The sequence below is a fragment of the Calypte anna genome, chromosome 13 (assembly GCF_003957555.1).
Source record: "Calypte anna isolate BGI_N300 chromosome 13, bCalAnn1_v1.p, whole genome shotgun sequence".
NCBI classification, from domain to species: domain Eukaryota; kingdom Metazoa; phylum Chordata; class Aves; order Apodiformes; family Trochilidae; genus Calypte; species Calypte anna.
This window is the reverse complement of record NC_044259.1, coordinates 7,777,147-8,352,239: the sequence shown is the minus strand read 5'-3', so window position 1 is coordinate 8,352,239 and position 575,093 is coordinate 7,777,147. Positions and strand designations below refer to the sequence as shown.

Here is a 575,093-nt window from a genome sequence, read left to right as displayed (position 1 = left end):
CCCTCCATAGAAACCAGTTCACCAACCCCTCCTCTGACATCCTCATCCCAAACAGCCTCCATTTCTTTGTCTCTTACCTAGTGTTAACATTCTGCCTTTCTGCTCAGACCACATCTTTAATTGGCTTTATTGTGACATCAACTGTTAACCTTTTGGATCCACTAACTCCAAAGCAGTGTTGGAGAAGCCAGATAAGAGAGCCTAATGAACCTGTCTTCCATGGAGAACCTGCCTGTATTCCAGCTGATTAAAACAGGCTGAGTCCCAGTGCCATGTATGCAGAGAGATAACAGCACATTACCTGCTGAAATCAGGCAGGAGCACAAGATGCTGCTCTGCTGCTCTGCACTAAGAGGGCAAAGAAGGTCTGAGTTTGCTCTGAAGACAGCTGTCAGCTCCTCAGATCCACCAGCTGTGCTTTGGCCACAGCCAGAATACAATCTGCTGGCTGTGTCAAATGTCCAATGTCCCCAAGTCTGAAGAGCTCAGAGAAAAGAGTATCCAGACAGTGCTTTGTATTGGTGATAACCTTCTCCTCTGAAATCAGTTGGGAACATGTTCAGCTTTTGCCAAAAAAGATCACCAACAGCTATTGGCATCATCAGCCCTCAGTTACATGGTTTCCCAAGTGGCACAAGGGATGACAGATTCCTATTAATTCCAGTCAGCAAATGCATTATAAATACTCCTTCAGCCAGCTGCCACCTGATAGGACTGTCCTTGAGTCCTCCAACTGTGGAAGGGAGTTGTCAACTCTAAATTTACTCACCAGCATGTATTGTATAAAACATACTACCCTGTGATCCTTGGGAGACACTTACACCAAAGCCCAGCATGGATTACTCCAGAAACTTCTAGTTCCACCAGCCAGACAGCTATCTCACTATTGCTTATCTCAAGCCTTCAATGGCAGAAAAGAGAGAGGGATGGGTTTGACAGGATGCATTGGTTTAGTGGTCACGCCATTGCTGCAGCAGTCCCATCAAGTCCCATCAAAGTTATCAAAAGCTGGGCCCACAACAGCTTTCTGGTGAGGCAAAAGCTTCTGTTTCTAAGAACAGCCTTTCCCATCAGCAAAATGTACCACTGCAACTGATGGAAATAAACCCACTTCAAGGATGGGGTGTCCAAAACCAGAGAAAGCTGATACAAAGCAGACTGGGATGGTATTCCTTGTAAAATGCAGAAGGTGGGATACTCAAAGTTTCTACAAATTAATTGTTCACTTGAAGAACCATAATTTGACTGATTTAACTTCTACAAAATGGAAAGTAAACAAAAAGGAAGAAAGCAAGGATCTCCACACTTTGCTAGCTTTAGAACAGTCTTAGTGCCTGCAGACTGGGCAGAGGCACATGCAAGCAGCATCTGTCAGCAGCAGATTTTCTCACCCCAAAAAGAGTCTGCCTGAGTGGGAGGACAGTTGGTAAATGATCAGCTCAGGGCACTTACCTAAAGCCCTTTTTTTTTGCCTGTTGCTTTTTCATGCACAAAAGCTTTCTAAGCTCATCAGCTGGAGACAACATCTAAACCCTGTCACTCGATGGCCACATTTAAAACCTGTCCTCAGTTACACAAACACATGGATTTACATGGCTGGTGGGACCTGCGTGACATTTGGCTCTGCTTTGGGCATTTTCTGATTTCATGCCCTAGGTTATTCTCTAGCAAAGCTCTTCAGCACTCCTGAGGACACCCAGCTTCCCAAGCAGCAGTAAGAACTTTCTGCTCACCATCTGTATCCACAGCCTGGGTACCCCCAGCCCCCTCGGCCACAGAGTGAGAGACCTGAGCCAAACAACCCAGCAGCTGCTTCTGGGCAGAGCCGGCTCTCCCTACTAATGGGGTCTTGCCCCATATTTCCATTATTTTCACCTGCTGAGTATTTTTTAGCAGAGGAACCAAAATGGTACCTGCCTGCTTTCTGGAAAACCTTAGGGGAGAGCAAGGCTGAAAAATGCTGCATCACAAAAATCTCAGGGAATTTTGCTTTGAGAATTTGTAGCACATCTCTGCATTTGGGAAAACATTTGATCTTGTGCCTTTCTACCAGGAACAGGCATTTCTGTCACCCTAAATATGAGAATCACCCTAAATATGGCCAAGTTATACATCCTGCTAACCAGCAGTTTCTCTGTGCTTTCTACATACTTGGCAGACTGTAATATCTTTTAACATGAAAGACAGAGCAGCACTGTGAGTCCTGTTCACTTTGTGAGACAGAGGCTTTAGGAAAAAAGCAAATCTGAAATAAAAGCAAAAGCTCATTTTTGGGCTTTGTGGGGATTGTGCACAGCAGTCACATCCTCAGTGCCCAGTGCCTGACTTTGCAGGTTACACTGTGTCCTTTTTTCCTCATTTTTGCTCGTGTGTGGTAGCTATAAAAATTCAATCAGAGCAAGTCCTGTCATACAACAGGTTTTTTTTTTTCAAAATGCAGATTTACTCCAGGGATGTTGGAGCTTAGAATAAAAAAGCACACAGTGTTATTCACATCAAAATGTAGGGTAAAAATCTGTATTGCAGAACATTTTATCTTACTAGAATTATATTCCAAATAATGCTAACAATTATTTCAGGATAAAGATGGTGGGAATGAGAACAGGACAGAGACTCAACTAAGCAAATGGATCTATTAAATTTCCATCAGGTCTCCAGCACAAAGTTACACCAGCAGTGACAAGTCCATTGCCTCCTCCTGCATTACACCTAAAGTCTCAGCACTTAGGCAGCCAAGGATCAGTCTGTCAAAGGTTTCACATCTCTGGTGAAAGTTCCCAAAACAGGAGACATGGCCATTTTTCATTCTGTTGTGCCACAATTTCCATCACCTTAAGTGCAGAGCACTGCCTGAATCTGAATTACTGGATCAGGTTCATATTTTGTAAATATTATTGTTATTTTATGAACTTTGGCATCAATAAGAACACAGCTAGAGAGGCTGGAATATGACACAATGGCTTTGAGCTTGGCTGTTATCTGTCCATTTTCTAAAATGTGGGGAGGGAGAAGGAAAAGGATAGTTTAGAACTGTGGTTAAACACATTTTTTTCTCCAGAGGCCTTTAGGTTTTTTGCTTTGCTTTGTTTATTCTTCTTGGGGACTAAGTGAAGTCATATTTTTAAACACAGGACTTCCCTTTTTAAATACTGAAATTCTAAGAGTCACCCTAGACAGGGCTCAGGATGCTCTGACTACTTGGAGCCAAACGCATCATTCAGAGTGTTTTCTTGTGGCCTAAGGAAGTATTTATTATTTCAGTCATTCCACTTGGATGCACCTTTGTTCACTTTCCAGGAGTTGCTCGGCTTCATTTGTTTTTTCTTTTAAATCACAACATGTAATATAGTTCCTAGTTTGGGCCACAGTTTGTGATCTGAGGCATGAGTGACCCTTGTAATTCAGATATTTAAAATTTGACCAGCACTTCAGGATATTACTGAATCAGCACTGACTTATTCCTTATTTATCTTTTTGGAGTTTACTCCAAACTGTGTTTGCAGTTTTCTTAAAAGTGGGTACATAATTCCATCTGATGCACATGAAACCAAGGCCACGTTTTTACCAAAACATTCTTTTGACATCATGAGCAGTAAAGTCAGGGTCCTGACTGCAAGCACCCCTCTCCTCTCTGGGATGGACTCTGCCAAACAGCAGGACTTGAAGCCATACAGCAGCTAATCCTGACCTACATGTGTGGGAGCAGCAGGAGAAGCAACTTCTGCTGGACACACCAAAGGAAAAAAAAGCCTCAGAAAATACTTTGGCATGGAGATTTCCACCTTCCCAGGCTGGCTGTGCCTAAAATGTGTTTAAAAACCCACGGAGCTGCAGTGAGGATCCCAAGGGTTTCACTCCCTGTGTGCAGGCACAGTGTTTGTATCTCTTAGCTGGGAGTCCATGGCCCAAGAGAGTGTCCCAGGCACACAGGGGCTGTGCTGGGGCAGCCAGAGGGTTGGAGTGGAGAAGGCATCTGGGAAGAAGCAATGCAGAGCCTGACAGCTCAGAGACAGCCAGATGTTTTCATCATTATGGAAAAAATCTGTTGGTGCCTCTTTGCCCGGAGAAACACAGGAGGAGGAAGTATCCTCTTGAGCTCTGATCAGGGCTGCACATTAAAACTAAGATAGGCCAGGGTCAAAAAACGGCAGAAGGGATCTTTTCTGTCTCCAGCTCTAATATTCAAAATGAAGGTGTTCCAAAAGGCTGTGTTGCCTTCTCAGGGACCTTTTCACAAACCATTGCCTCAGAAAGCTGGAGAGACAGGACCTGAAAGATGGGCCCAAGTGATGTTTCTCCAGCATCCCTCCTCAGTGCTTCCTCATCCCTCCAGCTGCAGCAGGTGCTGCCCTGGAGATGCGGAAAAGGTCACCCTGGAGCTTCATTACTCTGGAAACATACAGCCCTGCAAAGAGACTGAGTACAGCAAAAACACAAATAGGGACTGGGGACCCCTATCCCAGCTTAAAAAATCAGCACTGAAGGAAATCCATTGCCCTCCTGGCCGCAGGCACCCCTGTTCACCAAAGGAGACACCTAAGAGTAAGGTGCAAGGCCAGGTGTTCCATGGGGTAACAGGTTCCAGGTTTTCCTGTCTCTTCCCATATTTCCCATAGGCTTTGGTGCTCTCCTCAGCCCAAGCATCCCAAAGGGCTGTGGGACCCTAGGACCATCCCCTTCCCACCAGGCAGTTCCTGAGGATTCATCCCTCTCTTCCGACAGATCTCTCCTTCCCTAGATCTCCCATCTGCTCCTCTCATTAATTTTAGCTTTCAGGCTCCAAAGATTCGGTGCAATTAAAAAACAAAAGTAACCCCCTAAGGACAGCGCAGAAGAAAGCCATGCAAAACCGTCAGAAAACGCCAAAAGCCAAACTCCATCACTAAGTAAAAGGGCGTTTAACATCTCGTGCATTTCACTTGTTTTGGTTTTTTTTGTTCTTTAATTTACAAATAAAGAAAAACGGGCAGTGTCTTGTCTTGGGAACAGAGAGCAAGTCCCGCAGACCTGGCAGAGAAAAAGGCAGGTACCGAGGCACTGCGGCAACTTCTCCCTCCTTCCTCCCTTTCTTTCTTTTTACAGTAATTCTGGGGCTTCAAGGGAAAACGAAGAAAGCTGCCGTTTCAACCTCTACCGCTGAAAAATGGACTGATAATTACTATAGAAATGGAGGGGGTTAAAGATGCAGCTTTGGCTTTATTTATTGTGCCCTTCTTTTGAAAATTTTTTAGTTATGGCGTGTGAAGATACTGGAAATTTGAGAAATTTTAACAAGGGGAAAAGAAAAAAGAAAAAAAAAAAGCGCAAAAATCTAGAAGAACTTTGAACTTTTACAAGATTTTCGTTTCTTTCCACCCTTTTCTTCTTGACGCACACTTGAAATAAATTGTATTGTATGTTCGGTGAATTGTATATTCATCAGAGTTATGAAAACATTTTCATATGTGAAGTATCTGTCACTTCCTCTCGCACACATATTTTAATTTTGCACGCATTTCTTCTCAACCGTTTTTCTCTCTCTGAACAAGTTGCGGGAGCACTAGGAAATTCAGTTTTATGGAAAGGGTTCAGAAACGGGATCCCTCGGAGAAACCGACCCCATTCCCCGTCACACCGCCACAAAACCGAACAACGCATTATATCCCTTTTTCGACAAAAAGAACGACCCCGAGGTCTGATCCTGTTCCCGGGGCCAAGCCGCCCGGGACCACCATGGAGACGGGCAGCTCCCGGGTCCACACCTCGGACCGCCCGGAGCCCGTTTTCCCGGCGCCTCCGTTTGCAGAATTTAAGGGTGGAAAAGAAGGAACCGGCTCAGTCAAATCCGTGCGTCTCGGGCAAAACTGAAAGAGGATTCGAGCGTCCTGGGGTAGGGGGTTTTGGGGTTTTTAGTTTAGTTTAGTTTTAGTTTGTTGGGGATTTTTTTTTTCTTTTGCTAAGTTTGGGTTTTTTGGTTGGTTAAGCTTCTTGGGTTGTTTGTTGGTTTTGGTTCTTTGTGGGTTTTTTTAGAGATAGTGGTGTGTTTTGTAAAATTTATTTATTATTCCCTGGAAGGCAGCCGGAACCCCCACGAGAAATGGCAGCGGGGACGCGGGGGGGATTTGGCAGGACAGGGGCAGCCCATCCGCATTGCAGCAAGTGCGGGAAATGAAGCGGGGCCGCGTCGGGAAGTCACCTTCCTGGTGCAGGGGAACAAGGAGGAAAAGCAGAGCCACCCACCCCACGGAGGGGGCAGCTCGGCGGGGACAGGGTCACATCACCCCCTCCGTCTCCAGGCGTGCCCTTGGGGCAGCCGATTTCATGCTTCTCCGGTTGTGGGTCACAGGCTGGGCCCTCGCCGGAGCAGAGGGGACAACGCCGGGAGACGCCGGAGCAGAGGTGGGGGTCAGAGCTCTGTAACTCGACTCGCCCAGGTTCATCCGCCCACCCGTCCCGGTGTAGCTGATCCCCTCGGGGAAGGAGCTCTCCCGGTGCGTCCGAAGTGGGTTCTTCCCGCAGCATGGCCGAACTGAGAGCCGGCACACCCGGGCAGGGCGGTGGCTGGCAACGCTGCCGGTCCCTCATCTCTAAGCGGGGAGGAGGAAATAACTTCTAAAACAAATAAAGCCCAAACACCACCTCAATGTTAAATTTGGCTCTTCCCGACGTGCGCCTCTAGGCTCCGCTCCCCTTCTTCTTGCTACGCGTCCAAGGGCAGACCAGGACTGCGAGGAGGGGGGAGGGAGCAGGGTCCCGCTGCGGCCCTCCCGGGGACCCCAGAACGCTCACGGTGACATCGCAAGACGGATGGGATTCTCTCGGCCAGCAAGAAGTATCCGAAAAGTCAGACCTTTATCTCCTATGGAAAAACATCGGGCGGACAGACAAACGGCAACCACCCTGAAATCCTTCCTAGCCAGCCGCTGTTCCCTTTCCCACTGGAACTGCTGGGAATCTTTCTGCTGGGGACAAAGCCCCGAGGGAGACGGCAGGACAGTGGGCGCTGCATGTAGAGCTTAGTCCTCCGAAACTGCCCACACTTCATAGTGCCTGGAAGGTATTTCGGTTTTAAAACAGTTTTCTTGACCACCTCTAGGCACGGATGCGTCCTGGCTCCTGGACGCATGTGTCAAACCGTTGTTGCGTTTACTAAACGTGAAAGTCTCGTCGGACATTTTGCTTTCCCTTTCCTAAAATAACCGTATTGGCTCCTACCCTGTGTGCGTTCCCCTTGGAAACGTAACGAACAAACGCTTTTGTAATTAAATGGCCGCATTAAAAAGGTTTTACTCGAGTGCAGAAAACCGTCGGGTCCTGGAGCCAGGGGTAATAAAGCGATCGCTGCAGTAACTCCCAGGTGCTGGGAATAGGACAGCGGGAACGAAGACGAAATCCTAGATGGTTCTCTTCTCACCAGCGCACCCAGCACAGTGACATGCAGAAAAAATTATAGGCAAGGTAAATTTATCTGATTGATTTATCTGACCGGCTCCCAATTTACGCTTCACTCGGGAGAGAGAAGGGAAAAAAAAAAAAAAAATTGCACTTCCAGCCCCTGAGGTACAAGAGCCAGCTTAGTTGTCAGATTCCAGGCACGGAGCCCAGGGCAAGAGGGGGAAAATTCATGATGGCATTTCCTATTCAAGTCTCCCTGCCCAGGTCACCCTGCCCGAGTCATTGCCCGGAGACGGAAAGCGGCGACCAAGCCCTCTCCCGGGATCGCCTGTCCACGGCCTGCCTTGAAAACAAGCAGGACGGGGAACACCAAACTAAATCAAAACAACACAAGACAGTTTTACTCCGGGCTTTGCACAAATTGTCCCGAAATAAAGGGAAGACGCTCCGGTGCTCTCTGGTTGCTGCATTCGCATGCTATGCCCTGGCACCAGCCCGCCCAGCTGCATCAGCGCAGCCACTTTGCACGGATGGAAAGGGCCCGATGCTCTCGGTAAGGGGACGGCTGGGATCCGACTGCGGAGGGAAAGAGCTCCAGAGGCCGAGCAACGCGGCCGGGATGGTGAAGGAGCGGCCGCCTCGCATCTGCCCCCCGCCGCCGGGTAGCGGGACTGTCTCGGCAGATCCCCCCCAGCTCACGGTGCAGCGGTCCCTACCACCGGGCAGGGGGGAGGTCTCTCCCTAAGATCGTTTTCTCGTCAAGGTCAAAACTCTCTTTCTTGAGCAAAGGCCGAGGACGGGGAGGCCAGGGTCGCGGAGCGGGGTTGCTGTCCCCACCATCAGCCCTGGCTCTGGGAGCAGAGAGGGGCCTCGTCAGAGCTTGAATGTACTGAGGAAAAAAATTAAAAACTAAAAAAAAAAAACTAAAAAGAAGTGGACCGGGGAGAGAAGAAAAGGTAGCAATAAAAGGAGGAGGATTTTAGCTGCAGCATAGCGGTGCGAATGGACAGCTCCAAAACCATTTATCCTCTGAAGAAATCCAGAGGAATCAAAGCAAACCCTTCCCGGCCCCAGCCGCCTCCGGCAATCTTGTAATGCGGCTCCTCCGCAGCCCCCAGACCCTCTGCGGGACTCTACCAGGGCGGACACCCACAGCAAACCATCTATCACGCCGGAAGCATTTATTCCATCGGGGCTGCCCGTTTAGTAGCATCTCTTTACAATCGTGAAAGAAATAACTGGGCAAAAGACCTTGGGGAGCCCTCGGGGACCCGCAGAGGATCCCGAGGTCCCAGCAGCTCCCGCCCCCCACGACGGGAACAGGAAGATTGGCACCAGTTCTCGCAAGGAAACCCTAATAGGCTATTTCTGGACTACTGGCTCTTAACAAATCTATAGCACCTGAAGTGTTAGCACTCAATTAGTGACAAGGTTTCAAACCCCGGCGTTTACTGGTGAGGTATAAACAGAATCCTCCGGAGATAGCCGGGAATTAGAGCGGGAGGGGGCCGGGGACATCTTAACCGACTGGGATTAAGAGGAAAACTTTTTTTAAGGCCCCATCTCTCTCTCTAAACAGTCTGAGGTGTCGAAAGCTCAGGGGGAAAGAGGATGTGCTGTCCGGAGCTAATTGCGGGGTTGAGTTTTTGTTTTGTTTTCAGCAAGGTGTTTAAAGTGTTTTTTGGTTTGGTTTGTTGGAATTGAGTCCGCCTTACGCCCCCCCCCCCCCCCCCCAAAAAAAAAAATCCACAAAAAACCCATATCCAACAAACCAAACAGCAAAACCAACAATAAAATACAAACAAAACCGAAAATTAATCCTATTTATCAATTCTGGAGAAAACAACGAGTGGGTGTGGAAGATAACTGCCCCCTCCGTGGGGTCCCAGCTCAGTCCCGCGGGGGCAGCGAGAGCAACCACGAACCGCGTGAAGGCGGCGGGAGGGAATAGGGCATTCCTCCCCCCTTTCCCCTGGTAGCCAGAAAGCAGCAGCGGCTTTTTTCCCCATGTCTCCCAGATGTACACCCAGGGCCCTGGGTCCCATCTGGATGGACGGGCTGGAGGTGTTTCAGGGTCCTGTCTCATTTTTTGCCTGTTATTTAAATAGGATTCTAATTTTGCCTCCACTGGTCTGCAATTAAAAGCAACCCCACAGAGGCCAAAAGCGGTGTGGGAGAGCTGGAGCTGCCGGTGATGCTTCCCTTCCACCCCTGCCCCAGCCAAAGCACCGGGGCAGGTCACCTCGAGCCGGTCACCCCGGACTGGGCAGGACAGGGACCGAGCTGGGGTCCCTGAGGGCTGCAAGCAGGGTCCTGAGCTGAGGGAACCGGTCGCCTCTGTCCTCTCTGCTCGGCTGCCCTCGTTCGAGACGGTGTGCAGTCGGGGCCTGGCTTCAATGGGCTGCTGGAGACTACGGGGGAAGGGGAAAACGGGGGTGGGGGGGAAAGGGTGCTGAGCCCCGACCCGGAAAGTCGGTGAGCTGCTGTATGTCAGTAACTTATTCATCAATCAGCCGGACACAGAGCAGACCTGGCCTCTCTTTGCGGAGTGTTTGTTTTTTCACCAATTATTGCGGCCCTGCAGCTCTTTTTGTTGATACAGTAGTTCTAAAAAGTGCTAATGTTCATTTATCAGGAGGCCGAGCCCGGGACTCCCACTAGTTGTGATTCTTCCAAAAATATAAACACGAAGAGAAGGGCTAAGGCTAAAGCCCCCATTTGTTTCTAAACTGCAGTATTAAAAGTTGATGCATTGTTGAAGATAAAGCGGAGATAACGCTGTCTGTCTCCAATGAATGTCTCCCCGACGCATTAATGACATTCCAAATGATAGCTCCGGCTTATCGTTCAATTAATCACTTCCATCCTCTGCAGCCGGGCCCACATCGATCAGGAGCCGCCGTGTGATTGGGGGTCTGGAGGAAACCCGTCAATCCTCAAGTCAGAGCCGTCTGTCGGCCGGCAGCTCTCCTCCCGATGGACGCGGGGCCGCCCCGCAGGGGATGCGCTCCGAGCCCAGGGAGAGGTGGGATCCCCACCGGATCGGGGCCGCTTTCTCCCCTGGGTTCACCAGAGAGAATGGGAGCTCCAGGCCTAACCTGGGAAGAGTTGTAGAGGGCCCAGGAAGGAGGAAGGGAGGGATGGACCCCGTATCTCCCGTCTCCGAGGCGAACCTGCGGGCACGGGTCTGGAATGGGTGAGGAGGAAATGGGTATCACTTGGTTATTTTAGTATTTATGTAACCTATTCTGATTAGCTTGTAATAAAAAGGAGGCAACGAGGTTTAGAAAGATCGTCGGCCGGTGCAGAGGGCAAAGTGTTGCGGCGGACACCCAGCCAAGTCCGACCGTAAGGACTCTTCCGAGCGGGGCTGCCAAGTCTGTCTCCACCTTCCCCGGGCACTTCTCCCCTTCTCTTAACACCGTGGAAAAACCCCTCTGAGCTTCCTAGGGAACCGGTGTCCCAGGGAAGACCGCAGAAAGTGCAGCCGTCAAAAAAGACCTGGCTGCTTGGCCGCCTCCACACACACACTCCCGCCCCTTCCCCCCAACCCCTCATTAAATAGCAACATTTCAGGCCTCGCCGCACACACTAATGACTCCAATTGTCATCCCAAAATCCAGATCTAGTTCCCCAACAGACGTCTTCCAGGACACCAGCACTAAGAGCCTGCGAGCGTCGGGACTGCTGCTGCACAGAGGCTCTCAGAGAGGGGGACGAAAGTAACAGCATCGCCCACAAAAATACCCTTAACTAAATTCCACAGAAGGGAGCCCGACCCGGAAAGTCCGTGAGCTGCTGTATCTGGGGGAGGAGTGGGACGGGAGAGAGCAGGAGGTTCACGGGGGAGCAGTCCAGAGAGGGCAGCTGTTGGCAGGTGCCCGCTTTTCCACCCGCCTCGGAGAGTTCCCCCGTCTGCGGTAAAAGTAAAAATTTGCAGAACTTGCCCTGCGACCCCGCTGCCTCCCCGAGCAGGGCCCGACCCAGGCACTTTCCAATTCACCGCATCCCCAAATGTCTTCTCCGCTCGGTTCCCCGGCCCACGCCTTATCCCCCACCGCTCTCGGCCGCCCCGGGGCTCGGACGGGATGAGCCCATTCCTGTGCCTCTTGGAGCCGGGCGGGCCGCACCGAAGAGGTATAAGAGGATGGTTTGTTTTGTTTTCCCCCCCAAGCCATAAAGCGCCTAAACATGCGACTTTGCCGATAAGGTTTATTTTAGCGACTCGATGGGAGTTAAAATAATGAGCTCACACTCCCGTTCTTTGAACGCCGGGGCTGCGGGCAGCCGTGCTGGCCCAGGCTGCAGGGACCCGACCAGCACCGGGACTCGTGCCCTGGCCGCAGCTCCTTTCTTGCCCTCGAGACCCCTGTATATTTTGCAATGCTTTCAACTCCCGGGGTTTTGGTGGTTTGGTTTTTATTATATTTTTTTTTTTCCTTTTGACACGACTGGGGTTTTTTTGTTTGAAACCTTTACAAACAGACGTGAGGAAACACAACCTTCCAAAGCAAGGCAGGGGATGTTTAGGGGCTCCCTCTTACCAAGTGGATTTTGTGGGCGTTTTCCTGCTTCAGAAAATCTGCGTAAACCTTAAGTACGGATTTCCCTTTGAGCACGCTTCACACAACAACTAAGTTCCCTTCTCTAGTTCCTGTGATCGAATATTGCAGAATAGTAAAAACGAAACCTCCGTTTCCTCTCTTAAAAAAAAAAAAAAAAAAAAAAAAAAAAAAAAAAAAAAAAGAAAGAATTCAGCACATATTTGGTTGATGGTTTTCTCCCAGCCTGTTTATTTAATCTGACTGTATGATAGATGGAATCAGATAGTGCCTTTGTACACATTAGGCCATTCTGGATAATTTTTTTTTAATGGATCAACAAACTCGGCGGGGAAAAGCTGGATAAATACAGTGCTGCCCCTTTAAATGAGTGGGGATGTTTTTGAGATGTATTACTATATTAGGTGACATGGAACTTTGCATCTCTCATACCATCACTACAATGTTGGCCAATAGAAAGCTAAAGTCACCCAAAAACTGCCTAGTCCCTCCTTCCCCTCCCTTATGGTCTGGTCCTACCTGACTCCAGTGCACAAGTCAAGGCTACTCGTGGGAATGCTATGTGCCTCCTCCGTGAGCCCACGCTCCAGCACTGCTTCAGGTTGGCTGCTCCTCACCTACTTTTCCATGACCCTGGGCTCCGGCCGCTGCCCCACTCTCCTCTACAATGTTTCCTAGCCCTGTGACAACGACACCCTTCTCGGTCAAGGATATTTTGAATCTGGAACAGCATCAGAGCGGCCTAGCCTCCATGGAGCTCTCCTCCTTGTCCTCCCCCTCCTGCATGTTGGCCACCTTCAAGCAGGAGACCTTCAGCTCCGAGCCCCCGGCCCTACCCGAGGAGCTGCCCGAACCCCACCCGGCCAAAACCGCGGCCGCCTTCCCGGGCTCCTACTACGTTAAAAACTACGTGGAAATGGACTCGGCCAAGGACGCCAAGGCGGACAAGAAAGGTAAAGCCCGCGAGTAGTGCGGGAGCTGACCGGCAGCCTCCGAGATGAGAAAAAGGGAGGGCAGTGGGAAGGCTGATCCCAGCCTGAGGCTGGGGTTCGGCCTAGGACGGCAGGGGACGAGGGGACAGAGCGGGGCTGCGGGAGGAAAGAAGGGAGCGCGCCCAGCCTTGGGGTCCGGGGGAGGAAGAGTTGGGAGGGAAAGCATCTTCTTGTGTCCGTCCGTCCGTCCCCCCCCCCCCCCCCCGCAAGGCCTCGCTGTGCGGGATCGGGGCAGACCCGCTGATCCCGACCCGGGAGAACCCCGCGGGGGCTGGGGCCTCGGCCGCACGGGCTGTCCAACGGGATGGGCAGAGCTGCAAGATGACATGCGAGGCCTTTGAGTTGTCCAGAAATTAAGCGACAAATCTAATTACTAATTCTCTCGGGTGTGCATACACCCGGGGGGTCGGGATAGGATTCAGAACAGAGGCAGCATGGGATGAACCCAGACTGTGACACAAGCGGTCGCGACTCAAATTAGTGCAAGAAGCATCTATGTTTCATACAAAAAATCCCCCAAAAAACCCCAAACAAAACAAACAAACAAAAAAAAAACCCCAAAAACAAAAACCAACGGAAAATTGCTAAAGAGTTACTCGAAGAGCAGGGCAGACCCGTTTCCGCCGCAGCAGGAGCGGGTCACCGTGGAGTCTTGCAGAGGCAAAACGACGCCGGGGGAGAGCCAGGGCTTACTCGCAGTGCACACGATTTATTGAACATGGCCTTTTTTTTATTCCCCCCCACCTCTTTTTTTTCTTTGCCCGTTTGTTTTGCTGCAGAACTTTGTTCCCTGCACAAGAACCTGGAGCAGGAGAAAAGAGATCTGGAAGATCCCGAGCGCCCCAGGCAAAGGAAAAGGAGGAAACCTCGCGTCCTCTTTTCTCAAGCCCAAGTCTACGAACTGGAGAGAAGATTCAAGCAACAAAAATACCTTTCGGCTCCCGAGAGAGACCACCTAGCGAACGTCCTAAAACTCACCTCCACCCAGGTGAAAATTTGGTTCCAGAACCGAAGGTATAAATGCAAAAGGCAGAGACAGGATCAGACCCTGGAAATGGTGGGCATCCCTCCCCCCCGCCGGATAGCGGTGCCAGTGCTGGTGCGCGATGGGAAGCCCTGTCTAGGGGAGTCTTCTCCCTACAGTTCGCCGTACAATGTCAGCATTAACCCCTATAGCTACAACGCCTATCCCGCATACACCAACTACAACAGCCCGGCCTGCAACGCCAACTACAACTGCAACTACCCCTCCATGCAGACCATGCAGCCCTCGGCGGCCGGCAACAACTTCATGAACTTCAGCGTAGGGGACTTGAATTCGGTGCAGACGCCCATCCCGCAGGGGAACGCGGGCATCTCCACGTTGCACGGGATCCGAGCTTGGTAGAGCAGCCCCAGCACCCAGCCCGCTCCCCTCTGCGGTCCTCGGCCACCGGCGAGACACCCGAGCCGGGGATGGAGGGGCTTCGACCGTGCCTGCGAGCGGGTCTCGGGACGTTTCCAGGCTGCGGGGAGGAGGGGGAGGAACGAGGGCCGTTCAGTGTAGCATCCCGGCGGAGTTCACCAGCCTGGCGGCCATTTCCAGCGGGGAGGTCTGTGGTGTATCGTGCGGGGCCAGGCGGGCACAACGCAGGGAGGCTCGGCCTTGCCCTCACCTCCTCAGCTCCTCTTACGGCCTTCTTCACCGAGGTTTTGGCCCCGGTAATTCCCTTCCTTCCTTCAAAGCAGCCGGGCATTTTGCTTGACTTGTTCCCAAAAAACAGCTAGCAGAGGCCCGCAACTTTTTTTTTTTTTTTCTTTTTTTTTTTTAATTGTTACTCTACTAATTATTATTGAGATCCACATTTAATTTTTGCACTTCCCGTACGGTCCCCCTTGTCCGGCGAGTCCAGCCCCCACGTCTTCCCTTACGAGACCGCTAACGTCGGCCTCCCGCAGCCGCCCGGTGCAGAGCCGGGAGCGGAATCGGCGGCGGCTCAATTCAGCGCACAGATGAGGCCAGACCCCCTCACACACCCCCCACCCCGGCCAAGGAATACAGACACTCCGACCTGCCAGGTCCCCGTAGGGTTATGCACTAAAACGTGAGTTAGTACCGAAATGCACTGCCCGCCCCTTGTCCCGCCGCCCGTTCGTGTTTTCCTTTGCTGTACAAGCTGATGGAGATCAGCGAGTTGACATTAAAGAGAGTGACTTAACCTTGCGCGTCCATGGCGTTCCTTGCACCGCCCGCCCGCAGCCTACATAGGGGGGGTGTTGGGGTGAGAAGCCCCCCGCCCCGGGGCTTTCACTGCCAGCAATTCCCGTTTTGACGCCTGCAAAGGGTGCTTGTATTTTAACGCCTTTTAAAATGTATTTTAAAAGCCGCCTTTTGAGCTTAAATCTCGGGCTTCCCTCGCCGGTGACTCCATCGCCCCGAGTCTCCGGGGACGAGCGGCTGTTTTTTTCTCTGAGCCGAAAAGAAATTCCAGGAAGGTACAAACACCCCAAGCCATAAACCCAGGGCACCGGGCTCTGCCGCAGCGGGACTCGCCTCTCCGCACCACGTCCCCATGTGGGAGAGAGGTAAAGGACCCTCCGCCTGCCCCCAAAGTGCCCAGGGCCTCCCCACCGCCCAGCTCTGCCTCTCCCCTGCCTCAAACCCAGCCTCTCGGCCGCTTTTACAGTAGTCGCTATCAAATGTCAATTATTGGGAGTGAGAAACAACAAACATTGTAATTCAGCGCAGTCAAAACATCCTCCGAATGTCTGAGATTGTCCGGACCGGTGACAAGACGATTAGAGGAACCTGCAACCTCTCCTGCCTTGGACGTATCGGCCCCATCAGTAAACAGTGATGGAGACAGGGTGGCTGTGGCCCTAGGACATAGGATGAAAGGTGAAAGGAAGCTGCTCGCAGCCTCTATCTCTCCTTCCCAAGGGGACCAACCTCACACACCCCCCCGAGGTAGGACTGCACAGATAAGGAGCTCCGACCTTCTTCCTATCTCTGAAAATGGAAGGGGAGTCCTGGGTGCTGCTCACAAAGCCCCTAATGCAGAATGGAGGGCAGTGTGGGACTCAGGGCTGGGCAAAGGGTGACATTCTGCCACCTCCTAGGGAGTCTGCCTTTGGGATATTTACCCCATAGAGGCAGAGGGTCTGGTGCAACAAAGGGGACCAGAGCCTGCCAGCCTGAAGCAGGGACAGAGGGCTCCTTGCCCCTAAGTGCACAGAAGCTGGGGCCCAGGAAAAGGCAAAAGCTACTTTTCCTCATTTGAAACCCTTCCAGTCCTGGTATCACTGACTGCATGATGACTTTTGCCTTCTTCCACACGGGCTTTGCACTGGAAGGACACACAGACTTCAGCAGACAGTAGAGAGGCATCAGCTTAGCCAAAAAATGCTCTGCTCTATGAGGGCCCAGGCTTCTACCTGGTCTACCTTCCTGGAAGCCCTGGGCAAAAAGCATGGGAGGGGACAGGAGAAAGCTGGATTGAAACTCTTGCCACTACCAGATGCTGTTGAGGAAGTCACAGTCTGGTGCCTCAGTTTGCCTGATCTGTAAAATGGGCACAACCCCAGTCCATGTTACCAGTATCCCTGGCAGCTGGATGAGGCCACTGCAGAGCATGGCCAGGATCAGAGCTCACAAGGAGCCCTCAGGAAACAGGACAAGTTCTGAATTAATATGAGGGAAAGCATTAAGATTTGCCAGAACTTGAACCACTACTATTGGAAGCTGGACCTGAGAAGGGCCCTGTATTAAGTGGTCTAGCAAGAGGCACTGCACTGAGACTCCCTGAAAAGCCATAGGAAAAAGTAACTCCACATATCAATGCAATTCTCTTCTCCACATACTCCAAACATCCTTTCTCTTTGTCAAATCCCTTGATTTCTTCAAGTTTATTTTCCTCCAATAATCTCTCGGAGACATAGCTATCATGGAATCCATCTGTCCAGTGGGATTTAGCCTGATGTTGCTCTGCAGAGCACCAGCTTTGGGCCCAATTTCGTGCTCATTCTCAGGAGGGATGGATGCACTACAGCCCCTGTCCACACCGCTGCTCCCCTCCTCCTCCCGCTTCCCCATTCCTGCGGGGACTGCATCACGAGCAGATGCATGGCAGGATAAGACAGGGGCCTGGAACAGCAGCTGGAGCCTTGGAGCCAGTTCAGAAAGCGATTTAGGCAGAAGACACAACCGCAGCTGGCTGAGGCCAAGCGCAGTCCCACAGCCCAGCTCTGGCAGAGGCAGCCGAGGAGCCGGGCAGGGTTAGAGACCTTTCATTAGCTGGATTAAGGAGAAGTGAAAGAGAGAGATATAGAGCAGAAATTACCTTTTCCTCCTTTCTCCACCCCCCCTCCTCCTCCTTCCTCCCCGCCTCATTTTGGCCAAGGGGATCTTACTGTATCCATATGCACAGAAACCCTCTGCTCCTAGTCCCGCTCTTGCAGGTCTGCATCACCTCGGGCTGCAGCTCCGCAGCAAGAACAGCCCTGGGCAGCCAACAGGGTCAGGAGGAGGTAAAAGGTCTGCTTGGGACTTCCAAAGACACCGAGGCTGTCGGTACACAGCACTGTGATGAGCTCTCCCGAACCCAATCCTCTCAAAGACTTAAAAAACTGAACACAAACTTGACACGTTTCTCTGCCTGAGCCTGAAGTGTTTCACAAACTACAGAGCAATTTGAAAAGCCCATGCCTAGAAAACATTATTCTAAAGGAAAGTGCAGGATACGGGCGTTTCTCCAGAAACTCAGATCCACTCAGTGATGGGAGGCATGCTAGAGGGTGCAGGAAAGAGGTTTTAATAAAATGTGCACTTGGGTTTGATAGTCGTTTCCTCAGCGTTGGTGTTTGTGGGCTTTTTGTTTGGTTTGGTTTTTATTAGACAACCTGGCACTACAATTCAAGTCTTAAGAAGAATTCAGTGCCCAAACAACACCTGAAGGTAACAGGGCAAGTGCAGCTCAGCACCACTTCTCTTCTTGAGACAAACCACATATGGTTGGTTTATAAAAGCTGTTTGGAATTCACACAATTTGTACAGGAACAAGTTGTCAGCTATAAAGGACTGATACCAAATCCCTTGCCTTTAGCAGTTTTGTAGGAACTGAAGTAATTGTTTTTCCCAAATAACATCCCTGCAGTTCCTAAAGTGCATCTGTGGTAAGTTTATTCCTTAAGTTCAAGGCATTTTCACATTGAAAGTTATTCTCTGGAATCAGAAAATAAGGAGACACGTCCTGGCAGCAATTAGCTAAACGTTTCAATGTCCCTGAGAAGCAGCAGAAAAACAACAGATCAACAACCCTCTCTCCCTAGCCCCCTGCTCCTATTCATCTCACTGACAACAGTTGAGATCAGTATCAGCAGTAAGAGATTTCTTGTTAATGGGGATTATTAAGAAGAATCAACACCTTCACGTTGTTCCCAAAGTAAGAAAGGGATAGGCTTTCAGCCTGGAGTCTGGGTTTTAATTCCTGGGTGGTTATTAGCTGCAACACGAACTTAACCCTACATTTTGCTGCAGCAAGAGGGGGAAGTAGAGATTTCATCTAACAGAAGATCAAGAACCACCAATACACTTGTGAAAGTTAATCAATCAAGGTTTAGCAATGTGACATAGAATCAGTTACTTGAAAATCACTACCTGTCTCCTGCAGTCATTTTAAACATTGCCACTCCAGAGGATCATTCAGTAAGGAAGCCCCATTTAGTGACAAGATCATCCCCAGCAGTCCATCAACCACAGGCCTTTCCTAACCTCTCCCTACTTCACTTCCACACCAAAGGGAACTCCAGCAGGATTTTTTTTCCCCTCAGCTTTAGTCTCTCAAAGCAGCTTGCTTTATTATTTTAGTACAAACTTCAAACCAGCCTCAGAGGTCTCATCCTTCCTGCTTCTACTCCATGGGTAGTGCACAGACTTGCACAGATTTTTACTTCTCCACTCAATACTTGCTTAACGTGCTGGGAAAATAACTTGTCCAAAAGAAAAACTAACTTGCAAATGGCCAAAATAATTCATTATGATGGGATAAAATGAGTTTGTTTTAGGGAGACATCCTGGAGCTAAATTACTCAATGGAGATGGACAGACTGAAGGAGAAATAAGTGTGATTGATACTACTGTACAGCAGGCAAGGTCAGGAGTTAACAGACTGAAAGAGGGAGAAGGAAAAAAAAAAACCCACAAAACTTAAAAAGCCCAAGCAAAACCAAATTAGTCAATATTTAATATTTTGTGAGCTGCTCTACTACTTAAACACAACAAACACAATTTAGAAAGGTATTTTAGAGTTTTGGTTCTAAACCAACAAATCTTGTTGTTGAACAAATTATCATCTTTCACAGTGAAAAGCATCTACTCCTCTAAACATTCCCTAGGTGTTCTGGGTCCTGGGAATAGGATTTGGTACACCCTGCTGCCACAAGAATATTCTGAGGTTTATTTTAGCACAGCAGACATTTCCTAAATAGATTGCATTGTTCTCCAGCATACGCTTTGAGTAAGTCACACTACTGGTTCCTAGAAATTGCCTCCAAATCCCATCTTCCTGGCTGGGATTTTTTAGTACTCCTTACTATCTGTGAAAAATAAAAGCTGCTTTCAGAGTAGTCACTGCAGTTGGTGAAGTAAAGCATGCAGACCTGGGGACAATGCTGGCTGGCTGTCATCAAGAGAAGCCATTAAAAAATGGGTCACCAAAAAAAACAAAAACAAAACAACAACAACAACAACAAAAAAAAACCCAAACCCACACCAAACCAAAATCACTTCCTTCAAATAAGTAAAATTCTTATATTTTTAAAGTACAAAAATATTAGAATGAAGTCCTACTGCTCAGCTTCAGCAAGTCAGTTCAAATTACATAAATGAGATGATTTCTGCTGTTTCAGGGAAGGAAAATATAAATTGTGGTTAATTTGAGGTTTCATTTACTGCTTTATTCATTGTGTAGAGTTGGCTACTGCGTCCCTTTCCGCCAAATATCCACAGACACAGGTCCAGTTCCACCCTGCAATTACACACACTTCACTTTACAGACATGGTTAATCCCACTGAAGATTCTCATACCAACACGGAGAGTGTACAAGGGCTCAGAGTGGAAGTAGAAGGACATGCTGACACCCGGCTACATTTCTGGCATCCTCCCATGCTGCAGGCTCTAGTATCCAATGCTATTTATTTCTGGTTATGAGTGTTAGGAGTTCTTATACTTGTTCCAGGTTACAGGGTATGTCTGAGTTTCTTTCCAATTACATGCTCGGAAAGCAATCCCCACAAACTCCAATGGAATCCAAAGTAAAAAAAAAAAAAAAAATCCATGTACATCTATGAGCATTGCAAGAATCCCTGTCCCATAGCCACTAAACAGAGTTGCCACTCATACAGCCATGCTCAGAATGCAGGTTCCTCACTGGCATCTTTACAGAGAGTCCTTTTCAAGCAGTGCCAAAAAAAAAATTGCTTTACTTCACTGTAGCTTTGAAGACACAAAAGCAGAACTGCTGCTGTAAAGAGAGATGTTCTGCCATCTCTCTCATTCAGCACTCACAGGCACTCAGCATGCTGTCTGGGATCTCAGGATAATTTATCCTTTTAACAAAAATGAAAAACCATTAAAAAAAAAAAAATCAATGACACCTGCTGATGACTGGTACCCTTCTAGGGCCAGGCCTGAGATGCCTACATTTTTTTGGTTAGGTATCAATTTAGAGCCCACAGGTACTTCACCTTCAGAACTTAAGCTGCCTAAATGATTTCTTACATAATGAAGCATTAGAACTAGAAAAAAAAATTGCTCTTCAGTCCTTGGTGGTAACATTATCTACAGCATTTCATTTTTATGCAAAGATTATTTCCTATACAAGATGAAAGTAAATATTTGGTGGTTTTGCCCATGAAAAAACAAACAAAACAAAACAGTACACAAGAGATCCATTCCATAATGCAGCACACTGGGACAGTTGTGGGTTAATTTCCAAATATCCTCTTTGCTTTTCTTTCTTTCCTAACCACATTTCCAGTTCTATTTGCCTCAATATTTTGGTTGTGAAAACACTGTGCTCTACACCCCTTTGATCAGCTAGTGAAAAGCCCTTTCATGTCTTGCTGTCTTCATTACCTTACATTTTAATTGCTGGCCTTGCATGAGACAGACAGGTGGTACAAGGTCACAACAGGAGATGACAGATGGCTTTTGGCAGAGCATTGGCCAAATTACACATGCTGAAACCAACCTGTGTGGCAGGAACCAGTCCTGCACAGGGGGATCAGCAGGGCATGCACAACACCTGATGGCTACAGCCACCAAAGACTTATTTTGGGTCCTTTTAGAAAATAATAAAGAACTACATTTCTTTCAGATTAGCATTTCAAAGCACCACACACACAAGTGTTGCTGTCTGAGCACCACTGTCCCTACAAGCACCTGTGACCACCAGATTTAACTCTCCTTACTTGGTCAGGGGGTGTTAGAGGTAAAACCCTGAAGTTTCATATCAAAGCTCCTGCACTGATGATGGCTCAGCCCTGGTGGGGTGAGATTTCTGAATAAAAAAAATCCTTTTCAGATGTTAGTCTTATTTTAAATCCCATAAAAATCACTGGGAAGTGGTTTTGCTTTTACGTACTCAGTGCTTCCCTTATTTTTCCATAGAAGGTGACAATTCAGTGCTTTGGACCCCTGGTGTAGAGAAACTTCAGTTTTATCCTGGCTTTGTCTACTTACACTTAGCAAATTCACACACCCATCATTACCATGATACATAAGGTTGTTTTTCCAATGTGTTTGACTTGCTAACTCCTTGGTCATGGCAAGAGTTACACAAGGTTCACTGGAAGAATAGCTATGTTGGATAGTAGGAATCATACTGCTACTTTATCTACTCACAGAAGAGGTAAGAAATCATAATAAGGAAGAGACTTTGGACTATATATAAAAAAAATACCAGACTAGGCCATCTTATTTGTCCTTTTTGGCCTTAAAAACCTTTAAATGGAGCAAGTGGGCTGCCGAAGGAAAGGCTGGATACAAATATGCTTCTAAATGTCATGCATTTCAGACCCAAAACTGAGTTTGAGGCCCTTAATAACACAGAGAAGCCATTATCTCTGTTCTGGTGACAGGATGCTCTTCTGGTGAAAGTCACAAAATCATCCAGGTTGGAAAAGGCCTCAGAGATCACCAAGTCCAACCCTTGATCTGCTGTGGTTACCATGGCACTGAGTGCTACATCCAGTCCCTTCTTAAAAACATCCAAGGACAGAGAATCCACCCCCTCCCTGGGCAGCCCATTCCAATGCCTGACTGATTTATTTTTATTGGGTCAATACCTCTGTGCTACACTTGTCTTGTGTAGAAAAGTATTTTGGGGGTAGATCCACACAAACATCGATGTATAACCAAAGCAGACTAGAGAAGGTATTTTGCCAAAGTCAGACACTTACTTGCTTCTAGTAGTAAATTGTACCCTTATTACAAGCACAAAATTAATTGGTTTAAAGATTTTTCACTAGGAAAGTTGGTCCTCCAAGATTTGTCTTGAAAGACAGTGACCCTGATTAACTGCAGAGCAGAAGGAAATGCTTTCTGAATATTTTCTCCTCATTCCTGTATCTCCCAGATGGCCATTTTTTTAATTTTCTGGGCAGGTTCCTTCCCTTCACACAGCTGTTCCCAACTGCAGCTGAAATCAAGACATTAGGACTCATTAGCTCTACTCAGAAGTCAGGCTGACAGGCTCAGAGAGCATAAATTACAGGAGTCAAGTTTAGCCTAAGGTACAGGTACCTGAGGCTGGAGAGGCCATACAAGCAATTAGTTCCCACTATCTCCATCTTGCTCTTTTTTTCCTTTTTTTTTTAGGTGGAATAACACCACACAATTTTTGCAGTTCTTGTTGTGTGCCAGTTGAAAAGCAAATGTTTTAGCCAGTTTCTTTTAAATCCAAATCTCCTTCGAGACCATTCCTGCTTAATCAACCAAGATAGCAGCATCCCATTCACCTCCTGAGGGAAAATTAAGGTATTTGGAGGACATTCAAAAGCAACTGAGAAAAACAACGTGGGCTACAGGACTTTGTTTTGTATTTTATTTTCCTTCAAAACTGAACAGATGACGTAAGTCACTAATATTTTACGGAAAAACAAATAATAATAATAAAAATCACTCTGAAAATACAGCCTTGCTGTGATTATTGTTCTGCAGAGTGTTATTTAGGTGTTTTTTATTGCTGCAGCATGCACTGCTTGTTGCTTTGCTCAGAGCTGGTGAGAAATGAGGAAGATGCTATTTGAATTGGAAATGGCATTCATCTGCTGCAGAATCTCAATCTGGTGATTTAACCTCACCTGCTGCATTACAGAGGCAGAGAGTTCAGCTGAGGAACAAGGGTTCAGCACAGCTCAACACAAGCAGGCTACAAAGACAGAAAGAAATCTCTGCTTTGGAGTGCTGGATGGAAAAATGGATGGGGAGGGGAGTGAATGCAGGAAAGCCTTTGCAGAGAGAGAGGAACTGACTTTTCAAAAGAGAAAACACTTTCCGATGACCTGAGCTAAAGATAGGATGAGCACAACCAGCAGCTTTTTAAAGCAGCAGATCTCCTCTTATCACAAGTCCCCAAGGAGGGGGACAGTCACTTTCAAACAGGGTGTTTTACAGAGCTCTTTCCCTAGGCACGGGGACTCTTGGCAAGGCACCAGCCCATGACTGCACCCCACAACCCTGGAGGGACCTTTCTCTCATCTGCTCCCCCATTAGCCCAGTGCTTCACTTGGGTACTGCAGGTGGGTGCTTCCTTTTGACCTTGAGGTGGACGGGGCTCAGCTCTGCCTCCATCACCCTTTCCATGCAGCCCAAATGCTCCCCATGATGGGGATGTATTAAAAAAAGGGGCACCATGGTGATAGATTTGTCAAGACCAAGGGTCAAGTTTATATTGATCTACAGGTGTCAGAAGTGTATTGATCCAAAGATTCAGGTCCCAGGGAGGTCACCATAAATCCTCAGGGGTATGAAAATACCACATAACTTGCTTGCAGATGTTGCAGAAGTAACCAGATAAAGTAAAGCAACTGCCCAGCAAATGCTAACAGCCACTGTTAGAGCAACAGGTGATGCCACAAAGCTATTTTGCTTTAAGCCAGGGTGGCCAAACCTATAAAAAGGTGCAAACATCAAACAAGTCAGGCTCTTGTCAGGGCAAAATAATGACATTTGTTTCAGGTGAAACTGGGGCATCTTTGGCTTGTGCGAGATGAGAGACAGCCTTTAGTACTTTGCCCTTTTTGGTCAGCACTTTCCTTACATTTCCCCGAAAGCTGTGAATTACACCCAATTTCAAGAAACATTTTTTTCAACAATTATTTTAGAATGGAATAGTTCAGTTGGAAGGCACCTCCAACAATCATTCACTCCAACTCTTGCAGTTAGAAAAATCATTACATTACGTAAAATTGCAAAAACCACTACACAGCAAATACGTAACCATCTTGTCCTAATTTCCAGCTCCTCAGCTGGTGTCACCTCTCTGAAGCATGTGACAATGCCCAGTGTGCACACCATGATCCCTGAAGCCAGGGGCCATGCAGACCTCTCTGGCAGTGCTGGAGGCTCAGGGTTCCTGTAACTCGAGCATTTAAGCCCAGCAATAATTGCAGAGCATGATGCTCAATCCCTTTATCATGTCTCCTCTCCCTGTGGCAGCAAGAGTGAGGTCTAATTTTAAAAAGCAGTGATATGGTGCTGCTGCAGTCACACACGGTACAGTTAGCTGCTGGGCATTTAAATATAAATGTGCATAAGCTGCTCTACAGTTAGGCTGTTATACATAAATATGTAATTATACATATGTAGAATCAAGTTAAACAAATGCAGAAAGGTATCCTACTTGCTGAGCCTCAGAAATAGATGATGAACAACATTTCTGGAGTAATTTTGAGATTAATAATCCCAAGTATTTCTCTAACTAACAAGTTAATAATCAAAACCTAATTTTTACTTGACTCCATTCCTTTGGAAGAACATATTAAAATAAAGTGATGAATTTTCCTTTTTGGTACATTCCAATGTAAATTAGAAATAACGGGTCTCATAGGAATTAATAAATCATATGGAGACAGGAAATTCAGTGTTTAACCAAAAATAATTCTGAGTATCAAACTGAAAATTAATATTAGACCCCATAATTTCTCTACAAAAATTACAAATTTATATTCCAATAAACAGACTTTTAATGAGAGCAAAAAGCTTATTATGAGAATAATGTACAGAGTCCAGCACATCTCTACTATCACACTCAGCTGTCGCCACCAAAACTCAAAGATTAATTTTAGGAATGTCTGCAGCATCTGTGTTGCAGAGGTTTGGTCACTTACAAGCAGAATAAAACACAACACAGATTTGTGGTTCCCAGCTGGGGCTTTCATCTCTGCGAGCCTCTGGTCTGCATCACCAGCACAAGGAGGCAGCTCACACATCAGAGCAGGTACAGGCTGGAGGATTCTGCTCAGCGCTGCCCAAAACACCCAAGAGCAGAGAGTGACATTTGTGTCACGCCTGGTTTCTCCCACATGTGACTGTGGAACAAATACTGGAGAAAGTTTCAAGACTGTCCATGCTACCTTTACCCACATTGAGCCCAAACGTGCTGGAATTTGCCTCGGGTTTGCTCTGGTGCAGCCAGCTGGGAAAGGAAACCCTGAGGTGGCGCTGGGCTCTGCAGAACTTTATTTCACAGTGCTACCTAGTGGTTTCTGGAATAAACGATCAGTTCAGAATGCATTCTCTGTACAGAACCCCAATGCAAAGTAAATACAAGGGTGTCTAAAAGTCAATCCAAACCTCTACCAGTGCCTGAGACAGGACGGAACTATGTATTTATACTGCAGAGGAAAAAGAGGAAGAAAAAAAGAGAACACTTGCCAACCAATGCCAAGAGTTTCTGTGTGGATATTCACAGGGAGATGGAGTTAGTGGAATTCATGGTCCTTCAGAGACTGTCTCCTCCCCTTTTCATCCTCTCTCACAGCATCAAGATGTTAATGCCAGAATCCATGATCAGATTTTCCCAGCCAGCATGGGCACATTCATCCAAAAGAGCAACAAAGCCTCCTGCCCTCCAGATACCCTTCTACCTTACTCCCAAACTTCCCTTTATTCCATAACAGTGGTTTCTGAGCTGTCTTCTGCACTGCTCAGTATCACCTCCTCCCTTCTGTACATGTCAGAATATATAGATCTGTACCTTAACCTATACATTTTCCAGCCTCACAGGTGCCTGGCCAAAGCAGCAGCACCATTGCTCTGTGTTTGTGCACAAAGACAGCACTGCTCAGGAGCCAGGATGGAAGGGTTAGGGGCTACCAGAGCACAAATTAATAAAATCCTGTTAAAAACTGACAGGGCAGAGCCATGGGGAAGCCTGGCAGGATTCAGTGGAAGGTGTTACACCCAAGCATGAGACAGCTGCTGGACATGACAGTTTTCCAGTATTTAGAAAGGAGGGAAAGAGTCCTTGCTTCCCAGGCAATGCCTTATGATCACCAGATGAAAGGAGTCATGTAACTACTTAGTAGTATTAATAGTCACAAGGGTAATATATACATATAAAAATACGAGTATAATACAGTCAAACAATACTTAAGTTATTTCCAATAGCAACATTTGTATAATGCCATTGACACTCAACTGCTGATAAGTTGGACACACTTAAGGAATTTTAATAAGTCTTTGAAAAGGTTTAACTGATGTGAATTAAGCCCCGAGATAATTTCCACACAGGGCTATCGTTTGTTAGTTAAAAATAATTGATCTTGAATGTAAACATCACATCTTGTGCCCTAGTGAACAAAGGGAAAAAAAAAAAGTCATTTGTCACCAGCAGCATCTGGGGCTGATGAAGACATTTCTAGAGAAGATGCAGCAACTCCAAGCTGTGCAGGGACTGTAAAGGACAAGATACCTCACAGGAATAAGATGCTGATACCTTAATCAGCAAAATGTGTGTGGCTATTGCTACAATGCCACTAAATCCAGTGCCCCAGGCACTGTGGGTGAGTGCAGAAAGGACTTGCCAGTGTCATTTGGCTTTAATCCACAAAAATAGCTTTGCTGCCACTCTCCTCTTGCAGAGGCAGAAGCAAAATCTTCATCTAGAGTTTAGTACTGACCATACAAATTTTTTATTTTGGATAAGACTATTCTATATTTACCACTCAGTGTTGCAGCCATTATGATTTCCTAACTGGCAATTTCTCTGCCAAAGCTCACCATCTTTTCTGGAATCCTCTGACAGACATGAGATGCAATGGCTTTTTGACAAGGTGGTAAGACCAGAAACTCTTGTTGAAATCTGCAAACCTAATTAAATGCTATAAAGATGTGGGTGGATGTTTAACTTGCAGTAATGAGAACGTAAATTCCAACTTGCTATTGTCAAAGTCATTTACCATTAAGTCTGTGAAAGACCAAGAACTAAGTTTGGGTCAAAGTCTGCAACCACTAAAGATGCAGGTGCAAAGACAATGATTTCAAGTAAACCTGAAGAGAATTGGTGGCTTTTTGTTTGTTTTGTTGGGTTTTGATTTTTTTGTTTTCTCCCCTCTCCTTTTTTTTTTTTTGCTGGTTGATTCTGAAGAAGCAAATAGATGACTGGAACAAAACAGTCAGTGAAAGCTGGGAGCTGCTGGCATTAAGCTATTTGCATTTTTGCTTCAGTTATTTTCAAATATCTTCTCTGACATTTAAACAAATGGGAATAACATGATCCTTAGCAGCATTTGCAATTTTATATCCAAAAGGAAACAAGCAAAAGCAGCATGCTTTTATGACCATGGCTCCGAAAGGAATTCTTCACTGTTTAATCCAAAACACAGAACTGAACCACATAAAATATTTACATATATATATATATATACATGCACTATATAACAATATATAGGAAAGAGGAAGCCTTGCTTCTCTTGGAAACATCAAGTATTTGCTATTATCAGACACAGGACAGGAGGCCAACTGGATCAATAGACTTTCTCAATATAGAAAAATCTTATCTTCTTTTCAGACTAGCTAGCCATAATGTCAGCACCTAGATGCCACTGACAGAGTTATCTCCCCTCAGCCACAGCAATAACTGTTTGGTAGTTGGGTGACACCTATGAAAAGCAAATAACCAAAACAGGAAAAAAAAAAAGTTTCCCTGTCCATTTTGAAGATAAAGGAAAACTGACCCACCCTTCCCAGGTCTTTGTGCATTTATTTGGACTACAAAATTACCCCTTGCATCCTGGGTGGGATGGGTTTCAAATTTTCATTCCTGTTGGGACAATGCAAAGCGGAGAACTTATGGGTACAAGGAGATCAGACCCCTGGAGGGGTCAGGTCCAAAAGCACCCCTGGATGCAGTACTTATCCCCCGTGCCGTTGAAAAGAAGAAAGCAAAAAGCTTTCATGTTGTTCTATATATATGTGGTTCTATCTATAGGGCCGGGTGTGCGCTGATGCCCGAGGAGACGTTCTCCCTGCCTGCCCTTTGGGTCCTTATCGTGGGAGCAGAGGGACACACGCAGCATTATCACCAGCCCAGGCTCAGAGCAGCCGAGTGGCATTTTCCTTTCATGCAGCCACCAACACCGAGCTCGGGGCAAAGCGTCCGGCAGCGCCGCAGCACAGCCCGCGACCCCTCTGGCAGCCTCTGGAAGGGGCAGATAAGTGGGGTGCCCCCCCCAAAGCTCTGATGTTGCAGCAGGAGACAAAGGTCAGGAGAGATAACATCTGAGCAGTCTCACCTTCGAGAGGTTAAAAATAAAAGTAAGCCCAAGTGGAAGGGAGAGAGACCGCAGCGGTTTAAGTTACGGCAAAATGTCACAGCACCCCCTGGAGAGAACGTCACCAGATTTTGCTTATCACAAGTCCTGCCAAATTATTTTTAATGACTTTGCATGGCTCTATGAGCCTTATGGTTCCTCCAGCATTTTAGCACTCGAGACATCACTTAGAGGCCAACACAGACACAACTACAACAGCTCTTGCTTTACAGGGGTACCCAAGGTCCTCCGTGCCACCTTCCTCAACACCATGGCAGCCAGGGAAGGGCAGCCTGAGCCCCTCTGGAGCATTGGGTATAAGTGGGAACAGAGTGGGGAGAAAGGATGTAGCCAGGCAAACAAATTGGCAATCACAAATGCTCCAAGGTTAGGATTTACACACTCAGCACAGTCATGATAGATTTAAATTCATGACAGTAACAGCAAACCCAAACCAGAAGCAACTGAAATTAAAAGATGTTTTATCAGGCATTCCATAGGGTTCACAATTAATGTGTTTGCTACTGTGAAGATCATGTATCTGCTTACACAGAATTTGATAGTTTTCACAATTCCATGGTCCCATAGGATGGGAATTTATTCCACATATTGCTCAGGCTGGTGGGACCAACATCCCCTGCCCTCTGCACTGAAGAGGGACTTCAGCTTGGGAAATCAGTGCTGAATTTGCTGTCCTTAGCCAAGGGCATTTACATGGAGACACAGGGACACAGCTAGGTAACAATTTCCAGTGACTTTGCAGAACCGTGAATAATTATAGACAGTAAAGGACTTTAATGTTAACCACATGTGCTGTGCTTCTTCTAGCTTGAGTGGAGATCCCAGTGTACACCATACAAAGGGACCCAGGCCCTAAACCAAGTTAAGTCAATAATGATTCCCAGTCCCTCAGACAATAGCTCTCTCTCATGTAGAGGAGGATCAAATGTCCAAGGCACAGTTACAGCATCTCCCCCAAGCATCTCTCTCAATACCTAAAGAAATTGGCACAGAATCTCGTTGCTTGTTGCTGTGAGAAAACCAAAACCTCAGCGCAGTCATTTGCCTTGTTGCACAGAGTACCCTAGACTCTGTTTGTGCCCTTTTGTATGAGCAAGTGATAACAGTAAAGTTTATTCAGTGCAATAGTCTCAGCCTGAACAAGTCCACAGCCAGCTGCAGGGACAGATACCTGCATTAAACCACTCCACAAACAGCTTTAGGTAAGGGTAGGATGATGCAAGAGTCCCTGGATGCATTTTATACAGCTGAAAACCCAGTAGCACAATGGGACAGATGCAGAGATAGCAAATGGAAGAATAACCAGTTCTGTGCTCCCAGTTGTAATTAGTCCAAGTCACAGGTCACAGCACAGCCTGTAACCAGAACATCAGTTTTCAGGAATGGGTCATCCCTGCCTGAGCAGCAGCTTGGGAAATGCTCATTAAGTGCATATTTGATGGACAGTCACAGTACACCAGGCAACTGGAAAGATGAAGCTGATACTGCTGCAGATACCACAGCAGCTAGTTTTAGTACTTACACATCATTAATTTAAGTTTTGTGGTTTAAAATTTGTTTTCAGGAAACAATGGCATTCTCTTTTTTCTTTCCTCCCAAGCTTTGCATACTGCACCATACAGCAGACTAAGATCAGAAGTATCTTACTATTGTATTGTATTCTACAGATGAAAGTAACAAATCCCACAACCATCAGCTCTTGGAAAGCTGACATCATCATCAACTGATCCCATTACTCCCTAACAAATATACCTTAAAATATACATGATCAAGAAATAATATAATCAACCTCTGAATTAGAAGAGAGAACCAAATACTGTAATAAAAATTAAAGTACAAATACAGGCTCTTTCCACCTCTTTAAGTTGACATCATTTCTCAACTAATGTAAAAGCTAAAATTACAAATAAGGACTGAATGAGGGATGAGAGAGCTGGGGCTGTTTAGATCGGAGATGAGGATTTCTATCAAGTACAAGGAGATCTTATCCCCCTACATAAGTCCCTCAAAGGAGGGTGCCCAGAGGAGGAAGTCGGGCTCTTTCCAGTGATGCCCAGCGACAGAACTAAAGGCAATGGACACAAACTGAAGAGGTTCCCTCTGAACATCAGGAAAGATGCTTTTGCATTAAAGGTGACGAAACACTGGAGCAGAGTGCCCGGGGAGGTTGTGGAGCCTCTTCCTTGGACGTACTCAAAAGCCACAAGGACACAGTCCTGGGCAACAGCTCAAGCAGAGTCTTGGATCTGGTGAACTCCAGAGGTCCCTGCCAGCCTCAAACTGGTCTGCAGCTCTGAGAAACAGATAACCAAGGAAACTGAACAAGAGCAGATTACACTTAGCCTATTAAAATGATCCCTGCTCTCACCAATACCTTCAGAGAAGGAACTGCATCAATCTTGCAGCCGTTAGAAAATATTCTGTGAGGTATATTTGGCATTTATACTGCAAGAGCATCACACCTGGCCCATACTGTGCCTGCCACTCTGCTCATTGGGTTTGGTTGTGGCACACAGCATCTGCTGTGCATTTGGAGAACATTTATCTCACCTTGAAGAGACAGACACACAGCAAGCACTCAGGCACCAATTACATGAAGAGCTTCATACACTTAGCAGCAATATACAATCACAAGGACACCACGTCTTGCTAAAATATTTGCTTAGGATTTCTCTTCTGGTGGAATCACACCATTACAAACAGGGAGGCCAAGCAATGGTAAGCTGAGTTCCCACCCCCCCGAGCCTCCTGTTCCAAAGAAGTGCCCCATGTATTTGCAGACAAGTATGCACATGCCCCCTGGATATTCTCAGCCCCCAAAGATTCCAGCCTGACTCGCCTGGCTTGCTCTGGACCACTTGGCATGTGATAGCAGCCATGCACATTTGGCAGAGACATTTTTAGAAACCTCCAAGTTATGCATTCACCCTTCCATTTTGGTAAAGCCAGTTATGTGAAAAGCATTTCCAAAGCAGGACTTCAAACACAGACTTTCCCCTCAGTTCTTAAGAGGGGAGAAAAAAAAATGAACACTGTTACACTCTTCATTTATTTTTCCCAGAGGGAATTATCCTGTAATATGTCTGTATTTGCTGACACTATAACCAATAATGAAATCAAATCAGTCTTTTCAGCAGTTACACCACATGTTAAAACTATTTCCAATTCTTCCCCTCAGGTGCACGTTTTACTGCAATCACTAAAAGGTGACTTTCCTTGGAAGCATACTAAGTGCTTAAGAAGTGACCTTCATGCTGCCACTCCAGGGGTGTATAGGGGAGTTGCACACAGCTGCAGCAATGGCACCATGGACACCCAGCAGGTCCCTCCTCCTGCCCACACCCTTCACACTGTGGTCACGTAGGAGCAGAGACCAGGATTACATCTGCATCCACAGCCCACTAACCACATGCTGGCACACAGAGAAACATCCCACAGAGTTCTCTGGCTCCTGACACACCAAAGGTCAACCTCCAGGCCTCTTCCCCCTTTTCCAAACATGTTCAGAAAAAGCACACTTAACTCCATAGGTTGAACTCCACAGGCAGGACCTGACGTGGGGTCACAAACCAGCAAGCTCTAAGCATCTAAGTCTGCTGAAGCACTGGACCTGCCCATCCTCATCCTCAAGTGGCTGCAGCTGCAGAGCAGAACGATCCCTCAGAAGCTTCAGCCCCTCTCAGTTCTTCACCTCCACAGAGCTGATGAGCAGGACTTCATTAACTCACAGCTGCTTGATTGCTGCCAGCTGCCTGTCTCAGCTCCTCAGCAAGGAGATTTCAGGCCCTTTTTAACCTCATAATAATTCCTTTCTCCCCGTTTTAAAGGAGTGTTTTTATTTGAAAGGATTTTCACTGCAACTGTTTTGCTACAGTGAATCCCACTGTCAGCTGGCAGTAACCACATCTGATACTTGCTGCCCCATGGCGGGAGGAACAGCCCAGGTAGGAACAGAACCTCTCCTGCCTGATTTCACTTGTGTAGGAACACAGCCCTGAACACTTCTCTAGAGCTCACTTTCTTTCTTTTTTCCTTCCTCTAAAGCTCCCCAGACACCCTCTGCAGTCCTGGTGCTCCTGGTCTCAGAAGGGCATCAACACTTGGCCTTGAAGTCCTTAAAGAACTGAGGCTGTCCTCACCATCCCCAAAGAGTCTGCTGCATTTGTCAGAGCAAACTTGAAGAGTAAAACACTTAAGAAAACACTACAACCTTACAAATAAAATGCCAGGTTTTGGCCTTCACAACACTATCTTGAGCATGCAGCAAAAACAAGACCCCAGGACACAGCATCCTGTGTGCTCCAAATCCCCTCTTCACGCTCAGAAATGGCCCCAGAAATCCATGGGCTGCCCCAAAGGCAAAACATACAAATTCCCCTGTAAACACAAAATAACTGCCGAGGCCAAACTTTCTGTGCTCCCTGAGAAATATTTCAAGTGTCAGAAAACAAAAAGTCAGGCACAACCTCTTCCCACAATACTGCACCTACCCATTTATTCAAAAGAACATAGAAAGAGACTTACCTTCAGCACAGGAACCAGGTCTGTAGGTGAGAAACAACCCAGCCACCAGGGAGGATTTTTGAGCACAGCCCCTGAGCCAGCTGTGGGCCATAAGGGCTGATTGAGGCATCCTCATCAGGGGGGACCCCAGGCACCTGGCACCAGCTCTCACCCTGCCCCAGCACCCAACCACCAAGCCAGTGTCTGCTTAAGGTGGCTGACCCCATATCTTAAAGATGATCCTTCACCAGATCACCCTTCTTACTCCAAAGAGGAAATAACATTTATCTTGCTGTCTCCACTGATTATTTCTTTTCAGGTCTGTGGCTCATCAGGAGCCTGGATGCTTTCTGGCTGCCAATGGAAGGGAAGAGTTGAAGTATCAAGCACTGCAAGTTGACCTGTTATGTCTCAGGGAAGATTTCTATTCCCCTGTCCCATAAGGTCCACTTGTCCTTGATCTTTTTTTCATTTATCTCCCTTGCCCCTGAGAACTGTAAATCAACAGGTGGTTTGTACAGAACAGGTAGGATGGACTGGATTTAAAAAAAAATAACATTCAGATGCAATGGAAAGAAAATTTCATAAGCAGGGTCCTTAAGATACTTTTTTCCCTCATAGTGCTCCAGAAGGTCAAGGTCAGAAAGCTAAAATTTCAATAATGAGACAACAGAAGAAAAACCAAGACATGCAGCAACAGACCTTTTATTTTTCCCCCCAAAGTGCTCCATTACAATCTCCACCCAAAAACAATTATCCTTTTAAAACAAATTTTACTGTAATTCTCAGCACTGAGAGAAGGCTGATGGGTTTGTTTAAGGTTGATTTGATGGGAGCATGTGACACATATAAACCCAGTGAAACTTCCTGCAGGCAGTCGTGCTGCATCCCTGCTCACAGCAGAGTGCTCTCCTTTGCTTAGTGTCCCAGTATCTCAGAGATTAGCAACAACCTATTTTTATATTGCATCCACATGAGGGAGGCAGTAACAAGGCAGGCAGTGTTTGGCCACCTGCTGATACCATGTTTCAGAAAGACAAGACTGATTTCAAGCTGGGTGAAAAAAAAATAAAAAGCTGTGCTAGAAGCAGTAAGTAGTCAATTAAAAAAGCATTTTGTTGACTGCTCTGAAGTTGCATAAAACAGTACTGCATTGATGTGAAAAAATAGGGACTGCTGCACAGTAATTTATGATCTAAATAATCTTCATGTCTTAAATATTGTTTGTATTTAAAGTCGTATTTCCCAAGACTAGAGGACACTTGGACAAGCTTAAATCACTTGTATGCTTGTACACATCTGTGCAGAGGGACACAGGGATGATTGGGCTGCAGAGAGGGCAGGAGCCTGATGGGAGAGAGAATACTTCTGAAACTCAACAGCATCCCTGAGCTGGATGAAACTTGTTCCATTGTGACCCCAACCTAAAGACTACACAACACACTCCTCAGTTAGCAGTCTGCTCCTCAGAAGGCTTCTTTTTCTTTATTATTATTAAAAAGCATACATTGACTTAGTGCAATGTGTCTTCTTTAAGCCAAGTAATTTCTCTCATTCAAAACCAGGACACGAACACTGACAATTTATTTCAATCTTTGTGTGCTTCTGTATCAGGAAAGTCTGTTGGGAAGGATATGAAGAAATGAAGTTTGAAGAAATGATACAGAAAAAAGCCACATTAATGCTGCTTGGTCTGATCAGTACAGACCTTCCAGCAAGAAAACACTACTTACTCCCAGGCAGTAGTGCCCTCTGTGGGATGGACCAACCTAGTGTGCAGCTCCCAAATCCCTTGTTACTACCCCGGGATGAGAGGCTCAAGAGATTGATCCTTCAGGCAAAGGTCTCGATTTTTAACTCACAAATGCCAGCTTTTCTTGTTTATGCACATAGCCAGGCAATCACCACTTCCACTGTCCTGTACTTTGGTTTAGATTACCCTGACCCCCTGCTACTTCTGTATTTAACCAAGCCTGTAGCAGCTGACAGCAAAAGGGTAAATTTGACTGCAAAAGATAAAATAAATTAACATAACAATGACAAGATAATAGACTGGTCACCTTTTCTAAAGACAGTATTGTGAACTAACTACAAAGGCAACCTAGCCTGAAATTTCTCATAAACTTATATACTGCATTTTACTTGATGTTGTTATATCCTAGGATATACGCAGCACTGCTGTTTAAAAATGTTTACTTCTAGTACTAAATCAAGGCAGCATTTAACTATTCTGTGAGAATTTCCCAAACAGAGTGTCAGTTTCACTGGTCAGCTCTGAAGAAGCAATGAAGCAACTTCCAGAAGGAAAGGCAACATCAGTTTTAAGAACATTGCAGTGCACTTTTTGGTATTTTAAGGTACTACAGGCAAGTGTGGCAAGTTGGCACTTATGTTTTTAAAGCACATCAACCTCCATTACTAAAGCACAAGAGATAGGGAAAGCAATTAATTGTAAAATATTTTACTGATAAAAGATCAACCACATGAGCAAGAAGAAGTTCCAGACTCACACAGCATCTCACAAATATAAAGTATTAAGTGGAATTTTGTGAAGGAGCAAAAAGGCTCTACAGATGAGCAATGTATTTCTCAAATATATTGCACAAATTAGTAATTAAAAATGGAGCTCTCATTTTTGATTTGATAAGTTCCATGAGGCCAGATGAGCAGAGCCAGACTGCCCATGTGCTATGCTCCCAGAAAAAACAATTAGTAAACAACAACTGCTTTAAATATTTAACCTGGAAATTATTCAGGGTCTTTCAATCAATTAGACTGTTTTTAAATAAATTTCAGTTTACATGAGTACAATAAATAGTCATTTAATGGAATGTGTGTGTTTCTCTCTTCCATAGTTCCTCTTCTCTCAGCACCTTACACAAGATGCCAAAGCAACTCTGAGTCCAAGCCAAGGACAGAAGTTAATTTCAAGGCAGACCGAAGAGAGGTTGAAGGTTATGACTGGCACCAGTGAGTGCCCAGATCCTCAAGTGTTCAGCTGGTTCCCCAAACCTACAGGCAAATTGGTGTCTTCTTTCCACACCTGGATCTACCTGTTTCTTCCCAACTCGTGCTCATTCAAGCTCTTCTCAGGCAGGTCACATGCTCCACAGGGACAGCATGAAGTCATGCCTGCTCTAGCACTCATTAGTTATTGCAATATCCCTTTATTATTTTATTTAAAAGCTCTGCCCTTGTTATGCCACCTCTTTCTGATACTTTGTAATACTTCAGTTCGGGTTTGGAATTTTACAAAAATGGAAAGAGTCTTTTTTTCAAAATATAGAGCACTGTGGCAAGGAACAAGGCAAGGGCAAGAAAGATGAGGAGCTTGTCTGTCAGTTCCCTGCGGTTGTACTTGGTGATGAGCTTCCTCCCCAGCTGAATAGTCCCAGACATGGACTTAAATTCTTCATTTGCCTCCAGGATGGTTCGTGAAGAATTGGCTGAAATTAAGGGGGAGAAAACCAAATAATCAGCTGATTGAGCTTCAAAAATACCTGACAAAGGATACAAGCATGCAGTGTTTGGCAGTATAGATAGCGCCTGTGAGATTCTTCTGGGTCTGACTGACTCACGGGTAAGACCAACGCAGACTCTTCTGCAGAAGCTTCCAAAACCAAATAGTCCTGATGTGCTAAAGAAAAAACGCAAAGTCCCATTCCTGAATTTTTAATTTTTAGGTAACCAGACCAAATCTTGTTCACATTTTTAATGAACAAAGCCAGTGCTACCTGAAAGCTAAGAATGGTGCTAGAAACACCAATTTAGGTGAGGCAAATCACCATCACTATTAGCATCAGTTCTAGCAGCAGCAGAACAGGTCAATATTTGAATGTATTAATTGCACAAGTGAAATTGTTCCCCCAAGCCAGGACAGTAAATCAGTTTGATTCAAATGGGGTTGCAGAAAGTGAAAAGCAGCATGCCACAGTAAGAGCTCCTTAGTTATTCAGCTCAAACAGTATAAAGTCTTTTAGTCGGTATTTTTGACAAACATTATTTTTTTTCCTAATAAAAAAGGGAAAATCAACTAGAGGAAAAGTGTGTTGATTGCTTTAATTAAAGACAGAATTTGAGAATGTTGAGAAGCCCAGGAGTCCCCTTTTATTACAAAATGCATATCCTGTATGATGGTGAATGCTGGTATATTGCACCATAGTGAAGTGATTGACTAAAGAAAGGTCAAACTCCAAGCATGTTGACTGGTTCACAAAAAAAGCATAGAAGAAATATATCTGAAGCATTTTGCAAACCATTCTGTCCCATCCTTAGGAGGCAGTCTGATCCAAGTGAAAACAGAAAACTTGTTTCCCATGGTTCATGACAAAGCAGAGCTTCACAGACATATTTGCTGCATACTAGGAAAGGACTTCCTCAGAAAAAGGGAAGTTCTAACTACTGATAAAGAATTTGCAGCTGGCTTTTGCAAATAACCTTTGATAGATTTTCCCTTAATGAACTTCAAGTGCTGTTCAGTCAGAAACAGGGTGAAAAAAGTGTCTGCCAAACTGTCTTTTTAATGGGAGAAGAAACACGCTACTTTTGTGTGAACAAATCATGCCCAGCTGCCATCCTCAGATGGGGGCAGGAGAGAAGGCAGGGAAAAATTCTGTTATTTATCCTCATCTTTAAACTGTTCTCTCTTCTGCCCAAGAGGCCCAGGCAACACAAATCCAACTTCTAAATGCTTCATAAATCACCAGTTCTGACAGGTCACTTGATTTATTGTCTTGGGGGTCTGAGCCAAAGAACTGGGTGAAATCTTGGTTTCACAGTCCCTGATGCACTGCTGACAGAGCAAGTGACCTCAGGTTCAAGTCACTTGATCTCCTCAACTCTTACTCATCCCAGCTGGAGACTGGGTGGAAACAATCTTCCAACTCTAGTGTTTCCCCTGTGCATGGACTTGTACTTAGACTTCCATTTTTTCTGCTGTTACCAGGACACACATGCCAGGACAGTAGTGCAGAGGAACACCAAGCACACTCTCAGCACCATGTGAACTCACACTGCTTTTACAATTGCTTTTATGTGAAACTAAACCAAAGACTCCACATTCCTTTACCATTTCATAACAAAGAAACAGAAACTCCAGCAAACAGCTCCACACAACATACATTATTCTCTGTTTATGTCAAACTGCTAGAGGAGTTCTGCTGAATGGTTCTTTAATTATCCACATTCTCCTACAGCAAAGGTTTCCATCTTGCTACACAGTTTGCCTCTCCCCATCCTAACAGAACTGGCAAAAGGTGCTTCAATTATCCAATCCACACCCAAACACCCCAATAACATCTCTACCTAGGGTCTGCACGGTCTCCTCACTCTGCTGGACTTGCTGTGACATCATCCTGCTAATGCCCATCAAACTCTCTGTGATGTTACTTGCACTCTCTGCCAGACTTTCCTTTGTAGACTTCCTGGAAAAGAAAGGGAAAAAGTAAAGCAGAAAGGGATAAAATTACATCTTTGAATAGTGTGGAGAGTGTGCTGCTGTCAGGGAGCTCAGAACAGAGCTTGGCACCAAACATCTTTGCTGATGTATAAAAGACAGAACTAGTTTTTACTGCATTCACATTATCTTTGCTAAACAATGAAAAAAAAAATCAAAATATCACAAAATATTAAAGTCACGAGCTAAAAAAACTGTCTGAGTATCTCAGGGGGGCCCATATTTTACTACTTACTCAACCATGACTTTACGACTTCATGAGATGGTACGGAAGCAGAGATAAAACTCTTAGCCTGGGTATCCCATTTCTTGCTTCATGATACTTAAAATGCCAACTTCCCAGCAGAGAACTCATATAAGCCTACAGCCAGTTCTGCATGTGAAAACAGCTTGTATAATGATCCAGTACTTGGTTTATAACCCTGACTGGCAATAATGTAAAAGATGGCCAGGAAAACTGTGAAGCCTAACTTACCTCCTTTTCTGCTTAGACATCCCAACACCGAGAAAACCTGAAATTATCACAATCCTTAACAGTCTAAATATCCATAAAAGGTCAATGCATTAATAGAAGAAATATTCCAGACAGAATTAAGTAACTTAAAAACATCATGTCACTTCCATTTAAAGCTAGTGAGTACAGCATACACTGTTTAAATCCTGGAACATACAGTAGGCAGTCTAATACCTTTGTCTTAAGGAGTCTCTTCCTTGCAGCAGTTGCTCTTTCTCTGAGTTGTCAATAGCAATTTTACAAGCTAGATTTGCCTTTCTCCAAGCTGCCTGATTGCTGAAATAACAAGAGTACATAACAGTAATACCTTGCAAGCAAAAACAATTTTCAGAAATCAATCACCATCTGAGCACCCCAGACACACACATGGACTTCCTCTATCTTACCCCACAGATAACAATACATTGCCCTGTCACTTTTTCTCCTAAGTGTATTGCTTATGGAGCAAGGGAAGAAGAAAACCATGCCAGCTGTCAAATGACACAGACTCCAACCAGCTGTCAAATGACAGACTCCCAAGCCATGGACATACAGGGCTCAACTGCTGGGAGGGGCAGACCATGGTCAGGGAGTCAGGACAGGAGAGAGAAAGGAGAAAGGAGTTTCCATCCCTGACCTTCCCTTGGTCCTGGGCAAACCAGCACTGCGTTTACAAAACAGGATCCAAAAGATGCTGTACAGCAGCCAGATCACCTCTGGTCACAAGAGACCAGACCCACCTGAGCATTTGCTTCTTATGGTTCTCCACCTCCCGCAGCAGGGATTGTTTCTCCGACTCTTTATCCTGCTCCTTCGCCATCTGTTCCAGCTCCTGGAGTGGAAACACCAAAATCCCATCAACAACTGCTGCCACCTGCACACCCACCCCCGCCCAGCGAGTGAATTAACAGCAGATTGATCCCAAAACCCGACACCCGGCGCAGAAACTCCCCACCTCTGGGAGCTCCATCGCCTCACCTGGATGCGGCCGCGGAGGTGGCGGAATTTCTCCTTCACGGCGGCGTTGAGCTCCGTGAGGGCGCTGAGCGGCCCGGGGCAATCCCGAATGTCCTGGAAGACAAGGGCCCTGTCAGTATGGCCCGCGGCGGGTACCGCCTGGCCCGGCCCGGCTCGGCTCGGCCCGACCGGGGCTCCCCGCGCAAAGAAGCGGTGGTGGCCTCGCATCCCTGGCAGGGATACGGACGGCGGTACCTGCACGGCCGCCTTGATCTCCAGGTCGAACTTGACGATCTCCTGGTGGCAAACCCGCACCGGGACGCTGGCGGCCGCCGCCATCTTGCGAGGGGCGGAGGAAAGCGGGCCTGGCCCGCGGGTTCCCCCTGCCGGACCCCGGGAGCCGAGAGGCCGCAGCCCCCGCCTGGGGAACGAGAGCGGGGCCCGGCTGAGGGGCGGAACCCCGGAACGGGGCAGGGCAAGGGGCTGCTCGGAGCACCGGCAGCGCGTTGGCCGAGTGCTGCCGCCATGAGGGGCTGTGGGGTGACGAAGCGTTCCCTGCAGGCGGAAGGTGGTTTAATAGGGCCGAGGTAGGGTCTCCTGATGGGTTAAAAACGCGCCTAAAGCAGCACCCACCCTGGCACCCGGGGAAAGTGGTGATAACACCAGGACAGTTTAATGGCCCCCCCACACCGCCCACGTTTTGTGGGTGGATGGGATGAGCGCGATAAAGTCCTTGACCCTCAGCACGGGAAGGATGCCCGGAGTCAGTGTGAGGAGCCGGAGGTACCTTCTGTGTCAGGGGACAAAATGCGCTTTTGCTTGCTCCACACAGCTCTTCCCCCTGGTGCCACGTTTTCCCCCAGCTGCCCTCAGACCCTGCTGAGTGACAAACCAGGTCGGGACAGAGCTCGGAGGGGTTGGAAGCCGCTTTCCCGGCCACTGCAGGAAGCCAAAGGAGCTGATGGTGCCGCCCTGCTGAGCCCACAGCCTCCCAGAACAGCTCAGGGGATGAGCACTGGGGAGGGGAATAACTTAGGGCATTGACACACCATTCGCTATCCCTCCTCCACACATAACAAGGATTTGAGATGTATTTCCTCCACAATTTTTATTTTAAATTACAAAGGGATGTTGCATACATTGATGAATTTGTATCTGAATAGAAGTGCTAGGGATCAAGGGTGACAGAGTAAACAAAGTCAATAGTTTAATTGTGCCTCTCTTCAAAAAAATAGTAACTGCACAACTATTAACCAACATTAAACATTGCAACTCTTAACAGATCATGCTTTTAACAAGGTAAATTTATTTTCTAACAGAGACAAGACTTTCATTAAGTTTTTCTGAGCTCCAGTTGGAAGTTGATTACAGAATATCAAGGACAGCATTACAATCATGACCCCAAGCAGAACAGGATGCCATGTTTTGTTAAAAATGCCTTTTTTTTCTTTTTTTTTTTTTTGCCTGTCAGCCACCTACATCGGCATGTGCCATCAGCCTGAAGAGTTCATCCAACCACAAATACTGAGCAGTAAGTTTTACTTGGATGTAATTTTCTGAGAAGATAGATGATTCAAATCAGAATATATGAATATTCATAATGACAAGAAAGATTAATAAAATTAAGTGCTACAGCCAGGTTCTGTTTCTGAATCAGGAAATCTTGATAAGCTGGAGTGTGGTTTTGACAATACAAATCCAATCTAGAAGCTTCCCTTACAGTAGCTAGTTAATTAATCCAAATTTGACTTCCAGAGATAACCAGACAATGGGAGATTCTGATTCCTAACTCAAGAAAAACTCTAAACACAGGTCTTTTTAATGGAAATAAAGAAGGGGCGAGAAAAAAAGGGGCAAGGAAAAAAGGGGCAAGGAAAAAAGGGGCAAGGAAAAAAGGGGAAAAAGGAAAAAAAAAGAAAATTAAGAAAAAAGTAAAAAGAAAAAAAAAAAGCAAAGAGAAAAAAAAGGTGTGGCTTAAAATAACTATCTCCACATTTAGCTATATGGTTCATTGGAAAGACAAATGCATAGTCAGTATTTGCTGTTGTGGAAGTTCATGAATGTCTAAGAGGCTGAGGATTATAATTCAGTGCACACACACACACCTTATCATGCTAGAAGCATTGGGGGGAAAAAACATGGCCTATTGTGAAATGTAAATTGTAGAAACAGAGAGACATTTCTGTATGCTGCAAAGATGATATAACCTAAAAGTGCCATCTCTCATTAATGACTTTTAAGAATCCCAACTTATATTGGGAGATACTCAAGAGTGGTGTTGTCTCAACATCGTAATGCCCTTAATACAGTTACAAGAAGAATCAGTCACTGCAGCAGTAACTGTTTGAAATGTACTTCACACGATCCTGGGGTAAAAAATACAAACCTCAGCTGTGTGCAAGGCTGTGTCAATAAGCCAAGACCACATATAGCAGCACACCTAACTAGATGACTCCAACTGAAGCCTCCAACTTAAATAAAATCATGATTAGATGCATTCTTGAAATTCAGGTCTCAAGGCCAAACACAAATCCCAACATTCATGGTACATAATTGGGTTATGCCTCAACAGAATCTCAGGAAGACTAGCAAGCGTGTTTGAGGAACAGAATTGCATTTGCTATTTCTGCTGAAGGCAACTTGTATACAACCCTTTGAAAGTCTCCTGATAAAGCCTTTTAGAGCCTTAAAAAAATAGCTATGTTTAAATTATTTACGGAAAAGAAAAGCACATCCAGTCTTTATACTTTGTGACTAAGCTGTTTTGTTAATGAAGGCAAGTATCAGATAAATATTTGGGGGGATCTTTTCAAAATAAAATCAAAGCTGACACCAGTATACTTCAGAAGTGGCTGGTTGCTTTTAGGGAAGTTAAAAGAAGCTTCTCCATTTTAGGTTTGTTTTGGTTTTTTTTTTAAAAAAAAAAACTAACAAACTTTTTCCTGGCCCTCTTAGTATGGAAAGAAGTCCATCTACAAATAATTAGAAACTGAACACAGGTGAGCCTGACTCTCACATCAGCATTACAGCAATGCAACTTCATTAAATCACAATGATTTCAACTGGTATGATAAAAAAGTCCAGCTCATCCACACGTAAACATAGCTTTAGTAATAAGTCTCTCTCATCCAAAAAAAGTACTCTCCAAGTATCAGTAAATGCGTTCAATAAACCATAAAAGGGAAGAGTTAGCAAAAGGGGTTTAGGGCTAAAAACACCCTTCATGAGCACCCCCACGTTTTGCAAGGCCATTCAAAAACTAGTCTTCCATATAAATACAAAAGGGCTACAACTAAGAGAAACGGAAACCAGATCTATTCAGACTTTCTCCAGGATGCTTTTATCAGTTCTGACTCAATTTCAGAAGGGGTAGGTAGGTTCGAAGAGTTCAGAGGGAATGAAAAACATTTAGTTCTAGATGTACAAGTAAGGCACAATATAAAGCCACATCATCATCTGTCATGAAGGAAGTAGGAAAGGACAAGAATCATACATGGTACAGTAGAACAAGCAGTCCATCAATTCAAAGTGTGGCACCTAAGTTCAGACTGATGAGATCTCAACAAGAGCAGTTATGACAGCATGCTTTTAATATGGAAACAAACTGCAGAGAGTCCAGTGTATCAGAAAAAAGGAAGAGCTTTTGTTTGTATTAAATAAAAAATGTATAATTGTTTTTGGATATAGGATTAGGAGTGAATATTCACAATGCCTACACTCAAAAACAAACAAAGAAATCCAGGACTTCATTAAGATCCACATACCATGTATGAACACTGAAAATCTTTAGAAAATGGTCTTCTCTAAAGATCATCCAAAAATGCATGCCACAATTGCCAAAAAACAGAACATGTACATTTGTTGGTTTTATACCCTTATAAGATTTTTGTTTGTGATAAGTATACACTAAATGTATATATTTTAACGACACTAGAGGAAGCAGATTGTTACTGGCATTAAAGTACAACCATTTCTAGACGGTTTAAATGCCACAGAGTCCCCTGGTTAAAATGTAAAGCTGCACAGCTTGCCTATGTCACCTTTATGATAAAGTTAAACCAGCAAAAGGTCTCATCTTTACTCTACATTTTACTGCCAGGTTTTATTTATATCAAGTATCGCTGCAGCATTCTGACCAGCCCAGAGTTAGCAGCAAGTGGCAGGAATCATATAAAACACAGTTTCTTTTTTTTTTTTTCCTTTTTTTTTTAAACAAAGTGCTTTTCTAAGATATACATACATATAAATAGGTACAAAATAAAGTGTCAACATTAAAAAGCTCAACTATTTAAAAGCTTTAACTTAAAATAATACATAGAAAACACTGAAATGCAAGGGTATGGAATTCAAAGATTCAGAGTCTACTTTGAAATGCTAGACCAAAATCATATTCTGGTTTTCAGACAAAAATAAAAAGCTATAAAGTTACATTTGCCTGGTATTTCTGAGCAGAAAAAAGGGGGCTTTTCAATACCTTGTCAGTTTAATTTGTCACAGAAGTTTTTACCTCATTGCAAAACTGCTCTCTTAATGTTTAGACATGCTGCCTTGCCTACACAGTTTGGATAAGGACCTCTCCTATCTGAGCAGTGCATCCACACCATTCCTCAGAAAGGAACAACAGTATTCAAATCTTGGTACAGACATGGCCTGAACTTCACAAGAGACATTCTTTGTCGGGGTTTTATGGGTCACAAACATCTCCAAATAACTGCAACGTTGGCAAAATAATTACTATGGGAATATATCAGACCCAGCGTGTGAAGCAGCAGCCAACTCTCACCTCACCCTAACAACAAGAACACCTGAAACAAAAATACCCACATTCCACTCTGATTTTGCAAGTCTTAAGTAGATTTACACAGTTTTGCCTAAATTGCCCTGGATGTTTGTTCAGTCTCTTGTAGGAAAGCCTTTCTGTACAGCTCAGTAGTGGTATTTTGGCCTCCTCCTCCCTTTTGAGTCTTCCAAAATATTTAGATACACAGGAGGCTGTGTACACACTCACAAGCATGTGGCGGGACTGCCACTTTCATCAGCCACTCTTACTGCACTTTTACTGATTCAGACTTTATTTTTATATCCAAATTTATATTATAAAAATAATCTACTTATAAACAAAAAGGAATCACAGTACAAACAAACTTAGACAAACTAGAAATGGAGAAATTCCCCAAAGGGAGTGGGGAGAAAGCCTTCATGGACTTTTGCATTTTTTTTTTTTTCAGCAGCTACATTTGAAAATATTTGGTATTTCTATTTTCAGTAAACAGTGTTTTGTCATCTTTAAATAGGGAGAGAAAGAACAGGGAGAAAAATGGGGTGGGGGGTCCATGAAACCAGAGAATGATCTTGCCTTGAGATAAAGGACTTTCTCATCAAAGGCTAAAGCTTTTAATCTGTACGTTAACACTGACTACAAAGCCAACTCTTATTAGCAGAAGAGCAAATAAGAACTGTGTGTTAATATTCCTCAATCATAGAAACTACTGAATTAACAAGAATAAGTCACATATAAGTTTGAAGAAGCTAGTTTCGAAATACCTGTACAAAAATATAAAAGTCTATAAATTTTGTTTTGTTTTGTTTGAAGCCTGTGTTGATCCTTGGAAACATCACATGCATAATAATACATCAACTGGAAAAGTGGCAACTAAGGAATTAGATATTTGTAGCTCTTTCTTCTCTTTACATATATACACATTACAATAAAAATAATTTTATTTTGGTTGTTTGGTGGAAGTATACTACAACAAGCTAAATATTTTTTTTTTTTAAATTCTCAAAGTTGAAAACTATTTTACCAATAGCTTACTAAAATCCAAATATATTAAAATCTCCTACAGTAAGTGCAGAGAAAAAAGATTTAAAGACTCCGAGACGGCCACCAACTTATCTACCATGGAAGTGAACTACAAGAACAGCAAAATAATATTGTTATGTATGAATGCTCCTTCTGTAGATAATTGGACCCAAACAGAAAAATTCACAGTTCAGTAAGATCCCTAACCCTGACCTTTAATTTTTTTTCTTTTTTTTTTTTTTTTTCATTTGTTTTTACATTCAGTACAGTATCATATAAGCTGTGCAAAACTTTACTTAGACTGGCAGTTCGCCATATCAGTTGCATTTGTCTTTGGTACAAAAATAAACAATCGCATTAATGTGCAAGTATTTGTTTTCTTCCGGCCAAAGTACCGAAATTGAGTTTTCTAGAGCCATCTTTTATACAATACATAGACTCTGTGGCATATATCTACATTTTCAACATATTCCTATATACATTCAAAAAATTTAAGAGCTGGAACAAATACATTAAAACCTAATCTTATCATCTATACATCTTGGTTTTTCCCCTCAGGGTTTTCTTCATTCAAAACTTTACCAGCTTATACTGATAGCTCTCCCCCCAAAATACAAGGCACAAAGAATATACTTTTTTCTCTTGCTTGCACAGACATTTAAATACTATATTAAGCTCAGAAAATTAAAGTCTTACAGGCACACTAGCTCTAGTGCCATGTGTGCTATGTACAAGTTAATGGTTGCAAAGAAAGGTTACTGGTTTTTAACAACAACAAAAGAAAATCCCATTATTAAAAAAAAACAAAAACCAAACACCAAAACCAGAACAAAACAAACAAACAAAAAAACCCCAAAGCCCAAAAAACCAAACCAAAACAAAAAAACCTCCCCAAATTGACAACTTTACCAAAAGAAATTGCTTCCTCTTATTTTACTTGGAGCATAAACCTGTCACAATGTCTGACATACACTAAAAATTTTTACTAGCAAAACCAGGTTTTTGCTTCTAAAGCGAAAGTGATATATTCTGGTCCTAGATTATTTTAAAAAGATTTCTCATCTCTGTATTTACGTTTAAAGCAGGTATGAAACTACCTTCTTTATGCTCCAAAAATGCTATTAAGCCTTTCGTGTTACGCTTTGATTTGTTTCACTAGGTTGTTATTTAAAAACAATGGAACCTAATTTTAAGTGTTTACATAATGCTAAACTGACATGCAGACCAGAATGCAATTTACAATGAAAATACTTGACAACACAGGTAGAATATTATGGAGGAGAACAGCTGATGCCTGGTCTTAAACTTTTGACATTGGTATTCGTAGCCCTACAAGGCCACCGGTGGGGTCTCCTTCTGCAGTTTTCTCTAAAACTTGATTCACAAATTCTGATGTCTGTCCAGCTACAGGTAGTCCTAAAAAGGAGGGTAAGAAAATGTGCTGCAAGGTTACTAATCATATTTACACATTCCTGTCAATAACACAAAGCCAATGAGCACTTCAGCTAGTAATCAACCAAAAGGCACAAGCAGCTGAAATTAGGAAGCATTTCTTTCTCTTTTCTCTATTTCAGAAATTGTTTGCAATCTAATGTATCACAGAAGCTTCTTCACATAAATGCAAACACATGAGCTTACTGCTTACCAAGAGTGTCTTTAATAAGCACGTTCAACTTCTGTTCCATGTTGACTCCTCTGTCTTCTTTAGGTACCTGCACCCGATTAACTATTTCTTGTTTAATGGAGTTGATCACATACAGTAAATTATCTGCAAAGTAAAAAACTGGTTTAGATTTACAGCACATTCCCCCTGGAGCAAGAGAAATCCAGTTTTCCACACACTGTTATCTGTACGTGTCAAAAGTGTCACATCACACCTACTGTAAAATATAGATGTAACAGTTTACATCTGTAAAAAAGTATTGCAATATTTGCTTTACATGCATATATATACATAATTTACATCTGTAAAGTAGCTCAACACTGCAAGTAACCCAATTTACATACTTTATGGAGTAGACTGTTTTTGTACTAACAAAATTGTTTGGTTTGTACCAACTCTGTTTTCTCTATAAGCTGCCAGGTATGACCCAGGCACAGACTCATCTGAACAAAAGAAAAATGAAGGTGTGAAGAGTTGTATTTACCATATTCCGTGTTGAGACCCCAGAGTTTTACTTTATTGGCTTCATACTGGGCTTTCTTTTTTAGTCTACAAGCCCTATAGCAAGAAGAGGGGAAGAATTAGAACAGGAATTCCAGAATACTAAGAGCATCTGTTTGCTTGTCACACAAACTTATCAACCAATACTCCCAGTGCTGTAAGGTACAAAACCATCCATCTACTCACTCACCTTCACTGAAAGCTTTCTGCTACCTACATTTGCTTCCATTTCCCACTTGTGCCTTTTACCACTGCATCAATCATTTGCCTTGCAGCTAAGTAAGTCAGCTTCCAGTGGAAATACACCCATTATCTAGGCAACAGGCAAACACCACACCTCCAAAGTGCAGGCTGCCCTGCTTGTCATAAACTGGCAATTAGCCCACTGCAGGAACTGATACCACAAAGAAGGATCCTTGAGGCAAAGTGAGTTAGACCTTAACTGTGCAGCTCTTATAATCCAAATATATTAATCCACGTAGCACTATCTAACATATACCTGGAAGCCAGCTTGTTTTTTTCTTTTCTTGACCTCGGTCTGGCAGTTAAGGGAAGTTCACTGACAGGCGTCAGGTCACTGATCACCTTATTCAGCTTCCTCAGCTCGTTACCAATCTGTAAAAGTTTTCTGGGGTTGGGAGTCAGGTCCTCTACATCAGTCCTCCGTGACTTCTTTGCTGCATATTTTCCTGTTTTAAATGTGCAGAAAACTGGGTTGGAAAGTGACAACACACACACAAACCTGTGAAAAAAATGTTCTTAAAAATGTATTTTTTGGGGTGCAGTTTAAGTTCCTTTGTTCATTACCAGAGAATGGACTGGAATCATGTGATCTCTTCAGCCTTTCACAATAGGAAGAGCATTTCCAGACAAACTGCTTTGTACAATTCAAATTATATCCAGATCAGATAAGAGCAAATAGTGCTGGGCCAGGCTACATTGTACACACAAGTGTACTGAAAAATGTGTGCCATAAGTTCAAACCCCATTGTTTTGCCCCAACTGTAACTTGCTAACTCATGTGTTCAGCTGGCATACCCTCTGGCATACTTAAGTTCATTACATTCCTAAAGAATGTTACTGCTGAAGTTCTATAGAAAGAGTGTCAAGGCCTGATACTGAAATGATATTTTCTGAATTTCTATTAAAAAAGCAAGGTGTTAGACACTTGCATGAAAATGCCAATAAAACTAACAAAACCTGCTCCAGAAATAATTATTAGGGAGCTGATAATTTAGCATGATTTATTTGAGGCAGTAGATGACATTTGTAACTATCTACATATGAAAATTAAAAAATCCTGTATGTGTTATATTCTGTAGCTTCTGGATATAATGCAGTGTTTGACTGTACAAACCCTTTGCACACTCCTGACGTACAGGTCACTCGCTTCTCCAAGTGTCTGGTGGGAACAAGACCCTGAGACATGTTTGGTTATTTATTTAAAAACAAGTATTGGTATAACCCTTCATAAGAAGGAGCTGTGGTAGGGACATGAGGTACTGATATTTCACCAAAAGTTAAGCAATGGTATCAAAGCTAAGGAGATTTAAAAAAATAAATATTTTCTTCCCTGAATAAATCTATAAGTAACAGCAACAACAAAAAAACTTTATTTAGCAGAAGGCAATCTGCCATACTAAAGACAGTAATTTTCAACTAGAAGGAAATGTTAATATTATAACCAGGGAAGCTGGTTTCATTTTCTCCTTCAAAGCCAAAATCAAAGGAAGCAGCCTACCAGACAGGTCCTGTGACAAGAAAACAAACATTACTCCTAAGAGTAGTTTGTTCTGGGTGAAATGTGTCATGTGTGCAGTATAGCAAATTGCTAATAAAAAAACTATGGGAATAAAATACAGTTATTAGACCATGTGTTTTAAATTTCTAGGAGGGTATTTTAAAGAAATAGTTTGTGCACACAAGAGGAACAGCTTCACTGTGCTTCATCCAGATATGTGGGAGATACAACCAGGAAGGAGCAAAAAGAGACAGCTCTGCCTTCCTGCTTCTCCTTTAGTCCACACTGCAGTTAATAGGAGCACTGCATCTTGGATCACTTCCAGTTTACTTCTAACACAAGCAAGAGTGAAACTAACAGCTGTGAGGAGCAAACATCAGCTGAGTGACCCAGCCTGGAAGTTTACAGCATTGCACTGAGAAAATTTCAAACTCTTGGGGTTTCCAGTGAAAACCCTTGGAAGCAACAATTCATCCACCTTCCTCTGGAAGAAACCACACAGAAAGTTACTCCTATATGTCCACTGTGCTTTCCTTGAATTCTGTGCAGAACTCTGCTAATTTAGTGATGGATTTAGGGTGTTTCAATTATTTCTTTTCACAGCCAAAACACAACTCAGCACTTGCAAGTATAGGAGTTTGGCTACTGAAGGCGTCAGAAGGAAACACATTGATTTCTAACCAGGGCTCCATTCTTACCATGATGGAGACCATTCTTCTGATACATGTTACTTGGTAAGGTATCTCGATTCCACTCGGATGGTCTCAGCATTCTTTCCTGCTGTGATGGTGTTAGTTGCTCACTGTACTCCCAGAAGTATCTCCGCTTCCCTCTTTTCCGAGAGGATATTGCAGTAATTTCTTTTAAATCCTCCACAGAATCATTTTCATACCCTAAAAGGATGCATTGCATTGTTTATATAAATGCTGACAAAACTGTTCCTAGCCCTTTAGCAGTGGCCTGAGTATTCAAGTCAAGACCAAAACCACAGATGAGGTCTGTTTTACATTATCTATCAGACTTGGTTTTCAGTGTCAACTGCTACTGGGTACTTGCCTTAAATCCAGGGATAGACATTGAGCAAATGCATCATTAGTTAAAAAGAGACAAATTATGCATTGAAAGCCCCTTTATGTTCACTGACCCCTTGGGCTCTATTGCTCTTCTCCCTCACAACCCCATCACTGCAAAGGACAGACAACAGCTGTCAGAGAGTGACAGTACAATTTCCTTCATGAATCTGCAGGAACAACATCCTAACTCACCCCCACATTTTAATTCATCTCTAATCAAAAAGCATGGAAAAAGCAGCAGATAATAAAGATGGATTAGCAAAAGACTAATAAAAAAAGCAAAATTGTTCAGTTGTAGAATAATCTGAGTTGGAAGGGACCCATTAGGATCACTATGCCCAACTCCTGCTCTTCCTTGAGTTTGAATACCTTTGGGAAATAAATCAAATCCCTCATCCCTAGTCGATGAAAAGAAAGGGCCTCTGTGATCAGAACAACAACCTAAAGCTGCTAAGAGAAGATCCCCTAAACTGGTGGGATAGGGACCATCTCTTCCCTTACCTCCTCTGTGGGGAATGACCCACAGTAAAGCAACACAGTACCTTAGAGGATATTCTGATTCACTTCGAGACTGTAATGCCACTATCAACCTTGCCTTAATATTTATACCATAATTATGTAAGCACAAACCACAGTTCTAAAAATCCTATTATGCTTCAGAAAATAAAGACAATCTACAATGAAGTTAAAAAAAAAACCAAACCCAAACCACAGTATCACCTTCTATACTAAAATGCTATATGATAGTTTATTCTTAAAAATAAAAATAATTTAAAAAAGCATTTTAAAATTTCACATACACTCAAGAAGCTTGAAGAACTGCCAACCACTGAGCGGACTGTAAGCTTAACAAGCCTTGTCTCCATATGCTCGAGCCCTGCTTCACCTTTTAACAGTAGCACAAAGAACACTTTCTTCTTTTTAAAACAGTCCATATTCAATTAGTCTGTTTGCACTTGAAAAACAAAAACAAACCTTCTTGCTTTGGTCCATCTCTCACCTCATAACCAAAGGGTAAATAAAAGTTAGATGTGCGGAAGGTTGAAAACAGTTCTAAAGTTCTGTTTCTAATCATGTAATCAACTCATTTGCTCTGATTCTCTGATTTACTCTGAGTTTATTGAAAGGACAGTATTTTAAAGGCAAATTAAACAATGAAAACATGTTTCATAAAACATTTTTCTTATATAGCCAAGATTATTATGACAATTTACATTAAGTGTATTTTTAAATACCATAAATATTTTATCTGTACTTTTGTATTTCCCAAATGGTGTTTCACAAAAGTATCAAAATATTCTTAAAAAACCTACTTACTTTCCATGTAAAAAACCATGTCAAGCTACCTAACTCATTATACAGATGGACATAAATTTAGCCCATCTTCACGATTACACAGAAGCCAACCATAAAAAAAAATCTCTAAGAATTGATGTGTACAAATGCACAACAAGGTTAAAATCAAGACTTCCTGTTTGCTCATTTAAACTATAATTAATTTAGGAACTTAAATGATGTTGAGTTAATGCATCCTGCCTTGCAACTCTAACACTGACCTGCTATCATTTTCAAGTTACATAAAATAACAGAATGCACAATGTCCTAATCTAGTCCACAACATTCAGGGGTTGCAGCCAGTTGAGTTTTTCTGCACTGTATTTATTTTCCTTGAATTCTCCTTTAAGCCAAGACCATATAGTAGTCTTACTTTCTTTGGCAGACTTCTAAGAATCTGAAAAGGTTCCTATATTTACCTTTTAAGCCCTTTGCAAGTGCCTCCTAAAAATCTGTGTTCACACTCCTTTCTATCATTCTAGGTTTAAATCCACCAGACAAATTAAACAAAACAGAGAACAGGACAGATATGAATTCTACATCTTACCAAATTAAAAGCAAAAATAACCTCACCAAAACAAACAAAAACAAAACAAAGCCCTTCACTTTAACATTTAATCATACTGACTTCTATCAAACCATTTGTAAGTCTTTTTCTTCCAGCTGATGATCCAGCTGCTCAGAACATGCAGTGCAACTTCTTTGAACAGTCTCCATGTCTCCACAAGCACTTTTCCCTTTCAGCTACTCCTTCTCTAGTATGATTGAAAAATGCATCAGTTTTTGCATCTCCCACTTCTAGAGTCTCTTGACTACCTGATGAGAGAAGCAGTCACCTACAAATGTTTCTATCAAATGAGATAGGTAAAATATACTAGCAAAGGCAAAATAAATTTAACTGCTAGAAAAGGCCTGGGCTGATAATAATTCCCATAATAAACTACCTCTACTGGCAACCAAAATTGAACAATCTGTATCATGATGAAAAGTCTTGCCCAAACTTGCCTGACAGCCAGTCACAGTTAATTATTTCTCCGAGTTCCTGAAGTTCAGTATATGTAAGTATTTCCTCAGACAACACTAAATGGTTAAAGGAAGCATTTCACCCACTCCAAAAACACAAAGAAGAATAACCAAAAGCAAAATGTGTATAAAATAGATCAGAAGGTCACCAGTAACTGGGTTTTGTCCTTTCAGTAAACTTACATCTTTGATCTAAATTTTAAGTACTGACTTTAGCTTCAGTACTATCAAATCTTCCTGTGCCACAACACAAAGTAAAAGAGTGACACCATTAAATACCTGGAGACATTACCCTCTAACATAATTAAAACATATGATGAAGCTTTTAAGACTCATAAGTCTGTATATATATATGTATATATATATATATATATATATATATACACACTCATACTCTAAGTGAATGTATTAATTCACCTGAAGTTCTAACAAGCTTGTGGAAGCCAAGTTCCTCAATTACTGTACTGCACAGCGTAGCAGCTGGAAGTGGAGAGTGATTGCTTCTCAGTAAAATTTGAGCAAATGGCAAACAGTTCCTTTAATTCTACCAACTGAAACCCCAGCATTTTAATACAACATCTCTTCTTCAGTATTACCAGGCTTTCTGTGCAAGGTGCCTCCGTGGGCTGCAAAGTACTGTGCAGTACAGCAATTGTTACCGAGCTGTAATAGCTACTGAAAGCCACAGAAAGCAGAGGGAGTTCAGTTCAGAAGAAGGGAGGAAGAGGTTTTAAAATGCTAATAAAAATGTGTTATGTACATGTAAATGTAGCAAAAGGCATCGTGCTTAACAAGTTTAATGCCAACTCAGGAAATCTACTGAGAAAAGAATTGGATCTGAGAGGTCATTATGACAAACACTAACGAGCTTTAGGGAAGCTGCCATTTTTAAAAATGCAAAACTTCAGCTGCTCTCCCCCCCAAGTTATATAATGCCAAATGTCTGAATACCTTAATTCTTAAGACTCTAATGCAAAACATTTATAAAATGTGAATATTATGCTGTTTTCTACAATAAAACTAATACTTAGCCACAATCCTGTCCTTTTCCCTTCAGATTTTATTTTTACACAACGTTACCGCTTTGTTACCTTCTAGATGAAGGTTAGTTCTTATTTCTGTTGTTAAGGCTCCATTTCTACATGCAGAAGAGAGGAATTCAGTATCCTTTGAAGACCCACTAAGTGTTACTGCTGAAAACCACCAAGAAATGGTTCTATTAGTTTCAGTGATAGAGATTCTTTGGATTCTGTGGAAAACGTCACCTACAGTAGGACTTGAGTAATTATGAAATTATTTCACTCAGGCTATGATTTCATAAACTCTGGATAAATTTCAAGCAGCAGCCTACTGAAGCACTAGAAATACCTCTACATCCTATCATCAAGCCACAAAAATAGAGTACAACAGCTGCAGGTAGTTGCTCTATGACCTTAGGCTACAAGCTACATTTCCTGTCAGTTTTTGTTGCATGACCACAGTTTATAGAGGTTTTCACAAAACAGGGCAGTAGTGACCTCATAGTTTTTGTTTAATTACATTTTACAAAACACTTCGAAAATCTGGGATAAAAGTTCAAAATTTAAGATCAGTGGTGCTCATCTGTAACTATAAAGCATTCAAAAGCATTCTTTCCCACTTGGCAGACAAATTCATTAACTTCCATGTTAACAAAGCCCAACATTGCTGGTACCTGGTTCTGAGAAAGTATCACTGATGTCATCATCTTTATCATCTTCATAATCTTCTTCCTCATCATCGTTTTCAGACAGCTCATGCTCACTGCCAAATCCTTCATCATGGTCCTCATCTTCAATATCATCCTCATCATCCTCATCATCCTCAGGGTCTCCTTTGGCCGACTGTTCACCCAAACTGTCTGTTACAAAAAGAGAATAGTTGTGCTCTTCTTTCTTCTGTGAAGAATCTGACACCGATGTGCTGGCAGAAAGACTGCTCTCCCCCACAACAAGCCCTGGAGTTTCCTGGGGTGGACCAAGGAGCAGTTCTTGAGTCTCTTTGAAAGGCAAAACAGGAGGTGTACTGTGATTATGTGGGGACTCTGTTCCTTTTCTTTCTTGTCTCTTTGCTACAGCTCCACAGTAACAGGTGTTTTCCTTTGCTGCATCAGTGTGGGTCTGGCTCAGCACTGGTCTGCTCTGCGGTAAAGCATTGATCTTTACTTTTGCTTTTTTAACATAGTCTTTACATTCAACATGAATGTTCACCTTTTCATTATTGTATACGTTGGTCTTCACCATGATTTGTGTACTGGAAGCAGGCTGAGTTGCAGGTTTGCTTGCCTTCTGAACACAGTCCAACAAAGGTGCCTCTGCCTGAACATTCTTGGAGGAACAGACTGGGGCTGCTGCTCTGGTTGCAATTTTTTTGCCAGGTAATAAAGAATTTAAGGGATTTTGTTTTACACTAAAGAGCAAATCAGGATAATAAAGTGAATCAGAAACAGGTTGGGAGTCCTCACTGTTAAGCTGAGCCAGCGTGGGTGTTTTGCTTATCACCTCTTCATCTTGGTATGGGCTTGAAAAATCATCAAGGCCCAGGTAGTCCACCTCTTTTGTTCCCCAGATGTCACAGCTGGTTAATTTAGTGTACTTAGTTAAGTCTTCACAGTAGGTGTCCCACTGCTCCCACTTTGAGGTGAGAGCAGCTTCTTTGTCCAGGATGTCTGTAAAAGACTCTAAGTTCTCAAGTTCTTTGCAGTCCTCCATTGAAAGTAAGTTGTCTCTGGAGCTTTGCTGATAGTCCATTTCTCTGTCCTGAGCATAACAACACAAGTTAAAAAAATTAATACATAAAAGTATCAATCTCTGTCCCCTACTTAATTTACTAAAGTGAGCTTAATTCCAGTGAAGTGCAAGAGTGATACATGAAGATCCCTCAACTTCAAACTAAAACCTTCTTTTGTGGATGCAAATCAAGCCCAGCTTCTCTGCTTCAGCAGATCTTTTTGAAGAGACTGCTAAGGATGCAGGTCAATGCTGCTGGATTCTTCTCCTAATATTTCACCTGGTCATCAGGAACTTGACCAGCACCAATATCCATGCATTTAAAATAGGAATGACACCAGAGGCAGCCTGTTCTAGTCTCCTGTTCTAGTCTCCATTAACCCAGGTCAATCTCTGCTGTGTGCTTAAGAGAATATGCTCAAATTTACCAGTGGCTGGAAAAAACTCATTCTAACCTTTCTCCTTTGATGCTGGAAAAAACCCAAAAGAATGCTAGTATAAGTAGCATGATTCAGCTTTTATTTTGCTAGCCCTGCACTCACTGCTTGTAGGAAGTAGCATTTACCTGTTCTTGCAGAAAAGACTGCAAGGAAGTCTCAAGCACCATAATGTCAGCACAGCTCTGTCTGAGACCTGCATGTCAAGTCTCAGCTGAAGGCCAGCTTTAACAAGCACCGACTGAGGAAGCATCTCAGTCATTTGCTGGACATGCTGTTAGGCTCTTCCCTAATCAATGGCTAGCAGAAGGGAATGATCTTCCAGCATTCTTGAACAAATGCTCCTTTATTACCACAGGAAGGCAGGGTATTAGTTGAGGAGAGGAAGTTATGTGCACACACAGAGAAAGGTGACCTACCAGTTCATACATGAAGTCTGGATCTGAACTGCTTGCCAAGAGATCCGTGCTCATCAGAGTCTGCTCTGAAAACACGTGGCTCCGAAAGGCATCCCCAAAAGGAGGGTCCATTCCACTCACACTGGGCTACAACAACATTGATACTGATATTTGGAGCATGCTAGAAAAAGTCATTTTTTTTTTCCTTCAACAAAATATACAGATTATTGCCATTTTATCCAAGGTTCTGAACTTGTGCTATCCTGGCACCTGGAAGGTTTTTACCCTCCACAGATAAGCATGACATTTCTCAGAACCCCAGGATGCTCTGAGAGCTGCTAACATGCAGCTCTTCAATCAAAGGACACGTTTGCATTCATCTTATAGCTGAAGAGCACTGTCCATTGATTCTTTTTTTGTTTGTTTGAAATTCTCATGCATTTGCCAAGTTGAGAGATATGTTAGCATCTGTAGATGAGGAGAGCAGATACTAGCAAGATCTGATAATCAGTAGGCACTACACACTTGGAGGGCCTTCACCCAGTTACAAATCACTTTGTACTAAAGCAGCATTGACTGCTTTGGAACCCACACATCATAAAACTTCATCCTGAGATTGTAACAAAAGCAAAATTATTACAACTAAATTAAGAGTGTTATATCTCTCAAGAACTAAGTGGAACTTTGGGGGGAAAATAACCCAAACAACAACAACCAAAACACCACAAACATTATGGGGGATGACTGTGCATGCAGGGAATGGGCAGCAAGGCTTCCTGCTACTTTTAATTCCAGACCTCTACTCCTCTTCTAGACACACTTGCCCTGAGGGCTGGGAAGGGAGAAACACTGGGCTGCTGAAAGTCATTCAGTGTGCTGATGTGTGAATCACTGCAGTAATAAAAGGCTGCTCTCCAGGCATCCACCCTCACCAGGATGACAACTTTGCTGAATGTTGCTGTGTGAACAAATACAGTACCATGAGGAGCAACATAGCTTCCACCAAAGACACAACAGGGACCCTAAAAATATACACCATTTAATATCTTCTAAATTCTCCCTGCTAACTCCAGTCAAATTTGCTCTTAAAATTGCCTTTTTTGTCTTTTTTCTTTTTTTTTAATAACAAAGAAAAACTATTTTCAGACACAAATAAAATAATAACACAGTTACCTGAGGCATTTCCAAGCCCAGATTCCCCAAATCCAATTCCAAACTTGTTTTTTTCACTTGTAGATTCCTTTCCAGCTTTACTTCAGTCTCAGTGAGTTTACACAATCCATGCAATTAAACTTTTCCTTAGGATAACTTCAGCTCACCCTGATGGAGTTCTTCTATTTGTTGACTTCTGTGTAGAATAAAGAGCAAGCCCCCCAAGGAAGTAAGTAATCCTTCACCAAAAAGGTAATGCCAAAAATAATAGCCAAAATGAAGTAAAGAAACTTCCCCTGGAAAGTGATTATTCTTCATGCTGGAATATATAGCCATGCTCTTCCCCTGCCATCATTCATCAAATGAAAAGCCACAGATGCTACAGAACAGTTCCTGCTAAAACCTTTTTGGCCAATTTACATTTTGTTGCCTCTTTGCCTCACTACTGAGACCACAAACTCTGTAGACAGATGAAGAATACAAGAGAGAAACAACCATTATGACTAACAGAGCCAAAAATGTCTCAGGCAAACGTCTCAAAATACTGATTTAAAAATAGGCAGCAATACAGCTTCAGTGGTATCTCCCCCCATTTCTAAAAAGATAAATCCAGACAGCATCAGATAAGATTATCACTCGTATAGCAACACCTAGTGGTAGAGGGATCACAACAAGAGTGCTCACCATCCAGCTGTAGAGGAAAGGAAGAGTCAGATTTCTCCAACAGAACAAATTAAAAATTGTGGCAAATTCAGAGCTGCCTAATAAAATATCTTCTCTGATCATTACAAGTAAGGCATGTGTTGAAATTGGTCTAATTTATCTATCAGTAATTTTACCACTTTAGTAGTTTCTACAGCTGTGCTGCTACTTAAGATGTTTATGTAAAGGCGTTTATGAGCCTCATATCCTGCTTGATCCCCCATTTTTTAATAACATAAGGAAAAGCAGAACTGTGGAAGAACAAGCAACTTAGCCCAAACTAGCTACGTCTACACTAAAAGTATGAAAACAGACTCGTGAAGTAGGTAACAGGAAGCAAGAAAGAACAACAATATATCAAACCAAATAATAAAATGTCATCCATGTTATCAAACCTTAGTATCTAATGTAACTACACTGTCTTCAAGGATGATGTTTTCTTTCTGTCTTGCATGCCTGTAAGAATCCTATCTTTGGACCAGAAATCTCAAAAAAAGTCTCACAAAAAGCAGCATTAGAGGAGCATAATTAAAACAACCTGAACCATCATACTTGCACGGGTTTTCAGCATTATCAGGTAAAATGGATTTGTTCATTTGAAGAGAGTTTTTCAATTAGCATTGCTTCTAGGTTAGGCTTAACTGCAATCTGCTCTGGCTATGTTCATTAACTTTTTTTTTGAGAAACAAAAATGAAGTAAAAGTGTTCTCCTACAACACAGCTAAGCTCAGAACCCTCCTCCCACCAGCACATGACAGCATCCCTGTAATTATTCCTACTTGCAGAGAGTATCTCAGCTGTATCATTATACTCAGCACATATACCATCAGACTGTGGTAAAAATAGACATTATGCAAAAAAGCCTTCACTTATAAAAACATACTACTTCTCAAATAGTGGCTGGAATATAAAGAAAACCAACTCCAAGTCCAGTCATTCACAAGTTCTCAGGAAAACCATGCTGCTGCTGCTGCTGCCAAACAAGCTCCTCCTTGTAGGATCCATGTCAAACAGGAGCCAGTTCCTCCTGGGAAAGTTTTCTTTCTATTCCAAAACTCCCAGGGAACACTTTTTACTTATCTTCAAGTGACATTTAAAGTTAAATTTGTGTTGAACATGGCTCAACACCTCCTGTCTCCCTTCCTCCAGCAAAGCCACAGCACAGAACTACGCTGTTAAAGCTCCTCAAATTATCAGTTCACTTTCCAACTTGGCCTGATGTAGGAGAAAGGGCCTGTTCTTTAAAAGAAATAAATTATATTCTCATCTGCAAATAAAGAGGTGAGAATGGTGTTATCTTTAACACCACTACACCCGAGTAGTATCTTCCTTTCCATACAGAGTGGCAGAGACTGAGGTCTTTTTCAACAGAACATCAGATTAATACTTTGACGTCAACACCAGAACACCACCACCATCTGCATCCACATGGGAGGCTGGCAAAGTTCTGCCACTGCATGATATAAAAGGGAAGGAAAGGCAACGTTTGCTGCTGCTTTACTGGTTGTTGTTATATTTTTATGTTTTTGTCAAAACAGGTACCCTAAGGCAGTCACACACAGATAGGGAAGGGGATGCAAAACTTCATCTGTCATTGATTTCAATACCACCCAAAGCTTAAAAGTGTCAGGACCAGGCAGGTTTTGGATCATTTACAGAACAGACATTAAACATTAAAAATACTTCTGCCATCTCAAAGCCTAGAGTAATCTTTTAGATACAAACTCACTGCAACATTTAAGAATGACAGTGTGTCATCCCAGGTCAACTCACTTTATCAGCTAACCTGACTGTTCCCCGAATCATATTTTATTCTTGACATATTGTAATATTAATATTTAAATGTGATTTGAAACCCTTAAGATCTGTTTGAGTATTCTACAACAGAAGATTTTTCTTTATAGCTCTATGGAGGGAGGAAACATGGGGGGGCCATGAAAAGACAAGACACTGCCTCAGGGAGCTGCACAATGCTTCATGCTCCCAACAAAGCAACCCTACTGCCAACTGCTTTCTAAATTTCCCAGCAAGATCTTCATTAAAAGTCTCCTGTGTTCACACTTAACTGCCAGTATTTTTTTTTTATGAATCAGTAAATGAAGATGTATAGTAGAAATCAACAATACATATGGATCTGAACTCACTGTGAGGGAACTTTGTGGACCACAGCTGAAGTCCCATTTTTAAACAGAATTTATCATTATTGGCTCTCTCAGCTCAAGACAGAGTTACACAGAACAGTACAGTTGTTAGGTTATTGATAATTAATATAGATTTGAACTAACTGAAAAAATCTGTGGCAGAGCTCCAGACCAGCAGTATATGAATTACTGAAGATAAATATAGGAGAATTTCTACTTTATGACAGTTTTCATTAATGCCTTACATCACCCACCCCAAATCCAGAGCTACAGAAGAGAAGAGAAACCCTGCAGTTGCTCCACAGCAACTGAACTGCAGGTGGAATACAAAGCTCCAGGCAGTGGGCAGGGTGCAGCTCCTTTTGGCAGCAGCCTGCAGTTAAATCAGATTAAGGTGATTAAGGAACCAGTCCCAGAGCTGGTTCTGTGTCTGCAGATTCTTGAGTCACATCACCACAGAGCTGTGCCCCTGCTCCTGGGAGAAGGCTTGCTCCTTCTCTCGGCCATGAAGAAGGCTGAGACATCTCAGCAACTGCTGTGTTCACCTAACATTTAAAAATTTGGGGCACTGATGGAGGCATGTGTGTGTAATACACATGGGTTAAAATCTCCACGAGCCAGCAATAAGTATCCAGAACCTGTCCTATAGAGTTAATAACTCACTAACCTAATGGCAAAACCTAATAAAAATCCTTTGCACTTAAATTTATCTTTTTTTAAACGTGTATTTAAACTAGTTTAATAGTGGTCCCAAGACACCTGGGAAGACTGGACTTCAAGCACTCCCATGGAAGGCTGATGACACTACTGATGCAGCAGCACACTTAAACTGGCAGGACCTCAACTCAAAACATCCAGCTTGATGGCAGCTGCCATCCATGTGCCACTACCCCAGCCTTCTGAAAGACCCTTCTGTAACAAAACAGGATCTCCAAAGAAGTCCCTGGAAGAGAGAAACCTAAACCACCAGCTTTCAGCTTGACAACTCTGAAAGCCTTCCTCAGTCACCTGTACCAATCATTAGTACCTTGGCTATAACTGACACTGTTATTTCTGTCTCAATTCCGAAGTGCATTTAGCACGGTTTGAAAAGCACAGTGTTGCTACAGCATTCTGTTGATTGTACAGTGCTTATTATCACAGTGGTTAAATGCCTGTTAGAAATGCATTACAGGAACAATGACACTTCTCAGGATGGTGACTGCAGCATGCAGCACACTTTGACGAAGTTACATTATTGATGCAGGTAAAAAAATAGCAAGTCATGAGAGCCTTTTAACACAAACCTACAAACCCAGGTAAAGACATTCAAAATGCCAAACACTGAACTTAAAAGGATGTATAAAAAAACTATGCCACTTCTTTTAAAAGAACCATTATGTGCTATCACTGCTTGTTGTATCTGGACCTTTTATGAAGTGCTGCAGTTAGAGATGCAAAAAGTTCTCCTACACTTGAAATGTTTTTTCCTTTCACAGTTTGTGCCAATTTGTTTCCTATTACAGAACATACTCTGCTCAGAGTCATCTCCAAGCACAGAATGCAGTTTTCTTAGTTTCGATTCTAAGTGTAATGTTCTTAGTTTCGTTTGGGTCAGTTTTGTTTTGGTTTTTTTTCTTTCTGCATGATTCTTCAATTAGTAGCCAGACTTGAAAAAATTCTTTTACTTTTCTCCCCACAAACACACTGTTGGTTTGTTTCGTTGTTGTTGTTTTTTTTTTAAAGCAGACAAACAAAAATATGCTTGTAAAAGGCTTTTGCTTGCTTCCACCCACCTTAGTGTCACCCAGCTGCTCACCTACAGAAGCCAAGTCAGCTCTACCTTCTCAGTGATCTATTTCTATTAAAACAGCAGCATAAACATCTAAGCCATTACACCCTCTGCTTTCTCTGTCCTAGAGAGCAGCTGCTCAGGCCACCCAGATCCTAAGTCTGATGGAGCACTGTCATTCGAAGGAACTCAAGATAGGAAAACTTTTATTTCCTTTAAGCCTCCTCCCTTCAAGGGAGGGAAACTGTTACTTCAGTGCCTCTGTTCCTTTTCCTCTGCTCATCTTCCCCCTGACCCCCCCAGTGCCATTTTTCTAGTCCAACTTGCCCACAGAGAGACTTCAAGATCTGGGATAAGCAGAAGTTCTGGTCTCCAGTCACAGATACCAACACCTCAGGTTGGTACTCATGAATTACCAAAATGTAGCACTGTATTCTCTGTTTGAAACAAAACCTCCAACAATGCCTTGCATCTACCAATTCTGTAACAACTGTGTCCAGAACAAATATATCCCTACTAGAAGCAACAGCTTTTCTGTGCATTCTGGAATAAATTATTCCAGTGCCAAGAGGGAGATGTGCAGCATCTTAAAATTATTAAAACTACCCTCAGACACTTGATTTAAAAAAAAATTTTATAATTAAAATGAAAAAAATGCATAGATCTTTATTAAAATACCACTGTAGGGTGAGTAAGACTTTTTTTTTTTGTCCAGAGGTTTTCTCTGAAGCAAAGAAACAAAACCAAAACTAAAGAAAAATCTAGCTTACAATCTCCAGCAACACTCTATAAACCCACATGATGTTTGTTTCTACATTTTTTTTCAGACAGTGCAAAGTCTTTCAGGGTAAGAAAAAATTTAATTATATAGCTTCCAGGAAAAAAAAACTCCTATGATTAAGGGAACAGTACAACCTAGTCTACTCTTCATGCTGTAAAATGTTTTCTTACACATTAGTTATCAATGCAGCAACTTCAAAGCCAGGAAAAAAAAAAAATCAGAAACATATATCAGTCAGTTGAAATGTTCCAGTAAGTAAAAAAGGGCATAAGAGCTCAAACACATGAAGATTTAAAAAAAATATAATAATATACTCAGGAAAAATACTACAGCAAGGTCTAGACCTCAAAATCTACAATTTTCAGAAAACTTTTGGCTTGACTCAAGCACATCACATAAATTGCCAAGTATCCTTATCAAACTTTTATTTAAAAAAAAAAAAAAGACATTTCATGAGGCTTTACAAACCACAGAGCACAGACATGCAAATGACAGGAATCTAAACCAGTGATATACACACTTATTTATACCACATTTTCAGTCTATCAGGGGGACAGAAGCTTCTGTGTATTCCTAACTAATTCCTGCTAAGGCTGAAGGAACTTCAAACCTTTGCCCTTCCAAAGCTCTTTTGCCACTCCCATTATTTAAAAAGACACAAACCCACAGCATGGATGTTCAGTGGTTTGATGTCTCTGATGCACATTTCTCTCATCAGTTCATCCTCCCATCAAGCACAGAACAATTCTTTCTTTGCTCAGGTAAAGTGCTGGCTCCAAAGCACTGGATGAGGTCTCTGAGTTACTATGCACACCTCTAAAAAGTGTTACCACTGAACATTCGTCTGCAAGAAACCTTTCCTGCTTAAAAAAAAAAAAAAGTAAAAATCACCGAATATATTTGCTATAGAAATCATCTTCTCATTAAATAGGCAACAATAAAATCAACAGCTTCTGTAACACCTCTGTGTCTGCCCCTCTATAACTCTTAGTACAAAGCCTATGTGTAATAGTAATAATAATGATAATTAACCCTTTCCATAAGGACGCTTAGAAACAACTTGGTTAAGTGACCTTAGGCCAAAGGCTAACCCAACACTTTATTACAATCTTTAAATATTTTAAAGGAATCTGAGAGATGGCATCAGCATCTGATTCTGTTTTGGGGGTTGTGTATTGCATGATTTCAAATTGTTACCCCCAAGTGGCAACAACATAAAGATTATGCTTACTTTAAAATGAGAAGTTAATATAACAGCTTGCATAGCTGAATGATGGGAACTGTTCAGCCTGTTGCTTAGAGAAGCCTGAAAAAGAGTGGGTTTTATACCGGAGCGTGACACAGTGAATTCTGATTATTAAATTAACTTTGATATCTGATCGGCTGCATCAGACGATGCCCTGAGCAACACCGGACAAACACAGGACCTGAAACCACCGCCAATCGCAGCATCCTTCAGTGAAACAACACCCCGGGACGGGGGTAAATAAAGTCCAGGCTTCGGTGCTTGGTGCCATCAGGGGCTTTCTGCGAGCTGCCCCGGTACCGGGGGGGTTCGAGGGAACCGACTGGGGACACCGCAAGCCGGAGACAGCCCCGGCGGCAGCTCCTGCGGGGAAGTCACCGCCAATTCAGAGGTGCGGGGTGTGGGGACTGCCTGGCAGCAGGAGGCAGAACACCCCTCGCCCTTCCTTCTGAAAGGGGAACCGAACCACCCGTGCGAGCCCCCCGCCCCCGGACAGCTCCGGGCCGCGGCAGCCCGACCAGGAAGGGAGAGACGGCCTGAAACACGGCGCTCCGGAGGGGATGGAGCCGCGGGCACCCTCCGCAGCCAGCGGCACCGCTTCCACCCCGCGCGGCAGCTCCCGGCGAGGGCAACCCCGCCCGGTTCGGGAGCCCCCGGCCCGCACGGTACCCCCGCCCCTGACCCACTAACACACCTCCCAACCAACATGGCCGCCCCGCCACTCAGCGCGGAGCGCACCCTAACCCAGCCGCCACCGCCCCGCCCGCTCATTGGCTGGCTCCGCAGCCATCCGCGCTCCCATTCGCCGCCGCCCACGCCGCTCACCCGCCCAGCGGTCCTTTCAAGATAGGGTGAGGCGACATGTAAACAAACCCCTTCCCTGCCTCCGGAGGGGTCCCCGGCGCCTCCGCCACCCCCGGGGCCGCCCCCACCGCGGCCGCGGCTCTCCCGCTCCCCTGCGGGACATCGGGAACCTGCGTCTGCCTCTCCCCTTCGCCCCTGCGTGGCGGAAAGGGCGCGGAGGGCTCCCCTGCCCTACGGAAGGCAGCGCCCCCGCCCTGCGGCCCCCGCTGGGGTTGGGGGGCGGCCTCCTCCGGAGCATTCCCCCCCCACACACTCCCCAGCAGCTGCCTGGGTGAAGCCCCTTTCCCAGGCCCTTCCTCCCCTGCGCTACGGAAGGCAGGGCTGCTCCCCGGTGAACCTCCCCGTCAGTTACATAAAACGCGGCGCCGGAGCAGAGAGTCCCTCCCGCCCGCCGCCCTGCCCCGCTGTACCAGACCCCCCGCCCGCCGGGCTCCTTCCCGCGGCCCCGCAGCCTTCCCAAGGGACGTCAGCTGCCCCGCTGGGAACAGCACTCCCGGGGCAGTAACCCCTCCTCCCCTCCTCCCACGGCCGCAGGTCCATCCCTGGCCATGCCAAGCACTCAAACAGGTCGAAAGCGGAGAAAACGACTGCGAGCCCGAAAAGCAGCAGAGCGCAGGGACTGCCCGTCCCTCCCGCACCGGCACCGCGTACCCGCGCAGCCCCTCCACCCGCAGGACCGGCACGACCGGCAGGACGGCGCTTTCGCTTCCCTCCGCCCGCTGCGAGACTCACTTTCCTCGGAACAGCTCGGGCCGCTCCCGAGGGATGGAGGCTGGCAGGGACGCTGACCCCGCGCTCCGTTCCCCGCACAGCCCCTCTCACCGCGCCCTCCAGCCACATCGCCGCTGTCCCCCCCGCTTCCCCCTTCACCCCACCCCCCCCTCCGCCAGCGGGGCCCGACCGCTGAGCTCCTGCAGCCAGACAGCCCCCGTGCACCGGCAGCCACACCCCCCCGGCGGAGCCAGGGGAACGGCGAGCTCCCGCCGCTCCTCTCCGCCGAGCACCCTCCTCGTCCTGCCCTCCTCGGCGCCCGCAGCCGGGCGGACACACCCCTTCCCCCCACAGCAGCCCCTGCCCGGCGCTCCCGCCCCCTCCCCGCCGGGACGCCCAGCGGGGCAGCGGCCCTGCAGCCACCGCCACCACCTCCCCCGCGGAGGGGCTCCGGGGGACGCCCCGCGCTGCACTGCCCTTCCCCCCCCTTCCCGCCGGTTTCCCCCGCACTCACCGGGCGGTCGGGGCTCAGCAGGGGGCGCGGCCCCGCAGGCTCCGGGCCGGACCCTCCATGCGGCTCCGGGGTTTGTTTTGTTTATGTCCCTTCCTGACGGGTTCCCGGAAATCGCGTGACTCTTCCCCCTCACGTGGGGAGGGCGGGGAGGAAGAGGGAGGGGGAGGGAGGGAGGGGGAAGGGAAAGGCCGCGACAGCCAATCAGAGGCAGCCGTCCCGCCGGCCAATGGGGGCGGAGGGGGGGTGGGAGGGGGGTCCTCCCTCGTCACGTGAAGGGAGAGGCGCGCGGCGGGTATTTAAGGCAGGGGCGGGGCGGGGCGGGGCTCATTCCCGCAGCTGCCGCCTGAGGGGTCTGGAGCTGAGTGCGGGTACGGAACCGGCCCTTAACCCTGCTGACAGGGGCTGAGTGACCTCCGGCAGTGGGACACAGATGGAGGAGTTATTGAAAAAAAAAACAGAGAAAAACAAAACGAAACCCAAACGAAAAAAAAACAAACAAAAACCCCCAAAACAAACAAACAAAAAAACCCAACGAAAACCACAAACAAACAAACCCCAAAACAAACAACAAACAAACCACCAAAAAACTCCAAACCCCTATTTGTCAGAGTGTTTCTGCTACTGTTCCGACAACTTCTGCCTTTCACCCTCTGCGGTAACCAAACTTCTTTCCACTGTACCTAAAATTCATCATGCCTGACAATACAAATTAAAAAAAAAACTTTTTTTTTTTTTTCTCCCAGAGACTTGGTAAGGCATGACTGCAGAAATAAGGGACCAGCCACCCACCCCTGATAACCAACTTAAAGCCCTATCAAACTTCTAAAAACTCTTCAGATCCACTTCTCATGGCTGGGTTGGGGAGGGGGAATATTTTAATTTTCTTAACAACTTAAACAGGAAGAAGCTAAAAGCATTTTAAATGACCGTGACCTCAACACTTGCTCTACAGTGAATCTTTGTGACTCCAAAGTCTTCAAGACTGGACAGTTTCTTTAATCTTTCTAACTTCTCCCAACCAGCACCACTCCTATGGATCAGTTCCCTGCAGGCCCCGGCTTCCCAGGTCCTTCAAGCACCTGCAAGTTTCCTTCAGACAGACTTTAACATTTTGCATTCCCTTCTGTTGTCACAAAGCGAGAGAAAACTGTTCCAGGCTTTGATACCTGCATTGTCTGTTAGACACCCGTGGTTGGGTCTGTCTGCTTTCATTTCCCACAGTCATTAAAAAAAAAAGAAAAAAGGGATGTGTGGCAGTGTTAATTCCTGGCACAGATGGAGCAGAGCATTCCGTGATCACAATGCAGACACTGGGTCACAGCACTCAGCAGAAGAGAAGCAGTTTTTCAATTTCTTCCTTCTGGTATCTGTTTCACAGAAAGCATTAAACACTGGGATAAAGGGAAATTTCTTTCTCTGTAAAGCACTTAAATAAAAAATGGAACTACAACTTGTTTGTCCAGACTTTGAATCACTTTGCGTTGTATTAATCAACAGTGAAATGTGCCATGTGAACTCCTTTTTACTCCTCCTGTATCTTCTGCCATGAGTGATGGCTTAGAACCCAAACACAAATCTTGCTGCAGTGGTAATACCTGTGTGCCAACACCACTGCCACTGGATGTTTTCTTTTTGATGTCCCATTTTGGGGTAAATAGGACATGCAGATCAAGATCCTTTCAAAACTGTTGCATATTCAAAATTGTCAGCAATATCTTCAAGCATTTCTCCTCCCCTCCCTATTTGATCTCAATGTGTCCTACCCTCCACACACACTTAAAAACCACAAACAACAACTTGGGCTTTTAGAAAACCATTTGGTGCCCAGTCTTTTTAGGAATTATTTTCCACAGAAATTCAGGTGTACAACTTCTTGCTTGTTACAATGCAACTCTCGGTACTGGGTTACTTCAGAGAAATTCACTATTCCTGTTGCAACAGTTGCTAAGTTTGTTTGCAATAGCGGACATGCTCCTTTCTTTTGCAATTCCCACTGTCCAGTTTTTGATCTCTGTAAGTTACAGCACTTGGCCAGGATCTCAGAATTTCCTGAGTAATGAGCAGTATCCCATGGAACAACCTAAGAGTGCAGTCCCTATGGAAATCAATCAACAGCTCCATTAATGATGAAACACAGTAAAAAATAACTCATCTGGGCAGAAGGTAAGGAGGTAAGAAAGTACACAAGATGTGCAGGCAGCAGCATTTGTATCCCTTAGCAATTCCTGACTAGACTCATTCCCAACCCTACAGACTCAGCTGATACTGAGGAATCTCAGCAATCTCCACTCTGCCACAGGTTTCACCAGGTTTGAAATTCCATGTGCAAGTATCAAGTCAGTAGAAAATAGCTGCTGTATTTTCTGTTCAATTCAAATTGCTTGTTAGTACATACGTCCTCCTAAAAGACCAGGGAGTAAATCCACATCCTATCAAAATTCCCATTTGCACTTCAGTCAAACCAATCATAGTATCTCTGCTGCTGAGTTCCCCTGTACCAGACACTGGGAAGTTCATGGAGAAGAGGCTCTCGAGCTCAGCAGTCACTTTTTCCTGCAGACGTTCCAGCAATTTTAGATTGCAAACTTTGTCCTGTTTTAGAACCACCCAAGAGGTGCTGATACAGGCAGCCAACACCCTCACCTCATCACAGGCTATGTCTTTATTTCAGTCTCTACACATCATCCCAGTTTCCTCATCCCAACTCTGCCTCTTGTCTGACTAAAACAATGAAAAGCAGATTGTAAGTTAAACATGGCACAAGAACATCTGGTATAAAGCAGAGGATTAGTTTTATTTCCATGAGAAATTTAAGACAAAATTTCCCCCAGATATAACTAATTTTAAAAAAGAAAGGCCATCAAAACGTGGCACCACTGGTTTTTCTCTCTGCGTTCAGTTTCATTGTACACATTTTTTTCAATTGCAAATAGAACAGGGGTGAACAGCACAGCAACAGACAAGGCAAGACCTGTAAGATGCAGAATGTTCCTAACGAATGAGTAAAGTAGACAGGAAAGCTGTCTATGACCCACAAAAACTTTGGAAAGTTCCATCACATCTGCTGTTAATAGTGAAAAATTTACAGTACCAAAGAGGAGTATAAAGTGTATTAGGCACAGTGTTAAACAGTAGAGTGGGGGAAAATATCAGGCTTTGAAAAAGCCATTTGAAGCACAATAGAAAATTTAAGGCATTAATATGCAGACTTGATATCCCACAAACTATGTTAAGGGCATCTTTGGATCTGTGGAGCTTTTCATCTGGAGGAAGTATCTTCTGAACCTGCAAAGCAAGAGGCAACTTAATTATTCCTTTCCATGGAGACAGTTTGCTAATTGAAGACCTGGTGGTTAGCAACAACTATTTCCATTCCACAAACACGCTGAGATGGTCAAGAACTGCAGATAATTCACCTATACAAAGCTTCAAGAATAATCTCTACTTTCTTGCTTTTTCAGCATTTAATTTCTGAAGTTTACTTCAAGTACTTTTAGCTACATTATAAGCTGGCAGAACAAACTTTTTTACCAGAAAGTTTTCAATGCTCTAACAACATCCAGCCATCTGGACAGATCTTCCTGCATTTGAATGATGAAAATTCATGGTCTGAGAACACAGACTGTAAAGTGACAAGTTTAAGGAGAAAAGGTAGCATTAGATAACATGTCTTAAGAGACTACAGTCCATATTTACCATAGCTACAGCATTTTCATTGAATCATAGAATTTTTAGGGTTGGAAGGGACCTTTAAGATCATCCAGTTCCAATCCCCCATGGGCAGGGACACCTCTCACCAGATCAGGTTGCTCTGAGCCCTGTCCAGCCTGGCCTTAAAAAGTCCCAGGGATGGATGGGCTTTCATCAGCTCTGGACAACCTTTGCCAGTGTCCTCAATGGTGAAGAACTTCTTCCTAACATCTAAGCCAAACCTACCCTCCTCCAGTTCCCCCTAGACCTATCACTCCCTGATATCCTAAAAAGCCCCTGCCCAGCTTTCTTGTAGCTCCCTTCAGATACTGGAAGGACACAACCAGGTCTCCTCAGAGCCTTCTCCTCTCCAGACTGAATGACCCCAACTCTCTCAATCTCTTTACAGAAGAGGTGCTCCAGCCCTCATGGCCCTTCTCTGGACACACTCCAGCATTTTGCATGTTCACATCCATTTTGCATGTTCTTACGTCCTGCCATCTAAGCCATTAAGTTGATTGTACAGACAAGTCATCTGACACCTCATCATCACTTGAACTGGAGGATACTGGCTGAAAAGACAGACCAAACTTCTGTAATTTGGCAAAGATCAATCCAGTCATCACCTGGGGAAGTTCCCTGCTACAATGCAGTTGCCTCTGTGTACATTTTCAGCCTGCTCTGCTGGTCAAGTGAAATGACTTAAGACCAGCCTTGTTTTTAACTACGATCTCTCCACCCTGAGAGTATTTCAGTCTCTGCACTGTCCATACTAATCCATCCAAACATCAATTGATATCTACATGGGAGGCAGGAAAAAGTATAGTACCTGCACCTTGAGTGCTGGAAAAGCACAACTTTAAAGCCAAAAATAACTGGTAAAATAAGAAACTGTAGCTATATTTTGGGGAATCCGTGCAGTGTCAGAGGTATATCCCAGCTCTTTCAGATGGAATCTAATTCATAACTCCTGCCTATTGAGGAACTCAACAGGAGGCTGTGAGTGCCAAGGCACACAATAGGAGAGGACAGGACACTGCAGCCTGATCAAAGAAGCCACCTCCTTGCTGCTTAGCTCCCTCAAAACTGCAGGAGTAATTCAAACAATACTGTGGAGAATAGCATGTCCTGTAATAGCAGATTTATAGCAAGAAAGAACGTGATATTTATCTATTATATTTGAGGATTACTACATGCTTTTGCTTTTTTAAAGCATTCTTTTTCACAAAGAAGAGAAACTTCATTTTATTCCCAAATTAAGCCAACAAAATCAGTTATATCCAACGTTAACACAAACTGGTTCATACAACAGTAGCATAAGCTATATGAGTCTCATTCTCCACTAGTGGGTTTCAAAATTACAAGCTGTCTGGCCATCCTAAAATGCATTGGTTCCCTCTCTTCTTTGGTACAAATTTACCTCCAGTTCCCTGGAGTGAAGGGGAAAGCTCCAATTCTTTTAGCAGGCTCCTAGAGACCAAGAGTTGTATCTCATCTCCAGTTTTACCCTTGCTGTAGCAATAGAGACCACTGATCAGTCAGAAGGAAGCCAAATTTTCACATGCCAGGCAAGCACTGATCTCAATAACTACGTTTCAGTTTCAGATGCCAGGCAATGGAATTATCCCATGATATTCAGGGATCTGCATGCCCCTTACCAGAATACAATGGTCTCTGTTTTAGTTAACTAATTATGTGTTAACAAATGAGCAGTGAAAATACACCTAAGAAATTCAGCTTGACTGACTTAGCTAATTATAGGCTTCCACTTGAAGCAGGGCCAAGTCTACCTTTAGCTTCTGCTTGCTGCTTTAAAGAGAAGCTCAAGACATACACATGCCAGGCTAGAGAACACCACAGTTCAGATGAAGCCTCCTTTGAAGCAGTGGTGCTTTGCTTCAGGGTAAATGTTCAGGATGGTTTAGACAGCATTTAACTGAGGTGTAACATCAACTGTCATCTGTCTGATGCTACTGTACCTCTGTTCACAGAAGTAATAACAGCAGGGAGATTGGCAGTTAAACTTAAAAGAACAAAAAAACCCCAACAAAACCACAGCTAAAAAACTAACTGCATCTAATTATTCAGTTGCCAACATAAAAAACTAAAATAATGGCTACTTCTTTCCACAGCTGTCCTTCAGTCCAATCTTCAACTCCAAATGCTACCAGTTCTAGAGAAGCCTGAAGCCATCATGGTACTTTTAGTACAAGACTTTGTGGTTTTGATGGTCATGTCAGAAACCACACCCAAAATCTGCAACTGCAGCATTCCAATAGCACTCCCCAGAGTGCAACCACCAGGCTCATGTATGATTCAAGTTGCATGCATGCTATCATTAAAAGTAAAACCTTCACCTCTAAACTCAGTGTTAGTGCCACACACTGACAGGGGATAAACAATGATTCTAATCACAGTTCTTGCTGATGTTCCAGGTGAATGAGGGCTACTGGACATTGCCTTGGGAGTCTGGGCAGGTCTTGGATGAAATGGTAGTAGGCTCAAAAAGAAGTTTAGCAGTTATTAAATAGGAGGATATCCACTCATGCTAGCTATTAAGACACTCCAGCCCACTTTGTCTTTTTATTGTAGGAAGAAGAAATGTTCTGTTCTTATAAGCCCCTGATTACTGAACACAGCACCACAGGACATGACAACGGAGAAAAATAGCTGCACAAAACTTCAGTCCAAGATTTTCACAGGATCTAGTCAACCCAACAACATCCAGAATGCTTTGTTACAGCCTACAGAAGGACAGATTTCTCCAGCACAACAGCTCACAATGCTGAACACCCTGCTTACGCCACTCTCCGTTTTCTCCTGAAGTAAAACACCACGATTTATGAATATATCTGATCATACTCACCTAGTCAATAAATTGCAGCAGAGGACAGGCATCCTTAAGGCCACTCATATTTAAGATACCAGATTGTTTCATTGCTTAACTGCGGCCCAAAGAGGGGGTTGAGTTGAGCCAGAATCGCAATCAGCCAACTGCAAGACAACCCCCCCCAAACCAAAAGAGAGAACATCAGCCAGATTACAAAACTTATGATTATGGCAAGGCCTGTCCAAGGCACAAGTACTGTCAGTGAAGAAAAGACTATCTGCAGGAAGGTTTAACATCAAATCTAAGTTTTACTCAAGCTCATAGACCAGAGGCCAACAATGAAGATCTGGTTTCTGCAACTGAAACAATAAATTCTGCTGTTCAATGTAAAACAAGGCAAAACCACCTGAGAGCATTTATCTTGTACGATTTCTTTGACAGAGCATTGTTTCGAAACATGAAATTCAATTTCTGTGGGCTCACAAGGCAGAAACAGGAGACAGACCTTTTCTCAGTGCCTTTGAAGCATCCTTTAAACAAAACCCTTTGAGAAACACTCCTATTGGCAGTATAGGACAAACTTCCCTTGCAGACGTGGTATATTTTTCATCAGAGATTGAACAAAAGTGAATTTAAACTTAGCACAGAGGTCAAGATATAGGGACCTGAAGCAAAAGAGTACAATGCTAGTGGAACACAGAGAAATAATTAAAAACCCCCCAACAACAAAACCAGTATGACAACAAGCCCCAGATCATCAGCAGCAGAAGCTTTCTCATCAGAGCAGCTCACAAACTAATACTGCAAAAGCCATAGCCAGAACAGGGAGCAAGAGGAATGTAGTTTGTGGAAAACATCCAGGAAAGCTAAACAGAAATAAATATTCCACTGTTAGAAGAGCTATTTGCTTTGTAAATATTACAAGATTCAGAAAAAGCAATGGGTGCTTCCATGGATTTAAATCTATGTTAAATACTAACTATACAAACACATTTAGTGAATACACTGGCTCATCTGTCTGCTATTTCTAGAATGCTTTGTAAGGAGGAGAAAAAGCAGAGCAGCTTTGTAATGGGAGCTGCCACAAATGTATCGGAGTGCTTAGGCAGTCATGGAAAATTCCACACAAACCTTGATGCTTTGACCAGCAAACAGAAGTGCAGGTTGGCTCTAAAATGGCTAGAACAGCCAGGGGCAAAAGATGTGGGCCAGACTTAAAGAAAACACATCAATCCTCTTAAAATTCACAAAAATTTATTTTCAATGCTGCTTCCAGTTTCGCAGAAAGCAGAGCTCCAGTTAAAATGACATGCTGAGCCCACAGCAGACTATCAGCCAGGCAAGCCTTGAAACACATAGCAGGCTCTACAAGGCAATTAAAACAACAGCAAGACACCACCAAGAAGAGCCAATAACCTTTATGCTGATGTGTTTCTACTTTGCTATCCAAAGTGATCACAAAAATGAATTTTGAATTAATGTTAATCGTGATGCTAAAATTTACTTAAGGGAAAAGCAAATCAGCTTCTAAAAATACCACGGAATTTATTTTCCAAGGGTTAATATTCAGATACAAAGGACACAGAAGGGGTGCCAGAGCACTGTACCATCTGCCTTTGGCATCCTGAACGACAAGAAGTGGGAGGAGGGCAGGAACACTTAAAAGCTTGTTCAAGCACTTTATTCTCTTTCCCACTGTACAGGAGGAAGGAACTCTGTCCACAAATATCTCTCTGCTCTATGCTTCCGGAGCTCAGACCCAGCATGGCTGTGAATTGAGTGAGCTGAAAGCACATTCAAAATATTGATGTGTCCCAGCTGTATAACCAGGCTCTAGGCAAGCACTGTGCAGTTTTCAAAAGCTATTTTTTGGGCCCATGCTGGATGCCCAAGCTCTGAACCACAGTGGCATTAGGAGTCAATAGTATCCTCCTCCTCCGTGCTCTGCTAGGGGCTAATAATTTACACTGAACACTACAATTCCCTTGAATTCAAGGTAAATCATGAAAAAGCTTCTCCCACATTTTGCTTAAGCGATGCTGCTTTATACCTATCATGACAAGGCAAAACAAAACGTGGCATTCAAAGTAAAACAAAGCAAGCCTCTGCTACCAACATGTAATGTTCTAGAGCAACGAAAATCAGGTACAGAATTGGAGCCGCCCACAGGCCCTTAAATTCTACCAGATCCCACTTAAAACAGTTAATTACCCAGCTCAGGCAAGGAAATTGAAGTCCCTTATGTTCTACCAGAAAGATTTTTTTAAAAGGTCTTTGTACCATAACTGCCATCTGTCTCTGCTGCATATTACAAATTAAGGTCCTGCTATCTCTGTTTAAATGTCAATTTGAGCAACCACATTTTAATCCATTTAGAATCAGTAGCAAATTATACCATTTTTTCAAGGAACCTGTCCTCTGTTAGTAGAATATCACGGTACTGTTTCAGGAACTGCTTACAGCAAAATAGATTTAGACTTTTAGACAGCACTGTAGAACATGGTGTAAACTGTAATTTCTGCAGCAGTCACTCCTTTTACTTTGCTTTGTATTTGATCAGGTTTCCAAGGCTTATGTATTCTCCCTCAAAAGGCTGCTGGGTACAATTTCTGCAGGCAAATTATACACTTACCCAAGCAAAGGTTTTGCATAGAACAACCAAATGAATACCACATGATAAATATGGCTATTCAAAACTATCAGTTAAAATCTAAACACAGAAGAAACAGCTTTAAGTTGAAATGTCAATGACTTTAAATTTAGTTAGCACAAACTCGGCTTGACGCAAATCGATTTGTCAATCAATTGGTGTTTAATGAAGACAGGAAATTGGTTTTTTCCTACTTTCCACTGGAAAGGTAACTCCAAGAGTATGAAAGTAGCTCTAGCAGACTTTTAAACAACTCTAAAAAGCAGCAGGTAACAGCACCAGCCACCTACTAAGGACACACAAATACAGAACACCAGACCTAGGACAAAAGAGGAGTTATTTTAGCCCTACCATGCCCCATGAAGAATCCTCAGAAACCATTCTTTCAGGTTTCCTTCAAGATCAATATGAAAAAAAGGTCACTGAAATTAAGGTCTGAATTTTTTTCAATACTTCCCCCCTAAAAGAAAAAGGATAGAGCAAGAACAAGCTTATGTATGTTTGAATTAAACATGGGACAGAAAGATTGGATCAGATCATTTTTTGAAGCCCTTTCCAGACAGGGCTGATCTGTGATTCTGTACAGAATTAATGGGAAAAAACAAAACAAAACAAAACAAAACAAAACACAAGACTGTGTGATGAGACAAGTTCTGTTTTGAAATACGATGAGAAAAATCTGCTTTTTGTTGGATTCTGGCAAGCAGACACTATGTAAGTGATTTGTGTGGCTGGGTATAATTGCTGCTGGTTTAAAACACAGTAAGATTTTGCTGCTTTTTTTTTTTCAAAGTGTAATTGGAGAAAACCAAAGATAATAATACATAATCAAGTTAGAGCTCACAAGATTATGAAAGAATCTTCTCAGTGGACAAGCAAGAACAGATTACAGATCACACTAAAGGCACTACACTTATAATAGGTATGTGTTAGTAAAAAAAAAAAAAAAAGAAGAAAAAAAAAACCCACAAAACTCATAAGTGAAATAGCACTGTACATTTGAAGAGGTCACAGCATTCTGTCAGAAGAAATTCTACCACCTGTACATTCCACATGATAATCCAGAAGACTCTGCAGATGTCACATGGCCCTGACTGCGAGGAAATTGTCCTTCAAACACTAAAGAAAACAAACCCTAAGCCCCAAAGACTCTTTAGAAGAGTAGGGCATTATTTCTGTTCAAATACAGAAGAACTTGGACAAGAACTTTGAATTTCAAAAAGAATCCCCAAAACCAAAACACCTGCTACCCTCAATTTACTGTAACCTCGTAAAAACTATTATCCAGTTGCCCCTTTTAAGCCAAGTATTTAGAACCTCTCAAGAGACTGTGCTGCTGCTACATATTTTGTGTGCAGGCAAGGAGGCCTCCATTCCAGTCCTGGATTCAAGTTGATGACACTAAAAGCTCTTCTCAAGTTTCTACACCTGCTCACCAAAACTACTTAAAAAACCTGTCACAGATAAAAAAGACAGAACCAAGTTTGCTGTACTTTAACAATTATTCAGAAGAATGATTTCTGAAGGCCTTGTGTGCCAGATATTGTGGCTAAAAAAAAATAAATTAAATAGGCCTCACCTGTATAAAACCTGAGTATCACAATAATAGACTAGATCAATCCTGCATAAGCCTGTGCCACAGGCCAACCCAACACAGAACCAAACAGGTCCCTTCTGGAACATGTTGACACTGATAATATGGCTTTTGGCTTCCAGTTCTTAAGTATGAATCTTGAGATTAGAGATGTATTTCCATAGTACTCATGTTAAGATCCTTGGGGTAGCATAAAAAATGCCTAAATACTTCAATAACATTCAAATACTACTCACATTCAAGTAGAACTCTGAACAATGATTTTATTACATGTTCACCCTAAAGATTCAATCAGACTTTTACTAATTTACTCTCCATAACAAATTCTTCCCAAACACCTTTCAAAGTCTTTTCTGCATTGCATTTTCTTTGACAAGACCAGTCTCTACACTCTTAAAAAAAGAAAAAAAAAGAAAAAAAAAAGAATTAGACTAGAATAATCATGCTTTCTCTTAAAGACTCCAGCTACAGCTGCCTTAACTCTTGGCAAAAAAACAAACCCATGGTATGAGAAGTTCTTCAACAAGCCATTTTGTTATTTCTACAATTCTTTTACAGCAAAAAGGCAACCTCACTACATACTGTGCGTTTTAAAACAGTCTTAATATATCAAAGCTTCACAAGTGTTTCACAGAATTATTTGTCATATATAAAAAACCCCTAATGTACAAGGCTTTCCACTCACTGCTCTACCAGATTTGGAGAAACATATTCAACCAAACTAAGTCAGTCAGAACTCATTAGTAGGTTTACATCAGTATCACTTTGGAAAAAAGTGTAAGGGTATAAAGAATGAGAAAGAAAAGTCACTGGTCTGTTTTAATCAGAAAAAATCTAGAACTGACAGACTGCCATTGCAGTTGACAGCAAATAAGTCAGTGAATTGGAAAGGAGTAGGATGAAGTCAATGCAGACAATCAATTCAACAGTGCTGTGTGAGGACAACAAGAGGATTGTTGGCTTGTTTTAATTGTGTAACCACCAACAGGAAAGTATTTTCTTCAGCAGGATGGAAGTCTTTAAATCTAATAATTCAAAGAACTGTCAAGAATATCCTGCATCTAAATCTGTGACATTTTAAAAGCTTCCTCCTAGGTATCTTGAAGATACACAGAATTTTTGAGCATATCAGAACTGTGCCTTGATTAAGAGACATTATTTATACTTACAACAGGTAGCAGCAAACAGCACATGTCACCAGCATTGTGTTGATAACACTGCCAAAAGGAAGAACAGAAACAGCTGATTAGGTGTCATGTTATGACTGACCACAAGATACACTGGAAACCCACCCCTCCCCCCAAACAGGAACCAAATCAACTTTTATCCTATGGAAGGTGACTCAACATGAGTGTTCTAACTTCTTCCAGCTGAGTAAGTTGCAGAGGCACAGATAAAGCTCTGAAAAAGTGCTAGCACAGCTCTGCAAACAGAGGTATACAGCTAGATTTACCAAAAAACATTCCGAAGAGGAGCAAAATCTTACCCAGTCAATGCCTTTGCTCTATTTCACAGTCACTTCTACCAGCAAAGTAGCCAAGAACTGAAGCTGGATGTTCTAATGCTAATAATAAACATTTTCTCCATTTGCAACATTCTGCTTAAAGAAAATTTCACTAATAGGCTATATTTTTAATTTTATATAGTGAATGGGGGTTTTGCAAATTGAATACACAACAAAATCTCAGACATCTGAAGTTATCTGTAGGATAAGATTTTCTTGCTGACAGAAAACTGTGACAGAAGCCATAGTTAAGCTGAAACAAAACAAGAACCAAGCAGCTGTTGGAACTGAAAATGGCAAGAACTGGAGCTATGCACACATGATTTTGAAGCAGGAGAAAGAAGAGATTTTTCTAACAGCAAGTGATCTGTGTGCAGCTCATGGAAGCAGGGTAGAGGTTTTTTTCTATTTTACCTTTTTATTTTTAATTCTATGTATTTCCCACCCAAACTGAGTAACAGAAACTCATGCTGGGTCAGTAACTTACAACTCTTCTGTAATAGGAATAGCATTCAATGTTTTTCACCTATAAATACACATGTACCTTGTCAACTTCCAAATGAATGCTATAAAGTAAACGAAGCCTGGATTAAGCTCTAGGAGCTCCTCCTTTCCTAGGAGTCCCAGAGTCATTGTTTGGGAGTTTTGAACTATTCGATGGGAATTCTTAAGTCAGTTAAAGTTTGCCTTGACTTCTGCTGTGAGAAAATCAACAATCCTGTTCAGAAACAGGTTTTCAACAGTTTTCTTTGTTTGTTTGGGGTTTTGTTTCTTTGTTTTTTTAAGAAGGTAAGAAGTTAATAGACTAGAGAATCACACACAGCACTGCTCTATCCATGTTTGCTAAACACTGACATTCAGAAATAACAACAGAACATCTGTCGGGAATTCACATACTTTAAGGACATGCCTGGAAGACATATTCCCAGGGTACTTCTGCAGACTTTTCAAGCAGAAAACACACTTTAGGTTTGAAAGGGAGGGAACAAACATCAGAGCTAAACAGAACCTGAGGAAAACTCCTGCAAGTTTAGATAAACAACTAAGAGAAAAGAAAGCTGGTACCTGTGGAGTAGGGGGGATGTCAGAGAGAGGAAGAGAGATTAAGTAGTCATTATCTCCTAGGGAAAAGACAAAGACAAAAAACTTGTCTACTTTTTAATCCAAGCAGCTTCAGGCACAGCAGGAAAAGTCTCTGCTTCGATGCCCCCCACACGTGTCCTCAGGTCCCACGGCTACAAGCACACAACAGCAACCTCCTACAGGAACAGCCTCAGCCTCACCCGGGGGACACCAGGGGACAGGGGAATAAGTTCGGAAAGGTCAAGTAAGAGGCGAAAAAGGAAGCAACCGCTCTAACACCACCTAACAGCAACAGGCCCCGGTGCCACAGGACGCTGTACATGCAGACGTTTGAGGGGAAAACCTCCCACCCGTGAGCGGTTCCGAAGGCTCCCGCTCCGGGGTCCCACGCTCAGGAACCCCCCACAGGCGTTTGGTCCCGGCCCGCCCGGTTACTGCGGCAGGAGGCGGAGGCTCCGGGCCCCGCACGGGAGATCGGAGCTGCAGGGCCCGGAGAGCGGCGGAAAGAGGAACTCGAGAGAGCCGGAGCTGCGAGGCCCGGCAAGGGCACGGAGCGCCCGGGCATGGGGCAGCCCCGGGGCCGCCTTCACCGGGACCCCTTCAGAGAGCCGCCCCGGTACCCCTGGGGGGGAGAGAGGAGGAAAGGGAAGGGGCTCCGCGCTCCCCCCGAGAGCGGCCCCGGCCTCCCAGCGCTCCCCGGTCACTCACCCGCGGTTGGGGCCCTTGGGTACGAGCCACGGCAGGACGCCGCCGACCACCCCCCAGAAAACGGTCATGACGATGATGGGCACCGTGAGGCCACCGTACGCCATGGCCGGGCCGGCGGGGGATGCGGCGGAGGCGGCTGCTCCGTCCCAGCCGGCGCGGAGCCTCACGCCCCGCCCCGCCCGCACGTCACCGCAGAGCGACTGCAGCTCGCGGGGGTGCGGGGGGGCCCGGGCACCGCCTGAGCCCCGGGACACCGGGGGGAAGCGGCTGTTGGGGCAGCCGAGGGGTTCGTAACACACCGAGAAGATAGAGAGGGCTGGGGAGCCGTGCGCTCATAGCTCGGCCCGGCCTTTGGAAGGGTCCCCGGGCAGCAGCGAGGCCGAAAGGCTGGGAGTGCATCAGCCCAAGGGGAAGGAGCGGCCCGAAGCCTCCGAGCGTGCAGGACAGCAGCAACATTCTGCAACGGCCTCGTGTTAATGCCTGTGAATGGTTTCTGAGGTTCTCGATTCTCAGCATCCCGCCCTCTGGACTGTACTGTGAGGTTCAGGCTGGAGCTGAGCTTTTCTTATCAGCAGTCAGAGGCCATTTGTAAGCCTGTATATTTACTTGCAGGGCTGCCTTCAACACGCTGCCATTATATACATATAAAGCTTTAAAAATTTCCACTGACAGAATAATTAATCCAAAATAGTGTTAGCAACTGCATTGAGACCCCCTTCCCTCCCACCCTTATCATAGCAAGACAGCTCGACCTCACCCTCCCAGACCCCAAGACATCACAGCAAACTCAGTGCTGCATTTGGCCACAACACACCTGGTGAACCTCTAAAATGTCACCCTTCCCTGCCAAATACAAATTATAGCTAATATTTAACATATTTCATAACATTCAATAATGTGCATAGAATTAACACGTTTATTTACAACCTACATCTAAGTAAGTTAAAGATCAGCAGGAGACAAGATGCACATCTTCAGTACATCATATCATAGAATTGGCTGGGTTGGAAGGGACCTCAGAGATCATCAAGTCCAACTCTTGATCCACTACCACTGCAGTTCCCAGCCCATGGCACTGAGTGCCACATCCAGTCTCTTTTTAAATATCTCCAGGGACAGAGAATCCACTACTTCCCTGAGCAGCCCATTCCAATGCCTGATCACCCTCTCCAGAAAGAAATTCTTTCTAATCTCCAACCTAAACCTCCCCTGGCACAACTTGAGACCCTGCCCTCTTGTCTTGCTGAGAGTTGCCTGGGAGCAGAGACCAACCCCCACTTGGCTCCAACCTCTTTTCAGGGAGTTGCAGAGAGTGATGAGGTCTCCCCTGAGCCTCCTCTTCTCCAGGCTGAACAGCCCCAAGATATGAAGACTTTTAAAGAAGAAGACACAACAGGTTTAGCTTTAAGAGTTCTTTAATTGTGTAAAATAGGAACCATCTATTCTTGCATCTTTTCAATTGTCTCTTCCTTGTATTTTCCCTTCTCCTTGCCAACCTGGCGGGATTTGGCTTTACGCTCCAGGATCTTCTTGCGATCTTTGTCCAGCTTTAGCCTGGTGATCACCACCTGGAGAAACAACCAAGAATTCAGTGTCAAAAGTGTTCAGCAACCAGGAAGAGCTGTGGTAACATCAGGTGGCCCAGGAAGCACCAAATCACCCAACGTTTACTTTCACTGACTGATATAGTTTGAGTGGAACAGAGGCACTGAACTGCCTTCTGCTTTCAAACCCCTGGGCTGTATCAGTTTTTTGGGGACATTCAGGGATTGGAAATAACTGGCAGTTTTTTCAATGCATAGCCACAAAATCTGGGTGAACTGAAGAGCAGACAAACTTCCATTTATCTACATAATAATTGCTTTTAAGTAAATCTAATTTGCATCATGCTACTCAAACATGATGACTACTACATTCACCTAAAGCACAGCTTACAGCTGAGCCTTCCTCCCATCACCACAATCATTACTTTCATTTCTCCACATCTTAAGTAATGCTACCTGAATTTTGGAACACAGGAAAACCAAGCTGCTGCTGACACTATCCTATCACTGCTGTACATGTGGAGCTGCCAGTACACTGGGCTAAACCATAGGTTAACAGTGGAAGTTGTTCATGTATCACAGTGACTCATATAAAGATTCTTTAAAGAACACATCTGCTACTGAACAGCTGCAAAATGGCCAGTCAGTTATCAACTGTGGCCAGCATGGCCAGTCAGTTATCAAGTATGGCCACATAAAGGTAATCTGCACAGACCATTTGCCACCAGAGCTTCAAAAGTATTTCCTAAAAAAGCAGCAGCAAACCAAAGCTCTGATTTTCAGCCCATAGGCATCTTTCAGTGCTCTTCATGCCAAAACAGATGAAGAAATTCACGTTTTGATGCTACTGAAGGGAGTACCTTAAAACCACAATTAATACAATAAAATCCTAGAAAAACCCCAGAGGCTGCAGCAAGGCAGCACACCCCTGTCCAGTTCCATCGTGCACCAAGACTCCCTTAATTGTGACCAATTCCAACCTCTTTACTCGGGAGGTGCAGAAGCTGCTGACCCACCACCCCACTGCAAGTTTCCAACAAACAAAACATTTTTCTGCTACTTATGCATTAATCATCATAACCTTAATGCAAAGCTTTATAAAGGTCTGATTCACAACTAGAGAAAGCTTTAACAGAATGACCAGCACAAACCTCAGTTTCTTTCATTGCTATTTACTCCACAAGCACTACGTGCACTGGTTCCATAGCAAGGTCACCCCAACCCTCACATGTTATTACTGCACACAGGTCATGTTGTTTTGGAACAATTCTGCTCTCCCTCTGCTGATGTGCCAACAGAAAACCTGTTACAACTGGGATTTCTTCCCCCAGCACTTGGGCATATGTGCCCACAAGGCAAGGCTGATGAGACTAATTTAATCTGCATTGAACCAGACTTTGGCTGGTTGTTCTCTGTAGTTTGAAATGTTTTCCTGTTACAATCTAAACAGGCTTTACCTGGTTTTGACCAACTCTAAACATTGTAAATCACTTTGCACCACAAAAAACAGATTCAGACAAACCTAGTTCACACTAGTCCAGTCCACAAGAATAAATCACAACTCTGCATATTTATTTGAACATTTCCAACACCTCCTTGATCAGTGCAAGTCCCATGAAACAAAGATGAAGGATTGTTCTGGACAATGTATTCTGTTTGATCTATTTTAAGAACACCAAGCTCCTCCACTAGCAAGCCCTACAAACACTGAGAAGTTCTTGATTTCAGCTGTCACTTCTCTACTATCACAACACTAAACATTTCCTTGTTTGTGACCCCTGCAATGCTGTAGTATCTCAATCCATTATTCCATACATCAATAAAAGGTTTCTGCTCAGGCAAGCAGCAGTGTCTCACTGCATTTCAGATCCCAGTCAGGCACCATACCTTGCTGGGGTGGATCCCCACGTGGACAGTGGTGCCATTGGCCTTCTCACGCTGGACACGTTCAATGTAGATAACGTATTTTTTTCTGTACACCTGGACCACCTTCCCAATCTGCTGCCCTTTGTAATGTCCCCGGACAACCTAAAGACAAACATGAGAAACAGACTGTCCCATACTTTAAATTCACCCCATAAAGAATTAGCAGGCCCTAAGGAATACCATCTAATCATCCCAACAGATAACCAGAACTGCCCAGGTGGAAATGCCAACTCTGCTGTGTGCATACACACGCTCAGACATTTATCATTAGATAATTCCAGCAATCAGGAAAATGCAAAATACAATGGGTAAGTTTTATATTTTCCCTTCAGTAAACCCTCATGAGGGTCTTTTCAAGCAGAATAATGGTTAACTTCAACTGCTTTTAACCAGTTTTTCACCTGTAAGCTTGGATTAACTTCTAAACTTATCTTACAAATATCACAGGTAGCACTCTATAATAAGGCACTTCATAGTTAAAAGCCTTCAATCCAGCATGATAATGTAACTAAAATGCAGTAAAGCTCCCAGCAGAGTTATACTCCTTGTCTGTCCCTTCCCACTGACACGACCTCAGAAAGCATTCGTCACCCAAGCCTACAGCCACATTAACTTGTATGATTCCACCAGACTCACACAAACCTCTGGCATCACTTGGATTGGCCAAGCCCTTCTCTTTTGCACGGGCTACACACAGAAACCACAACAGAAGTTGGGGGAGTGAGAGTACAACACACAACACCAGCCAGCACAGCTACCTGGACCTCGTCGTCCTTGCGGATGGGCATGGAGCGGACGTTGTATTTCTGGCGCAGCTCCTTGGAGAGAGGGGAGGACATGATCTTCCTCCTGATGTGAGAGGGGGCATTGAAGTGTCGCTTGCGGTTCTTGCTGCGGTCTGAGGTCACAAAGGGGTTGAACTTCATCTTGGCTGCACAAAGAGAAACAACACTTAGGGAGAGGCTTTGAACTCTTGCGCTCTGTCCTCTACCCACACAGATATGCTCAGGCATAAAGAAAGCAATTTAAACTATTTTCAGGCTCACTCCCAACTCATACACTCTTATGAACTTCAGACAAGGTTTAAGCCTCTCCTCCAGTTAACAATGCCCCTGTGTTTGGCAGACATGTCACACACAGACACCTCAGATCCTTATTCCTAATCTGAAGCTTCTGGTTCTCACGAGTCTGGACAACTGACAGTAGTGTTGATTCTGTGCTGCAGTACACACTGCTTTCATTATAAAGACTGCAGGACTCAGTGAGTTCATACTGCCCAGGTACTGCCTATAAAGTATAACACCAGCCTAGCACAGACAGCAGATCTGTAAACCTGTAATACCTTCAGCCTTCTCTTAAGCAACTGCACAGGACTGTCCTTCGTGGCACAGCCCATCCTGCCACAGGCAGCTCCGTTAAATGACGTTTTTGTCCAACTCCACAACTTTCAGGTACTTCAGACCCGCACCTCCGGCACACACCAGCCTGGGCTGCAGGGCAAGGCCGCAAATCCGGCACCACAGCAGCCACTAACCCGTTACCCAACCGAAGCAGACCGAGCTCTACGGCCTGGAGCCCGAGCTCCCCGCGGCTCCCCAGCAGCTCCCCAAGGCAGCCGGACACCCCGCACCCAGGCCCCGGCTCCCCCACCGCTTCTGCTCGACCCAGGGCAGCCCGCTCCGCCCTCCTCCCCCGGGCCCACCCCAGGCAGCAAGCAGCCTCCTCCCGCGCGAACGGGGCCTGGAGCCGCCGTAACTCCGGGAGGTCTGGGGCCAGCAGGGCCCGAGGCGACCGAGCCCCTTCCCGCTCCTCTCCCGCTTCCCCGAGCAGGTTCCCCCGGGCACGCCGCGGGTGCCCCGCCTCGCCGGGGCCTGCGGAGGACAGAGCTGAGCCGCCCCGCGCAGGATGGCAGCGGATGGACACGGGCCGGGCCCCGCCGCCCTTACCCCGCTGCTGCTGCTGCCGCCACCGCCGCCCGGAAAGAGTAAGGCGCCCGCTTCCGCTTCCCCAAGCAGCTGCCGGGATCTCGCGAGAGGAGAGGGAACACGTGCGCCCCCTGCCGGCCGGAGGACCCAGCTGCAGGGGGGCGGGCGCCTCCCCCCCCTCCCCGAGCATCGCCCCCTGGTACCCCCCGAGCATCACTGCCCAGCATCCCCCCGGCACCCAGACCCTATCCCCACCCCCTGCGTGCTTCCATCCCTGCATCTGTTCCCGCATCCTCTCCTTCCAGCGTGTCCCAAGTCAGAGCTGTTTAGCAGCGGCTGCATCTCTCCAAATCCTGCTTCTGCCCCCGCCCCCGAGGACAAGAAGAGCACCCCCAGCCCAGCTTCCTCCTCCCCAGCCCAGCTCAGGACGTCCCTGTCCCTCAGCCAAAGGGCAGACCAGAATCTCTGCCAACTTCAAATTCCTCTGCCCAGACCCTGTTCCCGTGCCTGGGTGTGCTGTCACCCACACCCCCACCTCTAAACAAACTTACCTGCACACCCAGCTTGCATCTTAGGTAGACTTGGTGTTATTACATTTTTTCAGGACATAGATTAATTTATTCTCAAGAAAAAATATTTATTGTTGGTGGAAAGGAACCCATAGATTGGCTGAGAAGCAGTAGAGACGTTTGGTTGGGTTTTCATAGGATGGCAAAGTGTCTGGACTGTTGAGTTGCAGCAGGCTGAGTGGGACAAACACCTTTCTCAGTGCTTTGCTCATCTTTTACACAGATTAAGGATCCTTCAGCACTGTCCTGTTACGTCTGGAAATCTGAGTTCAAATCCATCCTTGAAGTTAACTGGAAGCAGGTAGGATCTTTTCCTTCAACAGATTACATACAGCAGACACCAACATCAGTAAGCAACACCTGAACTTAAGAGGAATGGGTTTCTTGATATGGCACCAAAATTCATTGTTTTGTAACCTTTTACTATTTATTCTTTTAAAATTGCCTCAGACACATTTCTAAATAGTGAAGCAAGGATAAAAGGAAATTAAAGGAGGTGGGAGGGGGAGAAGAAAAACTGTGTTGTTTGATATACCAAGTGGCACAGTGACTAAAGCCAAACCCATCAAGTTCCAAGCACAGTCTGCTCACCTCTCATTGAAAAACCCTGAGGTCAGGACAGTTGGTGCTGATCCAAATCAGGCACTGAATGTCCAGACATGGCTCAGTGCTGATTACAAAAAGCCTCCTGTTAACTTCCTACCCAGTGACCTGGCTTACAGTGATTGCATTGTGAGATAATGCTTGGGTCACAAGCATTACAAATGAATTAATTTGTAATTACAAATTAAAAATTAATTAAAACAAAAAAATTAATTACAAACAAAAGAAAAAGAGCTCTTTCAGACTGATTTTTCAGTTGTAGTACAACAAGAAGCCAATCAAAAAGTTTTATTTTTAATTATAGACTAAAAAGGTTAATATTTAATTAACATAAGGTTGCAAATTAAGAGAATTGCCAGAACTCCTTAATAATCTCCACTGTAAAAATGCAAAGATTTGTGCTTTAAACACAGGACTATGGACATACTACAGGACTATGTCCTCCCTTCCCCTGTCCCTCCCTTCCCCTGTCCCTCTCTCCCTTTTTCCAAGGATGATGGAGAAATACCCCAGTCACATATTTCACCTGAAACTTCAAATGACTATGCTAAAGCAGATACTCATCACACTCACTTTCAGCCCAAACACTTTGTACATCACACAAATAAACTTTAAATGAGAAATATTCAGAAATTAACTACAGACATGACAGCCTACACTGCAGAAGTCACTCTTCACAGAGCAGTAGCTAAATGCAAGTGCTTGATAAACCAGATGAAACATTCACAAACACATCCTTAATTTTTTTTTCTTACCCCATTTCCATTTTATTCTTTAAAAAATAATCTTCAGCAGCCTTAGAAGAACAGTCTTAGTCTTTTAACCTTTCAGCACTGCCTAGAATATACCTATGCACAGCTTTCTGTACAGCTAAAAATTTTAACTCCACCACTGCAAAGCATCCTACATCTCAAAGAGCTCACCATATGGTGGGATGTAGCTGTGAAAGGACTTATTTAGCCTGGAATATGTACAAGTTCAAATATTTTGAACAAAACAAGGCTGTAAAAACACAAATAATTCTGTCAAAATACTGACTGGAAAGAGCAAAGGTAGGAATATAGGTGAACAATTATGATCAATGTTTTTCCTTCCACTAGGACTTGGAATTGTTTTTGTTTGCATTGATTGGTTTTTGTTTGCATCTGTTGCACTGCAACATAACTAAGCTCCTTTTGTCTCTAGAAAGTGTTTGAAAATAAAAGTGAAATCTAATGCAACATGCAGACACAGGGCAGGACTGCTCTGGCAGTAACTCCCACCCTTTCACATTAGAGAGATGAAGAGTCAATTCTTCTGTAAACAAATGATGCAGCATCATTAAATGACCCAAACCAGCCATGTCTGAAGGACAAGCTCTCCACAACTTAGAGTGGACCCAGAAGGCAGCCTTGGCTTGCCAGCACTCAAAAGGCTTAGACCTGGCTTGGAGAACTAAGGTGCAGACTGTTTCCTCAGTGGAGTTTTGCCAGAACTTGAGTACAATTTGGTTTCCACATCTAGCAAGAAAAAAAAAGTGATTTATTAGGTTATTGCAATAGACATTTTGGCAGAGGAAGTAGGCACACTGAAGTATGCACCTGTTATTTCCAAAAACAGCCAAAGAATTTAACTGGTCTGGTTTAGAGAACTGGTCTGGGCTGCTCAGAAGCATTCAGACAGAGGATGGGGAGAAGGGCAGAAATAACGTGTCAGGGGACAGAGGGAAGATGCAGCCAGCTTTGATTGTTTGTGAAATTGTTCCAGGAGAGAAATTTCAGAAAACTAACAGTGCAATCCCCTGTGCCACCAGGGCTCAAGAGAAGGATGCACTGCTAGGATACTGAAAATTACATCCTTGTAATCCACTGGGTTGATAAGCTGTGAGTAAAGGCTCACCAAATTCAAGAGGGAAAACTAGGACACTTTTGCTGTAAGCTTCAGCTGGCTACAGTGGATTAGAGAAAATCCTTCAGCCAGCAAGAGAAGCGACCACGATGGAAACTCCCAGCTCCCCCTGAGCATCCAGCAGCACCCAGTGGGTACCACTCTGTCACAGAGAGACACAAACACCACAATGAAAACAAGCACCTCAGTTTCAATTTGATTTTTGTAAATGAAAAAAAAAAAAAAAAGTATAAAATCTATCCATACATTAACAGATACAGGAAGTTACACAATCCAGTTTACACCTAAAGTAAGAGCAATCAGTCCATAACAAGAACAGGGGAAAAATCCCAATTTGTCCCAAGTTGCTACAGGGCAGAGGACAGCAAGGGGGAGGCTGGCTGGCTGGCTGCTTCTTTTTGGCATGTGGATAAAACTGGCTACCTTCCCTACTTCCAAAGCAACAAGACAAGTTCAACAGACACATATTAGGAATACTTTGAAATGCATTTGACTCTAGCATTAACACTGAATATTCAAAGATTACAGCATAATGTTTGGATCTTTTGCCTCCAGGAAAGGGCAGTGGGCAGCAGATACTGAGCAGGAGAAATCCTGCACCTGTCTCGGAATTTACAGCACTGATTTAAAGATTTTTGTTTTACAATTTTTATCTATCCTGGAACACTTAAAATTTGTCTTTTCTCAACTCATTCATGAAGCATGCAGAGAGTTACTACTCAAGGATCTTTAGGAGGCTATGGAAAATGCACTGGTGGGTTTGGGTCTAATTTTAGTGAACTCATGTCTACTGTTCCATGCAAGCCACCCCTGGCAGCAGTTTTCCCCTCACGCCTCCATTTATTGGAGATCCCAGAAGACAAGGCTTGAATCAATGGGCATGGAAGGTCAGGTGCCACTTTAAGGAATAAAACAAAACAACTACTGGCAGGGACCAGCTTGTAGGAATGCCTGTCCTGCTCCTGCTGTACCTGTGGGTGAACAGTGTCAGTCTAGGGCTCAGAAAAGATGCCTGACTGAATTTTAAAGGAAGAGGGAGGCACCTTCAATCCTGAAAAGACAGATTTCCTGTGTTTGACAGGTGTATTCAATATACACACACAAAGCAAGACAGTATTTGTGCTCATCATCCACCCAGAAGACTGCACCATTTTTCTGAACACATAGAATATACAACCCCTTTTCAAAAAACCCCCAGTAACAATAATAAAGCAGAATCCAGACTGTTGGGTGGTCCGTATTTAAAAAACATAATAAAGAATAAAAGCTAATGCTGTAAAGACAACTATTCCCTTTCAAAGCAAAGGCCACATAAAACCGTGTTGCTCAGTTTGGTTTTTACTTCATGCCACCTGTAAACACAAGACTGGATATTCAGTTTCTGGGAGGAAATTAAATTACTTTTACATCCAGGGTAAAAGAAAGGCCCTCCACTGCCTGGGTCATACATTACCCAGGAAAAGGTAGCTGGGGGAAGGCTTTCTCTTCTCGTATGCTCATTTCATTACAAAGGTCACATCTGAACAGAAGAGCTTTCAATAAAAGAACAAGCATTTCCTGATGTTACTTCTGCCCCTCTCTAAAGTTTGCTGTGGGGACACTAACACTTTCCACTCCTCACCAACAGATACATCACCTTTTTGGCACCATAGGTGGAATTTCTTCCTAATGTATATTTTTACCTTATACAAAAGTTCGATTGTCTAACCATGCAAATACAACAGAATTCCAAAGAGTGCCACAAGACAGCTCAACTTTTTGCAATCTATTAAGTTTGTGTACTGCCATAGGAACCTTTCAGAGAACAGACTGCCATCCTTACTTAGATCTGACAGTGGATTTCATATATGGCATTTAAACCTCTCTCTCTGGGTGGAGAGAACTGAAATCTATGCCCTGATTTCCATTGATTTTTCAGAGCTCCAAAATGCCTGGAGATTTCTTTGATTTGTTGAAGACATCTTCACTGAACAGCCCGATTAGAGAAGAACTTACTGATTCAATCAAATAGAAAATAAAGACAAAAACAGGTAGTGGTAGATTTCTCAATCTTTGCTCCTGCCTTGGAGACTAGGGTAGAGTTTCACTGTTACTGCATTTTCCCCAGCTGGATCTTCTTCCAGGCCTCTGATGCTGTGAAAATGCAGGAGTCAAGGATTCCAGCTACAGTAAATGTTCCTCCAATGATGGCACATATCTGAAAAGTACAGAGAGAGAGGAAATAGGTTTGTCAGGGAAACTTTTACGCAGCTTGAAGCTGGGGGGAAGGATATTACTGCCTGCTGCTTGAGTATTTTCTGGAAGCACAGTAAGAAAAGGGTAACAGTGCTGGGGATGCAATTAGATGACAATCGTTCAGGAAAAATATTCCCTACAGTGGAATAACTTAGTGCTACTCTGAACTCATCACTGCCAGAGCCAACTGTAAATCCCACCTCGTAAGTGCCTACAGCATGAGAGCTCTTCTTTTCTGGGCTAAACTCCAACTAACAGGGCCTTCTAGAAGCTCTGTGTTGCTTGTATCTTCCTGTTTCTGTTTTCTATTACAAATACCATGGCCTTATAATCTTTTCCTTGTTTCACAAGGTACAGCATTTGCAAACAGCCAAAAGACACTTTAATAGCATGTGAAGGACAGTGACTAACAAAGAAACTTAGCTACCAGTGACACCTACAGCTAAGTCTGTCTAACATTTTCCATTACAAGGGCTGCTTACAAAACTGCTGCCATCTTAACTCTCTGTGGGCCAAAGTTTTCCATGCAGGGCATCTCAGGTTGAATTATTTAACAGCAGTAAAAAGACATAATCATTTTCAAGAACTGAGTTAGGAAAAAAAATAATCTCCTGATTAGCATAAACAGCTTACTTCAGGTCTCAAGTGCTATAAAATGCAAAGGTATTCTGACATGTCAGACCAAAGGAGCACCCAAAATCAAGGGACTCCAGTTATGGACTTTGCAACACAGCTTCAATTCCCTTATCTATGAAAAGGGGACAATGCAGAGCTTTCCTCCCAGGAAAACATATTTGAAGGGTTTAACACTATGACAATAGCCATCTCAGAGTCCTTGTGAATATATGTAACTTGTACTCAGGACTGGATTAGTACAAACCACCTGCTTGTAACAAGGCAGCAGTTAAATGCCATAGGACAGGAAGAAACACTGCTCACAGGGTGCCACCCCACACAGTGCACAAGGCAGGGTGCACATGGAAAGTATGATACACAAGAATGTAACCTAATAACATTTAACAGCCAAGTTATAATTACACAGGACCTGGTATTTCCTAACTCCCACATTTTTTACTTCATAACTGTGATGCTCTTTTAATTTGGCCTTTTACACTGCGCAAGAGACACAGCATCAGTGAGAAAGGGACAAGATACAGAGCCCATGTCCTAAGAAGGGCAGGCCTAGAAAAAGTGAAAATATTTTTGTGAGCAAGAAGTCAAGAGAGAGAAAGAGGAATCCAAAATCAGTGAGCCAGTGTAGCAGGGCATCAGAGAAATGCAGCACCACTGACACAGCAGGGAACACCATGCCTTGTCTCTTCTCCCACACAACACTACACCCCACGGGCAAAGTCACAGGCATTTTAAAGAGTAAGAAAACAGCAGTAAGGTTCAGCTAGGTGGGGAGTTAGTAGCAACAGAACAAGCAGTTCATTAAGGGTGAGTGAAGGCAGTGAGCAATAAAGCAGACATTTACATGTGTATTTATAACCAGGATATATGCATTTGGTGAGCTTGGTGAGATGAGGAGCTGCAATAAAAATGGGTTTTGCAGGGCAGCTGGCATTCCAGTGGATAAAGGCTTCAAAAAACCAGAGCACCAGCCTGAGGCTAAGTTAGTATTTTTAGGGGACAAGTCCAGCTCCTGCCCCCGTGCCCCCCTCCTTGCCATCCCTCAGAGCATGACACAGGGTGACTTTTCAGGGAAAATGACCACAACGGAGTTGGGTTATTTCAGTCCACAGCAGCTCAGCTGACAGGAGATGTTCTACCGCAAACAACAGAAAAAACCCAAAGATTTTACATCAGATGGTTGGAAAATCTGATTTCAGTGCAGCAGCTCAAGGGGGTGGGAAACAGCAAACAAAATATATTCATCTGCACAGCTCTCTGCTTTGCAGGGTTATGAGTCACACACACCTGGCATTTGCTTGGAGCCTGCCTCCCAGCACGCACACAGCCCTCTTGTTCCATTGCGACAAAAAAGAAAAAAAAGGCATCACCAGAGTTATAGTCTCTAGGTCAGCACAGAAGCTGCACCACTGTGTTTCTTTATCATCACAGTTCTACTACGTCTGGGGCACTGGTTCTTAGTGGTGCTAAAGGAAGTGAGGAATCATGCACTGATTTATATTTAATGGAGTTTTACACTGGGAATGATCTGTCTGTGGCTCCATTAGCTTACTCAGGCCCAGCTCTTAAAGGAGGAAGGAAAAGAAATAAAGAAGTGTAATAGTTACAGCAGTGAGAGAACATGCAATGTGGGGTACACACGAGGGTTTTGAACAGACTCTGATGATAGGAAAGTGGCTGGGATGCAGAATGAAGTCTAAAGGAAAACACGAGTGGGTGCGCAGAGGGAAGCAAGGCTGCAAGGAAGATGATAGAAAGGCAAGTGTCAGACATGGGACTGTGGAGCTCTGGGATGTCTTCAAATCTGAAAATTACTTCTAAGGACAGAGGAGACCAGTATGACCCCCAGGTGATTCCTAGGAAGGTAAGGTGCAGCATCCCACTCAGGGATTTCTGGCTGACCTGCATAGTACCTTGTAGAACAACACCATCTTTGTTTTAAAAATGCCACAGGGGTGAGTCTGTGATACCTCCTGGTAATAGGCCCTGTAGCTAAAATAATTCTCCCTGCAACCTTTCACCCTACCCCATTTTTTCCAGCTTGTTTTTTTAAACACCTAGATGGCAGACAAGTCCTCTCATATCAGGAAAAGCTTTCTTTTATTTTCTTAAGATTTTGAATGCTTTAGAAGAACTTTGGCTTGTTTTCTGCCTGCTCTCCCTTCCCTCTCCCCTCCCAGCCCCTAGACTGACCTCATGATAAAATGTTCTTTCAATTTGGCTACTTAAAGGAACTCATAAATTTTCAACAGTGAAAACTTTCCCTCTTGCTTCATAACCTCAACCTAGAGGCCATGAATGGCTTCTCTTCATGGGGGGATGCCTTGATTCTAAGCAGTGTGGTTTAACAGAAAAAAAAAATACTGTGTTTAACACTGTGCCAAGTGTCTGTGGTTAACCCCAGGATCTGTGGCAAATTCACAGTACAGTGACTGTGGCAAAACGACCCACAAGCAGTACAAAATTTTATTAAATACTGAATTTTTTTGAGTATGGCATGTGAAGTAAAATCTGTGCTTTTTGTCCTGCACAGGAAGCACCTCCCACAAAGACTTATCCTAATTTTCTGTTCCATGTATCTCCAAAACCCAAGGAGCAGGCATGAGAAAAGAATGGGTCAATCAGGAACACAGAAATCCTAGGAACACTGCTGTGGTGCTACAATGCTGCTTTGAATGGCACAGGAGGTTTTTGAGGGGCAAACTTGTTACTAACAAAAAGCATCAGATAACCTTCCCAGCAGCAGAATGAGACTTTTTTTTAACTCTCTGAACAACCAATACCTCTCATCTGATCTCTCCACAAGGGATCATCCCTTCCCTCCAAGACTGACACCATTTGCCCCCTAAAGCTTCTTTCAACCCCACAGGATCCTTCTTCCACCCCTGGGACACATTTAAATTTACTGAAAGCCACGAAGGTGCTGTGTGTAAACTATCTGCTTGCTAGAAGAAGTCACAGGTGACCCCTCCTACCCAAAAGCCCCTCTTCTGATTTTAAATAAAGCAGCTGCTGCTCAGGAAAAGCTGCTGCTTTCCATGGCCAGCCCCATTTGGTAATGACTCCAGATGTCCCAGCACAATCTCTGTCTGGACCTGAGCCCAGTGCTGATCATCACTAACTGGTCTCCAGAGCAACTGTGATGCAAAAGGCCCCACTGGAGATACAGAAAGGGGCTAAAGCACTGGAGAGGACAATGGAACAGATCATGTCATCAGAACAGACCAAGGAAACCTAGGACAAAAAAGTGCTTTGATCCTCTGCAGTGCTGATCTCCTCCTCCAACCATTTCAATGACACCTTGAACCCTGTAAAGCTTTAAGGACAGCCAAAGCTGTCCTACTGTAAAACATTCCAGATGGTCCAGCCTGAACACCACAATACAGCATCTGTATCAGGGATCTGCCTCTAGTCAGCCTTGTCTGACAAGGGTCTGGCACACCTGTATGATGTGCTGCATAACACCTATTGCAGGTATCAGTGTCACCCATAGGGAGGATGTTCAATTGGAATGGTCCCAAGAGAGCTGCTTGAAACTACAGCCATTTATAGGACCAAACAAAGGAGACAACTGGACTTGGCAGTGCTAGGTTAACAGTTGGACTTCATCACCTTGAAGGTCTTTCCCAACCAAAAATGGTACTATGATTCTCTGACAAAAATAAATTCTAAAGCTCTTCTTCAGCAGCCCAGCAGCCAGCATGTGCCTGACTAACTTTACAGATGGGATGGGGCAAAATTCTACCTGGGGCTATCTCAAATTGAAAAGGTCATTGTGGCAGCCAGGGAGGAAAGCCTCTCCTCTGGGGCTCTGTGTAAACTCTGAAGCACAGTATCAAATTCAACTAAGATGCTACTTACATGCATACAGTGGCATATCAGCAGTAAATCTAATCTAGCAACATGACAAAGCATAATGCCAGCTATCAGTCATTTCCAAATACTGTTTCTAGTTACAAACACCTCCAACAAAATGCACAAGAAACCTATAAAAGCATCTAAAAGAAGCAGAGGCAGTATGAGATGCCAAGTCATAAAATGCTTACTTTTGACCTTTTTTAGTATTATGTTTTGAAACCAAAGAAATGTGTTAAGAAGAGAAGGTCTAAAACTGCAACACTTAGATTTTGCTTCAAGCCCCTTTTTCTCTTGGTATCTGTGCATCCTACAGACCACATGCATTTCTAAAGTTAAAGCAAAGGGAACGTGGTGTTTATTAGAAGCTGCAAAATCAAAGTCTTCAAGTGCAACACAGTTTATGTTACTTCCAATTAAAATATTCAAACAGTTTAAAAAAAAAATCAAAATCCAAGGTCTTCATTCCAGCCAATTTATCAGCTACTTCACAGGGAGATTGTTCCTCCCTGGCACAGTAGACTGCAGTTTAAAACCTTAACTCCCTGAGGACATTTTTTTTTTAAGTTCTGGAAGATCTTTAAATAGCTCCTTGCCTAACTAGCAGTTTGGACAGTACAGCTTTGTTACAGATGGTGAGATCAGTACTGCAGGATGTCACCTGGATAGATCAAAACATAACTCCTCAGGAAAACACTTCCAGAACTTAATAATGCAGCTCTTTTCCACTTCCACCCCAGAGTAAATGCCAGGAACTTGGCATATTAAGCCAAGCAGCAACACAGGATAAAACAATTGCCCTGCATTCTCTGCAAGTTAGATCTCAGTTAGAGATGGTATCTGCAGCATGCTTTGCTGCATACCACATTAGCTTACTGCCAAGTTTCTGACATGCTGCAATAGTGTCCATCCAGTCTAGACAGAGTTTGGCACTTCTGGAACAGGGCAATTTTCTTTCTTCTTGTGCCTAGCTATTAAATCAAATTGTCAGAGCACAGGGCTTTCCAGTTACCTCACCTACACCTCAGCAGTGTGGTGATGCACTGCTTTATTACTTCAATCATGTCACAATGCTCTGAAGCAGAAACTCAATTCTGCTGGACAAGAAAGGCTCAGAAGAGAAATAAAAGGCAGGCAGGAGAACAGCAAATGAGAGGTCTACAGTAACTCACCGATGTGATAAACCTGTACAAAGGCTGCCTTCTCTCTGTGTATTTCACTGTGATGGGGCTCAAATCGTAACGAAACCAAATGGCTGGGATGATGCGGCCGGTGTGACTGTAGGCTACGTACTCCTAGGGAAGAAAGTGGGAGGGAAACAGAAGAAAATGTAACTTCATTCCAGATAGAATGTCTGCAATAAACTGCTTCTGTGTAGCTGGCACTTACACCACTCTTTTGTACTACTGATCAGACTGAAAGAAGAAAACAGCTAATTCCTGTATGACTGCCCACCTCACATTCCTACCAGAAAGGAAAATAAATTCAAGTTATTTACAGGCTGATAATGATAGAGCTGGGAACAGGGAGTGATGGTGCTTACTCTCACCTTCATTCAAAGTTAAAGAAGTGAACAGAGAGGCTTTAATTGATTTTTCTAGCTTAGAGTTGCTCTATTTAAATACAAGCAGTCTCTAAGTGGTTGCGGGTGAAGTTTTTGTCCTGTCAGTATGTAACTCATATACGAGGATACTTCTCGAGAAAAATGGAATTTAGCTTGCAAGAGCATGAAAATCCCTCCTTGCCCGTGCACTCAGAACAGCAAGCAGCAGCTCCTGCCTGCAAGGCCCTGTCATACTGGGACCAACAATGTGAACGCTTTGTCCACTCAGTATGGATCACACAGAAAACATTTAAACCAAGCTTAAAAACCATGCTGAAAGCCAAAATTAAACTGGACAGAGAAAAATACTGGCAAAGGTTGAAAAAATACTCCAACTTAATTCAGAAGGAACATCTTCAGTTTGCTAGTGATAATCTCTCTTAATCCACTTCTTAAATAGCAGGTACAGTGCAATCAATCAGCCACAGGACAACACCTCAACAAGACGTGCTGCACAATGTCAATGCAGAACTAACATCAACTCAGTGTCTTAAGCCACATCTTTCTGAGCTAATATTTTGTCTGTGCTCATAGTACTAATACATATCACTTTTCTAGGATCAGGACATTTATCTTGACAGACTGACGAAAAATAAAAGAAAAGCTGACTGGGGGCTCAGCATTCCCATGAGAGCCATCAGCACTGGCATTGCAGACACTGTCTCTTTACCCAGCTGCTCTTCCTCTCCTGCCCTGTGACATGCCAGCCACCTCAGATGACCTTATCTGTTTTAATTCTTCACACAGGGGCAAAGACAACCTTAAATACTTCAGAAAAATGAAGAAAGCACAAGCAGTAGGACACCCATGAGCATGAGAATTATAATTTTACTCTGTAAGTTTAGAGGCACACAGTGAAACAGCATCCATCTTCTTCATTAATTCCATATAAATCCCAAATTTCTGTCAATTTATCTTTTTTCCATGGATGACAAGCAGACTGTGGCTGAATTCCCTAGTCATAATGTTTGAGGGGTCTTATTGCAGAAGTTGCAGCATATCTTGGGAGAGGAGCTGTCTAGGAAAGTGTGGATACAGAGGGTCTAGGTGGTAAAAGGAGAAAAGAGACAGACAACCCACACTCTCCTATGGATACCAGTTAATTTGTGCCAGGCTATTCCAAAGGCTTCTTATTTTTGTTTCCCATCAATCAGGATGGTGAGTCAAGGACTAAAGCACCAATAAGAGCATTTTTGGGTTTAATGAGAAGAAAACGCAGAGACAGCTCCGTTCCTCTGCACTTCAATTTTGATAGAACTGACCTCATTTTTTCCTTCCACTCCCCTTTTCCCCACAAGCAATCCTGTGCTAATGAGTCAGTCTTGGCTGAACACCTCAGTTTGCAGCCATGCTCGAAGAACTGCCAAAAGCTCCTGCTGTCTGTTTTCCAAATTACTTTTAGAACTTGCATCTTATCAGAACAGTTGTGACAATAAGCAGAACAAATACATTGCAATCTCAATAGAGGGAGACATTCAAATGACTGGGACACACGGTATGAGCAGGCCCAAAAGTCCCTATAGACAGGAACGTTAATCAGAGCACTAGTCCATGAGTGTGTGCTTGATTCTCTGTTATGGCAAACTAGTAGGAATTAGGTATCATAAACAGGTTCTGGACTTTCATTTATCACCTGACTGCTAAGTAAGTTGAAATAGAAAGAGGCTTTTTGCCTTTTTTTTTTTTTTTTTTAAAGTTCAATACACTGTATTACTAAAATACAAATTTATTCACATATAATGTAAAGTAATTTAAGAACTATAAAGTTCCAACAACTATAATTATCCACTATAATAAAGTTGGGACCAGTACGTATTTGCTGCTGCTGTTTGAGTGGCTTAATATCTGAAATCCATATTTGTAAAAAAGCTCTGACACATCTGTCACATTTGTCTGATACATCCATCAGAATTTAGACAGTTTTATCAATAAACCCACATCCAAGTTCTGTTCTGTTTGTTCAGTTGGACTGCAGTTTCCATCCAGATGGATCTTGACATAAATTACAAGAGCTCCTGCAGCCTGTGAAAACCTTCCACACAATTTATAGAAATCTAGATAATTTTAAACTGAGATATCTGGAAGTCAGGTGTAACAATACCTTTCTCTACAACTCAAACAACACCACCACCTGCTCTGACATGCCCTCACAATCCCAACCCTGGAAAACGTCAGCACCAGGAGCAACAAGAAACCCCAGTATGCAAGGCTTCAGTTCCTTCTTCTCCCAGCAGAGGCTACTGCTCACCTACAAACATACAAGGCTGCAGAGCAGAAGAGCAGGAGGGAGGAGGAACTGAAGATTGCATCCACTGGGCTGCAATCAGGAGCTTTTCTGGGAACTACCTGCTTCTTTACCTTATTTGCTACAGTGTATTGGTATGAGTACCGCTGCTTGCCACTGATGTCTTCGTACACCGTGGGGACTATCTTCAGTATGTAGTCATGAGATGCAAGAGCTGTGGTCAGGAAAGGAAAGTACATGTTAGCATTCAGAGAAAGGAATCACAGCCTGTACAACATCTCAAAGTAAATGTACTAAATAAATGCACAGCTAAAAAAAAAAGTAAGTCACACGGAAGGTCTCTCCTTACCTCAGCTTCTGTGACAAATTTCACATTCTATATTTATGTCCTTTGTACAGAAGTTAGTAAGGTAGTTGGATGACATCAGAATCTGCATGTCATTTTAAGGCTTCCATAGTACCACAACCCATGGAAGTGAGTTTGGGTCACTTGAAAGTTCCTAAATCCTATCAGTGCCACAAAACCCTGTCCTGGTTAAATAAAGGACTAGCTAAGGTCAGAGCTGCAGATCACTGAGCTTCTGACAGAATAAGCTGAGGCATCACAACCTGCATAGTCCTGTTTCTTGTGCATTCATCTTTCTTTATTTCTCTTCTCCTAGAGCTGTTTTTTGTTGGTTTTTTTTTACCTTGTTATTTAAATAGCTTGTGCTATTTTTTTATGTGTCTGCTGAAAGAGTTCTGAAGCAGAATTGTAAATTATTTCTCGGCAGGATCCTTCTGCCAAATGTAAATGACATTTGGCTCCTGAAGGAAAACAAAACAAAACACAAACAAACAAAAAACCCAACCAAATCACATTTGTCTAGCTTCAGAAACAGCCGTAGAAATTCTGTTCCAAGAAGTGGACAAGATCAATATCCTGCAGGAACCTCAACACTTGAAGGAAGAAAACTGCTGAACTGCAGCATGCACTGGAAAGTTCTTTTTTGTGTTGCTGGTCATAAAGAAGGGTAATGAACAACATCTGTCCTTCTGGTCACAGGGTAGAATTTAAGGTAAGAGCTAACTTGCAACACAAGAAAAAGAAAAGCTCTGGTGGTGGTGATAGCAGCAAAGGGAAGCTATAGGGATAAGACAGGAATAAAATGCAGCAATTCTGAGTTGCTCATAATAGAGCAGGAGATAATGTCCAGGTTGCAGAAGGGTTGCAAAGGACCTTTTGGGCTAAGCCTTCCTTGTGGTACTAGAGAAAATGGAAACATCAGTCAGAAATGTCTGGATCATTTTGGTTAAAGAGGCAAATTAAAGACTTCTGGATACACCAGTGTTGCATGAATGGCCTTGTTTTCCCTCCTGCACAGAATGGCTAAGCCCTGTAATCACCAAGAATACATACGATTTGAGCTGAGTTTGTCTGCTCCCTCCAAGGCATTGAATGCTCCATGAACGTTATGGACCTGAAAAGCAAAAAATCATATGAGGAAATTATGCTCTGACTTGGTTCTCTTGATCTTTGCTTCCCTGTCTTCCCTGTCCCATCCTGCAACAAGGAAGTCAGTCTGATTCAACCTTTCCCAAAACAAAGTCTTACCCCAGCAAAATACGACTTGAAAAATCTTTCAGTGACCATCACCACAGGGGTTGATTCCAAGTAAAAAAGTTGATTTTGCAATGTCTTACAATATGAAACTCCAAACCCCCTCCAAAGCTAAAGGAATTGCAGTTGGAAAAAGGCCAGTTGTGAAATTTGAGAGATATTTCATAAGAGCTTTGCACAGTTAACTGTGAAATTAATCAGGCTGGAAGGCAATTAAATGGGAGTCAAATCCAGGTTAAAACTCCAGAGTTCTCCTACAAAAGTAGCTCATGTCAGAGCAGTTGGGCTTGTACAGCTCTTACTTACTATCCCAGCTTTCATACCACGAACACTGTGCCCTTAGAGATGGGAAAGACACAAGCCAACACCACCATCCATCCACCTTCCAGCTGCAGGAAATATTGTGTATTCCAAACAAATACACAAGTATTTGTTTGCCCAGAATAACAGGATTTCCATTCTATGCCTTCCACATACTGTCATCTGGAGTCTCATGTCCACCAAAGGAATAACCAATTTGCAAACTCAGTAGACAGGGAAAACCCCACAGCCAAGAGCTTTAGGTTAGAGATTGCATCATGGATATAATGTACAGTAAGCTGCATAGAAAGGACAAATAACTCCACAACCTAGAAATTCCTGACCTTAAGCCAAACAACAGGGAAGAAGAGTCTGAAAGAAGTATTTGGCCATGGGTGTGACAGAGTTTCACCTCGCTATCAGGGCAATGCAATCTCCTTCCCTGACCCTCTCAACAACTGATGGAGTGTGGATCTCATCCTGGCTGCTTCCTTATTCTGAATGCTATGGAGTGGATGATGGTTTGGAGGAAGCAGCAACTGAACCTGTTTCTCTCCTGAGAAAGGAAATTCTAGAGAGAAAAATCATCAGCAAGTTCAACTGGCAAGGTGTTGGCAACAAGCACAGAGCAAAACCAACAGCTGAACCCTCTACAAGGGCCTGTCTGCTGGCATTTCAAGTTATTTTACACAACAACAACAACCATTTCTGAACTACACACACATACTGTATGTATTCTTTACTCATTGTAAAAAGTACATGGAGAAAAAATACCCACTGGACTGGGCTGCAGTATTAATTTCCAATTCTTAATACAGCTGAGAAGTCTCTTACAGCGTATCTGGGCCAGAGAATTTAAGGCCCACTTCAAACACTCTAACAGTATTTGAGTGGTTGCTCAGCAAACAGCTGTATGTATCCTGTGAGGTAGATGCATATTTGGACTTAGTTCTTGTTCTTGGCTTCTCATCACCCAAACTTCCATTTATATATATAAAGTTGTCTGCTCTGCACCTTTCCACACAGCAAGTTTGCAAAGCTGTGAGTTACAGGGCTTCCACACAGGAAAAGCCATCAGCCATTTCACAACTGTCTCTTTCTGTGCCACCAGGTTCTTTGGTGCATCTTGTCTTTTGGTGCATCTCTTGTCTTTGCAACATGATGGCATTTTTAACTCCCAGTCTGTTGTTTTACCATCATTTTCCTCATGGAATGCTCTGGACTCCCATTACAATACTTGCTGTCCATAGGCTGCTAATTAATCTCTGCTCTACAAAGGGCACAGGTGTATTCCTTGGGGGAACACACTTGTTTGGACCTTGTTAAGCACCTGGAAGGACTTCAACACACAGTAAGCTTTTGGCCACAGTAACCAAATTGCTTTGCAACAGAAAACTTCAGCAAGCCTGTTCAGCCAGACATTTTCAGGACTGTGCAGCATTATTAAGGCCAAATCGAGTGCTTGGAGTAGTGGCACAGGAGGCTACTGAATAGATTAACAATGCCAACACTTTGTTCTCCTGCAACATGGACCTGAAGAAGATGCTTGCCAGGGCCTTGAACACCCTAGGCTCTAACCCCTACAAATGCACACAAAACAAAGACATATAACTGGACATCTAACTTAGCCAGAGTCTAAGAGCAGGCTAAAATTACTTCCAACCTTGCCACTATCAAGGAAAGGCAAGACCTCCCACAAAGGTTAAAATTAGGATTATTCAACAACATGATCTAGCACTCAAGAGAATTCTCTGACTAAAACCAGATAATCTCCTACTTTCCACATCTCTCTCTTCACTAGGTTACCTGACAAGCAAGAAACTTATTGGTTTGAGTTTTGCTCTCATCTATCTGAGAGAAAAATATAGAAGAAGACTGCCACTATTGTGCATGAACTACTGCTAAAGAATTGATGCTCATTCAACACCAGATGAGATTTAAATCTCTACTTCAAACACACATTTTTTTTTTTCTGGAGAACATGGCATGTACCTTAGTGGACCATTCTGACCAAGCTGCTAACAATTTAAAAAGAACTCCCAGCACATGACACAAGCAAATGAGAAGCTTCTCATCCCCTTCAAGACATGAGCATATATTACATCAAAGCAGGTGGAGACAACACAAAATATAAAATAGGTCTATCTACATAGACTGAAAGCTTTTCATACTTGCTGACTCTCTACTCTGCCTGCTGAGTCCTGGTAGCACCTGTTCAGTGAACATATCCTTCTTTAATTTGTGCTGTTGAACTCATGTTTACCTACAGCAGCAGCAGCACCTACATGCTCCATTCTTGTGTAGGGAGATGATGAGTAGCTATTTTGAGCTTTGAGAGTACTCATCAGAACTTGTCCAATTCCAGAGCCAACTACATGTTTGCTAGACAGGTTTCTCACCACCAGAACTGAAGATGCTTGCTCCTTTGCCCCCAAGTGTCCAGACTTCTCATCTCATTCATGCTGATTCACACTTCAGCTCCATTACTCAAAGACTCCATGATAAAACAATGAGAGTGCTACCTTAGAGCTCTGATTTCCCACGCAAACTGCAGAGCTCCCCATTAGCACTTACCTAATGCATTTCATAATCTCAGTGTGCTTTGCAGACATTAAGCAAAGCTTATTTGTATGCTAATATTCCAGCGTTCCCACACAAGATATTTCCTAAAAGAAGCCGGGAGCAGAGTCAGAAGACTACAAAGCAACGCTTAGACTTGTTAGCATGAAAAAGAGTTTTGGAAGTGGGTGTACAAGCAGCAGACTAATGAGACGTCTGCACTGAGGAAAGAAGATTACAGAGAGACTATGGGTAAGCAATGTTTAGGGTGAGTTGCAAACTGGGTGTGCACATATATAACTCCCACCTATGCTGCTAGCTCCTTGGAAGTAGGTTAGAGAAGTGCTGTAATCTGTCTGTATTGAGAAATCAGGAATTATTACATAACTTGCAACACCTGGTGAAACTCTATCCACAGGGCAAGTGCACACGTCCAACTTCTTCCCAGCAGGGAACTGGTAGCTTTAAGTCTAACTTGTATTTCACAGAATAAATTTGACTAATAGGTGTCTGCTCTACAAGTAAAGCGAAATGAATTGAAAAGAATTTGACTGGTGCCATAGTAAAAGCAGTAGTGAGCACACATCTTCCCTTACTATATTCACTGCTCCTCTGCAAAAGCAGTCAAGATACTTTTGCTGTATTAATCCTGGAAAAAATTCTGCATAGGATTTTGCAAAGCCATGATTTCTGCTCCCTACAGGCAGACAGACACATAGTTTTCCAAAAGCACTTTCAGTTTCAGATGAAAACAGCAAAGTTACCATATGACTAAACACTGCTCCTTCCTGAAGTGGTGGCATATAAGCAGTCTGTGATCTCTTCTGGACTGCATGTACACCTCATGAATGCAAAATTTGAGCTTGCTTACCCAGCCATTCTTTCTTATGCCCCCCCAAGCACTGCACATAGCCCTTCCATAAAACCAAAAGGTTTAATATTAAAGTCACTCTCATTGCATTCCTTCCCCTAGAGCCAGGGAATTTTCAGGGAAGAGACTCACCTGTAACTTGTCCCCAAATGAGAGCTTGTGGATGACATGAGTCATGTCAGGGTTCTGAGGCTGCGCAGTGGCACTGTGTGTTGATACATGAAAGTTACCAGGGACCTGAAATAAATCAAGACAAGGAAAACAGGATTTCACATTTTACCCTTCAAGGCATTGCTAGGCTCTGTGATACAAAGCAGAAATCCAGTGAGCCTGGCAGGCTGTATCTACTTAGTAGAGGGTGATGTCTGGCATGTCAGAGAAAGGTTCTGAAATCCCTTCCTGACTTCACCATCACCACCCTACTGCATACAGAGTGGAGATTGTTTGTGGAGATCCCACAGCCCAAGAGTCTGGCACCCTCACGTTGCTACTGCTGCTGACTAGGAGGTGATAAGTGGATCACTCCCAACTTTAGGGATTCCTAACACTTAAGGCTATGTCTTTCATCTCCATTAAAACAAGATTCATGTCTGACAGGCAACAAACAGTTGCTTAATGTTTTACTCCCACATCTTGCATTTATAAATGGACCCACTGCTGCAGAACAACTCTGTGGATATATTTCATTTGTAGTAGTGGCCATGAGCAACCTTACTTTTGAGAAGATTGTGAGTAAGAATGAGTTTTATATAAAAAGAGAAATGCCACCAAATGATGTGGGGTTTCCTATACAAACTAAGCTACATCTTCAGCTTCCAGCCATGGCAACAGACCTTCCAAATACAGGATTTTCTGATTTTAATATTTTAAATGGAGGGAAACAGGAAGTTCTGAAAAACACAGATTTCACCAAAGGACTCAGTTCCAAGACAAAAAAAGAGCACTGGTGTCATTTTAATGGGATTACTCTAGCATGCACACTTTACTCAGGTCACTACCCCTACTTACTCTGTGAAACATTTCCACAGATCAAGCTCAATCACTGTCATAGAGGGTGCAAGAATTATTTCCTAGCAAGAAAAAATGGGAAATTAAGCAGTCTTGATTTGCAAACTCTTTGGCAACACTGAGGAGCAATCTGACACAGTGTAGGACAAGAGTGGGAGGACAGTTATACAACTGGTGCCCATTGTGCTCCCTGCAGAGACCTTACCAGCAGGGCCATGGGAGGCCACATGCTGGTTCCATGTGCTTTCAGGAAAGGTAATTTAAATTACTTAAGGACCAGCAGTGCACTCCTGGGAACACTTTGAGGTGTGGACACAAGCTGTGTCATACACACACGCAGTAAGCAGGGTAGCGAACTCTGCACTAAGAAGTACACACAATCATCTCACTGCTACCTTGTCCTCCCTCTTCAGGTTTGAGAGTAACACCCAAGTGCAACCCCTGGCCCAATTTCAAAGCCTGGCTGTGTCCCCCTCCAGACACCAGCTCATACAGAAATCTGTGCAACTTCTGCCAAGGGACTGAAGGCCTCAAGCTCATACACAAGAGGTTCATGTCTCCAGAGCCAGAAGTCCTGGGTCAGGTCCCTTACCTCTGACAGCAACCCCAACTACTGTACAAAACACAACTAGTGGCCTTTCATAGATAAAGCAGTGAAGGGAGCTTCTCACTGCCACATAGGGCAGCTCCCTTTTGAGTTCCTTTGGTGAGCAGGACACACCACATCTAGCCGACAAAACCCCAAGTATTTCAGCTCTGTGCTTCAGGAATTGGCAGAAAAAGGACTACCTTTCAAGATGCCCTTTCCCAGTATTATGGACTATCAGCTGCCAGTATTCTTGGTGGCTTAGAGGAAAGAAATGTCCTCTTTTAAAGTCCCTAATCCTTTCCTCTCCACAGAATCAGTAAGAGGTTCTGCCTGTTATTTTTAGATGCGATTTAACATGACCTGGGAGGAAAAGAAGGAAGTAGGATTTTGTAGCCTGTGGTACATGAGGAGGAGTGAATAAAGGGTGTGCCCTTCTTAGGACATCAGTGGGCCCCACCACTGCCTCTCCCACCCCAGCTAGTCATCTCCAGCATTACATAGCAAGATTATTCAATTCTGAACACGCCCATCCCAGCCAGGAGCCTCCTCCAGGCCTGGATTTTCATTCTTTGAGACAGGAGGAGAGCATCCCAACAAAGCATGTGCAGAGGCCTCGTGCATGTATTCCAAACATCTCATGAGCTGCTTGTGTTATGCTGGCACTCTCTAGTAAGGAACATTCCTGTCATTCTGCGGCTCTCGGAACAAAAGAGCACTTGGATAAAGACATTGCCAAAGACCTCTGCAGAGTGAGTCATATTTTGGATGTGCAGAAGTCATGACCAATAAGCACAGAAGCCATTGGGTATTTGTAGGGAGTTCATACATCCCCTAAAACATGAGGCTGGGGCACACTGCTCAGCTGCTCGCTGCTCTCAAGCAATGCTATCTCAATTACCTGTTTTGAAAATGAAGAAAAAGCCTGATTTAACACATTCTCTGTGGGTCTAACTATGCAGCAACCTCTACCCACATTGCTCTGCAGTCTTAACCTTACCATATGAATGTAAGTATGGTTAAGGTAATGGATGTACACTCTACAGGAGAGACACTGACACTAAGTGTATTTACAAACAGATCTTAGTAGCATACACTCACCCACTGTCATTCCTACTTACCTTGTTGATGCTGAAATGGCCCTCAAACCTGCAGCCATCTCCATTATGGAGAGGTATCTTCATTGAGTTGTCAATATGACCCACTTCGTGCCTTCCCATTTCATCTTGGATGTCTAGTCCAACTACTGCATGGGTGGGAGGGGAAGAGAGAAAAAAAATCGAAATTAAAAAAAACAAACAGGAAGGTTGCATAAGAAAAGCATACACTCCTTTTAATGGGAAAAAATCCACAACTATTCTTCCTGACATCTGACAAAATGTGCTAGGAAAGTTATTTGTCAAGTATCAATCGTTATGCTAGCTCTTCAGAAAGAGCTTTTTAACCAAACTTCTTTTCAAACTGCTTCTTTGACACAAATATACCTCTCATACTCTCACCCTTCACTGCAATGTCAATTACACCAATAGAAAAACCTCAGGTGGACAAGGCAGGTGATCTGTGAAAAGCCAAAAACTGTCTGGTGCATTCAGAGTTACAAATGAAACTTGGGAGGAGGTTTCTTCATCCCAGAGACAAAAAGGTTGGTATTCAAAAGAGAACCAAGATTTAGAAAGAAGCCAGCAAGGGAGGTCAGCCACTAACACAGACTGCAGAGTGAGCACAAGGTCCAAGAAAACAGATGTCCTGGACTGGAACAGAAGGCAACGGGGTATTGGCAAAGGCTGCAGCTACTTTATCTCCATTCACCCTACTGCAGAAGAAGGGCCACTGTACCAGTTTGGGCCCATTTCAAGAATTACTTAGAATACAAAGGCAAACTGGTAAGTCAAAAGGGGTACTCACATTCACAATGCAGGTTTGGTAAACTGATGTTCAGATTCACTTCTATTTTACCTCCACTGTCTTTGTCTGGGTCATCCACATAGAGCTCATTAACTCTGGAGGACAGAAAACACAGGTGGGTTTCAGACACATAGCTACTTTCCACAGGAAAAAACCCAACTTTTATGGAAAGGGAAAAAAGGAGATTTAAAAGCTTTAAAGAAGCCCCTTGCACCAGCAGAAAACAAAACTCCTGCTCTCATTTATGCTCCCTGCATCCTTTTCTAACCTGAGTTTCCAGAGGTGATACAAAGCAAGAACCTGATGCTCAGTGCTGGCAGGCTAGTGTGCTAGCCCTCCACAAAACCTAGGCTGTTACTCATTTTCAGAAAGAGGGAAGCATGAGATTTGTTTCATAAATAGTTTTAGAGAAAGGCTGCTCTCAACTACCCCACAGAAAGGCTTATTTGTGTAACTAATTGCCATTTGTTATTGCCACCCAGCTGACAGAGCAGGAGCAAGAGAAGGCAGCATGACATACTTGTATCTCCCCCCTTAATGTCTCATTTCAATCTATGAACAGTAACCAAAAGCAACGACTGCAATTGAGAAGAGGATTTGAGCCAGGAACAGATGGGAAGACACATCCTGGACAGCAGGATCTAACACACTAGGCAACTGTCTCCTAAAGAGTAATGTTTCATTGCTCCCACAGTGCTGGCACATGTTTCCCAAAGACAAAATACAGAGTAAAAGTAATACAAGGGTATAAATATTTATTGTTGGCACACAAAATTCATCTGACACATGAAATATAAACAAACAAAAAAAATTCAACACATCCACAGATGAATTAGCCAAATGAATCCACTCCAGAGAAACACACCACCCTGAACTGTACTGAGAAGATGGAGTGATTACCTACCAGCTCTTTCTCCCTCAAAGCCCAACACTGTTCAGACTCATCTAATAAGAAGATTTGACAATTTATCTTCCATCTGGACAGATTCTAAAGCTACAGGAACATATGGTCAAGCTACATAGAATAAACTACCTTTCCTCTTTATAAATTTGATTTGTGTGTGAAATCGTTTGACAAGTCTTGCTGAAGAGTCTGTACACTAACAAAGAAGACTAAAGGCATCTACAAGACAGATTCACAGTGATTTTTCTCTGGTGATATATCTCTGGACCATAAGGAACTGTTTGCCCTGTAGACTCAGAAGAAACAAACCTTCTCACTGAGAAACACACAGCTGCCAATTTTTTTGGAGGTAATTACTCACAGGTCAGTGGGGTTTACAGACACTCATTTAAAACCAGCACAGCATTTGTCTTCAGCTTCACAGCCCTACCTTTCTCTGTTTTTAATTGGCTTGACAAGTTGCTTGCAATCATTACTCAATGTATTTTTCAAGTGATTAATAAAAATGACACAGAGGGAGGGGAAAGATTGCTCATCGGTGACCTAGTTAGAAGCTTCTTGGCTGAGCCCTCTTCTCTTGTGTGGAATGCATTAAATCTTCTACATGTTTATTACTGGCAGATTGGGTAGCAATCAGGATTAAGTCATATGTCCAAATAGGGTTGAGAGGAGCAGCTCCAGCCAGGACAGGCATTAATCCCCCAGAGCAATGCACCTTTCTGTACTTCTCAAGTCCTCCCATCATGATCCCAGTTGCCAACCAGCCTGTTTCATAACAGGACCTGGCTTCTTCCCAGCTCTCACCATCTGAGATGTGGGCCATACCCAGCCAGCACCACAGGCAACTTGATGGTACTGGCAAAAAGGAGCAATTTGCACCAGGGCTGGTAGAGAACCATGTCAGCAGCACAGCTGAACATCCCAGCTCTTCAGAGGAAAGCTCTAGGAAGGTCAGTATTTGTATTTGCTTATTTCCAGTACTGAACCTGTCAGAAAACATGTGGTATGGAGTGGTCTGTTAACCAAAGATACTGACAAGGAAGAGAGAAGCTGGTGTAGGTCACAGGATAACCTGCACACAGGGGCCCTACAGAAGCTCTTACATAGGAAGGCAAGCAGTGAGGTCACTTGGCTGCAGGCTGGATCACTAAGGCAAAAAGAAGTAGGCCAGTTTGTCCACGTCACACAGCCCACTAGTTGCAGATAAAGGAAACTGGTTTCCTGTCAGGTACTCCGGTCACTGGACCAGTGGATCCCAACCTGTCCCTGGGCAAGGCTCACAGCCATTTCCTCCTCCTCCCCTTTACCTAGTAGCCCCCTGCCCTTCTCTGACTCACATTCCCCATTTCATAACCATGTCTATCACTTCTGAGACATTTGACAGCTCGTGACAGTCTATCCTTCCCTCCTCTCCCTTGGACCTACAACACAGCCTTTCACCATGGAGCACCCTGCCTGCTGAACCCTGCTTCTACCTCCCAGTTCTGGCCACTGCCTCCTCCTGGCAGCATCAGCTCTAGCAGAAGGTCCATGCTAACAAGCTCAGCAAGGTTTCTCATTAGGGCATCAAAAGTGCACCCTTTGTGCTGACCTGCTCTGTTACTTAGGTTGCCTCTATGGGGAACCAAGCACATGACAACACACTTCAGATTACACTTGCTGAGGCACACACCTCAGAAGAAATGCCATCATTTTGAAAAACCTGGAAATTTCACTCCCCAAACACTTTCTGGAAACCTCACAGGTAAAGCAAACTTGCAGGGTCAAGACTTCTTCCAGGATCTTCCTATGTACTGCCTAATACTGGATGGAGATGGCAGAGAACTGGCACTCAACATCTGCCTTTCCACCTTCCTTCCCAGGACCAGGAAGACAAACTGCCCACAGCTTTCCTATTATTTAATCTGACAATCCTGAGATGTTGGGAAAAGTACTGTTTACCACCTCAAGCCACTCTCCCTGAAGGGATAATGTCTCCAGTGGAAGAAATTAAGTTGGCTCTAATTTACAGTTGTCCCTCCTGGAACATAAAAGTGTCCCAGGAGTAACAGTGCTGAACATTGAATCGGGGATGGTCACCAGGTAGAAGGACACCATAAACAAGCTGTAAACACCATAAACACAGAGTGACAGCATATAAGGTCATATTGCAATTCCAAAGATGGCTTGTGCCTTCTCCAAAGACCCTTAGCAAACAGGATTTGCTAGTTTACTGGCAGTACTATTAAAATAAAGTGGCAGGGGTGAGTTACAGAGCTATGGAAGTACAATGAGGGCAACTCATGAGACCTCTGCCCCTTCAGGGCCTCCCACCACTGATTCAGGGAAAGGGAGAAAAGTTCCTCCACATAACAGGAGCTGTGATCCACACAGAAAGAATCTGCTTCACTTCTAGAAAGAGCCACTTTAAAATATCCCACATTCCTGAGTGGTGCTGCTGGGCTTCTCAGTTGCTTATTCCATTTGCTTACAAACTTGCAGTATTACACAAAAAAAGTTGGCAGAAGTCTTTGGCTAAGATTGCAGATCATGCAAATGGCATGCAAGAGAGAATTAAAGTGGGAAACAGCAGCAAGAAGGCTCAGTATTTCAGATTTTATCCAAAGAAAGCCAGACCTGCTCCCCATGCTTTAGAATTCAAATTTATGACACAACAGCTTTGTTTCCCCAGAAACAAAACTTCCCCAGTAACTTATTCCACCCAGCAACCCTGGCCTCCAGCGTTAGACACTTTAGCACTTCAACAGCTGAAGAGCCTGCAGCCCTTTGAACACAAGAGCAGACATGCTGCATAGACCCTTCAGAGCTTCACACACTGCCTAGGTGCTCTGTAAACAGATATTTGTCTTCTGTCCTCCTTATCCTAGTCTCTGCTTCAAGCTTTAGCCTGTTTTTTTCCCTCTTTCATAGCAAATAGGTAGGCACCCTCCTCCACAATCACCTGCCATACAGAAAATACAACTACTTACTCCAGCTAGCTGCATTTTACCTTGTCCTCCAACTCCCAGGAGGCACCCTCTGGTCTCCAGGACTCTAGGGCTAAACAGCAAATACCTATTCTTTCTTGAAGTAGCCAAAAGCTTCTCAAAAAACTTTCTCAGGTGAGCTCTTTTGGGTCCACTTGCAATTTCAGGTCTAATCAACCACCTTCCAGAAACACAACCATGCAAAGCTGAGATTCCTGCACTATGGTTTTTTCATTTGTGCTAGAACAGAGATGGCCCAACACAGCTGCATCTTCTGCTGAATTTGTGCAAAAAAATAACAAGCAGGTCAGTACATTCTCTGCTGTATAATAAATTGTGGATACGTCTCTTGCTCTACCATTTGTAGTCTTCCTTTAATGCCATCAATCTCAATCACTGCAAAGGTCTACATCCCAGAATTGGTCTTGGTTCAGCTGTGGAGCACAGGAAACACACTGTCCTAGAAAGGAAGGAATTACAGTTCTCCAGAAGGCAGGAAGAAGAAGGATTCAAGAGGTGTCAGTGTAGATTCAAGTCAAATTGCAAATGACAACATGACACGACCTTCCGCTTCCTGCTAACCCACACAGGTACATAACAGCATAACAACACAGGTAAAGAACACCTTTTATTAGGTAACCTCCAACTTACTACACAAACATTAATTAAGCTTCTTAGCACCCCTGAGAGGTAGGCAGCTAAGTTATTACATTCTTCTACAGGAAAGTGTCCGGACCAAGCTCAGTCCATGGCAAGAGCAGGATTATAGCTCCCATTCCTCTCTGACTACAAGGCTGTATTCTCTGTGCTGGTCTGGTTTCAGCTGCCTCAACTGGATGAACTGGTGGAGTTGCATCTCCAGCTTAGTGTCAGAATGTGTGAGTTGTAGCACTGTGCTCCTGGTGCACTCAGCTTATGCTCCAAGGTTACAATTTCCAGCAGAAGAACTCCTGTTGCACCAGGAGTGCACTCTGCTGCTTCCAGCAGGTGCAGCTTGGCCCAAAGGTTGTTAGGAGAAATTTTCATGGGCCAAGAGCCACAGCACACATTCCACATACCTTGGAGAGCTAAGGGAGAGAAAAACCTCTGAAGGTAGGTATGAAAACAATTCTGCTTCACTGCAGATGTCTTGGGCATGCAAATGAATCCAGTGTGAACAAGAAACATTGGTCTTGGAACCTCCTCGCATTTTGCTTCCTCCCACATTTGAGCTGACAGCATGAACAGTCAAGTTGTGATGCATGTGATGTGGCCCTGGCACAGAAGCTGGGCTGTGTGATATTCAGAGATAGGCCAATGTATTTTTCATAATGATTAAAGCAAGCAAGTGTCCCCAGTGAGTGATGCAATCATCTTAAATGAACAAATAACTTGGACATAGCTCATGATTTATGCTTTAAGATTTATGATTTCAGAAAAAGGAAAGAAAAGGAAAGAAAAACTAAAGGAGAAAAGGAAAGAGAAAGGAAAAGAAAAAAGAGGAAAGAGGAGGAAAGAGGAGGAACGAGGAGGAACAAGAAGACTAAATAATAAGAAAAAGGAGAAATTAAAAAAAAGAAGAAAAAAAAAGACTGCCAGGAACAATCTCTTGCTTTCTACAGTGTGCTGTGGCAGATGAATTATTGTTGAGCAGCTACATTCATACCAAAAGTATCACATTCATGCCCTCCTACCTATCCCCTGGTTGCCAATACAAGGCAGACTAGATTAGATAATTACATCTTTCCTTCTTAATGATGGAATACTTGAAAAACTCTCATTGATCCTACAAACATAATTCATGACCTAATTACAGTGATAAAACAGCAAGATTATAATCTTGCCAACTATTAACTTCTAGCACTGATCTGAGTTAATTAGAAAAGAGATAGGTGACTTCTACGTTCTTGATTTGCAACATAACAGGAGGATGAATGAGGAAGACTGCTAAAGGTATGCCAAACAATTTCTAATCCTCAGTCTGCTCTCAGCTTTAAACCTAGTACTGATTTTACCCAGGAAATACCAGATGCATTTAACACTTCAGTTTCATTTCTTCAACCATTTGAGTCATTTGCTCAATAGGACAACCATGTTTGATACTGTTAGTTTTACAGAGGTTCAAATGTGGAGCAAAGACCTACTTTTCTTTATCTGTCTTTTATGGGAATGAAAATCTAGGAAAAGAAATCTAGGTTCTTGGTTTGGATTAAGTCTTCAGTCATTTTTATTTGGAACAGGAAAAAAAAGTAAAGAAAAAGTATAGTCAAGAAGATCCTTGATTTCCAGAGTTAGACTCACCTCTCCTTAACTGAGATGTTGTGGCTGAACAAAGAAAGAAAGGACTTTTCCTTCACCAGTCCTTCACTGTGATTTTCCTGAAAAGGATGTAGCCCCACCTAAAAACCAACCTTTGGCTTCCTTCATGGCTGCTCAGATAATCTGTTAGGGTCACACAATAAATCTAGAAGGTGAGAAACTAGGAGTTTCCTACCCTCCTTAGTCTACACAGGAAGCTTCTCAGCAGCACAATAGGATGTGCATTTACAGTGCATTACCTGTGCCACACAAACTTCCTGCACGTCCACTGTAGTGCACTGTATCCTGACTGAAGTCAGCTTCTCTGAGCACGGATGCAATCTTAGAGCTCATTAGAAATGCCCACATGAGTTATGACACAGCTCCTGTGATGCACACTCTCTTCCCTACATAGGTAATCTCTCTGGTTTTAGTGTTATGACTGTTATCCTCAAGATGAGGATGTAATTTCTTGGCTTTCTGCCACCCAGACAAGCCTTTAGCAGCTGAGACTGTAAATGCTAAGGCAATGGGCTGGTCAAGGATAAAACAGCTTTGAAGTTGGGCAAGAGTGACCAAACTGAGATTTCTAGTAATACCAGGAATTTAAGTTGCTACAGTCATATGAATGTAGAAGCAAGTCCAATGGTGAGAAGGCAGCACAGGTTTGCATAGTGTGGAGCAGCCCTTATTTTCTCATGTTACAGTAAGAGTTCAACAAATCACACCAACCTCTCACTTAGATGCAAATACCAAAGAAACCTCCTGCTGGTGAGAGTTAAGACAGTTAATCCTGTGGGTACCACTGCTGCTGAGATTGCTCCTGACTTGCCCTGAAGCAGGCTGTCAACACACACACAATTCACAATTACTTGGCCTAATAGGGCTATGAGGTAAGCATGAGTCCACAGCTGTGAACCTGGTATGTCTCTGATGTAAGGCACCAGGCCAAGTGCTCTCAATTTCACCTTGCCATCAGAAATGTGCAGCTATCCCCATGCAGTCTGGCTTTTGTGAAGCCCATGACTGCTTTACAGGAAGTATTACACAAAAGGAGAAAGACTGATGCAGTCTCACAGCAAGAAAGCTCACCCCATGTAGGAGCACTCTTCAGGTAATCATTCAGATCCTGACTGGCAGCAGTAAACTTCCAGGTGGGAGAGGTATCTGTTGTAGGAGACTCTTAATAAAAAAGAAACCTGAAGCTTGCAAAAAAAGCTGATGAGAGTTGAACAGTTTGTACGTAAGGAATCTTCAACATCTTCAAAAATATTTGATTCACAGGCAAACAAGGTTTAAAATACCTTGATGAGATAGTACCTCCCCTGTTATTTGCTGCTACCCAGTTCTAATGGTAGCACCAAGTTTTCACATTGTTTGTTCCAGAATACACAGAGCTCCACACTTCTGCACCCTTATTCTGAATGCTGAGACCACACTGCTTCACAACACTGCCAGCAAAGCAAGCTTGAAAGGGAAGCACAAGAGGTGAGCACTGTCTTTGAACACCTTCAAGTTACCAGGTTTCCCAAAAGAGAAAGCAATGAGTAAGAAATGGAAAAAGAGAAGTTTAATTCTACTTTAGAAGTTGCTGAACTTGGAAAAACTTTGTTATGTGACTTTCTGAAATGTTTCCGTTGTTATAGGGAAAGCTTATTCACAGATGCTGTGGGTGATCTGTTCCCAGCAAGAGAGATTTTGATGACCTACAACTCATCAAAGGAGGTTTTCATATTCTGCAAGCTATTGTGTTGGATGGTACATGACAAATCAGTTTCCTGCATTCATTTTTCTCAGTCTCTTTCATGACATCCTCTCTAAAATTTTACTGCTTTATTGCTTACAAACACCTCCTCTCCATGCAGTTCCTGCTGGCAAAGGCAGTTTACCACCTCTTGGAGGTTTTAATGAGAAATTTGTCAGTTAACATGTGGGAATTTATAGCAGGTACTTCCTCTTTGTGGAAAATGTATCATCTTGTTAAGAGAAAAGCATGACGAGGCCTCAGAGAATCATTCAATTTTGCTGTTCAGAAAGAAATCTCTAGTCAGGAAACTATCACTGCATAAAGGCACATGGATCAAAATTGGATCAAAATTAGGTAAATATTACTGATTCCTCAGGAAAACCATTAACTAAAAAGAGAGAATGAGATCTAAGAGGAGAGCAAGAAAAAGTACTGTTTACTGGAAGCAATTTATCTAACTTTTCCCTATATTTTTAGACTAAGAAGACTCTGCTCCTGAAAAAAGCTGGTTGATACGGTGACCCTAACTATTTTACAAGCAAAGTATTTTACATGTGCACAGAACTGAATCCAAAGAACCAGTGAGTAAGAAGCCCAAGATATCATCTCTGAAGTAAATATGCAATGGGCATAAAAAAATCTAGCTACAGATAGATTACACTACTCTTCTAAGGTTAAACATTACTCAAGGCTAAAATTATTCCTGAAATTACATTCTTGACCCCAGTCAGAGCTGCACAAAAACAATGAAAAAGCCCCACTGTTATCAAAAGCCACACAAAGCATGGCAAATCTAAATACAACATATCAACACAATGCATTTCAGAGTTTTTTGCTCAGCAATGACATCTGTTGCTATCTGGACCATCATGTAAGTCTGACAAAAGTTCCACCCTTCCTAACTATCCAGGAACTGTGCATCACAGTCTAGCAAGCTGACTGCCACATCAGCAGGGTGATGGAGAATGTTTCCTAGAACACAAAACAAAGGTATTTGTGTTATAGTTACTGTGAAAAGTTTACTTCGAGACAGCAGGAGCATAAGAACAAGAGGAAAAAATCTGATTAACTAAAGTACTTGTTCTATGAGCAATTTTTAAAAGCAGAAATTACTTCCATTTTGCTCACAGCAAAGTGCCAAAGAGGCTACCTGGGACAACTCACCTTCAGGCAAAAACCTGTCAACCTGTCAGTTTTCAAGTATAGCTCAGCAGGCAAAAAGAAAGCTTACATGGAAGTAAAGTTGCCTGCATATCTCAGAAATACACCTCAGACACTAAAAAAAATAAATTATATTATTAACATTAAACTACTAGTAATCTGTATTTTATGCAATTCATTTTTCCAAAAAGTATCTCCAAAAACAACCAGTGAAGACTGACAGGTTGTGATTTCCCTATGAATAAAATGAGTGTTCACTGACCTAGTGAAATTACAGGGCACATTTTTCCAAGATAACAGTGAAGCTGTAAATATAATTTATGCACGTACATTCAAACAAAGGAAAAGATGATTTTTACTTACATTTCAGTGGCTATGAATCCAGTGAGCTCAGACAGGAAGAGAAACAGTATGAAGAGACAGCAGCAGACAGAGACTGCAAAAGAGCAAGGAGAGGAAAAGGTTAGATTCTTTTATTGCCCCCAAGGACATGTCACCCAGACACACTTGAGAACTAACACGTCGTAGAGACAATGACACAGATGGGGCCATCAGAACAGTGACTTCAATGGCCTGGCAATACCCAACATCCTGCTGGCTGTCTTAATTCTTGGTCCACCTTGTCCACCATGATTTCCATTTCTCTATCTCCAGCACACAGTGTTGGTTTGCCAGCTCTCCCTTCTTCTTGACAAAGCTGCTTGACAAATGCAACTTCTTTGGAGCACCAAATGTAACTTACTCAAATCTCCAGAGAGGAAAAAAGAATCAGCATCTCATTGCTCCAAAAACATACAGTCAGCTACACAGTGTTTTGTGGATTAGGATAGATTTTTGTTATTTGACAGGTTCTAAGGCTATATGGTGGAAGTCATCTCACAGCCTGCACTATCCACTAGACTGAGTTGGTACAGCAGAGAAATGCTGATACTCTGCTAGTTTAGCCAATCCTTCTTCATCTCCAATTTCTCCAATTGCTTTTTCAATACAGACTATTAAGAGAGGAAAATTCTCAGTGAAGGAGTTGCAAAGTAACTGAACAAGTGCCATGTCTATTCTAAGAATGCCAATCTAGAGTTAAAAGGAGGGAACCCAAAGTAACTGGCACATTACTGGTTACTCTTCATCAGGAAACAATTCAAAACATTGTACAGTGACATTCACACAGCAGTGAGAGACTCAGTGACCCACACAGGAAGGCCTGGAAGGAAGGACAGCTGTAAATCCTATTGAATAGGAGTGATTGTAGAAGACAAGGATATACTGACTCAAGAAGATAGGGCTGCAATGTGTATTTGTTAAATAAAATACCCAAGTTCACCATGAATCACCATACAAAAGAGTAAACCAGGAAACACCATGCTGTGCCAGGGCTGTGACACCAGGAATACCATCCAGCTCACCCCTCAATCCCAGCAGAGGTTACAATGACCAAGCACTCTTTGGAAATGACCACTTCACCATAACCACTAATTAGGATTGAGAAACAGGTCAGAAAAACCCTGTTCCTCAATTTTATTCCCCAGCCTTAGTACCTTCTCCTTGGGGAAGCTCAAGCAACAACTGGCTGGGGAGCAATTTTATCATACAACTGTGCCTGTTCAAACGCTCTTGGTAGAGAGTATGAGGGGCAAGGGAAGGAAACAGAAGGTATTCAAGCCAAATGCCAAGATGACCCTCAAGTGACCTAACACCTTGTGTCTCATTCTTCAGATTAGTCAGTTTATGGTTCTGAGGAAAGAGAAACACGTTGCCTCCTCTTCCTCACCAGAGTCCCTTCAAGAGTGGATTAATTTACTGACCCTCTGAAAAGTGCAAGGGATGATACAAGAGATGCCAAAAAATCCATTAGCTAGGATGAAGAAAGAGAAAAAAGGGAAAAACATAGTCAAAGACCAGTAGGAAAATGGGAAGCAAAAAGGGATATTAATTTCTAACACGAAATCTCAGATGGTCACACAGTTTCTTTCAAGTCTTGGCTGTCAAGACACAGAAGAACAACCCTGCTGTAACCCAGAACAGCCACTAGCACAGTGCATCATGCAGCATGAGTGAGGAGAAAGATCTACTCAAAGCACAGCAGCAAATTCTTATGAGAACATAAACACCTATGTAAGAGCACAAAAAAAGCAACGTGGGCACAAGACGAGTTGATGCAGTGTTTCCTACAGTTAATCATCGAACAGCAGAGACACAAGGTGTCTGATCTTTGGCAGCACGCAGGAAAGACCATCTGACAGAGACAATAATTTCTCCTTCAATTGCCTCCCATATTACTATGTTATCATCCTGTAAAGGCTTTCCATAGCATCAGCTATCTGTTCTCCAGCACTTTTATGCAAGTCTGGTACTAACAACTGCAAATTCTCTACGAGAGCTTTCTCTCTCTTCTAGTTTTTTTACTTTCTTCTCCACCATTCACATCATAAAATTATCTTCTCCTTTTCCAGTATACAAAGTATTTATTTGCTCCCTCAAGTCCATCTTCCAGTTCAGCTCTTGCAGTGAAGACTTGTGACCAGACTTACTTTACAGTTCAGTAAAATTCCACTAACCTGCATCTAAAAAATCCTGCAAGAATGTCTTGAAACACACACCAGGGTCCAATTTTCAAAGCTCCTCAATGCTTTTGCTCATCTTCAAAATGATGTAGTGTAGTCAGTTTTCAGCCTGTGAAAGAGATTCCTGACAGCAGATGAGAGGGTATAAAAGATCATGAGCTCCCTGAAGGAGATGAATGGGAAGCAGCCACTCACTGTCTCTTCCAGCATGGGAACGAAAGGGTAGGGGGAGATTAAAAACAAGTGGAGGTTTTCCTTTACAGAACACTGAAATAAATTCTGACTGTGCTTGACTATGGAAGTTAGGGATGCTTAAAAAAGAGAGTCTGAGATTTCAAAGAGAAATCAGATTTGCCCCAAAGAAATCAACTGAGGACTGCTAAATATAAAGGAACTCCTCTAGGTCAGGAAGTTCAGAACTGCAAACAGACCAAAGCCTGGCAATGTGTTTAACCTATCCTCATGTTCTTTTTCTCAGGCACCTGCTGCTCACCACTCCTGGCAAGAGGACTCTAGGCTACACAGACATTTGCACTGACCTAGCTAGCATGACTGCTTTCATGGTAATCTCCTCTTGAACACATCCATTTTCAGGGCAGAGAGATGTCTTTGTCATGAGACTTACATGAAACGCCTCTTGAGCCAACATACTTTCAGACACAGAATATGAGCTCCTCTCTTTAGTGTGGAGCTGCAGGCATATATGATGTTCCCAGCATAAGAATTCACACACACAGTGCTTCAGCTACTTATTTCACAGTGAAGGTCTTTACTTGCATCCATGCAAATATACAGTTCCTGCCACCCACATTTGACAACTCTATTATTTTTGGAAAAGTAGATTAAAGGCTAAGATCAGACAGAATAATTTAAAAAAAAATGCATGAAGCTTAACTTAACTGCAAGAGCACTGCTGTGTTCCCACAGAGCTCCAAGAACCATCTGAGTTAGATTTCTTAAAACTCTAAGGTGATACCACAGTCAACATATCAAAGGTTGCTGGTGTCAGACACACTAGAACACACTGCTGTTGGTTAATCACTAAATCCAAAAGGATAAGAACTTCTCCAAGCTTTTTTTCCCTACACTGCCTTCAACAACCTAGCCTCTTGTACATTGCCTTTCTGATACATATCCCATCTTTGTACATTCCAGACTCTTCCTTCCCACCCCACAAGAAATAAAAAGAAATGCGAAGTGTTTAACAAGCCATACAGACACAGAATGTGGATCTGTGTCTATATTAAGGCATGAAATTAATAGAATTTATTTTTCAAGGGAGCAAACTGCTATGAAGTGCAAGGAACGGGTCTTGTTACAGATGCCACGTGAATCATAACTTTGATATTTCCTGATGTGTATTTAAAACTCCAGCCTCCAAACAGCAGAGTATTTCTGGATAACATTACCATGTGCGCATACAACATGTGCGTGGAAACTGTGCATCCACACTGCCGAACAGCAGGACTGCTACAGCAGCTGTCTGACTGACAGATCCCCCTTTCAAGAACCCAGACTGCTCCTGTCCAGCCAGATGCCAACTGTCAGCCAGCCAGGGCATGAGCTGCTGCTGCCTACATACCCAAACATGGCCAAGTTTTCAGAACATTAGTCAGGTCTGTCAGAATGGGCATGTGCTGGCAGCACAGACACACTCCACAGGAGTGGGAGGACCAGCAACCACTGGTGGGGTTAGAGGGACAACAATGGGATGAATGGCTGAGTGGCACAGGGATTGCAGTGCTGCCTGAAAGAAGAGATTTTTTTCTTACTAAAGGAACGAGAAACTTCTGCACACTCCTCAGAGAAGTTAACAGCTGTGGACATGTTGCTCTGTACAAACCACACTGAAGCAAACTGCAGTGGACTGTCCCTGGTTCTCTCATTCCTACTGATTTTTAGTATCCAGAAGGGTTGCTACACAGATCTGAAATATCATGTATGCCATGTTCACTGCAACTGTATGGCAATTGCAAAGCCATACTTAATGGAAAATGTCAATAACCCTCCAGTTGGCCTCTGAACTTGCTTGCATTCAACATCACCTGACAGCCTCCACCAAAATACCCTCACACTCACTTTGCCCAAGATGCTGTTTCCCAGAGGAGTTGGCTGCTTTAGCCCTGGTGGTCAGCAGCAGAGTCAGTATTTTCCATCTCTTTTCTTCTGTAATGTGATCTATGCCTTTCTTCCTAACTAACCTCAAACTTTTCAAAAAGAACAAAATAGGACTTTTTACAATCCAAAAGCAATTGTAGGAATCCCACAGTAAATCCATTTTTATTACAGAAAACCTCCAGCACTAGAAATGATGCTGAACTCAAGTTTCACCAGAAATCACGTGGGAAGGGCCTAAAATAATATTCAGCTAAAATGGGATTTTATAGCTACTCTGTAAAACTTGGAGGGCTTAAAGAACACAAAAATATAGTTCACATATTTACTAGACCCTAAGAGATTTTTTAAAAGGCAGAGCCTTCCCCTACCCTCAAACCCTCAATGTTTGTAGAAGCTGACTTCCCTAAAGTATTTATCACGAAATAATGCAATCTTCCCAGACTTCAAACTGGCATGGCAATGGGCTGGTCTCATTCATGGCCTCCTACAACATGCAAGATTACTGACTTTCAAATTACAAGTCACAGGCTTGGTCAGACAAGAAAGCCTGCTAGGAAAGCTGCACACAAGATCCTCACATGCAAAGCCACCACAGTTTGTTGGCTCATATCAGCCTGTCTAAAAACATTCTGACAAAAGAAGGAGAACCAGTTAGAGAAGAAAATGAAAGCCTGAGAAGCTACAAATAAGAATAGAAATAACTCAGATAATAATTTTAAGTAAGAGTCACAGCCTTCAAGCCTTCCCACAGCAGACTTATCACTTGAGCTGTTTACTGCAGATCAGAAATGCTAACACTGGATGGCCTTTGATGGTTTTTTTTGTTTGTTTCTAAAACATATTCTTTTGCAGGTGATTCATAACAAGACAAATTCTCAAAGGGAGTCCAGTTGTAATGTGGGAACTCTTAGTTTCCAAAACAGAAGAGAAGGCAGGATCACTAACAAGTTCAAAGTGTTCTTTCAAAACACTAAATCTCATATGCCTTTAAATTAGCAAACAGCTTTATTCAAGCCCTTTGTTCATAGTTTCAGCAAACCTAAAAAGGAGTCAACATACAAGTAATCCAGACTACAGCAGAACACAAAGGACAAGGACTTTCTGAAAGTAAATATTTAGAGTAATGTGCTATCTTCACAAAAGCACAGAATAGTTGAAGCTAGCAGGGACCTCTGGAGATCACCACATCCAACTCCCCTGTTCCAAGCATGTTGCTCAGGGCCAGGTCAAATTATTTTGAGTACCTTCAAGGACAGAGATGCCACACCACCCTGGGCAGCCTGTTCCAGTCTTTGGCCATTCTCACAGCAAGGAGTGAGGGGTTTTATTAGCTCATAAAGGGCTTTCCTTTGTATCCATTGATTTACTGCTACTGACTAAGTTCCATTTGATGCCTACTGTCACCAAGGGATATGACATCACTCAAGTCAGCAGTGACATACAAGGCTACTGACCCATCTACGAGAATGGATGAATGGAGCACAGCTATGTGATCAAAGGAAGTCACTGTTCAATGGAACAGGAAAGCTGGATTTAGGTGTCTAATTACAGGTCTGGCAGGATCAACCTGATCAATGTTTACCACTCTGCACAGTGCACTCACTGCACCTAATTGTGTGAAATTGCATTACTCAGTCTGCAGCTTCCCTCAGGAGGAGGAAGGAAGGAAAAGGGGCCCAAGGCAAGAGATTCGTATCAGTCCATCTACTGATACACAGCAGTGAGAGTGGATCCTTATCGGTGGTTTCTGACCAGGTAATTTTTCTTCACAAGCATGACAAAAGCCCAACAAAATCAGATATTTGCTCAGTAGTCCCACCTATGAATCCTTTTAGTACTGTGAGAGAAATCATCCTCACCATGGCTCTCTGCACACTGCTACCCAAACTACTCCTTACTGATGCAGAATGCATAGATTCTCTCTGTAGTAAGCTAGCAGAGTGGCTATTTCAGCACAAGCTTTAAGGAGCTCCCTTTCATGAATATTTATCTTTACTTCTTATCTGTTGCTGAGATTCTGAATTCATGGAAACTATTCCATCATTCAGTACAACCTGAAAGACTGGGCAAATGAGCTGTCTCAGAAACAAAGAATACCTGTCAACATTCCCTGTAGACAGAGAAGCCAAACATCTTTTATTTTAGACCAGGAGTATACAAGGCCATAAAAAAGAAGTGTTACTTACTAATAGCCCCTGTGTAGGTTGGCTGTGTAAGGTCTTTTGGCACCTTCCTGTAGATGTCAAACCTGAAAGAGGAAAAGCAACAGCCATAAAACAGGTGGAACATTTCAATAGGTTTGATGTCCCCCAGGGATGAATGATGCTAAAGTTTTTCCATTGAGCTTTCCAACAACACTTTTTTAGTTCACAGAAGAGTATGAGAAGGAAAAACAAAACAAAAAAATAATTTTTCTTGTTCCAAGAAAACTGCCCTCTTGGCTCCAATTTCCAAAGCACTTCCCTCTGCCTTGCTGTTATGGCTCAGTGCAATCAGAACTCTGAGACATACCAAGGAAGAAACCGTGCTGGACAAGTTTATAGACCACCACAGAAGGAAAAGGATACTGTACAGACCCCTGAATAAAGAGGCCTGGTAAAAAATGTGAGACACAACCTGTATTTCCCCTTGTAGTTTGTACCCTGCAATAGCCAGAAACTGACAATACAAAAGTCTGAAATTAAGGTGCTGAGACAAGAAACCTATCCTTGGACACTGGATACACAAGAGGAATTAACCCCAGAAGTTTGCTACTCCCCCAGCAAAATCCTAGTTTAATATTAGACTGTTGATTTGATTCAGTCACATCTTTTAATATCCATATGGCTCAGCTTTGCTATTTTCAACTCTCCATGGTTAAATTTTCACTGCTCTTTTGATGTTAGCTGTATTATTTCCTACAACCTCGTGCTCCTGCATGTCCAGCCGCAATGTAGCTCTGACATAAATTTTTCCACCACTCAATAAAAATTACTTGATGTATTAAAAACACACACACACCCTAAAGAAGGAAGTGACTGCTCCTCCCACAAAACAGACTTTTTTTTGGATACACCACAAGTGGGTGAGATTTGATGCTTTTTCCAGCCCTGGAATGGAATGAGAAACACTGGCTTCCAAATTCCTATTCTGTACTACATCAAGATGAAGCTCCCCCATGTTTATTCAGTAGTTCTTACTACACTTAATATTATTCTGAGAGTTTAAAACTAGATCATCTTTCTTTTCTTCACTCTCCACCTGTTGAAAAGACAACTTGGAGGCACTCTGGGTGAGCAAAACAGCATTAGCCTTGTGTGAGATTAGAGGGCCACTGCTGCTGAGTTGAAGCTGGAGGAAGGAAGGGTAAGAGAGGGAAAAAGAGTGGATATAAAGGTAGTTCACCTACTCAGCTCAAGTCCTGAACACTCCATGTAATCACCTAACTGTTCCAACAACCCACTGTGATACACTTCACAGAGCGTGTTGCACAGGATATATGCATTGGAGTGGCGTGTTTTTATGACTCTGTTCACTGCCATCTCCTAAATAGATTAGTAATGTTCCTGAGCTAAACAGTCCATTTATGGCTCTCAGCTGCTCTGAGAACATCTGGAAAGTGCTGTTTATGTTCTTTCCACACACACCAAAGCAACAGCAGCAGTGGAGGGCAAAGCAACCCAGAGTAGCTCATGACATCATGGTCTCACAGGCAGAGGAAATAGCTGATGGCTCCTGCTCGCAGCCCATTAAATGCTTAAAGCTGGCGTCGTGCTCTCACCAGTCACAATAATAGATCAACAAGGCTAAAAAAGCTGAGAGAGACAGAAAAAGAGTGTGAGAACACATGAACACACAAGGGCTGCTGAGTGCGTGAACAGTTAGAAACAGGAAACAACAGCTCTGTGTTGGAATCAGTAAAAACACTAGGATGTGGATACTATAAAAAGAAGTTCATTCTTACAGTAAGAAATATTTAATAGTGTTGAATGATGATCCACCACAGGATTTAAAAAACTGTAAAACAATTTTAAAAAGCTTTTAAAAAAACAGTGGAAAGTTGGTGTCATGTCATGGTTCTCCCCTCTCAGACTACCATTTTAATCAATCTAAGTAACACCCAAACCCCAGAAAATAAGTTCTGCATGGTGTAAGCAAGCTAGGATTAGACAAGGATGCTACAGAAATTGATTAATAGCTCCCAGCCACACTTCAAGCACTTAAAAGGCTGTTACCCCTCTCTGTGCTATTCTGCTTCCCATCTCTTCTACCAAAACATTACATTCCCTCTTCTACTACTCTAAGACACATCTAAAAAGGACTTTAAGCAAGTCTCTGGATTTGATCTGCCTGGAGTTTTGAGAACTCTGGGGTTTCTGTCTACAGGTTCAAGCCTTCCTGCAAGCACAGTCCAGCACATTTGCCACAGTTGTCACATGAGGCCCTAAGTGTACCTGGGTGTATGACACAGTGAGAATACGCAGCTTGATAGACAAAGAGTATCAAGCAAATAGGGTCCCAGCCTTGAACTTAGCAGTTTAATGGTACAAACAAGAAGAGTATGTGAAGAGAACTGCGTGAAGCTGTTTTGTTGCATTAATACATTCTTAGATAAAAGATTAAAATTCCAGAATATCCAATGACAGCTTAAAAAGTTGTGAGACTCGAGATGAGATCCCAGCAGTAAGTAGAGGATGGAACCCCAAAGAAAGCCTTAATTAATTGGTGAAGTTGGCAAGAATTATTTTAGCAGGAGACCCTAAGCCCCAAGAAATCAGAGATCTGTAAAAGCCATAGCTCTTATCAGACTGAAGGGTTAAAAATCTGATTGACTTCTACACACTACCAGACAAATCCCTCTCTTTTTGCACTGGCTTCTTGCCTAGTCACAGAGCTCAAAGCAATTTCAGAGGATCACTTACACTGTCCTGGGAAGAGAAAATAATAAGGATTAGACACCATGGATGATTTGTAATATATGCTGAGGAGGCTGTGGAGCTGTATATATGGTAAAGGGGAACAGGTTTTACTCGCCCTCAGGTGAGATGTTCCTGCAAGCACCTGCAGTAAAAATTCCAGTAAGCCTCCAGGTTCCTGAAGTATTGGTCACTTGGAGGAGTATTTGTACCCTGGGAACAGAGAGGAACTCGTGCTCTATAAATTGCAGAAGCTGCCTTACAGATTCCTGACACTGGCACATTCAAAGCAGTGGAAGATACTACTAACGATGGAGAAGCCTGGATGTTCAGAAGGATTGTACCAGCCAGCTCACAACACAGTGAGATGTGCCATAGTACACTGTGAATATCCACTTTGATAGTCTAGTAGTTATACCTGAAATTACTATGAGAACCCAGGGTGTAGATTTACAGCATATTCACCACCTTGCAGTAACTACTCAGTGAACTCCCCTAACCTGCTGTACTGTGCAGCAGTTCACTCTGCTTTCACACTGGGATACCTGACTTTACACTTCCAAAGCATGCACAGGGACAGTTTCCACAGAACAACCAGCATGTTATTTATATAAAACTTGGCAACTTTGTTCCTTCAGTCAGAATGGTGAGATTTGTATGGCTCAGCGATGTCAGTGGACTGACTTCCTCCAAACCATAGGTATCCTCATACCTATTGCCTTTTATTTCAAGGGAATGCATGGTTGCAAACAAAGAAATGAAAAAATCTGTTTGGCAACATCAGGGTTTCACATAATGAACATGAGGGAATGCTACAATACTTTTTTCAATCCAGTGCTGAAAGGCTGTAATCAAAAACTTTCTCACCTCCCTGACAGAAACATCCAAGAACTGGTAATACAGCACTGTGAGGAAAAGCAGCCCAAGGTTTATTCCTAAATAGGTGTAACTAAAGAATTCACAAACCTTAGCATGATTAAGCCAGGTTGGAGACAGAACTCCAGCTGTCTGGTGGAGAAGTGTGCAACAGTTCTCTCAGTAACACAGAAATTATATGTCTGGTTTCATCTTACTGGAGTTGCACAAGTGGACAGCAAGGTAAAATTGCAGGTGAGTGCACTCCAGTGGAGCTGAACAACAGGATGGCAGATTTCAAATGCCTGTAAGTATTAGGAGGACTTCAAAAGCCATAGCTAGACTAATATGGGCTAATGCCATTACATTTTTTTTATTCAGACAGAAGTATATGCTCTTTGTTTTCACTTTTCAGGATCTCCTAAAGCCACTGAAAGGGCCAGAAGCAGTAGAGCTCATCTGAATGGGACAGCAACATCATGTCTGGGGCTGGCTGCACAGAGGCAATGGTAGATCAGACCCAATGGATTAAAGTTGACATCATCAGCACTGAGGTTACTCCTGACTTTCCTTTCAAATCTATCTGACTGACAACACAACACGGGTGACAAGGAGGGCAGCAGGTGTCTACCCAAACAACGTAACTCTTTCTGGAGTAGATAATTCAAATGCTTGCCCCTAGAACAGGGATGAGCTCACGCCCTCAGCAAAAGCTGCTCCAGGCAGGGCTTCCTGCCAGGGCATGTTTTATGTACACCTGAACAGTTCCAAGTCTGGATCCAAAGTATTTCAGGAAATGAAGTAATAAATACATCATTTCACTGAAGATTGCCACTTCCCCGCACAAAAAAATATTGACATCTTGGGAGTCTCAATAAAATATTACAGTAACACCTCTGTAAGCAGCTGTTAACTTTTTCATGAGCAAGAAGCAAAGAACATGAAACAATAAAAACAAACAAACAAAAAACCTAAGCAGAACTAATTAGATGGTGTTTAAATTTGAATGCCCTGCGGCACAGGGAAACTGATACTTAAAGGAGTTCACATCAGAGAGGGAAAAACATTAATTCCTCCTTCAGTTTACAGCATTTTCTGCATTCCTCAAGAGTGCCCACTCCTCCCTGGCACATAAGAGAGAAAGCAAAGGAGCAATGCAGTACCCATGTCACCTAAACAAGACCTTCAGAGTATGGTTTGCAAACCTTGTTCTACTGAGTCACTGCAGGGAGTCTGATGCTTCAGCTCTGTCTGTGGAGCACTGAAACACAACTGGTGCAAGTAGCAGTGGGATGTTTCCATGCACCCTTCTGCAAGGCCTTTTTAAAATGATTTAACTGAGGGGCAAAGGAAAAATTGTTTTGCAGCTCTTAGACTGTGTTCTGTATTCCAGTTACTCAAGAAGCCAAGAGAAAGTGCAGCACACTCACATGTGGCACTTGGCCACAGAATGGAATACAGGCACTGTATGTCAGCAGCAAACAGATTAATTTTCATCCCTTTCCACTCTGCAGATAATTCAGAAATTTAGCTTTAATGCTCACAGACAGAGGGAAAATGTTTTTTGTTCTTAAGGATGTTTTCCCCCAGAATTAAATATTTAAACATTAGTCTTCTTTTTTGAAGCACACCAGCTCTATTTTAAGTACTTCTGCAGCCCAGACTGAAAGGGGATGGTGCTTAGAGGAAACCATCATTCACTACATTTCTGACGTCAAAGATGGTTAAAAAAATAAAATAAAACCCCCCCTCATATTACAGCTGATACTCTACCTTTAGCAGTTCAGTGGTAGCATAAATACATCATGTCATCTTGTTTTAGCAGCAAGGGTCCCTGGCTGTGATTCACACAGAGGAATGTGAGTGTTGAAACAACGCTTGATTCTCCACCTCCTGTACTAATCAGCTTTTAGAAGTAGCATTTATCTTTCAGCAGGTACCACATTTGAAGTTGAGGTCACTAATTCCTGGTGACATTACTCATTCTCAAGCCTAATGCACAGTGAACAATACCTTAATTTTATTACACATCAGTAGCTTTGAGATCTCTTTGGAAAGAGATGGCCTAATGCTGCTGACCAATTTGCTTCATTAACAAATAACTCTCCTTCAAATGACTTGTAAGAAGAAATTTAACAATAGAAATGTAACTTCACTTTTAAGTTAGCCAAGCAACTAAAAACCCTGCAGCAGATTTGACTAACCTAGACAAAGAGGGAATTGTTGAGTAGAGATACAAACAGTGAATTTTGAAAATATTGTAAAGATTATGTTGCTATGCAGTAAGAAATCTGAACAACTGTGGGGCCAGTGCTTGTACCTCAACATGCTCTATTTTGGAGACCCAGTGCTGGACAAAAGTTCATTCATTATGAGTAAGGAGCAATATCTACATCATTACATATCAGATACCATAATTTCTCTCAAAGAGAAGAAAAACTGTGTGTGGGAGATGTCCCTACAGTTTCCAAGATACAGGGGAAAACTCGGATTCTAGTAATCCAACTGGTGAAGCCTTGCAGCCTGAACTGTCCTAAAGGTCTTTTAGGGTCATCAAAAACTCCATTCCTGATGGCTTCCTCCTTGGTAAGTGACACCACTGCTCTGAGAAACACAAGGGCTGATGCTGAAAAGGAGGACAGCAAAGCACCTATGACACATGTACAGAGAGGGCAAGTTGGTCCTTTGAAGTAATGAAGAATATTACACCTTTTCAAGCTGAGATGGCTTCCAAGATGGTGACTGTGTCACACTAAAACCACTGACCCTTTTTTCACACCAAGAAAGCAAGCTCTAACACCTGGCAAACTACACTGACTTTGTAGACCCTCTGCTCTAAAATAAATAAGATTAGGTTGGCCTTTTAGGAACTATTTCATGAAAGAAATGTTCACTTGTGACTGCACAAGAGAATGAACGACAATTAAAGCAGTTTTCAAAGCTTGTTTCCCCTTCTGCTCCTGCCCACGTGCTGACAGCAGGTAGCACAGCTCCTGCAAACTGAAAATACATCCAAGTGCATCATTGCTGATGGCTTTTTCCATTTGTTAAGTCCCTCTTGCAAACCAAAGAGAAGTGAATCAGAGTATGGCTGCAGACCTCAAATATCAAGAATCTGAGAAGGCTTTATGTCAGTATTTCTCCACAGACTGGCCAATCCCTGACTATAAGAGTTTGCCTGTTCCTCACAAAGTTCATTCATTACGTACTCACCAGAAAATGGAATTACAACGTGAAGAGAATTTCTACCATTACACACTGTATGTGCAACAATCAAAGAAGAAAACAACACAGAGGTATCCCATGAAGATCAGACACATTAAGAAGTTGATTCTTAAAAATAAAAAAATCAGGTTTTGTCAAAAGAACATAAAAGTATGTTAATTACACTGGAATTTTTTTATATAGGAAAAACTGCCTGACGTTGCATTTCTAGGAATGCATATTCATTCAAGAAAACTATTTTAGGCTGCTTTTGATGTGAACTATGTACACTGTGAAAGGTACACAAGGAGTAAGGCAGCTGCCAAACACAACGTTGGACTGTCAAGCCTATGCAGGTATCCATTTCATCTACAGTAAGAGTCATCGAGAGGCAGCTCTGCCTGAAAACAGGTTAGAAAACATCTAGTGTCATCTCTTCTTTGAGAGCATCTACCATTAGACCTTGTAAATAAATTCATCTTTAGGCTACATCCTTCTGAATTACACCAGACTCTTTAATTACTTCATGCAGACAGCAGCGAATCCAGCCAACTATTTCTATTTAGCTGCCACTGAAGAGACAAATCATCCTTAATTTTAGAAGGATTCATTTTCCCTAGAGACAAGGACATAACCTTGGGATTTGTCACTTCACAGAGTTTTATTCTTCCTTTTCCCATTTCCTATCTGCCTCCTCAAACCTTTCTTTTTTATTGCTGTATTACAGACATATGATTCAGAGATGGTTGGTTCACTCAGCTTTATTTGGTTCCCCATGGGGGCTATGGATCTGATGCAGAGACAAGACACCCAGCTCTTTCCACAAGATTTGCATAGCTGTACTTATTTTTAAGTTTGTCATTTAATGACAGAAGAGGTTCATTAGCAGTTCAGGAAACCAAGGTGGGTGTGAAGTGGGGAGAGGAGAACAAGCAGCCTCAACCCCACTGCAGGAAACATGTTTAAGTGCACATGAAATGAGCTGGAAAGATGACTCTGAAGAGTTTTCACACAGTCCTCAGTGTGAGCTACCACACAACTTTATTTCCTTGTATTACCACTGCTACCACCTCTGGAAAAAGCATCCTAGAGACAGCAGAAGTGTTTACAGACTCTGATTCATTCAGTACCTGCTGCTATTAAGCTCTTAGCAGAGATACCACTTACACTTGAGAATGCAAGGATTCACTTTAGATAAAATGCTTCATCATTTGTAGGGAGGACATGGGAGGCAGGAAGAATCACAGGCATGATAAATGTAAGTTGGCTGAGGTCTAACAGACCGTCAAAGATGACCGTGCACACATAGACTTAATTCTCTCTCTCCAGGAAAACTTCAGTATAGGCTGGTGTTACAAAGGAGAGATCAGAATTTAATCACCACATCATCTCAGAAACTTTTGTCTGCCCCTTAAATCATCACTGTAGCTTGGAGACAGAAGGGAGAAAAAAATTAAAAAGGAAGAAAAGAGGCTGTATTTGCTATCTTCTGTGTGAATTCATGGAACCAAAAGGAAGCTATGGAGGGACTGTTGTCAGAAGAAGATCATTCAGGCTGAAGACTAATCACTTTCTGTAGTACTCAGTGATATTTCTGAAGAAACCTTCCCACCAAAGGGATGTGTGTTTGTGCCAAGGAAAATCTGTATCTTGCTGATTGCTCAGGCAAAGAGATGCCCACCATCTAAACAGAGCCTAAGAATCAGAAGTACAGAGTGCTAAAGTGAGATCCTGCCTCCCAAAAAGCTCAAGGTACTGTGAGTTCTGTATCAACTGACAGGTTTTAAAGGTGTCATGAAGCAACTCAGAAAAAAAGGAGCTACATAGAGCATCTCCTGCAACACCCAGTGACTGGCACTGCCCATCAGCCTCTGCATATTCCAAAACACAAATGTGAAGAAAAAAAAATTGAAGGGAATAAATTGATGCCCAGGGCTTTATATCTGGATGCTTCCTTAACTGAGAAACATTAAAAAACCAAAAAGGATTACAGGATGCTATGAAAAAAATAAAAGAAACTAAGAAAGCATATAGAATACTTCAGTGCTACTAGCAGAACAAAAAATTCTAAACAAAAAGATCAAATAACTGAACGAAGATCTTTAAAAAGGGAGTTGCTTAACAGGCAGCAACAGTTCTTCTGTTTACTTGGGTCACTACTCTCAAATAATGACTTAAGGACAATTTGTCCCCACTTTGTTAAGGCTGCCTTAACAGCCTTTGAACACTGGGCACTAGGGACAGGCCAGCCACCAACTGAGCAGCAGAACTCACCAGGCATGCAGCCAAAGAAAAGAAACTTTTAACCTGTTCAGAGGCCATTTAACTCTAAACAAAACCAAGCAGGCTTATACAAATGCCCTCACTCCACGAAGCACAGACAAGTCCCTCTAACACAGAACATTCCTTCCCAGCTTTGCTCCATCCTATGAAGCCCTTCAGACACTCACAGTAAAATCTTTAAAAGCAAAGCTGCTACTTTCATACAATGCCTAAATCAAAACCCAGCAATTTAGTTTTCAGTGTAACTGTTCAAGTTGAGGGAAATGCAAAAGTAGCATAAACAGCACAGCTGAGTCAGGTTTGCACACACAGTGCTCTTCAGCTTAGCAAAAGACCATCTACCTTACAAATAAAAATAAAATCACAGGCACCTGTTCAAAACTGTTGGGGCTACTTCTGTTGTTCTCTGTTGTTGAAACTATACCTAGAACTAGTGTGACCAGGGCCAGAGGGAAAAGGTGAACCTCTTTACTTGTTAAAATTAATTTTATTCAACAGTGTAAAGCACGCTGACTCCTAGGCTATGCAGAGATGCCCTGAAAGACCAGTTACCCCATTCCATGTGCCTAACAACAGCATCTTTGAAATTATCAAACCAGTAAAGAGAATGACCCTGAACAACAGCTAGTATATGGGACAATGATGCTAAAGGAACAAGGGGGGTAAGACTCCCCTCTGCCTAGGTACCCACAGAGGGGCTGGACATCATCAGACTCTCCTGGGAGAAAGGATAAGAACGAGCAGACAGCTGGGCAGGTGACACAGAAGACTAGTCAGCAGTTTTGTGGGATGGATTATCCCCAGATGCTTGAAAGCTGATTAAAAAAAAGAGGCAGACTTGGTGTGACAAGCAGTTTGGAGCAAATCCCTGAACCAGGAAAATATGGGCTTAAGACACAACCCCTGAGTAAGAAGGCAGGAAACCTCTAAATGATGGAGAGAGGGAAGGTATCTGCAGCACCTTGTTCCTGTGAAAATAAAGTCAAAATAAAACGGAGTCTCCTCTCAGACAGGGGAAGGAGCATTAAAATCAAATTACAAGATTTAGATACAAGTTTGCTAGAATGAGTTCTCTTTGGCTGTTTTGTTTTAACTGGGGGAACATCAAGAGTCATAGAATGGCTTAGGTCAGAAGGGACCTGAAAAAATCATCTTACTCTAACGCCCTGCAAGGGCAGGGACACCTCCCACTAGTCCATGTTGCTCTAAGCCTCACCTAATGTGGCTTTAGACAATTCCAGGGATGCAGCATCCACAACTTCCCTGGGCAACCTGTGCTACTGGCTCACCACCAACACAATAAAGAATTTCTTCTGAATATCTAATCTAAACCTACTCTCTTTCCATTTAAAACCATTACCCCGTGTCTGATCACTCCTTGCCCTTACAAAAAGGGCAACATGTCTTTTTAAGCAAAACATCTTACTTTAAAAAAGCGGTGACTTCAACTCCCTATGCATTTCCAACTTCTTATAATCCTTGCTATCCATGTTCTGGACAGAAATCCAGGATTTTGTTCCACAGATCTATTAGAAAAAGTAGCTCTACACACCAATAAATAGTCCAAAGGAAGTGTATGTGCCTCAACCTAACACCTTCCTCTATATGTGTATAGGAAGCACTGATTTTTTTTTATTTCTATGGAGAAATAATAGTTCAAGATTTAATGCTGAAATCCTTTCTTTAGATAAAACTGTTTTTCTTCCCAACCAAAGGCAAGCTCGTGCTCTGACACTTCTGCAAGAATACTTATCTCCCACACAATCCACCACAGATAAAAATTAGTAACTCTTCTTCCAATAAAGCAGGTGAAATTTATCACTCTGTTTTATAGAATGGGAAATCAATGGCAAAAACACAGTAGCAGGGGAAGAAAATAGGAATTACTGACTCTGAGCACTTCATTTTGCAGCTGTTAATTCTTAGTTTAAATGAAATTTCTTTATTTCCTGTCTGGCAGCAGATGAGAACATAATGCAGCAGTAGGAAGCAACAGATCCAAGTTCTGTTCTGCTCCCAGTACTGACTCACTGTGTAATCTTCCTTCTTCAGCTTCTTCATTTTAAAGAGAGGCAACATTTGCCCACTTTCCAGCAAACATGTTGAAACCTACAACTGAAAAGCTGCAGCAGTATGAAGGATTTCTGACCAAAGTCCCAACTTCTTTGAAGGATTGTATAAGGAAAGCTCTGGGAAGATGCACTTATGAAAACAAACTGGATGTGCACTGCAAGAGCTGAGCCTTGGTTCAGTAAGGGGGTTGTGCCTGGAGTGCATGGTTACAAACAATCTTAATCAGGAATGGTTTTGTTAATGGGACACAAACTTTGAAGCACCTGAAAAGTAAATGAAGTGATCCTGTTAATGTAGGTTTCACATGGAAAGTAAACACTAAAAATACAAATACCAAAGCCTGGCTCTGAATGTGAGTCCAAGATGCAAATCACAGAATTATCAGAGTTGGAAGGAACCTCTAGAGATCATCCAGTCCAACTCTCCCACTAAAGCAGGATCAGTTGTTGCACATTGCACAGGACTGCATCCAAGTGGGTTCTGAAGACCTCCAGAGAAGGGGACTCCACAACCTCCCTGGGCAGCCTGTGCCAGTGCCTGGACACCCTCATAGTAAAAAAGTTTTTTTTTATGTTTAAATGGAACTTTCTATGTTCCAGCTTGTGCCTGTTGTCCCTTGTCCTGGGAACTACTGAGAAGAGTCCAGCTCCATCTTCCTTGCATTCACCCTTCAGATATTTGTAGACAGCCCTCAGCCTTCTCTTCTCCAGCCTAAAAAGTCCCAGCTCTCTATAAAAATTCAAAGCAGGACTAATAAGCCGATACTTGTAAATACCAAGCAGTTATTAACACACTTTGTAAGATTAACACCCACGTAACAGCAGATAATACACAAACACCATTAAGTAATCAGCTAGTCCTCATTTACACACAATAGGGGAAGTATTAACACATACTGCAGAAGTTGAACTTTATTGGACAAACTCTCAGGGCTTCAAAAATTACACTGGAAGCCGTTTAATCCTGAACTTTTCTAAGCAAGCTCTGATATGCTAATAATTGCACAAGAGATGGAGGGGTTAGCATGCTTTTAAACCAGTTTACCTGTACTGCCAGAAGGTGAAGACCACAATTTTCAAATTCTGTATGACTGACTTTTCACTCACAATATCAAACCAGTTTTCAAAGCATGATCTTCAAATAATGTTTTTTTTTGACCCGCTGAGTCTCCACATTTTTAAACCCAGGAGTCAAATGCAGGAATATGTTTCCCTTCCAGACAGCTCCTCCCTCTTAATTTTAGTTCCAAGAACATAATGAAACTAACAGAGGATGTTTCTGAAACAAGGAGGAGCACTGAGAACAAGCACACAAGGTTAGCCAGAAGGACTGTCATTAATTATATAATCCAGCCTTTGGGTAACTGGACATTTAGGGAAAGGGGCTGGGAGAATGTCAGACACATCAGTCTCTGAAACATTATGTCACCTGGTCTACTAGTTACTTAGTAGGTGGAGGATTTGTATAGGGAAAAAAAAATTCCACCAAAACACAAACCCCATTTATTTCAAGGACAAAAGACTATGAATCCACGTAACACTTGCAGAAAGAGGACACAAAAAATGAATACATTCTGTTCCTGTTTAAATTGATTTCTTTCCAAGGAGCTAGTTCTCCTGATTTCTGGCTTCCGCCAGCATCCCCAACTCCATTGTGCAGTCTTGCATAACACCTTTTTGTCAACCACATTCTAAATTTTGTGCTGTCATTCTTTTGATGCTCAAGAAGATTGTTCTCTATAGCCCAGGAATACACAGCAATTGCTATTGCTGAAACACACCAGAAGGACAAACTATTTCAGCTGGCACTGAAGAATGGAAGGCAGGAAGCACTACACCACTTTTTTTTTTTCTTTTCCCAAATTAAAACGTTAGGTTTACACATATTCCAAAAGTAATGAGGATGAGAAAATTACTTATAATCTCAAATACTCAATGAAATCTTGCCAGCAAGCATTTTGTTTCCTTTTAGGCAGTGAAGCAGGTGCCAAAATGAAGGATGGAAGGGAAATTTATTTTTAATAAAGTGAGCAAACTATACTCTGCTTCATCAAAACAGGGGGAAAATGTCATGAAGAAAAAATGTTCAAGTAAGGGGACTGGTATTTAAAGGGATCCAGCCCTTCACTGGACTGTAAGCAAGAATGACTACTTCCAAGTGGTAGTACCATATTCTGGAGACCAGATATAGAGGAAGGAGGCAGAGAGAATGGGGAACAGGATTAAACAGGCTGCTCTGCAAACTAAGTCAAGTGCTCAGATACATGAATGTCATAAGTAGACTGTAACCCTTCCTAGCATGGAGCCTTCATCCCCCTTAAGCTCAGATATTCTTGCATCTCCCCAGCAATTCCATCCATCACATCCCCCAGACACTTCCTCCAGCACTGTACCTCACCCATCTCATACTTTCTGAGCCCCCAGTTCCAGACACCTCTCCCTTTCCAAATTTGAGATCTGTCAGTTCAGAGTTTGTCTCCCTCTGGCCACGTTCATCCATCTCACTGCCCACAGCTGCTGGCTCCCAGTATTCCCAGTGCTACTGGCCTTAGGAGACAATTCTTCAGCCCTCCCAACAGGCAGCAGTTCCTGATCTCTAGAAGACACTTAACAAAATTCAAGCTTGGAATATGATTTCCAATAAATTACCTACACATAACTCAGGGCAACACCAAGACACAGCTATGGAAAAAAAAAAAAAAAAAAAAAAAAAGAGCTGTACCATGGTCTAAGTCTCAGCTGCACTAGAACAGCACACAAATCAGAGATACATACAAAACAGAATAAAGAAACATAACACCTACAGAAGAAAAAAAAAGGGGGGGAGGGATGGAGTGTGTGAAGCAAACAGCTGCATCCTCATAAGACTTCCTTCAAAAGCACACAGACCAATCCATACCCTACTGCATGTCCCAGAGATTTCTCCATATCAATAAGGAAAACTTCTACATGCCTTCTAAGCTCACCATCTCAGGCAGGACAAGGTCAAGAAAAGCAGTCCAAGGTCAAAACTGTTCAGCCACTGCTCTGCAGAGTGAACAAAGTCTGGTCCCCTTGAAAGAAATCTGTAACTGAGGCTCAGAAAGGGATTGCCACTTGCCTGAAGCCAAAAAGCATTAATAGCAGAACCCTGACTTGGGAGAGTAAAAAATGGTGTCACAGATGTATGCACAAACCACACTAAGTCTTCCTTCTCCCCCAAAGCAATTTCTATAGGACAAAAGTTATAACTACACAAGATTTAGGGGCAACAAACCATAACCTTACCCAGAGCATCCAGCAGGGATTCAAATACATTGTACTTTTTCAGTATCTAACTTCTTCAGTACTATCAATGAACCAGTGACAAGCTCAGATTCACCTATTTCCATTTCCATCTGAGGAGATGAGACTTTATGTGCTTTTACAACTCTGCCCTATCTTTTAGTTGCCTATAACTAAACTACCTACATGCAAGTACAACTCATTCTCCAACTGCTAAGTGAATGTCCTGGTTTTGACTCAGTTTCCAAGAAACATCTGCATTGACGCTACCCCACTACAAAAACATCAATAAAGACCCAAGATAGAGCTGCAACTTGTAGTTGGGGATCAGGTTTATCACAATTGCATCAGATATAACTTGTTATAATGCAGCAGCCAGATTCAGATTTCAGTTCTGTAGGGTCACACCTGATTTAAAGTGATCTAGAATCTGAGTGAGACTCAAGAGACTTCACCAGTATGAGAACACACAAAGTTGTATTTACAGTACTGGCTGTACTGGTTTTCTAGCAGGCTCTCCATCCTCGTTTATTCACAGCACACAGTGGTCTGTAGAAATGGACAAAAATTGGGGAGGAAAGTGATCTGCCTTAGGATATGCCTGTTAAATAAACACTAAGCAACATGACTCCCTGAAATCCTGCTAGTGGTAATACATGCCTTTCTATTTTAGCATTGTATTTTGAAGGATCTTCTCTTAAATGCCAATCTTTTTTGCTTCTCTGGATTAAACTAGATACATCTCAATTGAAAACATCCATAAAAACCAAACAAACATAAAAGCAACCATTCATATATACAGCATTCAAATGCACCCAGTCATCCTACCTACTTGCAGTCCCTACCTGTGTGTCTGTCTCCAATAATCACCACTAAAATAAGCCAATATTCAGTATAAGGAAGATTTTGTAGATTGTGGCAAAATTGTGGTTAATATATTTTTGGCAGAAAGTTTTCCATTTTGGGGGCAGCTGGCTCAGTACAGAAATATCTAGACAACATTTCAGGGCCTGTGCTTGGATAGGAGACAAAACCCCCAGATGAGTCTACTATTTCTTCTTTTATTGCAAGACTATGCTTTTCTTACCACCTCCACTATTTGAATTACATGACTAAAAAATACACATACACACTTCAAAATGCAAGCTGAACAACTTTCACAGCTTCTCACTCCATACTGGTGGCACTGCTTTGTTTACAGTGTGATTCAGTCATTTTTACAGCAATGAACTATGATGGCATCTATGTCACCAATGAGTGAACAAAGGAGGACAGTTAAAAGTTCATGAGAAATACAAAACTTTCCTACAAAGCCAGACCTTATACTTCTGTACTTATTTAGGAAAATTTTTCTACTTCAACTGTATTTTAAGATAAATAATGCATTAGGGGAGACTTGGGAAGAAATATTTATACACATACAAGCTCTGTTTAATCAGTTATTTGTGGCATAAACATCAACAGACTCTGTCTGTACAATCCTGTTTGCCCATCTGACTGCTGTGACTGCAGAATAATTTCTCAGGTGCCCTCAAAGGGCTATTGTTGAAACAAAGTTAGTCATGGTACTGCCTGGCACCAAAATCAACTTTGGTTATTACGTAAGGTGGCAGCAATACCACTTGGAAGGCTTGTTTACCAGTGACATTGCACAATACAAAGTGGAACATGCTTGCCAGATGTGGCTGCAGTTCAAGTTGAAAATACATGGCAGAGTAATCAGGCACTCTGAAGTGTTAAGCTACCACTTCAGTAGCTAGAGAGAAAAAGTGAAGGTCCCCCCAGAGGGCAAAAGCAGCTATCTAACCAACTCAGAATGTTACTGTCACTAGTTATAAATGTAGACACTAATTTAGAAAGCTATGGCTACAGCTCAGTCACATACAGGACTTTCAATTTTGAACAAAATCATTGTACAAGTGGGGAGGTGTGTGGCTGTGAAGTGAGCATGGCTGTGCACAGCTTAGCACAGAGCACATCCAAACCTTTCTGATGTGCTATTGCTACACACAAGTAGGCACAACCCATTTACTAAGAAGCTGTGGTAGCTTAGATGTTTATTCTTCTGTCTTTCCCACATTGTTTCAGCCAAGAACACACCTACCTGCTGCTATCAGCACCACACACATTCTACAGGAGAGGCTCTGTGAGCTCATTTGTTAAAGTTCAGCAAGTAATGATGCTAAGTGAAGCAGAGTGTGTTAATGCAGCTAACTCAACAACCTGCTGGGAGACAGCAAGGGGGTGGATGAAATATTGAGCACCATGATAGGATGAGAAACATGGAGCTGGCAGAGACCTCACAAAGAGTCCAAATTAAAACTCCTGAGCAAACATGTACATTTCCACTAATAGCTAAAACATCACATAGTCACCATTTCTGCTTAACAATTGGCAAATGTTCAAACATAGGCTGAAGAAATCCCATTCGACTTTAGGTGAGATTTGAGGGGTTAAAGAAAGATTTTAGGTTGTGACCCTCACTGACCTGTCAAAAAGAAAAGTAATAGGATTACTAATGACAGCTTTGTTCCTTCTTTTCTTAAGCCTGAAGACTAATATAAAGCTATTTTCCTTAGGCTTACAAGTAAATGAGAAATTGTTGTCCAAAGGGTTTCTTAGTTAGGAAAGGTTTTGTTCCTTAGACTCCAAATTGTCTACAATCTCCTGGTTTGCCCTCACTAATCTGGTTGGGTACTGAAGGCAGAGAAACCCTCCCTGATGGTGCTGAACCAGTCTGGATCACTGGTTCTGAAACTGTGCCAGCTCAGTTGTCTTGAGCATCAGTTTGCCCATCAGCTACCACAACTCTTAGCTCTAAATTAAAACTAAACATACTGCCTCTCCTCAAAGCAGTAAGGCTGGAAGTGTGACAGCTTCATTTAAGACTGCTCCATTTCGTTTAAGAAGACACAGGGAAACCAAAGCAGAGACCTGCATCTCTCCCAAAATAACAAACATGTTTTTTATATCTGAATCAGAACACTCACATCAGAATGTGTATCAGATGTGCCAAAGAACAGCCGACTGTGGGGGCCTGGTGTACTGTGCAGATGGAATAAGAGTCTTCACTGCAAAGAACTTCCATTCTAAATCAGCATTTAATTCTAAATCCCTTCTAAGCCAGGCACCTTTCCCATGACCTCCAAAATCCAGGTATAACATTCTGTTACTTCATTCACATGATCAAACTATAAAAAAACTTAAACAAAAACCACAACTACAAAGAAAAAAACAACAACAAAAGCAACCAACCAAAAAAGACCCCTAGTGAAACCATCACAATGATTAACCAGGGGAAATAAATTCTGAATTTCTCAGTTAAATTTAAAAACAAGGATTCAGATATTTACCACTACACCAAAAAAGTGGCCAGGGCAAAACTGAGAATTGCTCATAATTAGAAGAAAAACTTGATTTCAGAGTGGTCTATTTTAAGTTTTCTCAGCCTAGTTAGTTAACACTAGCAAACTATTTCAGAAGTTTCAGTATCTGCTACAAAACCATCAGTAATGATTTTATGCAAATAGCCAGGTGCCAAGAAAAGCCAAAAGATTCAAGAGAACATGCAGTGTTTCTCTCTACCATGTCTATGTCCAGAGCATAGGAGTCACTTCAATTTTATTTCTGTAATTCTCAATACCAGAGCAGTCTGAAGTCCAGCACTGGCATTTGCTGCCAAAGCTAAACCTCTGCTCAAAAAATTATGCAAGAAACATTTTGGCCCACAACAATCATTCAAAATGACCCAGGCTTACAGTTTAATGTAATTATAATATTAACCATCCACAGATGTTACAAGTATATATAAGTGACACTAGGTATTAAAAGACTTGAGGGGGAAATACCCTTTTTTTTTTTCTTTTTTTTTAGCTCTAGCAATATACCTCAAAATCCCCAAATAGGTTTTAAGGTCATACAAGCTCTACAAACCAGGAGGACAGACAAGGAAAAACCTCTATCTAGTAGGTTTTTAAAAAGAAGAAAAAACCCATGCCTTATGGAAATACAAACTGATTTAGTAGTTCTGTAGAAGGGCTCGTGTCTTGTGACATTCACTGAACAGACCTGAACTGAAGGCTCCAATCTGGAAGTGGGAAGCTTGGTTGGTTGGTTCCTTACCAACATCCCAGCAGGACTGCAGAGATTAGTGCAAATGAAATGCTTTGAAAACTAAACAGCATTAAGGAAGTATTAAATATTATTAAAATCCTAAAGATCCCTGGGACAGAATTATTACTGTTCCCGTGAAACTACTAAGACAGTATTATTTTATTTATAAATTAAGTGCATTTTGTATTAGCAAAGGGAACCATTGATAAGCCCAGAAAACAAGTACTATGGGAAAAAAAGCACAGTACAAAAAAGCTTAAGTAACAAAACAAGCTACTTCCACATCTGACACTAACAAATATGCCTCAGACTCTGACCAAGAAACATTTTTAAGCACTTTGGGTTCCTCAGTCTAGCCAAATATGAACCTCTAAGTCTATGTGATAGGAGAGTGATCTAATAACATGGACAGAAATCCTTTCTGTGATTTTCAGTTGGTCGAGAATAACAACCTTTTCATCATGGGCTGTTTTCATCACTTGTGATTTGTGTCTCTATCTTCTCCAGATGATACTGTGGCAACCTATTCCTCACAGAGCTATTTTGTGTGGAAACAGAGCTTGAGTCCCAAACTTCTAGCTGGTCTACTACGCCCCTTTCTCCAACTGATGTTAGTAGTCAATGTCCTGACTGCTAACATCAAAAAACAAAATAAAATAAAATTAATAATAAAAAAACCCAAAAATAAAAGTTCTTAAGGACATCTTCAGATGCATTAGCAACACAGACCTGTGAAATCTGTAGCATCCAGAAGGACACAATGCCTTTCAACTGGGAATCTCTAAATTTTGTACTCTGGAAGATATGAAGGGGCAATTTTAAAAGTTTCTTAATCTCTAATCATACATAGGGCATGACAGCCGCTTCAAAGGGTGTGCTAAAGACAGGATGCCAAACTGTACCTGCCAAAGAGAACATCCAGCTGAAAACTCTTGAGATAAAAACCTTGAGCTTTTATGTGATGAAAACCATCACCTCATAATTCAAAAACTTACAAGTGGTAACCTTGTTTAACTAAGAGTACTGGATAGTACTTTCTACAGCTGTAAAAAAGTAACTGTATTTTTTTTTAATGTATGCATCATACCTTGACTACCACAGTAAAATTTTCCAACCTCAGCAGATTGTGTTCCACTGACTACACAATGAACAAAAACCACAACAGCTAATACGTAGTCTTTAACCTTTGCAAAATTTTGGTCATGAACTCTGTTCATGCTTCTAAGACAGGAAAATAGTTCCTCTGCAACTCTGATTATGAAGTTTTGGTTTCAACAGCAGCCTTTTAAAAATTAATTTTTGCACAAACACTGAACTTCAGCAAGTTTGTATTATTTAAGAAGGTGCTCTGAAGTGTCTATTTCTAACCCTCCAATCTGAATGACACTTATATGCAATTGTGAATGTTTAAAATGCAGTTCTGAACTATTGCCTTTTTTTTTTCTTTTAACTCATTAACACAAACTCTGCAACTCATACTTTACTCAATGTCCTTGTTCTGTTCCAAAGTGAAGCACTAGTGCTGTCTTTTAAGATGATTACTCTTGGTGAGCCAGTGTTTCCACATGCATATTCTGAGATCCAAAAAATATTACATTTTCAAAGACATATGAAATAACATTTTCTTCATCTGCTATTACAAAGTGACAGCCACAACCCCTTATTGTTCATGTATTATACAAGTCTGAAAATAGATGGCAATGGGATTTCCAGCGGGCAGAATGTCCCCAAAGCTGAGAAGAAATTTTCTATCAAATTTTACACAAAAGCAGAAACGGGGCTCTGGGCCCCGGATCCCACATGATCCAGCAGATGCTGTTTCCAGCTTCAGCAAGTTTTCATTCAGAAGCAACTGCCTCCGTGTTCAACAGTACCCCAGGGATCACATACAAGATCCTGTGAGCCTGTATAAATGAGAGGCCCGATTTAGAATTACAGCAAAAACACAATGCACAGCTTTTGCTTGGAGGTAAAAACCTGAAATATCACCATTTCCCCCTATCACCTCAAAGCAGTACAAAGTATGGTTCATGTTGGTCATATGTGAGAAGCATCAACCAACAACTGTACCTCTCAATTCCCAAAAACATATGAACTTTTATTGTAATGCTAACGCTGTAGTAAAACCTACAAGAGGAAACTCATCTGTGTGTCTCCCCCGTGGCACCTATGAATTCGGAAAGTTAACAAATCTGTAGTTCAGGAATGGCTCAAAACGGAAATGAATCCACAGTAACTATTGCAGATGCACTGAGTCAAAGGGGTCTCTTTCACTTCACCTTTGGTGTCTGAAAGTGATGACTGCAGCCCACAGGATCCAGGTGCCCGCAGCTCAACACCCGCTCAAAATGCCAAACCCAAGGGTGGAGGCACCAACCTTGTCCCCCAGCCATGAGAGCTACAGCACAGCTTTACCCACAGGCAGCCTCACCACCTCCTAGAGATACTCTGGGTGCCCACGGGCCTCCTGGAAGGCACATGGACGCCGTACCCTCACCCCAGCACCCACTGCTGTCACCTCAAGGCCCCGCTGCTCCACCCCTGCTGCCCGGGGCAGCTCGAAACCACACACACACCTCCCCCGTGCTTTGCACAACAACCGCGTTATATAATAACAGCCGCTGGATGGGCAGAGCCTCCCAGTTTCCCACGTCCCTTCCCTGACCAGACCTACTCCATCCATCCATTCACCCACCCACCCATCCCCTCCCTCGGGTTTCACCCAGACCCAGGCCCGGCCTCGCTCTTGCGGGGCGGCTTCACATACGCGGGTGCCCCAGGACCGGAGGCGCCCACCGCCGCCCGCGCTGTCTGCCCGGGACGGGGGAGAGCGGCCCCACCGAGGGCCGGACCGAACCGCACCGGGTCAGGCTAGGCCAGGCCGGTATCCGCGGTGGGGTGGGCGGCTGTCCCAGCCGCACTCACCTCCTGAAATCAAAGGGCATGTTGATGGCGGGCGCCGGGCAGGCTGCGGGCCCCGCCGCCCCCGGCCCCGGCTCTCGGCTCGCTGCCACCGGCTGCAGGGCCAGGAAGTGACGGCCCCGGTTCCGCTCAGCACCAGCCCATTGGGCGGCTAGGGACAGACCGCGCTTCCGCCGCCGGGTCACGGGTAGCGGCGAGAGCTGCGGCTCCCGGGGCGGCGGGGATGGGGGTTGCGGGTACCCCCCTTGGCACAGCCCCCGGGACCGCTGAGCTCCCCGCGGCAGGGATGGGGGCTGCGGGCACCCCGTCTTGGCACAGCCCACGGGACCGCTGAGCTCCCCACGCCACCCTGGGGGTCCCCCCAGTACTCCACAGCTGTCAGGGGCATCCTCGATGTCTTCGGTGCACCGCAGCTCTGAGGGCCTCGCCAGCCCCCCACGGTGGTCCCCTCACCCCCTGCCTCCATGCCCTCCATGGCCCTGGGGACTTCCTGAGCTTTGGTATCCCAAGGACCTTCCAGCACCTGTTTGGGTCTGGCAGGACCTGCTGTCCTGCAGCTCCAGGGCTCCAGAACCGCCTGGAAATGCTGCTGCCCACCAGAGCGAGCTCAGCCCCGGGAGGCAGCCTGACCACAGATCCCTTGGCTGCCTTAGCATGGCACGTTGGAGCCTGCCAGCTCCTCCACATCCATCCTGAGCTGCTGGTGGATGGACTGTGCCAGCCAGCCCAGCAGGACTGCCCTGGCCTGCAGGCCCCAGCGTGGTGGTTCACTTGGATGCTGTGTTTCAGGTTTTGTTGGGCATCTCTTGCGTTCTCAGCATCACAATAATAGCAGCTTACATTGGTATCTGCAGTGTAGTCTTTGGAGACAAGTCAAGCCACAGTGACAGACTGGGGACACTCACACTTCTAAGTGCCCATAAAGGAAGGAGGAGCAGCCCAGCACCAGTGGAGACAGCACCTCTTCCCAGTGGAGGGGAAACTTTGGTGCTAGAATGGCTCTTTTTCTTGAAAACATTCCTCTAGTTTTATTAGAGGCCAAAGAATTAAAGTAAGAAGGATAACCATTCTTTAGGTAAAGACATTTTCCATCTTGCCATTTTACACAGAATCAGCTGGGTTGGAAAAGACCTCTGAGATCATCAAGTCCAACCCTTGATCCACTACTGCTGTGGTTACCAGCCCACAGCACTGAGTGCCACATCCAGTCCCTTCTTAAAAACCTCCAGGGATGGAGACTCCACCACCTCCCTGGGCAGCTCATTCCAATGCCTGATCACACTCTCTGTAAAGAATTTTTTCCTAATATCCAACCTAAACCTCCCCTGACAGAGCTTAAGTCCATGCACTCTTGTCTTTCTGATACCTTCCTGGGAGAAGAGACCAAACCCCCCCTGGCTCCAACCTCCTTTCAGGGAGTTGCAGAGAGTCTACCCTGAGCCTCCTCTTCTTCAGACTAAAGTAAATTTTACCTGAAGTACTAATGCCTTTGTGTGAGTACATCCCCTGCCAGATGCAATGCATGGGGCTAATCCCACACTGCTCCATACCCTACCCCAGATCCTTCCCTTGATAGTATCACCACCAGCTAATAACATCGGTCAGGGACTTTGCTGCAGGAAAAGTGTGACCACTGCTGTATTAAGAAGTATCTCACACACAGTACATGTTAGATTACAGGGCAGGGACAAAATAAAACTAATCTTGCCTTTTAAGTCTAAAAACAGGGCAAGAGAAGGAGGGAAACAACAGCAATATGAATACGCTGTGTGCAAAATGCTACTTTTCTAATTGATTCTGCAGCTTTCTTCTTCCCACTGCCATAACTTCTGCACTTAGAGATTTACAATTTTCAATTTTTCTCTCTCACCTAGAAACCAGGCCCATACCAAAGAAACAGGCAGAGAAAGACTACCAAGCCATCAGAGCTGTTAATCAATGTCAGTTTTTCAAAGCAAGAGATAATAATTTACACTGGGAATATTCAAAACTAAACTGGCAGGGTCCTGGGGATGAGATAACAAAGCACAATCCTGAAGCCTCCAGGGAACAGATAAAAATACCTAATTGTTGGGTTTGTTTTTTTTTGATCTCAGACATCTAAATTATCCAACCACATTGTGCAAGCATATTCAGCAGATTGCTAACCGATCAGCCATGAAAGCCTGCTGTACTTTGCATTGTACTCTAAAACTGAACAAGCCACTGAAATTAATGAGACAATTCTCATCTCTCATGAGGTCAAACCAATTACTTAGGCATAGCCAGCAGGTACTATCTCTAGTGGAAAAAAAACAAAGCAATGCCTATCAAGTTAGAGTTACACAACCAAGTGTTCATCTAGTGTCCTGGCAAGGCCCTGATATCATTAGCTGTTATTAACTGTATTATGCAAAGACATCAACTCTATCAGAAGCCAAAAGAGTCCTGAAGTGGCTACAAAAGCACTTCACTTGTACCATAGACAAATCTTGAGATGGCCTTGAAGAATTGTTCCTTTTGTAGGTTCAAGGCTCAAGGACACAACTCAGTAAAAGCTCACATTAGGAAGATTTTATTTGTGCAACTAAAAGGTCAAACTCTGAAGAAAGCAATAGGCTCAGAGCAGAGCCAGGACAGCTTTCCAGTTGGGTCCAGCTCACTTACATCCTTGCCAAGGGAAGAAGAAGTTAGTACCCTGAGATAAGACCCTCGTCACAATATTATTTAGTTACATGGGGCTTCTACTGAGCCTGAGATAAGAACAGGAATTTGTCCAGAGTCCAGCAGGGTGCGGCTGCTTGGATCATGTTGTGCATTAGAATGAGAACTAAAAGCATGAGTTTATTTGAGGTGGTTGTCACATCATTAGAACTGGAATGAGTAAGCTGATACAACTGATTTAAAAGTTAACTCTTTTTCATGTGAGCAATAAACTTTACATTTTCCTGACAACAGGAGCCCTAAACCTATCATTTACCTTCAGACTGCATTAGAAACATTAATTGAACCAAACTGCTACTCTGAAATCAGTAAATAAGAATTTTCAGGACTCTCTTAGAAATGAAGAAACTAAAGCAAAGGGATGAATTGACTCACCCTGAATTGAGACTACAGAATAGGATGAGTTTCAGCTCTACAATTAGTGAACAATTCCCTTCATTCCTAATTCTGTGTTCACATTTCTGCTTGGTAAAAAGAAAATTTTTCTCATTCCAATTCACTTTCTTATAGATAAACCATATCATGGATGAGTCTTTCTGGATGCCTAACTAATGCCTCACAGCAACAAAACTGGTACCTCCTTACTATTTATAAAAAAGTGACCAAAAAGTGCTTTTTTTGGACTCAACTTCCTAGATATGTACTCCATAAATGCATAGTTTCTTCAGGTTTCCTAGATATTCCTATTTTGAAGATGATGTGGTTTTCTTTACTTTTAGCTTCACGTTAATCCTTGATAATTTTTGTTACCTCTGTTGTGTAATCTGAAAATTTCCTCTTTCCCCAAAACATGTAGCCTTGATCCTTACCCACTCAGCATTAGTTTGGATAACACAACATCTTGTAACACTCGTGTTTGATTTCCTCTTTTGTTCTGTGTGCGATTCCTTTCACACAGCTGAGTTTTATGTTAGCCCCTGGCTTGTGCTACACCTCTTGCACTGGGAATGTGAGTGCTGTGACTGGGTCATGAGCAGCATTGTTTGCTAAAGGTGAAGCTGGGTACACAGAGTCATTGCTGAGGTCAATTAAGCTGCGTTCATCGATTGGGAATGTTCAGTGACTGTTAAAGAAGGTGCAGTGCTTATTTATGGCTCTTTTGCTACTGAGGTGTGTTTGCTCCCAGCTGAAGTGGAGCCTTTTGTTTGGGCTGTTGTGTGGCAGGGTATGCACCAGAAGATTTTACCCTTGTGCATTTATTCACAGGACAGGCTTACAGCACTGGTGCCAGGGTGGGTTGGGAACTGAAGTGAGCACATTGCTTTGCAGGGCGGGTTTGCTTGATTATGTGTTTATATTCTGCAGGGTGTGTCACTGGCTGCATGAAGCATTGAACACAACTGCCCTTCAGGAAAAGGAAAAAACATTTTAGAGAATGAACAGAAAATGTTATAAACCATTTAAAAATATAAATAACAGCCTGTGAGGAAATCTTTCTGAGGGAACAGGATGTGCATGAAGGTGAAGAATTCAAATACATGTGCTGTGCTAAGTATAATCAGCAATGAAAGCTCAGCCCTTCCTCTTAGGATTTTAGTAAGCTACATGTTGACAGGACTTTCCAAATACCAAGGAACAAAAAAATAAGATTTAAGTCTTGTTGCAGTTTAGTTGTCCATCTGTTATGAGACTAGACACAGAATGGACACATGTAAGAATGGACAGTAGTATAAACCAGTATAAACTACTCAACTTACTATGTAAGATTCTTCTTTATTGAGTATCTGAGCTTTTTTCTTAAGAAGACATTACAACCACCTGTCTTCTTCCTGCTCAATATGCAGAAAAAATAATCTGAATATTTGATTGATCACAGGACAGGGTATAGCTGCCATGTGTTTATTTGGGTATGGAGAAGGGGGTCTGTGCAGCCACATTGCTTCTTCCTTGTCCTGTGACAGTGGACAAACACATCACTGGACAATGCTAAGAAGAATCTCCCACTCTTAAAGTCCCTAGAAAATTCACCCTGGTTTTAATACAGTTTCTCTTTGTTTGCTTGTTTGCTTTACTTTTGGGTGCCAGGAATTTATTGTTGGAAAGTCACAGTAAGCAGAGCGTTTTTGTATCTGGCTTCCTTTTCCTCTGTGGAAATGAACTCCACAAAGAAGTTTCAGCTCCTATCACAGGCTTATCTCTTGCTTTCACAGCATCCCTCTATTGAGTAGTGTTTCGTGCAGCTCAGGAGACTGCAAACACATGAAAGGTCATGGGCAAAGGGAGATGCAAGTTAACAGTTAACTAGAGCCAAGTCATGTCATAGTGGACTTTGAACACTAAAGCAGGACAAGATGTCAAAGAGATTTGGGATTGGCAGAGGAGTTGAGGATTAGCACCTGATCAAAGGGGCAAATGCTCCATAGTGAGTTAAATGCCTAAATTCCTTGTATGCTGGAGAGGAATAGTTAGGAACCTAAGGACTTGAAGTGCCCTTAGCTTGTACCTGAGTGGCAAGATACCTATGTCAGCCAATAGGAAATACTTAAGGAACATCTGAATATCTCACTGTGAAACACTGCTACAAGAGCAAAAAGTATTTGCTTATGGGTATAAGTAGCACATTTTTCATGAACAACTGAATCAGTCATCTCAGTGAAAATATGCCTGAGAGATGGGACCTCCCCTCTACTTCAAATACTCACCAAGCACTGAAGAACACTTCCCTTGAAGCTGGTTCTGGACCTTTGAACAGGGAATGCTGTGAGAAACAACAGGGTGTTCAGGGAAAGGGAGGAAAATGTGCTCTGCCCAGCTTCTGAAAGCTGAGCCACAATGCAACCAGGACTGCAAAATTTCTTGTGTCAGAATAAAGTGCCTGGTTAGGGCTCTTAGCTTGGAAGCTGTGGTGATACTGAGATGGGGATACTGCTGAAAGGGTCCTTGACTTTCTAATGTGAAATACCTACAAGCACATAGGCCCTTCTGAGAGTTTCCTTCTGCCTCATACTTCGAGTCCTACTCAACCATAGCATGCCTGGGAAATTGGATCCTAAAGACCTTACTGGCAGAAAACCCACCTGATTTCTGGATGGACTTAGGCAAGAAGTAGCTGACAGCATTCAGCCCACCCTGAGCACAAAAAGGCACCAGACCTTTTGGCGCCTGCAGAAGCTTTCACCAGCAACTGGAGGCATTTACAGCATCTGACGTAGCTGAGGAGGGGAGGCAAGATCTTTCCTGGGTTGCTCTCTTGAGCACAGGCGCCAGCAGTCTGTAGAAGTTGCACTTTGGTGCCTGAGTGCTATTTTGGATCTCTCCCAGAGCCCTCACACTGCCATGCTCTCAGTGAGGAGTCAGTGTGAATGTGCAGCAGGGTCTAAGGATGCTGAGTGTCTGGTTTGCTGCATCAAGAATAGGTCTCTATTCTGAGGTGTCTTCTTCCTAGGCATGAGCTGTGGTAACCAGCTCAGACATCCACATGCACGGTCAGGCTGTGCTCAGGTCTCTGTCTTGCAGGAGGGAATGCTATCTTGTGACCTGCAATACATGGAAAACAGCATTTTTCAACAGAAGGAGTATGAGAGGATTCAGTAGCACTGGGTGATTACAAAGGCCCCAAGGTAGTAAGAAATTTCACCAAGCCAAAACGTTGACAAGGAAGAATTTTTCAAAGAAAGAACTGGAAGCTTTGTTGGAGCACTTGCCAAATCCTCCTGCAGCAATCTGTGGGCTGCTGCAGCAGAGGTTATCAGCCATCATTTGACCCATTGGAACCAGCCATGTGCGTGAGATGTTGCATAGCACTTCACTGACTTACTTTTGGCATCCTGATCTGTGCTGCCTTATCAGTTTTCTCAGTGGTTTCCTCTAGATATTATGTAGTGTTCAGGGAGCTGAGTAAGCCCAGTGGGATATTTCAGGCAAGAGATACACAGTCCTTTTAAATCTTTTTCATAGTAAGGTTATGCATTTTTCATTGCTGTTTCTGTGGTTTGCAAGCAGGCTGCCTCTTCTGCAAATGACACTTGGGTTTTCATCATTCTCACATGGCTGCTTGAGACTTTTATCATGGTCAGTAGACTGGGGAGGCTTTCTCAGTGCTAACAAGTCTGTTGCAGAAGTCAGGGCTTAGCTAGAGAAAATTCTTTTATAGAGAACTTTTACTAACCCTCTCATGAATTAAGCCAGAGGTCATTGTCTTGAGGCAAACCTCGTCTGGTTTCACCTGGAGCTCATGGACTCAGCATTTCTGAAGTGTCATTGTTAAGGCATGATTTTTCAGTACATGAACTCTGATCTGGAGTGGGATTAATTTTGGATGGTCATCTTCAGATGACTTGCAATCCAACCTAGCATCTGTCTGTGTTGCTGTCTTCAGCCATCTGCCATTTGACCAAATACACTCCAAATGGGTGATTATGTTGAAGTCCTGGCTCGCATATATGAGATGGAAATGGAGATGGAGAGAGTGCTGTAAATAGACAGAGCATGCAAAGAAGCATGGAAAGATATGACAAAATGAAGAGAGATACAGAGTGAGAAGTGAATGCCCAGCAAAAGGAAATTGAGAAGAAATTAGAGCAGATATGTTGGCAGCCTTGTGCAAGAATTTAGAGATGAGGATGAGAAGTTTCAGCCTACAGCAGAAGCTAAGAAGAGATAACTCTGGGGACCTGATTCATCAGAAAAAAAACTGAAGTGAAAGGTTTCTTTCAAATGACAGTGTGTATCATCAGAAATCACCAAACCAAGATGACCTGGATATAAACCAACCAACATATAGACCAACCAACATATAAACACAGAAAAGTCCCCCTGCCTTTAGAGGAAGCCAAGCCTAGCAGTCTCCATCCAGGCTTCACACTCATCAAAGAAGACCCCTTTCACCCTGTCTCCTCTGAGGCTGCTTCATGGTTTCTTGCTCAGACTCTTCACAGAAGAAGAGCAAAATGCTGCCTTGTCATCCTGTGATGATAAGTCTGCAGTGGAGTTAGTTGGGGTTTATTTTAATTGGACTTTTTCACTTTTTTCCTGGCACTTTAAAGTTCATGGATGGAAAGGATCAGTCTGACTCAGAGACTGGGCTACTTGCAAGCATTAATCTTAGCTGCCATATGTTAATGTAATTCGGCTCAGCAGCGTTCTATAATGTAGAGTAAAATATCTGTACACTGTGAGCCCTGGTGTCAGAGACCCTAAAGGGGACATGTCAGAGACATGGGCAGATTGTGATTGACTGACATGCAGTCCTCTGCAGGCATTCAATGAGATTCTATGAGTAGAGAGGCCCAGAAAACATCCCTATTCTGTTCTTCTGAAATTAATATTTTATCATTCTGCAATACTTGCTGTCAAAATAAAAAGTCCAGGAAAACTCTTTTGCCTGTTTTGACTGACATCTGTATAGAGGTTTTGGTTATCACAGTATTGAGCCCAAGGTAATAAACCTTGGAGTATTAGGTTGGATTCAGTGGTACAATATTTAGCCCCTTCCCTTTTGGTTTGCTTTCTAGTATGAGTATAACAAACACGTAAGCAAAGATGACTGTCCCATTCATCATGATTTTTCCAGCACCGAAACACAAGTCTCTCATAATTTGTGTTTCACTTTCTCATATTCTCTCTCCCAAGTGTTTCCATTCTACAGTAATTATTTCCAAATTTTATCCAGTCTTTGAGGGTGTACACTCAGAGTACTCCCTGCCATTCCTCCACTTGTTACTCACACACACTCTTCCCTGCAATCGTCATGGGAACAACCCTATGCAAAAAAAGAGAAGCTTTCAGTGGAATTTCCCTGCTGCACTTTTTCCATATCAGTGGATATTTTTTTCAGCAACAGTACTGTGAACAGCATCAGGAAGATGAAAAATTAATTACAAGGGCATTCACAAAGGCTAACAGCCTAATGAACCTGGTTTTCCTAGATTCCCTCTCAAGCCTATGTGCAGAGAAAGGTTTCTTCCAGGGGCAGTTCAGAGCAGTAACTTCATCCCATGGAAAACACAGGGTAGATTAAACACAGAGAGATCAACTTCTTAAGACCTAAATTTAAGAGCTTAAAAAGACTGAAATCCTTTCTTGTCTTCTTGAGTCACAGCAGACATGTAACCAGTCCTGCTGTTGCAAATGTGTTGGCCTCTTGTGCTGACGTGGAGAAAAATGTTTTTGATTTGGTAAGCACGGGTTAGTTGTACAGGACAGCATCCCTCAGTTCTCTTCCCAGCTCTGCAGCCAATTTTCTGATCAATTCTGAGCAGGGAGCCCTCTGGCCTTAGTTTTTTGCATAGAAAATGGTGCAAGTCAGTATGTTAATATAAGACTTTTTTTCCAGGACAGAGATTTGATGGCGAGCTGATGGGCACTCAACTACAGCTTTCAAAGGCTAAAAGTTGAGAGGTTGGCTTGTGGTAATGGGGTTTAACAATTAATGTAGAAGCCAGGCACACAATTTTCCCACACTGTTGGGAAATTTGATGTGCACATGTTACATTTCTCCATTTCCCCACAGCTGGGTGGACGTTTGTGAGCATCTGACTGACGAGGGGTACAGTGCGTACAGTTACGACCCGGAGACTCATCAGAGTAACAAGCTGGAGCTGTGGAAGATACAAATGACTCATGAGTGAAGCTTTATGTAAATGGGGAACCTCTCCAGTTATGTCCTGTTGTACCAGTGAGGCCACTTAAAGTTCGTGGCAGTGACGTGTCATTCCCCTGTCCCCTCTGTCTTTGCGGCAGGACTGGGAAATGGGGTAAGATAGGTGGGGTGCCCCAGAGAGGCCAATAGGTCAAACCTGGTTGTGAATCTGAATGTGAAACCCCTGGAACATCAAGCTGAGGCATCCTTCCCAGCAGTAATGCCTGGAGAAAGTTTCCTGTTGCTTTTTTTCTGTCACTGTCAATTGCAAAAGTGATTCAGCCTCTTGCCATTGACTGCAAATTTTGAGGGGGGAGCCACATAAGAGGGAAGTGGTGAGTTTAAGCAAAGCATTCTCTCCCTGGGAATTAATCAGTTTTAGTACGATTTATTGGTCATCTGTGACATAGCTAATAAACTTACTTAGCTTATCCAAAGCAGAAGAAAAAGTCCTGCTGCAAAGTGGCAAAATAGTGCATGCCCTTTCCTAATAACCTCATGTAGGCAGCGTATCCTAGGGAAGAGCAGTGAGGAGGAGTGGAAGCATGAAACAGCAGTGCAGTCTATCCAAAGCTACAGATAATATTATTCCAGGTGGAGGGCCAAATTCTCTGATTCACCCACAGAAAAAATCATGCTGAAGTTTACTGAAGACAATGGGATTAATCTAATATAAACTAATAGGAGAAGAATACTAACCTCCAAAATGTTGACCTCCTTATCTGTCTTATTTCTTAGAGTGCCATGACTCATATGTACGTATATTGCTAACAGATACAGCATAACCCAACTACTGCAGATGACTGCAATGAGCTAAAAGGTTTGAAAAAGTCAACAAACTAGAAAGGGTTTCTCTTGCATTAAATACGTTGTTGAAAATTAAAAGGAAGATTTAATTTACTTCAGTGGGAGTTTTGCTTGAGTAAGGACTTGGGAGCTGAAATGAGAGACGAAAAAACTCCTACCTTGCTAGCCTAGAGCTCACAGAGGAGTGACTCCCTTTATTTCCTCTATGTAATTTAGTTCAGACTGATGCAAGTAACTTCCCACAAGCTGTTTCAGAAGACATACCACCTTTTCTCAGTATTCAGCATGTTTCTTCTTATACATGATTCTGTTCTTGTTATCTGTAGATATTATCTAACTGAAACACTGTACAAAGTTTTTCTCGTCCATTACAGTAATTCTAATTTGATAGTATTCAGTACTTTTAGTTTTAGTACTTTGTCTCATTTTTTCCCTTTCTAATTGATTCAGACATCCACTGATGGCAAGCAGTCCTACATTTAGCCCCGCTCTTGCAGCTACCCAACTGATATGGGCTTTGAGTTCCAGAGAAGTCTGCAGTAGATTTCCCAGATAAGAGATGAATTTGATCAGCTCTCATTTCTCATTGAGTTTAAAGGTCAGTCTTATTATGCTAAGAGATCTTCCATGAGCTAAGTCCTTCATAAAGTTTTGTTACTTTCATCACCTGTTCTCCACTCTGTCCCACAATATAGTACATGATAATTACACTCTTTCCAATGATATATCTCCTGGTGCATTGAAGGTAGAACTTTTCTTCTCAGCAGAAAGCTGACTCATAAGGTATCCTGTCTTCCATCCTCAGTGAAAGTGAGTCACTAATGGCCTTTTTATTATATGTTCAAGTACCATAGACTCAAATTTTGTCCTACCATTCTAGTCCTTAGGTAGTGTTTGGAAGTCTTTTTGATTTGGTATTTTAGTTATGTCTCAGTAAGGCTCTGTGAGACAGAATAAATGTTGTCTGTACAAGGAGCTGTTTTGTATTTTATGCTATGAGTATTCCCATTAGCATCAGTAGTGCCGTGTGTGTGCTGTGCACTCCCCTAGCTAAAACCCCATAAAACTCCATTTCCACCTGCATCACGACGTGTTCAGCATCTGTTTCTCAGAGCTTTGTGAAAGCTGAGGAGGATGGGACATAACTAAAATAATACAAATCCCATTTGAACCATTGCATTAACAGAAATAGTCCTTTTGTTCAGGCAACACTAATTTGGTGTTCCTTCAGATGGGTGCCTGAATCTCTTTACTGACAGGAGCTGTTATTTAAAACTGTATGATGAAGATGCAAAAGGGATGCTGGTAGGGTGGCTGCTTGTTCTTCATCACACAGAAGAGGATATGCTGCAATGACAAGTTTGTAAATCCTAGTTAGTTCCGTTCTCACACCACCCAATCACCTTACAATCTTTCTGTCAACTTCCTGAGGACCTTGGGAAGCTATAATTTGTGATAAAAATGGGAGTTGAAATGTTACGTCTATATCAAAGCTGAAAATTTGTGGCTGGCTGACCTTTTCATTTTGGGCAAATGTACTCATTTCCTTTACGTATCTTACTGTTTCCCTCTGAAACCTGGCACAATAGGAAATCCTCCAGGATTGTTCTTAATCAGGGGCTCCTTTCTGCTGGCTTCTGCTCCTTTCAGTGAGCAGGGCAAAGGATGTGGCCATACTCATCATGTGGTATCATTGTCTGTGCTGTAAAGCATCACTGCCTCAGAAACTCATACGTTTCACCTCAGCTGCCAGAGATGACAGAATACCACGAGCAGTGTGCAATAAATTCTGTGTGCTGTCAGAACATGAAAACAGCCCCCTCATTTTCAGTTTGTTAAAAGAAACCAACAAACCAACCACCACTAACTGGATTTTGCAGTGATATTTCCCATCATTTGTGATTAGGCTTAGATAAATAATGAAAATTAAGAGTTAGTAAATTTAGATTTTGCTTCATTTCCATATGTGAGGTGAAGTCATTTGTTGTCATGTCCCTGATAATATTTGAATAGTCCTGTGGCAATTACAAAAAAGGCATATGAATCTTTAGGACAAAGAAATTCTCCAGAAATATATTCTGAAATGCCTCAGGTTCATGACTACCACATCATTTTTCATTTTCTTGCTTATTTCTCTTTACCATACATACAATCAAGGGACAGAAATTCTACCTTGTGCCTGTACACCACAAATCACAGATAGTGTAGCATTTGCATACATGCCTCTTGCTGAAATTTAGACAAGTACTTAGGATTAAAAGATGCACTTGCAATAGTTTAAAACAGCTGTGAAATAAAAGAGCTAAAGTTGCCAAAAAGATAATTTGTATTGGTAACCTGTACTTTGTGAAGCATAACATAAACAAAAACCTAGTGACAGGCCAGTTCTCAGGAAGAGCTGATGGTTCAACAAGTCTCATCTTTTCCTGTTGCAGCACAGTTGTGTTGACATCATTTTCCTGCACATGCAATATGCAGAAAGCTTAGGGTTTGTAATTCAGTGTTGGCACAAATAAACAATATTTTGTTTGTTGCTATTGATTTTCTGCTGGTTTGCTTTTCTCCAATAGAGCTGATGTCTGTGGGGAGCCAGGTAGTCAGTCAGTCTCTGCAGAAATCTTGCAGTACATCCAGTTTTTTGCATTCCTATCTTATGGCTTTCAAGTGCAGCTGGCAATAAAATCAATAGAGCAGTGTCCAGAGTCCTTTTGCTGGTATGTTACCCATCCTTTAGGCAGCAAGTTCCCAGAGAAGACTGAGGAGTCTTGTATGACAGTATGGTTATCTAAAAATGGAGTAACAACCCCAGGATATGGCTACATGCATTTATGATGGAGTCTAATCTCTAGGGAAATTAGGTTAGTGGCAGTGATAATGATAATAATAAATAATGCACATTCCTCTTGGATCTTGGCTGACTATCAAGACAGACTTCCTGATGATGAGATGCATCTGTCTGTCTCCAGTCTCTTGAAGGTATCTGCAAGGCACCATTTTTTGCAATTACAAAGAACTGCAGATGAGAACATGCACCATAAGAAGCAATCCAGGGGCATTTGTCCCAGACTTCTGTCTCTGATTTCCATAATCATTCTCATCTCAACTTCTCAGACATTAGCAAGCCAAATCTCAGAGCAGCTCTGTCAAGTGCTGACAGTGGTGGTAGTGGAGGCTTTTACTTCTGCCTGTCATGCCTCGTTTGCATGAAGATGCAACGAGATGGGGAGACACCCCTGTCACATCGTGCTGGTAAAGGATGGGGTCCCTGAATAGATTTCCTTTGGTTCCAGTAGGGATTGGGACACTGCAGGAGCACCTTACCAAGGGATTCTTCAGGAACACAGCAGAAAGTGCCTGCCCTAGACTGTGCACAGAAATACTGTTTGGGGAAGTGGCTTTCTGCCAGCTGGCAAAGGTGACTGAAGCAAAGCTGCAGTGTTTGTGGCTTTTCTGTTGGCCATGTTGCCTGCAATGCCAGTCCCCCAGCTGCACTCCCCTTCCTCTCAGGTGCAGTATGGGCCACACTGGTTTCTAAGAGCCAAAAGCATCTCAGTGCCTGGGCCTGTCTACAGGAACTAACACCTGGGCTGTTGCAGGAGAAATCTAGTTTAATTCCAGTGAGTCATTAAACAAGATAATTAGGATTTAGCAGGAAAAACCTTCTCCTGAACCTGTAACAATGGTGTGTGAGAGCAAGCAAAGTCCAACAAACACATCTCAGTGCACTCAGGTATCATTCAAAAATGACCTTTGCTCAAGGCATTTGTTATCGCTTCTTTTTTATATAAGCTGCTGTTAATCAGTGTTGTAAAAAAGGATGGCTTTTGATGACATTAATGAAAGAGACTGGTTCTAGTTCCACTGCCCATTAATTGCCCAATGGCACCAGGGAAATGAGCTGGTCTTGTTGCCCTTCCAGTCTCTTCTAGAAGGCAAGAAGCCACTTGAGCACATAAAGCTTGAGCAGGGCAGCACAGATGAAGCCTACATCGGGTAGATCACACTTTAAAGGAGATTTGTTACCTAATTACTATTGATAGCCCCTGAAAATCTTGATAATCTCATCCTTAGGTTGCACTGAACTGTCAAATAGAAAGAGTAGATAGGATCTTAGCAAGACACAAGGGAAGTGGCAGCTTCCTGAGCCTGGGAGATGCTGGGGGCTGTGACAGTGAGTGCTGTTTCCATGGCCTGGGGCAGAACTCTCTGTTCTACCTTCAAGAGCGTTTGGGAAAGAAATGGAGATGTGTGCTGGTACCTACTGGTGCCTGGTGGCCTTCCCAAGCAGTGGGAAATTGCCTGGCAGACAGAGCAGCCTTAGGACTCCACTGCATACACCTGTCAGCTCATCTGAAATGGCCACATTTACCAGAAGATTCTTTTTCAGTCTTTGAAAACAAAATTAAATATAACTATTCTTTTTCCAACGGACAGAGAAACTGAGGCACAGAGGATCTGAATGGCTTGTACAAGGTTATATAGCAACCCACAGGCAGTAAATCACAAGGTGTCCTGATTCCTTCTCCCCCATATGAATCCCTAGAATGTTCTGTGATAAATCTTAGCTCAGAGTCTTATTTTGAGATTTAATTAATATGCAAAGTGTTTTGATCCCTGTTGATGAAAGATTCTCTGTAATTTGCCATCATCCATTAAAGTAATATCTCTAATTGTTATGCAGCAGGAAAATGAAATAGAGATAATCCATTTGCTATTTTTAGGGAAAGAACCAAGTATTTTACCCGAGTTTTAGGTTACAGTAATTTCCAAGAGAAGAGCTGTGAGACTGCTGTTGAAACATTTAGAAAGTGAGGATTAGCAAACACCCAGTGTGTTCTGGGATACCAGCTTTGTAGGGGTGAGTTCCCCCAAGAGGATGACGAACAGCAGGATGTGGGACATCATTTACATGTTCCCTGACTCTGCTGCAATCATTTGTGTATTGGACACTCAAATTACACATTACACAGGTCACCCACTTGCCAAGCTGAGAGCCCTGCTGAACCCTGCACAGCCCTGGATGGGGACTGAGGGTGATGTTATTTCAAGAAATGGTTGGTGTTGGGTTCAAAAAGAAACAGCTCTATCTATGAGAGGACTTGGAATTTGTCACTGAGTACTTTGAGGCCTTATTTACTCATTCTGCACCACTCTCCTGCTTGCTCTGACTTATGGGCTTTTTGCATGTGTTTCTGTTCTTTCCTGTGGTAAGTTTAATGTTGTTAATAGGTGCCATAAGTCATTCCTACACATTCAAATCCTCTCTCTGGACAGGAGGTTCAGTGTGGGCAGTGGCAGATCTCCCCTGCTCTGCCTGCTAAGGCTGCTTCTGTTTTTACTAAGGAAGAGAGTTCCCTGCTCTCATTGCTACCTACTTGAACTAGGTTTCTTCACAGACACAAAAACACCAGAGAGTGTTTTTTTTCTAGTGTTCTGCTCAGGAAAAAAAAAAAAAAAAAAGACAAGACCTACAAACTCATTTTTGTAGATCGCCTGTCCAAGAGGCAATACCTGAACAGCATCTCCAATAGTAGTGAGCCTCTAAGAAATTGTCTTTTGTATATTAAAGTTTCAATGAGCAAAATACTGCTCACGTATTTGCCCTCTGAAACTTTATTTTTTCTGTCGCTGCTGACCGTAAAAAAACAAGAAAAAAAAAAAAAAGGAAATGATTCAAAATCGAATCATCTGGTTATCTTTCTTGCTGATTGTCACACTACCTTGTTGCACCCTGGCTTCAAAATCAAGGTCTTTGGGCAATGACTGTATTTTCCTGGCCTGGGTGTTTGTAGGGGTCCCTGGCAATGCCCTAACTGAGAAAGACTATCAGCTGATGATGGTTTGTGAGATGTCCATGTTGTGCAGACTCAGAGACTTGCTGGCTTATTGGAGAAGCCTTCTGAGCCACCAGGTCACAACTGAGGTGTCTGGGCTACTATGGGTCTTCTGTCAGTCATGGGCAGGACTCAATACAGGTGGCAAAGCCAGGGCTGATGGTCAGGCTCTGCTGGGGCTCTGTGCTCAGGCACCCTCCCAAATTCTCTATCCCAACCAAAAATGTTGCCTTGAGTCATGATTTCTGGTGAGCTGAATTCATTCCTGTTGCTTTCTTCTGCTTAGGATTGGTTACCACTGGGACCAATTCTAAGTCAGAATTGGGAACCAAATTCCTGATGACAGTGGGAGCCATTTCTTACATATATTCTTCCCAAGCCTGTTTTTCAGCTGGGGTCCATAAGAAAGACATGAACAATTTTCTACAAGAAAAGAAAAATGTGTTATGCTGGGCAATGCTAGATCTGCTTCTCTTATTTAAGACTCAGGCACCTCCAAGGCTGATGTGTTTCTGGGTAAGTGACCATGTGCCTCGTAAGCAATGCCAGCAGAAGTCAGGACCTTCCATCTCCATTTGGAGTTAGAGAAGCAAGGATCAGTTCCCTGTAGCTGCCTCTTCTCCTTCTCTGGAGGAGCTGTATGTATTTGCACCAGGCAAGAGCCTGGCCCAGAGGAGTAATTCAGATATTTTGTCACTGACACTTTATAAACAAGTCATCAGTTTCAGCAAAATGTGCCATCCTTCTATTTCTAAGGAAAAGATACATCACCAAGTCCTAAGGGGGAGAGGTTGTGAGTAACAGCAATGGCACAGAGCTTGCAGCCCAACCAGCGTGCCAAACAATATTCCAAGAATTTCTAAGCTACAGAAATTGCATAAGAGTGATTATTATTTTAAAGTACAGAAAACAAAGTCCAGTTTCTAAAAAAGCAAACACATATTTTTAGCCTTTCTGGTCTCTTGATCTTACACTAATGGGAACCATCTGCACTGAGACTGGCTGACGTTCCTGGTAAATAATGTTTTGCTGCAACATTCCAGATGTTTCAAACACTTCTTTGAGGAGAAGCATTTGTTTCCCTGCCTGTCACTCTCCCTTTCTGCCTTTCCTGTCCATGTTTACTTCAGGAATACACATTATTTAATTGATACAACTTTTGTTAAAAATAGCTTGTCAGGATTTTGACTAATATTTGTTATGATTCTTGCTTTCTAGTGAAGAATGAGGGCTTTCATTCCTTAGTGCTGAAAGACTAAACTGGAGATTTTTGAGAAGGAAAAAAAGAACACATAAAAAAAATCAGTTGGAGATGGATTTCTACCCCGTTTTGATTCCTCTAAGGATTGCAGCTATTGAACAGACAAATTTATGTTGTTATTGAGAGTTTTTAATGTAACTAACGTGTATGGAATATATACATGTACTCCATAGGAACAAGAGACTTCCCTACAAAACCTTTGCAACTCATTATGTAAAACAGTCTTGTGGTTTGCTTTGCTGCCTCTGCTGGGCTACATCCTGGCAGTCACTGCTTTTCCTACGCAAAGGAAGACATCTCTAGACACACACTTTTTTATCTCAGTAGAGCTAAGCTTAGCCAGAATGGTGGAAACAAAATAAGAGAATTTTAAACTTAGGCTCAGGTGCAATGCATAAGAAAAGCTGTGCTTCCAGTGTCAGACTGCCTGCTCAGGCCTTCAACACCGTGTCTGCATCAGCAGCTGCTGGTGTTTTCCTCAGCAGTAATGAACCCTTGGACATGTTCACTCCAGCAGGTAGTTCCTTTGTTTTAAAAATTGCTGAAGTGTAAAAGCTCTAGAAGGTAAAGAAGAGTCTTGTCTTTTGGTTTCTGAAGGATTTGGGGTTGTAAGGCCCTGCTGTAGGTTGGGCATTGCAATTTCAATGGCAGCAAACTCCAGTTCTCTGAGGGTTCTGCAGGTTGGGACGTTCAGCAAAGCTGAGTGAGGTTTATAGGAAGCTGTCCTTTCTTCTTTTGTTACCCATTATCAAATTTGGTTTCATAACAAAGGCTCTCTGATCTTGAGGATTTTGTGTGTGTTAATACTGGTAATATGATTTCAATATTCTGATGATTCAGTTTCAGTCCAGAGAGCTGAATCAGCCCTGAAGACCGTAACTTGCTTCTCCCAAACCACTACCTTTTCCATCCTTTCTTGTAATTTCTATAAGAGAATGATTCATGTTCCTCTTGTATTTACAGTTTGAGAATGTGCCCGATTCCTTTAACTCTCTTAGATTCGCTTCTTGTTCTTCTTTTTCAAGAAAAGGAAAAAAAGCACTGAGGAAAGTGAAGGGATTGCTGATCGATGTGACATATCCCACTGGTGGACCCGGCATGTGAACTAAATCTGAACCAGACAGGGAGGGAAAAGAGAGGAAAAAATACCTTGAATAATTTAATTGATCAAAGGTCAAACTGCAAAATCCAGCCAGTGGCTCAAATTTCACATGTTTTTTAAATTCTGAGTGTTCAAGTGAGGGATTGTGTCCAAATATTATGTTCTTATTTTTGCTTGTTTAAAAGAACTCTCTTGTTTTATTTAGATTTTCAATTCTAATTTTTTTTTCTCTGAGCCTAGATTATGTTTGGAACAGGCTCAACCAATTAACTGGGGAATGGCATTAATTCCTGTTTCACCTTATTGCATGCAAGAGCTGCCTGTTCTCAGAGGTGACCATAAGACATATAGGAACAAAAGGAGGTCTTTACAGCAGACCTTGAAAAAACATCTGGACTTTTGCCCCCACTTTCCATCTGTGACACTGTGCTTCTCAGCATAACCTTGGGGTAGCCAGATCAGTTTTTTTCAATCAGTGTCTCTGTCCTCTCTCTGTCACCACCAGTGAGGCCCCTTTCCAGACCCAGAGCCCCCCGACTGCTGCCCTGGGTCAGGGCTCGGCAGGGTCCCCATCCATGAATCTGTGACCATGATGGAACTGTTTGGCTGCCACTCTCAAAGGAAAGTCTCCCCCAACTTTCAACCCCTTCTATTTTAGGGCTCCCCTCAGCCTGCTTCTTTTAATGGATGACTTTTTGCTTTACGAGGGAGCTTTTTACATCACAGCAGCTGTGAAAAAATACTCTCTAAGCAGCGTATTCATGCAAACATCCCTTTTGCTGGGCCTCTGTCTAAACAGAGCTCAGCATTTTGTGCAGGGGCCGAGGTGAAATCACAGCTTGTGACAGGCTCCAAGAGCTGTAGGGCGTCTGGCCACACGTGTGGCCTCCCCCCAGGAGAAAAGTCCCATGTTTGGGCAAATTCATTTGAGCCAATGCTGCTGTATGACTTCACTCTTCATTCATCCCCATCAAGTAACAGTTTGTCCAAGGCTTCAGAGAAGGACGGCACAAACACTTGCTGGACTCACCTGAGGGTTTCACAGCAAGGAAATGAGGTCAGCTCAGTCCTGAGTTTTGTCAAGTCAAACGGGGCATGAGCAAGGTAGGCAAGTCCTGGATGGCCATGACAAGGCATTTCATGGACAAAGAAATGAGTCGTTAGGTCCTTCTCCTGGGTATCATACCCTGTCCCCCTTGAGGTGACACTCAGAGGACACTGTGAGTCACTCAGCCCTGCATGTTCCCATAGGCTTCTGAAGACAGCACAGTGGGCCCATGTTTGGCTTTTTCCACAGCCTAAAGGTTTTCTTATTCAAAACAGTCAAGTGTTATTCTCTCCTATGACTAATGCTGTGTTTTCACTAACCGCTATTACACACAAACATCACCTCACTCTATCACATGAGAGAATCATGTCATATTGCAAGTATTTTAACAAACTGCAGAGCAAAAAATGAATAAGCAGTTCTGCACTTACTGATACGGGGGTATTTTCGCACACTTACAAATGTAAAACGAAGATTGGCTTTGAAGCTCATATGAGGGAAGCACAAAAAAGGTACATGAATAACGAAGAGACGCAGATAGAGTGTGTGTGAGGTAATATCTGCTGGAATTTCTTTATGCTTTGCTTCCCCTACAAGTTTCTTTATTTTATACATCCTCTTATAAAGTGCCACTCTTGTGTCTCCACAGTGAGTTACTCCATAGCCCAAGAATGTGGGAATTGTGGCAGGCAATTTTTGATAACAGAAACCTCACACTATTTCGGACAGTTTACAGTTGCTTTTTTTGTTGTATCCTCCCCTCTGTCCCCTCAGCAAATAACCCCTTTCCATGCCATTAAACAATGAGACAAATTTAGATCTAAAGGATGGTAGAAATGATGCAGATGAGCAGCATGAGCACACTGGAGGGCCTGCCTCCTGGGTTCTTAATTCCTGTGCTTAGCACAGGACTTCAGGAGGAGAGAGAAGGACTTGTCCATCATCCCTGCAGCTCTGAGCCCTGACAGTCCTAATGTATTCCAAGCTGTCAACATCCACCCAAAGTAATTTCTGAGCTGGGAGCAGTTAGGATGTGCAGGGACTCTCAGCATGAGTCTTTCCCAGGCAGGGTCTTTATGCTGGGGAAGTCCCACAGTAGCTTGTTGCACTGGCTTTACAGACCCTTGTACCCCTGAGCTGGTGGGAAGAAATGTAGCTACAGCTAATGGAGAACAGGTTTACAGTCCCTTCAGGACAGGTAGCAAGATGCCAGACACCAGCTGTATCCCTCCCAGCTGGTAGTGGGCACAAGCCAGGCTCAAAATCAACACCTCTGGCCTTCTGTTGATTACTGTGTGCCATGTACATTTATGAAGCCTTCATAGCTCTGTAAAGATATCACAGATAAGAAAAGCAGAGGAAAACCTGCAGCTGGCAGTGCCTCTGCAGCTCATCTTTATGAAAGGTGATGGTTCTGGGAATTTGAAGCTCATACATAGTCAGTGCACCCACAAAACACTGACATCACATGACTGGCAATAAACTTGGCTCTCATATTTCTGGACTGGAGAACACGCCTCTCCCTGCTTCTTGCTGCAAGGTACGTCATTTGTTTTCTATTCAACTTCACCCTCCTCCCACGGAAGCCTTGCCTTGCCATGCTAGCTCTTATGAGAGGTGTTACTGAGAAAATACACACTCAAGTAGTAGGAAGGATAATTTCTCATAAGTATGTTTTATTATATATCTAATACCTTTCATCTTGAAATATGAGAACTTTAAAAATACAGTGATTTTATTGAATAAATACCCTTATGCCTAGTTCATGGCATGATTCATAGTAGATTAATAGAGGCAATTAAATGTAAGATTAAATTGCCTAAACCACTTGCCCTACTAAGCTGATCCCTGTGCTGTGAACTCTATCAGTGGCACTAATTCCCAGAGATTTTCCTTTGCAGGCAGGTATTTAATGATTTTGAATATCAAATCCATAGTATCCCAGACTGGCTGTCTAATGCCTGTAATCATGTTAAAACGCAGCACTAAGCAACTTGCCCAAGGCAGCTGGGTGAGTCACTGAGTCACTGCAAGAGAAAGCAGAAAACTCCTGACTTGCATTAGCTGCTCAAGCAGACGTGGAGCCACTTGCAGAATTACGAAGGGGGGACTGTCCATGCTGCAAACTTCTCAAATGTCTTGGATTTCAGGCTGTGAGATGCCATATGTCGGGTCCTGTGACAGGCAGACACATGTGTGCAAGGTCATATGGAGCCAAGAGCACTGTCTGGGCTCCTGGGGTCATGAAGCGACAGGGAGCGTGTGGCTCTGCATGAAAAATACAGCAGAGAAAGGGTCATGATGAGGAGCCTGGGGACCAGGGAGTGACCAGCAGGGTCCAGATGTGTGCAGGGAAGGCATCCACTGCCTGCTTCCCCCCCAGCTCTGCCCACAGCATAACATACAGTGAGCTGAGATTTCCTTAGGCAGGGCTGGGAGAAAATGGCTTTCCTTAGTCCTGGGTGTACGTCTGTATCCAGGATGTGTCCTCAGTCTAAACACCTAAGCTGTACACCGATTGTTTTCCACTCAGCAAGAAATAGTTACATTGGATGTGTCCCACAGAAATAAGGCTGTACCAGGTTTTCCAACCTGTGCCTCCAGGAGATAGCCCCCAGGCCAGACCTGGTTTTCATACTGTCAGGACTGACCCTTCTGCGACCCCATTCCCCCACTTCATCAGTGCCAACATAAAGAACCCGAGGCAGTCTGAGCTCAGCCAAACTTTGGCAAAAGGGTTGAATCTCAAGATTTAAATATATGAAAAGTAATTATTACATTGCAGTATGGGTCATCACTAATTCTGTATTGTTTGTATTCTGTTTATTGTAAACTTTCATGGTTGAATCCTTTTCTTTCTAAAGGAAATAATCCTTCCTTCCTTTCTTCCTTCCTTCCTTCCTTCCTTCTTTCCTTCTTTTTTTTTCTTTCTCTCCCTCTCCTTTCATTTCTTTTCCCTTCAGTTCCTTGTGAATCTGTTTCTCTGTAAAATCTGTCCAAATATTTACAATAGGAAATGCTGGGTTGTGAAACTGAATTCGGAGAAAATGTTACACATGCTGAAGAAATGCATCCAGCACTCTTTCCAGATGTTCCCACATGCATTTTTGTTCTGTGTCTCAAGTGCTGAAGCTTGATCCTTCATATCTTTATTCAGACAAAACTTGCAACAAGGGCAGCAAGACCCAGGCTCAGGTGGTGTTAGGTCAGGCTCCAATGGTGCTGTTATTCTGGCTTTGATGGAGTGGTTCAGGACTGATTTTGGCCATGACTGACCAGTTAAAAAGCCTGAATAACCAGTATTACCGAGTAACTGGTTTGTACAACGGGCTAGTTCCAGGCTAGGGGTTATCTGTGCTTGTCACCAAGTTGCTAACAAATTGGCATCAGTGTCAGGCAATGCAGAAGCTGTCTGCAGCCTTCCCTTACACTCCAAGATAAACATCAGATGGGATGCACTGGGAGAGATGGGTTGTACTGGGAGACCAGTGGCCCCTGGAGAAAACCATCCAGTTCTCCTGTTCCACTGAGACAAAGGCAACATGTTTAGCTGGGACATGATGAAATTGCCACGGAGTCATTTTCCAAGAAGCTCCTAATGCCATGAGTGAGGCTTGCATGTTGTAACAGACTTGTACATATTTTGTCAGACCAACATGGGAACTCTTAAAGCCCAGGGTGTAAAAGGGGGCCAAACACCAGCAGTGAGACCCATCTACTCAGATCAAAGCACCATCTCCCACTCCACACTTCGTACTCATGTTTCTATTATTAACCTCACAATGACATTGTGGCCTGAGTGCAAACTGGGATTGCTTTGGAGGAAGGGGTTAATTTTGTATTTCCTGGCTTTTGTTAAGGCAGGAAATCTAACCCTTAAGAAAGTCATTCAAGTCAGAATGAGCTTCTAAAAGCCACTTCTGTCCTGTTTTGTATTCTCCTTTCTTTCATTCTTAGGACAGGTTTATTTAAGAAAAGAAAACAAAAAATAGAGTAAAGCAAGGAAATAGTTAGTCCAGGATTAGGAGTGATTAAGTACACACTGCCACATGTGATGAATTTTTTTCTTCCTGATTTGCAGTGGGTGTAAACAGACCAGATTCAAAAGTCTCATAATTATGTAAGTCCATCAAAGAGCAATCATCATTGTTGTGGAGTTAAATTCCCTTTGTGCAAAAGCCTCATCTGGATGCCATCCCTGCACTGTCTTTGAGCACCCGAGGTATCTGGCGCACAGTATCTGGCCCATATTTAATATTTGTGTGATTCTGGTTAATATCATGACTGGAAAAGGGGGTTATCAGTGAGAGCACATTCTCACTCAGCTGTACAGGTGCTGGACATGGCAATTTCTTTAAACTTGGCAAAAATAAAAGTTACCAAACTGGCAGAAAAAAATAAAAATCTGTCTTTTAGCTTTGTTTTCTATATGGAACACTGAGATGTGTTTAGGACAACAGGAGAAAAAAAATGACAGTGGCATAATGATGCCTGGGTATGTGAGCCAGGGCAGGCTGTTCCTATGAATGAGGCTCTAGGGGTACAGCACCTTTAAAATCCTGCTTTCCATTAAAGTCTTCAGGTGAAGTCTCCCAACCCATGCTGCTGCTCCTGGAATCCACAAGGCTTTGGGCTAGTTGGAGGAGCCTTAATTTCAGTAAGTTCTCTGTGGGAAGCAGGTTCCTAACTCTGCAGGGCTTCTCTGCTATTGTTGAGCAGAGTCCTTGCCTCTCCTGTGCTTCTGCTGGTGATACCTGGCTCCTCCTCACACCCCAGAGCAGTAAAGTGAAGTGATTCCTGGGTATATACCAACAGAAAGGTCAATGTCTGAGGTCCATATCAAAAGGAGGATATTTTCTCAAGGAAAAGGTGATGAATAGAGTCCTGCTTATGGCCATCTGCTACACTGGATTCTGCTGCAGAAAGCTGGCAAGAATTGGTCATTGGTAAATTCTGTTGTTCATCTCAGAAAAATTGTGTAGGACAGTGTTTGATAGGTCACATGCAAGGACACCAGAGCTTGTCCATGGCATTGTGTTGTCACAGTGAGACACCTCCTGAGGAGCTTCTCTTGGGGCACATCAGAGGAGAACATGGTGGCCCAGTGATGCCAGCAGCACGGTGTGTGCTCCCTGCCTGCCTGCCATGAGCTCATGGTGGGGAGGGACATCTGTCACCCACCCAACTGTGGGCCCTGTGATTCACACACAGTGATCCCACTGTGGACAGCTGTGGAGTCCCAGGAACAGTGTGTGACTGTGTGGTTGAGCAGGGGCATTTCACAGCACTAAAGCAGAGGAGGGTTTCTCTCCCAGACTGTTTCAAACCTGCTGTTGAAAGAACAACAAATGAATGGAATGAAAAAAACGTGATCCTGTGTTTGTTTTTGAGGAACGTGTTGAAAAAAACAGATCTGCTTCGAGGCTGCAGTTCTGGCAAAGTCCCCACTGCTCAGCAGAGCAGAGACAACCCTGTGATAAGTGGTTAAGCTGGAGCTGGCACTTGCCTGTCAGTGCCCTTCCCCATGTCCCCTCCTCCCGGACACCTGTGTGTGCCTGGAAAACCCTGGAGTTCTCAACCAGGTAGAGAAACCCTCTGGGTTTTAAAGGTTTGAGGTGGTTCAAAACAGGGGGACATCGCTGGGGGCAGAAGGTGGAAAAACTGAGGACTGTTGTTTGGCAGCCTGGGTGGGGCAGGAGGGTGGGAGAGGAGTCCTAGGGTAAAGGGTGGATGGGGAGGTCTCCTCCAAAAGGAGCAGCTGAGGAAGAGGAAACAGGAACTGCTGAAAGGAGTGAGGCAGGAGCAGTGGAGCTGACAACACTCAGGAAAACAAGTCACTGGAAAAGGACTGGGGGGAAAGGGCTGAAGCAGGAGGAGGTGCTGGGGGGGCAGCAGTCGCTGAGAGCAGCAAGAAACCCAGGGCCAGTGGGTCCAGGAACGATCACAGGGAGGCAGGGGAAGTGAAGTGGTGCTGACTGGAAGCTCTGAGTAAGAAAAACCCAAGTGTTCTTGGTGGAAGCTGATCACCCACGGGGAAAAGAAAACTTTTGGGAAGTGCTGATGCATGACCACAGAGAGGGGGAGAAAGAGAGGTCCCGCTACTCCCCTGCCACTTACTGGGCAGCCCCCACCTCTGGGGTTATTTGCTGTATGGAAAATGAGCTTTGCATGGGGTGCAGGTCTCCTACATTTTTTTCTTTTCATGTAAAACATGTTGGGAGAGGCTCTCAAATATGTGTTTACAGTACAAATATGTATACAAATATATGCATATACATACATATGTATGTATAAATATGTCTGTACATGTATTAATGCCTCTGCATGAATACAAATGTATGGATGCATATGCTCATCTCTTTACACATCTATTTCAGGAGACTATGCATGCCTGGACCCACGGCTCCACATCCTCCAGCAGCTTCCTGCCCCCAGCAACGCGCTGATTTCTGTGGGAAAGGGGGGAGCAGCCAGCGCTGCGGGGGACAGACAAAGGCTGCCCCAGCTCCAGCCAGGCCCAGAGCCACGGGGCAGGGCTGGGGACAGCTGGCAGCGGGATGGCCCGGCCCCGCGGCACCTCTGCTGGGTGTGTTCGGGGGTGTGTTGTGCGTGCCTACACACGTGTGTGTACAGGTGTACCCGTGTGTGTGTGTGTATACACAGGTGTGTAAGTGCGTACGTATCTCTGTGTGTGCACGCATGAAGGTGTATCTCGGCATCTGCGCTTTTATAGCCATGTCTGTGGTCACCTGTATGTGTTCCTATGTATCTATGTGTTCTATGTCCGTGTGTGCACAGGTCCGTGTGTGCAGATGGCTGCCCGCCTGTGCACACCCCGGGGGTGATGCCCGTGGCACCGTGGGTGCCCCCTTCACGCCGCTCCCCGCTCCTCTCCCCGCGCGGGCGCGCTCCGGCGCCACCCGCGGCACATGACGTCATCCCGGCGGGGCTGGGCGCGCCCTCGCTGGCGCGCGGCCAGGTGACGTCTTCCCGGGTGCCCACGTGACACGGCCCCATTGAGAAAAACGCCGGCCCGGCGGCGCGGCCCTATATAAAGCGGGCGCGGGCGTGTGGGGCCGGACCGGGTCGTACGGTGCTGCGGGACATCGGCACCTCCGACACCGACCGCGCCTTCATCATCTTCCCTCTCCTTCATTTTTTCCCTTTCCTTCGCCCTCCTCCTTCCCGGGCCGTAGCCGCCATGGTGAACCTGCGGGTGTGCGCGCTGGAGTGCGAGGCGCTGCGGGGGCTGCTGCAGGAGCGCGCCGCGCAGTGCCTCGTCCTCGACTGCCGCTCCTTCTTCTCCTTCAACGCCGCTCACATCCGCGGCTCCTGCAACGTCCGCCTCAGCACCATCGTCCGCCGACGCGCCAAGGGTGCCCTGGCCCTGGAACACGTCGTCCCCAACGAGGAGCTCCGCGCCCGCCTGCGCCAGGGGCTGGTCCACACCGTGGTACTGCTGGACGAGCGCAGCGCCGACCTGGAGCTGCCCAAGCGCGACAGCACCCTGCTGCTGGCCCTCGGCACCCTTTGCAGGGAGGCCCGCGGCGCCCGCATCTGCTTCCTCAAGGGTGAGTGGCCTCGGGATGGCGCCCGGAGGGAAAGGGGGAACCCGGGCCGCGCAGCCCGCGGGACTCCTCTGGGTCCCCGGCCGCGCAGCGCTCACCCGCCGCCTTTCTCTTCCCTCTGCTCCCGCAGGAGGTTACGAAGCTTTCTCCTCCGCCTGCTCCGAACTCTGCACTAAGCCGGCCGCCCCCACCGGCCTCAGCCTCCCCCTGAGCGCCAGCAGCGCGCCTGGCAGCGCCGACTCGGGGTGCAGCTCCTGCGGGACCCCCCTCTACGACCAGGTGAGCGGGTTCGAACCGGACCGGGGCGGAGGGGGGAGGGGAGGGGGAGGGAGCAGCTCCGACGGGTGGGTGCGAGAGCTGGGGACGCTGCCGCTTTCCTGCGACGGAGGCAACTGAGAGGCTGGTTGTGAGCTGGCGAGCGGAGTTAACCGGATCTCCGTCCTTTCTGTTTCAGGGTGGCCCGGTAGAAATCCTGCCGTTCCTCTACTTGGGCAGCGCTTACCATGCCTCCAGGAAAGATATGCTGGACGCTTTGGGCATCACGGCGTTAATAAATGTCTCGGCGAACTGCCCCAACCATTTTGAAGGGCACTACCAGTATAAGAGTATCCCCGTGGAGGACAACCACAAGGCAGATATCAGCTCCTGGTTTAATGAGGCGATTGATTTCATAGGTAAATGAAGTCTCTGTACAGTCTACTTTTGTTGGGAGTTTTGTTTTTTCTGTTTTGTTTTGTTTGTTTTTTGTTTTTGTTTTTTACTTGAGTACTGAACCCTCAGAAGTGATTTTTCAGGCACCATTTTCCCCAGTAAAACCTACATTGGAGATTGGGGAATTTCTTCCCATTGGGGAGAAATACTCAGGGAACACTTCTATTAATTTTATTCTACTCAGAGGAATAATCTTAGCTTCACAAAGCTGTTTGAAATCATGAATCAAGAGGCACTGGTCTTGCAGAAAAGAGTTAGCAAATTTAAGTGGATGGGCATTAATCTTGCAAGACTGCTAAAGTGACCTGAAGGAACTATTAGTATAATTGGAGTTGGAGCCCAAATGAAAATAGCTAAAGTGCTGCTTCCCTTGGGACAAAGGCTCTCTTTGTCTCGGAAGAACCTGGTGTACCTATTAGGCTAAGGAAGGGATTGATTAAAGAAATGTAAAACAGCAGCCTGTCTTTTCTCACCTCTGGGAGCAGTGGGGCTTGTTTGCTAACTGTAAATAATTTAATTTTTTTCAGACTCTGTTAAAAACGATGGAGGAAGGGTATTTGTGCACTGCCAAGCTGGCATTTCCCGGTCAGCAACCATCTGCCTTGCTTATCTCATGAGGACCAACAGAGTCAAACTGGATGAAGCCTTTGAATTTGTGAAGCAGAGAAGAAGCATTATCTCCCCAAACTTCAGCTTCATGGGGCAGCTGCTTCAGTTTGAGTCACAAGTCCTTGCCCCCAACTGTTCAGCAGAAGCTGGTAGCCCTGCTATGTCAGTATTGGACAGAGGAGCATCGACCACCACTGTCTTTAATTTTCCAGTCTCCATCCCTGTTCATACCTCATCCAGTGCTTTAAGCTATCTTCAGAGCCCCATCACCACTTCCCCAAGCTGCTGAGAAGTGGATGAAAATACAGGCAGAACTCAGACTTACTGTCTCAAAAGTGCAATAACTATGGGGACAGTGTCATAAGTCATTTGTGTTTTGTGGGGAACCATCGATACATCACAGAAGGGTGTTGTAGATGGAGAGGAGCTCACCTGATGCCAGACAACTAGGTGTTACTCACTTTTCTGCTGACTTTTGAAGCCAATATCTGGATGTCTACACAGATGAAAACACTGTCTCTTTTCTGAGCTGTTCCTCCTTGTCTTCTGTCTGTCCTAAGCCTGCTTCATGTTTAGTAGCATGCTCACCAGTATTCCCATTCCTGGACACTTTGAACAACACTGCTGTCCCCTTTTATATGGCAGTCCTATTTATTTTTTTTTTTTACATTAGTGCATTGGTTTTTGCCTTTACAAACCTAAAGTTTCATTTCTAGAGAAACCAAATACCTCAGTATTTTTTTGGTACTGTAATCCTGTCTGTATATGTCAGCTTTTCTTGTTTTCCAAGCACTGACGTGAAAGCACCAGGCGAGTGCTTTTTTGAGTTGACAAGGGTTATGTTTGCTGATTTATTTATGATGTGAAATAATATATTTCTTCTTATGAAGACATAGTTTTGTTACATGATTAACTTTTTATACAAACAGAATAAATTATGATATTTCTATTGAGCTGGATGATACACTCTTTAAAATCTTACAGCCCAAAGTTCATGTGGGAATTCCCATGTGGAGAGCTGTAAGAGAAATCTGAATTTTCAACTCTGCTGGCCCTAGGTCTTGACTGAACTAGATAGGAAAATGGTTTAAACAACATAATTGACTAGAAACTTCTGCTGCTGCTTGATTTGAGCTTTTCTTTGTCCCTGTATAATTATATGCAGTGGCAAAGAGCCAAGGCTGGCTTCTCAGCTTTGTAAAGTGGGTTTGGCTGCAGTGGTGACCACAGAGCTGTAACAGTTTGAACCAGCTGAGACCTGGGCAAAGGGCTACAGTCAATTTAAATCAATCCTTCTAGGAAGAAGGAAGAGCCTTCCTTATTGCTTGTTTACTTTTAAGGCTTCAAAGGTTGAGTCTAAAAATTACCCTGTTGGTAACAGGTTGCCGAAGCTTGTGAGTTCATGCCAAGGTGTGGGGTGGTTTTTTTTTTGTTTGTTTGTTTTTTTGGCCCCATCTCCTTGGTACCTTTTGGCAAATCAAACTGTCTTGATGCCTGGAGTGAAGTGTTTGACTTGCTGGGCTATCTTGGAAAACAAATTGAGGCACAATGAGATCAAATAACCAACAAGTCACTTACTTATTTACCCAGACCTAAATTATCTCCTGCTTCAAATTCTTGCTGGAGTGACACTAATCTGGCACTTCAGTTGAGGTGATGAAGAGTATCATGTATCAAAAGTCAGGGAAGTTCTATCAGGCTGGCATTCCTGGCAGCTTATGGAGCTGCAGAGTGAGGGTGACAAGCAGAAAACAGTGCTGGGTTCATACTGTGTGGTGGGACAGAACTGCACATGTCCATGGGGTGTTGGGGCAGGGTGTGTAATGGAGGGGCAGTGTTGTTGTCATATTCCCTTACCAGGGAGAGCTGCTGTGGAAGAGATGCAGCTGGAAACTTGCTCTCTTAGGCAGGGTAGGAATGCTGGTAACAGTGAGGTGCTGGGGGAGCACTGGGATGTGGTATCCTTCTTCTGCTCTAGAAGGCAACTACCAGTCCTTCCATCTCTGATGCTTAAGGAGTGAGTCTGATCTTACTTTTACCCCATCAAAAATGGTTTTGCTTAGGCAGATGCATCAAGTTGTGACTGTAAAATCAAGGCACTTGAACACTTAAAATCCTAAGCTTGTCAAAGAGGTTTTCTTTTTTTTAAGCACACGTACTCTTGTCATGTAACTTAAGCAAAGCACCACAAACTCCTGCTGAAATGCTGCATGTTACCTGGAATGTTAATGGTGCTAAAATCCACTTTAATTTCTGGGAGAAGGTGCCCTTGAAGGATGGGGTGATGCACTGCTGTGTCTGAAATTCTTCCATGTGAGCTTTACCCTCACCACAGCTCTTCTGTCAGCGTTAACCATTGCCAAGCTTCAACCTGACACCAAGGCATAAAAAAAATGGAGCGCCTAAAAGGAGAGATCCCTGAGCAGAAACAAAGGTAGAAATCCTTATTTTCCCAAAGCATGCACAAACCTCACAGTGAATATTCCTCCCAACCTGCAAAACCCCTTTGGCCATGTAAAGTCCCTTGGCAGGTTGTGCTGCTCTGTGGGACTGCGCCTACTGCTGTTCCCTCTGTAAAGCATGCAAGGCTGGTACTGAATACATGAATACTTTTTACACCTGCAGTAAGCAATGGAACAAACTTTTACCTTCAAAGCAAAGCAGAGCTTGTTCAGTGGAAAAATACAACCTTGGCAGCCCTGCCCATGCAACTGATTAAAAAAAAAAAAATCCTGCCTGTTAATCGTAATTCAAACAGAAATCCGCTCCCCGTCAGCTGGGGGAGCTTGTTTATGTGTTTCTTGGAACAATAAAACTCATTACCTGGCAGCTGATCAGCTTTTATAACCTAAGCAGGCACCTGACAGAGGGGTGCAAAAGAGAGCTGCTTCAGCACAAAGCTGGTTGCAGAAAAGCCAGCCAGCTGCAGCAGGGCTTGGGTCCTCGCAAGGCACCGACAGGCACTTCCAGCTCTCTGGACATGTGATGTCTTTTTCCAAGTCCTGATCATGAGCCCTCTGCTGCTGCCCATAATCAGAGTCTCCCGGTGCCTGATTCCTACAAATTCCCTGTGGACAGTATTGCACCCAGTCCTAACGAAGGCTGGGTAAGGGGGGCAACAACAGCAGCCAAAAATAAAGGAGATTAAAGTTGTACCTGTAGATGTCACCTCAGTGTCACAGTCCTAGAAAGAAGGTGGGCTCAGCTGAGGGGTTCACTATGAGGAGGGTGGGGGGAAGGAGCAGGGTGGCTGGCAAGGTGGGGGGCAGAGGAGGGGTGATCCAGGCAAGGAGGGGCTGGGTCAGGCAGTGTCAGAGCCCTTGCATGGCAGAGGTGGAGTCTGCCTTGGCAACATGGCTGAGCTGGACTTTGACCACTCTAAATGTGCTGGGGCAGCATTTTCCCTTCATCCCCCTCATTTATTCCTCCTCCTTCTCCACTGTTTTATTTGTTTGGGATATCAAGGCGTGTGATCCACCATGGTTTTCAGCAGTAAGGTCCTGTTTTCCCCGGCTCTCATGCCAGCAGGCTGTCCCTTCACAGTAGCAGGGATGGGCTTAGGCCCTGCCTCTCCCATCTGATCCAAGACCTCTAGAGACCGCTTGGTGGGCTTTCAGTTTATATAAACCTGTAGTTCTACAGTGGCATACATCCCCATGGAAACCACTAGGAATTTCCCCTCGGTGAGGACGGCAGTAACATCACTTCCTGCTGCTGACAAACCGATTTGTCACCAAGTGATAAAAAGGCATGTTTTGTGTTTGCAGGAACTGGCTCCGGGCTTTGTTCCTCCCAAGCCAGAGGCTGCTCACCCACCCTGGAGGCAAACAATGGGCATTGTGTGCTGTGCAGAGCAGGGAGGGGGACATGTGGACAAGCCCTTTAGGCCCTCAGAATGCCAGAGCCCACACCACAGACACCAGGCAAAAGTTCCAGAGCATGTTGAGAAAGTGTAGGTCATGGCAGTGTCTAACCCAACACATCACATGGGGCTTCGGACCACAGAGGGGTCCCCACAGCCAAGGGGGGTACGCAGTCAACCCATGCATGGACCCAGCAAATGAGCTACAAGTAATGGCCCCAGCAAGATGCAATATGCAGGGGATACAATATACCCAGTTATCACATGACAAACAGATACAGAGCTCCAGATTAGACACGTCTTGGGTAATCCCCTTGTCTCAAAGCTTCTGCCTTTCTTTTGTCATCAGCACTTATAAAGGTGCTGGCTGTACTCAAGCTTAGGGACTATCCTGCATTAGTCACCTCCAATATCAGACTAGCAGGGCCATAAGGATGTGTTATGCCATTACATTGAAAAAAAAAGAACAAAACATCCAGATCACACATAGACCAATCTAGTTTACCCAGTTACCCCTGTGATTTTCCTGTCTGGCTCCAGGGCAACAAAAAGGGCACTGAGGATCATTTGAAAAGGGTCTTCAAGTGCAGCCCACAGAGCCCACTCCCTAGCTCTGCAGTCAAGTTGCAGCACAATGAGGAATGAGGAAAGGTTGTGGTGTGTGACTGTCTGGTGTGGGTAAACGTCACTATGTCTAAAACCTCATCTACACCTGTTTCTTAGATTTTCTCTTATCCAGCAATTACATCTCTGACAGACCCCTACACACATCATGGCCAATGAGACTTCACCCAGAGCTTTGTCTTCCTCAAATCTTCTCTGACCCAAGGCTGTAGAAAACAGTCGCACAAAAAAGAAAGAAAACAGCTGGGAAAAGCAGGTAAAACCCAGGCTGAAACCTGCTCATGCTGGAAGAACAAATTAATCCTGAGGTTCCATCTGTGTGTGGTCTTCCCATTAAATGCTACTTACTATGGACCAGAGCCAGCTGGGAGACATGACCAAAGTGAATCCCATTCCCACCAGGGAATGGGCATGTCAGGAGCATAAAAAGTTAAATGGGACCATGATATTCAAGTAGATAAAGCAGCTCTGGAAGTTGAGACCTGAGTGAGGGGGGAGAAGCAGGACTGGTTGATGCTCTGCTGGCTTAGTTGGCATTGCTGTGAGGATTTCAGCCTGGCTCTCCATCCCTGGGGGGACATGGCTCAGGTCTTTGTGTCCTGCTTTTGCTCAGGCTGCGGAGAGATGAACCCTGGTACCTGAAAGAAAGCAACTGAGTTCCTTTACTACTGAGATAGGTAAAGGATTCCTGGCTTTGAGACCTAGTTCTCATTTTTGAAGTGCAATTGTAGAAACCTGTGTCTGTCTGAAGGTGGTACCAAGGTTCTGTATGGATCTGGCACTATTAGTCTGGCACAGAGCAAGCTGACTTCATCTTTGTAAGACCAGTGGCCAAAATCAGGAGAAAAGGCAGGTTTGTTCTTTGTCCTTACGTGGTGTGGGGCAGCCTGTTCTCCAGGTGTGGGTTTGGCTTTGCCTCTTCCCCATGGGAGTTTCCATTTCTAGGGTTTTCCAGCTGCTGCCTGTGGCTGTGCAACCCTCTGGCAGTGCCAGGCTGTGTGTGCCCTTGGTGCTGAGCTTTTCCAGCACCTGTAGCACAACTGAAGGTCTGGGGGCTGCTTGAGATCTCTGGGAGGCTGCTGGGCTGGGGGTTTCCAGAGCAGTGCTCTCAAGATCTTGCATTTACATGTGTTTCCTGCCAGACTCAGAAATGACTTGGTCTGGGCTTTCCCTCCTCAGGGCTGCTGGTGGGCAGCAGAGTGGGTGAGATGAGACACTTGGCACAGTCTAGGGGCAGCTCCCAGATCAGAGGGGGGAGTGGTGAGGACATGTCCACCAGGTGGGTGCTTTGCAGGGATGTGCTGTGGGTGTGAAGTCTGGAGGGCTGAAGGTGTTAAGCAGGGAGAGGAAGAAGAGAAGATGGTCATGAATATACTTGGTGTATGCTTAGGTTTAGAACTGGACTCAGTAGAGTGAGGTTAATGGTTGGACTTGATGATCTCAAAGATCTTTTCCAAACAGAATGATTCTGTATGGGAGCAGGGATGAAGAACAGCTAATAACAGTGGACATTAGTAACCCCATTAGATCTTACCTAGGTCCTGTTTGGCATTCAGGCTGGGTGAGTCAGGGCTGTGGGAACAGTAATTTCATCAACTAATTCATTCCCAAATCCATATTGCGTGTGGCTATCACGAGTGCCACAGAAAATGTTTCATTTCTCATAAAAAGGTTATGTATGACACCAGCCCCTCTCATTTCAGTACCTTTTCATTCCCAAACCATGGACCATGTTTAAAAATAAACTCCCAGAGGACTCTAAAATGACGTTGCTGAGTTAGAAGGCGACCAATTGGCTTTAAATTAGCAGGTTCTCACTACACAATATATTTTTTTTAAATTGTATTCTGTTTTAGAGCCAAATGTAGGTCTCATCTATACTAAAAATCATAAACTGTGGTGTAATTTTTAGACTTCTAATTTCTGATATAATTTAACATTATTTGAGAGGTATTTTTAATCCTCAGTGATTGTGGTGAAGTTGTCTGAGAATGGCTTTTCCAGCTCTCTTAGCAGAAAGAGGCTGTTTCTTTTCAGTGCCTTCTCTAAGTCCTTGTTGAAATATCATCTAGCTTAAATTTGTTTCCAGTATCTTGTTCTTCTTTCAAATCTTGTTAAGGTTTTGCTAATGGCAGCTGGGTCATAGCTCTATGAGAGTTTGATGGCAAGTTTTTCTAATTTATGGAGGATATAAACTGCAGGTGTTTATTAACTATAATAGTTTTTCCTGATACTCTGTGATACTTGCAGATGAGCTATCAACTTCCCTTTATTGTCTTTTGCAATGTAGTCTTCCTAATTGCAGTTATATATTTCAGGGGGAGGTTGTACAATGAGTATTTTAGAAATTACATCTGTGTGAATGCTTTTAATCCTGCATGCGTGTGCAATCATTACTTGTTGAAATACTGAACAGAAAGGTGCAAGCTTTCTGGTTTTCTGTGGTTTAAAGTGCTCAGTGCTTGTTCCCATGAGCCAGGCAAGGAGGACACTGACCTTATAAACAAGTGGCTTAAACTATGTAACCATGTCTGGTGGATCTTTCTTTTTGAAATATGCAAGCACTGGTTTCAGGGTTGCATGACAGGATGTTTTCTTGGTCTTTGTTGTTAAAAAGTCAGCAGTCCTATACACGTATCATGTGTTGGCTGTGATGGCATCAGTTGTGAACTTGGCCCATGTCTGGACACACGTGGCATTTCTCTTGCATTGCTGGGATTTGGGCGCTGGGTGATCAAAGCTCCTGGTGATAGTTCAGGTGCCAGCCTGGTGGAATCCTATGGGCATGTTTGTCCCATGGCCACTTCTTTCCCTCTCTGGTATACAAAGTTCATACCTGGCAGCTCAGGGGAGGAGAACCTCTGGAAGCATCTTTAGGCCTTGCTGGCAACTGCTCAGGGCTTTTCAAGATGTACTAATGCAAACTGCAGCATCTGCTGAGACTAGTGGAGGTGGAGCAGGGTGGCCAAAGCAGGTAAAAAGCTGAAACCCTGTCAGCTGCTTTAGCTTGGCTGGAACTGCTGTTGTGTCACCAGGACACCTTGAGCTGAAGAATTCTGGCTGTTCCAGGAGCTGTGTCAGGAGCCAACTGAACAGCAGATTGCACTGTATTGAACAATAGTTCCCACCCTTTCCTACTGACTGGGAGGAACAGAAAGGAACAAAGCCATTTGCAAGGAGGAAAAAAAAAAAATCCTTACAATCTTTGTTTTTCTTGCTTCTCAGTCCCTTGGGAGACTTTCTTCCCTCCTGGAGCCAGCAGGCACCTCAGCACTGAGCAGCCCCCAACTTTCAGCACCTTCCCTTCCTCCTCTTTGTTCTTTAAATTCTTGTGCCAACGAAGATGGTAATTTATAACTGCCTTTTGTTCCTCTGTTTACAGCTTCCCTTCCAGACTCTGGGGACAGCTGACGTCAGGGTGCTACATTTGGGCTCATCATCCTTTTATCTGGTGTTAATGCCCTCCCTGAGTGGCAGGAATGTGGACCACAGGGTGAGCTGCTGGGTGGTGTGGGGTGAGGGGGCCCAGGGAGGGCAGGAGGCAGGCAGGGCTGGGTTGGGGCACAGCTTGATGCTGCCCACCCTGTTCTCTGTGCCAGGCACCTATTGGTTTGCTGGAGAGCACCATGGTCATTTATGGCCTTGTGTGGGGAGGGCCTGCCCACTGGCACCCTGTCTGTCTCTCTGGGCAGCTGGCAGAGCTGGATGAGACACCATGAGCTAGAGGCTGAGCTATTTTTAAAACTCCTAGGCTGCATCCCAAGTATAGAGTGCTCTATTTCTGGTGCAAAATGATCTTCCTGGGTGGGGGATGCGGAGATTTTTTTCATATGAAATACACGGGTTTGGGTTTGGAAGCAGTGAGATGAAGAAACAGCTGGGCACGACGGGAAGAGATGCATTAAAAAAAAAGAGAGAGAAATGGTGGCCATGGAGGTCTCATCCAGAGGAACAGCTCTGTGCCTGCAGCCGCTGTTGAATGTTCATTGCCAATGGTTTGCTCATAGATCAGGAATTAACAAGGCCTGGGTTTGGTTTACAGCTGGGGTTTATTGAGGACATTTGTTTGAAATAGGCTGCTGGGGGAGTTGGAGATTCCAGAGCATTTAATGAGGCTGAAAGGGATGAACAGGGATGCTAAATGCAGAGCTGTAAACTTGCTGGTTGCTTTCACTGCTTTTGGACCTGCCTCTCACTCCAGATGAACTAGATCTCGAGGGCAGCAAAATGCCATTTTTTCCACCAGGGCTTAAATTCCTAAAAAGAAATAATCAAAAGGAGTCTCTGTTTATTTACTACATGCCTTGTAGTAATATCAAGAAGTCCTGGATAGGGCTGCAGGCTCCATTAGAGCAAAGAGGTCACATTCAGTGAGGGGAACAGCTCTGCTCCTGCCTCTGGTTGCTGGAGCAGAAGGACCAGACCTTCACCTGTGGCCTGCAGGGCTGCTCAGTGCCTGCTGCACAAGGCAGTTTTCCTCCTGAAAGACAGTTTAACCTCCAGAGAAGAGGGGCAGATTCTCCCTTGTTTAGCCCTTCCCATCATGACATAAGTGAGTATAAGATATCGCTGCATTAAGATATCACAACCCAGTTGCTCCGGGCTGTTCCACTTATACCCTGGCTTTCCACCAAGTCACCAGTCCAGGATCTGGCTAGAGTTCTAAGTTTTCATACTTTCCTCCTCCTCCTCCCCCCCTTCAAGCTAGTAATGGATCTCTGAGATGCAGCTATAGGAAGAAGAAATGGCTTTGGGAGAGGGGGCTGGCCAAGCAGCCCCTTGTTCTGGCCAAAGGCACCGTGCCCTGTTTGCAGGTGCCTGGTGCTGTTTGCCCTGTTTCCTGGTGGCTGCTGTGATATGTTTATCCTCTTCTTGAGCTGTGTGAAATGCTATTCCCTCGTGCTGTGAAGTTCAGGTCAAGTGCTGGAGCTCATGGACTATAAAAAGTGATGGCTCAGCTGTTGTGCCAACTGCTCTGTGGGAGCTTCTCCTGCAGCTAGGGGTGCAGAGCCTGTGTGGGGAGCAGGGGGTGCGTGGGTGCTGTAGGGTCAGTTCTCCAGCTGAGCTGCAAGCTATTCCTGTGGTGTCTGTGTCCCTGTCAGCTGCCAGTGCTTGTACAAGAGTGTGTTGGTGGCATCCTTCTTGCTGAGTCGTCCCTGTGTGAGAGTGATGTGTGTGCAGTGACCCCTGACCAGTGTGCACTTTGGTGGGGAGGGCAGAGCACACCCTCCTCCTTGCTGAGGACATCAGGGAGATGGTCTTGCTGGACATGGGGCCACCCAAAGCCCTCTCTGAAAACACAGAGGGTGGGAGTAGAACAGTTTTTGGGTATGCTGGGTTTCTCCTCATGTAAAAGTGGAGAAGCTGCTTGCCATGCTGACCCTTGGAAGTGTTGGCTGTGCTGGGAACCCCCTGCATGACCCTTGGGAGAGAAAGCCTTGTAAGACCATGGTCTTTCCCCATGCCACTGGCAGAAGTGTGCATCCCCCCACCATGTTTTAGCTTGACATCAGCTGTGGGGAGCAGTTGGCCATCAAGGTCCATGTGTTTCCTCTTCTCTTCCAGCCCCCTTGGGAGAGGGGCTGTTTGTGAGGGGCTGAGCACACAGGATCCATGCTGCAGGAGGCTGGGAGCAGAGGAGCCGTGTGAGCCTTCCTGCCTGTCTCCTGCACTTTGCCCGTGACGTTGGCTCCACAGGAAGGAACAGTGAGTTCCTGAGGGGACATTCCTGCCATAGCTTCTTGGAGCCACCACGGCCCCCTCCCTGCCACGGCCTCCTCCGGCACACGAACCCGTCTCCAGCAGCTATTATTGAAACCTATTTCCATGGCACCTTTCCAGACCTGTATTTCTTTTCACACGCCAGGGTGGAAGCAAATCCTCCCCCCCATCCCCCTCCCTGCCCCGAAGCGTTCCTCCAGAGCCTTCTGGCAGGAGCTGTACTTTTCCAGTGTGTGCAGAGCATTGCTCCTGGCAAGCAGGCAGGAGGGATGATGTTTGAATTCAGCACCCCCACAAGTAAAGGCATCTGTATCCTTGTGTCCCTCACCACTCTTCTTCCTCCATATTTTCTTGATAAGGTTAAACTAGTGTCCAGAGATTGCTTTGAGAACAGAAGTTACGTGAAATGTCTGGTCACTAGTTTAACTTCCTTTTCCTCTCCCCTCTTTCCTCTCCCCTCTTTCCTCTCCCCTCTTTCCTCTCCCCTCTTTCCTCTCCCCTCTTTCCTCTCCCCTCTTTCCTCTCCCCTCTTTCCTCTCCCCTCTTTCCTCTCCCCTCTTTCCTCTCCCCTCTTTCCTCGGAAAGTTACAGAGGGGTAGGGGGAAACCTGTGCTCTCCCATGGCCAGGCTTAGTCCTGCCAGCTCAGCGCAGCCCCTGCCGTGAGGAGGCAGATCTCTGTATCTGGATATTTCTGCCCTAGATAGCCGCAGTGCTGAGCTGTCTCTGACTTCTTTTCCCACACAACAGACACCAGGTCCCTCTGAAATGTAGTGCTTGAGGCTGAAACTGAAAGTTCGGAGAGAATTAGTCACTCCTGTACCCTAGTAACGTTGGCGAAAACCAGCCCCAAACACAGGGCAGGCGAGTGTTTTGCAATCCCAGCAGCAGCCCTGTTGCATCTCCTGAGGCAGAAGGAGCTGGAGAGAGAGCCCTGAGCTGAAAAGCAGCCCAGCACTTCCCCTGCTCTGCACCCCACAACAGGTCAGAGCCTGGAGATGGGAGCAGGGTGTGCAGAGTCTGGTGGGGACAGGACAGCACCCTACTTTGTAGTGGTCCCGATCGGTGTGGGGGTTTGTATCATGTGTCTGCCTTGTTAAACTGCAAACACAGCCCTGTGAGGTTTGGGTGACATCCCCAGGCACCCACCTTGGGAGCAGCATTCCCCTGGGAATGCTGTCCAGCAGTGCTGCCAGCAACCTCATCCTAACGTCAACTTGGAGAGTCTGAAAAATTCACTGTCCTCCGGAAGGTTCCAAGCTGAGCTCCAGGTTTTTTGGTACAGCCGTCGGTCACAGCCTTCCCTGAAGTTTGCGACGTGGAGCTGCCGCTGTGCTTCTCCTCCCCCATCCTCTCCGCAGGGGTGCTGGGGTTTGAGGAGGGGCTGTGAAGCAGGGGTAGTTGCCAGGCTCTCCCTGCAGCTCTGTGGGACCGGTTTAACTCGTTCCAGATTTGCAGAGTTCACGTCAGCGCCTGAAATGAGAACCGTGTCGTGCCCAAGCACTGCAAAACATAGCAACAGCACAGCGGCGCTGGCACCCCTGCAAAGAGGAGGGGAAAAAAAATAATAAAGTCAACATGAAACAAAACCAAACTGGTTTTTCAGGCTTGCCTACACTAGGCTTCACAGTGTAGAAAAAAGGCAAAGCTTCCAGGAAATCGTTTTGGTCCCATGGATGGACTATGCTCTGTAAACTCCCACTCCTCTCAAATGGGAGTGTTCTAGGCAGAGCTTCTCTGGTCCTAGCAGTCAGGGACCTCCCTAGCCCTGCTGTCCCCTGAGACCAGCAGTGCAGGCAGTGGGCAGAAGCCTTCGTGCTGCCTGTTCTGCTGAGCTTCCCACTCATTGTATTCTGGGAGTGGCTTAGACCCTCTGGTCACAGGTTTCCTACATGATGAGGGCATCTGCTGTCCCTCCTCAAACCATCAGAAAATTCCAGGGAGTAGTAAAGGAGGTTAGTTCCTGCCAGAGAAGGTCTGCTTGGGTCTTGGATCCAGAAGGTTCCTGTGTCTTGGAACCTGTTTCATGGGAAGGGGGCAAAGTTACAGGAAGCTCCATGAAAATGTGAACCCAGATCTGAGTAACGTCTGCCACCTGTCTCCACATTGGGCACAACCAGTTTTCTGTGCCTGACCATCCTGAACTGAGGGTGCTCAGAAGAGGGGCTCCAGAGCTCCATGGAAGAGACGGACAAGTCCTTGTGCCCTGGATGAGCTATTTGCTGATCTCCCACCCTAAACACTTCTGCCTTACTGGGTAGGACGCTTTGCCTCCCACCTTATGCTAGTTCCTGCCATCCTAGAGATACCAGTGCTCATTGCCATACATGGAAACTGGGATCAGAAGTGGGAGAAAAATCCCTGGCTCTGTCCAGACTTGGCAGAGGGAAGCTGGTCATCCTCTGTCCAGTGTTATTCTGGGTGGAACCTGGGAAACATTTTGCCTGACAGAGAAAACTAGGAGATGATAGAGTGGGTGCAGATGGGCATGTCAGGAAAAGGGAGCCCTCACACTCAGGTCAGTGTCCTGCCTCTGACATGGATGGATCTGCCATCACAAATGGCTCTAATGGTGCTGGGCCAGGAGGGAGATAGAGGGAGTCCAGGTGGGCCAGCTACTGCCCTGTAACAGGAGCTGAGGTGAATGCTATCATAACTTCAAATGCTATTGGGCATTTGGAAAAAAAAAAGTGCCTTTTAAAAATCAGCTTGCACAATTGGGCCCTCATGACCCTTCTGGCCATATATTCTCAGGCTTGCTAAATGCTTCAGGATACTGTGTGCCCTTTTATTGCTCCTCAGTTGACCAGTCATTTATAGCCTCCACCTCTGACTGCTGGGTTTCATATTTTGAAGCAGTTTGAAGGAGTGGGATGCATCAGCTTTCCTTCCCTGCCTCCTCCCACATACCTTGGTCATGCTACCTCCAGCACTTCCTCTTCCCACACTGAATGAGGTCTTGTGGCTGGGTAGGTGCAGCTCACGGTGCTAATTTTATTTACTGTTTGATTTTTTTTCCTTTTTTTTTTCTTCCTGAACTTTACTGGTGTTTGCTGGGTAAAGTGAGGTCCCTCCCTGCACATGTTTTCAGCCCCAGGAGAATTTTGTCCCATCTGAGTTGTCACTTGTGTCACAAAAATGCTCTGATCTTTGTAGTCATGGAGGCTGCATGTTCCCAGGACAGTGGAAAATATCTGATATCTGTTTGAAAACTCAGTGCTTTCACAGTGGAAACCTAGAAGAGAATCCAGACTGCAGGGAGAACTAGGAAGGAGAAAAGTAGGTTTTGGCTCATTGTTCTTCACCTCCAGAGCCATGATGGGACATCAGCAGCTCTCCTGGAGCCTATTAAAGAAGAAAAAAATCCTTGGGTGCCTCTTTTAAAAAATAAATTGTGGAGTGGGGAGACAACTTCTGTTGTGCCCATGTGAGTCTGTTTCTCTAGGAGGAAGGTCCCCAGCCCAACAGTGTCAACCCAGAAGAGCCCTGCTGAGCAATTGATGGGTGTACATGACTTGTCAATATAAATTTTTTCAGTCTGTTAGACAGTGCACCAGTACAGTGACCACCACAGAGGTGTGACAGGTTTCAGTGATCTCAGGCTCTTATTCAGCCAGTAGTCACATGAACTGTAGATCCTGACGTGCTCTATCAAGGTGAGTCTCCATCAGAAGAAAAAGGTGACTGACTCATGAAATAACTTGTCAAAAATCATCCAGAAAGTCAAAGAAGGAGAGGAAGGGAGAAAGAAATGGGGCTTAGGTCTCTTGAGTACTTCTGCTGGGTCCCAGGCACTGTCTGCCAGTGTTTTTACCAGTTTCCATTCACTTTTAAATGTTCTGAAGCAGATTTTCTGCCATTTCTCTCCATTTGAAAGGTGGGGATGTTAAGTCCTATGACTTACAGGAGTGACAGAGTGACTCATGCTAAGCCAAAGCAGAAGTTGCTGTCAGACACCTTGCACATCTGGACTTCCAGCCCCATGTCAAACTATTGCTGAAACTTGGGGTTGCTCTGAAACCTGCAGCACTACCCCACTATTACAGGGCATTAAGAGGTGTAACAGCTGTAGTAAACAATGTATCTTCAAGGTGTGATAAGAAAATGCCACACCATGATTTTCAGTCTGGTGGAAAAGTATGTGACAGACTTAACAAATGCCATCTGACTTGTGGCTTTTCATCTCCTGCCTTAGACTGTTGTGTGCTGCTGTGACTGTCAAACCACTGTTCACCCCAGGGAGGTGGGTGTAAGCCAGAACACCCACAGAAGACAGTCCCACCTTCAGAGTTTCATCTAGTCCAGCTTTGCTGTTACATTAGCCAAGAGAGTTTATTTTTTTAAGCTTGCTTCTCATATGACAACATCTAAAATAGCTACAGCAAAATGCATAAATAAATAGCTGCCAGGAGCTTAAATGAGGATATCTTGCTCATCGTGTTCTCTAGAAGTATCTTCTTTCCTACATAGCAATCTTTTTCCAGGCTGAATTGAAGGAGTGGGACACTCATTTGTGATTCCTGGATATCCTGGGGCCAGAACAGTGTTTATCTGTGGGCAGCTGGGAGCTGCCAAACAGAGGTTTGCTGTGGGTGAATGGACAGGATGAACGTGCCCAGGAAGTGGCTCTCAGCTCTGGACGGGCTGCACAGAGTGCACATCAGTCCTCAGGGCAGTGCATGGATGCTTGTCTGTGTCCATTGCACATAAAAAGTATTTGTTTCCCAGTGTATATACACTAGGACAGAAATGGGCTCGTCCAGCCTTGAAATGTCTTCAGGGTGAAAAGTGGCGTAAAAATTCTCTGGGATGCTCAGCCCAATAAATCTAGAGCTGTGTTTGGGAGGTACCGGTACCACTCTACCCCTAATAACCCTGCCTGTAATTAATGGCATTCTGTTCTTCATTGCTGTGTGTTTTTTCTGCCATCTGCTGGGCTCTGAGCCCCACCTGCAGCAGGCAGGGCATGGCTTGGCTGATCTCGGGGGGACAAAGCCCTGAGGCCAGGGCTAGGGAACTGCCAGTGACTTCATTTCATGTAGAATGCAGCCCTGTGTTTGTTTAGGGTTCCTTTCCTTCCCCTTTTCCCCACTCCCCCCCCTTCTCCCCCTCTTTTTCCCCCTTCCCCCACCATGCTCTTATCAGATGACATTTAGCTGTGTGTTGATGCGTGACCTGCCACAGATGTCTAAAAATGTGGTGTGGCTTCAGCAAGGACATCTCCTTCCTTCGTGCCCACTCCTGTCCTAGGGAAGATTCTTTGCAGAAAGCAAGAGTGGGAGGTGAAGGGATGTCTGTGTGATATTTTCTCCCTCTCCTCCTGTGGGGTCTGGGGTTACTCCACCGAGCTACGCCACACCGAAATTTTTCCCGGAGTTTTTGACATCTTGCAGAACACTGCAACAACGTGGAAGGGTTCGGCGTTGCCTGGGGAGGACCATGGGCTAGCTCACGGGAAGGACATCACCTATCTTCAGCTGTTGCTGGCTGCCTTGACATCCTTTTTGTGTGTCTGGTGAATCATAAAGTACTGGCAGAGCTGTGGGTGTCCACGAGGCCACCAGCAGATGCGACAAGCCCCTTCCCGAGTGTCAAAGCTAAATCAAGAGAGAAATTCTTCCACTCGATCGAGAGTGCTGTACGGAACCTTGTCGGTGGAAATCTATCCCTGCAAACCCCTCTCTCTCTGCAGGCTTGGAAAAGTGTTTCCTCTTGCAAGAGCTGGAGGTGGTTTGTAGGTGAAAGCTCCCCTCTAGTGGGGGAGCCCAGCAGCGCAGCCCGGGCCGGACCAGAACCGCGCTCCCCCAGGGCTGTGAAAACTTAAAACCAGGGACGTTGACTGCAGACCAATGCAGAACCAGCACAAGGGGATCCGTAACTGATGATATTGTCTGCAATGAGACAACGATAATGATGCAACTGAGATATCCGATTCTTATAACCGAGTCTCAGAGCATTTTTAATTTTCCTTTCGTTTTCTGAACTGTAAGTGGCTGTTTAATTCCCACAGCATCCTTAATAAAGGATTCTATATTGTTGTTAATTGCTTTTTAGAGAGGGAGAAAATACTGAAAAATAGGGGGAGGACCTTGCCTGGTGATGTCATCTGTGGTCAGAATTCAAGTGATGCTGGAGGCAACATGGCTTGAATCATCTGTGCTAATCTGTCACCTCACTCAGCTGTTCTTCACAGAAGGAACAGGGTTTTGTCATTTTGCGAGTGGCCTTAGAGCTGTAGATGGAAAAGTGACTAAATGTGAACTCTTTTACTCTTCAATAGCATCTTTGGTGTGTGTAGGGCACTCAGAAGTGCCCAACTTGTAAGCAACAGCCTGCCCTACTGCTGCAGGATCCACACCCAGTCTGAGTACTGGGAAACGCTGGGAGTTTGTACCAGGACTTGTCCTGAGTGACCACAATGAAAATTTTATTCCTCTTCTTCCCTGGGGACAAGTTTCTCTGCAGTTTGGGGACCAAGGCTCTTCCCAGCTGCTGTACAAGCATCTCTCCAGCAGTGCAATGGGACAGGGAATCTCAAGAGCTCCTCCATAGCTGCCTGCAGTGCACCTGAGAACTGGCAACACACCTGCACTGTTGGCAGTAGCAGGGATTGGGCTGAACCCAGACCTGCCCTGGGCAATAACTCCAGTGCTCCACTTGTGTAATAGTTGTGCTCACTTATGTTTGTTCCTCATATTGAGTTATTCTTCCAGTGCTTCCATAGCAAGGGCTTATGGAGAGGGGAAAAAAATGCAAAGAGCACGTTTTGTTCCTCACTGAAGTCATTCACTGTCGTGTTGCTCAGGGAATGTGGCCTCACATAACCTCTCTCTGATATCTGTGCCTAGATCAGTGCTGAACCTTTGAGTTAAGGATGACATCCTCCTATGTGCTGCTGCAGCAGTGAAGCCAAGGCTGACCCTACCCCTGCAGAAATCATTAAGGGTGTGTGTGCTTGGGGCTGGCCTCCAAAGCAGTGTCTTCCTCCTCTCTTCTGGGAAAGCTGGGGGCTGCACCACACAGTTGTGCTGGCTGGCTGACGTGGTGCAGATGCTCTGTCCCTAGTGGTGTGAGTTTAGGGGAGCTAAAGCTTTCTTTGCTGAAGGCTTATTACAGTCCAATAACACATGCTCAGGTTTAGTGCTGTGTGGCAGCTGCTTGGTGGTCTCAAGATGAAATAAAGTCGTGAGCCTCACCTTGGGTTCCAGCAGATACAGATTCTCATGTTTGAAAACCATCATTGCTTTGGTCATTGTTAGCCAAGCTGCTTCTTGGCAACAGGAGAAGATTCATATCTTGAATAAGCACAATAGAATATAAAAGTCTTTCTTCAGGTCAGGATCAATGCATTTTGGCTCCAAATCTGCTTGGGAAATCTGTGATCTTCTTGAGATTTGAACTGTGGAAAAAACCCATGAAAATTTAGCTTACTCAGTCTTTCATCCAGAGCATAACACTGACAGAGGAACCATTCAGGATTATGCTAGGGCTGTTTTGGGCAATGTGATGTTCTTTGCCTACTTGAGACACTACTGAACATCCTAGGCCAGCTTTAAACACCAACCAGGCACCCCTCACCAAGCAGTGTTATCCCTCCCTTGTGGAGGGGAAGCAGCACAGAGGGAATGAAGTGAATTGACAACAGCTGCCACAGAAAACTGACAACCTCTGTCAGAACATCATCTTCCAATCCTCAGCTCTGTGCTGACCAGCAATGTCCCTGAGAGTCCTGTCCCAGAGGGGCCATGCAGTGATTGCTGGCAGCTAACTGGGGAGATGCACAACTCCCCTGTGTCCTCCTTTCAGATTTTCTCTCTCTGCCCTCTTCAGCCTTCTCTAAGTGTCCAGCTGAGTGACACACTGTGACCTGCCTGGGATTCCTCAAGCAGGGGTGGGATAAGATTTAGGTAGAAGGAGCCTGCTCTCATCAGTTGGGAAATTCCTGCAGAACAGCAGGGACTGTGCTCCTGGACCAACTGAAGAAAAGGAGAGGGTTGAGCATTGCTGGGGCTCAGTTTTCCAGGTGCCTCGTTCCAGGGCCCCTTTTCCTGGCACTGGGACAATTACTGGGCAGAGAGAAGCTCTGCAGGTGCTGGCTCTGCAGTCAGGTTCCTGTTGCACCTGCTCAGGTGGAAGCAATGTCCCAGTTATTAGAGGGCTGGGAAGGCTGCTCTGTGTGCTACTCACCCTCCTTGAGAATGAGAGTGTGTATAAGTGTTTTCTGGGAACAAACAGAGCAAGATGTCTCCTCCCTTTTGCTTTGAGAAAATCTGAGAAATCAGTGCCCTTTTGTTGTAGTGGTTGGTGTTGCTGAGGGCTGCAGCTTGTGTCTTGCTACCAGTCCTGACTTGTTCAGGACCTACTGTGAACACTCAGCAGTTCTTCTGCGTTGTGCTGCTGCTGTTATTGTTGTTCCAAGGATTATTATTAGAAACACAAGCCATGCTAATGACCCCAAACCTGGTGATGAGCTGCCTATAAACTGCTGTGTGTGAGGATAGCACCATCGGCTCAGATGGCGGCTTTGAAGATTGCTCAAGTACTGGAGACCATGCCATATTGCTGTCACCTAACAGAGAAGATAAAAAGTGCATTAGCAGCTAGATAATGAGTATCCACATGTCACAGTCACTCCCTTGCTCACTCTCAAGCCAGACATCCCTTCTTCAGCCGGGCTGTCCACGTATAACCATGGTGTCTGATAAGGGGCACTAGGATGGTGGGGAGGAAGAAAGGCAGCAGTGCTCCTGCAAAGGCATTGTTCTCACTTTTTTCCAGACTTGGCTCATTCCCAGGCCCAAAGCAGCAACAGACTCATCTGCACACCATGTTCCAATTATTTTGTCTTGGTTTTCAGGTCAGGATGTGTCTTAATCTACATCTAAGCATTTCAAAGCTGCTGGCACCCAGTAATGATGTTCTGCAGGCAGCTGTGGAAGAGAAAATCAACACTAGGATAGATGGTGGCCTCCTTACGGTCATTTGCCTTAATTCTATCTGTTATTCCCAGGAGTGTCTGAGCTCCTCTGATAGAAACAATCAGGAATCTCAAGCCTTGTGTTTTGTTCATTTACTTCCTCCAAAATCCACATCAGTCCTGTGCAAAGTGTACCAGTAAATGAGATAAAGGGGAGCAGTGTGTCCCAGGGGCAGTGGGACTCATCTCTCACAAACCTCCCAGCTTTGTGGCAGAGGAGCCACATCCTGTCTGAGATGTGGAAGAAATCTTCATCCTGTTATGTGGCAGTGGCCTTTTTCCTACTCTTGGCCTTTTCCTAGAAGCAGCCATGCTTCAGAGGATAGTTCTGGTGAATATTACTACAAGTGGACAAATAATCTGCACTAGTACTGTGGTTTTTTGGGTTTTTTGGGTTTTGTTTTGGGTTTTTGTTGTTTGGTTTGGATTTTGTGGGGGTTTATTTTGCCTTTTAAAAAGGAAACAATTCTAGTGTTATCAGCATTATTCAGGGACTATGGAGAAACCCTTCCTGTTGCCTGTAATCTATTAATTCAAAATCCCAAGGCACGTGAGACTATCAGAGTCACCATTCCTGGAGGTACTCAAAACACACGTAGAGGTGGTACTTAGGGACATGGTTTAATGGGGGCCTTGGCAGTGTTAGGCTTACGGTTGGGCTCAATGATCTCAAAGGTCTTTTCCAAGTGCAATAATTTTACAGTTGGGCTGGTGTGGGCACAAACAAGTGGCCTGTTTAGGCTGATGTGAGTATGGGTATGAAAACAACTCCCTTTGTAGGCTGGCATGGGGGCACGGGCAAGGACACCCGGGCTTTACCGAGTGCATGGGAGAAGTACCAAGCGCAGGGTGACACGGGGCAGGCACCTCCCTCTAGAAGCTGAGATGGGTACTTGGTGTAGACACCTCCCTTCGCGAGCTGACACCGGGGCAACCACCTCTCCCTTGCAGGCTGATAGGGGGTGGGGAAACAACCCCTCCTTCGCGAGAGGAGCCGGGGGCTGTGCCGATCCGATCCGATCCGTGCCGCCCCGCCCGCTGCCGGTGGTTGGCGGTGCGGGCTCGGGGCGGGGCAGGCGGCAGCTTCGAATCGGCGGGAGCGCAGAGCTGTTCTCCCGCACACCGTCCGCAGCACACCGCATACCACACACCGTCCCGCTCCCTCCGTCCGGCCATGGGGAACGCCGAGTCCGTCCTGCGAGGCGCAGCCGCCATCGGTAAGTGCGGGGCGAGGTGTCCCGTCTCCCCGTGTCCCTCCGGGTCGGGACAGAGCCAGTCCGGTTGCTCCCTCAGAGCCGGCAGAGTTTATATTTTTTTTTATGACAGAAAAGTCACAGAGGCCGCCCTGCGGTTTCCCGCAGGGTGGGGAGGATGTGACAGTGGCATCGGTGACAGGCGAGGTGACACGCCAAGTGCGGTGCGTGGAGGTGGTGGCAGGGAAGATGCTGGGGCTTGAACTGGGTGAGCTGCAGAGGGGACGCGCTGGCCTGAGCCCTCACCTTCAGCTCTGGTGGTTACCGGGCTCCTGAGAGCCCCGTGTGCTGGAGGGGACAGCTGGAGGTTTTTTTTCCCTCCCCCAAGCGAGAACTGTGTCAGAAAATGCACTTTCATCCTTTGCGGTCCCGCCAAATCCACCCGCTGCAATTCAAAGTCCTTCGCTCCAATATTGCCTGCCAATCCCAGCGAGCAGGCTGGGAAAACAGAGCCGGGAAAACAAATGGGTTTGCGCTGGCCCTGACGCCGGGTGTCAGGTTCTTATTGCCTTTTATGTGCCTTGTGCGTGTCCAAAAAGTCCAACAGTCGGCAGCCTGGTTGGCTGGATTTGAAGGGAGCTGATAACTGAACTCAGCCAACCGGTACGAGGTGCCAGCACTCCAGAATACAAATAATCCTGGGTGGGAATAAGAAAAGTCTTGGGAAACATCTAAACTAAGGTGAAGCATCATCATGGTTACTTTATTGCTATAGAGTAGTGAGTTTCAACAAGACTGAACTTGTTCCTTGTTAACCTCTCCCTGGCTTCAGGCCTTTGGGCACTGCACCCTGGTTTTCAAATGCAGGTGACTTGCTACGGTTTCATTTAAAAATAAAATGTTGTTATTGGTCGCACTTGATACTTAAAGCTTTGGGTACTTAGTTTTGATTTGTCTTCATATGGGGAAACACAAAATATATTGCTGTTGGAAGCCTGAGAGTATTTTCATTAAAGTAAATGTGTAAATTCAATAGTGTGATGTGCCACAGGGTAATTAAACTGTGAAGCTGCCCAGCTCCGTGCTCTTGCCTGAGCCTCTGTATCAGGTGTGTGTGTGGTTCAGAGGGGAGTAAAAAGGAAAGGTCCCTCTGGAGCTGTGCCAGAAACCTTTGGAATATGAGGTTGTGTTGCCCTTCTCCCTTCCCTCCTGAATGGCAAACACATTTGCAGAGATCCAGTGGTCCCACAATGAGCAGGTTTACACTGATGCTGAGTGCCATCTACAGAGAAGAAAAAGGGATATAGGGCAATGCAGAGTAGGACTTGGGTGTATAAATCTGCAGTAAATACTTCTCACATCAGGAAATGGGTAATTGCAAGAAATGGACATAACAGAAAAAGCAAACAAAACGACATTTGAGCCTTGCTTTCCACTGGTTATTACTCTCAGGTATGTAGAGAAATACTGAGCTCAGGAGTGCATGTACATTAAAGGAGGGTCTCTGCTATCCTGTGGGCTGTTGCTAGCCCCAGTAGGTTAAGAGCAAATTGTGTTCATAATGGATGAATGATCTGGGTGCAGGTAATGTTCTGCTACAGCAGGTCCTCATGTTTCTTGTATTTCTTTCTCCTGGGAGCAGCTAATGCTGTGTTTAATTTTTGGGGTAGTCAGTAACCATCAGATTTACATGTTTGCTGTGTAATAGAAGATTATTTCTAACCGATGCATGACTGTAGTCTCTAATGTTGGCTTTTGTTTTGAAATCCAAACATCAAGTCTTCGATTATAAAGCCAGTTCTGCAAAAGAGTACTTGAGATAACATTTTTAAAGTTAATGTACTGTCAGGAAAGTCAGCCCTTAGTAATACATTATGTTAGCAGCTACTGCTGCACTCCTGTTTGCTTAATAGAGAAGGTAAATAAATGCATTTGGTGACACTTCCAGTATTGGATAGAAGGATTTGAACTACTTGCACAGTATAATCATCAGAAATCTGAGAAGTTACTTTCAAAAGCCAGCACCTTATCTGTGTTCCAATTAAAAAAACTTCAGTCTGATTTTTATACACTTCTTAGTACTGAAGTTTCAGCTGTGCCCCCATCCCATGCCCAAGCCACCAGCCTTTTCCAATGTAGCTTCCATGGGGCTGCATGCTATCTTTGTTAGGGATAAAGGAATTATAGGGATTATCAAATATGAACACATCCCCTTCTGCTGGGATCCTGTGCTGCTGGCACCTTTCTCAGTCTACATTGAGCTCTGCAAAGAGATGCTCTGGCCAACAGCTCCTTTATGTTCTGGCTGCAACAGAACTCTGTCCCTCTGTAACCTTCATTGAAGTGACTTGAATTAAGTATTCTTGCTCTTGAGCCAAAGCTCAAATCAGTCCAAACATATAAAACACAGAAAATCTTGGGGAAATATTTAGCTACTTGACTTCCACCCACTGCTGTCAATTTCTGGTTCTGCTGGAGCAGGAAACCAAGGGAATTATTTCCTTTTACCTGTATTTGAGGTACCAAGGGTTGGCTGGAATGCAGGAATGTGGGATTATAAAATCAGTAAATCCCTAAAGGCTGGAGCTTTCACTGACGTGACAGCCTTCTCAATTAAGAAATATTGCTTTTACATCTTTTATGCAGAGTGTAAGGAATTGTCTGTCCCCAGGGGCAGTAGAGCCCCAGATCAGCAAAACCACACCGGGATGGGACATTTGTCACTAGAGGGCAGCCGGAGCTAAAAAGTCAGCACTGATATTCCCGATCTGCACCAGGAAAAAGAAAACTGTATAAATGCCAGAAAAAGGACAATGTGAAGCGGGTTACTTAAGGGATTGAGCCCAGTCCAAAGAAGAGCAAATAACCATGCAGCAGCTGGTCCTCAGGAGAGCAGCTATCTGAGGAGGGCACAGATGAGAGTAAGTTCCTACTCCTTGAATGTTCCCATTTATCCATGGCCCTGCAGCAGATGGAAGGCGAGCTCCTTTCTCTTCTGTGTCTGGTACAAGTTACAGAGGCTGATGGCTTGTGACAGTTTAGATGTGTTGTGACAGCATGAGCACTTGTTATATCTGGATGGATGTTTAATTCTGCTCAGAGTGTGGGTGCCTTCCTTGCCATTGCGATGTGCCTAGGACTGTTTCAGGTAGATGTGGCTGGGGCTGATGCCTGAGTGAGTTGCTCTGGTTGAGAGTTTGCCTGAGATCTGTACAGGATGGATGGAAATCCCAGGGCCTGTTTCAACTTCTGGAGAAGTTAGCAGTGGGCAGGTAAATGTCCAAGGTGTAATCATCTCTTCATCTAAAGAAGCTCTCCTTTCAGTGAGAGTCCAAGGAGAGCTTTAGGCTCCATTATTTCACCTTTCTTTTTTTATTCTTTTGTGTTTAAATCTTCCTTTAGAAACACTGACCAAATGCAGTCCCCTCCAGGAGCATTGTGCATCCTTCTTAACAGTGGGAAGTCTGTGTGTGGGAGAAGCTTTGAATTATCTGTACCTTGTGCAGCTCAACAAAGTCAGAAGTTCCTGAAAGTTTTCTTTGCATAATAAAAGTTCACTTACATCTGTAGTAGACAATTGTTCCCTCATTGAATTCTGTTAATTGTCTTTCAGTGTAAAACCAAACTAGGATGCTAGGGAGGGTTGTTGGGCTAGAATGCTGCACATGGTTCTTGTATTCATGTATTTATGGGAAGATGACAAAAATGATTGCAACTGTTGGCAGGCACATACATCTTTCATGTCATGTTCAGTCTTTCCCCACTTGATCAGCAGCTCTTCCATGTCTAATGAATGCAGCTTCTGTCCTTCCTTTCCCATCCTTTAATGAGAAGCCCCCCCTCTAACCCTGCATAGTTCTGTGTTCATGCTTCTGTTTCTCCAACTTGTAAGTTTTGTCCTTCCCACTGCAGCATTTCTTGTCACCACATGTGGTCTGCCAGTAACTGCCAGGTGCCTTCCTCTCTGAGCCTTTACCTTATGGCTTTTCTGGTTTTAGAGCCCCATAACCATCTTGCAGGTGCTTTTAGAGGTACCAATTGTCCATTCTGAGTTGGCTCTTTCTGGTATTTTTGTAGAGCTGAACTCTTGATTTGCAAAAATCTTCCCTGGATCCAGTATTCATCTGGATGGGGAAAAGCAAATGTTCAAGAATTCCCTGAAATGTGGCAGGAGAAATCTTGGGATATGGGCAATTAAAGGAAAAGCTGAAATCTTCTTTGTGGGTCTGACCTTACTTAGGTGCTTGGGTTTCTCCAGGAGTGTCTTTCCTGGCCTTCTGTCGGTTCTCAGTGCTCAGTTTCTTCTACAGAAGATTTTCCCGAAAGACCTTGTGCTGTAGAAGCAAGAGAATTTTGCTATTGGAAGGTTTTGTTTCCCCTCTGCTGAGAAATGGGGCAGGAGGGATGATGGAGACTGTTTGGGGACTTAGGTGGCGCCAGATCCTCACGAAAGCATCGGCCGGGGCTGCTCCGCCGAGGACCCGGGTTTAGCCCCTTGCCTGCTGCTCAGCTCTGAGACTGAGGCGCAGCAAATTTGGGCTCAGCCCGGCCCTTACCTGTGTGGGTCATGCAGATGGTGAGCAGAGGCGAAGCTGGCTTTGATTTGTAGATTTAAGAGTTGTATTTTTCTGCTATCCTGCCATTCACCCAGCTGGGACACGTGTTTTGCCCTTACTGCTGAGCTTCTTACTTCAAGTCACTGTACCCAGCTGCCAAAATATTCTGCATCATGGTGAATTCCTCCATGATCTATGTTTGCTTGCATTGCTTGTCATGCATGGGTTATCAATAGTTATATATAAAAAAAAATATATCTATATTATATATAGATATATAGTTATATATATCCAGGCAGAAAGGGACCTGGGAGTCTGCATTGACAAGAAACTGAACATGAGCCAGCAGTGTGCCCAGGTGGCCAAGAAGGCCAATGGCATCCTGGCCTGTATCAAAAACAGCGTCACCAGCAGGTCCAGGGAGGTGATTCTGCCCCTGTACTCAGCGCTGGTTAGGCCACACCTCGAGTCCTGTGTCCAGTTCTGGGCCCCTCAGTTTAAGAAGGATGTAGAGGTCCTGGAACAGGTCCAAAGGAGGGCAACCAGGCCGGTGAAGGGACTCGAGCACAGGCCCTATGAGGAGAGGCTGAGAGAGCTGGGGCTGTTCAGCCTGAAGAAGAGGAGGCTCAGGGGAGACCTCATTGCTGTCTACAACTACCTGAAAGGAGGCTGTAGCGAGGTGGGAACTGGACTCTTTTCACAGATGACCTTCAACAAGACAAGAGGACACAGTCTTAAGTTGTGCCAGGGGAGGTTTAGGTTAGATATTAGAAAGAATTTCTTCACGGAGAGGGTGATTAGGCTATGGAATGGACTGCCCGGTGAGGTGGTAGATTCTCCGTCCCTGGAGATATTTAAAAAAAGACTGGATGTGGCACTCAGTGCCATGGTCTAGCAACTGCTCCGGTGGGTCAAGGGTTGGACTAGATGATCTCTGAGGTCCCTTCCAACCCGGCTAATTCTATGGTTCTATGATTTCTAGGTTAACCTGCACACTTAGGGCTCCATAGATAGGCTCAGTTAGCTGCAGGGAGGATAGCACATTGTCTTCATGTTAAGCATGGGTTACTTGCAGATGCTTTTACTTTGCACTGTAATGTTTTCTCATTAACAAATTGCTTCTGCAGACCTGCAGTTTAGCACTCTACAAAATGCTGTAGATTGTGCCAAGTTAAACTTGCTTAGTGCCTTGGGACTGTACTGTACTTAGTAGCCTTAGGTGGATTTTTACTGACAAATAAATTACATTTATATGGCTTCTTCACAAAGGAAATGATAGACAGTATGTGTTGTGTTTTCTCTTCAATGCACAGTGTTGCTTCTAATCAGCCCAGAAGTTTGGGCATGTGGGATTCCCTGCAGTCCCATATCCTGTGGCTGCACTGAACTTTGAGGCTCAGAAAAAACTGTGTAGTAATGATGCTTTTTTTGCAGGTTTCTATGAATTGTCATTCAGATGTTAGTTGGCAGGCACTTACATATTGCTCTGGGACAAACACACACTGGTTCACTCTCTAACAGACCTTCGGTGGTCAGGAGACTGTCCTGAGGTGTGGGACACAAAGCCCAGTGGCATCTTGATGTAGCTCCCCTGTGGCTCAGCTGCCCAGTGAACAAAAAAAGTGAGTAAGAACTTTTTCCCTTTAGAGTGGGAAAAATTGAGGAACTGATGCACTTGTTTCTGCCTGGCTCTGAAATGCAGCTTACAGGGCTTGTTCATAGGGCTTTACCCTTTTGCTTGTTGTTTCTCTCTTTGCACACTGTAACATTGCTCAGCCCCTGTAACAGCATTAGGCCTCCCAGCATCACTCCCTCTGCAAACCCATCACTGTAGGCTGTATCCTGGGGTTAAATCCATGCACAAATCACAAATCCCCATCACAAATTGTTCTGACTTCTCCTGCATCTGCTTTTTGGGAAATTAAGAAATGAAAAGAACCTAAAATCCATTTGCTACACAAATGTGGACAAGTGTGTTAGGACCCAGATGAAGCAACTAATTACATCTCTGAGGGGAGATGCCTCATGGGTGTGTTCCTATAATGTCACCCTCTTGCACCCCTATTTAGGGCTCTTCACTGGGGCAAGCATCTTATCTTCTCTGCAGGCTGCTACACATACCTAAAAAGGAGCATCCATATTCCCTGACTAGAGAGGACTCCAGTTTTCAGTCTGGCATTCACATAGCAGAGTTATAAATGCCTGCTCCCTCCTTGAGCTGGAACATAAATGTTTATAACTTCTGTTACTGTCTTGACAGTTTTTACATTACGTTACTGCAGAGAAACCCTTTTAATTCTGACTTCAGCTGGGTACCAGCTTGAAGTCTGTTTAAGTTGCAGGCTTTTTCCCCATCAAGGACAGGTGCTTTGGGTTCACAATTCTGACCTCAATTTGCAGAGGTGAAATTTCTTACATGAGTATCAACTTCTCTGTGCACATCTTTCTGTTCTGGCAGGGATCTCCTGTGGATCTGAGAGCCCCTCAAGGAGTGTGTACTGGGGGCTCTGGGATGCAGGAGGCTGCAGTGGAGGGTGAGGTGAGGTAAGGGGAGAAAGGAATGAGAAACTTTTGGTCTAAAATGATGCTAAAATTCACCCAGCCCTCTATTGTCTCTATTTCTGGGTCTCTGATAAAACTAAAACTACATTCTAAATAATGTGTGATATTTCAGTAAGGAAAAGCAAGACAAAGAGGCTATTTAAAGCTACCATCTTGCAAGGGCTTGGCTCACAGGCTCTGCTTCTTTTGTGTCATTGTGTCTATGGAAAACACATATGAGAGGCTGGTGGAATACAATGTGTGCTTCTAAGTACAAATTTAGAACACATGCAAAGGTCAGATGTGGTGCATGCTTGGGTTTGGGGAGATGGAGGCTTTGGGCTGATGCAAGTTAACTAAGATTTTTGTAATGCTAGGAATAATATTATAAATGGAGAGTGGAAGAGTAGTTAAGAGGCCATTTACAGAATATAGTCCAAAGTATACAATAGAATAACCTGTATGGTCCATTCCTGGGTTGTTTTGTTGTTTTGTTTTTCTTTTTTTGGTTTGAAGCTGAGGAATTATCTTCCACTCATAGCTCTGTCTGGCTGTCTCAGTATTGGAAGAGCCTTTTAAACTGGCAGGAGGTACCCTTCAATGTCCTTGGCTGTATAATGAGTCTGGTAGTATATACATAAAATGTTTTGAGATCAATTAATATAAAAATGAAGTGTCACAACATGTGACTGGCTTGAAAGCAGCTACAAAACTACCACGGAACATCTTTGTTGTGGCAATAGGATGAATGATACAATAAAAGAACTTGCTGAAGGCTGTGCTTTAGGGATGTGGTTATCACAGGTGGTTTGGGAGGAGGAAGGCTGGAAATTCCCCAGGAGGAAAGGAGAACGCAAAGGATATGTTGGAGGATACAGCTAGCAGGGTTGTGCTGCACTGGTAGGAGGGGGAGAACCTGAATATTGGACTTGCACAATCTTGTTGCGAGGTGGGGGAACACCCTGAAAATTGAGCAGGACTTTGGAATCCTGAAGGAATCCATAAAAATAATCTGATGACATCTGCTGAGGAAAAGAGGAAGAGTATTTTTATTGTTGTTTTGGGGGGTGTTTTTTTTGAGTACAGATGTATGTGCCCCTGTGCTTTTCTACCAGTAAAGTCTGTGTGTTATTCAAGAAGTTACATGAGAAGCTCAATAGGATGAAAAGCAGCTCCTCTGTGTCCATGAAGGGAGAAAACTTGGACCAGCAAAGTATTGAAGAGAGATCCACTGTGTTTAGGGCTGTACTCCCATTAAGGAGGGATGCTAGAGAAGGGTGTGAAAGCCAGCACTGAGGTCAGGAAAGCTGGAGGTGGGAATGATGTGCACTGCACTGTCAGGTCACTGTGACTGCTTCAAACACTGCATTTTCAGGGCACAGGACTCATCTTAAAGATCCATCTAAATGTTATATTGCCTAGCAGAACAAGATCTTAAGATAATAGCACAGTTGTGGGCCTGTCCTGCTATCTTAGTATGTGAAAGGGAAATTAAGACATGAGGTGATAATTTATCTGTAGCAGTTGACAATACCTTTTGTGGATGGAGGGTTTCTATTCTGGTTGCAGCAATCCCCCAAATCTTGGAAGACTTCAGGGGTCCTGGCTAGAATCCATGCTGTCATCTCTAAGCTGTGCTGCTTTCTCAATGACTAGGGGTATAAACACATCACATAGATTTTAAAGCCTTCTCTGTGCCTCCTTTCTTTAGCATTGTGATGGATTTTTGGCCTTAAGTATTCTGCTGCAAGGATTTATCTATTTTTTCTGTGTCAAAGGTAATTTTTTAAAGAAATACTTCATGCTGAATTAATTTGTTCTGTGTCAAACCTGTTTGATTTTATGCTTGAGCTCTGTGAGTGGGGTGAATCAAACTACCAGAAATGTGTCTCTCTTCTCCTGCATGTGGCACTCCTGTCTCAATAAATTCAAACCTTCAACCTGCAAAACCCTCTGAAGACGCACAGCCCTCTGGGGTTCAGATGCATCCAGCACGGATGGCTCAGGACTTGGAGATTCCTCTGTGTGGAAATATAATTTTCTTGTTGGGGGAGATGGAGCCCACCCTTTCCTCTCTTGTCCACCCATGCCTTGCAGAAAGAAGCTGAAGGCAGTGGGATGCTGTAGGGACAGGAGATGTTTCTTTCCTTATCCAAACCAGGATAATGTGGTTTGGCTCTTAGGAAGTGAGTCTGTACTGCAAACTGGTAAAGCAGGCTGCTCAGAGCCTCTCAGCTGCCACTTTTTCAAGTTTTTCTCTCTACCTGTGTTTTTCTGGATGCTAATGGGGCTGAGACAAACAGCTCTCTTAAAAGCAACACGGTAACAAATCACCCAAGTATTTCCTGCTGTGGGCCATGACCAGGGCTGCTGCCTGGTCCCTGTCCCTTGAGAACAGCTTGGGTTGTGGCAGCCAGCTCTATCTAGTGACAGATGTCTGGTTTGGAGGGTGCTGGTGGGGGGACACTGAGCACAGCTCACCAGGGATTAAATGGACCTCTCGTTCTGGCTGAGGATTAGATAGCTGGATGCTATTGGTCTCTCCATGATTAACACTGCATTCAACTGATTTTATTTTTTATGTGCTTCAGGGCTCTTGCAGATACCAGGAATGCTGACTCCACGTTTACTGGATACACACAGAGCAAGTGTCTGTGCTATAAGCATGGCAGGGTCAGACCAAGACCTGTGCCCTGAAGCTGGTGAAGTTTGCAGGTGGCAGGAGCAGAGTGAGGGCAGAGAGAGGGGCAATGGGGAGATGCCTGGGTAATGGGGAAGGCTGAAGAGTGGGAGGAGGAGGATCTTCTGCTTCTCTCATTCCCCTCACACTGATTTGGACAAATAGTTACAAACCAAGCTGTCCTGGTCATGCTGGTGGGCCATGCCATGCCAAGGGCTCTGTGGGACTTTTCCCCTTCCTGGGGTGTATGGTTTTGCAGGTGCTGGGTGCTCCTTGCTGGTCTGCAATGAGGACAGTGTGACAGCACTGGGTGGGAGTGGGCTGATCCCTGGCACTACGTGTGGAGAACACCCTGGGGGGGAGCTGGGGGCAAATGGGATTTGCAAGAGGATGGAAGAGGGGATGCAGAATAAGAGAAACAAGGAGTTGTTTTGTTAAGCTGCTTCACTTTCTATTTCTGTAGCTAACCTTTTGCTTCTCAAAGCAATAAAAAAACCCCACCTCTTCAAAAAATATTGCAGGGTATTTCTTTGTGTGCTTTGACTAAGCTGATCCTCATAAACCAGTGGCTGTTGCATAAACACAGCCTCAGCAGGCAGAATTATCTGCTTTTTTTGCAGCTGTCAAGTCTCTTTGCTCCCCCAATAAGGAATAAATGGGGAGAAGGAGGCTGGGAGAGGAAAGCCCTGATGGAGCTTGAGGTGCCCTCCTTTGGCAGCCACCCTGCTGTGTCCCTCCCCTGTCCCTCTGAGGGAAGAGGACTGTTTGGGCTCTGACTCAGCTTGTCACTGGATGCCTGGGCTCGGTGGGCATCCATAGGACCTGACCATGGGAAATGTCAGATTGGCTCCAGGGAGTTCCAGGCTGGAACATCAGGTTGGCCAAGGATAAGAGAGAGCGAGGGAGGAACACCAAGAAACCCTCCTGGGCTGTGTCTTTGGGGAAAATACATTCCTGGGACCAGAAATATGGAGCTGCAGATGAGTGGTGCTGCCTTCCCTCTGCACTTTTAATTGCTAACCAGTGCTTTGGGTCTCCCAGCAGAGCTCAGTGTGGCAGCAGAATCTGTTTGATTGCTAATTGCGGTGCCTCTGCCCCCTTGTCACCTCCAGTCAAAGTTGACATGCTAAATCCAGTATCTATTGGAGACAGGGGGACCTCCTTTCCACCTCTGTGGGCTGGGTCTGTGGGCTTGAGTGGCTTTTTTTTTTTCTTCATAATAAAGTGAACAAAAATTCTATGTCCCATGACAATTCTGATAAGCTGGAGGCTCCAGACGTGGCACAGCACAAACTGCCCATTATAGGCTTTTGTTTATTTAAAAGAAAAGAAAACAAAAAAGCCTAACTTCACTAGCTTGATTACGGGAAAAAAAATAAATAAACATGCCAGAAGCATAATTGGTGCCAGTGGAAACCAAAAAATGACCCTTTGCTTTCCACCTCCACCCACCTTTTTCACAGTATAGTAGCTTGCTGGGAGGGAGCTTTTCTTAGGCACTGGTGAAGTGCTGCAGGGATCCTTTCTCATGGACCAGTAGAGCTGTTTCCAAAACATCACTGGTCTCCAATGATTCAGGGGATGGTGAAAGGGACCCCGGTAAAATTCCAGATGGAATTTCGCAGCCCTGACTCTCAAATTGTCATTTGAGTCCTTTTGAGGCTATCTTAAAGGCATTAATAAGGTGTCTTGGAAGTATTTATAAAAATCTCACTATCAGCATCATTCATAATGTTGGATCATCCCAGTGCTTAGATAATGGTGCAGTCTGGTCCCTTTGAGCCTGTCTCATGCTGGCCATGGGGACTGATGCCTTCTTGTCAGCTTTGTCTGGCTCTTCAGATGTGCCAAAGGACCTTGGGCTGATGTTCCCGGGGTACCTTTTGGTCCCATTTGGGACTGGTGGCAATCCCAGATCAGCTCCTGATCTGGGTACAGCATGGCTCTTTAACACTGGAAAGGGGAGAGAGGAGAGGGAGGAGAGGAAAAGGAAAGGGAAAGAAAGGGAAAGGGAAAGAAAAGGGAAGGGAAAGGAGAGGAAAAAGAAAGAGAGAGGAGAGGAGAGGAGAGGAGAGGAGAAGGGAAAGGAAGAGGAGGGGAGGGAAGAAGAAAAGGGGAGAGAAGAGGTGTCCAAGATAGGACCTTTTTCTGGGCTGGACCTTTTTTTCTCCTGCCAGCAGGTAGCTCTGCCAGCCCTCTGAATGAGAATGTGACAAAACCAGGAGCTGCTCATGATCTTGGAGTGGTGGCCAGATCTTTGTGTGTGACCCATGTTAATCCAAGTAGCCCTCAGTGCCATCATGAGTGAGGTGAAAGGGACAACTGAAAGGGCCGAGCCTTTGAGGTTGTCACTGAGGGTTTTTTATGGGAGCTGGTGCACTGAATGATCTATTTCATGGGAGGATCATTGCAGTGAAACACAATGTGCTTCTGTGCAATTAGATGGTGTCTCTTCAATCACTTCCTCTAATGAGTTTGTCCACACCCAAACAAAAATAAACATTCTGAAAGGCTGCAAAGATAAACAGACAAAGGTTACTTTTAAATGCATCCTTTCTCCCTCTCATTATGGACACCTGCCCTGTTCCCTGAGACAGGGTGAGCATCCAGGAAGGCTGAGTTAAGAATATCCATCATAAATTTTGGCAGTTACTGACTTTCTAATCCTTCATTTCACAACCTCAATATGCTTTTCAATCAATTACTTTCTGTGAAAGGAGAAAGGGGAAGCTGAGGCTTATTCTGTCTTTTTAAGGTCAATGGTTTCCTCTCATGCTTTTAAGGTCCTATACCATTCTCCATGCTGGAGTCTATGGGGTCAGACTGGCCTTGCAAACTTTATTCTGTGTGGGGCAAATCACTAAGCTGTTTCATTTTCAGGTTGGTCTCTCCCATTTTTAGGCATGTTTTGTCTTTGAGCTGCTCAGACCCCTTCCTGAGTGGGTACTGACCATGCTACTGGGTGAAAATTGCAATTTCTTTTTTGCTTCTGTCAGTTTGGCACTGCCATTGCTACACAACAGCTGCTGTTGTCTTGCCCCTCTGAAGTTTTCCCAGCTTTTCTTTGGGAATACATTTGCAGGAAGGAGAGAGGATTTTAACCACTTGTCACTCAGCCTGTTTTCTAGGCTGATAAAGCAGTGATGGGCATGGGAAGCTGGTCTTTTAAGGTTAGGAGACTGCTTATATCTCCTCCTTGTCCCCTCCCTAACTCCTCTGCTTCCTTGCCATTCATTTCCTGGGACTACTTTCACAGCCTTGTAGTGAAGAGGTTCATCAAAGATGGCATGAAAACCTAACTGTGTTGTCAATCAGTGCTCTTGCAGAGATTTGTTCTGGCTGTAGCCTGTCTCTACTGTGAACCCCAGATGGGAAAGTGCTCTGCTTTTAATTAGCATCTTAATTAATTCATCAGGCATCAACACCATTCTAACTGACTTGTCATTCCTGGATGCACTTTCCAGTAGAGATGTCTTCTCACTATCCTATAGCACCTCAGATTTTTTTAGTTATCACAAAGAGCATCTTTTTACTTGTTCACGAAAAGATATTCCTCAGAAATTCAGAGTTGGTTAGCTGAGTGATGCATCTGTTTTTCCCAATTACCAAATCACTTCAACTTTTCTTCTTACACCCAGCTGCAGATAGTGCCTGATCATTAATCTCAGAAATGTGCTATGGCAGGAAAGGTGTAGCTCTGTGGCAGATAAGCTTGAATGACATAAATAATTTAGTTCCCCTGTACCCTTCTTTTTTTCCTTAACTGCTGTAGATCGAGGTGACCCAGAGAGTCACCTGAAACTCTTCTGCAAATGATCTCCTGTCTTCACTTTTTTTTTTTTTTTCAGCTATTTGTCAGCTATAATTTATGGTCATGCTCCACTGCCTTCTGTAAGATAAGTGACATTTTAAAATAATTTTCTCTGTTACACTAAATGAAGAAAAAAATAGTTATTTTGTCTATTTACTTTTGTGTGTGATCCCAGTTCTGAATACCAGGTTTCCCCCCACCCCTTTCCCAACTGATTTTATTTCCCCTGAATTGTCTGTGTCTCATAATAGACTCACTTTTCTATCTTTGTATTCTGGATTTTTTTCTGGGAAATTTCATTTCAGTTGTTGCCATTGATTTACTCTTGGTTAGTCTGGCTTTTTCTCCTCTTGGATGGCAGTTGCCTGAGATTTTGTTCCAGAATTACTGTGACCCAAGGGACTATCAAGTAGGAATGGAGCTGAAACAGAACAGTAGGTCTGTCTTTCCCATGGCCTACCCACATGTTTGGGAACACTGTGCTTTAGTGAATGAAGAATAATTTGATCATGAGAAGGGACAGAGCAGTGAAGCTCAGGTCTGAGGTAGCCTAGGAGCAAAGTTTGCTTTTCATCAGTGACTGCAATGTGTGTGCTGCACTGGGAGCTGAGATGCTGAGTGTCCCAGTGGCACTGCCCACTTTGCTGTTGACTCTGAACTGTCTGTTGTGGTACCAGGTCCTTCTTGTAAGGGCCTGAAGGATATTTTTTCCTCTCCTTCCTAGACAGCTTTGCACTCAGAGAGCTGCAAACATGGCTTAGATCCTGGAAGTGAATCCATCAATGGAAATATAAGGAGCTGAGGGACCTCCAGGGAACCCATTTTCTGGTGATCCCTTGTAGTTTGCTCATCACTATAACCTTACCCATCTCTTTGCTACCTGACATCTTATGCCAGAAACCCCCATGGTATTTCAGCCCATGTTCTGCCCTTGGGGAGGCTCACCCACTTTCTGTTGGTAGGCAAAAAAATAATGGAGTCCATATGACCAAAGCCTTCCTCTCCAACTCTCCTGATTTAAGGAAGAGCAATGTGAAATTTTTCCCAGTACAGAGCTAGCACAGCCCCTTAGCAAGGGTCTCAGCAGAGCTGGAGCAGGCAGGCAGATGGGGTGTTTCAGAGCAGTGTTAACGTATTTCTGGCAGAGGTTTGTGTTATCTAAGGGGTGGTGGATTTACAGCCTCTGGGAATCAAACTGCTGCACATGCTTTGAGCACTGAGGGGAAAAAAAAAATGTATAAAACGTATTGGCTTTTTGCATGTGATTTCACTGGCAATCCAGGAAGTTTGCAGTTGATGGGGAATGTCTTGGCTGCTGATCCTGGAGTGGGGTGGGAGGATTCAAGCAGAGCTTTCTTATTTCATCTTTTTGTTAGGGACTCACTTGACTTTATTCTTTAATTGTGATGTTTTAACATGAGACTTTGCAGATGGAGAGCTGACGCTAATGGAGCAAGGTCATTTTGCTCAGCTGGTGTGAAGAGATCTAACCCAGGGCTTGATAGTCCTTAGGCCCTTGTGGGTTTCTGTGCCAGCTCTTCCCTAACTGGAGATCTGATCCTGCTCCAAGTGAAAGCAATGGAAATAATGTCCTCATGGGTGGGTGTTCCTGGTCATTGCTTTCTCTAATTCAAGGTACAGAGCATTCCTGTTGCTCCCTTCTCCCTGAGTAAGACATCCTTCTAGGCCTGGCTGAAGCTGACAGGACATCTGGCTGCTGGACTTGTGCTTGGCATAATGTCTGCTGTTTCCTCCATGGTGGCTGAAAGCATCCAGTGGCCTTGCTGGAATATGTGACCTTGAACAAGTTTGTCTGCATTTTTGTGTCTGTTTTCCAGCTATTGGGATACCACTGACATTGCCAGTGTTTTCTAAAGCACAATGAAAGTGCTCTGAGAGTTGTTGAGCAATAACATATGCAGATGTATTTATGGTATTTTGGTTGAGAGGGACTGTTAGGACTCAGTCTGATCTCTGGCGTGATGCAAACCTTAGTTGCACACAGCTTTTCTGATGTAGCTTCCATGTTATTCAGCTTTTCTTCTTGACTCCAAAATTTTTGGTAAGGAGAGAGGTATCTGTGGGGTGAGAAGGATGCCACAGCCATTTTCCAAGGTCCTGAGCTGTCTGAAAGATAGTTTGGATAGATAAAAAGATTGTAATTCAAAACTAGCACTGGGCATTTTTTGCATTTAAATAGTTTTAAAAATGATTCTCACCATCACCACCAAATCCACTGAGTGCAGGACTGGGTTCAACATCTGATCCAGTTCCTGATGAATCATTATTTTCACTCCTTGTTTTCCATAATTGCTTTTGCTAATTCCCAGCTGCATTTGCTTAGTGCTTACCATGCCCTTCATCTACAGGTACAAGTCATGAGGTGTCAACATCTTGTTTGTGTCCCTTGGGATGCTCAGTGGAGCTGTAAACACAGGAGATCTTTGGTGTATATTATCAAAGTTGTTGTGATATAAGTGAATTTTCAGCAATTTACACCAGCTGTGGAAATGCTCACAAATGCTATTTCATTCCTGCTGGCCGGAACAGCAGAAAGCTGGTGGGGAAAATGGCCTTTATCAAAAGAACCTGACATAAGACTCAAAGCTGAGCATTTTTCTACTTTGTTTTGCTCTGTTAAGGTTTAGCAAAAAAAGAAAAAAACCCCAAACCAATCATAGGAAAAAGACCCCTAAAAACCAAAACAACCAACTTTTGGGCCTCTATGCTTATTCCTAGTTAATCAGGGGTTAATCAGGTAGGCTCTCTACATTCACTTGGACACCCAGCAGCCTCTTCAACTGGTACCCGAGATGGGTGCTTCCTGGCAATGTGTAAAGCCATACTTCTGATGATAAGAATTGCCAGGCTAAAGAAGTTTAGCAACTTAAAAGATGAGCAGTTTCCCTGCATATGAGCAGAGAGAGTCCAGATCTAGAATTCTTACTTATTCCAGCACTGATTCCAATTGGCAGAGGGTTTGGATTTGGCTGCATTAACCTGATGGTGCTCTGTCAGAAAAATGCTGCAGGAAGCAAAAGGCACTCCAGTCAATCTTTGCTTTAATAAGGAAAGGCAAGGATCCTTTTTGAACTTAGGCTGGATTTACAAAATGTCCTTACCCCAGTGGGTGCCACTGAAGCCTTTCAAAATGGGGTCAGTCATAGCTAACCTTATTTCATTCAACTCTCTGTGGAGTGGGAGGAGAACACGGCCCAGGAAAATTTATTGAATGATAAAGGACAGGATCCTTTTAAAAAAAATAAAAAAAAAAAAGAGAAAGGAAGAAATTGCTTCTTCTCAGCTTCTCGGAAGGAATTGCAAATGATGGAGGTGAAACCGAGATGCAAACTCATCTGCAATTAACCTCCCACCGAGGGCTGCCGAGCTCCCGCAGCCACCCGGCCGTGGGACCTGCCCCCAGCTAGCACCAGGGGCATCATTTCCCCTCCATGCTGTGTATGTCTGTGTGCATGGACTTCTTCCCCCCCCTCCCTGCCCCCTTCCCTTCATTTCTTTCTTTCAGGAGAAATTTTGCCAGTGGGCAAACACTAATCCATCCTGACAGCTCTGCCCATCTTCCTGCTTTGGTCTGGCATCCAGGAAACAGCTTGATTAAGGTCCCCAGGGCTTTATTAGTGCAGCTTGTTGCCTCTAAATTAATCAACAGGTTGCAAATGTTTAACTCTTTGCTGGAACTGGCTGCAAAAAATATTCTACTTTGCTGGGGGCATTGAATCAAATTTTTCTAAACTGGCTTTTAAATACAGTGCAGGAGAACCACCCCCAAGTGGGGCTCAAGTTCAGCTCCTGTCCTAAGGAATCAAGTGATCCCATGGGCTCTGCAGGTGCTGCTGACCTGGCTTCTGGTTGTTATTAGCAACTTTGGACTTTCACTTTATTCCTCTTGGCCATTCACACACGTTATTCATGCAGAGGACAGCCAGATGAAGCCTATATTTTGCTTAATTGCCCATAAGAAGTCAGATGTCCTTTGGGCCCCTCCACAGTGGATGGGCATGTAGGAATAGGACCTCCTTGCCATTTTGAGCTTTGCTTGTGTGAAAGCTGCCTGTATGTTGTACTTCATAGTTATCCTTCAGATTTTAAATGTTTTGTTCCTTAACTGTTTGCTCTCACCATACTAAGATTAGGAAAAAAACCCCAACAATGTAGTTGCTGTGGTTTGCACTTGAGTTTTGATAATGAGCAGAAGGTACAGGGAGCACACTGAGTTTTCATGTGACTGTGTACTGACAGCAGAGTGGACATATGGACATATGTTATATGGACATAATGGGTTCAATAATGTCTTATTACTTCCAAGATCACAGGAATTCTAGCTTCTCACTTGCAGGTAAGTGGGGACCTAGCCCTTTATCTCCATTATCCATGTCTATGCATGACATCTCATCTCCCAGCTGCTGGCAGCCCAAGGGGTGCATTGAATTGGGGTGCAAGCCCCTGCCCATAGCATTGGGTGCCTCCCATGGACAGAACAGATTCACTACCACACAGCGTGTGCCCTGGGAGGCAGAACCACTCTGCATGCAGAATTACATTTGATCTGATCTGGACTTCACCCCACAACAAACCCTGGTGAAAACAGCCTCAGCCACGTAGCTCATATCGATTATTTTTAGCAGGAATCAAAGCTAAAAGTAGAATGTGCCTCTATGCCTGTTGTCTCCTGCCTCAGTGGGAGGAGAGCTGCCTGGGCCCATTGCTTTGTGTGCATCCCCCCAGGAAGAATGAATTTTCTGCAGTTTGTTCCAGTTGGAGAGGAGCACTGTGCAGTGGGGAATTTGCCAACCCTGTCTTCAGCAGCTGGCCAACATCTGTCTTCTGGATGATGTAAAAAGTCTCACAAGTTGATAACTTTTATGCCTATTTTACCAGAAGGTTTTAAATATCTTAGTCCTTGATCTGACTTTTTTTGTGTCCATGTGAGAGCCATTTTTTTGCTCTCTGTGTGACAGGGGTGATAATCAGAGACACAGAGAGGAGATGTGGGCTGCCTCAAGGGTCTGCAGATGGTGGCTATCCCTGTACCTTTGCTGTGAGCTCCTTTCTGACTCCTCCATGAGCTCCTGATGCTCCTGGTGTTATCTCACTGCTGAGAGCTCTTGCCTGCCCTGGACACAGCCCTTTGCCTGGGATCACAGATATCTGTGCACTTCCACTCTAGGGCTTTCCCTTCTGCCACCTTCTCTCTTCTCTGACCAAGCTTGGGCTCTCTTGCAAGGAGATGATTACTAATCCTTCAGCCCTGCTTCCATGCTGTTGATGGCAGTTCTGTGATAGCCAGGGGTGATAAAGGCAAAACTGTTCCCCTGGAACAAGCTGGGGAGCAGAAGATTCATGATCTAGTGCTTTATGTATTCTGGTCTCCATACCCATTCATACCCTGTGATTGCAGCAAGGCTTGTATCAGCAGCAGGAAAACAAAGTTAAACATTTTTTTGTCTGCTCCTTAGTTTGGGTCTTTACTGCTTGTAATAGCCAGTTAAGGTAACCCACCTGGGGTATGAAGGGCTGCTGATCAAAGAGGCAATGGTTCCTGCCTTAGAGCAATGCAAATGAATTTGCAAAGCTTGAGACTCCAGGTTTGCTTCCTTGGCATCTGGGGGTGAAGCAGCTTCTTGAGGGAGATTTTAAGCTAAATGACTTCTGGCTGCTATAGGAGTGAGGATCCAGGGAGTCTGGGGAGACAGAGAGAAGGTACCAGCAGAGCTGAAGAGAATTCCCTCTTGTAGAGGTCTTGTTAGCACAGTTCAGATGAACTTCTCAGTATGGCTTTTGCACTGGAGGCATAGCAGCTGATGCTCTAGTCTCCCATCAGAGCAGACTTTCCCTGTAGGGCAAAGATCAGACTTCACCTCTGTCCATAATGAACAGACTCCATTAATGAAGGCACAGAGGCTCCATCTCTTATTTCCACCTCCTTCTGCCAGCAGGAAATACCAAAACCCAAACCAAACTACGAATCTTCAAACTGTGGGGGCTTGGGGAGGGAAAAGGGGAGCAGTTCAGTGGGCTGGTGTTCCACTGCCAACTGGGGCAAGTCCCTGCACCCCAGGCCTGTCACCTCCCCATCTGCTCCTGATGCAATAGCTGCTGGCCTTTGCACAGCAGTGTGGCAGCATGGGGGCAGCTGTGATGTGTTGATCAGCCATGCCTGCTGCTGAGCCTCTGATCTGGTTGCCAGGCAAAGAGGGGGTGACCTTTTTCAGAGAGGAGAAGGTAGAGGGGAGAGTGATGGGTGGGTGGGAAGTGGTGGCAGCTCTGGATGCTGCTCCTGGGGCTGCACTGTACCAGGTCTCGGGTCAGGGATGGGGTTTTGGATGCACAGAGTGAAGCTGACAGTGCCTCTCTGCTTGATCTCGTGGGTACAGAAAGCCCCATCCCACCTGCCTGCCCACTTGGGTTGAGAGGAAGCTTTCCTTGGTGGGGCCTGCCATCTCTGTGGGATGCAATGCCAGAATTGCAGGAGGAAGGATGAGGATGGTGCTTGGTAAAATGCTTATTGTGGGCTGCTGCAGATCTGACTTTAGTTCCCTTGGTGCTGGAAATTTAAGGACTCTACAGGCTCCCTCTCCACACTGCTCAGCCTGAGGTGAGCCACTGAGCATTGGTCAGCAGCAGTGGGGTTTGGGGGCTTTGTGGCTTCTCTGCACTGTCTCATGTGTAAAACTGTGACACTGACTTCACTGCATTGGTTTTCCTGTGAGACTGGGACCTGGAGAGTGCTCTCCTCTGTGTGTGCTGATTCTGGAGTAAAACCTTGGGTGGCTGCTTTCGAAAAGAAAATCTCTTCCAGCTGTTTGAAGTCAGAATGACTGGGAAAATGATTATGAGTCTGTAAGTCTGGATTGGTACAAATGGCACCATCAGTCCACTGAGACAGATCTCTGTGTGAAATGGTGAGGTGGAACAGTACCAGACATAGCCTGAAATGACTTAACAAGCTGCTGAAGTTCTAAAATGCATGTGTCATTTTTTTCTTTAATTTAAATTTCCTCTGACATTTCATTGGCTTCATCACTCAACGTGAAGCCAAGATCCATGTGAGAGTGTGCGGTAGAATTGTTTTTAAATTTTATTTTAAATACAGATGTCTGGAATAACTTTTTTGCACACACTGTAGGAGTGTAAAGGTTTCTAAGCAACATCATTTCATGCTGTTTGCATTAGAGAATGTAAAACAGGGTTCCTTTTTAAAAAAGTCTCTGCAGTGCAGGCATAATTACAGGATCCCATTATGTAGCATTGTGTCTACAGTGAAGCCTGCCCTAATGGAATATTCTGCTTTGTGCTGAAGTCTTACCTGCTTTTTACCAAGACACTGAAGGATTTAATTAGCATCATTATAGACTACCACCTCCTTTCTCAGCCCTGTGCATGAAGGGATAATGATCTGTCCAAGCCAGTGTGTTCGCTTCCCATGGTTAACAGCACCACATGGAGGGAGTGTTTCATACCTTGTAGTTGCTATCTTGAAGTGAACATGGAAGAGGAGGGGGAAAAAATGAAAGCATTTCCTAGGAGCAATTAATATATCCTGGATTTACTTGCTCTGGTGTTTGCAATTGTGCTGGGATGGTGTTTGTTATTGAGAGATCCCCATGGATCTCCTCTGCATAGTTCCTCACCATGTGCTGCCCTGGCCACCTTACCTGAGCAGTCATGGCACAAAGTGGTGCCAGGCAGCCCCTCTGCTCAGTCCTGCTGGTTTGTGCAGCTCCTACATTCTCTTGGCTCTTTGAAAGAGTCCTCAGGGAACAGAAGGAGCCATGTGGATGCAGCAAGCCCAGGTCTCTCCTTCCCTTGATGTCCATGTGAATGGGCTGCACTTGGGCAGCATCTTCCAGGTGCCTGCATAAGCAAAGCTCTGTGTCTGCATGCACCTGGGGGTCTGCAGGTCCTGCCTCTGCCCTTGCTAGATAGCAGGTGTGAGCATTGCACTGAAACCTGAGCTGCTTGATGGGTTGGAGTGCCAGGAGGTGGTGGGCTTGGGGGAATGCTGTTCCAGTGCCAAGGGAAGCTGGAGAGGACCACACAGCTGCTATGTGACTGAAGCTACAAAGCTCTTGTCAGCTGGATGGTCAGTTTAGATTTCTAATGCTTTGATGTTAAACAACATTTCTGCTGAGCTGCCCAACAGAGTTTTATAAACATCTGGGGGCTTTTTGCATTTTACGAGATGACGAGTGTTGGCTTTTGTACCTGAGATGGGGCCAAAGAAGTTTTTATTGCTGGTTAGGTAACTTCTCTGGCACGTTGTGTTAGGAGCTCTAGACATTATTAATGAGGTGTGTGTGTGTGTGCTATGGTACAAATGTTGTTTTGTGTAACTATTGTTACTGCTGCACCCTGTGTAAGGATGTAGCTGTAGGATTTTCCTACAGGTGTACAGCTCCCAGCCCCCTTCATCTCTTGTCCATCCTGTGCTGGACTTTCTACCCTACCTGCTTCAGGTTAGCACTCCCCTAGAAAGTCTTCTCTGGAGTGTTACTAATATCTTGCAGGACAGAAATTCTACCCATAACATCTGCTCTTTGTATTTCTTGGTGTTGGTGAAAAGGGGCACTACAAGAGAGATTAGCTGGTCTTGTGGTAGCTCAGCTGCTTCCAGAGGTTTGTAATGCCAGCCTTTTGGCATGTAAAGACAAGAAAGAAGGATCTGCCAATGGATATCCTCTGTTTCCCTAGACTCACTTGGAGTCCTGAACATCATCTGCCTGCTCCCTCATCTCAGCAAATGTTGTCTGGCCTGGGCTGACACACATCAGCAACCTTAAAAGCACCAAGCTACTCCTGAGTCTCATCATCTCCTTTTCTGCTTTGTTTATTCAAGATGACTCTCTTGCATTGTCCACTCCTAGAGAGGACTGCTGCAATGATGCAGTACCTTGTTATCTTTTTATGAGAGCCATTTGACTTCTTCTCTGGCTCTTCCAGCCTCTGCCCTCAAGGAGCTGTGTGGGAGCCCTGCTCAGATAGCTGGAGATGACTCCCTCAGGCCTCCCACCCTACTGCACACAGCAGTGCTTGACATAGCATGTCTGCCATGGGAAGGCAGAGGCAGCCCTGGGCACAAAGCCCATCAAAGCTGCAGCCATCCTTCATGCTTTCCAGGGAGATCTTGGGCAGTGCTCATTCCTTTTTCCTTTGCAAGCCTTGCAAATGGTGCCAGATGGGGTTTTATAGGATCACATCCTCTGCCCTATGCTCTCTATATGTTAAACAAACCTGGGAGGGGATCTGGGCTGGATCCTTGTTTGTTCTTGAAGGAATTGATGTGGGCTTCAGAGCCCTCATCCATCCATCTTCCATATGGAGATAAAAAGTTTTGGCTGAACACTGCTAAATGTGCCGTCATCTATCACAGCGGAGGCGGGATTGTGTCAAGGAAAAATAATCCACCATCAGGCTCGAAAGAAGGAGAAGGAGGAAAAAAATGAAGAAATGAGATTTCCAGTGAAATGCATTGCTTTTGAAAATCCAGTTCACTCTTTGCCAAGTCATTGTTTGGTTTTAGACTTGTTTCACACAAAAGCAACCTTTAAAGGTTACTTTTATCCCTCTTTAATGAGCTACAGAATGAGCCTGGTCTGCTACAGGTCAGAGGCCAGGGGATGGAACTGTATGTGGATCTGATGCATCCCCTTTGGAATGGCTGTGTGAGCTGTACCACCAGCTCCCTGGCTGCCAAATTCTGTAGCCAGCAGCTTTCAGCAAGAAAAATGAAAGAGGATCATTGATGTACATCTCTCCCCTTGCTGTGGTGGAAATTATATATGCTGCAGTGTGTGTGGGAGAAAGAATATAGTTGTTGTGTGTGTTTTTCTGAAGCATTCTGGATCCACAGGGTTTGCACCCAAGCCAGGTTTGCCGAAATCCATCCTATGCTGAGTGCTGAGGTCTTCAGAGATGAGTCCCAGCGAGAGCTCTTGGAAACCTGACCCTGTTGATGAGCATTAACCACCTGCATAGCCCCATCCTGCCTGCATGAACAAGGGGAGACCCAAGCTCCCTCCCCAGGTGCCAGAGCCCTGTGCTACCTTTTCTTTCCTCTGCATTGCCTGGATGCATTCAGGTGGCAGTGAGGGTGTCAGAGCACCTCTGCAATGATGGATCAGTGGTGCCTGACTCAATAAAGGGTCTCTGCTACAGGGCAGGGTGAGGGAGAGGTGGGGAGAGTGGGCATGGGGCAGAGCTTTGCAGTCCATGGGTCAGCTGTGAGACACACAAGTGGGGCTCCCTCAGATCCATACAGCAACACGGCTGCATGAACAGAGCAGGGAAGAGAAAAGTGTGATGCCAGAGCCTCTCAGCAAAGGGTTTTTGTAGTTGCAATGTCCAAACTGCTGGCCTTAGTAATGCTCTCCCCTAAACATTTTTCCTGAATCTCTTTTTGCAGCAGCAATCATTTCCATCCTTCTTATCAGACCCACTTGTATGAGGGTTTGAGGGCTGTGGTGAGTTTGCTGCATTTGCTGCTGTTGTCAAAGGCTGCTGGGATCATTCAGCCCAGGGGGTTCTGCACCAGCAGGATGTGGTGGCTTGGAGAGGGGATGTCTACCAGGGACCACTCTAGGAAAGCCCCTGTGATCCAAAGCTGAGGACGCTGCTCTTTTCTACAGAAGTGCCAGAAGGCCACTGGAGGCAGCAGGCAAGGAGAACAATTTTCCTATGGGAAAGTAAAGACTTGTTCCATTTTTAACCCTTGTTAATTGAGTCCAGGGTGAAATGTGACCTCAGGTTACATACTTGTAATGCCTTCTCTCTGTGCTGGGCTCTGGGCCCTGAGGAGGTGGAAGGAGCAGTAGTTTGCTGGTTTTGGACTAACTCCATGAAGCAGCAAATCTTTTAGCAGCTGTAAATAAGGAAAATTGAGAGGCAGGAAACAGACATCTCCTTAGCAGACATTGGAGTTGACAGCCCTGTGTGTGGCCCTGGGGATGCCCCTCTGGGTCAGTGTCAGTGGCCCAGGCAGAAGACAGCATAGGAGAGAGGCAGGGGAGTTTGGGGTCCCTGATGGGGCCAGAAGGTGGGATCAGGGCTGTGTGGGAGCCTCCATCCTGGGAAATGTGTGAACCAGTCCTGACCAAGGTGACAGGAAGGAAGACAGCCCAGATAGGCAATTGTTTCTGGCAGGGGTCTCCTCATTCAGCCCAGGTGAAATGAACTTTCCATGCTCAGCCCTCTGCAGACGTTCAGGGATGGAGTTCTCCTGCTGAGGCAGGGAAGCAAGCAAATCCTGTGCCATAAGTGGGAGCTGGGATGGAAGCTGGTGCTGTTACAAACCATCCCTGTGAATCTGGGAGCTCCATGGACATCCCCAGTGTCTTGGGAAGGGCTGGAAGTCACCCCCAGCATGAGTACCCTGTAAGAGCAGCCCGCATGGGAGATAGGTTATCCTGGGGGACTGGGATCTCTCCCTGCTCCCTCTTGCCTCTTATTTCCAGGAGGCTTTGTAATCTAACAGTTACACAAAGACAACAGTGATAAATAATTGATTTAAGCCTTGTTATTAAAATAAGATGGCTGTAGCCTAAAGGTGACTTGTGAGGTAACTTGTGCCTACTGTTTTGCTTTATGAAACCTGAAAGTTACTGTTTTTTTTTTTTAAGCACTGATGCTTTTTTCTCCACAATTTTTTTCAACCTTACAAATATTAAATATGCCATGTCAGGCTGATTTTATTGCAGTCTCTGAGGAAAAGCTGCCTGTTAGGAACTTCTCTGCCTTAAGGATGTCAACAGATCATTTTTCCTCCATGAGGAAAACAATGCACATGGGTGTAAAATGAGAACTTAAAAAAAAACCCAAACCAAGCAAAAAAAAAACAAAACCAAAACCCACAGAAGTGGAGAGTTAGCAACAATCATCAGTTGCTCTGGACTTGCTTCTTCAAAAATTCTAGTGCTAAATTCCTTGTTGTTTGCAGAGACTTTGAGGAAAAAGGGCAGGGTGGACAAGACCCAAAGTTTTCGTGTTAAATACTTCCAGACCTCCTCAGGCCATCAGAAGAGAGCAGGCCAGCTCCTGGGAAGGTTTCAGCCTTAAGGGAATGGATCTCCCATGGGAGTCAGGTGACTGAGAGCTCTCTAAGGTGCCTTCCTTTTCCGTCTGTATGGAGCAGCTTGTCAATTTTTATGTCTCATCTCCCAAAATGCCATGAGATTCATCTCTGGGGCTCCCTGGGAACGAGGGGTGGGGAAGAAGAAATAGCAAGAGGTCAGTGGGAAGCCTGAAGGATCCTCAGCTTTCTGCATGGGTCTCCAGACATGTTGCAAAAGCATGAGGACTGGACAAATGCATGGATTTGGATGCCATCCCTGATCCCATTCTTTGATTCCATGCCTCGGTGGGCAGCTGAGTAGGCTTTTTCTTGGAGGTTTTCTCCTTGCTGGAGATCCACACCAGGAAGCTGCAGAGCCTGGATGAGACAGGCTGGCTGCAGTCCCTCCTGGTGCCTCAGAGACTTCAGAGCAGTGTAAGTTGTGTGGAGGCACATCAGCTGCCTCTCAAGCTGCCAAGGCCACTCTGACAAGCAGCATTTTTGATCACCAAAATGAGAGTGCCAGGAGGGCTGGAAGGGGACAAAGGAGTCTGTTGCAGTGGGGTGGTTAGAGCAGGATGGGGGCACTGCTGGAGATGGAGAAGACAGAAAGGGAGGGTGACATATGGTCCAAGGCACAGCTGTGACACAGGGAGGGTGTTAGGGGGGTGCAACAAGTGGCAGAATCTCCATCACCTGCAGGCAAGTGCATGGGATGGGTCACATCACTGTGTGGTGATGCTGCCAGGGGAGGTCAGGTCACAGTGTGCAGATCTTCCCCTAAAAGGGGAGCTGTCCCTTTTGTTCTTGAGGACAAAGGCTCTCTGGATCTGTTCCAGAATGTAATGCTTCGGTGTAGAACAAGAAATTCTCTGGTTACCCTACTCCCCCATCCACCTGGTAAACAGGAGGCGCCGAGCAATCCCTTCACCTTTTCCGTCTCTCGGAAATCCTGGGAAGTAAATGTTTTGTTGCTGGTCCAAAACAATTAGAAATGGGGATTTGTGCTTTCTTGCTGGATGTGCCTTTTCCCACCTCATTGATTAATCTTGGATGCAGATGTTAGGTGTTGGCTGTGTGTTGCCAGGATTTGACTGGTGTGTCTTGTAGCAACAAAAGCAGATGAAACATCTGGTCAGGGAGACAAAAAAAAAAAAAAAAAAAAAAAAGGAAAAAAAACCCAAAACCCAACTCTGTGGGGCTTCCTGCCAGCTTGGCTGGGAGGGAGGAAGGGACAAGTGGGTGGAGAGGGTGAAAATAAGGTAGTGTTAAGGGTGGAAAAATGTGATCTGGATTCTCCATAACAAACTTGTCTGCTCTCTCAGAGGCTCTCCAAGCCAGCGTGAATGGGACTTTTGCAATGACTGGAAAGTCCAAGCTTCTGAGTCCCTGGGGATGTTGAGGGGCAGTTTGTGGCAAGGCATGAGTGGGTGGGAACATCCTTCCCAAATTCCCTTGGGAGGTGTTGATGAGAGCCACTGCTGTTCTAGTTGATTGACTGCTGCTAAGTGGGGAAAAAATGAAGGCCATCAGCCAGGCAGGGAGACAGAACTTTGTGACACTGTGCCATGTTGAGGTTATTAATTCTCAATTAACTGTTATTGCTGAAAAGCTCTATTGTTCCTCAGGGAGGGACTGATGATGATCTATGTCATTCCTGTTATTCCAACTGGCTGTCCCCCAACCTCCATTGGGAACAGGTCCTGCTGGCACTGTCAAAGGTGAGGGCTGCTCCTGGGTGGCCTCGTGTGGCAGCAGCTCTGTACCAGCCTTGCCTGATGTGTCAGGCAGGCATGGAGCAGCCTAGGCATGGCCAAGCAACCTGAGCTACCAACCTGTGTGTGGGTTGATTGTTTGCTGATCTCATTTTGGGCTGAGAAGAGCATGTTCAGGGTGATGTGAGGTGATGTGGCTCTTCGGGCAGCATCTGGGCACAGGGGAATTGAAAGGGATGGTCCTAGTGCCCCATGGGGAAAAGGATGCTCTAGTAAATGAGCAAGTAGGATGCTCAGGGGCTGATGAATCCTCATGGACAGCAGCGGATGTTTCAGACAGGTCAGCAAGGATAGATACACTGGGAGACAGGGAGCTGATGGGATAGTAGCATGTTCAGGCTTAGGAAGATTGCTGCAAAAGTGATGTTGATGTTGTCTGGATTCATTCTCAGTCTCTGCCCAATGAAGTCTGTGACCACCCTTAACTTCATTGGACAGAAAGGGGTGGTTTCTGTAGGACCCTTTCCTTCTCTCCCTAGCATGGAGCATGGCTGGTGGTGCAGAGTGGTTGCAGTATTAGGCTGTCTTTGGAGCTCAACAGGTCATCTTGAAAAGTGTGAAATAAATTGCTGTTTGCAGAAAGGTTTTATGGAAAAGACACTTAACCCAGAGGAAGAAGTCTGGTTTCTAGAGCAGTCAGCTTTGAGTGGACAGCATGTTACATCTTCATGTGCAGGGATGGCAAAGTTAAACTTTTCTTTGTTCTGTAGACTTTGAAGGTAAATTTAATTCTAAGACAGGAGGAAAACAAAACAAACTGAGGAGGTAAGGTCATAAGCAAGGGGTAAGGGGGTAAGGAAATCAGCATGCGGCTACAAAAGGGCAGCTGGCTCCTGGCAGGCAGCTTCTTGTGCAGGTCCCTGGAGTGTCCTGTCTGCCCCAGTGTCTGGAAAGGGGATGAAAGAGCAGCAGAGTCGAGAGCTGAAAATTGGCTTCTTGATGCTGGGAAGGACGATTGGTTCTTCCTCAGGGTGAATCATGCTCCAGCACTAAGCAGCTAATCCTGCTGACTGTGGCTGGCTCCTGATAAGCTGTCCAGCCAGCTCTGATTAGTTCCCAGGACCTTCATTAGAAAAATAGCATAAGAAGCAATTGGAAGTCAATTATGTTCTATGTGACTATGTTGTTAATTATGATTACTTTTGTTATTTTGCCTAATCCACCAAGATTCTCCCATTAATAGATATGACTGATTTGTACCTACAGTGTTCTGGCTGCCACCAGTGGATTTCAGAACATTTCCCTGAACTGTCCTCTAGTTTGTATTTATTGTAGACCAACATTTTATTTAAAGTTAATTATCTTGAGCTGTAAATTTCCATAGTGTCCTATAAACATCAAGTAAACTTTGCACTCTGGGCTATTTTTACAATGTGTCAGGCAAAGAAAGGGATAACAGTTTGGGAATGCTGGAAGGCATATGATTGAAAATGAAAACTGGCAGATAAGTGAGTTGGAATAGTGTTCCTCTCTCTGTGCAGGAGGTAAATGTTATGTAAGATGGGGAAAAGAGGGTCAGAGAAAAATTGCTTGCCTACAGATTGATTTTTTTTTTTTTTCTTCCCCCAACTCTGTGCAGAGGTCTCTGATTCTTCTCTGAGATCTGGTATAAGACAGAGACACAGCTCAGGTGGTTTAGCATAAGGAGTTTAGGGGCCATTCAATCTTGAAAGTGAGATATGGAAGAGAATGCTTCCATCAAAGCTTTTGTGATGATTCCTTCCCCTTCATCCCCCTGTTTCTTCCCTCCCCCTGCCTTTTCCTGCATTAGCATAGGAGCAATCTAAGCACAACCCTTGCACAATTCTGTGTTTTTAGCTGGCAAATGTTTTGTGGTTGCTTCGGGTGTCCCTTGCAACTCTTGGTGCTGCTGGGATGCTTCGAACTCAGCTTTTGAAAAGTCAGTCTTCAAAATGGGCTGAGGGCTCCAGGCAATCCTTAACTTCAACATGTGTTCAGGCAAACTGTGTGCATAATTCAGCACATTTAGTTGTGTTAACAAAACTTCTTGCCAGCAAGTAGAGTGTTTGTTTGGAGATGGCATTGTGATCACTGTATATCTGTGCAAAGATTATTTTCGTTCCTAAAAAAAAACCATAAAATAACAAACCACAAAACTATGGAATTCATCATATGGAAGCATCAGGAGGAGGTCAGGGGTAGTCTAAGCAAAGCAGTCATGGGCTCCACATGTTGTGTTTGGCTTTGAGAGGAATTCCCACTGGGATTTTTGGGGCAGCTATCAGTCCCCATCTGCTTTAGCTTCTTTCTTTGATGGACAAACAGTATCTGTCTGTGCTGTAAGGCAGATCACTCAGTGGGCTTGGTGCAGGATTGCACTGGGAGGTTGCCAATCATAGGGATGGGAGAAAGAGGGCCCACTTTGTCCAAAATGGGGCACTGGATGGTCAGCAATTGGTGTTGGTTCGGTTTTTTGTTGTGGTTTTTTTTTTGGTGTTTTTTAAATTTTTTTTTTTTTTAATTTTAACCACAGTTCTCTCATTAGGTATTTTGTTAATAAAAGCATTGCTTAGTCTTGTGCAGTTGCATTAGTTCTGTACAGCTGAGGGCAGGATCACTGTGTCCTTTGCATTGAGGCTGATTCACTGTGTCTTTGGTCAGGTCAGCTTCCTGCCCTGCTCCAGTGTTCTGCTTCAAAATGGCATGCTGTTAATTTATTTCTCAGTTTAATTTAATGGGAATATTAATTCACAGTGAGTACATCATAGAGTATTATTTGGGAAAGTGTTCTCAAGTTTTCCATATGGTTATCAGATAGTGATTGTAAAAAACCAGCCCTTTACTAGATCTAAACTAACAAAGGTCAAAACAGTGATTAGTGAGAATGAAAGTTATTGCAGTCAGTTAATATTCCATGTGATTATTTATGGGTAGCTTTCTGACTGTCTCATGAGAAGTATCATAAACTTTGTGGTTAGTTACTGGGAGAAAGCTCCTGTTGGAACAGGTTAATGTTGCAGTTTCTCTGCCAGGGGGGTTGTGCCCTCCAAGTCCTTCCCATCTCTGCCTATGGGGCTGCTCAGTGTCACAGAAGTTGCAAAGTAACAATGAAAAATCCTTTTTATATTTGTCTTACTTTTTTTAAGCCCTCCTGTTGAGCTTGGGTTACTGATGGCAAGTGTTTGCGGTGGCCTTTGTGAAGTGTGCCTGGCACTGGGGGGAGCAGAGCACACAGGCACTGAGCAAACACCTGGGCAGGGATGTTGAGAACCTGATCAGCATTTCAGAAACATTCCTTTTGTTGTCCTTCCAGTTATCCACTGCTCTGGAAAGCTGTACACCAGGTGCATTGTTTAGGGGGGCTCCTCTGCATTTATTTGCCAGCACTGTGCTGTGGCAGAGGAAGGATGCTTGCTTCATTACTAGAATTCCTTTTCTCTGCCTCACACATCCACTGTGAACTTAGATGGATCACTTATTCCTGCTCTGCTTTGGTTTCCCATCTCAACAGTGGGAATAAAGCAGTTGCCAGCTTTACACACTTAAATTCAGAGATCAGCCCTGTAGGCTTGGCTTCAACCAGGAGAAGGTGTGGATGAAATGGAGCCTCTCTTCTCTTACCCTGAATCCAGCATGATCCTCAGGAGTGGCCTGTCCAAAGAAGGGACATGATTTGGCAGGGCTTTTGAGAGGTGATGTGGTGACAGCAAGGTGGGATGAGTGTTATAAATGGGTTGGGGAGAGACTCTTTGGGAGAGGGCAGTCCTGCTGGATGCCTCCCAGCCCTGTACACTGGTGACCAGAATATGAGGCAACTCAGCCTTGCCTTTTTTTTTTTTTTTTTTCCTTAAGTGGAAAACGTTTGCTGGAAAGCTTTGTGTTGGGTGCAGATGTTTTGTGTCTCTCATCCATGGAGGTCAGTTGGAGTTCTGCCAACAGGAGTGACGTGGGCATAGAAGAGGCCAAAATCCTCCCACAGGCGAGCGCTGTGGGACTTCTCTGTACACTCAAAAGACAGTAGCTTGGCTCTCACAGCATCATGGAACAAACAGGGCCCAAGGCTGAACTGATGATGTTGGTGCAAATTCAGGTCCTGTCAGGCTGGCCTGGTCTTCGTGAAAAGTTGAGAATCCATTTCCCCTGTGAATTTGTGAGCTCCTTGCCTCTCCTCCCTTTGGGCTAGCACTGGTTTTCCAACCTGCCTGTGCAATGGTCCTTGCTCAGTAGCTCTATTTATAGGGGATTTAATAAGATCTCAATTAAAGAAATGAAAACAAGCTTAAGATGTCTGTCAGTGGGAAGTCTGGAGTGAGGTGAGGTTACTGGTAGCAGTTGTCTAAAGTCTTGTAATCTCTTTTTATAGGCTGTCCCTGTTGCTATGGGACAGCTGAGCTGGAGCCCCTGTGTGGCACCAGCCCCTCTGCTGCAACCATCATGTGGGGCAGCTCCTGCCTCCCCTGCTCCTCATAGAGGGGAGAGATGCTGATGAGAAAAGTGGACCTGAGGGAGTCCCCCTCTGTCAAGAACATGCTAGAGACTGTTAATTAGCTCTCATGATTTAATATTTTCCTGTTTGCATCCAGCATGTTTGGGGCATATGGTATTTATGGTCCTTAGGGGAGGATGTGAGCTGGCATACAGAGAGATTTCTGTTCCTTCAGAGTTTTGTGATCCTCTTTCCTTTTGAAAGCTCCAGCTGTGGGGAGACCAGGAAATTAGAGATTTGTTTCTGACTGAGTGAATAAGCATCTGTCTCTCTAAAATCTTTCTCTGTAAGTTTTGCTGCACCCTAAGTATTATTTTGGCTTTTTGCCTTGCACCTCTGCAGTGTCAGCATTGGGAGAGCTTCCTGCTGCAGCAAGAGGCCACATCCCAAACACTCAGTCTCCAGGGCTGGGGTCTCTGGTGTATTTAACTGTCCTGTGGTTTCAAGAGAATGGAGGTGAACATGTAGGAAGCTTCTGGTCAGGGTCCTTCCTGTTCAGATCTCCTCTCCTGACTCTGTGGGCACCAGGGTCAGTGTGGTGAGCACAGAGGGTACAGCAGCACCATCATTGTGATCCCAGCACCCCTGTTCTCTTCTTTCAAGGTTATCTGGAAACAAATTACTCATCTTTAAAAGTTTGAGCTCTTTCTGCTTTGTATTCCCAACCTGATGTTATACCTAGGGACTCTGAGGTACAAAGTGAGGACGTTATTGTTTTTGCCAAGATGAAGTCTTAGCCCCATTTGACCTTACTGTTATCCTCACCTCTTTATGATCTTTCCTGTTCCTGCTGCTCTGCTCATCAGCTCCTGCTGTGGTCACCTCCAGTTGCCCCTTGGTTGTCAGGTAATTCTCTCCTCCACTTCTACCCCCAGAATATTGCCACAGAAAGCAAACCATCTCCTCCAGCCTTATTAAAAACATGGGGTATGGATGTGCATGGCTCCTGGGCTCTGTCTGATATTGTTTGATCAGCTGAGAGCAAGAGGAAGGAAAGTGCTGAGTTGAGAGAATTCAGTGGGCTCTGTTAAAAAAAAAGAGGTGTCCAAAAACACAAACATGATCTCATGCAACATAGACATTGTCATCTGGGAACTACAAAGGGCTGAGTCTGTGTCTGGACAAACAAAAGGACAGAAATAGCAATGCAGAAATATTAGTTCATTGTCAAAATGTTCTTCGGATTTCTGTGGAGCAGAAACCAGGACAGCTCTGCTTTGCTGCTTTATGTTAGTGAAAAAGAATGAAAAAACAGTGAAAATCTCTGTGTCAGGCTTAGATCTGGATTCTTCTGTAGCATCACAGAAAAAGCACTGCTGTGGTCTCTAAGTCACTGGAGTGGCTTCTTCATATCTACATGAGAAAACCAGCCTGCAAGTCATGCTGTGCCTGTAATGCATCTGCCACTTCTAATTTAGGAATGTCACTTGGAGGTTATCAAATAAGCAATACTTTGATCCTGCCTTGGCATTTGCACTCCCAGTGGCATCCTGGGGGCTTTCTCTGTGTGTCCTTGGCCAGCTGTCTCCCATCACCTTTTCTGTCCAGGGAAACCAGCCCAAGACCATGCACAGACAAAGAGCTATGAAGGAGAACCAGGACAAACTGGGTTCACGAAAGGCCTCTGGGGAAAGGGAGTTGGGGAGTAGGAAGAAAATCTGTTTCATGGGTTGGGCTCAGCCTGTTTTATTTCCAATTTAGGCTGTCCCAATGTAGTCCCTATACAACCTCTGATACACTTCTGTGCAGTAACCATCTTGGACCAACCCTGTATCTGGCTCCAGCAAAACCTCTGTTTTGAGGGCCAAAAGGTAGAACTGGTGCTGTGCTTGTGGGTCAGCATGAGACCCTGCTCCACTGAACCATCTTCCTTTTGTCTTGTTATTTTCTGCAGAACAGTGTTGTTGCTTTTTTTTTTTTTTTTTTTTTTTTTTTTTGGCTGGGTTTTTTTCCTCAGGATCCACTTATTATTTTTTTTTAATTTGAATGCCTGTGTCTGTGCTGATCAAAGAACATTCTGCCATTAGTACAAGCCAGTGAGTCACAAGAGCTGTAATGAGTCTATCTTAAAAATAACCCCAAAGCCCTCGTGCAGTTGCTGTTCAGGCTGGGATGTGTTCTTTCATCCCCCAGGGAAAGTCAGAGGCAGATTGAGGAGGAAACCCGAGGAAAGATGATCATGCTCATGAATAGGCTTTGATGACTTTTCATATCTGCTTTTTGTTTTCTTTGCAGCTCAACTTTATACTCTGGTGTGAGCTCTGTGAAGTCCATGTTTCCTTTCTAGCCTCCTTCACCTCTATTCCTTCTGCCTTTTTCTGCTCTTCTCTATAATTTTTTTTTTTTTGGGGTGGAGGGAAGTTTAGAAAGATCCCATCTGTGAAAAAAGTGTGCCTGCTCGAGCATTTCACTGCATTAGTGTGAAGTAATACTTCCAATGCTCAGCTCTTGCCTTGGCAAGGGGAGGGAATGGAAGAGGCAAGGCTATTTCCTTATGGTGCTCTGAGTTTTGCATCAATTTGCAACCTGGTCCATCAATAAAAATGCAACGTCCCAGCTTTGAGTACCTGGGGAAATGAAGTGCTGTCCTGCAGGATGCCCTGGCCCACCCTGGGAACTCCTGGGTCTCAGGGTTCAGTGGAGCAGAGGCAGAGCTCAGCACCCCACCTGCAGGGCTGGGCTTAGGGTGACATCCTTAACCTCTTGCAGTGTTGTTCTCCCTGTTTATAAAATGAGGGATAATGCCTCTCCCTTCCTAAAAACTGCTGAGTTGTTTAGGTCTTTTGGATGTCTGGACACGTGGCAGCCTTAAGTCCCCTAACAAAAGAGGCTCCAGCACAGTGAGTGTAGTTTTTCTTTAAGTTTCTTTTCCTAAGGCAGCACAGTAAAGCACATCCCTGTTTGTCAGCAGACTGGGAACGGGTAACGATGGTGCAGGAGGGAGGAGGTGGCCCCTGTCCAGGGGAGAGGGTGAGCAGAGGTAAAACCTGCACTGAGTCTCTGGTGTGCCACATGCCCTTTAATTTAGAGTCTGCTCCTGTCAGAGCTGATGGGGCTTAAAAGGGGACTTGAAGCACCCATCTGAGTATCTGTGCCCTGTTTTTCCTACCTGTTAAGTAGCTGCAGTACAATCTCTTTTGAGACCTAATCTGTCAATTATATCTGACTCATTTTGAGCTGCTGATCTGTTGATGCCCTTTTAAGACCCCAGGAGTGACCTCAGAAGGACAAGGACCATGTGGGGTAAAGTGGCACATACTGCTATCTGCATATCTCCAGGGACACATGCAGCTTTATCTGCTTTGTCAGTGTAATCAAGCAAGGCTGGTGTTGATGAGTGGCTATCCCAGAATAATCCAGCAATAATAAGCTTAAGCCTGAGATGAGGTTCACTTAGAGATACAGGAAAACCCAGACACATTTAATGAGACACACACATAACAGGTCACAAGTAAGGTATTTTTCTGTTGATATTTATTATATGAAAAATGGGGAATGGAAGTGTCCTTGCTCAGCCTCTTTTTGATTTTCCTGTTTGTTTCTGCTTTTTTTTTTTTACAGTTCAGGGCAGAAAGCATGACACTTCCAGCTGCCTAGTTTCAAGTTACCTTCTCTGAATATCTCTGAGTCTTCTCCTGTATTTCCCACAGCTCTTCATGGTGACTGCCCAAAGCCTCACTGCACAGCCATACAGCCATTGGGTTTCTTTCCCTCTAACAAGTGATGGGAAAAGCACTTGTCAGAAAGATGTGTTATAGGTAACTGGAGGCTACATACCCTGGGATGTAGCTGTACCTTTGAAGAAAAAGTCCTAGACCCTCAGTCCAGAGCACCCTCAGACTCTGGAAGATTTGATCTTCTTTCATAAATCTCAATTCTTTTAATTCAAAAGAAAAAGTCATCTCTCTGAGCTCGACCGGTACATTTGCTTCTCAAGTGAGTTGTGATCATCACCTGCTCTCTGTCTGCTCTTAGCTCTGGGCTTTGGCCCAGGAGAGCTGTACATCATCCTCAGCTGTGTCATATTGTACTGCTGATTTTGGGAAGAAGGAGACTGCTGAACTTATTTTGCCTCTGACCTGAGGAGATAGAAACAAAGGTCTTCAGATGGGCAGCCAAAGGGTTGTGCTGATCACTGATGCTCCATCTCACTCCCATCTTCCTTTTCTAGGCAAAACTTTAGACCCCTGAGGTGCGAGGTAGATCTTTGCTCCTTGCTCAGATGCTGTACACAGCAGTGAGCTCACCCAGTCTCCATCCCAAGTGCTGTTCCTTATCAGCTGCACACTTCAGCCCCAGGGGTTGGTTGATACAGAGCTGGTGCTGGGGATGCCCTGTCGGAAGTTAGGAATTGGTTAATGGATGCTGTTATCACTGCTCTGGTTATAGCAGTGCTGAAAACGAAGTGAAAGCTCCAGCTCTTTTTGCTATCGCTTTCCCAGGAACTCCCAACCTCCCCAGTGCTGCCTTGCCCTTCCCATTGCTTTTTCCAGGGAAGCTTCTGCATTGACCCCAGCCTCTTACCCTCTGCCTGTGAGATCCTGACTCTTTCCTTGCAGAGATGTTGCTTCCAAGTCTTATCCTTGAGATTTAGAAAAAGAAGAACATCTTGTCCTCACCAAGAACAACACTTTTTCTGACCTCAACAAAATATTTCTCCAACTTGAAAATAAATTGTTGAGGTGTGGTTCTCCTAATGGGTCTCTGCAATGGTTTGTTCAGCTGGGTCATCAGCCAGTGAAGGCTTCAGGCAGTGGTTCTTCTCAAAATTCATTCTCCTAAGGATACAGGGACTGGGCATTTTTCTTGCAAGCAATAGTTAGGCATCTGATTTCTCTTAAGATAAGCTTTTCTGAGTGGTTACAAATTATTAGCAGCTGTAGCTGATTAATCTCCAGGATTTATTGGTAAGATTGTCTAGCACACATAAAGTGCTCTTACTTGGTCATTTTTCACAGTTTACAATATTGATTTGCTAGTTACTTAGTATGTGACTTTGGGCAAGCCAGGTAACTCTTGCAACTGCATTTCTTGCACAGAATGCTAATTCTGGTAGCTCTGACCAGCTTTTGTAGGCTACTTTGGAATTGTAAGAAATTAAAAATAGAAATATGTTACTAACTATCCCTGGGCATAAATCCATAAGTAGTATATCTATTGATATGGATGGATATTGGCTACAGATAAAAGTATTGCTCTGTCTTGGTGGTGATATTATTGGAATGAGGTTTTAATCTAACTGTGAAGACAGATGAGATTTTTTTCAAAGGAATATTTTCTCTCAGGTCATTTACTGTGCCTTGGAGTTCTAGATACTTAAAGTCTGGTTGCAATACAGCTTGTATTGCTTTAACTGGGGGTTAAATGCTGAGAGGAACAAGAATACTGCTCTAAGACATATCTTCGGATTCTAAATCTACCTTGAAAACGAAGTGCTTCAGGCACCTGAATTGCTTACATTATTTTGATTTTCTTTCGCAGGGGGGACCATTTTAATGAAACTGGATTCTGCATAAAGCAGGATAATGTACTGTGAGCAGCCTCAATCAGCCACACTGCTTGTTCTGCCTACATGTGCTAAATGTACAGAGATCATGTCTTTACCAGTGGGTGGTGGTGGTTGGCATTCTGGATAAGGACTTGCCTCTGAGTCAGCTCTAATGGATTTAATTCTGCTCAAGCAATAGTGGCTTATGCCTCTAGAGTGAAAAGCCCTTTTGGGTTGTGTTGCTCTAGATAAAGTATTACATGCTGTACAAACTGATAGTATGCTTCATAGACTGATTTAAAACCCACAGCTTTCCTGTGCTAAAGAACAGCCAGGACCTTGACAGTTTGCTAGATAGGAGTAATGATTTGGAATAGTTATTTGCAGAGTGGATGTGTCTGGCTGAACAACCCAAATTCTATCCTCTGAGAGAGTAGTTGTAATTAATTACATATTGCTGAGAGATTCTGGCCTGGGTTCCTGCCTCAGTCCCACAGGGGCAACAGGCACAGAGCTGACAGGGTGGCTGGAAGCAAAGCAGAAAATTGAGGAAGAATGAAAAGCTTTGCTGGTGATTAGCTGGGCAGAGTGGAGGGAGAGGGAAGGAGGGGAGATGAGTCTTTGCTACTGATCGCTGGCCTGAGAAAAGATGCCTGCACCTACTGTAAGGCTTAGGACAGGGCTCTGTGTGCTGCCTTTCACACAAGCAGCACCCCAGAGCCCACCTTGGCTGCACAAAACAGCAGGGTTAGGCCAGAAATGCGCACACATTTCTCTTTTCCATACTTTTGTAGACTGACAGCATTTTAGCTGGGATATCTCTGTAATTCTAGTTTTTGGAATAATCAATGTGAAGCTTGACTGTCCTGGACAGTCTGTCATGGTGATTTTAGCATAGGTTTTATGGAGATGCAGGAGAGCCACACACATACAGAAAAGCAAAACCATTTCTTTCAGTTTGAAGCACTACTCTGAGAAGCTAAAGCTCTGAGACTGGAACCCAGGTCATCTAGTCCTTAATTATGATGCTGATTTTGGGGGACATACTGTCTTTTGCCTACTTGGAGGTGAACAGGCCTGCACAGACTTATTTCTGCATGATGTTCATTTATCAAATTACATGACTTGAGTAGAAACCATTGCCAGTCTGCATGATTTTCTTGACTCACTGAAATCAATATCAATACTCTCACCACCTCTCTGAGCAGAGGCTGTAAAGACCCAGCTGCAGGCCCCTGGCTCCTGGAGTAGGATATGAGGCAGATTTTTTTTTTTTTTTTTTTTTTTTTGGTGAATACCTTATTCATTGTGTGCCTGTTGCTTTTCCTTTTGAGTTTCTTTGCATTGCTGCTTATCTGCCTCATAAGTGTGTCCACATGTTGAACAATGTATGCTTTTAACCATCTCAATTTTTTTTTTTTAAAAAAAACCCACTTTTAATCAGAGTATTCTTCACTGATGCCATCAGAACATTTAAACCTGTTCTAAAAAGGTGATGTCTAAACAATATTGTGCTTAACACTTGATGTGTAGATGTCTTTTTGAACACACGTCCTCAGATAATTAATCTTCACAGTGCCACTGAGACCTGTAAAGGTCTTGCTGTGATCAGCAGCAAGTTAGGTGAACTGTTTCAGATCAGAGGGAATTGGTGCTGGAGCTGGGATTTGATCCAGTCCTCCTGAGGCACTATGAAGTCTGGTTCTTGAGGAATGTCTCTAAGTATATCTAGAAAGGTTGTTTGCATATGTTTTTTTTAAAAAGCCTATTCATAGCACAGCCATTGCAGAAACAGCATCTATTTGTTCAGCTCATTTAAGAATAATAGGCTTTTTTAATGGCCTGATGGAAAGCCTGCAGAGAATTCTCTGTGTACCTGAAACCTTCTAATTCCTATTGCAAACCTTTCCTCTGAGGTGGGTACTTACTTGTACTGGGAAATTGAATTAGAGCTTCTTGCTTCTACACAGTTCCAAAGAGCCTTGGGTAACCTCGACTGAAACTCCACTGAGGAACTGCACAGCTGCCTGCATGCAATGTGTCTGCTCTTCCCTAGACCCAAAGGCCACCAAAAGCATTTTGATGGCCTCCTGGCCAATATCCTCAGCCAAATGACCTAGGACACAGTGTGGAAGTCCAGCTTGGATGCTGTCAGTGTGAAATGCTGGGGTCTTAACAACCTCAGGTGGAAAAACGCTTGGGAGGAAACCTTCATTTCCAAGGTTGCTGTATCTCTCTTGCACTTCAAAACACCTTCATCTCCTATTCCTACTTAATTATTAGAGTTGTTCGTCTGACAGAGTATGAGGATGAATTCTCTCCTGTGATGATGGTTTAAATGTGGTTGACTCCAGAACTGCTTAAGTGGTTTACAACTTGGTTTTTCATTCCTGCATCCACACTGCTGTTACCAAACCTGTCCAGCAAGCAGAGTGTGGTCATGGAGGCTGGTGGTGCTTGCCTTGCATTTTGACTTCTGTGGGTTTTTTTGTGAATTAGTGGAAGTTGCTTGAGGAAAAAAGGTGCCTCAGTTTCCCCTCTTGTAAAATGGAAGTTCTGCTGTCCTAAATCTCATAGCACTTGCCAAATGTTTTTAGGTAAACAGATGAAAAGGAGCTGAGAGGGGGGATCTCAAGGAATATGAATTAGCTATCAGCAGACCTTCAACTGGAGTTAATGAGATGGAGAATTAATAACCCCATGTGTGGTTCAGGCTACACTATGTATGTACCTCTTTGCATAATTGATGTTCCTCTTAGTGTAGAGATCCACTCACTGGTGTCCTGGCTGGGGTTATGAATACTCAGTCACCTGGCACAGCTGTAATTAATCCCTCCATGCCCAGATGGCAGGCAGGTGCTGTGCCTTCCATAGGGGATTTGATCCTGGTCTTGCCCCTGGTGTTGGGTTTCCCTGTGGGGAGGCTGAGATGTGAAGGCAGGATTGTTGCCTGCTTGGCCCCTGGGAAGGTGTTTCAGTGTCTGAGAGCTGAAACCAGAGCCAGGACCTTCTGCTGGGCTCTGAACCTCTCCTTGGAGAGTGGGTGCCAGAGAGCTGGGAGTTTTCTCTGCTTCTGTGATGGAAAGCAGCCCTCCAGCCATAAGGAACTGAGGAAGGTATCTGGTCATGTATGGCACGATGTCTCTGAGGAATGAAGCAAAGAGAGGGCAGTACAGCAGCTCCCAAGGTAGGAATGCCAAATCACCTTAAAACTCTGCAATTTAACATATCCAGGTGTTTGGCACAGGGTGTTGAGAGTACGTGCAATCCATGTAAAAGGAGGTGCAGAACAGCCAGATAACAATTACAAAAAAAGGTACTTAAAATGTCTGGCATCTTTGCTTATGGTAGCTGTGAGGGCCTGGTGTTCTGGACAAATTTTATAATTTTATTGGCTATTTTTTGGTGGTTTTTTTTTGTTTGTTTTGTTTTTTGTGGTTTGTGGTGTTTTTTTTTGGTTTTTTTTTTTTTTTTTTTTTTTTTTTTTTTTTTTTGTTTGTTGTTGTTTTTTTTTTTTGATTCCTAGTAGAAAGATTGTGTAGTTTTCCTTGCTTTTACAGCTTTCTCCAATTGCAATTGCTTAAAGAAGCCACCAAAGTTTTGTGCTCTGGTTGCTATCTTTCTAGACCCTCCTTTGTAAGTACAAAACCTGCACTTTCACCCCCTGGTTGGGTTGGTGAGGTTGAAGCCTGCAGTTTCTGGCTTCTGCTGCAAGCCTGGGCTGCCACTGCCTCCTCTCCTCCCCTGGTGCAGCTCAGGGCTTCTGGATGCATTACAAGTCGTGGAAAGGTTTAGTTCTGAGCAGGAGCCTGTCTGGACCAGGGCCAGCTTCTAAAGCTGAATCTACTTTCTAGCAAGTGAGGTGGTATTTTGTCAGACTGGGGCCTCTGGGCCCTGCTCCTTACTCTTAAACTTCTCCAGAATGCTCTGGGCTCCTGCAAGGAAATGCTGATGCTTAGATCTTGTCTTAGTAAATACAGTTAAAAACCCAAAAACATACCAAAACCAAGCCCAACTTGTCTTTGCAGTGTACTCCATGCTTTAATAGGACCAAGAGAATTTTCCTGTAATATGTCCTAGTCAGGTCAGATATTTGCATTTGTGAGAGGCTCCGGGCCCTCTGTTTTTGCTGTGGATCACCCACAACACTCACAGAGTCTGCAGGAACTTGCTCTAAGGGCTCATCTTCCCATTTAGGATGTGATTACATGCAGTGAGGGGTGCAGCCTCCCCATCCCTGGGGATGGAGCAGGGAGATGAACACAGGAGGCTGCTCGTGTCCCATTTCTCTGTTCTGTCATCTCCATGTGTTCTGTCTTTTAGTCCATGTGTTTTGTTGAAGGCTGGTTGGAGACACTTGGAAACAAATTTGTTGTGATTGATTTCAGTAATTCTCATATTGCTCCCTCCTGATAAACACCCTGCTGCACAAGAGCGTTGTAGGTGATGGACATGATGAGAAACTTGGAGAGAAAGCAGCCTGGCCATGGTTCATTGGTTGGAGCACCTGATCTGCATGGCTTATACTGAGTTTTGTGTTAAGATATCACAGCTGTAGGAGTGACAAACATTAGTCCAGTGCCTTCTCATGTGCTGTGTAAAAGGAGATAGACTTGTGTGGTTTCTGAAATTCTCTGCCTACCAAGCCAATAAGGGGTGATTCATAAAGCAGTCAAACTTTTTCCATGCTGTTCCTAGATCAAGAGAAGCTGAGTGTGTTCCTGCTGCATTAATGAGTGTGTGCTTTCTGGAGCTCTTTTGTAGGCTTCTGTATGCAAAAGCCCATGAAAGAAATCCCTTTCCAATGTGGGATAGTGTCGTCTGTTAAGAAAGCTCAATTTCTGAGGAAAAAAATAAAAAAGCTGCTTCCCTCAGCTGTGGACTTCTATCAGCTTCTGAATCAGCAGTGAAAATGTGTCCTTCAGACTGCTAACAGGCTCTTTCACCCATCTCTACACACACACACACACACATAACTGTAATTTGTGGGAATTTCCCTCAGACTGGTGAGAGCTCTCTTCATCTTGGTTGCTTTTCAGGAGTAGCCTAGATGCATCCAACCCCTGAAAACAGAAGTCCTTGTTTTAAGAGCACCTGTCCAAGGACATGTTTTCCATGATAAATTCCTCTAGCTTTTCTTCAGAAGATGGTGGTTTCTGTGGTGAGAGCAAGGAGAAGGTACAGAGACCATTTCCAAGGGCTTGTGGTGTGCAGGTAGATGGAACCAGCCCTTGGGATTTAGACTGTCTGCTTACAAAAGCAGCTCTTCTAACCATGCCATGATATACTTGGAGACAGGCCAGCTGTCTGCATTTTGGAGAGAGGTTCAAGGCTGTGTGCCTCCCACAGCACGCCCAAAGCCTGCAAGCACCTGCTTCAACCATACGCCTCATTGTTGTGGGTATGGGCTTAGGTAACAGCACAGCTTCTGTTCTTTTCAGGAAGAAACAGAGAGATGAACATAGGAGGCCACGTGTGCCTAATTTATTCATTCTGTCATCTCCCTGGTTTCTCTTTATTCCCTTCTCGTTTTGTTGAAGGCTGTTTGGAGGCACTTGGGAACAAATCACTGAGAGCACAGAACACGCCGTGCACTGGGTGATTAGCTTGGATGCAGGATAAACAGTGTCTCCAACAAAATTTATTTCTTTTGTGTGAATTCATTGTCTGGCCACAGCCAGCAGAAGCTGAGCCCAGTGAAATAAAACATTCATAGGGGTTAGACTGTGAATTTAAAACCTTTGCTTGCCCACCCAGGCACCACACCTCTTTCCTTGCTTTCTCTCCCTTGCTTTCTCTCCCTTGCTTTCTCTCCCTTGCTTTCTCTCCCTTGCTTTCTCTCCCTTGCTTTCTCTCCCTTGCTTTCCACTTTTGTTCTTTTTTGTCCCCGGAACAGTAATTAGCTGGAGAGCAGAGGTTCTTGTGCTGGTGTAAAGGATGCTGCTTGTGATAAGCTGTCCTCCAAACTACGGAGTGCTTAACCATCTTTGGAGTTTCCCATTCCTTTTGTTATCCTTCTTTATTCAGTGAAAAAGTGAGATGTATTTCAATCTAAAGCCATTGGGAACCTCTGCCTCAGAGCCCTTCTTCTGCCACAAAGTGAGCTGGAGAAGAGGCAGGAATTTTGTTGAGCATTGGCCTAAAAAGGGGGGCTTTGTTTGTTTGTTTTCACCATTATTGATAGTTTCTGACATTTTTGAGAGAAGCCAGTGGTAACACTGGGAAGAATTAAACAGACAACCAAAAAGCATGAGAAAAGTCTCAAGGAATCAGAGGAAACTTGTTTCCATTTAAATTAGCAAAATCTGTAAGGTATGAGCAGGAAAACATGATCTTTCCTGTCATCATTCCTTTATAAGAAACAGCCTGGACTCTGAGCAGGAGCATGGGGTGTGTGTGAGGGATTTGTGCTTTTGGGGGGGCTGAGTTCTCTGGGTCCAAGGCAGTTGCACAATGGGATTAGGCCATCTCATCCTCATGGGATGCTGGTTCATTCCCTGCCCCACCAGCCAATATGCTCCTCTGTGGTCCACGAACTACTTAATCTTCTTGAACAGCAATCAGGCTTGCTGTAGGCATTTGCTCCCTAATTTTGTTTTAGAAAGAGTGAAATCTCTACTAACCTGCCAACCACAAACAAACAGAGGAGTATCCTGTTGTCTGTAAATCTACTCCTGTCAGCTCTTCTCTGGTCAGGGCTTATCTCTGAGGTTGGAGCCTGAGAAATTTAGAATGCTATGATAAACAAGCAGATAGCAGCCTCTTTCCCAGACCCACGCATACACATATGCACATATACACCAGGAGTAATGCTTAATTCTTGCTGTCCATGGGCCTGGAGGGTGTTTATATACAGCATTGCATGTTTATATATGGAGTTCATCTCCTCAAGTGAAGACAGATTAAGCAGCGGGGTGAATAGAGCAGTTATGTGAACTATGGGATTTCCAACCTAGAAACACTGCCAAGACCAAGCCAGACAAATTGGTAGCACAGCAGTGTTTCTCATTAATGCATGTGGAAAGTTGTGCCTTGCTGATAATGCACAACAGTACCCTGTTGGGAGGTTTGGGAACCCATCTGGGAGCAGCTATCAGAGCTGTGTTCCAGCCTGGGCTGAGTCTTGCTTTTGTCTGCATTTTCTCTTCTGAAAAATTTCCAGGGAAAATAAAAAAAAAAACAAAAAAAACCCAGCTATGCCATTCCCCTGCATTGGCATCCCTGAGCCTGTGGGAATATTAGTATGTGAATGGTATGGTTTACTGAATACAAACAAGATTACTATAACCTCTCCATAACCATTCATCACTGAATGTGGTTTACTGAATAAGTGGTTGTGGTTCTCATCTTCTATCCCAGGACAAATTATTTCAAACTTTCAAATAATATTACCTCCCATAATAGTATGTGGTGGTTTCCTTTGCTGTTGGAAGTGTTGATGCCAATGCACAGATTTGTGGGTTGAGTTCTTTTGTATTCTTCATCGAGTGCTCTTTCCTTCCTTCCAGGCCCTGCCCTTACAACAGTTCACCTCCTAGAGACAGCAGAAAAGAGTGACAGGCTTGTGGTGATGCTGGGCTGACTCAGTTGCTAATTCTGCTGGGAACTTCTGGGGAAATACTGGACGAAAGAAAAGACCCATTATCTCCATATCTCTGCTCCAAACATTTTTCTTTTTCTGAGGGAAGAGAAAAAAAAAGTATTTTTCTGGTCCAAACACTTGTTTATGGCAGACACTGGAGCAGAGGGTGTGTCTCCAATGTCTGGCACAAAAAGTTACAGTCACCATCAACCAACAAACATTGGGCTCATTGTTCAGGGATCAGTGTCAGGAGGGTAAAGAATAATTCCAGCAAACCCCATCGGTCCCTAGTGGGCTGGACTGGGAGGTGCCCTTGTATTTTCCCTTGCATCTTCAAACTGGCACACAGGCTTGTTCTCTCTCACTGGTTGTGATGTGCACCTCCAGGATGCTGTGGGTTTTGCCCATATTCAAAACCCAGCTGCTATTTCTGGGAAGTGCGCACATGGATCTCCATGTATTGGACTTGTGGGGAAAGCCCCTGATAAGGTACACAATCAAACTGCAGCTGATTTGGTGGATGGGATTTGTTTGCTGCTGGCCAGACACCGTGGCTGGGTCCAGCAACATTTATATTGGGACCTTCTTGCTTTTCTTTGTGTTGGAGGAGGAAGCTGGCAAAGGGCACGCATTGTTCAGAGCTGGAGAGCAGCTCTTGGCTTGGGTGGAACCTGGCTGGGGCTTCTGACTTGCTCCATCGTGATGGACTGATAGGAATAGTGAATTGGTCTGTCCTGAGGGATGATTAGAAACCAGAGAACCTCTCCTTTCCTGACACGACCTGTTTGGGCTGTGGGCTAGGCATCTGCATCAGCTGAGCCATGCCTTTCTCCTACCTGGTTGAAGGCACCTGCTTTCTGCCTGCAGAAATGGCACTATCTTATGAATTGATAATACCAAGAGTTTTTGCACATTTTGAGCCATTTTGCATCCCATTAACAGCATTCTCACTGTCCATTAGTGACTGATCTATTCACAAATTGTCATTGGGATCAATGTGGGTTTGTTTCTTGGAGAGCTAAAAAACTGTAGCTGGCATAATTTTCTCCTTCCCTGACAGCATTTCCTGAGGGGGTTTATGTGGCTTCAGGATATGAATAAAATGGGTCAGCCTGTCCCAAAATCTGTCTGAATTCCTTCGAGTAACTGTCACGTCTGCAGCTGCCCTGTTGTGCCTGAGTGCTGAAGTGACAGAGAGATCCGTGACTCATGGAAGGGAATAAGAAAGGCAATTAAAGTTAAGAGCTTGGAATCAGCATAGAGATACCACAGAGATGTCCAGGAATTAATACATATAGTTTTGACCCTGAAAAGAGAAGAACCTGCTTGGGAAGACTTTGCCCTACAGAGCAACTTGGATCTGGAGCAGTGTCTGGAGCAGGATGAAGTGCTCAGTTCCTGCAGATCTTCAGTGGTCCCATTGCCACTGCATAGCAGAAACTGCTCAGTGTTGCAGAATGGCCCAGGATGAGTCCAAGAGTGCTGACCCTCTGGTTGGTGTAAATCTGGGGGAATATTTTTATTCCAGTGACTGATTCTCAGCCATTTGGAGAGCTGTGCCTCATTGCCATCTCTCTGTCTGCTCTTTGGTGGGTTTTGTTTTCTTGTGTTGGTTTTTTTTTGTTTGTTTTGTTGTTTGTTTTTTTTTAAACACCTGTTCCTCTTATCTATCTCAAATCTTGTTTTGAGAGAGATCCACCACAAAAACCTGTGGTTCTCAGCATCAGTGACCTGTGAGTATCTGTGCCCATCTTCATGGGTTCCTTGAGAGTTTGTTAGGTGAAGGTTTGGTATAGAGCAAGCTGCTGTAACCCTGCCTGAGAGCCTGCAAAGCAGAGTAGTGTGAAGCTGGGAAGCTATAGGCAGGTTTAGGCAATGCCACCTCCCTAAGAGGGGGAGGCATGACCATGTTTTTTGTAAAAACTTCATGGTGCTCTATGCAGGCAGGAGAATCACCTTACCACTGCCTGGGATCCTCCTCTATGAAGACAGCAGCTACTTTACAAAGCAAATGCATTAGAGTATAAAAGCATACCCTGACCAAAAGCTCTATTTCTACTGAACTGTGTCTGCATATTTGATTTTCCTTGACATTAAAGTCTGGCTGGATTAGCAGCTTCCACTACCCAACCTGACCCTGGTCCTTTCAGTAACATCTGTGCAACAGGAGCATGTTTTTAGGGTTAGGCATGCACAAATATTGGGTTGCACTGACTGATGGATGTAAAGTTCTCCAATTTGACAAGAAAGTCCTCTTTGCTGTTTAGTATTTTTTCCTTTAGAAGGCAGAGTCCTTATCTTGTAAAAATACAGATATTTCTCCGTAAGGACAGAATTTCCGTAGCTAAACATCCTGGCTCATCTGCTCCAAGAAACATTCTCCCATCATTATTTGGATTTATTTGCTAGATTTTATAAGCGTTAGATAGAATGTGAAACAGTGAAAATAACACTTCATGATACTTGTTCAACTTTATAAGATATTTATTCTGTGAAAGCATCCTTCTGACTTGCCTTTATCTGTTAGGAGTTGCATAGCAACTACCTGCCCTCTTAAGGTCTTATCTTGAACAGAATATTTTCAGTAGAGAAGATGAACTTGACTTAAAAATAGATATTTTGCCCCTATTGAATAGTTTTTCACTCAAAAAATACACAGTTGGAGAATGACTCAACTTTTAATATATTTGATCTGATAATGGGCATTTCTTGGCATCTCTAAAATGTTTTGGTTTGGGACAGCTGGACTAAGACTGAGGTCTGAACTAAGTGATGTTCACCTCTCATCCAGAGGTTTGTGAACTTGCCCACAGCATAGAAGACAATGCATTTTTGCAACTTTTTGTGCCCAAAGGATATTCCCTGGCACCCCAGGGTAAAAGCTGCTCTGATGGGGATCTCATGGGAGAGGGTACCATGAAGAGTTTCCCATGAAGGGTTCTACCTGGTAGATGAAACATGTTTGTATGGGACCACTTCTTTATGAACTCTTTATCCACTGGGCTGGGAGATAAGAGAAACTTTTCCAGCTGTTCTGGAGGAGCCTGGTTCTTTGGAGTCTAATCCTTTGCTTGCTTTTGCCAAAGTTCTCCAAGTGTTTTGCTCAGGGACAAACAAAATATTGCAGCTGAGCCAGGTTAACAGTTCACATTTTTCAGTCCAGAAAGGAGAAGAAAATAAGTATTTCTGGGTCACTATGAAATTACAGTACTTAAAAATTGGTTCTTTCATTGGCCTTTTTTGCAGAAGCCAGACCAAAGCACTACTGATTTGCACAGCTCTGTTTTAAAATACATGGACTGAGGTCTCGTGGTCTTCAGCTTCTTCGTAACCTGAGGGTACTTTGCAGCCCTGCTAAACCACTTTTTGGACACTTGCCTCCAAAAAAGTGTAAGCCTACACTTGGTGATGGGTGGGGACTCTCCTGAACAGCATGGGACAGGGATGGCAGGAGGCAGCAGGCAGAGGAGAATTAAGAGGAGGATGATGAGACTCATTTGGCTAAGTGACAGCTTATGTGGGGGAGACAACTTCTCACAGAGGTCATGGCAAAGGCTAACACCTGATATGAATTATACCAGAGCAGTTTTTCTCAACTTTTAAAAACAATTTGGCTCTTCTGCCTTGCTGTGAACTCCTGAGTTAGCACCTCAGGTCCTCTGGGATGGGAAAGAAAGAGCTGCAGTGATGGGCTGGGGGTGTAAATTCTCAGTTGCTTGCTCTGAAAGAGCTGAGTTGTGGCTGTGACAGTGAAGGTGTTTTGCACATCCCTAATTAGTGTGGTCACTTGGAGCTTGCAAACACAGAGTGATTCTCTTCCCAAATCCAAAGGAGCTGTGGTGCTATGAGCTGCATGGTCCTACAGGGGAATCACAAGGTATGTGCTCATCCATCTCTGCTCTTCTGGATCCAGCAGAGGAGAAGAGAATGGGTGGTGAGAACTGCAGGGGGTAAAATGGGGTGAACACAGGAAATCTAAAGTGTTTGACTTGCACAGATCAGTCCCTAGAAAACAGCCCACCATTTGTGAAGAAGACATTCCTGCTTGAATTGTGTGAGTGGTGATGAGGAGAACAGGGATGCTGTCTGCCTGAGCATGGCTCTGGTTCATTTGGCCACCTGATTGTGCAAAACACAAGGGGTGATACTCATCAAGGCTGTTCATCACTTGGTGATGAAGCCTCTGCCTCTGCCTGAGCTCCTCTAAGGTTTTTATTCTCTCAAGACAGCTCAGCCATGACTCTTATTTTTGCCCATAAGCCTCTCTTCATTTCACTTTCTGTGAGCTGTATAAATACCCATTTAGAACAGGGCCTTCACATAGTTTGTGCAAATATGTTTATATCTAGTTATATCTGTTTTCTCTCATGGGATTTCTCTCTGCAATCCATTTGGTAAATGAGTCTTTCATCCCCTAAGGCCTCACAATTTTCTTGTGCAACCTCTGCGTTTTGCATTATGCTTTTTTTTTTTTTTTTTTTTTTTTTTTAGGCTAAACAGATAACCTTGAGACCCAGTATGATTTTCTTTCTCTATTAGTCCTTCTACAAGATCATGAGACTCTGTGAAATATGTATTCTTCAGTGGTTATGAAGAAAAATAAAAATTCCAAGTATCCCTGAGGAGGGGAAATAAAGGCAGCAGCAGGGATTTGTTAACATTTAGGCAAAATCAGCCAAGAGCCTGACACTGTCCAGATGGAAAGGGCCACTTCCTGGCTGTAAAGATAACTGACTAAAGGAAACATTAGCTGTGGCTTCATTGGCGATGAGAAGTGTAACCACTGCCAAGAATTCACCCCGAACCCAGTGGGAGCTGCCTCTTTTTCTTTCTCTTCTGCTAAGGGTTCAAGTTTACTTAGTTGGGGAACATGCCTGGCATTTCCTGAGGAGAAATGGTGGCCCCATACGTAAAGCATTCATGAGGACTCACAAGACAAGACCTGGGCTAGGGGTTTTTTTTGCTGTGGATGAGACTGGGTAACCATGGGGAAGCGGGGGATGTCCACATTTGCTGAGGTCCTTGCTGGAATCACTGATCCTGGTCCACTCAGTCCTGTTTCACTCCTTGGCTGGGAGATGCTGGCAGTGCCCAGGATACTGGAGATGATAAGAACATCTTGCATATGTCATGCAAAGCTCACTGCCAGATGTCTACAGAGGGTGCTGGAGCTTACTCATCCTGAGAAGCTTTCTGGTATCTCAGCTTGGTGATGCCCAAAGGCACAGCAATGTAGGTGTCAGGTTGTATAATCCTGTCTCCCTGCAGCAGGTATTTCAGAACTTCCCTTAGGAGGAGGATGCTTAAAGAGGTGAGGTAGGTGTGAAAAAGAGAGAAAAGTTGTTTAGGTTTGTTTGGGGGGGAGTTGCACAACAAAGATCATTGCTTGGTTAATCTACTCTGAGATTGCTTCACAGTGGGATTGGCTGAACTGGCTGTGCTGGGGTTTCAGCTCCAGCCAGGAAGCAGAGGATCTGATGAGATTTTATTTGTCTGTGGAGTTTGCTTTCCCCGAGGTATTCAGTAGCCTTTTAAGCTACAAAATTAACTGAGCAAATTGAATACAAGGTCATAGATCAAGAATTATTGGCTTCTAATTTAATGTGGAGGTGAACACTAGATGTGTTGCAGTGCGTGTTTAGCTCTCCAAATTTAGACCACCTCACTCTGACATCCCCAGCACATTAATTCACTTACTCAAAATGACTGAATTCATCACGGTTCTGATGCTTGGTCTCTGCTAGTGGGTGTGCCTCAGACTGTAGGTGTTTCACAGCTTTTCCTTTGTTACCATGGCAGAGATAAATACTTTAATGCACTTGGTTTGGGGTGGTTGAGATTTTCCTGGATGTCAAATTGAACTTATTGCGTAGGATAAATTTACCCTAATGTGTAGGATAAATTTAGGACCTGTTCTTGGGGTTTTTTTTTGTGTGTGTGTATGTGTAGTGTGTGAAGTTGGGTGCTTTGTTCCACCTGGGAACCTCCCTTTGTTAAGTAGACAAGACAGTTTTTTCTGACCGAGTACTAGAAGTTGAATCTTGAAAATATCCTCTATGTGGGATCTATTTTGGTTTGGATTTTTATAGCATTTTATGAATTATTTTTTATTCAAATTATTATCTAAAAGATCTGGATGCAAATACTTCTTGATAATCTTGGCTTTACAAGAAAAATGATGTAAATGGTGGCACAAATCATGTAGCTTCTCTTGGAAAACCAAGAGCCTGTGTGAGAGTTTGTAGGGGAATAAGGATGCATATATTTTTATTTCTTATTTCTTTTAGGATGAGATTTTTGGAGTAGTTTGCATGTTTCTGAATGTTACAAAAGGAATAGGAAGACACAAACTTCTGTTGCCACCATAAATTTGAAAATTCTCAACTATCCTTCCCAACAAAATGGGGAATGTGAATGCCCATCCAGGAGAGCTTCAAGCAGATGATCCACACAAGCTTTGATGTTTCCAGCCTCAACTGAGGCTGGAGGTGTATCAGAAAACCATGGTTATCTTCTTCTATCAAGTCCTTTTAAAGCTTCTCCTTGATCCAAATTTCCTCCCTCGTCTGAGTGAGGTCACTCAAAATCTTCTGTCACTTTCTAACAAATTGAAAGCAGTCCAGGGATTCTGCTTTTCTATTTAAGAATTTTTCTATTGTCCTGTCAAAGCTGGTTAGGATCTGGAATGCCATGAGTTCACTATTGTCTTCTGGCCCCTTGCGGAGGGCATAATTTGTCATGTTGAGATCTGGAATGGGTCCATGTTGCACTTGCTGGTGCTTGGGCACCCTTTGTAGCACGCAGGGCAGTCCCTCAGTGGAAAGAGCAGCTTTATTGTGGGCTAGGGATTTTTTTTTGCTACTTAAATATTAGATTTTCTTCATTCTATTAGTTTTGTTCATCTGTCAGGCCAGGGAGGTTGTATAACAAACTCATAAAGCTGATGTCACTTAGGAAGAACCTGAGCTCCCATCAGTTTTGAGATGGCAGGGAAAGTAGGATTTGTTTGTTGAAAAGGATCCTTCTGTCCAACAGAAATAACTGCAATGTGGGTCAGTGTGACATGACTGGCAGTCCTCCTGGGGAGGAATAAAACAAGGAATGTTACAAGTCAGCACTGTGGTGTTTTATCCAAGTGCCAGGAAAAAGGAACAGGGGAAAAGAGATGGCAGAAAATAAATCAGAACTGAGAGGGATATGTGAGCTGATATGGAGACATGGGTGAGAGGATGGGTAGCTGGTGTGTCATGTCTGAGACAGCCTGGTAGGGAGAAGGGTGACTGTTTAAAGTGACAGGCTGAGTACAACACAGTGGTGGTGCTGTGGTTGCACATCAAGAGGGACAGGGCTTGGTTTGCCTGGGTGGGAATGGAGAGGATGGGAGGAGGACGGGCTGCTCCCTGAATGACAACACCTCTCTGCTGGGCTTTACATGAGAAACAGAGATGTACATGACTCATTTTGCATGGCATTGAAAACTGGAGCTGCTTTGAGAGGAGAAAATGTCCAACTTGCTAACAGAAGGCCAGGCTGTGAGGATTTTTCAGGGCCTTTGGGGACCGCCCACAGGGCAAGAGGGTGCTGGGACGGGCTGGGGAAGCTGCTGAGGTTTGGTACCTTAGCTGCTCCCCCTCCACCACATGTAGTCCATGCCATGTGTGCTCATCTCTCCTTCTTCTGGCCCTTCAGCCCACAGAAGGCATGATACTGGGTCTGTAAGGAAGGACTTGAGAGTTTGTCAAGCATGTGTCTCTGTGGCATTGAGTGAAGCTTCAGTGAGACAGCCTGAAAGCCTTTTGCCTGCTGCTTAAACAGAGGACCCTTGGCACTTCAAGCTTGCTTTCAAACAGCTGCTCAGCAAAACCAGGAGGTGGTTCCTTGACAGGAGGTCAAATGACAGTGTTTTTGGAACCGTTAAGCTGAGCAACCTTTGTTGGGGTTTGGAATAGAGGATGTGGACAGCCCTGCTGGCTCCCTCTTGTTGCAGATCCATTTTCCAAGCGTATCCCACTCAAACCAAGGGAGTTCCCCCAACTTCCTTGTCTTCCCTGACAGAGCTGCACTTGTGGCTTTCGGGGCTGGGTCTGAGCTTGTGCCAGTTGGCACTGTTGAGCTCCAAACTGTTATGATTTTCTCCAGATGTTGTGTGTGAGCTGCCATGCCCTGAGTTTGCCAGTTGCTCAGCTCAAGGTCTTGCTCCTGGTGTTTCATGTGCAATCATTCGCAAAGTCACCTGTGGAGTATGAGTGAAGGAGGCATTGGGCTTTTGTGTGCTCCAGAAAGTTTGTTCCTGCCCACTTCAGATTTTAATCACTTCCCAAAGAGTGTGTCAAGAGCAGAACAAAAAAGAAGCTGTTGCCCCAAAGAGTTTGCAGCTGAAATGGGAAGGATTCAGTTAAAGCATAGAGGCTGGAAAGACTAATGGCAAAGTGTCAATGATTTCCAAGTCCAGATTTCAGTGCCTTGTTTCTGCATAGTCCTGGTTTCTCTGCTTACTCTCGTGTTTTCCTAATGCCTTCTCAAGTGGAAAAGGATACTTGTGAGGTATGTTTGGAGAAAAGAGCTGGGAGAAGTTGAAGAAGCAATATGCAATTCCAAGAAAGGGATTGAGAACCATGTCTTGAGATTCAAGGAGTTGGTGGATGAGAATAGGGAAAGATGCAGAAAAACATTTTGAGGAAAGGAATTTGCTGCCTCTGGCAGCTCCCTATCTTGACTCTGCTTCTTCAGCATCCAACCTCTGTGAGCTCTCAAATCTCCTCTGTTCATCTGTCACCTCCTCCTCACCATCACTCTTGAGAAAACCACTGGGCGCCTCTCAACATGAAGCTTTTCTTTTAAGAGCATTTAAGAATCTATTAAGGTTAGAAGATCTCATTGCAGCAGAGAAATAGTCCATTGGTAAATGCTTGGCTTGAAGTGAACTGTGCTCAACTGAGCTTAAGATAAGGAGGGAGATGGGTGATACACCATGTCTGCAGAAAATGAGGGTGATCTGTCAGCAGGGAGGAAGACCTGGGTAAGCATTTGTTACTCATGGACTCAAAACCAGCCTTGCCTTTATGCCTGGTTCTGATGACAGTAAGAGCCTCTAGAAGCAGTGCACGTGCATGAATCCTCTTGGATCTTGTTTAGGCTCTTCCAGGCTTCCCATGCTGATGAGGAAAATTGATGCATCAAGTACATAAAACTTTTTAGGAAGCAGAGTTAACCCTTTATCTCTTATCAGCACCATCCTTTGCAAAGCTAACCACATACTAATGGATCTATTGGTCCTTTTGGTGGACATGGAGAGATTTGCCCTTCCTCACTGTGTCCTGCAGCTTGTGGTTTGCATGGCTTGGGCTGTGCCTCCCTCTGTGGAAGCTGCTGAGTGGTCCAGGTTCCCCAGGGTCTGGTGCAGTGACTGCAGAAGAGCTCCCTCAGGGTGGGTGATGTGTTGAGCTTTCTCTCATGTTGTTTATGTGCCAATAAGCTCAGTGTAAGCAGCGGATGAAGACACACAATCTATTTATGGTTTCAAACAAGATCTTCCCATGCCTGAAAGGCAATCTGCCTGACTTAGCATTCCCAAGATGCTGCCAAGCACAGCAAAGCACAGAGGAAGTGCCTCCTGCCTGCACAAACAGAAGGACAGCAGAAAAGAAAGCCAGGCTAATGCTTTATGAAGCATTTCAGTGCTGAGGCTTTGGTTGTGTTTGGCCCAGAAGCAATGCTACAGTCCCATAAATCAGTTGTTTTCCTCTGGTTGAGTGCATGAGTTGGGATTGAACCCTACAGCGTGCTGCTTGCTTCATGTTGAAGGTGACTGGGGAAAGGGTAGAGGCACTGACACTTGTGCCCTTCTTTGCAGCATATGAAGGAAGTCTGAAAATGTGTGTGTGCTTTAAAGCTTTTTGCTCCTGTGTGTTTTCCTGAGAAGGGAAGACAAGCTGGGATAGTTGTAGTCCTGATTCTCTGCACTCTGATGAGGAAACTGTCTGAAACAAACAAGAATATATTTATTGAAAAGGGCAAAGGTACAGATTGAGTATGAAATCTCCTTTAGCCTGAATATCTGTCTTGAAGTTAAGTGAGGAAAGCATCCCTGCTCTCTCCTTTCTTCCTTCTGTGCATGAGTCTGTGTGTGTGTGTGTGTGTTCAGGGTACTTTTTCCTCCTCATTTCTGGGTCTCATTGCATCCCCATTGATTCTTTCTCCAAGAAATTTTCTGGCAACGGTGAGGAGATGACATGACAGCCACTGGGAAGGTCTCTGCCCTCTCCTTTATGCTGGTGGATGGCACAGGTGACATGGTGACAGTGGTGGGATCAGGCTTGCAACATCTTTTCCCTTTGCAGCTCGGTTTCCTGGATCTGAGCTCACAGCCACACGGAAGATTTGCAGACACACAAATCTCCAAGGGGAAAATACAGTGGGTGGATTTTTGAAAAGGGCTAGGATTAATCTGACAGTCTCTGCAGCTACAGATAGAGAGATGTCTGATAAAGCTGCTTGTTGTGAGGTGTAGGAAGAGGAAAAGGGATTTTTTCACTCCCAAATGTACCACAAAAGATGCTGTAAGAACTCTTGTGTCCTGATGGCTTTGTTGAAGGACTCTCCCCCTCCAGTGAGGAGCATGTGCTCATTAGTACACGTAAGTGAGTATGTGCTGGGCTATACAAGTACAGCCAGAAATTCAATGAAGATTATTCCTTGCATACTAGGGAGGGATTTCTTGCTCACCTCTCTCTCACTGGTGATAGAGCAGACTGGTTTCTATGGTCCTCATCATTCTTCATCTTATCTGCACTCAAACAGTGCATGCACTACTTTGGCAGCATCTCTGTTAGCTGGCTGGCTTCTTGCAAGGCTTCCTCTCCTCCCATCTAATCAGTGATTTTATGGTTTTCTTCTGCTCATCTTAACCATCTCTATCCCCTGTTGAAATTTTTCTCCTTGTGGAAACATTGCAGCTCAAGGGCTAAGTTTTTACAAGTGGTCTTTCATTTCCTTTTTCTTTCATTTCATACAGCTTGCCGGTACAAGCTGTAGAGGATGTGGGTTTTATACCCGTGATCTGTGCCAGCAGTTCAGGCATCTTGAGGGGGTGTGTGTGTGGCCTGCAGTGAGTTACAGCTGAAAAAGGAGGATAGGATATTTTAAATAGCTTGATCTGAAATTAATACCAATCTGTCTCTTTGTGGCAGCAGGCTAAAATAACATTTCCAAGCAGGTGAGGAGACCTGCCTGATGTGCAATTTGAGCTCGATCATGACTGACATGGATTTTGGGGTTGTTCCAAAAAGAAGACACACATAAGTAGATCTCCTGGCAGCATAGCAGCAGAATAGCTTAGTGCCTGGGTAAAAGATTGTAAGAGGTGAGATCTCAAGAATAACAAAGCACTGCACTCTGTAGCAAGGAGGTGCACCTGTGAAATATGTGTTAGGCTCCAAAAATCCAACATGTAACCCAGCCCAGGGCTGAAAATGCTATGAGCAGTTGACCCAATAAGTGGAGCATGCTACAAATCACCCACACAGCTTTCTGGTGCTGCCCAGTGTCCCCCAAGCAGGAGGGACATCTTGGCCATGCGGTGTGTTCAGAAGATGCAGCATCCCTGGGAAAAGGGAGAATGAGGTCCAGGAGTCATGATCAGTTTTGCAAGCCTGCCGTGGAGCCTGTGGTCTTCCCTGCTCTTATTCAAATATTATTCAAAATCTCAGATGGTGAATTGAGAGGCACCTGATTCAAGTGGTTGATTGTCTTCTTCTGAACAGCTTTGTTTCTGCACTGGCAGTTTTATAGTCAGGCAGCATAAGAATGTGAAGAGGAAATTACTGTCAAACAGCCATTTCTAAGTTGCTGTCAGTGAGTGGCAGGAGATGAGCCAAAGAGATCCTGTTCTTGTCAGCCTCATTCGAGTAATGCTCTCTCCTCATTCAAGGAGAGCCCTTGTCTTTTTTAGCTGTGTGTAGGTTGAACCAAATAGTAAGTCATGTAAAAGATTGATTTGCTTTACTGCAGATGATTTAAATGCAGCAAAGTGGCAGGAAAAGTAGTGTGCAGTCCTTGATTTTATGAATAATGAATTGGGAAGTAGAGTTGGGTTGTGATTTGTAGTCCCCGATTTTCAGCTGAAGCTCCAGGTCTCCCTCAGACACTGGAGGCTTAGTCCCTGGCTTTGTGATGCACAGGGAGAGGAGATGAACAGAGCCTGTGCACAGGCAGTGTTAGCAGTGCACACATCATGCTGGTTGATTGATCACCTCTCCTCACTCTACCTTTTGCTTCACGTTTGCACATGCCCTGATGCACGTGCACAAGAACAGGAGCTGTGGATGTGAGCAGCTTTGCAATTGGGACCACAGCCAGGTGTAAACACCCTGGCAGGAGATTTTAATGAAGTGTGAGTAAACAAGGGTTCAGCCCTTAATCTACTCTGTCACTAAGTTTTTGGTGTCATTTTCCTGGGACTGATGGGCTCACTTTCCTTCCCCTCCTAAAGTTGCTTTTACACCTCTCAATTTCTTGCTGTCAGTCCAGTACTAGAGGCAAAATAATATCCAGCCCAAAGCCTCAGGAGGGCAAAGAGCTGGGCTGCTGCCTCCTATCCCAGCAGCAGGGACAGGACCACAACCATGGATGAGATCTCAAGGTTGAAGAGTGCTGGCACAGATTCAGATGCCCTAATTTCCACCTTTGTCTGATGTTTGCTATTGGCAGATGCTGCTGAAAGCTGTGGGTCTTCCCACAAACCACACTAGGCTGGGAAATTAGGCAGAATTTAGGTCAGCTGAAGCTGGGCCAAATGTCTAACTAACCTTGTCTAACTCCTCATTTGATATGGCTCATCCCTTTGAGGATGCTGCTTCCTGCCTGAGAACATGGCATCTGCTTCCTGGTGGGGGTAAGAGAACAGACACTTCTTGGTCAGTAGATTTTCTCCAACTGGAGAAGAAACCTCTCTCTGCCTCTGTGTCCCCTAGGCCAGGACACAAACTGAGAGCTGCAAGCCAAGAGGAGCACATGAGCACAAAGAAAAGTAGATGAGGTGCTTATTCCCAAGTGACAGGCTTGGAATGTCTTCTGTCAGCAACTTCTCAATAGTAAAAAATGAGGCTTTCAACTCTTCAGCCAGGCAACACTGATGCTGCCCCAGCCCCCTGCTCCTTCAGAGAAGGTTCTTGTACCTGAGCCCATCCATGGTACTCACTTCTGTACTGCAAGCAGTTAAATTGCAAAGCTTCCGAGGAGGAATTATACATGCCTGAGGTCTGCAAACCTCATTGGAAAGCATTTGGTTTAATTTTAGCATAGTGTGCTGCAGGCAGGTCCTGAGGTTATGGTCCAGGATTTCCAGGGATTAAGTTAAGTAGGGCACAAATTACCTGGGTCATGGAAGGTCACCTGCTGCTATCCACTTGTTTCACTATTCTCTGCTCTGCACTCCCATCAGAGCTCTTGCCCCGAGGCTGTGGTGGTGTGGGATCCTCTGTATCAGCCCCACCACCCAAGGCTGAAACCCATTTCCCCAAAACAGTTTGGAAAAGTGAAAAATAATGGTGTTTTTCATTGAGCCTCACTGGAACAGTGGAGGAAGAGTCTGGGAAGGTGTTTGCTGTGATGCTGGCTCTTGGTTGAAGCTTGCTGCATCCAACCCTGTCTGCTGAGAAGGCCAAGCTGCTTTCAAGGACAATTTGCTGGCTGGCACACAAAAGAAAGTCCATGTATACTCATGCTCAGTGGATGCTGACACCACCAAAGGGTTCACAAAGCTCAGCTGCTGAACACAGCTTCTTACTGCTGCAACATTTATTGCCACTGAGCAGAAAGAAGGTGCCCCCTACCCTTCAGGTGGCTGCTCACATGGAAGTGGCTTTGTGTCCAGTGCTGGTTCTCCCAAGTCTTGGACCTCTCCCCCTCACAGAAGTTTGTTTGTGTCCCCCAGCTCTCACCCAGTCTTCAGCCCTGGTGTGCTGGTCTTCGAGGAGCTTCCCAAAAACTTAAGCAAATGAAGACATCATTAGTGCAGAGCAGCAAAGGAGGGAATGTTGGGCAGGCCAGCTGGAGATTGGCAGATGGAGTGGATGGGAGGGAAGGGGGTCCTGGAAAGTGGCTACATTTGTCTAGGCAGTATCTGTGATAATTTTTTCCCCTCTCCAATCCTCATTCATATTGGATATTACAAATGTAACTCTGGGTTGGCAGATCCCAAGCTGATCTTGCAAGGTGCTCATGAGGAGGAAGCCTGCGGTAAGGCAGCACTGAGGGGCTTCTCCCTCCTTCCTTCCGTGCTTTTGGTGAGACTGGGGGTGGATTTGGGCTGAATTTTGCTTGGAAGGAGGTTGGTTAATGGACTATCACACTCAGACCCATGACACACAGATGAGTCAAGTTCAGCTGTGGTTCTCCTTGGTTTCTGTCCATTCTTTGGAGGCTTTCTGTGCTTTTTCAACTCTGGGATGGACCCAGAGCTGCAGCCAGGCAGAGCTGCACTCCCTAAAGAGCTGGTACATGTCAAAGACATGGACAGGGAGGACTGTTTGTTTGCAAGACAAAAATAATTATGTGCCTTTCGTGTGATGTAGAACATTTTTCACTTCAGCTACCTGGCAGAGCTGACACCGGGCTGTGTTGGTTTGACAGCTGTCAGCCATAGTGGTTGATGTGCCAAATAGCAAGCTTAATCAAGGGATTTAAGATTGATTGTGAGGACTGCATTGGCAGAAGAAATCTTCTAAGTTGCCCAAAACTCAGCCTCCTGTTGTGCATGCCAGATTGGAAGGTATTGGGGCAGCAGCACCAGCAGCCTGAAGTACTTGGGTGTAAGGTTCTGCTTGGCCTCTTTTCAGCAGCTCAAGAAGCTTGTCTTAGTCTCTCATTTTTTCTCTGTTTTCTTTTGTTTCTTTCACCTTTTTTTTTTCCACTTGCACAGAACTCAATTCAGTACTCTTCATAAGAGGAGAAAAAAATTCTCATTTCTGAGATGTGATGTTTCTTCACCCATCAGTTAGCAAAACCTCTCCAGAATTGTCCAAAGTTTTGTTGTACTCTTGTCTGGGAGAGGTTTTAGCTCCAGAAGAGAACATTCCTCAATTGAATCACTTAAATAAGAAAAATTCTCTCTCTCTTTCACTCCTCCCTGAGGAAGAGTGAAATGAGACTGGAACTGAGGGCAAGCCAGGCATGATGTGATCATCAGCTTTGCATGGCATCCCCATGGAAATGCAGCCTGGGAGAGCAGACATCCCCAGAGATGCAAACTGCTGCTGCTGACTTTTTTTTGCCTCTGTTTTCTGGGGCAGGAAAGGAGAATGGGGAGCTTATGCTGAATTTGAGTTTCTGTGAGATATTGTCTGGGTTTCAGTCAGATGCAGCCCACAGGATCTCCTTTTGCTGTCCTGGTTTGAGCAAGAGGTAGATTTTAATTTTAGAAAATTGCTTTTATTCTGTCAGGCTCATGAGAAAGCTCCTTAGGCTAACTGTGTGTAAATTAATTGAGGACTGAATAAAGAACAATAAAAAATTAATTTCCTTGGTTAACATACTTGCTGAGCCCTAGAGTAAACAAACTAAGTGCTACTCAGTACAGTACTTTCAGGTCCTTTTCACAGCTCAGCCTAGCACTTATGGTGTTCTTTTTTTTTTCCAGAAAAATGTACATCTTATAGGAATAATCATGCTGTAAACCTGCCCTGACTGATTTTTGTACTCCTGAGTCACCAGCTCTGCTGTGACCTTACAAACCCTCCAAAATGATGTCTTTGAGATTGGAAGTCAGTCTCAGTCCCTTGCTTCCAGCCCCATCAGGTGTGTTTGGTAATACTCTCCTGTGTTTCCCTAGACAGCTTTGGCCATGAAAAGCCTAAATTTTATTTCTTTTTTCTCCCCACCTCTGTAACTCAGAGCTAAACCCAGAAACGCCCCAGACCTGATCTTTCCCAGAGACCATGGCAGGGAAACTCTGCAAAACTCCAGATGCAGGACGTGGATGTTGGGGATGTTACTTCAGGACCTAAACACACTGATTGCTAAAATAAACTCTTGCTTTTCATCAGATTATGTGGGTAGCACTCCAGGACACTGCTCAGCCAGGGGATTTCTGCTTACCTGGAATTCCTAGGCAGACTCAGCTGAAAGTGAGAGGTATCTTATTGACCTTAGTCTGGGCTGATTTCTATCAAGCACCAGACACTAGAATATGCCTTCAAAGCTCAAATTGTCCTTCAAACTTGAAAATTTAAATACCTTTCAAATGGCTTTCATAATTTAAACTTCTGAGTACTTAGAACTATGAAAAAAAAATGCCACAACATTAAACCTAAGCATAACCCTGCAGCTGAGGGGTGCTGGTATAACATCACTATAGCCTCCCCTAAAAGTTCCACCTCTCTTGGGCTCACTTGGGCTAACAGGGAAAACATGAAGATTTATTTTCCCACACAGCCCTGGTGACCTGGGGAAATCAAATAAAGCAAGGGGTAAATACTAGGAGGCCTGGTCTTTCTTGAGTGGTTTCTTTGTCCAGTGCTTGCCAAACACTGATGGGGTCTGGTCTGTCTTCTGCTCCTCTGAGATTGCAGCCAGCAGCCAGAGACATGGTGAGGAATGACACCCAAAGGAAGAGGCTTCAAGGCAATCCTTGCCTTCCAGAGCAGAAGCATCCTTAAATTCTCTGGGTCCTACTGAAGTTTTCCTTATCATGGGGTTTTACTTAACTCAGTATCAGGTAGATACTGAAATAGTCAGAAAAACAGATATTATCATCCCAGCAGGAGAGCTGGGGGAGGGATGCAAAATCCAGAGGTGGCAGGTGCTGGGGAATGTAAATGGTGACAACGACAGCTCTCCTGGCTGTCACTCAGCTGGGGCATCACAGGTCTTTCTGTTTTTTATTGCCACCGTCTGAAAATAGCTCCTGAATTGCATAACAGACTCCCAACACAAAGTGACACAAAGGGCTGAGCACTACGACCTGGTGTCGAGAGCCATGTGGAAGGCAGTGCAGGAACAAACCAAGTGGCTTTTTCTGACTCCATTCCTGAGTCTAATATTAGCTCACCTGAGGGTATGACAGCCCTCCTGGCAGGCAGCCACAAGGCTTTTCTATTTCTCTCTCAGCTCACACAGTTCCCTTATGGCAGTGACAGCCCAATTATCCAAGCTTTTCCCATCTTTGCTGCTCTTGTTGACTTGGCTTGTGCTGAAGTGTTCTTGGGGAAAGATCTGTGTGTTTCAGCAGATGGATGAAGGCTGGAGAGCAAATTGTTTTAATCAACCTCCCAGTTTTTTTGGGGACACCAAGTGCTTGCTGAAGTGGTAGAACAGCATCCATAATTTCACAAGGCAGCAGGCTTGTCTCTAAGAAGCTTCTGTGGCTTTTTGGATGCCGTGGATACAGGCAATTAACTCGCAACACAAACTTGTCCCTTCCCCTCGGGCATTTGTACACATTGCCTTTTCTAGAATATGTGGGGGATTCACAGATTTTGTCAGTCCTTTAAAGGACTGACTTCTAGAATCATTCTAGGCATTGTGTTTCTCTGGGTGACATGCCAGGGACAATCATCTTCCTCAGTGGTGTTGGGACCATGACTTGTGGTTCCATCTGATGAGCTAGAAGGGTGGCCCCTTGAATGTAATGTAGATGCTGTGACAAATGTTGTATTCAGTAGGGAAAATAAAGATGAAAAACTTGTTTTCTACCCCAGGTGGCTCATGTGCTGTTTCCAGCACTGGTTTCCTGCTCTTCTGATCAGGGTTCCCCTGTGGCCCTTGTTTGGTATGAGTTTTGGAGCTAGAAGGAATGAATTGTCTTGTTATCAAAGACAAATAGACATTGCTTTCCATGGATGTGATGGTGCTTTGAAACATGGTTTAGTTTGTGTATTCTTAAGTATTGCTAGTGGGTATCCTGCTGGATATTTAAGGTGCTGTAGAGTAGTAGGTGATTTTTCTCTTTTTTTACTTCATGGAGAGAATTGAATCCATTGATCATGAAGAAGTCACTGGCCAGCAATAGGAGGAGGCAGGCAGCTAGGAGGATGGGAGACTTGATGCAACATTGTCACTTTTGCTGCTGTTTCCATAAAAGATGTTATTGCACTAAAGCAGCCTGGGAACCCTCCTGTCTGCTCCCAGTGTCACCTTCTTTTGGAAGTGGCAGTGTAATAAAATATTTTTGTGATAAATTTCTGTCAAAGCCCATAGAGAGGGAAAGATGCCATTCCCTTTTCCCTTTTTTTGGCTTGACTGCAGGCAGATGCCACCCAGCCAACACAGCACACCTCCAAAGGACAGTGCTGCAGACATCAGCCAGTCCCTTGTACCCTGTGCTTTCAGATTCCTGAAGTAGCTCCTGGGACAAGCAGATGTCTTGGAGTGATCAAGGTGTTTTGGGGGCATGTACAGACACCTACTGCTCCTGGTAGTGTTAGCAGAGTCTCAGCATCATGGTGGGAATTATCACATGGGCTAATTCTTGTGGTTCCCATCAGGAATGAAATAATTTCTTGAGCCTAATTGCCTTTTCTCCCATCCCTTCTTATTGCCACCCAGCTTGTGGGAATGTTCTTCACTTTGGGAAAGTAAGACTTGAGGACTCTTACTGGTCCTATCCCAGCAGGACTACTCCTACTCCTACTCCATTCCCATAGTTGGTCACTTGAGCCATTTGCCTTGCTTCCTGTGGGTGTGTGTGTATGTCTAGAAGGTGGTGTGAATCCCATGGACAGCTGCTTGCAGTTCAGTGTCAGTGTGAACTGTTAAGCACCAATGGATTGTTATTTTTATTTTGCATGGAAGAAATTATATGCATGGGAAATTGTTAATTATCTCTGCACACATTTTTATTGGTGATGATTTGGGTCGTTCTGAATGGCAAGAGGAACTCTCTGTGGGTGTGTGGGTGGATGACAGATACTTTATAATTTGTATTCCTGCTTTTGCTTGGCCAAGACTCTCATGGATCTGTTCTGTTTGTCGCTGGCTCCTGTAACAGTTAAGCAAGGCTGGTTTGCACTGTGGTGAGTTTTGCAGAAAAAGAAAAAAAATTTCTAAACTCGATTTAGGATTCGATCACCTGATGACAGCCATGGGGACTGGCACCCTGGAAGAAGCTTGCTCTTTCATAGATCCCAAGATCTGTAACTGATTTGCCTCCAGTATCAAATACATGAGCTGCTTAATCCTGTTGTTCCTTTCCAATGCTTCACACTGGGGCACTTTTACTACATGGGCTTTTTTTTCCCCATGGCCCCAGTGCTGGGGAAAATGTTCTTGCACCTTTTCTTTTCCTATGCACCCTCCTGTGACCAGGAGCTACCTTCACACCCTCTTTCCACAAATATTTGCAGCCAGTGTGGTAGAGAAGCCCTTCCTTTGAAGACAGCCCATCTATCATAGCTGTCACTCAGTGCTGCCATGGCACACTGCAGCAAAAAGGATCTGTGGTTCCTCTCTTCTGTCCTGTGTGTTTATAGAATGAATCAATGAGAACACCCTGAAAATGTCCTTTGTGGGCTGAATATCTGACACCACAGTCACTAGGTCTTTGAGTCCTCACTGAAAGGACAACAACAAAGGATTCTAATGGGGGGGGGGGGGAAGGTTTTTCTGACTGACACCTTTCCCTTTCAATTTTATTTGTAGGCATGGCTGGTTTGTGTTTATGCACTTAAACAGTTGTCAGGGTGTGTTTCTGCATCACCCTGAGGAAAGGAAGAAGTGTGGGGGGGTGAGGTGCAGCCTTCCACCCCAGCTCCATGTTGCGTTGCTACTGTTGAAATATGACTAATGCTAAAAATAATTCTGGCGTTGCTATAGAAACTTGCACTGTTGCTATGTGTGAACCTGGAGAGAATTGTACCCTCCTCAATACCTTGTTTTTCTCTCCATGCTCACCCCCAAGCACCACAAGCACTGGCACACCAGACCTTCCCTGCCCCTTTGTACAGCTGTGCTGGGTTGACCATGGCATTTTTTGTTGTGCTGAGAAATGGGAAGGGAAGTCACTATTTTACCTACCCTCCATCTACCTTTCCACTTCTATTTTCCAGTGCTTCCACCCCCCTTTGATGTAGTTTCTGAGTCCAGAATTTTGTTTACTGGCCTCCCTCTGTGCTCCTCTCTGAGGTCTGAGGCTCTGGGAACTGTGCACAGGGAGCAGGAGGAATGGCTCCAATTCTTCCAGCACCTTTCTTGATTCTCTTCAATGCACTGCCTGGTTTTCCTTGCTTTCCCTCTGTAGTGGAGGAAGAGAACCTGTGTTAAACTTCCTTTGGGCCTAGAGAGGAAAAGAGATTTTGAATTTGTTAACTTTTCAGTGGTGCCCCAATCTCTCATTCCCATCTTCCTGTCCCTCTCAGCTTTAGGAGCTAATTTACAGGAAGCTAAAGTCTTCTAAATATTCTAGAAGAAACCAACCAAAGGATCAGTCTAAATTTTCTAAGCTGGACTGACAAATACTGGAAACTTCCATTCAATTTGAAAAAGAAGCAGGGATTAACCCAGATCCTGAAAGATCACAGCCCCCAAAGGCCACTCTGGCTCCTGTACAAGTTACCCTCCAAGGCAGGGCAAAGTTTTCCCCTCAGTCCTGCCAGGGCTTTTCTTAGCTGCATTGATCATCATGACTTGAAATTAAGGCAAAAGCAACGACCTCTTGCCTCTGCTCCAGATTTTACAGCTGGTCCCCAAAGTGGGGTGAAGGAGGGTGTGGACTACGGTCAGACTCACTGCCATGATAGTATCTCACAGCAGTGACCTGGGAATGTTGCAGAGGAAAGTGAGAGAGAGGAATTTTTCATTTCCTGGAGAAAAAACCCCTTCTTTTAAATCCTTCTTAAGCCTGTTGCTTTGAAAACCTTTCTTAGACTGGGAATTTTAAATGGTTTTTAGGATTTCTTACCTCAGACCTAAGAGTCTGCATCCTTCTAGCACTGATGCAAGTACCTGGAGATGATTCCCAGCAGCAGGAGGTTGCTGGGGTTGGCAAGGACCTTTTGAGGCTGTCAAGTCCTTCCTCTGCTCAGAGCCAGGTCAGTGAGAGCTGTGACTGTGTGATAAAAGCTGCCCCAGGGAACAGAGGAGCAAGAATGATGAGCAATGGGATCCATGCTGCCAAATGACTTTTCAGACACAAGCACATTTAATCAGACCTTCAGGTGTCTACAGACAGTAGTTGGGACTGGATATACTTTCACTCACAAGCTTCCTTACACCACTGGAGAGTTTAAAATATTCTGTTTAACTGTGTTCCACTGACAACTGGTGCACCTTTTGGTTTTATAAATATTTATCTGAGTCTTTCCATTCTCTGAAACACTGTTTTGGTCTTCATGATGTGTGAGCTGGGATGCTGAGATGGGGGCTGGCATCTGATGGGAGAGGGCATCCCCCCTCTTTGGCTGAAGTGAAGACCTTGTTCTGAAAGCACTTATGATTTGTTTACATCCATACCATGTTCCTCTATAAACAAGGCTTTTGGGGCCTCTCCACATGGCGTCATGCTAGGAAAAACATTCTGACTGTCACCCTTCCAGTGCAGGAAGGACAAAGAAGTCCTGCTCTCTGACAGACTTGGAAGGGCTGCCTTCTCTGCTCCTGTTTTTTTTCTGCAGCTATTTTTCTGCTCCTTTACCAATACCCAGACTTGCAAGGGTGCCAAAAAGGGTTGAGAATAGAAAGAGAGATGAGGCAAGCTTCTGGGAACTTCCCCTTCCACTGAGACACAGGAACATGTGTTATTCTCTGCCCCTTTGGCAAATATGGGCAACATGACTCTCCCCACCTACACACACTTGCCAGCCAGCTGGTTGTCATTCTGTCTGTCATTCAGCATCAAGCTGGTCGAACCTGCCCCACAGCCACTCCACATCATCTTTCTTCTGTCTTGGTGCCACCTTCTTGCTTATATTTTGCCAGGGAAGAGGGTCGTTTCCTCCACTGGGAAAGATCTCCCAAGCCTGATGTTGCAGGGCAAAAGGCTGCATGGTGAGGAACAGGTTGTGTCCCATCCCAGCTCTGTGTTAGATGGGCTGTACACAGCACTCTTTTGTTTAAAACTTGGCAAGTTGGCATTGCTTGCAATCAGAGGAGCTTTGCTGTTGAACCATCAAATAGTTTGGTTAAATATCAGACCGTATTCCAGCTTGTCCAAACATTGTTGGAGCTGGATGGAGTCTCATTTAGGATGTGGCTTGATGAACCGGAGTCCAAAGATCCAACATGTTTTGTGGTTTTTAACGTGGCTATTGGGCTTGCTCTTCCTTTTTTCCAAGTCAATGAAAGTAGGTCCAGCCCTTTTGCCATGCCTGGGGCAAGCAGATCTGGATAAAACAGGAACCAGCCCAGACCTACGAAGCAGCCTTGACCTCAGTCCCTCAAAGAAGTCTGAATAAAAACACAAGCAAACAAAGAACCCCACAAAAGACCCAACCACCTAGATTGGCTTTTCCTTAAGATATTTTCACAACCATCTGCAATTTCTGATGTAACGCTCCGGACAGACATAGTCCTGTGGGAATTCCAGCTTGGCTGGAAGTAGAAGCTAAATCATAAGGGATTTGTTCACATGATTTATGGCCAGTGGTATGGATGCCAAAGATTTCATCGCAGTAGGACCCAGCACTTACGTGCCTAGAATTTTAAGCATGCATAGTAATTAATACACAAACCTAAGCAAGGTAGGGACTGAACAGCCAAGGATGAATCTGAACTCCTTTCCTTGTCTGAAGCTACAATACATAGATTCTGACTTAGTCTTTTAAGTACATAACTGGGACATTGTCAGCTGGGTGGGAGTACAAGAAACTGGAGCTGTAACCTGAACTCTCCCCATTTTTCCTGCTGATTGCTGGAAGAAATCTAAAAGGTACAGATTTGGATCTCCTTCAAAGGACTTTGGACCATTGGGCAGTCTGAACATCCTGAATGTAAATGGAAAACTCCATGAGAACCAGTGCTCTAATGATACTCCAGTGTTCGGTGCCAGAGAATCATCTAAGTATAAATAAAGCTTTCCAGGAAGCTTGATTCAAGTTCTGTTGCAAAAGTGGCCTTAGACCAGCATTTCTATTGGGACAATTTTCTACTGTATTTCTGGCCAAACTTTCCCAGCTTCAGTATTTACCAGATCCCAGTTTCACCCAGCAGTAATCCCGGACTCCTGGCCTGCATTACAAAGCAGGTGATTACTTTGGGAGGGAAGACATTGCTCATGTGTCACTGTAGCACAGTTTCAAAGAGAGGAAGGAGTGTTTTGATCTGAAGGAGAGGGGAGGGCTTTCATCCAGAACTTCTTGCACTCTCTGCACTTTGTGTAGGTAACACATCCACGTGCTCCCTTGGACCCAATTTTCCATTTGGAGTTTGGATGCACTCACTCACTGCTTCTATCGTGCTTCATCAGTCGTCTTTAATTAGCTGGTAGGATCATCAAGATAAGAACATTTAGTGCATAAGGCAGCTCCAGTACATTTAATGAATAATAACAAATGCGGTTTCTCAATTTTTAATTATTTTATTTTATTTTGCAGCCTGTCTTAGGAAAGAAGGTGCTATTTGCTGCTTCAGCAATCTGCTCCCAGGAATGGGGTCCCTCATGGGCTTTGCCACTGCAGCCTTCATGGCAGGATGGGAACAATTGCAAGTTATAACCTAACTTGTAACTGTGAAAAGTTGAATAGTAACCTATAGTAACCTATTCAACAATTGCAGGCTCTAATACAATTTGTTGAAACAAGTTGAAACAGAGATGGTCAGGTTGTAACTTGTAAGAGTTGCAAGTCAAGGCTGGGTCCCTTGTGTCTCCTGGCTTTGGGTCCTTCGGTTTTTGGGGGGCTTTTAATTTCCCTGTATGAATTCTCACACAGAGAAAGGGGATGGGGGATGCTCAGCTTCTTTTGCAGAGCACTGAGATCAGTGGAAGAAAGCTGCTGTGTCTTAGGAAGCAGTTGTATTAAAGTGGTAATTCGTGGTGTTTAAACAGAATCTGGTGACAGATGGGATTAAGTGCAAAGCAGCTTGTGGTGAGGTTTTACTGACTGTGACAGACCTGGGGAAAGTGGGGTGGGTAAGTGATCCAGTGAAGGCAGAAGCACATGATGCTGTGTGACAGCTGCCTGTCCATTACACAAGAGGGAGATAAGAGTATTTTGCAAGAAACTGTGCATTTTGGGAAGAGGAAACAAAAAACCAACCAACCAACCAAAAAAACCAACACCAATGAAAAAAAAACAACAGAGGAGAACTTGACATACCCACTATCTTGTCATCTATCAAACTACTTCTGACAGCACATATTGGAGCCAGATAATGAGGCCACTAAATACAGGGGGGATATATACCAGTGTGTCACTGTCAGGCTGTGAACTAAGGGAGAAAGAGACTCTCCTCCCTCTTGGACCTGGGGACTGCAGAATTTGCAGGTTGATAACCAGTGAAGTTGTCTGCTTTTGATGTCTTCTCCCTAGTTTTCTTGTGGTACCTCCCAGAAGGAGAGGAAGAGATGTACCTCGGAGCTGAAAAAACTGGCTTCATGCTCTGTGGAGCAGTGGTGGGGCTGTGTGCTTGCAAAGATGCAGGAGAGACACAGGGAGGAAGATGCTCATGATGGTGGAGTTGCTGGCTTGTTTGCTTGGAGGGATCCCCTCTCGGCTCCATGATTTCTGCTATCAGAGGTTAAAAGGCTGCAGAAAGGCACCATTGTCTCACTAAATCTTGTGTCATTGGTAGCCTGTATTTGAACTGAGTGCCATTAATAACCAGGGAAGAACTTATAATCTTCCACTGGGCTTGAGAACAGCACAGTATAGGCTTCACCACAACAATTTGGAATTTAAGGAGCTGAGGTTTGTGATGAACAATAAAACACCAGGTCCATCACTGAAAATCAGTCTGTGTTTTCACAGGGTGTTTTCACCTCTTGATGTTTTGGCTTTTTTGGCAGCTGCATCAGGATGCAGCCTGGTGGTTGTGCTACCCCAGTTCTGAAACATGTCCATGAGCTAATCTTGGGAAACTCAGGCAAGGCAAGGCTGTGTAAGCTCACTTGCAGGGGGCTTGGAGGTTGCTCCAATGATACAGAGTAGAAGACAGCTGCCTCTGCTCTTAATGGGAAATGGAGTTTCACCTAAGCAACAGATCCCACTTAGTAGAGTGTCTCCTTGATATAGAAACATCCAAGATGGAACCTGTGGTTCCCATGCCCACTTTTGAGTGCCAAGAGAAGAGGCAGTTCTTCAGCTGAGGCCCCAGATGCATCCTGCTTTTTTCAGAAATTAGGGTTTAGCTAAAATGTTGATTTGGAGCTACTCAGCCTTAGCAAGTCTGGAGCCTGAGCACAGCAGGAAGTGAATTGGCTCTAAGCATTAAAAGCTGCAGGGATATATCCTTATATATAGCCTCTTTGGGTATATATGGATGTGTGTGTGTATATATATATATTACATGCATGTATAGTTATAGGTCTTTTTAGATCATTTGAAATACTTTCTAGTCTATGGTAATTCCTAAAAAGAAGTTTTACAGCCTGCATCCTACTGTTGAGGAACAGATGATCTTCTGCACTCAGGGTCCTTCTCTTCCCTAGCCAGCTTGCTTTCATCTTCTGTATTTCATGCATGGGGAACTCTTTCCCCTCTTATGTTCTATTCTGCTGAAGACAGCTACACAGAACCAGAGTCTTGGTTGATCTTTTTGCTCATTTCCACCCACAGAAGTCTGTCTTTTTTAACATCCTAAATACCTTGGTAACAAGATCATGGGTCTTGATTTGAAATGAAAGTTAAAAAGAAGATATTTTTTTCTCCCTTTCCTTTTTTGAGATCTGAACACCATCACAGAGGTAAAAGATGCAGCTTCACCCAAAAGACAGAAGGTTTCAGAGCCCATGTTTCCTTTGGTCTCTTTCCTAACAGGGAGTTTAATCAGGTTTCTTCTTCTCCTCAGACAAAACCCAGTAATTTAAAACACTGGAGTGGAGGAAATCTGCCTTTTGTTCTCCCTCAAACCAGTGTAAAGCCTGGCATTAACTGCACGGGATCTTAGCTCAGATATCTGGTCTGTAGCTCTGCAAATTTTACCCCAGGATGAGCTCTGGACTTCTGGGGCCATCTGAGAGCAATTCCTTCTACCCAGCTGTGTCAGGGACAGTGTCCTTGCTGCTCAATCCCAAATGTCACCTATCAGCCCAGTCCCTTCTTCCCCACAGGCAGATTTTGGCAGCCAGAGCAGTGACCAACATAACCTTAGTCCTTTTCTTTGTGCCATGCTGGAGCTCAGGACCATTTGCCAGTCTCCAAAGAAACGCTTGCTGGAGTTCTGGCAGGAGATTGGGAGAAATATGTGCAGAAATGGGGTTTCTTTTTGATGGATGAAGATCTGTCATACTATAAAGGAAGTAAAAATAACACAGAATAGTCTGCAATCTGCTCTCTGAATTTAGCTCTACATTTTTAGACCCTCAATAGAGGATCTAAAAGGTATGTCAGCTTTGAGTGGCTGTGTGATTCTGGGAAATGTGTGTGTATGTTAAATACAAATTAATTGCAGCAATTGTCCTCTGTGGTTTCATTCTCATTAACTTGCTTGTGAGAGAGAACAGGGGATTTTTCCACATATTTAGTGTATTAAAGTGATATGAAGTGGGTTTCCTGACCACAGGTTCTTGCTTGGTGGTTTCAAAACCAAACCTGTCTTGAACACCTTGAAAGTTGCAGTACAGAGTCAAATGTGGAGCAGGCTGGAGTCTAAGGATGCAGGAAAGGTCTCAGTAATAGGTTTAACATTGTGAGGTGCATACAGCAAGATACAGGTAGGGATAGAAGTTTATGGTTTACCAGGTTGTAAAAACACCAGGATCAGTGAAATACAGACCAACAATAGACCAAGTAATGTTGCAAGTGGATGTACAGGTGTTTGTAGGGCTAAAATCTGAACATTGTTGCTCAGGTAATACTCTAAGGTGCATGATGCAATTACATAACTTAGAGCAAAACCTCCTGAATCCTCTGCACAATCCATGAACTGAACAAGAAATTATTGTGTTATGGTAAAAGTGACTAAGGGTCATGGAAAAAAAGAAGTTTGAATGTGAAGCTGACCCTACCTTCCTGTACAGGGTATGAGTCAGGGATATCAGTAACATGACAAAAAAAATTTATTGTAGTGAAGATATCAGGAATGGTCTGAGATTGTCTAGCACAAGGTCTTATTGCCTTGTAAAATCCTAGGATTCACCAGCAGTGAGAGATGTGACTAAGGCAGCAAGATGATTCCTATCTCTGCCCAAGTAACACCATGCTTTTATAAATTGTCAGCAAAATCTGATTTATTGAGCACAATGTCCTTTTGGATAAGGGTGTGGGGAGATTTCTTGCTTTTACAGATTATTCTTTCTCTGTCACAACAGCTGTGAGCTTTCTTTGCCTTGCAAGTACTCACTCACTCACTAAGGGAAGACCCAGTTTTCCACCTTCCAGCCTGGCTAGCAGATATCCAAATGAAATGTCAGATCCTGGAGGCAGTAAGATTTGTAAATGAGACTTCTTCCAAACTCACCCCACAGACTGCATCTGTGATTGGTCTGGTATCCATGAAACCTCCATCCATGAATTAACCTCTGACAACAGCCAGGAAAACAGTGGAAATTCACTGACTTTGGTCCCACTTTTAATTTTTCCTTCTGTTAAAAAAAACAATAAAACAACCACAAAACAACAAAAGGTGATTCCAGTGACCAGAACAGCTCTCAGGGTTAATCCTCATAGAATGGGAAATAAGAGCAAGGTGTGGGCTGCAAATGGTTTTAGATCTGTCCTCAGGCACTGTAAGACTTGGGCAGCTGAAACTTTTGCTTTTCTTTGCTCCATTAGCACCCTCATCTCCAAAAGATGTTATGTAGATGAAGTTTTAACACTTATGGCCACAGTTGAAGGACAAGAGCCATACAAGGTGACAGCTATTGTCAGTTTGCCTTGGAGTTGTGTACCTTTTACCTGTCCATGCAGATTTGTAGCTAGCAGATAATGCAGCCAGATGCACAGTGTGTGTAGGCACCCTGGAGTCATGGGGACAATTTTCTCAATGAAAGGTTGAGTTCTCTTTTGAGGAACAATACTTCAGCTGAGGGGTAGCTCATGTTGGGACAAACTCCAACCAGCAAGCTGAAAGGCAACAGCTGATAAAGTGCATTGTCAGTTAAGGAAACAGTTATCCTGCAAAACCTGAATTAAACAAACCAAGTGGCACCCTAGAAAAGATTCTCACCTGCAGAAGGTGCTCTGGAGTCCTAGGGACAGGTAAGTCTCATATTCAGAGAACAGGGATGCACCTGAGAAAGCTGAAGTACAGGTTAGAAAGGAAAAAGGAAAGTGCAAGTGTCTTCTGAAATGTATTTCACAAATGAGAATTTCATGATTTGTAAATCCACGCTGTGCTACCATCTCCAAAGCTGCTGATGATTGCAGTATTGCAGTTGTGCTAGGGAGCTAAAATACCTCTTCAAGAACAGATGCCTGGGTTGGTGGCAGCTGCTCTCTCCCCCAAGATGGGATGAGGACACTGAATAGTTAAGTGACAAAGGTCAGTACGTTGGCACTATCTTCTGAAGCATTTGGGGAAGAAACTGGGTCCCTGCAGAGGAGCTGCTGCTTGCTGTTCCCTTTTCTTAATCTGTTAAACCCAAACACCATTTACTGTCCTGTGGGGCTGGCAACTCACCCTGCTGCCCCCCCTGCACCCACATCCCTTGCTGTAGGAAGTGGTAGGGTAGGTGGGATGCTCATGGGACAAGGAGTGATGGGAGGGACAAACCTGGATGCAAAATCCACCAGTGGTCCCAGGCATGGCCATGGCTGCTGAGAGTCAGGAGCAGAGGATGAATGTCTCTGATGACTGCCTGCAAGCAAAATGCAGCTGAAAAAAATAAATCTGTTTTTTTAAAGGCATTTACAAAAGAGAGATATTGAGGTAGAAGAACGTTTTCATGTCTCGTTTGTGAGAGATGGCAGCAACCAGGGAGTGACAGTCACTTGAAGCAGAGTAATAGAGCTTGAAGGAAACTGCACGTGGAAGATGTGGCAACTGTTAAGGAAAGGACTGTAAAAACATCAGCTTTGTTACTCAATAGCTCCTCTCCTTTCTTCTGAGTTGACACACTCCATGTGATCACCAAACTCACAAAACCTGTCAGCTGGATTTGATTTCACCTTATACCTCCTCAACAACTGAATTCCAATCACTTGCTCTCTATTCCAGAGAATAAAGATGATCCAAGATGCAGGGAAAATATGACTGGGTGATTTCAAAAGCTTATAGGATCAGAACAGCAAGAGGAGCATCCTGACCTGGTGTGTTCTTGCCTGAGCATCACAGCAGTCCAAAAAGGTGTCACTGGGACCCCGTGGGATTTGTGCTCTTCACTGGAAGAAGAACAGAGCATATCTTTGTAATTAACAAGTCCTGTTTCCAGGGTGCCCTTAATGTTGATGGGGAAGCATTGATGCTGTTCTTGGAACAGGAGATGAACAAGGCAGAGCTGTTCTGGCACGTGCCCCCTAAGAAATAAAGGAAGTCACACAAGCTAATGTATTTCAAGTGGAAAGATTAAATCAGTGGGGGAAAAGAATAATTGTTCCTAGTTCAGAAGAGCACATTTCAGATGGTGAGGAGGAAAAACCATTTACTGAGAGGAATGTGGCTGGCCATTTTTCAGCTGAAGATTCCTGAAAGTAGACATAATTGATTATGTCCACTTGGAGGTTAAACCTAAGACAATCATACTAAAAAATAATAATCATGTAAAGGCTCTTTCTACTCACAATATTTTTTTTTCCTTATCTGATCCCCACCTGCAGCTGGGAGTTGGTTTGTTTTTATTGTGCTGAGAGATCTAGTTTGCCTGAGTTCCTTCCAGTAATGATTTCAGCAAGATTTCCTTCCAGGTTGCTGTCCTCAGTTTTCAGATACAGCTGGATCTGTGTGAAAATTCAGCTTTCTACCACAGGAATTCTCAGTGACCAAAATCTAGAATTGCTGAATATTTCTATGGAGGAAACAAAGTGAACCAGATTTCTAGCAGTCAGCATTTTAGCAAGCCTTGCTGTAATGCAGCCTTTGAAGAGGGGGTGCATTGCAAACATCATTTATACCTCACAGGGAGGACAGAATCTTCCAAATGCTAAGATGAGGCTGAAAAGGGAAGGAAAAGAAAATGTTTTTCAGATTTAATTTGGGATCAACCCAAAGGATACCCATGAGAGAGGTAGGGGGAAGGAAATGTCAAAACAAATCTTTCCAGCAGTGCTGATTCCTTTGCATTTTGTAGATAATGGTTAAGAGAACATCTTTATTTTTATGGTACATGAACTTTGTGCCCACAGATATAACTCAAATGCCATGTCCTTGCCCAAAGGAGCCTTGTATTAAACTGAGTCCCTTTATTTTATAGAGACATGTCTGGTGATAAACAAATTGCACTTAGTTTTTCTTTCCACTCATGCAAGCAATTATTGTACACAACATGAAGCTGGGCCAGTTGGCTGCATTGTCAGGTTCTCAGGTTCTTCCATCTCTGCAGATGCTTCCCAGAGGGATGTTCCCCAGATTACAGCTGGGCATCTCCTGAGAAATATTAACATCAAACTTTAGTAGGGGAGTTTAATCCCCACCATCTCTGAAGCCTTCATGTAAAGAGCTCCAAGTGGCTACGTTAATTAATCCACAGAACTTCTTAAATGGACCCAGAATCTCCACGATAAGTGGACTTTTACTCTTGTTGCCACATCCTTTAGAGAGGGAAGCAGCAAGACAGGAACAGCCTGCAGTGATCTGTGGCAAAGGAGAGGGGAAGGATGTCAGGAGGGCTGGGAAAGAGGCTGGAGCAGCAGCAGCTGTCTGGGCAGGCTGTCAGGGAGAGGTTCATCCAGGTGTGGGGAGGATGTGATGGAGGGTAAGAAGCTGACCCCATGAGCAGCAGGGAGGTGCTCTTTTTTCTCTTTGGTGACTTCATTTTGCAGCAGCAGTGAGCTCTGGTGGAAATGGGCAGGTATCAAAGCTCATTCATGGCATTGCAGAAGGCAGCACCCTGTGAAACCTTTGCTCCCTTTTCCCTTTCGCTTTCCCTTTTCAACCCTTATGTAAAGGAATCTGTGCAGCCACTATTCCTGTGGAGTGGTATCAGATCACATCAGGTGTTTTCTGGTAAGTGGTCATATGACTTCTATTTCACATTCAAATTGTAGTCACAGGGAAAATTTAGCAAGATGTGTGCACCCAGGAGTGGGATCCTCCTAAAGACTCCAATATCCTGTCGTGAGGGATGTCTACACAATATGAAAAGAAATGAGACACCTGGTTTAAAAGCATTTTCAGGGTGCCAGAAACATGCAGGAGCCCCCTGATTCTCCAGAAGCTGTGATACACTCACATTCCTGCTTTTCTTGAAGACTGACTATATTTTATCCAACATTGCTTGTGACATGGTACCCTCAAAGTCTGCTTCAGACAATCTTTTTTTTCAGCCTCTGAAGCAGTTGTGGAAAACCTGCAGCTCCCAAGCAGATCTGAAAGCTGCAGAAGGTGGCTGCTCACTTGGTGTGGGAGTCACTGCTTTTGTTTGCCTTTTGTTATTCTTCTCCCCCAGCCATAAACGTTTGTGCTCATTTAGGTCTGAGAGATTTTGTTTCCTGGTCACTATTTCTCCTAGCCCTTGCTCTACCATGCATGTCATTTCTGTTGGCTTCCTGATGGATAAGTAGTATATTTTCTACAGTAAAATGCTCAGTTGCATACATATTGCTAGGTCAAATATGTTTCTGAATACTGGATCTATAGGAATGGCATCCTCACAGGGCATTTGCCTTCAGTTTCTATGGGCTTCTTATTCCTGTGTCACCTTGGTTTGTTGGGAATAGCCCCTGCAGCAGTGTTTGTAAAGAGTAGGACCCCAAGCTCTGAACTCCTCTTGGAGATTTGGGGGATAAGTGATTGTGTGGAGCTGCAGATCAATGTTTGCACGAGGAGTGCAATAAATTTCAGACTCTCATGTCATGAAATCATGCAGTTTGGTCTGGGATTGTGTCCTGATCTCAACAACTCTTTGCTAATAGTTAAGAAGGCCTTGACAGATTCTTAACAGGTTAATAAATAACTTGGGGAAGAGAAGTTTTCTTTTTCTAAATCATGGATTAATTTGCTTTATTTTTAATTATGTTCCTTGTGTGCCTTCTAGAAACAGCAACAGGCTACAAGCGACACTGAAGTCACTTGAAGTTTTTCTGTGTTAAACTGGGACAACTTTGTTTTAGTTGCTTGCCTCCTATGAAATACGTTACAGCATTAAATGTGCCATTGTAATTAAAGAGTGAAAAGGCCTGTGGAGCTCAGTCACAGAGTCTGTCCTCTGGCAAAATCAGATCCCAAATTCTAGTTGACCTCATCCCAGATATGAAATACCTCCAGACAGAAGAGATCAGCTTCTGGGATTCTACAATTGATTTTGTTTCTCCATAAGTTGAAACAGGCCTAGTAAAGTGTTCAGTCTATCATCTCCCTGGATCGTTTGGTGAATGTTTCCCTCATCTTAGATCACAGACAGACATCAACTCATGAGGTGTCATGTACCAGCTACTGAACATAGAGCTGGAAGAAGCAGAAAACACAGGCTCTGCTTCTTTAATTAGTCCATGCATCTGTTTTTTTAGCTGATCAGAAGTCCAAGAGCATAAGGAGTATTTGGCCCAGGACACTGATAACCATGCAGTGAGATCATCAGCAATCCTTTCCAAGAGTGAAGGTTAAAGAGTCCTCCTCCTAGGTCTCAAAATAGATTTCCTATAGCCCAGATAGATACAGTTTCAGTATCACAAAGCTACTTCTTGACATTCCACAGAGTTATAAACATTGGTGGAGTTTATAGTCTGATGCACATGACTTTCATTAAACCCTTGCCTATGTCTGCAAACAAGTGATGGCTCTGCTCTTGCCATCTCACAGCTGTGCAGTTGTGTCTCCTGTAAGTGCTGCTTCTTAGTTCTGATAGATCTCTCAAAGGACAAAGATGTCCAGGTATCCAGAAGACAGTTTTGAAGAATTTCTTTACGGAAAGAGTGATCCGTCATTGGAATGGGCTGCCCACTGAAGTGGTGGATTCTCCGTCCCTGGAGATATTTAAAAAAAGACTGGATGTGGCACTCAGTGCCATGGTCTAGCAACCGCAACGGTGGTTCAAGGGTTGGACTCGATGATCTCTGAAGTCCCTTCCAACCCAGCCAATTCTATGATAATTTATGGGAAAGGTAAGCTTAAAAATTTTGCTTCAGTGCAGGCGTTGTGGTTAGGGATCTTTTGCTCAAGGGCTGGTGATGCCAGGCTAGGACAGCCTGGACACTGTGCCTTTCTGGTACTGGGACCATACTCTTTAGTCCCCAGTCAAATCATGTTCAGCCACAATGAGCTGCCCTGCAGATCATACTTAAAACAACAGATTTGCATCATAAACTCTTTGCTGGAAGCACCATATTACTCCTAGTCCTGTGCCAAGCCTTACTTGACTCCACCTGCACTGTGAATTGGAGCAGAGGCTTCTTTTCTGCAAGCTGGACCAGTTTTCTTTCTCCAGTTCACAGGACTCCCAGGGCATTTTTACTGAAACACGTAGGGAGGGGGTACAGGTGTGTTCTGGCAGGGCACAAGGGTGGGAATGAGCAGCAAGATCTGCAGCCATGGGAATCTTGTGCTTCATACCCTGTGCCCAGCAGCCCAGACATGGGGGGTAAGAGCAGAGAGCTGGAAAGGGAAGCAGGAGCTGGATGATGCCCCATGCCAGTGCTACTGTTTGTCTCCTGTATGGCACACCAGCTCCATCACTGAAAAAGGGGCAAACTGGAGCAAAGTTAACCCAGGCCTGGTATGCAGGCAAAAGGGTGAGCACAGACACTGTAATTGTGAGGCATGGAGATGCAGATCTGAGCTGGCATGTTGGCTCTGCAGTGCTTGGTAGCACAAAGTATTGCTCAGGGAAAATGTAAAACCTGTCCCAGGTGAGATTTTTTAAATCTCTCCAACTTTTCCTTATCCTGGGAGGAGACAAGTGGAGCTAAGAGCCCCACCTCATAATTAAAGGCATCGGAGATGAGGAGCACATAAGACAATCTTAATTAGTAATTGTGTGGATTAAACACCATCTTAGTTTTACTTGTTGGTGCCAAGGTGAGCAAAAGACAGAAAGGCCTTGGCTGGAAGAGACGGAACAGGTTCATCTACAGCTTTGTCCTTTCCCATCCGGAGAGCCCTTTGATGTCTCAGAGCAGTGAATCTCAGCCCATTAATTCCAGGCAATTTGCAGTCTGAAGTGCACAGCAAGCACAAAACAAACAACCAGATGTCAAACTTTTGGCCCTCCCTGTAGCCATGAACAAAGGCTTGAGCACATCTTTTAGGGCCTTTAAATACATATAAATATTCTGTGTGTTGTTTTGATTTCCCCCTCCCCTCTTCTGTTCTGTGACTTTATCTAAGAGCCTTTAGAGGATCCCCATCCTAGAAATCATAAACCTGGCAGCCACCCTAGCCCTCTCTCCTTGGATAAGACCCTATCTGAAATGCTTGTGGTACATCACAGAACCCAACATATGCTCCCAAAGAGTCTGCTCTCTATTAGGGACACAAGTGTCCTGTCCTCACACACTGAGCTCCTTACTGCTTCTGCTCTTGCTGCTCAGTCCATTTTTACTGTATCCCCATGACTTTGGAGCTGCTGAAAGCCTTGCAGCTTTAAAAGGGAAGATTTGAAAAATAAAGTCATGCTAAGATAAATCACAGGGAATAATATTAACATGTGAATAATGTCAATATCACAAATTAAGTTGTAGAACTGACAGTTCTATGGGCAGGGTTTAAAAGATTCCTGAAGCCCAGAGTTCCAACTATATAAAATGATAGCTGTGATCTCTTTGTAATTTTTTGTTTAGAATTTTCAGGAGACTCTTCTAGGTTCACCCCATTAGCATTTTCTTAATTGGGATCTTTTCTCCATGCCAATGCTTTTAAAGATTAAGAATGAGATGACAGCTTTTAGGGAGCTGACTCACCTTATGGTCTCACCCTGTCTTCTACACCCAGATGCCAACAGGCAGAGGTGAGAGTCCCCAGGAAACCACCCAAAGCCTTGGGTGATGTCTCAAACACAGGCAGGCCAGTCTCCAAGGGTTCCTCTTGGACCTTGAAGGAATCTAAGTTAAATGTAAGATAAATTAGTTGTTGGTCAACGGGAAATGTAGTGTGATTGCTTCAGGGGTATCACTTCAGGTCTACCTGAGCACATTCACTGGTAACTTGTCATGTTTGGAGGAAAAAAAATAGTTTGTTAATGTATAAACCTATTTATTTTCACAACATCCCAAACTGTGCAGAGTTTGATGGAAGTAGTGACTTTTTGCTCCCACACTACATGAACTAGGTGCCTTTTCTGGCACAGCAAATGCCTACAGGCAGGGTTTTACCTGGTCTTGGAGGGGCAAAACCCACCACTGCCATGGGCAGATGAAATCTTGCCTATCATCCTGAGCTCATGCCAGCTCCTCCCATCTGTGCAATTGCATGAACTGATTAGATAAGTGACCTAGGTTACAGCCAGCCTGGAGGGAAAGGAAGGTAAGATCAAAGGAACAATGAATTAATTTCAGATGTGGGTTTGGGTTAGATGGACCATGAGTGTTCTCAGGGCTGCAGCCTGAGACCTTGGGTCTGCAGCTGTGCTCACAGCAGGCTCATGGGATTCTCAGCCAAGCAATGGATGTATCTGGAGATTCTGTAATCAAAGGGGTTCATGTTGTTCCCTCTCTTTGTGGCTTTATTGAAGTCATCCTAATTAATTAAACAGTTTATAGAATGGCAGGGAGAGCACACATGGCAAAAACTCAACGCTGCACAGATTTTTGGTGTGGACTTGATGAAAAGGCTGCTTCGTGTACCTTGGTGTCTCACTGGCATAAATTAACTGTGCTCCAAATCAACTGAAACATCAGCAAGTTGACCATTTTCAAAGCAGAAGCAATTTTACAACAGCAAAGTTGAAACCAGAGCACGTGAGAGGCTGATGAAAAACTTTTCTTCTCCATGAGGTTTCTGAGTTCTTGAACAAAAGGTTTGTTATTCTTGTGCATTGGTTTGTTCCTTGTAGTTGAACATTTTGACAGAGAATTCACCTCCTTTTCATTTATTTTTTGGCAGGGGAAAAGTCAGCATTTTCTCAGTGAGAACTCACTGAAGCAGAGACACAGAGCTAGGTACAGAAGCGTGGCTGACTCCAGCATAATTGTTGAGAAAAACAAAGTGTGTAGTGAGCAAGCAAGTGCTTCTTTGGTTTGGTGCTTTAACAAATGATCTCTATAAGCCTGAGTTATTTCTGAGATTTTATTTCACTTCAGTTACTTTAATTCCACACTGACCCTGAGCACAAACTCTTCTGAGGACCCCACTTGATTAAGGAGACAAGTGCAGAATATATTTGGCAGCTTGATGCTGCAGGCAGCATTGATTTGGGTAAGTAATGTCATTCCAGTTAAGGTTTTGGGGTTGAAGAACCAGAGCTGGTGATCAGCAGATATTGGGTGTGTGGTAGATTTTTGTGGTGATGGAGTTTGAAGGATGGTCAGCTCAAGTTTGCAAAGGATGAGAGTGTTGTTCCTTTGTATGACATTTTCTTCCTTCATCTGTGTTTCAGGGGGGTCAGGATCTGAGAGGCTGTTATCACAGCAGACTCCAGAGCTGTGGGTGCTGAGTTTGGGCCAATCACCCAGAGGAAGTCCAAGTTCCTTTTCTGATCTTCCTTACCCTCCTGCTGCAGAATCTGTAAGGCTGGGAACAGCTTTTTTCTGGAGCTGTCAGACCTCCTGGAAACCTGGCATTATTGAATAGGTCACTGTCCCCCAACTATGGGGAAGTTGGTGGGGTGGATCTCTCTGGTAAGGGCCAATTTCCACAAAGAAATGACCCTCTTGCAGGTTGACCCTGGCAGACAGCCATCAACACAGGAGGCAAATAGGTCAGGAAAGCTCAGATGTTTTTGAAAAACCATCCCTACCAGCATGATGCTGGGTAGATGCAAATTGTCCTTGAATCCTTTCCTCCTTGAGCCATGGAGGGAGGAGATGCTCCTATCTAACCTGTCCAGTACTTTGTCCTCATTCTTCCAATCAATCCCATGGCTGCAATGAGCATGACACAGTTGTAAAACTGTAATCTCGCCTTCTCTAAAGGCAAAAAGTTCTGAAAACACCTCTATAGATACTGGAAGAGCCCTTGCCTAGAGCAGCAGGGAAGGTTTTCTCTGCTGGTGTTTGGCAGGCACTGTGGCTGCAGTGGCCATGATGCTGTAAGCTGATAGTGTGCTCTTGAGTCACTTCTCAAACACAGAACTGGCAAAACAGGCATCATCAGTGCTCAGGGTACTGTCATTACCATGGCCTAGGAGGGCAAAGGTATGGTTGTTTAAAAGGCAATGTTAGTGCACTCATATTCTCCCAGAGAAACCCACAACTGCTGTCAAGAAGGGAAGGGGAAGCTAAGTTGAGCCTTTACCGTCCTTGCCTCCTTCTCCTGTAGCAATTCAGTTCAGTGGGAGTCCTTGTGGTTGAGGTGTTTTTTTGGTGCTTTTCCCTCACCTTTCAGTGACCTGCTTGCTCTTCAGCAAACTTGTTCTCCCATCTGGTAAATAATCCCTTGAACGAGGTTTTCTGGTAAGTGGGAAAATACCAGAAGTTCCACTTTGCTGCAGTCACCTTGATCTTATCTTTAAGAGTGAGCCATTGTCCCCTTGGTGAGGCATTTGGGGTTTGCACTGATCCAGAGCAGTTCTCTGTGTGTGCTGCCAGTGCCCAAACCTCTGCTGCTCCAGCAAAAGCCTCAGCAGAGTCCTCAGCACAGCTGCTATTCAGGTCGGGGCACATTCCAGGGAGCAGTGATTTACCCTTTCACTGCTCTTGCTTCAGTTGCATTCTAGTGCAGTGTTTTCCCCAGTGAGCCTCGAGAATAAATCTTTCCTATGGCTAATTAGATTTAAAGTGGAAAAACAATGGGCTCTGAGGTTTGACAAGAGGGAGGTAGAGCCATACACATGATGTGAGCCTGTCAAAAGCTTGCCCCAGCCATGCTGACCCCACTGCCAGGCTCAGGAGTGGGAGATGTTGAGGACAGCAGACAAACCCCAGCAGCAGTAGCCATGAATAAGGGCATTTGCTGCACCCAGGTGGCTCTGGGTGAGTCCATGCAGGCACCAGCCTCATGGGCCATCACACACACTCCATCAGCTCCCATGGGTGTCTGCCACTTACTCTATAGCTAAGCTTGTTGCTGGCAGATGCTTAAACACAAGAAGTTCAGCCTGAGCAGGATCTCTGCACAGGGGTGGAGGCTGTGGGGAAGGAGGGGGCTGTGCTGCAGCTCCTGTGTGCTTGGCCAGGGCTGAAGGTGCCAGAGGACATGAACGTCCATGGCATCCACCCATCAGACATCTGTGCTCTTCATGGATGTGACTCCATGGTGGTGTTTTTTTGGGGACCAGAAAAGACAGTTTTGAGATCCTAGTTTTCTTCCTAGGTGAGGAAAGTTGTGTGGAAAACCAGGAAGGATTTCTTTGTTGCCTGTGGGGTTTTGAAAAGCATCCCTCCTGAAAATGAGACCCTTGAGCTTAGACTTACAGCAGCCTGAGCAATTACACAGATGTACCTAACATCTGCAGCTCCCAAGGACTCTCTTGGTTCCTTAGCCTCCCATGTATTCTTTTCTGACAGTCACATGTGCTTGTGCAGGTGTGTGATTTGTTTACTCCTCATTTAGGTGATGCTGTGTTGTAATCAGTGTGTCCTTGGGTCAAACTGAATTCTCATTGACTCACGATAGGAAAGAAGAATGTCCTGCCCAGCATCAAATGTTTTTCTAAGAGGAGGGTCAGTGTGGTCTCTGAGCCAATTTCTCATTGCCAGAATATTAACATGCAGCTGGCTTTTCTCTTTTGAGACCTCTCTAATTCTGTCCTACATCTGAGGACACTAATGCACAAGAACTGGGCAAAACTGCAGTAGGAATTAGTGCCAGGGAGGAGCAGAGTTTGGTTGTGCCCAGTTCCTAGAGTTGTGCAAGGACAACCCATCCTCTCTGAGCTTGTCCCTGGCTGTAGTAGTGTCTGAGGAAATCTGTGCTCTCCTTTGAGCACCTGGTCCATAGAGCCTGGGCTGCCTTTAGCCTCTGCTGGCAGCTCAGCAGCCTCGTGCTGGGGTACTGTGGGATGCAGACATTCTCTGCAACAGGGGTAGCCACTTTCCACTCCTCTAACATCTCTCCTTCTCATAGAAAAGGAGGCAGAGGGATTCAGGAAGCATCATGTCACTCTGTGTGATGCTGCAGCACCTGCACAGCAGGACTGTGGCATTTTGGCCTCAGTCCTCAGTGCCCCCACACTGCAAAGAGTACAAAGAGCTCCCAAGTGACAAATCCTCTCTTTCCATTTTAAACCTATTTGTGCAAGGAGGGGAGTTTTAATTATTTCTTCTTTTGATGCCAGTCTCTATTGTTTGAGGAAACATTTGCTAGGAAACCAGGACTGGGGAAAAGGAAACTCAAAGACAGAGCAGCCAAACCCTTTGCAGGAATCTGCTCTCTTCTGAAGGTTAAAGCTTGTCATTTTTTGATTTACTGGAAATGATTGGTGTTTCCTTTGTTCTCCTTTGTGGTGACTGCTCTGATAAGCCCTGAGGGATGCTTTCCTTGGACAGATCTGGACCTGGAACAATTACAGCAAAAGAAATAAGGAAGGTCCTGTTTTTCCTTATTCCATTTCTTGTTAATCAGCAATTTGCCTTGTATCAGAGAGAGTCAGGACTCTGCCTTTCTAATTGCTGGGGACTTTAAATGGCTGCAGACCCTGAAGTACCATCCATTACAAACTGCTGTGATGAGAGCTCTGCTGAACACACTGTGTGGTCTGACCTTTTGGTTTCTGGAGAGCTGGCTTCTGAGACTGACACTGCTCAGGAATGAGAGTCATTTTAGGACCCAATGTGAAGCTTGCCTGCAGCACAGAGCCCTTTCCATATGCAGTGCAGCCCTGAATCCTCCCAGGACCAGGGGAGGTGAACCCTGCATCTCCTGGCTGAGCAGGGCTGTGTGTGGCTCAGAATTGTGTGCAGAGATCCTCTAGGTTAAAGTCCACAGATGAACCCCCACCAGTTCTAGAAATAAATGTCTTCTAGCAGGCTTGGTGCAGGTGGTAAATGGGAAGGGATTTGGCCAGCCCTCTCCTGTGGGATGCAGGAGAGATGTGAGGAGTGGTATTGCTGTGGAGGGTCAGCTCCAGTCCTGCTCCTTCCTTTTGTGGAGCCCTCTCAGAGTCTGGGAGAGCTGCCTGACAGGGTGTCATTCCCTTGCTTGTGCAACAGCAAACTTTGCTTAACTGTGCTAGGGTGGAAAAAGGCTGGAGACCCCAACCCATGTTCCCAAAGAAGAAAGGAGATTTTCCCAGTGACTTCAGCAGGCTGTGGCCAGCTCTGGCATTTCTGTGCCGTGGTTTCTCAGTGTAGAAATGTAATAAAACAGCCACCACCTCAGCAGAGTGCTCTGAGGCTCGTTTGTATTTTATGAAGCATTGAGATGTGGGGGAAAAAATGTGTCATGAAAACCACTTCTGAGAGAGCAAAGACTGAGCACTTCTGCCTGCTCTCTCTTTGAGCTACAGGGACAAACCTTGTGTGTGATATTTCTTGCTGTGGGCAGCTTTTTCTGGGAGCAGGAAGAAGGGGGGACCATTGTCTTGCTGTTTGGATAAAGCTTAGATCAGCATGAAATCAGGTGGACAGTAGCTGAGTGACTCCCTTACCCAGTCCTCCTCCAGCCTCCCTGTGGCTTCGTGGTGGCCATGGTGAGTTGCTCCATGCTGTGCTGGCTGCTGCAGCCCAAACACAACCCACTGAGTCTGAAGGAACATAGGAAGCCAGGAGCTGGCCTAGTTACCACCCTTGTGCCTTCTGCCTCTAGCAGCCTTTAAGGCCAAGCTGCAGGGGGATGGCAGTGCCCACTGAGTGGCTCCAGGTGCCCCAGAAACCTTCCCTGTATCTTTTTTCAGCTGGCTCAGAGCTGACAGCTAAATAGTGGGAGCAGCTGGAAGGAGGTACCCAGCAGCACTGTTCGTAGAAGTCCAGATGAAGGACTGAAACACCTGCTAGCACCAGGAAAAGTGTTTATTATGGGATATTAGGAATTACACCCTGGAGTGCACATGGCTGCTCACGTGCATCGTTTCCTCTTCATTGCCAGCTGAAAGGCAGGTGATGGATGGGCTTCTGTAAGCCAAGAGATAGTGAAAGCAGCAGGCCCAGTCCTTGCCAGGCAGTGGAGATGATGTCTTGCAAACTGTTGTCTTTAATACCTAGAGGCATCACAAGTGTGGTGAGACATCACCTGCTTTTCTGCATGGGGATATATGCTGCTTCCTCTGCTCTTGCAATAAATAAATGTATTGCAAGAATGCATCTTGGATCCATCCTAGCTCATGTGCACACAGCTGAGGTGTCCCAGCACCACCTCCCAGGTCAGTCCAGGAAGCCATGTCTTGAGCCCATGTCCCTACCTGGCCAATGTCACTATCCCCCTCAGGGTCACCTTGCTGCTGGTTGTGCTGCCTGGGAACTGCAATGTTGCTGCTTAGGGAGGCCTTGTTTTTCTTGGAAGTTGTGTGAGATGCTTTGGAAAGAGCTGATTTTCAGACACTGCTGAGCCCTTCTCCTTCTCACACATCAGATGGGCTGGCTGTTCTGGAGAAGCCAGGCCACTGCCCAGCCTCTTGCCCCATGCTGGGTCTGGTATCTCCCTCCCAAGGTGTGGATGTGCCAAGTGACCAGGCAGCATGGTCCTTGCTTGTGACCACGCAAAGCCTGGCTTAGACTTTTCAAAGTGAAGGGTTGAATGTCAGACCAGAAGGCTGGTTCTCTGGCATCACAAAAGAAGGGCTTTAATGTCTTATTAAGTTTCATAACATCTCCATGATCTAAAATGTCTTTGAGCCCAACCCCAGTCTGGGGGTGTAATGAATTCAGTGTTCTTTCTCTATTAGACAGACCCAATTTGTGCAGTTTTGTGAACATCCCCAAATCCATGTGGTGCTGTAGTAGCTGTCTTTCAGCTGCCTATCTCAAAGCATCTTTCAAAGGAAGAGAGATACCCTGTATCCTGCTCCAATTCACAGAGGAATAGGTATCAAGATTCAGGTCTCAGTCTTGTGTACAGGAGAAAAACTGGCCAGACACAGGTGTAGGGTCTTAACTGGTGTAAACTCACTGTCTGAGTGCCTGCTGAGATGTAGCCCTCTGAGTGACATGCAACTGAGCTGCTGGTTGTCCAGATGGTCCCCATGGGCAGCCTGAACCAGCAGGCAGGTTCCTTACTGCACACAAACGTGGATGCACTGCCAGCAGAAACTGTCCTGCTCTCACAGTCTCAGGCTTGAGATTCATTACTAGACATCCTTAAGAAGCATTATATAGGTAAATGGCCATAAACTGAGTCACTGAGTTCAGGTGAAAAACCAGTCTCCAGGCTTATCATATGACTACTCCACTCCTATTTCTGATCTCCAGGAGGGATGGACCTCCTTCTGATGACATCTCTTCTGATGTCTCTGTTAGGAGCAGGGCTGGGACCATTCCCTCACCACCTGTGTTGTTGGGTGCCCTGTGGCAGCAGCTGCAGTGACCCATGTGGGAGGAGAACAGAAAGCTGAGTGATACCCATCTATGTGTTGGATGAAAGGATGGATTTCTGCAGCTGGCTCTTCCCCATGAACTGAAAAGAAAGAGTTTTCCTAGTATATGCAACACAGAGCCAAGATTTAGTAACTGGAGATATTTATTGGAGTCTCTTTAAAAGCATGTTTCATGGCTGCAGGGCTGTTATCTTTAGTCTAAGTTTTGTCTCACAGGGATGGGTTTTGTTTGGGTTTGCTATGGGGTATGTTTGTTTGTTTGTTTTTTTAATAAAATATCCTATTTAATAGTCGAGACAGTAGACTTAGGACAGTATCTCTTGGGAATTCTCTGAAATTGGCAGCTAATAAAACCAGTAGATTTTTAAGAATTACCAGTCTTTTATAGAACACGGATGTGTGTTTAATTTGGAGATAATTTCATAAATGTAGCTCATCTTGACAATCATTTCCTTGACTGTTTTGCTAATATGAATGCATGGAAACAGCAACAGCATTCATTAGGAATCTTTCTGGTTTATTCCTTTTGCCTGTTACTTACACTGTCTCCTAATCCTCTCCAAACAGGGCAGGGAGATCTCCACCTCTCCCTGCTCCTGCAGACCAAGTGTGCAATTGCCAGTGTGCTGAGCCAGCCAGGCCTTCACACCAGTCATTCACCAGCCACACCAGTGACTTAAGATCACTGGTTAAAGCAGAATCACCCTTGGTTTTTATGGTATCTCCACCCAAACTCCAATACCTTTTCCCCATAATGGGGATGCAGAGAAAAGGCTTGGCTGCACTGCTGCTTGGGCCATCACTGCCACTGCATCAAGGACAGGGGAGGATCAAAACATTCCCTGTTGCCCATTTCTCCTTTCTGGCAAGAACAGAAAAGCTGGGTGATGCCCTTAGACTTGATTGTGTGAAGAAGCTTTGATCCTGCTGCCACCCAGGTTATGCTCAAGGGAGCTACATCTGGTTTTAAAGTCCTTATGAGGGATGAATCAGATGTTTCTTGGGAGGGTTATAATTGTTATTATGGTTGGGCTCAGCCATGTGCTGGGAATCCTTGTTCTGTTTGGTGCTGGGCTGGAGAGAACAAGACAGGCTGTGCTCCAAAGAGCTACCTGCCCTTTAGGTTGCTGTCAAGGTATAGTTTGCTTTTTCATCACATACAGGCACAGGATAAATTTCTGCAATTTCTGCTCTGAGCCCTTTTTTGACAAAAGGACTGACCTCTTGCAGTATCTTTTTGAATTAAAACAGCTACTGTGATTTTTTATTTTTTATTTTTTTTATTTTTATGGCAGAGGAAGCAACAACTCTCTAGCTACCTGCTATAGAAAAAGAAACAGGAACCATATGCAATGCAACTGTGGCTTGCTCTATCTCAAAAATGCCAAACTATAGGATAGAATTCGTCCCACCAAACGCCCACTAAGCACATTTTTTTAAAATCTGGTTTCTCAGCCTTTCAGGAAAGAGAAGCAAAATCTAACTATGTTCTTCTTGCCTGCTGGAACTGGGCCCCGTTTCATGAAATCAAATGGCTAAGAAGGAAAAAAAAATATATCCAAGGCAAAGATGCTATTCTCAACAAAGGGAACAGTATATGCAACAGCTTCTGCAGCATTCCTGCAACATGATGTCTTTCTCTGCAGACTCTCAGTTAGGGATTGATTGTCTAAGCAGAGAATTGCCCGATTCAGAAAGGCTTAAGGCACACTCCATGAACTGTTTGCTAAGAGAATGAATAGATGGGCATGTGTGTATATAAACCTATAAATCATGTCTTGTTCTGCCCCAAAGAGGACAGCTGAGATTGGATTCATTGTCATTTGATTTCATGTTCTTGGGGCTAGGGATAAAGACAGCAGTGTTTCACATGTGGGTCACCATTCGTTGTTGCAGGTCCGGAAGGACAAGCTGTGGAAAACAGGAGATAATGTTTATTGTGAGTGCTAGAGCTGTTCTGTTTTTTCCTGATCTGGCTGGACTTTTTGACAGGCTTTGCCTCTCTGTGGCACTGGTGCATTTTGGAGGAGAGTTCTCAATGGTGGGAGACCTTCCAAGGAACTGGCACGAACCTTAGAGCCAAACTGGGTGCTGCAGAAGGGCCCTGCGAGTGCAGAGAGCATGGTACCTGTGTACCATGGCCAGGAGTGCTCTGGGAGATGCTCTGAGCAGAGATGGGAGGCTGAAGCCTGAGAAGGGAGGGTTCAGCTTCTCTGGAGTCCTCCTGCTGCCCAACGCAGTTGCCTTTGTGCATCACTGGGGGTACCAGCAGAAATGATGCTCTGTATTGCCCCCTCCTCAGGTCAAGCAAAGCCCACAGGAGGGACAAACCTGAATCCCTCAGCCACAGATGTGTTTTCTGCCAGCTGAGGCTGCTGCCTGGGGGTCTTCCCCTCTAGGAAAGCTCCCATAGAAGAGGTGCTGGAAATTCTTTACCTGTGTGAACAATTGTGAACCCCAGGCCACAAGCAGTGTGGTGGCTGTGGGACACCTGGAGCCAGCTCTGCAGCCCTTTTGAGTTCTCTCCAGAAATCCCCATGGCTGGCTCAGCCATCCCAGGCAAACTCAACCTCCCCAGCAGCTCAGGGTGAAGCAGGGATGGGCAGAGAGGTTGAGGGCTCCTTTGCTGGCAGCCGGGAGGAGTGTGAGGGCAGCAGAGTGCAGAGCCAGGGTGGGAGGCAGACACTGATCCCACCCCAGCCAAGAACCCCCCAGCTGAGCCCTTGGAGGGGCACATCCCCTGGGAGGGTTCTGACTCTTCTCTCCCCTGCTGTGTGCTGGGTGTGCTGCCTGAGACACAGATGTGCAGAACAAAAGGTTTTGCTCATTTCTCTGTGTGGATACTCCATCAACCTTGCTGAACCCCTGCACGTGTTTTTCCTCCAAGAGGCCGTGCTGGTGGATGGCCATGCACAGGTTTTATGTGGTCCTGGTGGAGCAGGTCCAGCCAAGCAGAGCTGCTGTGGGCTGTGTCCAGCCTGTGCAGAGCTCTCCCACAGCCCATCAGGCAACAGCTTTGTGCCTGGAGAGCTGGCATGGCAACATGGACACCTCCTGGGCATGGAAATTCCTGCTTATAAATGAACTACAAACCATCAAGGGTCAACTCCCTTTTGCTACAATATATGTGAATAGTTTGGGAAGATTGAGAGAGAAGTGAAAGATTTGTTTTTCCTTGATAATTTTATGCACTATTCAGTATCCCTTTGCCCCCTATTCCAATTTCATGTCAAGAGAATAATGCCCAAGTAGAGACTTAAGAAGATAAACCCATGGGATAAACCCATAAATACGGAATAAACCCATATTTAGAAGGTGTTAGATGTAGTATATGTGTGGGGGGGTTGTTTTGATTTTTTTTCCTATGAGCTCCTAAGATGTAAAATATTACAGGCATTTAAAAGTGGCCTTTCAGTCATTGCCCTGTCTGGGGAAATGAGTAACAGGTGAGAGAGCTTAAAGCATGGGCAAACATCCTATGTTTGTGTTTCTCACTTGTCATCCCTTCCCCAAAGAGCTCCCGGAGGCCTCTCATCACTGTCTGCCTGCTTTGCCTGTTGCAGCAACCTCTCTTCCTTCACCAGGAAAAGTTAGCCCCAGGAAAGGGCCAGTTATCTTACCCCAGCTGCATCCCACTTCTGACAGATTTGGCTTGGCAGCATCATGCTGCTTTACAAATAGTTGAAGAGAAGCTCTCCTGCCAGGAAATGTAGATCATGATTTTTTTCTTTATCCTTTGGATGGGTTTCTTTTTCTCTCTGGTGAGGATTTCTCAGTCTCCCAAAATTCTTCATGTGGTATTTGTGTCTCATGAAATGCATCCTCCATGCCTGTAGAGATGCTGCTCCCTCTTAATACCAACAGACCAGGGACTGTAGGAATGGTGCAGCCAAAGCCAGATTCCATGGGCTCAGAAGGCAGTGTCCAAAGGGAATGGGACAGCTTTGGAAGTGTGTACCTGCTCTCCTCCCTACCTACTGACCCTTTGCTAAGTACAATCCAGTTTAAATTTACCAGAATCAGAAGGGTTGGAAAGCTCAGGGGGGGTCAGGAGTAGCAGATGTGAGGCTCTGGGTTTGTTTGTCTGGATCAACCAAGCAAACTCTGATCCCAAACTTTTCCACTCTGACAAGTGGGGCTGCATAAATGCCTTTTGGTACTTTTAGTCCAGTCTGATGTGGAAAAGTGTCCACACTCCTGATTCACACATCCTTCCACTTCCTCTGGGGTGGCTGCTCATCACCCCAATTGCTCATCACCTTGCAGCTTCTGTCTCTACAAGTGGCTTCTCCTTAAGCTGCCCCTGCCTGGGCTTCCCTGGCATCAAAGCACATCAGACTCCACTTCCAGAGCCTTTTAGCCAACACTGCTTGTTGAGACTACATTAACACGCAGTATTTGGGTGATGAGAGGGGATTTTACTCTGTAGTTCTTATTTATCTTCTGCCTACCAATTTTATCAGAAACTGCACTCATTTTCTGGGAAGTCCCAGTCTGCAGATCTCTAGGTTTCTTGTTCTTACTTCCGACTCCCTGTGTTTCTTAAAATCTCTCAAAAATACTCTTAAACTACTTCTCAAGGACAGCCTGTTGCATCTGAAACCAAGTCGTTCTGCTCTTCTTCCCTTATTAAAATAATAATTTGCATTCATGTAATGTTCTTCAGATCTCCTGTGCAAACATTAGCTAACCCTGCTGTAAAACACAGGCATGTTCCTGCTTTACAGATGAAGAAAGTAAGGCAGAAGCAGGGTAACAATTTGCAAAGGTCACACAGCAAGGCAGGGACAGAGCTGGGACTGTAATTCAGATAACCTGCTCTTTCCCTTCTGCTCCAGTTGTTGCCACACAGCACTAAGAGTCCAAATTAAGAGATTATAATGCATAATCCATGCTGGTGTGCCAAGAATTCTTTAAATCATATTACACTGTCACATAAAATGATGACTCATTTGATAACACAGCCCACAGCCAGTTCCTTTATGTTAAAATTATGTGGACAAGACTGGATTTAGATAGAAAAAGGAGAGCTTGTTATATGTGTGGTGAATGCTGAGTTATAGATGCTTTCATGGATTTTATTTTGGCTGATGCTGAAGGAGCATTTGTGAGCCTGTTTGTTGACAGTGGTGCTTGGGGCCAGAGATGCTGACATTCCACTAACAATAATAGGAATTGCCTCTGTTTGTTTCTAAATTGGAAATTCTTCCTTACATGGGCCCAACCCACCCTCCACCCCCACGAAAGGAAAGGGCATTCATCTGGGATGTGCTGGTGCCTCTGGGGGTGCAGGGTTGGACCTCTGTTCTGTCACTGCCAGGAGCCTCTCTTCTCCCCATGCCCTGCAGAAAGGGTGGAGAACAACCCAAGGTGGTGCTTTTGGGGCCTCTGGAGAGCAAGCAATGTTTATCTAAAGCAATTAATAACATGGCAGAGCAATCAGCCCAGCTACACTATTTTCAGATGGAGGTGCTTTAACTGAGTCTCCCCACCAATGCCTCCTCTCTGCTGTCTTCACTCTCCTTGCTCCTTTCTGCAGCTCCTCATCCTTCCTGCAATCCTGTTTTTTGCCTTTTGTGCCTGCATCCACTGCCTTTGGGGACTGTGCTATTATAGTGACCAAAGCTGTGGGGATGTGGCTTGTGCAAGGGGCATTGGACCACGTTTTGCTGCACTGTGGTTTCACCACTTCCTTTTCCTCTTTCTGCCTGGACTGTAATTCCCGTGGCTGTGGAATCCATTGCAGAGTTCTTTTTGCCAGGAATGCCCACACATTCTCTGGCTGAGAGTTGCTCAGGCATCTCATCAGAGATTACTTTTACATAGGCTGTGTGGCTGGCATATGTCAAAGCCTCTTGCTGCACTTTGAATAAAGAAGTGTGGTCAGGGCAGATGGTCACTGCTTCCTTTGAAGCCACGAAAAGCTTGCTGACTGTGGATTGCATTTTCTTGTCTGCGTCAGATCCCATGGATCACCTCTGGCCTGACACCAGTCCTCCCCAGCTCCCAGAATATGCAGTTTAATCTCCCCGGCTTTGGGTAAATGAGTCTCAGGGCAGCCAAATCTCCAGCAGGCAGTAAGGGCTTGGATCAGGAAACAGCTTCAATTGGGGTGTAGTCAAGGCCAGTTTAAGAAGCTCTTTGGAAGATTTTCCTACTGTTGTGCTGGAAGCTCCTGCTTCCCTTGGTTTCTTAGAGAAAAAAAAAAAAAGTAAAAACCAGTTTCTGTGCATGACCTGTGGAGACCCTGTGCATCCTGTGCTAGTACTGAGAGCTGGGGAGGAAAGTAATTGCTTTCAGCAGTTGGAAGGCGTGGGTGGCAGGATGGTTTTGCACGATGCTGGAGGACACTCTGTACATGCATCCCTCCCAAACAAATATCTCTTTAAATGTGTGTTATGGGAATTCAGGGAAAAGGCATGGTTTCTGGGTTTTTTAATCTTTTTATGTGGGAGCAAGGCTTATTAGCACTCTTCTTCCATAGGCGAGGTGTGGAGGCTGGGAAGTTGTGAGACGAGTAACATTTGCTTTTATCATTCAAATCTACTCTCTCCTGGACAGTCTCTTCAACCAGTAAGATGAGGAAAGGAAACACAAAGTGCTAGCAGGAGCTTGGCTTCTACAGGGGGAAGCACGTAACACAGCTCAGCCCAGCTATAGAAATGAGCTTTTTGCTGTGCATGTGTCAGTAGGAAGGACATATTTCTGTGATACTGCTGGGTGCATCCATGGATAGGTACTTGTTGAAGCTGTGTTGTATGTCACTGATGTGCATGTCAGAGTAACTGTGCTCTTTTAGACACTGTGTATTTGCATACTGGAGAGAGCATTGTAGGCTCATGCAGTCAACTCACGTATTTTTCCAGGATACCTTTTGTCTGCAGTCTCTGAGAATTCCCAGGGAGCTCCTGCTACGTAGGGGAAGAGATAGGGAGGTTTCAAGGTGAGCTATGATGGAAGTGGGAGTTGTTTGGTTAGTCTCAGAACTCCAGATAAATGGAGCTGAAAGAGAAATGGATGCTCCAAGCACCTTCTCAGATTAAGAGCCACAGAGAAAAGAAAAAAAATCAAACAACCTGAAGGTGCAGGGGTGTGAAACTGGAGTGGGAGCTGACAGCCCCCAGGCTGAGGAGCAGAGTTGTGCACAGCTCTGGAGGGAAATGTCTGCAGGCAACAGTCTTGGGGGAAAGACAGAGATTTAGGGAGGCCCACAGTTTTTTAGTGGAGCTCAGCTGTGAACAGGTCAGAACTGGCCAGTTTGAGAGGGGACTGTGACTGTGTCCTGTGCCTTGCTGCCCTGAAAGGCAAAGAGATTTTTTTTCAGTGGTTTATCTCCCTGTTGCTGAAAGAGATGAGTCTGTCATTATTTACTGCCATCTGCTCTGATACCTTACATCTCCTAACATCTTTCATCCCCCAAAACTCGAGTCCTCAAGGGATTTACAAAGGCAAAGCAACCAACTTGATGCCATAGTAAGGGTCACATCTTAGGCTAGTATCAATCTGGAAATATAGCTGGTCTTTGTAAGCTATTTGCATCTCCAGAATCATTACATTGATATGAGTGGGTTTATGTGGCTGCTTAACAGTCAGTATAGTCCATACCCACTCATGAGAGGTCTGGCCTGTGTACATGGTTGTAGAAGGGTTTGCATCATAGCCCTGTTTGTGGCAAACCTCAGGTGGAATCCATCTCTCTTTTTTTTTTTTTTTTTTTTTGTCCCATACCTTAAAGGCCTGGGTACACATCCACATGCAGTAAGATTTAGAGGCAATTAAAGTGAGCTGGGAAGCAGATATCTGACATCAGGGTAACATGGAATGCCTTCCAGAGACTTTCATTTGCCTGGTATTACCTTGATCTTACTCCACTGATCCCACTAAGATGAATTTGTTATTGGGGGTTATTTGTTAAGGGGAGGCAATAGGAAGTGCAGAGGGAGAAGCAGAAGCACAGTGTGTTCAGTAAGTGTCCAGTCCTGGAAGTCAGATACAACATAGAAATCATTTTGTGGCTCTGGAATCACCCTGTAAGCATCCCTTGGGTTCCTTGTGTCTTGGTTTCATCACTTATGAAACAAGGATAGCTCACCTTGTCTGCAAAATAGTTTAAGATTTAATAACAAAAGCTACTAGAAAGGAGCTTGGGTGATATTATTATTTTATAGCTAGAAGTGAGAATGCAAAAAAGTGAGAAAAAAAAAGTGAGATAGCAAAGCAAATGTCACCCTGCCCCTTGATCAAAATAAGGACAAGAGAGGGAAGGGGATTTCTTAAGACAAGCAACCATCTGTCAGGCTTACAGAGGAAATTACTGAAGTGTGTTATCAATAGTTATCAGAACTTGCTGAAGTGGAAAGAATTTTTACATGCTAATGAGCTTCCAGTTGTGGTTCCTTGGTTGGGACAGTTGGTTTCCTTTCTGCATTTCTCCAAGCTGAGCACTGACTTTGCACTGCCTTTCAGTCCCCTCTCAGTGTTGATTTCTGGTTCTCTCGTACTTTCTCAGTGTGGTTTCTTGGGAGGATAAAGTCATCCTCACTCAACTACATCTCATGCTTATTGTTTTGCACTGTGTGAAGTGGGTTATTTTAACAAATTCTACATTTTTACGATGCCAAGAAGCAGGGCCGTTGATTGCATTCCTGGAGGCTGCCTCCACATCCTAAGGATGTGCATTTCCATTTTATTGTCTTCTATTTTTACCTCGGTTTTGGAGAGGAGGAAGGGCTGGAACACCCTTGGGACAGGCAGTGGCTGTCTCTGGGCTGGTGCGGTTGGGGTGTGGAAGGAGGGACCCGGAGTGTCACCCGGGCTGTCCCGGGGGAGGTGACACACAGCCCACACATGGCACACACATCACTTGCCCTGGCAGCCACAGGCAGCCGCTGAGCCCCAGCTGTGCAGAACCCCCCTCTGTCGCCTCTGGCTTTTTAAGGTTTATTTAAGCCCTGAAGTAAGGACTGCCACTCCCTGCTGAGGGACAGCAGCCAGGATTAGCCAAACCCATCTCCTTCTCCGCTGCCTAGAGCAGGGAGGACTTTCCCCTTTGTGTAACTGGGATGTCATTGCTCCCCTTCCCTCCTCCCTGCTCCTGCCTCTGACAGCTCCTGCCTGTGGCTTACAGCTCAGGGTGCCCAGGACAGTGGGAGACATTTGCTAACCTAAGAAGACAGCAGATGAGTGCAAGCACTTTTAAAAACAGCTGCTTGTGTCTCATTCAATAATCTCATCCTTAACAAATCCATGTGATGGCAAAAACTACTGAAAATTAGGTTATTCTGTCCCCTCTCATTTCCTGAGCCATACTTGACCCAATCAACATGATCTAGGGATTAAAAGGCTTGTTGTTTTATCTTCCCTGCAATAGATCAGAGCCTGATCTCTGCCAGGCCATTGAGCTACTGGTGCTTGGCTCTCCTCCTCTCTCCACATTTTTGTGTCCCAGGACTGACTCCTGCTGAGTGCTCTTCCCAAATGTTACACACTGTGGCATCAGCCCAATGTGTTGGTAGCATCAGGGTTTGTAGCTCTCATCTTTGTTTCTCCATTCTATGAAAAGAGCCTCGGAGAAGAAAGGCTCAGCCACGTCACCCCTCAGCAGCACAAGTGTGGCCAAGAAGAAAAAGGAAGCCCTTGCTCTTCTGGGGCTACAAACATGTATTTATATCTGAGATCAAACGAGAGAGAAATAGTGAGGAAAATGTTGTCAAGGCTGCACCTCAGGCTGTCAGCTGAGGTGTCCTTTGTCACCGTGGTATCTGTGTGCCTCAAACTTAATAATGAATTTGCCAACACAACACTCCTGCTAATACCCTCAATTCCCAGATGGGGAAGCCGTGTCACTGAGATGCAAAGTTGTTTATCCGAGGTCACCCTCGAAGCAGACGTAACAGGGAGGACAAGAGCTCGACTTTATCGACTTCCCCGTGTTTCCCAGCACAGTTTGCATGCTCTGGAAAGGTTTTGCTGATGGAAAAGGCTTTCCTGAGGATGAAGTTGGAGCTGCCAGCCGTGCCCTCCTGCTCTCCAAACCATTTTTTTTTTTCTTAAGAGAGAAAGCAGATTTTTTTTTCTTCTTCTTCTTAGGGAGAGAGGCAAGAAGTAATGTCCCGGGGTCTGTAGACCCTCTCTGGAGGAGCGGGGCCCGTGCTTACCCGCAGCCCAGCCGGCAGCTCCTGCAACAGCTGTCCGCCGCTTTTTGCCGTAGTTTCTCTCCCCCGTTACGACCCCGCGCAGGGCGGAGCGTGGCCGGTGCCGGGGTGGGTTCGGCGGACCCGCAGCCCCAGACGTCCCGGAAAGGCACCGGGGAGCGGCGGGGGCGGCGCGGGGCGGGCCGGGGCGGTGCGGGGGGCGGTGCGGTCGGGCGCGGAGCGGAGCGCGGCGGGAGGCGGGAGGCGGGAGGCGGGCGCTGTCCATGGCCCTGCGGAGCGCTGGGCCGCCCCGGGCTCCGCCGCGCCGCCGAGCGGAGCGATGGGCAACACGGTGCACAAGACCCTGGCAGGTACCGGAGTGCGGAGCGGGGGGTTGCGGGGTGGGGGGCGCGTCCCGGCCCAGGAGATGCTGGGGGGAGAGGCGGGCAGTGCCACCCCTGGGTGCGAGCCCGGTATCCTGGTGGAGGAGCCTGGGATAAGCTGAATATTAAGAAAAAAAAAATTAAAGATTTTTAATTTTTTTTTTTTTAATTATTTTGATTGTCTGCTCTGCGGTGGGCAGCGAGGCTGTGATGGTTAAGCAGAGGGTACAGCATCGCCCATGTGAGAGCACCAGGGGCGGGTGAAGGGGAGCTGTTCTCCCAGTGATCCCCAGCCTTTCCATGCTTTCTTTTAAATTTTTTTTTTTTTTTAATGCAACTTTTTAATACGGAGAAGCGTTGGTTGGTCTAATTCACTGGAGAAAAACTATTAAAACTATTTGATAGCAGGTCTGAAATGTTTGGTAGACTGTCCTGGCTCTAAACTGCCGTTTTAGTAAACTCTGCTTGTGCACAAGAGATGTACAGATTCTTTTCCTTTGCAAGTCTGTAATTCTGAGGCTTTTTCCTTCTCAGAGAAACGATGCATAATAAAAGCAGTTAGTCTCTATAGAATCAACAGTATTGAATTACTGAGCCCTGGCCAGTCTGTAGCTTCAGCTAGTTTGCTTTTCTTTCCTTTTTTTTTTTTTTTTTTTTTTTCCTTACAGAGCTCCTGCATTGCATCCTTTGTACTTTGGGCTCCCATAAATAAAAAGGGTATTATTAAACTTATTTAAAGAAGCAGGAGGACCTATTGAACACACACACACATGCCTCCCTGTAATCAGCTAGGGAACTGAATATAGAAATAAAGAGAGGAATAGATTTGCATTTGGATGTGCCATATATTGTCTTTGCGAAGAGAGGGTGCTTGGGACATTCAAGGCACAAAAGAAAGCTGCTAGGCTTGTGGCTTAGCTATGAACCTGTTATTAGATTTCTAGTTGCATCTCCTCTCATTCTCTATTACATTTAAATGGTAAATTAGCTCCTTTCACAATAAGAAAGTTTTAATTTTTTTAAATACCTCATCAACAGGCAAATAAAGGCATTGTAAGGAGTGCTTGACCTTGGAGGGAATTAATTTTGTGGCTTGGCTTTTCAGCGTGCGGCAACATTTAGGGGCACATGCAAAAAAAAACTGGGAGAACCAGAGTTAATATCCTTGGGCTAGGGGAGGTTACCTCGCTAAGGCTAGAACTTCCAAAAGAAAAAATACCTGTACCTGCTGGGACGTGGGATCTATCTGTGAGCTCTGTTCTAGAAGGCTGAGAGTTGTATCAGCCATTCTGCCTATTGCTAGAACAGTCTCTCCCAAGCAGCCTTCACATGCTCAGCCTTACACACGTGAATTTAAAAAAAGGGATGACATCAGTTGTACTGCAGTTCAGTGATTAAAGAGTTTCTCGTGGCACTTTCAAAAGAAGTTGTTAAGAAAGAGGAAATGTTTGATGGAAAAAAATGAAGACCTGATTTATGTAGACCTCCCTGCTCATTGTTCTGGTGGCCTAGGAAAATATCCATCCTGTCCTGCCAGGTGGAGACTGTCTGCAAAGATTGTTTTACTGGGGATAGCCCATTGCAAGGCAGAAACATGCAGAACACTTGAACACCATTTACTAATCTGCTGGGAAATGTTGAAAATGTGTCTTTTCCCCAAATTCAGCAGTGTTCAATTTTTACAAAGTAATGGCAGTCAATAAGGCTGTTAACCTGTGGTGGTAGAAGAGATTTTGGCTCTTTGCAATTTGGAAGTTCATAAACATGTTTTGTCAAGTTGGACACAATTCAGTAAGTTTTCAGATTAATGTGCTTGGATGCATTGTTTGTCTTTCATTATCCAAATGGCATTACAGAGGGAAGCAGGTTTAGAACTGTTGTTGGATCAGTTCTTTTGAAAATTACCAAGGTTTTCCAGAAGACTGAATTGTTGGATGAAATCCTATTTGTAAATGCTATAGCTGTTTAAAATTACTCAAAGGTAATCAATCAGAATTAAGCTTCCTTTTCTTTGTCCAAAATATACCTTTTTTTTTTTCATCCTGGCAATGCACTTTCACTCTCATCTTAACTAACAGAGGAATTGCTCTCCCCCGTCCTGTGGCTGAAGTAATTTATTAAAGAAACAAACAAACAGAACACCCCCAAACTAAAATTTGCCTGCACGTTATGTTAAATTGATTGACTATGGAAGCCTACAGATATTGTTCTCCTTTTGCTGTTTTGTTCACCATAAATAGCTTAAGGTTGAAAATGTCTTTCTGTTCTGCTCAAATGTAAAGGAAATGTGGAGGAACCTTCATCATTTGGCTTCTGAAAAAAGACAAACAATCAACAATTCAGGCTTTTTTATAGAAATGGAAATACATTTCTCAAGTAGCGGAATTCAATTTTAAATCTCACTGAAAGCAGTTCAACTCATTTGTATGCCTAAATTTGCTGAAATATGTTTTCTGTACTTACTGCATGTCTAAATCCTTGCACAGCTTCACCCTGTTCTCCACATTTCCTTGTAATGATACAAAAGCATTCGCTATCGGTGCTGGAGAAATTTTGCTGGGAGCTTGGGGAACTTGTGTTTGCCAAGTATCTGCTGGTTAACACACAATGGGTGAAGGCTTTGTCAAATTAACAGTGAGGTTTCTAACCAGAGTGGTATTGAAATGAGTAACAGGCTAGGGCTAATGAAGGGCAGCAGCTTCTATATTTGAGCTGGTTGAGGAGACGTTTCAATGGAAAAGAGCTGAGATATGTCAATGTGCTTAACAACGGTACTGAGGTGGTGGTGGAAATTGCTCTTATCCAGATGACAGCTAAATGATACCTGACACATTCCTCAGGTGGTTGGCCTGACCCTGCAGGGTGAGCAGGACCTCTTTCCCTTTGGGATACCCTGTGTTTCCAGCTGCCACCACTCGGTGCTATCCCATTGCTGACCTTTCCTGCATCTCCAGTGGGAGAAGCTCCCACTACATCTCCAGTGTAGTGTGGGAATTTACACTTGGATGGTGCTGTTTGCTTGCTTCCCTCCCCTTACCCCTGCCCATTGTCAGAGATGAGTTGTGGGCAGGTGGTTAGGCAAGAGTGAATTCTTTATTATTGAGGCACACAATTTTTTCTGTCTCCTACAGGTGATAAACTAGGTGTGCAACATTGCAGCTGATGGGTGGGACATGTCCTGACCTGCAGAGTGGGCTGGGAGGCCACGTGGATGATGGTGGATGGGTTGCATACCAGCATTGGGCTTTATGGCTTTGTGGCTGCTCTTACCTCTGGTGCTCTGCAGAGTTGCTCCCTTGAGTTAACTCACTGGTGAGAGAGGCAGCCAGCAATGCATATCTGCACCTGGGTGTTGTGGATGGTGCTAATTTCTGTGTGCTAATTGCTTTCATTAGCAGGCACTGCAAATAGGGCTCAGAAAATGGTTAATAGCCAGATGGGAGCATGAAACCTCCCCTGGGGAGGAGGGAACCCAGTGGTACTTGAGGACTGGCAGGCTGGGAGAGGTTAAAATTCCCCTGAGGGGTCGAAGCCCTTCCATGGAACTGAAAGGTGCAGGAAATACTGAGGAGCAACACCTAGGAGGGTCAGGCAGGCAGCAAATGTCATTGCAACACACAACAGCTTGTGGTGGTGGGGTGAGCACGGGCAGCGGCTGTCGTGGGCAGACAGGGCAGGCAGGAGGCACTTGCTGGCTGAAGCACAAGTAAAAAACTTTCCAGTTGGGATCCAGTTGTTGATCCTGGCCCAAATAGGGTCATTGGTATTTAAGAAAGAGCCAAATTCCCTTTTAAGAATCTGGCTGGGATCTGATTGCAGTGCTTCTCCCACAGCCTTCCTCACAACTGCAAGGAATACCAAGTATGAGTGGCATTTGTGTCTGGTAAACACAAGGGAGAATGGGACTTGGTCTGGCAGAAGTTACTTCAGTTTCTTATTTTTGAGAAATTGTTTCGTAGTCTTAAGAAAAATGCTTTAATAATTAACCCTTTATCGGCAAGTCAGAAGTATCAAGTTTAGACTTTTACTGGACTGATGTTCCCATGTGCCAGTCTGTTGCAGAGCAGAGATGGTCAGAAGGTCCTGATTACAGTAAAGCAGCAGAAATTCATAGCTTGTGGATCCTTTTTAAAATTTGATGGTTATTATCATAATATATACACTTAGTTTGTAAATGAGTAGCAAAGGCCATGTAGTGGAAAAAAATCTCTCTGTCTTTTCCAGGGGCTATCATCTCAGCTTCAAGGGGCATTTTTTTTTAGATCCATTCTCCTGTCCCTCCTCCCCCTTTAGTTGCTAGTGAAACACTGAAGGAGGAGTGCTTGGTATCCCGAGCAGGGAGTTAGTTCAGTAGATTGTTTGGTTTGGTTCCAGTCTGACTTCAACAAAACTACAAAATAACAGTTCAGGTTGTTCTGGTTTGAGTGAAAAAGGTACCTGTTCAGACCAGTTTTTTGTCCGGGTTTGGTAAACTCTGTGATTACAGGTGTTAATCCTGCCTCAATAACAGCCCTATTTTTCTGCTTTCCTGCTTCTTTCAGTCCAGGAGATGACATTTCTTGAGTCTGTCGCTGATTTTGCTCCTGACTTCCTGTGTAATGTTTGAGCAAGTGGCTTTATCATAGTCTTGTTTTGTATGTAAAGGAGGCAGGAAACACTATTTGGCTCACATGGCTACACAAGAGTAAATTAATTAATGCACAGGCATGAGGCATCTCCAGGAAGAAGGTCACAGAAGTGGAAATAAAAAAATAGATTGACTTGCTGCTTCTTTTGTAGCTTTCTGCTTTTCCACCCTTCAAAAGGAATCCTGTGAAATCACTCCCTGTGATTTAGAGCTGGAACAGGTTGATCGTCTGCTGAGAACTATCTTTAACAAGCTTCACACAGTACATACCCAAAAATGTGCTGCAGCCAACTGGCATGATTAATTCAGCTCTGCCATTGGCATCTCGGCTGTTGAGACTGGAGGAACAACTGTACTCAAACCCAGGCAGGCATTGCCTATCAAGACAGTGCTAAGTGAAGCAGTGTGTCCTGCCCCATGGCCCCTGTGCTGCCAGACACACACAGCACATTGCCAAGTGTGTCATTAAAGGGAGAGCTTTTTGTTGCTCTCCACTTTCATGCCAGATAGTGCTGGGCAGGTTCCCTCTCCGCTGTTTTATTGTTTACACTCCAGAGTGGAATTGCTTTGCTCAGAGGTAGGATAGCTGGCGAACAGCACTTTCCTCCTTTTATTCCTCTAGATAATTGCCACAGATCAGAAGGACCTGTGTGTCACCTTCTGATTCTACTGTAGATGGTCAAAATCATACCCCGGAGTCTGTGTGTGCAGGCAGAACTCTTAGAGAGCCCTCACCGCAGGCAGAGGAAACTGCAGAGTCCCAGCATGTTATCATTTAACTGGCTGAGGAGGTGCTTAAGTATGCTTAAGGTGTTTAACTTTAGCCAGTCAAGTTTGAATGTGCAGGCATTACTGTTTACTTGACATGAAAAGGATGAGTCACCTTGAAGCTTATGCTGTGCTTCTCTTCCCATTCTAGTAAAAATCCTTCTTGCAAATCGTGTTCAGTGGCTTCTCAACTAGAAATGCAAGTAGGCACCTTGGTCCTTGTAAGCTCCACTGGGTTTAGCATTCAAGCTCACCGAGTTTTGGAGTTGCACTTTTGGATGGTCAGTGTCCTGCTGCACAGTTTGCCTTGAAAGGAAACATTTTCTTTCTCATCAGCATCCCACTGCTTACAGAGCCCATCTGTGCAGGTTGGTAGCTAAAATAAGAGCAGGTTTCCCTGAAGTGGAGTGTGCGTGTCACATTGATGGATGTGGTGGGTTCAGAAGAGAAGCAGAGAAGCAAATCTCCTGATCCAGGCAGCAGAGAGCTAGGGAGCACCCAGGAGCAGGGGCTCACTTTGTGGGGTGGCTTCATGAGCTGCAAGATGGGCTGAGGCCAGGTGTGTTCCCCTGAAACACGTGTCACATCCCACTCGAGTTTCCTTATGGGGAAGTTGTGAGCAGTCTCCCTCATCTTTTACTTTCTATTTCCATCTGTCTTCTCTCCTTTTTTGGTCTCCTTTCTTGTGCCCAGAGCAGTTTGGCATCCCACACCTGCTGTTGCTGCTTTCCACAGCCGCCAAACCACACTGCTGACTCATGGCTGCAACTTCCTTGCTCCTAATGAGCTCCTTGGCCACATGCTCATTTGGGGCTTCCTGGCATCAGAACACAGGGTGGCCAGTGGATTTTTCTCCAGGCTTTACCCAGAGAGCAGATGTATGCTCACTTACCAACAAGTGCAGAAAGAGATGGGAGCATCAAAGAACCTGGCTCCATGTCACATCCTGGGAGATTTTTCTGTCTGCAGCAGCTCCAGGAAGTTTTGCTATAGGATCATTTCCAGACTGTTCTGTCTTCTCATTCAGGCAGTTTCTACCCCGTTGCCTTTGGCATCACTGACCTGCTGTGTCCTTGAGGGGACTCACCCTGTGTCAATAGTCCACATGTCTCTATGATGGCCCCAGTGCCTTTAGGTTGTGAGGTCCTCCCTCCTCTCTGAAAATCTCCCCATCCCACCTCTTTGCATGCTGTAAATACAGCAGGGCTGCCCAGAGGCTGGAGCAGTCCCTTCCCCACAGTCCCTTAGATGTGTACCCATGGGTAGACATGCTTTATGGGAAGGAGATGCCCTTTACTCTGGGTAGTACCATATCTTGATGATGGGTGCATTTCTCCCTCTCCTCTGTATATTAAAAGCATGAATCATTGGCACCAAGACACCCAGTTGAAAGCTGTATCTCATCATACCTGTGCCAGCTTTTCCCTTCAGACTTGGATGCCCTGTTGTCTCAATTACTGAGTGCTGGAACATGAAAATCCTGGTGTCTGAACAGTTGAAGCGGGGCTTTGGGGAGGAGGGAGGGAGGGGAAAGTGATTTCTTGCTTGTTAATTTGTTTTTCGTTCTGTGTCCACGGAGATGTCTTCCTCTGCTTTGTGCAAGCAGAGCATGCTTTCCACTCAGGAGTTTTTTCTTTCAGACCTCTGGCAGTGGAGAAGCTCATAGATCCCCTACTGAGAGGATCAGACACCATCCCTTTCCCTGCTCCAGCAAAACCATGTCTTTTTTCCTATCTGAACAGACAGGACCAGTGTAGAGAATCCAAATCAGAAGAAAAGAAATTCCTTCTCACTTGCTGCTGGAATTATACAGGGAGATTCTTAAAAAAAATAACAAACCAAAAACATTTAACTACAATTCAAAGCAGTTCAATGCAGCAGGGAAATCACAGGGTATTTTTAAAGAGCTACTGATGCTTTGAAAGGAGAAAAATGGATGCAGTTGTGTTTTGTAGAGTTGTAGGCTTCTGGATATAGCACGTTCTGTTTTCTTATTTCACAGTGGATATTTCCATAATAATGAGGCTTTTCTACTTTAGGAATTCTCCCATTTTAACCATCCATTTGTCTGACTCCAGGTTTCTTGTGATTGTACTCCTGATAGTATGACTTATGGCTATGTAGGAGAAATAGATGGCATAAAAGCAAAGCTCTGTTTTTCAGAGCCCGTGCAGCAACACAGGGAAGTCAGTCAGGAGAGAATTTCCCTGAGTGAAAGTTTTCTACCAGGTTTCCAAATGTCAGGGAAAAAAAGTTGTTTGATTTTTGCCCTCCTCCATAACTTGAATGTTAAATCTGCCAAGCTCTGCCTTAACAAGCCAAAGATAGAAGATAGAATATCCCATTTGGCAGCAGAAATGAAATAATTTCATTCAGGTTTATCTCTCTTTCCTGAGTGATGACTAACACTGTGGCAACAGCATTTCTCAGCCTGTTATCTGTTTTGGTCTCATCAGGGCACCAGCTCTCAGTTTGACATATTCTCTATTTTATAGAGTGGGGTTTAAAACTTATCTCTGCAATATTATGCTAAGGTTGAGAGCATAACTCCTAATGAGAGGGAATTGCCAGATTTTGGAGTCTTGTACTTGACACAGTTAGATAGAGGGGTTTTTTTGTTTGTTTTGTTTTGGGTTTTTTTTGCACTTTGCACTTGAGATCTGTCTGGTCTAGTGTTCTACTGGTGGCCAAAATTGCTGCTAAGAGGAGCAGCTAAGAGGCTGCAGTGGATTACAGGATGTTTAGGAGGAGACAGAACCAGGACCTCTGGGCATGTGCTCTTCAGAAGGCAGCCAGGAAGGTTAACACTGGAGTTGTGGTGAAGTAGTGAAGTACAGTTTATAGGAATATATATATATATATATATCACTGGAGGTCTTAAAGAGCAAGTTTGTTTTTTCATCAGCTAGGAATGGCATTGGTAGAGTTGCTTCCATCAGAGATTAGAGGTGGGCTAAAGAATCCCTGTAGGCTCCTGCTGAAGAGGTGTTCCACCAAGAAATGCCTCTTTAAAGGGCTGTTCTTTGCAGTCCTTTCTCTGAGATGCCATCAAAGACTCTTGACTACTTTGTCAATGAATATTTTGGAAGCCTGATGGAAAACTTTCGCTTTTCATTTAACTGGAAAGAGAAAGGGTTTCTTAGTGTAGAAACAGAAATAATTTACTAATTGTTGTTTCACTTTTAGTGATAAAAAACATCATCTGGTGTGTTGTGTGGTGGCCATTGTGCTGGTTTATGAACCAGAGATAACTTTCAGATTATGATTCCCAGGGACAAACTACATAATGGAAAGAATATGTCAGTGCCCTGTCTTGGACATGTCAGTCAGTGATGGATTTGTCTTGTGCCCCCTGGGGATCTATGGCTGGCTGGTGGACAGAGCCCTGTACAGGCTGGGGACAAACCTGCAGGGACACAGGGACATGGCATGGGGGCTGCACAAGGGCCTTGTCTTTAGGGAAAGCTGAAAAATAAAAGTTGAGCATTGAGAGCGTGTGTGCAGGGAGGGAAAGCTCGACGACACTGGAGCTTCCCCGCTTTCAGATATTTCAGGATGCCAGGCATTTTGGGTGATGTTCTTCTGGATAGGAGGTGCCCTCCGAAAAATATGGAGCAGATCTTCACACTGGCATCCGATTTGTGAGTCTTAAATAGGAATTACTGGGTGATTTGCCAGCAGGAGAACAGCACTGCTTGTGCTGCTGATGTGATCAAAGGGAGAGGGTGAGAAGGACAGATGCTTTGCAAGTCAGAATTGCAAGGAAATCCATCTCAGAGTTGATAAAAACTGCTCTTAGCCAACAGACCCTATAGTGTGTCTTTAAATACCCCAGCCTTGAGCAAGCAGTCTGTACTGAGTCATGCCTGGGGATTGCTGTTATTAGGGAATACTATAAGGGCTAGAAAAAGGGAGAGCGGGATACAACCACACACAAACAAAAACCAAACAAAACCAACACCCAAATGCTGTTAACTATCCAAAGGCAATCTCTGGTGTCTGGGTGTTGTTTCTGAAAGTGCCTGAATGGCTCAGGGCAGTCTGGATGCTGGACTCCTGTGGACTGACTTGGCAGCCCCTACCTGATGTAGGAAAACTTCTCTCTTGCTTCACCTTGTAGGTTCAGAGGTCTGGCAAAAAAGTGCTTTTACGTAAGACCTTTTGTATACATGGGGTTGGACAGGAAGAGATTTTTCTGAAACAAGAATGCCTTCTTCCAAATTAGTCTACTGCTTCAGCTCGGAAAAGGCTCCTTAGCATGCCAAATACCAGTGTCTGCACATAGATATTGGCAATAATCTGCTGTCCATTTACACCCTACCTTTTTCCAAAATAACTTTCATGTCTAGACAAAGGATGCAGCTCACCTGCAAGGCATGGTTATTCTCTCTGTTCAGTTTGCTATTGCATAGTAATTAAGATACTATTTTATTTTTAAAGGGTTCCAAAAATGCCTCTGCAACTCCAATGTTTATGTAAGAGAGAAAAAGAAATTCATAATTTATTGAATTTGTGTGTGTTCTGCTGGGATTATTCATTGGAGGAACACACTAAGTGATTTTTTGTATCCTAGTAACCAACTGTGGTTGCTTTTCCATGAATAATCTTTACAGTTTAACTTGACCAGTGAAATCTAAAAGAGAAAACTCAAGCAAATTAGATTTATCAAGGCAAATAATTTCAAGGCACAGATAGCTTTTTTTTCAGGTAAGAGAGAACAAAATTTTTTCTCCCTCATTTAACTACCTAATGATCAGATTGACAAATGCTGTCTGGAAAGTCTGATTTTACTGAGTAGAACAATAGTGGAAGTTTGAGTCATTATGAAATAAACTTCAAAACTTGATTTGTTTAATATTAATAATTAATGGATTGGTTAATATAGTCCTTTTCTCCCTCAGACAAGAAATGGGATGGTTTTCAGCACTTCCTGAGAGCAGTGCAGATTTATTTCCCTGCTGGGTTACAGGGGTGCCAGGGAGGGGAGCCTGGGGTGAGGGTCCCCCATGGCTCAGAGGTCCTGGCTCTGCTGCCAGATCGTCAGCAAGGACATTGTGAGGCTTGGTTAGTGAAATGCTTTGTGAAGCCCTTTCTCCCTGAAATACTGTCTCCACATGGAGCATCCATAGTTTCTCACTTAATACACGTGTTCACATTTTTCTCCTTTAAAATTTATTTTGATAAAAAATTAGATCTTAAAATTAAGTTTTGAGGGACTGTGTTTCTTTTGAAATGCCTCTTGCTCTTTGAAATACTAAAAGCTGGTTTTAGAAGCAAAACAAAAATAAAAATTGGCTTTGCAGCTCCCTGAACATGTTTACTATTTCTCCCACCCTCTTCAAGCATCCAGCTGACCGTCTCTAAGCAGAGGGCAGAGGTAAATTCCTTCCAGAGAGGTCAAAACCACTTCTCATTTTGAAACAAATTACTTTCAGAGCATCTTTTTGTATGCATTCCTATTTAGTAAATGTTTATACACCAGTGCAAAGAAACTGCACTGCTGTAAATACTGAAATCTATGGGCACACCACTAGAATCAATCACCAAACTACGTCAGGCAGCCATTAGTAAATCTCTAAGATTTTCCTTTGGGATGAGATTAATGCTGCAACCTCATGAGATAGTCCCAGAAGGAGGAAGAAGCTTTCCCTGTGTGCCTCTGGATCTTGACTGTATTTTCCCCTGTCCTGATTTGCTCCCTGCCTCCTGTATCTTGAGCACAGCCCTGCATCAAGCAGTCCCTGATCCTTCCTTCCCAGTGCGCTGAAGGTGATAGAAATATTAGGTAGATCAGCACTGAGGACCTTTATGTACTCAGATTCCTGTATTTTACCCTTCTGTGCCTATATTCCTGCCCTGAGCCAGGGCATCCCTTTGGAGTGGTTGCTGTTGTGCGTCTCCATCCATCAGTCAGCACCTCAAACTCAGCACCTCGGGTCTTTGCTCTCCTGAGTCAAAACTCTCCCTGTTTTGGTGGGGGTTTTTTGTTTGTTTGTTTGTTTGTTTGTTTTTGTTTGTTTGTTTGTTTTTTGTTTTGTTTTGTTTGTTTTTGTTGTTTGTTTTTTGTTTTGTGTTTGTTTTGTTATGGTTTTTTTTTTTTTTTTTTTTTTTTGTTTGGTTGTTTGGTTGTTTTTTTTTTTTTGGTAGTCTTTTTTCCCTGGGCTGGGAGCTCTTGTTGTGACTTGTTTTTTCTCTGTGGCACTGCATGAGTAGCTGAAAGGAGTGATACTGCCTTGGCCAGGGTGTGGTTTTGGGCACCTGAAACACTTTTTCTGTGAGGAAGTGACCATTTTCCCAGAGAGGTGCTCAGACAAGGCATGGGGGGTGTTTGGGGTGTAGACTGTCTGGGATCCATGCTGGGGAGCAACCCCAGGACTATGGTGGGGGCTCTGATTGAAGCAGACATGCCAGCTGAGTTCCATCCTCCTGGGTGCATGTGCTGCAATGGGGCTTTGCCCAATTGGGGCATTTAAGTCCAACAAAGAAAAGGAAGAAACCTCCCTGTCCAAACCACTGTGGGCCTGCCTTGTTATCACAGGGTGGGGAGCTGTAGAAAAATGGAAATGAAGCAGTTAGTGCTATGAGGAGTGAGGTATCAGTGTGAGGCAGAGGGGGCATTTAAGCACAGACCTGTGTCCTGTGCAGTTCTCCTGCTGTGGTTCCTGCTCCTGGTCTTACTTGATTAAGGTGGCTTAGAAAAGCCTAAAGGGGCACAGGAGAACATGCTCCTGTCTCACTGAGCTCTGCATAGAAGCTGAGCTGGAAAACATCCCTGAATTTGCTAAGGTCAGGCAGGTGCCTGCTCTGCCCTGGGGCTGTCAATGGGCAGAAGGTTTGCTGGTCCAGTGTCCTGAGCTCTGTCTGAAAAAAGCTAAAGTGATGCTATGAGAGGACTTTCTCATTGGGAACCAGTGATTTTAAGCATTATCAGCATGCATAAAAGCGTGGGAATGGAGAGGGTAAGGAGGGCTACTCAGCCCCTTCCCCTCCTGATATCTGCCAGGAGCTGCTCTTGCAAGCAACAGGTTGTTTTGGTTGTTTTTTCTACCAAAGGGTGATGAGTTTGGTGGGTGCTCTGGTCTTCCTGTCCATCAGGAAAAGTGGGTGCACACATTGCTGTGGCACATGCAGCATGTCAGGGCAGGAAATCCTCCATGGGCCTGAGCCAGCAGAGTTGTGCCAGGGTGGACATTGGCCACTGCCATTCAGATTATTCCCAGTGTTATTTTTAAAAATCTTGTGTGCAGTTTGCTTCAGATGAAGCCAGTTCCTCAATCTGCTGTCAGAGGAGGGCTGTGCCTTTCTGTAGGGCACAAGGAGGTTCTGGGGAAGCCGAGGCTCCTCTTTCTGCCAGTATCAGGTGACTACAATGGATGAGTTTCTTAGGATAAGGTTTTCCTGCAGCTCTGAAAGTGACTGCTCAAATCTGGTATTTCAGGAAGGCCATCACTGAGCAGTGGCACCTCTAAAGCCCAGTGTCCTGAGGACTTGGGACCAGGGGAAAGCACAAAGCATGTGAGACACTTGATACCATCTGTGCCATCTATTTTGAAGTAGTGGAAGGACAGTGGATGGTTGTGCCACTGCCTGTCTTTTATTGTGGCCAGAACCTCCAGAGGCTCTAAGCTGGCAACATGTAATTGTGTATTTTGTGTCTGGTAGTAAAATTTTGTTCTACTGAAAAAAAAAAAAAAACAACCCAAAAAAACCACCAACAAAAAAAACCAAAACAAAAAAACCCGCAAAAACTCTACAAAAACAAAGCACCCAAAGAGAAACAAGTTCTTTCTCTCCACAGCTTTTCATGTGTGATTTATAGGTGTTTTTCCAAGTAAAGCCAAACTGGGCCAGAAACTGACTCTGATCGGTTTGATTTGGTTAATTGAAATGAGAGCCATCTGGGTAGAAACAGGAGGTTTCAGACAGCTGTTTATGTTGTTTCATGTTGGATTTCTAAAATTTCCAATTCCAGAGTTACTAAGGAGTGTGCTGTTTGACCATACAATGGGCTTTATAGGTGCAAATGATTTCTAAAGAAAATGACAACAGCAAAAAAACCCCAATCAAACAAAATAAAATTAGCAACAGCTTGCAGCTTGATAATAAGTTGATTTGAAGGTATTGACCAATTGTGCTCTGCTGAATGAGAGTCCAAGATCCACCTTAAAAAAGGTGGGAAAACATGATGAAACTCAGTACTTGCTACTGCCTGGACCTTCCCTGGCAGGGAAGCGCCCACGAGTGATGGTGTTGAGGTTATTCACACATTCGCCCCATCTCCTGGGAGTGGTTCGTTCCTCTGAGGGAGGAAGCAAAAATGCTTTGGCCTTTCTCTCACCAAAAATATCTGGCATTTTTCTTCAACAATGCAGAGAATTGTCTCTGTTCTCCAGATTTCTTCAGTTCACCTGCCTCAGCATCCCTTGGCTGGGGTACGACAAAGGGAGAGTAAAGGGAGAAGAATGTTGATGCTGACCTAGGTGTGCTGGGATCAAATCCCACTGGTGTTAAAAAGTTTGTCATGGAAGCTTAAAAATAAACTTCTTTTTGTGTTGAAATAATTGAAGACATTTGAGATGAAGAAGGGGTCTGAGGTCGTTGTACATCCAGTAATGGTATGACTGTTTTCTTTTGTTTGGATAGTTTAATGGCTTAAAGTGGGACTTGTTTCCTCTCATTAATTCCTGTAAATATCATGGAAAAGGATCTTGCAGTTCAGCCATGCAGCAGCCAAGTGTTGCACAACCACCTGCCTCCCAAATTGGCTTCATAGCTTACCAGAAAATTATGTTTAAAAAAAAAATTAAACCAAAGAAAAAAGGGTGCATCTTTTATTTTAAGCATGGAGCATTTTCCTCTGTTTCTGGACCAGCAAAGAACTCTCCTCTTGGTTTTTTTTGGTTTTTGTTTGTTTGGTTTTTTTTCTTTTTTTCTTTTTCATTTTTCTTTTCTTTCCTCTTTTTCTTTTGGCTTTATTTCTGAAGATGCACTGTATTTAGAAATTTATAGCCTATTTGTCTGAGCATTAACTAAAACAGCCAACAAAATATGTGATATTATTGTACAAGTTGGACTCCATGGGAGTTGAGTGAAGTCACCAGCCCTTGAAATCACTTGGAATGAGCCAGTATCAAATTCATTTAAAATCTCTCTGCTGGGAGAGTTCTGGCCTGGGGCACCAGCCCTCTCAGCACTGTCTGGCTTCAGTCCCTCAGCAGGTACCTGTAACACATTAATGTTCCCACCACCACAAACCTTTTTCTGCTTTGTGATGCCTCCAGGGAAACCAGGCTGGCATAGTGGAAGAGCTGTGCTTTGCCCCCCTGATTTTAATTATAACCAGTTATTCCCATCCCTCTGCCCTGTTTTGGATTCTTTGCATATTGTTTCAGAAAAGCTTAGTGGAATCGCAGCCTTTGTATATATAAAATATAGGATGATTGAAGACCTGGCCACTTCTTTATTTAGCTTCCTCAGCCATGTGTCCCTCCCAGAGCATTTTCCCCTCTTGCTGCCAGATCACTGTTTAAACTGTGTGTAAATATAAAATGGAACTGTGGACAGCATTTAAAATTGCTGTACCATGTTGGGAGCAGGGCTTGCTGGAAGGAACATCTTCTTAGAGGCCTTTTTTTTTTTTTTTTTTTTTCCCTTTTCTTGTGGTTTTGTAGCTCCCCTTAGGACAGATCAAAAGCCTTAAATGGGTCCCACTGTTAAGTCTAATGGCTTTCTGGTTATCCATCCCTGTTTGGACTGAAACAGCTTCACCATTTTTTTTTAAATAGAATTCTATCATGTCCTCTGAGGCTAGAGAAGTTGCAATTAGCAGGGAAAAAAAAAAAAAAAAAAAAAGAGTGTGACCTCTAGAACTGCTCTGAAGAGAGGAGATAAACACCAAAGAAGCTTCTGTAACAAATTTGAAGGAAACTAGCAGGCTTGTTCCTTTTATTATGGGGTTTTCTTAGAAAAAGCTGAAGAGGGAATGGAATGGGCAGCAGGCTCTCCTTTCTGCCTCTGTAGCATCACTCTGCTGGGTTTCTCTGAAGCCCCGTTGCTGGCCAATTCCCATGCTTACAGAAAAGCTTTCTGGTGTTGTTACTGGGCATGGAAAACGTGCTCAGCTCCTACGGCTTCTGGTCTCAGTGCCAGGCAGGCTGGAGGGATGCTCAGCTCAGTGGTGCTGTGGGGCAGAGCCAGGGGGGCTGTGACAGCACATCCCAGGTATTGGCATCTCTCCAAGGACACTTTTTGGGGGTCCTTGGGGAAGGGCACGGGGATAAATTGCATGCAGTCTGAATTCAGAGGGATAAAGACAACATAAACACAACGTAAACACTGACTTTTAGGGTGTTTTCAGAGAACAGCCAGGCTAAATCACAACTTTTACCTTTCAAATCCTATTTTTCTCCCCGTTTCACAAGCTGCCCTCCTGGTGCAGTGCGGTGACGCAGCCTCTGTCTGTAGGGGATGGGTGGGTTTCCTGCATCAGGGAGACAACAAAATTCTTTCCTTCTTTTTGTTCCTGCCTGAGCTGGAAGCGACACATTGACAGGCTGGAAAAGATGTGCCAAGCTCCAGCACTCTTTCCATAAACCCTGTATTGCAGCTATGGGATGGAATAAAATTGCAGGTCTGAGGATATTGAAAGGGAATGCATTTCATTGTCCAGTTTCTTTAAGTCATTGACATTGGAATGATCTGGTCACTGTTTATAAATCCCCAGTGTAGAGGACTTGGTGCAGCTGGTCAGAAGAAAAGAGGTTCAATGGAAATGGAGGGTCCATGTGCATTAATGGTTCCTATGTGGTCCTCTGGCAGTGAGGGGAGTGGGTGAGGGCATGGACCCTTTCAGTGTTGGGGATTACAGCATTCACATGGTCTTGTAGCTCTTCAATAAATCACTGTCATGGTTGGAAAAGGAAAATACCTCTTCAGAACAATGATTTTAAACATCAAGCATTGCTCTGAAAAACAACCCTGTGCTGTTGATGCTGTCTGTAGGGGAACAGTTGTCTTGCATGTGAAGAATTGATGAACAGAGAAGCACTGGGGCAAGGAGACAAACCCAGATTAATTTTTTAGGCTATGAAAAATCCTCTTACCTTGGATCTTTTCTGTGTATAGTATGGTTTACCAAGAACACACAGTGGGTGTCCCACAGCCACAACATTGGGGTCCCTCCATTGTGCTGAGGGACCAGCAGCACTCACGTATACTCCAAGTTTTTGGGGTCCCTTGGGTTGTTCTTAGGCTGTGTCTGCAGTCTCTGCAGCTGCTGGCCTGGAGCAGGGAGGAAGGGATCTCTGAGACAGATCCCAATGGCACAATAGCTTATAAAATTCAGAATATCTCTATGTCTTTCTTGATGCTATGTAGAGCAATGTTGTAGAGCACTGAAACCACTGAAGACAAAATCCTTTTTCTTTAATGACTGTTTCTAGGAAAATATGAAAAGAATAAATCACAAAAATACATATTTTAATCACTGGCAAGCTGAGCATGTAGATTTTGAAAATATTTAGTCTCCCAGCCTAACAGTCCTCGAAAACTATTTGTGGAGTTGATTAAACAGATGTCAGCTGTTTACTGCTCATTGCTTTTGATTACCTCCCAAAACTCTGCTATGGACCCCTGAGTTTAGGATTAGAAAATAAAAGTGAGCTGAGCAGGGCTCTGCTCTCCCCAAGTTAAACTTAACTTTCTAAAGAAGGTAACAATTTTGCAGAAGGTAATACATCAAGAGGCACAGGTTTTCTCTCCTGGTGTGAGTAATCATATGGGTTGCACCTGAAGCCTGTTAGTGAGCCTCTAGTCCAACAGTTCCAGTATGAGTAGCTGACTTTATTTTTGACAAGCTGTTTTTCTCTTTAGCCAGTAGCCAAAAGTTTCCTCTCATTCTGTATCGCGTATTTTATGACTTTGAAATCCCTGACATCACTCAAAGCTCTCTGGCTTGTGAGCAGGGCCTTCTGACTGACACGAGCCAGTGGTCTTGGGTGTCAGGGCCATGGGATGGATGACAATGAGCTGTGCCATTTCCAAGGCTCCTCATCTATCATGCAGCTGCTTTCATTCCTCACACCAAAAGATTTAAGCAGGGATTATGGCATGAACTCTGCCTTTTCTCCATCCTGCTCTTTCTCTGTCTCTCATTAACCAAGTCTATGAATTTTTTACTAGAGTTGCAGACTCATTGACCCAGATTCACTAATAATATGGGGGAGAGGAGATTTTTTCCAGTGTTTAATTGTTGGCTTCTGTGTATTCTTACTGCTATTTATATACAGGAGAACTAAAAACCTGTAATGAAGACAGGGCCAACTTTGCAGCAAAATGAATTGCTGAGCACAGTGAGAGGCACAGTAGGAGAGAGATGGGGGAGCAGGGAGGTGGAGGTGGGCATAGGTGAACTTCACTGTACTTGCAGACCCAGAAAGAAGTTTTTGGATAGCAGACCCTGCTTCCACAGCCTGATCCACAAGAGCATATTGGTCTAGGCCAGGGCAGCCAACTTTGCTCTGAAAATGTCACACCATTGAAGTCATGCATGTGCTTGCTTTGTCTCAAGTTTAAGTTCATTTACCACCAGACCGTAGCTTCTTGACTGTCACTCTTGTGCAAGGAAATAAAACCCCTCTAGAATAAAGAATATTTTTCCTTTTTTTCCAGATTAGGAAATGGTATTCTGCTTTTCGTAGTTGTAATGGTCTTTCATGGTATGGAAGGTGTTATTTCATTAAGCCAAATATAAATATATGGCTAAGGTAAGGGCAGAAACATTTTCATCCTAGGAAAAAAAACAAAAAAAGAATTTAAGACAATACCAAGGCCTGAAAACTTCTAAAAGTACAAGACACAGGGAAACTGTTCACTGTGGTGTTGTGGTAGATGGGCAGAAAGACAGGAATGCAGAGGTCACTTTTGTCCCATAGTCTACAGGTGGAAGGAGGCTGGGGAAAGCTTGTAGATGTGCTCACATTTCCAGAAAGCAAAGTGAAGCAGAAGGTCTGGAAGTGGGTTGGGAGAGTCTTCCTGCCTGATTTGAGGGAGCACTGGCTCTTCCCATTCTTTGAGGCTCTGTGATCACTGCTAGATTGTGAAAGATTTGCTATCAGCACTTTTCATCCATGGAGCAGGCCTTCTGTCTTGGTTTATTTTCTGCTTTGAGCCAGCTGGTGGATCTTGGAGAGAGACATTGGTGTTTCAGCTGCACTTGCTGTCTCTTGGCTCAGATGCTTGTGTCATGATGTGACATTCAGTTAACCAGGAGAGCTGAGTCCTGGGTTGGCTTTCTTGACAAGGCAACTGCTCTTCTAAATGATGTGGTGGTTGAACTTTGCATTCCTATGAGTTCATTCCCCACTGCAAGGAAAGGGCTTCATTTGAAAGGACCAGTGTTGTGGGAGCTCAGTTCCAGAGGGCATGGTGGGAGAGAAGGGATGGAGCCACCTGGAAAATTCTGCAGGATGGAATTGCTTGTATTTGATGGTTTGAGAAAAAGGATCAGAACAGAGGATTTTGCCTAATGATGTTGGCAAATACCTCTCTGCTCTCATGAAGGAATGCCTAGGATCAATGTGTCATCAGTGTCTGCTTAGAAAATAATTGATTTTAGCAATTTTTTTTAAAAAAATCCCCATGAAGTGTTTGGTTTCAAGCATAAGCCACTGAAGTGAGAGGGTTTTTGTACTTGAAAATCCTCTTGAAGACAGACACAACTTGATTTTTTGAGTTAAATTCAATCCTTGTTCTCTGCCAGGGATTTTTCTAGACTGTTTTGCAAAGAGAAATGTTGTATGTCCATTAGATATTTGCATTGAGAGTTACCTCAGTGCCACAACACACCTTCTTTTGATGAAAAAGCAACTCTAGTTTCTCCTCCCCTCCTTCCCAAATTAGTCTCTTCAAAAATAATGCATTTCCTCAGATTCACTTTAGGATTCACTTTAACCTCCCCTTAATACCCCAGTGTCTGTATCTCCCTTGCAAGTGATCCATAAAGTTTTTTTTAACATCCTGGAAATCTGTCTTAGGTTAGAGGACCAGGTAGGGAGAGCAAAGCAGGGCTCTGGACTAGTTATGCAAACCAGAGGAATTTAAATGGAGGATATTTATTAATTGTCAACTTGAGTTTTCCAGTGTTTGAGCCAGCAGGATGTGAGAAAATGAGGCCAATTTTTTGTCACAGTCTTATAGTGGATTTGGTAGCCTAACTGAAAATTCACATTGCTGAGAGTGGAATAGGTGACACCACTGCTTCCCCCTGAGCTTTCCATCACATTTTCTACATTTTTTTTTAAACAAATGTCTAAGCAGTGCACTAAATTTATATGTGAACAGATTTGAATCTCTTGCTCTCAGAAGATAAGATCGTGTCAGAGCAGAATCCTGTTTTGTGTTACTGTGAATATTCTCTGCAGGAACAGCCCAGCCTGCTTCTTCCAGCCTCCAGCAAGGCTCCAAAGATGCAATGGGATGAGCAGGGCCATGACTGTGCTGTCATGGATTGGTCCATGAGGGTTGTTCCTACAACCTTGCGATCGTGTAGTAAACTTGACCACGTTGTCCCCACCTGTTGGGATTTTTCCTGTTTCAAAGCAAAAGCCACCTGCCCCCTCTTTCCAGATGCCTCGTTTAATGTTCAACAGGGTTGTTGCAGCAGCTTTGACCCAACTATCTGCTGTAATAGGAAAAAGTTCTAATGTTACTGATAAAGCAACAGCCATAAAGATAAGACATGGGCGTGTTGGGTGGATTCCCTTTCTCATGTGCAGTGAGCATCAACGGGCAGATTTCAAGCTGCATGCTGTTACCTTTCAGCCTTTTCTCTGAACAATATGGGAAAACCAGATTTCAGATGCCTGCTGTATCTCCTGTGAGCTGGGGGTACCCTGGGGTTGTGGTCCCAGCAATTTCTCTTCCCTTGACATTCTTGCTTTACCCAGTATACATCCCTGTTTGACACCTGGCTGCCCCAGAATTTACTTGCTTTGTGATCCTGCACCTCTTTCAGCATGGATTTACTGGATGGAGTCCTCAAGAAAAAGCTATGGGAGCCACAGAATGGCTTTTGATGCAGCTGTAGAGTTAATAGAGACCATGGATGTACCCTGGCACACAGGGAAGGCAGTGCCCTCCTATAGTAGCAGCTCTCTGCTTTAGCATTTAGCATTAGCACGTTATTCTCTCTTTATCATTTTAGGGCTTTTCATGGCATTATTCTTTCCTGGCTTGTCAGGAAAAGCAAAGATGGGATCAATCTCACTTAAGGTCAGCTCCTCATTTCCACAGCCTCCTCTGCCCTGTGCCTCAGAGAACAGAAGCCTTGGAGAGAGCTCTTGTTTTGAATTGTGGCTGCTGCTGTCCCTGGGATTACTGTGCCACAGCTGTGAACAAATGGGTGAAAAAAATATTTATTTTTAGAACTGGAATAATGATACAAACGTGGAGTTTGTCCAGAGTCTGTCTGCTGTACCTTTTTGCAAGGCAAAACATGTATTTGTTAAAATACCTCTCAAAAGGCCAGTATAACCTAATAAATAAATGTGCTGGCCTTTTGGAAGGCTGGGGAAGTTTCAGATGTGCAGTAGCAATTTGAAGTTGAGAGCACAGGTGCCCAGAACCAGAACCTATTTCAGTGCAGCCCATGTGGATGGAAATGCTGCCTTCCAGACAGATTCTTTAGCAGGTTTCAGTGAAGTGCCCTGCACCATTCTGCATCCTCCAGTGCAGCTTTTTCTTCCATTTTCCTGGCTTACTTCGTATTTGCTTGTGCGTTTGAGGGACTTCTGCTGCAAGTCTCATGTTTGCAGTTGTTGAGAATAGGGATGAAAAATGGAAAACTTGGGAATGAGAAGTAGCAAAATGTTGGGCTCAGGACATCTCCCAAGGAGACACAGTATGTTTCTTGTCCCATTTGATGATTTAGCCAGCCTGGTGACATGCTTACGGGGCTCAGGAATCAAAGTGCTTGAGAAACTTACATTTTTAAAATCCTGTTACCTTCTGGTGAGGTGGAGGAATACTATTACTCTCACGCAGGGAAGTGAGGCATAAAGAGAAGAAATCACTTGCTCAGAGCATTATAGGAATCTCATAGTTGAAAAAAAGAGTTGGCATAGCTCTTAGCTGCCTGTCGTGGCATCAGGCACCTTTGGGAAGGGTGGTTTGCTGCCCCAAGCTTGTCTGTTATTATCCTGCTAATGGGCTTTTGGGTGGGAAAACAGAGGCAGGAGAGGGGAGGGTTTGGAGAAATAGCAGAGGGACTGAAATGTGATCCACACTACAGAATCAAGGCAATTCAAAGGCACAAACATCCTGTTGAGCTTGCCTTCAGTACATAATGAATAAAGCACACACCCAAGCTCAGCTTCAGGCGTGTTTTGGTGGGAAAGCTTTGCCTCCCCTGCCTTGGGTTATGTCAGGCTTTATTCCTGGTGGCAACTGGCAGGTGTTCATGCGAGGTGGAACAGCCTTCTAAATAAATTATCCATTCATTTCCTTCTGGAGGCTTTCCTATTGTTTAGCCACAATATGCCTTCCTGGGTTTTTTTTTTATTTATTTAAAAAAAAAAATCCACAAAACAAAAAAGCCAATCCCTGTCCTCAAGTTCCTCTCTGGCAAAGTGGACCCAGAGCTGTGTTTGAAGTGGGTGCCCATGTCACTGCTCTTCCATGTGTTGTGCTGCTGTCACAGTCACTCCCTCCTTGGTCCTCTGTGCTGTTGGAAAGCAGCATGAGAAATACCTGGGAGCCCTGCTGGAGGGCATCACATCCCACCCTGATCAGTGTTTTCTCTGGCAGATTGATGTGGGAGGAAGGCAGAGTGGAAAGCAGGGGATCCTTGTGACAACAGAGAGGAGAGCAAAAGCTCTGTTCCCTCCTTCCTCCTCCTGGCCAACACATTGAGACACTTCCTTTCAAAGAGATGTTATTTTTTACCATTTCAGAAAAAAAATGCATCTTGGTGGATTATAAAATGAAGGCTTCTCTATGGGGGGAAGTTGCTGTCGAGTAAGGTGGGTGTGATGTGGAAGAGCATCACTGAGCACACTGGGTCCTGCAGGACCCCCTTGGAGCCAGCTGGACCACATCCAGATGGAAAATGGGGAGCTGGTGTGGGAAAGTGTGGCCAGGAGAGGATTCACCCCGGTTTCTTGTGGCCAGTTGCTCACTGTGTGCTGGCTGGGTTGGTGCCACCGTGCCTCTCTCTGCTGAGGAAACCCCAAACTGGATTTCTTCTGCAGCAGCATCACTTGTCAGGAGTGTTTGCAGGCAGACACATGGAGCAGCACCCACATGAGCAGAGGGTGGGTCTGTGCTGAAAGCCATCTTCTGTATTTTAGCTCTTTGGGAGGCAAGAAATGAAATTTTTTCTGGGAATGTCCAAGGGAAACACCCCTACCTCTTGCGAGTATGACCAGGGCTGATCTTGCAGACCAAGGGAATGCTCCTCCTGGGGGGAGCCTGACCCCGAGGGGATTTAACAACTACGGGAGCTTCTTTCCTCCATGTCTTCCCTAAATCTGCTTTTATGGCCTTGGCATGGATGTGGAAAACCCCCCAGAGGTGCAAGAGCAAGGATGTGTTTATTTACATTAGCACACTACAGGATTAACCATTACCTTATGCTATGCAGCCACGTGCAGTGTGAATGAAGAGGTACAAAAGAGATTTTGTTCAGCTGCTGCCTTTGTCTGTCATAATTTAGGACTGACTTTTTTCTTGGTGCAATCAGGAGCTCTTTGCCCTTGTAGCTCTTTCACTCCTGTTGCAGATGCCTAATTTCAGAGCTTGCCTGCTAGCCTCTTCTCTTGCATTTATTTAGAGCCTCTGTTAGTTCAGACACAAACACAAGTCCCAGCCTCTTGCTGCCCTACCTGGTTGGGTTTTGCTTACAAAAAAGGAATCACAGCTGCAGCTCTCCTGCCAGCTTTCCCAGCTCATCTCCTGGTGTCTTCTGCTGTTTCTTTCCAGAAAAAGAAGCATCAGAAAGTCCTTCCCTTGTCCCAGAGCAAAGTCAGGAGTTACTCACAGAGAGGAATAAACTTGAAGGAAGGGCCAAGCAGTTAGCTTCTAAAACCTTACACATGGCAGATTTCAAAATAAATGCATGCATGTGATGCAGTTTTATATTTAACAGGATGACTGAGCACCCAGGATGCCTTCCATTTCTGCTTTAAAAATCTACAAAGCTAGGTGTAAAGAGGAGGAGAGGTGAGGTGGGTGGGAAATGGGGAGACTGAAGTGCCTGCAGCATCACGGTGATGGTGCTGGGAGCCCTGATGCTGGAGCAGGACCCCATGTGTCCAGGCATATGCAAAAGTGATTGTCCCCACCTCAGGGAACTTAGAGCTAAGGTTTAAGATTAAAATTTGGGCTTTTTCCATTTCTGTTTCATGCCTGTGTGAACTTCACTTTAGGCCTCAAACCTGCTTTTCTTGAAATTGGTCTTGAAATTGCTACTGACTTTAAATGCTGCAAAATCTCACTCATAAATTCTCCTTCTCCCATCTGTAAAATGAGGATGGCAGGATTTCTGTGCCATCTGTGGTGCTATGAAGCTGAAAACAATCATCATTTATAAAGTGCTTTGAGCACAAATGGGAAGTTCTCTGTAAAGGCAAGGCTTTGTGGGATGAAATGTTCCTTAATGTGCCAGTTGCATCTGGTATCTGAACCAGGAGCTGGGTTGAAAGTTTTAGAAGAGCAATCTGGTGGTGCAGAGGTAATGCTCCAGTTGCTAAATGTCTGGGTTTATTTGTGCTGTTAAAGCTGCTAAATGTTGTGCTTTATTTGCATTGTTGTAAATCTCCTGTTCATTGTTAGAAAACCAAGGGGCAAAAAAGCCAGTGGCAGCACATCCTTAAAAAAATCAGTATCCTACATCTGCATTCATCTCGAGCATCTCTGATCTTAACAGCCAGGATTCTCAGAGATGGTGTGACTCTGGCCACCAGCTGGTGATTTAATAGCACGTGCCCTGTAAATAGGAAACTGGGAGCCACAGTCACGAGCGTTCAGCCCTTGTGCAGCCTCGGGAGAGGATGCATCTGACGGGAACAAAAGGTTGTTCATTTTCATCCAGCTTTGCAGGTTATAGAAGGGGAGCTGCCTAACCTCCGCCCCAAGAGCCATATCTGCTTTTTTTATTGGCATAAAGCTGAGGGCCAAATCGGTGCAACAAAGAGCAGGTCGTGGCCAAGCACAACATTTGGAGATAAAAAGCGCGAATAATGCGAAGCGCACACGGTGAGCTGGTTGTGGTCACCCGGGCTTGAGGCAATGCAGGGCTGGGGTGAGGCACTACTGATGGGGCTGCTGGTTTCTTCTTTGCAGACACAAGCCACCAGACCCGCTCTGTCTCCAGCCGCCCCTACTACAGTTTGCCCAACAACAGCCATGAGAGGCGCTCGGTCCTCGCCATCACGGAGCCTCCGCGTTTCCACTCCCAAGCCAAAGGCAAGAACGTGCGCTTAGACGCTCACTCCCGCAAGGCCACGCGGAGGAACAGTTTCTGCAATGGGGTCACCTTCACCAATCGACCCATCCACCTCTACGAGAAGGTCAGGCTGAAGCTGGTGGCTGTGCACCACGGCTGGAGTGGGGCTCTACGCTTTGGCTTCACCATTCATGACCCGTCGCAGATGAGCTCTGAGGAGATACCAAAGTACGCCTGTCCGGACCTGGTGACCCGACCCGGTTACTGGGCCAAAGCTTTGCCAGAGAGGTTTGCTGTGAGAGACAATATCTTGGCCTTCTGGGTTGACCGTCACGGGAGAGTCTTCTACAGTATTAATGATGAGGAGCCAATATTGTTTCACTGTGGTATTAAAGTTTCTGGTCCTCTCTGGGCACTCATAGACGTCTATGGAATCACCCATGAAGTGCAAATACTAGGTAAGCGTGTGTTTTGATCCATGGCTTGCTCTTCTGGTTGCTTTTTCCACAGAGATCATGTAGAAAAGATGCATCATCTATCTGGTTGATCAGTCCTGTGGGACTCTTAAGAAAACTAATATAGTATTGCTTTTATCCCTCAAATCAACAGTTTTTCTTTTGCCAGCAGGATGGATTCAGAAAGAAATAAATTTCAGAAGTGTCAGTAATGGAAAGTCTGTAGCTGTGCATTATAACAGCTGTGTGGAGGGATAAATGGAGTTCTTTACATGTAATTTTATTCAGCTTTTTCTATGCTGCTATGGCATAGAAAACCATGGTGCTGCTTTACAGCAAGGTTCCAGGGACTGAGGAGATTGAGGTTACCTGTTCTTCCCCTGTTCTCTCCCAGATACCAGTTACAGCCAGTCCATTGGAAAACTACCACCCATTCCCCAGGAGTATTCTGGCACCTTTCCCCAGCCCCTCCCCCTACCTAGGCTGGCAGGTTAACAAGCTGTGTTTGCAGATGTAGCCCAGCTTCCCCTCCCCTTCCATGTGGGCAGCACTCTATGGCTGCAAAGCATCAGCCACAGCGCAGGATGCAGCCCAGCAGCTGAAGAGTGATTAGAAAATGTAGTGCAAGGTCCTGTGTGCTTCAGGATCCTTGCCACCACCTTCCACATCTGCCCTCATCCCTGGGCTGGTTGCTGCATTCAGGTGGTGCCTGGCTGATTTACAAGCATCATCCCTGGGAAGGGCTGCAGGAGGGGATGGATAACAATGGATTGGATAGCAAACTGACCTATGGAATGACTTTCTTTTTTGTAACTTATACAGCATTGAAATCTCAAATTAATTCAGTGTGAGATGGACTTTTTTGAACTAGTCTACACTACAGGGAATCCTTTTAAAATACAAGAGTGTTGTCCTTTCTTAGAGGCTCCTGGGATCTGATTTAGTAGGCAAGTTAACTTGCACCTGCTGGAGGGGATGGTGCCTCCATCCTCACACATACAGACACCAGCAATAAGCTGTGAAATGGTTAGTCCAGTGAGCAGGCAGCTTCATCATATACTCTTCTGAATGATACCAGTTATTTTACAGCTGAGAAGGCTACACATAACAGTTTTCCATGCCTGCTTGTCTCAAATGTATAATTAACCCTTACCAGTACCTTATCCTGTAATTGCAATTGTGATGCACTCCAGCCTCTGGTGCTCATTGCAGAGTTGAAGGAGCATTTGCTGTATTAGCCAGTGCATCTGCTTCACCTGAGCAGTTCTTTTCCATCATTAGATTCCAGTTAGAAAAATAAAATTCAGCTTATTTCTGCCCCCACCCCTCATCCTGCCTGTGGTGTCTAACTGTATAGAGTGAAAGACTTGGCCCAAAGGCACCTGCACTCTGGTACATATATATTTTTTTTTAATCAAAGCACCAAACCCCACAAACTGCCCCAAGGCATTAAGATGTTGCTGAGGCATAAGGGGATCCAGCCTCCTTGCTGCAGATGAGGTGGTGTCAAATTGGACATATTTGTGTCTCTGTCCTCCAAAAATTTTGCAAGTTGAGAAAGCTGTGAAATACAGCCCAAATACAGATGCACAAATTACATCCTTCAGCATCATGGAGCTTGGATGTGTTCTACTCTGTGGGAGCATTTCTTGCCAAATATCCTGTGCTTGCTAGAAGCAGCTGGTCCAGCCATAAGCCTGTACCAGTGGCCTTTCCTGCATGGGCTTCTGAGCAAAGGCAGCCTCTTGTTAATGCCTTACCTTTGGACTGAAGTGTCCAAAGCCACCCCAGGCAGTGATGGAGGTAGAAGGAAGGGCTCTCCTTAACCTCCCCACACATTTAAATCACCTCCTGGGGTGGCATGGCTGAAGTGAAAAGCTGGGAAATTAATTATGAGTCAGCGAGCCCTCTTTTTGCCGTGAAAGTGGAAATAACTCTCTCACTGTAAAATCTTCCTTTGTAACACTTGCAGCAAGTACCTTTTGTGACAAGCTCTCAATTAAAATGTCTGCAGTGGTGTGAACACCCCTGAGACATGAGGCTTGAAATCTTGTAAGATTACTTCTGCTGGACACACCTGTGCCAAGACACCTCATAGCTGTAAGGCAAGGATGAGGAGTGTGAAAGGAACATTGGTCTGTGGTTGTGCACTAGTGGTTGACCTCTGGCTAGTTTCTCCCTTGTTTTTCCATTCCAGAATGTAGATAACCTGTGGGCTGAAGTAATAACAATTGTAACTGTAAAAGTAGGCAATTGTATCTTGACTCTAATGTCCCTTATCATCGGGTTTATCTCACAGACAGCATGTTTGCAGAGACCATGACCTCTGCCCGTCTCAGCACCGCCCGTCTCAGCACTTGCCTTCCGCAGAGCAACCACGATTCAGCCAACTTCAACAACAACGAGCTGGAGAACAACCAAGTGGTGGCCAAAATTGCAAACCTAAACCTAAGCAGAGTCCCAGGGCTTGGGACAGACAACCACATCATCCCCTGCTGCCCCAACCGACGGCCACGTGCCCAGGGGGTGCCCGCCTTCCTGGACACAGACCTGAGGTTCCACCCCACCCGTGGACCTGACATCACCTTTTCTCAGGACCGGATGGTTGCTTGTACCAACTGGCAAGAGAGCAACAGGACTTTGGTGTTTTCTGACCGGCCTTTGCACATCGGTGAAAGCCTCTTTGTGGAAGTAGGACATCTTGGCTTGCCATACTATGGGGCCCTTTCGTTTGGCATCACTTCTTGTGATCCGAGTACTTTACGGACAAACGAGCTCCCAGCAGATCCAGACTTTCTCTTGGACCGCAAGGAGTACTGGGTGGTTTACAGAGCCTTCCCAGTCCTCAGCAGTGGTGACATTCTCAGTTTCATGGTCTTGCCCAACGGGGAGGTGCACCATGGAGTGAATGGAGCCAGCCGAGGAATGCTAATGTGTGTGGACACCTCACAGTCTCTCTGGGTGTTTTTTACAATCCATGGTGTAATCAACCAGCTCAAAATCCTGGGTAAGTGCAGCCTAAATGAGTTATAATAGGGAGAACCTCACTGGTGAAGTTTCCTGGGCTGGAATGGGAACTACAGTGTTGCATTCAAAGTGTTGCCTTTAGCAGGTGGTCACTGGTGAGAGGAAGCAGCTCCTCATCTTACCTTGTGTTTGCAAACAAGAGTGAGCAAGACATGGTAGCTGTGGCATAGATGTATGCAGCCTATGTAACTCCCCAAGAAAAGGATGAGACTTGAGAGATAAAATAAGCAGCAGATAGGGATTCAGGGAAGGATTTGGGGGTGCCAACTGGTTCTCAGAGGGTTTGTTTTGAAAAGGGGTTCTTTATAAACCCACAGTTCCAGCCAACAGGTATTGAACTCCTGCTTGGTAAAGGCAATGATTTTTGGGATCAGTGGGTCTGGTTTAAGCACATCAGTGTGTTGCTGAGGGACAGTAACCTCTCCCCAAGCACTATCAGATGACACTTTTGATCTATTGCTACTGACTGGTTCCAGTGCTGCTTCTTTCCTCTCGTTAAAGATTCTTTCAGAAAAGCAGGTGTTGATAACTTTTTAAATCATTTTTTTTTCACTTGAAGCCATGACCTTTCCCAGCTGCCCCTGATCTGACAGTGAGACAGTGATAGCTTGAGGCTGTTGCTGCTGGAGAGATCAGGACAGCAGGGAAGTGACTTTACACCTCAAGTGATGGCTGCTGGATAACCTGGTGCTCCCCTTGCTGAAGCACTGAACAGAAACTGTACAATGGCAAAGCAAGGTCCAGGCCCTGGAGGTGACAGCCAAAACTATGTGCCTGTATCATTACTAACAGGCAGCAATTAGCTCAGCAGCTGGACCTCACCCTGAAGCCTCCTGAGCACATGGAGTGGGAGGAGCTCAGTGGGTGGAGGGACATTTACCTGGGGTTTGGGTCCATAGTCCCCCAGCAGCTCAGCTCAGCTCTCTCCTGTGTTTGCAGGCACTGTGCAGTCCAGCCCAGTGACCGTCTCTCCCTCAGGATCCCCTGGTGGCTCACAGTATGACAGTGACTCAGACATGGCCTTCAGTGTGAACAGGTCATCCTCTGCTTCAGAGTCATCGCTCGGTAAGGAGAGCCCAGCACCCAGCTGTGCCAAGAGAGGGATCTGGGCTGACAGATGCTGCTGGGGCTGTGCAAGCAGCAGGCAAGGCTTGGGGGGAGATGTAACATCTCCTGTGAGACCAAGAGAAATAATTGGAAGAAAACACAAAGCGGCAGGAAGCTTTTCATGGCCTGAAGAAAGGCTGTGCACATTGCTTCTCACTTTGTCAGTCTGCCTAATGAAAGCAGGGCTGCCCTGGCTGCAGCAGCAGTGCTGCAATAGCAAGGGGAGTGGTGTCACATCTAAGGTCTTTTCCCCTACCCAGACTACTGCTTTGTGCACAGCCAGGACTCTGCTGCCAGAGAGATGTCTACATAACTGCTCAAATGCTGGTGTTTGGGTCCTGGGCAGATGGCCCTGAGTGCCCTGCCAGGTACTGTCCCCAGCCTGGGCTTTGTGCAGTGTCACAGCTGCCTGGCACGGCTGGTGGGATGCAGAAGCACCTTGTGTGGAGCATGTTTGTTGGGATGCAGAAGCAGCTTGTGTGGAGCATGGCTGCTTCAGGGGCTCTGCACACCCACACTCTGAAGCGAGTGTGCAAAATCACAGTCCTGGTTGAGGAAGCCCAGGTGAGCCATGCTTACCCTATCTGTACAAAAAAGGAGCTCTACCCATGCTGCAGTTTGTGTGGCCAAATGAACCAGCCAGTTACTAAGGAAGGAAGAGCCTTAAAAACTTATCTGAGCGTGTGTGTGTTGTCAGGTTTGTACCAACCTGGTGACTAAATAATTTCATTCCTTCCTCCTCTTTTGCAGTGACTGCTCCCAGCTCCCCTCTGAGCCCCCCCATCTCTCCTGTCTTCCCCCCTCCAGAGCCATCAAGCAGCAAGAACGGGGAATGCACCGTCTGCTTTGACAGCGAGGTGGACACGGTGATCTACACCTGCGGACACATGTGCCTCTGCAACACCTGTGGTCTTAAACTGAAGAAACAGCTCAATGCCTGCTGCCCAATCTGCCGTCGGGTCATCAAAGATGTTATTAAAATCTACCGTCCGTAGCGCCCGGCGGGGGCTGTGGGAAGGGGGAACCCGCTAGCAGTAACCTCGCCTTTCCGTCCCTGCTTCTGGGTTATTGTGCTGGTCAGTTGTTAATCAAGTGGCTTGTAATCTGTGTTTCCTTATTTGGCTGGTAGGGCACAATTCAGGGATAAAATTGAGCTGAGAATCATCTGGGGCCCCAAAGGCACCACTGCCATGCTGACCTAGTCGTGTGCCCATGGGTGAATTTGGGGAATCACGGTCTGGGCCTGACCCAGCTGCAAATGAGAAATTTCCCACTTTCAGATGTTCTTTCTTTCCTCCTCCAGAGGAGCTCACAGCAGTGCTTGTTGGGAAGAGGAGGTTGCCACTTGGTCGGGGCCAGGTGCCACTGGACTTCCCAACCCCAAAACTCCAGCATCTCTGGACTGCTGCCCCATGCGTGCACTGTGGTAGAACAAGATTAGGACAAGTGGGAGGGTTCAAAGTGGATAAAGTTGATCTGGAAATATCATGTTCATCTCTAGAAGGTGAACTAGCTAAGACCAAATAGTAGCACAGCCAGACTGTCACTTGCTTGGGTTTTGCTCTCCTAAAAAGGCTTCTGGGGCATGTGGAGTACCTGGTATGGACTTGAATAAAGCAGCTTTTGCTTTCTGTGGCAGAGCAAGGACTTTTGGCCAGGGAGGTTGAGAATTAGGAAGCAGCCACAGATTAGCAGTGAGGAGCGTGAGGAGTGGGGCTCAATCTTTCTCCTGCCCCCGCCCCGCCCCCGGGATTTTGGGGAGTCCGTGGTGAGAAATTAATTTCTCACTCAGTCCCAACAGGCTCACTGTTTTTTGCTGAAGACTCTGTATGAGCTGATTTTACCTGTTTTTTCCTCCTGCCTTTCCGGGTTTTTTCCTGCACAGCTCTCAGCTGCTTGGATACTGAGTCCCAACAGTAAATGAGAACTTGTTGAGATGAACAGGGCTTGGCTTTACTTGGGAGAAGGAAAAAAAGGCTCTGAGGCTATTACTAAATCTTGGGACTTAAAGGGTAAATGGGTTTCAGCTGTGATATTAGACAGCTACAAGCATTCCCATGACCTGGGTGCTGCACTTGCTTACAGACTCGCACTCAGCCCTGTCCTGGCCTTGCTCTGCAATCCAGGAGAGCACACCCTGGGGAGCAGCTCATCCTCCTCCAGCAGTGGGCTGTGGCTGCCAATGGGCACAAAAACTTTTTTTTTTTTTTAAATTTTTTTTTAATTGAAGAGCTTATTAACATTTTAATTAAGTGTCTAAATGAGAAGCTTCAGAGGGGCATCTCACCCGCTGCCCTCTGCATCTGCAGGAGAGCCTGCTGGCTTTGCAGAACCCTTTTTGGAAATCTGGCTCCTGCCACTGTCTGCTGCTGCTCAGCAGAGCCACAGGCACAGAGACTGCAGTAAGAGTTCACCTACACCTTTTGAAAAGAAAGTTTCCATCAGCTGGAGGCTTGCCCAGACCACCAGGCTGCCCTCTGCCCCGGGGACCGCAGGCGGTGCCTTTGCAGACCTCTCCCCTCTCCCCTGTTTGCAGGTCAGGGTCTGTCTGCCCACTCATCAGTGGGAACCACGATGGCAAAGAATGAGAACATGGGATGAAAGGCCAGGTGGGTTAATGCCTGCCTGGTGACCAGGCTGCAGTGGGAGCCTTTGCACGAGGGGGAATTCAAGGGAAGCTGTCCCAGTCCACAGCAAGCAATGCCAGCTTGGATCAAGTCTGGGCTAGCAAACACCAGCAGCTGCCCCTGAGGCTGCTGTCCTGATTCCAGGGATGCCCCATCCCTGTAGTTGGCTGACAATGGTTGTGTGGATGGGTGGAGCAGCCCCATTTGCTTGCCTGACACCTCAGGTCCTCAATGAGGGGAGTGACTGCATGCCTTGGGTGGCAGTTGTTTTTTTATTTTATAGATATATATATAGTCCTCTCCTCTTCTCCTCTCCTTCTTCTCCTTTACTCTTTAAATCAGCAAGAAGAAATACTGAATCCACCCCAGGCTGTGCCTGAGCCATTCAGGACACATTGCACAGATTGAATTTTTGCTGTAGTTTCCAGAAGGGCATCATTCCAGCGGGGCCAGTGAGGGACTCAGCTCAGTCAGGGTTCAGAGGGTGGCCATCCAGTGAGTGGGACATGAAAGCAGAGGACATGTCACCCTGCCTGTCCAAAAGCAACAGGAATTTTCCAAAATAGGCCTCTTTAAAAAAAAAAAAAAAAAAAAAATTCCAGGAAAAGGTAGCCTCTTACAGATTTAATTGTTAGTACTCGTATTGCTATTTTTTTTAAACAGTCTGATGATGATATATGATTTGTACAGAAGATCTGTTTGTGCCTTATAAGGGTGTCTGTGCACTTTTTATCCTTTTTAAAGCAACTTTTAAAAAGAAAAAAAAAAAAAGAGGGGGGTAAAACAACACAGATCAATGGTAGTTTTATAGAATTTTGTGTTCACTGAGAATCCTGCTTTTTTATATATATATACATATATATATATATTAGAGTGAAAAAGTGTTTATTCCCATGGATTCCTCTCCCACGTCTCCCCCTAAACTATTTGTTTCAAAATTTTAAAAAAGGAAGGAAGAAAGAAAAAGAAGAGATGGGGGAAGTGTTTTACTTCCCCCTTCCCAAGACAGCTACTCTATTCCCATTTATGATTCAATACTGTGACCTGTACATCATGTTTAAGCTGAATCAGATTTTGGATCTCTGTATTAGGCTTTTCATGGAAATCATTTGGGGGACTGGGGTGGGGAGGGCATCGCACGAGGGAGGGAACTGCACTTCTACTTGTCAGTGCTCTATAGCGTTGTGGTCAGTGCTGTGTGTTTTACTTTTGTCCATTTACCTGTTTTACATTAATATAATTTTACTTGTTTATGAAACAAATAAAACCTTGGCTTGTAAAGGGTGCTACCAGCTGTTTAAAAGCATTTGACCTGGAGGGTGAGCAAATCCTTTCTTTCCAAAGCATGGCAATATTAATACGTAGAGGTAGAGCACCTCTGCTCAGCCCAGGCAGCTCTGCTGCCAAAAAAGTCCCCCAAAGTTTGGCATTTTAAATACCTTGCATGAGATTTGCTTTGTTCCTGGGGGAGCTGCTGCACTGTGTCTGCTCAGTCTCTTCATGGAGGGGATTCCTGGCTCATTTAACCTTGCAAAACTTGAAGGTCTTGGCTGTAAAAGCAGGCTGTATTTTAGGGCTAGAGAGGAGGGAGGATGTGGCGATGTGGCATATGCCCTCTCAAATTGCCCCAAATTCCTCACCGTCTCAAACAAGGCAGCTGCCAGTCTGGCCCTACACTTGTCTTGTGCCTGTGGTGAGGCTGTGATGAGGCTCAGGGAGGGGGTGATGCAGTCATGGGCAGGAGGGCTGCTTTGCCTTTTTTTTTTTTTTCCCCTCTCCCTTTATTTTTTAAATTTTTTTTTTCCTTTTTTTTTTTTTTTTTCCTTTTCTCTTTTGTTGTTTTTGCTTTGTAGTGATGCCTGGCTCCATTTCACAAGCAGAGGCCAACAGAAGGCTTCTCTGTAAACTGTTTATATCCTGAAATGTGGCCCACTGAAGCCAGACACAAGTCAAGCATCCTCAGATGTGGTTTAAAGTGGAGTAGAAGAATTCATTCATAACTCTGCCCTGGCAAGAACATGGCCATAGTTAAGCATTTGCACAAAAAACCCTTGGGAGCCACAGATGGCAAAGGAGCCCAATAATTGCTATTTATGCCAAAATGTCTTTTTCTAACCTCTGCTGCTTCACCTTATCCAGAAAGCTGATCTGCATGAGCTGCCAATGAACTAATACTGCCCATCCCAGGCCATGGAGTGACTTTGCACCAGGAGCAGTGTGCAAGGAGCCTGCCTGAGGTGGGCTGGGCCCTGCATGGTCACACTGGTGCAATACTCCAGGTAATGTCACAGACTCCAAATTTCTCCCTGGCATTGCTGTGTGGCAATTGGCAGACTCCAGATGAGTGCCTGGGCTCCTGGCACGGGGCACATGCTGCAGGCAAACAGCCCCAGCAAGGCAGCCCCTGATGCTACAGACAACAGAGCTGGCACCAGGCTGTTCTGCTGCCTGCACATCCCTGTGTGGCCTTTGCTGCCCTGGGCAGGTTAGGTGGGTTATGGCCACCTGGAAGCCAGAAGTGTGGCCAAGGTTTGCATGTCCCGGGCTGGCAGGGGCTGAGTTGAGCAGTGAAAGATGCTCTTGCATGTCTTTTTTTTTTCACCCCCTCTTTCTCACCTACCCCTTACCAAGAACTACATGTGCACAACACCACAGTCCTCACCCCAGCGCAGCCACAGCTGCAGAGCTGTGCTAGAGGCTGTGGTGAGGCTAAAATTGAGGCTAAAATCCCATCTGTGCCTGAGCAGAGCATAGACATCACACAAATACCCACACCTGAACCCTGCTCCAGTATGGGATACCCACGAGGTGAACTGGGGCACTGCATTGATGGAGGAGCTTGGCTATCCTGGCCATCAGCCAGGAAACGTAAGTCAAAAGTCCCAAGCATTGTAACCCACCCCAGCCCCACTACAAGGGCTGTCACAGCCAGAAGCCCTGGACACAAGCCCCCAGGCAACCCAGCACCACCCCATTCATCTCCCAGCAGGCAAAATCACCCAAGGACAGAGAAATGGTTCACATGGGGATGGCTCCTTCACAGCACAGGGGAGTGCAGCTCAGTGGCTCAAGGCTTCTTGCTGGATCCATTGTTGCAGCAGCAAATGGCACATTCCATCTGAACCAACACCCTGGGAAAAGCTGCCATGGCACTGGTCAGGCAAGCAGCACACCTCCCAACACAGCCACTGTGCAGCACCCCAGACAGAGATCAGCCAGACACAGGTTCACAAGGGTGCTTGAAACCAGTCAAGCAATTTGGTTTTATTTCTTAAAAAAAAAAAAAAAAAAAAAAAGGAAAGAAAAAACACCAACCCACCAAAAGAACTCCCACTGAATTAGAAGAAAAAAAAAAAATAAAAATTCAGTCCCCTAATGGTGAAAGTATAGATACGGCATTTACACAGCTACATCTATCTTCTGCTGACCCCCCCCACCCACCCACAGTAATGTAGATTTATACACACTTACATAATATAGGGAGACACAGACAAACAGACTTGGAGAGCCTGCGAGAAGGAGTGGGGTGCAGAGGGGGCCCCCAGCCTGCCAGGGATGTGCTGAGCTGCAGGACCTCCCCAACACCCACCTCTTCTGCCTCAGGTAATGGTGATCCCCTCCCCCTCCTTGCCACAAGGAGGGAAGGTGGTCTTTGGCTAATGGGGTGATGGACCTTGTGGCCAAGCTCAGGGGACTGAGCCTCCTGGCAGCCCTCCTGCTCCTCCCAGGATAGTCAAGGATGTATTTGGATGCACTTGGGTCCTGCTGCACAGAGAGGAGGCACTGCCTGGCAGGGGGCATGGGTCCTACAGGGGAAGGCAAAGCCCTGCCCGTGGCTCTTGGCATCTTCCTGACCTGAGCCACTGTACAGCTTATGGTCCCTTGGCAGACAAAATAAAAGTGGCAGGAAGGGGTAAGGCTGCAGGTGTCAGCACCCTGCTGAGGGTGACCCCCACCTTGGTCTCTCACCCTGCCTTCCTGGAAGTTTTTTGGGGAAAAGGGAGTGATCCCATCATGCACTCAATGAGCCAAATACAGTACTTGTGTCAGCAAAATGAAGAACTACCAGTTCTGAGGTTGGGTCTGGGAGGAAAGCAGAAATAGCCCTCATTTAGTACAGAGGAAACAGAAATAGCATTGTCCCCTCTGAGGAAAGCTGAGGGCAGTGAGGTCTCTGAGACACAAAAAGGAGAGACACTTCTGAGATTAAAGGCCATTCAGCAAAGAGAGAGGAAGGACAGAGTGCCACGGGGAAAGGGCACACAGACCTTTCCTTCCCCTGCAGCAAACTGCCAGAGTGGATGGAGGACACACATCCATCCCCCTTCCCAGATATGATGGGGGCTGGATTTGGCTGCCAGGCAGCTCTGGCTTAACTCATCCTGTCCCCATTCCTTTCCAGAGTGAAAGGAATTTACTGGAGCAAAAGATGTGCAGAGAAAGGCAGCATTGTTCCCCCAGCCCACCCTGCAGCTCTCCCGGGAGCACATCAACACTTCCCAATGTGCCACGTAAGGAATTTTGTTATTGGCTTGGGTTGCAGGTGTATTGCTTATTGCCAGCTCAGGTGAGTCAGCCTGATCAGAAGATGATGTGCCACAAGAGAAAACTGGGTGGGAGGGAAAGGAATCAGCTGGAGGCCAGGGTGCATGTATTCCCATGGTTACAAATCTTTGGGGCTTCTGGGTATGAGGCTAGACTGGGACAGGCAGGGTTGCTGTATCAGACCAAACCAGGGCTGGGGCAAACTGCCCCATCACCCACCCAATACAATCCTGGCCTGAGGCATCACCATTTGCATTCTGTAGCAGACAAGAGATAATGTCAACTCCACATTACCAGGGTAGAGAATAAGGAACAGAAGGAGGTGAGCACCTGTGGGGTCAGGGGGGTACAGAACACTCCTTCTGCCAGCCTCAGACTAGAGGGAAAACTCTAATGTTTTTCAGCAGCAAAACAATATGGCTGCAGAGCTGTGGCTGCAGCATTCAACACTTGCAATCAGACTAGAAAAGTAAAGGGGCTGGGTCAACAAGAAACCCACAGAAGCATTGGTTTAATGCTCTTCCAGAGAGAGAAATTGTGGCCCTGAATCTGCAAGTAGCCAAGTACAGAAGGGAAGAAAGCAGCACAGGGGAACAACAGCTCATCCGTGCTCATCCTTCTGCTGGGATTATCAACACTGTGGGCAAGATTAGGCTCAGCAGGCAGGAGCATCAGCACAGAAAAACCTCAGGCTCTGCTTGACCTGAAGCCCCCCAAACAGCCCACCCCACAGGGGTAAAATCAAAGTACCTGGAAGACAGGCAGATGGGGTGACAAACAAGGCAGGGAGCCCCTGAGCACCAGACACACCTTGCAATTGGTTGTGATGAGGAGCTGAACTCCCACATTCTGCATTGCACTTGATAATATCAGCACCTACTGAAGGACCCACCTCCTGGCTGCTGCCTGCCAGCCCGGGGAAATTCTGTGGGTCATGGGAACGGCTGGTCCCCTATTAGTCCAACAGGCAGGACAGTCCGTGGGGGAAGGAAAGCAAAGTGTCCCCTTTCCAGGGCTTTTCAGGTCGTTTTCATCCTCTGTACCTTGCATAGTGTTCTTCAGCTACCGAAGCAAAACGCCTCTTGTTGTCTGCTTGCAAGACTGCAAGGAAGAAGCCTGCAGAGCATCCTGGGTCAGCACAGAGAGGTCCTGTGTTATATATGTGTGTTTGTGCCCGTCGGTGTATTTTTCCTTTTTTTTTTTTTTTCCCCACCAGGAGGATGTTAAAGTTAACACTTGTCATTGTGGAGCAGGGAAGGACCAAGGGAAGGTCCCGTGGCTTGTGTGGGGTGGGAGCAAGGCACAGCCCTCAAATGAAGTGCAGTGCCTGTGTCTGCATGTGCACACAGAGCTACAGGGATCCTGTTCCCAGCAATCAGTCCTCCAGTTTGCTTCATTCCTATGGAATGTATGTATTCCTAATGAATGTATGCAACATGACCTACAACATTTGGCTGTGGCCCCTGGACCTCAGCGAAGACCAAATCCTTTTGTGTGGACATTTTTCCTTCGTTGGTACCATTCCTTGCTTCACTTCTCTCCCTGGCTACAGCCTGGGGAATTTCTTTTTAATACCCCATAGAGGTGGCAAAAATGCCTACCAAGGTCCATCTCCCCAGCACAGAGAACCATGGCAGCTGTTGTATGCTATGAAGCTTGGTCAGAAAGGGCTGGAGAAAATATTGGGGAGGTGGGTGGGGAGAGCACACAGGTGGGGAGGGGAGGCCAAGCTGCTTCCTTGGTGCTGCACCAATGGGCACCAGCTGGGATGTGTGAGATCTCAATTATCACCATTTTTTTTTTTAAAGCCAGCCTCATGGAACACTATAAATTAATCTGCTAATTAAATACTCAGGTGAGAGACCAGGGAACTTCCAGCTGTGTAAGCAGAGGAGCAGCTATGGCTTCTTCCGTAGGTAATTGGAAGGGATCCAGCCCTCCCAGCATGGCCCTCCAGTCAGGACCTTGCAAAACCACCAGCCACTGCTGTTCTTCTCACGAACTTCAAACAAAGTCCCTTCTTTAAAGCTGTTGGTCTCCTCGTCGCCTTCAAAATCTGCCACTGCCACATAAAGAACTTCCCTGGAGATGTCTGGATTGGAGATGGAGGCTGAGGTCCTCTCCTTGGCTTCTCCCCTCTCCACTGGCTTGGATATCACCTTTGGGCTTATGCTGCTTTTCACTTTGGCTTCATCTTGGAGGGAGGCAGAGAGGAAGGGCTTGGCTTTTGGAGGAACCAGCATAGGCCTCCCTGGCACTGGGGATGACCTGAGTTCAGGTGCTTCCCGTGCTGGGGCTCTGAGCTCTGCTGCAGGGCCAGAGGCAGGGCACCCCGTTTTCTTTGGGGGGGGGTGGTCTGCGGGGTGGCACAACAGGGCGCTGTGGCGGGGGGTCCCTGGCACCTGGGGTGTTTGCTGGGCACAGAGGAGATTTGGGCAGTGCCTCTTTTGCCGTGTGGCTATCCAGCTTGGGCAGGGGTTTGCTCTCCAAACTTGGTCGCTCCTGAAACCTTCCAGAAGCCTCTGAAGTGACCATGGCATTGGTGAAGGAGCTTTCACCAGCAGTGGTGTCCTGCTCAGAGGGTTTCTCTGGGCATTTTGCAGGCCTAAGCTTGCTCCTCAGGCTGCAAATGTCCAATTTGTCATCAGCTGGAGGTGGGTCAGTCCGGGGGGCTGCAGCAGGTTTGGGCCTGATTTGAGGTCTTGACTTCAAGAATGGATTTTGGGTGATGGGCTCAGGCTTGTCCTCCATGGGCTCAGCTTTTGGCTTAGTTGGCTTGACAATGGGCCGGAGGTTTGGCTTCTTCACTTCTTTGGCTGACACCTTGTGCCCACATTCCAGTCCCATTTCGTTTTTCAGCTGGAAGAGTTTGCCCTTCTCTGGTTTCACCTCAGGCTTCTTGTTGTCCCTCAGGGCTGCTGACTGCTTGGGTGGGATCATGGGCAAAATCATGCCTGGGGGTTTGGGGGGAGGCCTTTGTCTTTCCAGTAACTCCCCTTCGGATTTGATGATGGACTCCTTCCTGGGCGGCAGGCTGGGTTTCTCCTCCATGTCACGGTCTGAGATCTCCTCATAGCCGCCAGCAAAAGCTGGGTCCCCCCCCTCAGGAGCCTCCTTCCCCTTCCAGTCCTTGGCCCACTTCACAGCACAGTCGGTACCGTTAGGGGGAGCCTCTGGCAGAGGCCGGCACGGTCCCGTCAATTCCTCACCGGCACCGCCGTCTGATGTGGCATCGCCGAGCCGGAGCTGGGCCATCTCGTTGGGCAGAGGAGCCAGGAAATTCGGCCTGGATGCATTACTGGTTTTCTTGTACTTATCGATGAACGTGGCAGGGGCCCAGCCTTCTTTCTCCTCAATCTGAATGTACCACCAGCCGCTCAGATTCTTCTCAATAACCTGCCCAGGGGAAAGGAAAAACCTCAGGTACCTAAGCAGGAGCCCTCTCCACACAAGAGGGGACACTGGATGCCCCTGAAATGCTGCCTGGTTGGGATGTGGCCGCGGTGCCCCTCTGTCCTGGTAACCAAAAGCCATCACAGAACTGGGTATCCTAACAGGAGAGGCAATTGCTAATGACCTCTGAAAGGGAAGGAGATCTGCATACCATGGGACTGAGGAATGACACTGCCGTGACAAGGATCTGCTGTGACACCCCCCTCCTCCGCCCGGATCCTGGGTACCGGCGGTGGCCACTGCGCGGCACTGTTGGAGCGATCAAACGGCAGCGATGCTGCACGGATCCGACACGCTCCGGCCCCTGAGGGCTGCAAAACCGGGGCTGGCACCTGGGAGAAGCTGACTGGGGCGTCCGTAAAGGAAAAATCCTCTTAGCGAGGCACAGCTTACACTTTGAAAAGCAAAAAAGCACAGCTGCAAGAGGGATTCTGCCAGCAAAAGTGGGTGTGCTAAGAAGGAAGCACTGGAAGGGCTTTTAACTTTACACCTGGCCTTAATAAAAAAACCCAACAACCATCTTTACTCCCATTTGTGATGTGGCTTTAATTTCCTCTAGCTCAGCTAACAGCTCTTGAGGGACAGGAGGCCACCAAAACCACCATGGACTCCAAAGTCTAATGAGCTCCTACAGGTTTCTCTCCCACTCTATGAGAGATCTGGGATGTTAACAGTCTGCAGGGGCAATCACATGCACCACCATCCCAGTTTCCACCAAGAATGTCAGATACTCCCTGCCTGGAAAGGGAACTCCTGCCTGACACGGGTCCTAAGGCAATGGGAGCTAGAAACACTACCAAAATATGAAGATGTGAGAAAGGAAGATGACAGTCTCACCTCTACTTTCATTCCTGCCTGGAAGCTGATGCCATCAGGGATGGTGGTTTGGAAGTCAGCAATGGTGTAATATTCCTCTTCCACTTGAGGGGGAACTGGAGGTTTAGGCAAGTTCAAACCACGTGGCTATAGCAAGGAGAAAGAAAACCCATCAGGATGTTTCAACAGAAAGGGCTACACAACATCCATGCAGACCACCCCTTTGCAGAGACACAAGCCAGCACAGCCAGGCTAGGGAGATCAGCTGTCCCCATGCAGCACCCTGACCAATACCAGACAGAAGTCCACTTCGAGGCCGAATGGAAAATTGCTCAGTTGCCAGAGTTCTTGCAGAGAGCTTGACAGCAGAGCTACCCTCTCCAGAGGGAGGCAGGCAGTCTGCAGCCTCCTACTGGTAACCCAGCCTATGGGACAGACTAACCAAAAGTTCATTTAAACACCAGATGCACTAAGGTGCCATGCATATGCCAGCCTTGACCATGAGCAGAGCCCATGGTATAGGGACAAGATCCCAGGCAAAGAATAATCAGTGACCAGAGCTCTTCCAGTGCTCCTTTTCTGATTCCCTTTAGTATTGCTGCTCTCATACATCAGCTGGCACTTACTATGGTGAGATCTCGGCGAGGAGGGGGCCTCTGCCTCATCTTTGGTGACTCTGTGGGGAAGAATTTCAGTTGCTGTTGACTTGCTGGCTTTTGATCACATGTATGTTCAGAAAAGACAAGTGACAGAGGAAACAGAAAGGCAAGGACCAAGCTTGCCCCTGGGCAAGGAAGCCAAAGGAGGAACTGGTCTGCCTGGTACCTACCCTGAGTGGCATGGGTCACCCAGGTTTTGAGGGCATCTGAAAGAGCACCACATGAAACTCTTCTTCCACTGCAGGCCTGGAAGACCTGGCCTGCAGAGGGGTTAAAATGCCCCAGCTTCTGAGAGGGGAACATCCCCAGTTTGGGACGTTTTTATCCCCATTACATTTGCTGATCCTCAGCAGGTCCCTGGGCAGCACTGTGCTTGTGCCCCATTGGCTTGGGCAATGGCACCTCCACCTCTTCTGGCCTTCCACTTGCCTCACACCCTGTTACATTGCTCAAAAGCCTGCAGGAAAAGCTTAACTCCCAGCCCAGCCACCCCTGCCCCCCTCCCAGCTGCCCACTTACTGCGTCGGATGTCAGCACCGGGCAGGGGGCGGCTGTCGAATCTCCCATCCCTTTGGCCAACCAGCCCCTCCTTCTCTCTGCCCACCATGACCTGCTGCCTGGAGAGGCCATCCAGATCCAAGGCACAGGAATGAGTGGAGGAGCCTGAGCCCAGCTTCTGTGAGAACATCTCTCCATTCCCCTTTCTCAGGTAGGAGGCAGGGGCCCAGCCTTCCTGGCCCTGGTACCTGTGGTGACAAGAATGACAGCATCACTGCCCAGAGCCCCCCACACTGCATCACAGGTGTGAGCTCTTCTCAGAGGACGGACTTGCTGTGCTCTAGTTTAGGAATGAAGCAGGGGAACCAGAGGGGAAAACCAGAGGGCTGCTGTTAGGATTCATGCACCTGGCCTTTGGAGGAAGCACAAGCTCTCTGCCTGAGCACTGGCAGCCTGGATCCCTTCCCTGCTCTGAGCCTGCACTGTTCAAGAGCGAAACCAGCCCCATGATCTGACTGGGAAACTACATCTGAGGAGTCTCCCTGCCATGCTGGAGGGTCCTATGTCAGGGTCAGAGTCTCTCCTTGCTGGCTGGGCTGCAGCTATTATGCTCAGATGGCACCAGCTACTCATCTTGTAATTGCCTTTAGAGCTCTCATGGCAGTTCTTCTCTGCTTTAAAAGTCAATGGATGTTTTTCTGGTTTTTTTCTGCTGCCAAGACCAGAGGTTCAGTGCAGTGTTAAGAAAACTGCAGCATGAGCTCTCACCCTGCTCAAGTCCAACCGATTGCTAGACCACAGACAAGAGAAAATGAGCTTCCAGGAAAAAATAAGCATCACCTCAGGATGGTCTGGAATCTCTGGCATCAGCACACCCTACACACAGCAGACCTGCCTCAGATACCACACGGCCCTGCTCTGCAAGGAGCAATGCCTAACACAGCCAGGGATCCAACCTGCTTCCAGGACACTCAGTGCTTTCCCTGCCAGCAGCACATGATGGAACACGAACACACTCACACTGGTTCCCTTTGCACTGCTGGGACATGTGGTGCTGTGACCCAGTCCATCTCCAAGCACAGGAAATCAGGGGATTTTAAAGAAGTTTTAACCACAACTATGCTTGGCTGCAGCCCTGACCATCATCTAGCCTCAGTTTGTAGGACTGGAGAGAAATGAATCCTGGTGCTCTGCCCTTCTTGATAACCTGGACTTATCTTTGGGCTGTACATCCCACCTGCATCAGCTCTCTGCTTTGCAAAGCCCCAGCTCCAGTGACAGGGAAGAGGAAGAGGTAGGTACAGTACCTGATTTTCCACCAGCCCTCCAAGTTCTTCTGGATCACCACCACCACAGCCCCTTTGACCAGGTTCATTTCATCCTGGTCTCTTGCAGTATACGGGTAAATAACAGTGTACTTCTCCTCTGTTGAAAAGAAAATGCAGGGACATGGAGATACTGTTTAACAGAAACCTGGACTCAGTTGAACAATGGTTTTATATATTGATAATTCCTGTTGTAATACAGGTGTGAGTGAATACACAAAGATACACAACCATTCATAAAAGAAATGCCAGTGAAATGTATTTCAAAACAAAACCCAGATGCATTTTGAAATGTAAGCTTTGGAGAGATAGTCTGGTCCAAGGAGAAGCTGTCTAAAACAGCTCCTCCTCTCCCTTAGGACTACAAACTATCTTTTATATGATGGCTTTCCTTTCACTTGCTCTTCACAGGTGACAGGTGACTTGCTCTTTCATGCAACCACTTCAGTTCAAATTCCTTTCTCAGGCCATTTAAAGAAATCCTCTCTAGAGGAAAAGAAATCCCATAGACATAAGGGGGTAAATTTTATACACAGCTCTCAAACCCCTCTACAACAGCAAGTGTATGTGAACTTTCCTGTTCAACAGTTGCGTTCCCCAACACATTGGTCAAAGCCATATAGTGAGCCTGAAGAATAGTCTGATGCCCTGTCCACTGGACCAAACAACAGTAAGAAGGGCCATGGATGCTCTTCCCCTCAAGGGGAAACATCCTAACAACCATGTGGACAACATGTCAGACAAACAAAAGTCTGCCTCCAGACCTTTGGATGCTCATATATCCCTGCTGTGCATGTTTCCTGGCTTTGTCTTCTTGGAGAAGCACAGCCTTCAAGGTCCTGATCTCCCACCCCCTTCATGCACATCAGTCAAAGCAGTAAAAGTCCTGTCACACCCAGCAAAAAAAAACTGGTCCTTCTCCTCCTGACCCCACCTGAGCCACGAACCCCAGGGCCATGGCTCAGAGGAGTTCCTTTTACAAGAACTAAGGAAGCAGTTGCAAAAGTCTGCATACATGTGTTGGGGGAAAGCAGAAACTCCAGCTTCTGTAAAACTTCTCAAAAAGTTAGAAGGAACAGCTGATAGAGGAAAAAGGTGGACACGAGTGGGCCTAATGGAGTATGTACAGCATGCATTCAGGACTGACACAAGCAGGGTCCATCCCATGCAAAGTAAACAAACATGCAGACAGCAAGGCTCCAAACATGGCCAGCTGAACAAGTCTGTGTGAAGTCCACCTTGACCCCATCCACTGGTGTACAAGTCCCCAAGAGTCCGACGGCGGCCAACGTGCCTGGGTAGAGACCAGTATCTCCATGGGACTGGGAAGAGCATGTTGGGGAAGGAGGAGAAGCACAGGAGAGAACATAAGGAGGTGGCACATCAGGTTCAAGAGGAGACAGAGATGACATCAGAGAGCAGCACAGAGACTGTACTCACCTGGAGCCCTCTGGGGCCCTCCCCAGTCTGAGCCTCCCCTCCCACCTCCAGCTCCCCAAGCAAGGGGCTGAACCAGCTACATCCCTGCCCTGAGCATATAGTGCTCAGTGGGAAGGATGCTTTCTCCAAGAGTGGTGCAGATTTGCTGTAAGCAAAGGTTGCTGCCTTGTTGTTCTCATAAGACAAGCTCGTGATTGTTCTCTATTCTGAATGAGTTTAGAAGACAGAAGAATTGTCCTAGGATCTAAGCTTTGCTCCTACTCAAGTATAGGTAAAACAGCTCCCTGGGGTCTAAGGAGCCACTGGGGTGGCAGCACTGGGTGTTCCCTGGAGGTGGCACCTTCAGCTCCTCTGTGAGGAAGCACAAATATCAGCAGTTACTCCCACTCCTGCTATAGCACTGGAGCAGAGTGCTGGGCAGGCATGACCATTACAGGCAGACATGAATGTACAGCACATGTGGGTTTGTCCTTTCCTGGGCTCTTGCTCTTCCCAAGTCAGGCAGGGCTAAACAGTCCTGTGAGCAGTTCAGCAGGAAGAAGCTGGGGCAGATGCCTCCAGCAGCTCCTTACCTTCATCGGGTTGCAATGCAAACTCATCCTGGACACCATCCTGGGCCTCCAGGCAGGTTGCTGGCACCCAGCCTTGCTCCTCTGATGTGCTCACAAACCACCAGCCTGAGAAGAAAACAGCAGGCAGCTAAGCCAAGGCCTCCCACCAGCCCAAAACTTCCTCCATTCCTGCAACCCTTGAGCCTGGGGGACTTCAGCTGCTCCCTGGGGGGCTGGGGTGACCCCAAGGCACCAAAGCCAAGTGCTATCTGAACAGGAGCACAGACAGTAGCATGGAGAATGGCAGCTGAAGGCTATCTAAATGTATGTTCCCTCCTCACCAAAACTGGGATAGACTGAGATCTGAATGATGGCTCCAGCCACTGCATTTGCTTTCCTTTTTTTCCTCTTCATGATTCATTTTTCCTCAGTCTGGGTCTGCAAGCTCAGACCAATTAGCACAGATGAATACACTGTCTGCAAATTGATAGCTGACTCCTGCTGTGCTCTCACCTTCTTTACATTTGTGGAAACAGCACATTTTAAAAGCTAAGAGCAAATGCAGGATTAAAACATGAGCTCTCCCAGTGGAAACCTAGCTGGCTCCATAGTGGCCACAAGCAATTCCAGGCCACCCTGGGTGTCCAATCAAAATAAAAGTGTGCTCTTCAGTTATTAAAAGCACAAGCTATTTGTGTCTTTAAGGAAAAAAAAAAAAAGACAATGAATGATCCTCAGAAGCCGACCAGCAAGTGATTTAGAAAGACAACTAGATTGTCAGAGAGGGAATCAGCTGCTACCTGAATGGAAGGGAAAACTGACATTTGATAAATAAATTATTTCCCAAATCTTTTGAATTGACTGTGCTAATAGGTTTCACTTGCTTCAGGGCTCCTTTTATTTTCCCCATTCTCAAAACACAGCTGCTGTACAACTAATCCTCTGGGGACCAGGCTTCCAGACTATTAAAACCTATTTTCACAATTTATCTTTAATCCCCCCTTAGCAACATTATTAACTTCAGGGAATAAATTCCCTTTCTCAACAAACTCCAGAAGCTGGGCCCATGACATGACTCAATCCCTTTGCGGAGGTTAAGAACAAGCTTAAGTTTTGAAGCAAGCAATTGGTGTGGCTGCCTCCCCTGCTCCATGTCTGGGTGCTGCCTCATGTTTGGAAGCAGGAACTGCAGACACACAATGGGGGCTTTCATGGAGACCACGAGTGTCCCCCATGTCCCCCACACAAGCCTGCCAACTCTGGGAATGGCTTTTGTCCTCAGGACCCATCAACCAAGTTTTTCAGCACGAAGCAGCTTGAAATGGAGCCTGTAAAAGCTCAGCTCACTGCTGATCAGACCCTTCAGAGACAGCCCCAAAGTCTTGTCCCTGCTCATACAGGCATCCTGCAGACTGAAGCTGCTTCCTCCACACCCCACCTCAACTGCCCACCCAAGAGCTTCCCTGTGAGGTGCCTGGAGGCTGTTTTTCTTAATTCCTATTAGAAAAACACTGACAATATGTGATTGCTACTCCCAGCCCTGCTCTGCAACACAGAGTGGACCCAAAGCCCTCTGCCAAGCCAGACTCTCTGTACCTGATTCATTCTTCTCAATGATATCCACCAACTGGCCCACGCACAAGCTGATCTCAGAGCTCTCCTGCTTCTGGTACTCTGCCACCACCACGTACTGTTCCAGCACCAAGGGGTCGACCGACGCGTTGTCAGCTCCTGCACAGGGGGGACAAGAACCAACCCGTGTGCTGGGGGTAAGCACCAGCTCCTGATAGTGGGGGCCACCACTCCCGAGCACCTGCTGGCCTGCGAGCAGCTCCAGGACACCACGGGGACCCCAGCGTGAGAGATGTGAGCCAGAAACCTGGGCAGAGTGAGGAGGAGAGACCAAACCAGCAGCCAGGTGAGATGCGTACAGCCAGGTGAGACCTTTCACTTGCTACCCACCTTCCTGCTTTCAGACAGAGTCATCCAAACAACCCCACCACTGCCAGGGATGCACACAGCTGGCCAGTATCTGCTGTCAGAGGCTGAGGGAGGGCTCAGGTCACTCTCCTGTGCACTGGCATCAGCTGCCCCAGTGCATGGACCAGCTCAGACCCCAATTCAACACACACACAACCTTTAGTAGATTTTGCTGGTCCTGACTGAAGAGCCTGGGCACCCAGGCAGAGGGGTGTTTGTAGGACAGAGCAGCATCTCCCTGTCTTCATTCCCCTTATGCATTTCAGTCACCTTCTCACAACTCATTGTTGCAATGAGGTGACAACTGAAATGTTGTGCTCAGTTTTGGGCTCCTCACTACAAGAAGGATATTGAGCTTCTGGAGTGTGTCCAAAGAAGGACAACAGAGCTGGTGAATGGTCTGGAGAAAGTCTTGTGAGGAATGGCTGAGGGAACTGGGGTTTAGCCTGGAGAAAAGGAGGCTGAGGGGAGACCTGATGCTATACAGCTGCCTGGAAGGAGGTTGTAGTGAGGGGGTGTCAGACTCATCTCCCAAGAAACAAGCAATAGAACAAGAGGAAATGGTCTCAACCAGTGCCAGGGGAGGTTCAGATCAGACATTAGAAAAAAAAATTCTTTACTGAAAGGGTGTCAGACAATGGATCAGGCTGCCCAGGGTGCTGGTGGAGTCACCACTGGAGGTATTCAAAAGCTGTGTAGATGTGGTGCTTAGGGACACAATTTAGTGGTGGATTTGGTGATCTTAAATGTCTTCTTCCAACAAATATGATTCTGAGATTCTTCCTCACTAGCACAGTTTGCTCTAACAACTCAGGTCCTCCCACTGGAGAAAAAAAGGGAAAAAAAGAAAAAAAAGGAAAAAAAAAAAAAGAAAAAAAAAAAGAAAAAAGAGAAGGAAAAGAAAAAATAATAAGAAGAAAAAAATTGAAAAAGAAAAAAGAAAAATAGAAAAAAGAAACAAAAAGGAATAGAAAAGAAAAAAAAAGAAAACAGAAAGAAAAATAAGAAAAAAGAAAAAAGGAAAAAAGAGGAAAAAGAGAAAAAAAGAAAGAAAAGAAAAAAAAGAAAGAAAAATTTAAAAAAGGAAAAAAAAAAAAAAGAAAAAAAAGAAAGAAAAATAAGAAATATTCCAAGGGGTAACCAAGGGGCTGGAGACACCGGGAATGAAGCTTTCCAGCAGCTGGGAAGGGGCCCGGCAGCCGGTGGAGAGCCGGGCGCTGTGGCGGTGGCTGCGCGGAGCCGGTCGGGCTGCAGGTGGCACTGCGGGCTAAGGCAGGGACAGAGGGACCAAGACTCATCCGGTGCCGGGGGACCCGCGGCCAGACCCAGGGCAAGGAGGGCTTTCATTATGGCATCTTGTCATGTAGGAGAGCGCTCCGGCTGGGGATGCACCACCAGCTTACCTAGCCCCACAGAGCCGGGGGTTTGTTCAGGCTCAGCTTCTGGTCACCCACAGCACTAGCAGCAATTGCCCCATCTGCCTCTAAAGCCTCCAAGAAGTTAAAAAAAAACAAAGCAGAAAGAAACCCTTGTCTACAACTCCTCTCTGCTCCGAGGGCTTTCCTGGCTCTGGCTTCCAACACAATACTTAGCTTTATCCTGTCAGATGAGAACACTGTCTTAATTACCATCTCTCCAGGTGCAGAAAGAATTAATTAATATTTGCCAAGTGCTTTGGAAATAGGATAGTGTTAATTATTATAGGATAGAGTGATACAGAAGAATCCCACACCTGGTTATAGGTGTTAAGGCTAATTTAGAGCACATACTCTGAGAGTACATCTAATTCGGAGGAGCTGTGCACATACTCAGAGAGCCTCAATTTTGGGGTTAGGGCTGAAATCTCATCTGGCCCAGCCCTCTAGCTGCTACAGCATGGCAGCTACACAGGACAAATACCTTCCAGTCACTAATGGGTTTGAGGAAGAAATGACAGAGTGATGGTCCCTTGGGATACAAAGGCAAAATGCAGCAAAGACTAATTCAGGCTACATATCAGGAAAAAGTTTCTAAGGGAAAGTGCACTGCAACAGCTTCGCCATCATGTGAAAAGTCTCAGCCTGACAAAAGATCTTTCTTATGGGGGAACTTATTGCACAGCACAATCCTGCAAGAGAACAAGAGAGATGAGATGGACAAGATCCAGCATGTCTTTAGCAACCCTAAGATGCTCTGCTCCCTCACAGAGAAGATCTCCTGTGCCTAAAGTCACAACCTCTCAAACTGGTTCTGAAACAGGAAGACCACAACAAAGATTTAAACTAACAATTTACCTTCAGGACAGTCTTATTTCAGGGAAGAGGAGGCAAATAGTCCATGTTATGCTGCTATAAAGAGCACACTGCAGAGCTCCAGGTGAGCTGGCTGAGTGCAGAGGATCTGTTACCACTAATGAAAGCTTCCTCCTGCCAAAGCCCAGAGGTGGGGCACTGAACAGAAATAAAAATAGCCCTCTAACTTGAATGGTGGATGCTAGGAGTATCTGTTCTACTAGGTCAATTAAGGGTTTGTGCTTAAAGTGATCAGAGGATCTACCCAGCCCCTTAAAGGAGAATAAGAGCTATAGGAAGAAAGATGTACTTTCTTTCTTGCCTCCCTCGCTGTAATTACATCCATTGCTCTATTTGTAGTTTCAGCAGGCAATTCTGGATCCTCCAATGTACCTATTAAACCTGCAACAGAAGTGGTAAACTGCACCTGGAGGAAGAAGTAGGAGGTAATTTCAGGAGTGTCTTCACCTGGCATAATCACCCTCAACCACAAAAATACACTCAACAACAAACACCCTATTTACAGGCAGAGTTGGTGTCTTCAAAATAGCAATGGCTCTCTGAGATGAGAGTCAGTACTAAAGCTCTGCAGCTGAGGAGGGGAGGAAGCACTCCCAGTCCAGAGCCCACAAGGGAGTGAGTTTTGCAGAGAGCTGGAGGCAGCAACACAGCCTGTGTATCAGCAACACCCCTCAACTTGTGAGACTGACTGTGGCCTGTGTTGCTTTGTCCCATGCGTTCAGGACAGGACTTCTTCCCCCAGATCTGATGAAATTGTGAAGATCTGTACTGCAGAAGTGAGTTTCTTCTTGCTGTCACATGAAATGGGCATTACATGTTGCACTGTACTCTTTGTAAGCCCTCTCATCTCTCCAGGGATTTTTCCAGACTTGAAAAATAATCACATGGAAATACCAGTGGAGTTTTAGAAAGGTTCCCCTATGGCTGCTGCAAGACACGACAGCTGTGTTTTCACTAGCTCTTTTTAGACTAAATACTGGGGTTTGGGATCTCTATGCCATTGCAGGCACATTACATAGCCCAGAAAAAGGGGTGGGGGGCACACAAGAAAGCATATGAAATAAGGCTGGCAGGGGGGATGTTGGAGCTCTTTGGCAGCCTCCTGGGGCAGCTCCACCCAAATATAACCTTAGGAGACAGTTTCAGGCTCCCCTGCACAGTCAGTGCTGCAATGAACCCCTGACTCTCCATCTGTGCTTTCTGTTGATCTGCAAGAAGAGAAGCGAACAGAAACTCTCAAAACAGTCTTGGAGACTGATATGAGGACAACTTTTAGATATACCTAAATCAGTGGCCAAGTCAATCTTCAGAGTCTGGGACCTCCAGAAGGTAAAAGGATTTGCAGTGATTTTGCAGCATCCCCATCCTCCAGGCTGCAGACCAAGCCCTGTCCTTCACCCCAAGACCTGAGACACAGCCCTTGCATATGGAACTGTACTGACAGCCAAACGCCAATCTCGAGCCCACCCTACCTCCTCTCCACTACTGCCCCCTGTCCACCAGCCACCACTGAAAGCCATGAGGGATGTGACAGCTTCTTGCAAAAGACTTGCCCACCCAGCCTGAGCAGGCGTCCCCCCAGCAAAAGGCAAAGCAAGAGCAAGGGCCGGGCAGCGAGCGGCTGTTAGTACCTCTCTGCAGGAAAGAGGCCGTTCTCTGGATAAACCCTGATGGAGGAATAAAACGATGGGAGACAAGGCATGAGGGCTGGGGGAGGGAAAAGAACAAGGGGGTGGCAGCAATGCTGGCAATGGCTCTGTTAACCAGTGAAGAGGGAGGCCAGCGCAGCGTGGAGAGCTGCGGGCAACTCTCCCGACCTTTGGGAGCCCCACGGGGAGGCACAGGGGGATGTGGGACTGGGATTCTGAGTGACTTCCACTGCAGTGAAACCTGGGGTGTATGGAGGGATCATGCCATGTCAAGAAGCCCCACGTCCCATGGGAGAGCACAGCCAGGGGGTCAGCCTGTCATGGGGCCAGAGCTTTGTCCCATTCCAGGAGACCACAACTGTGGGTGAAAGGAGGATGTGGTGGGATGGGTAGAGAGGGAACGAGTCCTTACCAGACCTCTTCTTTCCAATGGGCTCCCTGAAAAAGAAAAGGAAGAGTGTCAGCAAAGGCATGGTACAGGCGGGTTGGTTGTCAGCCAGATGACAAACCCACACAGGAAAGCACAGCAGCATTGCTGTCCCTGGCAGGACCACTGACCTCCTCATCCAACAAACTAACAACCCCACAGGTGACATGGGGCACCACTTGCCTTGTAAACAGCCCCTTTTACCACACCCCCATTTTAGTAAATTAATGTTTTTTAATTAATTTTTTTTTTTAGTAAATTAATGACTGGGACAATCTGGCAGCAGATTGCTGCCAGGAGCCGAGGAAGCCTCAACACCCAGAACTGCTCCCAGCACAGCCCACAGCTCCTACAGAAGTGGGTACCACTTTGAAGACAGACAAAGAAGGAAATATTGAAGTTCCCTCATGTCCCACACCTCTCTTCGTCCTGCATCCCTGCCCTTATCTGAACGTTGACAAGAAATATGGTTGCTGAAGAACCCAGGGCACAAGCACAACCTTCTTCAGGCACAAAGAAATATGTGATTTTTTATGATTAAAACCAGAGTCAAACAAAATATGGACTCTGAAAAGCCTCAAAAAAACCCATGAGTAACAAACCAGGACACCCAACTAGCCTGAAATCCAAACAAATGCTCCAGATCTGTCCCCATCCTAACCACAGCTGTCTATACTGCTACAAAAGAGCTTTCAGCACTTCCACATAATTCACTGCTGTGGCCTTGAAATGCTGCTGGGAGTGTGGAGTGATGGTAACCTGTGCCCAGCTCACTTGTGGAGGAAACTCCTTTTCCTGCTCCTCAGACACATGTGTGACAGATCATGACCATGTGGCCAAGATGAGATACTCTGGTACCAGGAGACACACATTGATCCTTGTTACTTCCAGGTAGAGTAACAAGAACAGAGCAGGTACTGGAGTTTCCAACCTTCACTTGGTGGTAAGGGGACTCTCCTGAAGCTTTGAGCTGCCTGAGCACTGCTTGGAAAAGCAGTTGGACCAAGGGGACCCCAGGAACCCCTTCATCTGCTTATCAAGTCCACTGGCAAAACAAACTCTTCTCTTCCCTCCCCTTTGTTTTCAGGCCAGGCAGAGAAACCCCTCCATGCTCTGCAAGAAAGACAGCCAGACGTGTGCTACCTTTTATTCTCTTTTGAGCTAATCTGCATTTTCAGACCATAATAACAACAGACATTTAATTCCCCTGGAGCAATAGGGTGATGCCAGGACTTGGCTGCCTTCAAAGTCTGCCCACCCACCTTGGCAATGCATTTTGCATGCAATGCCTTATCCTCCCCCCACCCAGTCCCCCCTTCCCTTTGCACCTAAAACCTCTGGTACTTATCCATGGAGCTTTCAATAAAACTAAATGAAATGCAGATAAGATGGACTAGAAACAAATGGGACATTGTTACCTAGTAACCAGAGACTATCTGAGACCAGAGAACTGTGCAAGGACCTCAATCCCACATCCCAGGTGCAAAGAAAGATCAATGGAGGAATATACTAACCAAAGACATTTCTGAACAGAGACTACATTGCAGAGCTAAATCAGAGTTCTTAAATACTACCCACCCAATTTGCCCCAGCTCAGTGGTATGGAAGCAAAGAGAGGTGAAGCAAAGCCAGATGAGCAGGCTGGAGATGAGCAGGTGGGCATGGCACTCCTATGCTGACAGGAGGGAGCTGATGGAAATAACTGTTGTTTTTCCCCTGCCATCTGCTAAACCTATTAGTGTAACTCATCCCTCTGTTTCCTTTCACTGGCTGCTCCATCTGAGAGTGAGGGGGCAAGGAAGGAGCTGCAATTTCACTTTGCTGCTGGGTTGTTCCTGGCAAAGACACAAAGAACTGTGGGTCTGAAGACCAGAAGCCCAACCCACCAACTCAGAGGGGAGCAGAGCTCAGACAAGACAGGAAACAGCAATAAACTCCCAGCAGCATCTCCTCCTCCATTCCCTGTGGGCCAGAGAAAGGCAGGCAGCAGAGCCTACATCCATGGCTTCCTGGTGGTTCCAATGAGGAGAAGAAGGAAAAGCAACTCTGCCTTCCAGTGTCAAACTCATTTAGCTCTCACCCCTACCCCAGCCAGGCTCTGCAGATGAACCAGGCAGTCACAGCACCATCACAAGGCACATCTATGACTCTCTGCCACCAACCAGCACCCCAAAGCTTTCCAGGTGGTAAAACCCACCACCAGGACCCTCCCAGCTCCTTGTTGGGAATGCTGAGGGCAAGAAAGGGTTCCTGTGGGACCAGGGTCTCACTTAAAGCACTGAGCCAACAAGACAGCCTCAGGGTACAGTGACCTCAGTTCAGTGTTCTTCATGAACCTAATAATCCTCCAGTCCAATCCTGTAAGGAAATACTTATACATGGAGAACTCTTAGCACCCATTAATAATGCCCATGTCACTTTGTTTTTTAGGGAAAAGAAGTGTCAGGTTTCTCAAGCATCTTTTCTAATGTGTCAGATTGCATCCTTCTGAATCCAGTGATGGGAAGCAGTGGGATGTGGAGCACAAGGCTGCAGTGAGGGCATGAAGCAAAGCTAACACCTTGGGAGGGTGGTTCAGAAGAAACAGAAGCTGGCTGATCTTCAGCAATATCCAGGTGAGCTGTTAAACTTCTTACTGAAGACACTGGAGACACTGCAAGTCCTCATGGGCTTACAACAGCATAATTCAGGTGAGAATTGTTAATTAAAAACCATTAGTTATAAGACCAGAGAAACCCTAAAGGCTAGGACAGTGTCTAGAGAAGAACTGTTGCAAGCTGGCTTGACTATGATCTCTTCCTAAGGCTCTGACACATGGGGGCTGCTGGAGCAGGCAGTGTGTGGTGCGCCGCAGAGAGGTGACTCTGGGGCCACCAGACGTAAGAGTCCTCCTTGCAATGTGACTCATGGAGAAAAGTGTCCCCAACACACAGCTTGGGGACCTCAGTAGCACCCATGCTGCCCCAGAGCCCTGACCACAACCAGCTGATGGGCCAAGAGGGGAAAAGTGGAGCAGCAACAGAAGGGACAAACCCAGCAGCTACAGGAGCCACAAGCAACATGCAAGGTGAGACGGATCTGAGGTCACCATTCCAAGAAAGTACCTCCCATAGAAAAAAGCTTAGCTCTTGGAAAAAAAATAAATCTGTAATACAGTAATGCCATCAAAGCAGATATTAGGCAGCAGTTCATCTTGTAAGTATCCAGCAAGCTTGGAGATGCTGGAAATCTTTGAAAAACTTATGCTGATGAGACCGACTGAGAACGGGGGTACAACAGAGCTCTTGTTTGGGAGAAATGATGTTTAGCAAATGCTCCATGGAGCGCTGAATAGAGTCCCTGTCCCCAGCACGGCAGCGCCAGTGCTGCCCCCATGTTTAACCACTGGAGAGTTGGCCAAGCTGAACCTTCTGGCTCAGGAAGCTGCCCTGTCAGCACAGAAAATAAACTACTCTGTCTGTGCAAGAGGCTTGCAAATCCACTTTTGCAAAATGGATTCAACCCCTCTGATATTTCTGTCTGCTGCCACCTAGGAGAGACAGTTCTCAGCAGAGAGTAAAGGAGACTTTGGAGCAGAGATCCAGCCTGAGCTCCTGATGAATCTGCACGTAGGCACCAGCAGAACTGCAAAACAAACAATTCATAATACAAACTGTAATTTGTCTGGATAGCAGGACATGGCTCAAAAGCCACAAGCCAGAAAATGTCCCTATCCAAACCAACATCCATCAACTCAGGAATATCTAGTTTACCAGCAAAAGATCCTGTAATGGCTCTCTAGTGGGGCAGCCCCTCCATCTTGGAGCAAAAACCAGGAGTCTTCCCTTTTTCTGTTAAATCCTCTGTCACCTGCTCTGCTGATATGTCCCTGCTAGCCACCAACCACCATGCAAAGGTGACAAGGAAAATGTTTGTTCCTGGTACTGCCCATCCGAGAGGAAAATCAAGCACATGAAAAGTTACAGGAAAGCAAAAAGATATTTGCTTCTGGAAGACACTGGCTATGAGTTTGCACATTGAATTTATGGAAACAAGGGAAAGAAAGAGCTTTGGTACCCGCTGCAATGGCAGAAAAATGTTTCTGCCCAGCATCTTCTTCTGGCACTTTGGGCCAAACAGAAAACTTTTACCTACTGATGGCTGCCAGCACTGTGGCCCTAAACAGGACCCTTCAATTAGCCCATCCTAGAGATGGGTTGGCACAGTCAGATCCCATCAAGGAACCATTCCCATTTTAGCCCAGTTCTCCTTTCTTTGATTTACTGGGGCTGGTGCCTGCCTGGAGATCCTGTCAGTCCATTACTGGGAATGCCAATACCACCCCCACCTGGGACCAGAGTTTCAATATTAATAGAATAACAATGGGCTGTCCAAGTTGCTGCAGGAATAACCTTGTTAGCAGCATACACTTCCTCATCTGGTCAGGTCTCAGCTCATCATCATTCACCTTCCAGCCCAGAAGGCACAGGCAGCTCCCACCCCTCACAGCCCTTTGCTGATTCAGCAGAGCTGAGATTCAGCTCACACAAGGGACCTGGGTTCTGCTGTCCCCTCTCCCTCTCTGGTGATGCTCCCCCTGGCCTATAGATGGGGCAAAGGGGGTTACTCCCTCATGTAAATTCACCCTTTGCAGTTAAAATCAGATTTCCACAGACTTCAGTCAACTATGGCCCTGGAAAGTGGTTTCACATTTTGGGGTGATGTGAGCTACATCGATCCTCTAACCGTGCCCCAGAAATAAATCAGGCAGAGAGTGCATCCAGCAGCATCCAAATCCATGTCCCCTTCATTGCCACCAGGCATCCCTCCCATGATGTCCATGCTGCATGTCGCAGCAACCCAAGGTATCAGCTGGAGAAGCTGAGCCAAGGGACAGGGAGCAGGAAGAGTCCTGGCCAGGATTCCATGAGAGTGGCTGCTGGCTTGGCACAGCACCGAGCACACTGACCAGTCCTTTTCCCCTCCATTGTTCCCACCTTCCAGCCACCATAAAGCTGCCTTTTCGTTTTTTTTTTTTCACTCCATTTATGGCCTGGCTCCCTTTCAAATTCCTGGAGAACAGTATTTATCTGCTGGATGAATGATGACATCCGGCCAAACCCCAGACATGCCATCAGGTCCAATCCAGCCCAGCCGTCTATCACAGCTCTCATCTCGTTATTGGTAAGCTGGAGGCCTGCCAGGGGCTCAGGAAAGGGCTCCCACCAATCCCTCCAGAGGAGAGAGTCAAGGACTTTTATTAATTAGCATTTTGAATTGTAGCTAATAAATACCCCTCTGGCATTCAGGCTGGGATGAGAAACACATCAGGGATGTCCTTGAGATGCTCTGGCATTTTATTGCTGAAGGAAAGGGGATAAGTGTCACCCACTAAGTCCTTCTGCATGCTGCAAGGTCACCTCTCCTCCCTGAAAAGGAGCAGCAAGCAGGACAGAGTGTGACCCACCCACTGGGTTGAGTGTTGCATCACTTGCTCGCCCATCCAGAACTGCAATAGCACAAACACATGGCAGCTGTGCAGTAAGTACAACTTTGCACCTTTGCACCACAGGACACTGGGGTAGGTACCTGAGGATGGACACTGCAACACAAACACGTGCTTGGAATTGGCCTTAGGCCTGTTCCCCTTGTCTGTTGGACCCAAACCAGAGAGACAATGAGGAACATGGCATTGATGGCTGCTTGACTGAACAGCCAGCAGCTACAGCTCTGAACACAGCAGAGCTGCATCATTCTGTGCCTGATGCTCAGCACCCAAAGGTCTCCACATCTGAATGTGGCCTTGTTCTGTCCAGAGCCCCCCACCTCACCTCAGTCTATGAGAAAAAATGAAGTTGAGGAAACTGGGTGCAGTCCACCATGTATGACAGAGCCCCAGGTATAGGTGGGTTCAATAAATAAGCCACAGCCTTTGCAATGCACCTCACCACTTGCTCACACAGAGCTCCAAGACTGATGCACAGGAAACCCCCCACATTCAAAACCAGCCCAGTGGCTGTTAACTCCTCTGATAAATCCCCACCCAATGTCCTTTCAAGCTCATCTTGTCCTTGTGTTTCTTGCTTGCTCCCGAGCTGCTGGCAGGCTGGCAGGTTGAGTGGGGAGCAATAGCCAGGCAGGATGGATGAGAGGGGCAGCCAACAGCAAGCAATTAGTTAATGGGCTCTGGGGCCCTCAGAGTGACCATGAGCTGCAGGAGGAATGATGACAGGCCAAGCAAATAGAGACAGAATACAGAGGAGGAAAGTGGAAATTGAAGGAAGGGGGAATTAAAAAGAGAACTGAAAAAAAAATAAATTAAAAAACCCAGAGAGAATATATAGTCCAGAGAAGCCTAATGCTAAGCTGGAGGCCTGAAAGGCTCAGTGTTGTTGCTCTGAGGAGAAAAAAATATCCCCTTATCTACTTCCACACCCTTCCAATAGAGGATGATGTCAAATCAATTTACTGCCTTTCCTCTCACAATTAATCAGGCATCCTCCATTGCTCAACCTTGGGTAGAGCCATGCATGGTGTCACATGCAGCACAAAAAGAGAGAGCAGCATAGCAGGAGATGGAGGTGGCTGCTCAGATTTATGCTGCTTGTGATTAGTAAGGAGATGTGTGGCTCCTGGCCAAAGTAGCTCATAGTCACAAGACTTATAACCACACAGGGTTGCGTAATGCACGCGATATTCCTTGCAAGTGTTCCTTGTTTTTTTATGGGAAGACTTCAGAGCATTGTTGTGGATGGGGCTTGTGGAAAAGGCTAAGGGAAAAAGCCTTTCAAACAAGGCAGAGATCTTTAGTAACCATGTGAAATGAGGCTTTTCAGGTTGACTGTATTCCTGAAATCAGAATTAGCGAGCACGAAGTGGCTCAGAAAGTGGACCAACACTTCAGGGGATCCCAGAGAGTTGTCCCCACTTCCCCACTGCAGAAGGATGTGCCAGGAGCTGGCTGAGAGGGCAGAGGTGTGTAGTTCAGTTCCCTCAAGCCTCCATCCCCTCTCCCAGAAAACCTCCAAATCCCCCTTCTGTTACTCATGGGGAAGAAAAGTTGATGGACATAAGAATCTTATAGCAACAAGTTCAAGGCAGTCTGTGTTTCATCACCCCCCCTAATGGCAGCAGCCACCCACCCAACTTACTCTTTGGGGGGTGTCAAGTCATCAGGTCGTGTCTCAAAGAACTGGAGAACCTCCTCACACTGGGAGATGTAGGGAGGCAGCTGGATCAGAGCCTGTGGATGAAACAGAAACTGGTGATAGGAAGCACAAAGACTGAGCAAGGGAGGACAAACCTTCAGAGTGCAGGGGACTGGGTCCCAGCACAGAGCTCAGCACCCATGTGGTTCATGGGACAGAACAGGGCTGGAGAGAGGAACTGCAAACACACACCAGAGTGGGGCAGGACCCAGACAGCCCCCAGGGACACCCAGCACAATACCTCAGCTGCAGCTGAAGACTGAAGGAGAATAAGTAGAGAAAGCCTGGGCCCTGCTTAGCCCCCCTCCAGAATTTTGGAGAGATGTGCCCACGCGGGGGAAGAGCCACGGAGACATCGATCCCAGCATCCAGCCTCCCAGCCATGGCAGGGCTGTTTCCCAGCCATTCAGTGGACATGGAGCTGTTATCCTCAGGAATGGTTGGGCAGCTTCCACGTGGAAGTCTCCCAGTGCCACCAGCCCTAACCAGCACATCCCAAAAAATACTCTGCTGGGCAACAGCAGCTGAGGAGGAGGCAGGGAAAGAAGCAACAGGACGCAGAAGCATGGACACCATCTCATTAGGGCAAGGGCTAGAAGGCTGCTACATGTGCTGTCGAGTGGTAGGAGCTCTGAGCTACCTCTGCATTTCTCTTTTCCGTTCAATGAAAGCTGTTCCAAAAAATGTGCATGTCTGTGGGAGCTGGGGGCTGTCTGGGAAAGCAGCATTCATCCTGGGCTAGAGCCCTTGTAGGTCCTTTCAAACATGGGCTGTAAAGAGGTCTGGGCAGGGAAGATGGGATGGGCATCCAGGATGGATGCTTGGTGGCCAGCCCTGCCCTGCTCTCTGCTCATGGAAGGGAATAGAGTCACAATGATGGTGACTAAAAAAAAGGAAAAAAAAAAAGCCACAGAACTGAAAAACGGATCATTTGAAATGAGTGAGCAGTGCTGCAGCCTGACCTGGAGCAGATGTTTAACCAATTTGCTATAAAATTCCCTACTCCCCTCCATTTGCTTTCACAGCAGTCTCATGACAGCAGTGTGAACAAACCAAACCTCTGCTCATTTCTGTATTGGAGACAAAGCTACATCTGCAAAGCCCCAGGGTTACCACACAGATCAGATGTGGCTCCAGATTGACCTAATTGAAGCCCCTCAAAAAGCCCTTCCAGCCATCCAGCACACAGTTGTTCACTGCCAGACAGTCAGACCACTAACCATAGGCCAGCTGTGATCAAGATCATGTGAGAAACAGGAGAGAGGAAGAGCTACTCACACCATGGCTTTTGGGCCAGGGAAGGACTATTCAAAGACCAAGTTTTGCATAGATGCCATTCCCATGTGGGTACCACTCCCCAGCTCCAGGCATCCCATGATCTATGCACTTTTCCCCATGCCAAAATCACTCTGATTTTGTGGCCTGGAGATGACAGTAGGAGGGGAGGATGACAGAAAACACACTGTGCTGGAAGGATGAAAGGCCAGACCCACAGCTCATGTCTCAGATCATCCTGAGGGAAACCCACCTCAGAGCAGACCCAGCTGGCAAAGGGGTGGCTGAGTCAAGAAAGCCACCCTGCAGTCTACCTGGCCATGGTCTATAGCAACCAGATGGCCACCAGATAAGAAAAAGAGTGGCACAAATAGCATGTTTGTCCCACCTAAAGAAGTGAACTGGTGAAGGTCTTCAGAACACAGCTTCAGCCTAGGGTGCTGGAATCACAGCTGGAATCACCTTAACTGCCCTGCTGCTTGCAAGCCTCATAATAAAGGTGCTTTACCAAAGAGAGACAAGCCTTAGTGCACAGAAATCCATTTTCCAGGGAGTGAGAAAGGATTGTCAGCAGCAATTTTTTTTAGTACTCCACCCCATCTTGTTGGGGTAGAGCTTCACAGCATTGCAATTCCTTCATCAACTCTCCCCCTAAAACTTTCTCAAAATCTCAAAAAAGAGAAGAGAAAGGCAGCTCCTGTGGGATGACCAACAGAGGTAGAACACAGAGTAAAGTGTAGAAATGGGAACAAATTTCAGGCCTCCCCTCACTCTCCTTGTCACTCCTGTGGCTGTTTGAAGGCTATTTCAATGACTTGTTGCTCTTACCTGTTGCACTGATTCTTTTGCTGCTTTTCTTGCACCTTACCTTAAATTGCCACATTTTCAGTACACTAGACCTGGATCAGAGCCCTTCAGCAAGAACACTGCTTTGTGAAAGCAGTGGTTCCCTCTCTTGCTCCTCTCCCACCTTATTTCCAGGGCTCCCCCAGAGAACAAAGACACCCAACTACTCTCACAGGGGAATGTCAAGAAAGCAGAAACTTTCTTACATACTTTTCTGTGGGAACTTGTTCACAACATATTCACCTAAGTCTCAATTCTCACTCAGCAGGGCCAGGCAGATGGAGATATTTTATATTTCTGTTCTGCACCAGCACCCTCCAAGCACATAAAATGTCTCCCTCCAATGATAAACTTGGCAGTAAGAGCATGCTGGGACCCATGGCTGTGGCTGCAATCTGCAGCACAAAATAGCCAGGAGAGACATCCCCCTGCTCCTGCTGGCTCCTTGCTCATTCCACATCTCTGCAGCCTTCAGTCCCACACCTACTTTCAGTTCAGCAGCTCTACAGTTAAGCAGCAGTGATTGTAAGGCCAGGCACAGTGTGTATGTTATTCCTTGGCAATACATTAACAGGAGGAGAGGAGAGTGGTTCTAAGTGGGTCATGTAACACCAGCCATTACATTCCCGTTGTTAAGTCAAATGGATTAATTATATTTTATGCCATTAATGTCATCATCTGAAAGAGACAGCTGCAGCATTTTATCACTTAGGGACTTTTTCTTCCCCAAAATTATATTTACGGCTCTGTGTGTGTCTGTCTGTAGCTGGCACATTTTAGTGATTCAGAAGACAAGGGGCTGATGATGCCTGGCTGAAGCCAAGTGGTTACTTGTACCATCAGCTTCCCCACACTGTATGTATCCCCCACATCTCCATCTCTCTGCTCTCATCTGCTGTCCTGGCCCTCAGTGGTTTTCACCCGCAGCCCCTCTGCAGAGCTGTCAAGATGCATCTACCAGTTCTCATTTATCCTTATACTTGTTATTCCAGCCACAACATCCTTTCCACAAGTCTGGCTGAGTCCCAAAATCCAGTCCCTCCCACCATGTAAAGTCCTGGGTCATAGTCACTGCTGCACTCCCAGCACCTGAGGAGTGTGATGGATATTTCACCATTTCCTCCTCATCTCCCTTGGGTTTTGCAGCCTATGATTTCAACAGCATTCAGACTGGATTTTGGAGGCACTGGTCCTACCTCCAGACTTTTTGTGGCTGCTGCAAGTACCAGTACACTTCTTCAGCATAGTGAGATGTGGCATGTTTTATTTGTATGAAAATAGCTTCTAGTGGACCTCAGTTGTTTTGTTTTCCCACACCCCCAAAAAATACCCTAACACTGTAATTTGCCTTATAATTAAGAACTTATATTCTTCAAGAGTGTGAGGCAAATTCTCTCAGTCATATTTCTGTTGGCTGGAGGTAGAAGTCACCTTACCCCTGTGTAAGTGTTTCATGTAACCAGTAACATGTTTCATGTACAGTTTCATGTAACCATCCCAGTTTGGGATCATCCCACCAAGAAACTGCTGTCTTCTACATAAAATAGCAGGTCTGTTCCCAATAAATGGGAAGGGAAAGGTTCCCTGAGGAACGGAACCTCAATCCTAGTCCTGCCCATGATCATTTCAGTTCAAACCACCTACCAGAGAGGTCATGGCTAGGCAGCCAGGTTCTTTCCAGCCAATCTGGAAAGCTGGTTGTGGTTTAGAGTTTGAGAAAGCAGAAAAGAAAGGGAAAACACAACAGCAGGGTACAAGCTGGTGTGGGGCTGGGCCACCCTGCAAGTTCTCAGCATTAAATCACTGGAGTGGAAAGGGAATGAGTGGGTGGGTTTTCCTTAGGGAAAGGGCTGGATGGCAGGGGATAGCCAACACTCCCCATTCTCCCAGTACTGGAACATGACTATATACTAACAGTTAAACAGAACAGAGCCTGATCAGGGTGACTTCATCTTTGGTTGCTGCTAGGAACCTCCCCTTACCTTGCAGTACTCATCGATAGGTATCAGCCGCTTGACCGCAACATCACGGATGTGGCTCCGTCGGAAGAGGATCTTCCCTGAAACAGGAGAAGTGGAGGAAAAAGAGCAGTCAGCACAATGCTGTCTTCTGAATCATTCTGTCAGGATCTATTCCCTTCATTTCTTGTCATAAGCACCATAGCTCCAAAAAAACCCAAAACCCAAAACCCAGCCTGTTCCTTCCCATAGATGAAGTTCCTTACCAGAATAGAGCACATTTAATGTGGCAAGAAAGGTCAAGGGGAGGGGGCAAAATGCATTCCCACCTTCTCTCACCAATCTGGCAGTGATGGAGGATCAGTCCCTACTAAAGCACTGCCTGATACCTTACAGTCTGCTGGCAAGTCCTGGGTGTGCAAGTCCACTGGCAAATGTCAGAGAACTGGACATCCCTGTGACTGCCAGTGAAGGTGAGCAGGTCCAGGGAACCCAGATCTAATGCAGACAGAAGCCAAGCCAAAGGGTTCCTCTCTGTGCAGCTCCTGTGTGGAACTGGTCCTGGAAGCCACAGTGTCAGGACTGCAGCTCTGAGTCAGACCTATAGGTTTTTCCTTCCTGTCTGGGGTTTATTTGTGTGTTCTCCATTAACGAGATCCTCTTGCCACTCTGCTTCCTCTCCTCTGGTTTGTGGTACAGGCCTTTTGCCTTTGAAGTCTAATGACTCCTAAATGCTTCAAGCTGCTTTCAGAGAGAACAGCTTCTCTGGCATTTAATGAGACAAAAGCCATTAGCAGGCAGTGAAACAGATACTGCTGAAGCTGGGTGATCAAAAGGACTGGGACTGGCAGGATTTCAGAAGGGCACTTCCCAAAGCACTGGGAACTGACACTGCTTTGCAATACAATCACCTGGAAACCTGTGTTTTGAGGGTGGTGATCATGAAGTTCCCTCAAGTACCTCCTGACATCTCCCATACCACAGGAAGGTCTCCTCTTTTTGTCCCTACTTGTATTTCCAATCCCACCATCAAGCCCATGAAGAGCAACTGATGTGTCTGTCCATGCAATCCCTTCACTTACAAGAGGTCACCACAACACAACCCCCCTCACAACCAAATGCAAACAGACAAGAACAGGGAACAGCTCTCTGGGGTCACACAGCCCTTCAGGGCTCCATCAGCTCCTGCAGCAGCCTTTGCTGGAGCTGTAGAATTGCTGGAACCAGAGCCCGGATGCTACAAAGCTACCCAAGAACAGGACCTGTTAAAATGTCCACAGACCTATGACAGTTCTAAATTCAGGGCTGGGTTACCCTCTCACTTCTCCCTGATTTGTCCAGGATCTGGAACTTCTGCAGCCTGCCAGTGCATTTTTTTTAAACAGAGAGGAACTAAGCCAACCCAACTTCAGCTTGCAAGGAGCAAGAACTTTATGGAGGAGCCAAATGTCCTGCTAGGCTCAGTTAATGCAAAATGCTTTCAGAACTGGGCTGTCCAAGGGAGCACCCAGCAATCACACTCAATACCCATTCTATAGTTGCCCTCCAGTGAAGTCCAAAGGGTCAGCCCAGCTCATACCAGAAAGATTGTTTCTCATTTATGTCCTGCTGACAGCGAGGGGCTGAGACATTCATGGTGGGAAATGCTCTGCTCTGAAATGCATTCCATCTCACAGCCTGCCAGAGCCAAGTCTGGCAGTCTTTATGATAAAGTGAAAAAAAAAATCCCTCTATTCAATCTGTCTTTTAGATTTTGAGGGTGAATAGACTGGGAACAGAGAACTGTCTGGAAAGACTGGGAGCAACTACCAGTTCAGAGCTCCTGTCCTTGCCTATAGCAATTATTTTCCATCAGACAAGTAATAATCAACAGTTTTCCCTTCTCATCAGCAATCACAGCATATTTGCTGCATAGTTTTCTATTTGAATGATTATTTTTAAAAAGACGAATGCATGAGAATAGACTTTTTGGAAACTGTAAGGATTATCTGTTTTGGTTTTATGTCTGCCACAATGAAATCACTCACGGGCAGGTACATTATAAATGTCTGAAATAATAAGCTCCGAGTGTGGGAATATTTAAATGTTTAACAAACAGATGCTAGTGAATAAGAATAAAAGGAATACAGGTTGGGGGAATAAATACAGCAAAACAACTGAAGAACTCTTTAAAAAGCCCAGGCACAGAGCATATTAACAAGCAGGAAATCAAGCTCCTCTCTTGATTTGCTCTAGATCTGATATTTTTTCAACAAGGAAATTTACTGTCTAACAAAAAGCTGCTTTTTAACTGAAATGCCTAATGAACATAATTGCAGACCCAAATATGGCTGTATAAATCCTTGACTGGAAAGGCAAGAGAGAGCAGGAAACTGCTTCCCTCCTGGAAGGGGAAGATGGGCAACTTGCTGGGTCAATGAGGTGCAACATACTCCTGGGTACATTTTCCTTAAACCATATCTGTGAAATGCATCTAGCACCACTGCCCACTGAGCTTTTCATGTGGCCAAAGACCATATCATTCAAAAGAAATGCATGACCTCATTCATCTCTTATCTGCACCCCTCATTGCTGTAGCTTCAGGGGACAGAGGGATGGTGCCCATCACCCACCCCTCATTCTAAGTGTCCCCTGCTTCACCCTGGGTTTTTTTCTGCTTCCTCCAGGAGTTTGTGCTGACTCTCAGTCTGCCACCCAGTTTACTGAGCAATAAGAGTCTCCCTCCTTGCTAGCAGAAGAAAACCACCACACAAGGAAATACAAGTTAAATACACTCTCCTTTATACACCCAAACAAAACTATGAGTAGACTGAACATTTATCAACTGGGAATGTGTCAAGGAAGTTGATTTTGGAAACAGAAGGCAGAGATAAGGCACCACTATGGAGCAGCCACCCTGGCAAATCTCCCTGTCCAAGTACCCAGGACATGCCATATGCTTTCTCTGCAGCTTGGAAACCTGTAACTTCTACAGGGAAAAGTGGTGCCTCTGAGGGGGCAATGGCTCTGAAGACACCCTGTGCAAAAGCTACACTTTAGTAAGTATTATTTTTACATTGATATAGCTGTAGAAAGCACAGCACGGGCTTCACTTGCCATATATTTGTTATCCCCCCCCTTTCCCAGCAGACGGTGTGTGCTTTGCACGCTCTTTAAGAGCAATCTGGCAGCATCATTATTCTCCACCAGCACTTTGACTGGAGGAGTCTGAGCAACACAACCCGTCCTTGAAAGTTAGAGGGAAAGTTAGAGAAAGGGAGATGAAACATGCAACTCCTTAAAAATCAAAGCAAATGAAGTGTCTGTGCACTGATCTTCAGTGTGAAAAATGGGTGGACTGTTCCTTTTCTACATCTCCCCCATCTCCACTGCCTCTGCATTTATAAAGGACTGCAAATCATCAGAGGAGAGCTTGGGAAAAGGCTTCCTTATCATGGAGATAAGGAATTAGGGTCTCCAGCAGTATGAGAGAGGGTAGGCAGCCCACAAGAGGGGTTAATCTCTCCAAACAAACAGGTAGGGAAACAGGGCTCTGCAAATTATTCCCTCCTACAGGAACTCTCCAGGCAGAGCTGAAGTTATACAGGGGAGTAAGGGGTGGAGGAAAAAAAAAAAAAAAAAAAAAGAGGCAGAGGCATTTTAAAAAGCAAAATGGTTGAGGCTCCTCTTGCGCCAGAGGCTGTTCCTGGATCTTCAGCAAGCTGGAGAGGCAGAGAACCTGAAACACATCACCCCACCGATCATGGCCACAAACCAAGCCAGATATTCCAAGAGTGTAAAACTGTCTGTGCCTCTTGCTTTACCCCAAAGGATTCCCCCCACTCTCCTCCCACCCCACTGCCTTGGAAAGAATTCACTTCTCTGCACCTTTCAAATCACATCCAGATTTTCCCTGGCACAGGTTCCAAACTCACTTAAAAAAAAAAAAAAAAAAAAAAAAAAAAAAAAAAAAAAAAAAAAAAGGCAGCCCCAAATGTACACATAATTAGTCCCAGCCCGTGAAGCAGCCAACAACGTGGGCTATTCCTAGGATGGGGAAACAGGAGTGGGAGACAGCACTTCCAGGAGCTCCACACTTCCCATCTGTTTGGCAAAGTCCTGGTGCTGTGCACGCATCCTGCCAAAAAGGAGGGGGACCAGCAACAGGCTTCTGGGGCTGTCCTGGGCGTAGCATAGGCATGGAATTCCATACATTGTGAAATGAAGATGAATTAAACAGTGATCCCCTCAAAGTAGTCCCTGACAGTCTCACAGTCTGAGGTCCTATTGGAGGGAGCACAGTTGGTCCTGTTAGTTTACCAACTTACTGAGAAAACTACAGAGCACAACAAGAGAAGGAGCAAGACATCTTTCAGGCATGGGATGAGGTGGCCAGAGGAATAGATTGAAGAGATACAGTCTCCAAAAGAAAAGAGTGGGGAGCTCCTAAGGCTTCAACAGCTGCTATCTATAAGATAGGAAAAGGATTCTAGCCTGGGCTGAGACAGTGAACCTCTTCAGGGCATCATTGGGTCAGTTTGTTGATGCAAAAGAAAATACTTTTTCTTCCCCACCCAGCACAACAGCAAACTTTAGTCTCTTGGCTTCATACTCCAAACAGCTGGTTCTCTGCTACTGCAAGGCAGCAATGGCCTTGCTGTTCTTCCCACTGAAAAAACCCCAAAAAACAACCATACAAAACAAAACAAAACAAAACAAAACAAAACAAAAAATCCCTAGAAACCACCACCACAAAATAAACCAAAACCCCTCAGCAGCTCTTCTTCATGATCCAGAGAGTGGAACTGCATCAAAAGATGCCTCAAAACCTTCTCCAAAGCCCTACTGCAAGCCACTCATGTAAGAACTCATTCCAGCTCTGATGAGGATGCAATGGGAAAAGCAAGGTTTGTAGCTGGAAAATTGAGGAGTTGTCCACTACCTCCTGCACAGGACATGTGTGGGGAGCTACCAGCAATACCCACAGGTGTTCTGGGAGAAAAGCCCCAAAACATGGGGCAGCACTGAAGCCCGTGCTGAGCAAGTCAGGCTGAGAAAGGAGGAGAGAGGAGGAATCACCCTGCTTTTTAAAATGATCCCACTAAACCTCCATTTTCCTCCTCCCTCCCTGGGAGTTCACTATTGTCTGTAGCTAAAGCTTCCTAAAAAGCAATTTTACAGCCAAAGTGAGCTCAGCCTCAGGCAACCCCTCCTTGTTGAGGCTCACGTTTCCAGTGAGGCAGACTGGCCAGGATTTGCTCCAGGCCACTCGGGCTGTAAGAAGTTTGGAAGGCTCCACTCTCCTTATAAAAGCTGTTTCCTGAAAGATCTGGCACAGCCCTGACACAGCAGGCCCAACTGAGCTCATTTGTTTTCTTAGTTCATTCTTTCCTGGGGTCTCCATACCATCATCTCCCAGCCAACACATGTAACCCTTACTGTGAGCTCCTGCAGGCTAGGAAGGAGTTGCCCAGCACCACGTCCCCACAGCTGGGGACAGATCTCCCTCTCCACAGCTGCTCCTTACCCCAGGGACCACAGCTAATGCCATGCAAGGGCTGGGTGACACCAGAGCTGCTTCCAGGGGCCATCCTCAGCACCACATGACGGTAGGCAGGCAGTGTCAGTGGCTTGAAGCCAGCAAAAGTAGCCAAGAGTCCACTCCAAATTCCCATATAGAGTGGCAGAGGCTTTGCAGGCACAGTGCAGGAGCACTGCAATGTCCTGCCAAACCAAACTGGTCCCCAACAAGCTGTGGGAGCGTGGTTTCAACACCTGGGAAGGGGCAATCCCTGGCTCTGCACACCAAGTGCAATTGCTCTCCTCTGCCTAGTGGACCAGCTTTATGACTCCACTTCAGAAGATGTGAGAGGGCTGAAGGACTTACACTTGGGAGAGCATTTTCTGGTACCACCAAAAACCAACTTCAAAAGACCTGAAGTCTCTAGATACTTCCCAGTTGCCAAATCCTCAAAGCAAACATTAACCAAAAAAAGCAACACAAAGCAAAGAGAGTTCCTGGAGGCTGGATGTTGTAACTACAGAGTAATGATGGAACTCTTCCCATTCCAGGAAACCTGACAGGCAAACCCAGCTGGCATCTTCTCAGATCATGGTGGTGACTGAGTTTGGGACACTTAGGGGTTAGCTAAGAAAACCAGAGCTGCAGGAGAGGCAGGGCCACAGGAGACACTTGTGAGAACTGCAGTAGCCATAAGATCTAATGTTACTCCACAACAGACTTCCCAGAAAGCAGTGTACTATCAGTAAACCACTGGAGCCATATTTCCACTGGTAATGACATTCAGATGCGTAAAGTGTCACTCATATTAGGACTGGGAGCAAACTACAGTACTCACAGAAGCAGAACACAATCAAAACCTTAGCAAGTGTAAGCATATTAGAGCCACGTTTTGCAGAGAAAAATACCCAGGCTGTTTGCACTGAGCTCACCTGGGTGGCAACCCCCAGGCAGAGAGAGTTTGGGTTCAGCTGTAAGTAACAAAACCTGCTGCCAACCCCACCTGGGAAGACCGGGAGCTGCTCCAGACAGGAACCACACTGCTTTGCACACCTTCTAGCACAGCCAGGAACTACTAGAAGAGCCCTCTCTTATCCCCAAATGAAGTCTTTCAGAGGCAGACACAGCTTGCAAACCATCTCATGAGGAAGTATGGCTCATCATACTGCTCTGGAGCAAGACACCAGCACCCAGCTGCTCCATGATGCACAGAAAAGATAGGAGGGAACAAGCAATGTGATTCCCCTCTCTTAACACAACTTCCCTGAAAGCAAGAGAAATTCTGAAGCTGCACCATGAGACCAGGCAGATGCAAGAGGATGGTCCTAACTCCCTAAAACCGCTTTTTCGACAAAAGAGCAAGGCTTTATTTTCCAGTATCTTCAACCCCCTTTTTCCTCCAATGGAAATCCAGTGACATGATTACTGCCTTCCAAAAATAGCAGCATTTTGGTGGGAAATATCTGCAAGTGCAGCATGGCCAAATCATATGTCCAATTTTTCCAAGTTATGACCTTTGCCAACTTGGCTTCCAATTTTCCTCCCCACTCCTTGCTGGAAGGAGTACTTGTACAACAGCAAGGTCTGGTTGTGCTTTGCTTCTGCTGATGTTACCAGACAAGGACAACCCAGAATCTGAGACCCCTCTATGAGAAACCCAGACAAGGCTCTCCTGCTCAGAAAGGGGGATGGTGGGGGGTAAATTATTTTCTTCATGCCAGTCAGAAAAAACAGTAAAGCCCACTAAATGCTTTTATGCTTCCAGAAAAGCCACAAGGCAGAGTACAGCACAAAGGACCTCACAGGCACTGCAAGGGATTACAGTACCATGACATTTCTAAATATGCTCATCAGCTACTTGGGGGTGGAAGTAAAGACAACCCCATGGTCAAAGCCATTAGCTATGGGTGCATGAAACACTCCCAGGGCCACATCAGACTGGCTGTTTTTTCAAGGCACATTAAGGTTCTTTTTTTTCCTGTAGCAGAAGCACCCTAGGGCAGCCAAAAGCAATCCCTCCCACCACAGGGTTTGCTGTGGATTGTTGCCTCTGTTCTGCAGCCACACAGACACTCAGCTGCATGCTGGGCTGGCAGGGCTCACTTCATGCCACAGAAATCCTGACTTTGAGCAACTAGTCCTGAACATCACGGGAGGAAAGCAAGACTGTCAATCAGCTTGATTTACCATGTGGAATTTAGGTGTTTTTTTCCTTCTCTCTGGATGGCTTTGAGTCGCACAGGACAGGACAAACAGCAGTTCCTGGGGAGCCTTACCCCAAACTCAGCCCTGTGCTGTGCTGGCCAGACCCCTCCAAAAACAAGCAGGGTTGCTCCTGGCAGAAGCTCTGCAAGCAGAGTTGCTTATCTGAAGTCCCTCACTAATGCTTTCTGGAGGGAAAGATAAGTGACTGTGAGGTTTAACCCTTGCTGGGCACATTACAAACAAATACAAATGTTTTAATGGACACAGTGCTGGCCAAGACCTTGCTATTGCTCAGATGGTTCAGGAGATAAGAGCTAAAGCATATGTATTCTCACACATGTGCTTAGAAAAAGCTCCTACCATGCCAAAACTAGCATGGTCTTTGATGGACCCTACTTGCCTACCTGGTAGAAAGGGAATGATCCTTTGCTTGGGGTCCTTCTGCCCTCCTTCCATTGGAAACTTGTCCAGCATTTGCATCTAGAAAAGGAAAGGCAAGAGAGGTATTACAGCCAGTGCTTAACTTGCATGACACAAAGCCACCCTCCCCAGGAGGAGCTGAAGCTCATTCTCCAAAGCAGCAATGTCCCAGACATCATTCATGGTACCATCAGCAGCCCATACTGAACACTGCCAGATGCACAAGATTGTAGCAGCATCTTCACTAATTTCAAGACATTTCCCACTACCAGTGCTGCTCATCACTACCATTCTGCTAAGCAAGGGTGATTCATGTAACCTGCATTTCTGCAACTATTAAGTTTCATTTTTTAGGACCTTGGTCACTAAAAGGAGTATTTTAAGCTTATAAGAGCAAGCATAGCACAGCACTGACACAGTTCCTGGACTACAGGAGCCAACTCATGTTTGCCTGCAAAAGGCCATGTTTGGCAAATTCTTTGTGCTACGCAGGCTTGTAGCACGAATGTTCTGTGGAATTAAAATTTTATAAAATCTTCATCATTTAATGAATAATTTCCTGGCTGATGCAACTGCATTAGTACATTTAGTCAGCAAAGAGAGGTAATACCCAGCTCCTGCTCTTGCTGGGTTCCTGCACTGGTGCTTCCACACATGCACACAATTTTCTTGCAGCTACTGTGGTGCTTAATGCTGATGCCCTGGCAGGAGCCACGTCCTCAGCATTTCCTTGACTTGGTCTTGCTGGAAAACACCATTTGGACTGTGGCCTTTGCACTTTACAGAGGAAAGAGCGTGCCCAGCCACTGGACCAACCACACATACTCCCTCCTTTGGAAGGAAGGGGAGGGAGATACAAACTGTCCCTTGTTTTCTCTGGGGCATGGAACTGAGCTCTGTTTCCCACCATCTGAAGAGCTCCCTTGTTCCCAGGATATCTGAAATGGGTCTTTGCCCTCTCCTGTTGGAGCTATCATACTCTGCCTAAATAATTAAGCACTTATGGAAGACAACCTGCCCAGGAAGTATCCTAAGCACCTACAAAGTTTAAAACAGCCGTTCTCCTGTGGCACAATTAATATTTAAAGTATTTCATGCAAAGAACCATTCCTATCCCATGAGAGGCCCCTGCAGGCAGCCCTGGCCCAGCCTGGCAGAAGGATGAGCATCACCCAGCAGCCAGACACAGCCTGCTCCCTCCTACTCCCTTCTGCTTGCTGCTCAGCCACACAACCTCAGCAGCCTCTGGGGGGCTGTGCCGGGCCAGGCTCAGGGGTCCCCACACCCCTTGGGGATGTGTCATACCTGGCTGACTGCTTTTCATGGCTTTTATTCTTTGGCATCTATTTTCCAGAGGGTTCCATTGCTTTCTACAGAGGGTCTCTGCTTCTAGCTAAGGGCTGTGGACTCTTCTGCTGCTAGACATGAGCTGGTTTAAAGCACTGTAATGGCAATGCTAAACCCTTTTTGATGATACAGCTCTCCACACCCCTGCACAAGCAAAATCTGTGGGTTTTTTTCCTTCAATCTCCAATGCATCAGGATAAAATTCTTGAGGTTTGGTGGCTGGGGGGGGGCAGAATGAAAGAAGTATTTTTCCTACACTTTAAGAAATAAAAAACCTCCCCCAACATTCCCGAAGACAACAGGAAAACCAAAAGAAGCTCTCAAATATTCTCTTCAAAATGGAAACAAGACAACTCAAAACCAGGATGACACTAAGCACAAATGGAGCCTGTTTACAGCTCCTTCTCAGGAAAAAAAAAAAGTAAATGGTTCACAACAAAGAAAATTATTTCAGACTCAGCAATAACTGGGGACTGTGGTGACGTTACCAGCAGCCACAAAGTGAGACTAAGCAGGGTTGAGGGAGGACTTTCCTCCCTGAGGCACTGCAGGCTCCCTGGGCATGCAACAGCCTCTTCTTCCCCTCAGTTCACCAAAATAAAGGCTGACACCACATCCCTGTTCCCCTGCAAAACAGCCGTGCTGTGCCGTGGCAGAGAGGTGCCTCTGGCCCTGCTCTTCCTGTTGGGATGAGCTTGGGAAAACTTGTGACTAGTGAAGGGTGAGCAAAACAAGCTTCAAACAGCACACATCTGATTGCTGTTAAGCAACGCAATACTTGAGTCACTTAGAGTTTTCCCCTCCTCTCAGTTTTGAAGGGGAGCTGAGGATCTCTCACTCCTGGGAGCACCCGAAGAGCGTGAGCTGATTTCTCCTGTATGCACGTGTCTGGACTGCACCTCTGGCCAGATCTGCTCCCAGCCATGTGATCCCACCAAACCTGGCCAGAACTTCAGCCCAGAAGATCTCAATTTCCTTTTGCTTGACCGAAAGTGCCTCTTGCAGTGGCTGCTCAGTGAGCAGGAGGCAGTTCAGACTCTCCCTGCTGCCCCCCATTCCAGCCTTGAGCCTCCAGCATCACCCCAACCACATCAGAGACTGCACTGTTTAGAGTGGGTTCCTACCACTATGCCTGCTCACACACAAGCTGCTATCTCTTCTTTAGCTGAAGGGAAGAAAAGAAGCTGCAAGGTGCCTGGAGCACCCTCTGGCATACACTGAAAGAGGAGAAGGAGGGGAAGGAGCATGGCAAAGAGGTCAGACCCATAGATCCCACCCAGCCTGGCTGCCACATCATGCAGCTCCAGAGAAGGCAGCAGCAAAAACTAGTTCATCAGTTTTATGAGGAATAAGCCTGTGGTTGAAGAACAGCTAAAAAACCCTCTCCAAAGAAAACAATCCCAGCTCCAGCTGTAGCAGTGGTAGGCAGTTTGGGTTAGCAAGATACAGGAGCACACATGTCTGCAGAAATCGAGTCCATGGGGCAGGGGCTGATGGTTCTTCTGTAGCACTACACACAGTACGGCTGAGGTGAGGAAAAGCACAGAGCAGCAATGGGAAAAAGTCAGCTCCAGGGACACGGAGGAAGCCAGCTGGCAAGGCTCGAGGTTTTGAGGCTCCCTCTACCCTTTCTAGCCCATCTTGCTCCTACTGATTGTGCAGGATAGGGACTACAGCACAGGTTGTTACAGTGCTCTTCCTCAGGAAAACCAAGGGGAGCAGGCACAGCCCTGGAAAAGGGATGGCAAAAGGCTAAAAGTGCAGCAATCCCACAAGCACTGTGATGCACAAACAGGGAGCAGAAGATGGTCTGCAGAAACAGAGGCACCCGAGTGACAAGGCTTCCTGGGAAAGCACCTTTCTGCTTGGCCTCAGCTGGAAAACTCACTCCCCAGAAGAAAAGGAATTGTAGAAAGGAGACCATCAGCACAGGGAGACTCCCACAGATCATTTCAACAGCAAGGGTTTCAATCCAAGCTCCAAACAAGACTGCTCACACCACATTTCCAGAAGGGAGGACTTGCCCAGCCATCCAAGATCCCAGGGAGAGGAGGAGACAGGGCAGGTGAGAGGCAGACAGACACTCAGCTTTGAATAGCATGGCTATCCCCACCAAGCATGGGAGAGCACAGACAGACCAAGAGCCAGCCTGGCTCTCAGCAATGCCTCAGCCAGGACAGGGAGAAAAACGAAAGGCAAAAAGAAACAATGACTTTATTGTTTCCTTCCCTCCCAAGATTATTTTAAGGGATTTATGACAGAATTTAGGAAAAAAAAAAAAAAAAAAAAAAAAGAAGAAGAAGAAGAAGAAGAAGAAGAAGAAGAAGAAAAATCGGAAAGGATGCAGTTTAAAGCATTTTGTTGTGTGCTTTTATTATGCAGGAAGCTTCCACAGTTAAGACCAGGGCACGGATGCCCCAGCGGCGATCTGACCCATGCTGGGGGTTGCTCACCAAGAGAGGGCACATTCATCCACATTTATCTCCACCACCCATTTATCTTATCAATTAGCTGTTTTTCCTCCTATCCCAGAAATGCCTGTGCAGTGAGTTTCTGGAGAGAGGAATGGCTGAAGGTCCCCACACATGACAGGAGGGCACTGTCCCCATGGCCAAGCTGCCCATTAACAGGACAGGTGATAACACCAGCAGGGCCACCTGGGGAGAGGGAGCCTTTCAACAACAGCTTTGTATCAACAACCACCACTTTGGGGAAAAAAGCTTCTTCATTAAGAGGAAACTGTCAGATAATATCCTAATTGAATCAATTAAGAGTGCTGTGGGCTGCAGGGAATCCTAGGGAGAGGGGAATGTATCTGCTCAGCAGTATTCCCGGGAAGCAGAACAGTTAGGAACGGCTTTGCACAAATAAGAGCTGATGGTGTAATGCCAGAGGGATACACCATGCAGATGGAGTAATGCCAGAGGGATGCGTCTGCTGGAGGAACAGGGCCTCAGCTCCAACAGCCTATGAGCAGGCCCTATGGCTTTCTGGCCAAAATCAAAATCTGAGAAGTCTCTGCAAAAAAGAACAAACCTTTCAAGCCAAGTACCTTCCACAATAAAATAGAAAAAAAAAATCCCTTCTAAAATAGAGGTGAAGAAAAAAAAAACAAAACAGTTTTTCATTTAACTCCGATATGGTGGAAAGAAAAAGGTCAGGGGGAAATGGTAAGCACAGAGGTCCTGCATCCCCCTAATAACAATGTACCAGAAGGCCATGAGATTAATACTGCAGGAAAACCTTGCAGCCTGGGGACTACAGGATGTGCTTTTGCCAGGCTTATCTAAAGCCCAGACACTCCACTATTGAGTGTTAAGGCTTGTGTGGCATCTACCAGGGCTGCAGAAGAGAAAGTCTTTGCCTGCTTATAGAAAGGATGGTTGTTCATGCCACTGAACAGCAAGGTACCCCAACATAGGTGGGATGGAATACACAGGTGAGGAGAGCAAACTCTTCCACTCTCTGACAACACCAGGAGCCGAGGTCAGAGCCAGGCCATGAGCTGTAATCACAGGCATGAAGCAAGGGAAATTCTCCCTTCTCTTATCAACAGCATTTGCTTTGGCTCAGTGATGGAGCCACATTCCTCTTTCTTGGTCTAGGGTAGAGCTTATCTACCCCATTCCTCCACCAGGCACATCTGTTATCCAGGGCAGAGCAGTCAGCTTTTGACACCATTCAAAGGGGAAAAAGGAAAAGGAAAAAGAAAAAAAGAGTTCAACAAAAGGCTTCAGAATATGGCCAAGTGTGTGGCAGGAGAACCACAGGAGACTCCTTGTGAGAGCAGCAGCCTCCCCCCTGAGAGAAGGCAGCAGCTTCCTACAGGGGAATGATGCATATGAGCCAAGCCTGCTCTCATCCTACACTCCCAAATTCCCTGTCAGCCCTGTCCCTCATGAGGGGGAATGCTGCAGGCAGCCACACACACACACAGGGTGCCCCACTGTCCCTGTGGTGGCCAGCTCCAGACAAGGTTCTTCTAACACACTGCTTCCCCTGACCTCCATGCACTGGGCAGGGCATCAGTCAGGTCCCTCTTACAGAGTCTTCCTCCAAATTTGATGCCCTGAGGGTCAGCATCCCACCGAGATCCAAATGCAATTGGAAAGAGGAACAGGTCCAGCAGCCACCTGCCACCACGACAGCACCCTGGGCCCATGGACACATGAGAAGGGACATGGCCATGCACTGAGAAACACTTTGCAAATGTGCTCCTGCAGATCAAAGCATCCTCATACCCCAGAGCCAGCACACTGGGGAAACATCTGTCAAGCAGATAGCCCAAGAAATAGAAAGATGTCTGGGAGAGCCTCACGGGCTACTTATGTTTAGTTTCTGTGATCCTACAAGAGGCACCTTCCCTGCATCCAAGCAGACTGTTTGTGAGTAATCCTGGTGAAAACACAACAGAAGATAGAAGGATCAACATGGAGTAACCTCATATCCCAAGTGCGGAGATACAGAATGCAGGAGGCCAGGCCTGAGGGAGGATTTGTTTAATGGCCAGGGTCAGTTGGCTGTTCAAAAGCAGTAAAGGGAGCTGAAGAGCAGCACTATTGACCAGTTTCTTAATTACCACAGTTCCACCCCAGTCCCTGCTTTTCTACTGCAAGGAATGAGTTCAAGGGCATTTCTCATTTATAAGGCAGAAGCAATCCTGACCTCATCACTAGGAAATGGCATCACAGAGGATGGATTGTGAAAACCTGATGGAAAACTTTAAGCATTGCTCAACAACAGACAAAAACTAATTAACTGAGGTCAGAGAAAAAAAAAGGCTACACAAATTGGCAGCAGCTGCCACTGCAGGAGAAATTTCCTGAGAAATCATAGGAAGCATTAGACAGAGGGAGGCATCAGTGCCTGGGAATAACTCACTGGCATGGAGGAGGCAGCAGGAGCAGGGCAGGACACATCCCTCCAGCCCCCAGAAGCCCTGAGACTGAGCCACCACCAGGGCTGTGCTTGCCCATAAACCACAAACTGGGGAAGCCAGCAGGATCTGCCAGAATGTGGGGGCTTGGAGGATGTGCCAGCTTTAGGTTCACAGGTTTGGTCTTCCAAAAGGCAACAGGGCAAAAAGGTTCCACTGCTCAGGATGGGAGGTACTTCCAGCAGAAACCTCAGCCACACTCATCTCCAGTTTAAACAATCAAGACCAGAACCAGCACTGCACAGTCCTGGGGCTGCCAAGATTCCCAGCAAAGGAGATACTCAGCCCCAAGTGTAACCTCTAAAAGCCTGTGTTAACCTTGGTGTAAGGAGCATCCCATTTCATCATCCTGCCTTGAAACATAGAGACCCAGAAATCACAAAAAATTATCATGTTTGTTTATCAGTGATGAGAGGATGGGAGTTTCTAGTCACCAGTATCATCATCAGAACCAACACCATGGGCTAATTGCAGCAGATGGACAAGAGCCATGGAAGAAGAAACATCCCTGTCTCCAGATACATCTCTCTCTGGTCAAGCCAGGCCCTAGACCTGCAGAGATTTCAGTGGCTGTTCTGTGCTCATCTACAAAGCATATTTCCAAGAGCATTAAAAAAAAAAGTTCATTCAGAGTCTATGGTTTCAAAAGCAACCAGTAGCTCCAGGTGTCCACTCTGAGACACCCAGAAAGAAACCAGAGGGCAGACAAAGCTGCACATTCCCCAGACCAGCTCTTGTAAAGCTGGGTGAGACACAACAGGATGGTGGGATCCCAGCAGCATCACCCATTTTTGGATTGCCCAAACAGCTCCATTAAAGCATTGACTTCTTTCTCTCCTTCTGTAAGCCTGTCAAGATCATAACTTAGAGACAAAGGAGAGAGTTTAGTGCTTAAAAAAACCTAAAATGTGTAGATGAGCACCAAGCAATCTCCATTACCACAGCATCCTCACGGAGATGCTGATCCTTCTGTTTGCTTCTTGGATGACTAAAATATATCAGGATTTAGGTTTCATTCATTGGTGCTGAATCCTGGAAGTCATCATTCTCTTATACAGTGCTTTACTCATCCATTTTCCACTTAATTTCTGGTAATTGCAGGCTCTAGATGGCATTAAGACAGACAGGCAGGTCCCAGGCTGCACAGATGAGCACTCAACCCAAGCACCAGGAGCAGAGCATTAATACCACCAAACAACCCATACAGCATCCATAATTCACCAGAATAGGTCAGATGGAGGAAATTACTCTTGCTGGTGGACATCCTTGGGAACAGAGCAGCAATACCCAGGGGTGATGATGGTCTGTGTTGCTTCCTCTTCCCCATTGCATCCATGAGAATGTCACAGCCAGGGCTGTGTCACACCAGGAAATACCCCTGGAAGGAGCAGGAAGAGGGAAGAATTGTGCCACATGCCCCAGTGTGGGGTGAAAGATGACAGAACTGCCACCCCAGCCATTGCTGGAGCTGTCACAGCAGCAGCAGCCTCAGGAAAGGCTGCAAAGATGTTCATGTGCACCCACATCCTCCTCTCTAGCACCCCAAGGAAGGTCTGCTCAGAGGATGGAGAAGGCATGAGAATGAGTTTCTGTTGGGGAAATGGAAACAATGGTGGAGAAATACCAACACATTTGCCCTATTTCATGAGTTGAACAGCTGAGGAGCACCAAGGGAGCAGACTGTGCTCACTCCAACCAGACCCAGCTTCACATCCAATATGATGCTTCACACCCAGAGGCAACCTTCAGCTCAGCATTTCAGGGATGGGTCACAGAGACTCCACAAACATTTGCCACCCCATTCTGAGTAGCACACTTGAGAAAACCCAGGAATCACTTGTCCCTAGCTTCTTCTCCAAATAGCTCATGTTTTGATTTCTCTTTGACCCCTCCCTTCCCCAAAAACCTTCCCCACTCCAGATGAGGAGAAGCAGACTGGTGTACATTCATGCCCTGAAATAAATGCAAAGGTTTAAGTCTCTAGCAGGCCCAGAAATGATGGGACAAAAGAGAAGGCATTTGAGTTGCAGGCAGTGCTGCAAAAGCTGCAGTCCTTCCACCTGGGAGAGCACTGCTGGCCAGAAACATCAGCCTCATGATCCTCCTCTTCCATCAGGCTTCTTGCTGTCCATTTTCCCTGCTGTTCCCTCACTGTCCTGGTTTGGGCCAGTGTTAAACCGTGACACTCACCAAACCTCATCTGCTGAATGAGTGCTGTCAGCCACCATGGGGAGGTTTTTGTCTCCACAAAGGGACAGCTTCATTCTTCATGGGTTCATGGTGGTGTCCAGCAAGAACAGCTCCATGGCAGCCAGTGCAACTACACAGGTGGAAAAAAAAGATACTGCAAACCCTCCAAAACCAGGGTCTCCACAGCAAACTCAGGAGTCCTTAGCATGCCCATGCTCCTTTCCAGCCTCTCCCACCTGGACAAGAAAATCCTCTGTCTAGAAGAGACATGAGCTGAGAACCCTGGAGCCCCAGGCAGACAGCCCCACGGACAGCATGAATCAGCCCATCTCCTGTGGGAAGCCACCAGTGTCCCCATTCCACCTCCATCTGCACCAGATATGCCTCTCTCATGGAGCACACTGTCCTTGCATTCCTCCTTTAAAGAAAGGGTGGGAACAACCAATGCCAAGTTCAGTGGTGCCCAAAATCTCAGGCTGGGCAGAAAGCCTCTGCAGCCAGTGAAAAAACCCACAGCCACTGCAGGGAAGCACTGCTGAGCTCAGAGTCCCTGCCAGAGGGCTGGAGCTGGCCAAGAAATTCCACTGACTGCAAAACCAGAGCTGCCATCCACGGTGTCTGCTGCAGGACACAGCATCCTGGCTTATGAAGGGTGTGTGAGTGGTGGGGATGGGCCATGGGGTGCTTCTAGGGCTGTGGGAAGCAAGATGCAATGAAAATCCATGGGGAATGCTATCCTGACCTGGGATAGTCACCATTTACCAGAGCCTGGAGGCAGCAAACACTGAGGCACCTCAGAGGAGCCCCAGCAGCAGACAAAGAGCAGCAACTCTGCTGCATTTAAACATAAGAATGCAGAACAACCCCTAAGAAGTATGATCTTTGACAGCCCCTAATCTTAGAGCTCTTTTCGAAGTGAGTCACACCACAGAGATAGCAAGAGAGAAAACCTGAAAAGCCTCTGGTCAAAAACCACCTCGGTTTTGGGGTTTGAAGCGGGCACCTGTTGGCAGGTGGAAAGCAATCATCCCCCAAACAGAAACCACAGAGCTCACTGGGAACTTGACAATGGGATCCTTTTATTTCCTAAAGGTGGTGGGAGGGGAGGGAGGGGGAGAGGAAACTGGAAAATGCTGATCTGCTAAGAAGAAAGATCAGCAGATAAGGATTCGTTTCAGTTTATGTTTCAATTTGAATGATAAAAACCAACCGCTGAAACTAAAAGGATTTTTTTAATGTTTTCAGTGATTCATCACAGGGAAAGCTTCTTTAAAAAAACAAATAGTGAAAAACCAAGAGAACATTTTACAAATACTGAACTGAGTGTTTCAATTTTAGCAAAGGAAGAAACTTTCTTCCCAACTTAGAATGAAGAAAGCTCAAAATTTTGAAGAGCTGCACAGCCTTCCAGCTGGCTGGGCACTCTGCACAGGTTAACACAAAGCCTTCTTCAGTGGCCATTTCATCGCCCATGTTCAGCATGTATGCCCACAGTTAAAAAATATGGGATTGTAACTTTCTGTTTACCAAGACTGGGTGAAAACTCTAGGATTTTGGGTCCCTACTGGGGATGCTGGTAATTTCCACAGCCCAGTGCACCCCAGGGCAGGAAAGGGGCAATGCCTGCTGTCAGCAGCAGGTCTACAAGCAGGAATTCTGACAGGGAGGAAGATCCTCAACTTAGTTTTCTAAAAAACATTTCTTCCATTTTTCAGCAATATTTTTTCCTTAAAAAAAAAAAAATCTCAAAAAAAACCCCAAAATGGCAGCTGCACTCTGCAAGGCTGAGCACCTCAATCCTCCCCCACTGATGGTGTTGGGACAGTTGTGGGGTGACTGGGGCAAGGTGTCCACCTACCTGAGAGGGAAATTGAACAATTTAACTGAACCTACTGAACTTTGAGCTGCAGCACAAGACAGGGAGAGGTCTCCTCTCCACCCCAATCTCCATTCCTGTCCTTCCTGGAACCATTCTGCAATGTGGGCTGGTTTGCTGCCAGGTTGGGAATAGGGAATCAGGCCCAGAGGAGTCCCAGATCAGAAATATCAGACCATGGCTCATGGTAAATAATCAGCAAGACAAGTTTGCAGAGGAAAAAAGGAGCTCAAGGAATTCTCCACGAGTTAAGAGAAAATCTACTGCCTTGGTGAAATTGATATGGTATCAGCACTGAAAAATTAAGGCTATTTCATACCGAAACCCTAAATATTCCATGAAAGGGGGTATTAAAACAATAAACCCAATGACCTAAATGACACCTCCCAAACCTAATCTCCAAGCTCTAATTACCACACTGCCAGGTAAAGACAGTAAACATCATTTGTAATTCACTGTTCAGTAAATCAGCCTTGGTCCAACTGCTTCAAGATCTGGTGCCATTAAGGCAGAAAGGCTCAGGGAGGTGGAATTAAGCCAGAGAAGACACTGTCTATCCTCATGCTGGCAGATCTCAAGGCAGACAGCTTTTTACATAGATTATTGCTCACACTGCAATCCTAGATAACACCAGAATATAGCAGTTACCATAAAACAGGGTGCAGAGCAGCATCCCACAGCCTGGGGATGTTTGGGAACCAGGAGACAAGGAGAAGGGAACCACAGTAACACCAGCAGCAGTGGAGAAGCAAAGCCTCAGCCACTGGCAGGAAACCCACAGAGCCACCATGGCACCTCAGAGGGGACAGGCAGCTGCCAAAGCCCTACAGCATCCACCCACTGGCACCATGTCATGTTTTCCCCTTTCCATTTTCTGGTTAATGTGGTCCCCCTCCCCGCTGCTGGCTGGCTGGAAGGTCTGAATCACAGAGGAAGGGCAGATCCTGCACACCCATCCTCCTCTGCTCAAGAGGTCTCCCCTGGTCCAGGCTAGAGAGCAGCCTCACTGCAGCTAGCATAGACCTGACCTTGCCTCCTGTAGGATGCTTACCACATACCTAGGAAAAGTCTGTGCTGAATCCCAGGGAACAGAATGAGGGGCCAGACGAGCACATAGGAGAAGGGAGAAAAGGCATGCAAGGAAAATTAAAAGAAAGGAGCATCAGGCTGAGAAGGGAGAGTAGGAGGTTAAATTGTTCACTTGTCCCCAGGCCCACTGGAAGCCCAGGGAGATCATTGCAGAGGTTCACACCTTGCTTTGCAAAAGGCCTCCAAGGCTGGAAGTCATCCCTCACTGAAAGGGCTTTCAGCAGGCAGTGGGAGCAGTGATTTACAGCACTGGGGTAGATCTGAGACAGCCTGATGTAATCAAGTGAAAGGCACAGAAAAGAAGTGAGAAATTAAGACTGCAGAAAAACAACATCCCTTCAGCTTTATCTGCAAGGTCAGAACAAGCACGAACTACCACCTCTGTCCCTCCCAGCACTTACTTCCTTCACCCATTCACCATAAAACTGCCCAGATGTTTCCATTTCTTAGCTGTCTATGACATGTGTGGCCTGCTATGGGCCATACTATACCATACAGATTTAACAATATAAATGGGTCCTGGCCACTTTACTAAAAAATTCAGAACTCTGAGATGCAGAACTTGTTGGCACTGATTTACTGTCCTCAGCTTCTCCCCAGACAGTATCAGTCAGCTTCAAACTCGTTGCAGACCCAGGGCTGCTGTGACACAACATAAATTGCAGGTCTTCCCACCAGAAAAATGAGCTGTATTTCATTGATTAAGAGCACTGCAGAGAGGCTGGGGCTCATGTCAGCCCAGACCCACACAAAGTTCACCCACAGCCCCCCTCAGCCACAACCAGCTCCATCCATGGTGCCCTGGGCACCTCCGAGGGATTGAGCCCTGGGCAGGAGGGGTTGCCAGGGAGTCCCTGCCTTCCTGGGGATCCTGATCATTCCTACCAGGAATGAGGCAGCTGAATTTCCAAGGATTTTTCAGTAAGTATCTGGGGAGTGGGAGGGCATTAGCTCACCCCTGAGCCAGGGAGAGGGGTGTAACCCCTCATCTCATGTTACAGGACAACTTCTAAACACCACATACCAAAAGCCTCGCTGAAGAGAACCACACCAAACTGTCAGCAAGGAAACTTCATACCTGAGAAGTCAAAAATGTTTAAACCACCCCATTTCTCTGTTTCCCCCCTCCACAGGTTCTGCTAAGCGCAGGTTCCCCTCCAGACTGCATCCACAAGGATGTGCTTTGCATGGGATGTAACTCCTCCAGGGTTGGGAGGCAAAGGCTATGAACACCATCCCCCTCCTTCCTCTGGCTTCTCTGCCAGGTTTCCAGACAGGAGGAGACTTGGGGATGTGCCAACATGGATGAACAAATGGAGCATGGGCTCAGGAGCTGGGGCCACTTTCACCATGGGGCCACCACGGCAGCATCAGGGGATGAGCCTAGGAACAAGAAGGGACCATCTGATGCAGCAGGTGTGGATAAGAGCCAGGGACCCTAAGGGCTCACAGCAAACCAACAAGAAGCAAATTGCACCAGAGGAAAGAGGGAGGACTGTGGAAACTGGTGAGGGAACATTCACAGCCAGTGGAGCTGCAGGCTTGGAGCAAAGGGAAAGGGAAATGGTGCCCATCAGCTTCCAACAAACCAAAAGTCAAGCACTGTCATGAGCATCTGCTCAAAAAAAGGATTAAGCTATAAGAATCAAAACCATTTTCCACCACACACACATGTGCTGCCCAGTGTCCCTGCACTTGCCCAAAGTGTATGCTGGCCCTGGGAACTTCCATCCATCCCTGACTCCCGGGAAGGATGAGGCTGCTACAACTTTGAGCAGCTTGAAGCTCTGCTCAGCTGCCAGGCACCAAGTGCAGCAGTGGTCAGGGTGCCAGCTAGAGCCAGTAATAATTCCACTGACCTGCCTTGGCACCAGCACACACAGGAATGGCTCCTGGCTGCCAAATGCAGGGAAACTAAAAATGGGAGACGTTTGGAGAGAGAAAAAATTAAGGAGCCAACTTTTAACTAGGTTGAAGTGCATTGGACTGTACATGTTCTTTGTGGGGAAAGAGAGAGGAGAATGATGAAGATCTTTGATGCACTGCTGGAAAAATACTGGCTGCTTCTTCTACACAGACAAACGTAGTCCTTGTTTAATGGAGAGGGTTTCTTTTGTTTGAGTTAGATTATGGCAATTCACTTCTGTGGTTCTGCATAACTGCACTTAAGCTCATGGCTCTCAGTACAGTCTGGTTCAGAGGAGCAAATAGTCACCAGTATTTTTGAAGCAGGAACCCCACCATAGGAAGCTGTGAATTTATTTATATTTTTTGTCCTTGGTCAGGCAAGGGTCTGTCTTGCATGATCCAGCTGTCTCAGTGCAAGATCCTAGTGATTTATTTTTGTGGCAGGGTGAAACCACGAGGTACATTGCACACGCAGCTACACAGAATTCTGCTGAACTCCACAAACCCTGGAGAAAAAAGAAATCCCCAAAGTGTTGAAATAAGATCCCTGTTATGAAATAGCTATTGAAAGAGCCCTGTTTACAATCCCTGGACACAAAAAGACATCCATCTCCTGCAGCACAGCTGAGCTGCCTTGGGTTTTTTTTTTCATCAAAGAGGCCGCGAAGATCAAGCATGACCCAGAAGAGAGGTGAAATCCAAGTGGTGCCTCAGCTTGTTGTTCCCACCTGAAGGAGCCTTGTGCTGTTTGGGACACATTACTTGACATGCCTGCTCCTTGCTTTCCACATCTGGAGGATTAAGATAACATTTACTTCACCTTTGTCAACTCTGCACCCTGCCAGGAGCCCCGCTTAAGGAGCAGAGGAGGAGGAGAAAGAGAAGGAGAGAGGAGAGCAAGCACAGTGCTCACAGCACTGGAAGAAACACACAAGGCTTGTTTTAATTTTTCAAGAGTTCAACTGCCTGATGAGAACAATTCTTCTCTGTGTGCCAGCCAATGCCTTCTGAGCTTATCTTAATGTAGTGTTTTATTTAGAAACAGTCGATATTGACTTTTCTTTTTTTCTTCTGTGTGTCGCTGCATATATGCAACAGGTGAAGAACCCTCTCGAGAAGGACTGTTTTGTCTTCCAGCTGGAGATGACATGCACAGGCCATTGCCTTTTGCCAATTTTCTCATAAAAGTAGGCAACATTTCAACAATTCTTTTTTTTTTTTTTTTTTTTTTTTTTTTGGTGTTACACACAAAGCTGTTGGCCTGAGGGCTGTAGGACTCTCTCCAAGATGACATTGCTCCAGGTAGGTCAAAGCTGAAAGTTTCCAGTTAAGAACCTGGAGGATTTGTTAAACATATGGAAAAACAAGAGGACTGGGAAACACACCCAATGCACATGCAGAAAGGATTGGAGGAGAGAGCTAGGGCTATTTTTAAGGTTGCTTAAAATTCTCAGCTTTTCTGTCTCTGGATCAGGCAGCAACCACACCTACTCCAGTCTGTGTCAACTCTGCATCCCATGGTTCAAAATTAAACCTTTGTGTAGAGGGGAAGCCACGCAGCATCACCCTCTCCTACAACCTACATCTGGGGCAAGACTTCTGAAAGGAAAGACTTCTGAATACAAGCAGTTTCCCTGTCCAGGGAAACTACAGGAGTCTGGTAATAGTGGGAAAGGTGTAAAAGGGTTGGCTTTGGGTGTTTTAGGAGCATGGTGAGACAACAGTGGCTCTTGGTCACATGAAGACTTGAAATAACCAACATCATGGCTGATGAACGCATAATTACAGAGCAGAGAAAAAAATGTTTCGTTTGAGGGTTTCCATAAAGGACATAAAATATAAGCCAGTATCTCTAACCAACAGTGTCACTCCTTACAGTCAATGGCTTCAAGAGGATCTTTCCAAAGTCTTTTTAACCTCCTGAGCAACTCACGTAGGGAGGGAGATGCAGTGGAACCCTGCAGTCACTTCATGGCTCTTCCCCTGATAGAAGGGCTGGAAGCATCTCTCAGGCATGTGAGACCCAGACCCTCTTTCTCAGTCCACCAGAGACAGCTACTGACATATCTTATTACCAGCTTCCGTGCCAGCTGACATTTCCAGAGTACCCACCAGCCCCAATTAGTCTCCAAAATACAACTGGCATCTTTGCAAGCATCAATCATATTGCCTTTATTTCTTAGGAACAGCATCCATCTGCTCCCAATAGCTCACATCTGGCACACTGAGTGTTACAAAAGAGCCCCAATTTTATTTGAAGGAAATTATTTCTCCAGCCAAAAGATCTATGCAGAACTGAATTTAGTATTTGTAGTTACAAATTTACTACAAATCATAGTTACCCTAGGTTTCAAATTTTAGAATTACAATTTCATTTAGGTTTTTTTTTTTAAATCCCTCTAAGGTTGCTCCTATGTAAACTGCCATGTGATGGAAAACATTAATGGAGAAAGCAATAAGGAGAAGTAGTAGGAACCTAAGCACAGAGGATCTACACAGAAAAAATGCCCCTGAGCTCTGCCCAGCTGACAGAGGTTTTTCTTCTGCAATGAGCAGTGTACAGGAGGTGGAGGCATTCTTTGGCTTAAGCATTTCCTTCCCAATTTCACTGCCTGGAGTGGTGAACAAGCCTTTCCCTGATGAGCCCAGAGCAGGACTGTAGACTTCCCAAGGAATGAGGGCCACCACCATTTGCTCAAAACATTGGACTGGGACCAGGAGGAAGCAGCTGCTGGGACATGGGAGCTGAATTGCAGAACAAGGTTTGGTCACCAGCCCCTAGAGAGCTGACAAGCTGCTGTGTGACAGCAGATGGCCCATGGGGTGGACAACAGAATGAAAAAAGAGGCAAACAGGCTGAAAGAGGAAGTCTTGCCACCCTTGGAAGAAAAAAGCAGGGTGGTGCTTGGAAAGGCTGCCATAGCAATGAGCTGTAAACTAGGATTTTTACAGAAAATGTCCAGCCTTGGGTATCAAAGATAGAGGGAAGAGGTCTGGAAGTTCACAGTATTCAGACAAAACCTGGAAAGCTCACAGTTGATAAAACAGTCTGTGATATTCCTGTGAGCAGAAAGGGAGCCCTTGACATGACCCACTGCAGCAGAGGAACACAGCTGGGCTGACATCTCTGCATCCAGAGGCAGAGACCAGCACTGGGCAAACTCCAGGCTTCACTCCAGTTTCAGCTGAGCTGAAAGTTTCGTGTTTTCAGCATCATTCCTGCCTGGCTGGGGAGGACACTTTGCCCTCTGGTTGCAGTGGGAGGAGATCAGCCAGCAAGGCTGTCAGTAGTAAGTGTATGTGTTTTACTTGGCCCCACTCCTAAAATAATTGTTTGGCCACAATGGAAGGTGACAAGTGATTCAACTGTGGCCCCACGGGGAATATCAGGAGAAAATCCCCAGCCACTCACACGCCTGTGCCTGGGCTACACTGAACTGCATCATCACACCAGCCCAGAGGGGATCCTCCACCAGCCCTCACTTCTGCCCCCAAAAGTTCTTCTCCTCTCTTCTATTTGCATCAAATGGCTTCTTTGCCCTCCTGCCTAGGCTTAGCAGGAAGGTCACAAACCTTCACCCAAATGTGGCCAGAACTGCTATTGAAAAAACAAAAAATTCTGCTCAGCTTCCAGCAGGAGAATGGAAGTGTAGCCAGAATCACTGGGAACACCGATATTAAATTAACAAATAACTCTACCCAAACATGAATGTACTATGATTGCTCAAGGCTGTAAGTATAAATAAATTTGGATGCATTTTCACTGGGTAACATAAAAAGTAGATTCTTGACACAGGGAACACCTGCAACTCAAATTTCCAGTTCTTCCCGTAAAGCATTAAAAAGATCATCAGTAGTGAATGCAGGAAAAATATTTTGCCCTCTTATTATGTTCACAGAAGCAGCTGAACCATTTTAGCCAATCAGTTATCTTGTGAGGGTTTTAAGGGTGCTTTTTTTAATAACCAGAGGCATGAATAATTTTCAGCATGGAAAATTACTGCCTAAAGTTCTAAAATTGGCACAGAATCATCCAACAGTCATATAATAAAGGCCTCCAGCAATGGCAACAGTCAGTGCTACCAAGTCTACCTAGAGCACTTTTTTCCACTGTGCTCAGAGGATGTTTCACTCCTTGCCTTTCAATCCAGATTCCACTGTATTGCACCAAGAGTTTAAAATAAGGGCACCAGGAGGAGTGTGTGATAAGGGGGAAGGAAGGGAAAAACCACAATTTCATTCATTCTTTCTACAGAGCCAAAAAGGAGTGGTTACTTTTTTTTTTTTCTTTTTTTCAGAAAAAGCTGCAGGGAACAGGGAAGGACGGAGATGTTTGCTTTGAATTTTTATATCTGTACCATGATATATAAGTACTTCTGCCTCTAAAGCTGTTCTAGGGTGTTCTGCCAAGCTGGGTTGAGTGTCTGGCTCCAGACAGCCTCCACTGACAACACTTTCCACCCAGAAGCGTGCACAGCTCCAGCCAAGATGGAAGGGGGGGAAGGGAGGAAGGATGGCCACTTCTTGCCTACACGTTCTTCCCCAGGAGGAGCAAGGTAGCTCCAGGAAAACAGCACAGCTGGAGGCATCAGTTTATCACCTATAAACTCCAAAAGACTGCCCTCTTTGCAGCAAACAATAGCATGAGACTGGCCACCACCTTGGAGCACCAGCGAAGACAAGATGCTGAGAAGGAAGCACTGAGCTCCATTTCCTTCCAGCCCTGGCTGCTGCCCAACAGCTGTTCCCTGTTTATTTACTTTAATATTTCCTTGGTTACACAAGCAGCTGCACACAGCTTAACCCCTGCCTGCACCAGCAGCTGCCTGTGCCACCCTACCTTACCTTGCCTGGCATGATGCTGTGGGACAGCAGCACTGGACAGGGTAAGGACATCCAGGGTTTTGCCAATGCAAGGCTCCCAGGGGCTGGCCAGGGCTTCCTTAAAGTGGTCACCTTCAAGGCCACATTCACAGCTCTGAAGAAGATGCCTTGCTGGGCAGGGCACAAGGTACCATCAACGTGGGCAGCTGTCTCACACAATCCCAGGCTTTGCAGCCTGACCTGAAGCCAGCTGAACCTGGGAAAGTCATCTGGATTCCCAGAGGTTTACTTTGCTGGGCAGGTCCAAAAGCACTGTAATTTTAGTAGTGTATTTGTGTCTGGATGGTGGAATTTCAGGAAAGGCATCCTCATTCCTGGGCAAGCACAGCACCCTTTCAAACTAAGGAGAGATGCTCAGCTTCACAGGAGGGGGTGGCTGGAGGCAGAGGGTGCCCAGCTCCTCTCCCAGACATGCCAGGGACAATTCTGGCAGCTGCTGCCCATCCATAGATCACTTCATGCATTTTCCTTTCTCATCTGCACAGAGCCTGTTCCAGCAGCTCAGTTTGTGTTTTGGCTCATAAAGCTCAGCCAGACCCCTTGGCTTATCTCCACCAAGGACGGGGTGGAAAACACCCTTTCCTTACTCACCAAGAACACCAGCTATGGTTTTCTACTTCCCAGCCTGTCCCATTTGCCTTTCCACCATTCTCCCTCCCTCCCAGCTCCATTTTCTTGCTGGCTCCCCCCTGTACCCAGAGGTAATTACTAAAGCTCTCAGTTGCACTCTGGGCACTGCACCAGGCATTTCCCCAGCGTCTGCTCCCCAATACACCAGCCGGACACAGGGACACAGCCCCAAGGAATCTGGGTCTTTTGGCTGTGATAGCAGCAGGTCGAGGTATGGTGTTTCATCTGCAGGAATGGAATTTGAACCCGACTTTAACAAAATCCCTCCTAAAGCAAACAAACAAAAAAAACCAACAAAACCCCCACTGCTTGCATAGATTTGTTGCAGGAATTCACACTCATGCAGACAGCAGAACTTTAACACTGGGACATGCAGAAGCCAGGAGATCCATGCTTCTCAACTGACCACAGCTTCCAACCCTCTGAAGGCAAAACCAGGCAAGGTGCTTACCTGCAGGTCAAAGAACTTGCTGTACCGTCGGTAGATGACTTCTGTGGACCCATTGGACCAAGTGACTTTGATGATGTACACCTGGAAGGAGCAGAGGAAGAAATCAGGAGTGAGCCAACAACCCACCCCACAACCCAAATGCTGCTAAAGCTGCCAGCACAGCCCCCCCCTGGCTGGGAGTCAGTTGGAGAAGTTACTGGGACCACTTAAAATCATTTCAGCAATACTGGAAAATATGTCAGGTTTAGATTTTTAAGCTCCACTGCTGCAACTTGATTATCTACTAAATACTAATCGATAGTTGTGAACCAGGTCAGGTCCTTATCCCGACATAGGGGCACACATCCAATGTGAAAGGGCTCTTCTCTGTAAAAACACAGTTAAAGTCTCTCCAGACACAGACACATTATGAGTTGATAACTGTGCCTTGGTCACACCATCTAAGTCTGCAGCACCAAATTTAATGTAAAGATCCTGAAACTGCACACAGTGAGCCCACACATCACTGCCAGCCTGGGTGCTGGGATTGGGGCTTGCAAGAACTCTATCCCACAAAGTTTGAAACTCCATCTGTTCTTCCAGAAGCTGCCCTGAAGCTTAAAGCACTTAAAGTTGCTTGGGTGCAAACTACCCTCCTGTTCCTCAAAACACTGCACAACCAATCCCAGGAATTGCAGGTTATTCACAGACTATATGATCAGGCTTCTACTGATGATGAACACAAAAATTAAAACAAAAACAACCTACCCCAGATTTTTATTCTTCTCTGAAACACAACAAGCAAATATCAGAACTGTCCAATTACTTATCTAATGTCCTTGCTCACCGAAACCAAAGATGACCCTTGATAAGATGCCAGCAAAACACTTGGGTGATGTAAATCTCAGCCTCCACTAATTGATAACAGATTGACTGAGCAGAACAAGGGTATGCTCATTTCTAATTCCAACTCTCACATCCTACTTACTTACAGTACAAATTCAAATATCAGTTCAGTGAAGCAAGAACAAAACATTCAGAAGCTCAGGTGAATTAACCTTGTAGAACTCCAGTCTATACAATGAAGTGTGAAGGCTCTTAGGATGCTGTTGTTTTGCTATTTAAAACAGAATCCCTTAAGAGTTTCACAGGGTTTCCCATAGAGACACACATTTTTCCAGATGCTGAAATGTGACCAACATCCCAGCCCAATATCAAAGCTCAAACACCAGGAGACTCAAATGGATAGCCCAATGCTGTATTACTTGAGCTTATCAAACCTATTCAAATGCTGTACTAAACATCTAATAAAAAAAATCCTGCTGCTGCTCAGAGGGCTGACACAGCACAACCTACCCAGTTGAGGAGACTCTTGAGGAACCACAAATTCTTTGCAGCAGAGTAACTTCCAAATTAAAGCGGAAGAAGAGGCAGCAAGATGAAGCAAGTTCTTACTGCTAAAATAAAGATCTTCAGTGTTTTCCACACAGCAGTTCAGTGACCGTTTTCCTTAAACCAGATGGTCAGCCCAAACACAGCTGCAAATGCTTTGCTGACTTGCCATGAGCTGGCTGGGTGTCACAGGCACCACCAACCTCTCCCAGACATCCAGATCCCTGGGCTTCACCTCAAAGGCCTTATTTAGCTAACCACAATCCACTCCTTTCATTCACATAAGTCCTTTTTTGTTCTGAAGGACCTGCACTTTCTGCATATTAACACCAGGAGGACAGAAGGCTCCTGCAAGACAGCAGCTGTGGCCGCTGTGGAGACCTGGATGGACCATGATTGGGTACAAGGGAAGCCCAGACATTGTCTTTACTTATCACCAAATGATTTGACAAGGACTCTGCATTGGGTCAAGAACAATACCCATCCAAGAACATGTTTCTAGACATCAACAGGTCAGGGACAACTTGGCTGACTGCAGTTTGCAATAAGAATGGGGAAAGACAAATGACAGGGCTTCTGAAGGATCTGACAGCACCTGTACAGTCACCAACTCCATCAGCAAACTAAGTGTTAATTTAACTCCAAGCTGCCTTTACCTTCACCCCAGGACTTGCCAGGAGGCCAGCATGAGCTCATTTTGGTTGGAAGCTCAGCTGATATCCCAGCTTTCTTACCAGTCTAGAGCACTTTATGGGGTTATATCACTGCTGGCTGCCTGCCTGAAGAAAGCCTTCCACTGGGGCAGGAGGAAGAGCCAACTTTTCTTCATTGTTTATTCCGATTCTGCCTTTATTTGGAATCAACAGCTTATTAGGCTAGGATTTTAATCAGGATGTGGATTTGCTCAAGTCAAAACTAATTCAAAACTCCTTAGGGTAATAAAGCCATGAGACTGAGGGCACACTAAGCCTGATTATACTCTTTGCAAGTGAGAGAAGCAGCGTTTCTCTCAGCTGATGATATCACTCCTCTTTTGCTGAAATGCAGATTTCCCTGGAGTCTGGCTAATGGTTTCTTGCACCTCTTGCACATTTGAACAGTAGAAAGGTCTCTGGGAGTATTTTCTCACCTACTTGTACAATGCAGAAAAGATGGGGAAGCCCACAGGAATGAGAACCCTGTCTCAGTAAAGCTGGCTTCCTCCTTGCTGGTGAATATCTCCCATCCTTCACTCTGATGGCCCCAACCCACTGGGGTATTTTGTTGGCTAAAACCATCACAGAGCTTGGGCTCTGTCAATACCTAATCCAGTCCTTGCAGTCCTAGAGACTCAGAAAGATGAGAGAAATCTCAGCTCAGTTGCTCTACTCACCTGACAACAGAGTAGATTTTGAAAGGGATGAATGGTGCAGCAGGCCAGCCAGCCATGGTTTTCAGAGGGACTGGAGATGGTCCCTTTCTCAGGTCCTTTTGCAAGATGCTTTCAATGATCAAAACAGTTTTGAAAACATTGCACTGGCCTGGCACTGCACCATGTCCTGCCAGGAGCATCAATCCAAACAAAAGCAATTCTGTCCTGGTAGGAGATTCCCCATCACCTGCTCCTTCAATCCTCAGTCCTGCAGAGGCTGCTTTTTCCCAGCCCAGCTGCGTGGGTGAGGGCATGTGGAAACATTTACTTCATGGGTCTTCTCCAGCTCAGATTTCTACACTCCTTCAAAGAAATGACAGAGAAACTACCAGCAAGCCTCTTTCCATGGAAAGGGTGAGGGGATCTCCTGGGGCTGCAGCTGACAGTGCCCTGGGGATGTGCATCCCTAGGGAGCACTGCTGGTAATGGGGGGGCTGCTGGTTGGATCCTGCTCTGCCATTTCCTTGAAGTGCTGGGAAGAGCCAAGCAGATGGCAGGGAGGTGGAAGCCAGCCAGATCCAGAAGGGGGGCTCTGCAACCCCATCACATGGGACAGGCCCATGGCCAAAACCAACAGGCAGAGCTATCTAAATATTTACAGCCCTTTTTGGGCCAGCAGCAGGGTCTGCACCACGGAGGGAACGAGCTGACTCGGTGAAACCCAGGAACCCAGCTCCTCTCCTTCACCTCCTCTGGGAAGGAGGACTTATCCTGCCCCACTCCCAACCCAAGAGCCTCCACACCTTGCCCTGCTCCAGCCCACACTGGCTCCAGTCTAGGTTGGTGCACATGTGTCACATCAAACCCTACAACTGGTGCCTGAAGATGATGGGCCAGGCAGAGCTTTGGGACCTGGCAGAAATCACAGGGCTCGACTCTCCTTCCCTACATTTCAGCCCCAGGTCAGGGAAGCATAGCTGGAATTCATGCCATGCTTCTGAAATCCATCAGATACAGCTCACGGCATTTGTCCTACTGCAGCAAGGTGAAGAGGAGGGTTACAGAGCTTTCAGGGTCACAGGAATGCACTCAAAATTGTGCTTTTGGGATTAAGGAGGCTGCATGCATGCAACCTGACCCCCCCCATCACTCCTCTCCCAGCTGCTGAAAGCTGAGTTACAGAGCAGGATTTGTTCCCTGTGGAACAACCCTGCCAGAGCTGCAACAAAGAGCAAAGCAAGGAAACAAGGCTTGCCTTCCAATCCTGGAGGGCTTCTCATGGGGAGTGCAGAGGTCCTGGGACAGTCTTGGAGATGCAGGTGGATGTTGCTTAATGCCAGAAGAGATGAGCAATTCACATTAATGCCAAAAAGTTTCTGTGCTCCTCTCCTTGGAGGGCAGAAACAGATCACAACCTTCATAGAAAATAGACCCCTGCAGATGCTGTGGGGATTTTGCTCCCAAAACACCCGGATTCCCCAAGACTCCCTGCATTTCCAGTAACTGGCCACATACCTGTTTCTTAAAAATTGCTTATCAAAAAGTTTACCATCAGAAATTCCATCACCCAGGATTCTCCTTGGTCACGTACCTAAAGAAGATCTACAGAAAAGCTGGCAAGGGACTTTTTATGAGGGGATGTAATGACAGAGGTAATATTTTTAAGCTGAAAAATGGTAGATTTAGATTAGATATTAGGAAGAAATTCTTCAGTGTCAGGGTGCTGAGGTGCTTGCCCAGGTTTTCCAGGGAAGTTGTGCCTCATTCCTGAAAGTGTTGGAGGCCAGGTGGGATGGGGCTTGGAGCAACCTGGTTTAGTGGGAGATGTCCCTACTTCTTTCAACCCTGCAGGGGGTCGAAACTGGTTGATCTTCCAAGTCCCTTCCAACCCAAACCATTCTATGATTCTCTGTTTGAAAGTGCGTGCCCTAAACAGAAAAATAAAGACAGAAATCAAATCCCTGGGGATCTTGCAGCCCACCCTGCTGGGCATCATGAGCTTGGTGTCCACAGCATTCCTGCTCTCCCCTCCCCAGCACCTCAGGAGAAGCAGCTCAGAGGGAAAATAGGCCAGTGGAAAGTGGGACTGAAAACCTTTGTAAGGGAACTGTCAAAACTGACAGGTTGCTAGATGAAATGCAAATGGCACCTGGCCAACCATAACAGAGCTGTCAGCAAGAGCTGCCCATCAGCTGGCATGGCAGCCAGGGCTCTGCAGCCCCAGGGGAGACAAATCAGAGCAGGTGAATGCCAGAGGGAGATCTAAGACAATCCTCCTGGGCAGGACAGCAGCCCTCCTGGGGCATGAGCTTCCATGCTGAGCATCACTAACAGGGCAGGGAGGATGAAGGATCCAGCTTGGGTGCTGGAGGGACTGGACTCACAGGGACTAAGGCACAAGAAAGGGGAGGATGAGCAGCCAGCACAAAATATCTCTATTGAAAGGGCAGCCAGATATTTAATTTTTTTATTATTATTTTTTTTTCCCCTCCTGAAGAAACAAAGTGGCAAGCATAAACCCTGGAAACTGCCAGACCCTAGAAATATGTTTCCAAGGAATGATAAAGAACCTTGGTGTGCACACAGCAGTATCTCCTGGTGACTTCTTCTGGTCAAAGGGACCAAGGACTCTGGAGTCTTCCACCAGTCCTCAGTCTTGCACATTCCCCAGGGGGCACATTGTGCTATCCAACAGTGTGGCTAGAGAGAGGAGATGATTCAAGCAGCTGACTTGAGGTAATGGAATTAAGAAGATACTGAAGAAAAAAAAACCAAAACCCTAAATGAAACAGTTTCCCATTCTCGAAACACGAGGCTGTGTGACCTCCTAGAAGAAACACTTCTGGACTCCTTGCATAAACACACTACGAACATGCACAAAACACAACTTGGGAAGCAGCCTGGAGTGCTTAAATCTGAGGAAGAAAAAAGGCAGACTGAAGTGATGGGAAAGCCTAGAGTTATAGTTTCAGCCACTCTCCTCCCACCAGAGGAATTTTCCCAAGTTTTCCAAGGACACTTGCAAAGTGTCCTGGTTGTGGGGGCACGAACAAAGCCCACAAGTAAGGTTTTGGGAAGAGAGAACTGCTGCTGGCCTGCAAGCTCTGCTTGGCACCCAGCACATCACTGAAAGAGGCAGCAAACCCACACTGAGCCCAGCACCACCCAGTTGCCCTAGGCTGAGCCCTGGAGCAGCACACCCAGAGGCATGGGAACAATGGCAGGGCAGAATGCAACACCATGGTCACTTGGAAAGACACCTCCATGGGACTTCAGGGACACACAGCTCTGCCCACCCACCACCAAGGGGCATGCCCAGCCACTCAGCAGAGCTTCTATGGCAAAGCCAAACATAACAGCCTCCAGCAGAGGCAGAGCTGTTTCCAATGGGTTGGAGCCTGTGTGGTCTTGAGTCCAGGGAGACTATGTACAATAAACTTCCCTGTGGAAAAGTCCACATATTTAAAGCATAATTTGCCAGTAGAAGGGAAAAAGCATCGGGCTCTCTATTCCACCCACATCCCAAAATACAGGGAAGTGATGTGAGAACCTCGGACCCTGGATTCAGCTGCACTGAGAGAGGAGCACTGAGAATTTCAAAGGGGCAGAGAAACCAAAGCAGCTGAGGGATTGAGCCAAACCAGAGTGGGGTTTAATATAGAAAAGGGAGTGGGGAATTGTAAGAAGAAAAGAAAAAAAAAAAAGAAGGGAGGTGGCTGGAAACAAAGAAAGTTCTTGGCGGTGAGCTGCTGTGCTTGGCCCTTCTCCATCAGCCTCCACTGCTGTAGGCATGTGGGGCTGGGGAGGGGAACACGGGGCTTGTGCACCATGGGCCACCAAAGCTCCGTGTGGGAAAGTGACAGCCAGCCCCCTGCTCCATCCCCAGACACTGTGCCATCCTCTTGCTCCTGCTCTGTGAGAGCCAGGAGAAGGATGAGAAGGACTGTGCTGGTTCAGATGACACTGGGAAAGGCATGGACAAGCAGCCCCAGGGGTAAATGCAGTGATATTTGGGGATGCTGTGGTCTCTCTCATCTAGGAGGGGAAAGAAGCAGAAGCAAAAAGTCAGAGCCACAGGAAGGAGCTGGGTAGGAGCAATGCAGGCAGCAGGAGGACAAGCATGTCCTCACCTCCTCAGCAAATAACCCAAACTAATTTTCTTACACATCTAGGACTACAAAGCAGCCCCTTCTTCTTGCTCCTATTCATCCCTTCCTAAAACCCCAGCAAGTGACAGCTCTTCTCCCTCAGCAGGGCTCAGAGCTGCCAGGGCCAAGTGCACACACAGGGGGTTACGCTGAGCACAGGGACCCCAAGGACAACCCACCAAGCCCCTCACAGCTGTGGCACAGACTGCTCAGCCACACAACACGCACACCCACTTTTTTTTGTTGTTGTTCTGAGTCATACTGAAGGTCAAACATATGGATTCGTTTGTTTTCTCTTTCCCCCTGCTATGTAAAATGGCCGGAAGACAGAGACACCCTCCAAAGCAAAGCTGTGAGGGACCAAGGTCATCAAACCCCTGAGCAGCAGAGGCCATGGATGCCCCTATGCCAAAGTTCTCTGTTGGAGTTGTTAGGAGCACCAGCTTTCCACACAGAGCTGCATCCTTCTCAGCGGCCACGTGCCAGGCAGGATTTGGCCCTTGCACTGAACTACAACATTCGGGGTTTTCAAAGGCCTTAAGTAACACGACTGGTTACTTCTCTAAAGTAACTAGGGAAGAAAAAAAATAGAGATTTTTGCATTTGGTTTTCATCCACAAAGCCAACAGCTCTCCCTTAAGCCCCAACCCTCTTGAAAAGGGAGGGGGATGGAAGGATTGGTTGGCTCTATAATTCAGCAGGGCCAGGTATAAGGATGGGTCTCAGTTTCTACCAGCTACAGGCCCCCCAAACATCCTGCCTGTGGCCTTCTTTGAGTGGGACAGCACTGGCCAGCTGATGGGAAATGGGATGAGATACAGGAGAACCACAAGCTACGGCAGCAAAACACTGCTGAGGATGCAGAGAAAGCCCTCAAACCTCTGGGGGCCACCAATGCTCAGAAACTCTCTGCCCTGGCAGAGCACCCAGCTTCCTGGGTTCAGCCTTACTTCATACATTCTGTTTTTTCTTTACTCTCATTATTATTTCAGTTAACATCCCCTGGCTGGATATCACACTACTCATTCTACCCTTCCATTCCTGCAGTCTAAATGCACCCAGCTCCTTTGGTTCCTCACAGGACATTCACACCATACCAAAAGCACAGTCATGCTCCCCAGACTCATCCCCAAACTCCCTTAAGCCAAGCAACCAGCATGATTCACAAGGCAGAAGTAATGCAGCTTGACAAGGTGATGCTGCACCAGGTCCCCACAGACCTCTGCTTCAGCTGGGCAAGTCAGGACCAGGGGACCATGACACACATGTCACTGGGACACACTTTCTTCAGAAGCCATCTTCTGCTCTGTATGTGCAAGGCACAAAGAATGACTGAATCCATGGATCAGCAGTTCTTGTCCTCCTCTTGCCATTCAAGCACTCTCCTCCCAGTGTTCCATAATCAATTTCAGATAAGCAATGGGTGGGTTGGACAACAAATGAAACCACAGACTGCCTCAACACTACAAGGAACAGGAGCAGAGAAGACACCTACCACCACATCTAAATCCTACATCAAAAATATAACACACTAACTTTTTGAATGTGTTTTCATCAACCTTGTTTTAAAATATCTCTAGATGCTATCATCTAGGCACCAGATTACAACACACACTGTTAATTACCTGCATAAGGCAGTTGCCACAAATGAGGTGGTTCAATATGGGTATTCACCTTGTTTAAAAATTGCAACCATGTCAACTGACCTTGCAAATAAAAAAAAATATCCATACTGCACACTTTGTTTAAATTTCCCTTTTTCATAGTGATACGTGTGGGCACAGAGGCTGGGAAAGGAAGTCTGCAAAAGCATAGTCCAGATTTCCCAATAAGCTAACACAACCAAACAGCTCTTTCTTTCCTGTCGGATATATGTACACATTTTTGTGCTCTGGAGTAGCCATTTAAAACTGTATAAACTATTGAAGTGTTCTTGGTGGATGTGATGGTAGAAGCAAAGACATGACTCAATTACATTGTCATTAATATGTAGAACAAAACACAGAAACTGCAGCTGTATTAAAAGAAAAAGTCCTGAACGTTGCCTGGAGGCAACCCCAAAACAACCAAAATCTGGATTTAGTAGGGAAAAGTTTTATATTAGGGACTTCTACTAGAGGATAACAAACACAAAACTATAAAAAGATCCTGTGAGAAGTCCTTTAAAGGAAAATTGAGTCTGGTTCAACTATGGCTTTGTTTTGGGTCTTTCCTGAATAAACATTCATATATCAGAATTTGAGACTTGGCCAGACCATAGCAATGACAGTCTGCTACTCTGTCGCCCAGAATAATTATTTTTAAACTTTGCTCTTGGACTTTGCCTTTTCAGATTTGCAGTATGGCCCTGGAGCCCTTGCTGGCAGTGTCCCCGAGAGGCATGACCTATAATAACTTCACACAGGATTGTATAGAAAATGTCACTGGAGGGTGACCCTCCAGCCACTGCCTGAGAATGGGAGCCTTTTCTTCACTTGAACAGATGTTGAGATCCTGAGCTTGATGCTGTCCAGGTAGAACGACCAGAGTAGTGTATCCTGCAATGAACATCCACAAAAGGATTATTTCTCACTGCCCATGAAAAAACAAAACAAAAACCAAAACTTAAAGGCACAAGCAGCACAATTGGGTTGGCAGCCCAGGAGAGATGCCAGGCCATCCAGTGTGATAGTTTCACAGCTGGCAGGGCAATTTCAAGGCTCTTGTCACTCAGAGCAAGAAGCTCACTTATCCTTCCCCTCTCAGCCCTTCCATGGGTGTGGGCAGAGTTGGTTTGACAAGAACAGGAGCAGACATGTCAGGCTCACACTATGCCAACCCCACAGCAGCAAACACCTTCCAGGACCAGAAGGCTGACTGCAAGGAGAGCAGCACAAAAGGGGAGAGCACACCCCACTCATTGCTATTGAGCTTGAGCCCTGCCTGCAGTGCTCACTGCAGTATTCACTAAAGGGTTTAACACCTCACTAAGTAGAAAAGCAATCAAGAGGCTGTTTTAATTTTCCCTACCCTCATATGGTTTTAAAAACACTTGGGTTTTCTGAGAACAACCCACCCAGTTCATCCTGCCCTCAGGTCAGGTACTGGGCTGTCAGCAGGGTAAGGAGAATGGACAGGAGGTGGGGACAGGGAAGCATGGCCACCAGACACACTGTGAGGAGCAGCAAGGCAGCAGCAAACCAGACTGACGCTGTCTTGTACCAGGATTTGAGTCAGCACCCTTCACCAATACATAAATGTTTGAGGGCTTGTGGATGCATTCAGGTCCACAAATAGACCCGGACAATCAGCTCAGGATGTGCTCAAGCTGGAATCTGTCTCCCCAAACCCTATCCAGCACTTCACTGGGTTCTTCCCCAGCTCAAGCCCCACAGTTTGTAGGAGTATTGCACCTCCTGCTTCAAATCAGAGCTGCAAAAAACATGAGGTTTTGTCCTGAGCAACACAACTCATGCTATATCAATTCCAAAGGTGATGGGTGAACCACACAGCCTGAATAGAGCTGGCCTTTCCCACAGCCAGCCCCTCCCCACTGCGGCACCAATAAGGATTTTCAAACACTGGTTTTATCTCACTTTTCTAGGAAAACGAAATTCATGACTTTTTGCTGTGGCCTCCCTGCAGCCAACACAACTGCACCTTTGTCCAGAAAAGAAAAGCCACTCTCCAACACAGAGGAGACAGAGCCCGACCAGCACAGGTCACACGGCGGTCAGGGCAGCACAGGGGCAAGTGGAGGAACAGCCAGCAATGAGCCAGCAAGTGGCTGCCCCAGGGGCTGGAGAGCACATTTACACTCAGCAATGAGGAGACAGACAGCAAAGGTTTAACATGTACACTTTGTGGTTGACTTGGATTTGCAGAGTGACAGCAAATACAACAGAGCCAGCCACAGTTTGCTGCCTCTCCTCTCCTCTTTGCAGGAGAGGGAAAGGAAAAGGGGAAAAGGAAAGGGGAAAGGAAAAGAAAAAGAAAAAAAGGAAAGGGGGAAGCTTTTGATTCCTTATAATTAACTGGCTTTGTAAGTCTGCCTAGTCCCTATCAATTCCCTCAAACAAGGCGAGTTCAGTCCAGTTCAGTCCAGTGCTGCCTGATGGATGCTGCTGCCTGTCCCTCCCTGGGCTCAGTCCCACTCTGAGCTGGGCTCACATTGCCAGGTTTTGACTTGCAAGACAAGTACAGGGAAAGCTTAGAGGCAGAGGACTTGGACACCCAGTTAAGGAGGGAGCAAGCAGCCGAGCTGTCATGAGCTGTGTGCAGCTACTATTTCCCACCACCCCAGCAGCTTCTGCTCCGGAGTATCCGCACAGCTGCTGCAACATGTTTCTCTTTTTAGAAAAAAACTCTGTTCCAGTTTTCCAGGCTCAAAAGGATTATTTGTGCCATGTCCAACTCTACCCACCTCTCCTCTCAGGGTGGAGGGCGAGGAAGACTCATACACAGCACAAATCCTGTCTGGAACTTGTAGTGCATGTCTCAGCTGCAGGGATGCAGATTTGGATGGGTGCAAGGAGCCCCCAGCAAAGGAATGGGAAGGCCCAGAAGGAAGAACAGAGGAGGAGCTGCAGGAAACCCTGTCCAAGCCCTGTTACAGGACCCGATGGTGGTGCAACAGATCCGCCAAGACAAACAGAAGCACACACAAACCTCCTCACGTACACGTTCCTCCAGATCAGATGCATAGCCCAGCTATGATGAGTAAGTCTGAGATGGACAAGGCAGGAAGAGGGGCACATCTGGAGCTGTGGCCAGGCCCAGCAAGGGCTGATAAATCTGAAGGCAGGGCACGAGAGGAAGAAGAAAGGGTGATAAGGGGTTGGGCAGCAGCAGCCACATCACATTCCTGGATGCAAGGGGAGTGTAACAGCCCCCTTAGTCTCTCCTCCTTCCTGGCTAGAGATGGCTTGTTTTCTGCTTTCCTCCAATTTGTTGCTCACTGCAACAAACCAGGCAGGGTAACACAGAGAAGCCCCGGATTTCCCAAATGGTTGGGGTTCCTTGCTCTGCTGACACAACACCCTCCAGCCGGAGCAAAAATCACATCCTCACAACCCAAGGGCACCACAGTGTGTCACTGGGTCATTCCAGTCTAAGGCACACTGGGTGGGGAAAATATTTTGCTCTGTCTTTTAGGGTTGCTGCCAGGATTCACCCACAAGGTCTCCGCAGATGCCTGGAAGCACAACAAAGTCTAAATAATAATTTTTAAAGAAATTAAAAAATAAAAGGAAAAAACAAACCCTTCAAAACAAACCCACATGCTCTGGAGTGTGCAGGAACCGGGCAACTCACGCAGAAGGGGTGCGAGGACACGAGGGGACACCTCACGGGGACAGCGGCAGAGTAAGGAAGCAGCCGGGTGGTCCCCTCGCTCCGGGACTCTGCAGCCAACAGGTTTCAGAGCCCCTCAGTCAAACAGTGCTCCCTCCCGAAAGCAGAGCCGCTTCCCGGTGGTGCCGGGAGATGATTTCTCCTCCTGGTGCGTGCTGCCCTGGGAGCCCCTCCGCCAAAACCCCGCCCGCAGCTACCAACGGGAAACTCTCAGCGCTGCCCCCGCACAGGGTCACCACCGGCACGGCCACGTCCCTGCTCGCCTCCTCCGGTAACGGGGGCTGGAGGGACGAGGCAGCGCGTCCCCCCGCTCGCCGGGGGAGAACAGGAGGTGATCCCCACGGGAGACGACTGGAGTGGGAGCGACAAACCCGGCAGCTCTGCCCTCCTCCTTCCCCTCCACCCCGGGGCTCTGTGGCCACTGCCCGCCGCCGGGGCAGTCGTGGGGGAGCACCCGGCAGCGCCCGGCCTTTGTTTGCCCAAGGCCGGGCGCGGCGGAGCGGGACGTCTCCAGCCGAGCCGAGCCGAGCCGAACCACTCACATAGTGCTTGTTGGGAATGCGCCGCTTCTGCACGTCCAGCACCTTCACCTCCGCGATGCTCCGCCTGGGCATGCCTCCGCCTCTGCCCCTGGAGCCCGGGGAGCGGCGACGCTGGGGGAGGATCTGGCGCTCGCAGCCGGGACCGGAGCCTGCAGCGCCGCGCCGAGCCCCGCCGAGCCGCCCGCCCGCTGTCGAGGGCGGGAGGCGGCCCCGGTCTGATCCCGGCCTATCCCGGCCGATCCCGGCCGGCGGGGCGGCTCCGACACCGCCCGCTTAAAGGGACAACCGGCCCCACCAGCCCCACGCGTGTCCGCCCCCCGGCGCCGCCGCTGGCGGGGCGTGCGCCGCTCCACTCCGAGGCTGAGACGGGGGGTGCAGCTCGGCTGCGTGTCTGGGGTGGACAGAGCCTTTCGGGGGGTGCAGCTGGCTGTTTGCCCTCGGAGGGGAGAGGGCTACGGGGACACCGGGGTTGCCTCTCTTGCCCGGCACGGTAGGCCCGTGCGTGGGCTCCATCACTGGGTTTTGATTTTTCTTCCCTCTCTTGTCCCATAATAAGGTCCCCAAAGCCATGCTGACCTGTTCACCAACAGCCACATCCCTAAAGGATCCGAGAAATTAAGAGCAGAAAGAGGCAGCTTTGTTGTGGTCAGAAGTGCCTTACCCAGAGCAACCTGCGTACCCCTGGAAGCTGGGAGTACCCCAGTTTTCCTCCCTGGCAGCCCACCTCCCTGTGCCGTGTTCTGCGCCCTGCTCTGCCCTTGGAGCAGCAGAGGAAATGAAGCAGAGACTGGGCACTCCTAAACCAGTGCCACCCACTACCTCCAGCTTCCCAGCAGCTCCTCAACACGTGGTATAACCACAGCTCTCTTACCTGTTGGGCTTTTAATTGTATTATAAAGTTACTACACTGGCAAATCATTAGTTTTCATATGAATCTAATAGAATCATAAACAACTCATCTCACTCCTTAGCAGCTCCTTAAATGTGGCTCCTTTTTATGCTGTTAACTGTGTTAAAACCACACCAAAGAGCTATAGAGGTGCAGGCAGATTGCCAGGGTTTTATTTCTCCCCTTGCCCTCCTAGTCTCTAGAGCCCTCCCTTTCTTCTCTCAGCAGGAAACCCTGATATTTGTGAGGGACACAGGAACTAGACCTCGAAGTGCTAATCAAGAATCAAAGCCTGGGAGGGCAACAACAGACAACAGAACTACAGTTTTTGATGTTCTGTGGAGTGCCCAGACTGGGCAAATTGAATTTTACTGTTTTTAAAAGCACTGAAAGATGCATGAATCCTTCAGAGGGTGGTCAGGAAAACATCCAAAGCAGCTGTGCATCATTTGGTAAGAGAAGTGTACCTTGAGGAGATATGCAACACTGGAGAAAGCGGATTAAGAGAGGAATAAAACAACAACTGATCTTTACATGGTAAAAGGCAGCTGAGGGCACTGCAACTGTGCACTGCAGAGACGGACGTAACCTGAAGAGCTGAGTATTGAAAGGTCAGGCAAGGGGATCATGGAGATAACAAGAGCAGGTAACTGGGTATGCAAACTACAAAAAGAGGCACAGAAACACACTAAACAAAATGCAGTAGATGAGATACTACAAAGTGAAGGTAATAAAGTGAGGCAACTGGGTTATGAATGCTATGGCTGCAGTCATCTCTTACTGCAGGTGATGGGTTGTTCTAGTTATCAGCATGTGCAGTTCTGCCAGGCTTCCAGGCGAGGTGACTGTAATCAGGACACTGGTCTCATGTTTGCAGAGCTGGTCTGATGTAGTCTGATAATTTGGCTTTATTGGAGTGCACGGGCTGACCCTACATCCTTCATGCACTGAAAGCACCACTGATCATCTTGCTGTCCATCTTTACATTAACACAAACCCCACCATCAACACACCTTGGATTGACTACCTGAGAACCCTCCAATCAGTTTGTGGGGGAAAAAACATTAAAAACCCACCTGGGAAGAGCAAATTGAGAACATGCAATTCAGTGTTCACTCTTCCTTCTCTCTGTCAGGGTGAGCTGAGCAATTTAAAGCAAGAGGATTCATGACTTGTAAAAAGCCAGCCATCAGCTCAGATGGCTTCCACCTGGCTCTAAGCAGGCTGCAGTGGTTTGGGCACAGCTGAACCATTTCTGCAGCCTGCCAAGGAATGAGAAAGCAGTGCCCTATCATCAGCCCTGAACTGCAGGGGAAAGAGTACTTGCAGTCATTCCAGCATGGACAGTCCACTATTACTGCTTGTGTTTTAATTTAAGAAGTACCAGTGCATGCCAGGCCTCTGCATGTCCTCAGTTCTTCCCTGTGTACAGGACAAACATATCCATTTGCTCCTCATAAGGACTGGTCAAACGTGATGCTCCTACACCGACAGAGGGCAAATCCATGCCCTTGAAGCCCAGCACAACAGTGGTTACCCAGCTTATCGTCAGAATTGGATTGCACTGATCCTTCTCCACCACTGGTCGTCGATGGTGGCTTCGATGCCACCACTGCTGGTTGTAGCCGTGTGGTGTGGATGACACCGGTTGTGGATGACACCCTGGCAGCCCCAGGGAGAAGCAGACCCATGGAGGGACTGTCCTGGCCCTCCTGTGCCGGCGGGGAACCTCTGAAGACAACGCTGGAGCGGGAGACAAAATAGTGAAGCACCGCTAAGAAGCAGAGAATGGGTGGAAGCTGTGCAGGAGCGAGTGACGAAGCCAGGAAAGAGAGTAAGCAAACATTTCAGTGCAAAGGGACATCTGCGCTTGTGCCGGCAGCGGCCGGAGCCCAAGGCTGGGGTTTGGCTGTGCGAGCCCTCTAGTGAACAAGAGACAGAAGAACAAACATCACCCTGCATCCCCTTCATGCCTGGGAACCTGGACCAGGGGAGCCCCGGGGTGTGCTTGTGAGGGCAGGTGGGGTGCGCGGGTGACCTGTCCCTGCCACAGAGTCCCATCCCACCTGGGAGATGAACAGCAAACACCATCATCGAACCAGAGCCACCAGCCTCTGGAGAGGCTTGGCTCAAGCTCTGGGTAGGTTAGCATTTGGAAAATTAAACTAGTGGCCAGTGAGAAACTAGTGGTCAGGAGAACAACAGCATTTGGTTTAGCAGGGTGCAGATAAATTTTGACAAAGTTCCTCCAGCAGTGCTAACCTTGGGCTGTCCTCTTGCAGCAAGGGGGAGAGCAGATGCAGCCCTAGAAAGAAAGTAGTTAGGCACAAGCCCCAGCTCTCTGACTGTCTCTGCCTACTCTGCTTCTTCTTCCCCCAGGGAGTTTCATGGCCCCCACCATAGCACAAATGCTGCAAAAGCCTTTGGGCAGCTCAGGGGAGCTCAGAACAGAGGAAGTAATGAGGAGTGCTGAGAATGCCAGAGCTGCAGTAGCACCAGTAATTCATGGCTGGCATCTCTGATTTTAAAAATTAAGAAAGATTTTAATTTTTGCTCTGTTTTCAGGATTGGATAAGGGCAGAATGGTAGATAACTTATTTCTGGAACGCAGAGTACTGTCCACATATATTTAAAATATAAATATCCTCGTAGCTGAAGCTGCCCCCAGGCATTGCCAAGACAGCAGATGAAGTTAAATACACCCAGGGGATCCTCTGCTACATTGAGTGAGGCCGTTTTTGACCAGTGTATCCCAGGAAACACTGCAGTCCTGGTACATTTTAATGATGGAGATGGCTAATTAAGTTTCCTCAGCTACTTTATTCCTTACTACCTCATGGACACTGGCACCCTCATGCTTTGCTTTTGTCTTTCTCTCACCATAGTGCTGCCAATTTTAAAACCCCACCAGCAACAACTTACAGTAACATCTCCCTCTCTCTTCAGCACCCTCATATCTGACCTCACTGCCTGAAATATTACCCAACCAGGTGGGCACTAGTATCAAGGTCCTTTCTGGCATGAAACCCAAGGTAGAAGTTGTCAGACTCTACAGCAGCCTTCTAAAAATGAAGGGGAAAGCACACCAGTTCCACCAACTCGTGTCAAAAGTGCCCTTGAACACCATGTGTTCTTACTTGATGTAGGACACCTGGATGAAAGAAATTACTAAACTTTCAGGTAAAAATCTCTGAAGACAAATCAAAAGCCTTGTGGATGGCTACAGAGGTGGTAAAAGTGGAGTAACCAGAGGTCTCCAAGTGCACTGACCGGGTAAGATGTGATCTGTAGCTTGGCCTCATAAAGGCATCCACAGGGTCCAAGCATTCTTCAGTCACTGCAGAGTGGAAGGAGACAACCCCAGGACCTCCTTGTCCCAAAAAAAGCATAGGAGCCGAGGCATTTATCTGAGATGCCTTAAAGCCAGGCATAAAAAAAGGAGGAAAAAGCCACGCGTGGGTGCTCTGCGCTCTTTTGCCTGCAGGCTGCAATACTCTCACTTCACCGAGCAGGGTCACCCGAACACCACAAAGCCATCGAAGGAACTGATGCTTTCCCAAGGTCCACCAAAGTTCCAGTTTCGTTGTGAAGATGTCGAAGCAGAGCACGCAGCAGAAGTGTTTCTGAAGCAACCAGCTCTATTTTAAAGAACTGGACGTTAAACCTTGCAAGGTTCACATTTCCTGACTCTAGAAGTTTACTGCAAGTCAGCAAACCCCAGACTCAAAGCAAAGCTGTCTGAGGCCACAGCTGGTGAGCAGGCAGAAATCAGACACATGCCCAGGTTTCTCAGTTTGTTACTTTATTAGAAGGATCTTTACATCATAGTGGTGGCCTCACCAAAGGCACTTTACAAAATATTAAAAAAACCCTTTTTATTCAAAGCCACATATATTAAAATGGCATCACATTGCCCCCTGAAAAAAAAAATTCTGGGTTTATTCATGGTTCCTTCTGAACAGGAAACAATAACGCATTCTCTTCTGAATGGGGGGAAAAAACAACCACCCTGTAAACACAACATTCAGAAGATATGCTCCCCTGCCCTCTTCTAAGAGAAGGACATGGTACCAGAGCCCTGAAACACCTGGATAGGGAACAGAGAACAGGGAAAGGAGCAGGAGACAAATCCGGAGGGTGGGCCCTCTGTTAGCAAAGGCAAAACTGTTGCTACCTCTGGGCTGAAAGTAAGAAAATGACAATTGATTTACCATGGGGGTATAACATCAGCCCTTTAAAAGCCCCCCAGATCATCTCCTTCCTCATGGCTGCACAATATCCAGAGAGAGCTGACACTCCCTGGGCTGGTGAAAAGGGCAGCAATGCCCTTCAGCTGGAGGAGGTGTGTTCTCAACATTCTGCTCCAGGACATCCTTCTGAAAGTCATGTGTAACACTTGGCACCGAGTACTGATTACTGTGACAACCATTTCATAGAAAATATCCAGCCTGACCCGCCTGGGACCAGGAATAAAACCGCTGGGCTTGCTATAGCAGATTTCTAATGCAATTATAAGGCTCAAACCAGAATACTGTCCTGATCCAGGAACAACTCTCTGCATTTATTAACTTTCCAGCAGCTCCCAACCTGGCCCTATTCTATCTGAAAGGCACAGCCAATGCTTTTGGAGATGGGACAGGCAGTTCTGCTAGGAAGACAGGCTCATTACTGAAAAGCTGCTGTGCAGTCTCCTTTCAAAGGGTCCCAGCCCTCAGATGTAAATCTAAGCTATGTTTATTAGCAGAGACATTAGTGGTGTGGAGCCAGAATAAACTTGGAATGGCCCAAATATAATTCTGCTAGTTTACATGAAACTCATAAATATGTAGGTGTTACAGACCCAGGGGCAGACTCCTTCAGCTAGGTACCTAAAAGTGTAGCACATCCCATACCACCTTTTCCTGAAGTGCCATTATGTCTGTAAATCAACATATGAGACTTTAAAATAGCAACATTTGTGGTTTGGGGGGGGGGGGGTGTTTGGGTTTTTTTGTTTTTTTTTTTTAAGCAGAAACTTCCTTTCCTTGCTAGGGAAGAAGGCCTGAAACAAACAGTATTTTCCACAGATCAACACAGACAAAAAATTAAGTGCTACCTTACAACTTTTGGTTGTGTAAAGGTGATGCCCAGTGAGGTCTCCATCCTCCCACCCAGGTCTGTGCTCCGAGTCCTTCTCAGCAGCTCAGCCAAGCAGTGCCTTGTGCAGCCCAGCCAGAATGCAGAGCCATGGAGCAGGAAGGACAGAGGGCTGGACCTGCCACTGCTCTGCAGCACAAATCCCAGATGAATGCCAGGAGAATCATCCAAGAAACATGGTAAGGAGATGAGACATCAGTGAGGAAAACAATGCTGAGAGTAACAAGCCACTGTGACCTGTCTTTGCATCTCCTCTTCCCTTGCATACCTTGTTTCAAGACTCCCTTATTCCTTTCAAATGATGCTTTGCAGCCCATAACCCTGACTGCAGAGCAGACTGCTGGCTGACCCATGTGGCCAATGCATATATTGAACTTAAAAAAAAATCTCAAGCACATGTGTGGATCACAAGAACTCTGACAATAACACCCTTCTGGTTCATAACATCCTTCTGGCTCTCACTTGTCCTGCAAAGGCACAAGACTGTGACTGATACCTCACTGTGTCACTGCAAGACTGAGTGCCATTACAGACCTCCCCCCTGCACATGCACATACATTTCTTTAAGAGACAAAAGCCTGCAGCCAGCTGAGCAGTTTAATTACACCACAGTCCAATCTCTCACAAGACAGTGTTACTTAGGTGCCAGAGGGAGTGTGGTGCCAGCAACCACAGCAAACAAAGCAGCAGAAGCATCTTTGGAAAGACACTCAGCTGGTCTCTTTTCTGCACAGTCTGTATGGGGAGGGAGAGGAAAGAAAAAAGACAGCCCCTTCTCTTCAAAGGATAAATCTAAATCACTGTCTCTCCTTGAAGTCAAAAATGGCCACAGTAAATAGAAATAAACCTAAGGCAAGTGTTTGGGGCCACAAGGCCAAGGTTAGCCTCGGACAATGCCAAAGCTGCTCTGCCCCAGAATAGTCCTTACAGAGGACCAGGAGGAGGAGCAGCCACAGAGGAAAGAGAGTTTGATAACCCTTGTGAGGAGGGCAGGGGCCATCACCTGTTCCTCCCGTTTGGAGCAGTTATTGCTTCAGTCTGAGCTGACCAGGCTCACCATGAAGGCAACACACCCAGCTAACAGTGCAAGTCTGATAACAGAAAGGGTCCTGCCTGGCTTCCCAGCCTGGAGCTGTGCTGAGCAGATCAGCTCCTGGAAAAGCCACCAAAACTTCCAGTCAGCATCCCCCACTGCAGGACAGAGGCCATGATTATCCCAGAGAGAGCAAGGGGATAGGAGTGTGCTGCTGTGACAAGAGGCTGCTGAGAGGGTTTTCAAGTCCAAGTTGCCCATCTACAGCCCAGGTGGACACAGCAAGTACCAGCTGGTGGCCTGCCAGCTGCTTGGTGTTACAAGCTCTCTGCAGAGCTGAATGGGACAAACTTGGCATGTTTGGTTGGGGATACTGGGGTCTGTCCATCTGCCTCCTCGTTCATCTTGAAGAACATCTCCTGCTCACGCTTCTTCTGGTTCAGCTCGTCCTCCAGGGCCTTAAGCAGAAGGGAACACACACAAGAGATGTATTAGAGATTGTACTGTGGCTATGGACACTGTGCCCTCCAACCAGCCAAGCAGGACATCCTGCTCATGTCAAGGAGGCATCTACCTTCTTTCTTGGCCTCAGCTTGTCCCTCCACTCCTTCATGTGTTGGTTGTGGTTCTCATCCAAAGATTTGAGCTTCTGGGTTTCATGCTCAATTAAAAGGTGACACTTTTCATTCTAAACACAGATCACAAAACAGAACACCCATTAAGAAGCTGGAATTTGAAATCCATGGTCAAACAAACCTTGCATTAGTCAGAGTCAGACCTCTGAGCTGCAGCACATGTAGACAGCCACAAGAACCCTTCAAGGCAAAGCAAAGGGACATCAGTTCTATTCACTGACTTCAGCCACTCCCAACATTCTCCCTGTGTGAGCAGCAGCAGCAGCACACAGTCAGCTCTCAGAGACCAAGTGCTGAGGGATGGATGGGTACCTGCAGCTGCTGGAGCTCATTCGTGTTGCTCTCACACTGTGCCTGCATGTCCTTCATCTGTGTCTCATGCTTCTGCTGCTGGTGCAGCCTCTCTGCTTTTTGCCTCTTCTCTTCCTGTTGAGCAAACTGCAAGAGACAAAAGCCAAAGCTCATGTAGGCAGCATTGCTCTGACCTCTGAAGCTGGCTAAAGAACTGGAGAGCTTGCACCGTTGGGTAGAAAAGACAGAAAAGTACCGAGGATGCTTTCCAATGCTAAACTCCACACCTGATGTCACAAAAGCAAAGATCTCTGACTCACTGCAGTGGGTAAGAAATCTGGGAACAGTTTCCTTTTCCTGTCTTCCCTTCTGCCAGCAGGCCAGTGAAGTATTTCACCCCCAAGCCAAGCCTCAACCCTGATGCCATTTGCAGGATCTGACCTGTTTTATCTTTTCCCGCTGTTCAGCTGCACTCCCACTGGAGTGAATGTGAAGGCTCTTCTTGTACATGGCCATGCGTGTCTTCCCTTCACTCCTCTGAATTTTGGGAAGCCGGGCTCTCTCCTGCTGCTGCCGAAGTTTCAGCTGCTCTACCATGCGCTGGTTGTATCGCTGCATTTGTTCCCTTTCCTGCAATGGCAGAGGGACAGCTCTCAGAGGAGAAGGGACACCTCAAGTCAACAAGAAAGTGCTGACGAAACCAAATAAAGCTGGAGAATGGATTTGGGAGTTTCAGAGAGGTGGCTGGTGACAGACAGCTCCAAAGGGATGAGAGGTGAGGGCAGCAATGGAACATACTGTGAAAGTAGAAGAGAAGGGGGCTGGATGGAAGCACAAACTGAGACACACTATTCTTCACTCACTGCTCTGAGAAGCCAGCATCCCACAGATTTCCAGAAAATTCCCCCAAATTCACAATTTTTGCACATTAAATACACACCACACAGAGTAGCAAGTAGGCTGGTTCCTTCTCACTAGTAATAACCAAGTCCCTTAACTCCTAACCAACCCTTACCCATTTACAGCCTGGAAGGGAAACATCCTTTCTGGGGCCACCCAAGCATCCTGCTGACCAGCACTGGTGCAGGAAGGTGCAAACTCCTCACCTTTTCATGCTTCCGTAGCAACTCATGCCTCTGGAGGAAATACTGATCCTTGAGCTGCTGCTTGATAAGCTGGTGTTTCTCCTGTTGCTGATGCTCTTCTAGATCCCAGATACATGCTTCCCGGTCTGAGGAAGGGAGAAAGTCAGAAGAAAATGCACCCTGATCCCCCAGCTTGGACATATAAAGGGTCCTAAGCACAAGCAATCCCTACATGCAGAAGCAGCGCAGCAGATGTGTGTGGGGGGTGATCAATCACCTCCTGTCTTCCAAGAGAAATTGGTTACAAACCATATTGGAGAATAATTTCTTGCAATTATGAAGCCTAATTGGTTCATATTTGTAAAGCACTTTGAAGACTGAAGCTCTAAGCATTATTATTGTTAAACATTTAGACAGGATCTGGCAAGGCTGTTTTTTTTAAATCCTATCCTGCCAGCTTGCAACTCTGTCACAGCATCTGTTATGTGGGAAGAGCCAGCATTGGATAAACTCATCATTACAGCATTTGCTTTCCTCCTTTCCAGCTTTTGCCACCCACCTCTCATGAGCTGCTGCTTTTTGTTCAGGCACTCGCGTTCCTTGTTGCAGATCTCTTTTTTGTGCTGGGCAGTTATATTCTTCATGGCTAGCTCCAGGTTTTCCTTCTGCTTGGCCAAAAACTCCTGTTCCTGGAAGAAAACAGCAGTACCACCATGAGCGCTCCTTCTGCTGCAACTTGTAAAGAATCTGGTGGTGTTTTAGAAACCTCCAGTCCCTCAAGAAATAAAGATGCTTCTGTCTACTACACACTTCCTAGTCTTGGAGTTGTAGCAATCTTCTCTCAGCCTTACCATGGTTTGTTTTTTCTGGGCGAAATCATCCATCTTCATCTTCATGTTCCCTTTGCGCTGTTGCCGGGGCAGCTTCTCAATCTCATTCTTGACCTTTGGGGAGAGAAATGAGATTTATCAGCAGGTAACTGTAGGCTGAAAAAACACCACCTAAGGTCACTAAAAAGCTGGACCTCAGGATACACAAAAATACAGCAAGAAAAGCAAGAGCTTCCTGCTAAAACACCAACAACTCCTTGTCTCTCAAGTTCTGCTATGTTGAAGCTTTCTTGGAAGAAGCAGCTGCAGGAAACCACATTTCTTCCACCCTATCCCCATTTTTACCTCCTTCTTCATCTGCTTCAGCTGCTCCAGGAATTTGACATGGTCTCGCTCCTGCTCCAGGCGAATGCGCTTGGCCTCCTCCCGCCGACGCAGGGAATGATCCTGCTCCATCTTCTCAATCTGCTGCTTCTGCTGCCGTTCAAGGTTTTCTAGTTCAGTGTCGTAGAACTTCTTCTTTGTCTGCACAGGAAGGGAACAGAGGTCAACATCAGCCTCCTTGCACAGCTTCACAGCTTCAAAGCCTTGAGCCACTTCAAAACTTGAGCTGTTCCTTAAACACAGAGGAGAGAATTTTCCCCACAAAGCACAGAGGGCAGAGCCAGCTCTAGCTTGAGCACAAAGCTCTTCTGAAGTTGTTCTAGTACTGATGCACTTCAAGCCTTTTTCCCCGCTTACATCTCAATCTACAACATCCCCACTGGGACCCATGGCCCTAGGCAAGTATTAGCAGGCAGGGAAGCTCAACCATGACAGCTCCTTCACTGCAGACAAGGATTTCCAGTTCTGTGGGCACTGCATTCCAACAGCGTCCTTGTGTCCACTGTCTCCCTCCCTCTGAGCTGCAGGGATGGAGCACCCAGGTGGCAGTGAGAGCAGGCTGCAAACTGCCTCAGGGAAAAGGTAAAGGAAGCAGGTTCAGGGCTTTCACGCACTGCATTGTATGGTGAATAAATCTCACAAACAAGATGTGACTTGCTGACATGAGAATTCACAGCTGGGGCATAGCAAGTCTGTAAGAATACAACAGTGCACATGAATAAGTGATGGCTCCCAGCCGGCCATGAGGGCAGGAGGTTACCAAGCACACATGCTAAATAAAGAGGTATCTAAAAGATGGCTCATGAAAGCTTTAAAGGGACTTAGTCAAAAAATCATTTTACTTCAACAGAAGTTGCCCATATACAGACTAAGTATGTAATCCCAGTATATCTTTATTCAATTTGCAGTCAAAACTTGCCAGATTTCCTGCTGTCATATGCTGGAGACATTGCTTTCTTGTTTAAAGTGGGGTTTTTTCTGTCAAATAGAACAGCACTATAAACTGTTTCTCACAGAATTTGTGAACAGACATACATGAAAAGATCACTAAAGAAGGAAAGTCCAGGACAACCCTTCACCTGCTACACCATGCCAGGCAATGGCAGTCAGTGCCTCCCAAGCTTCAGGCTGCAGGTGCTCAGCACCCACAAAAGCCCTTGTGCTTCACAACCACATCCCATGCTCCCAATCCCAAAGGGCTTCCTTGGTGGTCCTCATCTCTCTGGACACAATTCCCCAAGCCTGCAGCAGCCCAGAGAGCATTGCCCTGCACAGGGGTTTGTGGGGCATCTGCAGAGGAAAAGGGGAACCAGCCACGACCCAGGAGCTTCCCCTTCCCTGCCCTCTTACCATCATTTCTTGCTCAAAGCGCCTGAGCATCTGCTCCAGCTGCAGTTGGTGTTTGCTGTTCAGCTGGGCCTGGTTTCTGTGCTCCTCTTTCTGAAGGAGCCGCAGCTCCCGCAGTTCCTGGCGCCTGCAGAAGGTTAAAACACAGGCAGGGGGAGAGAGAAATACAGAGTCAGACAAGTTCAGAGGCAGGTGCCTGAGCAGAGATGGCAGAATCAACAACCACAGTGCTCCAGCAGGGAGTGAAAGCCCCACAGCCATCCCACAGCACCCTGCAGCTTGCTTTGAGTGGGCAGGAGGTAAATGCCACCTCTCTGATGCACTCTTGGGATCTGTGACATCCTGCACTGCAAGGAAGCAGAATGCTAATTATGGTAACCCTTGTACTCCTGAGAACAGGTCATGGAGACTTGAAAGCTATAAGATCTGCAAAGGAGTCATAAAGGTTTCAGCAGGGAGGATGGATCCATGAATATTAAGTGATGCTCAAGGAGTTTACCACTCCCTTGGCCTTTCTATTAATGAAGTCTGAGGAGATAGAAGAACAAAAGGAAAAGAAGCATCTTGAGAAGATCTCTGTGCTTATTTCCACTGAGCCAGCACACCTAGAGCCCTGGAGACACATATTCTGCCACCCCAGAGGACAAAGCCAACTGCAGCACAAACTTTCCTAGTCACCTCCTTCCTGCATTTTACCCTGGAGTTGCATTCCTGCATGCAGAGCTCAGCTTAGGTGGCCCAACAAGCCCTCTGCCAGCCAAGGAAAGGCTAAAGGAAGTGATGACCAATGTGGACAGCTATCCTGTCCAAGTGGGACCAAGACAGCAAATGAGAGGACTTTAGGCTGCTCCTGAATTTGGTTGCAGAGAAGAAATAACCACTAGTGACCCCCTGCCAGCTCAGCACCCTGCCCTCCCTCCATTCCAGTAACCCACTTGCCTGAGAAACCTCATCTCTTCATCCTTCTTCTCATCTTCACTGATGATCTTCGAGGTGGTGACACTCACCTCCACTCCATCCACCACGAACTTGCGGGTGCGTTTCAGTGTCTTCTTGTGCATCCGAGAATCCTGAGTTCAACAGGGGAGGAAAGGAGGTGGCCATGAAGCAAATCCCCAGCTTGTTGCACAGGGTGCTACAGCTGGAAGCCTCTAGAGCAATTTTGGTGCCATTGCTAATGAAGAATGTAAGCAAGGAAAGCACATTGGCAAAAGTTATCAGCAGATTTGGAGCTGCCATTCGAGCCAGGCAGCCTTGTACCACACCACAGAACTGTGGTTTCAGCCCTGCAGTAGCCTGACCTGGAGGAGAAGCAACCCATCACCTGGAGATCCTTCCTTGTGTCCAAGTGAAGCCTGATAGGACATGCTAGGACCACTGTCATTCAACCAGCTCAGAGAAATTTGTGCAAAAAGGTTTGGATAACACCAGATTAGGTCACAAAGGCTCCTGCTGCTCCAAACTGAACTAAAACAGTTGGCTAAGTCTCATGAATTTTCTAAATGAGAAATTGCCAGCATCCAGCTGCCTGTGCCAGCCCCAGGGCTTACTGACACCCTGACTCACTGTCTGAGCCCAGTGACCCAGGTGGGTTAGGGGTAGGGTTAGGCTCCTCAGGCCATCCCCAGGCTCTTCTCACTGTTGAACAAGCAGATCCCTGCCTTAGTCATGGATCTAAAACCAGAATGATTAATTTTCTCTTGGTCTTTTGTATTATCCCTCAGTAGAAGGCCAGCTTCCTCTCCTGAACACGGGTAAAAGTATTTTCCAACTTTCCAGTAATGTAAATTGTTCTCCAGGGAAGAGTGAGAAACTGTGGTCATATGGGATGCTGATTTTGAGTCCACAGACTGTGAATACTCTTCACAGGGCACGTTACAGTGTGTCCCCTCCAGGCTCCAAGGGTTTCAGCCAAGGCTGTGAATTCCCTATACCCATGCAGGTCAAACTTTAGAAATTCAAGCTAGATACTCAAAAGAAGTTCCCTCCAGAAGCAGCTGTACCTAAGAAAATTTTCTTTATATTTTTCAAATCCCTACTCACCCTCTGCCTATTTGTCACTGTTTTCTTTGCCAGCTGTAGCCTCCCAAATTCACCTGTAGATTTCTTATCCTTTATCTTCCTAAGTGAAAGAGAGACCCAGATACTTTTTGCTAAAGCTGTTTTTTGGTGGGGCTTTTTTGGACTAAACTATGAACAACTGAAAAAAAGAGTTTGGTAATAAAAGAGTCACCTAAACTTTGCAATTTATCCTCTGATAAAAAGCACTTAATACTGAACATTTACAAGCAGAAATGGTTTAATTCTTTGCTGCCCTTGCTCTTGCTGCACCTTGTGAAGCAAATCAAACAGCACCAGGAGCAAGGGAGTTGAAGCCCATGGAGCTAAGGCTTGTCAGGGAGCCTGGGTGCAGGAGGAGCAGCACATTCTGGTACCTCCCCATGCACTCAGCTCAGTGAGCAAAGCAGAGGCTTCAGCAGAGCCTTTCCCAGGGCCCTCCAGCAGCAGCACCCCTGGAGTTGAATGCATTGCTCAGAAAGATGACATTGAGCTGGTTCTGACCACTCTCCCTCAGTCTCTCTGGGACTTCCTGCAAACCCTCAAAACCTCCTTTTGCCTTACAACTGTGGAGAGTAATGGCATGTGGAGCATCTTCTTAATCTTTGGCTGTCCGCAAGGAGAGAAGATGTCATGGCAATGGCTGTGAGGAGGGATACATTACTAAGGCAAGGGCATCCCACTGCCCTTATCAGGGATCCAGATTGATTGTGGGCTCCTGCAGGGGATGCTGGCTCTTATGCTTACAGCAGGAGACAGGAGGGGAAGAAAGTTTTGGCAAGTATGGGTTTTGGGCATGTTTCTGTGCTGGGAAGCTATCATTCATGCAGCCAATTGAAGAAAGATGTTGTGCAACACATCACTCTGCCCCCTCAAGTCACACACTTTTCCTCTTCTGAAGTTCAGCAAATATCATTCCAATTATTTTCCCTCTTCTTCTAAGCCACACTCACCTGGCTCACAAGCATTCCCAACCTGCAGAAGGCTTTAGCAAAAGCCAAGAAGCCTGGGAGGTCTTTGTGCAAGCCACTGCTGACACAAACCAGGCCAGACACATGGCAGGTTGGGAAACCTGAGAAAGTCACCAGTCCAAGTAAACTTTCCTGGAATACCTAGTCCCAGGAGAAAGCTCAGCAGAGTTGTAGGCAATGGATAAAGTTTAGGAAATCACTTTTTGGGTTTCATAGTTGTGTGACTGTATATGACTGTACATGTCAGGTGTATGCCATGGTTACTTCATACTCCTCAGAGACCCAAAATAGCTACAGAACATCAGCCTTCCATCAGATTCCAGGGACCTGGAACAGCACAGGAAATGTGTGACTGCAGCTTTTCCTTTACTTGGGGACAGGCTGCATGCCCTGGCATAGCTTTATTCAGCAGTGCTGTGCTGCCCTGACCCCTGTGAGACAGGGGTCCCATAGTCAGGGAAAACAAAACATCGAAGACTTTGCCTAGAAACAGGTTTCCTCCCTCCTTGCTGGCCCTGTGTTTATCTGCAGAGTTCTAAGATGACATTCATACTGCAAGCACCACAGTTATATGTGGTGCTCTCTAGCTATCTCCTCAAACAGGCACCTGGATGATCTTTAGCATCGTGCTAAAAGCAAGATTGCCAGACCCTCTGTTTTCATTCAGCCTCTGTCATCTTCTACTTTACCTGCTCCTCATCTTCAGGCAGAGGGCAGGTAAGGGGCAACTCACTTTCTCCTCCTGTATTCAACCCCATGCAGAGTACAGCATGTTGCTTGCTAAGGAGGGAGTTTAAGGAGCTACAGCCAAGGTGTGCATGTGCACAGCCTCCCAAGGAAAGGATATGAATTTCAGGGACTTGGCTAGTAAGAGAAAAAACCCACAACACTTTTTAACAGGGGTTTGCCATCCTTCCTTCTCCACACCATCCACCCACCACTTTTACCTTCAGGGAGATGGAGCCACTCTCTCTGTTGAGGGACAGGTCAGCAGACAGAGAGATGGTGAGGTCCATGCTTTCAGAGGCTGAAGTACTCCCAGAATCCGAATCCCCTTTGGACTTGCTGCTGGGGAATGGAGCCAGGGTATCCAAGCTCCCATTGGTAAGCTTCTCCTCAGTGAAGTTCTCCAGGTGGCTGCTGTCTGGCTGCTCCCCAATACTCTTCTGCTCCTTGCTGCCTGGCCCAGGCTGCTTGTCCCCCTCCTCCACTGAGTTACTCTGCTGTGCAGACTGTGAGATGATGTCTGGCTTGCCCTGGGTGCCTGAGGTGGCAGAGCTGGCAAGTGTTTTTGTGGAGTGGTTGCTCTCCAGTTTGTCACTATCACTGCTCATGCCTTCATATGAGACTTTATTGTTCTGTCCATCTGCGATCTCCTTGCCAGTTCCCACAGGTCCATTCACTGCCTTAGGCAGGGAAGAGTCTGGAGGTTTCTCCCCATCAAAACTCAGCTGACTTGCTTCAGAGGAGTCCCGCTTGTGCTTACCAGGGAGCTGAAAAGACAACAAAGTGAAGGTGTTGGGTTTTGTGACCACAATCCCACTGACAAACTTCACAGCACAGGGCTGGGAGCACTCACAGAGGCAGACTCTGAGGAGTCGTCTTCTTCTCCTTCATCCCGACTCTCCTCAATCTCTTCCATCACCTCAGCCTTGGCCTCAGCCACCAGCTCACGCAGGGCTCTGTTGCTGGTCACCTTACTGACAAAGGGATGCTGAAAAGCCAAGAACAATGCACACACGTGTGGTGACCAAAAAATGGACCTTGTGAGCTCTCAGCTGAGACAGTGTATGAGGAGAGTGATGGCAAGGACCACTTCTTGCTTTAGAACAACTGCAAAGACCTAAGGAGCTGGATCTTGCCAACGTGACCAAGCTTAACATCCCCCCGGCCGCCACTCCAATGAATTTACAGATGTGTGCTTCATGTATAAGGGGCAACAAGAGAGAGCAAGATGAAGAGTTAAAGCACCAGATCTGCACACAGATACTCAGATCTTGACTCTCTGCAAAGCTGCTCCATGCCAACACCCCCCAGACAAGAACATCATTTGCATTTAAACCAGGGGCTCTCACTGCAGAGATGTCCCCCCCTCACAGCAGGTTGGCTGAGCTCTGGGGTGCAGGCCCCAGCCCTCAGAGTGCCACCAGGAGTGGAGCAAGAGCCAATCTGTAGGATCCCATGGGGCAAACAGCATGGGGGAAGCTTCACTTGAAATCAGGCTCAAATCACTCAGTGCACTCAGAGGTGTTTGTGCTGAGCTTCAGCAAAAGGCCAGGGAGTCTCTGGGGTTTGCAGAGCATGCTGCAGGGGGAAGCATGCAGCCAGTGAGGAAGTGGGCTGGGGGAAAAGCATCTTCCAGAGTTTTGCTATTATTTTTAAGGGGGACAGGAGGAAAGGAAAGCAGTCAAATTTAAGTCTCAGACAACCAGGTGCAACCGGGCTGTCATGAAGGGATTTTTAGGCTATGGGAGGCATTTCTATTCCAGTTGGTTTCCATAGGAACTCTGAAGTTTGCTCCAAAGGCAGAGAAACTGCTGTTGCTTTTGGGGCCATTTTACTGGCTGCAAAGTCCTATGAACTTTCTAAACAAGACAAAAATAATCAGAAACCTGTCTAAGGCCCATCACCTCTTTTTCTACCCTCCTTAAGGAGAACCAAGCTGTACAGATGTGTGTTGTTTGGACACTTTCAGACCCAGGTAGAGACACCAGCCCCAGCACAGGGCCCCAGCCCAGCCCCAGCTCCATCCCTACCTCCAGCAGCTGAGCAGCACTGGGCCGCGTCTCCGGGTTCTTGTCCAGTGCTGTCTTCAGGAAGTCTCTGAACTCCAGGGACCTTTAAACACAGTTGTTGGCAAGAAGTTCAAAAAGGGAAAGGCCTTGAACACCACAGGGTTCTACTCCATCCCTCTGCAAGCTGTGTCCCAGTTTGCAACTGGCCATGATCAAACCAGTTCACTCCCAGCACAGGACACCTGGGGCTCAGTTATTCTGATTATTTGTATGAGAATCAGCAACGTGGCCACATAAGGGACTATATTTTGCCTTACCTGTGATGGCAACAGATGACAGGACACCAGCCACTGTGCCTCAAGGTTCAGGCAGGGAGTTAAGAGAGAACATCAGTAGTTATGCTCCAGAGGCAGCCCATGGGTGGAGCTGCTTGCATACAAAAATGCTCCTGAACCCATCCCAACAGCTGCAGTGTGAAAGGATGGCTGTGAAGGACCAGGAACCCCATAGGAGGGCACCCTCAGCCTGCAAAGCACAGCTCTGAGATACAGAGCATGTCCCTGATCCAGTTCTGGCTCCAGGGGAAGTGCTCCCACCCTGTTGCTGGGTTTATCAGCAGGGTCCTGCCTGCTGCCTGAACAGTGGTAACAATCCCTGTGACTCCAGTAATTTGCTGCTGGCTACCACGCAGCAGGCATTATAATTATTAAAATAAATAAATAAGTAAACATACTGGATTTTTTTTAAATGCAGGATACTTTTTTTTTCTAGACTTCAGGAATGAAATTCTGGAGCTCTCAGCCATCTCCAGGTTTAGTGGGAAAACCTGCCTTTCCTACAAAACTGGGGTGTATTTAAAACAGTCAAGGGATCATCCTCACTTCAGCAAGGCTGTGGGTGGGCACCAGCTCCCCCTGTGCTGCCTGCACACTGTCAGCTGAGCAGCTCTGTGCTCACAGCTGGGCTTAGAATCCTACACTGGGTTCTCAAATTAAACACTGCTGCTGTGAAAGACTTTTTTTTTTCTTTCTCCCTCTCAAAAGACTGCAGAAGTTGGGAGATGCACACTTCAGGTTTTGCTGCCCAAACCCCCTCACCATTTCGAAGGGCAGCTGAGCGTGGGGGGGTCGGACTTGGCGATTTTCAGCAGGACTCTCATGGGGTTGAGCTCGTGATGAGGTGGCTCAATTTGGGCCATTTCTATCAGTGTGATTCCCAGGGACCAGATGTCTGCCTTGTAGTCATATGGAGTGTCCTTCATGGTCTCACACATCACCACCTCCGGGGCCATCCTGCAAGAGGCAGAGCAAGGAGCAGGGATGGTGAGGGATGGCACTACTGCCACACACAAGTCTTGCAGCAGAAATTAAATGCTTGCAATAATCCACAGCATTGCACAACAAGCAGTTTTCCCTCCCAGCTCTGGGTTGCAGAAGAAGTAGCATCTTTTCTAAGGGGTCTAATCCCCTCCCTCTTCTGCAGACCAGCTGAGACAGCCCAGGCAGCCCATGGAAACCCCCAGGCCATTGACATCTGGCACAGATGTTGCTTCAGACAATAAATTAATCCTCACCGATTCCATTCCTTCAGCAAGTCGGGTGATTTAGTGACTGCATTTCTGGAGAGAGGAGTTGTTCCCATGTGCTTGGAGCTGCTTCAAAGCCCACTCCACCTCCTGGGGAGGGGGAGCTGTGAGCACACACACGCGAGCTCACATGTGCCCCTCAATCCTCCAAGCCCAGGGCATGGTGACACTGAGCAATGCTCCCAGACTGCCCAGGCTGCTCATAGCTCCTTTGAGGCCAGGGACACCCTTGCACAGAAGCAAAGAATCATTTGGGTTGGAAAAGACCTCTGGGATCATCAAGTCCAACCCTTGATCCACTACCGCCGTGGTTCCCAGACCATGGCACTGAGTGCCACATCCAGTCTCTTCTTAAAAACCTCCAGGGATGGAGAATCCACCACCTCCCTGGGCAGCCCATTCCAATGCCTGATCACCCTCTCTGTAAACAATTTTTTCCTAATATCCAACCTAAACCTCCCCTGGCAGAGCTTAAGCCCATGCCCTCTTGTTTTACTGAGAGCTGCCTGGGAGCAGAGCCCGAACCCCCCCCTGGCTCCAACCTCCTTTCAGGAGTTGTAGAGAGTGATGAGGTCTCCTTTGAGCCTCCTCTTCTCCAGACTGAACACCCCCAGCTCCCTCAGCCCTTCCTCACAGGACTTGTGCTGGATCCCTTCACAGCCTCTTTGCTCTTCTCTGGACCCACTCCAGCACCTCAATCTCCTTCCTGACCTGAGTGGCCCAGAACTGGACACAGGACTCAAGCTGTGGCCTCACCAGGGCTGAGTACAGGGGCAGAATCCCTTCCCTGGACCTGCTGGCCACACTGTTCCTGATGCAGGCCAGGATGCCATTGGCCTTCTTGGCCACCTGGGCACACTGCTGGCTCATGTTCAGCTTCCTGTCAACCCAAACTCCCAGGTCCCTCTCTGCCTGGCTGCTCTCAGCCACTCTGTGCCATGTGTGGACACTGGCCCAGACTTCTTGGTAAAATCCTCCCAGCTGATGCTTGGTGAGGAACCATGGGCCAACACATGCCAAAGGACATCAGCTCCCCATTTCTGAGCAAGCCTGATGTCAGAAGGGTGAAGATCCTCATTAACAGGGGATTCCTTGGCAAGCAGGGCACTCACCAGTACGGGGTCCCAATGAAGGAGTCTCTCTTCTGCAAGGTTTTCATGTTTTTGGCAGACACTCCAAAGTCAGCTGCAAAGAGCAGTAACATTAGATGCTGTAGGGAAACCGAGAGACCATTCTGGGTTTAAAAGCAAACACACGTTTAAGGCAGTAACATGATACATCAGTGCTGTTTACTCTACACCAAGCATCAGAAATTAAATTTGCTTTCAGGTCCAAACCCCCCAGAGACCTTCCCCTCTCATGTAGTATAGGAAAGGGGCATAACATGTAACCTCAACCCTACACATCTAGAGGCAAGTCAGGATATTTTCCACAAACAAACAAATAAACCAGCTCCATGGCAGATCACTTTCAGGAGTGCTGCTTTGTAGCACGAAATTCCATTTTACAACAGAAAAAAATTGGAATTACTTCTACATTGTTTCTCTTCTCTTCCTCCACATGCACAGTAACCACTGCATGATTCATTCCCCTGATCCTGTCCTTTCTGTAGAGAGCAGCTGAAGGCAACCCAACCCTTATCAAACTGGTCAGACTTGCAGAGGGCACCAAGCCCACATCAAGATGGCCTTGATGACCTCTGGGGGAACTGTCACCCATCTGCACCCCCAGGCTCAGGGTGTTCCTGACTGCAGGTCATCCTTGGACCATCCAGCAGCCCATTCATTTCTTATGTCAGAGCAGAGCCCATGGCCACAGGCAAGTTCCCATCTTCACAGGTTAGCCCAGCTCCATCATCCCAAGACACAACTCAAGAATGCCTCAGAGCTGCCAACACCCATCCATAGGGTTCAAAAAGAGATTTGCACCATTCTGACCATACCCTACAGACAAAGTCCTCATCAAAGTCCTCATCCTCCAGCATGCAGGTGGATGCTAATTTAACTCCAGCCATAGCAAGCTGGCAAAGCAACCCCTTTGGCAAAACCTGTCCTGTCACCACCAGACCTGTTCTGGAGATAAGATGAATTCTTCCAGCTCCCAGCTCTGCCAACTGGCACCCTGCACAGGATGCTCAGCAGGCCAAAATACATAAAAATCAAGTTCAAAGAGGGAATAACTAAATTCACAAAAGGGAATTCCATCAAAGGCCTGAGCTCAGCTGCAGCTCCAGGAGTCCCAGTGCCCAGCTGGGGCCAAGCACAGCACACAGCCCAATGGTGGATTTGGCCTCCCATGAAACAACATAAAATCTCTCCCCATCTTCTGTCTGAGCTCATCAGCCAGCAGACAAGCAGCTCATGTCCCACAGGCAGGGCAGAAAGCAGAGAGCATCCATCAACAACCCCCATACCAGGGCATAGCTGCAGCCCAGCTCCCAGCACTCCCCAGCTGTGGTTCACAAGGTGTGAAATGGTCCCAAGCAGCAGCATCACCCACAGCCACTCCCCCAGGGAGAACCCACCACGCTCTTGTACCAGACTCACCAAGCTTGATGTCCCCATCCTGGGTGAGGAGCACATTGCCTGCCTTCAGGTCACGGTGGATGATCTTTTTGCTGTGGAGGTAGTGGAGAGCTTCCAACATCTGGCGGCAAATCACTTGAATTTGGGGTTCAGTCAGGCCCCGGTCCAGCTCTGCAGGGAGGGAGAGAACAGGTAAAGAGGACAGAGATGTGAGTGATGCTCCACCTGCACTGCAGAAAGTCACAGGATACCCAGCGGACCATTTAAAAATCCCTGTCCATGTGTCAAAGCAGTGGGAGATCAATGCAAATCAGATCGTTAAGGTAATTTATTCCTCAGCCTGTGCAATACCAGGCAGCTTGGAGCTGCTACTTTATAGCTCCCTCCTGGGGATGCAGGAGCAGGCTGAGCAGACTAGCCGAGGAATGAGGGGAATGAAGAAGGGGAGCAAGGCACACTATGACAAGGGTGTGAGCTCTGTGTATGTTCCCTGTGAATTTGGGAAACCATTCCAGGCAAGAGGACATAAAAAAACCCTGCATTTACTTCATGGAGTGGATGTCATCCCCCTGGGCTCTGTACAGCCCTGGTGCTGAGGGGCGGTGGCACCAGCCAGGGTGTTTTTGGGTAACACCCACATGGTCTCAGTCCCAGCGGCTCTGTGTGGAAGGGAGGAGTTACAAACAGGAAGATTCCTGAAATTTCTGTGAACTGCAGTTTATTCACATATTCATGCTTCACCAAATGACTGATCCCATAAGGAAAAGTCAGAAAGGAGATCCTGGGAGATTCATCACAACAGACACCCAGATTAAACATCTCAGCCCACTGTCTTTCCTGGGAAGCTGTGGGAACAGATCCCAAGCACCCGGTGCTTCTGGCAGATAAATATTTAAAGCCATTTTTCCCCTCCAGCCAGACTCTCCCTTCTCCCCATGCCTTGTGATATGCTGATGCTAGAAGCATTTAAATCACAAAAGGACATCAAAGTAGCTCAAGAAATGCTGTGGGGATTCCACACCTTCTGCTCCAGGTATGAAAATAAGCAAACTCATGGGAGAGACACAGGAGCTGGAGAGACCAGGGCACCCACATCTGCCATCTGTCCAAAGGCTGTCCCTGAAAGTGTGCCAGGAGGCTGAAAACACCTTGTGGCATCACCTCAACCACAGAGATGAGCCCAGCACCACACACTGCACTCACCTAGCATGGTGGCATCCACTGCCCCACCTGGGCAGAACTCGATCATGATCTAGGAAAACAAAGAGAGAGGAATTAAGGTCAGGTCAGTGTCTCATCAAGCAAATCTGACCAAGAAGGGAAGAGGATGCAAAGCACTGGGGTTTGCTTCCCCCCATGGCAAAGCTGCCTCTTTGCCCCATGTGAGGATGCAGAAGCTTCAGCACCTCCCAGGACACATCCTTTAGGTATTCCCAGCATGATCCATCACAGCAGCTCCCTGGGAGCCTCACTGTGACACCCCCAGCACTCATGCCTGGCCCCACACCCTGTACCTGGACTCCCACCCTGAGCAGCCAGCTCCAACTCTGGCTTCCTCTCTGTTTACATCTTTTCCCATTGCATTTTGGAGCAAGGGCTGCTCCAGAGAGCTGTCTTGCCAACATGATGAGATAGCTGTCATAGCTGGGAGCTGACGTGGCTGGGAGAAATCAGGCAGGATTTTCTTTTCTTTGGCAAATGAGAGGTGGGGAGCGCTGTTGGGCCTTTAATTTTTTTTTCCCCTGCACTGCTCAGTAGTTTATTGCTCTCTTGATTCTGAGCAACTTGAGGGGAAAATATGTCAAAAAGAGGCTGGCTGCATTCACCAGATGGATGTTATTTCCTCCTAGGGAAGTGCACAGAGCCCTGCCAGTCCATGCCCCACTCACCCACCTGGTTCCTCTGCTCCCCACCCCAAACAATGTGGGCAGCACCCACTGGGTGGGCCCTTCATCAGCCTCTTGGGGACATGAATTGTCTTCCCCCTCACCTCTGCACAGATTCAGCCAGAGCTGTTCCCAGAGGGCTCAGTTCCAGCCCCAGCTCCTCACTCCCCTTTGGGGCAGATGAGGCTGCTCAGATAAACAGATTATACAGGCTCAAGCAGCCAGGGGTTATGATGGATAAGAGATGCTTCACCTCCCCAACAAGCTCTTCTTCTCCTTGTGAAGGCAACACAGGGCAACATACCAGAGAGGTGAAATGCCAGAGTTTATACTGAGGACAACAACTGAGGCAGTGTTTACCAGCACGGCTCTCTAAGCCCTTCAAGTGGAGGTCACGTTATGAAACACTGCTCTGAGCACTGGACCAGGAGCTGTGGGGAGAAGGTTAAAGTGCCCTTTTTCCCCTGGCTTAATCATGCAGCTCCAGGAGAGTCACATCTCACCCTTTTGCCCTGCATTTCCTATACGAGAATAAGGAAAAAGCTCTTATGGACTTGGACAGAGGTAGAAGAAACAACTGTTTTACCTGGGGAGTGGAACCAGGAGCACAATGGACCCTAATCTAGGTCTGAGAGAATGCATTACATCCCACAAAGTTCCATTTGGGCTTGCAGTCTAACAATGAGAAAATTAGGGAAAACCATCCATCTGAATCAGCATGGCTGTGTATGTTTATGCAGGCACAGCATGCTGCAAGCCAGGCACTGGGAATATGGGAAATATGAAAAAATTAAAAATACACATTTTCAACAAGGGCAGAAATGCCAAAGATTAATTAAAGGTGTGGCCAAACAACCTGAATACCCAAAACCCTAATGGGCTCATTTCAGCCCAAAGCAACTGGTAATCCTATAGCTCACTCACCACACACATTTCCTTCAGGAGCAGGGCCAGCCTGAAAAACATCTCACCAGTGCAGCAGGTAGAGAGGCAGCCCTGGTGGCAGCAGCACACAGAGGCCTCCATGTGCAAGCTGAGGGATGCGGGAAGCTGGCAGAGAGCAGAGGCTGGGCAGGCTCTGTCCCCAGACTTGCAGAGAGAAGGTAGAACTGGGTGGTCACTGACTCCCTGGGGTGGGCAGCCTGCACTCTGGCCATGATGAGGAATGAGTTGGGAGAGCCTTAGAAAAGAACTGCTGACAAGAGCCTGTGTCTCTGTGCAGCCAGAGAACTGGTGACTGACCCAGGGGCTGCAAAAAGTTCAACTCTTTGCTTAGGACTGTTTCCATGTGCTCTGACACAGGGGCTGTCCCAGCTACAGCTGGGGCAGCAACAACTCTAGTGACAGTGACAGACTCAGCATTTGTCTCTCAATGTCACACTCAGCTAGAACCCCCCTGTGACTCACAAGCCCTTCGGTCCCAGCATAGGGCTCACTCCAGAGGCACAGCAGCACCACAAAGCAGAGGTTTCATCCCCCTCTTTTGGTCCCCCAAAAGCCTCCTGCTGTCTTGTGAACCAGAGATACGAGTTGAACGGGGGTTTCTGCCCCGATGCTGACATTCTGAGAGCCGGAGGGAGCTCTCACACTCCCCCTCCCCCTCCCTGGGGTCTGGGCCAGGGGACTCTGAGCCCGGGCTCTGCTTGCAGGGTCTGCAACGAGCAGCCTGGAATGGGGCCGAAGCAAACATCCTGTTTATAACCATTTCCTCCGCACAAGAAAGCCAGGGACTTCCTCGCCGCAGGCTGCCCATCACCTCCGCTGGGCCGGGACACAGCAGCAGCAACCCGAGCTCTGCCTCCTGCTGCCACCTCAAAACTGTTAAAACTCCCAGGGATTACGCATTATCAGAGGTTTAGTTCTCTCCGGGTAACAAATCCATAGGTAGCTGCAACTCGCAGGCACACAGAAAATTCGCTGCTAGCTCCCAGCAGTGTTCTGGCTGAGGCTCTGAGGCTCGGCTGCTTCCCCGCATCCCAGGGAATCAGCTCCCGTACCACAGCCTGGAAACCAGCCCTGAGCTGGGCTCCTTCACAACTCAACAAGGACACAAGAGCTGCATGCACACATGGGCAGCTGGTTTAGGGTCTCACTACCTCTCAAACCTCTGTACCACAATTAGAGAGCTGTTTTGGGGGGGGGGGGGGGAGTTTGTTTGTTTGTGTTTTTAAGAGCCCTTTTCTCTCATACCTTTAATGAAACAGCACGAAGATGTCTGCATGCAGAAGCCACATCATTTTTCTGTTTCAAGAATCTTTTGCACAAGCAAAATGAAATTTAAATCTGAAAGCTAAGGTCCATTCAAGTTAAAGAGCATTCTTGGTGACCTTGATTTGTCCTGTGGCTCATCCTAATCTCGCCTTCAGGCACAGCAGGACCTAGAAACATTTTACAGACCAAGTGGAAATGGGGTACACAGAAGGGGCTGGGGCCCTTTTCTGTGCCTGGGAAGAAAGGAAGCAGGGTCCAGTGAACCTGGGGTTGCCCAGGAGAATAAATATACATACATATGTATGAAACAGCTACTGGTTAAGTCAAGTGCTCTTAAAGACACAGGTCTTCAAGTTGTGCCAGACCTGGGGGCACCATGTGTTATGAAAAAGCATCATATGTCTTTGTGGCTCAAGAGAGCAGATTGGTCACTGCACGAGGAAAATCCCTCCAGCACCTTACATCAGGCAAGGGCCAGCCCAGAAAACAAACAGAGTGGATTAGAGCCCAGTGCAGTTTCTGGGTCTGACAAACCAGAAGCAGCACTACCTGCCCAGGTACCAAAGTCCTGCTCTCTCCTCCCACCCTGGGCAGGACTGGTCCTGCCTCCTGGGTGTGTTTAAGCTCCTTGGACTTTCTACAGCACTAAGGAATAAAAAAAGCTTATCTTGAAAAGTATTTCTACCAAACACTGCCCAGTCACCAAGGGTGGAACAGCTGATGTCCCTGAACTGAGGTTCACAATTGAAGCCCAATTAAGAGGGGGGGGACACACCCTCAGCCCAGCTATTACTCATCCAACTGGCACGGCAGAGGGCAGAGGCCCACGAACTTCTCCCTCTGCAGCAATGCTGGAGAAATGCCTCTTACAGTCAGAAACAGAGAGGGGTGGGTGGGAAAAAAAGCCATCATCTGGGAAAGCTGGGACAGCTCATCTTGGCAGTGGTTGCCCTGGGAATCCAGGCTTTCTGTTGAGCTCTGGGACACCACCAGATGCCCTTAGGATGGAAGAGCCCCTGGCTAGCAGCCCAGTCACTCCCAAGTCACTGGAGGTAGCAGACATCTTCAGAATTTTCCTGTGACAGTGATGCTTTTGCAGTTGCACACTGAAGAGCTCAACTGCTTTAGGGTCATCGTGGTTCTCCAGAGCACCCAGGCCATTACTACCTGGGTGCATGCTATGATAAGCAGCATAATCACCCAGACACCTCCCTTCCCTGAGCTTCAGCAGGCACGGGAGGTTGTCCACCTCCCCAGGAACCATCTGTCCCCAGCATCCATCTGTCGCCAGGATTTACCCTGCCTGACCCAGAAACTGCTTCAAAACTGAAGTACTTCAGCAATTTCCTCTCCTAATCTGCAGCAGAGGGTTTAGTTTTGTTTGTTTAAGCAGCTGCCCACCACTGGGGAAAAGAGAACCCACAGCATCCTGCTGCTGCAGCAGCCTCCATCACCCACACGTGGCCTCTGCCACATTTGACATCCTCAACACCCAGAGGGGAAAGCACCCTCCAGCACAGCCCCCAGCTCTCCTGCCTTGTGTTTGCACAAAGGAACTGGGGAGATAAGAAAAGTAAATTGTGGTAAAGTAAACTGTGCCTCATTTATAGACTGAGCTGGTGAAGGGCAATGCTTTCCAGGTTGCCTCCTCTCCAGCCATCTCTCCTGTTCCACCTCTCCTCTCTCCAGGATGCTGAGTTGGCACAAAGCTCCCAGCAGGATGCTCTCATTAGCAGTGGTTGCTCTCTATGATCAAGTAGGGCATGGAGAAGGAACAGAGTGTGCCATGGGCAACCTCAGCCACTCTCACCATCAGAGGTTTTGGTCCTTACACACTTTGCAGGGAGAACACAACAAGAGGAAGGTGGCAGATCCCCAGGCACAGACCCAGTAGGGAGGGGGAAGAGGAAGGAGCTGGAGGCAGAAGTGCCTGTGTGGGTACAGCAGTGTGGAGAGCTGGGCTTTCCCAGCATTGCCCACCCACTTATAAGAAAAGCAGAAGAAATGCATCCAGCAAACAGCTACCACTCCTATGACTCAGGGGTAACGTGGCAGGATGGGGGGCAGAAATCCTTCACATTCAGCAAAAAAGCCACAAAGGGACAGGAAAAAGAGTAAGATAAAATAAATATTAAAAAAGGAGGAACCTGAGAATTGTGGGCCTTGGGCTAACTTGGGCTCTCCTGGTGCTGCAGAGAGAGATGAGCTGCTTGACATGAAGGGTGGGTGGAGAGGATGGTGCAGAACAGTTAAGAGGGACCCACACCTACAAACCCCCAACACCTCCCTGGGTGCTGTGCTGGCATCTCCCCTGCTGTCACCCTGCCTGCTGGGCCCATCTGCTGAGTAAGCAGTGCTGCAAGCTGAACCCCACCTAGGTGATGGGCACCACTTCTGAAGCCATCTCACGTGGGAGGCACCAGAGCCAGAGACCCCTACTTGTGCTGGGGTATGGGAGGGAAAGGAGAAATGTGGTGATTTCCACAAAGCTGCCTTTTAGAAGTCACAGCAAGAGAATAGGTCCTGCCCTTCTGTGAGGGGATTGCCCAAAGGGGGAAGTTGGGATCCTCCTCCCACCACAGCAAAACTGGTGGCTGGGAGGGGAGAAGACAGACAGGGTAGCTCTCAGAGGCAGCATCATCCCAGTGAAAACCCCATGATCTGTACCACTGCCTGGATTTCAACAGACACATTGAGTAACAGCCACAGAGCCCAGACCCTCTCCTTGTTGCTGTCCCTACAGCAGGGCATGGCAGGGGACAAGCAGCAGGTTGGGTCCTTTCCTCAAAGCCCCAAAAGTCAGTGCATCCCTCCTGTCCTTGGAAAGGGAGCTGCAGCCTTCCTCCCCCTCCTCTACCCTGCCGAGCAGCACATGAGACCTTGCACCCCCCTTGGCAGTGCAAGAGGAGCCCACCTGGGAACAGTGCCCCTCTGTCTGCTCCTCTAACCCACCCAAAACATTTCCTGGGTTGGGCTGGGGACAGAGTCTCCCTTCAGCTCATGGAGCCCAGGGCAGGACTGGGGTTGCAAGAGGCTTCTCACAGAGCTCACATCAGCACAGGATGACTCCGTGACACTGCAGGAAATGGTCTAGACCTCTGCCTGTGACAGGGGATGGAGGACTCACGGCAAGGCAGGTCTCTCCTCCCACAGCATTTGGATCACTCACCATGGGTGAGGTGATCTTCTTCCCAAGCCCTGCAGGAGCAGTGGGAAGCAGAGAGCCCAGACTGCCTCTAGGGCTTTTGGTCCTGACTCAGAGGCAGAAGAGACTGAGAAAGCCCAGGAAAGCATCTTTCTGCAGTCCTCAGTCCTGATTCTGGAAGAGCAGAAAGTTTCCTGCCCCACTGCCAGTGATGGTCATTCATCAGCTGCTGAACACCAGCTTTCCCATCCAGTTTGTCTGTATAAATTCACCCAGCAGCTTACTGGTGGGCATCCCACACTGCTGCTCAGCCCTGTAATACATACACTGTGGAAAACAAGGGACAGAGGCAACATCCAGCTGTCATCTAACTGCATGTTACTGCAGCACTGAGAGGACTCAGATAAGGTCAGGATCATCTAAAGGGGAGGACAAGATCTGCACAAAACCCACAGAAAACTGGCTGCAGCAAATACAAAGTGCAGCGCAAAGAACATAGATGGCTATCTCTCCAAAAGCTGCCCAGATAAATGACAGATCTGGACCTCAAGCTCCATCCTGAGACCCCTCTGCACCAGAGGTACATGGGCAAAGCCGAGTCCCACATGCAGAGCAGAAACTGGGGACACAGACAGCAACGTCCTTGCATACCCCAGGACAACATGAACACCTTGTACCCACCCCCCCTTATCCATCAGGGTTTCCACTCACATCCATTGCCTTCAAACACCAAAGCACAGAGCTAAGAGCTCCCTGTGGCTCTGTCCTCTGTCCCACACCACGTCTGAGGATGGCTGAGCCCATCCTTACAGCTCCAGCAAAAACTCTGGACACACTTCTACCTCTCAGGACCAAGAAGGGGGCTTCAGCTTTGAAGTGACACAAACCCCAGAGGACAGAGCTGAGAGCTGGTAGAAAGAACACAGATATATTTAGGCACAGAAACCACATTTAGTTATGGTCAAGGGGCATGTCCTTTGCTGTGTCTGTTTGACATCTGAACCCAGGCTCTGGTGGGGAATGGTGAAGCTGTGCTGCAGCTGCCAGGACAGGACAGACCACCAGTGCCAGACCAGCTCCTCTTTCCCTTATTGCATAGGGGCCTGCAGGACCCCTGCTCCAGGGGTTTTGAGGAGCACTACCTTGGTTTTTAAATACCACGAGGTCACCTCTAACTCTCTCCTTTAAAACTCAAGGGCTGTGCTGAGTGGTGAAGTTTTATTTGCAAGTGTGTGGAGTCTCACCGTTATCTCAGCCAGCCTGAGACTGAAAGTCCAAGGATTAAGTTTAGGCTCTGGAGCAGAGGGAGGAGGTGGATCACATTCCTACGCCCACTTAATTTGGCACTTTCCCCACCACCCTCCTGCCCCAGCCTTTTTGCCCAACACAAGCCAAAGGGCTGGAAGAAAGCAAGGAGCAGATGATGCCAGTGTTGCTTATAAAGCAGATGGGCCGACTTGAAGCAAGGTGGAGCTGCTCCAGCTATTTGCTGAGGGCTGAAGACAAGGCAAGTCCCTACAGCAGCTTGCTCTGCACCAAGGACACACACTGCCCTTCCCAGCCTCATTTCTAGAGCCCCATGTGATTGGTGTCCCAGCATCACAAGAGGAGACAAACATCCAAATGACCACAAGCCCTTACAAAAGCCACCAGCTCCACACACCCTCTGACTGCCACTAGCAGCAGAGGCCATAAACAATATAGAAGCTACCAGAAGCCTCTTTGCTGCCACAGCAGAGCACAAATGTCAACAGCTTGTCTGACAGGGCAAGTATGCTGTAGGTGGAAGCAAAATAATTAGCTCTCTGTAAGAGAGTGCTCCAAGCTTGCCAATTTTCCTTTACAGACAAGGGCACTATTCACAGACTTTAAACATAATAAACCTTTTCTCTCTCTTTTTCTGAACAAAATAACCTACAGAGAAAAATATTTAAATTTATGAAAATATACAATAAAAAAAAAAAAAAAAAAAAAAAAGGTTTGTCCCCATAACCAATGTGGGAAAGAAGATGCAGGGCAGCAAAAGTGAGGAAACCCGAGTTCTGGAGTTTCAGAGCAGGAACACTTGATTGAGAACACAGATAACATGAGTTCTCTGGAAATGCAGAGCTCCCTGCTGATCATAGGAAGACTGGGGAATAATTCTTCACATCTAAATACTTCTGCAATTACAAAACATTTCCTTGAACTGACATCCCTCCAAATAGAGGTTAGCATAATATTCCCATTCCTACCAAAATTTTGATGGTACAAACCAAAACTCCTTTTAGTTTAACCAAACGGTCTAAAGTTGCAAAAAGCATCCTTCCCCTTGCTGGAATCACCCTTGCTGATATCTGACTACCTTGAATTCACCATCCCAGCTTGCTCATCAGCATCCCAGAGGGATAAGAAACCAAGAACACCCATGGCCAGTGAATGCAAACATCTTGGAGAGGCAGAGCAGAGAGAGTCAGCACTGTCAGGCCAGGTGGTGGTACCCAGGATGCTGAAGACTTCAGGAAGGGTTAATTGGAACACGCAAAGACTGGATCACAAGCTCTCCTTTTAGGGGCCAGACCACAGCTCCAAGCACCCAGGGCTCCCAGCACCAGGCTCAGCAGAGCAGGGATGACAGGAGGAAGGTCAGTGTTCTCTTTTGCTATAGAAACCAGAAAAACAGCCAGGCAATGGCTCTCTGCCCAGGCATGGGGCACAGCCTTTGCTCTTTAGAGGGCTGTGAGTAGGATCCCCCCTCTCTCACCAAGTTAATCAACATTTAGAGACTGCTCAGTTCACCAAGAGCATTTGTTGCTGGATGGGAAGCAAAACGCATAAATTCTTTAAAATAAATAGTTAATAGGAAAAAGTTGCTTGTTCAGTGGGAAGATTCACCAACCTCAAGCACCCTGAGTTTCTGCCAGCACCTAAAATAGATGATGCACTTCAGAAGGGCAAAGCTCACTGTGAGAGCTGGAGTTTGACCCAGGACACATTTCTTGATGTCTTTTATTAGCAGCCAACTGTTCCCAAGCAGTGTCAAAGCTTTGACTTGGCCATGAGGACAACTCTCTGAAGAGGTAGCAAAGGACTTTACAAGTTTTCCACTCCTGCTTGGTGTCTCCATGGAAGCAATTAGGTGTTCTGCTCATCCCCAGATTCACAACATAAGGCTTGTCTGGCTTGACCACACAGAACTAGAGCATTGTTATTTAACTCATCCCAAGCCATAGGGGCTGCAAAAGGCCATCTCTCCCTCCAAAATAACAATTTCCAGGCTATATCTGAAACAAAATAAAGAAGTTTAAACCTGCAATCTATCGCTTCTTACAGGGCATAGGCTTCAAGGTAGTTCATAAATATTTGTTTACATGCAAACATTCTTCCCTAGCATTTCCCTTGGTAAGGCAGCCAAGTGGGAATGGGGCTTATTGCGATTCATTTCTAAACAAAATTTCAGAGTGCTTTGAAAACTGATTTGCCTATAGGCTTCTTGTCTGCTGCTTTCTTTTCATAAAACTATGGCCTTATGTTTACAACCCAGGACTGGGATTCTGCACACAAGACTTATTCCCAAGTACCATTTACCTGCTGGGTAAACTTTAGGCAAATTCTTGTCTGTGTCTCTGCTCCCGTTTCTAATAACCAGGATAATGAGACCAGGACTCTTTTATGAGAGCTTTCCACAGAGCATACATGACAAGGGTATGTAATCACAAGGCATTATTATTACTTCAATAACCCTTTCTCATAACGTTATTCTGTACAAAGAATGGTCGATAAAGGCTTCTCCTCTAGTTTTTGCTGTCATGCTGCTGCCTGTAGGAGCACTCTTCAACTTGGCTGGGCTGTGGTAAAATGCCTGCTGCACCAGTTATTCTTGGTGGCTGATAAAAATCATTCTATTTCCATCCCTGCTTCAAGGGGAATCCACAACAGGATCCCCAGTGGCTCTCCAGGAGCCTGGATGGTACAGCTCCCATTCACCAGGCAGAGCAGAGACTTGGGTGCCATGTAACCTGCTGCCCAGCTCTAGAAAGAAGGACAGGAGATGATTCAGACCTCCATGTCTTCGGGAAAAAAAGTAAAAACTTTCCTGAGAGGGAGGCAGAGAGAATCCTCAGTGCTCTGCAGGCAGACATTGGGTGGCAGGGGTGGGGAGAAGGTGATGCCACCCTGACACCTGCTCTGCAGATGAGCTGGCAAAGACACAGTCCCTAGGTCAGGGCAGGAGTGATCACCCCTTCAGGTAAATTATGCTCTGAGCAGCAATTGGCTTGGCCTAGGAAACCCACGGAAGCATCAGAGAAACCAGTGGGCTACACTGCTTTTTCCAATTTCCATCCCTGGCCAAGATAATGTGCATCCAGCTGACCCTGAGGGCAGGGAGGTGATACAGGGACATCCCTGCCACACTCCCAGCTGCCTGGAGCACACCGGTGCCCTGTCCTGATGTCTGCACACCTCTGCTCCTCACCTAAGCACCCTGCAGAAGTTACTGGGGTTGTTTTGCAGTTCAGCCCAGATTTAGAAACCAGCCCATGAAACATTACTCTCATGTTGGTTTGCCCAACAGGCCTTACCCAACAGCAGCTTCCAGGTACCAGAGCACAGCCCTGCTCTGTGCCCTCCCAGCCTCAGGAGGCTGGGCAGCTGTTTAACCAAGTCCAGAGGATTGGGATAATTTGATTTTTCTGGGTCTCTCCTCCCCAGTCCTCAAGCACTACACACAGTTCCACATTCACAAGCTGTAAACAACTGTTCCAGCACTTTGGAGGGGTCTTTTGTACCAAGCTTCTGGAGCACAAGGCCAAGCATGAGGGGCCAGTTTAGGCTGCAACTCTTGTGCCAAATGAAATTTTAAAGGAACTGAGTAGCCCTCAGATTCCTTGGGGACAGATGACAGAAGAGAGCCCTGGTCTGGTACAGCATTTGTGCTAAGGGGTCCCCCTCAGGCTGGTCACCCTGCGAGACATCCCTGCAAGTTGCAATAATCTCCCTGTACTAAGAAAAATCTTTGGGAATCTGATCCTCTTACCAGCTTTCTTTTTTTGTTTGTTTTAAAGAAAAGGTATTTTGAACTTAAGAGAATTTAAAGCTGCACATGCTTTGCATAGCCCAGCAATCTAGTGCCTGGGATAATGAACATTTCTTTATGATACAGGATTTTCAAGAATGCCCAAATCTCCAGTCAGCATCCATATCAAAGGGGTAGCAATCCAGAAAGTTCCTGGCTAAACAGGTCAGGGCCTGCCCACAGAAAATGCAAAAAGGTTTTTAAGGGGAGTACAAAGAGTAGCTACAAAGCTACTCTCTCCCTACAAGCTATACAAGTTACATACCCACACAGCAGGCCAGTTAGAAGAAACTCTAAGCTGTTTGAATGAACCATCCCCAAAATGCTCTGGCAAGGCAGAGTTACCTGCACGGTGCAGAGATTTTTGCTTTGACCTCCAGGAAATGTCTGTTTATTCAAAAGCCTCTTCACTATAGCAACCATGGTTTATAGAAAAAGAGGGAAGGGGAAGAGAAGTCCCCAGTGCTTCACTAGAAAAGTTGTACCAGCACTGGCAGAGTCCTGGAGTTAAATACTTGGGGCCAAATGACATTTCAGAGAATTTCCAGAGAACTCTACAGACTTGATGCTGGAGCAGGAGGGAGCCCAGGTTTCCTGCTCTGCTCCATGGATCAACTCCTGGAGCATTTTGGGCTGTCTGGTAGAGACACCCACTATCTCCTGGGAGCAGAGATCTCCTGCAGGGAATTCCAGCTTCATCACTCCAAAGGAGAGTTTTCTCCCTGGTCACCTTATCACTCCTCTGTCTGTGAGAGGAGACACTCAGAAGGAGCAGAGATACAAAGAAGCAGGAGATTAAAAGTTCCTCCCCTCCTTTGAGGTCTCAGTCTTTATGTGTTGTTTTGTAAGGGGCAAAGAACCAAACCACATAATCCTCAAGAGGGACACACCACATGAAGTCTGTTGTTTTGCTTTCCCACATACTAATAATTATCAGTGCAAATTCAGCACTGCTGATGCCAAGCATTCAATACCCATAACCTTAGTCCCATCCATCAGTCATAAAATACCTTTAAAAAGTCTGCTTTTAGGGCTGCACATATATTGGGAGAGGGGGATTTGCCTTTGTGTTTCCAAGTCCCACACTGCACTTCAGAAAAACTGACTTTAAAGAGTAGCCCAGCCACAAAGACTCAAACCAGACTTTTTTTTTTTTTTTTTTTTTTTAATAGCATGAGATTCTCAGCTTTCATTTGGTGCCCCCATTTCCATTAGCTGGGATTTATGCAAAAGAACATCAAATGCCACAGGGCTTATAATAAAAATCAAATCATGAAGCTCCCACCACTGCAGTTTTGCAAACCTCTCTGGGCTGTTTTCAACCAGCACAAGACTGCTTGGCCTCTGCCACAGGGGAAGGAAAGAAGATGGGGGTGGGAAAGGAAATGTTATAACAACAACTGTTAGTGAGGGCATAGCATCTTTGCACTGTATCTATATTCCACGGAATTTCATGCTGTCATCTCACCAGTTACATTCCTGGGAACTCACTGGACTCTTCCAAACCCTTGCCCTGTGCCTTGTAGTGGGTCTCTGCTCTGTCACATGTGAGAACTTGGGTTTTCCTCCTTCAGCTCGATGCCAATTTGGTATAAAAACAAGAGGGATTTGCTGGTTTATGTTTTAATTTCAGTGCTATCGGTCTCAACACAGCTGCTATAACATAAAGTACTGCCCTTTGCACAGAAAGGTGTTGAGCCCCAGAAATACTGAGTTTCACTTGCTGGTTACTGAAGCTCAAAACCCAAACCCTGGCAGAGAGAAGCCCCAGGGAGCAAACGCAGCTTTTGGGGACAAAGCCTCTGCAGCAAGAGCCACAACCAAAGGCCAGGTTTCCTCACATATTTTCCTTGTTAGTTCAAGAGTCAGAGAACAGTCAGCAGACTGATTTAGCAAGAGCCATTCTCAGCACTGAGCCCCTCTCACCACCACTGACTGGGGCTGCTTGTGGCACAGACTGAGCCAGAAATTATTCAGAGCCAAAAAAGCTCCTGCCATGCAGAAGGCTGGGCAGTCTGGACCCCTTGCCAGCCTGTCTGTGTGCACCCACTTCTGTCCCTTTCTCACTTTGAACATTGTCTTTCCATGCCAGGCTGCCAGGACAAGGAAACCAACCCCCAGCCAAGCACCCACAGCAGCTTCACCCAACCCCAGAGCCACTTCAAGCCAAAAGCTCCACAGAGTTCAAGCACCCATCGTGCAAATGGACCATTTTGCAAGTGGCCCATGAAAATGCTGGCTGGAACAACCACACAGACAGAAATGGGGATGGAAACAAGACAATGAAATCTCGGGTTTATATTTGGATGCAAATTTACCCCAACAGTGCTGGTGACCAAGAAGCAGAAGCCTTTGACTTTAGGGAGAACCTGGTAGTGACTAGAAGCCTGGGTTCTACTATAATAGCCTGGGTTATTTACTTCCCTCTAAGTCAGTAAAATACCAGAACATTAATAAGAGCCTGAGCAATGAAATGCAAATGCCACTGAAATAATTAAATAAAGAGAATGATCCTTCCCCCAAAACAATGGAGGGGGCTGTAACATCTGCCCTCACCGGAGAGCCTCATACAGGAGGCTCTTGTTCCAGTTGCTTCAAAAGAGGCTGTTTAATTTTAGTAGGTCGGCAAGCACATGACATTACAAAGCACTTCTTAGACAAAAGCAGAGGCGAGGAGCTCTGCAATGCATTTTCCCTGCAGGAAGGAAGGCAAAGCTTCCTATTGCAGGGAGGAGGTGGAATGGGAAGGGGAGGGGGCTGACATTTTTGAGAGAGAGCAAGGCCAATGTATAAAATTCAGGCACAGCAGGGCCAGGAAGGGGAGGTAAAACAGCAGAACAGGGTAGACCATAAACTGGCCCTGTTTCTCACCCAAATTCAGTGTATGTTTGCCTTTTTAATTTTGCAGAGATTAGTTTTGCTGTAGTTGTAATCTACCCAAATCCCAAGTCTCCTCCTAGAAGAGATGTTTGGCTTTCACTTCTTTAGCAGGATACATATTTACTTTGCTCTTTAGTGTGCCCAGGGCTCAGCATTACCATCAGCAGCCATCCAAATACCAGGTCTCTGGACAACCTTCAATCCAGCTCCCTTAAAGCAAGAAGCTGCACAAATAAGGTGCTGGGTGCCACAGCCCCCTGTGAGGGGTGTCCCAGAGAAGCAGGGGACTTTCTTGATGGATTCTTAAATAAGAAGGGGTACCAACCCATGCTGGAATTGCAAAAGGTGCTCTCTGAATAAGCACATGTTGGTCAGTTAAATAATACCTCTCCTTTAGTCCTTAACTCTATGAACTAGACATGGATTGCATTATTCCAGTGACAGCCCCAGGGCACCTCAGCACCCACAGGGACCAACAGCTCTACTCACATAAGTGCAAGTTTTAAAAGCTGAGATTTTTTTTTTTTTTTTGAACTCTAGTGACATTGCCCTGGGAGTCCACAAAGGTATCTGAAGCATTAAAAAGAGGAAGGGAAAAGTAACAGAGCTGCTGAATGCACCCTTAGGCACCTCCCTCAGTGGTAACCAAGATGGATTTGAAAATCCTCATATTCATCTGCCTTCCACTGCCTCAACACAGGCACAGCTGCACACACACACTTCAAGCCTAGCAGAAGGCAAGTGTACAAGGGTTCAGCCCCTCATATACTTTCCAGCCCCCTGCACCTTTCCCGTGGCAGGGACAAAAATTATTATATATATATATATATATATATTAGAAAATATATATGTATACCTGCCAGGCTAGGGGAAAGAGATGCAGGAAGCTGCTGTTCCAGGCACAGCACAAGCAGCCATTGCACAAAGTGCTGGATTGCACTTTCTGTCCCTGTGCTTCCATAGTTGTGGGAAACAGAGCCCCAGCTATAAGTTGCCTTTGCCTTACAGATGCTGAGCCACAGGTACAGCACAAAGGAGAAAAAAAAAATAAAAATGGTTGCCCTCCAACCTGCTCTTTCAAAAAACAGACTGAGTGGGAAAGTGCTGCCCTTACCAGTGCTGCATTTTCTACCTTTACAAACTCCAATTGGAAAAAAAAGTCCAACAACTCCAGTTTTCACTTCTCAGTAAAGATCTCTTGATCTTCCCTGGGCTATTTACAAACAGCTCTAGTTAGAAGACATCTTGCCCATGAAAGGAAGCAGGGAAAATCCAGGCAGCGATCACGTAGTGAGGTAGAGCACAGTTTGAGAGTCATTTCTAACTTGCAGCAACACTTCAAGCTGCTCCAGAGGTTTTGCTTCCCCATAAATGAGCCATTTCCCCTCTGCAGAGTGAGAAACCCAGAGCTGCACAGGTCCCACACAGACACAGGCTCTTACCCAGAGCTTTCCATCCCAATAAAATGCTCCCAGCAGCTTGACAATGTGCCGGTGATCACAGGTTGCCAGTATTTCAATCTCCACCATGTAATCCTCCAGTTCATCCTCACTCTTGGTTTCAATGACTTTGGCAGCTGCTAAGGCACCAGTTTCCTTATTCTTAGCCTGCAAGACAAAACCAGTGTTAGCAGAATGTTGAGGACAGCCAGGAGCAAAATACTTGCAAAATACCCATTCTTGGTACTAGCCACAACAGAAGCATGGAAATTTTCAGATTCATTTCTTCTTCCCCAACTTGCCCATAGCTTTTCAGAGGGGACTGAGACAAAGTCCCACCATGGCTAACACTGGAGGAGCTGGGTAAGCTCCAGCTGTGACATTTCTTACTGCTTTGCAGTTTAAATATCTGTGTTTGGAAAACCTATGTGGGAGCTTACAATAGGATTACTTCCCAGTATAAACACTGCAAGCCCTGCTGGGCAGTTTTATATAGCTCAGGTGCTATCATAACTGTGTACTAAGGGAAGGGAGGAAAAGGAGAGAGAGGAAAACCATGTAACAAAGGGAGGAAAAATAAGTGAGTCCTGAGCCCCTGCTGGTTTTCAAGACCTGCTGCACTCATAGGAGTTGGCATAATCAGCTGTGTCTTTACCACAGGGGACAAACCCATTTCCATCTGGGCTTGCTGCCCAAATGCAAGACAGCAGCTCAAGCTGGTTGCAGAAGAAATTCAGGGTTGGCTTTTTTTTGCTCAGGTTGGTTTGTTTTTTACCAGGGTGCCCCGAGGCACCCAGAGGAGGGCATGCTGAATGGGCATGGGGGAAATGTGGAGCAGCACAAGGATGGAGAAAAGCTCAGCACTTCCAAATTCAAGCAAGAAATGCCCCACTGTGTTTGCTCTGCACTTAGGATATTGGGAGAGGTCCAAGGAGGGGAAGTAAATATTGTGAGAAGAGGTGGGGCTTCCCCTGGAGGTCAGCCACTGCAGGCTTCCCACCAGCAGGGTCCCAGCCAGCTCAGCCCTTCCAGGATGCTGGGGCCCCGCAGGCACCTGAAAAAACCCAGGAGCAGAGCATGCCCCAGTCTCCCATAGCATCATGAACCCCTGAGAGGTCTGAACCAACCTGCTCTCACCCTCCAGTCTCAGTGGAGCCCCTCTGGAAGCCAGGCTGCCACGTCTCATCCCTTCCTGGGATTGCTAAGACAGCCAAGGTGTTGGATGTTGAGCTACAGGATGTGCTTTTGCAAACTGTGCTGCAAGCTCTGGGTAGGGGAGCAACCACAGCCCATTTTTCTCCATTTCCTCATCCATCCTGGCAGAGGATATAGTTCAGGGAGGGAAGAGGATTTCATAAGCTGCATAAGGTGGGCTTCTACCCCAAAGAGGAGCACCACTGTCCTATATCCCCCCCAAGTTAGCTGCACAGGGAGCTTACAGTGCTTGGTCACACCAAAAGAAGCAAGACCATCTCTGGGAAGTGAGCTAAGGACATCAGGAACTCATGATACAAGAATTGAGAGCTGTTGAAACAGCAAATTCAGGAGGGTGGGGATGCCAAGGGAACAGTGTGGGCACAAACTCTGTACTGTCTGTGGCCCAGCTGTACTGTCACTGAGGGCACTAATAGCACTTCCCAGCAGGGATCAAAATGACCCACAGAGCTGTGGGGTGGTAGAATAAGCTGAAGCTGAACAGGGACCTGAGACCATGGGGTCAGCAGGAGATTTTGGAAAATTAATCTCCCCTGCAGCATGGAGAGGAGGCTGGCTGCTCCACACAGCTGCTTTGGAGAGGACCAACTCATATGGATGGGACAGCTCAGCCCCTTCCTAGTTATCCACAGCCCCCTGATCCCTTGTAGTGTTTCTATAAGACAGAGGGAGATGCACACTGCCTGGTGTGGATGTTCCTAAACTGAGCTCAGCAGTCTTGTTGGCCATGGCAAGAGCTGTGCAAATCCAAGATGCTCCTGCCTGTTTCTTCACCTTCCCTTTCTCTCCATCTGCTTCTCCCTGATACCAGGCTACAGCCACATTCCCAGCAGCCTCCCTGGGAATGGCAGCTCCTGCCACCAGGCAGACAGATGCATCACAGCCCCTCTTAGCCCCAAAAGCTGCTCACAGCAAGCCAGATTTGTACAAGCAGTCAGATTTTGGCCTAGTGCACCGGGTGATCTCTCTGTAGCTCATGTCTGGCAGCTTCTCTGCTGGTATTTTCCCGCATACAATGTATTACAGCAGATATTCTTCCAGGAAGGTTTTGGCCTAAAGAGGCCAAATGCACACATTGCCAGACCTGGAAGCCAATTTCAGGCATCCCAGACACGAGATGATATTTTACGGTTTAAAGCCCTTGCCTGATTTCTGCTTATCCTTGTGCAATAGATCAGAATCTGCCTCAAGACATCAGTACAGAGCAAAACACAGCCTGGCTTGACTCCAGAAAGACAAACCAGTAATTAGGCAGAAGGAACCAGCATCTCCAAGTCTGTAACCTGCAGGCCTGGATGATATCCTTCACAGCAAGGGGACACACAGCACCAGGCTGAGATGTGGCAGCATCTGCTGCTCACTCCCCAAGAGCAGCAGGAGGGAAGGAAGAAGTTGCCACCAGCTCTCTGCAGCTTCATCTCTTCCTTGAGCCTCACTGGGGGCCATGCCCTAACCTTGCAGCAATGGAAATTAAAACTTCTCTCATCGTGGGTGGGATTTTTTGTCTTTTAATCCTAAAGAAAGGAAGAGACAATGATCTGGAGAAAAGAAGAATACCAAGGTCTATGAAGAAAGCATGCCAGTGTGACCCACCATAAGTGAGTTAGTTTGAAATTTAATCCTGCGAAGCTTCAACTACAAATCCAAAATCTTCTGCAAACTCCAGCTTAATTATAGGGTCTCCAATGCAGCAAAAGTACACGGAGAGAATGCAGATATGAGGAAAGAATTTCTGTTCTCAGGTAGAACACTCCCAAATGCTTAGAATTCGAGGACTTTATTGTGTTTACTTTTTTTTTTTTTTTTTTTCCCCCCCACTGGATGACCCAGATGGTGAGATCCCAAGAACAGAAACTGTTTGATGCCAGTCTATGACCTACAGCTGGGAAACCAAAAGCATCCATCCAGTTCCATCTTTTAGCTCCTCCACTCCTGGGCATTTTAATGCCATCAGTGATTTGTCCCTGGAGTGCTAATTAGCACCAAAAAATGACAGAGCAGACAGCTGCCAGCTTAGTGCCCAGAATGTGCTGCTGAACTATAGCTAGATTCATTACAGTCTTGGCATTTAAAACCTGAAAGGCCCTTATGGCCACTGCCAACCTTTCTGAAGATCAAGACACTGCACAGACCACAGCTGACAGGTCTATGGAGAAATGGGGATGGAAAATACACCCTGCAAAAGAAACCCACATCTTATAAAGGTTCTCCAGGAAACTACTTCCAGAAAGCCACGACAGGAGCCAAGTAGGATACAAAGCAAAGGAGCCCTGTCTGGAGCCCTCTGGACCAGGAAGGTCACTGGAAATGCTACAGTCAAACACCCTGGGAACACTAGGGAGTAGGGGGTGAGTAGGATTACTCCTAAAAGTCAGCAGAATAGAGAAACTACTGCTGAGCTTTTGGATTGAAGGGGACAGAAGTACCCATTCAGGTGACAGAAGAGACTTTTTGGCCTTTGCCTGTGACTCACCCTTGGAGCTATTGTGAAATCCAGGTTCTGACAAACACAGGAACTATTTTAAGCCTTTAAAGAACACACTACAGGAAGGCTGGATTGTTCAGTCCTTCCTCAGGGAGGCTGCTGAAGGCAAGGGCCAGTTTCTAGGTGGGGCAGAGGAAAGCCCCACATGAACCCTCACTCACTGGTAGAAAGAAAGGAGCTCACACAGGGAACACCCTGACCACTTTGTCTCTGCTTGCTGGTCCACAGCACCTTTTCAAATCAAGGGAAAATCCTTTCTAAGCTGGTCTGCCATGCTGTGCCACCACACTTCTGCTGTGAGCATCCTATCCTTGTAAACCTTCTCTTCATGCCAGGAGAGATGATGCTTGGAATGTCACCAGGTTATAAAAGCAGGAGTAAAAGGGCCAGTGCTTTCAGTGGATGCTGGATTTGGGGGTCGATAACTCTGACTTTCCCCCACCACTCCACATTCCTGTCGTGTACCTTTGTATGCAAGCATCTGCTCACTGAGATATTTCTCAGGGACTACATAATGATTAACTGCCTTCCAAAGAACTTTGCCTGAGCTGTCTGCATCAACAAACACTCACAGGACAGACAGGCACAAGTCTGTGCTTGTACTGTTGTCAAATAATCAATGGGAGTTGAAACCAGTTCCATGCCCTGAAGCTCCCTAATTTGTCACCATCAATGAAGTCTGGTTCTGTTTTGAAAATGCTGAATTCAGCCCTGGGTACCACCCAGCAGAGCAGCAAACAGGCACAGCCCTGGCACACAGAGCACCCTGGGCAGGGCTTTGCTCCTGGGGTGCTGGGTCAGGCAGGGCTATGACTGTGCCAGCCCAGTGCCCTGAGCTGGACCCGTCCTGCTGCTCTGGCAGCTGTGGCAAGAGTTTTGCAAGGGCTAGAGGGAAGTGGAAGTGGCTTGCAAAATAAGTCAAAAAGTGTTAGCTAAAAAAAAAAAAATAATTGCAGATACATCTTTCTCTGACTTGACAGAGGCAAGGGAAAGTAACATCACCAGAAAGCTCAGGCTGCAGCCACAGACTTTTTTTCTACGTGGACATGCCAAAAAAAAAAAAAAAAAAAAAAAAGTGTGACAATAGCATGGCACACACACCTTTTCTTGCCTTAAAAGCTCAGCAACGGCCCAGCAGGATGGGGTGAGAGATAAGAAACTGAAGCAGCAGTATGTTAGTCAAGGAGTCAAAAAGCTCCAAAAACCAAAAACAAAACAAAAACAAACAAACAAAAAAAACCAATAAAAAACCCACAAACCTTCAGGCTAAACACACCTTCACCTACGGCTAAAAACCTTCACCTAACCTCATCAGCAGACAAGAGGCTTCATTCCTGGGGTACCACACTATAACCCATCTACAGAAATACAGAAACAGAGCTGAGCTCATGGTTTTGGCACAAGCAAGAGATGAGCAGAGAACCACGCGAGGTTTGAAGAAAGGAAAGATCTGCTTAAATGCAACTTCTTCAGGTTACAGAGACCTAGAGCTTAAGCCCAGAGACATCCTTCAAATCACTGGTTCCCTGGAAGAGTGCAGGGATCCAAGTGAAACACTCCTGCCTTGGTCTTCACTCAGCCAATGCCACAACATTAAAAAAATTAATTAGGATGGGGGGAGGGGAAATCCATTCAACCATTTCTGAGTTTCCTAGCAACTGTCTGCAACAAACTTGGTACAGCTGAGCAGTGGATTGAATCCCCGAGAGCCAAAGAACAGGGTTTAGGTGGGCAGTGGTAATAAGCATGTCTGCCAGTTGTTCCTGGGCTAGAAAAGCATCAGATCAGCAAGGCACTTGTAGAAAAACAAAAAACTGATCAGACCTTTGCTATCTCTCCAGCACAAGCCTGCCCAGGGAGGACACCCCAGCAGCATGCAGTTGTCAAGAAAAATGCAGGTCAGGCAGCAACTCAAGGGTGCTTGCAGATGCCAACATCATCTGGGTTTGCTGGGTGCACAGCTTCCTTCTCTGTCTCCCTTACCTACTGAAACACCACAGAAACATTTTGTTTGGTTAAATAAGGACATGAGCCACAAGGACAGGGGCATAGGTCAGTGCCAGGGAATTTCACGAGAAGTTAAAATATGAGGAAGGTTTTCACATGTTGAATTGGAAGAGCATTCTCTTTTGAAGAACAGGCATTCAGAAGGTAACAGTGTTGTTTCTATAGCCAAGTCAACAAAATCTACAGGAGCAGGATGCAGTTAATCCAACTCCAGCAGCATTAGCAGCATGGCTCAGCTTTGCTCTTCTCTAGAAGCACACTGTCCCCTCCAGACAGAGGCAAGGTTTTTTAAGATTTACCTTTACTTCATTATTTTAAAGACTTTTTTTTAAAGTGACTTTTATTTTCATAGCTGAATTCCTTTTCACTGGGGCTACATGATGTGGCAGTGAGGAGGGGTTTGTTCTGAGACCCATAGGTAGAATCAGATTTATAGACAGCTGCTCTGCAAGGATGGGGAAAAGAACTTTTCTTTTCAAGCAAACTACACTGAAGAATGTTGTTAGCTTGTTTGGTTTCAAATCCAGAGACATGCTGGGCAGGGATTTTTCTAAGGAGCAATGATTGCCACGTGCTTGAGGGTGAAAGGCTCAAAGCCTTCATCTAAGCTTTCTCTTCCATGCAGCTACCCATAGCTCACCCAGTCAGCAGCATTGCCAAGCTCTGGGCCATGACACTGAAGTAATTATCAAAATATTTAGGCCACAGAGAGCTATCCCTCTTCCTCATCACACAGACAGAGCCCAGGCTCCACAGAGTGCAGGACAAGCCTCCCTGGGACTTCAGCAGGGATGGAGCATCAGACATTGCAATGAGTTTAAAGTGAACATTAAGCTTAAAGTTCAACCAGCTTTAATATGGTCAGGCCAAAGCTCTATAAGTAAAGGAGTAGAATCTTCACATTTCTCTTCTCTTCCCAGCTGAAACATTTGAAGAAAACTCTTCACCTATTCTAAGGCTATGATTTGATGTTGCTGTTGTTTTATTTTTTTCTTTGGTGGCCATAGTTACAATCAACTTAAGCTTCCTCATGTCCCCCTCTCCCCCCCTTTTTTTTTCTTCCTTTTTTTTTTTTTTTTTTTTTTTTTTTTTTTTTTTTTGTTAAATCAACCCAGCAGATCAGCATCTCTCTCTGAGACACCCTTTCCAGGAATTACATATTCAGACCCTGACCAATAAAACCAAAAGGACATGAACCAGAGCCAACCCATGCAGAACCAGAGTGGTGCACAACAGCTGCACAACATTCAACAATTAGTCTTTTATTGCACAGATTTAGAAATGGGGCATTTAGAGTCCATAACATGTACAGCACTAATGCCACAATAATAGATCAGATAACTCAAATTCAGCTTTTTAAGCCATATCTTAAGGAGATAGGAGAACAAAGAAGGCATGCTTATGAGTTGCTGTGGCATAGGACTCAGTGTTATCTCTCTGGGAGCTACCAAAGGGAGCATTTGAAGACAAGGTCAAGGGAACAAACCCCTTTTCCACTGTACTGGAGGCTGCAGGCAGCCCTTGCTCCCACAAGGGACAACAGCCTGTCCCCACCCTGTGAAGAGAAAGCTTATCAGGGAGGCAGCATCCTCATCAGTGCACTCTGGGAAGGCAAGATAGGGTCACACAAGAGGCATGGGCACAGCAAAACAATCCCACCATGAGAAAGGCAGCAAGTCCCAGGGCTTCTTCCAGCAGAGCCCATGCTTTTGTAAGACCCAGTCCATCCTGTGCCCAGGAGAGCCCTTGCACATCTCTTCCTGCTGACACTACTACAATTACCTACTGCAGTAAATATAGTCCTGCAAAACTGAGATGTGATTCAGCAGCTCCAAGCATCCATCCCCTTACAGCCCACACTGCTGGCTTTGCTGTCAGCATTTGCTTGGCACAGAGATGGCCTTTAACACACCATAGCCTTCCTTAAGTAAGGCAGCTCATGGGGGTGCTGCTGCCACCACCATCACCACCACTTCTCCCTCCTTGCACAGGCAAACAGATGTCGACTTTGAACCAATAAAGCCACAGCCAGATACCTTATCAATCATATCTTGAGTGTTCTTGAAGAAAAATAACTGCATAACTGCACTTTTTTTTTTTAAGGTTGTTTGAAAAGGGTCTGAGTTAGGAATTTTTACAGTCCCCCAACCCTAGAGGTGCTGAAGGCTTCCTAAGGTAATACACACTGATTCCAGCTCCTAACTGCTGGCTTAATGAAGATTATCGATTTAATGAGCTTTGGATGAGGTGGGTAACAAAGCTTATTTGGCACACAGCACGTTGCTATCTATGGGCTGCTATTGCTTCCTTGTCATACCCGCTGGACTTACCAGAAACAAGGCATTAGTAGAATGAGAGCTCGAAAGAAACAGTTTCTCCCCACCCCCTTCCTACTTTTCAGCTTCATTACCCTCTGCAAGAGTTTCACTGTTTCCTCATACAATCAGGTCCTCTTTCACTGAAAAAAAAGGCCTGTATTAAAACAGGGAAACCCCAGTAGTTTCCACTGGCTGCAGGTTTCTTAAGATCTGCTGTATACATTTCAGGCTCCACTATACATTTGATTCTTTTTAATTAACGTATAGTTAAATCAAGCCAGTCACACTTTTGTATATGCTGTGTCAAACCAGTTCAAGTCTGTTCAGCTGACTGTGTGGGGAGCTCAAGATACAGCTCCCTAGCAGTGTTCTTCAGTAAAACCCAGCTGAGCCCCTCATCTTGCTACTGGTATCATCATAAAACCAACACCTACTAAAATGAGCACTTTGTTTCTTCTATCCATATCTGAATTTCTCCCAGGCCAGACTCTTCAGTGAACAAATCCCATCATTTTGCACTCCTCAGGGATGACAGGCTCTTTGGAGCAAGTACAACATAGGGTGGGCAGGGCAGGATGCAGGCACAGGCAGATTATATCAGCTCCCCGTGCTTCCGTGTGTAGAAAAGGGGCAGAATTCAGGCAGGAGCTTCATTCAAACATCCTGGAAATGTCATGGCCCTACAAACACTTTGACTCACTTTAAATGATAGGTTTTGTGTGAAAAGCAAATTGACTTTAAACTGAGTTAAAGAGAATTATTAAAATTGTTCATTGCACCCTGGCAATGAACATCTTCCTTGCACACAAGCGAATTGATTAATGTGGGACTTTTTTAGCAGCTGAGCAGAACAAGTGGACAAGCCTCTTCTTTCACAACTCCATCCTATATCCATCATCAGCCAGGGTAGAACTCCATATTCAGAAAGAAAAAGAAAGACAATGTGCAAGTTAAATTTTAGCATGGTCAGAAACTGCCTCTCTGTAATAACACTAATGGCTGTTATCTAAAATAAGGCACCCAAATAATTTGGGATTCTTAATCAAATATAATCTTGCAAAACAACACTTAAAAATCTAACATCCATTCACCAACCAGGATGCAGAGAGGCAGAGAGGAGGTCAAAGAAGATGAAGAATGAAAACTTTGCTAAGAATAAAAAAGCCATTTGATTTCTGTAACAAAATTAACCCCCACCTCCTGATCAAGTGTTAAAACGTCTCAAAATCACCCAGTTGCCTGAATTAACTAGCTACAGACAGAGTGAACTTCTGGTTATAAGCACATAGTTTTCACTGTGTCCTTTACTGCAATCCACATTCTTGGTTGGGTGGAAGTGGGAATCAAAGGAGATGGAAGTATTTGGAGATGAGGAGATGTTACTGCCTGGCAGGCCAACAGCCTTAGCCTACAGTGCAGAAAGTTACTATGATAATTCTATGTGAGAATGGAGTTTATAGCAGAGGCATTCATAAATGACAGTGGACTTAAAAACCAAACCATCCACTTATAAAGTAGCTTTATTCTGGAAGTTACCCACTTTGGATACATTATTTGTGCTTAAGATAGAAGATAACCAATTTAAATCCTAAGCTTTCATTTGTCTCAGAGGTCTATTAACTTATTTTACAAAGTCTACCTCATTCCTACAAGTGCCTGAGAAACCTAAGCAAATCATTACCCAGGAGAAGAATGCACATTGCTAAGTATAAACGGGTTGCCAATGCACAACACTAAGTTAAAAGGTAACAGAAACCCTGATTACTGCTGGTTCACTTTATTAGAAGAAAGGATCCTTCACCAAAGACTTCCACTCAGGAAATACTTCAGGCCCAATATTTTTGAGTTTCTATCAAAGAACATGAGAGAGACAATAGATAAACTGTGGTAAAACACCTCCATCCTGACCTTCAAACAATCAGCTCCCTTCCTGGCACTCTCTCAAGGTACTAATTTTGCAATTCTGAAAAAGCAATATCTTGTTAAGTGATATAATAAGACTATCAAAAAACAGCTAATTCACAGCCTTAGATCTGAATTATGTTTGTAATGGAAGTGTCCCTGGGAGCTTGGATTCCCAACCTGCTTCTCCAGCCAGCCCCAAGCAAAAGTCTCCTCTCAACTGTTGCACAGCAGACCAGATTATTTAGGGTCTCTTCGGAGTGCAAAGTACAGCCTTTAAAACCTTGGTCCTTTAACGTAAAGGTTAAACCTTCATAGCACTGAACATGTCCCCACCCTTAAGGAGCTGGGCTCCTGGTCTCACTTCAGGTTTCCTGCCGGCGGGGGCCACAGGAATACAAATAATGTCACCCCCAGAGGCTCGCAAAACTTGGAGGCAGCGCCGAGACTTGCCGACTTCCAAGAAATCTCCTTCCATTCATTGCACAGACAGGCTTGGCAAGAAACACCTCGTCGCCTTACAAAAGCATCGCTCTGAAAACAGGCGATTTCAAGAGAAAAGGGGGAAAAGAAAACCAACCAACCAAACAAAACCTCCACACAAAACAGCAACAAAAAAACCCATCCCAAAACAAAAAAAACCCACAACCCTTGTCTCAGTCTTTTCCCCTTCCCCGAGCACAGTGCCGCTCTCCCTGTCCTCTTTCACACACACACACCCCCCCCATCTCGCTGCCTTTGCCCCCCGTCCCTCCCGTTCCCCGCGGCAGAGCTAACGGGATGCGCGGAGCCGGGTCCCGCACAGGAGTTTCTAAACCCCCGGTGCCCGCGGGCGGCTCCAGGTTCGCTGGGCAAGCGGGAAAGGAGCCCGAGAAAGAGCCCCAGACCCGGGGGGAAGGCACCGCAGGTGCTTCACCTCCCTCGCCCGGGAGCTCCCCACCGCGGACCCACCTTGTAGACCTTGCCGAAGGCTCCGTCGCCCAGCTCCCCCACCACCTCCCACACTTCGCCGGGGTCCAGGTCGCGGCGGACATGCTCGTACTCCTTGGACCGCCGTTTCTCGAAGGTGGAGAGGCGCAGGATGCGGCGGAAATTAGCGAAAGCCATGCCGCAGCGGAGCGGCTCTGGCAGGGAGCTGCCGGCAGCCTCCTCCTCCTTCCCGCGCCCTGCCCCAGGGGAAGCCGCAGCCGCTGCGCGCCCGGGGAGCGGCGGGGCGGGAGCGGGGCCGCCTCCAACCGCGCACACGGAACCGGCACCGCTCCACCTGCTGGCCCTGTACCGCCGCCCAGCGCATGGCCGGCACCGCCCCGCCCCGCCCGGAACCGAGTGGAACGGCCCGGCAGAGATCGGGATCGGGACCGGACGGTACGGCTCGGTTCTGTGCCCCTGAACGAGGCGGCGAGTAGCGTATGAGAACAAGGCTGAGAGAGCTGGGGTTGTTCAGCCTGAAGGGGAGAAGGATCCGAGCAGACTTCAGAGCACCCTCCAGCCCCAGAAGGGCTACAGGAAAGCTGGGGAGTTTTCACAAGAGCATTTAATGATAGGAAAAGGGGTGATTGTTTTAACCCAAAAGAAGTTAGATTTGAACTAGATATTAGGAAGAAATTCTTTAATGTGAGAGTGGTGAGACACTGCCAGAAGTTGCCCAGGGAAGCTGTGGATGCCTCCTCCCTGGGAGTGTTCAAGGCCAGGTTGGATGGGACTTTGAGCAACCTGGACTGGTGTAAATTGTCCCTGTCCATGGCAAGAGAGTTGGAACGAGGTGATCTTTAAGGTCCCTCCCAACCCAAACCATTCTGTGATGCTATGAGATCTTCCCCCACCCCAAGGCCTCCTCCCTCAGCACAGCAGGAGGAGGAACAGCAGATGACAATGTTAAATAGAAATAACATTGAAGACCTGGAAGGAAAGGCCTGAAAATCCTTAGTAACTGCTGCCTTGTCCCTGCCTGCTCAGCTCAGCAGACAGAGGTGAGCCAGCACCATCCAGCTGTGCTGTTTCACCTCGGGAGCTGCACTTCTGAGGACGGAGCAGAGATACATCTCTGAGTGTAAAAGCATAATCCTAAACTGCCTTGGCAAAAGAGGGACATTTCCATCAGCTCACATCATGTGAAAACAGCTAAACACAAATATTTTTAAAACTCCCAGTAGCAGGAATTCGAGTGTATCAGCACTGCGGGAACCCGCCATGAATTTGTTTTAGGGAAGATGTGACCCAACTGGTGTCAACTGTGAAGATTTGCATCCTCTCCCTGGCAAAGCTTCAAATCCGAAACGACTTGAAATCAAGTATTGAATGGGGACACCTAGGGGAAAAGCCCGACGGTGCAGCCCCGCTTCACAAAAGCGCAGTTTTTAACCACTGACCCATCCAAACCTCCGTGACACCAACACTGCTCCCACCCGTGGGTGGTATTTTGCCCCGCAGGATCTCTGGGAACGTATTGGGGATTTCTGTCCTTATCAGGTGCTGTGAATGTATAGAACCCAAGATTAAACCTATGCCAAAGGGCTTGCAGTTCAGGTGGATGCTCCGTAGACCATCTGAGGGAAGGCTGATCAGCTCAGAGAGGTGATTTCTCTGCTTCTCTTTCTTTTGCAAACTTGTTACTGCTTTGGAAGTTTCTGAGCAGCTCTGATTCAGCATAACATTTTGAAGGCTGTGGGATTTTTTTACCTGGCACTTGATACCCTATTTGATTTGCAAATCAAATATTAATGAATAGCAAATTTGCATTTTCTTAGCTCTGTAGCAGAAGGGAATTAGCCATTTGAATTCTTTTCACTCATTTCTTTCAGGAAGCTCACAGGTGTAAAGCAACTCAGCAAGCAGGTTGATTACTTATCTATGAATTACTTCCTGTTACTCTTTCTCTTGTCATAGGCGAGAGAACATAAACTCCAGAAAAGCAAAAAACTCTGCAAATCTCTCTTAGGCTCTTTGGAGCCCCATTGATCCTATGGACAGAGGGTTAGGAGCATCCCCATGGGGTTAACCATGACCACCTGGAGTCAGCACTGTCCTCAGAAGCATGAATTAGCAGAGCTGAGCTCTTGTTCAGCATTACAACCCCAGGAGAAGAAATTGCAAGACTATATACAGCTCTGCATTTTAAAAGTAGGGATAAAGAGGGTCTGTCAACCAAAGGAAGACAGTGGAGTTAGATTTTATTGGTATTATCCCTGGTAGAGGTTAGGGGTAAGGAATAAAGAGCATTTTCAATGGTATTGATGGGCTGGATTGGACTCATTCTGGGTTGGAAGAGAAATGGGTGATAAACACTTTATATATAAATACACTTTTTATATATAAAAACACTTTTTATATATAAATATAAGAGTAGTTTGGATTCCTCACAGCTAATTTGAACAAGGAATTTGGCATCCAAAAGCACCATCTCTGACCTATAGCTCGCAGATATGTTGCATGGGTCACAGTCAGAAACTACAGCATCAAAGCCCTGGCTAAGTTGAAATCAAAGCCCTGCAGTGGCTACTGTGCAGGACCTCCTCAGCACAGACCAACAGACTCTGGGGTAACACTTGTCTGAGGCTGAGATTTGCATTACAGTCTAAATTAAATACTTAAATCTAAGCTGTCTTGCACATTTTAATCAGATTTAATGCTCTTGAGCATTGCAAGAATAATTTATGCCACTTGATTTCAGTATGTATTACCCTTTAATGCTGAACAGAAGGGAAGCCTTTGCCTCCGTGTCTAAGGGGAATTCTTGAAAACATGGAAAATGTGTTGAAGTCATGGGATGGAGGTTGTGTCTGGTTCTAGGCCAGAATTTTTCTTCTGTGAGGGGTCATTACTGTGGTGCTATTTCTGTTTTACTGATCTTCTACAGGCACCAGAGATGAAGCTGAAATCCGGGTGTTTTCTGCAGCATCTGTGTTTAGATGAAGTTTCTTGTTGACATTAAGAAATCCTGCAGCACTGGCAGAGTGTTTCCAGCTCCTGGATATTCACTGAAAGAACCACCTCAGCAATAAGTGCTTCTGAAAACAAGATGGGAATTAATGCTGTAAAATTACAGACCCCCTGTAATGTTTTGAAAATAGATACCCAGAATACTACATTGCTTAGGATTTAAAACAGAGGTCACAGACATTAAATATTGCACTTCAGATGTTACAACAAATGCAGTACTCTGTAATACTCATTAACTGGCAGCTTGGTTAATACTTGTGCTTGGCAATACCTCAGAAAGCTCTCAGATACAGCATATGTCACCATGTCCTCCCTCTTCTATCATGCCCTAGCTGCTGTGGAAGGTTTCATGGCCTGGCTACTCCTGCATCCACCTCTGCAATATGTCTGGCTCAGGGAACCATGCAGAGCCACTGAGAGGCATTTTCAGCTTGCATGAAAGACACTCCTTCCCCCTGCCCCCTTCCATTGCCTCCTCCCCTGTTGGTGAGAAAGAAAAATATCCAAGGGCCTATGAAACCTGTTTGATTTTACCATATTATCATTCTCTGCATCCCAGCAGAGCCCCCAGGCCAGTACTTGCTAGTATTGTACAAACAGGATAACCAGGTCCTGGCACAACACATAAATAACCAACACAGGAAGAACCCAGGCCAGCAGTGAAGGAAATCCTTACAGCTGTGCAAGTGAGATGCCAGGGGCATGGGGCAAGAGGGGATTTCTGGCTCACTGAAGAGGATTCCTTAATACTGCAGCAACTTTGTCATGTAATCCTTTCCACACACTGATTGTTTTCTGTGTTAGAAAGCAGGTGGGCTCCTTGCCAGTAGCATCCTCCACACAAGGCTGTTTGCAGCCTCGCATCCACTGGTTAGCAGCTTCCCCACCTCCTGCCTGCAGTTCTTCAGTCTATTCCCATGTTTCTGCAAGCTTCCTGCTGCTCCAGCTTAAAGGACTTCCCTTCCCATGGATTTAGCCCACTGGAAGAGATGTAGGAGTAGCACAGTCAGATCCAGCTGCAGATTTTGTGGCAGGTGCTGTTCATGTCTGCACTTGGGGAAATGTGAGGGAAATTCTGGATCTGGAGGTTTGGCTCTTCTTCTACACTGGAGAAGATTAAATAGGACTGAAAATAATTGCTTGTGGATCATAAATTAAAAGTGACACCTCCAAAGGAAAAAAAGGATTATTTTTCCAGTGTTTCTGGTGTGCTGGTCAAATCTTTTCTTCTTCCAGGGGTGAAAGGAAAGATAGAAAATTATGAGCACTTTAACATTGCCTTCTGTGCAGAAATCACATATGTCCCTTTAATTTATCAGGCCATCTTCCTAATACTGTCTCTTAATTCTAAACATTATCTGTTATCTGCTACTGTGTTTTAATTGCCTGTGCAACCTGTCAGGAAGCAGTAGATATTTAAAACAAATCCTGCTAATTATTGCTCTCAGCTTTGTGCAGACATTGCCCAGGAGCTCCCTGTTTTCCAGATCTGCAGTTTCATTGATTTCTCCGTTATGTGACCAACCTGAGCAAGGACCAGATCAGCTGCTGTTCCTGGACTGAAATACAAAGAGGAGGATTAGATGTAATGACTTCTGCACTGATATGTGCCTCCTCTCCCAGTCAGTACTGGAGTTGGTATAGGGACATCTGCACCATTTGACAACCTAATACAGGGAATCAGTTCACTTGGTCTTTACTCACATGGCATTCAGGGGACGGAGAGGGTCCCTGGGTCTGCAGGGGGCCATGATGATGCTGCTGGACAGAAAAGGAAAGCAGGGAAATGAACAGTCCCTCTGTTAATACCAATCTTGCTCTTCTGGGATAAATCTACCCCGGATCCTGTTACCAAGCAGGGACCATCTAAACACTCTTCCCAGCTCAGGCTATCTTGGAAAGGAGTTTTCAAAAAAGCCCTTGTCTACCTGTGGGGAAGAGAGCAGAACATCTCTTTCACCCATTAGTTCTTGCTAGCTTGTAGGTACATCCCACACTGATGCCCTTCTTCAGCCTCCCCAGCATCACCTACACCCCAGGCTGGGCAGAGGCCAGTGCCACTTGAAGGAAAAACAGTGAGGGCAGCAGTCTGCAGTGTGGGAGAGTTCTGCTAAAGCCAGAGTCACCCTCAGGCATCAACCCTGTGGCTGCACACATCCTACTGCTCCACTCTGGACTGGGCATCCAGCTGAGGGCCACAGCTCGGGGCTGCTGCTCGGAGAGGAAGCAGAGAAATGAACTGCAGGACCTGGCCCTGCCAGTCATTCAGAGCATGGAAGGGGTGGGAAAAGACCTTGCAAAGCACCCTTGGAGCTTGTCTGGCTGTTGGCAACTCTCCCTGGCATGGTTTGAACCCAGCCAGCAGCAGCCTCCTGCTCCTGCCTGGCTCCATGGCAGGAAGCACCAGGATTTTGGTATTTCCTGTGGGTGTGACCAGCAGGAGGTCAGCTTTATACTCTGGACACAAGCTCTGGTTGGTATTCCATGTAGTATTTCCAAGCAGGAAATCAGCTCTTATCATCTGTTTCTAAACCTTTCTGCCCTGAAACAGAACCACCTTGAAAAACACTTCATCCAGCAGCACACAGGACCTGCCCTCCAAGTGCTGGACATAGAAGGGGATAATATGATTAATATTAACAAGTCTGAAGCCATGAGGTTTCTTTTCAACATCCACAGAGAAGAACTTCAGAAGATATTAAAAACTTTCATATTTCCAGATATGAGGTAAAATTAAAGAAATTGTAGTCAAAAAATGAGGCCATGAAAATGCCCCTAAATTAAAAATTAATCTCTGGGATTAATTTTGCACTGCAGCCCACAGACGTTTCTCACTCAAGCCTGAGTTTTCCCATTTATTTCAGGAGCAAGTCTTTGGCAGCTGCTAAATTGAAAATCTTTTAACAGTAAGATTGCAACAAGAAAAAATAATGTTTTGGGGGAGGTAGCAGGTATATTCCTCTGTCCGAGAAAACTGTATTGGGAGGAGATTGGCAGGACTGGCAGAAGTGCCTTTATTGAAGCCATTTTCTTCATAGTTTGCTTGTGGCTACTCCTTTTCCCATCTCTCTGCAGTCATTCTCAGAGCTGCTGGTCAGGGAGGGACCTCAGCAGACAACACTCAGACTTGCTCCTGACTCCTAGAAACATTATGAGTGCCCTACCTTGGCTTCTGCCTGTGCCAGAAGCAGTCATGGAGCCAGATATTAGCCCCAGGATAAGCATTCTTTCTTTTACAGATCCTTCATTTTGACTTTCAGTCAGCTCCAGGTTCCAAAAAGAGGCCATAGGGATCTTACCCATCCCTGCTTCACAGCAGGGAGCAGCTCCCTGCCATCAGAAAGGGAATGAAGCCAGGAATATCACCTCCCCTCCAGCTCTGCACTGACATAGTCCTTCAGGAGATGCATGCAGCCACCCCTTGCCAATTTGCTTTTGTCACCAGCTCACTTTTTCCCTTGTCTGGTCACCTATGCCCTTTCACATCTCTCCCTGCTCTGGAGTACTCTTAGATTAATGACCACCTGCAGCTACCCTGGTAGGGAATCAGTCATTAATAGACTGTAGACATCTCTTATCTCTGTCACACCTTCTTATCATCCTCCTGACTTTAGCATCTCAGCAGTTCCAGGCTTAGCAAAACAGCCATTAGCAACTAAGGGATACCCCTTCTGTTCCTCCTCCTTTACTGGTTTATTGTTTTGATTGATAATTCTTCTCCTCTATATTCCCCCACCAGTCTTCTTTTCACTTATTTGTTACAGGCAGCTGTTGCATCTCTCCTGTAAGCCCTGCAGGCCTCGCAGCCTTGTTTCCTGTGTGGTTTAGCAGCACAAAGAGGTATCAAAGCCTCCATCCTGGGGCCTGCGGATATTTCTCTAATGCCCTCAGAGCAGTTTCCTGGAATAAGCTATTTCAGCCCCAAGTTGCACTGATCCTGTCCTTTCATCTCCAGCCTGCCTGATTAAAAGGCAGCTTTAAGCAGGAGCAGCATGGCTGGGCTGCAGCTGGGGAGGCACCCTGCTCCCCAGCCACACCGTAGCCCACCTGGTAGGAATCACTCCAACATCTGCAAGTCATAAAAAAGGCAGAGAACAGGCATGTGCCAGGGAGGCACCCTGTTAGCCTGGAACTTATTTGGGGGGAGCCAGAGGGGATTTCTCCTGAGTCAGTTGGGAAAACAGAGAAAGTTGGAGATGGGAACAAGAGCCTGGACTCAGAGTCTTTCTCTGAAATAACTCTTTTCCATCAGTTCAGGCTGCCTTGCTAAGCTGGGGATCTGTCTCCTCTTCAAAACCAGCAAACGAACTACTGAGAAAGCAAGATTTTTGCAGTCTTCAGTATTGGCAAACAACAACAAAAAGAGCAAGGGGATCGTGAGTAGTGGGACCAGGGAGCTCCTAACACCCTGAACAAGAACCCTTTACCAAGCTGGGGGCCCAGCTTACAACCCCCATAGATGAACATTACTTGTAGAAAGTGAATAAATCAAAGTGCTGCAGTAAACCAAGTGCCTCTTCTGTTTTCTCTATCGGATTCTCTTCTGTCCCCTACGGCACTCACTGGTTAAATGAGCATCCTGCTCCCCAGTGTTGCTCTTGTGCCACATCCAGACATTCTCAAAGCAAGGCTGGTCTGAAATGGGACAGACTGGGCTTACCAGCAAGAAGTCTCTCACACTGGCAGCTTCCCACTCCTAGGCTTTCTGCTTCCCTGAATCCCTTCCTTTGCTAGGGGCTGGGGCAGCTCCCTGCATCCCTGCTGGATCCATCCCTGGATCCTCCTCCTGAGGAACAGTCTAAAGAGAGGAAACGCTGTTTGCTTTAACAAAACCACCTAATTAAGCCCATGTGGAGAGAAAGCAAGAGAGGCAGTTTAGTTTCTCCTGCTCAACACTGTTTACCCTTTGGGCACAGCAATCCAGTGAATTTATTTTCCTTTCTCTCACCTTACACACAGGGCATTGGACCACTGAGCCTCCTCCAAGCTCACTGCTATTAGAGAGCTTCCTTAACAAAGCAGCAGGGCTACAGCATAAGGGACTCATTAGAATAGCAAATTCCTGTCTCCAAGCACTGCCACTGACCTCCCATGGAGTGAAGTTTCAGCAGGGCAGCATCCACCTCTCAGCCCTTTGCAACTGCTCCCAGTCCAAAGAAAATAAACTGAGCAACTGAAGTCCCAGCTTTCCAGGGATACTCAGAGAAAACACCACGATTGGCAGAGCTGGGTGCCTTTCCCATAAGTTACCTTGTTGTTTTCAGTCTCCCTTCAGTGGGAGCAGCCATTCCCAGTTCTCAGCCAGAACCCCCATGCGGGCAGGAGCACATTATGCAAGCTTATATAGGGAGCTGCAGCTCAAGGAAAGACAAATATAGGCATCACACAAACATTAATTACATTCTGTGTTAATTGGGAACAGAAACAAGGGAGTGCTTGAGACACACCTCTATAAACCATGAGAATTCTTCTCCCCTAGGTTTGTATGTCATGGGGTGGGAAGCAGCACCCAATTTCACTGCTTGCAGGAGCAGTGGAGAAAACCCCAGCTCTTGTGGACTTTTCATAGGGATGCTCTGTGGCTGGGGGGTTCTGCTAGGTCACCAGTCAGCCCATTTCATACCCCAAAATGTGCTACATAAGACAGCTTAGTGTGGAGTGGGTATCTGACAGCTTGACGTGAGAACAAACACCCTGCGGTCACCTGGAAGAGGGATAAAGAAAGGTCACAGATTTTTATAATCCTGGTGTTTGAAGACAGGAGCTCTGAGAACTTCTCCGGGAGGTTGAAACAGGTTTGTCCCTTTCTTTAGAACATATGGCTACAAACAAACCTTTCACACCTGTTGACATATATATAGATATATACACACACACACACACATACAAAAGCGAATACATGTAAGAGATTATATAAATTCAAACATAAAAAAGGGATATATATGTAGAGGGAAGAGTGAAAAAGTTTCAGGAAAATAATGCCCTTTTTTTTCTTAACTCAAAAATTCTACCATGAAACTATCATAGGATTAAAAAAATTAACTGAGCTGTTTAGTTGTGGTAACATTAGACCAAAGTGGCCTAAAAAATTATCCCTACTCCTCTGATACATTAGGTAGTTAATCAAGACTATAAAAGTGGTGACCTGAATTAAGACAACATGTCAGTTAATGTAATTATAGGAAAATTACACAGATCCATTATTTTGCACAGCTCATGGAGGAGCCAGCAGCACTCTGCAGACAGTGGGAGCTGGACACAGGGGAGGTTCCTGCTGGATGTCTGAGCCCATCTCCAGGCTCTGCATTTTTCATTTGCAAGATTAAATGTTGTCACACACCAAAATTATTACTAAAACATGTCTCTAGGGTATCAGACAAGTAATGAAAAAGTCGTAGAACTCCAACTCAGAACTAGAAGTCCTACTGAAGCGATTTAAAAGAAAAAGCAACAGTGATTTTATTTCTTAAGACATGACATTCCCATGATTACTTTTATTTTTTTAAAAGCAGAGGCAAGAAAGTCTCTTTTGTTGGTTTGTTGCTTTGGTTTTTTTTTTCTATTTTTTTAATACAGGAAATTCAGTACAGCACTTTTCATAGAAGCTCCTTATGGTTTGCTCTCAATGGTAAAAGACCCTCCTTAGGTTAAAAAAAAAAAAAAAAGAAAAATCACATAATTTAACAGTCTAAAGGCAACCTAGTTGTGCTTTGCAGTTGTTTAAAAATCTGTGCCCACACCACTGTGATGTGTCAACCAAGAAACAGAGGTATAACATAAAAATACATAATGCATTTAAATGTTACCTGGTGTTCACAGCTTCTTCATATTGGCCTAGAATTCTTCATTGACTGAAGGAGCCAGGGTGGGAAAAACCATTAAGCAGCATGTTTTACCAAACTGGTAGATTTGATTCTAAAAGATTTTGGAAAAGTTACAGGGGAAAAAGGTCACATCACTGGAATCCCCTTGTCCTTGTTCCACTGTGTGTTGGAGCTGTGTATTTTTTTGTCAGTACCAAATCTAGCACCATACCCCACATTCCACGAATGTTTGTTAGATGGTACACACAAACAAACTGCATACAAGAAGTTTTACCATAAAAATGAAGATATTTATTCAAGAAGTACAAATTTGATGGTACCAGCCATCTTTGAAAGCCATTACCATGAGGCAGAGAGGACACAAACCAAAGTCTCTTGCTCAGAGCATATGAAAGCAAGTGTCTTACAAATTGCCAGCTAACACAGTCATTTCAATCATTGCTCAAAAGCCACCACCACTTTTTAAACATTCCCTGGACTTGAGAGGCACAAATAGTGTTTTTAATACAAGACCAGTTAGTTACTTTAACAAAGTCATCAGCTAAAATTTATATTGGTTGAAATTTCCTTAAATTGCCTCCAGCCTTTGACTGGATTCAAATTTCCTAAAGTAAAAAGGGACTTGGGAATGAGCAGGTGCAGAATTTCTGGAGCTCAAGATGAACTAAAAGTTTTAAGGCAGGAGTCAGGATTTTAAGTTCTCTATTTGCCCCATGGCTCTGATCGAATGCTCTTCATCTGTGATATCTACAAATACAGAGTTCTACTGGAGAAATACTCAACCAGAGGTCCTGCTCGGAGGGCAGGAACCTACTTTTTCACAGAGAGTCCAGTGGACACATTTATTTAAAGTCTCAAAGTCCATGGTAAGCAGCCTGCTGGTTAAAACCTCATCTTCCAACTGTTTTGACTTTTTGTAGGCTCAGTGGCACCCACCTCCCTTGGAAGGAGAGCTATAGCTCCATCTCCTATAAACAAGAGCAACACACACGTGGCTACAGAGTATCTAAGGGGATGAATTATGGAGAGGAAAGCCATTTGCAGAACAAAGCAATCAAAAAACACTTTATGAAAAGGAAAGTCTTAAAGCAGGCAGACTTGTATATACAGCCATTAACCAACAGAAGCACTTGTAGCTGCAGATGTAACAGCAGGACATCCATCTTCTTTGGGAGAAGACTGAAGCACACTTGCTGGAAAGTAACTCAAAGGCTTCCTAGACCAGTTAACTTGTAAAGCAGACCACCAACATCTAGGGGATTTTAAGGAGATTTTTTTTTTCTTTCCCCAAGAAAGTTGCAAAGCATCTAAAACTCATCCCTTCACCCAAAGCAAGTTTTCAAAAACACCTTTCTCAAATCGTTCTGCATCCTACTGCATGAGAGCACAAGCTGTCCAAGAGCTGCCAGCCACCATCCAGGAGGGAGGCAGAATTACAGGGGAAGTGGTGAAGGGCAAAGAAAAAAAAAAATTTCTAACAGAGACTACTTTCATTTCAACCTAAGTGTTTGAGCAGCGTAGTGAAAAAGCCAACAATTTTTTAATTTTTTTTTTTTTTTAAATGTAAACATTCTCTGCATAAGGTGCAGGGTCTTGGATGTATTTACAGTGACATAGAAAAAAAGTTTGTAAAATACAGCTCAAGAGCAAGAAACGTAGCTACCATTTACACTTCTGAACATAGAAATGAGAAATGTACAGCATTCAGTTCATCAATACTTACACTTAAGATGCTTTCAAAACTCTGGGATTAGAGGCATTCCACCAATGTAACCAACCCAGGTTATTTTTTTTTTTTTTAGTTTTTTTAAAGGGGTTTACATTATTTACTAACAATGGATATATATGCAGAAGTATGTCATACTTGAACAATATTCTATTAATCAGCCATCTTCTTTATCAAAGGTTATGCACATTGCCATGTGCTGCCTTGTGGCTTCAGTGAGCCCCTTTCCTCTCTTCCCTAGAGAAATGTGGAACTTCATGTGAAAGGCAAAGAGGAGCTGGCATTTTGTTTGGTTGCTTCTGGGGTGAAGGCTTTTTGTTGTTACTACTACTTTTAGCACTTGGGGTCTACTAAAAAAAAATCCCAACTTAACACACTGCTGACTCTCCTCATTTAGCTTTCCAAAGTTATTTCCCAGATCCAGAGAAGCAAAAGCTTTCACAAAACCAAAAAAAGCTCTCACAGTGCAGCTGTTGCACACTGTTTTCTGCAGAGGACACCAACAAGCTGTGATGCATGAAGAGCCAAGGTAGTCAAAGAAACTTGGGGAGCTGGATGCTCAGGAGCTGCTGATGCTTGGTTGTGGCAGACAACCCTGACAACCCTCTGTAGCACACAGAACAATGTACCTACAGCATCTGTGGTTTTTCTGGAGCTCCCTCACCCCAGCAGACCACGGGTGTTCAGAGAGAAACACCTCTCTGCCTTTCAAGCTATCCAGGAGGTGTGGGCTTTCACCAGGTTATTGCTGCTGGGTCAGGCAGAGGCAACAATGAGTTTACAAATCTGAATCATGTCAAACACATCTGCCACTACCATAGTCAAAACTGCTACCTTCTGGTCTAGCCAGAGCTAATCAGGAATGACCCAGAAGGCTGAGGGCTCTAAGGAATAGAAAATATCCTATTACTCCTCAGTTGTCTGCACTTGGCATTGGAGGTTGTGGCTGCACGTGTTACAAAACCCCCTGCGTGACATCGATTGCAACCCAGACCTCACGGAGAGCTGGGCAGCACACCAAGCAGTAGGCAGCACAGCAAGCAGCAGGCAGCACACCAAGCAGCAGGCAGCACACCAAGCAGGATGCCAAACCCCATCCCAGGCCAGGCTGCCAGCAGTGTGCAGCTCTGCAGACATCCACGCTGCAATACGAAGCCACCCACGTGCTGCTGGTACTCATCCTCCCCATCAGCAGTCACTGGGGTTGGCCCTGCAGACCTGCACTGGTCCTGCCAGCTAACCAGCAGGTTAACTACTGTTAGTCTCAGTTCAGCTATGCCTGCTCTGGGGTTTAAAGAAGCCTTCCCTCTCTCCTCCAGGCACATGGGGAGCCCAGCACAAGTCCTGGGGGAGCCCCAGCTGGGCTTCCTGCACTGGTGTTTGCACCAAAGGCCATCTCATAGGACACAAGAAAGGCATTTCAGAGACAGAAATGACTGTTCTCTCAATCTTAGCCTCTAGTTATATACAGGTTATATGCTAGTCAACATGCTGTACGCCTTCATTAATGATATTTTCAAATATACATACTTTGTTTTGTTTGGGGTTTTTGTTTTTTTTTTTTTTAAACTGACAATTCTTTGCTAATACAAATAACATGAAATTTGTTTCCAGCAGGGCATGTGCTTAGCACATTGGCCATTTTATACAGAAGAGGTTTGAAAAGTCTTCACTTTCACATTAGAAAAGAACTTCACCACCATTTTTTTTTCTTCTTCAATTTTAGATATATGCTTAAGGGACAGAAGGGGGTGAGGCTGTTAGAGAATAAGGGTGTTTTCATGAACCAATTCTTTGTTCTACTCAAAGCCCACTCATGACACAGCCTTCAGACCATCACCTTGTTCCCTGCCACAAAAGCTATTTATACAAACCATGGTCATCTATTACAGCATTATAAAACTGAACCTTTCCCAAGTAAGAGGAGGGAAAGGCTAAGAAGGAGCTCTCCCAGCTTGTATATGCTGTAATCTCAAAACCAGTACATTCTGACAATTGCCTAAAAACGGAAAAAGAAAAAAAAAAAGTACATCCTATGAAAAGAAGTAATGTTTTAATGTTCACAGTTACAGAACTGTCACCTTGGTTTGCTCCTCCTTAATCTATCTCAACTTCCACCCTTCCACAAAGGACTGAAGGGAAATGACCTCGTGAAGACCCTTTATACAGAGATGTAAGTTATGCCTTATGAGGCAAGTAGTGTTTTCCTGGCATTAAGCCATCCTTTGCCCAGCAAAATTCTAAGGAATTTTTGAGTTTTTTATGTAACAAATATTTTTTCCCCTCTGGAATGCAAAAGAACTGGCTGCAAAACCCCCAATAATACTTGTCCTAAGGAAAAAAACCTCCACAATAGAAAACTTGTTATACATTAGTATTTATCAACTTTGATTTCACCTTTAAAAAGAAAAAAAGAAAACCAAGTCACTTTGGTGTTAATGAGAACAGGGAACTAATTTTCCTTCACACAGCTCTACCACTGCACTTCAGTCATCTTGTATCAAATAGAGACTAAAGGAGCTGTCAGAAAACCACAGGCTAAATACAATACAAGGACCAAAAAAGAAAGCTGTATTTATTTGGGGCAGGGTTGGAAATGAATATAAAATGTGGATCTCTTTTCCAACCATCAATGTAAATTCTGCACCTGCTTTCACCTGCTGGGACAGACAAATGATGTTGTACAATTGACCTCTGCTCATTCTGGCTCTGTGCTGATGCTCATGGAGCAAGAATTCCCTTTGAGTTCAAGAAACAGAGTGCTATGGAATTAATGAAGGAGCCAAAGTAACAAGCTTAAAATTGTCAACGTAACCCACCAGTTTCACTAGCAGATGAGAAAGCACTGGGCACAACTGTAGCTTTAGAATCTTGATGCTGAGAGGGAAGACGGAAACCAGTAAAAAGATGCTATTCACACCTGAACAGCACATTCAGCTTTGGAAGAAGTGAAGTCACTTCAATGATGGCTGAAAAAACAACCAAACTAGAAGAAATCTTCAAAAGGAACAGGGCATTTGATCTCAGCCAAAGACATTACCAGACAAGGGTGCAGAGCAGTGAAAGGAGCACAGGCAGCATCTCGAACTGAGGGTAAAAGCTGGTAGATTTCTCCCTCCTCAATATGTTCTGATTCAGATTTTTGAGACTACAAAAGGATTTGTCATTTGCCAAAAAGGGCTCTTCTTACATTCTGAAGGGAAAGCACTGGCTGTGAAACACCACCATCATGCTCTGGGCTGGGAGTGAGTGAGTCTGGGCTCTGTGGGTGAGTGTTGGAGAGGAGACCTTCAGTTGTCCTGCCTGGAATCAACAGAAGACTCACCACTGCTTCAAATGCTACTCAGATGAAAAAAGCTGAAAACCACATCCTGTTTTGCCTCTTTACCACCCTCCATGCTTTGTGCCCTCTAGGACCCGAGCAGGGGAAGTTGCAACCCATCGCATGGGGGTGCAGCTGCAGTTTAACCTGCACCTGCCACACCAGTGCCATTTGACACACACAGCTCAGCACCTCACTCCTCTCAGCAAGCCTGCTCAAAGCTTGGTTTAATGATCTGAGTGATACACAGTAAGCTGGCAGGCACAAACTCAGGTGCCAGCCAGGCAGTAAACTTCAGGCTAAGTCAGTCTTGTAGCAAGTAGGTTTACAGTACAGTACATGAGAGTATATCTTGACTAAAGTTATTGCCTATGGCTCCAGTGGGCCACATTCCCAGCCTGGGAGCCAGCAATGGCACAGGACTGCGTTGCCATCTTGGAATGTACAAATGCTTGGTCTGAGCATCACCAGGAGCTGCCTGTGCAGGATGCAGACCGAGCCCCCAGCCCAGCTCTGCTTCCCGGGGCTGGCTGTGCCTCGGTGGTGCCTGGATTAAGCACATGAGTTACATCAACCCAGAAAGGATCCCCGTGAACACACAGGAAGGGACCAACCCAAAGCAGCTGCAATTCCTGCACGAACTGGATGTGGTGCTGATATGAAATTATTTATAAATTGATTGATTTTTAAAAATTCTTTTAAATAAAAGCACTCTCTGGTGCTCTGGCTCCACGGATCAGGACACCACCTGCAGCTGTAGGAATCATTACATTTTTGTATTAAGTGAACAACAATCTCTTCCCTCCCTCATTGTACCTCCTCCCTTTTCCCTTCCCACTTCTTCTTTTGCCCTTGCCCTGTGCTGTTTGCTGTCGTGTTAAATACGAGATCAGGCAACCCCGAAGGCCAGTTTACATTTTCATGTTTTGTTTTTGCAGATCTCCATCACAGATGGAATTTTTGCTGGTCACTTCTCGGAACCAATCCAGGACAAACCAAAAGAAGAGAGGGCAGTGAAAACAAATCCCACGGCAGAGACGGAGGAAAGAAGAATCACCAAACAAGCAGAAATCAGTTTTCTACTGGGGTGGGATTTGCTAAGGGCTGGCTCACGATAACTTGCACCACGTAGTCCTTTGGGATTTTCAGCTCTTCCAGTTTCATTTTGTCTGCCAGTGGCCTGCCCGAGAAGAACCAGCGCTGGCTGCCCGGCTCCACTCCCTCCACGGCGTGCAGCCGCCTCTTCATGTGGTACACAGTGTCCATGCTGCGCACCAGCAGTTTGAGGTCTTTGCCTGTGGAGAGGCGCAAACGAAGCTGGCACTCGTGCCCTGAATTGGGTGGGGGATCAGGGATATCCAGAGTCTCCAGGTCACCCTTCTCCTCTATCATGTTGATAGGTGGGGCGAGGCAGTAGACAGGAAGCTGGTACCGGTTGCCCAGTTCATCGTAACACTCTGTAAGAGCACCTTGAGGAGATAAGAGGGAAAAAAGTTGGGTATGAATGCATTTCATATTTACTGATTCACAGGATCAGATGGGTTGGAAAGGATCCCTGAGATCATCAAGTCCAACCCTCGATCCACTACCACCATGGTTACCAGGCCATGGCACTGAGTGCCACATCCAGTCTCTTCTTAAAAACCTCCAGGGATGGAGAATCCACCACCTCCCTGGGCAGCCCATTCCAATGCCTGGTCACCCTCTCTGTAAACAATTTCTTCCTAATATCCAACCTAAACCTCCCCTGGCACAACTTAAGCCCATGCCCTCTTGTTTTACTGAGAGCTGCCTGGGAGCAGAGCCCGACCCCCCCTGACTCCAGCCTCCTTTCAGGGAGTTGTAGAGAGTGATGAGGTCTCCCCTGAGCCTCCTCTTCTCCAGACTGAACACCCCCAGCTCCCTCATAGGACTTGTGTTTTAATACCAAAGTGGTCATGCTCAGAAACACTGCTAAACCATCCGAGTAATGAAGTCTGAATTCAGGCTTTAAAGGAGTGATACAAAAAAAAAAAAAAAAAAAAAAAAAAAAAATTGCAAATAAAAATTGCTCCACCAAGTTTTCATGTGGAAACTTGGGGTTGAGTTAAAAGCACCCCCTAAAAGCCAAACACAGTTCCCACCAGATAAGCCAGGATAAACTTCAAAAACAGCAGGAAGGAAGAAAAGAGGGAGGATGATGTTCTGCCCATCTGTCATTTAAAAGAGGAACATTTCACCAGCAGCACAGCCTGAGTTTCAGGGCATGGATGCACCTAGAATATACTGCTTGGATGAATTACATGATCCTAACCTCAAGCTCTGAAAAGGCAAACGGGCAAAGACTGAAGGCAAAAGACCACTGTGAAAGAAAAGTTTTGTAACTTCTCAAACATTCAAAAATTGCTGGAATGTGCTCATACAGGACTCATGGTTTAGTGATCACTGCCAGAACAAACAAACACGACCACCCAAGTTGGACAACTCTGTGGCTCTATATAGAGCATGGTGTCACCAGTAGAGCAATGACACCCAGCACAGATTTTACATTTGCACATCATCTGTGCAAAATATAGATATATATTGTATGTATATTTGTGTGTGTGTGTATATATATATGTATATATGTAATATATAATATACCATACACAAAGCCCTGAAGTTTCAGAAGAAATTTCTATTCCCCCTGACTCCGAGAGGGTCTTCAGGAAATCAGAGTGTTCATGTGCAGGACAACAGGCAGCAGTATGCTGCCTAGCACACAGCATTCCTTTTTACCAAAATGGTCCAAAAGACACAGAACAACAAGAATTGTAGCACTTACTGAACTAAAAAATGCAACCTGAAGTTTTCCACAGTAGAAGACACACTCTGTAAAGGTATTTCAAGAACTATCCTGGAAAAACAGCAGCTTGGTTTTCATATGTTGCATTAAAGTAAGAAAAGGCTGAAAGCAGAGCCCTGCTGCATGCAGCACGTTACCTCTTCCAGGGACACAGGAAACCAAGTGGATGAAGCTGCATCCTAAATCACACCAAAAATCCCTTCTCACTGTGGTTTAGAGAAGAGATATTCACACTCCAACCAAATGCTTCTCCCAGAGTTGGATTTACCTGCTATAAGAAATTTCCACACTTCTGCCCCTAGAGGGGGCACATTCACTTGCAAGATTACCCATCCTTTTGTAGTTGAAAATGTTTGAAGAGCATCCAAGTCCTTGAGCTACAGAATATTTAGAAAAACTCTTTGACTCGACAGTTCTGCACATAACATCCAACTGCTCCTTGTTAGAAACTAGGGGTGTTTTTTTTAATTGGAGGTTTTTTCATGCAGACAGAAAGTTGCCTTAAACTTGGCTGTTTGATCAGCAATACTACTACAATACACAATTCTAACTCAAGAATATACTTGGTCACACAGCCCACTGTGGCCACAAACCTTGTGCTGGAAATCTTCTTCCTTTTAGGCAGAAGTCCCCCCTTTTTAATGGAAAATTTGTTTCTGGAGATGTTTGGATAAAATATCAATATTTTAGGTGCAGCTGCTTTTGGAGGGTTATCTGTACAGGCAGCACCAAGGCTGCTATGCCTTAAGATTTATTGAAAACAACAAAAGGAATCCAGAAAAAAAATACACTTAGTGCTCCTTACAATCATTTATTAATCTCAGAGCAAACCAGCTTATATCAAAACTGTATTGGATCCATACCTTTCATGATACTTTGTGATTTGCAGACTAATACCTCAAGTTCCCACACTTCAGCTTTGTTTTACAAGGTTAATTTCACTCCGTATGCCTGATCAACTCAGGAAATGTCACAGTACTAAGTTCTAAATCGTAGTTCCTAGAAACAAGCTGATGTAGTTCAGTGCTAAAAAAATAAAATCCAAATTTCAATGACCTTTAAATTTAGCCAGAGCAGCTAAACTTGCAGCTTTCTTTGAAGCCCATGTGTGTTAAAAAAAGAACTCTTTCTTTAAGACAGCACATCAAAGAGTTAATTTTACATGCAATGAATGGGGTAAGGGTGCTGAGGAATTTCTTTAGCATTTGAAGCTGAACTAACATCAAGGTTAAAGCATATGCTATAAACAGTGGATTGCTTTATCACAATCAGATAAGCAGTATTAAAAAAATCCTCTGAAACAGCAGCTAACTTGGAGGTCTGTTTTTAAAAACAGAAAGAGAGACAGTAGAAGAAACCTCTTGCCAATAAAAACCACACAATCCCTTCCCAGGCTGAGAAATAGTTTATAACAACTTGTTAACATAACAACAGCTTCCCATAACCCCCACCAGTCAACCTACTTTTCCCCTCATACTGGTAGGAATGTCCCTAAGCCTATCAAGTCCTACTAGCTAGAACTCAGTGGCTTTCAAGACTTACGGATATACTGAGTAAAGCACAGAGAGCAGGAGAAACCTGGTGGCAGCATCACCTCCTTCCTGGCACACCACCCAGCCAGAGCTCTGGGGAAGAGACCAGGAGTTGGTCCTTAACTCCAAAGAGATGTGGAGCTTCTTCAGCCAGCTTGTTCCTGTTGGGCTTTATGGAGCTTTTGGTTGGTTAAGTTGAAGAAGATCAGCTTCTGCTACAACCTTCAATCTGTCATAAATGGCAACAACCTCAAAGGCAGAGCATGAAGGGGTGTCACACTGGTTGGAAACACAATGCAACACTGGTTGCAAAACACAATGGCTGAATGTGTTAACCAAAGGCACTGAGTTAGCAGCTATTTTAAGAGACAGAAAAACAAGTTTTCAGAGAAAGAGAGAAATTGGCTGGATTTTCTACAGTCACCGTGGCAAGGGCTACCCCACCATCCAGACAGCAGCTCCTCACCAAGGCATTCCCTGCAGCATCCCTTATGCAGCACAAAGCATGCAGGAAATTAAGCATCTGAACTACAAAACCTTTTGTAATTTTGCTGTTATAACTGAAACCCACGTTTCTGATCCTTCCTGCAAGACACATCAACTTGGGCCACACTACTTAGCCAGCAGGAAGGGGCACTAAAAGAATGTCAAGCTTTTATGAGAAATCACAGAGGAGGAAGAAAAGAAAATTATTTTTTTTACGTTTCCCTGTTACCTAGGCAACAAGGGTCCTTACCAGCTTGTTACAGCATAGGAAGGAAGGATGCAGCCTCCCATAAAGGGGAGAAGGAAAAAGCAAAGCAAACTGAGGTTTCACAGCTGAGGCAGGCAGCAGGGTGCTCAGAGCACTGCAGAGCCTTTCCCTGCCAGGCTTCCTCTTGCTTCCCCAGATCCTGCAGCTGGATGGATGCTGCATCAGGCAACCAGACCAGGTTCAGATGTCAAAGCCTAGAAGGTGAGTCAGTACTTTGACTTCTCACTGCTGGATTGTACCAAGAAGCCATGTAAAAGGGGCAGGTTTCAGGAGGAAAGCAGCAGAGAGGATGGCTGATGGGCACGTCAATCTAGGTGGAGATGTTAAAAAAATACCTTAAAACAATAAGCTTACTTTGTTTTCTCCTCAAATTATTGGTATGGCACATATTTGACTATTCTTTGTGTATTAAAATATTCTTCCTTTAATAAACTTGGACACAAAACCTCCTGGTAGCAACATGAAAGAGGAAAGCCAGTGACAGAACCAACCAACTAACTAGCCCACCCAAATTGTAATCTAACTTTCTATCATTCTGAATTAAGATGCCCTGGCACACACAAAGGGGTGATTTGAGGAACTAAGTGATCAATTTATTATGACAATTTCCCAGTAAAAGACTTACACTGTCAAGCAAGCTCTAGAGTCACTCAGTATCAATGCTGCAACTCTGTTAAGGAGTTAACTTCATAACCTTGAATCAGATCAGATGATACAATACTAGAAGAGCAGTAAATGGGATTATTTGGATATTTTAGAAGTAATATAAGATTGAAGATTAGGGAATTCTGGAAGGAAATGCAAAGCAGAGCTTCTTGTTGGTTGTTACCCAGGTAGGAGACAGCTTGAGAGTTTCAGGCAGAAAAATAAGCAGATGTGATCATCATCATCAAGCATATGGAACGGGAACATGCTGAAATAAATTGCCATGGAGTACAGAAAATTTGGTTGTATTGAGATTATTAGGACAGATTTTTCTCTGGATTAGTAAGGGAAAACACTAAGATGGACTGGTTGAGATACTGGTTCCATCCCTAAACAGAACACAGTATGGATATACTTGTCCTTCTGCATATGAAATCAGCAATTTAAGAGATCTAAATGACACAAAAATAAAACTTTTGCATACTACTGAAATTTGGCACATATGATCACACTTATCCAAAACATAACAAAGTTTTAATGCATTTTAATGGTATTTTGGCATTTTTAAAAAGCTGCTCTTTTCAGAAAAAGCAGCAAATTTCTTGCCTTCTGTTCATGATGGGTCTTCTCCCTTAAGATTTTGAGTGCTTCTCAGAAGGAATGCTCAGAAACACCCAAAACTAAAAAAAAACAAGCAGATTTCCATCTCTTCTTCCCCTCCCCCAGACAGACTTACTGCAGGAAGAGAAATTAAGATGACACAAAAGAAAATCTAGCATTGCAATGAGTCTAGCTAATTTAAGGAGCTTAAATGGCTGTGTATAACACATTTGCCCAAGGAACAGCTGGCTTTGTTGGGTTTTCTTATTGAAAAGCTCCATTCCAAACCCAAGCTGAGCCTGGATTGCTGAATAAATTTGCAATAGTAGAGTTTTCACCTGTAAACTATTGGTCTGAATCCCATAAAGGTCACTAATGCCTGAAACTCATTACCAGCATCAGAAAACAAGTGAGTCTCTTCTGGGTCCTATAGTGCAGCAATTCCTAGAGAGCAGTGACTGAGGCAGAAAAGCTGAACTATCTCTTCATCTTCATGAGTTGCTGATTCCAGATCATGGCTGGGATACACAGGATAAGAAAAAAAAATAAATGTACTGACGTCAACAGCATGTAAGAGTGGTGAAGGGTGACTTTGCTCAGTACAGGAGCAGGACTGAAACAAACAAGTGAAAACCCTCAGTGCTGTGTTCCAACTCACTTTCAGCCATCACAAACTGAGAGGAGTTAATAGAAAACAAGCTCTTTCACATTAAAGCCCATACAACAACAGTATTAACTGGAATGGCTTGATGCTGCACTTAACAACTGGAGCTCTCCTCTTTTCTGGAGGGCAACGCGTGGGAGTGCTCGTGCAAGCCTGTGCCTTGCACCATGGAGTACAGAGAACAATAAAGCAGCTACAATCATTATTGCTGGGGATGAAACACTTGATAATAAACCACAGATGTAAGGCCTCTCCCATGCTTCTTCCACCTCAGCTTCCATGGGCTATGCAAATTCAAACTGCCATAAAGCTCCTGTAGTACAAGTAGTAGCTTTTAGTACTAGTAGTAGCTTTTAGTACTAGTAGTACAAGTACAAAGCTTTTATAAAGGTAGAAACTTGTCTGCTAAGCCACAACACAATTCCTTACACAGCACAGCTCTGCTCTCATCTTCAGCCTCCCTTCATAACAAACTTACTCCAGCTCCTTAAAGAATGGGGTTTGTAGATAATAAGTATTAAGCATTTAATAATTATAACTTCAAGCTCACTGAAAAACAGCTCTTCCATTACAGGAACATTATCTGGTCTGGCTCAGTTCCACGAAGGAGAACAACTCCCAGAGCCAGCAGGAGATCCCAGTGCTTCAGGAGCTGCTTGGTGAGTGGGGACCAGTTCACTCCAGCTCACAGCAACTGGCACAAGACAGACTGGAACTGTGCTTAGTGCATGACAACAAGGGAAAGGAGGAGGGAATCAAGAAATTCTGCTACTGCCTTTGTTATCCTCCCACCCCATTCTCTGGCAGGAGAACCAGCTTCTAGCTGGTTCACTGAATCAGCTATTGCACTGCTCATGCTCATCTCCTCACTTGGATGCTCTTCAGAAAACCCAGCTCACCCAGGCTCCAAGATTGCTGATAAAATAATGTACATTCAGCTGTTTAAAAAGGTTCTGCAAAACAATAACCTGAGACACACCTGCTTGCAGCAGAGGGTTGGACTACGCAGACTCTTGAGGTCCCTTGCAACCAGAAGGATCCTAACTAGCTACTTTTGATGTAATAACACTTTAAGAAGCAAATCTCAGTGCATCTAGCCAAAGATTTCCCCCATGCATATCTAAGCCACTCTGCTTCAAACTAATCACACCTCACTCCAGTGTGGGGCAGGTTTGTGAACCAAGCTGGCAATCTAATGAGAAAACCATTCTTAAAGCCAGTTTTGCAACTCCCCCCTGCATGCTGGGCACAGGAGAGGAAAATCCAAACCACTCTCAGCAAATCGTGAGTGCAGCAGCACTGCAGAGCACAGCAAGCACCCCCCAAATGGTATCACCTGGGCTCTCACCTGCCAAAGAAACTGAGACCCATCTGAACACCAAAGTGAAACATGGAGTTTGAGCAGCGCCTGAAATCTGCTGGCTGAGGGATGTGCCATCATTACCCTGTCTTGTCCAGGTGTTGTAACTGAAAGCCACTCAGCCTCCATGACATTGGTACCTTTGTGTGTCAGAAACCTTTTGTTTAGGGTTGGATTTTGGGGAACACAAGGAGAGACGAAGACCGGGGTGTTTGTTTTGGGAAAATGCTGTAGATATGCACAGTGTATCACTGGGCATGCTGATCTGCTCTAGATCTATCACAGCAGAGCACTAGCATCAGTTTATTCATTAGCACTATTAACTAGGCTAAAGGTGAAAGATAATTAAGATTAACATAGCCTTCTGAAAGATGGAAGTTTCTGCACTAGATGAACAAGCAAATTTTCTTCATACTTTAGCTGCAGGTAGTAGGTGTGCCCTTATTGTGCCCACTGTGGGAGAGTAGGGCAGGGAGAAGAGAGTGAGTAGCTGCCATGGGAAGAGGGATGGATGGGAGCAGAGAATGATTTGGGAAGAACACTTACATGGGAAAGAGAGGCTCAGGGCCATTAACCAACTCCCTCAGAACTCCTCTTAAAAATCCTCACCATGGCCAACAGCAGCAGCAGCAATCCTGTAAGAACTGAGATCTGCAGCTCCTCTGCCAGAGAAGGGGTGGTGGCAGCAAAGGGAGCTACACCAGAAAGCTCAAAACTTGACAATCGTGTAGCTTACCAAACAGAGCTAAACCTTCCTTAATAGAGTTTTAAAAGAGCACAAACACCCACAAGTCTATGTAGTTAAACATCTTTTAATTTGCTCTGGCTGTGGCACACAACTAAGATGCCCATTAGGTTGGTTCACTGCTGTATTCCTGAGTACAGACTTGCCAGTTACTAGGGCAGGACTGAGAATAACAGCAATGAACTAAACAATGCAAGAAGATGGTGAATTTCAACCACAACCATGGGTTCCTGGCTGGTTAACCAGTCACCCAGTTATGAGATCCTTTATAACAATCTTTCCCATCTCCTTCCTTGCAGGCTGTTGCCATGATGCACTGTAACAGACCAGCTCAGTGAGTTGTTCTTTATCCAAGTCAGGTTTGATAGAGGAAATCAGTTATGTATTAATGCTCAGTAGCTGTCAAGTTAGTAATACCATATGTCCTGCCACTCTGTAGCACTCTAAAACTTGGATCTAATATTGTAAGAAGGTAACAGCTTCCAAGAAACATTACATCAAGTTCAAAGATTACAAGTCTTTTTAGTAAGGAAGTATTCATGTACTATTCTGCTTTGCATGTCATTAAAATAGATGCCTGTCTAGACAGGCTTCTTAGATAAAAATAATAATGAAAAAATCTAGTTAGTAAAAGAGATTCTCTGTATACACTCCCCAATTACATTTTCTGTTCTCCATTATCCATCTTGTTAAATGGCGTGAGAGAAGGACTTGGAGAAAAAAGAAAATACAGTTTTACAATTATTTGTGGGCACTGTTTTTGGTGTGCAGAGAAGAAAGTCTTTGCCCATTACAGTAGGACTTTTAGCATAATAACTTTTCTAATATGACAAACTACTTTGCTATTTCCAGTTACTTCTGGAAGACAAGGTAGATGTTATTTGTGTTTTATTGTAAGAGGATTCTCCTTTAGCTAGGATTACCAGGGCACTAGTGATCCAACACCACAGGCCACTACATCCTCTGACAAATATGCCAGAGCCTGTTGTGCTCCTTTCCAAATAACACAAAAGGCAAAGATAACTTCACCTTTGAGACACTCAGCTCATTAAGCACAATCCACTTGTCCTTAACTTCTTGTTCTACCTTGGGATGACTTTTGTAGCCACCTCAAAAAATCCCATGCTTTTCAGGTGGAGAAAGCACAGGCTGACCATGCTAAATTGTCCTGCCCTGTTCAATCTAGGAGGTTCAATAAGTAACCAGGGACTGCAGCAACTCAAGCTGCTCCATCTCCATTTCATGACCAGTGCCAGTGCACTCAGCTTCTGAACAGCCTTACAGCTTCAGCCAAGAGCAGAGACAACCCCTTCAACCAAACAAAAGCAAATACTGGCTTTTAATGGAGGTTGGAGAAGTCTCACATCACTTTGCAAGGAGAAAAGGATGTGAAAAACTAAGCCCAGGCAAGAACTCTTGAAACTGTATGCAACAGGGGACAGAAAAAACAGAATAACCTAGACAAAAGTTTGCACTGTACCATTTTTCTCTTCTTGCTCTCAAATGTGCTTGTATCCCTGTGCTGACATTCAAAGATCTGTCAATGAGCACAGAAGTCATTCATTTGCATGCTTAGTCTCCAAGGATAATCAGCAAAAATGTTAAAGGATCCAGAGAGGTCAAGCAAACTGACAATCCCACATTAGTACCTACAGCCCAAAATAAAATTCAACACAAGGCTATTTAAAAGGTGTGGGTGGAGTGGATTAAAGAAGGTTACATGAAGCAACAGAAGGCTGCAGCATTACTGTATTCTATGGAAAGTGCTCTGCATCTCCAGGATTCTATTCCTTCACAATTACCATATTTATAAGAAAAAAACCTGAATAATAAGATTGAAGATCTGAATAATAAGATTGTTAGAGCTGCATCATGCCCTAAATGCACACCTACCAGAGGCTTTGGGGATCAGCACAGACACACTAAAAATTCAAGGTTTTGCTGTAGCTCTGACCTTCTACAAAAGACTTGCTTGATCACTACAAAACAAAAAGGCAGCTATGAGATTTAGTTATTTCTGTATAATAACTAATAGTCAAAGCATAAATGAAAATACAAAGTTTGTTTTCCGTGTTTTAAAACACACTTTGTGTTTCTGCGAGGGGGGTTTGTATTTTTCAAGTTCTATTTGCAAAAAAGCTACAAAAAAATCAAAAAACAAAAAAACCCCCAACATTATTTGTGCTTGATCCCTGTCAGGCTCTGTATTAGGCTCACAAGTTTATCAGCAAATAGCAGAGCCTGTTCCACTTCTCAGGGATAACTGTCAGTAAAACACAACTACCAGTTCCAGGTCTGAACAAACTCAGCCTCTTTCAAGTTATGATTTCAAGTCCCTTATTGTTTGTCTTCCTCAGTAGCCTTTTGCTTTAAAGCAGCACAAGGTGCAATTTTACATTGTGAACACATGTAGGTTCATCATCAACATCCCCAGTGTGGGTACTGGCCCAAGCATGTAAGTGATTAAGAAAGAGATTCCACATAATGAATTTTGTAGAGGATGAAAACCAAAATTAAAACAGAAAGAGGTGCACATTAGATTAAGAGCACCTCCAGTAGTGATATGTTAAAGCAAGTCCAACTCTTCTATTTAATTGCCTCACTGAACAGCTAGTGTTCATTTCCCCTCATTCTCTATTCACAAATCTTGGTGCTCAGCTTTCCACCACACACTATGCACAGTAGTTGCAATGCAGAGAGGACATGAATATTGGCCAAACTTCAGCTTAGCTGTGATTTGCTTCCTTGAGAACAGGAGAAACACCAACACTGTGGAGCACCACATGGAAGGGACTACAGACACATCCTTCTCCTGTGGCATTCATCAGTTCCAAAGGAAGTCACTGGCATTTCTCTAATTTTCAGTAAGGGGACCTCTCCAACAGCCCACTTTTACAACAAGAATTTCTCTAATAAAAAATACCCTACAAAACATGGGTTTTAATTCAGCCACAAACTGCATGGTGATGGCCTAGTGATGGATGATACTCCAAGCATCTCTGTCTCACTTTTAACCACATCCCAGTGGAACACAGCCCTCTGAGGATGCAGGGGCTACACCCCAGCACACTTCAAAAACCAGGAGATGGAAATGAATAACCCACTTAATGGTGCTGTTAAGAATCTGTTCTGTGGCTGATGAGGGTTTCTCTGCAGTGTGCTGCATTTTAAAACCACTTCTGGCTTATATCCTTCTCTTTCTAACATGAGTGCAAGCCACTGGTCCAAAAGTAAAGCCCCTTCATAAATGATCCACCACTTCTGAAGCTGTGGATGCAGGGATGTTTTTCTGAGCAGCAAAACCACCCCAGCAGCTGCCCAGCTCCCACTCCCTCCTGCTGTTACAATACCCACTGAATCACCCTGTTATAGGTGCTTGCAGCTGTCTTAGAAACTGGATGGGGGAACTGAGGAAGGTCAAATCTAACATTGTGGTAGTGGACATTTAACACCCAAAGATGTACCCTGACCCTGCTCAGCATCCTGAGGCCCCAGAGATGTGCAGGGGGAACAAGGAGGTTGGGTAAAGGGAACCAGGCAACAGGTCTACAGCTCCAGTCATAATGGCAAGCCAACTCTACCACAATTCTCTCAAAATAAGAATACACATTGGGCTTTCTTCTATGCTGCCTCCCATACCTGAAATAAATGCCCAGACACCCCACCAAAGTCATTAGTTCTCAGTACTTCCCCTTTTAGGACACACTCTCTCCTCCAAAGTGTCAACAGCTCGAAAGAAGGGGACTTGGCAAACCAGGAGCCCCATCCTGCTGTACAGGATTGCCCTCCTGCCCCTTACATCCCTTCTCTTACTTAACAAAAAAAACCAAAAAACAACAACAACAAAAAAACCCACCAAACCCAAAGAACTACAGCAAATGGAAGCAGCCAGAAACATCTAGTTTTGCTACATAGGAAAGCTACTTTTTATGCCACTTCACATAAAAACAAGGGTTTCTCTTTCTTGGTTTATTTTGTGCTTTATAGGCACCTTCACAGTAACACTGCTTTGCATGGATCTTTCCAGAGTAAAAACTGGAGCAGAGATGGGAGAAAACACCACTGAAGAGCAAAACCAACTGTTTGTGAGACTCCAGGTCAATGCAGGATGGTGTTGGCCACATTAACTCCCTGCCCCTCTCTCCTAGATGGCTTTCAAAAAGGGATATGGGGACAGTACTCAAGAGCCTAAGCTTCACTTTAACACAAAAATCAAATCAAAGGTTTCTCTAAAGCTTTCAAATTCCACTTCTGAAGTGGTTACTATGAAAGAAGGTGGTTCTACTGCACTAGAGTTTGTAAATTAATGCTGCAAAGTAGGTGGTTTTCAGTGTGAAGGTAAAGAAAGATTGCTTTAAGCATCCAGGAACTGAAATAATGTGCTGTACTTTCAGCTGGGAAAAGCTGTTTTCTCACTCATGTATAAATTGAATATCTCCTCCTTGAAGTTCCAGTTTAAAGGAAAAATGCAGCTAAAGCTGCCAACCATACAGTCACATGATGAGGCCTTATGGACTTGACAGCACTGTTAAGCCAAATGACAACAGAAAGCAGTAAAAGAGAATGTGAAACCACAGAAATCTTTAGAAAAGATTTAAATGCCTTGCCATTTGCATCTACATTTTCAGTCCTCAATTCCTTTTCCAAAAAGACAGGGAGAGATTGAGTAATTGGTGTAACAACTGACTTCTGCCTTTTTAAATTTCACAGGGATCAAAAGGAAAAAAATCAAACAATTCATTTTACTAAACAACTGGCTAGACCCAAGTATCTGGCCAGTCTTCAAGTGGGACAAGTACAAAGCAAAGGGACCTTTCTTTATTTCAGTGTAGCATTCATTGAGCTCCATGTGTGGCTGTCCTTCCCCAGAACTGATGCTTCCCTGGAAAAAAGGCATATCCAGGAGCAATAAGGCATCTGAAACTAGGTGTGTTGGATCAATGATGGACAGAGAAAATGCTGAGAAGAACTGGCAAGAGATGGTAGAGGAAGAAAAGCTGCCACCCTGACAGCCACCTCCCAGCAGCCCCCAGCAAGTGGGGCTGAGTTCAGCAGGCACAGAGTCTGGAGGCCATGGGTTGAACATCTAGAACTTCATTTAGATGAAGTCTTCTACTGAAAAACCTGTAACTGTGCCTGAGCAGAACTGGAACAGCCAGAACATTGAGATTTCTCATCAGCAGGAGGCACTTTGAGAACAGAGATGGCAGAAGGAGTATACACAAAGATGCTCCACAAAAAAAGAGATGAATTGGTCTCCTCCACTGCTTTGCAGGAGCCCATCCAGCAGTTGGATGGAAGTGCTTCTTTTCACACTTGTCAGGTCTTTGTGCCATGTCCCTGATTCAGAGTAATGCAATGATCAGACTACCTTAACTGAAGTGGCCAAAACTTGCAACACCACCAAAACTGGGACCACAGCTTTCATTTCTTCAGGCAACCCTTTTCCAGTACATCTACCAGTGCTGTGCACACCTGGAAGCAGGAAGAACTTAAAACATCCTGGGTGCAGTCTTGCAGGAGCCACACTCAATGTATTCACTGATCATTTTAGCAAAGACAAACCTAGGGAGGGAACATGGCATCAGAAACTTTTAAAAGTAGACACTGAGGTACAGAAGAAAAACCAAAATACAAACTTCTAATGCACACTCAAGTCCTCAGTGCTGACAGCAGCTAGCCTTGAAAGATAAGGAATTACTGGTTTTTAATCCCTTCCCTTTGGTATCTTTCTAACTGAAGTAAAACAAACAAACAAAAAAAACAGAAAAACATACCCTCAAACTAAGAACTGTTTTCTGCTGAGCAGATGTTAGTATGAAAAAACCAAAGCAAACCCCCAAAAACCTAGTAGCCTCAGATGTAAACACTGAGATTCACTGCAGAAAGATTTGAGTTTCCTTTACTTTTACAGCCTGAATGCTAAACTCAGTTCTGCTGATCATATTGGCAGATGTGCTTTGATAGACTTCCCAAAGCTTTTACAACTGCTGAAATCTAAAATTAGACAGCCCCAGCCACCAAAATACCATTCACTATCGTTTCAGAGATATGAGGAAAACCTGACAGTGCCTTCTGCATCCACGTAGAAAAACACTTTGTTCAACAACATTTCACGTGGAGGCAATGTAATACATTACAGAAAATGTATCCTGTCAATGACAATTAAATGTCTGTAAACAAATGAGCTACTGAGAAAGCAATTCTACAGAAATGGATACAGCAGACTGAAGGTAAAGGTGGCTGAAAAAACAGGCTGATCTTGTAGCTTAACAGGCAGCAGTTTACAGAAACAGATTCAATTTAAACACTAAAGATGCCACAGTCAAATTTACTGTATGGGTTCATCAATACAACAGTTCAGTCCAATACAGCCATTAAAGAAAAAGCTCTGCAAAAAATCAGTTTCACTTCTGGTTCCACTTATTTTAAGGGAGACATACACTAAATGGTCAGTGTTAAGCATCTACTATATAATCCTGTTGCAGTTGTTTCCAGATTATTGTACAAACTTCAAGACTAATTCCTGAGAGCCTGTTGACCATTCACTGCTCCTGTTCCCATCAACATCTGGCAGCTCTCTTTTAGCAATTACTGTTTTGGGAACCTGGAAAAATCAGGGTATGGTATGGATACAGAGGAACCCTTGCAGAAGGCTTCTTTATGGTAATATCCCATCACTGGCATTCACATGCAGCATTTCTTGGACATGAATAAAGACCAGGTCTGTGACATGAGGAGCTTTAGTATTAACAAATGAGCAGGCTTTTGCAGATATTCCCATTTTACAGGTAAAAACACTGCAGCAAATGCATTTTCTAAAAGGTGATGCACAAAGTCCGCAACAGAATAAAATTCACATTTGAATTAGAGACCATGCTTCAACTTGACTTATTTTTTCCAAGTCTGACTTCATTCCCGAAGGATATAAAGAAACCCTCTTCTGATATAGGATCTGGCTTTAATAGAAATGTATTTATATGCCTGTTATACATAAGGCCTTTTATTAAATTAAGTGGCACAGTCACTCAAGGTTATATAGCCTTAGAAGAACTGCTGGTACTTGGGTGCTAACTCTCTTCAGGACAGAGGATTGTCTGGTTCCTTTTCAATGAAAGCACTGAATGCTATTTTTATCTTTAGTTTTCTACAAAAATAAGCTACTGTGATCACTCCTCCCTTCCCTTACTCCAGGTCATACCAACCTCAAGTGGTTTTGCTGTACAAAGAAGGGTCTGTACCCTCTGCACTCTCCTTATAAGCAAGGATGAGGCTGGTTGGGGTGACCAACTTACACTGATAGCATTTACTGCTCAGCTCTCACATCATTATTGTATTCCTCAGCCTTGCAAGGAAGAAAATAATGGAATTTTCTCATGGTTTGCCTCTATTGTCAGTACAGACTGCATTGTTCATCCAGTCTCAAACACTGGGGACAACTGCTTAGGGAAAATCCTGTACTTACACCAGCAGGATCTTGCTGGGTAAACTTTCCATAAAGTTCCTGTAGAAAAGAAGTTAAAGGAAGGCAAAACCTGTTAGTCCGAAACTTCCCAATACATGAGAATAATCTCAGTAAGGATAAAAACCTGGTAATACCATCCACAGAAGGAAGTGAATAAAACACCATCCTACTAAAGATAACATATGAACAGTTTATCAGTGCTAGACAGCAGTAAAGCACACTGATGGCCACCATCAAAAACCCATCTGCCTGCCCAGTGCTCCTGAGGACAGGCACAGATTCATTTCCAAAAAAGCATCAATCACTTTTCTGATTTACTTTGAGACTAAGAAGAGAAGGAGAAATATCTGCAGGAAGAAGCAGAAATCTTCCAACACTCCCAGTGATTTACCTAAGCAGTATAAAAACCTCCTCTGGACTTCTTGCACAATGAATGCAATCAAAGCTAAAAGCAACACTGACATCTTGCCAAATGCTCTGTGCTGTCCTCCTGCTTACCTCAAATCATGCCCTTCCATCAGCTTTAGCTACTGCCCTATCTTACACTCCCAAGGTCCTGAGCAACAGCATGAAATCCTTCATTTACAAACAAAAACGGAGCTTTCAGCCTAGCAAGAGTTTAACTTTCTTAAGAACAAGTAATAATCATTCACCCAATGCTGGATAAGTAGAAGTGATGTAACATCCTTTCAGACAGCAATGGGCTCCAAAACCCCAGAGCACACAGAGGGGAGGCAGAGCTGCAGGCAGAGCCATAAATCTGCTCTTTAGTGCCAGGAGCCATCAGTCCCAAAGGCAGCAAATATCAGGTGGGGATAAAGTTTTGCTGGATATCAAAATTTGTGTTTGAACTGGGGTGGGGTAAAAAGTGGAGGTGAAGCATGTTTCCCTCCACACCACTGCTGTTGGCTCTTTTTTTTCCTTACTTTGTTTTGGGGTTGTTTTTATTTTTGTTTTGGTTTGGGTTTTTGTTTGTTTTTTTTTCCTTTAATATTTCACCCAAAGGGGAAGAAAGTGCTCTATTCACAGGAAGAACATTTCAGTAAATTCACCTACTTTTCCCAGCATTTAAGTTAAATACTCACATTCCCACTTTTTATGATCTCAAGTGTTACACACAGTAAATGTGACAGTTCTGCTTGCACACAAAGAGCCAGCACTGAGACAGCTGATGGCAAAAGCTCACCGTGAGCTACAGGAGCTGTATTTTAAGGTACAGAAGAAGCTGACTGCTCCTGAGCAAAGCCACTGGGCTCAGCAGAGGCCTTTTTATAGTTCAAATAGTATTAAAGGAGTTAAATCCAATACACTGGTAACTATGCTACAGTGGATTAAGTGTCCATCCCCAAATTTAAAAACTGCACCTAAACCCAGACAGATTCCAATTAATATGAACCACTTTCACAAAAAGTTTAGCTCAACACATTTGGTGCAGACCCTAATAAAATGCTACACACTCCAGCATCTCCTTTTTGGTAGCTGAGAAGTATGTAAAAGTGTACATTAAATTTTAATGGACTAATTAATAAAATAGAGGATGTGCTACTTTAAGACATCAGGGAAAAAAAGTATAAATTGGCAATAATGTTATTTCTATTTTTAAATGCATCCTACAGAGGCACCCAAGATAAGTGCTAAACCCATCCCACAGCTTATTTATTTATTTAATACTTCTTACATGCTATTTTTAACCACAGAAGACAGCAAAAGGCATCCATTAGAAAAATTATATTGGTTAGAGGTTTCTTCACACCAGGCATACCAGTGAGATATCTGGCTGCAAGCATTTTTACTAGAGCTGGGGATTTTTTCCCCCCTCACTTTCCCACAGTTTTCTGGAATAAAAAAGCAATTTTATTTTTGCACCATCAGCTAGGCCAGAATTTGTATCTGCAAACCTGTGTCAGTCCTCAGCTCCTTCTTCCCACTCCTCCACTTCTCACAGGGTTTAATTTTGTAAGTAATACATGGCTTGAACACTTACACAACACACTTACCACACAGGGACAGTAATATAGAAATATATGAGTTTGGGTTTTTTTAAGCCTTGGTTGTGCACACAGAAAATAAACTAGAGGAAATGCCATAGTCTCATAGTATTGCATCATGTTGCAGAAGACCTATTTCTTCAGGAGAGGAAAAAGATTAGTTAGAAAAATTCCATTTTTTTCAAGAAAATTAAAGACATTTATCTTAGTTGATGTTAGCAAGGCAGTTTTACTTTGGAATCAAGATTGTCTGGTAAGCTAAGAAATCAAAGGAAGAATGTTCCATCCTTGCCTGACAACCCCCCAACACAAACAAGTTTTCACATATAAAAATGCCACAGCTAAATTATCAAATTATTTACTTAGGAAAAAAAAATTGCTCGATTTCTACATGTCACCTTCCTGACTCTTTGCTTTCCCTGGGGAAATCGAGGGTTTTCATGTACAGCTTGAGCAACAAATTTTCCCTTTTCCTCCCACTGGAAGAAACAAAACCTAACTCCAAGGAGGCAATCCAGCTCTCCTTAGCAGTCTCCATCAGGATTTCTGATGGACTAGAAGACAAAATTACACGTGGGCATTTAGGTATTATTCCAGGGGGCTCTGCAATCATGTGAAATCTCCTCCTAAATTTGTCAAAGACAACAGCCTGAGCTGGATGTGTGTTTGCTGCCTGGCCAGGTAAACAGCTACAGACAATAAAAAAGGTACAAAAGATGAATTTGAGAGGTGACACAGGTTCCCTGCCATGCTGCAGGTCCCCATGCAGGGCAGGGTGGGAGGACAGAGCACTCCAATGGTAAATGTAAAGTCATGAAAGTAGCCAAGCACAGCACTGGGCAGTTAATGCATAAGCAGCAGCCCCAGCTCTTAACTGATATTTTCCCTTCTTTTTACAAAAACTCACCTTCTACAGAATTTAAACAGAAACATGGAGGGGTTTTGTGTCACTCAGAACAAGGGTAGTTTGTTTGCTCTACCTGCTTGGAGATAAGCTTGGTTTGCTGATAACAGACATTACTGAGTCCATAAATGGAAGGCTTTTATTCATAATCTATTCACACAACACTAACAATGCTTGATGACTAAGGAATACTTCAATTTCTAAAAGAAGTAGATTTCTCTGTAGGGGAAAGGTCACATTGCAGAGAACTCTACGCAAGCAGCTGATGCACAAGTGTCACCAGTGGAAAGCTGGATAAAAATCAAGTAATACAATTTTGTGGGTACAAAAAAAATCACTACTAAGCTAGAGATAAACTGGTAAAGTATTCCAAATATTCTCTGTATTTGGAATCTGGCCTCAGGCCAGGGCTGACTTGGGCAATGGAGCTTCTGATTGTCCCGACTTATTTCTGAAGTATTCTGAATATACTCAACATGGGCCTTAGAAAGCAGATTACAGTCTGCCAGTAGTAGGCAGGGCACCAAACTGCCTACAGAAAAGCCAAATTTAGGAGTCTACATAATTCTTCCCCCTTAAGTATTACATTCAATGATGTTAAATGGGCTAATTTCCAGGGCAGAGCATCCATGCTACATTCCTTAGAGTGCCCAAAAAGAAATGTGTTATCTACCTCATTTCAGTTTCTATTCCAGAAACTGCTGGGACTTTAATTCCTCAACTCAGAATAAGCTTCAGAAGCAGTTCAAGAAACTAAGAAATGCTATTTTAAAAATCCGGGAGCGTCAAAACTACACATCACCCATCTTTTTGTAAGTGAGGAGCACACATGCAACTCCATCTCTGAACCTAAAGACACATTTTTCCAGGCAGAATTAAACTTTTCCACTTGAATAAAATCCTCCTCTGCAATTACAAGTTGTTAATGCCACTCTAACGAGAGGAAGCAGAAACCTACCATGTCAAACAGCTCTGTGCATGACTTGATGCTGTAAATTTGACATTTCCCCTGGAAGTACTGTTCATATGTACACTTGTGCAGCATTTAAACCGAATACATAATCTCATGCTGTCAAAACAGTTCATTACCAGGGTCTCATCAAATTCCATAACCACACTGTACAAATAAAATCCCTCTCCCTGCAACAGCATGCTCAAATTTTCACACACTAAAAGCAGACACAGACCCCCAGTGCAGTCACACAGAGACAAATCTTCTGGCCAAGCTGAAGTCTGATCTGGGGAGCAGCTCACAAAAGCAGCAAGAGTCCATAGTGAAAGGTAATCTATATTTTGTTAAACCTGCCCTATATATAACTCTGAGCTCTCCTGACCTCTTCTATTTTTATTTTAGCAACTAAGCAAAACAATGCAGTGACTACCTTAGGTCTGCAGATACTCAGTCTCTGAAATATTAAGTATTTCCATTTATGTGGAAGCTTAGAATTACCAGTAATATTTAGCATTTTTGCTAGAACACTCTTACCCACCCAATTCTCTCCAGCTCACAAGCTCCCTAAACATCCAGCTGCTTCTGAGGTTTTTCAGAAATGTAGATGCTTTAGAAGGACAAAAATACAACAGCATGACTATTTAGAAGGAGAATATTTTGTTGTTTTCTACACACAGAATAAATACAGTATTTAAAGTATATTAGTGATATATAAAATCAAGATACCTGATAGGAAATTTAGGATTTCCACGTCCTCACCAGTTTTTATGAACTAGGCTGAGAAAAATACATGGTATGACAAGTACAGGAAGAAAGAGGCTTTCTGTTATCAATTCCATGCTAGACAACCTGACTCCTTTCTCTATCTTTTGGTAACCACACTATCTTAAAGTAGGGGAATTATTTTTCTCTCCAATAGACTGAGCCTACAATGCATACAGACTTCTAACAGGTCTGTCAGTGAAAAGATCAAAGATCTCCTTGGCTTTGGCAGGTTCTGAAAATAATGGACAAATTTAAAACTACAGAAGTAATTTCTGTAGACATAACCACCTTTGACAAAAACTCCCTGGCTATCATTCAAGCTAACAAAACAACAGCCTCCTGGAAAACAAACAATGATCTGGAGGACCACAAAAGATCACCCATGAATTATGGAAAAGCCAGGTTATGTTGCAGCATTGGACATTTCCACCTCTCAGCAACACTGCTGAAAAGGGGAAAGGAAAATGCCAAGCTCCAACAACTAATGTTTCACACCTTAGTGTGGGAACAGGCAAATGGATCCCCAAATCCACCCCTTCCAAACTAAATATGTGACCAACTCTGACTTCTGAAGGAAACTGAGGTCCTAAACATCACCAAATTAACAAACAAAAAATTTAAACAAATTTAAACTACTTCAATAGTCTATGAATGGAGACTGGTTCCCCTGGAAAGAAAGGTACACAACTTTCCACATCATCCTTTTTCTCTTCCTGGGAGACCCTACTCAATATATTTATAAATGTATTTTACACAGCATTCAGCTCCAAGTGTCTTGAAGTTCATTATTTCCTTCAATCTCCTTCACATCCTTTCTGGATGGGATGATACCAAGCAGAGCCCAGCCAGAACACAGCCCTGCTTCAGTTTACTGGGTTTGGTTATGCATTGGTGGTGGGGATTTTTTGGTGTGAGTTGTTCTTATTGTGGGGTTTGGTTTTGTTTTGGTTTTATTTCACCCTGATTCTTTCAGGCTAGTGAAGCTACAAATCAGTTCAGTTTTGTTTTGCTTTTAAATGCAGAACTAGAACTGTATTTCTGTTTGGAAAACAAGGGCAGTGATTCATTTCAGAGGAGAGTAGAATTTGAAAATAATCAGAATTCAGAATAAGAGAGAGAAAGGGAAAGCACCTGAAACAAGTGCTTACAGTTTACTTTGTACAAGATCTTACAGACGACTGCCAAGCACCAAGTTTTGGGGAAAGTTTTTCATACTCTTCAGAAAAGAAATTTAAAAAACAAACAAATTATTCAAGTGCCAAAGAAATTCGTAAGATTAGGAAAGAAAAAATCTACTTCCTTACAAAGAGAGGCTGGAAAATATATTGAGAAAACTACCTTCAAGCATGCAGGTGTTTTAAGAGATGACAAAGTCACAAGTGTGACTTTTACTAAAGAGATCAGACTTGAATTGTGTATTACACCATGTACATGATCATGCATTCAATTCAGGGAATGATAAAAAGGAGCCTTTCTTGGTCCCTTTTACACACTAATGTAATTTTGCTTTGAAATACCAAGCATGAAGACACGGAGCACACTGAAATATAAATATTAAAAACTATTCCATACGTCTCAGGCGATTTTCAGGTTAAAAAAAAAAAAAATCGCCTTAACCTACTGCTACATCCAACTTAGATGAACCTACCATGTGGTAGTGTTATGTTTGCACCATCAATGATTGCTTGTGCCAGTTCATGATCATTGCTCTCAAAAGCATGTGCAGCAGCCTTGAGGGCATCCCAGATCTCCTTACGGCCTTCAAAAGCTGGAGCTGTGTCCCAGAATTCATCTCTCTTACTGCGCAGTTGTCCATCTGTCATGGGGTAGTCACTCTTCCATTTTGGTTTCTCTTTTTTCAAAGGCTGATTACGACCAAGAGCAACTGTGAAGGTGAAAGAGGAAAGTTAATTAAAAAATAAAAAAAGATACAGCATAAATTACTTAAGTGCCCTTTGGCTACTTTGCTTAGGATCTGCAGAGATAAAGTTTCCTTTTAAGCAACCCTAATGTTTGGGTTGGTTTGTTTTGGTTTTTTTCCATCTCCTTTGAGACATTAACTCCCTTCCCCTGGGTTCCAAGTTGGTTTTACATCTGACAAAATCTAAGGAGCTGTGTCCTGCTTACTGACTTCACCTGCAACCTTTAGCACCCCACAACTTCATCCCAAGCTCCCCAGTAAATCTGCATCCTCCTGCCTGTGCCTGGCTGGCAGACTCACACCCCACACAGCCACCTTCCCCATTTTCTCAAGGATGTAGCAGTGGTGCAGTGAGACACCCACTTCCCAAAACTAGGGTGGAGGGAGACCACACTGCATCAGGACATCAGGATCTCTGCTCTATGCTGCTAGCAGTGCTCTCTGCTCAACCAACACAATATTCTGCTAATAGAAGAGTTTTAAGAGGCTGGGATTTCTTTTTTTTTTTTTACATCATCTCCTTTTAATCAGTTTTAATTCAGAGTAAGTGTATGCAGAAATGCAGATAAGATGCAAGGGCTAGAACTGTCATTGACAGAAGTGCCTAAAGAATTGTTCTAGAATCCATCAAGCTTTAAAAAGTGGTTACTTCATTTACAATAAGCATGAAAACACTTGCTTCATTTTAACTACAGTTCTTTTTGTGTAACAGCCAGTTATAGGTACAGTGCCTGTGGATTTAAATAACTTTAAATTACAGCATTGCTAGGACTGTGTTAAACCCTTCTCTTCCATTTGTCTGAGTAAGGGGTTATTTCAACCTCTGTTGAAAAGAAAAAAAGGAAGCAAACTTTGTGCCCACTAGGAAGAAGTTCTCCCTATAAGAGTTAAAGCCCCATTTTCTCCAGCTCCCTTCAGGCTTCAAGGAGCTCAAGAAGCTCAACAGGACTCTGCAAGGACAGTTCAGGCGGGAGAGCAGCAACAAACCACAAAATCAGTCCTCAATATCACAAAGCCCTGAATACAGAGTTCAAATGTCTCCAGAGGAAATGAAGTGACCTTTAACAGTTAACTACATTTAAGCCTTTTTGCAGCTGAAGATAAGCAGCTCCTCCATGGAAGAGCTCCTAGAAAGTTAGTGATGAAGACCAAATGCTGATGGAAGGCAGGGAACACAGGCCCAAAGTCATTTAAGGATCCCACCACATCTGATGCTGGAGAGACATCCTGCTTCTATGGTCTCCATGAAGAGCCCTTGCTGTGCCAGGAGAGCAGAGGAGACCCAGCTGTCATCAGGCCAGGGAAGCATGAAGAGATTCATGCTGTCATCCCACATCCCAGTTACCAAGGCTGAAATATCACTCATGAGAATGACACCACAACTGCTGGGCTATCAAAGCCTGCAGAGCAAAGATGCTGATATCAGGTGCCCAAGGACAGTCTGGGGGGATGGGAGAGCAGCAGGACAAACACAAGCATTCTGTAGCTCAGGTCCATCCTTAGAGATAATAGAAATAATAAGAAACCTTTCCTTTCTCTAGATTCTCTTATTTTTCTGGTAGAAAGTTGAGAACAGCTCACACACACACACCAAAAAAACAAACAAACAAAAAAAAACCCCAGCCAAATAGAAAACAAAAACCAACCCAAAACTTCTATTTCTCCTCAATCATACTCCAGCATTCAGTTTTCCATGGCAGAATAGTGTAATGTCTAAATATCCTTCATAGTTCTTAACCTAAACTCACTCTGTATCTCTTCAGCTAACTACAAACCATATTTATGGTGAAGAGTGTTGGGGGTGGTGGTGGTGGTGAGGGGAATGACTGGCAAGACTAAGAGCCAACAAATTAGAAATACTCAATTCAGGTAATCTGTAACATTTTGCAAAACTAGTAATTAATTTTTAAATTTCCTTTCTCCCTCTTTTTTTTTTTTGGTTGGTTGTTTTTTTTTCTGCCACAGATGCACTCAGCTGTGAGCATCGAGACTTGGGGCTGCCACACAGCTCCTGGTGTTGCAGCAGGTGTAACACCCCCACACAGGCTTTACAGACACCAAAACACACACACACAAGGTTACACCTCATGCCCTTGTACAATCTGACATGATATGACCCAAGAGCCACCTACTTCATAACTCGGAATGACATTCCCACTTGAGAAGCTGAGATTTAAGTAGTTGAAACTGGGATATTTAAGAGATCTCCTGCTGGTAAGGTGGCATTACCAACTATGGGGATGTATGACACTTCCTCAGATTGAAAAAAAAATATATAGTAGAGGCTATATTCACATGGAAACAAAGCAGCAAATGACAATTGCATGGCACACATGCCATGTCTCCAGCTGTTACTCTCTATCCCATGCAGAAACTAACAATAATAAACTTCTGAATCCTTTCAAGTGACCACAGACATTTATTGCTTTTTGTTTCCAAGGGATTGCTTCCATGAGATTGCTCCCATTTGCCTTTCAAAGAAGTGCTGACCATTTAACAGATTTCTGAGCAGCAAACCCAAGTGTTTACAAAACACCAAGTTTCCTGGCAAAGCCCAAGCATTCCCAGTCCAAGTCTCAGCTGAGCAGAGGCAAGCTGGGAGTCCATGATGATCCAGCCTGGAACAATGAAGGAGGCAGCCCCAGACAAGCTGGACTGCATGCATTAAACAATATATTGAGAAACTGTAAAAACATGTATGGTAAAATACTTAAAGAAGGAACTGCTTGGCTATTAAGGCTCAGCAGTCAGAGCATGACAACTGTTCAGAAATTTGGGTCAGTGGGCATCTTTTCTTCCATTCTACTTCAGCAACATCTGTTCCTATGTACACCCAATGAATGCTAATTTATCCCACAGGGCTCTCTCCTTCTCCCCAAACATTAATTATGAAAGCAGGTTAAAGGCACTGCCTACAGTCCCTGAGCACAGCAGCATCCCCTGCACCCTGCACCACTGCAGCATCTGCAAAAGGCTCTTCCTCTCCCTTCCTTTCCCCAAGACAGCATCTGAATGTATTGCTCTCCACTAGACAAGAATAGCAGGGGAGTGCCTGAAGAGGCAGAGATCCTCACAGTCTCAAATAACTTCTCTTGAGAGATACAATCCTTCCTACAGAGACAGCAGTGATGATAAAACCCAGAGATAAAGTCTCTTTCAAGTCAGAAAGAAGTATGGCAGAATAAAGTGACTGCAAGTGCCTCTAAAGCCAAAGCCACTCTAACAAGCCATCCATCCCAGTACTAAGCCTTTAAACAAAACTTGGCCACATAAGCCAGCATTTATAAAAGGTCTTTAGTGTGTTTACTACTTATTAGAAATGCTTCAAGAATCCCATAAAAGTTTCATGCATCCCCTGAAGAAATATTCATCTCTCTCCAGCTGTGAGGAGAGATGGAGAAGGGATACAAGAAACTTAACACATAAAAAAACCCCAATGTGTATAAGGGCCCAGATCTTTCACTTTCCCCTTCATGTTTTAGGCACTGAAGAGAAACGACACTACATGAATTTCTACAATTAAAGTTTTTGTCCACATTAAAGGACTCTCCCTTTCCTGTAATAAGGCTGATAAAGATTAATCAGAATAGGCAATGAAACAAACATCAACAATCTGAAACACTTTGTCAAGTATTTACAGTGTCAGTTTTATATTCCTCACTTTGGAAGGAAACTAAAGCTCAAAATAAAATGTTGATTTCATTTAAGATCAAGCACAGAGGCACAACCAGCTTGCAAGATCTGGAAGAAAAAGTAACATCCACATTAATTTTTCATCTTGCATCACTTCAACATAAGAAATTACTCATTAATACTTTTATAAATGCCAGAAAGGCATGCTGTAAGGCAACACTGAAAGTTGCCCATCTCAGTAGATGCCAGTGGTTGATACCATTGGCAAGAGATGTCTTTAGAAGGAAGTAAGATCATTCATAGTCTATTTTTCAACAAGAAAAAGATCAGCACATCAGCACAGAATAATTTAGGTTGCTCTTGCTCCTGCTCACAGACATGCAGATGATGCTGTGCATCACAGAGGGGTTTGAAGTTGCTGACAACCTGCAGGACTCTGCTTCAGAGTGGCCTTTCTCAGTAAGGAGCAACCACCCAGGCCACTGTGTGGCCTTACAAGGGATTTTCCTGGGTTGCTCGGAGGCATTACTGCAAAAGGACTACAGATGCTTTTTATTTTCCTGGCTCTTGGTCTTATTCTAGCCAGTGTTGCCTTAAAGATGCCTCCTGTGCTGTTTCTGTTCCCCTGTAGTCTGAATTGCACCTACTGCTTGCAAGGTAAGCAGGGCACAAACTCCAAACATCATTTGTAGGACTTGCTAAGGTCCATTCAGGTTAAGGTCAGCAGAAGCTGTATGTAAATAGGTACTAAGTCCTGATAATTACCAGCTACATAACAAACTTCCCAGGGCTCAGCATGCATAGGAAACCCAAAACTATCTAGTTAGGCACCCTGGGATCCAGGGCAAGGACATTGCAGTGATGTGCAGAGAGCTGGAGCAGCAGGCAAGGGAGAGGCTCTTGTCTGAACAGAGCACCCACCCATTCAGCACCTCTGCCATTCATGCCTCCCTCTACATGTAAAATCCAAGCACTGCTCAAGCCCTCCCCTCCAAGTGTCCCTTATGAGACTGCTCTGTAAATCAAAGTGACCTAAAAGCAGTGGCAGACAAGCAGTTGGTTGGTTCTGTCCCATCAGTAGGAGGTAGTAACACATGATGTGTTTTCCCTTTGCACCTCTACCTGAAAGTAGCTACTACTTGTCTGGTCCACCAACCTCAGCTTCTGGCAAGGTACAGTCTTATTTTTCAGAAGCAAAGACCTATTTCTCCACTTCTTACAGGCTATTTTATTAGTCCAGTTATGAAGTTTTGTTTCCCTTCCCTACAGCATCTCCTCCAAGCAATGCAATCAGTAAGATTCCCTACACTTCTTTTGAGTGAGTTTATGCAGATAAATCCAGACACTGAAATCAGTTTCTTAACAGAATGACAAAAACTGTCTATGTAGAACTTGGGGTTTTTTTTAACAGCTGCTGTGTTTGTTGTCACTCTCACTGTGGATCACAGCACTCCTGCCTTCTCTAAAGCAGACCAGCTGAGAAGGAGCAGCTGGGAACAGAAGAGTCTCATACTAAAAGCCAATATCCAGCTAAACCATTCCTAATTCCTAGTTTATAAACCCATGAAATGTAGCACTCTGTAATCAAATTGGATAATATTTCTGTCCCAAAGGGCTTACTGTCAAATCAAATAACACAAATGCAAGAGCTGAATGAGACATCAGGCAGCTTATAGACTCTGGAGAAGGATGGGTGGACTTGTTTCAACCATGAATTAGATTTTCCTCCTTCCCAATTACTGAGCACACAGGTAACACTGTGAGAGGGAACACAGGATTTGGTACCCTGATAAAGCCCAGAGTTACCTCCAACAACTGAGCTAAAACCAAAGCATCTGGGGAAGCATTTCCTTTGCTGTCACTCAGCCTTACATAGGTTTTTCCTTCTCATTCCACTGCAAGTGTTTTTCACCTATTTCTTAAAATAATGCTAGAAATAAAACCTGGTGCAAGCACTCCACAGTGAATTTCTTCCTCTTCCAGCAGTGCAGCTCCCAGGAGGGGATATTTGGACTGGACATGCTCCATTTTAGGACTGGACACCCAAACATGTTGCTGTCTATGGATCTACCAGCAGCTGTGTATTGGAGCTGCAAAAACAGGGCTTTTCTGTGCTTTCAGATCTCTGCAGATATGTATGAATGCACAAAAAAAACCCAAACAACAAGTCAAGAACTGGGGAAGAGTGGCATGGAGGGACCCTCAGCCTGTGGAGCACAGAGCCTTAGAAGATTGCATGAAAATGTCCAAGTGACACTAATATCACACTGTCACAAAATCTGTTAATACTTTCATTGTGTTTTTTCTTGTTTTGTTTAGGAAAACATCTAAAAGACAAAACTGCTGCTGAATGTTGAGAGATGAAAAAGATTTTTGAATTAACTTTGAGGGAAGGACCAGGAGTGCTCAACAGAATCACTAAAGGGAGGACACAAAAAAATCAGAACAGCATCTGAATGGGAAAGACAAGACAGATTTTTCAAATACTGTTATCAGAGGAAAAGGTGGGATTTGACAACTGACAGGCTCCATGTGGGAAATGAAAAGCCATCAGGGAAACAACACAGCCCAAGACCTGAGGAGGCTGAGGCCAGCAAGGAGAACATGGCACACAGGTACTGCAGACACAGCTTCACCAGGGGAAGCAAAACCCTCCCAGGGGCAGCAATTTGGGAAAGAGCAGCACCAAACTATTTGAAGACAGTCAGGAGAAGGTAACTAAATACTATACAAATTGAACTAATGATCAAAAACATTTTCTTTACAAAATTACTTCCCTGCTGAGCATCAGTTGCTAACAAACTGTTTAACTAAGACAAATAAAATACAGAGTAACACTTTTATTACCTCTAGAGTTGCTTCTGGTAATAGTCCCAAGGGTTTCCCTTCCCACAGTGCATAATACTTCACTTGATCAAATCAGACTCATATTAGATTTATTTTGCTCCAATTTTCTCATAAGGTATCTTGTAATTTGGTATCAATATCTAGATAGGATTCATCCTAATAATTTTCTCTGCATCATTCTCCAGTGTAATCCTTTCAGCAGCTGAATTACAACAGTGCTTGGAGGAAGAGTCAGTACAAAGGAGAGATGCAGAAAGAGAAAGTGAGGAGGGGGCAGGGGGAATTGTACCACATCTAAGAAGCAGACAGTTTGAAATACATTAAGTAGCATAGGCATACACAATTTAAATTACATTAAGTAGCACAGGCTTACACAACAATGAGAAAATGGCAGAATCTTATCTGTACATTGCTAGTTTTTTAGCATTTTGATTTCTTAAGAGGGTTACATTTTCACAAAGCCTAACAGTATTTTGGAAAGGAAGCATCCCTGGGCACTGGTAAAAGACATAAATGAAATATTTCACTGAACAATTAAATTTTCCTAACAATAAAATGAAGAAGCACCAAAATTTCATATGAAAACTACAGGAAATTTCAATTGGCACAGTCCTGGGAGCATTCAGAGTAGGGCAACATTCCTGGGGACCAGGTAAGGCTGAGAAAGCCATAAGGCTGAAATGCTTGAATTGCAGAATTCTTGAAACTGTATTAAATTTTTCATGGAGAGAGATTGTGAAGGGTGAAATGAACACAAGAACAATTATATTTCCCGACAGAAATTCAAGTTACATATTTAAACAGATGTGTAACCCAACATTAAAGGTGTAGGCAGAAGAGATCATTTTGAGCCAAGCAAGAATTAAAGCTGTGGTGTGAAGGTTTTCAGAGCAACAAACCTAGAAAAGACAAACCCGCACATAAGTAAAACCACCAACCAAATGCCAAATGGGGGCCATTCCCTTTTCTCCTCCTTGAGAAGGGTTGAAAGAGGAAAGAAAAAAAAAGCTATTAGCAAGAAGAGCCAGTGGAAGACACGAGACTGATCCTCATGACACAAAGCCAGGAGCTTGCATTCCTCTGAGAGACACAACTGGTGCTGAATGATGGATGTGGTCCCCCTGGGAAAAGGGGGGGATCATCAATCACCTGTACCCCCCCAACCTGAGCTCAAAGTCAACCAGGCAAACACCACTGTGCTCCCCAGATAGCTGCTCACCTGTGCTGGCACTGTGCAATGTTACAAAGCACTGCTCAAAGCAGGGACTGGGAATATTCCCTTCCCTGTTTCTCCAGTTCTCAACTCCTACCTAATGCCTTCCTGCAAAAGGAGTTAATTGCAGAGATGAAACTGCAGTCAATAAAAGTGCAAGTTATGCTGGTAATTACAGGCAGCTTCAGACAAGTCACACACATAGCACAATCCTTTCCTGCCTCCCCCCACACAAAAGGTACTAAATCTTCACTGAGTCAATGCAGAGGCTTCACAGAGAGATATAAAACACACGAGAGGATAAGGCTGTATGGATGTGCTGGACAAAGAAAAAATTATTCTAATTACCAGCTATTACTCTGTATTTTCCATTTCCCCCATCATTTTCAACAAGTACTGCAGAAGAAATCAAGAAAGCCTGATATTTCCCAGCAGCTCTTCACTCATCACCCTTCACATTTCCAAAAATCTGGCAGTATTGCAGCAAGGCAGAAAAGCTGCAAAGTTTGGAGGTCTGCTCCCCAACGTTACATGGGATCTACCCAGATCTTCACCCCAGGACACTGTGATAATGCAGATCACCTTTCATAGAAATTAAAAACGTAGCATTTTGTCTAACGTGAGGTGCAATTCACAGCCAAGAACCAGCTGGCAAGAGATGAATTTCAGCCTCCTGTCTGTTGGTGAAGGTTTTTTGAGAGCAATTCCTCTGCTCCCAGAGCTGTGAGAGCAGGACAGCAAAGCCCAATGGTTACAAATGCTCTGGATAACTGGTGCCAGATTGAGCAATAATTCAAACAAAGCCACTGTCAAGTTCTCTACTGTTTGCCTCAAGAATTCAAACAATATTTCTCCAAGGCAATTTTTCACATTTGTCTCCCACCAAAAGCTCAGTGATATTTCCTAGTGCTAATTCTGTGGCCGTGTTATTCTTAAATCACAAAAGTTTGTGGTTATTCCTGAGTCTTGCCTCTCCACCCAACTTCCCACTGGAAACACAAGCAAAATATTTCTTGATCATCTCAATTAAACTGCTGATACAACTCCTCTTTTTCCTAACAATTTCTGAGAAAGCAAACACCTTTGTACAGTTACCACCTCAAAGCCTTAGTGCCTTGCTCAAGGGGCAGCCACAGAGGGAGCAGTGACACTGCAGGCAGGACAAAGCCCAGATGATGCTCATCTGTTTCAATGGCATCCCAGCAGAGCAAGCCCAGAGCCACAAATTCTGCTTCTGCAGGCAGTGGGAAAACCAGCAGTAGCTCTATCAGCTCTTCAGAGTTGGCTTCAGCCTCACAGGGAAGTTCTGATCACACTGTGGTTAAACAGCTTTGAGGTCCAGACATTATCAATGCCAGCACTCTTGACACTAGAATTTAAACTCCTGGGAAAATAGAAATATCTGGAAGATACATGTTTTCAGCTGGATGCAGAACAGGATAAAGATTTACCCATTCCCAAATCACTGCATGCAAGCACCAAGACCTTTACTCTGCACCATCCACCACACACAGCTATACTTTAAATAACAAAAACTATTAAGGAAAGCTGTTACCAACATGAAAAATATTGTATTTGAGACAGGTAGCATAAAGTACATGCTTCCTTTGACTTCTGCAAGGCACAGCTTCAGTTAAAACACAATTGCGGCTGAGAGCTTGGCATCAATGCAGCCTCTCACATGCAAGAGAAAGTAAGTGCAGTACCCAGAGATGGAAACAGCTGTGGGAATGCAGTGGGAAGGTGCACAGAGTTTACCTAACAACCCCAAAACCCAGTGTTGTCTCCTATTGAAAGGAAAAATGCAAGTTAGAAAGCTTACTTCTAAAGTACTAAGATGCTTTTGTATTTTAATCTCAAGTCAGTTAACAGGGAAACTCAAGACATCAGATAAAACTGGCTGGTTCCTCTGGCTGGTAAACTCTGCGCCCGTGGATTGCCATGACACAGGCACCTCCCTCCTGCTGCACACCAGCAGCACAGCCCAGGCTCATCTGCTTGCAGGGATTTAATAAAAGGAAAGATCTGGTGTTCCCAGCTGCAAATAAACATTGTCCTGTCCCTCTTCTTCCTTGATAATGTTCTGCCTTTGACCAATGCATAGCAGCCATCTACATGAATGGCTAAGGAAATATTTAAAGATGCTTACTGGAGGGTGACAGCCCTCCTGTAAAAAATTTACAACTGGATGTGCTGCAAGTGCTTTTCCACAGGCTAAGAGCCAAGTTCTGTGTGCTTTGAGCATGACACAAATCAGGGACTGACTCAGCTGTGTTTAAACAGAGGCTTTGCTTTTATGTTGGCCAAGCCATGGGAGGAGGGTGGCCAGCACAAGCCTCTGTCACACAGCCACAGATACACAAGGTCATCACAAATCCTCCAGGTTTGGTAAGTGACAGACAGGGACATCTGCTGTACATCTGGTCTGTGTTTAACACACCAGGAGTACTTCCAGCACTAGCACCGTTTTTGTCAAGGTAAAAAAAAAAAAAAAAAAAAGACCAAAAGTATTAAACAAATTAAAGCCAGCCTTATCTTTCATCCTGCCAGAGTTTTAAAAACTAAGCTGATATTTTTCTTTAAACAATGCAGGCAGCTCCACTCTGATGAGGTACAATATGCTGACAGCCAGCTGGCCAGGACCCTCAGCAGACCCACCTGCAGTGTGTGTACACGTTATGCTGCAACTTCTGAAGACCTTCTGGATGATGCCATGCATGAGTTTACTTTATTACAACCAGTAAAGCCCTTAGCCCACTCACTGGGTCAGGAAGAAGGGAATGTATTAAAAGGGAAGAGCTGGAAATTGAAGTGTGAAGCCTGGCCCAGAGTAAATCCTGCCCATGCCTGGAGAGGGTCCCACTCCAGTGCTCTGACAGAAACAAATCTCCACCAGTGCCACAGATTCAGAACTCCTGTCACATAATTTAAACCTTTCTAACTCACTACTATGACCCAGCACTAGCTAGGAATATTTTGAAACCAACAGATAGCCTAGAGATCCACAGAGATCCCCTAAAGGACAATTGCTTAGGATGAGCTGCAGAATTCAGCACAATTTCAGATCCCATCTCACCACAGTATTAATTTGCACTGGGCTCTGTTGGTTTAAAGCTTTACACCAAAATTTGCAATTGCACACAGGCTGTGTAATATAAGGTATAATGCACAAGACAGATGGCCAATTTAATGTTCCTAATGAATACTCAGGTGAACAAGGCTTTGCTTACTGTGCCACTTTTCCCATGCATAGCACTCAAATTCCAGAAGGGAGCAAACAAAAAAAAGCCAAGTTGGTAACTTGGTGTTTTCACAATGACCAATGATTAAATGAGCTTAGTTACAGGATCTAACACCATGCCCTGAATTTATTCCAGTCAGTTATTGGCAGGGATAAAGTTACACATTAGCCAATTAACTAAATGTACTATTACTGTATCTCAGCTACTTAAGCTCATCACTTAATTAAGAGATCAGTATAAGCTGAAAATAGGAATCTTACCTGACACACATACCAAACATAGATTATCTTAATGATTTAATTTTACAGCTCTATTACATTCCACAGGTGCTGTTAGGAAAACTGAAAGGCAATTGCTTGGTTCAAGGAATGGGTGAAACAGGCATAAGCAAACACTTAAAAGATCTAATCTAAGAAACTGTATTTCTTAAAATTATATTTGCTGCTTTACTAAACTCTACTATACAAAGTAGTTTTTCATGATAAAGCTACCATTTCACACTCACTAGATGCTTTTTTAGATTTTTAGATGCTTTCAACTTAGTTCCCATTTAGGAAATGTTTTATCTTTGTGTCTAAAACATACCACTCATTTTCCCAGGAACTGTCTCAGTAATTTTTGAGAAGTGCATCTGCCAGTGTGAGCTGAACAAGGCAGACCTGTGGGCACAGAGCTGTCCCAAGCCCCTGCAGCTGCAGCCAGATGTGCAAAGGTGGGACAAGGCATTCCTGATGCTCCTCAGATGTCACAGAATTGTTAAGGACCTTAAAGGTGATCTGGTTCTAAACAAATGGTGATGCAAGTTAGATTTTCAAATAAGCAGTTTTGAAACTAAATTCTCATCTGTTCTTCTGGACAATCATTCTCCAAGAAACTCCAATAGCTGAGACTGGAGAAAGCTGAGCAGCTCAAAGGTCTATATGAATGGGTGTACAATGCCAAGCAGCATCAATAGCTCAAAGGTGCAACACATGGGCTTCTAAGACAAGAGTGATATGGAGCTATCAGCAGTTTTCTTGGGATGCTAAGAAAGGCTACTCCTCCCCATGAACCATCAGAAGTTAGAACACATGGTAGGGAACAATTGAAGAAAAATTTGGAACCCACTGCTTGACAATTAACTCCCACCAAAAACTCTTCGTGGGGCCAACCCTATGCTTGATTTTCACTCCATGTGGAGGACTGAAACTTGCCTTCAAACAGTGTGTAAAAGAGCAACAGAATCTACAGGGGAAGCTGCTTAAGTGGATGCATCAAGGGATAAGATGAAAGCAGCTACAGGAGCTCAAGTAATTTCCATCCCCACGAGATGGGAGGACCTTGGAGGAAGCACAAAACTGCACTCTTCATTTAAACTGATGAAATGATGATAAAGTAGCCAGAACCTTTCCAAATTTAGCAAATTCATTTGATCTCTTTCAGAAGTCCCTGAGCACAGAAGTCTTCAGCTCTATCAATGGATTGAGCAATGCTTGCTCTGTACCAAAGGGCAGCATTTCCAGTGGACACAAGAGCACATCCCTTTAGTAACTCCTCTTCCCTCTCAAATCAAAGGATCACTACAGAGAATAATTTGATTTAGAATGCATTTAATTCTCAGCAAGACAGAGCAAGCTGAACACTGGCAGTGCAATGATTATGTTGACAATGGCATTGGATGTTACATAGCTGGTAATGGCTGAAGGGGGCCTTGACCATGGGATACACTTGTGTTTTCTAAAAAGCCACTCACCATAATACTTGAAGGACATTATTTCTCCAGTGTCATCATCTGCTCATAAGCAAAAGTAGTATAATTTGTCAGGACAGATGTGCTTTTTCTACTTTTTCTTATAATTTATGACATGAGTGCTGTAACAGATTAAAATAAGTGTATGTTGATTCTGGATTTAGGAGGCAAGTTCTGTAGGAAAAGACTTTGGTTCTCAATTAGGGCAAAATTCTACAGTATTAGGCAGACCCTCTTCTCAGCCCTTCTCCTCTCACTTGAAGGGAAAATAAGCCTAGTTCCAAATTTAAGGATGAGAGCTTTGACTGGTAATAAGCACAAGGCATTAGCAGGAAGAGAATCTTATTTCAGCCATTTCAGAATAAGAGCCCAGATCTCCCATGGTTTACCATACATTGTTCTGCAGGTAAATTTAGTTTGTTTAGGTGGAAGGACTTCTGCAATCATTGAAAAGTTTTCATAGTTGGCTATAGCAGTTAGAAGAAGAAGTCACAAAAATAGCTGGATACAAGTACATTCCAGATTCACGCAGCTTGCTGTGCTAATTACTGTGCTCTAATGAGCAAACCATGGACATCAAGTGCTGCTTCTGCAGCTCTCATCAAGAGCACCTCAAACTTAGGATGCAGCAGAACTGGGGCTGCATCTCCAACTCCATCACAGTAGCAATAAATTGCAAACAAAGAAATCCACTCAGATCCCCCAGTGAATAACTAACTACACAAAGAAAGTATTTAAGTTTCCTTGCTTTTAAAAGTCTGTATCAAAACTAGGAATGGGAAGCATACAGCTGGGAGTCGAGCAGACCTGGCAGCTCTGTTCAGCTTGGGCCAGGCCCCAGGCAGTGATTTTTTCCAACAGTAGTTTATCACCTGCTTTCTTTCTAAGCTGTAGTTTTGGCCCATAAAACTATGGCAAGTGTTTAGGACCCTCCATGTTACAGCAATATTTAGGCACTACTGGCAACAGAGGCTATTAAAAATAATAATTAGAAAGGCAATAAGAAACAAGAGTCTCCTTTGCTGCGGGAAAAGTAATCTTTGCTTGGGTATGTTCAAGATAAATACCAGCTACTTAGAGTAGGTTGGAAAAAAAAAAGGAAGAATAAACTTTTTGCATGTTCTCTTCTCACCTAGCCTTCAAGTTTGATCTCTAGTATTATGAACCAACCCCTATTTTTATGACAGGCCTATAATTTCCTCTCCCTAAAGCACAATATTTTCCTCTTGGCTACCCAAGAAGAGCTTGTATCTTCCAATATGTTAGATTCCTACACCTGCAACAGCAGGAACTGAGCCAAACTGCCCCAAGCTTTCAATCCAAATTGCTATTCTAGCAAAGCCATTGAAATATGTTTGTTTCCAGCAATCACATTGCTTGGAAAAGTCTAGTCCTAGGAACATGCAGAGACTGGTCAATAAAGTACCCCACACTCAGTTATCAGCTTTCACTGTATTTCCATGGAAAGAGAATGTTGTAATATCCACCACAGAGGGGGGTGTATGGAAAAGGTGTGTAATCCAAAGGGTTTGACCTGTGTAAAAGTTAAGGATGAACATGAGAAAAATACACCAGAATATGTTCATGTCTGGGTAGCACTCCCCCCCCAGCTTCCTCAGCTGAAAAAAATTTTCATAAAATGTCATTATTTACCATTAAAATTTACTAACAACAAAAATTTACTAATACTGAAATATCTTGACAGAAAAATATTTGTTTTGTGAAAACCAGGCTGTTCCTTGTTTATTAACCTTCGACATAAATGAGAGAAAGTTGGAAAGTTTCACAAGAAGAAAAACTGTGCAGTTACATAAATCTGAATCGCATAACAAGAGTTTCTTCAGATGAAAAAAAAATCCTCATATTAATTTACAGTAATGAAATGAGATGTGAAAGAAGGAAAGGTGACTGCACAGCACAGCTAGAAGGGCACTTTATCAATGGAAGATTAATTCAGCTTGGAAATTTGGCAGGCAGAGCAATCAGATAGCGACAGCACACTTGAGTAGGCAAGCCTGGAAAGAGTTTTAAGACAAGATTAGATCAGTTGGTAGAATTTCTAAGACAGAATATTCTGTTTGACAGAGCAGTGAACTAGGAAATCCAGAAGCCTTTGCTGGAACTGCCATCTTGGACTTTGCAGACTGAAATATATAACTGAACTGTCATGACTTCAAACTATTTTATCACCAGGGTTACTGATCAGATAGCAGTGCTCTCAGCATCTCTCTGGATGTAGCCTGCCAGGAGACATTAACAAGGTAGGACACTGGCAGGAATTTAAATGCTTCCTCCCCCACCCCCAAGTATCCATAATATATTCCTAACTAATGTGGCGCTCAATGCAAATTATTAGCTCTTGGTAATAAGGTTCCAACCACAATAAGATAAAATGCTAATGTCATTTCTTCCACAGTCCTGCAGCATACCATTTTCCCTGAATATAATAATCAGAAAGAACATAACTGGAGTTAAAAAATTGCACTTGCATTCCTAAGATAAACACCTGTCATCTTTGGGATGTATAAAGCTTGAAAAAAGTGAATTCTGTAAGCAAACCTTTATATAGGATGCAAAAGAAATACTTCTTTATTTGCCAAAGCAGTATTTTGAGGAAGCTGTGGTAAGCACTGCTTTAAATATGTTTACTTATAAATTCCTGAGAAAAAGTTGCTCCCTGGGAACTGATCATGCCCTGGCAGGGATGAAGGGTGGGGATGGGGAGTGTTCAAGAGCCCACTCATCCTGCACATGTAATCACTATGCCAAGGTGCAGCAGCTAGCTCAGACCCCATCTGTAGGATGGGTACAAAGAGGGTTTCATTTGGGGTTCACCAACTAATGCACCCTTGAATTCCTACTCCCAGTCTGGTTTGGTAAGCAGCTTCCACAGAAGACTTGTGTCTAAAGCAGCAGCAGCACTAAATGAGACCCACCATGTTAAAGATAAAAAAGAACGCCCAATTCCTCTTTTCTTTCAAATGGTTTTGCTGTGTTTTTTCCTGCTGCTGGGCACTGACTCTCCAAAAACCAATGGAGTATTTCATTATTGACACTGCCTAAAAAGCATGAGTGGTAATTTACTCACAGGCCATGACTTCTCCTCCTTCCCAGTTTAAACCTAATTATTGTAAGATTAGTATTTGTAAGAATGAGGTGCACAACAGACCAGTCATTCTGCTAGACAGGGCATAAAAGTTCCCAGGGAAACAAAGTACGAACAGGTCTCAAGATTCACCTCTACCAACACCTTACTGGACTTCAGTGGATGAAGATCCACACAGCAAATCAGTGCAGAAGTGAAATGGGACCATATAAAACACGGGTACCTTGAAGTATTAACTATTGCTAAATGAAACGGCAGCAAGACTGGTGGGTTACAAGTGAAGAACTGGTCAAGTTTACTTGACCAAAACGATGTATAAGGACAGTTTAGAAAATAAATTCCTTCCAGCTAACCTGTAAGGGTCAGTTATCAGACTGCAAACACCTCAGGGCCAGTGCTGTTCCTTTGGTTCAATTTATTCAGTATCCATGAGCTAGCCCAAAGGAGACCCAGACTTCAACTTGCATTCAGGAATACCATGATTCCAGCTGTAAGTGCATGTTCCCCCAAAATTGTGACTTTAAGGAGAGACCAGCACAAGAGAATCTATGAGACACACACAAGGTCACAGAGTTTTCCTTTAAGTCTAAAAAGCTGAAGTATTTTGGTTGTGTTTCTCCCTAAGAAACAAAAGGAACAAAAACTTTTGGAAATTTGTATCTGGACACATGGCACTGCTTACATCATGATCTCTCCAAGATAATGGTGATCCAGGCAACTCCATCCCACTTAGAAAACATGACAGGTACTTTTCAAGGGCTCATGCCATTTAGAAGTAAAAAGGACACCCTAAATACACCATTAAACTATTTTCAAAAGCTTACAGTAAAATCTTTATATATGCTGGATTGGTTTTTTTCTCATTTTGAGGGAAAGTATGCTGGATTACAATGTCTCTACCATGAATCAGAGTTCAAGAATTAGAGGGTAATTTACACCTTGCCTTGCAATATCAAACCACAATATCCATGCTCCCTTGTTCTGACAACACTGCTGCTCCTTTTTTCTCCCAGAGGGAAGATGAAAATTGTCCCATCTTGTTCCATTCTGAAGCAGTTTCAGTTAAAGCCAAAACCCCAATCTGTAGTATTTTGGGGCCCATTTTTGTGCTGTAATACCAGCAGAGCAGCTACAGCCTCCTGGTTAGGTACAAGGAACGTGCTTGTTTTGGTTGTGTGAAGGCAGCACTGGGACATTGCATTAAGTTGTGAGCATGAGGCTACCCAATATGTGCCTGATTTAAAGCATGTGACTTTAATCAAGCAATATGATTTCAATACTCGTGTGGTTTTCTGTTGCAATTCAAGCACCAGAACTAATTTTAGATTTGGATAAAAATACAGTGGAGATCTACAGATGTAAAAAAGCAACACATAAATGAGTAAGAGAACTCATCTCAACTAAGAATTTATACCTCTCTTAGAATAGTATCTGACATTGATAAGCACTTTACAGAACATATTTTTATTTGATAATTGCTTGTATTTATAGCAGTCCATGTTCTTTTAATGTACTTCCGTAGGCACACAGCAAAAAAAAAAAAAAAATTACAGAAAAAGCAGTCTGTTATGTATTTTACTGAGCCAAGGCACCAACATGAAATTCACAACTAAGTTCCAACTCCTTTTAAAAAAAAGTTTAAATAGGTATTTGACAGTTTACCCATTTTTCACCCCTCAAAGTGCTAACCCTCAGCAAGGACCTGTGATTTACCACCCATTCAGCAGGTTTGCTCATTAAATGCACTGAATGTACATAATGCACAGGCAGAGGGAGAGATTCACTCACCCCCAGCAAGCAGGGCATTGGCATCATGTCCTGAACAGGCTTCCAGACCAAACCCAGGAACAGCAAAGGATGCTGCTGCATAGAAATGTCAAGCACTTGGTGCTAAGCTTCATCTGAACGTATGGTTAACTACTGCTGCCACCAAATTTAGCTTCCTTGTGAATACACCCAGCTAGGGAAATTGTTAATCCAACCTTCAGATAACATTTAGGATTTCCAAACTATTTAACACGTATGCTGTGCTTTGCTTCCTGTTAACACTTCCAAACTGCTTTCTGCCCATGTCTTCTCACTCTCACTTTAGTGTGTTAACAAACTTGGAGCAACCACAGCCTGTGATTAGAAGAACTGGGAGTTTTCCCTGCAGTATGGTCTTCCACTAAAAAAAAAAAAAAAAAAAAAAAAGCATCTAAAGCATGCTTCTACCTTCAGAGACACTGGCATCCCCTCCCTACTTCAAGCATGTTGCCACACATCCAGAAGGTCCTTCTTGCCCCCTGGGGGGTATCTAAATGCAACTCAATAACTCACACAAGAGAGGTTCAGAAGCATTTATCAGGTCACCTGAAAGATAAGTACCCTTCACTAAAGTCCAGTTTTTACCTTCACCAGTGATGAAGGAAATGCATTTGAAAACACTCTGAAGGCATTAAAAAGTCCAGAATATAGGACATATGCAATGTTTCCCTGTACTTTTGCCAAAAATTGTGTGAATTAGCAATTTTTACTTAAACCATTTACCTTTTCACCAGGCAGCCATTATCCTGTGATTGCTGATGCTCTACAGTAGGCTCAGCTGCTCAAGCAGCAGTGTGTTGCCAAAAAAAAAATTGGCAGGAGAAAATGGCATTCACCAGCTGCAGGTACTGTCTGCTATTTGAAAGGTATTCTTTAACAAAAAGACTGTATTTATCCATACAGACAAGAAATCACAGCCAATGATAGTTCCAAGGCAGAAAAGTAAAGCAACAAAGTAAATGCCATGAGAGATCCTTCTCATGAATCCAGAGTGCCCTTGATCACAGCGTGAGAGCAGAAATTGAGTTCCATGACTGAATTTCAAAAATACAAAGGTAAAAGCTTCCAACCCCAAACTACTGTACTGTGCTCCCAATGCCATCTCAGCCCCTCAGTGTGTTCCCAAAGAGCACACATCTCTACTGGGAAAAGGTGAAAAACACCTCCCTACACAATATGTTGTCTTAACTAAGAGAATTATTTATAGGTGCTACATGTATTATAAATTATTATAAACCATGTGTTGCCACAAACTATAAAATGCTTATAATTTCATGTTATGAAAAATATTTTAGTTATTTATAGAGAAGTGCCAATAATGGTAGACTGAGTATATATTTGTTTTAAGGGCAAACTCCCTGTTAATGTGGTGCAAAAATAATTTGCCATTTAGAGCACTGTATGATACATTTCCACATTTCAATTTTTTTCCCCCTAGGCAGTACCAAAGAACTCTTCACTACCATTTATAAAGCACCTTCTCTTTCATGTTTGATAAAGTGGGAAAAATCACATGACAGATCAGAAACTCCCCAAACACTCTCCTTTCTACCTAATATTCAGCACAAGGAGATATATGTGTGTATATATATATATATATAAAAAATCCTTTAGCACATCTGAGTTTCTACAGAAGAATAATTTCTTCAGAACTGTGCCCGTTTCCTGCCACAAATGGCTTTCAAGCAGGGCTTTGAATTTTTCTCTTTAAATCATGTTTGCTATGGAGGGGGGGAGATGAGAAAAGAAAAGGACAGTGACAAAGGGATGAAGGGAGGAGCTGTTAAAGCAATCCAATATGCAAGCACAGCAGCAAGGATCCCCACCCCCAGCAGTATTTCTACTTTATGAAAGTAGAATTTTCAAATGCTTTCCATTAAGCCCTAACAGGTCAACTGCATGTGTAACAGCTCCTGCAAATTGATAGCATGTATTAATTGCTTGTGCACTTATCACCTGCAGAACCTGCAGTGCCCCTGCATCTCAGGATGACAGGCTATTTATGTCATTTTAAATATTAAAGGTAGACTAAGAAACTCCAGCCCTAGTGTCAGCATTCATGACATAGTTTTTCAAAGGGGGGGAAACAGAACAAAAACTCTTTATGCAGTTTGCACTGCCCCATCTTTCATCCCTCCCTCATTTGCACAAGCCTCATCCAAGTGTGCCAGGAAAGAAATCTCCTACACCTGGCTAACAGCTGCAAGGCTGGCCTAGGGTCAGCAGAAGGCAGTAAATGCAAAAATTCAGGTTCCAGCTGAACCTTAAATACACAACGAGGCATCCTGCATGTTTTACTACACACAGGTCAAGATGGTAAAAATATTAAGTTACCTCCTACGCTATAGGTAGTTCCATGGACTGTACAAGCTGTGCAATGAGACTCATGCTGCTTCTCTGTGTTACTCTTCTGCTGATAGTGCTAACTCAGTATGAAGCACTGAATTACATACTGCACTTTTCACACTAGAAATACAATTACCATGTGAGGAAAATGCTTTCCCCCCCCCCCTCCTTCAAAAAGAGCCCACAAAACAAACCCCAAAACCTGCACTACTTCTGCTTCCCAAGTAGCAGAACATTTATCTTTCTTAAAAATCTCAGCTTTCATCCAGACACGTTTCATTCAACAGCCAGAAACCAGGCTACTGACTTCAGCTTTTTTTTATTCTTCCTTGTGCTCCACCTGCTTCACAGAGCAGGTCCCTTCATAGCCTTTCCCCTCAGATGTTAGGTGGAGGAGCCCCATTGCTCTCACCACACTCCCATGCCAAGGGATGCCACTCACACCACCCCTCTCCCAGCACTTCCCCAGCCAGGGGATCCCAGGTGCCCTCCACACTTGCTCCCAACACATGGATTCACCAGCCCTGCCAAGCTGCTCAGCATCCCTGTGAGCAAACACAGCCCCCACATTTCCAGCAAACAAAGCAAGCAGATGCCTCTGGAAGCCCAATGCATGCATGCAACACTCCTCACCCCAACACCCACCCAAGGTCAGTGCCTTTCAACATGCTGCAATTCATCCCTGAGGACCACCTCATCCCTTTGCCTTCTCTATTTTTACTTGAATTATGATGACTACAGCTGTCTAAATGCAGTAGTGTTTAAAACCTGAACTAGCAAGATTCAGAAAAGCTCAATTTCACGTGGCTTTTGCAAAGAAAGAAGAGTTCTACAGAGCTTTCAGCTGCAAGAAACCCTACAAACTTCATCCAAAGCACATCCATGGAGAAAGGATGAAGGTCAACCAATGACTTCTTCCTTTGCACCCATGAACAGACCTCCCTGCTTCATCATAACTGCTGGTTGCCAAACTCCCTCACAGAAATGCCCTTCCTTTCCCAAGACAGGGATGACACCTTCTTTTCAAAGGGAAAGCTCACGTCTGCACATCCAGTTGCACCTCTTCTTGAATAAGAATCCATGAGAAGGAAAACCAAGCCCTTCCTGCATATTTTTTTAGAGCAGTACTTGAGAAAGCTGCGATGGCCACGATCTGGACTCTTATCAGAGAGGGTGGATATACTGCACCATCCACACTCAGAAAGTCATTTTGAACCTTTTAAGAATGAACTGGGAGGACAGTGAGACCCCAGCTGGCCAGTACTTTCCTGTACCAGGCATAAGCAACTTGAAAAGAAAAAACAAAAAAGGACTAAGAGAAAAAATATGCCTGAAGTATTTGCATCCAAAAGGTCTGAATTTTAAGGAGTAAAGCAGAGGCAGCAAATTGGAAACAAATGCCTAAAAATGTAACTGGCTTTTATACACATTATTTGACTGCAAGACCGACTGAAAGGGCTTTTTAAATCAAAACCTCTAAGTATCATAGTCCTTTTTTTTACATTATTAATTTCTCAAACAAGGTCATCTAGTCCAAAGTTTTTCAGGCTTTTTTTTTTTTTTTTCAAGAGCTGGGTAACCTGATCAGCTGTGGCCAACCTGATCCTTCTTTGTACCTGCCAAAAGGCTTGCAGGAATTGGCAAGACTTAACTATAAGGCAAATCTTTATTTCTGGCTTCAACTGTATTATAATTTGTGACTCATGAATTATATTATTCAACATTTACATGAAAAATAATAGCTATCATATTACCTGCTGCAATAAGAGTGGATTACTGCTTTTTAGAGTTTATTTGAACAGGCAACTAATAATATTTTCCATTTATCAAAAATCTCCAAAGCACATTGAATGTTCAATTTATTATATTTAATATTCAGTGGAGAACATTGCCACTTTCAACACTGCAGTCCCACATAGAGAAATTAAAACAAATCACTTCATCTAGAAACCAAACAAACAATTACTTGGAGGAACAAGGCCAAAAAGGAAACAGAACAGCTGTGTTCCTCACCCTTATTAACAGTAAAAATAACACCTTATTTCACTTTTTAAGAGTTACTTTTTAAGAGTTACTAAAAACCAAAACTAAATCTACTGGTTTACAAATGAAAAGCTCATACCGGGAAAGTGATACTCCAGTAGAAAAACACTTGGGACTGAATCATCAGGTTTACAAGATCCACATACCCAACCCTGACAATCTGAAGGAGACTGAGTGCTCAGGACAGCCCTCAGGACATCGACTCAGTGAAGGTCACTTATTACAAAGACCAGACAAAACCCACATGTACTCTTGTGGCAATCTTAAGAGAGTAAGAGCAAGTGGTAACAACCATACTAAGCTCTTATTATTCCACCATAAAAAAAAAAAAAAAAAGACACAGTAAGACTGGTAGCAGCAGCTACCTGAAGTCTAGAGCTACCTTCTCTGGATGCCAATGAAGTCCCTCTTCAGTGCTGTGAGAGGTTCACACCATCACAGCTTGCGACCAACAGCTGGAGCACACTGCAAAATGCAGTCTGGAAGCTGGAGATCCTTTGTGTCCTATGATACAAGGGGTAGGCACTAAATGCTATTAACTGCTCAGTCATGAGATGCTTGTTTAACACCCTCCCCATGCAAGCCATGCATAGCCCTACTGTATTAATCCAACTGTGAGCAACAAATCTGGCTACTTAATATGCAAATTCCCTTGGTCAGTCTTCCATAGAAGCACCATGAAAGCAGTTATTGTAGCTTCAAATCAGACACGTAATATGCAGCATTGCACATCACTCTAAAGAAAATATTTAAGAAACTCTTGTCCCATTACCAAAAGCAGAGGTCGAGCATGATATTTGGCTTTCCAGAAGTTACTGAAGCTCTGGCATTGCATCAAATACTGCAGGAAGAATTTGTATTTTTCATAATCTTCAGTTCTAGTGTCAGTCAAATGTGCAGCCCTATTTCCACTTGTTCCTCTTATCACTGCTGGGGTGATAGGGGCAGCAGTAAAGAAGACAGATTTCAAACAGAATCGCCATCCTTTATAATAAAGAAGGTTATAAGCACTTCAGCAGGCAGCCCAACCTCATGTCAAGAGGAGCAGAGCAGCAATCACCCTGCTGCAGCCAAAAGGCTTAATCTGTAATGACTTGCTGTGCCCATACTTCTAGACACTGGATTTCCTGCCCTCTCATTAATTCCACACAAATAACTGTCTCACTGAACTTTACTAAGTAAGACAAAGTAAAATGCAAGTTCTAACAGTGCTAAGAGTTTGCCAGAGGAAAATCAATGGGTTTGTGTTTCCCCTTTTCTTTCCCACTGCTCCCCTCCAAAGAAAGAAAAGCCATTTAAGAAAAGCCCTCCAAATAGGGCTTGCTTGTCAGGATGGCAAGTTGGCACTGCAAGTTCTCTGGTTTGTGATAAACCAAATGCACCATATAAGTTATTAAAAGTTACTTACAGGCACAAGTGCAGTTTCCCATCAGCTAAGCCCAAACCCAGTGCTCGTAACACACAACTGAAGAAGTCACATAACCTATAAGTGGCCAAGGAAGAGATATTTCTCCCCAAGTCTCACTGTCCTACAGAAACTCAGTTACCTTTGACATGGCACATCAAGAAGAGATCTGGCACTTGGCTCCTGAGAAATCAGAATATCTGATGGAAGACAACTGAGCTAAAGGGATTGAGGGGAAGGAACCTGGGACTGTAAACAATGTAATGAACTTTTTTTCTCCATATCTTCTTTAAAGAGTCACCAATAACTCCATCTCACTATCCAGGACACCCACCCACCACAATACCAGTCTGCTTAACTGCAATGCAGCAAGTATTGAGACAGGAATTTCTGCCCAAATACAGCAAACAATAGTCTGTTAAAATGAAAACTTGTTAGAAAAGAGCAGTGATAATGAAACAGCTGGGACCAATCTGCAAAGACCATTTCACTTCCAGCAGGATGGGCAGAGCAGTATCTGTTTAATTCCTGTTAAGGAACACACTCCTCCTGCTTTGGTCAATGTGAACAGAAATGTGCAATAATAATAATGTGGTAGACACCTAGGAAAGCTGGACTCAAACAGAGACACAGCTGAGTACAGGAAACAGCTCTCTGGGGATGTGTGAGCAGCTCGACCTTGAGAAACACCAATAAGAAAAAGACAAAGGAAGCACACATGGTCAAGGCACATTGCCAGCTTTGCCCAGCAGCAGTAGAAGTAACAGGAAGAAAATGACAACAGGAGCGAGGAGAACACAGGGATGTGACAATTCCTAGTCTCAACTCCAGAAAAAGAACAAAATTTCACCAGCTCCCCACAGACTGTAACAGACTGAGACCAGTATGAACTAAACTTGAGATCCAGCTCCCACTTTTCCACAGCATTAAGCACTGCTATTACTGTCTCATCCATCTCCTGACCATTCGTAACTTTCAATTACATTTTTCCATTCTAGGGACAAGATAAAGCTTCCCCGAAACAAACCAAGCACTGGCAATGCTTTAGTTAGAGCCAAGATGTTTCCACTCTGTAATACCTTTCTGAAAATTATAAATAATCCAGCCCTGCTCATTGACAGCAATCCAACAGCTAAAACACCAGCCTAGGTCACAGCCCAGGAGCAGAATGAAATGAGCCTTCCATGGGAAACAGGAATAAGGTTGCACAGGTCCAAATCCTGTATGCTTGTGCTTCAGCTGGTTTGCTTGCTGATGCCTCAAGACATAAGCTCCCTCGAGAGATCAAGTCAGATTTCATAACTGGCACAAGCACGTTTGCTGAATTTGTAAACCTAAGAATTAGAGCAGGCTGGACTTTGACATCTTGGGAGTTGGGTTTATAAATTCTGAGGTCCTTTCAGCTTAACCTACACCCTCTTTTTTTCTTGTTGAGAGGCAGGAGCAGATACGTAACATTACAAAACAGGCTCCTGCACACTGTAGCTGATTGTTTAAGACAGTCCTAAGAAGCCCACAGTTCAGCTGAAATTTCATCACTTCTCAGTCAAGCAAGACAACCTTAAGGAACATTATCCTTAGAGCATGATTCAACATGAGCCAGCTGACATGCATTTCGCATCTCTTACATCTTGAAAAACCCAGCTGCTGCTTTAATGCACCAAGCACAATAGGTTATTTAACCCCAAAGCAGCAGTGTGTCACACCATGTAAACACCATGCAGGAAACACCAAGCAAAAACATACTCCCAGACAGTCCATCCAGGACAGCAAGCTGGGGACAACTTGGATGGAGACTGCCCACCTCACACGCTGCCACTGGCTGGGTAATTTTACTGTATCAGCCAAACTCTTGGTAATTTTCCCCTCCTATCTCATTCAACATCACAGGCAAGATAAGAGAAAGTAAATTAGCCACAGGCTATTTTTTCTGTGACATGATCTCACCTCATAACATCTAGCTACTGCAGCAGGTCTCAGAACAAATGTCAGTGTAGTTTTTAATGCTATTTTCTGTCAAGGTTTTTTGGGTATGTGATGATTCCTGACGTGGCTTTTTTCCTCTGAGTCACTAAAATGCTCAGGTCCTTTCTGCACTTACACTTTTGTACTTTCTACTAGCTGGTCAGCCTGCTTAGTACAGATGCATTTTTCAGACAACTCATTTCTTCCCTGTTTTTTTGTTGTGTTTTTTTCGTAGAGAAGAATAAGGACGACTCATAGTAGGCAAAACTATAAAATTCATTTTAATTACAACGATGTGATTAAATCCTACACAGTTCTTAGCTGAACTTCTTCGTATTTCTATGAACTACCTATCTGGGATTAATCAGCAGGTGGCTGCTTCAGATATAATTGAAAGAGCTGCAATTTTTTACATCATGGAATGAGAGCAAAGTCACTGATACGACAGAACACTCATCAGCTGGGGCACCTGAAATAAAACCAGACTCAGAAAAAATATTCCATATGGCACAGGAGAAAACGTAGACCCAGATGAGCAATTTTCAGCCTAAAACCTGCGGACCCTGCATGAGCAAGAACTCCTTGTAAGCCAAGTGTCCTGTTGGTAGGCTAACTCGAAATTACTACAAAGCACATACAGCTCAGCTGGAGAACATCAGGGGTCCAGAAGCCTAAGAACGTTGAAAAAGCAATCATTCAGGCATTTAGGTAGAGAAAAACATAAGGGTAAAGGCCGCTTACACTGCGGCAGGGTTTCCACATAAGCCAGGCTCACTAAGTAGTGCACTTGCACACGAGAGAGAACAAGCTGCTCCAGCACCTGAAGTCGCTGAAAACTGATTATTAAGTACGGGTGATTTAAGCTGGAAGAAATCACCCATCTTTCTTGGGGAGAAGAAAAAGAAAATAAAAAAGGAAACCCAAACCCTCAGCAATACCCGGATCGAAGTTATCTGAAGAATTATTTGCCGCACACCACAAGGAGCGGAGCACAAGGAAAACAAAGTTTGGGAGCCCCGGGCAGGCCCGCTCGCCAGTCCATCTTTATTTCATCAGCCGCCCGCCCCCGGGCTCCGCCGAGCCGTCGGAGGGGCCGCGCCGCCGAGTCCCCCGACACGCCGGGGCCGCGGGGCTCTGCCCGCCGGGACGGCGCCCACCCGGGGCAACCGCGCCGAGCGCCCGCCCGCGGTGCCCCCCTGCAACCCCCCGCACACCTCCGCCGCCCCGGGAAAGTTGCGGCCCGGGAGGTCGCGCCGGAGCCGGGTGGGAAGGAAGGGAGAAGGAGGGGGGGAAGGCCGAGCGCGGCGCCCCTGGAGGGCAGCGGGGATTCCCCACCCGGCGCCGGCCCCAGCCCCGCCGCAGGCCCCGGTCCGCAGCGCCGGCCACCGGGTCCTTCGGCGGCGCCGGGGACGGCCCGCCCGCTCCCCCCCGCCCAGCCCCGGGGCCCGGAGCTCACCTCCGGTACCGTCAGAGTTCTCGTTGAGGCTGCCCGAGGAGTCGTGGTGGGAGCCCACACACCCGCCCATGGGGCCCGCCCGGCCCGCAGACCCGCCGCTGAGCCGCCCCCCCACCCCCCTCCCCCTATAGCCGAGCTCCGCCGCCGGCCGGGCAGGCGCGATGGCTCCGGAGCCGCCTCCTCGGTCTGCAACACCGCCCCCGAGGCGAGGGCTCCTCCCACCGTCCGGCTCCGCCTCCCTTCCGCAGGGACCGCCCCGACCCCGGACTCCTCTCGGGGTCCGTCCCGGTCCGGTCCCTGCACCGACCCTCGCGCCGCCGTGCTCCGGAACTGGCCTGGCTGCTGCCCCGCGGCTCCGAAACCGAAGCCGCGTCTCGACCCTCGGGCGGGGACAGCGGCGGCGGCCCCGAGGGTCAGGGAAGAAGGGCAGGGCGGGGCGGGGCAGGGCAGGGCAGGGCAGGGCAGGGCAGGGCAGGGCAGGGCAGGGCAGGGCGAAGCCCCGGTGGAAGTTGGCGATCGGCCCCGCCGCGATCGTCCCCGCCGTAGGGGTCGAGGCGGGCAGCGGACGCAGTGCGGGCAGGGGAGGTCGCGGGCCGCGGGTTTTGTCTGCGGGTGCTGGGTCAGCCCCATCCCGGCTGCGGGCAGCGCTGCGGCGGGTGCCCGGAGGGCCTCCGGGCTAGGATGGTACAGGGGTCGGGCGATCGACCGAGCGCAAGTCCTGTGCGGAAGGGCTGAGGGAGCTGGGGGTGTTCAGTCTGGGGAAGAGGAGGCTCAGGGGAGACCTAATCACTCTCTACAACTCCCTGAAAGGAGGCTGGAGCCAGGGGGTGGTTGGGCTCTTCTCTCAAGCAACTACCAGTAAAACAAGAGGGCATGGCCTTAAGCTCTGCCAGGGAAGGTTTAGGTTAGGCATTAGGAAGAAATTGTTTACAGAAAGGGTGATGAGGCATTGGAATGGGCTGCCCAGGGAGGTGGTGGCTTCTCCATCCCTGGAAGTTTTTAAGAAGGGACTGGATGTGGCACTCAGTGCCATGGTATGGCAACCACGGTGCTAGTGGATCAAGGGTTGGACTTCATGATCCTGTCCAAGCCGTCTGATTCTATGATCAGGGTCCCTGATCAGTGCCTTCAGTGTCACCGAGGCCCTAAGTGACAAAGGTATTTACTTTTTTTTACTGTGCAGGCTGGGGCTTCCCCGTGCTTTCCTGTGTTAATTGCATCTGTAAATGGAAAGAATGTACACGCACACTCGGATAAATTCACATCCTGCTAATCACCCAGCCCCTTCTGTTAACAGACGGCCTGTTTAAATGCAAATAAAAACTAAGCAAAATCAGTGCTTCTTGATCAGTCAGCACCTGACGTCAATGCTCTGAGAAGAAAAGTTTGACCTCTGAACACCTGATGCCTGGAGGGTGTTATATTATTTCAGTAGCAGTCTCACCATGGAGAGGCTCAGGGAGTTACAGTTCATATGCTATCAGATGCACTGTAGCTCTTTGAAACAACCAGCAATAAGTCAGAACGCTGAAAAATGGAAGCAGACAGTGCAAAAAATAAAGTATGGTAACAGACTGAACTCTGGATTCACCACATGCTCTGCTATACATGGCAGCTTTGCGTTCTGATACATAAAAGAGCAGAAAACAAAACTGGAGCTGAGCATATTTTGCCTCCTTAAAGATGGCATTGCAAATGTATTTTTTAGAATTAGAATAGCATAGCTGTGCATAGAGCTCACAGTCACCACAGTGAAAGGAATGGATGGACAAATCCATTCTTCTACCATTAATTTTCCAACATAATCTTCCTGCTGAAAGACCAACCAGCCTTTGTGAAGGCACTTGTGTCAATAATTAAAATCCCGAATGTAAGAGATAAGCAGAGTGCAAAATGCCAAGCACTTTATCATCTGAGAGCAAAAAGACACAGAGCTGGTCTGCTTTTTGGGTCCAGATAGGAAGGTCAGGACTGGTAAGAAAACCTAAGGAAAGATATTAGAGCCTGAACACATGCACACTAATTACACGAAAAGCAAAACTTCCTTGTCTTTACAGAAGTTTAAACCAGATAAAGGAAGTACATAGATCTCAGCTGCTCAGTTGTCTTTCCAGTTTGCATCTGAGAGCTGCATGGGGTTTTGCCTGAACACACACAGGAGTAATCAAAGGTATGCTAGGTCCTTTTTTTATTTTATTTTAGACAGAACATAAATTGTTCACAATTGTAGAAACACAGAAGAAAGTTAGAGATGTTTGCAAGTTTTCATGATAGTAGGTGTTGACGAGAGTGTATCAGCATGCAGGGAGAAAGAGTGAGTTGCAGAGAGGCACTCAGGTAGCACACTGAGACAGCTCCTGCCTCTGGATATCATCCTGCCCAGTGAGATCCCAAAAATTCCTGTCAGCTAGACGGAGGGGGGTTAAATACAACGTGACTCTGTCCCATTACAGGGTGGCTGCTGAAGGGAGAGCTGGCGTGGGAAAGTATGTCCACACTGAGACAGCAGTCTGCTGAGCTTTGCACTAACACATTGAAGCCTGTAATTCTGCATATTTGGTGCTAAACTCTTTCATCAGATACCTCGTTGTTCTTTTACACAGTTTGTAACATATATATGTCTATATTTGTGTGTATATAAACAACCAAGGTGGACCAAAGTCACTATTTAGAGCCTGTCCCCGTGTATCAGGGTGTACTTGCATGCACTAATAAAGTAGAGAAGACAAACTAAAACTTTTTCTAAATGGATTATTTATTTAGAGGATTATATTCCTCTTCAAACTAAGTTTAATGAGAGAGAAGGACTGAGCTTTGCAGTCACATTTTCTGCACTCTAATCTTGGGTCTGCCCTAGATATCCAAGTCATAGAACCTCAGTTTCTCTGTTTCTATCAGCAGACTAATGTTTGTCTACAAATCTCTCAGGGGCATGGCTAGGATTAATTAATTCTTAGTCTTTATTACCTTCTAAATGCCTGCAATGTGTGGGATGTAAAAGACTTTGAAGAGCAGGGGTGTCATTTCACAAATTAAATGGTGTAATGAATTCACTACTCTGCACAGGTATGACTGCTCTCTACGGTTGGAAATTATTCCTTGTGGGTCACAAACCCTCCAGTGCTACAGCTAAAGGGCTTCATTTTGACACAGGATTCTACTGGACAGCATGTTATAGAAGGAGGGCCAGAGCAATGGCTTGTATGGCTCAGGGCTACAGCATGTAGAAAAGCCCTAAACGGATCTCCATCAGGGGTATTTCTTGTATATTAAAATGCTTTGTTTACTTCCCTAGTTTTTCTCTCCAACTGGGATCTCAGTGTTTGCTTGCAGTCAATGGTGGTGGGTTTTGCCATCACATGATGATGCAGTGTGATAAATCCCTGTCCTCTGATGATTCATCTTTGCGTGGGAACGTGTATGAGAGGCTGACAAATTGCACCAGTGCTGAAACTTCTGTCTCAGGCATCAACATTTTGATTTTTGTCAGTGTTACCCAGGACTGTAGTATCAAAGTCTTCTCAGAGCAAGTGAAAGTCTAGGCAGATTCCTCTCATCCTCCTTCGACAGATGGGAAAGGGAGACATGAGAGATATAGGGTGAGCTGCTAAAGGTCTCACAGGAAGCAGAAAAAAGAACTGTGGAGTCCAACCACTGTGTGATGCAGAGCCCATCTTCCTCCTCAGAGAGTCTGAAGAGATTTAACAAGTTGCTATTTTCAGATTCACTTCCACATGGTGCTCTTCCTGAAAGTTAATGAGGCTGTAGCCTCATTTTCACAGGAGACATGATGGAGGTTTCCCTGCCCCCATATGATGCACATCACTTACATTTAGATGTGGTTGTGAGGAATGCCAGCTCCCATTCCAAGAGTCCCACCCACAATTTTTAGTCTGTCTCCAAGCTAAAATAGTCCATTCCTTAGAAAGTGGCTGGTGTCAATCTAGAGACTGCAAAGCTGTATAAAAAAACAATGTTAAACTGGGCAGAGTTTGTTTTCCTGGAATAATCAAGGGAAAGAAATGGGAAGTTTGAACTTCTGAGGGAACTTTCATTGATTGGAGAGTACATTGCTGTGAAAAGCATTTTCTTTCCTGACCTCTGCAAAGCCTAATGCCTACTCCTGTGCTGTACCTTGGCAGTCTCTGTCTCTTCTCTGTTAAAGCAGAAGAAATGGTGATATTTCAACTTTCTTTTATACGTTTCTGTGAAGCTCTGTGCTTTCTGTCCTCAATTGCTTAGAAAAGGGGTCACTGGAAAGGCTAAAAATCACTATTTAAGGTGCAGCATCAGAGATGATGGTAAGGATCTCCAGGAGTGGTGGATTCTTCTACAGGACCCCACAGAATTCCCCCCTGGATATTCCTTGCTGCCAATTTGTCTTTGCAGAAGTCCAAAATGCTCAGAACACAGCAGTGGCACTACCCTCAGCCACCAGACAGTCTGTGGAAGAAGAGCTCATTTTTTATTGAGCATTTCAGCACCAAAGTTATTTTGTGGAGACTGTGATAATATTTTGCTTTTTTAGACTTAAAATCTCGAAAACGGGTAAGTGAATCAGTGCACAGTTTAATCAGATATCTCTCCCTTTATTCACATGACTTTGCAAAGTTTTATTTCTTAAAAACAATTTATGTGGGAAAAGAGTTGCTCTAATTTCAGGCTGTGGTTGCATAAGAAATTCCACTACAAATTCCATTTCTTATCTGCACTGGAAATCAGAAATTTACAAATTATTTTTTTTTAACTGGATAGAAGGACTGTGTATCTTAAAGTATGAACTGTTGGCCAGCAGGTAGTGTGGTGACAGGCTCACATGAAGGCAGCTGGCAAGTAAGCTGTCCTCTGTTTCCTGACAGCCTTAGTGCTGCTTCCCCCTTTAAACATGCTTCTTGTTTTTATAAATTCTGAATTCTGAAAAGAAAAAAAAAAAAAGGAGAGACAGAGAGAGAAGAAAAAAACCCAATCTGTAAACTGTTCTAAAAGCAGGGCTTTTTAACCCATTGTCCCAAACAGATCCTGTCAGCTTTAGTTCTCCGAATCTTACCAGCTGATACTGCTTTGTCACATCAGGGAGGTTTTACTAGTGGTCAAAATCCACATTTTCAAAACCATGGTTTTGAATACTAAAGAAACAAAAGTGAAACACTGCTTCCCTCCTGTGGTGACCTTCCTGATTGCACACCAAAATGCTATTCCTTGTTTAGACAAAATGAATTGCACATTTTATGTTTTTTATTGTTATTATTTAGTATTATTCTGACAACATTCTAAGAGTATTGCTTTCTTGCTAATCTGCAGCCAAGCAGGAATTCACATCCCGCTGTTCCTCTTCCATTGCTGGATTTAAATTTTCTTTTCAAAGTTCAATGGTGCTGCTGAAGCTGTGAGAACCTTATCTAATTACAACCTGCTGTTTGTGGACAACTTCTCCTCCTCTTTCAGCTGCATTTCAATTGCTTCTCTGCGTGGGTGGGTGGGTGCAGGAGTGTTATGTGTCGGTGTGCTAAATAATGAAGAGGAGAAGTGGCAGCAGGACAAAGAGAGCAAAGAGGGATGAGGGCCTGAGCCTACCTACAAACTGCTGGGATGCAGCAGGAGCTGGTTCAGAGGCTGCTGGATCACTGAGCAGCAGAGCACAGGCCACACAATGGGTTATGGTATCACCAGTTTGCTGCTATAATCAATATTGGATGAGTATCTGGAAGGGTCACTCAGGATTCTGTATCTCTAGCTGAAAGGGCACTGAGGTTTCAAAGGGGAAGACATGGTAAATGTAGGATGTGGTTTGCCTTAGAAAGAAAACGTAGCAGGGAGCATGATAAAAATGCCTATTGTCATGAATAAGTGAGAGGAAACAGGGCAAGAATTTATTTTTTTTCCCTTTTTATTTTTAATGAAAGAATGAAGGTATATACCAGCAATGGTAACACAGTAAGTCAAGGTTGGTTAAGGAACAATTTTTTTCATAGAGCACATAATTGAGTAGAGAGTGGGTGAAATGTATAATATCCAGGATCCATTGCACCTCTCTTGGCTTTGTACTAATGAACACCAGGAGCTTCTTAAGGGAAAAAGTTGGAGAGTTCCCCTGTTCCTTGATTTTTAGCTCTGTGGCCCAAATGCAAAGCATTTGAAATCAAAGAGCTATTTCCTAGCCAGAATATAAAGACACCCTTCTCAAGCAGGACCAAAAATTGGGTTCATTTGAGGAGAAATCATTGTTTTTGGCGGGAGGAGAAGGAGAGGTGGAAAAGGAAAGATGTTACCTCCTGTCAAAATGCTTTTGATAAAATTAAAGCTGAGGCAGATGGTAATGGTACAGGCTAATGTTACCATATGGCAGGATCATTCATGCAAGAAATATGCTACTTTAAGAAATGTGTGAAACTGATAGATGTTAATATTCCAAATATTTGAGATTTGTATCTTGAACATTTTCATGAGTTGCAGAGCTGGAAGAAAATGCATGTGCTCAGGAAATATTTTCTTGGGCTGCAGTTATATTCTGGTGGAATATTTGTTCCTCTTCTGCTCTCCTCAGTGGTAGGGAACATCTGGCTGAGTTATTGCTTTGCTCCCCATGCTCAGTGCTGGGAGCCCCTGGAAGATGTGTGTGTGTGTCTGGCAGGTGTTTGCCCAGAAGGGAAATGAAGACAGGGGAAGGGGCATGGACTCACTGCTCATGTGGGGTGGAACAGGGACATTGCCAGTCACCCTGTTTCAGGTGTGCAGGACATCTAGAGGAGAGGCAGAGTGGCCATAGCCTGGAGGAGAAGTCCTCCTGCACTGTCCCTGCCACAGGGGAGGGCAGGAAAAGGAGAGGAAAAGAGTGAAGGGTGAATGGGCATAAATCCCAGGCCTCTCCATTTCCAGATGCAGAAAAAATGCCAGCAGCCATGGTGGGAGCTCTCACGGGCAGGTGGAATGATACAACTTCTCTGCTCCCAATTTTTTGCCAGCTCTCAGTTCCTGATAGTGACCTGCAGTATTCAGAGGTGAAATATTTTGTTCTTTGTTATATGAATGAGCTCTGCATGGAAAAGGGAAAGAGAAGAAAACAACTGAAGCAGATCCCCATCATCACAGGATACATTCACGTGGAATTATTGGATGACTTTGCCTGGATGGATGTCAAAAGCTTGTCTCTTCTCATTACTATAGTCTTAGAGAAGAAGCTTATTTCATATGTACTGTAAATGTATTGAGTTTGTAGAACTGTAACAAGGATGATAAACTTGGCTGAAAATCTGTTTTGAACTTTTGATTACGATATTAGAAAAAACAATAAAGACAAGGAGAGCTCAGCTCATGACAACTGTTCTTTGTCCTTATGCTGTGTAGTGCCTCAGGATTTAGCATAGGATCCTATTGTTATATTTCCAGTAAACAAAGAGGCAGATTCTCCTCCTGCCTCATAGTCTTTGTATGGATTGAGGAAAACAGCAGATGTCTGTGTGAGATGCAGCACGGTGTAAGTGTCCCTCTTGACCTAACCTGGTGAGGACGTGGCCTCCAGCACATGAGAGGGACACACAGAGCCAGATTGAAAAAGCCATGAATTCAGACAAATAAATGTTGCTTCAATTTCCACTTCAGCACTCTGCATTCTTCTGTGAATCATTTCCAGGAATTTAAACTGGAGGCATGAGAGGATTAGAATGGATCTGGACAGGTTGGAAGTCTTAAAGGAAGCCAGCTCAGCAGAAGGGGTGCTACGGAGTGATCTCCAGTATTTCTACCAGGAAACATCTTCCCTTGTCTTGTGATTAACACCACAGCCTGGATTTGTGTCACCTCATGTCACTCCTGCACACTGCTGACCCAAGACACTCGTGATAAGGGAAACCTGAAGAGACAGCAAAATGGTTTCAGTATTGATAGAAGTAAAAAGAAGCATTGTATCAATGGCTACTGAAACACAAAGGAGTTCTTAAACTTCAGGACCCTTGCAGCTGGCTATTGCAGGAAACACCTTTCTGGGACTGGTAACTGATAAGTGCTATTTCTGAGGTTCCCTCTGTCTTTTGGCTTAACCAGAGTGCAGTGCAAGGTGCAGCAGCTGAACAGGATGGGTCCAGAGAGCTCCATCCCTCAAGTGTGGGCAACCCAGGGCACTGTGAAGTGTCCTGAGAGTAACATTCTGCCTTAAATGAGAAAGGGATCACTGCTAATGTGCAACATTACCTTTCTTCTCCACTTAGGCTCCATTCCAAAAAGTTACTTTTTAATGAATAAACTTCAGAAAAATAAATTTTCTTTGCCAAAAATAAAAAACAATTAACTTCCACCAGCTCTGTCAATGTCAACAGTATCTGTACACAGAAGTAAATTCTAGGTTAACCACTGTAATCAGGAAAATACTCTTCATGCAGACAGAAGTGATAAAGTAATTGGCATCATCATCCTTTCAGTGATGCTTTGTTATTTATTTCTTATTTTGTATTCATACACTTGGTTTTTCCTACCTAAGCACAGTATTCTGCACTTGTCCTCTCTAAGTTTCAGCTTAGAGGCTTCATCCAATTATCTAGATCAATTTTAATTCAGATCCTCTCCTCCATATTGTTTACATTATCTCCCAGATTATTAAACTGTATTATCTTTGCTGTCATGCAAATCAGTTATTAACAGACACGATGAACAAACCTGGTTCCTGCCTCCCTGCTTGAGATAGCCTGTTTGGGAAGTGGTTTTTTTATGCACCCAAATTGTGGTAATTATCTTTATTTTGCTCACATGTCCCTGACTTGCTCATGAGACTGACTCCTGGGTATACATTCTTCTTGCAGACAGAATGTATCACATATGCTTTTCTCTTGTCCACCAGGCTGGTTACTGTCTCAGAGAAGGAAATTAGATTGATTTGATGTGATTTCTTCTTGAGAAATCCATGTTGGCTCTTTCTCATAATTTTATTACCTTCTAGGTGTATTGATTATTTAATAATTTGTTCCAGTATCTCTCCAAGACATAGAGTTAGGCAGGCAGGTGGATAACTCCTAGGGTATCTTTTTCTCCTTTTTAAAGCTGGGGCTGGGCACAGCTCATTTCTCCTGTCCCTCGGGGCCTGACACCATTGCTTCTCAGAGATAATCACTAATTCTTCAGAAACTTCCTTGGATGGTTCCCAACGGCTCCAGGATGGATTCCATTAGCTCTGCTGCCTTAAAGACATTCCCACATTACCACATTTCCACACATCCACTTCCCTTCTTCTAGCATGCATGTGCAGCTCCTTCCTAGGTGCTTGAATGAGGTTCTGCATTGCAGAGGGGATGGAGCAAAGCAGCATTCCTCCAAAAAGGAGACAGGATGCAGGCAGGCAAGTACTTCCCAGGAAACTGGGAGGTTGTGGTCTCCACAGCACAGATGTGGTCTGGCTGATCATAAAAAATCTCTGAGCTGCTTTACCCACATCTGCTAATTTCAATAAACGGAGCCTCTCAAGCAGATCTGCAGGGAAAATAATACCATGGTTTTATGGGAATTACCTCCAAAGCTCATGGGACTGAGCAGGGATTGTTGCCTGATACCACGTTTGCTCATCTGAGCTCAGAACACTGTTGTAAGGCTGCTGAATTATGAAATGGATTGTGAAACTCTCTACACTCCTGGTTATGCACTCAAACTGGTCTGTGAGGACTCCTATGACCTGGGGAAGAATGCAGTAGCATTCATGGGTTTCTGCAGATGGGGATTTGCAGCTGTAACTTTGAAAAGGCATTGGAGTATCAGAGCACAGATCATCCACTGCACTGGGGACTGGGGTATTTCCTATCTTCCTGATTCAGGAATGGTCCAGATGACATCTCATGTCCTTGGACTGCTGTTTTGCCACATTGTGGACTGCAAGAAGTAGCAGGCATTTTCTGACTCTTTATTTGGGTGCATTTTTGCTCAAGTCTGAACCCAGCAAACTCACACTAGTGCAGTGTTACAAACACAAGAGGTCCCACTGGTGCCAAAGGTACTGGCACAGGGGGGATCTGAATGGATTGGACACTGGATGCCTTCATTTGGGTCATGGAGCTGATTACATTGGACCACAGAGGCACTGGGGCATCTGACATAAACATGAAAGTGTTAATTGTCATTGGCCAGGCAGGTGGGGAGAGCAAGGTGTAAGCTTGAAATTTCCAAGTAATCTCTTTAATTTGTTAATTATTAACTCTCAGACTGATAGAAATACATTTACAAAGTCTGTGAATAAGGGTGGGCAAGATTAGATCATGCTCATAGCTTTCACAACTATTCATTTTTTTTATTAAATTTTCATCTGGGAGGAGACTATGCTATTGAAATCATTAGAACTAATAAAAAGAGCTATAAAAATCCAAATTACATTTGGTGCAGCAGAAAGAGGAGATTTTATGAGATTTGCTAAAAATCATTTATCATGTGGAAACACACCATAGTTAGTAAAACCCTGTTTGCTTTTAGTTTAACTGCTCAAAAATGATTGGAAAGCTTTTTGTTAATACTTAAATCACCCGAAGCAATTACAGAGCTTTATGGACATCTCATTATGGTTCAGACCACTAGGGTGAGCCAGATTATAGCCAATGCCAACTGTTGCATCCCGTGAAATGGAAATGACATCGCAGATAATGAGATTCAGAACAAGTAAGCCAAAATGTGTGCCTGGAGCTCATGCCCATCATCTCAGGACTAAACTACTTCACTTTTCCCCTTGCCCCATGAGTCAAGGGGCAGCACTGGAAGTCTGGCTTCACTTGTTCCAAGCAGTTGAAAGCTCCTGAAAGTGCTTTGGAACTTTTGCTCTCTTTGTGCATAAGGCACGTTGGATGCCAAATATCACCCATTTCTTGTCCTGGGGCTCTCAAGGTGTTAAACTTCATTGTGTGTCTAGGAAGCTCCCTAATCTCACCTGAAACTGTGGCAGAAAAACAAAACAAAACAAACCACCTTTAAAAGGTTTTAACACAGCTCTTAACTAAGCCAGGTTAATGTTACCTCACTTGTGCAAGGGCAAAAATTCTGCCCAGCACAGGGTCCCCTTTGTCACCTCATTCTGGGATGGATATGAAGTGCTGTGTTAGAACAGTTAATGTGAAGAGCAAATAAAAAACAGTTTAGATTTGGAGTCCACTGCCCCATTAAGGACGTTTTTGTGGCTGGTGTAAGCAACCTGGTTTGTCTGTGACCTGAGCCACCCAGCTGTAAGCCAGCTCCAATTTGGGAATCACATCTCTGCACTGACTTGAGACTGAGCCAGCACATACACAGCCTCCCTTTTGGCCAGTACAAGCACATGGCTGGCAGCCCCTAATAAAGAATCAGCCTGTCCAGGATAAACCATGCTAAATCAAGGTCAGGAAATAAATGGAGAAACTTATAAAACTCAAAGTATTAATGCTTAGTAGTAAAGTCTGCATCAGAAACATTGATGATCTAAAGGTACGAGTGAGACAAAGCTGCTCTGCTGGAAAGAGCCTTGTGGGCTATGTGGAAATGAGAGATGTTCTCCCCCTTGGCCACCTCCTGGTGTGATGGGATAGATATGTGTGTGGTGTGTGTGTGTGTGCTCCTGAGGGGTTGTCCCCTGTTTTGTGACTTCCTGAGGCAAGGAGTGCTGGGGGCTTTGTGCTTTTGAAGGAGAGCTACCTCTCCTTAGACATCTGCCTGCCCATGGGAAAAGATAACAGCAACAAATAAAAACCAATAAAAAAACGTGAGGTAAAATGATGCTGTTTCCCTCATTTTTCCATATTAAGTAGAAATCTAGATACTTATAATAACCTTCATTGGAGGAAATCTATGAAACTTGCAGCAGACAACATTTTAAAGGACAGTGGGGGTCTCTCATTTAAGGAAAAACTTATTGAAGTAGTTTGAGAAAAGCCTGCCAAATACTTGTGTATAACATCAGTGGATAAACAAGCAGGGCTCCATGGGCTGGCACACTGAGCTGTGTGTGCATCATTTAGGTTAAATTGTCACATAATTCTCCCTCTTCATGTTCTTCCAACACCAGAAAACAAAGCAGTGGTTTGCTATTATTTATCCTCTGCATTCATTGATGTCAGTCACTGAATAGCCCTTCAGGGGGGTTTACTGCCCTGAACAAACAGCAAAAAATGCCATCTATTATCTCAGAGCAGGTTGAGTCCATGGATACTGTGGGACTCCAGTACTCCAGCTCTTGAAGATCTCCCCGGGCTGTGGTGTGTCCTTGTTACCTGTTTGGGTTTGTGTTTTTTTTTTTTTATAGACCTTGTGAGGCTGAACAGGCTCAGTGACTGCCTTTCTTTCCTGAAGCTTGACTCAAAAATCTCTCCTTTGCTGCAGACAGAGCTTGGAGAGTCCTTTCCACGCAGGCACTGGCTCCCATTTCCCAGTGGGAAATGAGACTGGAAGCCTGTGGTTTAGGTAGGTACTTGGTGGACTTGTGTGCTGCAGCTCATTTTCTCTGCTTGACTCATCTGCTGTGCTGTCAGCATGCAATTCTTAGCTGAATAGTAGAGCTCTTAGATTTACAAAATGAGAGATTTCAAACAATTTTAGGAGCTGGGATTCCGAACCTTTTTCTGCTATTTTGTGACAGTGGGAACTGAAAGGACTGAGACCCTCTATCACACTGAAACAAATCTTAAGGCAATTCTGCTTCATAGCCACATTTCTGTGTGTCTTTGGAGCAATCCAAGGTGGAGATTAGCAAACTCATTCTCAAGAAATGTGCTAGTCCAGGAGCCTATGTAGCTACATCAACATAGCCAGAGCTAACATATATTCCCTGACACCCTGCCCAGAAGAGACACCCTGCTCATGTATTGATGTACCTCAAATGAGCTGTGGAGGGGAGATGTGTACGAGGAGCAAAAGGATCTCTTTATGTTGGTTTTGTGTTTAAACTGGCACAGTGGCTGTGGAAAGCAGTGATTGCAGCCTGGCCACTCACTGCAGCCACCATGCCACCCCCCTGGCCCGGGTCAGCCAGCAGGAAGGAAACATAAACAGCCAGCTGGATGGGAACACTGCAAAGCTCTGCAGAGAGAGACCTCATTGTGGTTCATTCCATGGCTACGTGGATATTTGTGTCTGCAGAGTACACGAGGCATCACTGGAGGGTGCCTGCAAGGGAACAAATCCAGGATAAAGTGCTGGGACTTTGATCACAGTGCCAATTTAAATGTGTAATGAAATATCCCCTGATTTTGATTCCTCTGCTTGTGTTGCTTCTTATTTCCTTGCTTCCCACAGCAGAGGATGTTTGACACAGTTTGACCACACGTATATCATCTTTGCACAGAGGTGACAGCCATTTTCTTTGTATCTTTCCAGTTTGCAAGCCTGAACGGATGCAGATCCCACCAGGGAACCTGGTGTTGCCCAAGATGTTTGCTCAGTCCCACCCATTCCCTTACTCTGAGCAGTGCCCACTGCCAGCAGCCCCTTTTCCTGGAGTGCTATGGCACATGGTTGTTAAAGTTCAACTGGGTTGCTTCCTTTCAAAGGAAAATACTGGGGGAAATAGACACATTCTCCTCCACACCCAATACCCCAAAGATCCACCAACTACCAAATGAGATAAAGTAAAAACATGCCCCAATCTTCTCATGTGGCCATTGCCAAGCAGAACCAGTGGTGCTGAAAGCTGCAAATGGGAAAAACTCAGCAGAGGGCAGCTGGTACAATTTCATTCTTGTTACAGTTTTTGGCATTTCTGACAAGACCTACAATTCAGTTTAAACACCTCAAGTGTTTAAAATCTTCCTGGCTGTGTAATGGGACACAGTTTTCTTGCTAACTTGATTCATGCAGAAAACACACCCCAGGAAAAAAAACAACAGCAGGCCCATGCATGTTTTTAACTTGTAAAACAGTATTCACTCCTAAGATCTGACAGGTCCAGGAAAACATGCTCATAAACAACTTCTCTTCAGCAGAGCCATTTCATTTATAGCCCTGGCTTTGAACAGCCCCATTGTCAGGCCCACATTTGAACAGCCTACATTGTCAAGGAAGCAGAACTTGGCACAAGATGACAAACATGGGACATGTTAAATAGCAGCACATATCTGTAACAGGGGAGCCTCTTTTCAAGAGCAAGACATCTGATTTGCTTCCTGATGGAGGGAAGCACACAGTGGAAGAGCAGACACCTATAAAATCGTATTTGGATTTTTTGGACAACAACAGGGCCATTCTGCAAGTTGTGGACTATGAACTATGCATGATGACACAAATTGCCCTCTGTAGTGCACTTCTCTCAGATTGCTGACAGCAGTAAAATCCATTTAAAAGTTATCTCCTTCCCCCCATGCCCTCCACATCCAGTCTTCAGTCCTGCTTGCAAGAGGCTGCTCTCCATCTCAGATACTTCCAGTGCTCTCAGAACAGCCTCCATGTTCCATCTGCAGCACTGAGGTGACAGCAAAGTGGACCAAAGGGAAAGGTGGACAAGTTCTGACACAGCTGCCTTCACTGCTGAAAGTAACTTTTTTGTCATAATATCCTTGATCTCCTTAGGTTTCTTTTTCTTATTTTGCTGTGTAAGTTTGTGTTTTCTTTCTTGAACATTTTCCAGTTCCTATCCCACACCTCCTGCATCTCCTTTCATTCATCATAAACATCTGCACAGAAATAATTTGGACAAAAAAAAGTTCCCTTAGACTTCGAAATGAATTACTCAGGGAGCTTGAAAAAGCAGACAATTTGTAATTTAGAGACACTCTTCGAGTCTGCCCTGAGACTGAAGGGAGGACTGAGGCTGCCCTGGTCACCAGTGGAGCTGCTTCCATCTCACAGTTTCTTGATCACATTGTGTGGAGATGGTTTAATTCCCAGGTTGATAAACAGACTGCTGAAGAATGTTTTTTCCACTTTGCCAGGCAGCAGAGAAAAGGCTCTCCTGATGCTCCTGGTGCCGCACTGCACTGCTTTGTGAATGCACTTAGTGGGCCTTTGGGAACGAAGCATAAATATTTCAGAAGGGTGCTTTAATAAGTGTTTGTTTGCTCAAAAGCTGTTTACTTCTTCTTTGGTAGTTGCCATGGTTAAACACGTTGATTTAAACAGGAACAATGAACACAGACTGCAGAGATTCACTTCTCATGTCTGTATATATTTTAGATCATGAAACCCATCTCACCAGCAAAAGGGATGGCTCTGAGAAGGTGGCAACACAGCTCTGGATGTGGCTTGAGCCAGCCAGTTGCTTCAGAGGTTCACCCTCAGCAAAACATTGCTTTAGCCCACAAATTCCATTCATTCCACTTCAAAAGTGAGGCTTGATGAGTGGCTCCATGCCCTTCCTCATTGGGACCCAAGATCCACATGGATTTAGGCTTTCCAAGCTCAACCAACTAATCAGACACCTGCACGCCCTCCCCACAGGCTGTGCAGTGAGGGGCAGGGCTGGGCTGTGCAGGGTTGGGCTTTGGTGTTGCTGTGCTCTTGTTCTGTGCTCAGACCATGAAGTGATCTCAGAGGACACAGACTTGTCTCACAGGACACATACTGAGTGTCTCAGGACACTCTTGCATATCTGTCTTCAAGACTTTAAGTATCACAATTTTAAAGCTCTGAAATAAATCTGTTCTCCAACTCTTCTGGCTCAAGAAGTTCATCATTAAGAGCCTGAAGTTTTAAGTATTGAGCCTCTGCTAGCACCTTCTTATTCACTATTCTCTCCATTCTCTCTATGGTATTCAAGACAGAGATACATGCTTGGGCTCAGCTGCCATGCCCAGGTAGAAAGAAGGCCTAAAATGTCCTAAACTATCCTTGTGCCTACCTGGATGAAAATGGCCTCCATTTATCCAGAATACCCCAGGAGTCCAAGAGACAGGCAGTGTTTTTCTACATATTTTGCCCATGATGCAGACAATGTAGCTATTTCAGCTCAGAATTAATACTACAATCAGGCTGATTAGGGCTTTCACAGCATCACTGGACTAAAAATTTTTGAAGCATGCTGTGTGCAATAAGATAGCAGGATAAAAAAACAACTGTTATTGTTGTTGTGATTATTACATTGCCAAGAAGCCCTTGTGAGAGTAGGGCTCCTCTGGGAGGGCACTGGGCCAACCCAAGGTACACCCAGTGGTGCTGCCAGCCTAAGTGCACAGCCAAGGAAGCAGAAGGTAATGGCAGGGACTGAATACACTTCCCTCCACTCTGGCCCACAGCTCTTCAAATAATGGGCTTTCTTTTGTTGTTGAAGAAAGCTCAGGAAACTTTCCAAGCAGTCTTGGATCTGGAAAAGCAGTGTGGCTGTGCTAAGCACAGAAAAGTTTCTAAAGGCACTTGAGAAAGCTCCTGTCAGACAGTGTCACATTCTCTGAGGCACATTACAGTGCTGTCTGTCCCAGCCCCAGAAGAAGGCATCAAAACTCCTCGCTCTCTTCCTTTCTGCAGGTGAGTATCCAGGGTACAGGACTTTAAATTTTGCCCTCAGAGCATTTTATTTTTTGATCTAAAGGAGACTCATTGCTCATGGCTGCAGCAATGATGATGGGCACCATCTCTCAGTATGTTAAAGCATCTTTAGCAAGGGAGTTGGAGGGGAAGCTGGAGAACTGCTGCCAAGAAGTACAATACAAATAAACACAACACACTACAGCAAAGAAACAGAAATAGAATGGCTAACCTAGATAAGGCCCTGACAGGAAGCTAGATGGACTGTGCCACTTCAGCTGTGCTTGTTTAAGCCTGCCTTTCTGTATTTATTTAATGGATTCCAGCATCTCTCCCTTGGAATCTGTTTGGAAGTGCTGGCTGATTGCTGGTCAGCAGGAGCACACAGCCCAATGTCTTCACCACCAACAACTGTGCTTAGCAAAGAAGTGTTAAGAAGTGTGACCTGGCCAGGAGAGAAGTATCCTTTCTGATGCTTGGGTTGTTGACATGGGAACAGTAGCTCACCATACGGCATGTTCCTTCTTTTAAACCAGCAGGGAGCTTTAATTATTCAGACTGGGAAACAGGCTGAAGGAACTGCTCAAAATGCCTTGCACTTGGGCCAGTCTGTTCCCCTTGGTGATGAGATGTTTGGTGTTTCTCTTCCCCGTTTGTATTCCTTCTCCATGCCAGAGGAGAACAGGGGCTGGCACATGCAGCCTCAGCAGAGCAGATCCTTGCTGAGATCTTCTGCTGAACCTCTGTGTATGCTACAGGAAACCTATTCCTTGTTGTCCCTCTGACTCCTCTCTGATGCTCTGTGATCCTCATACTCATGGGATTATGGCTTAAGACTTTTTATTGCTTCTGAGCACAGCTGCATACCTGGTCAAAAAACTTTTTAACACCAGGAATCAGAGTCCTGCAGTGCCCTGGGGGTCCTGTGAAGCTACAGAAACACTCAGTGCCCACTGCAAACATGCACTGAAATCCCACCCCTGTACTCAGAGCCTGACTGGCAGTCACAGTCATGCTGCTTGAGAAAGCTTCATTTTCGACATTTCCTCCTCAACACTTCATCTTCACAGGCAATTCTCTCTCTGCTAAATGCTAAAGCCCTATTAACAATAATGTGACACCTCTGAGGGTCTAATAAACCCCCCAAAAGTTTACATCAATAGTTAATTAGCTCTGGGGACCTCTGGCAGATGGTACAGTTGGATGGAATTGTCAGAGCACAGCAGTCTCCTGTATTAAGTCTTGTAATACATCTCTGTATTAACAAAAATGTGAGGAGATGGCCTTGTGAGCTTGCTGTACATCCAGGAATCCCACCCAGACATCTATACATGGATATAAGGGACTATTAGATGGTCTCAGAGGAAGCTGAGATAATACATTTGTTACAACTCTGCATCTCCTTAATTTAGCTTTGCAAAATAGCATCCGTGTGCTTTAAGGCAAATTATACAATTCCTGTGGGTCTGCCTTGCAACTGCAAAGATCTTATCAAATTATATTGTCAGAAGTGAAAACATCCAAACTCAGTGAACACCCCATAGAAAGATACAACAATCTTTTTCCTGAAAACCCTTTTCATAATACCTGCAATATAAAACACGTTATATTTTCAGTTATTTCTTTCTCTCTTTATTTGGGGTTGCAAATTAACTTAGAAATAAACACTGAAAAAAAAAATCAATAAATACTTCATCCTTTGGGCTTATTTATTCACCAATAACTTACACTGCATAGCTGAAGAAAAACAATTCCCTCTTCATAAGTGGTTGAACAACTCTGGAGTAGAAGAAGAGGACACACTGCTACAGTTTGCCTCTGATGCAGTAGCCAAAATTGCCCTGATCTGTTCAAGACAGAGCCAGGCAAGCAATTTGCAAGTGATGCCAGGAACATATCACAGTGGGATATCCTCAGTGCTTTCAACTTGTATAAGCTATTTGCAGTTGAGACAGTGGAGAACTTTCTGAAATTCTTCAGAAATAGCACTTCTGTTTTGGCAGAAAATGCCTACCTACTCAAATGGGAACTTTTTGTGGGGAATGTTCTGAAGGGGATATTAAAAGCATTACTAAGCCTCAAGTTTTGAGCTGGGAATGCTCAGAGAGGCTTCTCTATGGGGTTTGCTGATTACACCCACCCCAGATAAGCCTTCATGGATTTTAGCCTTCCCATAAAAACTCCTTCTCAACTCTATTTCTGAGAAGGGCCACCTGCCTTTACCTGGAAAGAACATAGAAAATTGGGTGACCACAGGACCTCCTGGGCAGAGGGATGGGAAGGGGCTTTCCAGGGCTGGTTTTTAGAGCAGGAGCTTTGCTGAGGACTTTGTGCCCCTTGGCACCTCTGCCATTAGGAGGTTTTGGGGAATGCAGATCGGAGCTCAGTTTATAAAGAAATCTATCTTTGTAGTTTCTTCCCTGCAGCAGGAGATCGGGTTCAGGTGGAATATTGTTCATTATTTCATACCCTGAGATGTCTAAAGAGAGTCCCCACTTCCTTTAATACAGTTTGGAACTGGTTTGGGAAGTGAAATAAAGCACACCAAAAAACCTTGCCATACAACCTGTCCAGAAGCAGAGCTTGGCTACTGACTTTTCACACACTATTTTTACACCTGAAGTTTTTTCCCAGGCTCCTAGGGGATTAACAGAGGAGGTCCTGGGGAGACATTCACTGGGGAAGGGCTGTACTGCCTAGAAGAGGTTTCTTCCTGTTTATTAGCCAGAGACATTCTGTTTCAAAGCAGGAGGGAATGACTTTGCCTCTCTGTCAGCTGCCTGAGGAAGCCTGAATGAAGAGCATTTCCCTTGCCCTGTTTAGTGGCCAAAGAAAAACACTGCAAAAAAAATGCCACCCCCTAAAAAAAAAAAAACCACCAAAAAAAAACCCACAAAAGAGAGTGTATGGACGTTGGGGCCATACACTGAGTTTGACTTAGGGGATGGATAAAGACTTGAGGACACTGGCTGTTGTAATCCCATCTCTTGGGGCAGCCCAACTTCTGTACCCCATGGAGCAAACTCCACCCATGGCTCACAAGAGCCCTGTCCAGTCCAGGTGTCTGTCTGTGCCATACAGTCTGAACTGGCACAAGCAATAGCCACAGAAAGGCTATTTCTGAGGAGACCTTAGATTCTTAAAGGGCTACAGGAAAGCTGAAGAGGGACTTTCTCCATGGGCATAAAGTCACAGGACAAGGGGGAAGGTTTTAATTTGAAAGCTGACCCCCATGAGTATCCTTACCAACACAACAAAGAGCTCATCTTGGAAAAGGAGTTTGTGATTCACTTTATAAATCAAAATCTAAGCAAATAGGGAAAGGGTGCCAATTTGGAACGTCCACAAACTCTGTAGCTTCCATGAGAGAACCTCTCCTAATCCTAATGGCTGGGAAGGCTTTTCCCTCTCCAGGGCACTGATTGTGTTTCCCATTAAGTCTTTCAGGGAAAAATATTTTGTCAGGTACTATAGTGCTGAACAGCACATGCTGTAAACATAGCATTAGAGAATGAAAAAGGAAGAATATTTTCATGCCTTAATGAACAGTGAGGTTTAATGAACTGACTGCAATGATATCCAGCCTGTAATGACAGGGAACTGCAGAGGGGCAAGGGAGAGACAAAAGGCAGGAGAGGTGTAAAAGTCACCACCTGTGACCAGCAGGGACAAGTTGTCAGGCCAGTGCAGAGCTATCAAGTGCAGTAGAGATGCCTCCATACAGAAATTTTCCTCTCTTTTTCTTCCCACAAAGCAGGTGGCTGTTGTTCCCCCTCCCCAGATGGGTGGGAGCTCCAGCCTTACAGAGCAGAGTGGTGATTTCAAGCATTAAAAATAATGCACTCTTTCTTTTCTCTGAACACAGAAACATCCAAGGGTCAATCAGCTCATTCTGTTCCTTTCACAGAAGCCACTGAGGAGGTTCTGAAGATCTCCCAAATTCACTGAGATGATGCCTCAACAAAGTGCTCCATTTCTGTAATTGTTCAGGGCCTGGGATGAGCAGCCCAAACCAAGCAGAACAAAAGCCTCCTCAGTGGAGGGCTACAGCCTTGCACCACTTCTGCTGCTGCACATCACGTATCTGCTCCCCCAGCAGGGGGTTGGCAGAAAAAAATTTTTCTCTCACCAGCTGCAAAATAATAGTTTCCCACCAGTCCAAAGCCAGAAAAATCAAAGAAGGAGATAATCTTTTTCTGGCTCCAAAATGCTCCATGTTTCTGTTCTCTCTAGTCCTTCCAATGGAAGATGGGGTGTGCGTGTCTGGCAGTCCTTCGTGACTCTCTGACGTGCTATGTTCTCAGTTTTCCAGCCAAAGCAAAGGTGCATGCTGCTAGGAGCTGATCCTGGGGATGTGCAGCTGTGTGGGTGCTCTCCTGGTACCCACCGGTGTCCAGGCACTGCTGATGGGGAGCCCACAGCCTCCTTTGTTGAGCTCTTTAATCCACCCCTGGCCACGGCTCGCTGAAGCAAAGCAGCCTGGAGTTGTCACTGCTTTCCTGGAGCACCTTTTGAGAGCACCAAGCAGGGTGGTGCTGTATACATGTGCATGCTATTCCTGCTAACACTGCACCACTGCATCCTTTAAGTACCAGCACAAGGAAAGTTTGGATTTGCTTAGTGTGATGTGCACAAGTGTCACAGGGCAGGGAGTGGGCTTTCTATTGCACCACACCACAGGCCCTGCAGCTCAGAAGTCCTTCAGAGGGAGCAGGGAGGGAATTGCCAAGCACACTACATGTGCGTTAGCTGTTTAAGTTTTGGGCAGTGAAAACCAGGAGAGAATCATTCAGCCCAGCTCTTGATCCAGCTCTTGGAGAGCAGCAGAATGACTTCAGCCCAGGCAGCTTGCTGAGGTCTAGCAGAGGGACAATTGCTCCTTCAGGACAAAGAAGCCAACTCAGAGATGCAGAGATGTGCTCTGTGTGTGTGCAGCAATGTGCAGCACCCTGAAGGCTGCAGGGCAATGGTCCATCTTCTGTACGTGCTGGCTTGTACATCTGGTGTCCTTTCACTAAGCTTGGTGGAGGCAGTGCTGACCAAATCCCACTCAGGGATGGCTGGCAGCACAGCCTGGATGGGATTGCAGCTCCCAGAGCCCCGGATCCTCATGACCACTGTGTGCATCTGTTCACTCACACCACATTGAGTACCTCAGCAAAAGGCTGAAGACTCATTTCCTCACTCTCAGATTCTGGTGGGGTGCAGGAAATTAAATCTAAGGAGGGATGGTGCCTTTCCTCCCTGCTCTTCCCCAAACGTTTCGTTTGGGAAATAACTGCATTATCCTGCTGTTTCCTGGGTTTCCTCAGCAAACTCCCTGTTTTCATTTCCGAAAACTTAGGTAGGTAAAACACTAGAGAAAAAGTAATACCCAAAAAAGGCTCCACAAAATTATCTGCATGGTGTAGTGTTCTCAAACTGAAGTGCTTGTACTGCTCTGCACTGAGCATCACAAACTGAATACGTGGGAATTGGTTCTAGCCTTTAACTCTTCCTGCATTTTTCCCTGCCTTGCTCTCCTTTGCTAAACTGGACTGATAAACCACTCATCTAGGCTGCCTTTTATGCTGCAAAGATTTACTACTGCTCACAGAGCTGATAGGAAGTACAATTATGTTACAACAGCTGAGTGCCAGGAGTCTGTAGAGCACAGGGAGGGACAAGCCTCAATTTGCGCAATTTGCCACCTAAATGAGAAATAGATTTTGCAGGCACAGCCAATCTTGTGACAGTCTTGCCACTGTGTGAGTCCACTCTGACCTTGTGAGGGATGCAGGATGCTGCTGGCATGCAGGCAAAGAACAAGGAATGGGTGCAGCCCAAAGCAGCTGAAGTCCCAGTGGAGCTGGAAAGAGATGTCAGTAAGCAGTCAGATGTCTCCTGCACCTTGGCATAGGCACTGGGAACACTGCAGTGTAGCAAGGAGTCCAAAGAAGGAAAAAATCAGGGTGTGGCTAGCACAGCAGAAGTGGTACATAAGATGAATGGAAAACACAGGCAGTGATGGGCCACAGAAAGTTCTAAAGAAAGCAGCGAGATGAATCTCCAAGTGGTGCTTCACCCAGATAAGGTTGTTGGTCACTGCAAGAGGGGCCAGCTCTGGGTTTTTGACATTGTGTTTAGAACAGACCATAAGCACAGATGCTTAAAGAACTCCCCAGGCCAGGAAGGAGCTACCCAAGTGCAGGGATGGGATGTTCCTTCCATATGCCTCCCCAGCACCCTGAGTCCCCCTTTCCTGCTCCAGAGAAAGGCTGCAACCTTCCTACCATTTACTCCCCATTTTGAGGGGTTGAGGAGTTCCCCAGCCCAACGAGGTGTTCTTTCACCATGTGGTGAGGAAGCTGGGTGGCCTCACATGGTGCATGACATGGGTGATTGGCAGAGGGGCTGTCTTTTCTGGCAGAGACCTTTTTTGTAGAGACAGGCAGTGAGCTGTAAGAATTAATATATAGGCAAACAAAGTGGAAACAATCAGGAGGGAACGTAATATCTGGAGTGCGTCACAAGCAAATATGCTTCCCAATTAAATGACCAGAAAAAAAATGGAGAGGGCTGCATGAGAGGAGGGGAAAAGGGAAGGCTGCCTTCTTCATTGATTTTTTTCCTTATGTGTCAACTTTCACGCCTGTGGAAAACAACTGCAAGAAGCAAGTGCATTAAAATGGCAACATCTCATTCTTGTTCCAAACAAGTGAGATGCTGATTCTGAGAGCAAGGAGATGGCAGCCTGGATGGTTACACCTTTCAAGCCACGTCTTCTCCTTGGTCTCGCAGAAGAGAATATGGTATTAAACCTCTGGTGTTTGAGACTAGTTGGAGCTTTGGAGCGAGGGTTAAGTTTACACTTGGTTGCAGGATTATTTTGCAGACTAGAACCCTCTTCTGTTTAAATGTTTGTGTTTGAGCTTGTTTTGGAAAATCCTGTTACTAAGAAGAGCAAGGGTAAGAGTTTCATAACAGTTCATGCCAACAGTTACTGGTGTCACAGAAGACAGCTTCTTTAATGAGCTGACAGAGAGGTCAAGTACTCTTCTGAGGTGTCACCAGTGTAAAATACCCAGTGCTTCCAAGAGAAAAAGAGCATCTGTGTCCAGTAGGACTCACCCTGTACTACACACACCACCGGGTTTGCCATTTGGCTGAGTAACACGATACAGCCTCTTCCTTCCTGTGTTTGTACCCCTCCCTCACTCCAGCTCACTCTACCATGTTTAAATTATTCCGAGTCAGTGTCATATTTCAGGCATTTAAAACAAGTGTCACACCACAGACAGAAAGACTTAAACCTGAAGGCTCCCATGGGCGCCAAGAGCTGAGCTCTGTGTGCCTGCAGCATCCTCCCTGCGGGAAAGCTGCTTCCTTTATCCCTCTTTCCATTCATCTGCCCAGTATCATGAACAAGAAAATCTTTTTCAAGGAATAAGCCCATCTCTGTTTGTCATCTAGAAGGCTTTGTTTGGACTGCTTGCAGGCCTTTTCCAAGCTGCGGGTTTATGGAACTGAAAGTATCCCTGAAATATATTCCCAAATCAGTACAGGAATGCTGATGAGTTAAAATGAATGCAGAAGGGAGGGAAAGCATCCTTATTTTCTGCTTGCCTCTGTACAAGGCAGGAGCTCCTTACATATACAGCAGCTCTGTGTCCTTAGCAGAACGCCTCAGCTCCTTGCTTACCCTCAGTGCTCTGTTGAAGTGCTTCTTTCTTGGCCCCTTCTGTGCCATCCTAGTTTCCTCTGGGAGGAATGTGCTAAAGATGCCAAGCTATGGTCTGGTTAAGTGGAAAGATTATTCTTGGTGTGGCAAGATGAAGCAATCAAAAACCTGGTTCTTAGAGTTGTACCCTCTCTGTTCTGCCTCCTGCCAAAAGTGCTTTTAATTAGCATAGGAGATAAAAAGAGGGCTTTCTTTCTTTAGAAAAATTGATGTTTAACTAGAAAAATCTAATTAAAATGTTAGCATCCACTGAATCAAAACATTTCTATTTCCTTCTGAAATAATAATAACTTTAAAATTTGACTCAACTCAGAACCTTTCATTTAGTTTCATTTTTTGATAATTTAACCCTTTCAAACCTCTGATTCTGTTTTATACTTTTCAAACAACAAGTCAATTTTGAAAACAAAAGACATTCCAGAATTAGAATCTTACCACTTTGTTTTTAGCCCCTAAACACACCATACGATTTTGAAAATGCTGAAACATTTTTTTCTGACTTTATTAAAATGCTTTTTGTTCCACCTCAACATTTGTGTCTGGAAAGACCCAAGAGAATCCAGCCCTTTTTTTGGGAGAGGGGGGAGCAGGCTATAAATCTGTTGTTTCCAATGCATTATTCTCAACTTTCTTAATCTTTAGCTGATCTTAGATGAGTCAATCCCAAATGCTACTGCAGTCACATACTTTTCAAATAATAATTGTTTACACTCAAGTTCTGCCTATCCCCATCTGTGTTTTCTCAGTAGCCACTAGTTAAACAGAATTTTCTGTGAATATCTGTCATGAGTTCCCAGGATACTAATGTATGTGATGCTGAGAAGATCACAAACTATTGGGAGAAAAATCAACCATCCAAAAGTTCCTTCCAAGAGGAAAAAAGGCCCTAAGCAGAAGATTTAAAGGTTCTGGCCGTATCCAGGTTAGGGTTAGCTAACAGGGGAGAGCAGGGAGAGCTTCTGCTACCCTTAATCCCCCAACCTCTGCTCACTGTGTGATGCTGAACAAGTCTCTTCCCCTCCTTCTGAAATGGGGAGGTTGAGCCCAGCTCCCTGTGGGGCTGAGGATGAGAAGTGGGGTGCCTGGGGAGCATCATAGTTCATCTCAAGCCCTCCCAAGGGCAGGCAGCTGCCTCTGAATCTGCTAACTCAATAACTGCCCTGCTCTGCAAATCCTCTTCAGGCAATGAATTCCCTTTTACTCAAGAGGTTTATTCAGTTACTCTCTGCTATTTTCGGTAGGGAAGGCACTTTTATTGCTGCAATTCAATAAATTAGCAGGGATTGGTGTCAGTAACCTCCTTGCAACGTCAGAAATGCAAAGCTTCATGTGGCACCAATCCTATTATGGGCCTAATCTCATCTCCTGCTCTACAGATAACTGTGTGATAAGAGGTCAGATTTCCTTGGCTGCCTTTGTGAGGGTGCTAAGCTTATTATCCTCTCCTCATCCCCTACAGGAGACAGGCTTTCACCTCCTAATCCTTCCAGTAATTATTCACTCTCTGTTAGCAGAGCAGGGCAGGTCTGGCTCTTGAATTCTGCTTAATATGATATTATTTATCCAGACAATATTGTCTTCTCAGAGGGTTTCCACTGATAGCATTTCTCTGGGCTGCTTTCTCCCTTCTCCTGCAGTTCTTCCCACTGTGTAGTTTGACCTTTTAAAGTATCCCAAAGGCCATAAGGATCCTTCTGAAGAAATAGGACTAACAAGGAAAGAGAACACGAGAGGAACCCTCTTTGCCAGGTTGTGTTGACTCTAGTGACAGGAATGACTCCCTGCACAGCCCAGGTTCAGTTACTACCAGCTGCCTCCCTGTTTTCCCATTCCCCACTTGTGATAAATATTTGCTTTCTCTGGCTGAGGCTGTATCATGTCAGGTTTCATTTTCAGAAAGCTCTTTTATTAGTAAACCCTTCTCTGCTCACGAAGAAGACTTTTAATTTCTGCCCAGCTATATTTAGTGTATAGGTAATTTGCAGGCTGAATACTCTTTCCTTACTACAGGGTTGGTTACAAATAACATCACCTGGCAAAAATGGACACTCACCTGTCAGACTATTTTGCAGGATGTGAAGGGGAGGCATGTTTTGGCAGACTCCTATCAATTGAAATGTTTTAGAAACACCCTTCCAAAGAAGGGAACTCAGCAGCAGGTCCCAATTACACGGTGAACTACACTATATTTCATACTACATTGCTGCTCACCACCCTTGCTGCTGTTAGCTGCCAAGAAATGCTTCCTTCTGAGAGGTGCAGATTAACACATTCCACAAAGCCACTGTATTGAGGGGCATTGTCTTAGTGCAGGGCACAAAACTGCCTTTTTCCTGCTGAGATCTCTTTTCATCTGTGTACATGTTAGTTTTCATCACAGCTCTCCTGATCCAATTATTATCATTACCTGAATGGGTGAAGGAGAAGGTTGGGATGCTCAGTTTTGCCGTCTGTACGCAGGATGTATGCGGATAGGAAAGTAGCAAGAAGCAGAACCAGCACATGTAAAGGTTGCTGCTGATGATTCAGATGCCAAAGAGCCTGTTCAGGTTGGGGTGATCTGAACAGCAAAGCTGTTCAGGAACAGCGTGGCCAGCAGGTCCAAGGAAGTGATTCTGCCCCTGTACTCAGCCCTGGTGAGGCCACACCTCGAGTCCTGTGTCCAGTTCTGGGCCCCTCAGCTCAGGAAGGATATTGAGGTCCTGGAGCAGGTCCAAAGGAGGGCAACCAGGCTGGTGAAGGGACTCCAGCACAGATCCTATGAGGAGAGGCTGAGGGAGCTGGGGGTGTTCAGCCTGGAGAAGAGGAGGCTCAGAGGAGACCTCATCACTCTCTACAACTCCCTGAAAGGAGGCTGGAACCAGGGGGGGGTCGGGCTCAGCTCCCAGGCAGCTCTCAGCAAGACAAGAGGGCAGGGTCTTAAGTTGTGCCAGGGGAGGTTTAGGTTGGACATTAGAAAGAATTTCTTTACCAAGAGGGTGATCAGACATTGGAATGGGCTGCCCCAGGAAGTGGTGGATTCTCCATCCCTGGAGATATTTAAAAAGAGACTGGATGTGGAACTCAGTGCCATGATCTAGTAACTGCAGCGGTAGTGGATCAAGGGTTGGACTTGATGCATCATCTCTGAGGTCCCTTCCAACCCAGCCAATTCTATGATTCTATGAAAGCAAAGGAGCAACATCCAAAGCCCCCTGACTCAAGGCTGAGCTCTGGGGCCCTTGTTGGTAAGCATTTCTCCTTTCTATATGGTTGCTTAAGCTAAAATATAGATGTGGTGGCTCTTCTAGCTCTCATGGCCCTGGTCTGAAGGTATTAGGTAACAAAATAACAGTGCTTGGGACATTTGACTTCTGAGAGTCAGGCTCCCTCCTTTTTCTGCTGAATCTCTGAAAGCCAGACCCTCCCTCTCTAAAGAGAGGAGCCTAAAGAAAGAGCTGCCCTCTGGGAGACCTCCCCTACCTTCCACTGATGGTAGAGGGAACTTGATTCCTGACTTCCAGACAGCTATTTCTACCTCAGAGGAATCTGCAGCACTTCACACACCATGACAGACCTGACACAGAGCTACTGCTGACTCCTGTGCCCCTTGTCTTCTCTTCTCGTAGCCTGAAGTTATCTCACAGGTTTGCCTTTGGCTGACATCCCATCGTTATGCCAGAGTCAAGCCAGTGCCCAGCTTGTACCCAGCTTGTACACTGAGCACAGGTATTTGTTATTTATCTGAAATTATGTTGTCTGACCGTGGGAGCTGTGCCCTTTCCTATGAACTGAGAAATGTGTGGGGAATGAAACCTTCTTTCCTGAGAACAAATCCATTTCTTAGGAAATCCAGGGTGCTGTGAAATCACTACTGGAGCTCTTTTAAGTCCAAGAATTAAAACAGGAACTAAAAATGGATCTCAAAATGTTTTACAAACAAATCCTTAGTGTTCCAGGCTGTTATTCTGTTGTTAGTGATGGGAAGATTAGTAGAGCCCAGTCAAGAACCCTGGCCAAGCCTCCATATTAGTGTCAAATTAATAATAGAGCTAAGCTTAAAACTTCAGTCTTGCCATGCAGTGCCTGGATCTAACCATATCATAGCTCATTTAAATATTTCCATGTTAACATTTCCAATCTACATCTCCTTTTATAAAAATAAGCTTTATTTCTCTACTTTTATTTAATTTTGGAGCCCAGCTGTACTCTCAATGGGTATCAGAGGCAGTAAGAGGGAAAACACATCTCCATAGAGACTCTTTTGGTGCCTTAAACACACCTCAAACAGAAAGGGACCAAAGCAGCAAACCTGAGTCCTTCATGTGCTCTGAACATGAGGAGGAGACTTTATTGGCAACTGCCAAAGCTACAAAATAAATGATCCCAAGAGCCCAGTATTTAATTTTCACTCTGGACAGAGGCTGCCTCCTGTGCAGATCAGAGAGTTCTCACTCCAGTGACACCAAGGGAATTAGCAGGCTGGCTCCTTTTCCTTCCACTCATTTTTTAATGAAGTGTGATGACATCTTAGGGGAACCTGGAGACTGGATGGCATATCAGTGACCCACAAATGGGGCTGTTTACGAAAGCGAGATGAAATTAAGGAAAAACAGTGTGGCTGTGCCAATAAATGAACATTCTGTCCTGCACACACTTCCTCTGGGACACGGGGAAGAGGAGGATTGCTAATTGAGCAGCTGTTTCTCACCTTTCATTATCTGGGCTTGAAGGATTGCTCATTTAAAGCCACAGCCCATGGAGACAGTTGGAACTGGTGTCTGGCCAAGGAGATGCTGCATTATCAAGAGCTCTCTCTTTCAAAGCACTTGTAACAACAACAGAATGGAAGGGCTGCTCCTACCCTTTTAGTCTCTTCAGTCCCTTCGAGACTCCACAGTGTGTATTTCTCTGCTCTGGAGGCTTCATGAACTGTGTAAAATAAATTCCTACAGTTTGAAAAAGGATCATTAAGCTCCTATCATCTCAGCTCACTTGGAAGGGGGGAAAGGGTGACTATGAATTGACACTGCAGGGGTTGTGTTCATTCCCTAAGCAATACCAGATAATCTTTTTCTCCAACTACAAATTAAAAGCTGATTTTCCTATTAACTGTTACTCAGCCTTGAGATGCAGAGCCTTATAGGTAATTCCTGACTCTTAATGACCCTCCAGTGAGACAGGTCCCAGGGTTTGGGTTTAGCCAGTGGTGTCACAGGGCAGACTGGCCCTGCTTGGTCTCCTGGGGCCTTGCTGGTCGTGCAGCATGAGGCAGATGGAGTAGTGGGGGCACAAATGTGCATTTGCAGAGCTGTTGTATTAATGCTTCGATCATGGCTGCCTCCTGTTGCTTGCTGCTCCCTTCCCACTGTGGGCAAGGGTTGGAGCAGAGGGACAGAGGGTTTGCCTGGACCTGTGATGCTGCATTTCACAATCCAACCCTTTTCGGTGGCTTTGGGTGGGATTCCAGGCTCAGAGCTGGAGGAGGCCCTGGGCAAGGGGTCTGTTCAGCAGAGATGCAGCACAGGTAGAAACTTCCCATGGTGCTGCAGGAGAGGCAGCCTGGATCTCCTGTGTCTGGCATTCCATGTCAGAGCTCACCAGGGTGCACCTGGAGCAGATCATCTGGTCCAAACCTTCTTCCACATTGCCCTGCAACCCCCTGTACATCCAACACTCCTCTCTAGAGCCAGGTATTGCCAAAGCTTTTCAGCCTCCTGGAGGATGCAGCAGGAGGGTGACTTGAAGGATGTCAGCAGGGAAAAGAAATCACAAGCTTTGCAGCCTTGGCTCCTGAGTCACTTTGCCAGTCATGGTCTGTGAGTAGGGAGGGCAGAGCAGCAGGACAGGGGTTCTGCTTGTGGATAGTAAACCAGGTGGCGTGCAAGCAAGCACAGGTGAGCAGGATCTACCATCACAGTTCTCCTCCCTCTCATCTACATCAAACTGGACCGCTTAATTATTTTTTAATGCTCTTCCAGCAGGCTGGGCTACTGGGATGTGCTGGATGGCTCTTTAGCAGGCTCAGGGAGTGGGAGGTGTCTGCTCCAAGTCCCAGCCTGGATCCAGATGCCTTGTGTTGCCTCAAATCTTTGCCCAGGAGAGAGCTGAAAGTTGGACACCAGTAGCATCATGCAGGGTTGCAGTCCCAGGCATATTCCCAGTATGTCAGCTGGAACTTCGTCCAGTGTTTACTGGAGTAACTAGATAATGGATTTGACTTCAAAGTTTGTTAACTTAGAAGAAACAGTGCAGGTCCTGGGTTAGACTGAGCATTTTTGTCCTCTCAGTTGTGTTTGAAACATAGACTGAGGCATTAGATTTTGTATCCCAAGATGTGCTTTTCAGCACAGCATATATTAAACATAGACCTTTGCTATACCTGTCAGTAACCTTTTGCCATGGAGCAAAGGGCTGCTGACTGCATTTTGGCAAGGCAGCCTGCATGTAAAAAATAGTGTTTTTAGAGGATGAAGGGGAAAACAGCTTTTTCTCCTCAGAAGAGGGGGTGCTGGAGGGACATATGGCATGATGCCCCTTCAAGACTGAGTGCAGCTATGGTAAATGCAAAAGCTGAGTAAAAAAGGCACAAAAATCCTCTACAATTTTTAGTACAGAGCAAAAAGGATACTGTCACCCAGCCTGTTCCACAGGGAAGCTCTCCCGATCACTTGCCACTTTATCACAGACCTCACAAGAGGCTGCTTGCCCTGTAACTGCTGTGTGTATCCTGCTGCTGTGTCCCCCAGTGTAAGGCACCCGAGTTTCGTAACAACAATCTAAATGTGGAAAATCAAAATTGCTCTGTTCCCTCCTTGTGCTGTGAATATAGTGCCAGCAGCTCTTCATAAATTTTCCTCATTTTTCTAGCTCGTGAAATGTTTTACTGCCTTCAGGGAAGGGTTTGCTCCAGAGAGGCACCACAACTGGCAGGATCAATTAGCAGGGATGCAGCAAGGCTTTCCCCATCTTCTCCTTCATCTTTAAGTCAGCCCTAGGATTAGTATCCTATTTCCAAGTATCCTTTATTGCCTCACACCACTTTACCCAAAGCTTTTGTAACCAAGGGACTGCAGCACTCAGCAGATGCAAAACTTGCAGCTTACGTGTTGGGTAAGACATTAAGCAGGCAGCCAACTCCAAAGCAGAACAGACAAATGCAGCACCTCAGGCTGTGCCCAGGCTATCTGAGCCAGAGCACACTGCCTGCCAGCAGATGGATTCCTCCATCCACTGCTGGAGCAACATCCAGCCCTACACCAGCTGGAAAACTGAAGATACAGGCAGGGATGAGGTGTTTTAAGAGCTGTGCAATCAACTATTATATTCTCCTGTCTTTCTGACGCAGGCAGCAGTGAGCAAAGGTATCAAAATAAATCCAGATAAAGTGCTAGCAAAGCCTGATTTCTTGGTGCAATTCCAATAGCCAAGTATGGACCCTTGGCAAGTTGTTTGTTGCCTTTTTTATGTCCATTAGCTCCATCAATAGTAACAGAGACATTCTTGTGAAGTGCCTTCAGTTCAAGTGTCTCTGGGGTAAATCAATCTTGTTAATCAAGCACTGCTGAGATAGCTGCCCTCCTCAGATGCTGCACAGTGGAAAGGCAGAGCTGGGACAGACACCTTCCTATCAGAAAACATGGAAGCTCTTTTCTTTAATTCAGTGGGAGATGACACAGGATGCTGCAATACTTGGTTGCTTGCCATCTCCCTACTGTTTGGTGTCTGTGGTGTTCTTGGATTGGACAAGAAGCCAAGAGCATCAAAGGCTCAGGAGCTTGGAAAGTTGGTGTTGGGGTAGAGCCCAAGCATTGGGAATGGGGACAAACAGACCCTGATTGTGGCTTTGTTCTGTCATTCAGGGTTTTGAGCTGTGTGCCAGATGTTGCACTCAGTGTAAGCAGAAGGGGGAGGGTGCAATTTGCAAGTGACTCAGAGCTGATCCCTGGGACTAAGCACAGCTCTTTCATTAGGGGAGGTTACTCTAGCTGCTCAGTAAGGAATGCTGGGGCAGAGCCTCCTGTGCCACACTGATAATCCAACTATCACAGCCGACCCTGCCTTGTGCCAGGCCACTGGCAGGCAGTGTTTCTCCCTCTCTTACCCCAAATGCTCACACCAAGCAGCCAGGGAACCAGGTTCCTGGTTGACTGTTTGTCTATTCACTCTCCCTCTTTCCATGCTGGGCATTAAACAAACCACTCAGTGTACCCGTGCTGGATATTTTCCACCAGGACAGAGGACTGGAAAGCACTTTCGTTCCAAATTGATCTTCCTGGTTTTCCATCCATCACAGGAAGAACTCCTTGTTTCATTGCCAGGATTAGTCCTGGCATTGGTCCTGCTTTAGCCTGAATGCCCTTCTCTGAGAGCAGTTTGCTCCCTTCTGGGAAGGATGCAGCATGGAGATAGTCAGGCTTTTATTTTATGGCCAAGAGGAGAGAAAGTGCTAGGAGACACTTAGCCAGCTTATAAAGGTGATGAGTCCCTGCTCTCTACGGTGACCCTCAGCAAATTAATGTGCAGACTTAATGGACGTGAAACTCCATTAGTGATCAGCACCCTGACACAACTATCCCTGGGCTGAAAATGCTCTACTCTGAGTAGGTGAAAAGGACAAAGTGTTGTTAGAGGTTGCAGAGCTACAAACAGGGAGATTTGGGATGCTGGTAGAACTCTGGAAACCCTCTAGAAGTGATTCCTTGTCAAAATTTACTAGTTTGACTTTTAGGACTTGAAGCACACATGATCAGGGGATGTTCAATTCACATCTGAAGTCTGGGATACACTGCACGCCCAATTTTGTGGTCAACACCCAATTTCAGTGTTTGGAAAGCTCCAGAAACCAAGCTGAAGAGTAAAATTTTAAGTAAGCAGAAAACTTTTACAGAACTGATGTCCTAAGACACATTTTGGACCTTGAAAACACCTTTATGTGTCAGTTAGGATGCAGGCTTTGTAATTCACTGTCCAACACTGAGCAGGTTCCCCTCTCTGATTTCTTCAGACACCAGTGAGTAAAATTAAAAGGGCCAATCCTTAATTTGTTGCACAGAGTGAACTGCTTAGGAAAACCCATCAGGTTCAGGGTCATATTTGTTCTGTGGATAAGGTGCCTTGTGCAGTCTCTGGAACCCATAAATGAGTGTGCCCAAGGTCCTGCCACCCATGCCACATTCAGAAGGCAGTGTGAGAGAGCCTACAGAGTCAGCAGTGTGGAAGAGGCAGAGCTGACACACATCAGAAGCAAACAAGCCAGCCTAGAAACCAGGCACAGTTATAAAGGGCTGAGTTTACATTGCCCAGTTTACTGAAATTTGCTCTCCCTATTGTCTGTCAACAGCACAGATGAGTTTCTTGCTCAGTTCCTCCCTTATTAGACTTCATGGATGTCTTTCACACAGCTCAGCTCCACAGCACCACACTGGTGTTACTGCTGTCTAAATTTCAGGGCAGCACTGCTGCTCATGTATTTTTATAGGGCTGCTCATGAACCAGAACCACAGGCACTGCCTCCCTGCCCCATGGCAATCAAGGCATCCACACTTGGGCATCCTGACTCAGGAGTCTCCCAGGTCCCTGCATACATCTCATTTATTACCACACTGCAGGGATTCTGGAAGCCTTAGCCAGGATCTTTGCTTCCTTTGCAAAAGGTTCCATGTTCTGAGTGAAACACGTTGTGATTATATAGATCATTAAGAATCACGTGGTGTTTCCAAATCAAGGAAGGGTGAAAAATCACTGGATTGTATTTCTTGCCTTTTCCCTCTGTCTCAGACCTGGTGCCCCCTGTCCCATCCTGCTGACCCAGCTAGCTGGGCTTGCTGTGCCCGTAAAGCCAGGCAGTAAACAGATATACTGACAAGAGAGCTTTTGCTGGCTCAGCATCTGTGGTATGGACAACATCTGCTGCTATTCAAGGGCTTGTCTTGTGCTGTTGTGAGGAGGGGTCTGCAGTACAGGCTTGTTCAAGTGCAGATCTTGCATGTCTCTGGCTCCTGTCCCTCTCTCTGGCTCACAGGTGGCTAAAAATATAACCTGGTTCATAGATTCTATTTTGGGGGCTCTGTGTTTTTCCTTGCTTTAGCTCCCCAAGCATGCACTACTATTTTTTCCAGTAATGATCAGCATTACCCTCCACGTCTCTCTTTAGATATATAATTTTAGATCTCATTATGCAATTATTACCACTCTAAATAATTTACTCTGGGAATTGGTTTCTTGATTATAACCAGGAACAAATTTGGCTTCATTTGTAGCACTGCACCATGGTTAGCCTCAAGATTAGAGGTGGCTTCTCCAGGGTCTGTTTCCCAACACACATCAGTCCTGTCAGCGTGTTTCAGCTCAGTGTTCCCTGCAGAACAAACCATGTCAGCTTTCATGCGAGAGTACAAGGCAGAGAAATATTCACAGGGAAGGAGGACATGACCATCTATAGCCCCAGGAACAATTACAACATTATTACCAATCTGAGGGGTTTGAAAACAATCACCAGAAGCAAAGTAACTTCATTGCTTAGGAAGCTGTGATTTTGCAAAAGCACCAGGGGGCAAGTTTTGCTTCTGTGTGAGAGAATGAAAGTATCAGAGATTCACTCAAAGCACTAAAATGCTCAGTACTAATAAAGTAAATGTCACAAGTTGTAATTTTTTTTTTTGTCCCAGGGCTGTCAGATCCAAAATCCTTTGACTGACAAGAGAATTCTCAGCAAAAAATTCTCAGAAAAAAATTCAGAAGCAAAATAAAGGCTAATAAACACAAGAGCAAGACTTGCTGTCTCCAGTGGGGGGACTAGCTGCACCCTAACTGTGCTGAATTCCACTTTGATTGGGATCAGCAGTTTTGTGGTTGCAGTTCTGTGGTTGCTGCTACACACTGAAATGGACCCAGAGGGACAGAATCTGTTTGGGCTTTTGGCAGGGGAGGAAGGGCCTCCAAGCCCTGTGTGGGTTTGGCCAGAGTTTGAGTCACCTACAGCCCCTTGGAGGCTGGTCCAGGGGAGCTACAAGTACAGAGTGGGGTGGGGATGTGAACTCAGCTATAGCCACCAGCTGGTGGAGTGGATGTCTCTGAGGTGACAGATGATGACCCGGGGTGCTGTCAGCTGGCATACAGTTCTGAACAGAAGCCTCTCCTCCTTCCTGGGGATAGGAGGACAAGGGGGAAAGTGAGGGCAGGAGGGTGCTTGTACATAGATACCACCCAGGATAGAAGCCAATGTGTGTCATTGACGTCAAATCTGACCCTCGTCAAAGCTGAGTGTCCTGTTACAGTCAAGTAGCACTTCACTTTGGGAAAATGCCTCTGTGCTAAAGCTGGAGCTAATGTGATAAATGCTGGAGCTCCCAGGAGACTGACTAATTACAAACTCCTCAAAGGAAAACAGCACAGACCTCCTTTAAAGTAAAGACAAGATAGAACTTCAGAGCTGGAAGGAATCTATCATAAACTCCGGAGTTAATTCTGCCTCCCCACCCTCCCGGTTCTCACATAACCACTGTGCTAAGTGGTGCAGGAAGTTGCACTGAGAAATCCAGCTATTTATCCAGACCTGGAAATGCTGATAGTGCCCCATGAAAGGCATGTTTCTGCTTGGAGATTTGTGGCACAAGGCCAGCAGCCCCAGCCCCAGCACGTGGCTTCTCGGCCACCACCAGTTTGCTCTGGTACCCAGAAAGAGCTGAGCCAGCAGGACAGGAGATGGTGCTCAAAGCCTGAGTAATCCAGCCAGCCCTTTGCATCCCAACCATGGATGTCTATACATCTGAAAGCTTGATGTAAGGCCAGAGGGAAATACACAAGTTTTTGTGTAGGGCTGGAATTAGGCTGCAATACTCCCAGAAGCAGGAATGCTTGTGCAGGGATGCTCACCAGATGAGCCAGTCGTCTTCCAGACAAAACTGGAGGTGAGCAGCCAGGGCTGTGTTCTCCACCTGGACAAGCCTGATGCTCAGGAAGAGCTCTAAGACAAAAGAAAATATATTTCAGACTGGCTAAGCAATAGCACAAAGATGTCTGTGAGAGCTGCTTGGGGGCCCTACATCATATGCTCTTTTTCAGTGCCAACGGGCACTGAAAACACATTTGACCAGCACTGAACCATGCACTTTCCTTCATTTTTTTTGTTTCTGTCTCTTGCCGTTGCACTTTCAACCCTTTAAAAAGCCGTTCTGGGAGAGGGGTGATGTGTCAGAGAGCTGCTGGGCACTGTCCACCCCACCCTGCCTGCCAGCAAATTCAGCATGGTTATATATAGGATCTGAGCAGAGGGCTTCGAAGCAGCACTTGGACCTGAGTTCCTTGAACATGGCTGGAAAAATTCCATTTGGTATCAAGCAATTCACCATATGCTGCTGTTCCCTTCTGCTTTTATCCAGTCAGGACCTCCAAGATTTGTGCTGTGGAATAGCTGCTATTTTGGGGGGGAGCATTTGATATCTTTCCATTCCCTAACCAATCTTGAAGGGCCTGCCTCCCCTCCTCCAAAATGTGACAAACAAACTTCCCAGCCTGCTGCACCAGTTTAGTGCCAGTCCTGCAGTGGTCCAGTCCTGCATGACCAATGGCTGGACTGGGGAGGCTCTGAGAGGGCTGAAGGTCTCTTGCTGTCATGTGCCTACACATTGGGAAGCTGAGGCTGGCAGGTACCAAAATATTCACCACCTACTTTGGATTTATTAAAATAAAACCTGGAGGGACAGTAACCTTCATGCACAACTTCCACATCTGAAGAGCAAAACTTCTGCATTTCTATTTTGGACTGCTGGTTTTCTGTGAAATTGTCTAGGAAGGAATTTTTGTACCTTCTATTTCCACCCTGTGTCTATAGATTTTTAATATTTTTTTTCCTTTTTATCTCAAAAGGAAAAAATGCTTTGAACATCTACTCTATTTACACACCAAGTCACACACAAAATCAACATACCAAATGTAATACCAAATGTAATTCACCAAAATGTGTATCACCAGTGAGTTTGTCCTGGGGTTGCTAAATGGAGAACATGGGTTTCATAGCAGAGCAAAGAGGTGTTGTAGGTAACCTCCCACAAATCTGGGGAGGACCTTCTGAGTCCTTGATATAAACTTTTTCTTGCCAATCACTGACAGGCAGATGCAAGACAGGATGAGCTCTGCTCAATGCAGGCATGCAGTGCAAAAGTCCTTAATTCAGAAGCAGCAGGAAGGACATTTCTGCTGGGCAAGTCTGAAATAAACCTCTCCAGACAAATATAGCTTTTTTAAGGAGAGAAGAAAGGTGTCTCCCTGCAGAAGTTTGGGAAGTGCCTGAACATTTCTTTTGGCAATCCGTACCTACTCGGATTCCCAGTTTGGGAAGCCTGCAAAGATCTTGATGCTTTTGTCTGAGCTGTCCCTCATCTCTAGAATTGATCCTCATTGCTATCAACTCACACTCCTATAACCATGAGTTGAGAGTAAGGAGGTGGAGATCACCCAGCAAACACCAGCTGACTTTTTGAGATTTATATGAATGAGTTTGTGTGTTGTAAAGCTGTCAGGAAGGAGAAACATACAGGTCTGAAGAGCTAGGTATTTCTCCACCATTTCAGACAACTCTTGTATTGTACTGGGGTCACTGGGAGTTTTGGAGGCAGGGCCTCTCTGGGGTCTCCCATGATATTCTTTGTATTTGTCTGGACACCTGACACCTCCCCAGCAGCTGTGCAGAAAAGGGCTGTCCCTCAAAGAGCTTTCTGAACACATCTTTGCATGTGGGATGAATCCAGACTTTCCACCCCTCACCCCCCAAATGAGCAGGAGCTAGTATACCTCTCATTCATGCCTGTATAGCATCCCTCTCCTCTTGCTTCAATGGAAAATACTGTTGAGAGAGCATTTGTGTATTTTTAGCTATTTTTAATTGAAGCAGCAGCTGGAAACAAGGAGGAGAGCCAGCACCTCGTTGTCAGTCAGCTCTGGATACTGTGCAGGCATCCAGCAGCTTCCTCACAGCCTTGCACTTGCAGTCCCTTGGCAATTCAGGAGAGGTCCATTGGCACCTGGGCATGTGTCTGGGGCAGCTCTAAGACACAGGAGGAACCGTAAATACTGTGTGTCCTTCCATATACAAACCTGAACTACAACTAGTTCAGTTTATCATCCCTGCAATTATCAGCTCCAGCAGCACACACAGCACTTGTCTCCCATGCTGCTGGAGGCTTGACAAGTTTACAGCAAAGAGAGTCAGTATTTACCACATCTCCTGTTTGTTAGTGTTAACAAAGCATCTCACCAGAGATGCTTCCTTGACTAATCCATGTAAATGTTCTTTTAATGAGGCAGAGTGATAAATAGGTGGCAGGGAGAGGGTGACAAAACAGCAATGGATATCAGCCATGACAAGAAACAAGAAGGGAAACTGCACACTGCTGCCAAGAGATCAGGAAATACAGTGAGTTGAGGACACAAAAGAAGAACAATCAGTGAGTTATCCAAATCACTCAGATCAGTTATCCAAATAACTTTGAGACCCTTGGAGAAGTTCAGCTGCCAAATTTTTAATGGACGTCATCCCCTTTCACTGGTGGTTTCAGCAGACACAGTACCTAAGTCCTTGTGGATGAAATGCCACCTAATGTGCATGCATGCGACATGGACTGGAAATGATCAGAGCATCTCTCCCTCTTTGCAGCCCAGCTGAGTAGAGTTGGCAGGGCAGGACGTGGAGGGCAGGCACTGTGCAGGGGTCCTGCTGGCTGCCCAGGGGCTCACAGCTTTTCCAGGGTGAGAGAGGGTGGGAAATCAGGTCTGTGGGGATGGATCTGTGTTGCTACCTGCTTCACTGATCTTTGTATTTCTGAAAACAAGATATGCTTCTGTTCAGATAGCAAAGCAACATGTAGACTCCACCATGACTTCTTTAGTCTGATGTCAGGAATTTAGTCCAGAATCCACATTTTGATCCAATTTTTATGCAGAAAGGCAGCAAGGCTTAAGGAAACAGACCCTAAAGCATTTCCATGCCCCCAGCCACAAGGATGTTCCCAACACCATAAAAATTGTACAATTTTCATTAAAGATATCAAAATCTGCAACCTCTCTAAATAATAAACTAGGCCAATTTTCTTAGAAATTATCCCTTTGCTTGAACTGATTCCACACATAGTTCTATCTACATAGTAAGTAAGGCTGGAGCTGCAGCATCAAGACTCCTTGGGCTCTATCACAGGCCCTCAGCCCAGGGAGAATACCAGAGGAGACCACAAAATCTGCACTTGGCAGTGTGCTAAATTCATGTTTAGTAGCCACTGCACAGAAAAAGAAGTCCAGTTAACTTTCACTACACGAACTGGAGGGCTTGCTCTCATCCCAACATGCTTCATCTTCCCCTGTTTCAGTGCAAAAGGTCTGTGAGAGAAACCTTTGCCACCAGGGATTGATCAGCCTGCTGGTTTTATTCCCATGTAAACACCTCCTGCAACCATTGGATTTAGTGGCTGGCAGGAAAAAATAATTTCTGAAGGGCAGGAACACAGAGCAGGCTGGTAATTAGGAAAATCCAGCTCCAGCTGAGGAAACATGCTCTACAGGCAAAACATTTGGCAGCACAGGAGGGGGCTGCACATCTGGTGAAGGCAGCAGGCTGGCCAGCATACAGCTTCAGGAAACATCTGGCCAGCCTGCAGATGGGATTTGAGCTGTATCTTTCAGTAAAGTCGATCCTAGATAATCTGCACTCCCTACCTTATGTGCATTGGAAAACCCAACAAGGAAACTTGCATAAATTCATGTAGCTTTCTTTCCTCTTTTCCTCTGCATTGTTTGAGAACACTGGAACAGTTAACACTGTGAACCTTTCCTACTGTCAGAGGATAACAGGGTTTTTTTTCTCCTTCCAAGTCATTCTTGAATGGGCTCCTGGGAATGGTCTGCAAGTGCAGCAGCTCAGCATCATCCCATTTGCTTCTGGAGGGAGCCACTGGGAGCAGGCCAGAGAGGATATTTGGTTGTCCTTGGAAATGGGGTGGTCCTTAAACACTATATAAGGCAGCCAGCAGTGAGAGCTCTGTCCTCTCAACCAGAGATGCCATGGATCCCTTTCACACCAGGAGGGCTGGAAGCATCTCTGGTTCTTGACTGTGTCACTCACCTGAGAAGAGTCTGGAAAATTTTTGAGGGAATTGGTACACTTCCCCAAACATGTTCTTGGGACTGCCCATCACCAAAGTCCTCATGGGAACATGTGTAATCATTCCTGACTGCTCCCTGGACAACCAACTATTCCTTTGCTGGGCTCAGTGCCTTTCTCTGCTGTGACATTCAAGGTAGCAAGCAGAGCTTTTATTGCTGGTGGGGATGTGACAAGCATGAAGCATCCAGCTGGACTCCTCATGTTTGCAAAATGAGTAAGCTCAATCTGGAAACAATTTGGAAGAAAACAAATGAGAATAATTGCAATGGCTTGTATATGATTTTACCTTGAAGGGGAAAGTGTCCTTTCCTAGTTTTACATGGTACAGTGGAAGTATTCCCAGACACACCTCTGAAACAGGGGGGTAAACATGGTTAATCTAAGGACTAACAGCCACAATTAATTCTCTCTGCAATTTCTAGTAGCTGGAGAGGCTTTCATCTAGGAGGGTATATCCATTTCAAGGCAATTTCCTTCATTATTCAGGCTTGCAAATTGCCTGTTCCTATTCGTTTCCAATGCAAGTCTTTCAAACTTTAACACATCTGCAATGTTATAAAGTCATTAGTTTTAATTAATAGATAAAGTCCCTCCATTATTTTCAGAATTAACTCCAACGGAGAAGACAACACAAAGCCAATACGTGGTTTCATGTATCCACTAAGAAATTCTTTCGAAATGTTGTGATTAAAGGTAGAGAAAGGGATTAGGGCTTTGTTTGGCAGATAAATGGAAATGCAGAGCAAAGTGTTCTTGCCAAATTCCATAGGGCTTAGGCAATCTCAGATGTGCTACAATTTGCTGCCAAAATGTGCTGTGCTCTCCTCTTCATCCACTTCCAGAAAGAGTGGTCAGTGGGTTACATCTGTGTGTCTTCAGGAGGTGGGGGGACAGATGCTGAGAGTCAGAATGGGCAGTGGAGCTCCCAGCACCATCCACAGAGAGGCACATGGTGCTCCTGAAGGGTGAAACAGGGGAAACATCCTGGGAACAGCAGCAACCTTTCTGTAGGAAACACTGGTGAGCAGTCTTTCTCCTTCTCCCTATATGTGAATCCTTGCCCCAGGCTGAGCTTCACCTGGATACAGAGCAGCTTCACCTCTGAGGTCAGAAAATACATACAAAGGCTCAAAAAGAAGGAGAAGGTGAAGTCAGGATGGATTTACTGAAGACAGAACATCAGGCAAACACATCACTCTCAGCTCCAAAACCTGGAGCTGCTTTTCCAGAGGCTCTCCTCAATGAATATGTGTAAGCTGGGATGTGTGGGACTGCTTTCATTTGGTGGTCTACCTTGGACAGGAGTTGGCTGTGCAAATTTTGTCTCTTTCATGTGCTGGTCTGAGAGTATTTAACTCCAAAAAGCCAGACCACTGTTACAGCTGAGTGGCAAATAGCTTTCTTATCCTACAAGATGTCCTGAGCTTTCAAGAACTCAACCCTGCTCTTACAAGAGGACATAAAGGACTGTTTATCACTGCTGAGTAACAGACCGGAGCTCACTTCATGTCTGTTGAACCTTTCTGTGCAAAGCTGTTCTTTTTAACAACACTTCACTATATGCAGAGCAGATAATCAGGAATCCTTCCTCTTCCCTGATCCCTGCTGGATTCATCTTCTTCCAGGCTGAACCCCAGGGTGTATCATGAACAGAGGACCTAAGAGCCATGCAAAAGAGCCACCCACACAGAGCAGAACAAGAAATCTTGGCATTTACCAGCACAGCCAGCAGCTGCCACCAAGCAGGTCAGCTCAGCCAAAGTCTGCTGATTTTCTCCTTTGTTCAGTGTAAGACAAAGACAGAAGAATGGCCTGAGCATTACCCATCAGCTGTCCCTCTCATAGGATGAGGCTGGAAAGCTCAGCAGTGCAGAAAGGCTAAGGTAAACTAAGAAGAGTGTATGTGAAGCGAGGGGACTATCTCCACTCCTGTACCAGTACAAGGTCCTGTGTGACAACCAGGAACTGAATTCATGGGCAAAAAAACACAAGAAAACAAATAAATGCCATGGGGCTGAAATGGGAATTAATTCTGCAGAGCAAAAGGCAACATAGTTGACAACTCAGCTGACAGGCCTGAACTGCGTGTGGCAGTGTCACAGCCCTTTGGGATGAATGTGGCAGTTTCAGTTCAAAGCAGAAGTCAGTGGAGATGTCAGCAGCTGTAGTGGGATAAAAAATGGTGGTCTGCAATGTTTACACTCCATTAAGCAAATACAAAGAAGCACCCGGCCTGTGGTAAATCAAGATAAGAGCAGTTTAAGAAACAAGCCTCTGTGACACAACAGGGAGAGAATGTGAGGAAGTGGTTTGCAAATGTCTGAATTTCCACTAAACTGAAGTTGCTGTCTGCTCCCCAAGTCCTTCCCGTGGCAAAACTCGGGTGGTTGAAAGGGATTGTATTAGTCAAAAATCACTGTCTCAGAAAGAAGCTGCCCCTTCTCAGAGTATTATAGGGTCCCTGGCATTATTCAATTGCTTCTCAAGTACAAACAGAGATTTCTGAGACATAGCAGAGGTCTGGGATATGCAGTGTATGGCCCAGGGTCTTCTGTATAACTACAGAAGTCCATGTGTAAGCTTGGATAAGTGTAGTCTGACCCCTCAGTAGCCACAGGAGCCACTGTGCTGGTTCTTAGGAAGCTAAAAGTGCCCTCGATCACTGTTCTGAACCATTTTTACTCATGGGAGGTTTGACTCAGTGATGAATATTGTTAACCTGGGCTCTTTCCTTGCTGTGCCCTCACTTCCAGAACATCAAAAGCTCAATCAAGTCCTGCAGTGCAGGATGCATCATTGGATGTTTCAGATGAGTGTGACAGAGCCCAGCAGCTCCCCAGGTTGCCCTGAGTGATGAATGCCAAGAGGGGGATCAGTCATGCACAGAGACAGGGAAGATGTGTGAGCTGCAAGGAGCCAGGGGTGGCTGAGGAGCCTTTGGGCTCCAAAAGCACACACTAGAAAAATTAGGGAATAGATTAATTAGCTTCAGAAGGTGTTTTCAGACACCAAGGAACAGAAGCTGCTGTAATGAGGGTGTCACCCATCAGAGACAAGAGCTGGAAGTGGCTTTTACTCTGTGGCTGTCACACCACATGCGTGAGCTCGGATGGGCCAAAGCAGAAATATTAAAGCCCTGTGGTCCCACAAGCAACTTCCACTTAATGAGACCTCACATGAAGGTAGGGTTCAGCTGAACCCTGTTGCAGTGGGGACACATGATGATGGTCTTCCTGTCCCAGACTCAGGGTTCAGAGCACCTCGGTATTCTGTAGAGGACAGGGAAGCCATGTGACACTGAGAAAATGATGACCAAAATTTCCAGCTATCAAAAATGTGAACATTTAAAAACCAGACAGTCTGTAGCAGGTGTAGAGCAGCACCTGCAAACCTGAGGCAGCAGGATTCAATGCTTTACAGCACTGGAGGAGGCTGCTCTCTGATCTCGCAGCACTGGGGAGGTTTGCAGAGGGATGATAAACAGCGCCCACAGGAAAGAAATGTGGTTAACATTTGGGTTCTTGGAACTCAAAACCAGTGCATTTATTTTTAACATTGCTGACAAAGAATGGCCCACGTTCAATTTAGCCTCTGCTGCTACGTTAACTCTCCTGCCCCACTGCTCTTATCAGTTCCTGCACTGCAGGAATAAAACTGGGATGCTCAGAGCACTCAGTTCTCATCAGGGAGAACAGGGATGATCAGGGAGAAATAAAGGATGAGGATGTAGAAGCCCTTAGACAAATGTGGGATGGGGCAGAGAGGCATTTCTTCTCAGACTGTTTTTCCGTATCAATAACCCCCGGCTATCCAGACTTATAGGTCTGTTTCTGTTCTGTCCTTCTTCATTATTGCAATAAAGGATTTTTCAGAGGCACTGAAGCTTCCCTTCATGCCTGACTTGTAGGATTTACATGCTTTGAATTTTTAAGCTTTGCAAATGCCTAGAACCTTCTTTTCCCCCAAAAGGTGCCACTTTTCTATCACTGTAACTGAGGCTGTAATCTCTAAGAAGCAAGGAAATCACAGGCAGGTAAAGAGTGTCTTTAAATCTCTCCAGTGTGTCTCAAAGCAATCTGATTATTCTTGCTACCTTTTTAGCTAGGAAGCCCTTCTCAACACTTCAACCATGGCTGGGAATGTCCAGTTGCTGTTGAATGTTAACTGTTGCCCACTTGTTGTCCCTGTCTTGCTGGTCACTGACACCCTCACTAGGACCTCAAAAAGAGCAGATGGGCACTCCACTCCCCCTGGAAGGCTAAACCAACTTCCCAGACTGGTTTAAATCAACCCTGAATGCCATCACCTAAGTAGCACCCACAGAACCCATTCTGCAGGCTCTGTGGAGGGGCATCTGCAACCCAGGCAGCCACTCTTGAGGCCGGAGGTGCTTTGGACAGGATAAAGTGCTAGCAAAGCCCACCTGGGTTTAAACCTAACTCCCATTCCTTGGGCTGTCCTACATGTCTACTCCTCCACCTACAAGGGCCTACTTCATCAGCAGTCAAGGAAGAAAAAGCAAAACAAAGGAACCCCAACCTATTGTTAGAGTCAGATGCAGCGCTTCACGACTAATCACCCCGATGAATACTGCTTGTGCACACATAGCAGCATTCTGGCCATTCTGTATTGTTTTATCTGTCATAACCTCCTTCTCGTGCAAAGCTTTGTGTGCAAAGTTACCTTGCTGTCTCCTAGGAGCTCCCTGCTGCTGAGATGTTCTGACTGGTGATGGGCCTGAGCCTTCATGTCCCACTGCCCTTCTGAGACACCCACACTGGTCTGCAGCACAGCTGGAGAGGTCACAGTGCTGAAAGTTGCCCTTCAAGATAGGTCTCCTCCCTCCAACCCTGATGAAGTAGCAGCAGCAAAAGTCTTCTGACTTCTTTTTTTTTAAATTGGTTGGAAACAGAAGTGCCAAGGTACTAACAGGCTGACTCCTGTTCTTACCTCTGCCGTCAGAGTGGTTCCAAAGAATGGTTATCAATATGGTGACAGGCATTTATATATATTTTATATATATATATTTTGGCCTCCTTGACATTCCTGCTCTGGAACTTCCCCCATGTGTGGCTGATTAACCGCAGGAGTTGGGTGATCAACCTACAAGGTGGCCAGGAGCCTTGTGAGCACCATCCAACCACAACACCGAGGGCCCACAAAGCCATGGGAACCTTTTCGGGGGTGGTGGCCATATGAACCCATCTTTGCAGTGCACAGGCATGAAGAGAAAAGCCCGGGAGGGACCGCACCACCCCCGCCACCCCCATCCCCGCCCTCACGCCCGCAGCCCCCTCGCCGCGGGGCCGTTATCGCCAGGGCGACGGCGCGTGCCCTCACGCGCCCCTGTACTGTGACGTCACTCACCCTGATTGGCCCGGGCGCCGGCGGGCGGGGATGAAGAAGTGCGTACGTGAGCAGCTGGGCCACGCCAAATGGCGTCCTGCCCCACAAGATGGCGCCCGGGGGTGGGAAGTGGGGATCGGGGCCGCCCTGGCGCCGAGGTTTGGGTGTCGCGGACCTTCCCGCCCTGCCGTCTGCATCGGGGCGAGGGGTGGCGGCGGAGGACGGTGCTGCGTTAGCGTCAGGAAGCTGAGCTATGCCCGGCAACCCAGGTGACCACCAGCTCCCGCATGGCGCACTGTGTCCCTGCGTGAGGGACATCGCTGAGGCGATTTCAGAGGGGAGTTGCGTAACAATGTGTTGGTTTTTTTTTTTGAAGCTGACCCTTTCCAAGACCTGTGCTTTTTCTGAAGCCCTTATCATTTTGACCCTCAGGTACTCAGCTTTTGCTCAGGTTATACCTATTGCACAGGTCCCCAGGCATGTAGGCCTCCCAGCATTCTGGCATTGCAATGAGTTTTAAGGAGAGCGGTTTGGGACACCCACTGTTAATTCCTGGAGGATTCTGGAAGACTCTTCCGAGTGTGAGGACTCTTGCTGTGATTGTGAAGATCCCCTTCACCTGGCAGACCTGCTGTCAGTGGTGGAGAGAGGATCAAATTCAGGACGAAGATAATTATACAAAGATACAATTATGTGTCTAATCAGATGTAGAGACAGAAGGTGAAGGGTAATAGAGTCTTTGTATATTCACCTCAGGGAATCCTGCCAAGTACATTATTTATACATCAGAATACTTTGAGTCTTACTATGCCCTGTGTTAGCTTCACTGCTCACCCCTCCTTGCTCAACCTTTTCGACTACAGAGGCAAAGAGAAGAGTAAGGAAGTGGTGAAGAAATTGAAGTGACCGAAGAGAAGTGCAATTAACATTTCATGTCTTGCTTGACCAAAGGACTCCATTCAATGCGAGAGCTCCCATGGACTGAACGGTTTGGATTACCCTTATAAACAGAGGCTGTTTGCCCGGATCTTCTTGTTACATTGGCTTACAATTTTACAGATTTTAATGCCAGAAGAAACTGATTATTGTTTGATTTTCAGTGTAAGGCATTCATTTTCACATGGCACTTCCAGTTTTGGTCCTTTATGTTCTGCACTGCAAAAGACATTTTCAGGCTGAGGTCTGCAGATAACTGGAGCCCACAAAAGGTCCCTAAGGATGGCTGTTTCATACATTCTTCACAGCAAACCACATATATGAAATTGATAAAAAAGTTTCTGTCTTCACTGGGAAATTTTTAGCTGTCCATAAATGATAACATTCAAAAAGCACTTGGAAGGGCCTCAAAGTTTAAGATGAAGGCCAAAAATGGATAACTTGTTTTGTAGCTATAACTGGTGAAGCAGCCAAGGGACAGACAAGGAAGAACTAAACAATCCTGAGCAATCACTAAACAATCATTAAACAATCTCAGAAGACCAAGTGGTGGCCCCAGGAGTTGTTTGGAGTTACAAAGTTATACATATTTGGCTTACAAAGTTACATATTTGTAACATATTTTTATGTCAAATATTTTATATCATAAACATATTTTATGTCAAATACCTAAATAGCTACCGCATGAGAAGGGAAAACAACTTTGAATTTGATAATGGAAATTCGTGCTCCTCTAATCTACCATAATCATGTGAGTAAGATGATAAAAGTATAGATACTGGAGAAAGCAAAATCTTTTGGATTTCAAAAATTACCTGAATTTTTTGAATTTTACTTGAGGGCCAGGAGAGATACTGATAAATTTCTAGAGGATGTCACACTCAGATGAAGAAGCAGCACAGCATCACATCGTGCCAAATATCAGGTCACTTTGGAAGGGACAGATTGAACACCTCTCTCACTGTTAAAGCATTGCTGAACTCAAAATTAACTGCTCAGGAAGGGAATGGATCTGTGCCCTATGATTCTCTATGAACATGCAGACACCCCCCTCAAACGAGAGACTTTTCTGAACAGCTTCCTGCCTGACCAAGATCTTTATGTAATATGTCCATGGATGAGTGCTGAGAGAGAGAAAAGCACAGTTTAGGGACAGGACAAAGCCAGCTCAGTGACTATAAAGAGTTTGTTGTGAACATGCTACAGGCATGGAGTCTGAGGTTTATGGTGTGTTGGTATATGATACATGAATCTTGTGTTTAAGGGAGGTCTGGAATGTACCTGAATTCTGGAGCCAAAGCAATTTTTGAGGCTTTCTTAGAGAATAATCAGGGAAGAGATGGTAAATGGAGTCAACCCTGAAGAAGAGCAAGAAGATTGTGAAAGCTTGGAGAGAGGAAGGGAATTGCTGAAGTGCTGGGGTTAATTCACAGCACACTGCTCACAGTTTCACTTCAATCTACCCTCATCCAGATGTTTGTCTAGAAAAGGTTCATTCAAGCTTCATTTCTCAGCTAAAAGGGTTGATAGCAAAGATCTTTATCCTGCAGTTGGCTACTATTCTGATGAACAAAATGGACAAGCACTGCCAGAGAAGAGCTTGTCTATGTACTATATTTGTAGCTGTGAGAGCACCGAAAGATTTGCCTTTGGAATATAATTGCCTGATTTATCAGATGTCCTTCTGGATCCTGGCCTGGCAGCTAATTTTCCTATCTCCAGCTCTAATCTCCAGATTCTTCTACTTGGATACTCTGAGTTTTTGAATAGAGGCACTGACACTACAAGTTCTTACAGCTCTGACATAACGTATCCTCAGAGTATTATTAATCACTGAAGTTATTATCTTGCAAACAGGGGAAGGGATAGAGGAGGCTGACAGGCTTCCTGTGCTGATGCAGAACCTGAGTGATCCAGAGATCCTGAACTGGGCTCACCTCTCTTTCCAGTGGAGTTAGGGCTTTCTTTAAGGCACCATAGAGACAAAGCTCTGACAAAGTGTGCAATTGAAATCCTGCACATAGGCTCTGTGGCCTGATGCACTGTGACCAGGAGACACTGTCTGTCCCCAGCCATTGCTTTTTAGAGGGAGATAAACACACAGCCCTGTTTAGAAGAGAACAAGAGCAACCACATTTGATCCCCAAAGTCCCAGACCAGCAGCCCGAGAGAGACATTCTGGGTTTGTTTTTTCTGTCTTTTCTTTCCCTTCTCATTGTGAGAAAAACAACAGCTGAAAGAAACTGAACAAATCAAGCTGATGACCCAGATGCAGTGATGGGGCTGGAGCAGCATGCTGGGGCTGTGCACACAAAAAGCTGAGGCAGCACTTTGCCCAGCCCAGAGGGCTGAAGAGGGGCCAGAGTAAATGAAACCTGCAGGCTGAAAAGTGATGCTGAGAAGCCTGGTTAGCTGTCTGCATTACATGGTGCTGGGTAACGGGGAGATGATCACACACTGGGCAGGCAGCAAGGAAAACCTCTCCCTCCTGCAAACAGATTAGATGTCTGCTCCTATCTAGTGTTTTTCCACTTTGCATGTATCCAACTCGCAGCTGTAAGTGGGACCTCCAAGGATTTGAGGTGTATGATCAGACTATTCCTCTCCACACAGGGCAAGAAAAGAGAAAGCAAAATGGGAAAAACACAGATCATCAATAGTATGTCAGAGGAAGAGAGAGGAATTTCTCCAGTGAATTTACATGGAAGATAGGGCAAAGTGACAAACAGATCCAAAGATCTTAAAAGTGGAGCACAGAGAGAGTTCCCATGAAAACTGTTTTGTATACAGGGCAAATTCTGGGCAGGCCACATTTGAGCTTTCTTCTAGCTAGGAAAATAACTGCAAACCAAATATTACTGACTCTTGGGAAAAAAAATTCAGAAAACTTTCATTTACAGGAGCAGAACATCTCTTGAGCTTTGGTGAGACATTTGCAGATGTCAGAAAAATACCTCTTATGGCTCAAATGAAGCTTGTCCCAGCACAGGCCAACCCAGGCTTGGTAGAAATGGGAACTGAGCTTGGTAAGGAAGAAGAGGGTTTTCAAGATCCCAGGGAGGCAAAGGGAAAGGGCGGCAGCCTGAGGAGAACTCAGGAGCCTGAGGTGTGTCTGTCCCCTCTAGGGGTCATGGTGACTTCACTGAACAAGCCTCACTTGGCCAAGCCTTGATGTGAAGCTGCCTGTCCCTCAGGGTCAGGTTTGCAAAGCTCTTGGGATGGCAGCTGCCAAAAGAGATGTGGATATGCCCTCCCTGGGGACATGCTTAAAGAGGAGATGCCATTCTGTGGCTTCCCAGCATCTTCAGATCAGCAAACAGCACAGCAAGGAGCTCTTTGCTGCACCACTGTCAGAAACATGCACTGTTTCACACTGCTTTGCCCAAGCAGTGAGCTGCTGCCAGCCATACCCAGAGAGGATCCTCCAGGCTCATCCAAAGGGGTGCTCTCAAGCAAAAGAGGGGCCTGAACTCTCATTTCAGCCTGACAGACCCAGGGACACATCCACAGTGAGGATCTACAAAGGTAGGACATACATAAGTAAATAATCTTTGCCACCAGCCAAGGCTGGGCAGTGACAGGGGGAAAATCTGTTTGGAAGAGTGTCCGTGCTGGGAGTGCCAGGCTGAGGAGCAGCAGAAATCCCTTGTGTTCGATCCCAGAACAGGGAGGTCTCTCAAAGCCTATGGACCTGTTGCCAACATTTTATGAGTGACAGCTGCTCTTGCTGGTCAGCAGAGTTGCTGGAGGAAGTTATTAATTTGTTTTGCCATTGAAGTTTACCAAAAAAAAAAAAAAAAAAAAAAAAAAAAAAAAAAAAAAAAAAAAAATGTTTTCTTGCAACCAAGCCCACGAAAGGGGGTGACAGGACAAGGCAAACAAGCAATCGTTGTTGCGCCTCAGAGATATATTTGTTCTTCATTCCTGAAAAACACAGCCTGTTGTTAGTGCAATGCTCTGAGTTAGAACTGGGAAAAGGGTGAGAGCTGGGACAAAGAGCTTGGATGCAGCAGGGGGTCTCGGTCTCTGTCTGCCCATGCAAGGACACAGCCACTGTGAGCAACTATGGAGTTATGTCCAGCGCAGGTGGTGGTCAGATGCAGGGTGACACTGTGACACTTGTGTTTTCCCTGTGGTTTGATGGTGGGCATTAATACAGGGCTCACACAAGATGCCAGTACCCCCTGCCAGAGAGTGAAACCTTTATAAGTTGGATGCGAACAGCCATCCTCATAAGAGGAATGTGGCATCTTTAGCAGGAGTGAAGTCCAAGCTTGGAAGAGTCTACAAAGTTTTGCCAATATTTAATGTTACTTTTCACTTAGAGCCCGGGTGGCCCTGTCCTCAATTGCAGTGGCAGAGAGGTTGCCCTGTGGTCAGGACACATGCAGTCCCAGCTCAGTGATCTGAGAACAGGTGTGAAATGGCCAAGCCACCCCCAGCATGTCATTCTGCATGTCTGCAAATAGCAAACGCACCAGGGAAGGAGAGGGCTGAGCCCAGGCTGGGATGAGAGGCAGAGGCAAGGGGTGCACGGCCAGGGTCACATGAGTGACATGAGCAAGGAGGTTTCTGGAGCTGTGGAACACTTGGCTCTGCACACCTTTGCTCCATGTGGTGGGACTGAGTCAGACAATATTTATCCTCTTGGAGATTAAGTGAAATCATGACATCTGTAGCTCTGGTGTAGGTAACTTGCGTTGTATAAAACCCACCACAAAAAGCTGGGCTGAGAATCCTTCCCAGGTTTTGCTTGCAGCTCTTGCCTGGTTCTAGTGGGTGCCTGGAGCACAGCATGGGCAGGTGCTGAGCATCTGCATGTAGGCTCAGGGTCCTGTCTGGCTTCAAGTGTCCCTTCCAAAGTGTGAATATGTGTGAAGATTGTTTCACTGGACTGTGGCAGAATCACTTCACTAGGCCATTTCTGAGTGACCACTTTCCCAATGACTGTGTTTTTAACCCCCATGAATTACAGAGATATTCAGAAAGGACAGAGCTGGGTAATTTTGGAAGAGCTATGATGGTTTGTCAGAGAGGCAAAAACCAAGCAGCATTCATCAAACAGCTCTGCATTTCTCATTAGAGACAATGACCTTCAACTTTCTTGAATTCCCCTTAGGTCAAATACGTTCTTCTCTGGAGCTGTAACATCCCCTCTTTGGACACAAAATCTTCTGTCCTAAACCTGCTAAGCCTTCTTTCCATACTCTGCTCTTTCTCACTTAGAAAATTGTGTTTCAGTGATCAGTAAAGTAATCCTTGCTCATAAATTATGTTTATAGTATGCTTTTGGATCTTAGGGGATGAAAAACACTGGAAAAATGTTAGTTATTATTTTTCCCATCAGTTCAGAACAGTGAGTTCAGTCCCTTTTAGGAAATTTCTCCATAATTAGGAAAATGTCACGGTAACTGTTTATCTTAATCAGTGACTCTAGAACTGTGAACACTGGGAGTGCTACAAGCACCCCCACAGACAGGATGAGCTTTTCTGAGATTCCTGATGAGATTTAACAGTGAGCAGGTGACCAAGAGAGGTTGAGTAGCAAAGCAACTGAGTCCTTAGCTCACCTTCTCTTTGTGGAAGAAGGCAAAGGCAGATGAAACTGCTTTGATGCCACTGGATTTCCAAGGATGGTGTTTTGCCAGTCCCAAGGGTATAAGTACTACTCAGCCCTATGGATCCTTGTCCCTGATTAGCAGCCAAACTCAAGTGCTTTATTGCTGTAGTGGACATATTTGTTTAGGTCACACATTCAGGAAGGCAGCTGAGAACAAAGTAAAAATAATGTGTTGTATGACTGTGGAGTCTGCTGTGTGCAGCCCTGGGCACCCCACCTCCAGTTTAGGCCCAGGGTACAAGTGGGTTCAGCAGGGACATAGAGAAAATAATGAAGAAGCTCAATTATTGATTATTAAACATGAAGGTTCAAAGTTCACCTCCTTCAGTTTAGGAATCTCCTGAACTGCAATGCTTGTGTCACTCCAGGTACCAAGCCCAGTGCCTTCCTTGAGCTGGATCCACATGCCAACAACACTCCAGTGGCTCCAATTTGAACCTGTCCTGTGCCTCTATACCAGCTCCATGCTCCAGAATTGTTCTTTGGAGAACCTTTCCAAGGAGCAATTGCACCTCAGGGACACATGACTCCTTGCTTGGCTGAAACAGATATATTCAAACATGGGTTTGGCCCTTTTACTTTATTGCTATTTGTCAGAACAGGATAACCACCTCATTAAATCCATCCCTAGTTTGACAAAAGTGTTGGCTGGAAGACTGCAGAGATCAGCTTTGTCCTTGCGACAACTTAATCTGTCTCCAGGCTGTACCTGTTTTGGAATAATAAAGCTCCTCTGCTTGGATGTGCTCTACAAAAGGTCACACCCTTTCCCAGCACCCTCTGTAGCCCTGAGCTTCTGTTGGAGGGGAAGGGAGTTCCTCTCCCCACTACCAGATGTGCTTCCAGTCCCCCGCTCCCATTTCAGCCCGTTCCCCTGCCCTCCAAGCTCTCAGGCTGATACAGTTTTGGACTGGCTGCATTACTGGATGAGACTCAGTGCAGTCTGAACATCCACAGTGTGGCTGAAGCTGGATGGTTCTTGCTGGACATTTTGTGTGTGTTCCTCAGGTTTTGATTCTCCCTATCCTGTGTGTTTGTGCACTCAGGAAGATGCTGCTGTGAGGGGTTGTGAGCAGTGCTACTGTGGGCAAAGAAGAGCCTGCAATAGACATGGGTGTGGGGTGTGGAAGGGGCACTGCTGTGCTGGGGGAGCTGGGGTGCTGGTGTGTTAGTGTGTGAGCTTTGGTAAAACTGGTTATTAACTGGTGTTTGCTGGGTGAAAGGAGAGAAAGCAAGGCGTAATCTTGCTGCAGTTTGCTGGGGAAAACATAATTTCATTCTCCAAACTGGAAGTTCTTGGTTAAAAATGCTAATACCTTTTCCCCCTGATCTTCCTATAAACATTTCCACTTTTGCACTTTTCATTGCACATTGAACTTCATGTGCTTCTTGAAGGATTTTCCATTGTGATAGCCAATTGTTGGTCTGAATTACAAGCTGTGTTATGACTCTTGCAATGCAGATGTTGCTGCTCTGACCAGACCCAATGCTTTTTCTCTTTTGATAAGCAACTTCTAAGAGCTGTGCTGTCACTCTGCTCTTCACATGGCCTTGATTTGCTTCTCAGCCCTGCAGCACACCTATCTCCTTTGCAATGCTCCTACTTCTGCTTTGATCTGCCTTTACAAAGTTTAATTGCCCAGAGAATAATTAATTTAAGCTTCTCTCCCCGTTGTGTAACAGAAAGACTTGTAAGACCAGCCTGAGCACTGGCACTGGGTTTCGTTACAGTCCTGTCCCTGCACTGCACCTGACTGGAGTGGCACTGCAGCTCAGTGTTCCTGGCACTAGTCCCTTCTTGCCAAAGGAGACATTTTGCTCCTCACTGTTAGAATGGAATGACTGCAAAACTATACCTCCAAAAGACCTCATGTGATACATCCACACCCTGGTCATCAATACTGAATTTGAGGGAGGGAAAGAGCTTCTGACCCTGGTTCTGAGAAACATGCCCCAGTCCACCTTGATGTGCATCACCATCCCTTGCTGATGAGGAGTTTTGGTAAACTACCGAAAACCTCACGAGTCATCCTGTGGGACAGTTGGAGAGGGGACTGGTCACAGCCTTTGAGATGACTTGCAATTTGGTCCTACACTGGTATGATGGAGCAGATGAAATTTTTTTAAAGACCTGCATCAGGATCTTCTCACAGCTCTGTGCCAGGGAAGTATTTTGATTGCTATTCAGTTTATTTCTCCTGGTGTCTGAAAGCTGTCCCACACTCCTCCTGACAGCTGGCACTACACAGCCATTGATTACCAGGGATGACTGTGTTAGGAACTTCACCTGGTGTGGTACAAAACCACTGCTCGTCGGCAGTGTGACTGGCTGAGGGTAAAGCCTGAGGAGGTAAACCATATCCCCAGTAATGAGAAGTCCACATAGCTGAAACCTGGCCAGCCCAGTGGGAAAAACTGACAGACTGGCTTGGAGATGAAGGGCCTGACAGCCTTGGGCCACCTGTGATGCTTCTGATCAGATGCATATTGCTGCAGTGATAAGGATCAAGGTGGTTGAAGCAAAGCTGTGGAAAGGAATGCTTCAAAAATACTGCAATGCTGAATTACCAGTTTGCATGAATCTGACAGCAAATGTCATACATCCCCCATATGTCTCCCATACCTCTCCTCATCTAACTGTTCCAGGTTTTAAAACATTACCTGCTCCTCAAGGTGTTTGCTACATGCCCCAAAGCTGCCTGGCCCATCTGAGAGCACAAACTCATGCTGTGCTGTGCAGTGACCTTATGATGGGAGGAGGTGGCACTGGGGACAAAGCTGTGCCCTGTATTCACTTTAGAGGAGGTGGTCAGACCATGATCTTCCCTTCCGTGTATCTCATAGTAATTTTTTTTTTGAGAACCCTTAAATTCTATGCTGTATTGAAGGCACTTGTTCTCAAGGAGCCACTGTGTCAGAAAGAAATTAAGAGTGTAAAAAGACAATCCCCATTTTTCAGCTTTGAAATACTGTCCCCTGCTTTGATGGCTTTCTGCTAATATCTGTGCATCCTGAGTGCCTTCCTTGCAGGTAATGGTTAGGATGGTAAGTGTGAAAGCATGAAGATTTGGGGGATGTTGGGTATGAGGGAAATGAGGACATCAGAGGTTCTTTTTTTAGCCTGGGTGAAGAGCATGAGATTAGCTAGAAAACATCCTTCTGGAGAACTGAGTCATCTATTTTACAGGGTTCCTTGGAGGGCAGTGGGACACTTCTGCTTTAAGACATTTTTTCATTGTGAAGAACTCTGCCTTTTCTCTTCAGAGTTGGTATTTCCGTGAATATTTAATATTTAATGTGAGCCAGAGGAAGTAGCAGTGTGCAGTCAGCTTGTGATTTCATCCCCAGGAAATATGAAAATATATGTAACACATATCACTACATATTAATTATGCAGTACTTAATAAATTGCTAGATACTGATTGAGCTCAATTGTTTCATTTTTTCCCACGCACAGCAGAGTGGAACTAAACTCTGCCAGATTTGGGTTTCTTATGTTTTAATTCCTCTGGGGGGAGCATGTGAACATTTCTTATCAGAAACATAGAAGCAGAGTGAGAAATAACTCTCCACACTTGTCACCGACTCCTGGACCCCGATCAAAGGATATTTGCCATGGCATAAAGTTCAGTAATGCCTGACTTGAAGGAAATTCATTTCCTGTCATGAGTTCTTCCATGCCTTGTTCTTGGATGCACTCTTTATCCCTTGATATCCATGTCCTTATATCAAGGGCTTTCTCCTCTGCTCGGGTTTATCTCTTACTTCAGGGTAGTGCAGCAAAGGAGATTTAACAGAAAAAATGAGATTTAACAGTAAAATTGACTGTTTGTCCTGAGTAGATTACAGATTTTGGGAAAGACACACTTTCTGGGAGAAGGAAATTATTTACACATTTTGGGTCAAATTTTGTGAAAAATCCCCTTCTCCAAGATTTCCCTTTCCCCATAAGTACTAGAGTTTTTCATTCTGATACTTGAAAGAAGCCTTCCAGCCTGATCTTTCAGAAACCCCTTCATCTTCTTTCAAAAAATGACCCATATTTAAAAAAAAAAAAGTGAAGAACAAGAATCAGTGGTTCCCAAACACAGTAATTCTGTTGTTTTGGATCTAGTTCATTTTCTTAGTCATTGCTGGTTTGCAAAACATTTGGGGGAAAAGTGCAGCTCTTCTTGGGCTGAGTTAATTTATTTTTCTTTGATTTCTTTTTTCACCAACCAAACTAAAAAATCAGCAGTTCCCACAGCTCTATTTGTAAATGATCTGGAAAAGCTCCTTATTCAAACAGTGAGACTGTGAGAAGTGTCCAGGGAATCTCAGGAGGAATAGCACCTGGGGACAGCATTTTGTTAAGAGACATTAGTCTTGTTCTTCAGTGTACAATTCCACCTTTTGCAAAAGAGAAACACAATACATGTGATTCAGAAATGGGAAAGACTGCTTTTTAAGAAACAGGCTTGAGCAGGGCCATATAAACCAGAGAGGGTTCCTGTGGTCCTGGAAATGTCATCATGCTCATGGGTGCAAAAGAAGTAATGAGCTGTGCAGGCAGGGAGGAAGGGAGGGACCTTGGTTTGGCTCGGGCTCCTCAAGAAACATCTCCAGTAACTGAGGGACTCCATGACAGGGCTTTGGCTCTGTTTTTCCAGTTATTTTTACTCCTAATGAACCCTTGGTCCTGGTGGAAATGAGCTCAGTAGTATAATGCTTCCTGCAGTTACCTGCTAAGCTAGAGGTGCCTGTCCCATCCCACCCAACCCCCCTTGCCCTAGGGTGCTGCACGACCCTGCCTGAAGGGACAGCAGGCACCACAAGACCCACCATGCTTACCTGCTGGTGTCTGTGACAGTGTATCCATGGGCCAGGCAGGGGGACATGCTGCAGTTGGAAGATAGGCAAAGGGGACAGCTTCTCCCCATCTAGCTAAGGGGACCAGTGCCAAAAGGCAGGTTCTGCACCACAGCCCAACACAGCCACTGCAGCCCCATCTCCTGAGCCACAGCCAGCGTCCAGCTCTGGGTCAGCACGGTGTGTCTCTTCCTGTACTGCCTGTACTGCCCAGGGCTCTGCCAGCCTCCCTGAAAATGCAGTAAGCATGTCTGTGCATCCTCGCTGAGGACATTCACATTCCCAAACCATTTCCCAGGGGAGCACTTTTCTTTGTCCTAAATCACTGAGTAGATTTGAGAGCCATTTCACAGGAGGCCTGGAATAATTGAGTCTTTTCCACTGTTACTTGGACTGAGCCATGACTCCATCTAACTCCTGGGACGTTGAACTCATGGGAGGTTATAGTTATTTGCAGCTGTTGATACATCTGAGGGCCTTGGTGAATGGAGATGGTTTCTGAAGCCCTACCTTCCCTGTGGATAATGTGCAGGTAGATATTGCAAGTAGATCTGTTACTGGCAATAGACCAGCAAAGGTGGAGAACAGGGCCTTCTCACCTATGCAGCGTCCTCCTCTTCTTCTCTGCCAGCTCATAGTTTTAGCTCCCACCCTTGGGAACATTCCCAGTAGGTCTCTCCAGGGACAAGATGAACATAGTGTCTTACCACTTGCCTGAGGATTTCTGCCTCTTTCTGTCTAGGGATGGGAAGATGAGGGAACAGTTCATTATCTTAATCCTCCTCAATGAACCTGTAAAGTGCTGGGTGTGGGAGGGCAGAGGAATCAGGTCAGTGCTTCTGGAATTCCTCAGTAATTCCCCAGGTCTCAAGAACATCCAGGCCCCAACCCTGGAGCACCATTTCTGGCAGGGACAACATAAACAAGTCAGCCTTAATCTCATTAGCTCAATGATGCTCTTTATTAGCCTAAATCACTAAAGGACTGGCATCCTTTTGATGTCTGTCCAAGATGGATTGTATCTCTCTCTCTCATTGGGAAGGCCATCCAGAACTCTATTCCTTGGCTGTAAATAGAAAGAAAAAAAATTACTTGTTGATGAACTGTTTTACTGGCAAGCCAGCAGGCAGCACAAGGGAAGCAGATGAGAAATCATAACAATCAGAGGTCAAGCTTTCTGCAGACTGAGGCTGACTTCTGGGAGGACAAAGCCCCTGCACTCAGTGATGAAATCCCACTCCCTCTGCCAGCCCTCCAGTCCTGCCTGAGCCTGGTGTTACGGGCTGGGAACTGCCAAGTGGCAGCAGTGACCTCTGGTCAGTGTCTTTCCATATGTGGCTTTCTTGCCAGCCACTTTGGAGAAGAGGATGCAAGCCAAGGAGAATGGAGCAGAAAAATCAAGAGAGGAAGGGGACAGTAGACTTAAGGCAAAGGAGAAACAAACTGGATGCAGAGTATCATTATTCTGGATTTGTCTGATGGTCCATCCCATCCACTATCCTCATTATCCCACTCCTGGCCAGATACATGACAGAAAATATTGCTAGGGATGGCATCCCAAAGTGGGAGTTTCTTCACCCACAACACTTCATGTCCTGTTGAATGCAGCTTTGTGCATGTGTGTGGCTGATGGAGCTAGTGCCATCAGCATGTCCTACATGGTGAAAAACTTGCCAGACATCTCCTTCCCTCTTCCAGTTCAATCCCAGCTCCATCTAAACCTGGCTGGGAGAGTGAGCTTACAAATGCAGAACTGTTTAGCTCACATGGCAGAATGGTTTTACAAATGCCTTCATTTTCTTTTCTTTTCTTTTCTTTTCTTTTCTTTTCTTTCTTTTCTTTTCTTTTCTTTTCTTTTCTTTTCTTTTCTTTTCTTTTCTTCTCTTTTCTTCTCTTTCTTCTCTTTTTTCTTCTTCTCTTTTCTTTTCTTTTCTTTTCTCTTCTCTTCTTCTCTTTTCTTTTCTTCTCTTTTCTTTTCTTTTCTCTTTTCTTTTCTTTTCTTTCTTTTCTTTTCTTTTCTTTTCTTTCTTTCTTTTCTTTTCTTTTCTTTTCTTTTCTTTTCTTTTCTTTTCTCTTTTCTTTTCTTTTCTTTTCTTTTCTTTTCTTTTCTTTTCTTTTCTTTTCTTTTCTCTTTTCTCTTTTCTCTTTTCTCTTTCTCTTTTCTCTTTTCTCTTTTCTCTTCTCTTCTCTTCTCTCTTCTTTCTTTTCTTCTTTTTTCTTTTTCTTTTTTCTTTTTTCTTTTTTCTTTTTTCTTTTTTCTTTTTTCTTTTTGTTAATGTGCAAAAGAATGTAGAAGGAAATTCATGTGTATTAGTGTGTTAATGACATGTGTGCTGTTTTTGTAATGTCTGTCTCACTGGTAAAGAACCTGATGTTCACAGGAGTCCATACCTTTAGCCTGAGATATCTGTGATGATGGGCAGCAGTTTTTGTCTTTCTTCTGCTAAAAAAGAGTTGAATGAAAGAAGTGCATTATTCCAGGGTGTGGTGGGTGACACCACACATGATATCACCACCTTGGCAGTGCCAGCACCTTGGTCTCATGGCATAGCTCAGTGTCTTTCCAGGTGTGGCATCAGGAGATGGTATCTCCCATGCCTTGCTGTATCCTGCCTGAACATCACCACGTGACATGGACTCTGCCTAGACCTCGGCTGTTCTGGGGAGAGGAGCTGCTCTTGGCTTCAGCACTGCATTTCAAACTGATGTCAGCAGTGCTGTTGCATAAGTCTTTTTTATTTTTTTAAAGACACTCATTTGATCAGATCATTTGAATCAGTGTTTTCCCTGTTAAATTTGCTATTTCCACAAAGTCTGAGCCAAAAAGGAAATGGACCAGAAAGAAGAGGGAACCTGCCCACTCTCACTGTTCAGGTTACAGCACTAAAAGCCTTGCTAGGTAGCCAGCAGCAATCTCCTTTCTGTGCACCTTAGTTTCCCCATCTAAAAAAAAATGGGATAATAAAGCAAATCTTCTTTGTAAAGTGGTTTGAGATTTACTGATGCAAAATGCTGGGTGAGACCCCCCCAGCACTTCTGGGGAAAGCTGCAGAGCTCCCATGAACTGTGAGCTTTGAGACAAGTGCTGTTTGATTTAACTCTGACAGTCTTCTGAAGTCATAGGGAAGTTACTATGCAACTGCTTTAAATTATAGCTTAATGGTGTTGTTTTAGTACCTAGAGATGGGTTGCTTCCATGGGGCCAAGATTTCTCATGTAACAGTGCTGAAAATGTTCAGTCCCTTCATTACATCCTGCTTCAGCCTTGGAAAAGGTTGAGTGAAAGAGGCAAAGACCACTTCTATCTTACATTGCCCCACATCAAGAGTAGGTCAGAGGCTCATCCTGAGTTTTACCCCAGTTAGGGTATAAGTTGGCTCTGTTTGCAAGGGGAATTAATTTTGAGGAATTTTCGCCTTTAGGCCTAAAGGTTATAAGGTTGTAATACTCTTGGTTTTTTGTAGATTATTACCTCTGAGCATCCTCAAAAAGTTCTGGTGCTGTGAGTATTGCCTGCAGGCTGTGTCTCAGAGCTGTACCTGTATTTGTTGTAACTAACTCAGCCAGTGAGGTGGTTGATGACTGCACAGCACTCCCTGGGAGCCTTGAGAGCAGCTGGCAGAAGGCTTTCCATGGAGGGAAAAGGGAGATCCTTGCACAAACCATCCCACAGTGCCAGGTCCTTGTGCTCTCAGCTGTGGGCTTTACTAGGGCACTGATCTGCCATGAATTCAGGAACCTGCTGAGCTGTGGAGTGGGAAGAGCTCCTTGGCACCAGGGAAGCTTTGTCCCTCAAGTGTGAAATTACCGCATGGTGGATGTGAAGAATAATATTAATTCGTGTGATAGCTTTGCTGTGGAAAGATAATTCATGTTTCCCATATGCAGTGTGCTCCAGGCATACTAATGGTCCTTAAGCACAGCCACTGCTGTTAGATTTGACATTTTGGTTTTGGACTGAATATGGTGAACTGAACTTAACCTGTACGGAAGCCAGTGCTCAGCAATGAGACTACCAGGAGCCAGAAATTGTCCCTGATACTGCAAGAAAAATATTCTGAATTTGACACTTTTCATATTTTAGCAAAAATGTTAAAATTTCTGACAAGTGAAGATGCTCGCTTGCATAGCAGGTATCATGTCTCAAGTACTTTTGTCTGGGGATAGAAGGAAAAATAAGCTGGTACCCAGGCACCACCTTCTTTCAATGCATTAGATACAGACTGAATAAGGAGGTAGTTCTGCCCCTACTCCTGCTGTTCTGTCTCATGAAATACCAGGAAAATGAAAAAATACCACCATGTTAAAAGTGTTTGCCACGAATTAACAAACAACTGCAATCAAAAACAGGAACAGAGGTGTCAGCAAAGAAAAAGCATTTCTCTGAAGGCAGAAAAGTCGCAGTCCCCTTTGAGGCTTCTAAGGAAATAGAGAGGAAAGCCAGTTTACCACCCTACCTGATCTGTAATGTTTGAATTATAAGGAATTAATGCAATACATTATTCTTTTGCACAGAACAATTACCTGAATCCTAGTTTTATGCTCTCACTGCTCTGTGTTGGTTAGAACAATGGAATAACCCAGGTTTGAAGAGATTTCTGGAGGTTTCTTTGTCCAAACGTGCACTCAAGACAAGGAAACTGAAGGGTTTTTGCTGCCCAGCTCCCCACAAGCCAAGTCAGTGGTTACAGTTGTATTTGGAAGGATTTAAGTGAAAATGCCTTCAGTGAGAGCACGATGGCTCCTCCTTCCAGTTGCAGTTCTTTCCTACCTCTGCCCAAGAAGCTTGGAGCTGACCCAGCCAGACCAACCCAGACATGAAGGTCAGGGGATGGGGCAGAAGTTCTGCCTTTGCTGACACAGTCCTGAGGAGAGGAGCTCATGACATGACAACACCATGGGGAAAATCCAGCTCCAGTGGTTTTAGGTTGAAAGATTACAAGGGTTTTCCCTAAAGATTTCTCACCCAGCAGCTCTCTGCTCACCTCATCAGAAATGTGGCCTCTTAGTACCAGGCTGAGCAGGACAGCAGCCACGTTTCCAATGTGCTTTGTACTGCAGCTCCATTTTGGGTGATTAAGCAGCTTCTCTGAGGAACTTCTCTGAATCTCAGCCTTATTTCCCAGGAATCAGTACATCTCCCAAAGGGTTCTCTGTGCTGATAATCCAGGGCTTTAGCATGTCAAGTGCAGATCAAGTTTCAGTCTGAAACAGAAGCAAACACCTCTCTTTGTCGTCTTGCAGCCAGTAGCCTGTGCAAATGGTAATTTATTGCCTGATAAAGGGATAAATGCCCAATTTCTTGCTTGGTTAATGATGCTCTTCATTGAAAACTGGCTGCTCACAGTTATTGATATTCAGGTCAGATTGGACTCACATCTCTGTGTCCAGCAGCACACATCTGTCTCCCACTCCTGCTGCTGAAGCTCAGTATCCCTCTCTGCTCAGCATAGCAGTAAGATCATTCTGCATTTACAGGCTCCTCCAGAGGAGGATAATAATAAAGATTTGCCAAGAAAATGCTCTTTCACTTGCCATACCTCAGCAAACTGGGAGAGATGCTAACAGCTCCTGCACATTCAGTATTGACACACAGAAGCCAAGCTGGACTGCTGAGCCAGTGTGGAAGTGATATTAGCACAGGTATAACAACTCCTGTACACCTGGATGTGTGTAACATGAAAACCTTTCTCATCACTCTGTAAGAAGACAACATGCAGCAGGCAGGAGCAATCTGAAGAGTTAAACATCTCTAATGTCCACTAATCTCTTTTCTGCAGGCAAGAGAAGTTTTATGAGTACACCATCTACTAAGCAGAAGTCATAGGAGTCTTATAAATAAAATGATGGAAAACTAGTGACAAGAATGTTCTATGCTATAAAAATTACTGAGTAATTTTAAATGGAACATATGGAAACCTTCTAGCAATCTGAAGTTTCAACTCACAGGGACTAAGCTAGAGAACTTCTGGAGAACTGGGCAAAAAGGCTCTGGACTTCACTTACAGTCAGCTTGCACTGAAGCTTAACTTTAAGGTCTTGAGCAGAGATAGGAAATTATATCAAATTAATGAATTATTTTTTTAAAGATGAAGAATGCTTGCAGCTTCATGTTACACTGCAGACATGCATATTTGTCCTTGTAGCTATTAGGTGTTAACCAAAGATAAAATATGGAAAGAACAATCATTTCAAAGTAAACTTATCAAAGGAACTTGAGAAATGGTTGAATAACATTGTTAAATTGTCAGATAGTGATATTCTGAGGTGATTAGTGGGCAGAATTAATGTATGGCCCATGCTATTTAAGGTCTCAGATTATCCATTAATTGTTTGATATTATATATACCGCACATGGTATTAAAAGAATGATTAAGATCTGCCAGTAGGATCTGCCAGTAGAGACCATGCAATTATATCTAGAAATAACTCAGTTATTTTCCTGTGTATAAACAAAGATGAACTCTGTTATCTCTGAGACCACCTGTCTGGCAATGGTCAGCAAATACTGCCTTATTGATGGCAACTGCTGACAAAATACAAAAGTAAATGGAATAATGAAACATTTATGCTGACATTATCAGATATAAAATGTTCAGCCTCCCTATGAACACCCCTTGGATGACAAATTAAGTTGGCTACAACCTGAATAAAATTTTAAGGAAAAAATTACCTGGTGAAAACATGCCAAAATTCAGATTATTGTCTTAGCATAATCCACAACTGCATTCCAATACATGATATTATAATAACTATTATGTTATTATACATATTACTGACAGAAGATGCTTTTTAATGTTAGGATGTTAATATATTTAACAATGCTATTTTTTTTTCTAAAAAATAAAAATAGCCTAATAAAGCAATAGGGGCTAATATCTGTCTCTTCCACTGCAATGATTCCAAGTCATGAAGTCCCAAGAGACCCGTCATAAATAAAAAAGGCCTGGCTACTGGTCCATCTATCCTGAGACCCAAAGCCCCTATGTACATTTATGAGCCTCTTCCCAAACAATGTATGGAAGTGTTGCAGCTATGTACACTGTGGCTGAAGGGGAAAGGAAATGGAATAAATGCTGCTTTTTCCAACTATTTTATTCAACCATTCTTTCTCCCACTGTATTATTTTCAGGGATGGTTGGTTTGAGCTGGGTGAAATATGCCAAAATGCCATCGTGTCTCTTTTTATTCACCGTGGGAATTTGGTTCCTGTTGACAAGTTGCAAGTCATTAGCATGCTCAGTCTGCTTAGGAAACAAAAACATTCTGGCCCCATATAAGTGTTCTGCAAGTTCTTGGTGTTGTAAAAAGGAAAAAGAAAAAAAAAAAAGGGCTCCTAATTTGCTTGATCAGAAGCAGCAGTGTGTGTTTTATTCCCTAGGACAAACTGTACTACTTTGGGGAGGATGAGATGCTCCTATTCCTGCTCCAGCACAGTCTCCAGAGCAGCAAAATGGGTCCGTTTGCTCAGGAGAAGGAACACATCCTGCCCACAAAGGTGCTGGTTGTTTGTCCAGAACCAGTGCCAAAGCTCAAGGAACTAACTGCTAAATGCAACAGCTGAGCTGAAAAGCACTCATGGAAACCCAGCTTCTTGGCCTTAATTATTTAGGCAAAAGGCAAAAAAAGCAGATTCTTGTCTTATGGCTTTTGAGCAATGGGAGTTGCTGGTCCCTCAGGGTGTTTTCTTCTCTGCAGACAAGACTGGGTGCTCACAGTTACCCCACCAGCCTCATGAGTGGTGATGCCACCAACATGGTGAGGTTGGGATGTTGGATTTTATATCAAGTAGCAAGTCTCCAGCCAGAAGGAGTTCCCTGCAGTTCAGAAACACTCTGCAGTTGGGAGAAAAGAGGAAAATTAAAAGTAGGGACTTCCAGATCTTAGATAGCTGAAAAAAAATAACAACCTTTAAAGTTTTGCCAGTGGCAATCTCCAAATCATCCTTAATTGACTGTGATACTGCTGTGATAGCAACTCTGCTGGCAGCAGGCTTGCCTTTCTTCATGACTCTGGAAGTACCTAAACTGCAGTCACTTGAATGCCAAGTTTGGAAAGTGGAGCTATACAAAAAACCACAAAACTAACAGGGGAAAAACAGCCAACCAACCAAACCTGATGAGATACTGTCCATACAACTGCCCAGCCTGGCTGGGGCTTGCAGAGCTCCTGCTTGTGCCCCAGCCCAGCCTGCCTTCTGCAAACCCAGCAAGTCTGGCTGCTTTTCTTGCATCCCACCTCACACCAGCTCCCCAGGATGCCTTGAACCACAGCAAGAATTGGTTCCTGTAAGGAGGGGATCTCCTGGGGCATTAGTTAGAGATTCAGAGTCCCCATCAGAAGCACACCAGGTCTGAAGAGGGAAGAAGTATTTCACTTTGTGCTGTTACA

General features: G+C 45.3%; 11 protein-coding genes across 18 annotated transcripts; 3 read left to right on the top strand and 8 right to left on the bottom strand.

Moving 5' to 3' along the window:
• Nucleotides 1-12,603: 12,603 nt before the first annotated feature.
• Nucleotides 12,604-14,315, top strand: NKX2-5 (NK2 homeobox 5). The gene is made up of 2 exons (XM_008498685.1): nucleotides 12,604-12,889; nucleotides 13,708-14,315. Exons 1-2 carry the CDS (start codon nucleotides 12,604-12,606, stop codon nucleotides 14,313-14,315), a joined length of 894 nt encoding a protein of 297 aa, XP_008496907.1.
• Nucleotides 14,316-36,091: 21,776 nt separating this feature from the next.
• On the bottom strand, nucleotides 36,092-40,522 carry BNIP1 (BCL2 interacting protein 1). The gene is made up of 6 exons (XM_030459347.1): nucleotides 40,409-40,522; nucleotides 40,175-40,267; nucleotides 39,937-40,028; nucleotides 39,392-39,493; nucleotides 38,553-38,671; nucleotides 36,092-36,694 (listed from the first exon to the last, which is right to left on the bottom strand). Exons 1-6 carry the CDS (start codon nucleotides 40,490-40,492, stop codon nucleotides 36,498-36,500), a joined length of 687 nt encoding a protein of 228 aa, XP_030315207.1. The 5' UTR covers nucleotides 40,493-40,522; the 3' UTR covers nucleotides 36,092-36,497.
• Nucleotides 40,523-43,074: 2,552 nt separating this feature from the next.
• On the bottom strand, nucleotides 43,075-66,879 carry CREBRF (CREB3 regulatory factor). Of its 3 annotated transcripts, none has more exons than XM_030458851.1 (10): nucleotides 66,757-66,869; nucleotides 58,048-58,222; nucleotides 56,896-57,021; nucleotides 54,986-56,069; nucleotides 54,384-54,485; nucleotides 50,560-50,754; nucleotides 48,620-48,809; nucleotides 48,104-48,177; nucleotides 47,602-47,724; nucleotides 43,075-47,372 (listed from the first exon to the last, which is right to left on the bottom strand). In XM_030458851.1, exons 2-10 carry the CDS (start codon nucleotides 58,054-58,056, stop codon nucleotides 47,257-47,259), a joined length of 2,019 nt encoding a protein of 672 aa, XP_030314711.1. In that variant the 5' UTR covers nucleotides 58,057-58,222; nucleotides 66,757-66,869; the 3' UTR covers nucleotides 43,075-47,256. The 3 variants fall into 3 exon arrangements, with proteins under 3 accessions (XP_030314711.1, XP_030314712.1, XP_030314713.1); XM_030458852.1 differs by having other exon boundaries at nucleotides 54,384-54,482; XM_030458853.1 differs by lacking the exon at nucleotides 54,384-54,485 and having other exon boundaries at nucleotides 66,757-66,879.
• Nucleotides 66,880-69,526: 2,647 nt separating this feature from the next.
• Nucleotides 69,527-80,986, bottom strand: ATP6V0E1 (ATPase H+ transporting V0 subunit e1). The gene is made up of 4 exons (XM_030459338.1): nucleotides 80,816-80,986; nucleotides 78,690-78,737; nucleotides 73,313-73,440; nucleotides 69,527-70,041 (listed from the first exon to the last, which is right to left on the bottom strand). The coding sequence occupies exons 1-3, from the start codon at nucleotides 80,917-80,919 to the stop codon at nucleotides 73,347-73,349; spliced, it is 246 nt and encodes an 81-aa protein (XP_030315198.1). The 5' UTR covers nucleotides 80,920-80,986; the 3' UTR covers nucleotides 69,527-70,041; nucleotides 73,313-73,346.
• A 1,226-nt stretch (nucleotides 80,987-82,212) lies between these two features.
• On the bottom strand, nucleotides 82,213-86,332 carry RPL26L1 (ribosomal protein L26 like 1). Of its 3 annotated transcripts, none has more exons than XM_030459009.1 (4): nucleotides 86,232-86,332; nucleotides 85,044-85,216; nucleotides 84,247-84,387; nucleotides 82,213-82,383 (listed from the first exon to the last, which is right to left on the bottom strand). In XM_030459009.1, exons 2-4 carry the CDS (start codon nucleotides 85,209-85,211, stop codon nucleotides 82,255-82,257), a joined length of 438 nt encoding a protein of 145 aa, XP_030314869.1. In that variant the 5' UTR covers nucleotides 85,212-85,216; nucleotides 86,232-86,332; the 3' UTR covers nucleotides 82,213-82,254. The 3 variants fall into 3 exon arrangements, with proteins under 3 accessions (XP_030314869.1, XP_030314871.1, XP_030314870.1); XM_030459011.1 differs by lacking the exon at nucleotides 86,232-86,332 and adding an exon at nucleotides 86,146-86,164; XM_030459010.1 differs by lacking the exon at nucleotides 86,232-86,332 and adding an exon at nucleotides 85,988-86,052.
• Nucleotides 86,333-87,655: 1,323 nt separating this feature from the next.
• On the bottom strand, nucleotides 87,656-146,142 carry ERGIC1 (endoplasmic reticulum-golgi intermediate compartment 1). The gene is made up of 10 exons (XM_030458898.1): nucleotides 146,015-146,142; nucleotides 124,590-124,651; nucleotides 118,088-118,160; nucleotides 108,670-108,764; nucleotides 107,886-108,010; nucleotides 105,303-105,407; nucleotides 101,240-101,300; nucleotides 99,954-100,054; nucleotides 97,165-97,287; nucleotides 87,656-91,466 (listed from the first exon to the last, which is right to left on the bottom strand). Exons 1-10 carry the CDS (start codon nucleotides 146,032-146,034, stop codon nucleotides 91,359-91,361), a joined length of 873 nt encoding a protein of 290 aa, XP_030314758.1. The 5' UTR covers nucleotides 146,035-146,142; the 3' UTR covers nucleotides 87,656-91,358.
• Nucleotides 146,143-172,400: 26,258 nt separating this feature from the next.
• On the top strand, nucleotides 172,401-175,185 carry DUSP1 (dual specificity phosphatase 1). Its single transcript, XM_030459172.1, has 4 exons — nucleotides 172,401-172,917; nucleotides 173,045-173,193; nucleotides 173,369-173,588; nucleotides 174,153-175,185. Exons 1-4 carry the CDS (start codon nucleotides 172,548-172,550, stop codon nucleotides 174,521-174,523), a joined length of 1,110 nt encoding a protein of 369 aa, XP_030315032.1. The 5' UTR covers nucleotides 172,401-172,547; the 3' UTR covers nucleotides 174,524-175,185.
• A 19,350-nt stretch (nucleotides 175,186-194,535) lies between these two features.
• On the top strand, nucleotides 194,536-326,168 carry NEURL1B (neuralized E3 ubiquitin protein ligase 1B). Of its 3 annotated transcripts, none has more exons than XM_030459329.1 (5): nucleotides 194,536-194,633; nucleotides 317,548-318,108; nucleotides 320,405-321,112; nucleotides 322,072-322,197; nucleotides 322,990-325,615. In XM_030459329.1, exons 1-5 carry the CDS (start codon nucleotides 194,591-194,593, stop codon nucleotides 323,232-323,234), a joined length of 1,683 nt encoding a protein of 560 aa, XP_030315189.1. In that variant the 5' UTR covers nucleotides 194,536-194,590; the 3' UTR covers nucleotides 323,235-325,615. The 3 variants fall into 3 exon arrangements, with proteins under 3 accessions (XP_030315189.1, XP_030315190.1, XP_008496992.1); XM_030459330.1 differs by lacking the exon at nucleotides 194,536-194,633 and adding an exon at nucleotides 292,670-292,802 and having other exon boundaries at nucleotides 322,990-326,168; XM_008498770.2 differs by lacking the exon at nucleotides 194,536-194,633 and adding an exon at nucleotides 317,300-317,460.
• Nucleotides 326,169-329,892: 3,724 nt separating this feature from the next.
• Nucleotides 329,893-396,099, bottom strand: SH3PXD2B (SH3 and PX domains 2B). The gene is given in 14 exon segments (XM_030459243.1): nucleotides 329,893-331,741; nucleotides 331,743-332,807; nucleotides 333,702-333,827; nucleotides 334,307-334,356; nucleotides 334,859-335,085; nucleotides 336,145-336,262; nucleotides 338,175-338,279; nucleotides 339,750-339,884; nucleotides 344,486-344,511; nucleotides 351,631-351,722; nucleotides 355,791-355,867; nucleotides 363,876-363,951; nucleotides 383,203-383,283; nucleotides 395,946-396,099. Coding segments are annotated over 14 exon segments (2,682 nt in total). The 5' UTR covers nucleotides 396,018-396,099; the 3' UTR covers nucleotides 329,893-331,309.
• A 4,521-nt stretch (nucleotides 396,100-400,620) lies between these two features.
• On the bottom strand, nucleotides 400,621-445,253 carry STK10 (serine/threonine kinase 10). 2 transcript variants are annotated; one of them, XM_030459080.1, is made up of 19 exons: nucleotides 444,945-445,253; nucleotides 434,070-434,234; nucleotides 418,653-418,701; nucleotides 417,471-417,620; nucleotides 416,037-416,109; nucleotides 414,437-414,631; nucleotides 413,361-413,442; nucleotides 412,184-412,318; nucleotides 411,552-412,097; nucleotides 408,515-408,645; nucleotides 407,579-407,702; nucleotides 406,190-406,369; nucleotides 405,866-405,958; nucleotides 405,574-405,703; nucleotides 405,036-405,160; nucleotides 404,371-404,559; nucleotides 403,951-404,076; nucleotides 403,578-403,691; nucleotides 400,621-403,461 (listed from the first exon to the last, which is right to left on the bottom strand). In XM_030459080.1, exons 1-19 carry the CDS (start codon nucleotides 445,098-445,100, stop codon nucleotides 403,321-403,323), a joined length of 2,904 nt encoding a protein of 967 aa, XP_030314940.1. In that variant the 5' UTR covers nucleotides 445,101-445,253; the 3' UTR covers nucleotides 400,621-403,320. The 2 variants fall into 2 exon arrangements, with proteins under 2 accessions (XP_030314940.1, XP_030314941.1); XM_030459081.1 differs by lacking the exon at nucleotides 403,951-404,076 and having other exon boundaries at nucleotides 444,945-445,212.
• A 12,778-nt stretch (nucleotides 445,254-458,031) lies between these two features.
• Nucleotides 458,032-509,848, bottom strand: UBTD2 (ubiquitin domain containing 2). Its single transcript, XM_030459254.1, has 3 exons — nucleotides 509,715-509,848; nucleotides 482,651-482,887; nucleotides 458,032-461,273 (listed from the first exon to the last, which is right to left on the bottom strand). Exons 1-3 carry the CDS (start codon nucleotides 509,782-509,784, stop codon nucleotides 460,876-460,878), a joined length of 705 nt encoding a protein of 234 aa, XP_030315114.1. The 5' UTR covers nucleotides 509,785-509,848; the 3' UTR covers nucleotides 458,032-460,875.
• Between the last annotated feature and the right edge of the window lie 65,245 nt (nucleotides 509,849-575,093).

What these genes read in the sequence shown, in the direction of transcription:
- NKX2-5 (XM_008498685.1), top strand. Translation starts at nt 12,604, where the DNA reads ATGTTTCCTAGCCCTGTGACAACGACACCCTTCTCGGTCAAGGATATT. An exon ending in CGCCAAGGCGGACAAGAAAG is followed by an intron (nt 12,890 to 13,707) that starts GTAAAGCCCGCG and finishes GTTTTGCTGCAG; the next exon opens with AACTTTGTTCCCTGCACAAG.
- BNIP1 (XM_030459347.1), bottom strand. Translation starts at nt 40,492, where the DNA reads ATGGCGGCGGCCGCCAGCGTCCCGGTGCGGGTTTGCCACCAGGAGATC. An exon ending in AGATCAAGGCGGCCGTGCAG is followed by an intron (nt 40,268 to 40,408) that starts GTACCGCCGTCC and finishes CTTGTCTTCCAG; the next exon opens with GACATTCGGGATTGCCCCGG. An exon ending in ACCTCCGCGGCCGCATCCAG is followed by an intron (nt 40,029 to 40,174) that starts GTGAGGCGATGG and finishes TTTCCACTCCAG; the next exon opens with GAGCTGGAACAGATGGCGAA.
- CREBRF (XM_030458851.1), bottom strand. An exon ending in GAAGAATGGTCTCCATCATG is followed by an intron (nt 48,810 to 50,559) that starts GTAAGAATGGAG and finishes CATTTAAAACAG; the next exon opens with GAAAATATGCAGCAAAGAAG. An exon ending in GCTTATTAAAGACACTCTTG is followed by an intron (nt 47,373 to 47,601) that starts GTAAGCAGTAAG and finishes CCTCCTTTTTAG; the next exon opens with GACTACCTGTAGCTGGACAG.
- ATP6V0E1 (XM_030459338.1), bottom strand. Translation starts at nt 80,919, where the DNA reads ATGGCGTACGGTGGCCTCACGGTGCCCATCATCGTCATGACCGTTTTC. An exon ending in CCCAAGGGCCCCAACCGCGG is followed by an intron (nt 78,738 to 80,815) that starts GTGAGTGACCGG and finishes TCCTTTTGGCAG; the next exon opens with TGTTATCAACACAATGCTGG. An exon ending in GCTGTTTGCTGCTACCTGTT is followed by an intron (nt 73,441 to 78,689) that starts GTAAGTATAAAT and finishes GTTGTCTTGCAG; the next exon opens with TTGGCTGATTGCGATTCTGG.
- RPL26L1 (XM_030459009.1), bottom strand. Translation starts at nt 85,211, where the DNA reads ATGAAGTTCAACCCCTTTGTGACCTCAGACCGCAGCAAGAACCGCAAG. An exon ending in GCAAGGACGACGAGGTCCAG is followed by an intron (nt 84,388 to 85,043) that starts GTAGCTGTGCTG and finishes GTTTGTCTTTAG; the next exon opens with GTTGTCCGGGGACATTACAA. An exon ending in TGGGGATCCACCCCAGCAAG is followed by an intron (nt 82,384 to 84,246) that starts GTATGGTGCCTG and finishes TTGTTTCTCCAG; the next exon opens with GTGGTGATCACCAGGCTAAA.
- ERGIC1 (XM_030458898.1), bottom strand. Translation starts at nt 146,034, where the DNA reads ATGCCCTTTGATTTCAGGAG. An exon ending in AACCTACACAGGGGCTATTA is followed by an intron (nt 118,161 to 124,589) that starts GTAAGTAACACT and finishes GCTCTTTTGCAG; the next exon opens with TCTCTGTCTGCTGCTGTCTC. An exon ending in GGATTCATAGCCACTGAAAT is followed by an intron (nt 108,765 to 118,087) that starts GTAAGTAAAAAT and finishes TCTGTCCTCCAG; the next exon opens with AGTTAATGAGCTCTATGTGG.
- DUSP1 (XM_030459172.1), top strand. Translation starts at nt 172,548, where the DNA reads ATGGTGAACCTGCGGGTGTGCGCGCTGGAGTGCGAGGCGCTGCGGGGG. An exon ending in GGACCCCCCTCTACGACCAG is followed by an intron (nt 173,194 to 173,368) that starts GTGAGCGGGTTC and finishes TTTCTGTTTCAG; the next exon opens with GGTGGCCCGGTAGAAATCCT. An exon ending in TGAGGCGATTGATTTCATAG is followed by an intron (nt 173,589 to 174,152) that starts GTAAATGAAGTC and finishes AATTTTTTTCAG; the next exon opens with ACTCTGTTAAAAACGATGGA.
- NEURL1B (XM_030459329.1), top strand. Translation starts at nt 194,591, where the DNA reads ATGGGGAACGCCGAGTCCGTCCTGCGAGGCGCAGCCGCCATCG. An exon ending in CAACCAGCTCAAAATCCTGG is followed by an intron (nt 321,113 to 322,071) that starts GTAAGTGCAGCC and finishes CTGTGTTTGCAG; the next exon opens with GCACTGTGCAGTCCAGCCCA. An exon ending in TGCTTCAGAGTCATCGCTCG is followed by an intron (nt 322,198 to 322,989) that starts GTAAGGAGAGCC and finishes CCTCTTTTGCAG; the next exon opens with TGACTGCTCCCAGCTCCCCT.
- STK10 (XM_030459080.1), bottom strand. Translation starts at nt 445,100, where the DNA reads ATGGCTTTCGCTAATTTCCGCCGCATCCTGCGCCTCTCCACCTTCGAG. An exon ending in ATTGGGATGGAAAGCTCTGG is followed by an intron (nt 418,702 to 434,069) that starts GTAAGAGCCTGT and finishes TTGTTTTCCTAG; the next exon opens with ATCATGATCGAGTTCTGCCC. An exon ending in TTCATTGGGACCCCGTACTG is followed by an intron (nt 414,632 to 416,036) that starts GTGAGTGCCCTG and finishes TGCCTCTTGCAG; the next exon opens with GATGGCCCCGGAGGTGGTGA.
- UBTD2 (XM_030459254.1), bottom strand. Translation starts at nt 509,784, where the DNA reads ATGGGCGGGTGTGTGGGCTCCCACCACGACTCCTCGGGCAGCCTCAAC. An exon ending in GAACTCTGACGGTACCGGAG is followed by an intron (nt 482,888 to 509,714) that starts GTGAGCTCCGGG and finishes TCACCTTCACAG; the next exon opens with TTGCTCTTGGTCGTAATCAG. An exon ending in AAACATAACACTACCACATG is followed by an intron (nt 461,274 to 482,650) that starts GTAGGTTCATCT and finishes TATCTCCTCAAG; the next exon opens with GTGCTCTTACAGAGTGTTAC.